Source organism: Saccopteryx leptura, chromosome X (genome assembly GCF_036850995.1).
Source record: "Saccopteryx leptura isolate mSacLep1 chromosome X, mSacLep1_pri_phased_curated, whole genome shotgun sequence".
NCBI classification, from domain to species: domain Eukaryota; kingdom Metazoa; phylum Chordata; class Mammalia; order Chiroptera; family Emballonuridae; genus Saccopteryx; species Saccopteryx leptura.
Window position 1 is genome coordinate 13,820,782 of NC_089516.1, and position 576,716 is coordinate 14,397,497.

At 38.0% G+C, this 576,716-nt stretch overlaps 3 protein-coding genes and 1 non-coding gene across 8 annotated transcripts; 2 read left to right on the plus strand and 2 right to left on the minus strand.

Moving 5' to 3' along the window:
* The first annotated feature begins 203,723 nt into the window (after positions 1-203,723).
* On the plus strand, positions 203,724-460,751 carry CNKSR2 (connector enhancer of kinase suppressor of Ras 2). Of its 4 annotated transcripts, none has more exons than XM_066357908.1 (22): positions 203,724-203,887; positions 251,494-251,657; positions 263,414-263,616; positions 276,480-276,567; positions 301,772-301,813; positions 317,655-317,774; positions 324,864-324,923; positions 328,923-328,991; positions 344,872-345,018; positions 355,154-355,287; positions 360,772-360,983; positions 376,027-376,116; positions 377,718-377,932; positions 402,146-402,194; positions 404,687-404,859; positions 409,047-409,120; positions 409,406-409,477; positions 414,869-414,936; positions 420,777-420,877; positions 422,449-422,986; positions 456,954-457,150; positions 460,536-460,751. In XM_066357908.1, the coding sequence occupies exons 1-22, from the start codon at positions 203,824-203,826 to the stop codon at positions 460,749-460,751; spliced, it is 3,096 nt and encodes a 1,031-aa protein (XP_066214005.1). In that variant the 5' UTR covers positions 203,724-203,823. The 4 variants fall into 4 exon arrangements, with proteins under 4 accessions (XP_066214005.1, XP_066214008.1, XP_066214009.1 ...); XM_066357909.1 differs by lacking the exon at positions 203,724-203,887 and adding an exon at positions 214,018-214,074; XM_066357911.1 differs by lacking the exon at positions 344,872-345,018.
* Positions 445,840-445,917, plus strand: TRNAS-AGA (transfer RNA serine (anticodon AGA)). The gene has a single exon. It is a non-coding gene; the product is annotated as a tRNA-Ser (tRNA).
* Positions 460,752-464,077: 3,326 nt separating the features above from the next.
* Positions 464,078-467,282, minus strand: KLHL34 (kelch like family member 34). 2 transcript variants are annotated; one of them, XM_066357914.1, is made up of 2 exons: positions 467,183-467,282; positions 464,078-466,578 (listed from the first exon to the last, which is right to left on the minus strand). In XM_066357914.1, the coding sequence occupies exon 2, from the start codon at positions 466,031-466,033 to the stop codon at positions 464,084-464,086; it is 1,950 nt and encodes a 649-aa protein (XP_066214011.1). In that variant the 5' UTR covers positions 466,034-466,578; positions 467,183-467,282; the 3' UTR covers positions 464,078-464,083. The 2 variants fall into 2 exon arrangements, with proteins under 2 accessions (XP_066214011.1, XP_066214010.1); XM_066357913.1 differs by having other exon boundaries at positions 464,078-466,634.
* Positions 467,283-517,028: 49,746 nt separating this feature from the next.
* SMPX (small muscle protein X-linked) lies at positions 517,029-567,779 on the minus strand. Its single transcript, XM_066356456.1, has 5 exons — positions 567,553-567,779; positions 563,914-563,970; positions 552,815-552,901; positions 546,358-546,506; positions 517,029-517,440 (listed from the first exon to the last, which is right to left on the minus strand). Exons 2-4 carry the CDS (start codon positions 563,950-563,952, stop codon positions 546,372-546,374), a joined length of 261 nt encoding a protein of 86 aa, XP_066212553.1. The 5' UTR covers positions 563,953-563,970; positions 567,553-567,779; the 3' UTR covers positions 517,029-517,440; positions 546,358-546,371.
* Positions 567,780-576,716: the final 8,937 nt, after the last annotated feature.

Below are 576,716 nucleotides of genomic sequence, written 5' to 3' on the forward strand. Positions count from 1 at the left end.
ATTGTATTTTACTATATTAATAAGGTTCTTTAAAAATATTTTCATTGATTTTAGAGACAGAGAGAGTAAGAGAGGGGTGGGCCAAGAGAAAGAGAGAGAGAGAGAGAGAGAGAGAGAGAAGCATCAATTTGTTGTTCCACTTAGTTGTTCCATTTATTTGTGCATTCATTGATTGCTTTTCCTACATGCACTGACTGGGGATCGAACCTGAGACCTCAACACTCTGGGATGACAGTCTACTCACAGAGCCACCTGGTCATGGCCAGTAAGTTTCTTAATTATTAAAACCAATTGAGCCCTGGCTGGTTGGCTCAATGGTAGAGCATGGGCCTGGCATGTTGAAGTCCTGGGTTCAATTCCCAGCCAGGGCACACAGGAGAATTGCCCATCTGCTAATTCACCCTTCCACCTCTCTTTCATCTCTATTTCTCTCTTCCTCTCCCACAGCCAAGGCTCCATTGGAGCAAAGTTGGCCTGGGTGCTGAGGACAGCTCCATGGCCTCTGCCTCAGGCGCTAGAATGGCTTCAGCCCCAACAGAGCAATGCCCCAGAGGGGCTGAGCATCGCCCACTGGTGGGCATACCAGGTGGATCCCAGTTGGGCACATGTGGGAGTCTGTCTGACTGCCTCCTTGCTTCTATTTCAGACAAAAAAAAAACCCAAAAATAAAACCAATTGAAAAATCAGATAAAAGGTTATTATGTTTAAATATCTATGTTTTAGAAATAAAATGATTATTCATATTTTAAAGTCTTCATAACATGGTAAGTATAACAGAAACAAAAAGAGTTACAATCTAGTTTACTTCCCTGGTACAAATGATTTCACTTGTTTACTTTCTTCTGTTACAACTTTATTTAAAACTAAATTGTTGCAATAAGTGAATTTACTATCCCTAATATTATCAATATATTCATTGAAAGCTGTAGAGTTTGTACAAGTTTGTAAAATGTTAAAAAGTTTGTAAAACATTTTGCAACTCTGAAAAAGGTGGATCCCCAAAAACATGCTTTGAGTGCCAATTATGTTTTGCTTATTTCTGGAGAGAAAGTTATTGGCAGGGAATAAATGAAAACGGGCATCTTGATAATTTTATCTAATCTTAGTCAAAGAGATTTAGCATTTAATTTTTTTCCTTTTTCTTCTTCCTCCTCCTCTTCCTCTTCTTCTCCCCCCCTCCTCTCAGTATGACTTTCTAGAAAGAACTTAGGCTTTAGAACTGCACAAGCCTAAGTTCAAACCCTATCAATTCCAATTTCTCTGTGTCAATTTAATCAGCGGTAATTTGTGATAATAATATTCATTTTATAGTTATCTTATTTAAACAAAATAATGTATGTAAATGCTTTAGCATAGTGGCCAAAATGTTTTATAAAAGAATATTTAAGAGCAAGTCTCCTACAGTGGATAGAAGTGAAAACAGGTGTAAGACCAGATAAAGCTAAAGGATTGGCTGGATCATTAGACCTAATTATTGTGCTGAGTATCTTCCATTTGTCTCTCCAAATCTCCTCTACCCACTTCTCCACCCAGCTCTGTGCCCTAAAGAAACAGAAACTGGATCAATGACCTGGAGAATAGCTAAAGACCTTCTGGGTTATGGGGTCATTCTGTCTTGTCCTGTTGTCTTCTCTTCTCTCATGCAGTGGAACCCACAACTCTATGAATATCATCAGCACTAAGAAAACAAATTCTAGACTGAGATTCAAGGAACAGTTCCCCAGACCCCCCTTCCCCACCAAGGGAGCTACTGCAGAATCAGGAAGTTACAGCTGTCGATTCCAGAATCCTATAACCCATGTCACAGCCGACATCAATAACAGGAATGCCTTGCACGTTGCCTCTCTTTCTACTTACCTCGGTTCCCCATTCAAGTTTCACACACAAGTCCATAGGATTTGTGGAGCACAAATCACATTCAAAATCCCAGCTGCAAGGGAGTATTTAGTCTTTCAATTAGAGAAAGGCACTGTAGAAAAAGGTTGGAATAGAAGAGTAAGCCACTCCTTACCATCTGCTACAGTATGCCATCAAGCTCAAGCAGTTGGTGATGGCCTTTCTTTGACATCTGGGGGGAACAGAGCTGCAGATTGAAGCTTATAAATAATGGAAGATACTATAAACTGAAAGAAAGGGGTTGAGTTTGAACTTCAAAAGAAGTCATATAAAAATCATCTTCTTGACCATATCAACTGTAAGGATGTTCATTAATGCAATTTCTCTGAGCGGTGTAGTTTCTATTTCCAGATCTAATACTGGAAAGGATTCTCCAGTAAAATACCTTAGCACATCCACTAGCATAAGGACAGCTTCAGAACCTGGATCTAAACTGCAGGTAGAATGTTTCTATGCACTCAGCTTTGTGTAGCATAGGAAACAGAACCAGTAACTACTTTTCATGAAGGCATCTTCCCCAGTTCTTACTGTCTACTAATACTTTGGAAAGAAAATAAGTACAAGTTTTTTTTTAAAAACTTTAGACTTCTTGGTTCTCAGCTTATAAAAATAAGCAAGGAATTATTGGAGTTATACTGGAAAAACATTGGTGGTTTAATAAAGTAAGATAACTAAATTAAAGAGCACTTATAACTCTAGTGATAGTAACACAGAACTACAATATGATTACAAAATGAAATGAAACAATATGTATGTACTTTTTCGAGGGGAAAAACTTTTTAAGGGGGAACAGTCACTTAGCCTAGAACGACATTTCCCGAAGTAAGTTTCCTGGGATTCCTGTTGTGTTTTTTGGTGTGGTATGTTTTGCAATGGTCACAAAATCCTCTTATTGCAATGTGCCTGGCCTTTTGCAATGTGACTTTGCCATTCTTCCCACACAGTTTCAATCTATTTCTTCACACCTTAAATCTGGCCTGGACTTGGGTTTTGCTTTGACCAACAGAAGGTGGTAGCTATGACTTTTTTTGAGTTCCAAAGCCTAGGCTTTAGAGAACATGTAGCTTGCGCCTTCCACATCTTGGAGACTGTCCTGAGGCTACCACGTGTGGAAACCAGTGTAGCCGACTGGAGAGTGAGAGCCTAAATGGAGGGTATGAGGTCAGTACTAGCTGCAAGGCATGTCACTAAAGCCATCTTAGACCTACCTGTCTAGCCAGTATTTCAGAAGAATGTCACTTCAGGCCCTGGCTGGTTGGCTCAGTGGATAGAGTATTGTCCAGGTGTGCAGATGTCTTGGGTTTGAATCCCAGTCAGGGCACAAGAGAAGCAGCCATCTGCTTCTCTTTTCCCCTCTTCCTTCTCTGTCTCTCTTCCCCTCTCACAGCCAGTGGCTCAATTGGTTTGAGCATCACACCAGGTGCTGAGAATAGCTGGGTTGATTTGAGCATCAGCCCCAGATGGGGTTGCCAGGTGAATCCTGGTTGGGGTGCATGCAGGAGTCTGTCTCTCTATCTCCCCTCCTCTTACTTAAAAAAAAAATAAAGAATGTCACTTCAGAAGTGAGTCCAAATAAGACCAGCAGACCAACTCAATCAACCCACAGAATCATGAGTAATATATTGTAAGATCTATGTTGTTTTAAGCCAAAATAAAAAGACTATATTACTTGCCCTCTTACTGTTACTTTTAGGATAAGGTCCAGGATCATTAGTGTAATTCTAAGGTCTATTATGACATGGTTTCTTATACTATGAACCTTGAAAATAGCCACTAAAAACCTAAATCCTATATATGATCATTAGAAATGCTTGCCCATTTTCCTTAAGGAAGAAATAGAAAACATGGGAAGCTGTTTAGGCTGCTGTCATCATTTGTATAGTTACAAAACTCAACAAAACAGCTGCCAGTGTGCAAAACAGCTGCCAATGTGTAGAGTATGAAAAAGTGAGCCTGTCACACACAGGGTGTTTTCTGGAGAATTCTCAGAAAGCTGTGCTGGAGTATGTAGGGCAGTTTGCAGAGCTGTATGCCACAAGCTATTTCCAACAGCTGCCTTTGCTGGAATGCATGCCTGCTTTCACCACACACACACACACACACACACACACACACACACACACACACACACCACAGATAGAGACCAAAACTTTTTGTTTCCACAGAAAGGCTTTCTGCTGAACTGATTTTTGTTTAAAGATTGTCTTAGAAAATGTCCCCAAAGTAACTTGGAAAATAGATCACAAGGTAAAAATCCTATAAGTGCCACTCTCCAAACCCATAAAACTCTGTTAGCCTCCATTTGAACAATTGCATTTCTTTGCTTGCCTTTCTTTTTTCTTTTTAACTATATAAAATCATGTCCCACCTGAAAAGGAAGAGGAGAGAGGCGCCCTGGAGAGCAGCCAAAGACCTCACGGGTTGTTGAGTGATACTGCTTTCTCCCACTACTACTTTTTCTCTTCTCACACAGTTAAACTTGTCTCCAAATGTATGCTTGCTTTATGCCACTTCTTACTCTTGGGGCTATGGGTGGGGATGGTTTATTATATAATCAGGAATGTGGAAATAAATTCCAGCAATTAAGATCCACCACAAAACTTGTGGGTTATTGAAAGACTGACTCAAATAAAAAGGTATGAGCAGTCAATGAGATGTTTTGTCTTCCTTGGAGGTATCTTTGTTTATTTTTCCAGCTTTATCTTTAGCCACTCTTCCTTTCCAAAATGACTGAACTTTTGGTCCACCCACTGCATTGCACTCTATTACTTCTTATGTGGCCTCAAGAAAAATAAAATGAATTGGACCAGGACAGCTTTTAGTCATAGAAAAAAACCTCAACCTTGGTTTAAATCCATCCTGACACCTATTGCATGCCTGCACCTCAGTTTCTGAACATAACTGGAATAAAGGTATGCTGGTGGGCTTGTTTTAGATTTAGGACCATAAGCCACACATGGACTTTCTGTGCTGCCTGGAGGTCCTATTATAGTTCCCTAGTGTAAAATCATTCTCCTATTATCTAATATGATTATCTCACACTGTAGTCTCCTGCCTCAAAACTCTAATAACTTTTTCTCACTTCTCATTTTTTTGCTGATGACTACTACTTGTTTCACTTAAAAGTCCATCAGAAAGAGTTCTAACCTCCTCTGCTTTCACCACCACATCTTCCAATCTATTTGCAGTTGCACCATATATCCTCCCTTCTCTCCAGTCACAACAGATAAACTGACTGCTATCCCATGCCCTTCTCACCACGTCAAGAACAATGCCTCTGTAACTGTCCGTCTCTTCTCCTATGGCACCTTTTTTTGACAGACACAAAGAGAGAGTTAGAGAAAGGGACAGACAGACAGGAAGGGAGAGAGATGAGAAGCATCAATTCTTCATTGCGACACCTTAGTTGGTCACTGATTGCTTTCTCATATGTGCCTTTATCAGAAGGTTCCAGCCGATCCAATGGCCCCTTGCTCAAGCCTATGACCTTGGGCTTCAAGCCAGCAACCTTTGGGCTCAAGCCAGAGATTATGAGGTCATGTCTATGATCCCCAGCTCAAGCTGGTGTCCCCATGCTCAAGCTGGTGAGCCCATGCTCAAGCCGGATGAGCCTGAGCTGAAGCTGGATAAGCCCAAGCTCAAGCTGGTGACCTCAAGGCTTTGAACCTGCATCCTCCACATAACAGTCTGACACTATCCACTGTGCCACCAGCTGGTCAGGGTGCAGCATCTATTTTGCTGTCATTTTCATCAATCAGCACATGAACATGCTATAATAGCTCCAATAATAAAAATCTCCCTCGTTTTAACAGTCCCTCACCATTTCATCATTCCATTTTATAGCCAATGTCTTGGAAAATATTGCCCATATAACCTTCACTTCTTTCCTTTCAACTGTTCCTTGAATCCACTAAACATGGTTTATGTCATCAGCACTCTGCTGAAATCGGCTTCTTTAAGTCTCCTCCACATTGTCAAATCCAATGTCAATTTATTTGAGGAAAATATTCCTTGAGCTCTTAGCATCATTTGTCAAAGTCGATCACTCTCTTTCATAAAACACTTTCTTCCCTTGGCTTCCAGGACTGGTTTTGCTTCCCTTGATGGCTGCCTCCTCTGTTTTCTTGTTCCATATTTCTATATATCACAATTCCCCAGACTCAATCCTCATACACCATCTTGTCTCTACTTACACTCTCCCTCTAGATAATTTCATTGTTTTAAATATCATCTATAAGCTGATACCTTCCAATTATCTCTAGTTCCAACCATTCCCTGAATTCTAGTCTCATATCTACTGTCTGTTCTTGGATTTCTAAAAGAGATATCAAAATTAACATATCCAAAAGTGAACCCTTGATTCTTCCCTCCCCCAAATGGGCTCCTTCTCCAGTGTTTTCCATCTTGGCAAATGTTTACCATCTCAATAAATGGCACAGCTATAGACTGAAATGTTTGTGTCCCTCCCTAATTCATATATTGAAATCCTAACCCCCAATGTGATGGTGGAGTATTTTGTAAATAATTAGGTCATGAGGGTGAAACCTTCATGAATGGGTTAGTACTCTTATAAAAGAGATCCCAGAGCCCTGGCCAGATAGCTCTGTTGATTAGAGCATCGTCCCAACATGTAGAAGTTGCCAATGCAACCCCTGGTCAGGGCACATACAGAAACAGACTAATGTTTCTGTCTCTCTCTCCCCCCCTCTTCTCTCTCTAAAATCAATAAATTTAAAATAATTAAAAATAAACAAGAGACCCCTGAGAAGTCCCTCACCCCTTCTTTCTTGTGAGAACAACAGCAAGAAGACAGCTGTGACTAAAGTAGGAAGTGGGCCATCACCAGACACCAAATCTGCCAACACCTTGACCTCAAACATCCTAGCCTCCAGAACTGAGAAATGAAAATCTGTTTATAAGCCACCAGTCTCTGATATCGTTATAGCAGCCTGAACAGACTAAGACAGGCATTTACTCACTCATCTCCTCACTGCCACCAATATACTCCAGGTCCCAGCCACCCTGACCTCTCACCTGGATTACTGCAGTAGCTTCCCACTTTGTCTTCCACCTTTCACTCTATCTCTTTACAGTTTATTCCTCTAGAGTTTCCAGCATTAACCTTATAAAAATACATATGTCAGTATATGTCATTCCCATGTTCAAAAGCTTCCAGTGGTTTCCAATCATTAGAAAAAAGTCTTTATTGTGGCCTACAAAGACTTACTTTATGGCCTCAGACTATTTCTCCAACTTCATTTCCTTCCACTAGCTCTGTTTTTTACTAAACTCAAACCACACACTTGTGTCTTCCTCTTCCTCTTGCAAAACAAATATGTTTCCACCTCAGGGCCTTTGCAATTGACATTCCCTCCTTTCTCAGGGACAGTCTTCCACAACATCTTCATATGACTCCCTCTCTCACTTCAGTTAGGCCTCTACTCCAGTGTCACCGTTGTTGAGGTCTTCCTTGCCCGCTCTGTCTTACATGGAATTGCCCATGACTTTATCTCAGGCACTGGTTAATTTCCTTTTCATAACACTTACCACTAACTAGCATTAACTACACATCCGTTAATCAACTATATTTATTTTGTTCATTCTTGTATCTCAAGTGTCTACAACAGTGATTTAACCTAGTACGTCCTCCATAAATATTGTTGAATTAACTAATCAATAACTTTCGGAACACCCTCGTGAAAGAGGACTGTCTGTTCTTATCTTAATAGGACCTGGTCTGTTTGTAGTAGAAAGGTGGATGGGAACACTTATTTTCTTTGAGTAACAGATTTATCTCGAGTCATAATGGGAAAGTCTAGGCACCAGCAAGGCTTTGTTTACAAGGATCTTTGTAAATTAATCAAAATACATACACAACAAAATCTAGAATGCCTGGGCATCCCACTGTAAGGAGCAGTATTTTTTTTTATTCCCACTTGATACGTACGCCTCACTATCTGAATGTGTTCTGTGGCTACACCATTTCAAATTTAGTTTACAGGATGTATTTCAGACAGTTTCCATTTGGATTTTAAAACAGCAGTTCTGTGCTTAAATGAAGGAATGTTTGACCTAGTATGTGATAACAAAGAAGTTCCCGCTAATAAGTCAGAAAGCTTTTAAAGACAGATTTGTCATGTTGATAGACTAGTAGGAACGTTTGAAGATGTTTTCCTTCTGCTGGGCAGAGCCACTAGGATTTTCTCTTCCGTGTTCTGTTTGCTTTGCACCCCAGGGATTATTTTTTCCACACGACTAATTGAGGGTTTTTCAATTAGACTTCAATACTGGTGCTCTTTCTTCAACTCACAGGGGAGAAAAGTTAGACTAATAGATGGGAATTGTTCAATCTTATAATTCCATCCATAAATTTTTCTCACACTGGCTGCTGGGAATGCAAGCAGAGGACAAAGTTATTGAAGTGGCAGCAAATTCAGACAAGTGAAGTAATTTAGAAACTCTTTTTATTCACATGTGTGGTTGTGGTTTTATATTGCAAACATATGCCATATTTAAGTCAAATTGTTCCTAGTTCACAAGATTGAGCTGTATATGTCAGAATTTCATGATGTTTCTCAAAGGGCACTATGATTCTCAGATGCTTTACCACCTGAACCAGATTGACAAATCTTCTCTTATAGAGAAATAAATTAAAGTTTACTGAGAGCATTCTTATTAAAATTGTATTAAATCTGTAAATTTCTTATAAAAATCACATTTCATAGATGTGGAAGCTGAGTGTTTAGAGGCATGAATTACCTGCTTCGAGTTACACAGGAGCCACGGATACAAAATTCAGTGTGCAATCACATGTTGATATGAATCTGTACTAAATTAGCAGTTACTTTATGAGACTGGCTTGAACAGTACAATGCCAAAGTTGTGTACTCAATACTATTTTACTAAACTTAATGTTTTAGAAATACAATAAAAGAGAGGAATACAATGAATACCTATGTATCACCAACCTAGATTAAGAAATAAAATATAGGCCCTGGCCGGTTGGCTCAGTGGTAGAGCATCAGCCTGGTGTGCAGGAGTCCCGGGTTCAATTCCTGGACAGGGCACACAGGAGAGGCGCCCATATGCTTCTCCACCCCTCCCCCTCTCCTTCCTCTCTGTCTCTCTCTTCCCCGCCCACAGTCAGGGCTCCATTGGAGCAAAGTTGGCCTGGGCACTGAGGATGGCTCTATGGCCTCTGCCTCAGGTGCTAGAATGGCTCTGGTTGTAACAGAGCAACGCCCCAGATGGGCAGAGCATCATCCCCTGGTGGGTATGCCGGGTGGATCCCAGTCGGGCGCATGCGGGAGTCTGTCTGACTGCCTCCCCATTTCCAACTTTAGAAAAATACAATACACACACACACACACACACACACACACACACACACACACACACACACACTGGAAGTTCTTATATGCCCCTTCTCACATTTCCCCCACCCTAAAATCTGGGTTTATTATTCCTATGACTGTCTTTTAATTGGGATTATGTTAAATTCTTGGATGTATTTTGGGATAATTATCGTATATATGATCATTGAGTCTTCTCCATAAACATGGTATTTCTCACCATTTCCTTGGGCTTTCCCCAAAGTCTTATAAAAACAGTTTATAATTTTTCCATAAATATCATGTACATCTTTTGTTAGATCTATTACTGGCTCTTTTTAAATTGCTGTTGAAAATGGCACTTTTAAAAAAAATTACATTTTCTAACTTTATTACTGTTAGAGATACAATAGATTTTAACATATTGATCTTATCTTCAGTAAATCTGCTGAACTTTCTTATCAATTCTAATAATTTTTTCTATAAGTTTTCTTGGATCTTCTGTATAGGTAATTACATATTCTATACATAATGGTAGTTCTAGACCTTATTTTCTTATTTTAATAAATTTTATTTTTTCTTAAATGCTTGTCTTACCACATGGAATAGACTCTCTAGTGAAATGTTTAAGATAATAGTATCCTTGTCTCAATCCTTATTTTAGAAATATGGCTGCTAGCAAACTATGAAGTAGGATGTTTACTTTGGAAGTTTTTGATAGACACTCTTAATCAGGTTAAGAAATTCTTTTGTATTGCTAGGAAGAGATTTCTAATTCATAAATATATACTGGTTTCTATCAAACGATTCTTTTGCTTCTATTGAGAATATAATACCTTTTTTCTTTATTTGCTTATTGTGTTGAATTACATTAATGGATTTTCCTTGTCATAAGCCAACCTTGTGAAACAGGATTTTAAAATGGAACTATTTCAGTCTCAGTTTTGGCTGAGACCCCAAAACAATAAACAACACATTCCAATGTGAGGTGTGAGACCACCGTGATAGTCTGGTAAAGAAGATAGTTGCATACTTGTTTTGTGACCCTTAGCTGACCACCAGCTACCGCATCTAAAAGAAGCTGGGAAACGAAGTAAAAGACTGGAAATTAGGAGAGGAACTAGAAGAAAGCTGTAGGCGGTTTATACATCTAACATTCTCCCAAGTGGAAGGGCTTGGGAGCACAGCTCACATTTACCTTAAGCCTAAGGAAAGAAGCTTCGGTGGAAGCACTTGAAGGTTTGATATGTGTCACCCAGATCTCCGGAGACAGTACATTGGTTGCTGACTCCATTAAGAATATGAAGGACAGGAAGGTCTCAAAAAACAAACAAACAAAAACAAACAAACAAACAAAAAGCTCATAACAGTACCCCATAAGAAAACAAATTGGTTTTTTTAAAATTTTTTTATAAATAAATTTTTATTTTAATGGGGTGACATCAATAAATCAGGGTACATATATTCAAAGAAAATATTTCCAGGTTATCTTGTCATTTAGTTCTGTTGCATACCCATCACCCAAAGAGAGATCGTCCTCCATCACCCTCTATCCAGTTTTCTTTGTACCCCTCCCCCTCTCACTCCTGTCCATGTCTCTTAGAAAACAAATTGGTTTTAAACATCAGCTAGGCTCAGACAATGCTGATGCCGGTTCATGGAAGAACTAATCAAGAAAAACTGTATTTTTCCTCTTCTTATTTATCCCCTCCCATAGTGCAATTCTAGAAAGATCACAAACCCTCATAAGCAGTGTGGCAGAGAAGGCTTAGAAACACTCTATGGAGAAAGTGAGAGGATGATGGCTCCAATATCCCCTTACATACTTCAGCTACCCTGTCCACAGTAGGCCTAAAATGAAAGATAGAAGAAGATGTAACTTCAAAACAAATATTAAAAGGGAATGGGGGGAATGGATCCAAGATGGTGACGAAGTAGGCAGCTGTTCTACTCCCTCCTCCCAGGACCAAACTGAAGTTATAACTAAATTTAACAACAGGCGCTGGATGGTTGGTTGGCTCAGTGGTAGAGCATCGGCCTGGTGTGTAGATGTCCCAGGTTCAATTCCCAGTCAGGGCACACAGGAGAAGCGACCATCTGCTTCTTTACCCCTTCTCTTCCCCTTCTCTTTCTCTCTCTCCCCCTTTCCACAGCCATGGCTAGATTGGTGCCAGGGAGTTGGCCCTGGGTGCTCAGGATAGCTCCATGGCCTTGCCTCAGGTGCTAAAATAGCTCAGTTGCCAAGCAATGGAGCAGCAGCCCCAAACACGCAGAACACCAGCCCCAGACAGGTGTTGCTGGGTGGATCCCAGTCAGGGCACATGCAGGAGTCTATCTCTCTGCCTCCCTTACTCTCAATAATAATAATAATAATAATAATAATAATAATAATAGAACAATCATCCTGAAAAAGAAACTCAAAAGTAAATGAATAGGAGTCTAAAAACCAAGAATCACAGAATAAGCCACACCAAGACTGGTAGGAAGGGTGGAGACGTGGAAAGGGCTGCCTGCTCACAGAAGTGAGTGGGGTGAAGGGCCTGAAGGGACTCTCACTGTGAGGAAGGTCTCCCTGAGAGGATAGGGTCCTCAGCCCCAGCCTGGGCCCCCAGCCTTGAGCCCCAGAGCCTAGATGAGGTGCCCACACAGTGTTTGGGTGAAAAGAGCTGAGGTTTCTGTCTGTGAGAAAGAGAAGAAAGCTCTTAGAGATACAGGCACCATCTTAAAGGGCCCACATAGAAAATATTATTCACAGCCACTTACTCTAGGCTCCAGCGGAGGGCTGAGATGACTAGAGTTGCATGAGGTGAGACTGAGATTTGTGGACATGAGGTGACATATGATAGGGGGACAGCCACCAAGACCCCTGTGCCGAGTCAAATACTGCAGTTGCCATTTGCCTGGGCAGAGCATTCCCCTCCCAACAGTAGCAGCCTGGGGGAAAGCAACTGCCAACCCTCAGGTATCTTTCTTGCTCCACCCTACAGAGGTTGGGCCCTACACCCTACGCAGCCTGGGCCTGGAAGCAAAGGGCTAAACAGACTCAAGGGGTGACAGTGACTCAGTTGTCTGGCTTTGGAGCCAGAGCTATTCCCCCTACTTTCTAAGAATATGTCTGGTGCTTCCTCTCATGGGAGAGTCACTAGAAACTGGGTTCTTGGCAGACCCAATCTCTGGGTTGAAGAGGCCTCACCCAACTGACTCCTAGAAGCTACATTCTACTGAGGTCTGAGAAAAAAATTCAGGAACCTGGGACTCTGGGGTGGGAGCCACACCCAGCATCTTTCTTGACACATGACAGACACCTCCCTCTCAGGGGAGATTACTATCCCTAGTCCATCAGTGGACAAGTGGATAAAAAAGCAATGGTACATTTACAACGGAATACTATGCATCCACGAAAAAGAAGGAAATCTTACCTTTTGTAACAGCATGGAGGGTCCTGGAGAGTATTATTATAAGTGAAATAAGCCAGGCTGAGAAAGACAAATAAATACCATATCATCTCACTTATATGTGGAATCTAATGAACACAATAAACTAAAGAATAAAATAGAAACAGAGGCAGGGCCACAGCGAACAGATTGACAGCTGTCAGAGGGAAGGGGGAAGAGAAGACAAGATCAAAGAAGGTGAAGGGATTAGTCAAATTATACATACATAAGACATAGATATAGACAACAAAGTAGCAATTTCCAGACGCAAAGTGAGAATTGAAGTAGGGGAACAGGGGCAGAGGGGGTGAAACAGGGGTGAAAAGAGACTTTACATAGGGCATAGAGGTATATGTGGTGGATAGAGGGTGTTGTTATATTGATTGGGACACTTGAAATCATGTCAACACAATAAATTCAAAATAAAAAGCTTTCTTTGATGCATAACACATTTTTGAGTCTAAGCATACTTAACATCTGAAACCTAAACATTAGTATGGCCTTTGCTATAGACATTAGTATTGCCCTTTGGTTATAAGATAAAGTTCAAAAATATTGCAAAATGGCTCCTTAGCTACCTTCAACTATTTCCTGACAGTCTAATATTTCCATTCTCCCTAGCCATACCAGCTATCTTTCAAAAGGAATGCAACTCTAATAATATTCTGCCAAAAAAAATTTAATCTACACACAGAAAAAGGTGCTATCTGACTTTCCAATTTTAAGAAATTTAAGAAAACTTTTAAAAAAATCTGTGTCAAATGTCCCTTTTATCAATCTGATCCTAAAATACTTCAATTTCTTTTTTTACCCGGCACTCCCTTACTGCAATTTCTTTGCCGTTAGTGCAATTTAAATGAGCTAACATATGCACAGAGGTTAGAACTATGCCTAGCACGGAGCAAGACCTATTCAAATATGTCCTATGATTACCACATAATTATTAATGGAAAATGTACAATATTTGGGTGAAGATACAGTTGGATTTTGGATTCTATGTCTGGCTAAGTGTTCATGGGTGAATCATTTAATCCTTCTTGGCCTTAGATGCTTCTTTTGCAAAATAGAGATAATAATAGTAAATACTGTGAAGAACTGTAGAATAAAAGATAATGAAGCAAAAATGCCTAGTACAGTGCCTGGTGCATAGCAGGCACTCCATAAGGTGACATTTTTACTATCATTATTCATTGCTTTACTTTGCTCTCTCTGCTCCCCAGACTGAAATACTCCTCACCTTTACTTCTCTATCCTTTTTCTTTTTGTTTTGTTTTATGACAGCAACAGAGAGAGAGAGAGAGAGGACAGGCAGGGACAAACAGACAGGAAGGGAGAGAGATGAGAAACATCAATTCTTCATTGCGGCACCTCAGTTCATTGATTACTTTCTCATATGTGCCTTGACGGGGGGGGGGGATTACAGCAGAACAAGTAACTCCTTGCTCAAGCCAGCAACCTTGGGCTAAAGCCAGCGACCTTAGGCTTCAAGCCAGCAACTTTTGGGCTCAAGCCAGCCACAATGGGGTCATGTCTATGATCCCACGCTCAAGCCAGCAACTCTGTGCTCAAGCTGGTGAGCCTGTGCTCAAGCTGGTGAGCCCATGCTCAAGCCGGATGAGTTCACACTGAAGCCAGTGACCATGGAGTCTCAAACCTGGGTCCTCTGCATCCTAGTTTGATGCTCTATCCACTGCACTACCACCTGGTCAAGATTATCTCTCCTTCTTTGAGCCCTATTTCTCCTTTTTTGAAAAATCAGTCATAGGGTATTCATATTTTCCTGAGAAACTAAGATATAAGATATTCAACCTTCCTCACCCACTCCCTTACCATTTACATGTACAGCTCATTTGGCTTATAGATATTTATGGCACATATTCCAAATTTGCCAATATCAAAGCCTTTTTCAAACAGTTTTACTGAGATATAATTCACACACTATATAATTTATCCATTTCAAATTTGTAATTCAGTGGATTTTTAACATATCCATAGTTTTCCATTCATTGCCATAATCTTTAAAACAATTTTATTACCCCCCAAATAAATCCTCCTCTCCTTAGTTGACAATCTCTAGTTCCCCCTAACCCCCTCTAAAGCCCTAGACAACAAATAACCTACTTTCTGTCTCTACATATTTCCTTATTCTGCACATTTCATATAACTAAAATCATGTAATGTATGATCTTCTATCACTGGCTTCTTTCACTTAGCATAATATTTTCAAGGTTTATCTAAGTTGTAGCATGTATTTGCTCTTTGTACTTTATTTCTTTTCATGGCTGAATAATATTCCAGTACATAAATATCACACCAAAGCCTTTTCAATTGTGCTATTCAATTCTGTGTACTGTTTCCCAGAACACACTCTCCAGACCCAAAAGGTATTCAAATATTGCCACCAGCAAAACATACCTTTAGGCAAAATTCATCCATAGCCAATTAATTTGCTGCCAACTCCAAGCGGCATAGAAGGTAGTATAAGAACATAATCATTAATTAACTTGAGCAGTTATTGAGCACTTCCTATCTTAGTTTGGATTTCCCTAGGAATAGCCCTCAAGACAATAATTTGAGTGCAAATGGTTTATTTGGAAAATGATCCCAGGAAAGACTAATACAGAACTGGTAAGTGGGAAGTGAGCTAGGGAAGGGAAGACACCTCATACAAGACATGTGTTTCAAGCAAGTGACACTGTAGGCAAGTATAACTTACTTATACTGAGGAGCCCTGGAAATTAGTATAGAACATGCATCTAACTCAGAGTTTTTCTAACTGAGGGGAAGCAATCTGAGGTTTTAATCCAACAACTCAGTCCATCAGCTATTAGTCGTGGGTTCCTCACAGAGAGTGCTAATTCTCTGCCCTTCTAGCCTGTCATTTGCTGCAGAGCACAACAGGCTCTGATAGCCAAAGCAATCCCTTAGGCAAAGTGATATATGTGCAGGCAATTGGGGGGTCAGGCTGGTGTGCTTAGAAGGGGTTGGGGATGACGGGATGAGGGGTGTAGACAGTTTCTGCTGTACCTCCTATCTAGTGTTCCATACAAAATGAAACAAATATAACAATTATTAATTGAACTTTTCCTATGTGCCAATGTTCTAGGCTCTGAAGATAGAGTTGAGAACAAAACAGGAAAATCCTTGTCCTCAGGTCATTTATATTCAGGTGAGAGAGAAATAGTAAAAAAAACAGAGATAAATCATGGTCTGCTAGAAAAGGATGAGTATTAGAGTGAGGAGAGAGACAAAGAACCTGGGGAGTGCCCTACCAAATAAGGTGATCACTGAAAAAGTGGCATGTGAGCCAGGCTGAGGGATCGTATTTTACCTCCAGTCTCCCCTAAACGATGTGTTAAGATACTCACCAAGTTTGGCCTGACCAGGCAGTAGCACACTGGATAGAGCATCAGACTGGGACACAGAGGACCCAGGCTCAAAACCCCAAGGTCACCTGCTTGAGCGTAGGCTCACCAGCTTGAGTACAGGGTCGCTGGTTTGAGCATGGGATCATAGACATGATGCCATGGTCACTAGCTTGAGCCCAAAGATTGCTGGCTTGAAGCCCAAGGTATCTGGCTAGAGTCCAAGGTCGCTGGCTTGAGCAAGGGTTCACTTGCTCTCCTGGAGTCCCTGGATCAAGGTGCATATGAGAAAGCAATCAATGAACAACTGAGGTGCCGCAACGAGGAATTGGTTCTTCTCATCTCTCTCCCTTCCTGTCTGTCTGTCCCTATCTATCCTTCTCTGACTGTCTCTCTGTGTCAAAAAAAAAATGACAAAAGAAAAAGATACCAAGTTTGAATATTTTAAAAATCAATTCCAGACCCAACATTACAGAGGAAGTGGTTATGCTCAAGGACTGTTAGCAATGTTTCCCACTAATTAAGCTATGAGATGGAGACAGGAAAATGCTAGAAAGGGGAAACGTGAAGCTGGGAAGCAATCCACTCCCGCCATCACTGCTCTAGGATATTTCCCTCATCCCAGAGCTTCCCTTGACACCAGCAACAGGCACCCACCCACAGAATAACAAGCCAATGCCTCTGAGGAAAGCCTCAATGTGTGGAGAAATCCTTATGGTGTGTAGAACCCATATGAAAGCAGTCTCTCTTCCTCTCCAAACAACTCTTGCCAACTAAGGTCATGTTAGGTTTCAAATGGTGTGTTTGTTCCTGGCCCTGGCGGACACATTCTCATGGCTAATAAATCTACTGTGCTGCAATGTGTAAGTGTGTACAATGAAACAAACTCCCAGGGCCTCCTCCTGTCTCCAGCACCTAATGCAAATTCCTTAGCACTCTCTCCTGCCTGCTTTCTCAGTCTCATCTCTTGCTGCCTCCCAAGCTGCTGCTGGCTTGGAGATGGGGTGAATGCTCCTAGACTGTCCCAGTTTTTTAATGCACCTCCTCGGTTGAAGCTTCCAACGTTATCCTACCCTTCTCTCTCATCTTCTCACACACTTTTCCAGCAGAATTAGCCCCTGCCATTTTTGAAAGTATCTTTATATTAGTGTTGAGCATTTATTGTAGCTTTTTGTATTATAATTAACTTTACACCTTTGTTATAGCAGCTAGTCTGTGAATATTCCCATCCATGTTTTGGCAACCAAGGCCTTCTGAAATCTACCTCTTCTTCCTTATTCCAGCTGATCATTTCCTTTCCTTCTTCCTTCCTTCCTTTTTATTCTTTTTTCACAAGTTCTCTTGCTGGCCAGTATTTTTTCTTCATTATCCCTTTCACGTCCATCAACTTGAACATGCTGTGTTCATTACTGCCTTATATTTTGGGCCACAACTGATAATTATTCATACTTCAGCCTTCTGAATTTAAAACCAATTTATAAATGGATAGAGGGATATAATGAGCTTCAAATTACCAGCTTCATTTATAAGCCTGCCTTGGAGAATGTAGCTCAGGTCTGAATCCAGAATGTACTTTCTACTCCTTTATTCCAAGTCCAGATCCTGGGACCCATGCAAGGGAACTGGATCAGCAGATGAGACCTTAGATAGACACTTAGGGGAACTTGGCATTCCTCACACCCTGGGGCAAGCACAGATGAGGAAAGGGGGAAAAATGCCAGTGATCTCTAATCCACCAGTGCATTCGTATAGAAAAGCATGGACCCAAGAATGGCATAGTCTAAGCATGCCATCACTCAGTAAATAATTGCTGTCCCAGAGAGAACATTGGGAGAGAAGAGTAAACAGGAATTGAAACATTCTCTTCAATACACTCAACAGAGTAGAAGTTACCACTTCATGAGCTGAGGAAGGATGTGAAGAGACAAAATGGTTCCCCTGCAACTGTGTATATTCTTACTTATTACTTCTCTCATCCAGAAAATCCTCTTCCTTCTCTTCTGTTTTTACAAAACCTTCTCATCCATCAAGTCTGAGTTCAAGTTTATATGATACTTTCCCTGAAGCCATATCTGATTACCTAAGCCTACATTTCCCATCTCTTAAATACTGAATGCATATTCACAATTGGTCACTTAGTTATATGTAGTCAGTATTACTTACCATTTGTTTCATTTGTATGAGCAGGTATCTCCAAAGGCCTTCTCTTCCCTTTGAAGGCTGTTACAGTACCTAACTCGCCTACCATCTCAGAGCACCCAACAGTGCCTTGTACAGAGTAGATATTCAACAGTTAGTTGTGGAAAGTTGTAGAAGAAAATGGGATTGAATAGAATGAAAAAGAATGAGATATGATAGAATGGGATGGGAGGGCACAAAATTGCAGAGACTGGGGATGGGAAGCTGGGTTAAAACACAAAAAGCTTGGAAGTCAAGCAAGTATATACTGAACGTTATATAATCACACAGTCATTAACAACTATGATTTCATAGGGTCCTGTAGGAGCTCAGACATCATGTATTCATTAGCATTCATCCTGAGGTTGCAGAAGCAGAATGGCTAAAGTTCACCAAGCCCACTTCTTTGCATTTGAGTAAGGCTGCATCCTGTCCTCCCAAGACAAAAACCTCTCCATCCTGACGTCAAAGGTGTTTTGGTATTGAGAATCTACCTCCTGTCCTAATGTGGTTCTTCTCCAGAGAACTCAAGCCATCTCACAAATAATTTCTGATTCTCCAACAAGTAAGATTAAAGGTGATTTTTTTTATCTCCACTCCCTATAACTTCTGAAAATGACTCCAATCAAAATTGAGAAACTGAAAAAGGCGTCTTGCTTTTTCTCAAACACTATCTTCACTTCAAGTACCTAGTTGATGAGACATTTTGGGTTGAATCAGTCTTATTTGGTATTCTTTCTATCACTTCACAAAGGTCTGAGTTAGATCTTATGAGAAAATACAGGTGAGTTGACAGCTGAGGAAACAAAGCTGCAGAGACAAGTGTAAAGCAAGGCTCAAAGCTTTTCAGAAATGCCATCAGTCTCAACCCGACAAAACACCCACTTTTGCTCTGTGATTATTATACCCATGGAGTTTCTGATTTCAAAAATATACATTGTTTTCAGGTCAGTAACTATTTTTTAGTTTCCTTCTCATACAAAATAAGTACAATGCAGCTCTAAACAGCAAGTATATAATTCCAGATTAAAAAAAAATAGTTCAGACAAATTTAATGTTCAAATGCTGTATTGGCAACACTGAATATCAGCAAGGGCTAGAGTGAGATATAAAATAACAGTAATGGGATAACTCCTAGGCAGACAGAAGCAGACAACTATAATAATGATGCAGAAAAACTCTGTTTTCTGGCTTTACTGTAACAGACAGTGGTTTCTTAGGATACATATGCGTGTGCACACACACACACACATGCACTGCTGAGTCTCTTTCTCAATTAGGAAATCACTTTTCAAATTATAATAAACAAAATTATCTGCTGTAAAACATACTCAAGATAAGTTTGATTTTTAAAAATAAACTACCTAGGCCCTGGCCAGTTGGCTCAGTGGTAGAGCGTCAGCCTGGCATGCAGGAGTCCTGGGTTCGATTCCCGGGCCAGAGCACACAGGAGAAGCGCCCATCTGCTTCTCCACCCCTCCCCCTCTCCTCCCTCTCTGTCTCTCTCTTCCCCTCCCGCAGCCAAGGCTCCATTGGAGCAAAGATGGCCCGGGAGCTGGGGATGGCTCCTTGGCCTCTGCCTCAGGTGCTAGAGTGGCTCTGGATGCAACAGAGCGACGCCCCAAGATGGGCAGAGCATCGCCCCCTGCTGGGCATGCCGGGTGGATCCCAGTCGGGGGCATGCCGGAGTCTGTCTGACTGCCTCCCCATTTCCAACTTCAGAAAAAAAATAAAATAAAATAAACTACCTAGTGTTGCAATACTCACTTGCACCCCTGTACATATATTTTGGTAAGAGGAAATTCCAAAGGAAGCTTAGAATCCAAATTTTTCGCTGCAAAAACAACATTGTTCTCTACTGTGTAAGCACTGGGGACTAATGGCCTGTGTCCTTCCAGGACCTTTACCCACCAGGAGAGTGGTAGTAAAACATAGAACTTTTTTGCCACCTAACATGGACATCTGAGTATGGGCAGTGGCTACTTTCCATTTCCAGCTGTCATGTGGCTTTTAATGTGATGCTACTTATGACATGTCTTTGTTTCACTTCCTACAACCTTTACCTGTTCACTCAACAATATCTACCAAAGCTGACAACAACAACAAAACAAAACAGCAGGAGCTGCACATACTAACTAGCATATACTCAGTCTGTTATTGAGCACTTTTTTTTCACAAATGTCTTCCCAGGAGCCCACTGTCAAATGAGACAGTATTACTGCCATAGTTCAAGAAACACCAAATGTATGAATAATTCTGCAGGAGGAAGAGAATTAGGAAGGGCTTTGAAATCGCCTTAACTAAATGTAGTGACATGAAGAGGCAGTGAGTTGCTACTGGACTCACAGAAATTATTTCCAGTTTAGAGCTTCTTTGCCAGTCTCTTCCCTGGCTACCCATGTGAACAGTGCTGCCTTTTCATGGGCAGCACTTGTTTATGTCAGTGGGTTACAGAAACACAAGCCTGGAGGTATTCATCCCTATTAATCTCCTGCCTCTCTCTAGTCTCCCCCAAAAGTGCTGTGGTCTTCTACTCACTCTACAACATATAAAGTCCAGTTGAGGACAGCAATCCAGGCAGGATTATAGTGGGCATAAAATGTCTTGTCCTGCCTGACCAAGCGGTGGTGCAGTTAATAGAGTGTCGGCCTGAGATGCAGAGGACCCAGCTTTGAAATCCTGAGGTTGCCAGCTTGAGCGCGGGGTCACTGGCTTGAGCATGGGGTCACTGGCTTGAGCGTAGGATCACAGATGTGACCCTATGGTCGCTAGCTTGAGCACAAAGGTTTCTGGCTTGAAGCCCAAGGTCGCTGGCTTGAGCCCAAGGTCTCTGGCTTGAGCAAGGTGCCACTCGCTCTGCTGTAGCCCCCTCTCTGGGTCAAGACACATATGAGAAAGCAATTAGTGAATAACTAAGGAGCCACAACAAATAATTGATGTTTCTCATCTCTCTCCCTTCCTGTTTGTCTGTCCTTATCTTTCCTCTCTCTGACTCTGTCTCTGTCAAAATATATATAATTTGAGGAAGAGCTAATTGTCCCTTGCCAGGACTATGATGAGAATCTTTTTCTCCTTCTTACCTTTTATTCTAGGCCAGGGATCAGCAAATTTTTCTTTTTCTTTTTTTTGTAAAGGGCCAGATAGTAAGTGTTTTAGGCTTTTCAAGTCCTATAAGATTCTTAGCTGATAAACCATAAAAAAATAGGCCTTGGGTCAAAGTTGGCCCACCGACCACAGTTTGCCAACCTCTGCTCTAGACCATCAACTACCTTGTGTATTAGGCAGCTGTTGGGACCTAATACTGTACTGTATAATAAACCACCCCAAAATTCAGTAGTATACAACACTAAGCATTTCTTCACCTGCTCACAGATCTGGAAATCAAGTAGAGTAGCTCTGCTCATTTCTCAGCCTGACATAATACATGTGAGTCCTAATATTATTATACCCATAGTCTCTGCTTTCAAAGGGATTTTGACATGAGAAAAGAATGCTGTTTTGGAAAACAGCATCCTATTTACAAAGGAAAGTCTCTAAAGTTGAGAGTCTTCTCTATAGGAAAGGAGACATCCTGCTAGTTGAACTTCTTCTACACTTGCCATCTGATTTCTTTTATATAATAAAGTAGTTAATATTTGCTTGCATATACTATCGACTAGGCACAGTTCTAAGCCCCATAAACTTATTTAATCATCATAAGTATTATTACTAAACTAAGGCCACTACCCAAGGTCATACTTGTAGGAATGGGAGAGAGAATCACCAGACTGTACACCTCCCAAGATATCCTTAAGGCCTATGATCATCTTTATGGCACTTCTGCTGTGTAGAATGATAAAATAAATCAAAACAAGAGTCTGTATTCAGATATTTAAATCTTAAAATTATTTTTTTTCATAAAACTTACCCTCCTGGGGTGCAAGATAAGTGTTCTTATGAATTTGACTTACCGTGTTCATAAAACTCACATTGTGAAATCAGTTTAAAAGCCTTTGAGCTACTTAAAAGAATGACTGTATAATCATCAGTCATTTCTGTTATTCTAACCAATCAGTTCTGCTGAAGGCTGATTATTTTAGACATGCACATGTGTTGAACACTGAAACACATCTGGATTTAGTCATTTAAATGTAAATGACTTAAGGAAAATCACTTCTATGTTTTTTTTATGACAGAGTATATTGGAGTTAGTTTTCTTTGAGATATAATAGACATAGGGTAAACTACGTAAAATGCACCCATCTTAAGTGTGTAGCTTGGCAATTTTTACTGCATAAGTACACACTCCCCTTAACCTTCTTTCCCCCTTGTTATAACACTCATCTAGATATAGAATATTTCCAGCACCTTCCCAAACTTCCCTCCTTCCTCTTCCAAGTATATAGTCTAATATACACCCACCCCTAGGTAACCAGTATTTGGTCTCCTTTCTTCGTCAGCTATTTTTCCTTCTCCTGAATTTGATATAAATAAAATCATAGATATATATACTCCTTTATGTCTGACTACTTTCACTCAACATAACATGTGGGGTCCATCCATGTTGTTATGTGCACTAGTTGCTTATTCTTTTTATTGCTGTGTAGTTTTCCATTGTATGAATATAACACCCATTTAATTATCCATTCTCCTGTTGATGAGCATTTGGCTTGCTTTTAGCTTTGGTTATTTGAATAAAGCTCTTAAAAATATTCTTATATGTGTCTTTTTGTGGGAATATTTACTTGTTGTTCTCAGGTATGTTGTAGTGTGGAATTGCTGGATCACAGGGTAGGTGTATGCTTAGCTTTAGCAAAATGTTCCAAAGTAATCATGTAGAATTACATGTTGCAATACATAAGATCTATAACACTGCTTAATGGTAGTGCTCTGTCTTAGGGTCAGTTGTAAAAAAAAAAAAAAGAGAGAGAGAGAGAGTTTTTACATGACACACACATTCATTAAAATACAATTTTTTGGTGCAAAAGAAAATAAATAAAAATTTGAGTTTTGGTGTGATTACTAAGCTTGGTGAATATGCTTGGTTATTCTATATAATATGTCATCATCTAATTATGTGCCTAATTTGAAATTAACTTCCAAAAGGTGTGTGTATTTATTGATTCTGGTTATAATTGCATAATAATCGATTGTTTGAGCCCAAGAGCTAAATGCCACTAGAATTTTTCTGTGTAATCCACCAGTCAGATAAGGCACATCTCTATGTTCTAGATACACTGTGGAATTACAAGAGTGGTGCCACCAGGGATTTTCCAGTAAGAGGGTGTTTCCATTTAGCTACAAAGCAAAATTCCCTGCAGTTGCTGAGTTAGACCTGGAGACCCTGACCTGAGTGAGGTAAGTCGTGAGAATCTTGGCTTTCCCCATATTGGTCTTTAGGATAGGCTGTTTGGCTTATGCCATGCTAGGTTAGGAGAAGAAAGAAGTGGGAACAGTCAGGACCTGGAAGGATATTCATGCTAGAGAGGAAGTAAAGCTGTGGGTATCAGAGCAACCAGGAAGGGCTAACAATGTAAAAAGTGTACCAGCCTCAGTGGTAATGAAACTGTCATTTACATATATTGTCAGTCCTACTAGAGACCACATTTACATTTAAGTCATTTGGTTTGGCCTTGGTCCTACTCTTCTCTCATCAACTTTCAGTGACTGAAGTCTCAGCCTACTTTAATTAAGCTTACATAGGTAACTGGGAGCCAACTTGATCTTCCTAAGAGAACCAGTCTAGGCTCCATTGAGGGTCAGGATCCTACAGAAACAGTGTAAACCCCAGGTCTCTTTTTTCTCTGAATTTGTCTTATCAGATAGCTTTCATCCAAGCTCTGGCACTACTATGAGTCCCTCCCCTTCTGCACTTCATGCTATGATTGACATTATTTATATAACTAGAATTTCTCAAAAACAGAATGGTGTGATTATGAAGTTAAGGGCCATTAGTTAATTTGCTCTAAGAAGTTTAAGAAGGCTGAAAATGAAGAATATAACAGAAGATAACACTTAGGGTTGTTACAGAGCAAAGGGACACATTCATAGTCTGCAAAGTAGGAAAACATGTAGATAGGTCAGGATGCATTTCAAGAGAGCAGCTAACAGGGAAAGACAACCTAGCCCAGGCCAGGTTGAAGTTCAATAAACCAGTGGCCTCACCCAATTAAATCTGTAACAGCGAGAGTGAGGCTGGTGATTTCACACATTATAATGCCCCAAAATATATTACATAGTGGCAAAGGGTACTAAAATGGCAATGCCAAAAGAAAGCAAGGCACTGCAGAAAAATCAATGAAGTTGAAATAAATGTCAAAGACAAAGATAATCATAAATAGCGAAAGCAAGGAACAACAATGACTAGTCTCTCTTGTACTTTTCCACAAAGTACTTAAAAGCAAATGAAAAAAAATAACAAGCTCCCCAGTGAGAAGACTCCTGCAAGAGAATAGAAATGAAAATTAAAACCACAATGAGATATCACTTCACACATGTCAGAATGGCTATCTCCAATAAATCAACAAGCAACAAGAACCCTAGTTCATTGTTGGTAGGAACACAGACTGGTGCAGTCACTATGGAAAGCAGTGTGGAGTTACCTCAAAATATCGAAAATGGAACTGTCTTATGACTCAGTGATTCCACTTCTGAGAATTTACCAAAACAAACCCAAAACACTAATTTAAAAGACTATATGCACCCTTATGCTCATTGCAGTGTTATTTACAATAGCCAAGATCTGGAAAAAGCCCAAGTGTCCATCAGTAGATGAGTGGATAAGAAAACTGTGCTACATTTACACAATGGAATACTCAACTGTAAATAAAAAAGGAACTCTTACCCTTTGTGACAGCATGGATGGACCTGGAAAGTATTATGCTAAGTGAAATAAGTCAGACAGAGAAAGAAGAGTACCATAGGACTTCACTCATATGTGGAATCTAATGAACAAAATAAACAAGCACATAGAAACAGACTCATCCATAGAGAGTAGGCTGACAGCTGTCAGAGGGGAGGGGCAGGAAGAGGATGAGATGGTATAGGGCTTGAGCAAAAAAAAAAAAAGAGAGAGAGAGAGAGAGCAAAAGTCATGACCACAGACAACAGTGGTGACTGCTAGGGGTGGGGAGAAGGTGGAGGAGGGTATCAAGGGGATAAATGGTGATGGCAGGGGACTTGACTTGGGGGAGGGTGAACACACAGCACAGTGTACAGAGATCTATGGTAGAGTCATGTGATTGAAACCTGTATAATTATGTTAACCAGTGTCACCCTAATAAATCCAATTTTAGAAAAGAGTAATACTTCTTAAATGTAAACATAAGTATTTTTTTAACCAATCAAGGAAAAAAATGTTGTTTAAAGTAGGTTAATAATTTACTCTTGCAAATAGAATGTAAAGGTACACATAGTTTATGTATTTGCTGATTGTTCTTTTCTTTAATTCAATATCTATTTCTCTATCAATCTATCTTAGATCAGTGATCCTGGATCTCAACCCAGGCTGCATATTAAAATTTGGGGTGAGTGGGTGGGAGGAGTGGGCTTTAAAAGAAATGATGCTTAAGTCCCAATGCAGATCAACTAAATCAAACTAGGGATGGAGTTTTATCTGAACCCAAATATCTGTTTATATATGGTCTGCTTTGTTCCTTAAAGAGCTTGATATACTGCATAATCCTTAGGATAGAATTTAGTCTAATGTGAATTCACCTTATTTGAATTAGTTACTACCATAATTTAGGCTATAAACGGTCAGCAATAAAGTTGATGCTTCAAAATATTAATATGAATATGCTGAGGAATACACAAATGACTTAGATCTTCCTGCTCTCATGAACCTCACAATCTAGTAGAAGGAAAGTGCATAGTAATCATAATGTAACAATGAATACAGCATGTAGCTATGGAAGATGTATTCATAGAGGCAATTCAAAGGATAGAGATATCATAGCACTTGCAGGGATCAGAAAAAGCTTCGGAAAACAGGTACCTAGAATGTAAATCTAAAAGGATAGCTAATTCTCAACAGGCAGAGATAGAGGGAAGGACATTCCAGAAGCAGGGACAGCATAATCAAAAGAGTAAAGACAATAAACTGTGGGCTGGGGTTTTTTTGTTTTGTTTTGTTTTTTTACTGAACCACCCCCACATGTGAGTTAATGCCCTGCTGTCACCATATTGAAATTCTTAATGCTTTTTAAACAAGGGACCTCACATGATCATTTTGCATTGAGCCCGTCAAATTATGTAGCTCATGCTGTCTCTTGTCCTAATGTTCTGGTTTCTTTTTTAATTGTGTTTCTGCCTTTTTGTTCAAATTTCTGGGAATAAAAATTTTGTGCTGTTTTTTAAAAGCAGTGAGTTGTACATTTCAGCCAGGTTGACAAAGCAAAGGATACACACAAGATTGTAATAGTAAAACAATTAGAAATATAAGATAAACTCAGGTTATGCAGAACTTCCTAATGCTATGATTAAGAATCTGAATGGCATTCTCTAGAAGGTGAGATATTTTTTGAGTAAGGAAAGACAAGATAAAAGATGTCCTTTGGGAAACCAATTTGGACATTGGTCTATAGCAGGGGTCCCCAAACTATGGCCCGTGGGCCGCATGCGGCCCCCTGAGGCCATTTATCCGGCCCCCGCTGCACTTCCGGAAGGGGCACCTCTTTCATTGGTGGTTAGTGAGAGGAGCACATTGACCATCTCATTAGCCAAAAGCAGGCCCATAGTTCCCATTGAAATACTGGTCAGTTTGTTGATTTAAATTTACTTGTTCTTTATTTTAAATATTGTATTTGTTCCTGTTTTGTTTTCTAATTTAAAATAAGATATGTGCAGTGTGCATAGGGATTTGTTCATAGTTGTTTTTTTTTATAGTCTGGCCCTCCAATGGTCTGAGGGACAGTGAACTGGCCCCCTGTGTAAAAAGTTTGGGGACCCCTGGTCTATAGAATTGTTTGGAAGATAAAGAATTTAGAGGTTGGATGAATAGCAAGGAAGAGGCTATTACAAAAATCTGGGTGACTAACAATGTGAAAAATTAGCTCAGTGGCAATAGTCATGAAGGAGGAGCAATGGATTTGGGTGTAAGAATGAAGGTAGATTTGACAAAATTAGGAAGTTGCTTAGATATGTATAGGATGAGCCTGTTAGAGGTCAAAAATGAGTTTGTGGTTTTAGATCGAATGATACCATTTATAGCGACTCAGAATAATAACAACACTAGCTGACATTTGTGAGGCACCTACTGTATATAAGATTAAGTGCTTTACTTACATTATCTCATTTAATCCTCTAACAATCTTATGATGATTAAATTGTGCAGATAATAAACTGAGGTGGAGAGAGGTTAAAATTTTGCCCAAGATCACCTAGCTAGCAAGTGTTGGGAAAGAATGGTGTAGGAGATGTATGTAACTAGTCTATCAAGCATTCTGAATTCAAGAGAGTGTCGGGAGCCGATCAACAACTGCTGGCTGACAAGGTCACAGCAGGAGAAGACCCACAACTGCTGGCTGACAAAGTCACAGCAGAAGAAGATCAAAAACTGCTGATTGACAAAGTCACAGCAGAGAAGACCAATGGCTGCGGGGTGACAAAGTCACTGCAGTGAAGACCAATGGCTGTGGGGTGACAAAGTCACCGCAAAGGAAAGGCACAACGATACTTCCCCCTTTGACCTTTTTGAATTAATCTGGCCTTATATCCCCCCTTTTCTGGGTGTGTGCTATTATTTATGGCACAGGGATAATAGTACCGTGCTTTCCCTGTAGATTTGTAGTAATTTCTTTGGAAATGAGACAGAAGGTGTAAGTTCCACAGAAAAGCCTGTAAGCCCCTTGAACTGGGCTCATAAACATAAGAGGCTGGCCATGATATCCCTCATAAAGGGCTAAGTTTGTAGGAGAATTTCTTCTTATTAATCATGTTAGAAAGAATAAAGTTAGAACTTAACTAGTGTATGAATATAGTAAATGAATAAAGTTTAACTAGACATTAGAATCTTAGGTAAGGTATAGTGGAGTGGCCTGTTGCATGGCCTTGGATAGGAGTGCAGCTGGCAAGTAAAGAATGTTTTGTTAAAAGACTTGTTTTGTCACTGAAGGCAGTTGCTGGGCTTTTCTCAGTAAAACATTCTCATGAGATTTTTGTATTTTCCAAGAATAAGGAGAGTAATGTGGTGGGATTCATAGCAGCAGTAGCAACTAATGCCTTCTGATATTGTGTTGCTGCTAGCTATCTTGCAGATGCGCTCTATGTATCTTTGGGTGAAAGTTACTCTTGATACTATGTCAGTTTCTTAAATAGCAGGCCTTTTGTAGTCTCGTGGGAAAAGAATTAGGACACTGCATGAACTCAAGGCCATTTGCCTGAGCAAGCGGTGGTCCTTTTGCTAGCCCTTGATGGTTTCGTCTGCTATCTCTTTCTGCGCCCTCGACTCACAACAACAGTAAAATAGAGTTATTAATTAGTACTAATCTTTTAGAAGTTTGTACCAATATTGTTATTACTATTCAAGTTATTGTATAACTGTACTTTGAATAACTTACCACCTGATTTGTAGTTTATAGATATGAATTAACTGTTATCTGGAAATATGTAACCACAGTGAAACTAAAACAATGATGTATTCAAAATACCATGTGATTGTAACTTAGTGTGTGTGCATAAAAAGGAAGCTAGACCAGCATTTAGCGGAGATGCCTGGCAGTAAATGCTAACCAGAGAAAAAAGAATTCGGCTCTCTCACTCGATTTTTGCCGACGCCGTCTCCTCCTGTGGGACCCCTGGATCCCCCCCAGGGCTGGACCCCAGCAAGAGAGTACCAAAAGTCTTTATTTTTCCTACCCAGTGACTTAAAGCATTTGGTAAAGATCTCTTTCTTTAACCCTTTTTTGACATGCCAGGCCAATTCCAAGTTGCCCAGTCCTCTTCAATTATAAGAACAACTGAGTAAATATAACTTGCTTTAGAATCTTAAAAGGTCTAAATGAAGTCTAAGTCAGTATAACCAAAGTTATAATATTGTGTCCATATCAAGCCTCCTCTCTCCCTCCAGTTCAGGCTTGGCCCATGGCTGTACGGTGGGGCGGGGCAGCACTTGGTCCATTCCATTCTTAACTTCTCATACACTACTCCAGCTGGCATCTTGCTTTTGGAAGTCACCAAGAAAGAAGCAGATTAGAATATTTTTGGAAATATATGCCCTCAAGTCCTAAGGTCTCCCATATCAAACTCTCCTGAGAAATATCCTCGTTCTGTGCTGTGAATTTTGCAGCTCAGCAAACATCCATTTGGTAGTGAGATACCAATTTCTGTTTTTTCCCCCAATAACTCTGATGTCCTAGGTAGAGGTGTCTCAAAGAAAACCCTGAGATAAGGATTCATGTGCAAGTAATTTATTTGGAAGGTGATTCCAGGAAACACTGGCAGGGTTGAGGGAAAGTGAGACCAGGAAAAAAAAACAAAACTCAATATATGGTGTGTTGTTAAGAAAGCTACACAAGTGAGAAACTGGGGTTGGAAAAACTCAGAATCTGATGTAAAACATCTGCCTCAAAATTCTACAGGAGGTGCAAGGGAGCTAAGGTATTTATACACAAATGCTATTCATTGGTTGACAGCCATTCCTGGGATGTTAGTTTCCCAACATTTTCAGCTTGCCCTGTGCTGAGGCAGAGAAGCCATCTGCAGTTTCAGAGAAAACATCCAAGTGAAGAGTACCAGATACTGGAAGTTGAAAACAGGCCAGAACACCTAAGAGAAAGTTCCCGAATACACCTCACTAGGTCAAAAATTCTCTAAAATCTTACAAATTCCCTTCTTCATGGAACACTTTTCTTTAGTGAGCTCTCAACAAAGTGCTTAGCTTTCCTTATGGTTGCTTGGGATCATGGGGTGAGGGTCTACCTCTTGTTAAATCCTAAGAGGATGCCTGGCAGTACCTTGACCCTGATGTTAATGGGGGATACTTAACACCTGTTGTCCTCAATTTGAGAACTTTAATGGAAATTCAGGCACCAGAAGTAGGTTTCAAAGTTCTATTACAGAGACTTTGTCACACAGAATTAGTAGGGCAAACTGGACAGTGTTTCAAAAGAGCAGAGAGCCAAAATATATGTTAAATGAAGTGCTATTTATAATTGTGAAAAGTGAAAACAACTTAAATGTCCACCAATAAAGGGAAGGTTAAATAATTATAGTGCCTCTACATATGGCAGTATATCAACAACGTAATAATTTCAGAAAATGAAGCCTAGGTATCTTGGAAAGACTGGCAAGCAAAACATCAAACATCAAGTTACAGAATATCTAATATAATAATATTAATTATTATATGCATGCATACATGTACACACACTCACACACATGTACTTTGATACATATATTAAAATGCAAATATGAAATCTATCCCCACCCCCTCCAGCAATCCTTTCCCCTTCTAAGGAGGATTTTTATTTGTTTGTGTCTCTTACATCCTCAGTTTTTGTAATGCTGATTAGAAATAAGAGGTGGAAATACTTAGAGAAGCTTAGAGACTCTAATTGTACTCACATTAAGTAGAGTGTGGAACTATCTGAGGAAAAAAGAAAAGGCATGTAGTATGTTGGGGAGAGTCACAGAGAGAGAGGGGAATGATATCATTGTGACTTTGAGGGAGAGAATTGTTTAAAGAGAAATTTTGGGAAACGTTGCTATTTGTGTATGTGTTTACTGGGTGTTTTCCCTACTCCCCATTCTCTGCTCAAGAGGTTTTAGTAAAAGCATACGTTAGAGTTCAACGTTTTAGAAAGTTAAATTGGGATTATTTTGAATATGACACTGTGATGAGATCATTTTAAGGTAGTAGCAAAGGTCTTGTTTCATGTGCAGGATATATTTTTTATATAGATTTCACATAATGCATATTTCACACATTTGAAATGTATATTATATACAAAATATATATTATATTCTACATTACACATTGTATTATGCATTATATAGGGTTAGGATTACTAAAGTATTTATCATGTGTATTTTATGTGCATAGAAAATATCTTTTAAAAACATCCAACAAGGTGCTGATAGCAAAAAATGGCTATTTCTGAATAATTAGGATGGGTGGGGATATGGGAGAGAAATAGAAATTTATAGTTTCGTGTTACATATTACTTCCATACAATATAAAATTTTTTATAAGACTATACTAATTTTTTTTATAAAAAATAGCCACAAAACCAGAAAAAGCATGGCGTATTCTAGGCTCGATTGTGGCTAGATGTTAAGTTCTGGAGCTGGGAGGGATGTTTAGAGAGGAGACTAAACTGGTGAGCTGAAACAGATTGTACGCCTGTGTCTGTCTCGTGAAGGATTTTGAAGTTAACTGTTGCCAATAGAGGACTTTCAGAGGGTGTTCTGTCCTGAAATGACTTGATCAGAGCTGTGATTTAGATCGAAGACACAATTTCTCCTCATAATGATTTTCTGACATCATTCAACTCACTACCTTTTCCAAATCTTCTTTTATTTTTTGGTTTATTCTGGGTTTTCTAAGTAATTATCTCGTAACACATTAACTTGTTGGACAGGAAAAAGTTAGTATGTGTAATAAATCCTTTAGAAATGGTAAACAACTATAGATAGATAGATAGATAGATAGATAGATAGATAGATAGATAGATAGATAGATAGATAGATGATAGATAGATAGATATAGATAGATTATATTATTACTATTACTATAATATCATCCAGCCTTAATTCGTGGTTTATGTATTTGAATCATTGTTTTCTGATTTATTTTCAGGTTGGCCATTGAGTAATGCACTCTTTTTTAGTATCTCTCAGTTTAGTCTTCCATTCCAATTTAAAGATGTCTGGAGTTTTAAATAACATTCCCACCATAATTAACTTCTTTCAAAGTCTATGAATGCTTTCCCCTTCTGCTTTATGTACTATTATTTGGAAAACCTTACTATTTTTTGTTATCATATCTGTTGTTGGACAAATGCTCATTTTTTCAGAGGGAGAGGGGATGCCTAAATACCACAAAGTGCCCTCTGAAATGTACTCTTGGAGACTTGTGCCATAAGAAAGAGGGAGTGCGGAGCTAGAATAGATTTGTGATCAGAAGTGATGTCACTGAAAGGCCTATGCAATGTCAATAAGTATTTCCCAATCAGATAAACCTTAGCAAGCCTTCCAGCACCTTCCAAAACTCAGAGAAAAGAGAATATTTAGCATCAATCAAACAGATAGCTAAAGGTGGTTTCCCTGAGATAGCTAAAGGTGGTTTCCTTGAGACAAAGGGAAGAAAGCAAAAGGAGGGGTATTCCCATCTTTATTTTGTTTTAAAATATCAAGAGACTCCTTTTTTCCTGCAAGAAGGGGACACCATTTTAATTAACACATTGCTCAAACTCCCACTAACACTTTTAAGAAAAGAATGGTCTACAGAAGCCAAGAACTTGAACAACTTAAGGAGAAGCTGTTTTCTCCCCTCTTGAAGGGTTTTAATGGGAATTCATTTTACCTTCAATTAAATCCAGCCTCAATGTTCACTGCGAGCCAGAGGCTTATTCTAGATAATAATTCAGGGAAGCAAACACACTGGCTGGATTCTCCTGGTAAAAAATTTCATTCCATATTAGGCTCCTGGAGAAACCACTGGTGGGATTCTTCCAGAGAGGTATAAATGATGACACCTTAGTCCTCATTTACCTTTCCAGGCACGGTAAAACTCGAGTCCTTGTTGCCTCATTCTGCTAGCTGTGCAGATGTGCTCTGTGAACCTGTGTGAAAGCTAGGAAAGGTTTTTCTGTTCAGATTGGCTTGTCATGAAATCTTTGCTTATGCTCATATGAACCTTTTTAAAAATCTTTTTAGAACTGTCACTGTGATATTTTACACATTACTCATGGATATCCATTTCATCTTCGAATGAAATCACCTAGCTTATGTTTCTAGGGGCACAAAATTTGAACAAGGGGTAATGAGTATTTAAAAAATAAAACTGAATAGAATGAAAGAACTGTTTTATGACGTGTGTGTGTGTGTGTGTGTGTGTGTGTGTGTGTGTGCGCGCGCACGCACATGCCAGGGGTATGGGTGTGGTATTTTCTGGAAGGCTGGAGATTATAAAACAGGAAGTTTAAGAACACATAAGAAAAGTAAATTTGGCAGACTTTCATTTCAGGCTGTATGTCAGATTATATAGCATGAATTACTACTCTCTTTACTGAAATTCTAAAATGCTAGGTAAAATAGAAAGGGCATCATCATTGTTGAACTCAAATAAAATTTAAAAAGCAATCAGGCCTGACCTGTGGTGGCACAGTGGATAAAGCGTCGACCTGGAATGCTGAGGTTGCCAGTTCGAAACCATGGACCTGCCTGGTCAAGGCACATATGGGAGTTGATGATTCCTGCTTCTTCCCCCTTCTTTCTCTCTCTCTCCCTCTCTCTCTCCTCTCTAAAATAAATAATAATAATAATAATAATAATAAAGCAATCAATCCTGACCTGTGGTGGTGCAGTGGATAAAGTGTTGACCTGGAATGCTGAGGTTGCTGGTTCAAATCCTTGGACTTTCCCGGTTAAGGCACATACAGGAAGCAATGACTATAGGTAGATGCTTCCTGCTTCTCCCCCCTTTTTCTCACTCTCCCAATCTCTTTCTCTCTCTCTCACTCTCTCACTCTCTCTATCTCTCCCCATTCTCTTCAAAAATCAATAAAAAATTTAAAAAATCAATTGAGCCAAAAAGAAAAGAAAAGTTAAACCAAGAACCCTGGCAGGGTGTTGGGGCGGATACCAAAGATTCCTTTTAACTTTGGGGTTTTGCCAAACCTTGAAGATTCTGGATTTCTTCCTTTCACAACTGAACAAAGTGTGGAAGATAGCCCATTTTAAGTGGAGTTTTCAGTAAGTCACCCCCTACATACTCATGGGGCTCCAAAGGGACACTCAACACACCCATGGGGTAATGGTAAATGAAAATAAAACCCCACAACAGGAGACAGGAAGAAAACTTGCCTATCTTGACCCTACTATTAGATGACAATAACATATTATCCCCTGAGAATTAACTACCATAAGAAAGCCCTCTCTACAGTTTACAGTTCAAATTCACACAACTTAATATAGTCCAGAAGCCTCAAGTAGAAATTTAAATTTAATATAGTTCAGGTTTGGTACCACTCCCAGCAGACTTCAGAAGCAAATACAAATTTGTTCTGGAAGACTCGATTTTAATCTAGACTTTGAAGAATTAGCAAAAATAAAGTTCCAAGGAAAATGAACATCACAGAGTTAAAAATCACATATTATATCACAAACTAACCACCATGAAGAAGAACCAGAAAAACTAACAGGCAATAGAAACAGACACCTAGAACTTGAGATAGTAGAATTATCAGATACCAAATGAAAAATAATGATGTCTATAGAAATAAAAGAATAGGATGAAAGCAGATATAAAAAACAGCCAACTAGAGGCCTGACCTGTGGTGGCGCAGTGGATAAAGTGTCAACCTGGAACGCTGAGGTCACCAGTTCAAAACCCTGGGCTTGCCTGGTCAAGACACATATGGGAGTTGATGCTTCCTGCTCCTCCCCCCTGCTCTCTCTCTTCTCTCTAATATGAATAAATATTTTTTTTAAAAAAGAAAAGAAAAACATCTAACTAAAACTTCTATAAAGAGAAAATATAACATTATTTTTTGTAACTTTTTACTTTAAATAATTATAGATTCACAGGAAGTTGCAAAAGTAGTCCAGAGAGGTCATATACCCTTCACCCAATTTCACCCAATAGTTAAATCTTACATAACTAGAGTACAGTGTCAAAATTAAGAAATTTGATATTGTATAAAGTATGTATTAGTTCTGTCATTTTATCAAGTAAATTCTGTAACTATCATAGCCGTCAAAATACAGAATTATTCCATTACCACAAAGATCTGCCTTTATAGACATTTTCATTCCTTCAACCTCCACTATCCCTAACCCCTAGAAACAACTAATCTGTTTCCTATGATACTGTCATTTCAAGAATGTCATAAAAATTGATTACACATTATGTGACCTTTTGAGTTTGGCTTTTTGTACTCAGTATAATGCCTTGAGACCCATTCAAGTTGCTATAAGATCAGTAGTTCATTTCTTTCTATTGCTGAATAGCATTCAACAGTATGGATGTACCACAGTTTGTTCACCCATTCAATGATTGTAGGGCAATTGAATAGTTTCGAGTTTTTTTACTATTGTGATTAAGCTGCCATGAATAATCATGCACAGGTTTTTATGTGTGCATGTAGGTTTTTAATTTTCTAGAATAAATGCCCAGGAATGTGATTGGTCATATAATAAATGTGTGTTTGGGGTTTTTTAATCTTTTTCTAGAGAAACCGCCAAACTGTTTTCCAGAAAGGCTGTATCATTTTATTCTACCTACTCACCAGCATGTGGTGTTGTCACTGTTTTTTATATTAGCTGTTCTAATAGGTGTATAGTACAATAATATCCCATTGTGCTCTTAATTCGCATTTCTCTAATGAAAATATTTTCATATGCATATCTTCCATCTGCATATACTCTTCCATGAGGTCCTTTGATGTCTTTTCTCATTTTCTGATTGAATCATTCATGGTGTTTTGGTTTTTTTTACTGTTCAGTTTTGAGAATTCTTTAGATACAAGTCTTCTATTGGATGTTTCACAAATATTTTGCAAATATTATCTCCCAGCCTGTAGCTCATCTTTTTATCCCATTAACAGGATGTTTCACAGAGCAAAAGTTTTTAATTTTGATAATGTTTAAGATAAAAAGGAAAGGTTATTATAATCACTATATTGTCATACATGGATAAAAACTTCAGTCCTTGAAAAATATATAACAATTTAAAATTTGTACATAGCTAATAAATTATAGTAGTGGGACACCTATAAGTCATGTTAAGTAATTCAAATCCTCCAAAAACTAAAGTGCCATACTCCCCACAAGAATCCTGAGTTTCCCTTCTACTGCCCCATCAGCCTGTAGCAAGGGGTTAAGGAAGACCTGAAAACAGAGCCAGACGCCTACAACCACAGAGGTGTGAATCTCTTCATTTGTAGGGACCACTTTTAGGGATAAAAAATCTGTACAAGAGCGTTTTTTGAAGAAGAAGAGAAGATTAGGGAGGGAGTACCTTGCTTAACAAAGCCAAGACCAGAATTAACAGTCACCAATAATCAATACTTGGCTTTGTGAGTGGTACTGTGATGGGTGCGGCAATAAAAAATATTTAGTCCTTATTTTATTTTTTAATGTTTATTTTATTGATTTTAGAGAGCAGAAGGGAGAAAGAGACAGGAACACTGATCTGTTCCTCCATGTGCCTTGATTGGGGATTGAATCTGTAACCTGTGTGCTTCAGCATGATGCGCTAACCAACCGAGCTATCCAGCCAGGTCCTAGTCCTTATTTTCAAACAGTTTATAATAAATGAGAAAAATAAGAATTAATAAATATTTGACATAAAATTAAATAATTCCCTATGTACATGTAAAACTCTAAATAAAAACACAAGAAAACCCCCAATGTAGCATATGATTATTAACCAGTTGAATATCCTTCAGTAATGCCAAAAGAACTCTAAGTGTGTGACTCTGTGTGCAGTACTGCAGAGGGTTACATTGGGGGACTTTGTGGACACCTTCAAGGTACACAAAAATTAGCCAAATGGAATGTGGCATGCATAGTTTTAAAGGAATCAATTTCTATAACTTCAACTCTCCTGTGTATTCTTTCTTCAGAATGGTCTGACAGAATGTGCTTGCCATCATTATGCATGTCCTTTCCCATGTTTGCTGTTAGAATCCTACTTCTCTCACGTTACAAAGAGAAAAGACTATTGAGCATTGTCCTGGGTGTTAGAAACTTCCCTGGAGCCAACCAAGAAGACAAATTGAAATATTGATTTCATTGTTGTAAAAGTCAAGGGTGAATGAGAGGATAACAAATCCTCTGTCAAATCAGTTTCCAATTCTGTGCTTTTGGCAAAATTGAAAAAAGTACTTAAGTTGTTGGTTGATAGATCATTAAAAGTAGTTTTTGATGATAAAACATGTGACTTTTGGCATAAAACTAAGAATATACTCAAAGAACTAAGTGGCATTGCTACAGCAACATTCTTTTTCTTCTCTTGTACTTCTATTTGTGCACAAGCTAGCTCAGTGCTTACATACATCACATGTAAAACTGAAAGAGACTTGATGGGGACCCTGTCTCATTCTCGCAGTGAGTGATAGTCATCCTTAGACACATAATTAAACTTAAAAAGCCCCATTCTCATTATTGAGATGCATTTTCATTGAAACTGCATTTTACGTTTGATGATTATCAACAGTTTCACATATTCATATTGTTTTTGTTATATTCTAATATTTATAAGTCAGGATGTTTGGGAATTCTCAAACTCCCTAAGGATAATAAAGATCTCTCCTACCCTTGCCACAAACACACTTTAAAGCCTACTAGCATGGCTGCAATTTTTTATCTGTTCTTTTAATTTTTAATGACTAAAATGTAGATTATTTTTTAAATGATTCAATGTGCCACAATTAAAACTGTCACCAAAGCAAGGTTATAAAGGTTCATCATGCTCTGTGGGGCAAGTATATGCAGTAGCACATAGCACTAAGGAAAGAAAAGTTAGATGTCGAGGGCTATTAACAGCCAAGCCTTGTAGCCATCTGAAATATTTTTTGTTGTTTTTAATTTAGTTTTCATTTAGTAGTTGGTGTCACATATCCAGTTTATTTGAGATCAGTGTAGTCAACCTGGTCCCTATTGCTCACCATTGGGCATTCCAGCTTTCATGGTAGGCGGTAGCAGAGCAACCAAAGTATAAATAAAAAGATGGATTTAACTATAGTAAGTTGTTTTATAAAGATTTATTCTGCCAAACTTAGTGAAAATCCGACATAAAGTACTTGGTAAGTAATTATTATTATATGCTTTAAGCTGCTGTAACTCTGCTTTATAAATTTTATAAAGTAAAGTTACTTCCCTACTTTATAAATCACCATTACTGTGGAACCGGTAGGCGGTTAGAAAATTTTACTACTAACAGAGATACAAAAGTGGGCGGTAGGTATAAAAAGGTTGACTAACCCTGTTCTAGATGTCTGTCTTATGAGTCAGAGTTTATTCTCAAGCTCATACTAGCTATAATTTCAATTAAAAATATACAAAGCCGTATCATATTTTTGCTTAAACTAAACTAACTTCAGTCCCACATAGTGCCCTGGAAGATGGATGGAATGACAGAGGTGTCAAGTAATGTGCAGACATGAGGCAAGCAGACTGGTTACACACAGAGACACTAAGACTAATTGGGACCAGGTAGTGATAGTGGTTTGGTCAGACAAGCTAACATTGGACAGTGGCTTGAGCATCCAAATTAAGAGACAGAATTTGGACATGAGTGATCATAGCCCCTGTGCTGGCACAAGCCAGTGACCTCAGGAGTTACTATAAATAGGCAGGGAAACACTGTTGAGTAAAAGGAGAGTTATTCCTTAAAAACAAGGCAGGCTTCAAATTCTGTGGGGAACAAGGTGGGGTCTAAGTAAATAAATATGTTGCTATTACAAGACAAAATATGTTGACCATCTTGAGAAAGGCTCAGCCAAGTTTTCATAAAGATTTATATTTATTTGGTAAAGTCAGGAAAGGCTACCTGTGACGTTGAGGTAGGCAGGATATTAGGATCTTGACATTTCTCTTTTTGTTTAAGAAAAGTTCTACAAACCTGACTGGTGGCAGCACAGTGTTTTGAGCACTGTCTCAGGATGCTGAAGGGGCCCTGGTCTGAAAACCCAAGGCTCCTGGCTAGAGCACAGGCTGGTTGGCTTATGTGTGGGCTTGCCAGCTTAAACACAGGATTATTGACATGATCCCAAGGTCACTGTCTAGAGCCCAATGGTTTCTAGCTAGAAACCCAAAGTCACTGGCTTGAAGCCCAAGGTTGCTGGCTTGAGCAAGGAGTCACTTGCTTGGCTTGAGCTCCCTCCCCTCACCGTCAAGGCATGTACAAGAAACAATCAATGAAAAACTAAAAGCGAAGTGACCAGGAGTTGTTGATGATGCTTCTCATCTCTCTCCTCCCCCCATATCCTGCCTCTCTCTCTCTCTCAAAAAAAAAATTAATTAAATAAATAAATAATAAAAAGCACTGCAATACATTCCTCTTGTGCCCATGATCTTTTATCATTAATACTATACTTAGAAGCCTGGTGGGAAGTTGTAGTTTGGGAAGAAATGCTCAGAGAAAAATTATTTATGACCACAGTGGCAGAAGGATATTAAGACCTGCAATTTCCAGGAGTCCAGTGGTTAGGCATGCTGTGTAATAATGTAGCCATCCTCCATTCTCGCCAAGCCTTAAATAAATTGTGGTACAAGCAAAAAGCTTTGTTCATAATTGCTTTGGGGAATCAGGAAGAGGGTCAGTGTTCCATGTTAGGGTTGGCAAAGAGGGAAGAAAACTATCATTGGAAATGAGACATGATTTATACCAGTGCTGTCCTATCCAATAGCTACATGCCACATGTGGATATTAAACACCTGAATCATACCTGGTGCCACATGTTGAAATGACAATATTTAGACATATTGGGCAAGGGGGGTGGAGGAATTCAGCAAAAAAGGACAAAAGAAAGAAAAACCTCATGGACACAGACAACAGTATGATGATTACTGGGTGGGGGGAGGAGGAGGATGAGGGCATAAGGGGGATAACTGGTGATGAACAAAGACTTGACTTGGGGCGGTGAACATACAATATGGTGCACAGAGATGTGCTGAAGAATCAAGCACCTGTATAATCATGTTAACCAGTGTCAGTCTAATAAAATTAAATTTAAAAGATAATATTAAAATTAACTTCATTTGATTCATTTTGGTTTACTTAATATACAGCTACAAAAAATTTAAAACTATATATGTGGCATTTTGTTGTACTTTTAATGAACAGTATTGACTGAAGAATACAGAGGAATGTAAGCATTAGAGCAAGAGATAACTGGAAGAAATATATGCTTTCCTAAGAATTCTTAGAAATATTGGAAAATGCCGGCTCTCCCACAATATGGGATGTGAATTTAAGCCGTTTTATTTAGGTATTATATTGAGTGTACTCTCTCAAAGTACAGGAATTTGGGAGGACACAGTTATAAGGATTACATAAATGAAAGCTTTTTAATTTCATGATTTATTCACATTTTAATAACTGGGGAAGAAAACTATTAAGGTTGAAAATAACTTATTTCATTCTTTTTTAAAAAACCTGTATATTCTCATAAAACAAAATAGTATCGTGTTGTTTATAAGAAACTGCACTGTGCTCTAAGTGTACAGATTTTCCCAGTCTCTCTTAACAGTCATATAAATAGTGAAATTAACCCTTCACATTTATCCACAACATAACATCTCTGGTAGAAGTGAAATGACAAGAGGCAGTCAGTTTGGTAGATAGAATTATTCCTGACAATCCCCCACCTCCTGAAGCAGGAAGTACTAGAAGAAACATCACAGTAGGCCTGACCTGTGGTGGTGCAGTGGATAAAGCGTCGACCTGGAAATGCTGAGGTCGCCGGTTCGAAACCCTGGGCTTTCCTGGTCAAGGCACATTTGGGAGTTGATGCTTCCAGCTCCTCCCCCCTTCTCTCTCTCTGTCTCTCCTCTCTCTCTCTCTCTCTCTCTCTCTCTCTCTCTCTCTCTCCTCTCTCTCTCTCTCTCTCTCTCTGTCTCTCCCTCTCCTCTTTAAAAACGAATAAATAAATTTAAAAAAAAAACAAAAAACAAACAAACAAAAAAGAAACATCACAGTAAAGTTAGCCTTTAGTTTTATAGAAACTAATAAATATTATGACTGCTGTTTGTGCCTCTTCTTCCTCTCACCTGGATATAGTGGTGAGAAATGTCTGTTAAAAACACTGCCATTCCATCTGGGAAAATTCTGAGAAAGAGGTTGTAAAAGGATATTCCAACATATTCTTTCCCCAAAATTGCACTTTGTTTTTATATGAAGAGATTAGGAACAGGGTTATGGGACCAACATTGGAAATCTTTTACAATGTAACTCCCTTCAAGAATGTTAAAAGGGCCTAACCAGGCAGTGGTTCAGTGGATAGAGTGTTGACCTGGGATGCTGAGGACCCAGGTTCTAAACCCTGAGGTCACCAGCTTGAGCCCCAAGGTCACCACTGGCTAGAAGCCCAAGGTCACTGGCTTGCGCAAGAGGTCACTGGCTCAGCTGAAGCCCCCTGATCAAGTCACAATATGAGAAGGCAATCAATGAACAACTAAGATGCCACAACAACAAATTGATGCTTCTCATCTTTCTCCCTTCCTGTCTGTCTGTATCTGCCTGTCCCTCTGTCTCTCTCTCTTACAAAAAAAATTAAAAAGAGTGAGTGTGGAAAAGAGGGACTTTAAGTATAATGTAAAAGGCTAGTCCTAATTGCAATAAATCTATGTGGAAACCTATGTTTGAACGGTGCCTTCAGATTCAGTCGGTAAACTCCATACTTTGGGTAGAACCCAATCTAGACGGGACAACCAATCATTACTTAGAAAAAGGGAGATTCTAAGATAACCATTCTCACTGCTTGAAAATTTCCTCCTTATATCTAACCTTACAGGGAGGTACTGTGAGGAATGGTGTACTTCATTTTCTTTGAGCTGTTGGAATAAAAAAGTCTTTTAATTTAAAAAATAAAGTTATTATCTAGTTAGCACTAGAAAGTATATTCAATATTTCAATTACAGTTCAGAATGCTTAGTCCTTGTTCTATTATAAGATTATGACAAAGGTCCTACTTACATCATGCATCTCTCTACCCCTGCCTCTTGTTGCATTTTCTTGGCTAATCTTTTATTTCTTAATCGATATTTCTCTCCTACTTTTCCCAATACTCTCTCATGCCTTCATGATGGAATATTTTCCTCTTCTCTGGTAATGAGTAATCATAGCACCCACATTCAGAACTACCTTTTGTGTAAACTATTTAAATTCTACTGGTTGTTTTTTTGTTTGCTTGTTTTTTACAAGGAAGTGATTGTTGCATCCAGTTTGGGGTACCTCCCCAGGAGCTTTGTCCCCTTCTTCCTTTCAAACAGTACAGGACAGCATGGCTCCTCCATGTGGTGCTTCAGCACATCAAGGAAGGCTAGCTTTATCCCTAGACTCAGTGGGTGACTCTTGAGTTGATCAAGCCAATCATAGCAATTCTGCCACCAATTCATCTTGGCCAGTGACTGGCCAGTGATATGTAAAAGGAAATCTTGTCTTGTGGTCAGTTATAGGAAGATACATTTGAAAAATGTTTCTTAACTAGAAATAAGAAACATGTAAGAACTTTTTTTTTCTGCCTCTGAACTTAGGTATACAAAAAGGTGATGATGAAGCAACTGCAGCCATTTTACAACCATGAGGGAGTTATTGTACAGAGAATAAAGAACCTGAGCCCATGATAAAATAAATTATTGAACAATTGAAGTAATAAACTATAGAGCCACGCTACCTCTAGACATTTTGTTATGGGAAATAATAAACTCCCCATGGCTTCAGTTATTTTGAGTTTGGTTTTCTGTTACTTGTAGCCAATATCATTCTAATGGATGTGACAATGTAGCACATAACTTTGAAAACTGATGCTTGTTAAGTCATTCTATCTGTGCCTATATGCAACAATAATATTAATAGTTCTAGTTTCCTTCCATCTTATGAAACAGCTTTAGGAAAATCTCTAAATTTGGTTTTAAATTGGATAACCCAATGAATAAATAAATATTTTAAGACTTTAAAGGTGGAGAGAAAAAATTATTTTCTCTCTCTCATCATAAGTTTTATATCATTCATTTTCTCTGCCCAAACTTCTTTTCCACTTTTCACACACTACAGGATTTTGGGTCCACTTTCCTGCCTACTTCATCAATCAGAGTTCTCCCTTTGGTCAGAGTCATGCTTGCCTAGACCGCTGATGCAGCAAAGAGAGCCTGGCCAACATAAGTAGTGGCAGTGGCAGAAGCAGTTGTTGCAGATGTTGTCCAGGAAGTTTGACAAAGAATTCCCAAAGAATTGGGATAGATGAAGGGATATTAAAGCATGATTCAGCAAAGGTTATATGTGGCATCTGAGGACATCTTTTGTGCTAATAATCTATACAATTCAGAGGCTAAAATTTCAATAAAATATTATCAACTACCAAAAGAACTCAAAGGAGATTATTTGAGACTTACTGAGTCTTTAAAACTTGTCTTTAGAGGAAGAAGCATTTGGGCAAGAAAGGTTTATAATTGACCAATCCCTTAAATGTAACAGATTTATTTCAATTCAACAAGCCTTCATTGAAAGCCTACTTTGAGCTCATCCCTGAGCTAGGCAGTTGGCATGAACTTAGAAGATAAGAAAGAATTGTTCTCTGCTGTTAAGAAGCTCAAATTTGGTCTCTAATCTATTTAAAAGTGTTAAACTGAGGAACAAATAGAGTTCTTTGTGAGTAAAAAAGGGTGGGGTTATTAGTGTTGAATGGAGAACTCTGGTATATCACAAAGAAGGTAGTATTTGAACTATATTATAAAGGATGAATAAGATCAAAAGGAAGAATGGAATCCAGGTGGGTAGATTTGAGTGATGCAAAAAGACACTCCTGGAACCACAATTGAGCTACAATTAGGTTGTATGGTTTTTATGACTTCACCTTTGGAAGTTAGATAAACAACGAGACTCATTTCCCATCTTCCTTTCCCTGACTTGCCAGCTGTTAGGATTTCTTCCATCTTTGGCTATTATTCAGCTCCTCAGTCTGAGAGCTGCAATTTCAATCTTAATGTCTATTCTTTGTGTGACAGTTTCTGCATAAAATGCATTCTCAGTCCCTACCATGGTACTTATTCTTGATTCAGGGAACAGATGGCAGAAGCCAAAGTCATTTCTGTTTATGGACCATTCAAGAAGTAAGTGAGGGACTTGGACACTGTGACATATAACCGTTATGCACCTTTTACACTGTTTTTACTTAAATTATTTGATGGTTTTTAAGAAGTAAGAGCCATTTTTTCCTTATTTACATTTGAACAAGAAACCAGAAATGACCATCTATCCCCAGTCTTTTCCTAATCAGCTTTTCCAGATTTCACCCCCCCCCCTTTTTACTGAATTTATTGCTGGGTGGGAGGCTTGAACAAAACATATTTTAAACATAATAGTATGATATAATTCTTCACTATGGATTTAGTGGCTGTATTGTATTGTTCTTTGGCATTTGCTCAGCCCCACCCTGACTGATACTGGGTTCTTCAACATATAACATACCTATATTAGGCACTACTGTCTGTTTGGCACAGGAAGTACAAAAATGACTACATGGCAAGATATGTCATTAAATATATAGGCCTAAGCAACTTCATGATGACTAGCACTGGTCTAGATAAGTAGCATGGATTCAAATTTAAGATCTACTACTTGACAGCAGTATAATCTTGGGTAAATCATTGCAACTCTCTATACCTTAAAATTCTTACGTTTAAAATGGGGACATCAATACTTAGTTCCTGAAGTTACTATACAGGTTGCCTAAGATAATGTACATAAAGGACTTAACACAGTGTCAGGCACAGAATATATGGTTTCTATACTCATAGGGTGCTATGCTCATAACTGGCCTGAAAAAGTTAAGAAAAGCCTCTGAGAATAGACATCACTTACATTAAGATTATAAAAATAAATAGGGCTGCCTAGAGGATAGGGACCTACAAAGGGTCTTCTGGGCAAAGCTAACAGTATGTGAAAAGGCATGGGGACAAAAAATGTCTGCAGGTCATTTGAGGAACTGAAACTATTTTGGTATAAGTGAAACCCAGGGTGAATGTGAAAGAATGGGAGTCAGGAGAGCAGAGTAGGTAGATGAGGCCAAAGAGATAGGTTAAGGTCAAAACACAAAAGCTTTTGTATGCCGTTATCAGACAGTTATACTTTAACTTATGGCTGATCAAGAACAACAGAAGAGTTTTAAAGAGGAGAGTGACACGATCGTATTTTCATTTGGGTCAAGGTGGTAAATGCGTATATGTGTGTGTGTGTAAGGGGGTGATTATCAGGAGGGTGATACTAGAAGCAGAGTGGCCATTAGGATCTGGCTATTGTAATAATCTGAGAAAGAAACTAAAAGGGACTGACCTGAGATAGCAATGGGGGATCTACGAGAGGAGGGGATACAGATCAGCAAGGTCATCGAAAGTAGAATCAGTAGGACTTTATGACTAATAGAAAAGAGCAGGGGGTAGTTAGAGGAGAGAAACATCTAGTATATGTCTTTTTTTAATTTAGAAAACTAGGTGAATTGAGAGGTAATTAACTTATATTATAATAAGAGCTCAGTTTTGAACATGTTGAACCTGAGCTCTGTCAGACCTCTAACCAGAAAGATAAATCTGGCAATTCTATAATTCAGAAGAGACAATTGGACTGAAGTTGTGAATTTGTAGTGCTCAAACCTAAATTAACTATAACTTAATTATGATGGGATCTGTAATAAAGAGTCTGATGACTCCATTTTTTATGTTTGGCTGCTGACAGTTTTCAAATCCTGTCACTCCCTCTGTCCCTACATCTAGGTAAGTTGATAAGAAGGCCTGGATGCTCCCTACTTTGGTTCTAAGGGAAAGTTCAAACTATGCAAATCCCAGCCCATGCATGGCAACCCTCACCCCAAACCTACTACCTAACCATAATAAAATTCAAAGCCAGCCACCCCTCCCTGCTCTTTCAAGACATTTTTGGACCTGCTTGAGAACTCACCCTTCTCTCTCCAAAAAGACTTATTATGTAAATAATAAATCTCTTTCATACCTTCTTATTACATAGATAGCATCATCGGTCCCAATATCCAAACCAATTTTAGGTGAGTGGGGGGAGTGAGAGGTTGGGAAGGGGTCCATTCCACCTCTCTTGTATGACAACAACAAGGCCAAATTGTGTCCATTATTTAAAGGTCCAATATTGCATGTCTTTCTCATGATAATATGTAGCCTTTGGGTACTTAATGATTAAGATCATGGCAATGGAATCACCTAGATATGGTATATATAATGTTTATTATGTATGTATAAAGTCAAAAGGGAAGTAATCAGGACATGGAGAACCCTGGAGAAAACAAACATTTAAACATCAAACAGAAAAAAAAGAGCTCATGAAGGGGTATATATTTTAATTTATTTATTTATTCATTTATTTATTTAAATTTTTATTTATTTATTTATTTATTTATTTTACTTAGGGAGAGTGAGAGAGAAACAGAAACATCTATCTGTTCCTCTTTGTGCCCTGACCAGGGATTGAACTGGCAACCTCTGAGCTTCAGGCCAACACTCTACCAACTGAGCTATCCAGCCAGGGCAATAACAGAGTCTAAAAAAGACTGAGCAGAAAACTAAGAACAAGTTCAAGCAAGAAGAACATTTTAAGAAAGAAAATAATTCATCAGGGTCAAGTGATTAGCAGGATTCAAATTAGATTTTAAAAATGTTTAATTATAAAAAGGTTTAGTAATTAGGAGGCAACTGGTATAAAGAAAGTACTGTTTGATTTACAACTGTCCCTTAAAGTTTTGACCATTATTACATTTGCTCTACTTTCCTTTTAGACAATTAACTAACTTTGACTGAGACAGTCATCCGAGCTGTTCTCAGTTTAACACCCTGGATAAACATGGATACCTGACTCTCTCCCTAAGAAAATCATAATTTAACAAGTTCTTTACCATATTTCACTTAAAGCTTAAGGATAAAAAAGGACAAATAAACACAAACCAATATGAAACTAGCTCAAATATATGGCCTGTTGGCCAGAAATCACAGCTTTTTTCCTACCTTAAATTCTAGTCTTACTCCCAGATTTGATACCACCTTAGGGTCCATCTAGATATCTTCACTTTAAAAATTATAGAACACATAGAGCCAGCACAGCTTTCCACCAGCAGTAAGATCAGCTATATGAACAGCCTCATGACCTATGTAGGTGCATGAGCTCCAACCACATATTACCTGCCAATCTCAATCAGTGTCAGTGGTTGCCTGGAGTTCTGGGTTCAGGAGAATTCTAATGTCACAATAGTTTTTGGTGTGTTTTCTGACTGAATGTTTTTTAGATTTTTATTTATTTATTCATTTTTATTAGAAAGAGAGAGGAGAGAGAGAAAGAGGGGAAAGAGATAGAGAGAACAGAGGAGGAGCAGGAAGCATCAACTCCCATATGTGCCTTGACCAGGCAAGCCTGGGGTTTTGAACCAGCGACCTCAGCCCTCCAGGCTGATGTTTTATCCACTGCGCCACTACAGGTCAGGCCTGACTGATTTTTTTACAGAGATTTGTTCTGTCTTCTGAGCGACTGTGACCACATCTTGTAGTACCTTTGGCTCATAGCTCTGTCTTTACACCTCACAAACTAATCTGTTCTCCCTCCAGTTTTCACAACAATAGGATATTTGAGATAGATATCTTAGTTACACCCCAAAGTCAGTATGTAGTTCATGGTTTTCCAGAAAGTTCTCTTTTATATAGGCTTGAACCACCTAAGGAACGGTAGAAAATAGCTAGCACTCCCCACACTATAGATTAATTGTGATGTGGGTCAAAGTACAGGTTCAAAGTTGTTTGTCATACTTATTAAGGTGGTTTAGTTTTGTAGGTTAGGATCATTGTCTATGGGATCAGACAGGCTTTTGTCCAAGATTGACCATATACAAGCCATGTGATCCTTAACGAGATATTTAACTTATTTCTCAGTCTCTCTCTATATAAATTGGGTACTAAAAAGACCTATTTCATAGAGTTTTAAGGGTGTGCGTGTGTGTGTGTTTAGTGCAGCACATGGACGGAGAAACACTTTACAAATGACAAATATCATTGTAACATAAAAAACTTAGGTGATAGTAGCTAACATTTATTAGACCCTTTTGATAGATTAGGAATCTAAGGTGTGTGAAGAAGATAAGTAAACTTCTCAAGGCCATGCAGCTAGCTGGGAAGTAGTAGAATTGAGTCCCAACTGGATCATTTAATTCGAGGGCACTTCTGTGTGTTGCTGGCTCACTGCAACTCACTGTTACCTCTACTGTCTTCATAGATCCAAACTGAGCTTAAAAAGTTACAGAAAAAAAAAGTTACAGAAATTATACAGTCACTTCTTATGGTCATAACTGATCCATCAGAAGTGGGGTGGCCTGCTTTACTTACCAGATCTACTTAATTCTCTCATCGACCTTGAGGTACCAAAAAATGTCAAACTCCCTGCTTCAATCATCAGGTTGTAAAAAAGGCCTTTGTTCACTTAAGTCTAGCCTTTATTTACTTAAGTCTAGCCTTATTTCAGTTACTTAAAAAAATCTTTCCATGATTATTGGTTTGTTGTATTTTTCCAATATTTACATTTTGAAATCCATCTTCTTAAATGGTTGTCTATTGTCTCTCTTGGAAAGTGCAAAATTAATATTTATTTATTTTTAAAAATATTTTATTTATTGATTTTAGAGAGAGAGAAAGGCGGAGTGGGGGAAGGAGAGGGGAGCACCAGCTCATAGTTGCTTGTTGTATGGGCCTTGACCAGGCAAGCTCAGAGTTTCGAACCGGTGACCTCAGTGTTCCAGGTTGATGCTTTATCCACTGTGCCACCACAGGTCAGGCAATATATCTTTATTTCTGAGTACAACTAGTTGCTATAATATGCATCCCACTGAGAGTTAATCCTTTAGTAATGGGAAAAACCCTCCCTGTTTCTTAAACCACTTGTCCATGCAATATTTTCAGAAATGGAGTATTTATCAAATAAATATCCATTTCCTTAAAAAACACCGTAACTCCAATGATTAGATATTATATCTACATAACAAGTATATCAAACATTATGAGGATATTTTATTAAAATTAAAATTACCTAAGCACCAGAAAATTTTAATAAAGACAGAAACTTTTAGAAAAGTACCAAATGGTTTTAAAAATCATTTCTCTCAGTGAAACATTCTAAAGTCTCATACTTAGGGTTTCCTATTTTTTTAGTGATTTTTTAGGAGGCCTCCATTTTTATTTTCCACTTTATTCCATGTGATATATGTCATTATTCTGCTCTTTTCCACTTACTATGAGAACATTATGTCATAAAATTACATAAATGATGCATAGTCTAGACTTGGAATTAGTAATTATCTTGAGGTTTGGTGATGACCTTGGGCCATCTTTAATACTTGCAAACCAATTAGTGGATGAATTGTTATGAGCTTTGCAAGTGAAATAATTTAAAATTCTGGACCATTAAACATTTCTGAAATATTTCTGTTACTCCTGATTGATCCCTAAATAAATAAATCTCCAAAGATGTGGGTCCCACTTGAACTGTAGATCAATCAATTGCAGAACTGCATGAGTGTAAATCAGGGTAGTTTGGTTGCAAATAACAGAACACCTGAACCAAACTTGTTTAAGCAAAATACAAATTCAAGGAATTATTTAATTTACATAACTAAAATACAGAAGCGGGGTTGGCTACAGGCACAGTTAGTGTCAGTGATCAAAAGATGCCATCAAGATTTGTTTTCTCTCCATCTCACTATTACTGACACTTATTTTATTTTCTTTAGTATCAGGCTCCATGTTGTAGAAGTATGAGGGCAGTAATATGGTCCACACAGACCCTTATGTTCAAGTAAAGCAAGAAGCAATGAGCTTCTTTTCCCCAGAAGTCCTGAGAAATTAGTGTGGGACCCTCACTGAACCAATTCCTGTGTCCTGGGAAATGTAATATGCTAATTGACTTTGTCTCATTCCGTATGGGCTGCTATAACAAAATGCCACAGACTGGCTAATAAACAATGGAAATTTATTTTTTCACAGTTCTACTGACTAGGAAGTCAAAGATCAAGGCGTCAGGATGGTCGTGTTCTAGTAGGGACCCTCTTCCTAGTTAACAGCAGGTGCCTTCACAGAGTATGCTCACATGGTGGAAGGAGCATGGTATTACCATGGGCTCTCTTTTAAGAACACTAATCACATTCATGAGGGTGGGGCTCTCCCAAAAACCTACCTCCTAAGACTATCATATTGGACATTAGCATTTCAACATATGAATTTTGAGATGACACAAACATTCAGCTTAATCTTGGCCATATTTTCCATGCTGGTGTCTGATGTAAATTTATGGGCTATAAACAGAAGACAGATAAATCCCCAGACAGATTTACAGATAGGATGAATAGATAGATGTCCAGCCACCAAAAAGTAACATCTGTACTTTCACTTGTTTATGCTTTCCAGTAAGTATCTCTAATGCACCGCTGCCTCTATAGGGAAGTCATAAGATAAAGAATATTATTTCTATATTTAATTTCTGCTAACAGGTACTTTTTAAGGGAAAAATTGCTGAAGTAGCATCTCCCAGAATATATATTGTAGGAGTTTGCTAATAAGACTCTGTATTCTTCTGCCACCTGTCATCTTGGGATCTCTCACCATTCATTATCTGGTAGCAGGCCTGCAGTGTACAGATGGAAAAGTCACCCCAGAGGGAAGAGAGCTGTTACACTCTACCCCCTTCTGGTCCCTCTTCTGTACAATGTTAATTTAATCGGGCACATGATTCACTCACCTTAAGCTCAAGCCAGACCTCATACTATTTTTAATGTTTTAATTTTATTTTTTGCCCAAAATATATCCATCTCAACTTATGCAAATTTTTGAACAGTCAGAAATATAAGCTGAAGGAAAAGATCTTCTCTCCTCACTCTATTCCACTCCTCCACAGATCACTCCAAATACTTTGTTCTAAGCCATGTATAAGATAAATGCTTTGAAGTATTTGGAGTTACCTTGAAGCCAGTACTGGAGTGAGTGAATAGCATACCCATTGGAAATCCAAGTCAACATCCAAAATGGCCCTTTCTAACAACCTCAATGGAAACGAGGGTGAAACCAGTGAGGAAACTTGAGTGGAGTCATACCAGGCGAAGTTGGCATGTTTGGGTTATTCAGAAACTGAAAGTCTTTCATTCCATTATCAGCTTTGTTATGATCAATCTTAGAGTTTACAGAGGATAGTATAGGTAGAGAAGTAGAAGCAAGAAAAAGGAAGGTGGGAAAAGCCCAAGAAAGTTGTAATCACTGCCTTAGGATAATAGAAGTCCCAAAGCAAGATCCTAGAAGGAGAGCTTAAAAATAAGAGAGCTGGCTCACAGGTGTTTTTTTTGCCTAAGGTCTCACAAAGCTAATTAAAAGTCCTTCATGCACAACAGTGACTGTGGGTGGGTGGTGGTTATAATGTACTGCTGCTAATTAACCATTAGAACTTGATCAATAGCTCATGAGTCACCCCATCTCATTTAATAATACCAAGTTATATTTGATTCAGTTATAAAGAAATGCTTAGCTACACCAGTGAAATCCACACTATATAAATAAATGCTTCAATTTGCTTTTCAACGTTAAGATACAGATATGGAAAAATAATCTGATAATACTATTATTTGCTGTCATATTATGCATGGTAAAGTGCGTTCTGGCTATCTTTACAATATTCTGATCTATGGGAGGAAGACAAGAAGTGAGGTGGTAAAATATACAAGATAATAGTCATGTCTAACAGCAAGATTTACGTGAGACACTGCCATGTAAACAACATTCTGAAAACCACTTTTCAAGGACAGTCTCCTGCATGATAAATAGTTCTACAGAGAATCAATAATTACTTGGAGCAATAAAAATTATTTTGGATATATTCTAAAATTCCATTAGAGCCTGTGAAATGTCCAATAATGAAAGTTATATTTTAATGTCTTTTAGTGTGTGCATTATAAATTCACTGATTGAGAAAGTTATTTCAGGAAGAAAAACAAAATACTGCATAGATTCTTAAGTTGCTAATGATTTTTAAATGTCTCATTGTAAATTTTCACATCTGATAAAAGCAGCTTTAAGTTTTGCTGTCTATTCACAATGAAGATATTAAATTTTCCATTCTATGAAAGTTTAATAGCCATAAAAAACGATGGAAAAGTTTTAGCTTCTAAAGCTGCTCTCCATATATCTTTGATTTAATCGGAAACATTATTGTACAACATTTTTTTCTCATTCAATTAAACCAACAGTTATTTAATGCCTACTATTTGGAAAGCAGATTACTAGAGGCTCTGGAAGACAGAAGAGCATCTTGGATGCACAGAAATAAGTGTGAGAAAATAGATAATTGCAAAAATAACACTTAAAAGATGGCAATGTTACAATAGAAATACCATTTTAAAATCAAAGAACAAATAATATTTTTGTATTTGGAGTAAAAATATTTTTAAATGTTTATTTTTCTTTTGGCCATTAACAACATCAGACATTCCTGTAGATGATGGACAATATTTATGGCCAACTAGAAAAATATTCTGGAAGCCCTTAAATGAAAGGTAGTATATAGCATGGTGTAATGGTTCTCAATGTATGTGCCAGAAGCAGAGAGGGTTTGGTAAAGCACAAACCGCTGGGCCCCACCTCACAGTTTCTGATTCAGTAGGTCTGGGGCGAAGTCCAATAATATACTGCTGGTCTGGGAGCCACACATTAAGAACATCTAGGGAGCTGTAGTGTGAGGTTACCCAAGTCTGAAAGCTGGCTCACTATTACATCTGTATGATTTTTGGAATATGCCATAGTCACCACATCCAAAAGAATACGCATAATGAAAGCACTGTGGCAGAAACTGCTAGGCAATGACCAAAGCTTTGTTCTCTTCTTTTTCTTAGGCTTACAGCTAGGCAATTGTTCACTGTCTCCCTTGATGTTAAGTGTGGACTGGTGACTGAGATTTAGCCAAGAAATTTGAGCATAAGTGATATGCCTCACTTCCGGGCCTGACTCCTAATGACTCCCACAAACATCCTTCATGCCCTTTCCATCACTCCTGGCTTGCAGCAATGAACATAGAAAACTTGAAAGTTGCAATTTGAACACAGCAGAGCCACAAGATTGAAGGAGACTGGGTTTGTGAAACAACACTTGGGAGAGAGCTGCCACCAAACAGCAACACCCATTTGAGCTTTATACAAGGGAGAACTTACTTTTCTCGGAATCCCTGACAGGTAGCACACTATCTGAGACACAGTTACTCAAGAAATAATTCCTGAACCTGTAGAGAAAAACTTAAAGAATGGATCAGCCTAACCACAAACATGATTAGGGAAAATAAACTTCACAACAGTGGAGCTATTTAAGCAAAACTAAATGGTTGTCAGGGAAGGGTTCTAAGGAAGGTGTTCTTCAATAGGTAGAGGGTTAGGTTAGATCACTCTGGGGACCCTTCCAAATAGAATATTCTATATTACACCCTAAATTTAAATGACTAGGATGCAACTTTTGAGAGCTATAGCTATTTCCCTAGCTCCATTATATTTTACTCTTCTGTTTTCTTCTTTTCCAAATGTTTCATCTTTCCTTGTTAATCAACCAACATTCAGTGAGCACAGAAAATCTGCCAGCCCTGTCCACAAGGTACTTGACATCTAGTTGAAATGAGTGGTTATGAATAAACAGACATTTGATATAATTAGTAAATAATAATAAAGAGATCATTAAATGCTACAATAAAAAGTTGTTGGGCGAGTTGCTTCAAATGTGTTAGCGTGCATGTTCAAAGCATCTCAGCCCACTGAAAGGCAATCAAGGAGCTCAAACTCAACTTTCTTTTCTATAGATAAGCTGTGTAAATGTGGACAAGTCATTTAACCTTCCTTCCCTTTTCTTTAAAATAAAAAAAAAATAATTCCATCCAATTTACTAATTAGAAGAATGAGAAAAATTAGTTCACACATTAGAAAGCAGAATCTTTTGTTAATAGAGTGCCCTATTTGGAACCTTACATTTCAATTCACCTTTATTTTGAATTGCTTGTTTTCTTTCTACATGTAACCAGGACTTTTGTTGTTAGTGATGGTTCATCACAGAGTCCTTTATTTTACCTGCCTGCAGCACACAGAAAATTGCTTATTTTTAATCATGTTGAAAAGCACTATCGGCCTCTGATACTCCACAGCAAGGAAAGTGATCAGAGTTCTTCACTTTGGACTTATGCCCCTTCAGCAGCCAGTTGTCACCACTGCTGTTGACCTGCCACTTGCTTGAATTCAGGGTAGATACAGGAAACTCAAATGCTTCAGCAGGACTTGTTAGGCCAGCTGCTGATGACCAACTGGGAGATTACATTTCATGAGCATTATGGTAGATATACTAAATAAATATCCTTTCATATCTAAAGAGATGTCAAAGAAGTTTACAAAGAAAAACATTTAATGTTTTTCTAAATGAACATAATGTAATAATAACTGATGTAAAATTGGGCAAGTTTGCCCTGACTAGATAAAACTTCTTCCCACCAGCTGTAAATGCTGCCTCCAGCTGCATTCTTTTCATGGGCAAACAGTTCGAGTTTTGTACATTTTATCAGACTCATTTTAAAACCATTTCCAAAATGTTTTCCTCTGATTCTGTTTTGAATATTTTTGCATCTGTAATATATTTTTAAGATATTTTTCTCTAATTAAACCCTTTGAACAAGAAGTGAATGAAAAGTTCTACTTCAGCTTTTCCAAAAGTTTGACTATGTTTCAGATTGCCCCTTTGACCTCTGTGAGTTGTAGTTATGAGACATCCCTTGTCTGATAATTGCTTTTTGTATCCCCAACTGGTCCCAATGTTATTAGCTCAAGAATAGAAACTCAAGGAAGAAAATTAAGTTTCTCATTCTTCTGTGGCCTTAATTTGGCTAAAAAGGAGGTACTTTTCCACAAATGCTATAAATCAGTGATTCTTAGGCTTTAATGTGCATTGATTCATCTTATTAAAATGCAGATTATGACCCATGAGCTCTGGGGCTGCCCTGAGGCTCTGCGTTTCTAACATGTTCCCAGGTGATCCTGATGCTGTTGATGCAAGGCTCTAAATTTTTAGTCAACTTTTTTCTCTTATTGCCCAGCCACCACAATTTCCACCTGTATCTCAACAGATACTGGGAAAAAAACAGTTGAACCAATTTTCACAACTCTTTACAAAGGTAAGAAGATTTACTTTAAAATAACTTTTAAAATTCAATAAAAATAAAAGTGGGGTAAACACCAAGTAGAAAGATCTCCTGGTAAGAATGGGTCAAAGGTACATGAAATTCAATTAAGAAAAGACTCTGTATGGTACTCAGAAGTAGAGTAAATAAAATATTATTAGAGATTGTTTTGTAAAGATCTATTCTGTTTTTGTTGGTACAAACTCTGGGTGAAGTCTTCTCCCTGGGATACCAAAAAAAAAATCCTCCATTCAAGATGTTTTGCTTTGTATTGAATTTAGTTGCTTTCTCAAGAGTGTAAACATGAACAGACAATGGTGCCCTTAATATCTTTAATCCAAGAGGCTGTCTGGTCTCTGTCTCCCAATTAAGGAATCTCTTTTAGCAAAATTCACAGATTGCAAAAGATTATTGTACTTAGTCTTTCCAAATTGTTAAATCCCCACTGAAAGAAGGGTTGTACTTTTCTCCAATTTCTACTACTGGTGTCTTTAGACGATGATTTTCACAGTTCTCCTCCAGTGCATTAATAACTACCAGTCATTTCATAGACAGATTTAAGTTTATTAATGGCCATGCATTTCATGAACAATGGAAGAACCTAGTGAAGTCTTTAACCCCAAAGGGAAGAAGAGCAACCTAAAAATAAAGTAACCAAAATGATAAAAGGGATATAATAAAGACCTGTTAGAAAATGAAATGGACAGTTGTTTTTCTCATTTACTTTTATCTTCTAAGACTGTTTATGCCCACCTCTTCTTTATCAAATGTCAGATAGATAAGAAAAAGTGGAAGAGGCAAATATTTATTCCTACCTATGTTTTCTACCCAGCTCTATTTTCCTACTATTCATTCTTTCAAAGTTTGTTTTAGCATAAGTATTCAATTATATAGTTTCTATGCTATTACTAACTTTTATAGACCCACTGGCTAGTGTGTAGTGCTGTGATATATAATGGATGCTCAATAAATATTTGCTAGATGAATGAATGACTATATTACAAATATGGTAATTCATTATTTAAATCTTTTTGCACCTTTTCCTGACTCACTAAGAGAATGGAAAAATACATATTGACATTTAAACACATATGTACACCATACAACTGGAATGAGTAATCTCTGGTTTTTATTCAGAGTAAAGAATGAAAATGCATTTATTTTATTAATTTTCTAAAATACCAACACTAGTGAAGTGACTTCTCATACTTAGCAGAAGCTCTTAAATATTTGCCCCAGGCCGTGGTTTATAAATCAGAAAGAGACTTTCTTATTTTAAAAATAAAAATCGAATCGCGCCTATCTGACTTTGGAGCTCTTGGCACTTTGAACCCACTACTATTGTGATAGACTATAATGTGCCACCATGATTTCTCTCTCTCTCTCTTTATTTATTTATTTTTTTGACAGACAGAGAGAGTCAGACAGATAGGAATGGAAAGAGATAAGAAGCATCAATTCTTCATTGAGGCACCTTAGTTGTTCATTGACTGCTTTCTCATATGTGCCTTGACCGAGGGGCTACAGCACAGTGAGCGACCCCTTGCTCAAGCCAGCAACCTTGGGCTTCAAGCCAGCAATCTATGGGCTCAAGCCAGCAACATGGGGTCATGTCTATGATCCCATGCTCAAGCCAGCGACTCTGCACACAAGCTGGTGAGCCCATGCTCAAGCCAGCTACCTTGGGGTTTCAAACCTGGGTCCTCTGCGTCCCACTGCAACACTCTATCCACTGTGCCACTGGCTTGTCAAGCTTGGAACAACTCTTAAGGGCCATTCTAGTTTTAGAGCTCACTATAGAGTCAGCCATGGCAGTAGTTGTGCATACATTGTACCTCAACTTCTCTATTTTGAAGTCCTGCTTTTATCCCTTAATGCCTCAAGGGCACTCCCTAATATATATTTTGCATGTTAATCTTTAGTTCAAAGTCTGCTTCCTGGGGAACTCAAACTATTATTTCCAAGCAATATACATAAAATGTCTGTAAATATCCACAGGACAAATTGCCACATTTTGTAGAATCTACTCTCCATTAGGACACTTGTTCTGGATCAGAGCTCTTTGACAAAAACCCACATTGCTGAGGTTACTGTTCCCTAATTATCTTTTATTTCATCATTGTATTGATGACACCAGGGAGTGGACTAGGAATCACATTGCCATGGTGATTCCCCTGCAGTGAAAAGAGCCTCATTTGAAGTTCTACTATAGGGTTAGAGTTGGTGCAGTGGTTTCTAAGTTGACTACTCTCCTCTGATCAGGCCATACTGATATGAACTAAAGAAAATTTCTCTTATCCCATGAATAAACTATGTAGCATCCAGAAACATGTGACTTTAGAAGACCAATCTTAGAAATCCTCTTTGGATTGTTAAATTACCCTATCACCAGTCCTGGGGTTCTAGCCAACTTGGTTTGTAGTCTTCTCTCCCAAATGTATTTACTTATGTCTTTATATGATGTACTGATAATTTCATGCAGAGAGGGGTAGGGAGAGGTTTCTATGGTGAGAGTTCTTTCAGTTTTCTCCATGGAGATCCCTGCATAGCTAATAAATCCACAACTTAACTTTATTTCTTATATGGGTTTTTTTTGTTTTTTTTTTATAAATTTTTATTAATGTTAATGGGGTGACATCAATAAATTAGGGTACATATATTCAAAGAAACATGTCCAGATTATCTTGTCATTCAATTATGTTGCATACCCATCACCCAAAGTCAGATTGTCCTCCATCACCTTTTATCTAGTTTTCTTTGTGCCCCTCCTCCTCCCCTCCCCTCCTTCCCTCCCCCGCCCCCCCTCCCCCCACCCCCAGTAACCATATTGAAATTAGCAAGGGCTTCAGCTTTGGAATATATGTTGTAGAAGCCACCGAAGCTCATACTGCAACTTGTAAAGTAGATAGAGCAAGCTTCTTTGGAGACTCAGTCTCTACTTTTCATTTATTGTTTTCCCTTCGTTAGGAATCCAAGGGCCTCATATATGTTGTACTTTGTTAACCCTCTCCTTCATTATATATAATATATATTCATTATATTGTTTATTATATATATAATATATAAAATAAGGTATAAATAAGTGATAAAGCAGTATATTATGATCATCTGAGGGATTAATTTTAAAGTGGAAACAAAGGAGTAATTATTTAATTAAGGTATTTCTGGAACTGAGAACATATGTGAATGGGGGAAGAATGAGAAGAGGATGGGGAACAAAACCTATGCAGCGATTACTCTGTGCCCCATTTCCCCCATCTATAAGGGGGATAACAATATTACCTACCTCTGAGGTTCATGAATTAAATAAGATATGGCATTTAAAGTGCTTAGAACAGTATTTGACTTTTCAGCTGTTGCTGTTTTATATTAACATTTATTTTTACTCACAAGGACAAATTTAAAGAGTTTTCTTCTGCACCTATAACCTGAAGTATTAAAAGTTTGGTCTTTCATTTACAGAAAAGCTATAAGCCTTGAAAATCAAACAGTGGTCTAAAGACCAGATGCATCAGCCACAGCCGGGAGGTAGTTTGAAGTCTGGAATATCAACCTCCCTACTCCAGACCTAATAAAGAAAAATCTGCATTTTAACAAGATTCCCAAGTGATTCCTACTCACATTGCAAAACTAGCTGTGGGAACTTGGGTGAATTACTTCATCTGTCTGAGTCTCAGGTCCCTCATGTGTAAAATGTGGGATAATCACATCTACTTGGTAGAGTTATATTAAATGTGAAAATATGTAAAGCATATATGTGTGCTAGGCAACTACCAAGTACCTTATTAATTGTGGGTATATCTCAAAACAATATCTAGAGTTTTGAAACATGTAGTTTCAAGAACAAGAACTTGATTTCAATTAGTTAGAGATTGTTCATACATTCACATGATTTTAAATTCTCTCCTGAGGTCTCCCCTAAAGTCTCAGCCTTTATTTTTTGGGGACAAGTCCTGCCAGGGGTGAGGACGATGGAGACGCAAAGACCTGACTCCGGGGACCAGGTTCAGTGACGCAGATCCATTTTATTCAGGAAGTAAACTAGCTTATATACATGAGTTCAGCCTATAGGGTGTTACAGCGTGTCCTTCATAGCCAATGGCTGAAAAGATCAGGGAGCTGCCTCGTTGGCACTAAGTCACTTCCTTATAGTAGGCGAGCTTCCTTCCTGGGAATGCCCAGGAGGCTTCTGGGAGCTGGAGTATTCTCACAGCATTGCATCAGCCACAGCTGCTAGGAATGTGCTCTGTGCTCCACCCACAATTTTTTTTTATTTTTTAAGTTATTTAAAAAAAATGTTTATTGATTGATTTTAGAGAGAAAGGAAGAGGGAGGAGAGGGAGAGAAAGAGAGAGAGAGAGATTTGTTGTTCCACTTATTTATGCATTCATTGGTTGATTCTTGTATGTGCCCTGACTGGGGATCAACCCCACAATCTTGGCATATTTGGACGACACCCCAACTAACTGTGCTACCCAGCCAGGGCAACTCCCAGCCTTTAAATATGCTCAAAATGAAGGTATCAGTGTGTGCTCTCTCCCAGGAGCACACTCATACCTTTCCCTTCCGTGCCTTCTTCTCCCACAGGTGTGCATCTCCTAAAATTTAAGGGACCCCATGAGACTTGCAATGAGGAGTGCAATGGGCAGTGGCAACTTGTCCTGGGCTAACCCCCTTAACCTATCTCCAAGATCCCCTTTGTTTCTTCTTCTATCCTAAGCCCTTCTTTGTTTCACTGTCCCCAGCTTTAATTAATGTACTCTCAAAAAAAAAAAAAAAAAAAAAAAAAAAAAAAGAATGTTAGGGACTTTCTTACATCAACTGAGAAAAAAATGGGTTCTGGTCAAGATGGCAATGTAAGTAAGTGTTATATTTGAATTTTCCCACAACAACATCAAGATTACTACTCAACTACAGAACAGCCATCATACAGAACAACGAAATCTAGCTGAACAACTAAAGATATAATGAAGTAACATCCAGACTGGTAGGAGGGGTAGAGATGTAGAATAAACTGGTCCCACACCTACTTGTGATGAATAAAAATCAGGAGGAACATCATAGCTGTGGATGTTTTACTGAGAAGTGAGCGGGTTCCAACCCTACACCAGAAAACCAAGCCAAGAGTTCTAGTACCGGGAAGAGAAGTCCCCATAACTCTTGGCTGTGAAAATCAGCAGGGATTGTGGCCAAGTGAGACAGAGGGCTGCTGGAGTCCCACGCATTCCTGTTAAGGTGCCCACACTTAGACTTACTTGGACTCACTTTCTCTGAGATCCAGCACTGAGATAGCAGCTGGAAAGGCACCAGGGACATACAGGAGGAACTTAATTATCTGGCATCAGAGCGAGAACTAGAGGGACAGCTTTCTCCAAAGAGAAGTGCTAACAGAGACTGTTGTTCCTTTTTTTGAGATTTCCCCAAAAATACCTGCAGGCAGGCACCATATCTAAGTCTCCTTCAACTTGGCTCACCCTGCTTACCCACCCTCGAGATTCCCTGAGACCCTGCCCCACCCAACATTCAGGTACAACCTAAGCCATTTTCAATGTTTTTTCCATATGAATGGTTTCTCTTAGCTCATACCTCAAACTTTCCTAAAATCTCTCAAAGAAGCAGCATCTGGCCTCTGTGTACCCCATACCACTTGCTAAGTGGCTGCAGGCCAGGCACTAGTGGCAGCCAGCCTTGCTTCACAGCTTGGTCTCTCCTGGGCATCTGCAAGCCCAACACATGTAGCAGCAATCTGAAGATCACTTTGTAGCTCATGCCAAGTGGCCCTGTGCAGGGCACAGATGGTGGCTGACCTTGGACTGCACCTCCTGGAAGGCCCCAGATCCAGTACACCTGAAGGACAGTGTCAGATATCAAAGTACCACCCAATCACCAACACAAACAACACACTCAAGGGGAAGACTCAGTGGGCACCAGAGCCCCACTGAAGTAAATCCTGCTACATGGGTTGGCCCCTTCACAGCTGATCCTCCATAGTAGTCACAGCCAGTTGTAGCAGCCGATTTGTGTGGGGTATATCCCTACCTTTGAGGTGCCAACAGTAATCAAGGCTCAACTAAATAGTATGGTGTACACATCCCACACAGGAGATGAACTTGGAGTACCCAGCTTGGGTGATAACAGAGGCTGTGCCACCAGACTCTACAGGACACTTACTACATAAGTCCACTCTACCAAGCCCAGGAGATGCAGCAGCTCTACCTAATACACAGAAATAAACATTAGGAGGCAGCCAAAATGAGAAGACAAAAAAAGCTCCAAATAAAAGAATAAAACAAAACTCTGGGAAACTAACAGAACAAAATGGAGAAAGCAATCTCTACCAGATGCAGAGTTCAAAACAGTGGTTTGAAACTAAGTGAAAACTTCAACAAAGAGATAGGAAACATAAAAAGGAAAATTAAAAATAAACTTAAAAAGAAACCAGAAAAAAATGAAGAATACATTAACTGAAATGAAGGATACATTACAGGGAATCAACAGTGGAGCAGATGAAGCAGAGAACTGTATCAGAGAGTTGGAACCTAAGAAAGTAAAAAATACCCAAAGAGAACTGAAAAAAAGAATTTAAAAAAATGAAAATAGTATAGCCCTGGCCGGATGGCTCAGTGGTAGAGCGTCAGCCTGGCGTGCAGGAGTCCCGGGTTTGATTCCCGGCCAGGGCACACAGGAGAAGCGCCCATATGCTTCTCCACCCCTCCCCCTCTCCTTCCTCTCTGTCTCTCTCTTCCCCTCCCACAGCCAAGGCTCCATTGGAGCAAAGTTGGCCCAGGCACTGAGGATGGCTCTATGGCCTCTGCCTCAGGCACTAGAATGGCTCTGGTTGCAACAGAGCAACGCCCCAGATGGGCAGAGCATCGCCCCCTGGTGGGCATGTCGGGTGGATCCCGGTCGGGTGCATGTGGGAGTCTGTCTGACTGCCTCCCCATTTCCAACTTCAGAAAAAATACAAAAAAAAAATGAAGATAGTATAAAGAGCCTCTGGGACAGCTTCAAATGTATCAACATTCTCATCATGGGGGTACCAGAAGGAGAAATGAGAAAGCACAGAAATTGAAAACTTATGAGAAAAAATAATGAGGAAAACTTCCCTAACCTGGTGAAAAGAAAAGACACAAATCTAGGAAGCTCAGGGAGTCCCAAATAAGATGAACCCAAAGAGGCCCCACCAAGACACATTATAATTAAATTGCAAAAGACAAAGAGAGAATCTTAAAAGCAGCTAGAGAAAAGCAGGTAATTAACTATAAGAGAGCTCCCATAAGACTATCAGCTGATATCTCAACTGAAGCTCTGCAGGCCAGAGGGGATTGGCAATAAATATTCAAAGTGATAAAGAGCAAAGACCTATAACCAAGAATATTATACTTAGCAAAGCTATCTTTTAGAATCAAAGGACAGATAAAGAGCTTCCCAGACAAAAAAAAAGCTAAAGGAGTTCATCACCACCAAACCAGCATTACAAGAAAAGTTAAAATCTTCTTAAAAAGAAGAAAAACACAGATTAAAAAAATGAATAATAAGATGGCAATAAATACATATTTATGAACAATTACTTTAAGTGCAAATAGTTTAAATGCTCCAATCAAAAGACATAAGGAGGCTGAAAGTATAACAAAACAAGATTCTTACATAAGCTATCTACAAGAGACTCACTTCACATTGAGGGACACAGATTGAAAGTAAAATGGTGGAAAACGTCTCATAAAAATGGAAACAAATAAACAAACAAACAAAAAGCTGGGGCAACAATACTTGTGTTACACAAAATAGAGTTTGAAACAAAGGTTATATAACAAGAGACTAAGAAGAACCCAGCAATTCCACTTCTGGGTATTTATCCAAAAAAACACAAAACACTAAATTGAAAAGACATATACATCCATATATTCATAGTAGTATTATTTACAATATCCAAGAAGCAATCTAAGTGTCCATCAGTAGATGAATAAAGATAAAGAAGTGTTACACATTATATATATATATATAATATATATACTATAATTATATATATATATAATGGAATAGATTCAGCCATAAAATAGAAAAAAATCTTGCCATCCACAACAACCTAAAGGATATTATGCTGAGTAAAATAAGTCAGACAGGGGAAGAGAAATGCCATATGATTTTACCTATACTTGGAATCTAAAAATATTAGTGAACAAGCAGAATAGAAACAGACTTATAGATACAAAGAATATTCTGATGGTTGCCAGATGAGAGGAGGTTTAGGGGATGGGTGGAAAAGGTGGAGTGATTGGGAAGCGCAAATTGGTTTTTACAGAATAGTTATGAGGATGTAAAAGTACAGCATAGGGAATATAATCAAGCAACTTTTGGGCTCAAGCCAGCCACCATGGGGTCATGTCTATGATCCCATACTCAAGCTGGTGAGCCTGCACTCAAGCTGGATGAGCCTACGATCAAGCCGGCGACTTCGGGGTTTCACACCTGGGTCCTCTGCATCCCAGTTCAATGTTCTGTCCACTGCACCACTGCCTGGTCAGGCACCTCACCATTCTTTTTTAAATGCATGTATATTTTTACATGTTGGCCATTTATGTGTTTCTTTTCTTTTGTGATTTGTTTGTAAACATAGCCCTTATCTTCCAATGGGAAGTTAGGTGTTTTTTCTCAGAGTGTTCTTAACATTTTTATATATTAAAATATAACAGTTTTTTATTATAATTTCATTATTATATTTTCATACTTATATTTTATCATTAATTTTAATTATGGTAGATTTTCATTGTTATCATTGTACAGAAATTTGGAATTTTCATGCATTCATATCTATCTTTTCTTTTGTGATTTTTTTTTTACAGAGACAAAGAGTCAGAGAGAGGGATAGACAGGGACAGACAGACAAGAATGGAGAGATGAGAAGCATCAATCATTAGTTTTTCGTTGTGCATTGCGACACTTTAGTTGTTCATTGATTGCTTTCTCATATGTGCCTTGATCGTGGGCCTTCAGCATTCCGAGTAACCCCTTGCTCAAGCCAGTGACCTTGGGTCCAAGCTGGTGAGCTTTGCTCAAACCAGATGAGCCCGTGCTCAAGCTGGCGACCTCGAGGTCTCGAACCTGGGTCCTCAGCATCCCAGTCTGACACTCTATCCACTGCGCCACCGCCTGATCAGGCTCTTTTGTGATTTTTAGATTTCTTTTTATTCTTGTAAATATTTCCCTTTTTGAAGAACTAGTGAATATTAACTCATATTCTCTTAACCAACAATACCACTTTTATTAAGTGGAAGAATGCTTATTTGAAGGCGGAATGTGATGGAAATGATTTTACTTTACTCACCATAACTAAACTATTCATAAAGGACATGGATTTGGAGGCACTCATGAATTGAATACAGATACAATCATTTCAGGACTTACATGAAAGTACCTGAAAGATGATTGTACACAGTACTTGAGGGGAAAAAAGGGGGTAAAAGCGTAGGCCAGAGAGGAATAGTAACTGCTGTAAAGACGAAGTTGAAGCTGGACCTTTCAGAGAAGTTTCATACTTCTGACTCATTGAAGGGAACAACTTTCTATTATTCTTATCTTTATTCAGTTAGCTTCAGTGGCAACAAATATTTAACATGTATTCAGGTACTCAGATACCATTACATTATATTAGCAACATTGTCTAATATTGATTGACTGTGCAAAGGCCTTGCCTGCAAAGCAACAAACACACTTTCAAATAAAGAAACTATGATTGTAAAGTTTAAAACAAATTTTATCTTAATAATCCATGTTTCCATAATGAATACACTAATAGAAGAATGTATGAACTCATATAAAATTAACACACAAAAGGAAGAAAAGGATGAGGAAAGGAGGGGTGGTAAGAATACAGTTGAATTCATTAGTTCCTATAAAAGTCTAAAAATATTTCCACCTAGTCATATTTGTCTTCTAAAACATTGAAAGTGGTGTGTAAATCTGGGCCCACATAGAGAAGGCGTATCACAGAAAACAGAATCTACTGAGACGAAGAAGAAAGCATGGGTTGTCAGGAAGTTACCACACTGTCTGCTAATGCTATCAGTGACAGATGGTTTTCAAAAGGGTACCTTCAAGGAACCATTAATCAGAGAATAATGGGGGCAACAAAAGTCAACTCTTCTCAACTAGTGAGCATATCATTAGCAATAGATTCCTGTGGCATATGCACAATGTGCATGAATAGTGTGCTGAACCACGTTTTCAGTAAATATACAGTAGACTCTGGAAGATTGATTTCACTAATAGCCCCAATGTTTCATGTTTCATTGTGTCCATTCCCTTTGGTAGTGCCCTCTCACACTGATTTTGGGTGTGGCCGCATGACTTGCTTTGGCCAAAGAGATAGCAACAATCTTGATACAAACACAGGCTTGAAAAGGTCCTTTTAAGTTCTGATTTCTCTCTTGGACCCTTCAACTATCAGAAAACATATCCAAACTAGTCTGCTGATAGATGAGACCATATGGAACAGAACCAGGTCATCCCAGTCAAGGCCACCCTAGACCAGGCAGCCCAGTCAGCCTGTCCACTGACTTTAGGTACATGAGAAAACCCGGCTTAGATCAGATGTGTTGGGCCCAGCTCATAAAAACCTCTCAGCTTACTCTAGATTCATGAGATATAAGTGGTTGCTGTTTTAAACTACAAGGCTTTGGGTTCTGGTTCAAGGTGGCAATGTAGGAAGATCCTGAACTCATCTCCTTCCACAGAGATAAATTACATCTAAATAAAACTGGAAGAAAACATTAAATAAAATAAACCAGTCCTAGGTGCTGCTGGGGAGGTTCAAACTTTAAACAGCATGTTACAAATCATTAGTTAGCTTACTGCCCTTACCTTGGCCAAGGGTCTGTCAGATGTCCAGGCAGTCCTGAACATAAGCATAGAAATGTCCCAGTCTAGCTGAAAAGTAGTTTTATTTTTTACAGCTATAAAGGTGGTGGCCTAGAGGAAATGCCACTTAAGCCAAGGCTTGAAGGATAGAGGCACTTACGTTCATTTTGAATTTAGTAGTACCATTTACTCAATAGTCAATAAATATTAAATACTTGTTAGTTGCTATATGTAGAAAGAAAAATAATTTCCAACTATGTTCTATGGTACTTATAATTTTTTTTCCTTTGACATTTGTATTACCTATAAAGTCTTTTGTCAGCATTTAAGATGTTAATGTCTTACTATTTTTAGACTGGACTCATTTTAGACCTGAGAAGGAAGATTTATTCTTATAATTACAAAAACTATATTTTTTCATTCCTTCTATGTTAGGTGCTTTAAGTTTATTTTATATTACTTTGACAATTACCCTGTGAGATATCTATGTCATCTCTGATCTGGAGGTAAGAACAGACTCAGAAAGGCTGCCTAGATTGTCTAAAGTAGCGGTTCTCAACCTGTGGGTCGCGACCCCGGTGGGGGTCGAACGACCAAAACACAGAGGTTGCCTAAAGCCATCGGAAATACATATTTTATTTAAAAATGTATTGTATAATAAATACGTACACACAGGTTGAGAACCGCTGTCTTATACTTTGGTTTTAAAATGTAATAAATATTTCCGATGGCTTTAGGCGACCCCTGTGTTTTGGTCGTTCGACCCCCGCCGGGGTCGCGACCCACAGGTTGAGAACCGCTGGTCTAAAGTCATATAGCTAATAATAAGAAAAAGTAAGCACCAAATTCAGATCAGCCTAACTCCACAGCTGGTGCTCTACAACTGTAGCAGATGCTGTCCTGCTCCAGTCATATCCCTCTGACAATTGTCATCTACTGCATGCACACCAACATTATTCTACTGTAAGGACCCATGATTCTTTACTTGCACAGGACGGACCAGGACTGCTGAGGATTGAATGTCCCAGAGAGCAGCCTCCAGGCAGGATGGCTATGAATGGAGAATAGATACTCCTGCTTCTTTACTTTTTGGGTAGGATAATTCTGAAGTGCGTTCCAGTGGTCCCCAGAAAGACTCTCATCCTCACCCTCCTTGGACCACCTCCTCAATTAATCTCTCATATTTAAATCCTTGCCTGAGAGTCTACATCTGGTGTAACTCAGCCTAAGACAATATCACATTCCCTTGCCTTCCCTTCCAACCTTAGCTCAGAAGCAATATGAAAAGTCACCCCGTTTAGTTTTCCACCTACTGAAGTTACGTACACCATTGATAGGCAATTATGAGAGTCTGCTTATAAAACTCACCCAGAAATAGTGTTAAATATCAACATGACAACCTATTTTAATTGAGGACAGTGCTAGCTGTGAGCTTGTTCTTACCTGTATTGAGTAGAGCTACTCTTTTGTGTAATTTAAGATGTCCATTGTAGCTCAGTATTCTAGAGCTAGGGCAAGGCTACTTCTTCTTCCACTTGCCAATGTTTGTTTTTTGTTTTTTGTTTTTCATATTTGAAGAGAGCTATTGTCTACATCCATACCACCTTGAACACACCTGATATCATCTGAAGTGAGCTATCCACGCTTCCCAAAGTCTTCCTTATTCCAAATTTCAGTGTTCAGTTTGTGAAGTACTGATTTAGAGAGAAGAAAAACTCTGAAAACAACTTTTTGGATTTATCTGACATAGTCCCCCTTCTTGAAGCAAGCCTAGATCTAAGTCATCAAAGACAGATGGTAAAACTATGTAAAAATCTGTGCTCAATATAATTTTTTTGTACTTTTTTCCTGGCTACTGCCCAGAATTATGTCCCCTTTTCCCCCACCCACAGCTTTATTTCCTAATTATAAAGTAGAAAAATAAGGCTAATTGAAATTCATCTATGTCATAGCAATTTGCAGTAAAATATTAAAATTCATTTTTAAGGAATTTTCAATTTTAGAGTTTGGCAATGATGAAAAGCACCCAGATCCTGGGGAAAAAAGGAACGTGATTGCTGTATAATACTGTGATCTTTCTAAGAGTAGAAAATGTGTCTTTTTCCTTTGAAAAAAACTGTTCAAATTTAAAAAAACTCAAAATTAACATGAAACTATTTCTTTCATAACTCTTGGCATTATCAGCTTTCAAAATAAACCGAACTACTCTCTATCATTATATACAAATTTACATCATTATGTAAATGTCATCTATCCATCTCTAAGCCTGTTACAACGAATTCATCTTTTATTCATTTTATGTCCTGTCCAAGATAGTCGTTTTAGAAAAGGACATCTTAAGAATTTTGCTTTTCTAACTTTCTGTTAAGGTCATATAAAATTGCTGGACTTACTTCACATAACTGCAAAATATCCTTACCATTAACTTTTCCAGGAATGTGACTCTTAGGGTTATTCTAACATCCCTTTTCTACTTAAAAATAGAAAAACTTTTGTTTTTGAGTAAGGATTGCAAAGAATATATCAAAAACAGCCCATTCCTTCTGGGTGAGGATATTCCCTTTCTCCAGCATTGTATACCAGGTGCCTTCTTACTTTCCTGCACTCACCTGTGCTTATTAGACAATCTTGTATGAATAATTTATACATTAGACATACCAAAAGGAAAAAAAATCTCTTTACTTGATGTAAACTGAAAGGTTTTATCCACTGCCAAATGTATTTTAAAAATCAACCTAAAGATATTGGAGGTATTTGGAGATAGGAGTGCTCTCGGCCCTGCCCTTGAAATCATCTATTATTACTCTGCCCACTACACAAAAGGCAGATCCAGTTTTGAAACCGTGGTGAACCCTGAGAACCTCTAAGGATGTTCACCGACCCGTGCTGACCTGATGTCATCAGAGTGATGGGAGTGTTTACAAAATCCAAATCCCTGGGATGTACCAGAGACTCTGATTTCGTAGAAAGGGATCAAAGGAGGGAGGGAGAGAGGGGAGAAGAAAAGAAAGTGAACAAATAATTGTGGTAAACGCCAGGTCCAATTTTTAGTAATGCTGTATGAGATGCTTATGAGATTTCTTCCTCCAAAGCTGCTGTGAATGTTTGCTCACTTAAAAAGCTGTGCAGAGTACCTGGATTCTCCTCTGCATAGGCATGCGGACTTGGGGGTAGGAGGGGCAAGCATGACAGAGAGGGATGATAATCATCCTTTTTCATAGAAAGCAAAGTACAGTGTTTCCCCAAGTCACTTATAATTACAAGTCCAGCAGTTTTATATTTAAAACCTAGAATTCATAAAATTAACATTACATTTAATTAAGACCCTGAGCATAGTTTTTAATCTTCATTCTCTCCCAAATGGACATTTGTTAAGGTTCCTCTAGAGCCTCATATCAGACGGATTAGTCACGGTGCTTTTGATAGTATTTCCTGGATACTCCTAGAAGATGAGCAATATTTAGAAGCCCGTAAAAAGTTTTTCAGTGGGGCTCAAGGAAACTCTTTGCCATGACAGAGCAATGGTTTCAAGCCTGGTGGTCTTCAGTCCCTTTCTGCTCTTCAACTCATTCTAGCCCTGCCTGACAGTCCCACCCAAGTGGACAGGGAGCTATCCAACTAGAGCCTTCTAATTAGAGAACTGCCGTGATCCAAGGCCTATTAGTGTGTGTGGAAAACATGCTATCTTATCTCCGACCCTGCAGAGAATGTTCCCCTGTACTGATGATTAAAATGTCTTTATATTCAGAAATGTGCTCTGTGAGTAAGCGTTGGCATCACCTCCGCCTCCTTGCCCACCTCTTCCTTTGGTGCTTTCCTCTCCATGCTTCTCTTTTTCTCCTTGCCCTCTTGTGACTCCACTGTTTTCATTTTCCTGACTTTCCTGCAGCCTAATGCTGTCTCCGTGTTCTTCACAGACCTCTCATCTCCCACCCCCACAAATATATCACACATCTCCAAATAACCATTTTTTCCCCTTGGACTCCCAGACTTCCAAAAGAAAGCATTCTCACAGCAGGGTGTCTGGCTGTTCCATAATCTCCAGTTTTCCCAAGAACATCTCAAAAAGAAACTTGTAACAATTTTGTTCTGTGTAATTTAGTCATGCTGCATTGTTTTAGAAAAAGAAATCTCAAAAATCAATTATTCTACATTGTTTCTTTTTCTATCACTTCTTTCATTAAATCAAAATGAATTTTAGGGGTTCTTTTTATTTCCTAATATTACAAACACAGGAGCAAAAAAAAAAAATGCAGCTAGTTTTTCCCTTCCTCCAAAAAGAACCCAGAGCTGGTAGTGTGAGAGATTCAGTCCAATTTAAGCTCTATTGAAAGTACAGTGTAGGCTTGTGGTGTTCTATTAATAACAGCAATGTTTCCCAAAGCTGGCTATGGTTTATACAGAGGACCCCAATTAAACTCAGAACAGTTGAACGAATAAACATGTCAGAGAAAATGCATTTATAGTATTCTAGGCAGGTTGGACTACAGAGTACCAGTAAGTCAAATTCTAATTTCCTCAAAGTCATTGAGCTTCTGTGTTTTGCTGAAATCAAGTCCTAAATAATAAACTCATTTTATTTTACACACTCTACAAACAAGCTTTTTATTTTACAGGTACTTAATCATATGTTTTTGATGATATCACACATTTAGGGCAATTGGATATAAATAAAATCTCATCTCCCTAGCCCTGAAAGTACAAATTCATCCCTTTTATCACCCACTCTTTGATAACTAATACATGGAGCACAACACCCTATGTAAACCTTTGTCCCATGTTTCAAAATATTATAAGGGGACCCAAATTTCCAACCTCTAACCCCCTGGTGTGTCAAGGTTAGAGTGTGGGGAAGAGTGTGGGAAATGACAGTGATGCACACAGTGAGTGACTCTTGACTTTCATAAGCAGCTTTACATTCTGACTTACCAAGAGTAAATGGGTATAAATAATAGAGAAGAAATGTAGTACCAGTGACCGGCTGACCTGTCAATGAAATCCAGCTAAGGCCAACATTTGCCTTAGCACACTGGGTATTCCTATTTAAGGAAATGTTCTGATTTGACATATATTAATTTCCCAATTAGTAAACAGTCGTTTGATAAATCTGTCTCTTTCTCTAGTTCCGGTGTAAGGCGTTAGAACATTATTTTGCCTCTCAGCAGGGACTGGATAAGAAAAATATGTTTCTTAATTAACAGGACAAGTTCTCTGAATGACGTCCTACACAAAAGAATCCTTGAGTCATTCTTAGGTTTTTGAGTATGAGTTGTACCTCTAATATTAAGCATTCACATAAGAACTTTTCTCTTCCTTTCCAACACAATCACTTCTTCCTCCATTAGCTTCCCTGAGTTTACCACCCAAGAATGTTGGCAATAAAGAGTTGGAAGTGTCAACATGGTAGTTTTGTTCCTTGGGTGCACTAGCTCCATGACTTCCAGGCTCCTCCATTTGTATGCTAGCTTTTAGACCAACATCATTCTTTCAGGAATGAATTATGGACAATCTTCTAAATCCAATCCTGGAATTTGTTTAAAAGCAGATTTTCCAAAATGACCTTAGAGATGGGGTTACTTATTCTTCCTACCCATTAGTACTTGTGTTCAGTGTCCTGGAAAAAATGTCCATTTCGCCAATTAGTTCACACTCATTTGGACACATAACAGACGGGGAGAAAGGAAGGTGCCTTCTAACCCACTGGAACTGAAGGACCAAACATACAAACTGGAACTGTGATAGCGAGTTGTGAATACTTTGAAACTCGCTTTGCAAATTATTTCTAACTATTTACAATATCATTTTTCCCAACACATTTAGTAGGCAAATAACAAAATCTGTGATACCTGGCGCTATACGTCCTTTCACATCATTTCATTAATTTAACTGAACTGTGTTTATCCCTTTCATTTTGCTTCCAAATAATCAGCATTAAGCCTTCCTCCATTCAATCATCTTACTGGGTATGAGGACCATATGTCTACCTTCAACATCCTTTTGAAACACTCATTACCTTTCTTGCTGTTTGAAATTGTGAAACATTCCTGATATACACATTTAGCCTGAGGTGGATGAATACAGTTCTATACAATGAAACAACAGGATGTGTGACTGTTCTTCAGAAAACAAACTGAGTCCTTAGAAATGAGCTCTCCCAAGAGTCTATTAACCCCACAATCATATCTTTTGAATAGTATATATAAAACACAGAACACTGCTGATATTCATCTCTGGGCTGTAGTTCTTTAATGAAGACAAATTAAAACTAAAAGAGGAGAGAGACTATCCCACACAGGTGATATCTGAGAGCATAGTTAACATTTTAATTTCTTTCTGAACACTGACAAGATGCCCATATATGGGATCAGTAGTTTTTTAATCCATTTATTCAATTAGAATGTTATTAAGCCCCAATCTGAGCCAGGTGCTGTGCTAGGTACTGTGGTATACAGTTACTAAAGACAATCCTTCGCTCAAGTAGCATCTAAACTTGTGCATATAGAGACAAGAAAATAATTATAAAACCCCATGTTGTTACAAGTTATGGGCAAGCTAAGGACCAGGTGCCAGTTTACGAGTTGATGAAAGTCCTCTTAAGGACTGAAGGAGTAGGAGTAAGGCAGGTAAGACAGAAAGAATGGTATTCCAGGCAAAGGAAACATTATATACAAAAGCACAGATGTTAGATGACTAACTGTGTGGGAGTGACTACATTTTAGGATGGCCTCCATTCTCTAGGATGCTACAGATTGGAATTGGTGCCCATGCCTCAGGTTTTCCAAATAACTTATTTGTGATATCAACCAGTGTTAAAATAATGTATTGACAAAAACAGTAAGTAGGCTTTCTACTGTCTGCATATAAAGGTCACTTTAAACTTCATGCACTTAACTATTCTCAAGTGGTACTTTTTTGTAGATATATTAGATGGGAATAGACAAGAAGGTTATTTACTTGATAAACCAGTTTTAAATTATCAATATGGGGGAGAAAAAGATATATTCTCTAGAAAAGTTATTTGGATCGGACCATTGTCTTAAACCAGTAGTTCTCAAAGTTTAACATAGCTCAGAATCTACTGGAAGACGTGTTCAAGTACAAACTGCTGGGAGCCATGCCCAGATGTTTTGATTGATCAGGTCAGGGTAGGGGCTGAGAACAGCATGTCTACTAAGGTCCCACGTGATGCTAATGCTGTTGGTCCAGAATTACACTTCGAGAAACACTGGCCTACACACTCCTTCGATGACATTGCAGTCACAGGACTGAAACTACCAAAACACATGAACTCTTATGTGTTAACCATAAATCAGTTTAACACTTCCAAAATAAGATATCACATCAAGATGTTTTCTAACTGAAGCCTAGGGACCTTAAATCTCATTCAGTCCCCAGGCTCCTATATCCTTAGCTTTGTCCTCTGGGCTTGTGAAAGCAATGTGGTTTAAATAATTTATTCCCATACTAAAAGCCTTATTTTTGACAAGAGCACTGTCTCCTGTACTCTGGTGCTTTCTGAAATATTCTGTTATGTAAGGAACAAATTTCTCCCAAGTTTAAGGAGAAGTCAACAGCTATTACCCTTGTGAAAGCTGTTTGTGATAGTGTGAAGAGTGGTCTTTGATGTCTTCTTTCTAGTGAAAGGGAAATCAGGCAACATAAATGTCAATCTGAGGGTTCAGATACTTGCAGTTGAATTTAAATAATGAAATAGAATGCTAATATTTTCAGGGAACAGGTGTTTTTAAAAAAAATGGGAGGGGCATTCTTTTCCTCAAAAACATATATGTCATTTTGGCTCAATGAGCTTTTACTAATATATCCACTGAGCACATTCACTGAAACCTTCAAGCAAACCATGCCTCAGAATTGCCTCAGGTTCTTTAAATGAAAAAATGTCTGTGCTTAAACAAAATATAAGCAGCAGAGCTATGTTTTTACCCAAAGAGCCTGTTCCCCTCTTGCCTTATTATGAAACCCTGCTGGCAGAGGGAGCCTCTTTTACAATGATTGTGCAGTTATTTTAAGTATCTGTGTGGGAGGAAAGGGGGATGGGATGGACATAGGTTGATAAATTCTCTTACCCACCTGGATTAGAGGAACTCTGTGTAGGAAGCTGCTTTATTTACCCAGCAAAAAAAGTAAAATTGATTTGATTTAATTTGGCCCAGTGAAATGGGGCTGGGCAGGGGGAAGGAAAAGGATAAAGAAAATATTAAATTGAAAATATTTCCATCTATCGATAATTTTTGAAGCAAAACCACACAGCAAGCAATAGACTATGTTTTAAAAAACATTTTAATTAATATATCACCATTCATTCACCCCTTTCCTGTATTAGTGCTCTTGATAAATTGAGCTGAAATATTTATGTACCTCTTATCATCTGTTTGCAACTGGGGCTGATGGAGAGCAACCCAAGCCAAGCAGAGTAAGAAGCAATAGATTTCACTCTGGGTAATACTTTCTCTTTACCAAGAAAACACTATATATACTATTTGCGGATCTCTTAGTGAGGTGATTTCTCCTAGGAAACTTACCCTCACCAGAATTTTCCTACATCCAGCCACTTACTTATACAGGGAGTCCTCTCTTATTCACTGCTTGCCCTCATACCAGGTCAGGAGTCACAAACTCTGTGCTTTTCTCCCAAGTTCCTCCCAAAACATCAGATTAAAGAGGACAGGAAGAAATGAAAACAATTGAAATAACTACCTTCTCAAATGTCAGGACTCTGATATTTGAATCATGTAATTTAAATGAAGCCTCATCAATTTTAAACCCAAGCCTAACACCTAAAGGATAACATAATATAGTAAATACCATAATACATAAAGAAAATACCTCTAACAGCAAGAAAGATATTTGTCAAGTGCACAAGCATCAACAACTAATGAAGCCTAAATGGAGTAGTGTGAGTATCCATGCTATAGGATTTGAGAGAACCTACCCCAAAATAATTATTTCTGTTTCTTTAAAAGACTGCAAATTATCCATAACTAACAGCTCTGTAGAATAAATTGTATTGCTACTAAGCCATTAAACCATAACAATCACTATTGTATCTTTTAAATTCTAAGGTACAATTTTAAAACATATTTACATCTAAGAAATAAGGATGCATCTTACAGTCATTGCTGTGGTTTTATTGGCAATTTAAAGAAAATTTTATAGTAACACATAAAACAACAATGCAGCTTATATTCAATTGTGTCTTTGATTTGGTGATATGTGTAATTGTCAGTGACAAGAAATAACTTTAGCATGAAGCATTTCAACTAACTAATTATATTTTGGAGTCACTAAGTACAAGGAATTGGGTTTAGGTCATGGGGAGGCAAATATAAATAGAATGTACCCCTGATTTCAGAGTTATACTATTGCAAAGATGAGTTACATATAAGCAAATGAATAAGAATGAATAAGTGCAAATTTTAGTGCTGTGGGAGCACAAAAGAGGAAAAAAGACATCCTGATTAAGGCATTAGAAAAGAAGGCACATGAAGGACATATTCTTTTAGGTGAGTCTTTTTTTTTTTTTTTTTACAGAGACAGAGTCAGAGAGAGAGATAGATAGGGACAGACAGAAAGGAACGAAGAGAGATGAGAAGCATCAATCATCAGTTTTTCGTTGCGACACCTTAGCTATTCATTGATTGCTTTCTCATATGTGCCTTGACCGTGGGGCTTCAGCAGACCAAGCAACCCCTTATTCGAGCCAGCGACCTTGGGTCCAAGCTGGCAAGCTTTGCTCAAACCACATAAGCCCGCGCTCAAGCTGGTGACCTCGGGGTCTCGAACCTGGGTCCTCCGCATCCCAGTCAGACACTCTATCCACTGAGCCACTGCCTGGTCAGGCATAGGGTGAGTCTTAAAGAATGAGAAGGCTCCCTCCTGTTATACACATTTGATGCAGGTGGGTACATATGTAAGAAGGTTGAAGAAGTAAGATCTAGCCTAAAGAAGAGAACAAGCAAATCCATAGAGTATGAAAATTGCTCAAGAAATATCAGAGCTGTGCTGTCATTAACTACATAAGAATATTAATTAGCAAGCCCAGTGTGGGCAGGGATGGGTGCAGTAGAATTTAGATTGGTTAGGGAATGTTAAGTCTGAGGTCTTTTATAGGACATGGTAGTGGGCTTTTGCCATTTTTGAGTACTCATCACACACTGAGGATGTCCTCACTGCATAAGTCATTTATTTATTTATTTATTTATTTATGTATTTAGTATTTTTCTGAAGTGAGAAGTGGGGAGGCAGAGAGACACACTACCGTATGTGCCTGACTGGGATCCAGCAAGCCCAGTAGGGGGCGATGCTCTGCCTATCTGGGGCATTCTTCCCTTGCAGCCAGAGCCATTCTAGCACCTGAGGCAGAGGCCATGGAGCCATCCTCAGTGCCCGAGGCCAACTTTGCTCCAATGGAGCTTGGCTGCAAGAGGGAAAGAGAGAGATAGAGAGGAAGGAGAGTGGGAAGGGTGGGGAAGCAGATTGGTGCTTCTCCTCTGTGCCTTGACTGGGAATCGAACTAGGGACTTCCACACACCAGGCCAATGCTCATAGCTGAGCCAACCAGCCAGGGCCTCACTATGTAAGTCTTGTTAAAATATAGAGCCCACTTCCCACTACAGAAGTTGAAAAAAAAAAAAGCCACATTTGTTTTCCTGCCTCTCTTGCTGCTAGAATATAGCTGTGAGACTAGCTTTGGCCAAAAAGAGATGCCTGTCCTGGGGTTTGAATCTAAAGTTAGTGATACAAAATGCAGGGCCACGGGAAAATTCTTTTAGAGGTGATGGCACTGGGAAGATCGAACATCCACCAGTTCCACTGAGTGATTTTGGCCAGAGTCCCAGCTATGAAACCTCCATACATTCTTGTCTGTTTACCAACCCGGCTTTACAGTGTTCCCAAGGAGGCTGGGAGATAGCCAATATCTTTTCAATATGTTGCTTTTATGCTTAAATACAGAAGAATCAGTTTCTGTGGTTTGAAATGTAAGAACCCTGGGTGCTACAGACATACATCATAAGATGTCTCACCCAGACTTGGAAAATGAGCACACAGCACAGAAGGAAAGTCAGTCTAAAGAACTAAACCAAGGAATCATTTAACTAGGATTGAAAATTAAAGCTAAGGGAGAAAATACAGATACAGAGAAAAGATGGAGGAAAAGAATGGCAATTTTTGGGAGGAGAGGAGGATGGAGCTAGAACACTGAGCACATGTGAGAAAAGGGAAGGGGCAGAGAGCCATAAAAAGCACATATCTGAGAGCCTACTATGGGCCAACTATCTTTTTTTATTTTATTTTATTTTATTGTGTTTACATATATTCTAGTGTTGCCCCGAATGCACTCTCCCTTCCTTTCAGCTTTATTCCATCCTATCATCCCCTTTCCCTCTATCCTCTTTTCCTCTGGTCCCTTTTATCCCTGCTCTGTCTCAATTCTGTTCCTCAGTTCACAATGTTCATTGGATTTCTCAAATGAATGAGGTCATATGATATTTTTCTTTTTCTGCCTGGCTTATTTCACTTAACTTAATAGTTTCCAGGTCCATCCATGTTATTGCATTTCCTGCTTTTTCATGGCCCCATAGTATTCCATTGTGTATATGTACCATTGCTTTTTAATCCACTTGTCCTCTGACGGACACTTGGGCTGTTTCCAGATCTTCTCTATTGTGAACAATGCTGCCATAAACATGGGGGTGCATTTCTCCTTTTGAAACAGTGCTATGGTGTTCTTGGAGTATATTCCTAAAAGTGAGACAGCTGAGTCAAAAGGCAGTTCGATTTTTTATTTTTTGAGGAATCTCCATACTGTTTCCCACAGTGGCTACACCAGTCTGCATTCATCAGCAGTGCAGGAGGGTTCCCTTTTCTCCACATCCTCGCCAGCACTTACTCTGTGTTGTATTTGTTTGTTTGTTTTTTGTATTTTTCTGAAGTTAGAAACGGGGAGGCAGTCAGACAGACTCCCGCATGCGCCCGACTGGGATCCACCTGGCACGCCCACTAGGGGGTGATGCTCTGACCGTCTGGGGCGTTGCTCTATTGCAACCAGAGCCATTCTAGCGCCTGAGAGCAGAGGCCACAGAGCCATCCTCAGCACCCGGGCCAACTTTGCTCCAATGGAGCCTTGGCTGCGGGAGGGGAAGAGCGAGATAGAGAGGAAGGAGAGGGGGAGGGGTGGAAAAGCAGATGGGTGCTTCTCCTGTGTGCCCTGGCCAGAAATAGAACCCGGGACTCCTGCTCACCAGGCTGATAATCTACCACTGAGCCAACCAGCCAGGGCTACTCTGTGTTGTTTTGTTGATGAGCATCATTCTGACTGGTATGAGGTGATATCTCATTGTGGTTTTAATTTGCATTTCTCTAATGATTAGTGATTTTGACCATTTTTTCATCTGCCTATTGGCCATCTGTATGTCCTCTTTGGAGAAGTGTCTATTCATTTCTTTAGCCCATTTTTTGATTGGATTATTTATCTTCCTGGTGTTGAGTTTTACATGTTCTTTATAAATTTTGGTTATTAACCCCTTATCAGACGTATTGTCAAATATGTCCTTCCATTGTGTGGTTTTTCTTTTTATTCTCTTCTTATTGTCTTTAGCTGTGCAAAACTTTTTAGTTTGATATAGTTCCATTTGTTTATCCTGTCTTTTATTTCACTTCCCCGTGGAGATAAATCAGCAAATATATTGCTGCAAGAGATGTTGGAGAGCTTACTGCCTACGTTTCCTAATAAGATGCTTATGGTTTTACGGCTTACATTTAAGTCTTTTATCCATCTTGAGTTTATTTTTGGGCATGGTGTAAGTTGGTGGTCTAGTTTCAATTTTTTGCAAGTAGCTGTAAAATTTTCTCAACAGCATTTGTTGAAGAGGCTGTCTTTACTCTATTGTATGCTCTTACCTCCTTTGTCAAATATCAGTTGTCCATAAAGGTGTGGGTTTATTTCTGGGTTCTCTGTTCTGTTCCATTGATCTATATGCCTGTTTTTATGCCAGTACCAAGCTGTTTTGAGTACAATGGCCTTGTAGTATAACTTGATATCAGGAAGTGTGATATCTCCCACTTTATTCTTCCTTTTCAAGATTACTGAGGCTAGTTGTGTTCTTTTTTGGTTCCGTATAAATTTTGGGATGTGTTCTATATCTTTGAAGTATGTCTTTGGTATTTTAATTGGTATTGCATTAAATTTATAAATTGCTTTGGGTAATATAGACATTTTAATGATGTTTATTCTTCCTAACCATGAGCATAATATATGCTTCCACTTGTTTGTATCTTTCTTGATTTCTTTTATCAATGTTTTATAATTTTTCGAGTACAAGTCTTTAATTTCCCTGATTAAATTTATTCCTAGGTACTTTATTTTTTTGGTTGCAATAGTGAAGGGGATTGTTTCCTTAATTTCTCTTTCTAACAGTTCATTGTTGGTGTATAAAAATGCCTCTGATTTCTGAGTATTAATTTTATATCCTGCCACCTTGCTGAATTCATTTATCAGGTCCAGTAGTTTTTTGACTGAGACTTTAGGGTTTTCTATATACAATATCATATCATCTGCAAATAATGATAGTTTTACTTCTTCTTTTCCAATTTGGATGCCTTTTATTTCTCCTTCTTGTCTGATTGCTATGGCTAGGACTTACAAAATTATGTTGAATAAGAGTGGTGAAAGGGGGCATCCCTGCCTTGTTCCTGATCTTAAGGGGATTGCTTTTAATTTTCGCCCATTGAGTATGATGTTGGCTGTGGGTTTGTCATAGATGGCCTTTATCATGTTGAGGTATGTTCCCTGTATTCCCACTTTGCTGAGAGTTTTGATCATGAATGGGTGCTGGATTTTATCAAATACTTTTTCTGCATCTATTGAAATTATCATGTGGTTTTTCTCCATCCTTTTGTTTATGTGATGAATCACATTGATTGATTTGTGAATACTGGACCAGTCTTGCCTCTTCAGAATAAATCCCACTTGATCACAGTGTATGATTTTTTTCATATATGGCTGGATCCACTTGGCTAATATTTTGTTGAGGATTTTAGCATCTAGAGTCATCAGGGATATTGGCCTATAGTTTTCTTTTTTTGTGTCGTCTTTGCCTGGTTTTGGAATCAGAATTATTCTTGCCTCATAAAAGGAGCTTGGAAGTCTTCCTTCCTCTTGAATTTTTTGAAATAGCTTGAGAAGGATAGGAGTTAGTTCTTCTTTGAATATTTGGTAGAATTCACTTGTGAAGCCATCGGTCCCTGGGCTTTTGTTTGTTGGTAGTTTTTTGATAACTGTTTCAATCTCATTTGTTGTAATTGGTCTCTTTAGGTTTTCTGATTCTTCCCCATTGATTTTTAAAATATTATATGTTTCAAGGAATTTGTCCATTTCATCTAGGTAGTCTAATATTTTGGCATACAGTTCTAATAGTATTTTCTTACAATCCTTTGTATTTCTTTTGTGTCAGTTGTTATTTCTCCACTCTCATTTCTAATTTTATTTATTTGTGTCTTCTCTCTTTTTTTCTTGGTGAGTCTGGTAAAGGTTCATTGATCTTGGTTACCTTTTCAAAGAACCAGCTCCTGGTTTCATTGATCCTCTGTATTGTTTCTTTAGCCTCAATGTCATTTATTTTCTCTCTGATCTTTTTTTTTCAGAGACAGAGAGAGAGAGTCAGAGAGAGGGATAGATAGGGACAAACAGACAGGATTGAAGAGAGATGAGAAACATCAATCATCAGTTTTTTCGTTGCAACACCTCATTGATTGCTTTCTCATATGTGCCTTGTCCATGGGCCTTCAGCAGACTGAGTAAGTCCTTCCTCAAGCCAGTGACCTTGGGTGCAAGCTGGTGAGCTTTCCTCAAACCAGATGAGTCCATGCTCAAGCTGACGACCTTGGGGTCTCAAACCTTGGTCTTCTGCATTCCATTCCGACGCTGTATCCACTGCACCACAGCCTGGTCAGTCTCGGCTCTGATCTTTATTATTTCCTTCCTTCTACTACCTCTTGGCTTTACTTGCTGTTCTTTTTCTAGTTCTTTTAGATGCAGAATTAAGTTGTTTATTTGAGCTTTTTCTAGCTTCTTAAGGTTTGCCTACAATGCTATGAACTTCCCTCTCAGTACTGTTCTTGCTGTGTACCATAAATTTTGAGTTGATGTATGCTCATTATCATTCATTTCTAGGAATTTTTTTTTATTTCTTATTTGATCTCATTGTTAACCCATTCATTATTTAATAACATGCTGTTTAGTTTCCAAGTGTTTGTGTATTTTTCAGTTTTTCTGTTGTGGTTGATTTCTAGTTTAATGCCATCGTAATCAGAGAGAATGCTTGATATTATTTCAATCTTCTTATATTTGTTGAGACCACTTTTGTGCCCTAACATGTGGTCTATCCTAGAGAATGTACCATGAGCACTTGAAAAGAATGTATATTCTGCTGCTTTAGGGTGAAAGGTTCTGAAGATATCTATTAAATCCAGTTGATCTAGTGTGTCCTTTAAGCCTGCTGTTTCTTTGTTAATTTTCTTTCTTGAGGATCTATCTTGTGATGTTAGTGGGGTATTGTAATCCCCTACTATTATAGTATTGCTGTTGATCTTGCCCTTTATATCCATCAAAGTCTGCTTTATATATTTAGCTGCTCCTATATTAGGTGTGTATATATTTATAATGGTTATATCTTCCTGTTGGATTGTTCCCTTTATCATTATGTGTGACCTTCTTTATCTCTTACTATAGCCTTTGTTTTAAAGTTAATTTTGTCTGATATAAGTATTCCTACCCCAGCTTTTTTTTCATTTCCATTTGCCTGAAATATTTTTTCCATCCTTTTAACTTCAGTCTATGTGCATCTTTTGTTTTAAGGTGTGTATCTTGTAGACAGCATATGTATGGGTCCTGTTTTCTTATCCATGCAGCTACCGTATGTCTTTTGATTGGATATTTTAATCCATTTACATTTAAGGTTATTATTGATATGTAGTTGTTTATTGCCATTTTATTCTTTAAGACTGTATTCCTGTTTTGCTATATTCTTTTCTCCCTTTGATCTGTTTACAACAGGCCCCTTAACATTTCTTGTAGCACTGGTTTGGTTGTAATGAATTCTTTGAGTTTTTTGTTTTGTTTTTTTTTTGGTCTGGGAAGCTTTTTTATTTGTCCTTTAATTTTAAATGATAGCCTTTTTGGATAAAGTAGTCTTGGTTGTAGGCTCTTGTTCTGCATTACTTTGAATATTCCTGGCCATTCCCTTCTGGCCTCAAGTGTTTCTGTTGAGAAATCAGATGTCATCCTAATGGGCCTCCTTTGTAAGTGATAGCCTTTTTTTCTCTAGCAGCTTTTAATATTTTATCTTTATCACTTAGCTTTAGTATTTTAATTATGATGTGTCTTGGTGTAGATTTCTTTGAGTTTCTCTTTAATGGAATTCTATGTGCTTCATAAACTTGTGAGTTTTTCCTGCATCAATTTATAGAAGTTTTCACCTATGATTTGATTGAACAAAGTCTCTATCCCTTGTTCTTTCTCTTCTTCTTCAGGAACCCCTATGATGCAGATGTTATTTCTCTTCATGTTGTCATAGAGCTCTCTTATAGTTTCCTCAGACTTTTTGAGTCTCTTTTCTTTTTGCTGCTCTGCTTCCGTGCCTTCATTTATCTTGTCCTCTATCTCGCTGATTCGATCCTCAGCTTCATCCATCCTGCTTTTAATTACTTCCATTGTAGTCTTCATTTCTGATATTGTATTTGTCATTTCTGACTGATTGTTTTTTATTGCAATATCCTTTTTAATACTTGCTATCTCTATTTAGTTGTTTGTTATGACCATCTATTGTTATTTCAAGATATTTGAGCATCCGAACAATCATTATTTTAAACTCTGCATCTGGTAATTTGGTTATATCTGACTCATTCAAGTCCTTTTCTGGAGATTTCTGTTGATTCAATTGGGTTGTATTTCTCTGCCTTCCCATTTTGTCTGTGTATAAAAAGGGTGTGGCCACTGGAATCCAATGGTTGTTACCTCTGTGTTCTCTAGGTGTGGTCTGTCTGCATGTCCGCCACCCACTCTGCTGCTGCCTCAAGCATTCCAGTATGGGTGTTGCTGGCGCCGGCCAGCTGTGGCTGTGGCTGTGGTTTCCACCTCTCTTCCATGGGAGGGGCTGTGTTCACGTGCCTATGTCTACAAGCCCAGGCCTTCACCCTGCCCCTGTGGGTGGGGCTGCCCACCAGTCGCAGGGCCGCAAGCCTTGGCACCATGGGCAGGGGTGAGCACCTTTGCTCAGCCACCGGTGTCCACCTATTCCTGGGCTTTGGCCTCACCCCCACAGGCAGAGCTGCATTCGCATGTGGAGCTGCAAGCCCTGGCTCTGTGGGCCAGTCGGGGCTGCGTGCCTGCACTCAGCCATGGGTGTGTGCCTGTTCCTGGGCTTTTACCCTGCCCCTGGCTTGCTAGTTGGGCTGCAAGCCCTGGCTCTGCTGGCAGGGTGGGACTGCGTGCTGGTGCTCAGCCACGGGTCTCTGCAATTCCCAGGCTTTCACCTTTCCCCTGCAGGCAAGATTGCAGTTGTGCCCACAGCTGTCCAGACCACTTTCATGCAACCCTTCTGCCCCCACCAGGCAAGATTGAGATCACACGGGCCTCAGTCGTGGCTGGCCCAGCTTCTGCTACCGCACTTCCACGTCCTGCCACCGCCCGCCCTCAGGTGAGCCCTCAGCAGTGTGGTTGGGGGCACTGCAGCTCAGACCCTAGCACTCAATACTATATTCCTGAAGGCTCTCTTCTTCTAAGCAACTCTGCTCTAAGTGCCGTAGAAGAGCTTTTTTGACTAGTGTCCTGCTCCCTTTTGCTGGTATTGCTGGTTCCAGGGTAAATATTCACTTCAGAATTGGGAGTGACTCAGCCCAGGGGTTAGGGTGGCTGTCCCTCAAAGTGTCTCTGCCTGTGCCTCCTAGATTACACTCTCTTCCTGCTACTCCTGTCCTCATCTCTCTCCCTGTCACCTGGAGTCCTGGGTGAGTGGTTGTGAGAGATGTTTTCTGCATGGTCCCTTTAAGAAGAATCCTGGGTCTGAGAAATCTGTCTCTTTCTCACAAACAGTATCCTGACTTGTTTCACAGCTAAATACTGTCCATACACTTCTTCTAGTCTCTGGGGCTGCAGGCTGGGGCTTTATTCCTGGGATTCAGGACCCTCCCCCCTCCACTAAACTCACTTTCTGCCACGTGAGTCTCTTCAGGCTGCCATTTGCCTCAGGGAGCTGGGCAGTCCTCTCCGTATTTCCACTTTTCCTACCAGTCTCAGTGTGGCTTCTTTGGTGTTCCTTGGTTAAAGAGTCCTCTTAGTTTAGTCCAAAGTTGGTTTTTCCAGATGATGGTTCTTAAAATTAAGTTGTAATCCACTTTGATTCTGGGAGGTGGAAGTTGGCATGTCCACCTACTCCATTGCCATCTTGCTGCCCCCCAAGTATCTTGCATAAGCTAATTCATTTAGTATTTAAAAAATTTAGTTAGGTATTGCTATCCTGAATTTACAGATAAGGAAAAGAGATGTATATACATGAATTAAATAACTTTCTAAAAGTCAAATGAACAATAAGTGCTGTGATTAGGATTCAAACTCAGGTATTTCTGACTCCGACATCATACTGCCCCAGGCCAGAAGCTTTAATAAAGGACTTAGACTCAAAAGCCAAAGATAAGACCTTAGCATGGCGGTTCTTAACTTTGCCATTCTTGAGTACTCATCACATACTGAGGATGTCCTTACTGCGTAAGTCTTTTTATTTAATAAATAAATTGGAAACATCTAGGAAGATATGGAAACTGCTAATGCCTGGGACCTGCTCCCAGAGAGTTTTTGATGTAATTAGCCTGAGGTGCGACTTGGGGACCAGGACTTTGAAGTTTCCCAGGTGGTTCCAATGTGAAGCTAAAGTTGAGAACCATTGTGGTAGGTGCTATTTCAGCAGAGAAGTGAAAGGGCTCGAAGAGAGAGTGGGAAGTTAGGCTGCAGAGGCCGCTAGTGCTGAAGTGAAGTAATGATAGGGAACACTGCAGTGAGGGGAAAGAGATTTGAGAGAATGAGTTTTTAGGTAGTTGAAAAGTGAATTGGGGGTGGACACAGAGAAAGAGTGTAGACTATTTTTACAATAACAACTATGGAGGTGAAGGGAGGTTGGTAGGTAGGTAGCCACTCAGCAGGCTTGTAGTTTAAGAACATTGGAAGAGTTAAGAGCAATGAGACCATCTGTAGGCTGAGAGGAAGGGAACCATGGGAAGTGAGAATTGCAGATAAAAGGGAAAGGGTTGATGTCCTGGAGGAGATGAAATCTGCTATTCTAGAGGTGAGAAAGGTTAACTTTTGGAAAGAAAGAGGAAACCTTCTCCTTTAATGAAGGAGGAAAGGATGTGTGTGTGTGTGTGTGTGTGTGTGTGTGTGTGTGTGTGTGTGTGTGTCAGAGAGGGATGCCATAGGTGGCAAGGAGGTAATTGGAGGGAGGTTAAAGGCAGTGAGAGCCTGAGATTGGAAAACTGATGGTGAGGAATGGAATAAAGGAGCCAGAACAAAGGAATTAAAGAACATTTGCCTGAGATCATATAAACGGATTTTCAAGTGTAATTATTCATGAGGCTTACATGACTTTCTCAAACAATACTGTGGGGTTGGAGAAAGTAAGCAAACAGGTAAGAGTTTACCGAGAAATGGGAACTGCCCAGCTGATTGAATGGTAGAGCAAGGGAAGGAGGAACACTGGGGTGCTATTGAGATCACATACAGATATACATTTGAAATCTAAGCAAGGCAATTTACTTTGACATGAAATTTAGTATATTAAAATTTGCATGAACCTCCTTCATTGCCGATTTGGCACAAAAATATGTGAAAACCATGCATTCATTCATGTTGAAATCTAAATGCATTCAATGACAGATACTAATGACTCTAATAGAGGATGAAGTTGTGGTTTCAAATCAAGAAATGATTAGAGGTGATTAGACTAGTGACCAGATCCCTAAATAATTAATTTAATAATTCATATTTCCTGGTTTCAGTCATGCCACATTTCAGGCACCGGCCATACCACATAGGCTTAGATATACATAAAAATCATCTTAATAAACACAGAGTGTTACTGACATTGACTATGCCTTGTGTAATTCAACGGGGAAAAGAAGTTTCTCAAACATTGCTCAAGCTAATGCTTCTGTCTCTCTTCCTAATTCAGATCTCTGAAGTTTTGATAAACTTCCCAATTATTTCTCAAACCTCATTCTAGCCCAAACAACCTCACAGGTTTTACTGGTGATACAGTTTCTGAAAACTGTTCCTCCAGACAACCATGGCATGAATTTGGTACTTTGTTCTTCGAAAAGTTCTCTTTCAACTCCTCTCTCTGTCCCTTTCCTTTGGGCTCTTGGTTAGACAACTCCTTCAGGACTCTATTGAAGTATTTGGGTAGCCTTTCTCTGAGCATATAGACCCATAATACCCCAATCCTATTTCATATATAGTACCATTCATCCCAGTTGTAATTATTTGTCTAGAGTCTGTCTATCCTGCTAAACTATGAGATCTACCAGGTAAGGACCATGTCTGACATGTCATAAGTATTCAATAAATATTTGGTGAGTATGTAAATGAGTAAATTTGAATGGAAAATGGATTTTATGGGAGAGAAACCAAGGCAGAAATGCTTACTTAGGAAGCTAGCATAATCAACAGATAGAGCAGACTCCATCTATGCCCACTTAATTCCTTTATCATTTTCATGTACACTGGCCCCCAGTGTGCTTTCCCTTCCAACACCTGGCATCTGCATCTCTAGGTCTGAGGACTGCTCTCAAGCTGCCAAAGCCCTCCCTTTGCCTGTTTACAGAGAGTAGGCAGGGCCTGGAAGTTGACCTCCCCTAAGGGCAGCCCAAAAGTAACAACTGAAAGATACAAAACTATAAATACTCCAGCTCCCTTGCTTTGTTCAAAAACAGGCAAAACCAAACAATAGGTTATTTAGGGATATACGTATAGGTAGCAAAAAAATAAATGATTAGCACAAAATTCAGGACACTAATTATCTCTGTGAGAAAGAGAAAGAGGAGTGCATGAATATGGGAGTAGCATATAGGGGTTTCCAAGATACTACTAATGTTCTATTTCTTGAGCTGGGTAATATGTGTATGATGTTCATTTGTTTTATTTTGTTTTGTTTTTTGTTGTTGTTAAACTGTATATATGTTTAAAGGATTAGGAAGAGGAGGAAGCTGAAGAAGAGAAAGAGGGGGAGAAAAAGGAGGAGAAAAGCAACAATAACAACAATCCAGTGGTCTAAAGAGGAAATAGAACAATAGGAAGAGTCTCTCATTTTGGAGGAGCATTGAGATGACTGTGAATAGAAGGTAAAAAAAAATAAGAATAAGGGAGAGAGGGCAAGTCTCAAGAGAAGTGAAGCAGACTGCATTAGCCTTAGGAAAATTTTGGACTATATGATCCAGCAATTCTTAGGTAGAAATCAACAGAAATAAATACATGTGTTCACCAAAAGATGTGTACAAGAATGCTTAGGAATGGAGTCTGGCACATGCTGCCACATGGATGAAAGTTTAAAATGTTGTGCTGACTGAAAGAAGACAGTCACAAAAGGATAAATAGTATAGGATTCTACTTATTTGAGATACCTAGAATAGGAAAATCATAGAAACAGAAAGTAGAGTAGAAGTTATAAGAGGTTGGGAGAAGGGAGGAATGGGGAATTATTGTTTACTCAGTACAGAGTTTCTGTTTAGGATGATAAAAATTATTTCATACTATTTTCTATTGGTATAAAAGGAGATAAAATACTTTGATAAAAATACAAGTCAACCTTTCTATTTTTATATTGCTTTGAAAATAGTTTTTAATAGGCAAAAAAGTCTGCTCATTGCGAGTGGGGGTGAGATGGCACATTAAATAATTTCAAGTTTCATTATGTAATACATATTGTTGAACTATTATAAAAACTGTTATGGTTGGAAGGAATCTTAGAGTCATCTAGTCCAACCCTCAATCAAGCTACAAAGTCTTCTCTGCAACAGCTTATGATTCTCTAGCTGAATATTTCCAGAGACCCTCACCAAAGGTTCCCAAATTCATTGCTGAATCACTGTTTTTGCTATAAAGTTCTTCCTTAGATGAACTAAAATCAGACTTCCTGTGACTTCCGCTAATGATTACAGTTCCACCCTCCAGAACATTACAGAATAAGTTAAATTATTTTTACATCTAATGTAATAGTAAGCAGCGTTTAGTGGAATAGCCATGGGTTAAAGCCCTATCTCTCTCTCTCTCTTACTAACTAGTTGACCTTATTTTTCTCATACACAAAATGGAGTGAAAAGATCATCTTGCCAATTTCTGTGACAATTACAGATATTATATATTAAACATCAGAAACAGATCCAGTTCCTCATAATAGAAGCTCAATAAAGTATATGTTTTAAAAAATTATATGTAAAGATAACATATTTCCCCTTTGTTATCTCTTCTCCAGGCACCTTCCAATTACTTTAAATTACTCTTTATATTTGACATGCTCTCCAGATATTTCAGTCTTGCTTCTTGTCTTTTTGATACACACCACTTAGATACCATCTCACATTAAACTGAACACGTTACAGCTAATATTATCTAACTTCTCACTGGACTATTATTTTGATCTAGACCAGTGCATTCCAATAGAATTTTCTATGATTAGAGAAATTTTCTATATCTGCACTGTTGAGTATGATAGCCACTAGCCTTATGTGGCTGTTGTGCACTTGGAATATGGCTGATGTTTCTGAGGAGTGGAATGCTTACTTTAACTTAATTTAATTAGCTACATGAGGCTAGTGGCTACCATATTGAACAGTGTAGATTTAGACACTATACTGCCATTAATGCAGCTTAAACTTCGATGACTATCTTATGGCTTATTTTATAAAATAGCTGAGGTCAGCTATTTTAGTTTTTACTTCATAAAATCTAGTTTTTACTTCATGACAACTACTATTAATATTAATCCAGTTTTCCTTCACCTTGGATAATTATGAAATCTGTTTTTTGAATCACCTTGTGATATAACTTTAGGGAACCTCAATTTCCTCACCTGTATAATACTAAAATTGCTTGTACTTTGTTCCTCATATAGTTGAGTTAGAGTCAAAAGTTGATGCATGTGAAAAAGTTTGGAATGCCACAAAATGCTTTCCAAAGTCACAATTTCAGCATCACTGCTACTGTTAATGTTATAGATCAGTCTATCAGACTTTTATTCATCTGTGTGCTATCTTTCAGTTGGTTAGATTTTGACCACTCCACAATATATAGAAGTCCTGGGTCTGTGAAGCCTCAACCCATCTTTAGATGAAATCTAGCTCCATAAATTGGCCTCATACAGCTTACTTTCATCATATTTCAGCTTTTGCTCCTACCTTTCTCATTCCATGCTTCAGCTATGTCATATGTCCTCTCTTGCTTCTAGGTCTCCCTCCTTCTGAAAAACTGTGACCCCCATTCCTCTCCTGAAAGGATGATGTAGTTCTACTCTTAAGGGAATGGCTCAGGGGCTGTATTAGTTTGCTAGGGCTATCATAACAAGGTACCAAAGTCTCAGTGGAATGAACAACAGAAAGCTGGAGGCTAGAATCCTGAGATTAAGATGTCAGCAGGGTTGGTTTATCCTACTCTCTCTATCCTTTACTTGTAAATGGCCATCTTCTTCCAGTATCTTCACATGGGCTTCACTCTGCATATATGTGTCCAAATTTCCTCTTCTTATAAGGGAAGCAGTCATATTAGATTAGGGCCCATCTATATGACTTTATTTTACCTTAATTATCTCTTTAAAGTTCATATTTCCAAATATAGTCACATTCTGAGGTACTAGAGACTGGATGTCAACATAGGCATTTAAGGGATACACAATTTAACCCATAGAGGAAGATTTTATATCTACCCCAACTTAGAAATTTGAGATCACATCTTTCCTGGCCAGTACAGATCTGTAGATAAAATTCAGGAGTTTTGTGAACATAAAACTATATTTTTATAAACATCTAAATGAAATTTAGTATTTCCTTTAAATATGAATGTAGGCAACAATCCACACTAACAATAGCTGTACCTGTGACTTTGTCATCAATAGAAATCACAGCTATTTTTATATCACATTACAATTGTTGTAGATATCTTAAACATTGTTTATGCTCATCCCTACATTAAAAATACAAGTTTGCAGACTCACCATTGTATCTGGGTTTTTAATGCATTAATAAAAAACCACTACCTCACAGGCTTGTTTTATAAGTATTTTGACAACTAAATTTCACCATACTTGTTTACTTTGCAATCCTACATAATTCATTTTACACATTTAAAAAATATTATTCTAAGAAGGGATTGATAGATTTATTCTTATGTCAAAGGGGCTCGTGGCACAAAAAAAGGTTTGAGAAACCCTTACTGGGACTTGACCACAGATGGAAGCCCAGTAAGAGGTGGACCTAAGCCAGTTCAGCCAAGGCAAGACAGGTAACCTATAACATTGGGCATAAAGTATTAAATACAATGTCTAACTTATTTATAATTTGAGATAAGAGGTCCTCATTGTGTATATTGTACTTCTCAAAACTTATAGAACTAAGATTCACTTTCTTTTACATCAGCTCAATCTGGCCTCAATTGTGTCCTCTTTATCAGGTCCTTTAACTTGGGCAGTGCCTCCTCTCTGTCAACCTGTCCCTCAAAGTCCCTGAGTCCTGAATTGATACTTTGGATTCAACAGCTAAGCTTTGTCCCTGAGAAAGCTAATGACCCAAGATTCTTCTGAGGAAAATGATTAAGTCTCTTGCCTGAAAGAATGAAAGAATGAAGGTACTGAGAAGTATGTGTGTGTGTGTGTGTGTGTGTGTGTGCGCGCGCGCGTAGGGGACCAGGCTTATAGACTTGGCATTACCAATTTCACAGCTTAAACTCTAGCAATAGTTTATCTTCTCCACTCTAACCTTGAAGTTCCTAACTTCTTTATCTTATCCCCCAAACCTTGGCAACTGTATTTATGCTCTTAAAGTCCTCTCTGTGGAGTAGGGGTGAACCCAATTTTTGTGAAGCCATGAAGCTTATATATTTTGGGGACTCTCTTTCAGAAAAAGGTTACAGAACTACAAATATCAAATTAGTCACAGGGCTTTAGAAAGGACTGATGCAACTGAACAGCCTGGAAGCTTAAGTTCTTTTCAGTACAACTGCCTTTGCCATAGAGACTGTGGTAAACAGAAATGTTTTAAATTTGGATTAGGTTTTGAGGGCCTAATCTGTTACGTGCCAGCCTAGACTACTTCCATAATAAGAGAGGCTAGAGGAAATGGAGGGCTTAGTGACCTAGGAGAATAGGGATTCAAGTATCTCCACAAGATACCATCCTTAGGAGCTTTGAGAATCTAATGTGACAATTGATGTGAAGAGACTCAATAGAAGAGTGTGAATAAAATGTAAATCGTGATTTTGTTACACTCTAAGAAGTCTTCCTACAGCAAGGTCTCTCTTTACAACTAGCCCCTTGGCCACCAGACAAGACCTCAGAGAAGATGGTAATGGAAGCCACGGCACTGTCCTTCCTCTGTGTCTGGAACATTATGAGAGCCAATGTTACCATCCCTTCTACTCTTTTCCTTTTGATTTGAATTCACAATTATCTCTACACTAACTAAATTTTAAATAAAAAGGAAGTAGAATAGTAAGATATAATTTTTAACCTATAAAATTAGCATATAGGTGGGAATATTATAGCTTTCTTGGAAAGCAATTTGAGACACTGTTAAAAACTTAAAAGATAAATATGAATATCTAGCCTAAGGAAATAGAGAGACCAATGAATATTTCAACAGAGTTATTTATCATTCTGAATAATTGAAATCTTACGTTGTTCAATATTGAGTGAATGAATAAATGAATTACCGTACATTAAAATAATTACAGTGCATTCAGATAATGTGCTAATATGCATTTATTAATATAATGCTTTAATAAATGACTGTGTTTATGAGATAAAGGTATAAAAATATGTACAGAGTAAAATCTCAAACTTGAAAGGAAATATGGTAATAGGTTAACACTGATAATCTTCAGGGACTGGTTTTTGAGTAATTTTTCTTCCTTCCTTCCTATCTTCCTTCCTTATTCTTCTATGTATTTTTTAAACTTTCCATAATAGATACATGCCATGATTTTAGTCAGGAAAAAGATAATTTAAAAAAATGAAAAGAACTTGATCTGAAAATGGAGATACGTATTGCTCATAAAAAGCTTGGTTTCAGATGCACTTCATTATCAGTAACAATGAACAGACTAAGATTTTGCTGGCAAGTGCTTGGGATCAAATTTGCTAGAATTTAAAAAAGGCCTCTGTCTGAGTGCAGTAGACAGGAAGAGCTTAGTTTTATAACATGGTAAAAGAACGGGCAAATGGAGCCTGATTCTACAGCCTGTCTGCCTTTGAAATTGTGTGCTATTTGTATAACTGCTCATGCTTGGTTGACGGATCAAGGGGCACCCTGCAGATACTCACATGGCAAGAACTTAGATGGTAATTTCAGGCCAAAACAGATGGGAACTGTGAGCACAGAAGGTCCCTCAAAATCTTAGTTGCTTTATCTCCATAGAGCTATGAAGAGAGGGAAGAAGTTACAGACCTGCCATAAGATAGTGCATTTGGTTCATTCCACAACACTCCTATCAGTATGTTCAAAGGGCAGAGCATGTATAACGGCAGACTTTCAATTAAGTTGCTCACCAAATACCATTGGGACCAAGGGCAGAAAATGACGGCTTGGCCAACAGTTAAAGTAAAAAACATTCATTTGGGGGTTTCCATCTAGATATAATATTACAAGGCCCTACAAATACAAAATGTATATTGGAAAAAGCAATGCTATACTGTTGTACTTAGCAAGTCAAGGCCTTAAATGATTAAGGGTGCAATTTAAGTAAAAAAAAATGTTTAAAATATTTATAGCATAAAACTCAAAATGCTCAAATTTGCCACTGAAAATTTCTTTAGAGATGAATTTCTCTTTTTTGGACTGACATGGTGCCAGCTTTTACAGGCAAATAGAAAGTGTGTTTCAGTAGTGGAGTTAAAGTATGAAAAATGTTTTCCAGAAATTAATAAGATGATTGAATCTATGAATAGGATACTTTAAATGAATAAAAAGTGATGAAGTCATGGGATATGAATTAAATTTAGAATATATGAATGCATGAAACCAATTGGGCTTTGAGGATCATGACTCATATATTTTTTTTCCTGCCTTCCGCTGAATTTAATGAAGACCTTTGAAATTTTCATACTTCCATCATTCAAAAGGCCTCTCAAAATATGCTTCATTATGGAAGGGTGATACCATCATAGTCAAATAATTAGTTAAAGGAGAATAACAAATGACATATAAAATTGAGAGAAAAAAGAAATGAAAATAAATCATTTAAAAGTTTGTAGATGCCTGACCTGTGGTGGCGCAGTGGATAAAGCATCGACCTGGAAATACTGAGGTCGCCGGTTCAAAACCCTGGGCTTGCCTGGTCAAGGCATATATGGGAGTTGATGCTTCCAGTTCCTCCCCCCTTCTCTCTCTCTCTGTCTCTCTATCCTCTTTCTCCCTCTCTGTCTCCCTCTCTCCCTCTCTCTCTCCTCTCTAAAAATGAATAAATAAAATAAAATAATTTAAAAAGAGAGAAAAAAACAATTAAAAGTTTGTAGATATTTGTTTTTTATTTAGGATAATCTTGAAGAAGGGGTTATTAAAAATGGGCAAGGCTTTTTAGAAATAAGAATGTTTATTTATTGTATTTTTAAAATTTTCATGTCAGATGTCTTGACATCTGATTCATAAACTATTTCTATCATAGACAAATTGTCAGAGGAGTAAAATCTGAATGGATTAAGAAATGATCAAACTAAATTATTTTATGCTTAAGCAAATGTGACTCTTCTTAAGCCTTATATGATTATATAAAAACTCTAATTGAGGATCTAGTTTTAGGACTAAAACCCACAAATAATTTGAAAGAACTACTTCCAAACTGTATGGACCACTCCCTTAAATAAAGAAATTGTAAAGCGCTTGTAGACTTGACTTAGGCTTTCTTGATCACTCAAGCAATTTTAATGACATTGGTTTTTGAGTTGGGCTGTGTACCTATACTGTGAAGTAGAGCAAGGAGAGAGAATTTCGGAATATGTTCCTCCTTTTTAAGTGTCTCTTCAATGTGGTAAACATTTCTTTGGATGCCTACTATGGGGTAAACACTGGAACGCCACAATAAATAAGACAGTCTTAACCCAAGTTGCTCATAGCTCATGCTGGCCTGCCTCAGCCCCAACCCAGAAGTGTAAGCAAAATGATGTCTCCTTTGATAACCATTGTTTTACTTCTTAATTCTCAATGTAATATGCCCTATGACTCACACACCTGGCCACAGATAATTAGACTACAGATGGAAATATAACCCAGGCTGGGCCAATGATTCAAATTCTCTTCTGAACATAGGAATTAAGACTAAGTGTTGATTTCAATTAGGAATGGTAGACACTTGAACAAAAAGGGCATGTGAAGTCTGAACTAAAGCCAGTATCTTGATAATTAAGCCTCTAGGATGAAACTCAAAATTAATGATCTGACATTTCTTCCCACCAAGACATCCTGACTTCTCTAATCAGGATATGCCCAAGGACAGCTCTGTCCATTTATATTTATGGATATTTACTAATTTTTCTCCCATTACCTTATCCTTTCCACCTAAAAAATTTTTTTCCCATCTTTAGTGTTTACCTGAAACCTATGTACTCTTACTGATCAATGTTACTCCATTAAATGTAATTTTCTAAGTAAAATTAAAAAAAAATTCTCCATCTTTAAGGAGCAACCTCAAGCCCTTCTTCTTGACCATTCTGGACAACTTATTTCTTGGAAACTCTAGTAGTAGAGGTAATGATAATTATAATAAAAATGGCAATAATAATAGAGAGCCCTTATTGAAAATATACTATGTTTGAGACATTGTTTTAAGTACTATACTTATATTACTTCATTGATAAAAACAGCTGGAACAATTACTATCACTATTTTATGTATGAGGAAACTGAGACAGAAGAGGTGAAGTAATTTGCTTACTAAGAGATGAAGCAATATATGAACACACATTAGATTTTATATACCGTCACATCTTTATATACACCATTTCCTTTAATCCTTAAAGTAACTCTATTAGGAAGGTGTTATTATGTCCATGTTAAAGATGAGGAAACTGAAGCTTAAAGAAGGAAAAGACATTATTCAAGGTTACATAGAGAATAGGGGGTATTTCAAGATGAAAAGCTAAATTGTATGCGTACAACACCTTGATTCCTAAGTACCAGACTACTTGTAAGATCCTGAGGATCAGGGCTACATCTTATCCTTTTGGACACAGTGCCAACACAAAAATAATAAATAAACAGGATATAAAATGCTCTAAAAATTTGTTCTAATGGGCCTAAAATGTTAGCCAAAATAATAACTGATTTTTTTTGCTTATGATGCAAATGAATATTATACCTTCCTCTGAAACCATAAAGCCCCTAAAAGTTAATTAGCTTTGTGTTATTATTTTGATGCATCTCTGCACTTCTTAATCTAACTGCAAATTATTATTACAACAGCCATTCTGTCTGTGGCAAAACGAGGAAGGATAACACAGCCCCCAAGTTTGCTTACCCTTGAAAGATTTTCAGCTTGTTATTTTGCAGTTTGTCTCTTGGCTTGTTTTAGCCAGGATAGAAAGAAAGGAATGATTCTTGTGTGGGTGTTTTTACCTCATTTCCTTAGCAGTAGAACTATATTTCATCTGCCTATCGAGGGTTGAGAAACCTTGGCTTAGAAAGGGAAGTAAACACAACACCTTTTCAATAGAAAGGAAACATCTAGTTATACCTGACATTCAAGGAGCCCAAGGGACTTTAGTCTCCACCAATTAGAACAAAAGTGAGTCTCGTTCTTTCTGCAACTATTCTAAAAGAAGTTTTGGGGGTAAAGTTTTCAGAACCGTCTGTTCTGTTGATGAATGGCAGGAAAGCCACTGTTGATATCAAGGGATTAGTGAAAATGGGAATGAAGTACTGACTCTCTGGATTGGAAGAGAACTTGGTAGTCATTTATGTTTAAAATTTTCTCCAACCTTTCCACCAACAGGTCATTGACTAGACTTAAAATCATTCCAGAAAATGCTTTGATTCCAGAGTTGGTTCATTCCATTTTTGGGTGGCCCTAATCTTATTGGAGTGAAACATTTCTTCCTATCTAGTCTCTTATAATAAATTATTACTCTAAGATTGCCATAGCTAGATTTTATTATCATTGCATTTATTATTGCTTTATATTTATATAAAATATTACCACAGTCTGTTTCTACTAACAAAATATTTGACAAATATTTTCTATGTGTATAAAATTCTGTTAATAGGTACTGTTTATTGGACCATTGCAATAAGAGTTCATAAACATTATTTTACTATTATTGAGACAAGGGATCTGTGAGGCATAATACTAAGCACATTATAGATATTGACTCATAAATCCTCACAATCATATTATCAGGTTGATGTCATGATCTCTGTATTGCAGATGAGAAAATTAAAACTCAAATAAATTCATAGTCTTGCTCAGTGTCCTATAGCTAAGTGGTAGAGCCAGGTTTCTCTAGATCCTAAGTTGGTGCTCAAAAACAAAAACAACAACAACAAAAATCTAGTCTGTACCACCATTCAAATCAAGATATTTGCTATGCAAAACCCCCCCTGTAAACAGTTCTGTTTATTAAATCAGATAAATTCATTCACAAGGCTGTACATAGTATTTGATAGATTAGCTGTGTGTGTGTTAGCTTGTGTATGTGTTACATTTAACAGTAGCCAAATACTTAGAAAAAACAAAAGTCTAACTTCACAAAAATAGGTATTTTGCCAATGCTGCTAGAAATCACTAGGAAAGAGTGTCCTTAGTTCATGCCACACTGCAGACAATAAAATGTCACAACTTTTAATGACTATCCTTTTTCTTAGGCTCAAGTACATTCTGAATAACTCTTTTCCACTTTTTTTTGTTCCAAGGCGCAGAGAAACATTGATTTGATATGAAGTCAGCTTAATATCGACCCAGAGTGGCATGTACCTTCAGCATTACAAACCAAGAATATCAAAAGGTGAAAGGAAATAGGAGAAAGCTTCTGTTCCAACTGATATCAGAGTAACACGCTTGATTTTTATTTTACTAGATATTGAAACCTTATTAAACATATAATGAATCATTTTGATGTTGCTTCAGGTACTTTTTCAGTCACTATTATCATAAGTTTGTCTCTACAGGGATCATATGTTTCAGTTGCCAACTTCACAAACCTCTAACCAGTGTCTTAAGTCCATTTTTTTTAAATGTGATTGCTTATTATGTTACTGTACTGAACCTCATCTGTAAAGCTTATTTGTCTGGTATGATTATATGTTTGCAAATATATGTAGACTACTGAAAATTTGCAAATTAAGGCACTTTCTTGGCAACAAAATTACTCTCCAAGAATCTTGTAGACACAGGAAAATGGGCTTATTTTATTTTATTTTTTTGGTCCAGAGATTTTACAGAAATTCTACTAAGTCTCTTTAGAGCTAAGAATTGAGCACAGTAATTTAAAAGTATACTACTGGCCCTGGTTGATTTGCTCAATGGGTAGAGCATCGGCCAGGCATGTAGACGTCCCAGGTTCAATCCCTGGTCAGGGCACACATGAGAAGCAACCATCTGCTTCTCTTCCCCTCCCTCTCTCCTTTTCTCTTCCACTCTCACAGCCAATGGCTTGATTGGTTCGAGCACTGGCCCGGGGAACTGAGGCTAGCTTGATTGATTCAAGCATCAGCCCCAGATTGGGGTTGCCGGGTGGGTTCTGGCTAGGGTGCATGTGGGAGTCTGTCTCACTATCTCTCCTCCTCTCATTTAAAAAGAAAAACAAAACAAAAGTATCCATTGTGTAGTGTCCTAGTCACATTTCACATTCATAAAGAATCCCAGATTAGAAAGTGGGTACTGAATGACTTAACACCCATGATGATGGCTATAACGAAAAAAGAAAATAACAAGTGTGGGAGGGCAGTGGAGAAATTGGAACACTCATGCACTGCTGGTGGCAGTGCAAAATGGTGCAGATGCTATGGAAAATAGTTTGATAGTTCTTCAAAAAGCTAAACATAGAATTACCTTATCAGGCAATGCCACTCCTAGGTATGTACCCAGAGGAATTGAAAGCAGGGATTCAAAGAGATAATTACATACTAATGTTAATTGCAGCAGTATCAGCAATAGTTAGAAGATAGAAACAACAGAAAAGTCCAACAGATGAATAAACAAAATGCAATATACCCATACAATGAAATATTATTCAATCTTACAAAGGGAAGAAGTACTGATATATGCTACAGCATGGATGAACCTTGAAAACATTATGTGAAGTGAAATTAGCCAAACATAAAAGGATAAATATGTATTATTCCACTTATACAAGGTATCTAGAATAAGCAAATTCATAGATGCAGAAAGTAGATTATAGTTAATGGGCTGGGGAAGGGGAGAATGAGGAGTTATTGCTTAATGTTTTCAGAATTTCTGTTTGCAATGACAAACAAATTTTGGAAACAGATAGTGGTGAAGGTTGTACAATATTGTAGATGTTATTAATGCTACTGAACTGTACTTAAAACAGTCAAAATGTCAAATTTTATTATATATATATTTTTAACACAGTTTAAAAATATTAATAAAATATACCAAAGTGGGTAAATTTTATGGTCTGTGAATTATAACTCAATAAAGCTGTTAAAAAAGGGAAAAAAAGATTTGCTGCTAAATAAGTAATGAATGGTAATGGTTATGACAATGATTATGATAATTCTAACAAGAGCAACAACTACCATTTGGAAACTATCACACTAGGAGCTTTAGTTGGTTTCACCTCACAATAGTTCTTTAAGTTAAACAGTATTGTCTCACTTTTCACATGAGGTACAGGAAGCTTACGTAGCTCATGCAACTTGCTCAGGGTCTCTGAACTACTAAGTGATGAAGCTGGGATTTAAACTGAAGTCTGTCTGAATTAAAAGTTCCAGCTCACTGGACCAATATCCCTTGAAATTTGAGCAGTTACATATGTTCCTATACCTCGACTTCAGGGAGGAAAAAAAGGAGTCCCACTTTTCATTCTAATAATGGAAGTCTAGTGAAGTAAAGTGGGCATTTCAAGTTCCAGAGTCATGCTTGTCTTGAGTCACACACATCTCCATGAGATAAAATCTGATTTGGTATGGAAATACGGGGATGCCCATATGTGTGGTGGTTTAATAGGGACTAATAGAGGCAGAATGTTATCAAAGAACTTGGGTTTCATTGACAAACTTGAATTTCTAGCATGCATCTGAAACTTTTTGGCTGTGTAGTTTTGTGCAAGTCATGAAACCACTCTAAGACCCAGATATCTCATATATAAGATAAAGCTAGCCCTGGCCGGTTGGCTCAGCGGTAGAGCGTCGGCCTAGCGTGCGGAGGACCCGGGTTCGACTCCCGGCCAGGGCACACAGGAGAAGCGCCCATTTGCTTCTCCACCCCTCCGCCGCGCTTTCCTCTCTGTCTCTCTCGTCCCCTCCCGCAGCCAAGGCTCCATTGGAGCAAAGATGGCCCGGGCGCTGGGGATGGCTCTGTGGCCTCTGCCTCAGGCGCTAGAGTGGCTCTGGTCGCAACATGGTGACGCCCAGGATGGGCAGAGCATCGCCCCCTGGTGGGCAGAGCGTCGCCCCTGGTGGGCGTGCCGGGTGGATCCCGGTCGGGCGCATGCGGGAGTCTGACTGTCTCTCCCTGTTTCCAGCTTCAGAAAAATGAAAAAAATAAAAATAAAAATAAATAAAAAAAAAATAAAAAAAGATAAAGCTAATACTTCTACTTCCTAAATCTGATATGCAATAATGCCTGAAAAGCATTGGAACCAGACCCTGGCATAGAATCAACACTCAACACACAACACTTCTTATAGTTACAATGAAGGATGGCATGGGAGCTTTAGTAAAATGGAGTAAAGAGACATAAACTATATTAGTTAGGGCCCTGGCTGGTTGGCTCAGCTGTAGAGCATCAGCCTGGCATGTGGATGTGCCAGGTTTGATTCCAGGTCAGGGCACACAGGAGAAGCAACCATCTGCTTCTCCACCCCTCTCCTCTCCCTTCTCTCTCTCTAACTCTCTCTTCTTCTCCCGCAGCCATGGCTCAGTTAGACAAAGTTGGCCCTGGGTAATGAGGATGGCTCTATGTCCTCACCTCAGGTGCTAAAATAGCTTAGTTGCCAAGCAGCAGAGCAACGGCCCCAAAGGGGTGGAGCATTGTCCTGTAGGGGGCTTGCCGAGTGGATCCTGGTCAGGGTGCATTCAGGAGTCTGTCTCTCTGCTTCCTGCTTCTCACTTAAGAAAAACAAAACTAAACAGAAAAACTATATTAGTTAGATAAAACACAGAAATTGGAAAATGAGATAAGGTCAGTATTAGAAAATAAAAGTCTTGGTCTTGTGCTTTGTTCTAAAGAAAAGAAAGAAATTAAAGTCCTTCTCCAGAAATATACAAGACTGGAAGAATATGAAGTTACCATTAAGAATAGAACCAAAAACATGGTGAGAGGGCAGGCAGGTGGAGAAACAGAGGGGCCCTGAGGGAGGAGAAAGGGGGCAGAGGCTATAGAAATAAGGGTAAGTTTATATGGACTCTTAGAAGTGTATAGGAAGAGAACAAAATTATTTTATCCTAGCCTCTACATTCAGTGTATATTGAAAATAATGGTATATCTTTCTTCCTCTATGTCTCTTTATTATTATTATTTTTATTTTTGGAAATGAACTGTGTGCGTGAATACCATCCCAGATATTACAGGAATAACTAAGAGATAACTAAGGAGGTTAACTAAGGGAGCAGCCAGATTGCAATATATGTTCTTCAGAGTCAAGACTGAAGAACATATATTGGGCTCTCCTCAAATGGTTTCCATATCTCCTAATAATTTAGTGATGAGATGAACAGGTTCAGTAAAGATACCAGCAACTCCCATCCTTGATTCATTTTTTAGTTATAAGTATAACATTTGCACATGGCAACAATTTTCAACCTTTTTCATCTCATGGCACACATAAACTAATTACTAAAATTCTGCAGCACACCTAAAATAATTTTTTGCCAATCTGACCCAAAAAATAGGTACAATTTTGATTTATTCACACTGATGTCTGTTGTTGTATTGCCTATTGTCATTTTTTTTGACAACCTGAGGACCAAGAACTCAGTGTCCCTGACTAAATGGTCAGGTATGGCATATTTAAAAAATTCTTGCAGCACACTAGTGTGCCTTGGCACACCAGTTGAAAATCGCCAACATACAGCAATAAAATTCAAACCATACAAAAGAAAATAATAGGAAAGCTTAAAATTTTTCTCCTTCCTACCTTTGTGCCACCCCCAAAATCCTAATATCCAGTTTAATGGGCAGTTTTTATGCTTAACTTTCCTGGTGGTTACTCTTTTTATTCTAAATCAATGGTTGCCCAATTTCGATATGTGCGACAATTACCTGAACAGCTTGCTGCTTGCTTAAAAAGGAGATGACTGGGCCTCACTCTAAAAAGATCTGGGGTGCAGCCAAGGAATCCATTAAAAAAAAACTGCTGTGGACAAATTTAACTCAGGTAATTTATGGAATAATAATGAAAAATTCTGTAATAAATTACACCTTATATCTGTATTTTTTAACAAGTGAACTTATTAGCAGTCTAATATTGAAGATGGGAAATTTTAGTACACGATACTTTTGCCTTTCCAGTTTTAAATAGTTATATTTTTAGTTTTAATATCTCTATTGATTGTCATTGTAATCTGTAATGTATCTGAACTTCCACTTATTGATTCAGGTACTTTACATGGTATATATTGACTTTTGCGACATAGCCTCTATTACACTTGTCCCCACCTCTCACCTCTCCTCCACCTCCCAGCCATCTGTCAACTCTACTGTTACTAAAATCACATTCACTCTGACATGATTCTGGTAACCAAGAGCCAGTAAAAAGATCTTTACTTTCACAATTAACATAAGTCTTATTTCCTTGTGATCAAGGTGCATGCCTGCACAATAATGACATAAAAGTAAATATAGATATTACAGAAAATTTGGCACTTACAACCTGTGCCACTGCTCCAATTGCCAACCTTGAATTGGTTCTCTTATACTGTATCAATTGTTCAAAATCAAATCACGAATTAGTTTGCTTCATATAGGATTATAACTTTCTTAAACATACTTTTTCTGGAGAATTTCTTTTGTTTATTTATGACTGGAAAGATACATACCTGTATTACCATATCACTAAGATTATATTTCTTAACCATACCACTATACTACTTTCTGTGTTGGCTGTATCCTACTACATCCTGGGGAGTTCTTTTTGTATAATCCTATATAGCTCTCTCTTCTCAATTTCTTGTTACTTGAAAGCAAACTCAAATAAGTATTTCCAGAACAGAAAATTATCCAAATCCTTGCAAACCTGAAAATATCTTTATTTTGTCTTCATAAATGATTGATAATTTAGATGTATACAAATTCTAGGTTCAAAATTATTTTCTAGGATACATCAAAATTAAAATTTTCTGTGCATCTAAGGACACAATCAGCAAAGAGAAAAGGCAACTTACAGTATAGGAGTAAATATTTTCAAATCATATATCTGATAAATGGTTAATATCTAGAATACATAAGGAGCTCCTACAACTCAACAATAACAGAATGACCTAATTCAAAAAGGAAAAAAAGACTTAAACAGGTGCTTCTCCAAGGTAGATACATAAATGGCCAACAAGCATATGAAAAGATGCTCAACACCACTAATAATCAGGGAAATGCAAATCAAAACTACAATAAGCTATCACCTCACACCTGCTGGCTATTATAAAAAAGTAACACTGTAAGAGCTCGTTAAATATTAGCAATTGCTAATACTGTGATACTAGTAAAGAAGCCACAGAAGTGGAAGTACTATTGGAAGAAAAAGACAAGAGAGGCCCTGGCCGGTTGGCTCAGCGGTAGAGCGTCGGCCTAGCGTGCGGAGGACCCGGGTTCGATTCCCGGCCAGGGCACACAGGAGAAGCGCCCATTTGCTTCTCCACCCCTCCGCCGCGCTTTCCTCTCTGTCTCTCTCTTCCCCTCCCGCAGCCAAGGCTCCATTGGAGCAAAGATGGCCCGGGCGCTGGGGATGGCTCCTTGGCCTCTGCCTCAGGCGCTAGAGTGGCTCTGGTCGCAATATGGCGACGCCCAGGATGGGCAGAGCATCGCCCCCTGGTGGGCAGAGCATCGCCCCTGGTGGGCGTGCCGGGTGGATCCTGGTCGGGCGCATGCGGGAGTCTGTCTGACTGTCTCTCCCCGTTTCCAGCTTCAGAAATGAAAAAAAAAAAAAAAAAAAAAAAGACAAGAGAGAAAAATTAATAGGACTGCTCTCCATGCTCCTGAGAGGAAGAACAAGAGTGTTCATCCCAACAGCATTCTATTTCTTAAGTACTGTTCTGTGCACAACATGTCTCAGTTTGCATCCTGAACTTGAACAATACATATGAATTATGAGGGAAAATATTTAATCATAATAGCAGATGATATGAGAACATCTTTGTAGATAAAGAACTGTTTTATTAAAAGAGGCTTTGATAAGCCCTCTGTGGGGTAGAAATAATTCTCAGATTGCTCAAGTTTCATTGGAAATGAGAGTGGGTCACTGTATATTAAATAAGAACAAGTGTGAGAGTTTCCTGGGGGTAGGGTCAAAGAGATGAAGCTTCTGACTATTGGAGTGCCTGAAAAAAATATTTTGGTAAGAATCAAAGCACCAAATGGAAACATTTAAACATCTGCCGTGAACTGAAAACACTCTCCTATAAACCTCCTTTGAAATCTTTGATACAAAGTTTATTATTCACAATCATTTTATATAAGGTTTCAGTTTGGAGGAGTTCAGAAAGAACTACTGAGGGGCATTTATCTACCTGAATGACAACAGCAATATCCTTTCTCCTCATCAGTGGAAGCAGTAAGATACTGTGTAACCTGCCCCTGAACACTAAAGGATAGAGCAGAGGGGAGAAGGGCATCCTAGGAAGAAGGAGCAGCATGAGTATATTCCTGGAACTGACGACAGATCAGTGTAGGTAGGTCCCAGAGTACAGGGTGGTGGTGAGGCAGTAGGGGGAACCATAAGAGAAGGTATAGAACCGACTATGAATACATTCAGTGCTATACCAAGGGTGCAGAACTTCTAATATAGATGACGGGGATCACTGAGCAGTGTTCAAGCCCAGATGTACTCCCGTTTAATACTGTGGAAAGATAATCATTGACACAGTTTGGGACAGTGCTCTGAATGGAAGTAAGTCCGAAGGCAGGCCAGGAAACTAATTTGGGACTATTGTAGAGCCTGAGCCTAAGAAGAATGAGAACCTAGATAAAAGAAAGAGCAGCTGGGCTAGAGGAGATGCAAAGAATTCAATAGCTATCTACAAGACAGACATGACTAACTTTGTATTATTGAGGTAGTGTATTAGTTATCAGTGTATTAGTTAGGTAGGCTAAGCTGCAGTAAAATATAGACCCAAATATATATGTTTCAAACAATAAAAAGTTTATTTCTTGATCACATCACTGTCCAAGGAAGAGTCTCCTTGTCAGCTGGAGGCTCCTTTTCACTCGGTGATTAGGGAATCCGGGCTCCTTCCACCTTATGGTTCCTTTAGAACGTTGTGATAGCCAGCAGAAGGGGAGAGACAGTGTAAAAAGTGGCATATGCTCATTTTAAAGGCTTTGTGCAGGAAATGGCTCATAATACCTCTACACATATTCCATTCACTAGTACTTAGTGTCATGGCCACAACTTACTGCAATGGAGGCTGGGGATCCCATGCTCAGGAAGAAAAAGAAATGGATTTTGTAAAACATTTGAAAGTCTCAGCACAATCAGCGAAGCAAAGAAAGAATCTTGGAATAATTCCTAATATTCAGATTAGTTAACTGGGCAAATGGTGGTAGCATTAGGGAATACAGATTTTCTTGGAGGGAGGTAAAGTAATGAGTTCAGTTTAGAACATGTCTACAAAAAACATGTGTGGAAATATCCACTATATCTGTCTATGCTTATCCTTAAGGATTACAGACATATAATAAACATATAATATTGGTCATTATGCCAATTTACTGTCTTATATGAGCTTTAGATGTGTACTCAACATATAGAAGATTTATTTTAATTAAATCTCTGAAAATTTTTCCACTGAATCCCTCATTGGTCTGTACTCACAGGCACAGATGGGAAAAACAAGTTAATATTACTCCAAATCAGGGAGCAAATTGATCTCCCATGAAAGATAAATGATATGTTCTATTCAGAACTGAATTATTACACTGTGCACAGACATCCACATATAAAAAAAAAGAGATTGGGGACACTGTCCTGGTATGCCTGTGCTTGATTTCAAATCATGGGGAGCTGGCCAAGGTGGGATTCTTTTTTTATTTATTAGTTTGCTTTTCAGAGATTTCCTTTGGAAAAAAAATGCTTCATGTACCTTAGGGAGGTGAAAAGGAGCTGTGAAAGTATCTGATGCCTAAAAGCAGACTCACTTCGGTTCTGATTACCTCAGAATAAATGGCTCAGTGTGAAATCAACTCTCAGGTTCTCACATAGCCATATTCTCCCTTGTCTGTAAAACCAACCATTAAAACAAATCTGAGTTTTATTAATGCAGCTCGGTAAATCACCAAGATTTTATTGTCCTTGATGATTATCTTGTGGTCAGAAAATGCCTTGTCACCACCAAGGCAGAGGTTTTTCACTTGAATGATCCAGGTTACTGGATGAATTAAAATATTTCCATTTCTTACTTTAAAAGTGATAACATATATTTATTTATTATTTATAAACCTGGATAATAATATTTAAATTAAGATTTTCTGTACCTAAGTTCTGAAACTTTGTTTTTATTATTAATTATGTGATAACATCACTGGATTGAAGTGGGTGGGAACATAAATGCCTCACTGGAATCATTACAAAACTGGTAGTTAAAGGAGTCTACATACATTCAGTCACACTCAGCTGGAATAATATAATTTATTAATAAATGGTTGTAAAACATGCTTAAGAATTGTCAAACATGTTATTGTGTAAAATATAGGACAATAAAACAAAAATGTAACTACAGGTATTGATAGGCTATGACCTATGCAACTTACAACCATTCGACTTTACGACCTCAATCGCTAGCCACAACTGCTCCATGTCTGGCAGTGCAAGCGTTGCCCAGCTGGGCGTACGACAGTGCGGATCAGCTTCCGGCAGCACTACCATCTCCAGGTGCACCATTTCAACTGTTATCCCAGACTCGGTACAGCAATTTGTGTTTTGTGTCTTGGAAACATACAATTCAGATAAAGCTCACCATGTTTATGAAAAAAACAACTCCGGTAACCCCAACTGCTGCCTCAGATGATGTCATCAACGATCCACAGCCAAGCACCATCAGCCAATAAAATGTTTCGAACATGTTTTTATATTTTGATATGTTATGCAATTGGGAAAATGTTTCCTATGGTATTTTTTACACCTGTATTTTGTATTTTTGTATGCACCTGTATTTTGTAATTTTGTATGTTTTGCAAATATTAAACCAGTTGTACTAGTAATGCAGTGTTTTACTTAAACCTGATGAATGGAAAAATAAGAAACAAAATGGTATAGAGATGATACAAATGACATAAAATGAACAAAGAAAATTATGATATATAACAATAATTAATGAAAATTATGATAAATATGACTTAAAGATTTTTATAACATCATTTCACAGTACTGTACATATAGCCTACTCAACTTACAACCAAATTGTGTTACGACCAGTCTGTCAGAACCAATTGTGGTCACGAGTCGAGTGCTAGCTGTATAAAATAAAAACACTATGGAAACCTATGTATCACCAAATATACCCAAGAAGCAGTTCAAGAGAGAGAGGGTGGAAGAGAGGGAGAAAAAAGAAATAAAGGAAGAAGAAAGAAAAATAAAAAAGAATGGAAAAGGAAGGAAGGAAGGAAAGAAGGAAGGAAGGAAGGAAGGAAGGAAGGAAGGAAGGAAGGAAGGAAGGAAGGAAGGAAGGAAGGAAGGGGGAGTATACAATGCTTTTTGCCCTTGGAAGAAAAAAAAACTGACAATATATATAATAGTTTGAATTTAGAAAACTTCGGCACACACTGCCAACATGATATAAATGAAAAAGGCCCTCTTCATTTTCTTCACGAAACAAACATTTTTCTACTCAGACCAGTGGAAGCCACAGATACTACACAGCCAGCCAATCTGTGTTTACTTCTCCGAATTATGTAACCTGTCTTTCCCCTAACTCTCAAACTCCACAGGGGAGTCAGAGTTCTACAAACAGCCTGAGATGAAATCATCATTATTATGGCTTTTGCATGCTGAGTTGTGGCTTGGTCCCATAATTCTAAGGGCTAAACCCATAGAGACGAGAAAAGATTAGCAAAGGCTCTTTGCCACTCTATCTGTGGGAGTCCATTTGGAGGGTTTCTCCACTGACTAACCCCCAAGGAAACCTAGTGCCAAATTCTGTATCACTACAAAACACAAGGTTGCACTACATACCTCTTTATGTGGATGCCAGATGGAGCTGCCAGTAGGGGGAAATGACTAGGTCTTGAATCTATATTTCTTCTAGGATTCCAGGGAAAAAGGATAACCCATTATATGACAGTTGATAACATGCCCTCAGTCCTTGTCCTTCTCCCTTATTGGGAGTTCATTGTTTCAATTAATTTCCACCTCAATTAATATTCATCAAGTGTCCACAGTGAGCAAGGCCCAGCTGGGGGGTGTGGAAGCAAATAAGGACAATCATTCCCTCTGTCCATATTTCTAGTGTGGAATGTATTCATCAATATGGAAATTTCCAGCACCCCCACTGACCTTGAATGACTGGTCTTCATGAACTCTTCAGAAGTAATTATTAAGCCATCTGCCTTATTTAGACATATATGACCCTAGAGGAATTCTAGTGTGGGGAAGAGGTACATCTGTCTGATAGATCTGCCTTTGACTGTGCCAAAGACCTTTTTATAGAGTTCTCTGTAATAAGATATTTAGAGGATGTAAACAAATCACAATCTTAACCCCAGAAAAAAATATGCACATTTAATTTTCTTTTGCAAAAAAAAAAAGTAATAATGTTGATAGTTAGAATATATCTGGCGGCTAGTTTCAGATAAGTTTGATTACAAAAAGAAAGACATACAGTGATAACCCAATGTCCTCTTAGTTCTCTATGGACCAAAGCTGAGTTAAAAGATTTCCAAATATGAATTGATGACAATTTTTTAAGTTTCCTTTGTTCCAAAATTTATTACTTAATATTAGTGGCAGATACAGCCAGTAGTAATCCCATGTACACTTTTCAGGATAAAACAGCAAACACGAATTAGCACTAGTCTGCTAGTTTTAGAGCTATCTATATATGCAAATAAACTATTACTGCATTTTCTATATTTGAAAACTTGCACATTGATAGACAGACATGAATATTTTTATATAAGTCCATACCAAATTTGAGGCATTTTAAGGCTATTCTGAACCATTCTAAATTATTAATTCTGGCTTAAGGGAAGTAATAAAAATTATTCAGTCTCCACAGGAAACTAATTTTGTTATCATTCTCAGTAATAGAAGCAAAAACTCTCTGGGATCTAGTGTTTGATAGTACTTTACAAATGTCCACTGCTTATTCTGCTTGTCTCAAATTGAAAGTAAAATTTTGCATTATCAACAACCCTTCTTCACAGTGAACAGGTGCCTCAATTTGTCTTAAATGGCATATGATAGTATTCTGAACTAGAGCAGTGCCCACCTTTGCATAATATTCCAGCCTTCAGAGCTGGGCTATAGCTAATTCACTTACTGATACTTGGTACTTAGAAAGTCAAATGTCCTTTTCTGGGAAATTAGCTTGTAGATAGCATAATACAATAAAAGGTCAATGATCTGACATAATCTTATAGTCCACTATGGTGTGATGTCAATACACTTTCTGCAGAAAGAGATGGCACACTCAGACAGAATATTAAAGGAGAACTCAAGGTGTGGGCAGAGTGTAGAAAAAGTAACATGGGCTACTGCAGTGTCCCAGGGCTAACATCAGTTAGTCCGAGGCCTGAAAAAATAAGGAGAGGAGGGCATTACTAGAAGCTGGGAGAGTATCTATATGGAAACAACCCTGGCCTTCAGTTGGAGGGAAGCTGTGAACTACTGGTGATTAGGTAGAAAAGGAGCCATGGGGAAAACACCCTCTTCTTACTCCTCCCATATTTCTATTTTTTGCAGGTTCCTCCCATTGGTCAGAGTGGAAGCCAAAGAGCAAGGGAGCCTACCGAGGCAGGCTAGAGAATCAGCCTCCCCAGCACAGAATAGCGGGTAGAATGATACAAGGATATGGGACAAAAAGGGGGCACATTTAAGTAATTCAGCCTAGAAGCCCTGCTTCATCACTGGATGTTTTGGGACACTGCTCTAATTAAAATGACAAGAAATTGTTACGTCACAATGTGAAAGGCAAGATTTAACACAGCATGTATTTACTATGAATAAAATAATTTAAGTAGTCTACAGACATAGCTCACTTTATTGTATTTTGCTTCATTATACTTCATAAATATTACATTTTTTTACAAGTTGAAGCCAAGACCCTCCACCAGCAAAAAGATTACAACTCATTTTATTGTGATACTCACTTCATTGTGGTAGTCTGGAATGGAACCTACAATATCTCTGAGATCTGCCTGTATATAATTAGTACTATACTGTATTGTAAATGCAGTAGTTTATAGTTGTGATGCATCCCAGAGCACATACTGGTTCAACAGACCATAGTTATTTACCAATAATATACGGAAAGTGCATGAAGAAAAATAATCTGTTGTAGGAAATTAATGTGCAATTCTGAATCTACATTAACACATTTGAAAAACTTAAATATATGTATAACTTAATCTTTAATTTTATTTTTCCCAAATTTTACTGTTTATGTAGTACTTATAACTTCAATATGACTTTAATTCATATCAACACAAGTAGATTAATTCTGAATACAAAAAGTCAATATTTTTTTTAAGAGTGAGAGACAGGATGTGGGGGGGGGAGAAAGAGATGAGAAGCATCAACTAGTAATTGCAGCACTTTTTAGTTGTTCATTGATTGATTCTCATATGTGCCTTGATGGGAGAGGTGGAGGGCTCCAGCAGAGCCAGTAACCCCTTGCTCAATCCAGTGACCTTGGGCTTCTAGTCATCAACCTTTCTGCTTTAGCGAGTAACCTTGGGATCATATTAATGATCCCATACTCAAGCTTTTGACCCTGTGCTCAAGCCAAGGAGCCCACACTCTAGCCAGGGACCTTGGGGTTTCAAACCCAGGCCCTCAGGGTCTTGGACTGATGTTCAATCCACTGTGCTACCACCCATCAGGAAAAAAGTCAATATTGTGACAAAAATGTTCACTTAACTCTAGATCATGTAGTTACCTAATAATCAAATAAATACTCCATTGGAAACTTTTTTGGGTAGAAATGATTTCAAACACTATCTAGATACACTACTTCTGCTGCATTAATGACTTTTAGATTCAACATATTCAACTAAGTCATAATGTTTGGGTTAATTTACTTCTAGGCATTTTCCTCTCCCAGTTCTGGAGGCATCTCTGGGTAAATAACATTTCAAATAATTCATTCACATGTTGGCTCTTCCACTACTGTAATGCCTCCATTAGTATCAGTTGATTCCCATATCTTCTCACAGAACTGAATGAGAAGCCTCCATCTATAACAAGCCTAGCCATTCCTTGAAATCTTGTTCATTACAGTAGTAAATACTTCAGGCTCCTCTGAAAAGTGCTAGCTCTTCAAGTACTCTTCAAACAGAACACTTGGCTGCTAATGTGATATTACCCAGGGAAGCTTTAATGGCCAGCCAGGGAGCCAACCCTTCTGACTGGCTCACACTGCCAATCCACCACTAAAAGTCTTCATAGCAATCTGTCCACTGAGACAAAGCTCAGATGTTTGGTAGCCAGGATTTTGTACAATCCTTAAAATAGTGTTTCTCAACTTTTTTTTTATTATTGTAACTCCCCACCTAAGGAGACATTTTACACATAATTTTCCAAACAACTTTCCCATACCATGAACTTTTAATAGTACAGATTAATTGCTTACTTACTGCATGGCCCTTTGGTTGGCCACAAATCATTATAATATCTAAGATTTTTTTGCTCTACCAAGAACCATTTTTGTCCCCTTGGAGGTAATATCACTTCCACTGAGAAAGTATGCCTTATTTGGAAGACTTGGAGGTCTTGAAGGATTACTTGAGGTCTCCAAATTACAAGATACCAATTTACTAAATTTCTACTTTCTCTGGAGGTGAAGGAAGAAGACTGAAGTATATTGGTGGAAATGAGATGAAAATAAAAGAATACCATGAATTTTCCCTGAGGGCCTAATCAATCAATCAACAGGTTTACTGAATTCTGTTTGTGCTGTGTAGGTATACAGATATAAAAGTTACAGGGTACAATGTTTAAAATAACTGTCCATTCTTTAAATATCTATTCCATATGCACAGGCCATCTTCTGATGTGCCCTATATGTTTGCCATAAATTTCAAACATAATTATATTAAGACTTCAGTCTCTGGAGGTCACTTCTGAAAAAATAGTTAAATAGTTTTCTACATACAGGTATGTTTACAAAGATGTGAAAAAATCACAGAAATACAATGGAAGATCAAGGTTAGTTATTTTGTTAAAGATTCAATGGAAGGATTGCATGATCTGCTTTCTAAACAGGAGCTTCGAGGTTTGGTGCCAATCCAGGAAAGAGTAATTGCTACACCAGTAATGCAATTCCCTTCATTTTCAATCTTAGTAATATAAATATTCCTATTAACGCCTGCTCTGTCACCATAGTAACAATGAAGTCTTCCCGGACCTGAATTTAAAATGAGTAACTAACAGCATTTGGGCACAAGGTTATGTTCTGGGAAAGTGATTCCTAGACACAGGTCAGTTTACCTCCCACATCAGAATCGCTTGCGGAGCTCATCAAAAGTGGACCCAAAGGGCTACAGCCAGACTTAGTGAAAAAGAATTTCCAAAAGTGATGCCCAGGGAACAGCTCTGTATATTTCAAAAGCTTTTCAAGTGATTTCGATTCACATCCAGATTTGGAAGGCACTGTGGGATAGTCATTTGTTACCGAAACAGAAAAGAAAAAATGCTAAGTAGTGCTCTGATTCAGATTTTGCTAGTCACTAAGTTTGTGACCTCAGGCCAAAAAGTAGAATTTCACTGACTTTCCCCTCTTCCCTTTATATTTTCCAGCTCATCCTTATTCCTAGATTCCTCTCATCCAGGAGTCTCTCACAGCCCAAGTTGCCTCAGGGCCTCTCCTACCAACCTTTCTATATCTTTCAGCTAGTACTGCCACTAACAATTTCCTTGCTCTTTCCTTTTGTTTCTTCCTCCAAGTACCTGAAGAAGATTAAATTGGTTCAATCTATCACTATCATCCCTGATGGACAATGTTCATAAAGGCAACTGGGACCACTAGAACCTCTAAGCCACTAAACTATTAGAAAGTCTGTAGTTTGTTTGGCTGCTTTAGAGTTGGATGCTCTCCCCAGGCCAGTCAACTGAGATCAGAGATATAGTATCGTATAGTACAGAACAAGGTCATCTCGGTATTTGGAACTGCCTTGAGCAATTTTCTTCAATAAATTTTATGTTTATGGGTAGAGTTGCTGATCTGAGGCATTACCTAAAATGGTCCGTTTCTTCTTTAAATTCTATAATTTTATTAATAAATACTATCCCAGCCAAGCATGTGGATGTGGATGATGACAAGTTTACATAGCTTAGTTATAATCCTAAATAAATCATCTACTCATTAAATGAGCTTAAGGAACCATGAGATAGCCATACTGGTTTCTTACAAGCTAAAAGCCATCCTTGTGTTGCAGCCTTTTTTATTTAATCTTTAATAAATAAGAAGTTATTGTGGTATCATTCATGGATATTTAAAAACAATTACAGTTGCCTTTTCTTTTGCCTCTCAATTGGGGTATATCTTCACCATCCAGACCAAACTCCTATGTGTGTGCCAGAGATTCCATTGTCTCCCATTCATTTCAGAACTAAATTCATCAATTATCATTAACTATATTTACCTTCAACTTATCTTTTCCTTTATCTCCTTCTTCTCAGTCTATACCCATGTTCACTTTATTCAGATTTTCTAAAAAAAAAAAAAAAAAAAACCTCCCTCAAACCAAAATCTCAATAGAATGATAAGGCCACAGTTTTCTTCCCTCATGAATTCTGGTGAAAAAAAAAAGTGGTTTGTTCTCATGATACTCCATCCTGACTTTACACCTGCTATATATTTATTTATTTATTTATTTATTTATTTATTTATTTATTTATTTATTTATTTTAGCGAGAGAGAAAGACAGAGAGACAGAGGGAGAGAGAAACAGAGAGACAGAAGAGGTACAGACAGGGACAGACAGGCAGGAAGGGAGAGAGATGAGAAGCATCAATTCTTCATTGCCACACCTTAGTTGTTCATTGATTGCTTTCTCATATGTGGCTTGATCAGAGGCTTACAGTAAAGCAAGTGACCCCTTGCTCAAGCCAGTGACCTTGGACTCAAGGCAGAGACTTTGGACTTCAAGCCAACGATCTTTGGGCTTAAGCCAGTGACCATAGGGTCATGTGTATGATCCCACACTCAGGCCTGTGATTCTACGCTCAAGCTGTATGAGCTTGAGTTCAAGCCAGTGACTTCAGTGTTTTGAACCTGGGACCTCTGCATTCCAGGCCTATGCTCTATCCACTGTGCCATCACCTGGTCAGGCTACACCTTCTGTTTAATCTCCTGCAATCTGATTTCTGCCCCAACCATTCATCTGAAATAATTTTGTCCAATGTGACAACTGCCTGCCTACTTCTAAGCCCTTTGACTTTCCTGGTTCTTTCCTTATTTGAAATTTGACACTGTTATTCCTTTCCTTCTTTAAACTATCTCTTACCTTGTCTTCTATAACATCATCCTTTGTGCCTGTCCTCTCAGCTCTCGTTTTCTAATGGATCACCTTTGCAGATCCTTTACCTATGAGCCATCACCCTTTGACTGCCAACAACACTCAGCTCATGATCTGAACACTGGTATTCCAGTTATTTAAAATTGTTTTCTTTAATTATTTTTTCAAATTATAACCATATTTTGACAAATAATTAAAGCACGTGGTCATGGGCAGCAACTGCGTTCCTTGTTTAGCCTTTCTTCCCAAGCACTTGTTCTCATGACAAATGTGTCGACCAGATCTGGCCCAGACTTGAGACAGGCCCTTATATTCAGTCTCAGTAAAGCAGATACTGTGCTGTGCCATCTAGATCCTTCAGCTTCTAGTAATGGAGCCAAGAGACAGTCCTTAGCTGTCAGCCTCCTTCAGAAATTGCCATTGGTCGGAAAATGCTGCTTCACTTAAGGTCATGTGTCTTTCCCAGGAGCAACCTGCATCCAATGAGCATAATGAAGAAGTATAAAGATATAGATAGCCCCTTTGTTGTCATGCCCAGTGACCCTGAAGGACAGTCCAAGTTTCCGTTCCCTGTGGAGTTGGCAGAAGCCTCTTTTGGGACAGTATTAACAGCTAACTTATATCTCTGTCTAGTATGCTTCTTTCTCTTCTTACCCTACATGCATTGATCTGTAGATGCTCCGTATAAACCTTCTGTGTGGTAATCTCTCTCTGAGAGTCTGCTTTCCAGTGAGCCCAACTTGCAACTCTGAGTCACCTAGGCAGTCACACTGATTGTTCACCATGTACAGCTTATCACCACCATGTGCATACATACACTTTGTATTTCAACATCCGTTATGTTGCCAGGCCTCATAAAAGCCTACCTCTCACTTGGTCTCCAGCAATTTAAAAAGTGTCTAATAATATTAAATGCAGGATATAATGTATGCAGAATACTTTGCCAGGCATAAAAGAAACTTGAAATTTTATTACAAGTGAATCAGGAAAGCAAACCTCTCAAAAAGAAGAAAGGCAAAGCAGCATAAAGGTCTGAATTAAGTACATTTTTAGAAAGATGTAGTCCTCTACAATGTCCTGTAAGTAGGATAAGCAAATGTTGAGTTTTCCAAGACAGTTGCCCATATTGGCAAAGCATGAGATGGAAATGTGTCGACACAAGAATCAACCTGATTCCCCATTCTACCTCAAAACCACTAATAAGTGTGTGAAATCTACCATTAGATGAGCTAAAAGAAAGCCTAGCCTGATTTTTATAGCAAGGGGACTTAACATGTGTCTTTTAAAAATTAATCCCTAGCCCTACAGAAGACTTAGTGCCAAATTTAAGAGGAATGAAGAGATGGACAAATAGCCTAATGTCACTGAAGGTCACCTAATGTCATTGAGGTTTCCCCTTATAGCCTAATGTCACAAGGTCATCTAATGTCACTGAGGTTCCCCTTATAGCATAACATCACTGAGTACTGGTATTCCTGTAACAGACCCTTTTTGAGCCAGTTCCTAGAACAGGGGTCAGAAACCTATGGCTCACGAGCCAGATGTGGCTCTTTTGATGGGCTGCATCTGGCTCGCAGACAAATCTTTAATTAAAAAAATAATAATGTTAAAAATATAAAACATTCTCATGTATTACAATCCATTCATTTCCTACTGCTCATGTTCATGGTTACGGGTGGGTGGAGCCCATCACAGCTGTCTTCCGGGACAACACCAAATTTTTATTGGATAATGTGTAACGTACACGGGTCGGGTCATTGTATGGCTCTCACGGAATTACATTTTAAAATATGTGGTGTTCATGGCTCTCTCAGCCAAAAAGTTTCCCGACCCCTGTCCTAGAATCTCCCTCATACGTGTCTGATCCCTCAAAAACAGTTTGGACTCATTTTTTTTAGGCTGTGCTGTTTTGTAATCAGTTAAAAAGAAAAAAAGTATGGATAAGGTTACATGGAACACCACTCTACTAATGAAAAATGCATGATGAATGTTTGCATTCAAAGTATTGGTTCAAGCAGGGATATCTATCTCCTCATGCTCATTTGCATGAGTGTTGGGGGGAAAAAAAAGGCCATTATATGGCCAAGATTCAAATGTGAAAATGGCTCTTTGATTTGCAGCTCTGATCACTGTTTGCAGAGTCATATGGTTCTCTACTCTGCCTTTCAGAGACACTGTTGTCCTCAAGTTATTGTTCAAACTGGGCTCTCCTGTACCCCTAAGATTTTGCCAGCCCTGTACAACAGCTGCTAGTTTTTTCCAGCTTTGCCCAACAATGTAGCCCTCCTGCAGCTGTGCTTCAGAGAGTTTTTTTAAGAGCTCTTTCCTTCTCAGTTTGTGGTTACTGCAGTTCTCCATTCAGTAAGGATTTGATTATCTGTTGCCTACCACTATATAACTGCACTGGGTTAGCAAAAACATTTCATTAATGCAGGTAGACTGACTACGTTTTATGGCCCTCTTTTAAAGTTATAAGTTCTGGTTGTCTATTACTATATAACAAAGCACCCCACACTTAGTGGCATAAACCAGCAATGTTCATTTTTTTTATTATTACTATTATTATATCTCACATTTCTAGGGTTGATTGGGCTTAGCTAGACACTTCTTGTTCAAAGTTTCTTATTTGGCTGCATGCAGGTAGTTGGACTCATCTCAAAAGTTTTTCTCACTCATATGTCTGGTAGTTGATACTGTTGACTGGGATCTCTACTGGAATCATTGGACATAATATGAACGTATGATCTCTCTATGTATCCAGCCTCCCTCATAGTATGGCAGTTAGGTTCTAAGAGCTAGCATCCCAGAGAGGGGAAGCCAGATGAAAATTCTATCACCTTTTATGATCTAGCCTTGAAAGTAACAATGGTATCACTTCTGCCATATTCTGTTGGTCAATACAGTCATAGAGGTCCACCCAACTTCAGGAGAAGAGAACAAACGCACTGTCAATGAGGGAGCGGCAAAGTATTTATACATTATAAGAAGAGAATGTAGAATGGAAATATTGTTATGACCATCATTGAAAAATACAATCTGACAATGTGATTTTTAAAAATTATACAAAATATATTTATTGTAGAAAATTTTAAACTACATGCAGTTCCAAACTTTTTAACATTAAATAGGACTTATAATCTAAGGAAGATAGAAGCATAGTCAACATTGGGCTGTTTCATACCCATATGGAAATCTTACTTTTTAATCCCACTATTAGATCCATTAGTGTTTGTGCTGCTTTCAATTACAAAAAAGCAGTTGCAAGACAGTTTGAGTGTTTAAATATTGAGAATTTTGGAATTTTGATGGTTAATAGAGGGTCAACAAGATAAAATATATAGTCACAACTGACAGAAAATTCAGTGAGTGCTTATTTAACTTATAGAATGCTGTAGAGGAGAACTATTCTTTTCTAAAACTTTATTAATTCAGAGTTTTATTCCACTTTGCCTTTCTTAACTTTGATATGTTTCCTCTCCTGATTCAGTTATAAGAACATTTTCAGAGCTGCTTTTATGCCTTTTCAAAGTGTTCCCCATGTATTATCCCCATTTGATCCTCTGCAGAACTGTCAGTCAGTCCATGATGCCAAATATGAACAATTAAATAACAACCTTGTGGTGATCTTTCCTAATTCTTCCATTGGTGCCTTTCTGAGTTTCAGCATTCTCCTGATTTCTTAGCTGCCATCTCCATTTAACTTGGTTGAACTAAGGTAACAAAAATCCTTACCAATTTCAATGTCTTAATTGTCTATGTTAAAATTGTGCGTTTTTTCTGTAGTAATGATTTTTGTGTTCTTGTTGTTCATATGCAGTCCTACTTTGGCATTTTCTTCTTTCAATTTCATCATTAGTTGTTTCAGATCATTCCTACTTTCTTCCAGTAAGATGCTGTCATCTGCATATCTTAAGTTATTGAAATCTCTTCTATCAATTTTCACTCAACCTTCCTCTGAATCTAGCCCAGCTTCATGGATGATATGTTCTGTGTACCAATTAAACAAACAGGGATGTAAAATGCACCCTTTTCTAACACTTTTACTTTTAGGAAACCATTCTGTCTCTATATATTCTGTCTGGACAGCAGCTTCCTGTTCACAATATAAGTTATGTATTAGGACAATCAAGTGCTGAGACATGTCCATTTCTTTCAGGGCAACCTATGCCTTTTCATAGTTGATGCAGTCACAGGCTTTACTGTAGTATATAAAACATACACTAACCTTTTTCTGAAATTCTTTGGAACATTCCAGTATCTAATGGATGCTCATAATTTGATCTCAAATGCCTCTTCTTTTTCTAAATCCAGCTTTAATGTATGGTATTTGTTGTATCTGAGTATCCCTTTAGTTACACAAAAATTAGAGTAATGGTCCTATAGTTGCTGCCCTCCTTGACATCTCTTATATTGAAAATTGGGATATATATTGAATGTTTCTAGCCTATAACCATCATTCTCTTTTCCATATTTGTTAACCTATTCTTGTTAGGATTTCGTAGATTTACTCTCTGTGGCTCGAAATAATTCTATTAGTATTCTAATACTTTCAGGTCAGCTTTTACTTCCCTTTCTAGAATTAAAGGTTCTTCCTCACAAAAAATCTTCTTCAAAGGTATATGTCCAAATGTTGTCTTTTCTATATGTATGTATGTGGAATAGGATGTGGTATGGGACAAAAAATTTTACTACTACACTCCAGTAGAAAGTTATTTTGTACTACTCTGCGGATGATAATCAGGTGTCATAATCTATTCAAGATGACATCCACTGAGACAATTAAGGCTCCATTTATCTACATATTTGTCTTCTAGCTCTGCTAGTAGATTCTGTGGCATCCACATTTCCCTCTAGTTTCTAATTGTCAGATACATGCCAGACAATCTGTACCCTCCTTCCCATGACTCTACAGTCCCCCAAATCTTTTACCCTCTCTCAACTCAGCTCCTTCTGTATTATTCTCAGGGAGTAGCCTGCCATGAGGGCTTGAGGATGCATCTCATGATCCTCCTTTTCTTCACACCAGCTTGTGAGAACACTATCTAATGCAAGCAGGTGGGAAAAACTGACCTGATTTTGTATTTTTCCATGCCTTTTATTTATGCCATAAATTTTGTGTCCTGAACTTTCAAGGCTCTGACTCTTGATATTATTCTTACAACTCAAAATTTTTCATTCTCAACATTACTGTCTCTTCTGGGAATTTTAAATGACTGTTTTTGAGCCTGAAAAGCTGAGCATCAGTAATTATACCCTGAAAACAGAAAGTATAGAATATTCTCCCATGTTGGATTTCCAGAAGCAGACCTTGAGATAATGATTTCTTTAAAAGTCATTTATTATGACATATTCCCCTAAAAGGCCAGTAGGGCAATTTGGAAGTAGAATAGGAAAAGAAAAAAGGCCAAAATAGGATGTAACTTAAGCTAAGTCCTGTAGAAGGTAACTTCTGCTCTATCCCAGGGTCTATTGATGGTGGCAATGGAGATCACTCCTCAGAGTTTTCTGCTTCTGGGGGCAAGGAAGTTGGAATATTTATCCTCTCATTCCATCAGTCATTGGGTAAGAGCTGTCCACTGGAAAAGGAAGGAAAAAGGAGAGGGTGGGGGAATTGTGACATAAAATCCTAGTCACTTCTGTAAATTCTGTTCTGACAGAATCTGTTAGTAATACCCTTACCATATTTGAATGGGGGGTTGTTATGAGCAGTAGGAAATAGTAAGGAAAGAAACATAGGGTAATATTTCAGAACATAATCTTGCCATGCATATCTATTAGGTTTAACTCCTGTGCTCTCTTGCACTACCATGAATTTTATGTGGGGCTATTAACTTTTGTATATTTTCCTTTTCTGCCAGGTCAATGACTTTCTCTGCAAACTTAGTTTCCTCAGTCATAACCTTTTTTCTCTCTCCTCTCATAATATCCTCTGAAAATAAGTCTATCAAAGTTGGGTTACACCTATTAGAATTTGAAGTTCTTAACAGCAGAGACTAGCTTGCTCTTCTTAATGTCCCTAGGCTAGGTCCTCTGTAAATGCTTATGAAAAAGTAGGTCAAGGTGTACAGTTGACTCAGAGACTTGGTAGTGGGAAGGTAAACCCTGTGTTGTGTCCCCACTCCATGCATTTTTATTCAGGTCAAATGAGTTTACAATGAACATTAAGGGAAATCATTAAGCTAACACAATGTCAAAAATCATAGCATGCGGTTTTAAGGATGTGTATAAAAGGGAAGAGGCTGGTTTAGCCCACTTTGCTGTGATGATGGAAAGGCCAGCTGACTGAGGATTTTTTTTTAAATGAGCACAGGGGTGGTTTTTAGCACTGACCAAGAAGGCCACTCCTTAAGCTATCTTGAATAATGTGTGATTCCCACAAATAGGGTCAGGTTGTCCTGTATTTGCTACAACCTAAGGATAGCTCCCCATGAACATGCACAAAGCCAAAAATTAATGATTACATAAATAGATGGGTTGATAAGTGGCTGGATGGCTGGCTAGATGAATATATAAAAAGAAAGATAAAAGTTAGTCAATTCTGTGTAAATACATTTTAACTAGACTACCAAACTCTAATAAAAACAGGCATTATTAACCAGCAAGAGGGTTCCTTTTAGGATAGAAACTTAAAGTCATGTCAAAATAGATTTTTAGAGCTTAAAAATATTCATAGATTATGATTAGGCACTTATAAGAGAAAAAAATGAGAAAGTTGAGCCCAAAGAAACCAATCTTATTTAAGAAATAATAATTATTGGGCCTGAATGGTTTTCAAAGTAATCAACAACTATAGTTGTCTCTATTAAACCTGACAAGAACACAATAATATGTTGTGATTTTAGTGGACTATAAAAAATACTGCCTTACTAGACACTTCATTGAATTCTTAGGATTTATCTATCTATGCTAAGTTAATGGAGGGAGACATTCACTGAGTATTGCCCACACACCAAAATGTAGAACTGATGGATTTTTTAATATCCTGCAATCCAAGTAGAGTTTTGCTTTTGGAAAGCTTTCTTTGAGGGAATACATTAACCTATATTATATTTTGGATCACACAAAGAGATTTTTGTAAAGGGATTTTGTGTGTAGTCAGGAAAGCTGAAATGCCCCCCCCATTCACTACACCATATCAAAATTAATCTCAACATCTCAGCCCTTTCATTGTACTTTGTACTTATAGAACAGTAGAACTAGTAGGCAGATTGCCTCTTATTAAAGTTTATATGTATGTCTTCTTTTTAATTCAAATAAGACTTACCCCAAAGTATCTACAATTGTGTCTACCACATAGAATGTCTCTTCTGTGTAGAAATCTCCTACTCATCTTTAAAGATTTAGTTCAAAACTCAACCCTGATGCTCCTCTAGTTGTTACCAAGTCTGTGCTTCTACCATGCTTCTTTCATAATGCTCTTAAGGCGCCTGTCTCACTTTACTATCATTTATATAGCTATATAACAACCTTATTGAACCAGGAACCTCTGAAGGGGAAAGACACTGTACTTTCACTATTTTCCCTTAGTGCTTAACACAATGCCTTCCACATAGACAATACTAAGTAAGTATCTGTTTAAATAAAATGCAGTGAATAATTTGAATACTAATAAATAGCAAATTAAAAACAAAATTCACTGAAATAGGATGCCAGTTCAAATTAGGAAATGTGAGTAAATTCAAACTCTCAGGATAATGTTATTGCTGGAAAGAAAATTATCTTGGGGTTGATAAAAGATCAAGTAGGCTGCTGCATTAGAAAACTGTTGTATGTACATACTTTCATTTCTGGTCCATTTACTAGGAGGTGGCTACTATGTGAGTATCATTATAGTGTTTTATACTATAGGAACATATTCTTTTTATTTCTTATTGTAGTGAGAGGAGGGGAGGCAGAGAGACTCCCACATGTGCCCCAACTGGGATTCACCTGGCAAGCCCACTAAGGGGTGATCCTTTGTCCATCTGGAGCCATTGCTCCATTGCTCAGCATCTGAGCCATTTTTCAGTGCCTGAGGCAGAGGCCACAGAGACATCCTCAGTGCTAGAGGCCAATTCACTAGAACCAATCAAGCCATGGCTACAGGAGAGGGGGAGAGGGAGGAGGGAGGGAAGGGGTAGAGAAGTAGATGGTTGCTTTTCCTCTGTAGTATGACCAGGAATTGAACCCAGGACATCCACATGCCTGACTGATGCTCTACTACTGAGCCAATTGGCTAGGGTGAACATATTTTTTTAAGTGAGAACAGGGGAGGCAGAGAGACAAACTCCCACATGGCCCCAACCAGCATCCCTCTCCACAAGCCCCCCCTATGAGGCAATGCTCAGCCCATCTGGGCTGTTGAGTAATGGAGCTATTTTTAGCACCTGAGGCAGAGGCCACAGAGCCATCCTCAGTGCCTGGGGCCAACTCTCTCAAACCAATCGGGCCATGGCTACAGGAGGGAAAGAGAGAGAAAGAAAGAAAGAGGGAGAGAAGGGGACAGGGGTGGGGAAGCAGATGGTCACTTCTCCTGTGTGTCCTGACCAGGAATTGAACCCAGGACGTCTGCACATTGGGCTGACACTCTACCACTGAGCCAACCAGCCAGGACAGGAACATATTCTTTGTGTGTGTGTGTGTGTGTGTGTGTGTGTGTGTGTGTGTGTGTGACAGAGACCAAGAGAGTCAGAGAGAGGGACAGATAGGGACAGACAGACAGACAGGAAGGAAGAGAGATGAGAAGCATCAATTCTTCATTGCAGCATCTTACTTGTTCATTGATTGCTTTCTCATACGTGCCTTGACCAGGGGGCTACAGCAGACTGAGCGACCCCTTGCTCAAGCCAGTAACCTTGGGCTCAAGCTGGTGAGCCTTGCTCAAACCTGATGAGCCCACGCTTAAGTTGGCGATCTTGGGGTCTCAAACCTGGGTCATCTGCATCCCAGTTCGATGCTCTATCCACTGCGCCACTGCCTAGTCAGGCCAGGAACATATTCTTAATCAGAGTTCTCCAGAAAATTAAATCATTTAGCATATGTAAAAATCCAAAATCTAAATTAAAAAAATATTTCACTCCTTTTATTCTCCAGAACTAACATGTCAACAAAAATGACATTACCTAAATATTCACTCTCATTTAATTAGAAATCTACAGCAGATATTGAGTTTTATATAACTTAGATATAGAAGGCATTAAGAGGACTTTTTGTTAGAAATATTTCACATAAAAATTTAAAATTTGGAAAACAAGAACTTAAAAAGATTTATTAGCCACAGTCACCCCAATAAATTCAATTAAAAAATGACCTAACTTTAATCATGAGGAAATAGTTGATAAGTTCAAAATTAAGGAATAGCCCACAAAACAATTGGCATTTCCCTAAAAGCTAGGGAAATTGAACACCTTTTCATATATCTGTTGGCCATTTATATGTCTTCTTTGAAGACGGGTCTGTTCAAGTCCTCTTTTTATTTTTAAATTGGATTGTTTGTTTTTTTGTTGCTAAGTTGTATATGTGTTCTTTATATATTTTGGAAATTAACACCTTGTCGGTGGTGTTGTTTGCAAAAGTCAAGAACCATATGATTTCACTAATATGTGGGACATAAAAATGAAAGCAAAAAATGAATAAACAAGACAAACAAAAACTCACAGACATATAACAGTATGGTGGTTACAGAGGGAAAGGTAGAAAAAGGCCAAGGGGGTAAAATATATGATGAAGCAAATCTGACTTTGATATTGAACACTCAATGCAATTTTCAGATAATGTATTATAGAATTGCATACTTGAAACTTATATAATTTTATTAACCAATGTCACCCTAGTAAATTTAATAAAAAATAAATAAGTACCTGGAGATACACTTTGAGCTTGAAGACAGACTCTACAAACAGACTGAAAGTCAGTATAGTCAGAACCATACCACATGGGAAACATTTTAAAGAATCTGGGTGTTAAGCTCTGGAGAAAAATGTGGGGCAAGGAAGATACATTTGATAACTAGATTTAATTATCTAAAGAGGTATCACATGGAAGCTGGATTTAAATCCTTTATTACCCCAAGGGACAGAACTTGGCACTAGGTAAAAGCTTCAGGAAGACAGATCTGAATCAGTGTAAGGGAAAGCCAAGCAGAAATATAATAACCTCACAGGAATGTGGACTGCATACTTTAAGAAGCATTCTAGCCTGATTAGGCAGTGGTGCAGTGGATAGAGCATTGGACCAGGATGCGGAGGACCCAGGTTTGAAACCCTGAGGTCAGTGCTTTGAGCATGGGCTTACCAGCTTGAGCGTGGGGTTGCTGGATTGAGTGCTGGCTCACCAGCTTGAGCACAGGGTCACTTGCTTGAGTGTGGGATCATAGAAATGACCTCATGGTCAGTGGTTTGAGCCGAAAGGTCTCTGGCTTGAAGCCCAAGGTCACTGGCTTGAGAAAAGGATCACTTGCTCTGCTGGAACCCCCTGGTGAAGGCACATATGAGAAAGCAATCAATGAATAACTAAGGTGCTGCAACAAAGAATTGATGCTTCTCATCTCTCTCCCCTCCTATCTTCTGTCCCTACCTGTCCCTCTCTCTGTCTCTGTCAATAAATAAATAAATATATAAAGAAGAAGCATTCTAGCCTGACCAGGCGGTGGTGCAGTGGGTAAAGCGTCGGACTGGGATGCGGAAGACCCAGGTTCGAGACCCCGAGGTCGCTGGCTTGAGCGCGGGCTCATCTGGTTTGAGCAAAAAGCTCACCAGCTTGAGCCCAAGGTTGCTGGCTCAAGCAAGGGGTTACTCGGTCTGCTGAAGGCCGGCGGTCAAGGCACATATGAGAAAGCAATCAATGAACAACTAAGGTGTTGCAACGCGCAATGAAAAACTAATGATTGATGCTTCTCATCTCTCCGTTCCTGCCTGTCTATCCCTCTCTCTGACTCTCTCTCTCTCTCTGTGTCGGTGTAAAAGAAAAATAAAAAATAAAATAAAAAAAATTTTAAAAAAAAAGAAGAAGCATTCTAAAGGAGATCAGTTAAGCAATGGAATGGAAATAGGAGTGGGGTGGGGGTAAAATGATTAATTTTTCAGGATTACAAGTATTTGGGTTCTGGGCAGGTTCTAGGTATGGGAGAGGATGCTGAGCTCTTAGTTAAGAGACCTGAATCATTGCTCTTGCTCACCCACTAACTAACTGCATTACCATTTGAGGACTTAATTTCTTTTCTTCTAATGAGGCACAAGTATGAGAAGTTGATACTGAAGGCACTGTCTTGATAGAGACAACAATCCCTTGTCAGGTTAGTTTGGCACTGATGTCAACCTTCTAACAGCAAAGCTGTTTCATTGAGGTCAACCTAATTTACTAACACTGGGAATCTATATAGACAAACACATTTTAGAGCATTTCTTCTTTCACAAGAGTGAAAGTATAATGTATATATCACCACTATGGAGTTAAAATATCAACAACAAAAATTAGGTTTAATAAAAGGGAGAGACTGCATGGTAGCAATGCATGATGCTCAAGGAGAATCAATTTATCTTTCAGAGTAATTACTCATCCTCCAAGAGTAGCTTTATCCTTGGTTTCTATGAAAAATCAGTATATTATCTGGAACTAAATACTACATATATTTTCTTTTTATTAGTTACTAAATAAGGAGTGTTACTAAATAGTACATAACAAGCAAAATTAATTGGTCACATATTGCTCACATTCTGAGTTGGATGAGTATGCAGGAATAGCTTCTGGCATCCTTGATATCCCAGGAACCAGAGAAAGTCAGCTGTGTTTGTGTTACTATTATGCATTTTATGGAGGAGGAAAAATTCTTTTCTTGATACTAAGATACAGAACTATGGACAGAATAGAAGCCTCATTTCCTGACACCCTGTTTTCATTCCTGTATCAGAAATATAGCCACTTATATCTACTTTTCAACTGCATAGTAATTTGTAGCAATTTCTAATGGAGAAATATATCATTCAGGGTCCTAGAAAGGATATATAATTCTAATTCTATTCAGATTATTCAATGAGAAGATTTTAATAAAAGACTATTTATTAAAAGTAGGTTTAAGGGTAACAACAAGGAAGGCTGAGGCATGCAGAGATAAGTTATAGTTGAAAGTCATTAACAATCCTGAATTGAAGGGGAAAGGGAAAGAAATAGTGTTACAGGTACCAGTGAGAGCTGAAACTATGGAGGAGGAGACAGCCAGCAGAAGCTGTATTCATGGAGAGACTTAGCCACAGCCAGATCCAAGGCATGAATCACGTTGGCACATAGTAGAGATATTCCAACCTGTCTGTATCTTCACATCCTGTGATTTTTGCTGGTGCCTCCCTTTAGCTGAGTCAACGAAACAAACTCAGGAACTCAGTACATGTTCAAAATTCTTTGTTGAATGATTATTTCCTAATGTCCATGTCAAATTTCTTCCCATAGTATCATGCTCTCATGGGGATGTGGTCCAGAAACATCTAGTGATAACTAGCTAACCTGTTAATAATTCAGTCCACATGCCACTTAGAAAAATGATTTATGGGGTCACATTTATTGATATTTCATCTTCATCTAAAATTAGTTCAGCCTCTAATATCGGCTGCTATAGACAGAAATGGTCTTAGATCTCATGACTCTTCTACAAATATAAAAATGTCTGAAGATATGCTCAGCAAAAAGAAAAGAGGATATAAATACTACATGCAGATATAAAATTTTGGCTATATAGATATATGTATGTGTATGCCTTTAATGAGTATGCAATATATGTATATATGTACGGGATATCCTCAATTTACCTTCTTCAGATCCCTCCCCAATTTCACTCTCCACTCTTCTCTACTTGCTTTGTATCCTAGGAGACTGAACTGTATAAATTACATCAGTGGATTTCCTCACCCTCTGGCTACTTGTTAGGTTCAGACCATGGGAGGATCATTGGCAGAAGATCAGAGGGCAGTAAAAGAGAAAGGTCCGGATATTTATTGCTCTGATTCTCCTTGCAGAATCACTGACTATGGCTGGCCACCTCAACTGAAACTCAGAGCTTCTATCATGCGATCCACATTTCTGTCCAGGTTCCAGCTATTGTTCTCTTCCTTTGTCCCTTCAGTGGTTATGACACCTTGCTGAGGCATTCCACTAATCTTGTGTTTTCCTTGTACCCTGCCTACATCTTGTAAATAGTACCTTTATTAAAGCCTTCTCAGATTACCCAATTTGAGTGTGCCATCTGTTTCCAGCAGAGACTCTGACTGATACAATATGTCCTGACAACTTACAAAGAATTAAGTATTTTTCCAGTCTATTGCAACATTCCAGGCTTTAAAAAATCATATTTTCTGGGTAATAATCTAAGTCTGTTATGGACTGTAAGGTATTCAAGAGCAGAGATCATACCATACACACAGTTGTAACATTTGCAGGCCTAAATAGCTCCTGCCCCATAGTTGGCACTCAACAATTATTATGAAAAATACAATTGAACTAAAATAGAACATAGCTATTCCGAGGCTATGATCTTAAATGTACAAGATAAACATTATCTTAACCATGACATAAAAATCACATGATCCTAAAGAATTTGAGATGTTAACTTGCTGAACATAATACCAATTTTAATGTCTACTTCATGTAGAAATAAATAGTGTTTAAGGGTATTACACAGCTTACTATGTAATTACATTAATCAGAGAGTGCATCTTCTGTTGGTTCCTTTACTGTTGCCATGGTAGCGTCCATATGTTTGCAAGTAGAAAGCATACGTAGAACCCATTATTAATTACACATGTAGCATACATTTCAGAGAACAAAATTAATATAGAAGTGATGGAATGCATGGAAAAGAGATAGGATGAAAAAAATTTCTCTCCAGCTTTTCTATCTCTTGGTTATTCCTAAACCATTTATTAGTATGTTATGACTTACTACCCTTTTTCTTTCACTGAAGTAAAAAGGTCTCTGCAGCCACCCATAAAATTATAATCCTATACTGCTAAAATGATCCAGAACTGTTCCTGAAAAAAAAAACATTAGTAAGAAATTAAGTCCTGTCATAACAAAAACGCAGAAGAATGAAAGGATCCACTGACAATTTTCTAAGAAAACTGACAACACCTTATGTCTTTTCTCATATCATGGAAAAACATCAAGGCCTTCTTTTTTAAAGTAGTCTTTGTGTTACTAAGAGTTCTTATTTGTGTTTAAATACCTTGCTTAGCTGTGCAATGTGGTTAATAATTCCTGCCATTCACAAAGATATTGCCAAGATTAGCTAATTATTATACATTTAAAAATAAGTAAGCCTAATATCAAAATTAAAAATAATTTTCAAATCAAAGATTTTTTTATTAAATCAAGGCTAAATAATACTTTTTCTTTCTGTTCCTCTACTTTACAGGTATTATTTAAGGAAGACTACATATTCTTTGAAGAAATAAGATACAATTTTTCTTTAATTCTAATTAAATCTTTCCAAAGAAGAACCATATGCCAATGCAATCTAGTTGAAAAAAAATATTTATTTTAGTCTCAACATTTAATCACATATTTTAACATTACTTTTTTCTGGCTAAATTTATGGCAATAAATTATCATCATACAACAAATTTCTTTGCCCCCTGTTGATTTTCATCTCATTAATGTTGATCGTTTGCTTATATTTGCTTTCTATTAGCATGTTGCTAATTACCTTTTATGCATTTGACACTCCCACAGACTCAAAGGATAATAAAATAAATAGTCCCAACTGTCCAAAACCTTATGTCTAGTGCAGTGGTTGGCAAACTGTGGCTCGCGAGCCACATGCGGCTCTTTGGCCCCTTGAGTGTGGCTCTTCCACAAAATACCTAATGATTAGCAAAGGCCAGATTAGGAGTACCCTAATTAAGAGAATAACAATGTACATACCTATATAGTTTAAGTTTAAAAAATTTGGCTCTCAACAGAAATTTCAATCGTTGTACTGTTGATATTTGGCTCTGTTGCCTAATGAGTTTGCCAACCACTGGTTTAGTGGATGAGAAACATGTAGTCAACTTGCATGCCAGCTGATTATGGTCTATGAAAGTCTTCCTGGTAAACACTTATTTCTGCTCTCTGTTCTCACTCATCCTCCAGCAGCCTAGCCCAAATTTCTCTTGATATTCATGGATAGTTCCCAAAGTAGCAAAAGAACAAAACGTGCATAAGGGCTCCTGAGCCCAAATCTCAAAACTGGCCCACTGTAAGTCCACTGCATCCTATCCATTTTCCAAGGCAAGTTATAAAGTCAATCCAGATTTAAGGGGTAATTATATAGACTCCTCCTCTTGATGGAAGGAGCAGCAAAGTAAAAATGTGAAAGTTGTGAATACAGCGACAAGTGGAAGATTGGGGCCATTTTTCCAATCACCATAGTACCAAATGCATGGTAAAACAACAAATCAAACCTAGCAGGAATTAAAAAAGACTATCTATTCTTGAAAGATGAGGGTTTTCTCTACTAATACCCACTAAGAGACAAATTGATATTTAGATTGAAACTGTACAATAGGAATCTAAAACATAATTGAGTAATACCCAGGAGTCAAGTGTTCCTTTATTATATTATTTACTTAGCTGCACTTCTGAAAATTAAAGTAAGACCTTATATTCCCTTAACTATTTTAATACTTAAGCATTCTTATTTGTCAAGAATTGGAGAATCACAAAAGTGACAGAGACTAGCTTACAGTGAGTGTCCTATCTGTATTTCTTTACTGAATAAATAAATTTAAAAAATGAATGAAGTAGCTTGAAAACTTTATAAAAACTTTATTAGACCATCCAGGAAGAACCAAGAAAAATTCTGCCACAGAGAGTAGCCAAATCTGGGAAATCTCAAAGAAAAAAAATGGAATTGCTTATGACCCAGCTATCTCACTTCTGGGAATATATCCTAAGAAGCCCAAAACACTAATTCAAAAGAAGATATGCACTCCTATATTTATTGAGCATTGTTTACAATAGCCAAGATCTAAAAACAGCCCAAGCGTCCATTGGTGGATGAATGGATAAAAAAGCTGTGGTACATTTACACCATGCAATGCTATGTGGCCACAAAAAAGAAGAAAATCTTATCTTTTGTGACAGCATGGATGGAGCTGGAGATCATTATGCTAAATGAAATAAGCCTGGCAGAGAAAGACAAATATCATATGATTTTATTTATACATGGAATCTAATGGACACAATAAACTGATGAACAAAATAGAAACAGAGGCAGGGTCACAGGGAACAGATAGACAGCTGTTCTGACAAGGGGACAAGGGGATGGGATCAAAGAAGGTGAAGAGATTAGGCAAAAAAACCCATATAGACATAATAGAGATACAGACAACAGGGTGGCAATAGCCAGAGGGAAAGTGGGGTTGGAGGTGGGCGGAGGAGGGGAAGGGGAAGAAATGATAGTGGAATGAGATTTTGCATAGAGCATAAGGGGGCAAAATGGGGTGTGCAGATGGTTTTATATTGAGTGGGACACTTGAAACCATGTCAACACAAAACATTAAAAACAAAAATAAATTCAAACTAAAAAAAAATAGTGGATAGATTCTGAGATCTTCTTTAAAGTCTTCTTTTACTTCTAAAGAATGTTATGTTATGTGACCCAGTACACAGAACACAGTTCTATATACATGTCTTGCTCATTCATTTAATAATTGATTTACTAATTCATTCATTCATCATTTATTTAAAAACTCATTTAACAATTGTGTTTTATTATTTTTTATTCTAATCTTAACTTCTCTTATTTTTTATTTTATTTTTATAATTTTATTTAGAAAATTAACTTTAGCAGGATGACATTGATCAATAAGAGTACAGGTTTTAGGTAAACATCTCTATAGCAGTGGAACTATTGATTATATTGTGTACCCATCACTCAAAGTCAAATCATTTTCCATCACCTTATATTTGTCCCTCTTTACACCCTTCTTCTTATCACCTCCCCCATCTACATCCCCCTCATCCTCCTCCCCCTGGTAACCACTTAACTTATATCTATGTCCATGAGTCTCAGTTTTATATCCCACCTATGTGTGAAATCATACAGTTTTTAGCTTTTTCTGATTTACTTATTTCACTCAGTATAATGTTCTCAAGGTCCATCCATGTTGTATACACATGTATTTTTCAACACTGTTTCTACAGAGATACCATTGTCTTCAAATAATATTTTTTAAATGTTTAGGAAAACGGCAACATAGAGGGAATCTATTCTGACTTAGTCTGTAGGTATCAAGTACATAAAGAATAACTTATGTGAAGCTGGGTTGCTTATTAATCCTGTGGTACTAAAAACTTCAGATTTATGCTCAGAATAATAATAGTAATAATAATGACATTAATAACTACCATTTAGTCAAAGTTTCTTTGGGGAAAGATGATTCATGTTCATCATGTCATTTTAATGGCTTATACATCAATTGCTTTTTAATATTTTATAGATATTGATTTAGCACAGGAATTTGAAAAAGGTAATGAATATAGAAGATAAAAAATATTATAGTCTCAAAATATAGAGCAGGTTTTGTTGTCAAGGCAGAAATATTGGCTATAGTATGATGACAAATGATATGTCTATTTAGCAATGCTTTAGCTCCATTGACAATTCTCTTCTGATTCAGCTATAAATTTTCATGCATTTAATAGATGTATTTTGCCAGTGATATATAAAAATTATAAATAATTGACTTAATCCCTATTGAGCAGAACCCTCACAACTATAGCCCCGAGTAAATTCATTTCTAAAGGACAGCCTTGGAGTCAAGTGAAGGGAGTCACTCTTGTATTATGTCAAAATAGTTTAAACTTGAAGCTGCTACCACATTCCCTTGATGAAGTAGCAATCAGCCACTTCCTGCCAAAAAGTAAAAAAAAAAAAAAATAGTTGCATGCAGAAACCAACAAAGCATTAAATACGGTACATGATAGAACTGATAGATTTGCCACTCATGCAGTCAGCAGGATACGCTGTGAATCGAAGTTAACAAATTTAAGGTTTCCAAAGTTATGATTAGAGCTGATGAAGTATAACAAAAATGGATACTCTGGTTGTAAAACTGAAGGCAGCTGGAAGAGATTTTTCTTTTTTTTCCCATTGAAAAAAATAACTTATGAAAAAAACAACATAATGTAGAAATGTTTCTTTTTACAAAAACATATTTCTTTTTGACAGAAAATGTCCTATACATTGTACTTGCAGAACTTGAACATGTCTGTCTTGGGTTTACCAAAACAATGGCCATATTTACAGGGCTAGCTTAATAGCTAAGCAACACAGGCAACCTCTCCATTAAAGACATTGGTCTCCCTCTCCAGAATTTTGCTCCCAACAGCCTAGTGAAGGCCTTGAAATTGCATCAATCCTCCCACTGAGTTAAAAAATTTTATCTTCAATGGACTGATTGTTAACGTAACTCCAAGAAGTTAACATAGTAAATCACAACAGCCTTTAGTTCATAACCTCAAATAAATTAATGTGTCAAATTGTTCCAGTAAGATATATGACATAGGCCAAGTAAATTTTGACAAAAGAAGGAAAAATAGGGTATGAGACTGAGTCCATGGGCTGCAAACCAGAACAGTATAATTGAACTGAGAGACTCTGCATGGCAAGGAAAAGTATGAGGACCTATGCTCCTGAAGTTGAAAGTGAGGCATGAAAAGAGAGAAAGGAGGAAGATAGAGACATGAACTGTGCCTGTATCTCAATTTTGCCTTAAGGAAGCACTGGTGATTCTGTTTGGATGCATCCATATCACTATACTCTGATTTGCATATTTTAAAAAATTAAACTTCATTTAAAACTCTGGCCTTTCTAATTTTTCAGGATGAGATATAGAATAAATAACCCATCCCTATATTACCATATGCTTATAAACATACCTAGGAGAGCTACCGATTCAGAAGAGAGATGGCATAGCTGATCCAGAAGAAAGATGGAAGAAGAGATGAGAATACCCATTAGCAGTAGAAGTTTATTTTCTCCTGTGGTTCAAAGTCACAAATGTGAATGTCTGCTGCTCTTGAGAAAGCTTTGGGGCTATCTGTAAGCAGTTTCCAGAAATCAACAGGAAACTGTGAAAAGGACGTCAGATTCAGTTCTTGACCTTAAAAGTTCTTCTCACAGAGAAATTTTGATATGTCATTAAAGATAATCAAGGAGTATTTGTCAGATGATTACAGCTATTTTAAACCTACCTAAAAGGTCTTGTTTGAGTCTTACATAAAGCTTTATTTTGTGATCTTGGTTTTGAGTGGTTTTCTACTGCAAGTGAAACATACAGTAACCTGTTTTAACCATGATTGCTTTTACCAGGCCACTCTGGTGAAACACAGGAGTTGTGATGGGAAAAAGTATGTATGATGGGGAAGAAGTATGTAAATGTGGCAAGCAAAGGGGCAGTAAGAAATGTACCAAGATTAAAAGTGACTATCTTTTTTTTTTTTTTCTGTATTTTTCTGAAGCCGGAAACGGGGAGAGACAGTCAGACAGACTCCTGCATGCGCCGACCGGGATCCACCCGGCACGCCCACCAGGGGGCGATGCTCTGCCCCTCCAGGGCGGTCGCTCTGTTGCGACCAGAGCCACTCCAGCGCCTGGGGCAGAGGCCAAGGAGCCATCCCCAGCGCCCGGGCCATCTTTGCTCCAATGGAGTCTCGCTGCAGGAGGGGAAGAGAGAGACAGAGAGGAAGGAGAGGGGGAGGGGTGGGGAAGGGTGGAGAAGCAGATGGGCGCTTCTCCTGTATGCCCTGGCTGGGAATCGAACCCGGGACTTCTGCACGCCAGGCCGATGCTCTACCACTGAGCCAACCAGCCGGGGCCGACTATCTTTTTGAAAACAAAACAAAACAAAAAATCCACAGATCACGAAAATATAATTTTTACAGAATATCTCCTGTATCTGGGAGCAAGTCAACAACTGTTAAAGCATTAACTTAAAAGGCACATACTAAAAGTGAGTGAAGACCCAGTAACTCAACAGTCAGTAGCATAGAACTTCTGGCCTCTAAAACAGAAGATTTTCCACAGTGACTACTTCTCCTTCACTTTTCTTTCTAAAAATGTGGGTTTTATCTGGTTTATATGAACTAAGGGTAGAGAATCTGTGAAACATAGGGATTAACAGCTTTATATTTTTTCTGTAGTTTTTTTTTTTTTTGCTGTTGTTGTTGTTATTCAATCTTCTTGATCTAAGATTGTCAGTAAAGGAGTTTGGTCATTTATTTCTTCTGTATAGACTAAGAATTCAGTATTTGGCATGGAGGATACTGGCCTAGAGAGTTATATGAAAATGGTATTCTGGGTATAATTGTAACCATATGCCATTTCAATCCATGTTTTAATTTAGACACCATATTTTCTGGAGCAAGCCAAGGAAAGAAAGAAAGAAAGAAAGAAAGAAAGAAAGAAAGAAAGAAAGAAAGAAAGAAAGAAAGAGAGGGAAGGAGGAAGGAAGGAAGGAAGGAAGGAAGGAAGGAAGGAAGGAAGGAAGGAAGGAAGGAAGGAAGAAAGAAAGAAAGAAAGAAAGAAAGAAAGAAAGAAAGAAAGAAAGAAAGAAAGAAAGAAAGAAAGAAAGAAAGAAAGAAAGAAAGAAGAGAGGAAGGGAAAGAAGGAGGAAGGAAGAAAAGGAAAAAAGGAAAAGGGAGAGAGGAAGGAAGGAAGGAAGGAAGGAAGGGAAGAAGGAAGGTAGGAAGGGAAGGGAAGGGAAGATGGATGGATGGGAGGGAGGGAAGGAAGGAGGAAGGAAGGAAAGGAGGTGATTCACGGGAAGGCTAGGGTATTGCAATTAATCATTTTGTTTATTTCTCAATTCTACAATTTTATATGGGAGGATCAACTTCCACAAAAGGGAGTAATTCCAATGATAAATAGTGCTCTAAACCTAAAAGGAAAATAGGTTCATACTCTAATGTAGAAAAGAATAGTCTCCCATTTGATTTCCAGCTGACTATGTCTTAGATCAAATTCCTAGAAGCAGAGCTTGAGACAGAAATTTGTCCAAGTAATTTATTGAGGCAGTGATCTCAGAAAGATTCTGTAAAGGAGTGAAGGAATCAAGAAGGGGAAGAGCTAAGCAAAGACATGGTGTCAGCTGGAGACTAACTTCAGCTTGATCCCCGAAGTTCCAAAGTTTGAATTTAACCTCAAGACAAGATGGCCAGGCTTTGGTACCTGTGTCAATCAGTCATTGGATGCAGGCTTCCCTCAATCCATAGGGAGGTGTGCTGGTCTCCCAGGCAAGGCAGTTCCCCTCTGTCAAGGTCAATTTCTTACAGAGAAGGGTACAGCTGTGAGTCTTTGGCAGTTGACATTCACAGCAGCTGACAAATGTGTGCATCAGTTCAGTAAAGAGGATCTGAGTGAGGGGGCATCTACTATAGCTCCTTTAACTCTAAAACCAGATAGCTAGATGGGACTTAGGGTTTAAAGTTGTAAGGACAGCTTCATCACAGAAATCCTTTTGGACTAGTGCTGTAACTTAATCCCAGGACTCTTTTTTTAGATTAAACTTATTGGGGTGACATTTGTTAATAGTGCTGTAACTTAATTTCCAGGACTCTTATTTGAGTCCTGAAATAAAAAAAAATTCTGACCACATTGTAAAAGCTATAATATAATATGGCATTTTCCAATTAATCATACTTTAGCAGCTCATGCTATAGAAGAGGTTCCCAATTGCAATCCCACAGGTATAATCTTTAAAATTATAACATAGTTTTCAACTACTATCTATAAACCCTATTAAAGGAAATAGGCTCAATAAGGATATGAAATCATGCTTTTATACCAACTTATAAGAGCAAAAGGTTTTTTGTTTATTTTTTCCTAACAGATTTTTATTTTTGGAATGGGGGTCATGTACTTACTATCTCTGGTTTGTATTGTTTCTTAAAAATATTTTAATAAAATGTTAAAACTATAATTGTGATGATTTCTCCCCCTTAGCCCCCATACTCCCAATTCTGGTTCTTTCAATGAGAAATCTATTTCCCTTCATCCTTCTCAATGGGCAGCTGTCATTAACCTACTCTACCTTTGCTTTTTCTTATTTTCCATGTGAAGTTTAAAAAAGAAAAAGTTACATGACTATGAGAAAGGCACAAGGAAGAGTATCTGCATTTATTTATTTGGTCCCTTCTCAATTCCTAATAGTCTCAGACACTTGTTGCCATGTTTAACTTAATCTTTAATATATTTTAATTGAAAAAAATACATAAACAGTACATTTTGGTCTGAAGTTGTCCCTCTGCCAACCAGCTAGTCTAGGGAGAGTTCTTTCCATAAAAGCAGTGTGGTAAACCAGTAGTCCCCAACCTTTTTTGGGCCATGGACCAGTTTAATGTCAGAAAATATTTTCACGGACCAGCCTTTAGGGTGGGACGGATAAATGTATTACATGACTGAGACAAGCGTCAAGAGTGAGTCTTAGACAGATGTAACAGAGGGAATCCGGTCATTTTAAAAAAATAAAACATTGTTCAGACTTAAATATAAATAAAACGGAAATAATGTAAGTTATTTATTCTTTCTCTGCGGACCGCTATCGGTTCGCGGCCCGGGGGCTCGGGACCACTGTGTAGACAACTTCTGGGATGATTACCAAATCATTCCTGTCTCTTTTTATCCGCACCATTGTTAATCCTCTCTCCCTCTAGAGTGGCAAGACCTAGTCACCCACTGCTAACAAATAAAACAGAGCAAAAGCAATGAAATGTCACTTCTGAGATCAGGATTTATCAAGATTCTGGCTTCCATCTTGCTCTTCCTTTCTCATTCTCTCACTTGCTTTGAGAAAAGGCTGCTGCCATGTTGTAAACTACTCTGCTGAGACAGTCATGTGGCAAGGAACTGAGAAAGTCTCCTGGCAAACAGCCAGTGAGGAACTAAGCCTTTAGTCCAATGACCAATGAGAAACTGAATCCTACCAACAACCACTTGAGTGAGCTTTGAGAACAGGTACAAGCCCTAGCCAAGACTTGTGATGATTGCAACCTCTGCTAATACTTTGATTGCAACCTTATGAGAGGCCATGAGCCAGAAAGCCATGTCTGGATTCCTGACCCACAGAACCAGTGAGATAATAAATGTTATTGTTTTAAGGCATCAATTTTGGGAGTAATTTGTTGTGGAGCAATAGATAAACACAAAGGCTTCAATAATATTTTTTTTGTTGTAAATTTATCCCAAATCCCTTCTTCTATTTTTACTTATTTTTTTTTCTGTATTTTTCTGAAGCCGGAAATGGGGAGAGACAGTCAGACAGACTCCTGCATGCGCCCGACCGGGATCCACCCGGCACGCCTACCAGGGGGCGATGCTCTGCCCACCAGGGGGCGATGCTCTGCCCCTCTGGGGCATTGCTCTGTTGCGACCAGAGCCACTCTAGCGCCTGGGGCAGAGGCCGAGGAGCCATCCCCAGCGCCCGGGCCATCTTTGCTCCAGTGGAGCCTCGGCGGGAGGGGAAGAGAGAGACAGAGAGGAAGGAGAGGGGGAGGGTGGAAAAGCAGATGGGCGCTTCTCCTGTGTGCCCTGGCTGGGAATCGAACCCAGGACTTCTGCACGCCAGGCCGACGCTCTACCACTGAGCCAACCGGCCAGGGCTTCTTCTATTTTTAAAAGAAGATGATAGGTGCTTCACAAGTATTTTTGGCAGGTGGTGACATAAATGTTGACAGTAATTAAATATCTATATTTAAATTCCCATCACTATTTTCATAGGGAGTACAGAAATTTTACATAAATGTATAAAAAGTGAACCTAAATCTGGTACAGAAAATTCCCAAAACATGAATTGTGAGCACTTTTGCTTAAAATATAGATAAAAGCAGTGTTCTTTTATGCCATCTTAAATTTCAGTGGCTTTTATTTGTATTATCATAATTTTTGAGTATCAATAATGATACATTTATTTTTATCTCAAAGACATCCTGATGAAGCACTAATTAAGCATTTTCACAATGGCAAAAATTATATTGATGAAAAAGAAAAGAAACAAAAATAAATCTAATAGGCTAAAAAGAAGTGTAGTAAGTAGAAGATTTGCAAGTCTTACATATCAACTATCTTTATGTTGTCTATCACCCTGTGGTAAAAAGGCAGGAATTCTTGTAATATCTTAAAAATTCTTTTTGAGGAACTTTAAATCCATGAAAATTAGCTTGTTCCTTAGCAATAATGAGAACAGGCTTTTAAAATTACTTTGGAATGTCTCTAATCCTAGTTTTAACCACTCAACAGTCTGATGTAGATGTAGTCAACAATAGCCTCTAGCAATAGAACTCAGACCTGGATACTAGATTACTTATTCCCCTCTCTACACAGTCAAAATCAAAACAAAAAAAATGCTGCCTGATCACATGGTGGTGGAGTGTGTAGAGCATCAGCCTGGGACACTGAGGACCCAGGTTTGAAACCCCGAGGTCATTGACTTGAGTGCAGGCTCACCAGCTTGAGTTCAGGGTCATAGGCTAAAGTGTGGGATCATACACATGACCCCATGGTTGCTGACTTGAGTCCAAAGAATGCTAGCCTGAAGCCCAAGGTAACTGGCTTGAGCAAGAGGTCACTGGCTCAACAGCCCTGGCTGGTTGGCTCAGTGGTAGAGCATCGGCCCAGCGTGTAGATGTCCTGAGTTCAATTCTTGGCCAGGGCATACAGGAGAAGTGCCCATCTGCTTCTCCACCCTTCCCCCTCTCCTTTCTCTCTCTCTCTCTTTTACCCTCCTGCAGCCAAGTCTCCATTGAAGCAAGGTTGGCCTGGGTGCTGAGGATGGCTCCATGGCCTCTGCTTCAGGCGCTAGAATGGCTCCAGTTGCAATGGAGCAATGCCCCAGATGGGCAGAGCATCACCCTCTAGTGGGCATACTGGGCGAATCCTAGTTAGGCGCATGCGGGAGTCTGTCTTTCTGCCTCCTAGCTTTTCACTTCAGAAAAATACAAAAAAGAACAAAAAAAGAGGTCAGTGGCTCAGATGGAGGCCCCCAGACAAGGCACATATGATAAAGCAAACAAATGAACAACTAAGGTTCTGCAACTATGAGTTGATACTTCTCATCTCTCTCCCTTCATGTCTATCTGTTTCTCTCTCTCTCTCTCTCTCTCTCTCTCTCTGTCTCTGTCTCTCTCTCTCTCTCTCCCTTCCTCCCTCCCTCTCTAAAAAAAAGCCTATCCTTCAGGAAAAGAATTCCAGAATTGAAAGTGCTCATACATAGGCTATCTTATCCTGGTTGCTTTGTTGCTATCTTCACTGTTTTTAAAAGGCATATACCTTTTTTAGTAGCTTTCAAATGGCAAGAAATAATTATGTATGATAACTTTATAATTATTTCTTTTTTGTGCCAATTTTAAATACTTTTACTTAAGAAATTGCATTTTCCATTTTGAATACAGTGCTTATAAAGTACATTATTTCCTTTCACTGTGTTCATAGTCCATATTTAAGTATTAAGGATGCCCAGTTATGGCCCTGGCCAGTTGGCTTAGTGGTAGAGCATCGGTCCAGTGTGTGGAAGTCCTGAGTTCGATTTCCGGTCAGGGCACAAAGGAGAAGCTCCCATCTGCTTCTCCACCCTTCCCCTTCTCCTTCCTTTCTATCTCTCTCTTCCCCTCCTGCAGCCAAGGCTCCATTGGAGCAAAGTTGGCCCAGGTGCTGAGGACGGCTCCATGGTCTCCACCTCAGGCGCTAGAATGGCTCTGGCCTAAACAAAGCAATGCCCCAGATGGGCAGAGCATCGCCCCCTGGTGGGCATGTGGGGTGGATCCCGGTAGGGTGCATGCAGGAGTCTGACTGCCTCCCCGCTTCTAACTTTGGAAAAATACAAAAAAAAGATGCCTAGTTATTTAGTATACAGTAGTAAACATTTAAGATTGCCATGGAATTTGCTATAGATTTGGGTCCCTCAATTTTGTGTGGATCAATGATAAATCTATTGTCAAGGGAGGCTTAATCATCCTCTTCAATGGTGGGCCCAGAGGAGGCACCACAAGATGGAAGAGCTCCACCACCAGTGAAGCCCCCAGGCATTCCTCTTCACATGCCTCCAGCACTCTGGGACAGCTTGGTAATGATGGGGTTGGAGACTTTTTCCAAATATTTTTACTGATGTTCAAATTGTTCCTTTTCTGCAGTCTGGTTCTTATCAAGCTAGTTGATGATTGCACTTGTCAAGAATCTTCTGTTTGTAGTCATCATTGAGCTTGCCTTGAAATTTTTCATCTTCAACAGTTACAATTAATTATTTCTGACAAAATGTTCTGCCATAAAATGAAAAGATTAAATAGGCAGGCATTCTAGCACCATGTTGGAAATTTTCTAGTGGATGCATTCTGTTGAACACTATTATGTCTAGCCACTGGAATTACAATGATGAATAAGATATTTAAACAGATAGCTACTTTTTAAAGTATGCACAGGTATGCACAAGTACTTATAGAATACTGAAGAGTAAGTCTACTGAATGATAATTATTCAACTAAATATGTGTTGGTTAGGGTGGAGGAGTTGAAAGCATTCCAGAAAGAGTTGAAAGCATGAGCTAAGGTTCAAAATAAAAAGACAGAACACTATGTTCCAGGAATCAACGCCAGACCAGAAAACACAAACCTCCCTAGTGACCCTGGCAAATAATTTTCACCAGTTACCAAAGATGATCTACATTTTTATACCAACACCTCCCCTTTTAGCCCCACATATCTGTTAGTTTATTGTTTATATGTATGTTGAAATTTATTATATGAAGAAATATACATAGATCTTATGTAATTCTGAGGGTTCACTAATTTTCAACAGCCCTTCTGTTATATCCAAAAAGTCTTTAATTACAAACACTTCCAAAGTTATAGATCAATATCTCGATTAGGCAACCCTATTTGAATCTTCTTTATGAATATGAAGCTTTTAGAGGGCCAAACCAGAGAAACATCACCCACTGGAGAATACTTCATCAAGTTGTTTGTTTTTTTTTTTAATGGGTGTGCTACAAGTTATCCAGGACTTTTACAAGAATTTTCCTTATCCTATCACAGAATATTGCCATTCTATTCAAGTGCTATGCTTTTCCAAGGCTAACACTCCCAATTCTATTTAAAACATGTCTCCTTAGCCACCTGATTATTTCTAAATCATGGTCTTTCAACTTTTAGGTTATGTTTGGCAATGTTGTGACATGAATTAACTCCCCTTGGTCCTTGCATTTATCCCAGAGAAGAATTTCATGCCGAGAAAAAGAAGACACAAATCAAAGATGCACACAGAGTATAATTAAAATTCCACAAATTCACTGTTTATAGCAATCTCCCTGATTGCTAATCTATTTGTTTTTGTCATTGCCCAAAAACATTATTTGTAACCAATTTATTAAATGAATGGTTGAACACATTTTCTTTTATATTATTCATAAGCTTTCTAGAAATTCATTTTTCTACTGTAGGAAGATTTCATCATTAGTTTAGTATTTTACCTGTAGATGGAAACTCTGTGGTATTTCAAATGTGCTTTCATTAAAAGTAGTGTTGTAATTTAGAGATTTTATTTTTTATTAAATTTATTGGGGTGAGAGTAATTTAGAGATTTTAGTGTTTCTCCATATTTTTAATGAGACAAGATCCATGTGTAATTTAATGACATAGTTAATTTAATTACTAGTATGCTTTATGAAATAAAAAATTAAATAAAAACTGTACTGAGTTTCTTTCTCAAGACTCACAATATTTATTTCCCTTTAAATTAAAGGTACCATTTGTATCAAGATATTTTTATTTTCTCCTTGATTTCTTTTTTAACACATTTGTTGTTTAGTAGCATGATTTTAGCCTCCACATGATTGTGTTTTTTCTAGTTTTCTTCTTTTAATTGATTTCTAGTTTCATAATGTTGTGATCAGACAAGATTAATGTGATTCCAATCCTCTTAAATTTACTGAGTTGTGTTTTGTGGTCTAACATGTGGTGTGTCCTGAAAAGCATTTCATGTGCACTTGAAAAGTATGTGTATTCTACTGCTTGAGGATGGAATGTTCTGTAGTTCATCTGATCTAATATGTCCTTTAAAGCCATTGTTTTCTTGTTGATTTTCTGTCTAGATGACCTATCCATTAATGTCAATAAGGTGTTAAAGTCCCCTACTGTTGATGTAATAGAGTTAATCTCTCCCTTTTAGTCTATTAGTATTTGCTTTATGTATTTAGGTGCTCTTATGTTAGGTGCATAGATGTTTAAAATTGTTATATACTCTTATTGGATACATACCTTTATTATTATGTAATGCCCTTCTAAGTCTTCTTAGTCTTTTTTTCAAAGTCTATTTTGTCTAAGTATTACTACCTCAGCTTTCATTTCATTTCCATTTGCATAAAATATATATTTTTGTCCCTTCATTTTCAGTCTGTGTGTGTCTTTCAACCTGAAATGAGTCCTTGTAGGCAGCATAAGCACGGGTCTTGTTGTTTTTTTAAATTTTCTCCAATACATTCAGCCATCCTAAGTCCTTTGGAACATTTAGTCCATTTGCTAAACATAAAGTCATTATGGATAGGTATGTACCTATCCATAATTATCACCATTCTTACTTTTTTTTTATTGTTTTTGTAGTTCTTCTCTGTTCCTTTCTTTTGTTCTTTTTGTACATTGATGACATTGTTTATTAATTTATTCGGGTTCCTCTTTTATTTTTATTTTTTTGTGCATCCATTATAGGTTTTTGGTTTGTGGTTAACATGAGGTACATATATTACAAGCTATGTTCATACCAGTCTATTTTAGTTAATGGTCACTTAAGTTCACAGATTTCAAAAACACTGCATTTTTACTCACTCCCACACATCTGTGTTTTTGATATTTTACATTTTTGTATGTGTATATGTGAGTATCCTTTATTACTATATTTACACATGCTCTTACTACAGTACTTGTCTTTTAACCTTCTTACTAACTTCATAATTGTTTGATCTATTACATTTACTAAATATTTGCCTTTATCAAAGTGTGGGGTTTTTTATATCTTACTTTAATTTGGGGTTTTCTTTCTACTTAAAGAAATTCCTTTAACATTTCTTGTAATGCTATTATAGTAGTGAACTTCTTCAGCTTTTGCTTGCCTGGGAAACTGTCTCTCCTTCAATTTTGAATGATAATCTTCCTGGGTATTCTTATTGTATTTTTTTTTCCTTTTATCACTTTGACTATATTATACCATTCCTTCTGGCCTTCAAAGTTTATGCTGAAAAATCTGCTGAAGACTTATGGGAGATCTCTTGTACTTAAATTGCTCTTAAGATTCTCTCTTTATGTTTAACTTTTGGCATTTTAATTATGATGTGTCTTGGTGTGGATCTCTTTGGTTTTATCTTGTTCGAAACTCTGTGTTTTTTGGACTTGGCTTCCTTCACCAGATTAGGGGAGTTTTCAGCAATTATTTCCCCCCCCCCGTGGTTTTTTATTTATTTTATTTATTTATTTATTTATTTTTTTAATAATTTTATTTTTTTAATGGGGTGACATCAATAAATCAGGATACATATATTCAAAGATAACAAGTCCAGGTTATCTTGTCGTTCAATTATGTTGCATACCCATCACCCAAAGTCAGATTGTCCTCTGTCACCTTCTATCTTGTTTTCTTTGTGCCCCTCCCTCTCCCCCTTTCCCTCTCTCATTCCCCCCTCCCCCCCGTAACCACCACACTCTTATCAATGTCTCTTAGTTTCACTTTTATGTCCCACCTGCGTATGGAATAATGCAGTTCCTGGTTTTTTCTGATTTACTTATGTCGCTTCGTATCATACAGACTAATGAAAATGACAATACGACATATCAGAATCTATGGGATGCAGCAAAAGCAGTGATAAGAGGGAAGTTCATATCACTTCAGGCATATATGAACAAACAAGAGAGAGCCCAAGTGAACCACTTAACTTCACACCTTAAGGAACTAGAAAAAGAAGAACAAAGACAACCCAAAACTAGCTGAAGAAAGGAGATAATAAAAATCAGAGCAGAAATAAATGAATTAGAGAACAGAAAAACTATAGAAAAAATTAATAGAACAAGGAGCTGGTTCTTTGAAAAGATCAACAAAATTGACAAACCCTTGGCAAGACTTACCAAGGAAAAAAGAGAAAGAACTCATATAAACAAAATCCAAAATGAAAGAGGAGAAATCACCACGGACACCGTAGATATACAAAGAATTATTGTAGAATACTATGAAAAACTTTATGCAATTATTTTTTTAAATAGGTTATCTGTCCATTTTTCTCTCCCTTCCCCCTTCAAAAACCCCTGTGATTCAAATGTTGGTATGCTTGATATAGTCCCAGAGGGCCCTTAACCTATCCTCATTTTATAAAATTCTTCTTTTCTTTTCACTTTTCTGAGTTGTTATGTCTGCTAGCTCACAGACTCATTCTTCTGCATCATCTAACCTGCTGTTGATTCCCTTCAGTGTATTTTTCATTTCAGTTACTGTATTCTTAAATTCTGATTGGTTTTTTGTATTTTCTATCTCTTTATTGAAGTTCTCACTGAATTTATCTATTCTTCTCCTGAGATCATTAAGCTTCTTTGTAACCATTGTTATGAACTCTTTATCTGGTAGATGTCTTGTCTCCCATTCATTTTGTTCTTTTTTCATTTGTTTTTTTTCCTGTTCTTTCATTTTGGACATATTTATATGTCTCCTCATTTTGTCTGTCTTTCTGTGTTTGTTTTTTATGAAATAGGTGAAACAGCAACTTCTCCCAGTCTTGGGGAAAAAAATGGCCTCATGTAGAAGCTTCCCCTTTGTAGCCTGTGTGTGCTGGGTGCCTTTGCAAGGCCATTTTGAAGGCCTTCCAAAGGCCTTGGTTCTCAAGGGTCAATTGCATTTTCAATCCACAGTTGAGAATCCACATTTCCAGAGGGCTGACTTAAGTTTTGGAGATCTATTGTAATGCATAGTGCCTATAGCTAATACTACTACTATAATGGATACTTAGAATTTGCAAAGGGAGTAGATCTTATGTTAAATGTTCTTAACATCTAAAAAAAATCTTACCTTCAGACTTATCTCTATGTGGAATAATAAACAATAAAATCAGTTCCAGTTTGGTCTTAAGTTACTTAGCAGAAAATTCCTGTCACAGTTTAGTTGTCAACACAACTGTAACCTAGTGACATGATGATTTAAAGTTAATTTATGGGGTATTTTGGTTTTACATACACATAGCCTCATAAGCTTTCCAGAAAAAGGAACTCCAGGAGACAGAATGAAGAATGAAATCTACTTGCATTCTTCATTTTTGCTTTCATGGGAGAAGATTAAATTAAGACAAATCTCTTAAGTTTAGATATAAGGTAACATAATTCTTATTGTAAATACAAATTTTAAAACATGAAGAGCTATTACTTCTAAAATACAAGTAGGCCCTAGCCGGTTGGCTCAGTGGTAGAGCGTCTGCCTGGCGTGCAGAAGTCCCGGGTTCGATTCCCGGCCAGGGCACACAGGAGAAGCGCCCATCTGCTTCTCCACCCCTCCCCCTCTCCTTCCTCTCTGTCTCTCTCTTCCCCTCCCGCAGCAGAGGCTCCACTGGAGCAAAGATGGCTCAGGCGCTGGGGATGGCTCCTCGGCCTCTGCCCCTGGCGCTAGAGTGGCTCTGGTTGCAACAGAGCGACCCTCCGGAGGGGCAGAGCATAGTCCCCTGGTGGGCAGAGCGTCGCCCCCTGGTGGGCATGCTGGGTGGATCCCGGTCGGGCGCATGCGGGAGTCTGTCTGACTGTCTCTCCCCGTTTCCGGCTTCAGAAAATTCAGAAAAAAAAATACAGAAAAAAAAAAGGAAAGAAAAAAAAAGGAAGAAAAAGAAAAAAAAACATATTCTATATTTATGAGATTTTAATTTTCTCTAATGATGTAAACTACTATATTTTAATTATTGAACAAAAATCTATAAAATAATATTTGTAAAACTAGCCAAGCATATTTTATATGCTCTCTATATATTTTGTAATTCCTCTACTTATTGCCAATCTTAATTGATTCTTTTCCAAATCACCTAGAAACTTAGTGGACTTAGGTAAGGCCTGAGTAGCACAAACAAAAATTATTTTATTTGAATACCAACAGTCTCTGATAGTGTTCAGGGTTTGTTAATATTGCATAAAATTCTCTAATGTAAAGAGAGAATGTATACTAGTATGTAGGTACTTCACTGTACAAGACAACTGTAAATCTTCTCTTAAGCAATGGAATGAACAATAAACTTGTCTATTCACTGTGATATCTCACAACATTTTGGCCATATTAAAATATTTTATCAATTTGAAGCCTTTCATAGTTCATGTAACACAAAGTAGTCTATATTTTTGTGTGCTGTTTAAAGGTCCTCATAACTGAACTCATAATAGAATTCATAATTCTGGCAGAATTATTTTTATTTTTCTGTAAATCTGGAGAAGTGTCACCTAGGAAATTTTGAAAAAGAGTTCGAGTGTGAAATGAGTTTGTATCTCATCAAGAATTTTGGATTTTTTATGAATTGTTTTTGACAAATATTTGACAGACCAACATGTATATGTGACAGTTAGGAGGGGTTATGAAATGAAAACAGCTGAGCTAGAAACCTCTTAGTCTCTAAACCACTAGAAAAACACAGAAGTATTTAGACTTTTAGCAACAAAGTTCATAGCTTCATATATATTAATACTTGTACAATCTAGGGTCTGAAAAAATGGAGAACCTCCTGGAAGTTTCCCTTTCTATGATGCAATTTTTTTAACTGAAATAAATCAATTATCCAGTTCCCTAATTTTCTTTTTCATTCCTCTCCCTAAATTAACCAATCTTGCATTATCCAATAAACAAATTACATATATGCCAGGACACCAATATAAAAGGTGCATCTGTATGTTCACTACAGTGTTATTTATAACAGCTAAGATCTGGAAGCAGCCCAAGTACCCATCAGGAGATGAGTGGATAAAAAAGTTGTGCTACATTTACACAATGAGTACTTACTACTCAGATATAAAAAAGAAAGAAATCCTACCTTCTGTGACAGCATGGATAGAACTAGAGAGTATTATACTAAGTGAAGTAAGCCAGTCAAAGAAAGACAAGTATCACATGATTTCACTTATATGAGGAATCTAATTAACAAAATAAACTATGAAACAAAATAAAAACTGACTCATAGATACAGAGAACAGACTCATAGGTAGAGAGTAGACTGACAGCTGTCAGAGGAGAAGAATGTTGGGGGTTGGGAGAAAAAGGTGAAAGAATTAAGCAAAGAAAATAAAAGCTCATAGACACAGACAACAATGTGATGATTACCAAGAGGGAAAGGAGGTGGGGAGGTAGAAGAAGATAAAGGGGGTATAAATAATGATGGAAGGAAACTTGACATGGGAGGTGAATGCATGGTGCAGTATACAGATGGTGTAGCATTGTTTCTTTTTACTTATTAATGAGTATGGGCCTCCAATTGATTTATTTTTAAATATTTTATTATGGATATTTTCAAACAGATACAAAAGTAGGGAGAAGAGTAATGAATGCCCATATACCTATCACCCAGGTTTAATAATCTATATCTCTTGATAATAATTTCATCTATACTTCCACCAACTCTCACCTGCCATTATTCTGCAGTAAGTCTCAGACATTATATCATTATATGTATAAGTATTTAAACTGCATCACTAAAAGAGTTTTTTTGGAAAATTTAAAATCTTTAGAAAAAATATAAAAATAGTATAATGAATACCTCTTCTTCTTTACTAAGATTATCAAATGCTAACATTTTTTGCAACATATGCTTTATCTTTTTCTATGTAGTATATAAATATATGGGTAAGCATATTCAAATTATATTTTTACTGAGTCATGTAATAGTAAGTTGCAGATATTATCATCCTTAACCCTAAAATTTTTCAGCATGTGTCTTTTAAGAATACGGATACTCTCTTACATAGCCATTTTACAATTATCAAATTCAGAAAGTGTAATATCAATACAATAGTATTATTTAATATATAGTCCAAAATTTTCTCCAGTGATCTCAATAATGCCCTTTATAGTAAAATTTTTCTTTAAAAAAAAAAAAGATTCTAGGCCTTACCTGTGGTGGCACAGTGCATAAAGCATCAACCTGGAATGCTGAGGTCACTGGTTCGAAACCCCGGACTTCACTGGTCAAGGCACATATGGGAGTTGATGTTTCCTCCTCCTCTACCTGTTATCTCTTTCTTCTCTCTTTCTCTCTCTCTAATAAAAATGAATAAATTTAAAAAATATTCTATTTATTGATTTTAGAGAGAAGAGAGAGAAAGGGGAATGAGCAGGAATCATCAATTCATAGTTCCTCCTCGTTTGTGCCTTTACCAGGCAGGCTTGGGGTTTTGAACCAGTGACCTCAGCTTTCCAGGTCAATACCCTATCCACTGCACCACCACAGGTCAGGCTACAGCAAATATTTTCAATCCAGGATTGCATTTAGTTATCAGAGCTCTTTAATCTAAAACAATCCCTTGGTCTTTTAAAAAAAATTTTTCTGATATTGACATTTAAAAAAAAATGTAGATCAACTGTTCTGTGGAATATTCCTCAATTGATATCAACCATCTCTACCCCAACTCTCTACATCTTTGACTCCTTTGGGGTTTATGAATGCCACAGGGACAGATGAAGGTGTCTTTACTTAGAAAGCTTCCAAAGAGAGTTTTAATTTAAGATAAATATGTTTAGATTTGTGAGGAAGCAGAAAGGCAATGTGGAGAAGGAAATAGGAGTGGACACTCTTAAGCATAGGCTCGAAGTCATTAAAAATCAAACGCTTAACATTTTCATTAACATGCTTTTTCAACTGCTTCTAACTGTTGCTATTTTTAGAACTTTACTTGACAAGTGCTCCAACTAGAACATCTTAACAAGCACACATGTTTATCTGATGCGATTTGGTGAGCAAGCTGAGACTATTGCCCTGATACACTAGTTTGCATTCTACTTGCCCTAGGCCCTGTTTTGGCCTCTTAAATCCATCTTCCCACTGCAGTCAGAGGAACCTATTTAAAAACACAACACTAACTATGCTATTCCCCTGCTGAAAAAATCACCAATGAGATGATTAGTGATTTTTCAAGCTCCATGGCATGGTACATAAATGTCTGATATATCCTAGCTATTGCTCCAGTTTCTCATATTTCTTCCTGAGATTCCCATAGAGGAATATGTACATCTCCAGAGGTAAGAACAGAATGCCAGAGGTATCAGTAGAGTAGTACAGTTTCCTAGAGCTTCAACTTTACACAATAGTTAGATAATTGGGGCAGACTGTATTTTGCAAATATGGCTGCCAGAATACTATATAGCTCATCCTATACACTCTTCTTAAATGTGAAACATGTCAATCTTCCCATCAAAAGATAAGATCTATGTTCCTTTCTTTTGAAATAAGTGAACGTGCATGTGTGTGTATATGTGTGTTTGTATAAATACTTGCTTCAATGTCAACCATGACATAAAAGAACAACTTTATCTTTCAGAACTGTTTTACCTAGAAAATGGTAGATCCAACCATGTAATCTAGATTACTAGCTTCAAATGTGTGAGAGGATTTGTAAGGCCATCCACTTAAATATGGGAAAAATATTAGAACCTGAAACTTCTTTTTATATTATCTTTTCTATTCTCATACATCTTTAATTTATATTTTATATGTTTTAAAATATATTAAACTATACTATCGATTACTATAGCCATTAGCCACATGTGGTTACCAAACACTTAAAATATGGCTAATCTGAATTGAGGTGCTGAAAGTTTAAAATAGACACCAAATTTCAAAGACTTAGTATTTAAAAATATAAAATACCTCATAATTTTATATTGATGTCATGTTGAAATGATAATATTTTTGATATATTGGTTTAATTAAAGCATTATTAAAATTAATTCCACTTGTTTCTTATTATTTTTTTAATTTGGCTATTAGAAAATTTAATATTATATGTGTGGCTGTCATCTGTGACTCACACTATATTTCTATTTGACAATGCTGACATATAACAGTTTTATAGTAATACAATGTATAAATTTTAAATGAATACACCTGTATTAGAAAGATTCATGTTTAGATGGTTTTATAATGATAGGAGTAGGCAATTAGAAATGTTTGGAAAATGCTGATCTAGAAAGCCAGTTGGAAAATCCATTTTAAATAATGTAGGACACCAGGTACCAAAAGAAAAGAAGGATCCATTTCTCTCCTTTACCTTTCCTCTTCACATGTCCTCAAAAATGTTCATTATTTTCCAAATAAATACTCCCCTCCTAGAAGGGCCCAGTCTGCACTGCTCCCTACTCTAATTCACTCAATGTCCTACTGGTGAAACCGCTAGCATGGGTATCTCAGACACCGCCTAAACAGCTAAACAGCTACATCATCCAAAAGTTGCTCTCTCAGGTGGCATCAGTTCAGGACTGGCTACATATTTGTGGGGCCCAAAGCAAAAGAAAAATAAGGGGTCCTTTGTTCAGAAATTATTAAGCATTCCAGGAAAGAAAAAGCAGTGCATTAAACTAAGTGCACGGCACTTCTGAGACCTGGGCCCTGTGCAAGTAAATGCACAGATTCCACACCCATGAAGGTGACCCTGTGTCAGGTCATGTACCTTTCTTGGAGCCCCCAGGTGTTCTTAGTTCCTTCATACCCCTAGGTAATTACTGTGAGGGGCTGAGAATTCCCTATCCTGATTTAGCAGGATGATTATAGGTTTTCATAATTATAGTTCCCTAAGTAAAGGCTCTGCTCTTTCATTAAGCTGCTAAAACCATATGTTTCCTTGAGTCTTCTCTTGAGTCTCTTGAACCATCTCTGGATGAAGCATTCCTGGCCACAGCAGAGAGGAAGTTTTTACTGTATTTACAAAAGAGCTTCATCTCATTCCTTAGCATTCACAATACTTTTTGGTTGAATTTGAATTAGAATGTTTTTCATATTGAGTAAGAGATGATGTTTTGATAATAATTATTTCTTCACACAATACAAGGCCTAAGTGACCTAATAAAAGAATGCAGAGGGCTGTCATTGTCACTATTTTATTATAATATAAAACTACTAACAAATTTAAGTGTCTTATTATGTTATGAGATTTTCATCCAATTTAAAATATTATTATGCCAGAGGGCTACTTAAGGATGATAAAAGAAAAGTGCTAATGTTTCTCTTGAATTTAAAAGGTGAGTTTTGTTATCAGAACACAAAGAATTGGCCCTAATTAACTTTGGAAATAAATCATAGTATTGATTTCACTACAATAAATATGGGTCATTTTTGTTTATAAACTGACATGCAAGAAATTGTGCCTTTAAAAGCAGAGGAAGTTGAAAACTATGCCCCTTTATGTGGAATAGAATAGCAGCTTGTACATGGGAGTAGCCATGGATAATGGAAGTATGAATTTTAAAACGTGGAATGACTCAAAGATACAATAAGAGGGTACCATTTCATTGAACTGATGGCTGCTATAAATCCCATGACATAATTTCACTCCAATAAAGAATGGCTTACTTTTAAATAGCTTATGCTCCATTCTGTGCTTGCATTCACTGTAAACTTAATTGGGCATGAGTGGAATACAAAATAAAATGTAAACTTTTAAATTAAGGTGAACAGGTGTCAAGTCAATACTTGAAAAAGATAAAATATAGTATTACACAACTTTCATAAAGCTATTTTTATTATTTTTTATTAATTGATTTTCAGAGAGACAAAGGAAGGGAGAGAGAGGAAGAGAGAGGGGAGGAAGAGGGGGAAAGGGAAAGGGAAGAGAGGGGGAAAGAGGGAGAATGGGAAAGAGGAGGAGGGGAGTAAAGGGGAGAAATAGGGGGGAGAGAGGGAGGAGAGAAGGGCAGGGGGAGAAGATGAGGAGGGGGAGAGGAGGGGAAGAGAGGAGGCAGCATTCATTTGCTGTTACTTAGTAGTGCAGTCATTGGTTCCTTCTGGCACGTGCCATGACTAGGGATCAAATATGTAACCTTGGTGTTTTGGAATGATGTTGTAACTGACTGGGGTAACCGGCCAGAGCTTAACTTTGATTCTTATAATAAAGCATCCATATAGCCAACACAAAATTTCTACTTTTATAATGACATGCTATCTGACAATTCGGTGAGTGTCAAAATGTATTTGCTTTTGGCCAGCATCCTTGTACCCAGATATAAACAAAATAAATTAGTGGATATATTTTAAAGTATGCTATAATATAAATATAGTAGTAAATGCCTGAGTGTACTCCTACTTTTATTAACCACTGATTGTCTATTAAGAGCAAGATACTGTTTATCTCCAAAAAATAATTATAATGCCTATCCTGCTAACTCACAAGTTAATGAGATTCAAATGAGAGACCATGAAAAAAATTTAAATCTACAAATCACTGTGTAGTTATATTATATTTGTATATATCTTATATCCTCAGGCATCCTTTAGCTCTGCAGTTCATCTGGTCTGTTCTCAAGCAATTGCTTCCTTCTTGTAGTTTAGGGATTATTTTTTCAACTATGCTGTTTGTCTTCCAACTGCTACCATAGCATGGTTCCTCACCCTGCAGATAAGCAAGCGGTGGGTATGCTGTCCATCTCAAGTATAACACAAAACAATTTAAATTTTGTGCTCTTCCTTGATTAACATAACCTATTTACATAAAACCCGATAGAAATAAGATTCATCTGCATATGTTGCCTGAGTAAACAATTCCACTTAGTCACTACAGTTGACTTGCAAGCTAATAAGAGATAAGTAAAAGAAGAATGGGTCTTAGCAGACTGCAATTTCTTTGAATAGATGACTCATTTCTCACTTGGTGGTTGATTCCTCTGTGACACATGGAGGACAGCAGGTGAATGTGAATGAGAAAGGTCACTTTGTTAAAAGTAGAAAAAATAGCTGTGATGTGATTTTCAAAACAGTCAATCATATTTAGCCATATAACTGTAGATAGTGACAAACACAGTACTAAAATGAAACATTTCTTGTTGGGTATCTAGGGAAAAAAGAAAAAGACCTCGCTGAGGATCAATTCAGCTATCTCCAGTGGCCATTTAGTTCATTCCAATAAGTGGGATATTATTATCTTATTTTAATTATATATAAACATTATAAATGTAGTAGGTATACTTCTATGGGAAAAATATACTTATCCAATGGCATTCCATCATGACAGTTGGGCAGGCCTAAATAAGCCATAACTTGGGCCTGATTCAATTATAGCACCCAAAGAAATGGAGCCTGCTACTTGTTAAGCATTAGAAAGAATATGTACATAATATAGTCTCTGATTTTTTTCTAAATGCCCTGCTCCATTTTTCTCCATTGGTCTTATTTCCATATTTTTAAATTTAATTTTATTCCTTTATGTTGAATTTATTGACACTGATTAACAAAAGTATACAGGCTTCAGGTACCCAAGTCTACAATACCTCATCTGTACACTGTACTGTGTGCTCCCCACCCCAAGTCCAGTCTCCATCCACCCCCCTTATCCCTCCTATACCCTCTTCCACCCCTCCCCCACGCCCCCAGCAATCACCACACTGTCTATGTCTGAGCTTCCTCTTTTTTTTCTCTTTTGCTCAGCTCCATTCTGAGTTCTGATATTATGCTTTCTCATTCCAAAATACAGCTTCAAGGGACATTTTTTTAAAAAATCAAAGATCATGGCTCACATAATAGTACTAAATCTATATCATAAAATCATAAAATCTTAAACTATAAGATACCACAGTGATCATTTTATTTATTTTATTAATATATATAAGGATACTAAGACCTAATAATTTGAAATGAGCCTAATAAATTGAAATAACTATCAATAAAAGAACACAGCCTAAACTCGGGCCTCTGAGATCCTAACATATATGCCCTTTTTATATAAATTAAGTTGTTTTTATTATAGTAAGTCCCCAAGTTACAAACATCTGAGTTACATACAAGTCATGCCTATGAACAGAGTACCATAAATAAGGGCTATTGGTAATCAACTGCAGTTGGACATCAATGAAAATGATTTCATAGAGTTACTCAACTCCCATGGCAACGAACTAACCAATGAAGACCTATGGAACTAGAGCAGCAGAAGACAGCATTTAGGGAAGAAAACAGGGAACCTAGAAGCTCCAGAACCAAAACTTTTTCTACAAAAGAGTTAGTTGATGGTTTCTGTCTCATGGAAGCAGGAATGTCAAAGTTAGAGGAGCAAGATCCTGACACAGAGAGGTTCACCAAAGTTTGCCATGCACTTACCGAAGGCCTCAGATGCTACAGGCCATTGATGATGAGAAAAAGAAAAGCTCTGTCCAAATCTCCCTAGATGCCCACTTCAAGAAACTGACTCGAGCAGCAGAATCAAACCTTGACTCTAACATCAGTCCTTCCTCTCCAACAAGTCCGTCATCTTCTGCACCACCCAAGACTGCTTACAGGGGTATTGGAAAATGTTTAAGTATTCATAGGCACAGAAAGGTAAAAAACACACACTATGTTAAGATAAACATTTATATAATAGGTACATTTAATAGGCAAATATACCTGTTCTGACTCACATACAAATTCAACTTAAGAACAAACCTACTGGACCTATCTTGTTCGTAACCTGGGGACTGCCTGCACTTTTGGGAAAAAAAAAAGCTATTAAACAGTTTCTAGGACTTTGATTAAACCAGACACACATTTGATTAAATCCTAAATTGTGGGGTTTTTCCCAGTGTTTTTCTCTGCCTTATACACTAGCACTATTTTAACAACAACAACAACAACAAAAAGCTCAGTAATAAAATATTTGATAGCATCAAACCTCACCCTCATTCTTTCTTCCCTGAAATTGCCCTAGGGTCCACTTCAGTTTAGATTTCCTAATATTACTATCTCTGGAGCCTAATCTGAGAAGAAGTAAAAGAAGAAAGCCCTGGTTAGAGAACAATGGAGACCTCTAAGTGCACTAAGGTACTCTTAGTCCTCTCAACAGGACTATCTTCTTGAGAAAGAGCCATCAAATATTGCAATTTTTTTCCTATTGTTTATACTAGAGCTACCCAGGACATCAATTTAGATTGACTATTTGGCTGTGTGGTTCTTATAAGTAGACTACAGGGTTTCATTGACAATTGTAAACACCACAATATACCATTGGGCCTCTTTTGACCCCTGCTTCTTGGTTCATATATTATTTCTACCCTTATCAGTCTCTTTCCAATAATAAACTCTTAGCAAGTATTTCTTAACATCTTTTGTGTGAGAGGAACTGTGCTGGCACTGAAGATACAGGGATAAATAAGATAAACCAGGTACCATCTCCATGGAGCCAACATCCTAATCTGGCATGAGAAGAAACAAACAAAGCTAATAACTGGTTGTGATAAAGAATTTGAGGGAGATTTAATAAGTAATATGATAGTGCCTGAGTGACTTCCACCAGGTGGCTTAAGTTAAATAAAGGGGTCAAGGGAAATCTTTCTGAGAAGGTAATATTTGAGCTGATCCTTGAAAAGATAGGATGTCGAAGTAGCTGGCTTGTGGTGAGCACAGGATAGTAGCATGAGATGGAAGTAGGAGATAGAGGCAGGGCTGATCGTGTCAGGCCTTGTGGGCTTATAGGAAAGAGACTTTGATTTTATTTATAGAGCAGTAGAAAGCTATTGTTATGGAGGAACTGATCTTTGTATAATCTCAAAATATAACATTAGAAGTGTCTGTAGTGATTATTTTGTTTAAATATTGTATTGTAGAGATAAGGACAGTAAAGCCTAGAGAGTGTAAGTGCCTAATAGAAGTCAATGCCAGAGCAGTGCCTAAACTTGGGTCTCTGAGCTCTAGAGAGAGGCAATAAAGGTAAATGTCAGGGGAATAAAGATTTTTCTTAAGTGAAAAGAGGGGGAAATAAAAAGAGCGACTCCTGCATGTGCCCTGACTGGGATCTACCCGGCAACCCCATCTGGGGCCCATGCTTGAATCAACCAACCATGAGGAGATATTTTTTAGATCATTATATAAGAGTAACAAATAGCCATAGGATGACTATGATTTAGGTCATTTCTTCTAAATGAAGAAAATGGTCAGGCAAAGAAATAGCCAAAGGGCTCAGTCCTAAGAACCAAAAAACTACAGCACCTTTTCTCTGGCAGAGGCAAGATGGGACATTTGGGTATTTTTAGGTCATCATTCTCAAAATTTAAGAAATATGCTCCCTAATTATCTGTTTTCTCTACAATACACTATGATTGTAACTAATCAGCATTGTGCTATCTATATACATTTTCAGCCATTACTGCTTCTTCTGATTCCACTTCCAACACTTGCCATCTACTACATATAAGTCAATTGATAGTAAATAGGATCCTGAAACTTTTCTTTAGTTTAAATTTCTTAAGCCTAATTATTCTCAAACATGTTTCTAAATACCATAATAATGGTGTAACAATGACCATTAGTTCTTAATATTTTTTGAAGACTGTTTGCTGAGTGCTAAAGAAAAAATGTATTTTTAAATATTTTATTATATCACACATTCTAAAGAGAACAAAGCTGAATTTAGCAGAAATTTGTTTATTTAGATTTCTATAGTTTTTTATGCTTTCAGCATGTTGGGAAACCATTTTCATTAGTTATTTTTCAAATAAAACATAATTATTTTGGCACTTCACAAATATTTTAGAAATGGAAAAATTGATTTACAGGGACTTCAGTTCCTGGAATGAGGAAATATATAAAAATCCTTGAGATAAACTGGATTTTTGGTTCATAAGTGCTACCTTAAGACCCTGGAAAAAGCAAGTTTTCTAGAAATTTGCGCAGAAACGATCCACAAGTTCTGACACATCCTTTCCATGAGAGTAATCTTGGAAATAGGCAATTCCTGCTCCCATTCTCTTGACAATTCATTGTGTTTCATTTTTAGGCTGAGGAAGCATCTAAAAGGGGAGATGTACACTTCATATGTTTGATGATAAAGTTTATACCATCACGCCAAGACTTATTTGGTCTGTCTTTACCTTTACCTTATTCTGTAGGCTTTGCAATTAAGATGGTAATTATTGCAACTGCTTGTTGTTTAATAAGAAATCAGGAGTAAGGACAATGCTGATTATAGAAAAAATTAATTTGTGACACCTTAAATGTATGCTATCAACTTAAAAACAAGTATTTTAAACACTGACCCCAATATGGTGAATCTAGGAAATTATCGCACAGATATAATCATACAAGTGTATGAACATATAAGTACATGGATTTTTACTGAAGAATTTTTGTATAAACAAAAAACTATAAAAATCTCAAATAACCTTCAATAGCAAAATGGTTAAATAATGGTACATCCACAAAATGGAATTTTGTACAGTCATTAAAAAAATTGAGACTTTGAAAATATCTAAGACTTACTGTTTGAGTCAAAAGATAGTATCCAGGGTATACCTACACACACACAAAAAAACACATAAATTTAAAATGTCATAGAAAAATATTTAAAAGTTTCTTACTAAGTAATGGCATTATGGTAGAGTCTCAGTTTCTATTATTTATATTGCTGGTTTTCTCTGAGGTTTTGTTTTTTGTTTTATTAATCTAGCATGTATTGCTTTTGCAATCAGAAATAAAGATTAAAATACAAAGTATCTAAATAAGAGTTACTATATCTTTTTTTTTATTTTTTTTTATTTATTCATTTTTAGAGAGGACAGAGAGAGGGAGAGAGAGAGACAGAGAGAGGGAGAGAGAGAGAGACAGAGAGAGAGAGAGAAGGGGGGAGGAGCTGGAAGCATCAACTCCCATATGTGCCTTGACCAGGCAAGCCCAGGGTTTCGAACCGGCGACCTCAGCATTTCCAGGTCGACACTTTATCCACTGCGCCACCACAGGTCAGGCCAAGAGTTACTATATCTTAATAAAATATAAGCTTGTATACATTGAAGGTTAACTTTGGGATGCATGGATAAAAATTCTATTTACTTAATGGAAAAATATGAACAGAAGTATTAGAAAACATAGTTCAGGAAATCTAGGGAGGAAAGTATAAAAAGATAAACAGACAATAGAAAAGACAAGAAAATTATACTCCATGGTAGAGGTCTACTATCGGAGAATTAGGATATACAGAGAGAAGGGAAGAAAAAGAAGATAAAAATGATCAAAAAAATAATCCAAGAAAATTTCCCACAACTGAAAAGCAACAATTTCTGGAAAGATCCAACAATTGCTCAATACAATGAATAAGAACCCATATCAAAACAATGTTATAGTGAAACTTCAGAACACAGAGGAGGATAATTCCAAAAACTTCCAAAGAAAAAATATAGTGCACTTATAAAAGATTGGAAATTAGAGTGTGATTGTACTTAAAACAACAATGAACGCTAGAAGACATTGCCTTCAAAATTCTGAAGGAAAATAATGTGACAGTTGTATAAAGACATTTTCAGAGTGCTAAGAACTCAAAAACTGTACCTTTCATGGCCCGGCTTTCCAAAAGCTAATGGAGAATGTGCACTACCAACAGGGGAGTAAATCAAGAAAAAGGAAGTCATGAGTTCCAAGAAAGACATGACTCTACACAGAAGAGGTATGAAGGAAATTCCTAGATGATGGCAAAGGGAAGTTTCAAGAGAGGAGATGGCAGCAACTCCAGAAAGTTACCAGTAAAGAAAAGGGGAAACTGGGTTCCAGGAGGGAGATCTCCAAGGGGGAAAAATGAAGCTGATAATTATCAGTTGTTTAAACAAATGGCATTAACAGATCTGTTAATTTTTACTTTATACCAAAATGACTTTAAAATTTTGTCTGAAAAGGGAATTAATTACCCTATCAAATAAATGGCAATTACCTTGTTACCAAATATGTATTCTTCAAATGTTTTATCCTATGGTGAGATAATTTCAATCTAGGGATTGAAAAGTAGTTTGTGCTTAGTTACCTTCTCCTTTGCTGATTGGAAACACTGATACCTCCACTGTCAGAGCTAAGGATCTTCCTGTGGCACTGTTAATTCGTTCCCAGCATTGAAAATTCAGAACTGGGTATTTTGTCTTGTCCTTTGAACTGAATGATAATCATGTTCATTGTTTTATGTTTTCAAGAGTGTATAGTGGGAGCAGTATTTGAGAAGGGATGAGGGACACCTGATAACCATTTCTTTATTCACCCAGTGCCTATAAAAAAACTATCCTGCAGTTCTCAGCTATAACAACTGAATTTTAAAATATAAATAAATGTGTGTGTATATACTCAAAACACAGCAATGTGACAGGCAATGAACTTCAAATAGAAACAAAAGGTAATTGTTCTCCCTTTATAGATTTTATAGTCTAAAATAATAATACATTATTATAAGCTTGATGAGTATAAAAAAAAGAAGAGCACATAACAAAAGGACTTAACCTAATCTAGCCACAAAGGTAGAACGTACTGCTATGCACGGCTCTGTCTCCTTAACCAACCTACCCAGTTCCAGTTCTTATGCAGAAAGCATGTCTTTAGTCAGCAAACAGGGCTACAAATTTTCTCTATTTTCTACTGCCTAGCTTCACCATCAATATGCTCCAAAGTAATTATATCGACCCTTCTTTTTTTTAGTAAGAGGAGGGGAGGCAGAGACAGACTCCCACGTGTGCCTGAATTGGGATACACTCAGCAAGCACACTAGGGAGCGATGCTCTGCCCATCTGGGGCTGTTCCTTTTTTTTTTTTTTTTTTTTTTTTTTAGAGCCTGAAGCCTAGGCCACAGAGCCAGCTTCAGCGCCCCAGGCCATCTCACTCGACCCAATTGACCCAATTGAGCCATGCTGAGGGAGGAGAAGGGAAGAGAGAAAGGGGAGGAGGAGGAGGGGTAGAGAAGCAGATGGTTGCTTCTCCTGCGTGCCCTGACCAGGAATTGAACCCAGGACATCCACATGCCAGGCTGATGTTCTACCACTGAGCCAACTGGCCAGGGCTGTATCGACCTTTCAGGAATACATTATTTGAAATCACTCCTGAGCAATTAGGTTTTTCACTGGAGATAGATATAGCCCATTGTTTCTTACTCATATTTAAAATAATCCAGCCTAGAATTCTATACCTAGACAAACAAGTAAGGCTATAAACAAAACCGTTTCTACATGTCTAATCACTACAAACCCTGATTTGTCCTCTGTTGATGTCTTGTATTTCACAGCTATGCTGCCTCACCATCTTAATTAGTGGCTGCACAGTTTGATATTCTATCTGGTCAAATAAGTGATAATTTTTCTTAACATGAATGACTTTAGGTACATTATGAGATATGCCAATTTTGTGATAAGCAGTATATAATCTGACTTACTGTAAACCATTTACTAAATGAGTTTAAATAAGCAATAGTCAATATAAATGAAAATTGTGATAGTACTGAGCATATCTTCTGGCTCATAAAATGTGCACTGAATCCAAATTTTATATCAGTTATGGAAACCAGACAGACAATTTTAGACTAAAGGCTTGGGCTGTCTTCCTAATTCTAAGAATTCAAAAAATAATATTGAGATTTCCTGTCTCAATATTGAGATTTCCTGTCTTAATATTAATGATTTTGATATCAAAGCCGGACCTGAGGAAGATAAAAATAATTCTACAGTAAAATTTCTGAAATCTTTCTTTGCGATATTTTTTCTGACATATCTCCTTTGGCAAGAGAAACAAAAGGAAAAATAAAAAAATGGGACAACATTGAACTCAAAAGTTTCCACACAGCAAAGGAAACCATCAACAAAGTGAAAAGACAACCCATCAAATGGGACAACATATTCGCTAATGATACATCTGATAAGGGGTTAATAGCCCAAATTTAAAAGAACTTATAAAACTCAACACCAAAAAACAAATAAACAAACAAACAATCCAATTTAAAAATGGACAAAGGGCCTGAATAGACACATCTACAAAGAAATCATACAGATGGCTGATGGACATATAAAAAGATGCTCAATGTCACTAATCATCAGAGAAATGCAAATTAAAACCACGATGTCAGAATGTCTATCATCAATAAATCAACAGCAGCAAGTATTTATAAGGATGTGGAGAAAAGGGAATTCACACGCACTGTTGGTACAGCCACTATGGAAAACAGTAGGGAAGTTCCTCAAAAAATTAAAAATGGAATTGCCTTATGACCCAGAGATCCCACTTCTGAGTACTTATCTGAAGAAACCCAAAACACTAATTTGAAAGAATATATGCACCCCTATGTTTGTTGCAGTGTTATTTACAGTAACCAACATATGGAAGCAACCCAAGTGTCCATCAATAATGAGTGGATAAAAAAGTTGAAAGTTGTGGTAATTTTATATACAATGGAACATTCTCAGCCATAAAAAATAATAAAATCTTAACCATTTGCAACAGCATGGATAGACTTGGAGGGTATTATGCTCAGTGAAATAAGTCAGACAGAGAAAGACAAGTAGCATATAATTTCACTTATATGTGGAATATAAAGAACAAAATAAGCAAATAAACAAAATGGAAACACACTCATAGATATAGGGAACATAAGGATGGTTGCCAGAGGAAATGGGAGAGGAGTACAGGTGAAAAAGATGAAGGGATTAAGAAATACAAATTGGTAGTTACAGAATAGTTCTGGGGATATAAAGCACAGCATAGGGAATATAATAAATAATATCAACTATGTATGGACATATAGCCAGGTAGGTACTCAAAATATCCAGGTATTACTTTGTAAAGTATATGATTGTTTAACCACTATGCTGTACACCTGGAAATAATACAAAATAATACTGAATGTAAACTGTAATTGAAAAAAATTTATAAATAAAAAAAGAAACATTGGATTCTTAAAATAAACTATAAGCTATTTAAAAATATTTGTTCATGAGAGAGATTAATATTCTTGAAAAAATTCATTATGTCTGTCTTCTCATATAATACTGAACCTTAAAAGTTTTGTTTGGTGGAAATGCAGTAGTCCAGTTTGATGGAAGTAGGCACATAAATTCTGGAGATAACACTAAAGAAGTAATGTGAAGTCATATTGCAATTGGCTTGCTGTACAAATGAGTTTGAACTTTGCATTGGTAGACAGTGAGAGCCATTGGAATTTAGTAGTAGATTTATACAATAAGACGATTAAAGCTGTGGATTTAGAAAAATACCTTTACAGCATTATATAGGGAATTAATGGAAGAGGAAGGAGAGGGAGAGAAGAATGGAGGTAGGGTGGGGAGAGGGGGGCATGTTAGAATACCATAACTAAAGTGAGGTACAATAGGGACCTAGAATAGGATAGCAGCAGTGGCAACAGGGACAAAGAAACAGATGTCAATTATAAATGCAGTCTTATAGCAACACTACGTCTACCACGGGTTAGGCAAATTAGCCACTATTGTACATGACTTGACTTCCTCAAATATCACTGGATGGTAAGTTTTTTGTTTAAACTCTTCCAATGTTAATTGAATAAATATTTCCTATAATGGAAAAATGTTATGTAATATTTAAGATAGATAGATGAGTAAGACTAATCTATCTGCTCCTGAGAAACTGGTAGTCTAATGGAAAATAGATGAGAAAAGATGTTGTGGTATACTATTTATTATTTCTAAGGTTTATCTTTAAAATTCCATGCTGGTGTACATCATAAGGAATATAGTCAATAATACTGGTTAACTTCGCATGGTTACATATAGTAACTAGTCTTACTGTGGTAATCATTTCATAATGTATATAAATATTATATCATGTCACTATGATGTACACCTGAAACCAATAGGAAATTACATGTCAATTATACTTCAATTTAAAATACTAATAAACATTAAAGGTAAAATAAAATTTCATGTTGCATTTTTACACCTGTATGCTCATACATACATTTCTCTAGAGGGAAACAAATAACTAATAATGACAATTATCTCTGAGTAAGAAAATTAAGTGTCTGAAGAAAGATTGGAGAGACACTTGCTTTATACCATACTGTCTAGTACCATTCAAATTATGTATTAAAATATATGATTCTGATTCTCTAAATTCTTTTTATAGGATATCAGCAGCACTTGGATGAGTAGTATTAAGACATTTGGTGAGGAGACAGCTGATTTGAAGGGTAGGTGAGGGGGAAATATATTACACTGATATTCTGGCATAGGTGTTTGGAATTGGGCATCAAACAGACATCTAATGCTAACCTTTACACATAGGAGGTAGGGAAGCTGGTGGTTAATAAAACTATACCTTTCTTTTCCTATAAAGATATTTTATTAAAATTTTGTTATGCACATCCTATATAGAAGAGAGGTAGGTTTTAGAAGAATCCTGGTAGTTTTATATGGAACTAACTAATAAAAAATTCCAAGTAGGTTACTTGATCTAATAAGAAAAAAATCACATCACAAATCAAATTGCCTGCTTCATAAAGACAGATTGTTTGACTTTGCATAAATGATATTGTTCAAAGAAATACCTTTTAATAGGAAACAACTGTCTGGTATATAATAATATTTTCTTCAATTTAAAACAGGAATAGAAAATGAAAAGATTATGAAACTGTTCTGTAAGTTTATTGGAAAAATGAATGAACATGTGTTTTGGTTGCTCTGCAGAGACAATTTGACCTAATTGAAAGAAAAATGCAATGCCTTGTGACAGAGCTGAATAATTGTCTTGTAGAAAAAGAGAGTGGAAGAATTATCTATCTACCGTATATCTTCCACATAGAGTTATGATGACTGTTTCAACCCCGAGAAATAACTCATACTCCCAAAAAGTCCAAACCAGAGACTCTATTATCAGCAGTTTAATTCAGAGCCTTTACTACTAAAACAAACACTTCTTTACCACAATTATCGCTGGTGAATCAGGAACTGACCTTCATCTAGAAAAGTGATGATTACTGATTCACTATCTGTAAGGTATGCTCACTTAGGTTGTTTTTGTTTTGAGGTTGTCTGTTTTTATTTTTGGTTTGTGATTTTGGTTTCTGTTTTTTCTGTTTGTTTGTTTGTTTGTCTTTGTTTTCCCAGTAGCAGTTTAAAAAATTTCCTTACCCATGCACAATCCCTGGCTATCTTCTTCCTGACCAATGCACTGAATTGTTGTGCTGAGTCTTTAGCTAGAAACAGACTGTTGCTAAACTGACATACAGAAAAGAAAAAAAATCCATCAACTCTATGTTCCTAACCCATAGACAAAATAAGACACTCCTTCAAAGTATTTGCTCATTTCTCTTTAGTTCCCTGGAAAGTGTGAACTCCTTTGAGAATTACTCTTGTTTATCTTTGCATTCTCAGTTCCTAAATAATGTAATCAATAAATGTTGGTTTGTACAGTGGACCACCTAAAATTCAGAACAGTTCTATTACCCTGGAACATTATCAGTTCTTTGACTAGGCTGCAAAACCAAGTTCACAGAAAAATATAAAAGGTAAAAATACTTTCTGAATTGAGTTCTTGCCCTTACTGTAGTTTGGAATGGCAGTTTCTCTTTTATAAGCTTAATTTCAAAACCAGTGCATCATGCTTTATACTCTTTAAAATCTAATAAATGAGACCTATCATAGAAAAAAGGTTGCTGGTCACTTCGATGAGAACAGCTTCACTGAAGTAAAATCAACAACCACTCATTCAATTCATTTAGTAAACATTCACTGAATAGCAGGTGGTGTGCTAAATGTTATGGATACAAGGATAAATTAGAGATAAATCAAAGTCTTAAAATATGATACCATCTAGTTGATCCTACCATGAAATATAAGAGTTATACCATAAGGTATGATAGGACAACAGAGGGCATGCACGTATTTCAGCCCAGGGAGCTCAGGGAAGGTTTCCTACTTTGAGTCTTAAAGAATGAGTAGAAGTCAAGAAGAAAGAATGGCCTGAGCAAACACATAAAGAATGGAAAAGACATGGTGTGTAGGAGGAAATGTAAACACTTATGTATCTCTGAAGCTACTGAAGAAAGGAGTGGAAGAAGATGGCAGAAAAGGCAAGCAGTAGCTAGATGACACGGGGCCAAATTTTCCATATTGTGGAATTTACAAGGTAAGGGAGCACTTGAAGTGTTGTAAGCAAAGTAATGAGAGGGTGAGATTTGCATTTTCGATAAACCATTTGAATTGGAGTAAGGATGGATGTGAGGAGTATACTATTGACGACACGGGAAGCAGTACTGTATCACAGTAGTCTAGGTGAAATATTGAGGGCTTGAACTTGGTAAAAAGGAGATGAGTTCCGGAAATAATCAGCAGGGTTCAGAAATGTAAACTGTGAGGGAGAGACTACCAGCTTTCTAACTGGGGCAAATCAGAGATTATACTGCTTACAAATGAGTTACAGAATGAAAAGAGGGGGGGCTTTGGGGATAGGAAAAATAAATAGAAAGGTAGAATTTGAGATAATGCTGAGACATCTGATTGGAACTGTACATCAGAGCATTCAATATGTAAGTATCCCTCCATGATGTTTTGGCTATTTAAACCATGAGAGTTCAGAGAAAGTGTTAAGAGGAACAGTATCATGGAAGACAACAAGAAAGGAATTTCAAGAAGGGAATTACCAACCTGTCACAGGCGGCAAAGTTGGATAAGAACTGAAACTTCCCTGCCATGTTTGATAATTCTCAGGTTTACAGAACATAGTAACAAAATTTTCAGTAGGGAATAAAAGCAGAAGCTGATTACATTAGCTTCACTGATAAATGATAGGTAAAGAAGTAGAAATGAGCTAGACATTTTAGAAGTTTATAAGAAGAGAAAGAGAACATGGTAGTTTCATATGTCCTTTCATGAAACATTGTTTTGGTGCTATATCTAAGAACTCTGCCTAATCCAAAGCGACAAAGATTGTTTTCTTATGTTTTCTCCTAGAAATTGCTTAGCTATATGTCTTGCTTTAGCTTAGAGTTAATTTTTCCATATGGTGTGAGGTTTAGGTCAAGGTTTATTTTTTAGCACATGGATGTTCTATTGTTCCAACACAATTCAGTGAAATAACTCTCCGTCTTCAAATGAATGCTTTTGCACCTTTGTGAAAAATCAGTTGATTGTATTTGTGAGATTCTATTGCTGAACTCCATTCTGTTCCATTGATTTATGTGTCTATCGTTTCACCGACATCATACTTTCTTGATTACCTTTTGTACTGTCTTGAAAATAAGTACTGGTGAGCCCACCAATATTATTATTTTTGTTTGTCAAAATTATTTTGGCTATTCCAGTTACTTTAATTTTCAATATAAATTTTAGAATCAGCTTGTTGTCTACAAAATAACTGCTGGTATTTTAATTGAGATTTTGTTGAATCTGTAGATCAATTGGTAGAGAATTGGCATCTTAACACTATCAAGCCTTGCAAACCATGAACATGATGTATATCTCCATTTATTTAGGTGTGATGTCATGGTTTATAATAAGAAATAGACGCCCTGGCCGGTTGGCTCAGCGGTAGAGCATCGGCCTGGTGTGCGGGGGACCTGGGTTCGATTCCCGGCCAGGGCACATAGGAGAAGCGCCCATTTGCTTCTCCACCCCTGCCCCCCCTCCTTCCTCTCTGTCTCTCTTCCCCTCCTGCAGCCAAGGCTCCATTGGAGCAAAGATGGCCCGGGCGCTGGGGATGGCTCCTTGGCCTCTGCCCCAGGTGCTAGAGTGGCTCTGGTCATGGCAGAGCATCGCCCCCTGGTGGGCAGAGCGTCGCCCCTGGTGGGCGTGCCGGGTGGATCCCGGTCGGGCGCATGCGGGAGTCTGTCTGACTGTCTCTCCCCGTTTCCAGCTTCAGAAAAATACAAAAAAAATAAATAAATAAAATAAATAAAAAATAAAAATAAAAAAAAAAGAAATAGATACATATTTGGTCTGCATCTGCCCCCCCCATTCTGTCACAGAGTTCCTAAAATGCTTGGAATTTCCTATGCGATGAAGGTGGTTTTTATTACATTTAATGAGGTAACTTTGGAATACTTCTAAGTCAACTGAGGATAAGAATGTGCTTGGAGGTTAATATGTGTTTTGATGTTTGGTCTACTGATAAGGTTAGGATAGACATATAGAAAAACTCCTCACGATGGGCTGAACTATTTTTCTACAAAGGAGGCAAAACAGTCTATTGATCACCAATTTTTTAAATTTAAAAATGTAGTTGAAAATTCACCAGTTTTGTAAAGAATCTGAAATGAGGACTAAAGGCTTTAATATTTGATGTTGTTAGTGTGTGTGTGTGTGTGTGTGTGTGTGTGTGTGTGTGTATGTGCGCGCGTGCGCGCATGTGTGTATATAATTGATACCTTGCAGGTGCTGAAGAATCTAGTGAAGGTAGTCTTCAGGGAAGCTGGAGTCCTCCCAGCATAAGTATGTAAAATGTTACTGGTAACCATTTTAAAGCTTATATGTGCAGTGTATTAGTATGAGAGCAACTGCTCCGCAAAGTGGCTCCCAATATTTTGTTTCAGCTGATATCAATATACTGTTTCTCTTTTTGTTTGTTTGTTTTTTTACTTTATTATTTTTACTTATTAATTTTTAGAGACAGAGAGGAAAAGGGAGAGAGAGAGAATCATCAATTTGCTGCCCCATTTATTTATGCATTCATTGGTTGTCTCTTCTATGTGCCCTGATTGAGAATTGAACTGGAAACCTTAGCATGTTAGAATGACGCTCTAATCAACTGAGCTATTGGGCCAGGGAAATTCCTGTATCTTATCTGACAACTCCTTAAAGCCTTCTATATTTCTCAATGTTTCAGAAATACATAAAAATTATGATAGAGTCACCACTCAATCTTTAATTGGTTCCTAGACAATGGTCACATGTTGAGCTATCAAAAAAGTCCATCTAAATTTCCTATATGTGTAAAATTACAAAAAAAAAGTCATTCTTGGATATAAATTAGATACTACAAACAGACCAAATTGATCAGCTGAAGACATAGAGTAAAACTAAAACAAAACACAAATATGTGCCTTTAAACTAATGAACTAAGTAACTAAATTAAATACAATGTATGAAAACTTTATTCCTAATATAACTTTTTCAGGATTTTTTTCAGAAACAAAACTCAATAAACTACAGATCCATGCTTCAATGTGCACAAACTTCAAAAACATACTGAATGAAAGAAGCAAGACACAAAAATACATACTATATAATTTCATTTATATAACATTTTAGAATGGACAAAACTAGTAACCTATGATGTTTGAAATTACATCATGTTCATTGTTGAGGACATTCACTGAGATGGGCATCAGACAACTTTCTGCGGTGATGCAAATGTTTTGGGTTTTGATATGGTATGGGTTATACAAGATTTTGCATTTTTCAAAACTAAGCAGTACATACAGAGTATTTAGCTATATTTAAAACTGTAATTGAATAAAAAACATCAAGATTTATATATAAGCCTAAACAACTTAGAAAGTGTAGTGGCTAAATAAGTTTTCTCCTTCCCTAGAATAAATGGAAGTCTTGAAACATTAGGGCAAGGCTGGAAGAAAAATTTGAAGAGAGAAAACAAGATGTAATGGGAGGAGGGTTGTGTCCTTTCCTCTATGGCAGCAGTTCTCAAAGTGTGCACCAGGGCAAACTGGTGCACCTAGAAGATTTCCAGGTGTGCCCTATGGTATTCCAGAGAAATATGTGCCTGTTGGGGACCAAAAAACCAACAGGGTTTTTGGAGTTTAGATTTTGGGGGGACAGAGGTGTGGGGAATTGGTTGTAAGCTGACAGTCTGCCCAAACCCCACCTCACTTGCCTGATTAGGTAGCAAAAGTCTGTTAACCTGTGGTGCTGGATTGGTTACACTGCCCCCCATGTTCCCTGGAAAGACTGGAGGCAAGTTTCTTCTATCCTTTGTTTGGTGTAAAGTTAAGATGACATGTATGGTGGGGGTTTTCTGCACTCAACACAATTAAGACTAAAAAGAGAAGAATTATTCAATATATTGATGAGGAAATGAGAGTTTGCTTTTCAAATACATGCCCAAACATTAAAGAAATCATGAGGATACATCAGGCTCATGTTTCTCATAAACACAAGAATGAAGAAACTCAACACGTTTGTGCTGGGACCTGCCGAATTTACTAAATCTTACCAAGAATGTATTTATATATACATAAAGATATTTTTTGTCTTTTTTTATTTTTTAACCCTTCTTTTTTATGAATTATAAAAAGCATAATTCAAAAAATGTAACATAAAAATGTTTTTAATGTCAGAATATATTTAATTTTGTCATATTTATTTTGTTTAATTACCATAAAAGTATGCTTGGATTTTATATATTTTTTCTTTAATATTTGACTTAATTATTATAACATATTTTTCAGAAATTTGTATATAGTGTGCCTACAATTATTTGTAGGATTTTAAATGTGCCTCAACTTCAAAAAGTTTGAGATCCAGTGCTCTAGGGGCTAGATAGAATCCTACTTTAAAAGTGAGCATTTGAGAGAGTATCAAGAACCCTGGGTGAAGATCAAGGAGAAAGCAAATCTCTAAGCAAAGTGCTCTAAACTATTAAAAATGTAATAGCTATTGTTTGCCCATATTGGAGGGGGCCAGAGAAATCCTCTGAATTTACAGTGGGACAGCATGGAAAGTTCCTGGAGAGATAGGCAGTAGCTAAGAAGGGAAACAGTTAATGAGCCTGCAAGAGATCCACAGGTGAGCCTGACTGGGCGGTGGCACAGTGGATAGAGCGTTGGACTGGGATGCGGAGGATCCAGGTTCAAAACCCCAAGGTCACCAGCTTGAGTGCAGGCTCATCTGGTTTGAGCAGGGCTCACCAGCTTGAGCCCAAGGTCGCTGGTTTGAGCAAGGGGTTACTCGGTCTGCTGTAGCCCCCGGTCAAGGAACATATGAGAAACCAATCAATGAATAACTAAGGTGCTGCAACAAAGAATTGATGTTTCTCATCTCTCTTCTTTCCTGTCTGTCTGTCCCTATTTGTCCCTTTCCCTCTCTCTGTCACACATGTACACACATACACAAAGAGATCCACAGGTGATACTAAACACCAGAACATACATCCAGGGATCTAGTATGGTATATATTGACTTTATCAGATGTCAGCATGCAGAGGATAGGCCCAAGGATTAGATAAAAATTACATTACAAGGATGTCTGTTTAGGCCATAACCAAATCAAACATAACAAGTAGACGTGCTAACAAATTTTAAATATCTACCTTTTATCTACCTCAGGGAGGGGGAGAAGGATAAACCCATGAATTTCCTTACAAAAAATCACAAAAGTGACCAACTTTACCTGGTTGTGACCAAATGAAACTTTCTGAGATATAGTTTATATGCCAGAAGATAAAAATTTTCTGCACACTTGAGTTAGAAATACATTTAGTTATACAAAAAAATAAAGCTTCTCTTTCTGGATGAGCATGTGTTAATTTAAAGAAAAGTTGCACACTATTATTAACTAAACTATAAACTTCATTCAAAATTAACCATTTTTTACACTACTGTCTTTTTTTGTTTTGGTTTTGTTTTGGGGGGTTTTTTTGTTTGGTTGTTTTTTTTTGTTTTTATTAGAGCACCCCAAATAGTCATCACAACTGCGTTTTTGTAGCCTGAGAAATATGTACTCGTTAGAAAAGTACATTCTTCATTTCTCCAACACGTGTACATTGAATTGAAAATTTGGGTCAACTCTCATGCATACTTTCTTTAATGATTATATGTGTACAAACACCTCCTTGTAAGTCTTTATATGATAAATACTGAGGAAGGAGCATATATTTCAGAGTGATTTCTGCAGTTCCAATGGTCCCTTGCATTTGGTTTCATTGTGGCAAACAACTTTCTAGGAGGCTGGCCTTCTACTTTAATGTTTTGCTTATTTTTCCTGAAAAATTTTCTATGTGCGTCTATAGGTAGGTATAATTTTTTCTTGAAAGCTGATGCATTGGCACAAGTTTTCTTCTGAAATAATCAAAACCTCTTTTGCCCATGATGCTGATGTGACACTACTCTAACTCTCAGTTCTCTTAAACAGTGAAATGTTTTGGCCACACATATTGCTTGCATATGAGGCATAGGAATTCACCCATTGCATTGGATCATAAATCTATGCGACCAAAAGTGCTTCCACCTGATAAATCAACCCAGCACAATTCAAATTACCACTGATAATATTGGTCCTACTTCCAAACAACTTGAAGGTAGAGCTTAGCTGATGATGTCTATGTCTGAGGAAGTCATTAGGTATTGGTGAATTAAAAAACATAGGTTTTGATTATACTCATTTAGAAAAAGGAAGATCATTAAAGCAGAGCATCAAACTGTCATAAGTTTCCTTGTTTGAGAATATTTTTCAAACAAGTTTATGGAAAAAAAGTTTGACACAAGTTCTACTTACCCTGAGCTTTTGATTCTACCAACCTTGACAGTTTTTTTTTCCAGGCCTTGACTGTAGAATAATATGCAAAGTGAAGAAGGGAAGAAAAATTGTCACCCCAAAATTTGTTGCTAGGTATACTGATTATTTTGAGCTGAATGTGTTTTTAAACAGCAAATGCAGGGAGGGGTTTTCTCTGATCTCCCCTCATCTGCCTAAAGTTAAATACTCCAAAAGGAACTCAATTGTCATAAATCATAAATCTCCTGCCTAGGAGTTTCATTAACAAAAGAAAACTGACTCATCACAGGAGACAAGACTAGAAGTCCACACCACACCCAGATAAACTTTGTCACAAACTATCATACCTCCCATCTATTCTTTTAAGAGCCCATTCATCTTTCCTAAAAAACATTTATTCTCCTCTATGAGGCCAACAACCTCCTCCCCTGTTCCTATTAAAATAATATTTAGTTCTGAATGCTAAAGCCACCTCTATTGCTAATCTATCTTTGATTACAAGTGTCCCAAGTCAGAGGGGTAGAGAAAAATTTATTTTTTCCTCCCCTACAGTGATAATGGCAACTATATTAAGTCTAGAGAAACCAATTTCTCAGAAGCACAACTAAAGTGTTAGCAAGTAATTTAATTATTTGAGGTATTCAAAGTAAATGCAAAACATAATTGTATAAATGGCAGATATCAGTTGGAGTCATCTTTATCAAATGAATACAGGAAATCTTTGCATGAATGCTTGTTTCAGGTTGCTTATTTTATGAGTCATGAAAACAGATAAATTAGTATTAACAGATTTTCTATTTTTACATGGCTGTTGAATCAAACCTCCATAAGATCCCATCAGATTCCAACTATATTTTCCATAACAAAACTTAAGTCCATTGCATGCTAACAGAACATTTCTTTTACTAACAGTTTTTGAAAGAGACTGAATGGCTTGCTATTTTCACATATTTATGTTCTAATAGGCCAAGAAAAAAATGGGTTATCTATACAATATTTTAAAACCATGATAAAAGAGAAACATAATACATATAGGAAAACAATATTCTTTCCCCTAAACCAGGATCACAATAGGTACCTAATATATTTCTGAATAGTACTTTTAAAGTAAATGTTGGATTTAGTTAATTCCATATCTTTCTTATCTTTCTTTGGCTATAACTTCCTCTTTCTGTTTAGGAATAAATTTTGCATGTGGTCAGTCTTTCTTTTTCCATGAGTTTATGCACACCAGGAGTTATGCTGTTAAGGAAGTAAAGTGGTATATTTTCTAAGCATGACACAATATTTTTCTGAGAAAAATACATGCAATAAATTCATGACCTCTGCCCCATGCTGCCATATGAAGATTCTGACAATTCCATGTAGGAACTGTAGGTGCCTAGATTGTGACAGTGAACTTTGAACCACAGTTTACTTTCATCCAGTCCCCAGAAAGTATATTTGCCCCTGTAGAGAAGGAAGACAAATTTTAACTTCTTGTTACATTTTTTTTTTCATTTTTCTGAAGCTGGAAACAGGGAGAGACAGTCAGACAGACTCCCGCATGCGCCCGACCGAGATCCACCTGGCACGCCCACCAGGGGCCACGCTCTGCCCACCAGGGGGCGATGCTCTGCCCATCCTGGGCGTCGCCATGTTGCGACCAGAGCCACTCTAGCGCCTGAGGCAGAGGCCACAGAGCCATCCCCAGCGCCCGGGCCATCTTTGCTCCAATGGAGCCTCGGCTGCGGGAGGGGAAGAGAGAGGCAGAGAGGAAAGCGCGGCAGAGGGGTGGAGAAGCAAATGGACGCTTCTCCTGTGTGCCCTGGCCGGGAATTGAACCCGGGTCCTCCGCACGCTAGGCCGACGCTCTACCGCTGTGCCAACCGGCCAGGGCAAATTTTAACTTCTTAAGCCATTTTTTATGTAGGCACTCATTTAAATATGTTGAGAGTGGAGTCCTACTTTAGTAATTCAAACATTTTCCTTCCCACTCTGCTCTTTCCCCTTTCCAGTCTAAAAGGAATAGTTTACAAAAGCTGAACTTTTATTTACCTTTCCATACTCACATGGGAAATATGCACGATATAACTGAATATTTTATATGTCCCATTTTGCAAACATAAATTTACTTGATTATTTTTTCTCCACTTTGAACTTTTGTGGAGTAGTATCTTAAACATATAGACTCAAGATAGAATAACCTAGGAGCATTTTCTGCATTACTGTGATGCAGATAAACATTATTTTACAAAACACAGCCAAAACAATATAATCAATTACTGTTAAGCCTTCAAAATAGTCATTTTTGAGATGCTGATGTAATTCAAACATTTTAGGAACTTTTAAAACCTTGCCTTCAGTAATTTTATGTGGCGTGCTTTTAAAAATGTCTATTTTATAACTAGTTTTTTCTTAACTAAAAACAGTGTTAGCTAATTGGAGTTTCACCCTTACTGGACAAACATGGCTTCAAATAAATTTTGACTATCAAAGTTTTCCTGAAAGAAAAAAAGGGTTACCAATTTTGAGGATATTTAGAGGACTGAGCTATAAATTTTATGCAATTTGAATAACATTAGCTTACATTTGTATACTTTACAGTGATTTTGAATACATTTTCTAATTTGAACCTCCCAACAATTGTAAGAGATGGGAATCACCATATTGCATATGACAGTACTGAGGGTTAGTGAGGTTGTATAATTAGCTCAAAATTACAGAACATTGAACTTGAAGGTTAGACAGAAGGCCTAACTTCTCACTCCTAATTCAGCTCTTTCTAAGTACATCTTATTGCTTTGCATTTTTACATGTTTGACCATCTTCTGATTTTTTTCTTAGAGTTTCATATGAAATTTTTTTTCACACAAGTCATAATAATATAATTATGCAGCTGCTCTATGAGATAATTTTTTTAATAATTTTATTTTTTTAATGGGGCAACAACAATAAATCAGGATACATATATTCAAAGATAACAAGTCCAAGTTATCTTGTCGTTCAATTATGTTGCATACCCATCACCCAAAGTCCGATTGTCCTCTGTCACCTTCTATCTAGTTTTCTTTGTGCCCCTCCCCCTCCCCCTTTCCCTCTCCCTTTCCTCCCTCCCCCCGTAACCACCACACTCTTATCAATGTCTCTTAGTTTCAGAGATAATTTTGATGAGGACATTTACTTCAATAAAAATTAAGGTTTGCTACTGAAAACATCCTTAACTTTGCTTTTTAAAAAGAAATTGTTTCTATTGGTTTGGTGGCAAGGGGGAAAGTGAGAGACAGAGAAGCATTAATTCGTTTCACTCAGTTGTTTCATTTAGTTGTACACTCATTGGTTGCTTCTCCTATGTGCCCTGACTGGGGGGTCAAACCTTTAAACTCTGGTGCACTGGGTCGATGTATTATCCATTGAGCCAACCACCCAGGGCCAACTTTGCCCTTTGAATATACACATTTAAATAAATATCTAAAGCTGGAAAGCTTCAAAATATTATTTCCAAATTTCTGGACATTTGGTACCAAAAGAATCATTGTATCAGAACAACCAATCCTTAGTATCAATTTAAAAATCTGAACACATTCAATTTGTTAAAAAGGATACAAAAGTCCCAAAATGGAGTCACTTGTGCTAAGCCCCAAGTCACCAAACCAAGGTTTAATATCCAACTTAATTACAGTTTCAGCCTCCCCCAGGAATAGAATTTTAAACCAGTCTATTTGGAATTACCTAGTCAGCATTAATGAGGTAATCTACCTGGTAGGCCCCTGCTATCTCCTAAAGAAAGGTGGCTTTGCCATAAACAATCAGCTTTTTGCTGGTATACCTTCCTTGTCACACCCTCTTCTGCCTATAAGTTTTTCATTTTGTACAGATCTTCGGAATTCTTCCTATCTACTAGCTGTGTGCTGCCTGATTTCAAGAATCATTGAACAAAACCAGTAAGATCTTTAAAATTTACTCAGGTGAATTTGTTTTTTTAATAAAAGGATAAATTTGAAAATATACATTTCTCTTAATGGTCATAATCTGCCATGAAATAAACCAAAAAAATAAGAATGTTTTGTAGACTATTAAAGGTGGCCACATGCCAGTGGAAAAAAAGCTTGGTAATTATGTCTTCATATAGGACTTTTGCAAAAAGTTATTTGCTTAGGAAGCAAGAACATGCTGATGGAGTCTCATTATCACCTGATTCCTGTTTCTTCTATGGCATTCCAAATCCCATAAAAATTGGGAAGTGTATGTCTCCTTTAACTATAGGACATGTGCTACTTCAGTAAAGTTTAGAAATAATATATTGTTCTAAAAATAAGATTTCTGACTTAGAAGACATATGGTGAGTCTTCATGAAGTCAGGGAGAGAGGAGGAGTTGTCATGTAATGTGCTCCATTAGAATTGCTAGAGGGACAGACTGTAATTTCCTACTAACAAATGTCCCTTTTAAAATGTGGTTGTCCCTATATTTTCTTATTATAGACACAACCCTTTTACTTTTTTCCCCTGAGAATACGTGAACTGTTTCTCTTTCTCAATTCCCATAATTTGTTTCTATTTACTTAACAGAACTCAAAAGTATATTGTATACCCACTGCATATAAAAATGAAACAAAGATAAAACATTCTGGAAAAGAGATAATTCTACTTCTGAGGGTGGAGGGTGACTAATTTAGGAAAGGCTTCAAGGAGAAAATTACATTTCAGTAGGGTGTTAATGGGTGAGAAGGGTACTTGAAGAGATGACAAGAGAAACCTGGCTAAATATGGTTTTGTTTTCTGATGTAGCTAAAACAAAATGTTCTAGGGAATAGCTAGAAATAGGTAAATCTAGGTTGGAGTCAAGCTAATGAGTATGAAGTGGTATCGTATTGTGGCTTAATTTTTATTTCCTTAATAATTAGTAAGGGTGAACATTTTTTTTTATCTTTTTGGCCATTTGTATATACATATCCTTGGGAGAAATGTCTAGTCACGTCCTTTGGCCATCTTTTAGATGAAGTGTGTATTTTTTTGTTCTTAAATTGTAGTTCTTTATATATTCTGGATATTACTTCCTGATCAAATATATGATTTGTAAATGTTTTCTCCCATTTTATGGGTTGTCTTTTTACTCCTTTGAATAATGTTCTTTAATGCACAAAAGTTTTGAATTTTTATTAAGTTCAATTTATCCACTTTTTTAATTCGTTGCTTTTGCTTTTGCTATCGCATACAGGGTGGAGCAAATATAGATTTAAAGTTGTTCATATGGAAAATAATACAATAAATAAATAATAAAAGAATAAACTGTTTCACATACTCACAACTGTAAACCGACTTTTGCCCCACTCTATATAGGAAATCATTGCCAAATTCAATGTCATGGATATTGTCTCCAGTGTTTTCTTCTTAAAGTTCTATAGTTTTAGCTCTTACATCTATGTCTTTGATCCATTTTGAGTTAGTTTTTGTGGAAGTTAAGGGTCCAAATTCATTTTCTAGCATGTAAATTTCTGTTGTTGTTGTTATTTAATGTTTCTGTTAGAGAACAAGAACTTTCAGCTTTCTAGTTCACCATTTTGTTGACATCCTTCTGGACTCTATGGTTTCTGATGAGAAATTGGCTATCATTTAAATTATTTTCCCTTAAAGGTAAGGTGTTGTTTCTGTCAGCTGTCTTTTTTTTTTCTTTGCCTTTAGTTTTCAGAAATTTGACCATGACATATCTTCTTTTTTTTTCTTCAGAGACAGAGAGTCAGAGAGAGGGATAGACAGGGACAGACAGACAGGAACGGAGAGAGATGAGAAGCATCAATCATCAGTTTTTCGTTGCGACACCTTAGTTGTTCATTGATTGCTTTCTCATATGTGCCTTGACTGTGGGCCTTCAGCAGACCTAATGACCCCTTGCTCGAGCCAGCGACCTTGGGTCCAAGCTGGTGAACTTTTGCTCAAATCAGATGAGCCCGTGCTCAAGCTGGCAACCTCGGGGTCTCGAACCTGGGTCCTCTGCATTCCAGTCCGACGCTCTATCCACTGCGCCACCCCCTGGTCAGGCGGCCATGACATATCTTGGTATGGATTTGTTTACTTATACTATTTGAAGTTCATTAGCTTCTTAAATGTGTAGGTTTGTGTCTTTTGCCACATTTTGGAAGTTTTAGCCATTATTTCTTTGAACTCCTTTTCAGCCCTGCCTTCTTTGTCTTATACTATAGGACTTCATAAATGTTACATCTTTTGCTCATTTTTAATTGGATTGTTTGTTTTCATGGTGTTCAGTCGTATAAGTTCTTTATAAATTTTGAATATTAATCCCTTATCAGATGTATCATTGGTGAATATATTCTCCATTCAGGGAGTTGCCTTTTCAATTTGTTGGTTTCTTTTTCTGTGCAAAAGCTTTTTAGCTTGATGTAATTCCATTTGTTTATTTATCCCTTTGTTTCTCTTGCCTGTGGAGATATATGAGAAAAAAATATTGCTGTGAGAATGTCTGAGATTTTATTGCCTATATTTTCTTTTAGCATTTTTATAGTTTGTGACTTACGTAAAAGTCTTTAATCCATTTTTAGTTTATTCATGTGAATAGTAAAAGAAGGTAGTGTAGTCTCATTTTTTATTACAGTATACATCCAATTTTCACAACACCTTTTATTGAAGAGAGTTTCTTTACCCCATCATTGTTCTTGCCTTCTTTATCAAATACTAACTGACCATACAGGCCCGGGTTTGTTTCTGAGCTCTCTATTCTGTTCCGTCCATCTACATACCTGTTCTTATGCTAGCACCATGCTTTGATTACTATGGCCTTGTAATATAGTTTGACATCAGGTAGCATATCTCCAACTTTGTTTTTCTTTGTCAAAATTGCTGAAGCTATTTTAGGTCCCTGGAGGTTCCATATACATTTTTGGATTATTTGTTTTAGATTCATTAGTTATGCCATTTTAAATAAGAAATAAGTTGAATCTAAAGGTTGCTTTAGGTAGTATGGATGTTTTAATGTTAATTCTTCCCATCCATGAATATAGTATATGTTTCCACTTATTTGTATCTTCCTCAATTTCATTCTTCAATATCCTATAATTTTCAAAGTACAAGTCTTCTACCTCCTTGTTAAATTTATTCCTAAGGTACCTTATTTTTGTTGTTGTTGCAATGGCAAATGGGATATTTTCTTAATTTATTTTTCTGATAGTTAATTATTGGTGTACAAAAATACCAACAATTTCTGAATATTAATTTTGTATCTTGCTACTTTAGTGAACTACTTTTAGTAGTTTTTTGGTGGAGTCTTTAGGGTTTTCTATATACAGTATCATATCATCTGTAAATAATGACAGTTTCAGCTCCTTCTTTCCAATTTGGATGCCTTTTATTTCTTCTTGTCTGATTGCTGTGGCTAGGACTTCCAGTACCATGTTGAATAAGAGTAATGAAAGTGGATATCCCTGTCATGTTCCTGTTATTAAGGGAAACACTTTCAGTTTTTGCCTATTGCATATAATGTTGGCTGTGGATGTCATATATGGTCTTTATTACATTGAGGTATGATCCCTCTATTCCCACTTTGATAAGAGCTTTTGTCATAAATAGGTGCTGGATTTTATCCAATGCTTTTTTCTGCATCTGTTGATATGATCACATAATTTTCATCCTTCATTTTTGTTTTTGGGTTGTATCATGTTTATTGATTTGCTAATATTGTACCAACCTTTCATCTCCATAATAAATTTCACTTGATCATGGTGTATGATCTTTTTAATGTATTGCTGGATCCAGTTTGTTAATATTTTGTTGTGGATTTTAGCATCTATGTTGGTCAATATCAGGGATATAGGCCTATCATTTTCTTTCTTTGTGGTGTCTTTATCTGGTTTTGGAATTAGGATAATGCTGGCCTCTTAAAATGAGCTTGGAAGTCTTCCCTCCTCTTGAATTTTCTGGAATAGTTTGAGAAAAAAAAATAGGTATTAGTTCTTCTTTGAATGCTTCATAAAGTTCACCTGTGAAATCATTCATTTGAGGTCTTTTGTTTGCTGGCAGTTTCTATTTATTTATTTTAATACTGCTATGAAATCATTAGTTGTAATTGGTCAATTCAGATTTTTTATTCTTCCTGATTCAGTTTTGGAAGATTGTATGTTTTGGGGAATTTATCCATTTCTCCTAGGTTGTCCAATTTGTTTGCATGTAGTTGTTCAAAATGTTTTCTTACAAACCTCTGCATTTCTGTGGTGTCAGTTGGTATTTTGCCTCTTTCATTCCTGATTTTAATTATTTGGGTCTTCTTTTTTTCTTGATGAGTCCAGTTAAAGTATTGTCAATATTGTGTATTTTTTCAAAGGATCAGCTCTTGGTTTCATTGATCTTCTGTATGTTTTGTTTGTTTGTTTCTTTTTGGGTTTTTTTTGTTGTTGTTGTTGTTTTAGTCTCTATGTCATTTATTTCCACTCTAATCTTTATTATTTTCTTCCTTCTATTTTCTCTGGGCTTTGTTTGTTGTTCTTTTCTAGCTCTTTTAGGTGTAGGGTTAGATTGTTTAAGATTTTTCTTGCTTCTTGAGGTAGGTAGGTAATTTTATGATTTTTTTGTGTGTCCCATAGGTTTTGGGTTATTCTGTGTTCCTTTTCATTTGTCTCCAGGTACTTTTTGATTTCTTTCTTGATCTTATTGTTAACCCACTCATTGTTTAATAACATTTTATTAGTCTCAATATGTTTGAGTGTTTTTGAGTTTTTATTGTAATTGATTTCTAGTTTCATATCATTGAAGTCAGAGAAAATGTTTGAAATGATTTCAATCTTCTTGAATTTATTAAGACTGATCTTGTGTTCTAGCATGTGGTCTTAAACAATGTTCCATATGCACTTGAAAAGAATGTGTGTTCTGCTACTTTGAGATAAAATGTTCTGGAAATATCAATTAAATCTATCCAATCCAGTGTGTTGTTGATGGCTGTTGTTGCCTTGTTAATTATTTTGTCTGGAAGATCTATTCATTGATCTCAATGGGGTGTTCAAATCCCCAACAATGACTGAATTGTTATCGATCTCTCCCTTAATGTCCACCAAGATTTTCTTTATACACTTAGGTGCTCCTAAGTCAAGTGCATGTATGTTTACAAGAGTTATATCCTCTTGTTAGATCAAACCCTTTAGCATTATGGAATGTCCTTCTTTTTCTCTTGTTATGGCCTTTGTTTTGAAGTCCATTTTGTCTGATATAAGTACTGCTACCCCAGCTTTCTTTGTTTGTTTACACTTGCATGGTATATTTTCCATCTCTTTAATTCCAGTGTGTGTATATCTTTTATTTTGAGGTGGGTCTCTTGTAAACAGCATATATGTGGATCGTGTTATCTTACCCAATCAGTTACCAGATATTTTTGATTGAAGCATTTAACCTGACTACATAAAAGTTATTATTATTATTTTTGATATTTTTATGAAGTGAGAAGCAGGGGTGGGGGAGGCGGGAGGCAGACAGACAAATTCCCACATGCACCCAACCAGGATCCACCCAGCATGCCCACCAGGAGGTGATGCTCAGCCCATCTAGGGCATTGCTCCGTTGCAACCAGAGCCATTCTAGCACCTGAGGCAGAGGCCGTAAAGCCATCCTCAGCGCCCCGGGCAACTTAGCTCCAATGGAGCCTTGGCTGTGGGAGGGGAAGAGAGAGACACAGAGAAAGGAGAAGGGGAAGGGTGGAGATGCAGATGGGCACTTCTCCTGTATGCCCTGAGCAGGAATCAAACGCCAGACTTCAACATGCTGGACTGACACTCTACTGCTGAGCCAACAGGCCAGGTCTTAAAGTTATTAATAGGTACTTACTTATTACCATTTTATTCTTTATATCTATGTTCCTCTCTTTCTCCATTTCTTTTTTTCATTCTTCTTCTTAAAGAGGCCCCCCTTTACTTCCTTGCAATACTGATTTGGAAGTAATAAATTCCTTTCATTTTCATTTTTAAATTTATTTATTTATTTATTTATTTTTGTCTGGGGAGCTCTTCATATCACCTTCAATTGTATTTTATTTTATTTTTTTGTGTGTGACAGTCATTATACACTTTATTGGGCCTTTTAGGTCTCTGTGAATTTATCTCCTGTACCCAACCACACTGTAAGTCGTGAATATATAGTTATTTTAAAAGTAACACCTAGACCAGGGGTCGGGAACCTTTTTGGCTGAGAGAGCCATGAATGCCACATATTTTAAAATGTAATTCCATGAGAGCCATACAACAACCTGTGTATGTCACACATTATCCAATAAAAATTTTCACCATCAATTTTTAAATGACAGTCTTGCTGGATAGAGTAGCCTTGATTGTAGGTCCTTGTTTTTAATCACTTTGAAAATTTTATGCCAATCCCTTCCGCTCTAAAGTGTTTCTGTTGAGAAATTAACTGACAGCTTTATGGGCACTCCCTTGTAGATAACTGTCTTTCTCCTGCTGCTTTTAAGATTCTCTTGCCCTGGCCAGGCAGTTAGTTAGAGCATTGTCCTGATATGCCAATGTTGTAAGTTCAATTCCCATTGAGTGGAACAATAGGTCTATGTCTCTCTCTCTCTCTCTCTCTCTCTCTCTCTCTCTCTCTCTTTCACACACACACACACACACACACACACACACTCTGTCTCTATCTCTATCAATAAATAAAATAAACTCTGCCTGACCAGGTGGTGGTGCAGAGGATAGAGTGTCGGACTGGCATGCGGAGGACCCGGGTTCAAAATCCTGAGGTTGTGGCTTGAGCACGGGCTCACCAGCTTGAGCACAGGGTCGCTGACTTGAGCGTGGGATCATAGACATGACCCCATGGTTACTGGTTTGAACCTAAAGGTCGCTGGCTTGAATTCCAAGATTGCTGGCTTGAGCCCAAGGTCATTGGCTTGAGCAAAAGGTCACACACTCTGCTGCAACCCCCCAATCAAGGCACATATGAGAATGCAATCAATGAACAACTAAGGAGACTAAGGAGCTGCAACGTAGAATTGATGCTTTTCATCTCTTTCTCTTCCTGTTTGTCTGTCTGTCCCTATCTGTCCTTCTCTCTGTCTCTGTCACAAAAAAATAAAAATAAAATAAAACAAACTCTTTCTTTGTCTTTAACCTTTGCCATTTTAATTATGTTTCTTGGTGTGGGCCTCTTTGGCTTTATCTCTGTAGGGACTCTTTGTGCTTCCTGAATTTGTGTGACATTTTCCTTTATCAGGCTAGGGAAGTTTTCAGCCATTATTTCTTCAAATAGGTTCCTTGATCCCTTGCTCACTCTCTTCTTCCGGTGCCCCTATGATGCAGATATTGTTATGCTTAATGTTGTCTCAGAAGTCCCTTAGATTTTCCTCATTTTTTAAAATTCTCTTTTCATTTTGTTGCCCTGCTTGGGTGCTTACTTTTATCTTGTACTCTTAGTTGCTAATTAAACCCTTTGTTTCATCTAACTGCTGTTGATTCCTTCTAGCGTATTCTTCATTGCAGGTATTGTTTCTCTCTCTCTCTCTCTCTCTCTCTCTCTCTCTCTCTCTCTCCTCTCTCTCTTTCTTTCTTTCTTTTAGATGACAGGAAGGGAGATAGTAAGGCAGACTCCCACATGCACCCTGAACGGAATCTACCTGGCAACCCCCTGACTGGATCTACCTGGCAACCTGCCTGGGGCCCACCAGCAACCCCATCTGGGGCTGATGCTTAAGTACTGAGCTATTTTTAGCACCTGAGGTTGACACGCTTGGACCACCCAAGCCATCCCCAGTTCCCGGGGCCATGCTTGAACCAATCAAGCCACTGGCTGTGGGAGGGGAAGAGGGAAGAGGGAGAGAATGGGGAGAGGAAATGGGGGAGAAGCAGATGGTTATTTCTCCTCTGTGCCCTGACCAGGGATCAAACCAGGAATGCCCATATGCCAGGCTGACACTCGATCCACTGAGCCACCAGACTGTATTTTTCACTTTTGACTGGTTCTTTTTATGTTTTTCCTTAGCTGTGTAGCCATGCCCACTCAAGCTCCAGACCAGAGCCTGTGAGAATCACAAAGGTCCAAGTTTTGAACAGCAATCCCTCCCTTTTGGTGACCTGAACTCAGCAGGGCAGGTCCACCAGGACTTGGGAAAACAGATCAAGACAGTCCTCTATTGGGAATGGTACTCTCTGAGCTCACAGGAAGGGAGCAAGCTCTATGCCTCTCCTTAGATGTGTAGCTGCTCCCACTCAAGCCCTGAACTGAAGCCTGAGGGAAATGTGTTTCAAAAGTCTCAGTTCTGAATGAGATTCCCCATGGCTCTGAGCTCCATAGGATGAGGCTACCAGGACCAGGGAACTTAGAACAAAACAGTCTCCCATTGAGGATACCGGCTGAGCTGGCAGGTGGAGGGGAAGACTGGGCCCCATTCCAAAGCCTCACACTTCACTGTCTGTCTGAGGGTTTACATATACTTTCTCCAGAGAAAGAGTATACCAAAGTTCCCTGTTGGGTGTAGCCCACAGTCCTTTCTGCTAGACTTAAACTTGACAGGGTGATGTCACCAGTATTTGGAGGACAAGGTTAGTACACTTCCCAAGCTGGTGTTGTAAGTATAAGAGTGTCCAACTCTGGAACAATGGCTCCTGAGGGCAATGTGGGATAGTGACTTAAGACATTTCGAGTGTTAATTATGTTATTAGTTTCTGGATCTTTTGTAAACCTGCTCTTTTAGTTGTGACACCACTCCAGCATAGTTATGGAAGTGCTGCCTTTGTTGGCGAGATGTTGTAAAAGTTCAGGTTTCCTATTCAGCTTTCATTGACACCTGAAGGTGGGGCTTCTCATTACTGCTGGGCCATGGTCAGAGTTCTGATTTTCCTATAGGCTTCCATTAATACCTCCCAGGTTGGGAAGGGTAGGAGGGTTTCATTAATTAAGCCCATCATTTGGTCTCTGCTGACATCATGGGGGGGGTCTCATTACTGCTAGGCAATGATCAAATTCTTCACTCTCCACAGGATTTCTCTGAAAGCACTCCAGTGGAAATATTACTACTAGACAGAGATAGCAGTCCAGGCTCCACTGACTCTAGAAAAGGGGAGGACATTACTGCCTAGCAAGGATGGAAATCCAAGTTCCCATTTGGCCTTCTCTGATACCACCATGGCAGAGGTGTTAATGCGCCTTGCTATAGCCAGGCAAAGGCAGAAGTCTAGGTTTCCTACATTCCCTTTTCAGCCATAGGTGAGGTTAGGGCCATAGTTTTCCCTGCAGTGTTTGGCAGAAGTAGAGTGATTATTACCTAAATATTTTCTGCTTTGCTAGGTTGGCCCTTTCCTGGTCATTTACCTAGAAAGAGCAGACTTTTCTTGGGACATTTTTGTCTAAGCCCTTGGTGTTTCCAAATTTTTGGCTTTTTCAACTCTAAGTCTATGATATATGAGGCAAAAAATAAAAAGGCTGGAGAACTCACGACCGTGTCACTCCTTGGGTCTGAGTTTACCTACTGGTCCGCTTTCTTCTCTTTGCCTTTCAAAATCTTATGTTTGTTTTATATATAATGTTCAGAGGTTTTAGTAGTATTAAGTGAGAGGAATAGGGAAAGGCATCTCTATGTGATCTCTCTAGAGTGGAAGCCCCTCTCTTTAATTTATAAGTATAAATCCAATCATGTTCCCACCTGCTTACAAGTCTTAATGGCTTTTTACTGCACTCCAAGCTAAATAGTACATGGACTTCCAAGACCCATTTTCTCCAACTCCAACCTATTTCTCTAGCCTCTTTCATGCTCTTGCCCAGTCACTATGTTTCAGCCATGCTGATTTCCTTTCTGCGAACCCAGAGACTTCAAACATGCTTTTACTTCTCTCTTGAATGGGCTATTTCTGATATTTATGTACTTGTAGTCTTCTTATATCTCAAGACTGTCTAAGAGTCACATATTCAAAGAAATTACCTCTGATCATATTAAGAAGTTTCCTCTCTCTGTCATCCCAATTGTTCTTTATCACTATGCTTTATACATTTTACACCAGTACTTTTCACGATTTGACTATATGTTGTCACTTTCTATCTATCTATCTATCCACACATACACACACTCATATGCATATATATAATTATATATATACTATATGGTATATATAATATATATGCCATATACCATATATATGTGTGTGTGTATACACACACACACACACACACACACATTATATTAAATGTTTCCCAACTGATTGTAGGCTCTATGAGGTCAGGGGCTATACCCATTATATATACTAGTTTATCCATGCTCCCCAGTACACAGTAACCATTAAATAAATGTCTATTTAATGAATGAGACAAAACATTATATAATGCAGAAATTACATTGTTACCTTATAATCTAGAAAGATGCTTATTTATTTCTTCATTTGGTATGGATTCATATTTTCATATTGTGAAATCCACCCAAAATAATTGTGTATGTCTCTGTCACTTTCCTTGCTACATTATGTCAAAAATACTTATTTATATGCTTTTGTGTGTGTATAGGAGTTAAGGATAGCAACCATGTTTTACCCATTTTTGTATTTAGAGTGCTTAGCAGAGGACCTATACAAAGCAGATACTCATGTTGAAAAATCAATAAATGATAGCTTGCTTTGTGCTACAAACTATTTGAAATAGTCCCTAAGAGAAAATAAACAAACTATAATGTTTTACTTAGATCACCAAAATAACTACGTTGCTTTTCAAAATCATGAAAATGTCAAAAAACACTGACAAACTTACATGTCTCTCTCGCTTTCTGGATACAGTTCCTGGTCAGTGGGATTAACTGATTTGTTCCATTTGATAGGAGCATCTTTAATTTGCCAATCTTCCTAGAAATAAACAAGACCTATTAGAGAAAAATGACAAACTTTATGGAGAAAGAAAGCAATCTTCCCTTCTTATTCCCCATCTTTATTCCTCTGTAGTCAATTATTAGCCAAGGATTATACAATTTGTCTTACCTTAAGTGCTCTCACATTTATAATTTTTATACTATAGACACATACCAGTTAACGTATTAACAGAATCTCTGAACTTATCCAGCACCAATTTTGCCAGTTCATAATTGCCCCTACCAAGTAAAATTGCTATGTGTTCAGATAAAAATGAACCTAATAGCTTTAATATATGGAATTTCCCAAAATCTAGTTGTTTTATAAATAAATATATTAAAATTTAGAAGAATGAGTTTAACTCCGGGGTTTTTTTTAATTCTCCAACATTAACACAGGGCTTTAAAAATTAAATTATGGGGTTATTTAGGGAGCCCCAATAGTTAGGGTAAACAGTCTTCAAGTTTTTTAAAAATATTTTTCTGAAGTTGGAAACAGGGAGGCAGTCAGACAGACTCCCGCATGCGCCCGACCGGGATCCACCCAGCACACACACCAGAGGGGTGATGCTCTGCCCATCTGGGGCGTTGCTCTGTTGCAACCAGAGCCATTCTAGCACCTGGGGCAGAGGCCACAGAGCCATCCTCAGTGCCCGGGCCAACTTTGCTCCAATGGAGCCCTGGCTGCAGGAGGGGAAGAGAGAGACAAAGAAGAAGGAGAGGGGGAGGGGTGGAGAAGCAGATGGGCGCTTCTCCTGTGTGCCCTGGCCGGGAATTGAAGCTGGGACTCCTGCATGCCAGGCCGACGCTCTACCACTGAGCCAACTGGCCAGGGCCAGTCTTTTCAAATTTTAAATCAAGTTTATACTGCTGCTGCTGATGCTTTGCTAGACCAGGGCTGGAATGGCTCAGTCTATCCAGGCAGAGTTTCAGCAGAGCTTACTCCTGTTTGAGAGTGTTTATGGACTTCTTAGACCAGATCTTTGCCAAATGTTCAAGTAGTACTTAAGCAGCAGCATGGTGAAACCTGCTAGCATGGCTCATCACACTTCCATAGATTCAACCAGTAAGGTAAAAACAACCCCAAATGGATTTAGAAAGTTTATTATTTACAAAGACAACAATATTGGCCACATTAGCATGATGTCAACTCCCACATTCTTAGTCCCATAGGATGATATCAACCTGGAGGGGCCAGATGATAGATGATACAAATGGTGGGTCACCCTCATTGAGGAGCCAATCCTAAACTACAGCTGAACAGTTCTATAGTCTGAAGCTGTACTTCAAACTGGAGATGGGTGGAAAGTCCCATGCCTCACTAGAATCAGGGTGGCAGTTCAGAATGGACTTGGGATAGCTCTGCACAAGACTGCCTTGCCATGTTCCAGAAATGATCACAGGGCATTTTGCTAAGAGGTGTCAGACTGCAGTTCAGCCTTGCCTGTATGGCCTATGTAGAGATGTGCAAGATTACCAGGGTTCCATGGAAAAAATGTTCCACAATCTGATGAGGAGAGAAGGATTTCAAAGCCAACCTAGTTTAAAAGATGCTGAATGACGTCAGAGAAATGGTGCCACAAGGAGTGATACAGATAAATCTCCCCCAAAATTTCAACAAGTTCTTCAGCCAAAAACAGAAAAATCTATCCTTGGAGCATCTAGAAGTCCCACACTGAACACGAAGGTATGATCAAGTGAAAAATTGACTAAATATATAATCAACCCCAGAGGAAATAGGATGGAGAAAGGAACACTTTGCCTTCCTCACTAACCTAAACAAGGGCTGCTTTCACTGGGAACTGAGAGTATAGGAACTAAGGCGGGAAAATCTTGCACAACTGAGAGTATAGGAACTAAGGTCAGTGAATAGAGCCAGGCTGTGGCAAAAACGTCCAAGCCAGGCTGTGGCACAGACGTCCAAGTTAAGGAAAAACTGTGCTTGTGGCGACCCAGTCAACACAAGCTAATGCTTGCGCCAAACCCAGACAAAGAAAGGCAAGTGCAGCAGCCATTAGACCCGATATCCTGGTCGGCGAGCCCAAATAAGAGTGAGAGAGGTTCTTCTTAGCGCCCCGGGAGTGGGCACCTGTGTTACCAGACAGAGGGGCAGAGTCAGAGGCCTTTGTGTGGGATGTAATCAGAGTCTCAGTGCTGACCCTGCACCTTGAAGAGTGGTGCGTGGGGAGTGTGCGAAAGCGAAATTCCCTATGCTTCAACTTCTCCGGGCGGGCGGGGCACCTCACCCGATATCCTGGTCGGCGACTGTGGATAGTGGGAAAGAGGTCCCTCCTAGTGCCCCGGGAGTGGGCGCCCGTGTTCCCAGACAGAGGGGCAGAGTCAGAGGCCTTTGCATGGGCAGTGACCAGAGTCTCGGTGTCGCCCCTGCGCCCTGAAGAGTGGCGCACAGGGAGTGTACGATCGTGAAATTCCCTATGCTCGAACTTCTCCGGGCAGTTGGGGCGCCTCACCCAGCCATACAAGCTAACAGACCCGGGAAGGATTAGCTTAACCCACAGTATGCTCGCCTCCCAACTGACCTATGCGACCCTACCTGACAACATCTCTCTCAGTTCAGTGATCTAAGACAAGAGGCGTAATATTTTCTAGTGCCTCCTGCTATGCTATGCACGTAGGGGTGGGGGCAACTTCTGATTGGCAGAGCTTTCATACTCAGGGCTAGATGTTAAAAACAGGGATTTGGCAGCTTGTAAGTCCTCCTGCTTTGCAAACAGCGATGAGAGCATCTTTTACCCAGCCAAAACAGGTTACAAAGTGCCAAAAGCCTGGGGAAAGTGGTCCCACAGAGTGCTGAGGCATTCTGGACACGCCTAGAGGCACATAGAAAGGCACCGTGAAAACAATTGGCTCCCAGCCCGCCTGATTATGCTAACAGCTCTGACAGATAGAGCCCTACCCTGAGCCCTGCGCTGAGTGGGGATAGAGTGAGGATTTGCCAGCTCTTTGAGCCTCTTACTCTCCAGGCAGAGGCAGCAGCAACCCCATAGCTTGATCATCAGGCTGCTAATTCAGGAAGGAAAGACTAGGAGAGAGGCTCCGGGAAAATGGACTCTCTCATTGTCAAAGCCTACAAATGCTAATGAGCCTCAACTGCCAATGAGACTGAAGGCTAATATATGACATCGCCATAGAGACTTATCAACTGAAAACCTCTACCTAAGCATGCCACAGGGGCAGAACCCAGGGTACAGAGTCACCAACCAGGAAGAGGGAGACAAAAGAAAAAGCAAGAAGATAACCTCTCAAAATCAAGAAAAATCCACAGACATTATGACTTTTTCCATTATATTTTATTTGTTCATTTGTTCCTTTCATCTTCTTGTCTTATTTTCTTCTTCTTCCACTTTCGTCATTCAATTCTCTGCTGTTCTTACTCTTTCCTCTTCTTGAACTACACTACCCATAGTGTTATATCTCCCATTATCTTTCCCTTCTTCCTTTCTCTCTATGAGGATTGCACACCAAAACCCTTAACTCTCTCGCTCTCTCTCTTTGTTCTTTTTTCTTCTTTTTGTTTTTTCCTCTTTCTTTTTTTCTCCCTCTACATTAGTTTCTTCTTTTCTCCTTTACTTTTCCACTCATTCAATCCTCAATCATGAACAAATTATTTTATTTGGGACTCAAATTTTTCTTTGTGGCACTTTGGGGGTTTTTTACTTTGCTTTTTAACTCACTAGCAGTGCTCCCAACCCTGGCTCTCCATTTTATCTAGTTTTCGCTCCACGAAATACAATAGTAATTTTTTTAATTTTTCCCCCTTTTTCCTTTTTCCCTCTTATCCCTCTAATTATATCTCTTAGTCAACCATCACTTAAAAGCAAATCATTTTATTCTTGACTCAATTTTTTCCTTTTTTGCATTTTGTAGGTCCATACCCCCTTTTTTTTGCTCCTTTATCACTTCTCCCAAACTCAGGCCCTCCATTATAGGTAGTTTTTGTTCTATTTAGCACAATATAATTCACAGTTCATCACAATTTTTTCTCAAGAAGGAGGGGAGAGGAGAGGAGAGGAAAAAAAGAAGGGAAATAATATTTTTTTTTACTTTTTAGTCTTTATTAATTCTCATTAGTACTATCAAAAAAACCACCCTCACATGCCATTAAGGAAAAGGAAATCAAATATCATGGATACAAAAGACAGAGAGGTAGCGCAGATAGATGAGGAAAAATCTATAGAGAAAAAATTTAATATATTGGAAACCTTGGAGCTAAATGACAGAGAATTTAAATTAGAAATCCTAAAAATACTCAGAGATATACAAGAAAACACAGAAAGGCAATTTAGGGAGCTCAGAAAACAACTTAATGAACACAAAGAATATATTACCAAGGAAATTAAAACTATAAAAACAAATCAAACAGAGATGAAAAACTCAATTCACAAACTGAAAAACAAGGTAACAAGCTTAGCTAATAGAACAGGCCAGATAGAAGGTAGGATTAGTAAAATAGAAGACAGGCAACTTGAGGCACAACAGAGAAAAGAAGAAAGAGACTCAAAAATTTGAAAAAATGAGAAAGCCCTACAGGAATTGTCTGACTCCATCAAAAAGATTAACATAAGAATAATAGGTATATCAGAAGGAGAAGATAGAGAAAATGGCATGGAGAACATATTCAAACAAATAATAGATGAGAAATTCCCAAGCCTGTGGAAAGAACTAAAGCCTCAAATTCAAGAAGCAAACAGAACACTGAGTTTTCTTAACCACAACAAACCTACTCCAAGGCACATCATAATGAAATTGGCAGAAACCAATGACAAAGAAAGAATTCTCAAGGCAGCCAGGGAAAAGAAGAATACAACATAAAAAGGAAGGCCTATTAGATTATCATTGGATTTCTCAACAGAAACTCTACAAACTAGAAGAGAGTGGACCCCAATATTTAAAGTCCTGAGAGAGAGGAACTTTCAGTCAATAATACTATACCCATCAAAGCTATCCTTCAAATACGAAGGAGAACTAGAAACATTCACAGATACAGAAAAGATGAGAGAATTTATCATCAGAAAACCCCCACTCCAGGAATTACTAAAGGGGGTTTTCCAACCAGATACAAAGAACAAAACAAAACAAAACCACAATTAAAAGCTCCACCAAGAACACAATAAAACAAAATTTAAACTGTGACAATAAAAACAAAAAAAAGGGGGGGGGAGAGGACAGAGATTAACAGTAGCAAAGGACGATGGAGTGCAGATGTACTCACAAGATAGTGTATTACAATGAACAGGGTAGGAACCCTTTTCATTACTTAATGATAACCACCCTTGAAAAAACCACCACGGAAGCACATGACTTAAAAAAGATAGCAACAGAAGAAAGAAGTATGGAATACAACCAAACAAAAACAAATGATAGAAAAACAAAAGAAAAGAATCAAACAAGATACAAAATTAACAGAAAGCAATTCATAAAATGGCAATAGGGAACCCACAAATGTCAATAATTACACTAAATGTAAACGGATTAAACAGACCAATAAAAAGATACAGAGTAGCAGAATGGGTTAAAAAATAAAATCCAACTGTATGCTGCCTACAAGAATCACATCTAAGCAACAAGGATAAAACAAATTCAAAGTGAAAGGCTGGAAAACAATACTCCAAGCAAATAATATCAAAAAAAAAAAAAAAGGCAGGCGTAGCAATACTCATATCTAATAATGCTGACTACAAGACAGCAAAAGTACTCAGAGACAAAAATGGTCATTTCATAATGCTTAAGGGGACACTGAATCAAGAAGACATAACAATCCTTAATATATATGCACCAAACCAAGGAGCACCAAAATATATAAGTAAGCTACTTATTGACCTTAAAACAAAAACTGACAAAAATACAATCATACTTGGAGACCTCAATACACTCCTGACAGCTCTAGATCATTCATCCAAACAGAGAATCAATAAAGATATATTGGCCTCAAACAAAACACTAGAGCACCTGGATATGATAAACATCTACAGGACATTTCATCCCAAAGTGACAGAGTATACATTTTTCTCCACTGTACATGGATCATTCTAAAGAACTGACCATATGTTGGGCCACAAAAATAACATCAGCAAATTCAGAAAAATCGAAATTGTACCAAGCATATTTTCTGATCATAAAGCCTTGAAACTAGAATTCAACTATAAAAAAGAGGGGAAAAACCCCACAAAAATGTGGAAACTAAACAACATACTTTTAACAAATGAATGGGTCAAAGAAGAAACAAGCGCAGAGATCAAAAGATATATACAGACTAATGAAAATGACAATACAACATATCAGAATCTATGGGATGTAGCAAAAGCAGTGATAAGAAGGAAGTTCATATCACTTCAGGCCTATATGAACAAACAAGAGAGAGCCCAAGTGAACCATTTAACTTCACACCTTAAGGAAATAGAAAAAGAAGAACAAAGACAACCCAAAACCAGCCGAAGAAAGGAGATAATAAAAATCAGAGCAGAAATAAATAAAATTGAGAACAGAAAAAATTAGTAGAACAAGGAGCTGGTTCTTTGAAAAGATCAACAAAATTGACAAACTCTTGGCAAGACTCACTTAGGAAAAAAGAGAAAGGACTCATATAAACAAAATTCAAAATGAAAGAGGAGAAATCACCACGGTTATCATAGATACACAAAGAATTATTGGAGAATACTATGAAAAACTATATACCACTAAATTCAACAATCTAGAAGAAATGGATAAATTCTTAGAACAATACAACCTTCCTAGACTGAGCCAAGAAGAAGCAGAAAGCCTAAACAGACCAATCAGCAGGGAAGAAATAGAAAAAAACTAGTAAAAACCTCCCCAAAAATGAAAGTCCAGGCCCAGAGGGTTATACTAGTGAATTCTATCAAACATTCAATGAAGACTTGGTTCCTATTCTACTCAAAGTCTTCCAAAAAATTGAAGAAGAAGCAATACTTCCAAACACATTTTATGAGGCCAACATAACCCTCATACCAAAACCTGGCAAGGATGGCACAAAAAAAAGAAAACTACAGACCTATATCTCTAATGAATACAGATGCTAAAATACTAAACAAAATACTAGCAAATCGAATACAACAACATATTAAAAAAATAATACATCATGATCAAGTGGGATTCATCCCGGAATCTCAAGGATGGTTCAACATACGTAAAATGGTTAACGTAATACACCGTATCAACAAAACAAAGAACAAAAACCACATGATCTTATCAATAGATGCAGAAAAGGCATTCAATAAAATACAACACAATTTTATGTTTAAGACACTCAACAAAATGAGTATAGAAGGAAAATATCTCAACATGATAAAGGCCATATATGATAAACCATCAGCTAACATCATATTAAATGGCACAAAACTGAAGGCTTTCCCCCTTAAATCAGGAACAAGACAGGGTTGTCCACTCTCTCCACTCTTATTTAACGTGGTGCTAGAAGTTCTAGCCAGAGCAATCAGACAAGATAAAGAAATAAAAGGCATCCATAACACAAAAGAAGAAGTAAAGTTATCACTTTTTGCAGATGATATGATGGCATACATTGAAAACCCCAAAGAATCTATCAATAAAAAAAGACTACTAGAAACAATAAGCCAATACAGTAAGGTTGCAGGATACAAAATTAATATAATAAAGTCCATAGCCTTTCTATATGCCAACAATGAAACATTAGAGAACAAACTCAAAAAAATAATCCCCTACACGATTGCAACAACAACAAAAAAATAAAGTACCTAGGAATAAACATAACAAAGAATGTAAAGAACCTATATAATGAAAACTACAAAGCATTGTTAAGGGAAATCGAAAAGGATACAATGAGATGGAAAAATATTCCTTGTTCTTGGATAGGAAGAATAAATATAATCAATATGGCCATATTACCTAAAGCAACATGCACATTTAATGCAATTCCCATCAAAATTCCAATGACATTTTTTAAAGAAATGGAACAAAAAATCATCAGATTTATATGGAACTATAAAAAACCCCGAATAGCCAAAGCAATCCTAAAGAAAAAGAATGAAGCTGGGGGCATTACAATACCTGACTTCAAAATATATTATAGAGCCACGACAATTAAAACAGCATGGTATTGGCAGAAAAATAGACACTCAGACCTATGGAACAGAATAGAAAGTCCAGAAATAAAACCACATATATATGGTCAAATAATTTTTGATAAAGGGGCCAACAACACACAATGAAAAAAAGAAAGCCTCTTCAACAAATGGTGCGGGAAATCTGGAAAGCTACATGACAAAAAATGAAACTCGACTACAGTTTGTCCCCTTGTACTAAAATTAATTCAAAATGGATCAAAGACCTAAATATAAGACCTGAAACAATAAAGTACATAGAAGAAGACATAGGTTCTAAACGAATGGACCTTGGTTTTAAAGAGCGTTTTATGTATTTGACTCCAAAGGCAAGGGAAGTGAAGGCAAAGATAAATGAATGGGATTACATCAGACTAAGAAGTTTTTGCTTAGCAAGGGAAACTGACAACAAAATAAACAGACAGCCAACTAAATGGGAAATAATATTTTCCAACAACAGCTCAGATAGGGGTCTAATATCTAAAATATACAAAGAACTCATAAAACTGAACAACAAACAAACGAACAATCCAATAAAAAAATGGGAAGAGGACATGAACAGACACTTCTCCCAGGAAGAAATAGAAATGGCCAACAGATATATGAAAAAATGCTCATCTTCATTAGTTATTAGAGAAATGCTAATAAAAACTGCAATGAGACACCACCTCACACCTGTTAGATTAGCTATTATCAACAAGACAGGTAATAGCAAATGTTGGAGAGGCTGTGGAGAAAAAGGAACCCTCATTCACTGTTGGTTGGAATGTAAAGTAGTACAACCATTATGGAAGCAAGGATGGTGGTTCCTCAAAAAACTGCAAATAGAACTACCTTATGACCCAGCAATCCCTCTACTGGGTATATACCCCAAAATCTCAGAAACATTGATACGTAAAGACACATGCAGCCTCATCCTCATGTTCATTGCAGCATTATTCACAGTGGCCAAGACATGGAAACAACCAAAAATCCCTTCAATAGATGACTGGATAAAGAAGATATGGCACATATACACTATGGAATACTACTCAGCCATAAGAAATGATGACATCAGATCATTTACAGCAAAATGGTGGGATCTTGATAACATTATACAGAGTGAAATAAGTAAATCAGAAAAAAACAAGAACTGCATTATTCCATATGTAGGTGGGACATAAAAACGGGACTAAGAGACATGGACAAGAGTGTGGTGGTTACGGGGGTGGGGAGAGGAAGGAGAAGGGGAGGAGGAGGGGCACAAAGAAGACTAGATAGAAGGTGACAGAGGACAATCTGACTCTGGGGTATGGGTATGCAACATAATTGATTGACAAGATAACCTGGACATGTTTTCTTTGAACATATGTTCCCTGATTTATTGATGTCACCCCATTAAAATTAATAAAAGTTTAAAAAAAGATGCCATCATTCTATAAGTGGCAAAAGTGTAATAAGAGTAGGGGTCATCATTATTGTCTGGGATTGCATCATAAGTTTATGCAAGTAGTAGTGGTAAATTGAAGAATCATTATCATTCATTGTGGAGCCATCTAAATAAGATATACACATAGGTGGGCTGTGTAGAAGGAAAATTAGCTTGTGAAAAAGTTAATGCCCTATATATCAAGCCTATGCAGTCTGAGTCCAGTTCAAACTGACAAAACCACCAGATTTTTCTTCTCACATCTTACTGCAACATCATTTTTGCACTTCACACAATTTTCCATTCCTTTCTACCTGAAATTCTTTTTTCTTTTTTTCACTAGATTACTATGATACACATTCTGTTGGTTCTTCTTATAGTTTACTAATTTTCTCTTTCTCTTCTCTGTGCTTTCTTCATGGGCTTCTCACACTCTCCCTGTCTCATTCATATTCTTGTTTTAGTAGTGACTCAAATCCGTATATTTAGCCCATTCTGAGCTTCACATTCCTATATGGGAATGCAGAAACTGTCTACTGGAAACCCCTCTCAATTATTCCACAAGCATCTCACGTTTAGAATGCCTAAAACAGAACTAGTATCTCAGATTCCTTACCTCTCCCAAACCTGCTCCTTCTATATTTTATTTTAGATGGAGAAGAAATAATTTACCCATTCACCCCAGCTAGAATCTTGAGAATTATTCCTGATATTGCTCTTTCCCTAATCTTTCATATCTAATCAAACACCAAGGCAAAAGTAGGTTTACAGTTGTGATACACAAAAGTTTATCATTGTAGTATTTATTAATTATTGTATAATTGTATTCATATTATTAACCACTTTTGCACACCTTTGTATTTATTAAATCCATTCCCTTTCCTCCATCTCCACGTGCTACTCTATTTCTGAATCAAGTCATTTCTTTACTTCATTACTGTACCAAATTGACACCCTCTCCCATTCTGGCCCTTACAATTTATGCTCTCCACGGCTTCCAGACAATATGAAACAGAAATATATAACTATGACCAAGTCATTTCATTGCTTAAAATTCTTCAATAACTTCTATCTTTTTGGTTATCCTTTAGTTTGATCTTTACCCCTGACCTAGATGTTGCCAACCCCTCCTACTTCATCTCTAGTCACCTCTTGCTTTGCTTTTCAACTCCAGCATTCCAGGTACCTCTCTGTAACTTTGCTAATACTGTCTTTTGTGTGTGTGTGACAGAGACAGAGAGAGAGACAGATAGGGACAGACAGACAGGAAGGGAGAGAGACGAGAAACATCAACTCTTCGTTGTGGCATCTTAGTTGTTCATTGATTGCTTTCTCATATGTGCCTTGACCGGGGTGGGGGGCACAGCAGACCAAGTAACACCTTGCTCAAGCCAGCGATCTTGTGCTCAAGCTGGTGAGCGTTGCTCAAACCAGATGAGCCCCCGCTCAAGCTGGCGACCTCGGGGTTTCAAACCTGGGTCCTCCACATCCCAGTCCAACGCTCTATCCACTGCGCCTCTGCCTAAGCAAGCTCATACTGTCCTTTTACTTTTAAGTTATTTTCTGTATTATTGATTGGCTGTCCTCCTTTAATACCTATAACAGACATTATTCCCTCTATAGAGTCTTTCCCCAGCTGTTAGGTACTCCTTGGCACATAGTACTTAACACATCTATCACTGCATTTAACACCCTGTTCTATTAAATTAACTGTAAATGTTTCCGTTTCCTCTACCAGCCTGAGTATCCTACTCATCTCTGCAGCTACAATATCAAGCTAATTTTTTCTGATCAAAGGATACAACTTGGGCCAGCACATTGGTGGCATTTAAAACATGTTTGTTGAATAATACATTTATATGTTCTTCATTAATGGCTGCTAAGTGCAGCAGAAAATTCCCTGATGGGCTAGGGCTTAATTCCCTGATGGATTAGAAAACTAGTTTTCCTAATCTAGGTGGGCTCTAGGATTTTTATTAGACTATGATTAATACAGCAGGGAAGACCTGGAAAGAGCCCTTAAAATCCCTACTGGGATAACCTCAACTAGAGCCAATTTCTCTTCACCCAGAAATGATTGCTGCAAATCTTGGTCTGTAAAGGACATGACTTGATTTAATAGTTTACCCTAGAGGCAGAACAGCAAAGAAAGGATTCTATTAATTTAATTATACTCTCTGGGTGCTTTTCCCTGATAATCTAAAGCGAGCTTTGGCCCAGAGCAGCACACCAAAGACCCATTTATTGTTAAGGTCTCTTTCTACTTGCTTCTCTGACTATTGGAGGCATAGACAGATTGCTATCTGGTCATTGGTTACATCAGAGACTTTGGTTCTTTATTCATAGCTGTTAGCTGAATTACACTGCAAGGAAATGAAAACATTGTTCCAGAAATTTTGCTAAATTTTCTCTGAAGCAAGTTTTACATATTGTTGTTGAGAATAACTTGTGTTTTATAACCACTAGTCTTATTAAAATTGCCTAGCTAATGTTTCTGAGCAAGGTATACAACCTGTCCATCATAGAACACCTGGTTTAAAAATTATAGGAAAGATCTGGGCGAAACTAAGTGGAAAAAAGAGGGCTTCTATGCTTTCCTCTGTTCTAGGACATCGACTAACCTCATAGCTGTTCTGTGTTTTCATTTCTCACTAATTATTCAAACATGAAAGATAAAAGAGAAAATAATTCATGATAAAAGATTACTCATTAAAAAAGGAAAAACTAAAAATTAGCTAGAATTAAAAAAAAAAACACATACACCATCTACACAAACTGGGAAAATCACCATACTGCAAGACATTTTGTCTAAATGTTAAATAATTGAAAAACATTTAAATATATCTTTCATGGCAAATCTGAATTCTGATGCAGAGCAAGCTTCTTAGCAATATAAATGGGAAATAAAAATTAAGGCCCCTATAAAATAACCTATGTTGGAAATTGTGGAAGTTAGAGATACTCAGTTTACAGCTCCCGAAGAAACATTCATACTATGCACTCCTTTTTTTTTTTGGCCCCAAAGAGACAATAGGCTTGAAGGTCCTTCTTCCAGGATAAGACTCCTCCTTATCTGATCCATTTCCTAAGAGTCAGATCCATTGAGCACCTAGATTCCAGTCAGAAGACCTTTGTGAATTCCATATCTGAAGTATTTAGACTCATTACGTATACTATAAAATCTTAACTGGAAATATTTTGGTCAAGAGACTTTAATTTTTTATTGAAATCTAGAAGGAGAATAAAAAAGACGAAACTGTAACAATTGAATTAAAAGACGATTTAAAGTGATTTATTTTGATATGTTTGCAAATACCTTATGAGTTTTATGTCTCCAATTAATTTAATTAGTTTCATATTTCTCCTCTGCTTCCTTCCAAAAAGAATCCAAGTTGGCTTCCACAGAATCATCTTGGCTTTTATATCTAAATTGTTGAAATATGTGTGACATCACGTTATTTAGCGTGTTATGTTTTGATAAGGATTTTATTTTTTTAAGATTTTATTTATTCATTTTAGAGAGGGATGGCCCTGGCCGGTTGGCTCAGTGGTAGAGTGTCAGCCTGGTATGCAGGAATCCCAGGTTTGATTCCCGGCCAGGGCACACAGGAGAAGCACCCATCTGCTTCTCCACCCCTCCTCCTTTCCTTCCTCTCTGTCTCTCTCTTCCCCCCGCAGCCAAGGCTCCATTGGAGGAAAGTTGGCCCGGGCACTGAGGATGGCTCTATGGCCTCTGCCTCAGGCGCTGGAATGGCTCTGGTCGCAACAGAGAAACTCCCCAGATGGGCAGAGCATCACCTCCTGGTGTGCGTGCCGGGTGGATCCCGGTCGGGCGCATGCGGGAGTCTGTCTGACTGCCTCCCCTGTTTCCAGCTTCAGAAAAATACCAAAAAAAAAAAAAAAGAGAGAGAGAGAGAGAGAGAAGAAAGAGAGAAGGGGGGAAGAGCAGGAAGCATCAACTCCCATATATGCCTTGACCAGGCAAGCCCAGGGTTTTGAACCAGCAACCTCAGTGTTCCAGGTTGACACTTGATCCACTGCGCCACCACAGGTCAGGTGGATTTTATGACAACATACCTTTTCCCCTAATCTTTGGGGTTGTATTGTGCATTAAGAGAAGGCAAAACTAAGCTGTCAAGGTTTGTATATAATCCCACTATACTACACTTACAAAAATGGGGCAAAATTAAGCTTCTAAAGTTTGTATATAATCACATTACATTATACTTACAGAGATGAGGCAAGACATTAACATTTCAAATAATAATCAAAAGAATCTAAAAGCCAGTTTATTTGAAAAGTTGTGGAGAGAAAAATTCAGGAAACCTTTAGCTGAGTCATTTGGAGTTAAGAATAAAAGTGTGAAAGCAATGATGATTTAATCCTTTCCTATTTCTTCTCCCCAAGTCAAGAATATTAGAGTGAAAAGCCAGTTATATTCTAAACAGATTAAGTAAACTAATTAATGCCAATTGTATTGTCAAAACCAAAGACAAATGTTTTTTTTGTATTTTTTGTGCAGGAAACCTCAAGAAGGAGGGCTTAATGGGACAAATACCTAGGGCCTTGGTGAACTCAATTAGATAGTATAACTCTACACCCACATTTTGGCTTAGTCATTCTTAAATCTTAGAATGTTTTTATAGTTATCTAGGTGAATAGACTAAACAAGTTCCTTACTGAAACATAAACAGGAGGACAACATGTACAACTTAATTCTGATGTAGGGTGTTCCTCAAAAGCCTTTCTCTGTTTTTTTTCCCATTTCTTTTGGCACTGGTCTTTTCAAGAAATACATATCTCTTTTGCTGCATCTTGTTCTTTGGCATTTGATTGATAGTCCACTCATTAAGCAAATACCTGTCATTAAACTTGCTTTGAAATATGATAAATAGTCTGCTTGCTTGTCATGCAAACCTAGTCAGGGTATGCAGTGAAGTGTTTCAGACAAATGTGGTCACTTCCTACATTGCTGGTTAGGTACTGGCCAGGAACACTCAAAGTGACTCTCAGACTCCTTTGTAGTGAACTTTCTAATAACATTCAATGGGCCTTCCCCCTCCAAAACTACTGTTCTTTTTGTGACACTGATACAAACCCTTCTTACTAGTTTTAAAAGCTCACATTCTGGAATCACCTTAACTTGATATTACAATCACGTGTCAGGACCTCAGATTATTTAACCTCTTGAAACCTTATTCATTAATTCATTCAACATTTACTGAACTATGTGCAATAGGCTCTGGGGATAGGAACTGAAGGTGATGGCCAAGGTTTTCTCACCTGTAAAATGTGGCTAATGATAGAGCTGTTTTGAGGATGTGTGTAAAGTACTTGGCACAGTGCTCAATAAATGTTCATTATTATTAGCAGTATTATTTTGATAAAATTACTTTGAACATTTCCCCCTCACTGTAACCTCTAGTAATTCATAGTGCATCCATCCCTTTACATTTATTTCTGAACATAAAACTACCCTATATGCTGAAAATGATCTCTCTAGAAATATTGATGCAAAGTTCTGAGACTCAGTTGGAATGTAAGCACTTCAAAATACCTCTGATAACTGGTTAGCCAATAAAAAATTGCATATCACAACCATAATCTAGATCAGGGGTCTCCAAACTTTTTACACAGGGGGCCAGTTCACTGTCCCTCAGACCATTGGAGGGCTGCCAAATACAGTGGTCCTCTCACTGACCACCAATGAAAGAGGTGCCCCTTCCAGAAGTGCAGTGGGGGCTGGATAAATGGCCTCAGGGGGCCGCATTGCGGCCCTCGGGCAGTAGTTTGGGGACGCCTGATCTAGATGATGAAAGGTGCTATACCTGTATCCTCTGAGCATAGACTTGTTTAGATAGTCTAAGTTTCTTTCCAAAATTTCCCTTATACTTCTAAGTTTGGATTATTTGATAAATAAGTCTACAGTTAGGCCACCTTAAGTTTTACTTGGTTTGTATCATCAGCCTGAAAATATCAACATATTTTAACTACTGTGGTTTCAGGTTTTTCTGTCGGGGGTGGGGGGTGGGGGGAGGGGAGGTGGGGAATGACAACCACTGTCAGTTGAGAAAAGTGGCAGGTATGCATCTCATGCAATTGAACTAGAGAAAACGGATTACTGCAGGCACTGGCCAAACTTATTGACATTATTGAAATGGTTATAGAAATAAATAAGTTTCTGTTTATTGAACACAGATATTTAAGAATGACCAAGAGAACATGTCTATGTGGTGGTAGCGAGTTTACAGCTATACTTTCCAGGATTCATTATTTGTGGTTTCAAGTGAAGCCCCATTACGTGAACTGTCTTTTACTAAGGTCTGGATAGTAGCCCGTGTAAGTGAAGCACATAACTTTTGAAGAATCACGTTGTTTACAACTTGTCACTCATTTTAAATCCCAGGGTCCCCCTTCAGTTCTTATAAAAGAATATGTGAAAACAAATGGAAATCGTCTAAAATAGGTACTGGGCGTCCTCAGCGTTGGAGGAGTTGGCCGAGCAACCGACAGAGCCCTTCAAAAGGCACGTGGGCCGTCCTGTCTCGGGACCAGCACGACCGCACCGGCAGGTCCCGGGCCCCGCGCCCCGGGCCTCCTGCCTCGTCATCGCGGCGTTTCTGGTGGCGGAGCCCGGCTGCCGTCCGCGGCTCTCCTCGCCTCCGTCTCCGTCTCCGTCTGGGTCTCCGAAGGCGTGTGCCGGGCTCCGGGCGCACCTCGGGGGCCCACGGAGCGCGGGAAGGACGGGAGCCAGGAGAGCCGAGGCTGCGGCCGTAGTCCCGCGCTCGGCGGGGTCCCCCACCCCTCGGGGGCAGGGCGGCAGGTACCGTCTCCGCCGCCCCAGCAACTAGTGGGCAGCCTGTCCCGCCGCCGTCGCCTCGGCTCTCCGGCCCTTCGGGACCGCGCCCCCGCCGCCGGCACCTGACTTACTGACTGGCCCGGGCTCGGGCTTGCGACGCCGCCACCTCCGCCGCCGCGCACGCGCTCCCCGCGCGCCGCTGTCCCGGGGCGGCGGCCGGCGGCCCGCACCTGCCCGACTGACGGGCGGCCCGGCTCGGGCCTCGTGCCGGCGCGCGCACGCGCAGGCGGGGGCGCGCCAGCCGTCGGCCCCGGGGGCGGGACCGCGCGGCCGCGAGCGGGCGGGGGGCTGTGGCGCGCGCCCCGCACCCGAGGGCTGCAGAGGGATATTTTGGGTGGCAGGAGGCCCCTCGTCATTTCCGCCGGGCAGCCTGTCGTGCTGGGGCTTCACTCCCGCGCGCGGGGCGAGCGGGCAAGTTGGCTGCGGGCGCGCGGCGGCGGCTCCTTCCCCGAGTGTCGCGACCCTCGGCGGGGCCAGCCGGGAGCTGAAGCCCCGGAGGGGCAGAGAGCCGAGCGGAGAGGCGGGGCGGCCGCCTCCTCGGCAGGACCTGGAGGAGGCGCGACCGCAGCGTGCCTCCCTCCCGCCCGCCGCTCGCACGGCCGCTGCCCGCCCCGCGCTCGGAGGCACTGCGGCTCGCGACCCGACACACAAAAGCCGCCTGCTCCGCGCTGCCCGCCCGGCGAGCCGCGGCCGGCCAGGGACCCCACCTGCGGGCGGCCCGGACTGCGGAGTTCGTTTTGTGTCCGAGCTCCGCACCCCTCGCGGAACCGACCCGGTGCCCATGGCCCTGATCATGGAACCGGTGAGCAAATGGTCTCCGAGTCAAGTAGTGGACTGGATGAAAGGTAATGCCCGTTGTGCGGAGGGCGCGGGGCCCTGGGGCGCGGGGTCCCGGCGCGCCGGGGGGACAGAGTGCCCGCCACGGCGGAGCCTGCCATCGGGGCTCCCGCCCGGCCGATCGTGGTGCACGGGGGGCACTGAGGGTCCTCCTGGGCTGGTCGGGGCCCGGGATCCCGGTCTCCTATTGTCTCTCCCGGTCGCTCCGCAGCCGGAGAGGGGCGCGGAGAGCGCGGGAGGCTGGGAGGCTGGAAAGCGGGCGGTGGAATCGCAGCGCATCTTGCCCGCTTGTCCGCTCTCCTTGGCGCCCCCAGGCCGGGAGGACGTGGTGACCCTTGTCTCTCCTCTTAGGGAAGAGGTCCCAGGGGACCTGCTCCGCTGATCGCCCCTTCCCGAGCCCCTTTGTTCCTGGAAACCTGACGCCCCCTCGGGGGCCGCCCCTGCCAGGTGCTTTTTCCAGCGCCAACTCTCCGGGCAACTTTTAAGCCCACGGAAACGGGGTCAGGACGCAGCCAGCCCAGTTTGGATCGGGAAGCGAGCCCTCTCCCCCAGGTTGGGGTGAGGATGCCCCGGGGATGCTCTACTTTGGGGAGAAGAAAACAGGCTTCCCCTGCGACAGCATCCGCGCTGGTGCCTGTGGGCTCCTTCCAGCGCATCCCTCGCGTCCCTTGCCGCCTCCTCTTCTGGCCGCTTATAGCTTTGGACCTCAGGGCTTTTTCTTGGGGGCTCGACGCCAGGTGTTAGGTGATGCGCATTCCATTCTTCCTCATTTCTTCCATCTTGAAGGCTTTCCGCCTTTTTTCCCTGGCAATTTCTAACAACCATACTTCTGGACACTCGCCCTCCTAGTCGCAATCGTGGGCTTTTCTCTAGTCCTCGGGCTTTCCTGCCTCACTATCTCCCTCTGTTGTCTGAGTTAAGGGGCTTATAGAGAATCCCCTCCTCGCGACCACTGCTCCCCCACCTCCCGTCCTTAACATTCCTGAGATTTGGGGAGTGCTGACACGGGTGAATGGGACTGAATTAAATGATTTCTGGCCACACTTAGGAGATGTTAGAGCTTTGTTCGTGGTTTATTCCTAGTCACAAACTCAAGGTAGATTAGGCAGGGACCAGAATCTTAGGAAAATGTGTTTTCCGAAATGAGGGAGCCCCGTTTTAGGGCTTGCTTAGTAGGAAGACTTTCCAAGACCCAGGTACTTTAGAACGAAAGGTGGGGCGGGGCGACGGCAGGTGATTGAGAACGACGGGGAGAAACTCAATTATTTTTTATCTTTTCCCAGACCTTTACAGCTTTTTGCTTATTCTTGTAGATTTTCTATTATCCATTTGCTTTCTCTCTGTTCCCTTGTATCGCCATTTATTCCTCGTTTACTTCGTTTTTCTTCTCTGATATGGGGAAAGTGCTTTGTAACTGAAAAGCACAGTACAAATGAGAGTGTATGGAGTGAAATCGAATTCATCAATTATGGACTGCCTTTCTGTGTGCGGCGCATTGTGCTAACGTGCCACGGTGCCATGACTAAGACAGAGTCCTGCAGTGCCTCATCTTTCTGTTTCTTCTTCTCTTTTCATATTTGCTATTGAAATTCTGCTTTCCTAGATTCCCACCAACCCCCCCCCTCATTGTCAGACACAGACAAACATCTGTCTTCTCTGTTTCTCTGTCATGGAAGAAAGAGCAGGGTATATGCAAGAAGCCAGAATGCTTAATTAAAACCCTTTCTTTGATTTTGCCTAAAAGGTTGCTTTAGTTTGAGTCTGTTGCTGAAATTCTCAAAGCAAAGCTGTCTTGGCTCCATGGGAGTCAGGTTACCATCAAGACTACCTCTCACAAATTCCCATGATGCTTGTAGTGAGTGCTGCATACTCCATCTTCTTCACCACCCACCCTCCCAGTGTATTCTTGCAGTTTCCCCTGTCTCTACAGTTTAGGTCCACTGAAACAAGTAGAACATAGGATGCACATATTCTGACACACATTATTACTGTTCCAGTACACTAGCGCTTTAAAAATCTCTCCAGCCTGAAATGCAGCTTCTTTAAAGTTGGGCTAACATTGTGAGCTGCGTTTTTAAATGACTCATATTCAAGTTAAATAACTAATTTCTGTACCTGTTGGTGACGCATTTTAGGGCTCTTTGAAAAGATCAGTGATGATGGAATTTGTGTATCCTTGAACACATTAGACTGGAAGAGATTAACTGATGTCATTATCTGTATATTTAGAATCCAGACTGCTTACTGATGAAATTTCCATAATCTTCATATAAATTTGATTTTTCAGATATTATTAGAAAACAGGACTAAAAATAATTGAGTGAAACAAACATCTCAACTTGTAACTTACACTGTTACCTAATTAATTTTTCCCTGCCTACATTTCCCCCCAAATAGATTTTACAAAACACGTTTAAAAGCTACTTTTCACCCTTTACTCAGATGCAATAATGTTTAAAAGTCAAGTAATTTAGACTGTAGCTTCGGAATGACTAAACCTCATTTAGTGTTGTATAATGTATAGTGTTATAAAGACAGTACCAAAGATTGAATAGGACTGTTAAGCAATGCAACATTGTGGGAGTTCTTCAAAGCATGCTCTTAATGTGACAATTTCTTCACCCTCAATATTTAAAGCATGTAGCATATGCTTTCAAATAGTCCTAATCATAAATAAGTTATAACTCTGCATAGTAAGGTACATGCCTTATACTCTTTCTAGGGTGGTTTTTCTCTTTACGAAATAGAAAAAAAATCATTAAGCACATAAGAATAGCATGGCCGTATATTTATACTGCCAGACAATTTATAGAAGTGGTATTGAAACCGACTAAGCAGAGAGGGAAATGGGAGGGGGGGACACAGGCTGCCCAGATTATTAAACTTTGGTAGCATATATTCAAGATTATTTACAAAAAACCATTTATGCATTGCAGCGCCTTTTGATCTGTTACTTTTTATTAAAATATATTTGAGAGAGACAGATATTAAATTTACATTGATTATTGGTAAAGATATTTTTTGCTTGCAGTTTTTCCTCACCCCCAGCCCCACTATTTGTAAAATACAGTACTCGTTGAATTTTCTGTTGACAATGAAAATTTGATGTGACACAGTGTCAGTGTTGGTTCCAGTAAATATATGAACTCTTCAGGAATCACTAAATAAGCAGTAATATTCTCCATTATTCTGATAATACTTCTGGCTATTTGAAAATATTTTATAGACAGTAAAATGAATTTTAAAAATCAATTTTATAAAAATATCTTTGAGAAAATCAAAACCATTTAGCATTTAAAACCAACTTTTTTTTTTTTTCAGTTGGAGATTGCATTCAGCCCTCTTGTAGTTTTAACAAAATTTTAAAACAAACATTTTTACAATAAATAAAAGCAAAGCAGTAATTGCAAAAAGCTGGAGGTAGAAAACTGGCCAATAACTTTCTAATTTTTGCTCAATCTATTACTCAAAAATTTTTTCTGCGTTCCTATATGTTCACTTGCAGGTCCTGAAAATACTCTTTATCTGTATTTATTTGACTACTATTTTGCCCTCTGAAATATAGCAGAAAACCTCTGAACGCTTTAGGATTCCTATTATTAATTTTCCTTGTCAGTGTAACACCCAGTAATTCCAGTTTTGTTTTTTTTTTTCTCATACCTTTTCCAGCTTTGAAACTCTTTCAAAATATCCATTAAGATAAAGTTGTTTTCTGGAACTAGCTTCTTTCATGACGTTTTACCAATGATCTTAATCCTTTTCTGGATCAAATAAAATGGAATATTTTCTTCAGAGTCATGCAACAGGCTCCACTTTTTTTCTCTTCTCTTATGGTCTCTGTGACTTTGCTGCATCCATTCTTGTATTATTGTGATCCCTAAAATAATCTAAATTTTAAAGACAACCTCTTTTCAAACCACTAACTGTTCTCTTCTTTTCTGTGTAATATAAGCCATTTTCTTTAAGAAGCATTCACTGACTTCTGATTTCTGTCCTGATGACTCAGCCATCTTGAGGATAGAAAATGAAATACAAAAAGGAAAAAGAAAAAAGAAAATGAACACATTTTTCAGGTATAAAAAATGATAAAAACTAACATTTTGCATGCAATACTATAAAAGAGGAAGATGCAGTTATGAAATAGACTATTTAGTAAAAAGTTCAATGCTGTAAAGGAGAATGTATCTGACGAGGTAAAGAATTGACAGGTACAATGCTTTTTAGTAATTTTCCCCTCATAGGACTGAGAGCTGAGGATGTCATATTTTAATTAGATGAAGGAAAATGTAAAAAAAATAAAATTGAGTTAAATGTTATTGAGAGAGAGAGAAAGAGAGAGAGATAGAGTGAGATCAGAAATAATCCTGGCAGGAACCTGCGACGTATACATTGCAGAACTTTAAGAAATATATGATCAAAATGATCCTTTCACTCCTTTTTGAAAAATTAGTTTTCTTTTCAATTGCAATGTGACTAGATAGTCACCAACAATCACCTCATTTGGATTTGACATCTTTGAATTGGGAATTCTTGTCATTTTACAGAAGGATGAAATTTACCTTTTTGATATGTAAAGTTTAGATCACAAGAAATACAGTTTTATTTATAGTGTCATTAACATTTGCCTTTTAAGGTAGCACTCATGATTTAGTACAGGTTAGGAAAAAAGAGTTTATTTATGTTTATGTATTCAGGTCCTTATATATTATTTACCTAATACTTCTTAATGGAAGTACCTAAATGGATTATTTTAAATAAATTTTTCCCTGCTTCGGGGAAATTAGTCTCTGTAAGGGATGGCAGTGACATCAACAAACCTATGCCATGACAGAGACAAGTATCAACTAATACATTTGGCAAATTTTAAAGTTTCATATTTATACAAGCACCAATGGAAAGTGAAGATGGTGATTTTAATAAGTCAGGAAGGAATCCATGGAGAAGGTGGGGTTTTTAAGCAGTTTAAGGCATATTCTAAGAGCGATGTATTCTAAATGTAGAGGCACAGCAAGATACTCTAGTATTGTGATGGGGTGATTAACCACCACAGGGATTGTGTCTAGGTTTGTTTGGTTGAAGGAGAGAGTTGGGCAGTAGAGGGAAAGTGAGAGAGGAGCCATGAGTAGGTGGCAAAAAAGTACAAGAACAAATCTGCATTTCACAAAGACAATAAAACTCTCATCATATCCTGACTCTAAATAAATACCACATTATAAAACTTTGGCTGCCAAAAACAAGCCCACAAAGAATGCGTATTGAATTGGTACAGCTGTTTCAAATCTGCTTCTCAGGAATAATTTCAAAATAATGTTAAAATGAGTTCTATGAAGATTAATTACATCATTAACATTATGTTGTTGGATAGTTAGAATTTCACTGATCCACATTTTTATATGAACAATGAACATAGGTTTTTAAATATTGATGCTTTCTTAAACCAATGATAAATTCTCATTTTCACTTACAGCAGAGTGACCTCAGATTAGGACTTAATTTGTTCTTAATGACTTTTTTAGCTTTCTATGTGACTTCCCTATAGCACCTCACACATATCGCTTATTGTGAAAGGTGAAGGATTAGCTTCTATAAAGAGTCAGAAGGATGGATCATCAGGACTGATATATAAAGGAGAGGGGAAAGGAAGGGTAAATAATTTGAAAAAATGTAGCCTAAAGCTTTTCTTTTTTCTGATTTTGTCATGGTTTAGTGTTTTGCTAGCGTACAGCAAATGTAGTCTTCAATAGAGGATCATGGTGTTGAAGAACATTCAGTAAGTGAATTCACATTCTTCATACACACCATAGCCCTGTGCTCCCTAAAATGGTACATTTCTATGGTTGTGGAAGCCAAAACATCAAAAGAAGTCAGAGTTGATTTTTGTTAAGTATTTTAAAACATTATTTTTGTATTAAAATAAACATAGATATTATGTTCACATTGCAGAAAGCAACACTGGCATGCTTTAAAAGATGAGACCAGAGGCTTAACAGGCATTCTAGGCTTGCAGCACACTGTTTAAAGCTGCACTTCCCAGACCTCCCAGGGTTATGAGTTCCTTCAGGATTATGAATACAGCAGTGGAAAAGTTTGAGAAGTGGTTGTTGGGTTTAGAAAAGGTACACCAAAAAAAATACTTACCTGGCAGGGAAGATAACATGATCATGAAAAGGTAAAATTAATATACTCTGCTTCCCCTTTTTCTGCCATTGAAAGTGACAAAATATCTTTCAGCCAAAGTCATGGTAATTATAGCATTTTACTTCCGTTTGTTTGATCTATAAACCTGTAGTCAGGGAGAACTTCTTAAGAGTGATTCCCATCCTACTCTTTCACTTCTCACCCTTATTAGCTTAAAAAGAAAAAAAGTTGAATGGATTCTCACTGTTTTTTAGGATAAAGATCAAAGTCCTTAAAATGGCTGATAAGACCCTTGAAAGTTTGGCTATTGCCTTTGAGGTAAGCTACACTGGCCTTCTTTCTGTTTGCCCAGCGCTAGGCTTTTGCACTTAATGTGTTCTCTCTTACCTTTGTTCTTTACCCAGTTAAGTCCTGCCCATCCTTCAGATCTCAGCCTCAGGAAAGCCTTCTCCATTCCCTGAGTCACCTCAATTCCTCAGTTACATCTGTCCTGGTGCCATGTGTGTCTTTAACCTGTTTGTCAGTTTTATTTTTACATTAATATGTATTGTTATTTGATGAGGACAAGGACCACCTCTTTTCTGCATAAGAGGGCAACAGAAAGTATATGGTGAAAAGTAGGCACTCAGGAAATATTTGTTGAGTGAAGGAATAAGTAAATTTATCCTCAGATTTCTTGTCTGTCAGCAAAGTCTGCTTTCCTAAATGAGAATGCATGTAAAGTCCCTTATACTGCTCTAATGGATACTTCAGTGCCAAGTTGTATATTGTGTGCCAGAATACAGTGGAATTAGGGTTACTTTATCCATATTTCATAGTTGTGTTACTCTAGCCAAGTCAGCCATCTAAATCAGTGTTTTTCAACCGCCAGTCTGCAGACCGGTGCCGGTCCGCCAGAAAAAGAGTTAACCACTCTGATATTTTATGAAGATTATAGAGTCTATAATCATTGGGTCTATAATCCAATAACCGAGAAGCCTTCATACAACATCAGGGTGGTTAACTCTTGTGGACTGGCACAAAATTTCTTTTGCAAACAGGCAGTTGAAAAAGACTGATCTAAGTCATGGTTTAGATTCATTTGGTTCAGGAATATTAATCATTTCAATGAATTCATAATACTTCTGTGTTTATGCTATAAATATTACAAATGTGCTATAAATATTATTTGCTGATATCATTTAATAAGCCAACACAATAGGCAAATATTAGTTTAAAATTAAAACATATCCCTTTTCTTTTTTTTAATTTATTGATTTTAGAAAGAGAGGAACTGGAGAAAGAGAGAGTACAAGAGAAAGAGAGATTTGTTATTCCACTTATTTATGCATTCATTGGTTGATTCTTGTGTGTCCCTGCCCTCATCAAATAACAATACATATTAATGTAAAAATAAAACTGACAAACAGGTTAAAGACACACATGGCTGACCTGAACAGATACTGAACCTGCAACCTTGGCGTATGGGGACAGTGTTCTAACCAACTGAGCTACCCAGTCAGGGCCGCATTTATTATTTTGCAGGCAAACTTGCCAATTGTTTATTCATTTTGGTGTTTTTAAAAGAACTCAAAATATAAATTAAAGAAAACTCTATACATTTTGGAACACATGGTAGATTGAAATTGATAAAATGCCTATCTTTTTATAAAACTTTAAAAAAGCTCATATAAGAAATTAAAATGTATTTTTCTCTTGTGAGAAGAAAATGACCTTTATTGGTTAACTTAATAAAAATAGCCCTTTAGCTTAATTAGAACCACTATCCTATATTTTATGTTGACTTTACATTTATATTAATAGGAATAAGCATAAGATATTTAATGATGCATCTTAAATCAACATTCCTATATAATTTTCCATCTCTCCTGATTCTTGAAAAATTAATTTTAATCTTTAAACTAAATATAAATTTAGTTGGACTACGTTTTTAAGGACACTTGTTAAGAACCTATGTAGAGAGTTATTTAAAGCATTAACTTGTTGAATACAGCTGTCTTGTGCATTTAGTGAATTACACGCTTCTGGATAGATAGTAGTAACAGTAATAGGGGAGTCAGAGATATGTTTCTAATAAAGCATGTTCTTCCCCCAAAATTCAAAATGCTTAAAATATAAACTGCAATAAGTGAAAATTTTAAGACCTTAACATAAGTATGCCAGTCTGTTAACTCTTAATAAAACAGTAACGCCGGGCTTAAATATTCTAGCTAGTCCTGCAAAATAGTGGATTGCAATTTTGCCCTGATTTGAATTACAAATAACTATTCAACATGATAGAAATTTTGGGGCTTTAAAGATATATTTAATTTCTTGATCAATTTACTTTATAATTATTTATTCTCATGGAGGTTTTTATTATCTTTATGATACTATTGACATTTCAGGAAAGAAAGGGTTGCAGGTATTTGCATAAAATCATGAATTTTAAATCTCACTAAAGTAAAATAATGGCTGTTTTAGTTTTCTGTATTCATCTGTTGAACACTTTGTCAAAACAAAATTATTTTAAGAACCAAAATTTATTCAATAAACCAAAATTCACAATGGCATTAATATATTATAATTTGCCACCATAAAACATTGCATAACTTATATCAAATATAGCACACTTACCCGTTTAATATTTAGTTGACATTAATGTTCTTGGAAATTAGACTTATTAGATGGGTTGGCTAGTCTTCTGATAACGTGATAGATAAGAAGAAACCATATTGTCAGTTGATGTTTAGTATTTCCCAATATTATATTTTTGTTTGAACTTTTTGTTTTGTTTCAGCTACATCTGCTATTTTAAAAACGGGCTTACAACATGTTTTCTCAAGTAATATCTACAAAAAAGTCAATGGAAGCCTGGCTTGGATCCTGCATTTTGCTTTGTTTCAACTTGGTTACCAAAGCATATGAAAATATATTTTCTAGCAAGTTGTGCAACATATAATGTAATTTATTAATGAAAACCTGCAAAAATACTTGCCTTAAGTAATTATGCTGAAGGATTAATTTCAATAACATTAGCTGAATTCTTGCTATAGTTTTGATATGTTTTCTATGTGTATATGGGAGTTTTTTTCCTGGCTGAGCAGAAAATCCATATTTTAATTTTGTGCAATTTATTTACATTCCACTTTCAAAACAAGCCACTAGGCTATTAAAAACATTAAAAGGGTTGTAGAGTTTTAACTAATGATGTTTAACACAGACATAGAGTCCAGTTGCTAGTTTTCCTCCCTGCTTGCTGGAGCCTATTGCAAACCAAGTTCAATGTGTATGCCAGGGCTAGGTGCTTTTTCTCTTATGGTGGCTCGATGTGAGTTTTGTGGCAGTCTGTGTTGGCATCATTGTTGCATTGAATCAGTGGCAGATTTCTCATCTAGAAGGCTGTTTCTTCCCTTACCTTCTAATTTTCCATTTCCTGTTGAATTGTCACACACAGAGAAAAGCTTGTTCTATGGAATATTTAAAGCTAGATAAGCTTTCTTTCTAGTGTATCCCTAGACATCATATTTTAAGTATATTTATGGTAAAAATAAGTTAATTTAGATCCTGTTTATTTGGGATTTGTGATATTTTCAGTAGGCTTCAGTGGAAGTTTACTTTTTAAATATGTGAAGGAAGGGTTTGCTGATAAATCTAATAATGCAAACAAGATGGGGAAAAAATTTGTTTGACCCAGAAGTATTATACTTTGCCAGGAGCCATTTTCATACCGTAAATACGCTAGCTAGAGATGAGTTGCAGTTTTAGTTAGAATTTCTGCACACTTAGAGTCATGATTTTTGGAATATTTTTGCAAACATTCTGTGTTATAGCTTGTCTCTTCCCCTCATTCACCGAAGTTGGAAAGGTATAATTCACTTTACATCTATTATTGGTAATCCTTACAAGTGAGACAACGAACAGTTATTAACAGCTTTTCACAGGTAAGGTAAAGAGAAGTTAAGCAGCTCAACAGAGATTGTACAGCTGTTCAGTGATGGAATTAGGTTGACATCAACTCTTTTGTTTCCCCTACTGGATTAGATGTATACTTTCACGGATGAAGGACACAGATCAGGTTTGTACATAATTATCTTCAAACTTGACTTTTCAAAAAATTCCTGAATTTTCTACCCTTTAAAAATTGGCACCACATAGCATATGATAACAACAGTTTGGAATCAGATGCCCGAGTTAGTTATATCCAGACCCCATTACTTCCTAGAGCTGTGAACTTAGTGAGGGAGAGTTCAAGTAACTTGCCAGGTTTTCTCCTTTATGTACAATAGGGATGATAATATTACCAACCTCATAGGGTTATGGTATGCTTAAAATGATGCCTGGTACATAATAAGTGCATGATAAATGTCATCTTTTTGTTTTAATTTAGAAAGAGGTTGCATTTTTTTTAGCAATTTTCAGAGGCAGAACTAATAATAGATAATATTTATTAAGTGCTTACTATGTACCTTGTACTGTGCAAGATGTTTTCCCTGCATTACTTTATGCCTATCTTAACCCTGAAAGGTTGGAATTATTCCTATTTTACAGATAAAGAAGCTTTTGCTTAGACATTGAATGACTTCTCCTGTTTATCCAAATATTTATTGAGGGAATATTCAATACATATTTTGAAGAATAAATAAAGAGTAAGTGGAAGAAGCAGAATTTGAAAGATTTCTAACTGGTTCCTATATGTCATATATATATAGAAACCAGTATGTATGTTTGTGAGTGTGTGTATGTATGTATGTATGTATGTATATATAGGAACCAGTTAGAAATCTTTCAGATTCTGCTTCTTCCACTTACTCTTTATTTATTCTTCAAAATATGTATATAATATTTCCATCTTGCCTTCTTCTACCAGAGGTAGATGTGACATGAAAGCAATCCTGAGGATACTTTCTTTTTAAAAAAATTTTTTTATTCATTTTAGGGGGGAGAGAGAGAGAGAGAGAGAGAGAGAGAGAGAGAGAAAGAAAGAAAGAAAGAAAGGAGAGGATCAGGGAGCATCAAATCCCATATGTGCCTTGACCAGACAGGTGCAGGGTTTCGAACCAGCGACCTCAGCATGCCAGGTCAAGGCTTTATCCACTGCGCCACCACAGGTCAGGTACAGAGAAGGTGAGGATACTTTCAAAGATGTGGATGTCCTCTCCTTCAGACCTACCTTCTCTATTGTGTGCTAAGGTAAAATATTATATGATTCTTTGGTCTTTTGGCCTCTAGAGGGGCGCACACACGAGGGTGTGTGTATGTGTGATATTAGGTTTTTCTTCTCAGAATAGGACTATAGCAAGTAACAAAGATGCCACATAGCACTGTAGTCTTAGTGATATCTTTCTTATTTTGATTTGAACCCCAGGATTTTAATGCTCTCCTCTGCTTAGTCTAGACTTAAGACAAAAGATCTACTTCTGACCACTGCCACTACGAACCCAGAGCTGAGATGTTTGGTTCTAAAAAGATTGCCAATAAAAGTACATAGTGCCTCATAATAGATGACCATGAGTAGCATACACTTTAGTAGAAATAATGGATTCTGTTATATTCTATTGTTCAGATTTACTTAGCAGTGCTTAGTACTGCCATCTGCATTTCATTAGAGTTTCTTTCAATAGCGGGCTTTATTCATTACAGTCCTATAGCTCTGAAACCCTTACCTACCTACGAAATGGTAATTGTTCCCTTCAGATTGTTTTCTTTTGTTTTGTTTGGCAACACTTTCATCATAGACCGATAGCATAGTGAATCACAAAAGTACCCTAAGTGCTAGAAGAAATTTAACCGTGATTAGTCAAAAGCTCGTGAAATCAATGCAAAATATGGAGTGATCAAGTTGAGCTAGAGATGTTTGATCAGTTGAGTACTTGTCAAGTGGTAGTGATAGGTATAATTCTATCTATATTTGTACATATTTAAAATGACACACATGATTTGTACATATTTAAAATGATACACATTTGTAACTAAAATACATATATTCTAGTATATAGTTAGGAATTTAAACTTGGATTCAGTCAGAGTAAAAACACAAAAATTATATTTATTATGTCTCCTTGTTTTCCTTTAATAGAACTGGGGTGAATTTGCTTTTGACTGGAAGTTTTAAAATATTTAAAGACAGCTTAAATTATTCCTTGTTTGTGGAGAGAATGATTTGAAGTCTTACTTTGCATGAAAGCTACCAAAATACCCAGGACAATAGTCATTAAAAAATAACTGTGAACTTTAGTAATTATCAACTATTTTCAAGTTGCCTTAGCATTGTCCATTTGATTATATAAAGCACTTTATCTCTTCTAAAGAATTCACTCTCTTTTAAAATCCATATAAATTAATTTTATTTTATTTTGGGATGTTGTTGAGAACTTTATTTTTTTTTCCTTGAAATAATTGTTGACATCCTATGTTAATAAGTGATCTGGTAAGAGATAGAATTTTAAATATGGTAATATCATGAATCTCCATCAACGTTTATTTTAAGATATGTGTAACTTAATATTTAAAGGAAATGTTTTCTAATTCTGAGATGCTTTTTCAAATGAGGCTGCTTTGCCAGCTTACTCTTATACGTGTGACCAACACACACAGAAAATTATACAGTAGAATAAAACCTTGGTATCAGGTAACATTTTTCTCTCCACCAAAACACCAGTAATGAAATCACAAAATGTTAAGGCAAGTATATATCTCTAAAAAATAAAGACTTCAAAAGGTATATATCACACACTCATTCCTACAACACTATTGTCATACCAAAGTTCATTCCTTAATATCCTTAAATATGTAATTGTTCAAATTTATAGTTTCATAAATGTCATAAACATTTTTACAGTTTTCCCCCTTAAATTGGGATCCAAATCAAGTCCACACATTGTAGTCTACCTTATTCTTTTTTCCCTACATCAATCTTTTGGGGCCCCCAAAACCCTTTATATAACAAGTATTATGTAATGTTTCTTGAAATAAAATAGATAATATAACCTACCTATTCACTTATTTTTTAAAATTCCCTGTAATGTCCTTATTTTATCAAAAAGGGGAAAATTTCATAAAATAAAATAGGTTTCTATATAGTCTCAATATGACTAAATGAGAAGACACAAATTGATATTTTTGCCTATTTATAGTGGACATATCTGGATTTAGGGAAAATAGTAAGTTCAGGAGACATTCCGTATAAGTACAAGAAAATGGAAGAGTAGATGAACTGATAGACACTGGAATAAGAATGAGTATTCAGAGTAGTACAGGTTAGACTCATTTGGTATGTCATCCTGGTGATTCCAGTTGATGAGTTAGTGGGAAGAACCACCGCTCTTTGAAGAAATGGAAGATTCTAGGGCTGGGAAGGGATTATTTAAGATAAGCCTGGAGCATCTTGTAGTGCCAGAAAGTAAGGTAGTGCTCAAAGAGGGCATGTTAAAGTCTTGGGAGTCACTATGGAAGAGCTCTCAGAGGCTAAAGTTGGAACAATTTGAGCAACAGAAGTGATATTGGGTTGCAACTCAGCGTATAAAATAAATACCCATAAGTCCATTCTGATGTAAGTAAATCTCTAAATGAATAAATAAATGATGGTAAGAGAAAAATCTCCCATAAGGAGAATTTCAAATAATTTGTAATGATACCCTCTTCACAAGGAGTTGACACTGAACTTCCGTTCTTTTGATTGTGGGCTGCACTTAGTGACTTATTTCCAAAGAATAGTGTGTGGAAAGGGGAAACAGCTTTTACAGTGCGGAAACCTAGCAAACACTATATTGGCCAGGTGATCAGGGTTTGCCTCATCAGTGAAAAGGCATGTTGATAACGTACCCATAATATAAAATGATGAGAATAGCACTTCACCTGGGTGATCTTCTTCCCCTAAACCCAGAACTCCACTCTGAGCATGAGAAAAACATTAGACGAACACAAATTTAAGGACATTTTACAAAATATCAGTACTCCTCCAAGCTGTTAAGGTTAGCAAGAACAAGGAAAATATGTGAAAATCACAACCCAGAGGAGGCAAAGGAGCTATGATGATGTCCTGGTTAGGATCCTGGGACAGAAAAATCACACTAGGAAAAAACTAGTGAACTCTAAATAAAGTGTAAAGTTTAGGTAATTGCAGTATACCAGTGTTGGTTCCTTAGTTGTGACAAATGTATCATAGTAGTGCCAGCTGTTAATAATAGAATATGGATAGAGGTATACAGGAACTATGTGTACTGTTTTTGCAACTTTTTTGTAGATCTATAACTATTCTGGAATAAAAAATATTTAAATTTAAAAATTGCAGTTAATTTAAAATTTAATCTAAAATATAAGCAAGATCTCAAATGTAAAATAGCTTTGGTTTGCCTCTCTGTGTTAATAATAAAGTATTTTCAAGTACAAACAAAAAAGTCATGTGAAATACAGGCATTTTTCAGTGTGGAACGGTTGCATCCATTGATCTGGCAATCATTGGGTAACCTCAAAAAGCTCCCAGGAGCAATGCTGACCCTGTTGCAGCATCAAGAACCCCTCTGCCTTACGTCTCCTGTGTAAACCTCACGCTCTCCACAAGTGAAAACAAAAAAAAATTTTTTTGAGTGAATGGTATACCTGGTTTTTCTTTTCTTCTACTGAGATTAATCGTTTGAGTACTTTTTTTTTTTTTTTTTTTTTTACTAATTGGGAAATGTTTAAGAAGAGGAAACAGTATTCATGGGATAGGTGGAAAATCACCAAAAGTTAGTTCCATCTCCTTATTTTACCTGTTAACAGATTTGCAGTTAAACTCTTGGACAGAAGAGTGTGCTGTTCTAAACATTGTTAACCAAACCTGATTCCCAGCACTCCTAATTTTAGTTTCTGTTTCCTGCAGACACTGTGTCGGAATGTTAAACAAGGCATGATTTTTTTTGAGCAAATAAATGTTGGGCTTTGTAACAATTGATATTCCCCTGAGTATGTATGTGTATACATAAATATGTACACATATTTACTTAAGGCAGATATTTGCCTAAGGTAGATATGCTGAAATTGAATATAACTAAATGATCTTTTCTCTTTGCTTTTCTGCAAGAAAGTCAACATACTTCTTTTTGTCATTAAATGTAACACATTTTCATTGTATTATGGGATCATACAGTGTGTTGAACTGAGTTTGGATATGAGGATGTTTATAACTAAAGACCTCCTTGGTCACCTCTCCAAGAAATTATATTAATTTCAAAACTGAACTATTTTAATACTTGCACTTTATTCCTATATCTTTTTGTTTAAGATCTTCCTTGTTTTATAGTTTACTGGTGTGAAAATTCTAAAAGGAACATTATCTAGTAATAAGTAGATAAAAACTATGACTTAGGAATTTAATACATTAACCCAATACTTTTTTTTCTTGCCACAATAAATTGAAATGTTAAAATTATCATAATTTCAACTGGATTATTTGTTATTAATCCATCTCTGTAAACATGTGACGTTCTGTTGTTGTTGATATGAATGTCTTAGACTTGTCTCCCTGGCTTACTGCTAAATGTCTTTCTTTTCCTGACTTAATGCTCTGTGAGTACCAGTGCAGTTATGCATTAATGCATTCCCTGTGAAATGCTTCTGCTTTTCACAGTATTTGTGTACACAGTATTTCTTAAGCTATGCTCACAGGAATGAAATAGAGGTTGTTTCATTCATTTGTCTGCTTTCTTTTGTTTTAGTGAGGTAAGAATGCTTTACGTTTAAAGAAATCTTCAAAATCCAACCTTGTGGAGATTGTTCATTACATAGCAAGGATTTGAAGCTATCTTTGAATATGTGCCTACAAAAGGTTTGACTTTCCAGGATTCTGCAATACCTGTACTAGACTAGCATCGGTCCCAGAATTAGGTGGGCAATATTTGGGTTGAAGTTCTTTTCACAACTTTCCAATGATACTTTCTTAACAAAATCATACAAGTTTAGTATGACTAGCTATTGCAATGACACAGAAAGGCTTCTAATAATCAAAAACAGAATGTCAGGAGCGAATTATGTGATTTGCAGTACTTATGGAATACAGATGGTAAGAAGTAAACTTGGAAGCTCCTTCAGGATGCAGATGGACACAAGTTCTTCAGTGAAGTTAATTAATGGTAATCATTGTATAGTAACCACTGTTTTGTAAGCTGCCATGAATTTAGCATTTTACTTTCCCAAGTTAAAATGCCAGATGATGCTTTTCAGAGCTGCTGAGAACATCTTTATCTCCTGTAGCTATGCCAAAAGGCTCACTTCCCTGCCCTACCACTCTCTTCTTCCATCTCTACATCTCATACAGAAGAATAAAAACAAGATTAAAGGGATAAATACCTAGTAGGAAGCACTGTTTATAGACAATACTGCAAATTATCTGTAGTATTGAGTTGGAATTAGAAGGTTCTAGTTGTGTTCCCACCTCGGCTCTGTCCTATATTTGCTATGTGTGTTTAATTCATCTCTTCACTTCTCAAACCCTTAGTTTCTTTATCTAAAGATGGGTATTAAGAACGTGTGCTTTATAAGGGATTCTGAAGAATAATTTGACAAGATGTAGTCCGGATAGAAATGGAGTAATATTTTGATACTGGCAAAATAATTGCTTATTAATTACTGAACAGGATTCAACAATTATTTTTATGGAAAAGTATTTTTAAGAATTCTGATTTAGACATAAATACTGGATATATCACACATGTTTGCCTTAAAACATGGTGTACGAAGAAGATTATGCTGATTTAAAAATGTATCTGGAGTATAAATTTCAAGTGGCTGGCTCTCTCCTGAGAACTTCCCTCTTTCCTAGCTTCTGTCTTCTATGTATGCACTTCTCTCTCTAACAGACAATTATTCCTTTTTTTTTTTTTTTTTTTTTGTATTTTTCTGAAGCTGGAAATGGGGATAGACAGTCAGACAGACTCCCGCATGCGCCCGACCGGGATCCACCCGGCGCGCCCACCAGGGGGCGACGCTCTGCCCACCAGGGGGCGATGCTCTGCCCCTCCGGGCGTCGCTCTGTCGCGACCAGAGCCACTCTAGCGCCTGGGGCAGAGGCCAAGGAGCCATCCCCAGCACCCAGGCCATCTTTGCTCCAGTGGAGCCTCGCTGCGGGAGGGGAAGAGAGAGACAGAGAGGAAGGAGAGGGGGAGGGGTGGAGAAGCAGATGGGCGCTTCTCCTGGCCGGGAATCGAACCTGGAACTTCTGCACGCCAGGCCGACGCTCTACCACTGAGCCAACCGGCCAGGGCCTCTAACAGACAATTATTTCTTGAGTCAAAGGATTACTTCAGTAATTCTGCCTAATTATAAGAATGGTATCTCTCTCTTCCTGCCATGGAACTCAATACAAAGGTCAGAAGGCATTGCTGTTGATGGCTCTGCCATCCCCAACTAAGGTGGAAGCAGATAAAATCCACATCTCAGTAGTAGACCCTGCATACCACGATTCCTTGTACTCCTCAGCATTATTTTACCAAAAGGTTCATGATCACTGAAATTTCACTTCTCAGGCTTTGTCAGATTAGAATATAAGAGCTTTGTCATAAAAGTTATGTACATGGTGATCAAAATTATTAAACACTGAATCTCTGCAGTGAAAATGACAGACACTTATAAGCACTAGAGCTCCATTTCAGTGATAAGAATGTATTGACTTTTCATAGAACAGTCAATTGTAAGAAACAGATGAACCAATTCATTTGAGCTTGGATCACTGAAAACAAGAGAGAATCACTGGCAAAACAATGCCTTTTCTCATTCAGGTGTCACAAGTGGTATTTGGGTTGAAGACAGTTGAGAAGGATTAAACCTACGAATTAGTTCCCTTGCAGTATAGAACGTTGTATAGAATGGTTGTTGGAAAGTGAACTTTCCTAAGGCTGCATGCTGGCTTTTTAAAAAATTTATCAGCAGTTTTGTTTTTCTCATTAGGTTTCATATTTTGACCTACATTTATGTTTTTTTCTCGAAAAATGCTCTACCTATCCAACATTGGTGCACTTCTGTAAATGATGTCAACTCTCATATAAAATTTGGTAGAAGAATTTTAAAATATAAAAATTGATTAAGAGCCTCATTTTAATTTTAACAATGTAACTGTTTATTTTAAAGCTTTTGAGTGCTATCTTTCACCATGATTTTGCTGTTATTGCTACTTCCTCCATTTTTTAATGATATTGGCATGTTTCTAAATGACAGGGAACAACAAACAACATGCAAGATTTTTTTTTCAAGATGCGAGATTTTATTTTTTCATTCAAACTTTGGGATTTTTGGGAGGGGAGTGAAGTCTGTCCTGAGACATGTATGATTCATTTTTTAAACCATGTAAATTTTATTTTATTTTTTAATATTGACTTTAAAAACCATGTATATTTTCTTAAACATTTAGTTTATTGGTTGATTTTACAGAAAGAGGAAAGTGGTGGGGATGAGACATATCAATTCCTAGTTGCTTTACTTTAGTTGCCCATTGATTGCTTATTGTATGTGCCCTGACCCACAAGCCCCGGGTTTTGAACTGGCGACCTCAGCATTCCAGGTCGATGCTCTATCCACTGCACCACCATGGGCCACACAACCATGCAAATTTAAAACTAAATTCCTTTATAATTTGAGATCAGGTGGCTGAGACAGCTTTACTTCATCACAGTTACCTATGGTAAGTATAAATAATTTGGATTCCTTTACTATAAAAGAAAGTTAGGTGATATGCTCTCTTTTAAAACTCTAATAATCTTTTATTCTAATTTTTTTCATTCATTCTCATATTTGGTTTAGAAGCAATGAATGATGGCCATTCTTGTTTTTCTTTATATCTACTTTAGTGACCCCTAGTGACTGTTGGACCTTCTGAATATTTAGAAGATTTCATTTTTTCTATCCTATAAATTAAATGGCAGGCACAAAACTTCACGTTTTACATAAAGACTTGCAATATAACAATAGCATTAGGTGGGCCTGACCTGTGGTGGCACAGTGGATAAAGCGTCGACCTGGAAATGCTGAGGTCGCCGGTTCAAAACCCTGGGCTTGCCTGGTCAAGGCACATATGGGAGTTGATGCTTCCAGCTCCTCCCCCCTTCTCTCACTCTGTCTCTCCTCTCTCTCTGTGTCTCTCCCTCTCATCTCTAAAATGAATAAATAAAAAAAATAAAAAATAAAAAAAGATCATATATTGTATGATTCTATTTATTAAAAAAAACACAATAGCATTAGGTGTATTTTTTATGTTTTAGGTAGAATTGAATCTCCCAAGTTTAGGCCACCAGTGCCACATTACCTTTACAGATTTTGATTGGCAAGTTCCTAAGATATTAAGTTACAAAACCCTCTCATTTTTTCATTGCTCCACCCTTTTCTATAACTTTCACAACTGAAAACCATAATACAAGTTACAAGCCAACCATTAAACAATATATCTAGCCCCTTGGCTAGCCTGATTTCTCAAACATTTTCTCTGCCTTCTCCTTGATGTGTGTATATACACACACACATTACTGGGTAACAGATAAATCATGCTACATAAAAATAAAAATATGAATTATAGATGCCTTCACAAGACCAAGAAAAACAAATTTGAATATGTAGTACGTGAAAGTTGATACAGAATATCTGAAAAGACAATTCTGTTGTTCTTGGTATTCATTTTTACATCATACTTTTAAAATCACGGTTTGTGTCATGATACTATAGAGAGAGAGCCCTAAAAATTCTACCAAAAATCAATTGGAATTGAAAAAAATCAGTAAAGTAGTAGCACACAAAATAAATTTCCAGAAATTGGTGGCATTTTTATCCACCAATAATGAACTATCCGAAAAGGAAACAAAGAAAATCCCATTTATAATTACATAATAAATAGAATACCTAGGAATAAATTTAACCAAGGAGGTAAAAGAACTGTACTAAGAAAATGATAAGACAGTGAAGAGAGAAATTGAAGGAGATACAAATAAATGAAAGCATATACCATGCTCATGGATAGGAAGAATTAACATTGTTTAAAATGTCCATACTACCCAAAGCAATCTATAGATTCCATACAATTCCTATCAAAATATCAATGACATATTTCACAGAAGTAGAACAAATAGTTCAAAATTTTATATGGAACAACAAAAGACCCTCAGTAGCCACAACAATCTTGAGAAAGAAGAACAAAGTTGGAGGTGTGCTACCCGATATCAAACTGTTCTTCAGGCACTAGTAGTCAAAACAGCATGATACTGGCATAAGAACAGGCATACAGACCATTGGAACAGAATAAAGAGCCCAGAAATAAACCCACACCTATATGGTTAATATTTAACAAAGGAGACAAGAACATACAACGAGGTAAATAAAGTCTCTTCAATAAGTTGTGTTGGAACAGATACATGCAAAAAAATGAAATTAAACTACCTTTTTACACCATACACAAGAGTAAAGTCAGAATGGATTAGACTCAAATATAAGACTGGAAACCATAAAAGTCCTAGAAGAAAACAGAAGCAGTAAAATCTTAGACATTTCTCATAGCAATAATTTTTTTTTCTGATATATCTCCTTGGGCAAGGGAAAGAAAAGAGAAAAAAAATAGGACTACATCAAACTGAAAAGCTTTTGAACAGCAAAGGATACCATTAACAAAATGAAAAGACAGCCCACGAATGGCAGAACGTATTCATCAATGATAATCTGATAAGGGATTAATATCCAAAATTCATAAAGAAGTTATACAACTCAACACCAAGAAAACAAAAAATCCAATTAAAAAATGGGCAAAGGAACTGAGTAGACACTTCTCCAGAGAGGACATACAGATGGCCAATAGACATAAGAGAAGATGTTCAACATCACTAGTCATCAGAGAAATGCAAATTAAGACCACAATGAGATATCACCTCACACCTGTCAGCATGGTTGTCATCAATAAATAAACAAAAAAAGTGTTGGAAAGCATGGGGAGAAAAGGGAACCCTTGTGCACTGTTGGTGGGAATGCAGACTGGTACAGCCACTGTGGAAAACAGTATGGAGTTTCTTCAAAAAAATTAAAAATAAAACTGCCTTAAGACCCAGCAGTTTCACTTTGGGGAATGTATCTAAAGAAACCCAAAACACTGATTCAAAGTAAATGCACTCCTGTGTTCATTGCAGTGCTATTTACAGTAGCCAAGATTTGGAAGCAGCCCAAGTGCCCATCATTAGATGAGTGGATAAAATTGCTGTGGCACATTTACACAGTGGAATACTACTTGGCCATAAAACAGAAGGAAATATTACCTTCTGTGACAGCATGGATGGACCTGGAGAGTATTATGCTAAGTGAAATAAGCCAGTCGGAGAAAGATAAATACCATATGATTTCACTCATATGTGGAATCTAATGAAAAAAAGTAAACTAACCCAATAGAGAATAGACTTATAGGTAGAGAACAGACTGACAGCTGTCGGGGGAGGGGGTTGGGGGGCTGGATGAAAGAGGTGAAGTGATTAAGCAAAAAGAAATAAAAACATGGATACAACAGTGTAGTGATTACCAGAGGAAAGGGAGTGGGAGAGGTAGAAGAGGGTAAAGGGTGGATAAATTTTGACGGAAGGAAACTTTGCTTTTGGTGGTGAACACATAATACGATATACAGAGGCTGTATTATAGAATTGTACACCTGAAACCTATAAAATATTAACTGCTGTAACCCCAATAAATTCAATAAAATATTTTAAGAAGGAAAAATATGTTTGTTTTATAATTTAAAATCAATCTGTGTAGTGTAATAGTTCTATAAATTACTTATGGAGATGGGCAAATGTATCAAACAAGTTTGTATCATGGATGTAGTACAAGTACATCCCTTAAATTCTTAGCAAAATTTACAGCTTTTTTTTTCAGACCTTTAACATTTATGGTTTTAATTATACTTGATAGGCAAATTTGAAACATAAACACAGGTCTTGTGTGCTTTACTGAAGCTCATTTAAAAGTTTGCAACATTTCTTTTATAAAAAGAACATACGTAGTTTCTCTACGCACTGACAGCTGTTTTCTGTGAGATGAATATAGTTTAAATCAGAAGGAATGTTTATAAATTGCTTGGTCCTATGCCATCATATTACCTGTAAGCAGCTGAGCTCAGAGAGGTTAAAGGACTAAATTCACATATCTTTCTAGCGGCCACATTAGTATGACAGAGACCCCAGTATATGAAAGCTCAGAAATAGTGAATATCATAGATCTTTGCATTGTTATAAGGACATCTGTTAGGAACAATAGAATATATTGTTTTGATCATTGGTATCAAAGCTAGAGCAGGTCTTGATTAATACATGCAATAAGCCTACTTTGTAGAATAATATTCTCATTAAGAATGTTTGGTTTAGATTTTATTTTATCATAATTGAATGTAAGATTCTGAGAGTGCCAAACTCCATTTATAGGGAGTTAAAGTGCTATTAACTGCCAGGAAAAACTTCTCCTGATGGTCTCCTAATCTCTGTGTGCTCTGACTCAATGATTTTAAATCTCCTTTTCTAAATCTTTGCAGACTGTTAGTGTAGTCCAGTACAACAGGATTAAACCTCAATCCCAACACACGGTAGATTTTGTGGTCCGTTTAGAGCTGAATAAGTGGTTTGCTATGCTGAATAATTTATTGCAATTCACTTATTTTAATAACTTACCATTTTAATTATGAACAATATACATGTATCTAAAACTCTAAATGTGGAATAATTTTTGACCCTATATTTCTGAACTGTCTGTATTTCTCTGTATGACTGTATTTAACCTCATTCACACTAGAATTAATTAATACAGGATGAGCAAAAGTAAGTTTACAGTTTGTATGGATATAATACAAATATATAATACAATAATAAATAATAACACAAGAATAAACTGTGTTCTGTGTACTCACACCTATAAAATAAATACTAATACAAGAACAAACTGTTTGGCATACTCACAACTCTAAACCTACTTTTGCCCACCCCTGTATATTAGTATAAATTTGTCTATACCAAATACAAATAGCTGTCTTTGATACTTTAAGAAAGTGTGTTTCAAAGATCAAGGCCAGCGGAATATTTTCAGTTTTTTTCATAGAGCTTATTTACTGTTGTGTCCTTTATATTTGTAGAATTGGGCACCTGAAACCTGTATAATTATATTAACCAGTGTCTCCCCAATAAATTCAAGTAAAAATAATATTTTAAGGAGTTATTGCACTATTTGTATTATTCTCATTCCTGTCTCTTTCCAACATTCCTGTGTCTCCATGTTAGGTAAAGCCTCAATGGTTGGAATCTCTGACTTGAAACAATTTTTTTTTTTAATTTAGTGTAACTACAGGAAAGTGAAATCTGCATTTATTAGTGGTTTGATAAGGTAAGTAAATTACACAACCACAGTGAAACTCCTGATAATTGTTTTAAAAAATATACAGATGCCAAATAGGGAGAAGTGTCTAAATAAAACAACAAAATGGAAATGAACATTTTATGTATTTTTTCACTTTTAATATGTATAGGTCTCTTGTATTATGCGTGCTGTGAAATATTCAATAACAAAATGAAAATGTACTTTTTCTTTCACCACTGAAATGCAATTGTGTCTGTTTTCTAATCTAAAGTTTCTAATGGCATGTACTGTCTTTTGGGAATACTTTTTCCTACATGTCAAGTTTTTAGGTATTGTATTTTTCAAGATTTGTCATCCTTTAAGAAACGTGATACTATATAAGTTAATCAATTGAGAATGAAATGTGGTGTTATGCACTTTTTTTATATATAGCTGCTGTCAAAGATGGAATAATAACACTTTTCCTGCCACTGGAAGAAGTGTGGTCACCTCAGGACAAACACTGAGTCATACTCCTGGGGCCAGTAGGAAAAGTTCACATCATTGGCAGCCACCTGGGCTCTTCATGTTCCGTGACAAATAGCAAACTGGCACGTGCTGTTACTGGAATGTTTCTCATATGTCTAAGTCCCAGGAAAAATTAAACCAATCTATGGCTTATTTTGATCAGTAGTTTTGAATTCTTAATTTAGTTATGTTTATTTCACAAACTCGTAATGGTTTTAGCTTAACTAAATTAATATTATAATGACGTGGTAAAACTAAAGTATCTTGCGCAAAAAAGAACTAAGAAATTGAAGCGTGTTTCTATAATTTAAAAATGAGTAGCCCAGTCTCAACAACCCAGACCACACTGGAATATGACCCTCAATGTTTTTACTAACCATCAGTTATATAGCTGTTAAATTTAGCCTCGATATTTGATGTACTTCTAATTTATATGTGTATCTAATGCATATGTGCTTATGCATAACAATAATACAATATTAGAAAACTTGGTTGATTGTCCTGATAAATACCAACAAACTGTGGAACCACAGAAACTGTCCATCTCTACTTGCTCTAAAGAGAACCTTAAAACATAAATGCTCTTTTAGAATGTTTTACTAATGTTATTGTCAATGTCGGTATGGTTAAAATGAATACCTTATAAAAACAAGCAAAACCTTTAATTGGATGGCTTCTTTTTGAATGTACATGCTCAAGTTACCCCTTGTATTTTTTTAGATGAAAGTTAATTGTCTATTCCTCAAATGAGAGGAAATTTGTTTTAGAGACATCTCTTTGTAGTATTACTCAAAACACATAATTTGCTAATTATAACAACTAATTCTGTATGTCTGTGTAATATTTTTATTTGTATGTGGGTTGTTTAGTTTTTTTTATAGGAAAATACAGCATGTTGCTACAGAAATAGGTATTTTGGAAAGTTGCTCTAGCATTGGAGTCTACCATAAAAACCTTTCAGATAGTGCAGTTGTTTTCTTCAGGTGATTGGAAAACACCCATTCTAATTCTTAGTTTTGTCAGAATTTTTTATATTATTTAATCACAGTGATTTGAACTCTGCTCAGCCCTGCCCTCCATCACCATTGTATGACTGACCACCTCCAGTAATCTGCTCCAGTGATCCCCATATTGCCCAGACTACTCCAGTAATCTCTATATTACAGTGAGGAAAAACATGGGCTTTGGGGTCAAATACACCTGGATTTGAAGCCAAATATAGATAGATTTAAAACCCATCTTTGCTGGTTATTGGCTGAACGGATTTGGGCACATAATATATGAATTTCAGTTTTCTCCTTTTTTAAAAACGAGGAAACAACATCGACTGTTAAGAGTATTATGGAGTAAATGAAGTAATATATGCAAAAGACATAACTCAAACTTTGATGTTTAGTAGTTTTTAAGTAAACTTTGGCTATTACTATTATTAGTATGATTACTACTACCACCACCAACACTGCCTAGTAAAGATGATTGTAATGTGTATGTTTGCGATTGATACTGTACGCGAAGATCATAGTAGGAACTAGAAAAGTACTGGTTGTTATTGTTAGTACCAGGTATTATGCTGTTAGCCTACAAACAATTACTATAATTTTACACTGAATGCAAATAATCAGGGTTTTTTTAGCCGCTACAATTTAACTTCACTGAAATTACATAATGAAACTGGAGAAAAATAAAAGATTATTGAAAAGATGAAAATAGACATAAAGATTCCATAAGAGCTTGTTTTATATTTCAGTCAGAATCAAGACTGCTGAAAATGGACTACTGGTCTCAACATGGCTTACTCTATGGAAATTTCTGATTATATAGCTCATGCTTTAATATACTTGGATAACCCTGTTCTTACCATTAAAAAACCTATTTAATTTGGTTATATGCAGTATTTTATTCTGACTTAGCAATGTCTGAGTTTCAGAAGAGTTTATAAGAATATTATCTGGAACATCAGTGCAATAAAATTTGTCGAATGAACAAATGAATGAAATCACCTCAGCTAATAAAATCTGATCGAAGATGACTGCTACTCTTAACTTCTATCTCATGTAAATATAGGCAGTGGGCCAGAAATATTTTATCTTTTCCTCGCTTTTAAGACCTAAGATATGTTTAATTTAGTTTCAAAAGCAGAGATTTTCCTTTTATCTCTTAATATAAATTAAATATACATATCTTATTGAAAGCTTTTTTTCTATGAGCTAGAAGTTCAGTTTGTTTGCCAGATTGAAATACCAGATGAAAATACATAAAGAAAATATTATTTTACATGAATACATTAAATAATTTCTTGGGAAAACTCAAATTTGGAGGATTCATTATGAATCAGAAGAAAAGGTAAATGAAATAAATATTTTAAAATTGTCCTATATTTTACTTACTTCCTCAGTTCTTTACAAGCTTTTTTTGCAGTTGTAGAAATATGCAAATACAGTTTTAAAATCTTTTAGTCCTTTTTAAGAACACCCTGGAATTCAAGTATATAACTAGACCTTGTTCAAGCTTGTTCCTTTTGGCCAACTTATATCTTTTCTGTGCAGTGATTTGTTAAATTAGGAGCCCTAGTATTAGCCAAGATGTTAGTGATACTAATAGTATTAGAATGAATGAGCTTAGAAAACTGGGTTAAGAAATGATCAGGAAAAAGTAAGAAGGTTGGATATTCCACTAAAAGGATGGTGTTGGGATAGCTGAAATTGGTAAGAGTAGACAGCAGCCTTTTGATTTTAATTCTTGGTAGTTGAAAAAGTTTTAAAATTGAAAATAATATACATTCATATTCTTCTTTGTTTGTTTTTTTGTTTTGTTGTTTTCTCCCTGAAGTGAGAAGCAGGGAAGCAGAGAGACAGGCTCCCACATGTGCCCAACTGGGATTCACCCAGCATGCCCACCCCAGAGCCATTTTAGTGCCTGAGGCAGAGGCCTTGGAGCCAACCTCATCACCCGGGCCAGCTTTGCTCCAATGGAGCCTTGGCTGTGGGAGGGGAAGAAAGAGATAGAGAGGAAGGAGAGGGGGAAGGGTGGAGAAGCAGATGAGTGCTTCTCCTGTGTGCCCTGGCAGAGAATTGAACCCAGGACTTCCACACGCTGGGCCGATGCTCTACCACTGAGCCAACCGGCCAGGGCCATATATTCATATTCTTGATATTTATTTAACTCCACAAACATTTAACCAAAATGGTGATATTATGAAATACTAAGATCTGGCTCAGTGATAATTTATTTTGGCCTTTTTCAAGACAGACAGATATCACTTGTGGATTTGAGAAGTCTGATATATAATGAGAAATACATATTTGGTCTTTCTCCAGTTTTTGACTCTGAGCTCCTAAAAACCTTGGAATTTCCTAAGTGATAAAAGCAATAGTGTCTTGCTAAGAAGGTGATTTTTGGACCATACCTTAGTATAGGAGCTGGTTGCCATTGGAAACACAGGTCATTAGAGGGTTGCAACTTTGAGGGATGGGAGAATGGTTTGAGATTGAATTCAGTCACCAGTGGTAATGGATTGAATAAATCATGCCTATATAATGAAGCCTCCATAAAAATCTAAAGTGCAATCTTCTGAGAACTGGTTTAGTGAGCACATAGAAATTTGGGGGAGAGAGGCGTACTCAGAGAGAACACTGATGCTGGAAGCTCCGTGCCCTTTCCCCATACCCTGCCCCTATGCGTGTCTTCCATCTGTTCCTGAGTTACTTTCTTTTATAATAAACTGATATTCTAGTAAATGTTTCCTGAGTTTTGTGAGTGGCTCTAGTAAATTAATCGAACCCAAGCGGGAGAGGGTTGTGGGAACCTTTGATTTATAGCCAGTTCATCAGAAGTAGAGTTAATAACCGGGATTTCTGGTTGGCATCCTGAGTTGGAGGGGGTCATTGCAATATCCAGTTTGTGACTGGTTGGTCAGAAACACCAGTAAAACTACCTGGGATTGAGATTATCCTTAGAAATAGAGGGGCTGAACCCTTTTACATTGTGGAGTCTGATGCTGTTGCCAGGTAGATAATGTCAAAATTGAGTTGAATTGAATTATTTGACGTCCTGCTGAGTTTGAAGATGTGCTTTTCTCCTCTGATAACAAAAATGAAAAAACAGGCCTGCTGCATTCATTTGTGTAGCTTTTCTCAGTGCACAACTCTGTGGTGTCCTCGGATATGTAAGGATGGAGTTGGAGCATAGAGCAAGTGAAAAGAAACGTCATAAAATTTCTCATTTTATTTATCCAGTAAAATCAAGAAAATGAGTAAATCATTTATATTTTAGAATGATTTAATTTATGTTCATATTAAGATTAGGCAATGTAAATGCTTATGACAAAGGCAATATTTGAACTTATGATGATACTTAACAGATTTTAATATTTTTAAAGAAAATTTATGTTTATATGACTTCTTCATTTTTAATCTAGCAACTAATCTGAAATTTTAATGGTAACTAAGTACATAGATTGTAATACAACATCTTACAAATAAAAGAACATTTTAGTATGTAGAACATGAAAATAGCTCACTATATAATAAAAAATAGCTCTTAAATATTTATGCTGCAATAGATCATGCTAAAATAGTAGACAGTGAAATTTTAATATTTATTTGACATAATTTAATTTTTTTGTGCTTGGTTTACCAATCCTAATTAATGTTTAGGACATAATTTTTAAATTGACTTATTGAATCCTTAAGCTCATGATTGAATGTATTAATCATCAAATCTATAAATCTGTCAAACCTACAAAAATAAAAGAAGAACCAGCAAAACACTGAAAAATGAAAAAAACAACTACAAGGTAGGATAAGCTTTACCAGGCATTAAAACATAAAGCCTCTGTAATAAAAACAGCATGGTGCTGGCCCATGAGTACCAAATATACCAGTGGATTAGAGCAGAAAACCCAAAACTACATCTCATCACATACAGAAATTTATGGTATGACAAAGGTAAAATTAGATCCATACCTCCTATCATACACAAAAATAACCCCCAAATGAATTAGGAATCTAAGTATAAAAAGTAAAACAACAGAAGTACAAGAAAAACCCAAGCTTTTATTCTCAATTTGGATTTTTAAAGAAAATTTTCATACAATAGGAAAATTCTGTTTTAAAATGGCACATTTCTGCCCTCATTTTGCAGATGTGATTATTCACAGGTAATAGATATAGAGGAAATCAGTTCTTCATTGTTCACAGTCTCATCACCCAGAACCTGTGTTCTCTTTTTAACAACATCATGGCCTAAACTATGGATTCATACTGGTATTATTTAAAAATAGAATCATACTCAACAGCCTTGTGATGCATAGCAATTCTCCCCTCAGTGTTTTTTACATGAAATTAGCATTAACTAACTGCATAAAATATCCAAGGCAACTCAGATTCCATAATGGGAGATAGGGAAATTATGTTAAATTCTATAATGGCTATGGCTGATGAGTATAATGTTGTTATAGAAAGGAGTTAACTGGTGATTGTCCATTATATAGAAAAAGAAAATCTTACCCTAAGGGTCATTATATTGACTTCAATATATGTTTCCATTCTTTATATAGCTACTATATTATATTTCACTTATATCACATGCTACTTGTCAGAACATTTTAAGTAACTTTCCAGAATATAGTTTTTGTAACATATCATACTATTCTACATAGGGCTCTGCATTGTGGATTCTCTATTCATAAAGAGAAAACATGCAACAATATTTACATAAAGTAAACCAGAGGGCTAAAATACCTTACTTAGTTGAAAGAATCAGAGCACGCACTTAATGATCTTTCACGGAATTTAATTTAAAATAAAAAAAAAAGATCAATGTGGGGGCACATATGCAAGAGATGTAACAATTCTATAAGAAACAGTGGCTCACTAAAGCTTAACTTCTTATAGGAATAAAGGGAGCAAGAGGGAAAATGTGATTTTATCAGAAGCTAAGGCTTGTATGTAGTTTGAAAAAGTCCCTGTCTTTTCAGAAAAATATTTAAATTTAAATGTGTGTCATTTTCCCCCCTTCTCTGGCTACTCAGTATTGTATTTTGCTTAGGAAGAATTTTCCCATTCTACTCTTCTTAAATCTTTTCCTATATTTTGTTCCACTACATTCACTTTAATAAATCTTAATTTGGCTTTTCAAGTTGAGCAATGTTTTAAAGTACAGTATATTAAGTAGGGGGTCTGACTTGATCATTTTCCACGTGGAATAGCCAACAGTTCTAATACAATTTATTGGATAGTCTATCCCCCCCCCCCCATTATACTCATCAGCCATAGCCAACTTTATGAAAAAATAAGACAATAAACCTCAATCAGGTCTAAAGTTTACATGGACTAAAGTTTACATGGACATTTCTGTTTCTGGATTCTCCTTTTTGGGTTCATTTATTTATTTTACATTTTTGTGAAATTCTGAATTAGTTTCTTTTTTTTCTGTGATGGAGACAGAGTCAGAGAGAGAGAGAGAGAGAGACAGATAGAGACAGACAAACAGGAAGGGAGAGAGATGAGAAGTATCAATTCTTCATTGCGGCACCTTAGTTGTTCATTGATTGCTTTCTCATATGTGCCTTGACCGGGGAGGTGGGGATACAGCAGAGAGAGTGACCCCTTGCTCAAGCCAGCGACCTTGGGTCCAAGCTGGTGAACCTTGCTCAAACCAGATGAGCCCGTGCTCAAGCTGGCGACCTCGGGGTCTCGAACCTAGGTTCTCTGTGTCCCAATCTGAGGCTCTATCCACTGCGTCACCACCTGGTCAGGCTGAATTAGTTTCTTTATAGAGTGTTTGCTATCTAGACAGCAAGTTCTCTCCCCCAACATGCTATGCTTTTTCAAATATGTCTTGATTATTGCTCATTTTTCCTTTCATATGAAATTTAAACTTGGTTTGTCAAGTCTCTCTTTCTCTCTCACACACACAATCCCAATATGATTTTGCCTGGGATTTCCTTGGATTTATAGGTTACTTTGGGGGAATTTTATATCCATCCACCATGTGTCTTCTCATTCAGGAATATATATACCCCTTCTTTATTCACTTGGATCTTATTTTTTATCCTTCAGTGAAATTTGATACCTGTTTAAAAAATAATGTCTGTACATTTCTTGTTAACATTATTCCTAGGTAGTTTGTTTTTATTCCTATCGCTGACATTGGGGTTCTTGGGTTCTCCAAGATGGAAATCAAGAGGAAACCCTAGAAAATTTTTTTTAATATTTTTATTTATTGATTTTAAAGAGAGGAGAAAGAAAGAGAAGGGGGAGGAGAAGAGCGAGAAGCAGTTGGTTCGTATATGTGCCCTTAGCCAGGCGAGCTCGGGGTTTTGAACTGGTGACCTCAATATTTCAGGTTGATGCTTTACCCACTGCGCCACCACAGGTCAGGCTAGAGAAATTTCTGGACAGATTTTATTAAGCTTATGCCCAAGCACAAAGGAGACAACACAAAGGAAGGGAAGGTATTCTGAACTGTCTGGGGGCTGGCCCTGCTTGGCTGCCTTTTTTTTATTTATTTATTTATTTATTTTTATTTTTCTGAGGTTGGAAACGGTGAGGCAGACAGACTCCCACATGTGCCCGACCGGGATCCACCCAGCATGCCCACCAGGGGGCGATGCTCTGCCCATCTGGGGCATCTCTCTGCCACAATCAGAGCCATTCTAGCGCCTGAGGCAGAGGCCACAGAGCCATCCTCAGCGCCCAGACCAAGTTTGCTCCATTGGAGCCTTGGCTGCGGGAGGGGAAGAGAGAGAAAGAGAGGAAGGAGAGGGGGAGGAGTGGAGAAGCAGATGGGCACTTCTCCTGTGTGCCCTGGCCGGAAATCGAACCCGGGACTCCTGCACACCAGGCCGACACTCTATCACTGAGCCAACTGGCCAGGGCTGCTTGGTTGCTTTTATAAGCTGGGGAAAAATTGGACTTGAAAGAAAAGATGGACTTTTTGAAAAAGGCCAGCTTATGGAACATTTCATTTCAGGGTCCAGTGATTTCCTTTCTGGCTGTGGGGCAAGATGGTAGTGTAGCTCACTACTGCCACCCCAGGAAGGCTGAATAGTGGTCAAACCTTGATCAACTGTACTTGCCAGTCAGTAGTTTCAACATCTGCAAGGAAGCAGGCAGTTAGCAGGGAAATGAAATCAACCATCACTGCGTTTTTGAGTAGGGAGTGGAGAAATGGTGACATTCTTGTGGTCAGCTTATCCCACATTCCTTCTGGCCACCTGGTCTTATCTTGGCTTCCTGGCTACCCAGTATTTTTCCATTCCCGGGCCTAAATCCCTATACTGTCTCATTGTGAATGGAATTTTTTCATTATATATTCTAATTGGCTTGCTGTGTAGAGGTAAGTTCATGTATACTGCTCTTGTATTTGGCCACTTTAATTAACTTGCTTATTTAGTTTAATAGTGTTTCAGTTGATTTTCTTGAATTTTAAGTAGATAGTGATATTACGCATATGTTGATAATTTTTCCCTTAATATCTATAACTCTTACTTTTTTTGCTTGTGTGTGTGTGTGTGTGTGTGTGTGTGTGTGTGTTGAGTAGGGCCACTGCCCAATGTTGAATAGTCTTGACCTTAGAATGCTTCTTGAGTTTCATTTTATGTTGATCATATGATTCTGAATGTTTTAAATGTGTTTCTGAATTTAGCAAGATTTGGTTAATATATTAACTTCTATATTTGTAATTAAATTTTGTAATTAAAAAATAAATATCCCTTGGCCCTGGCTGGTTGGTTCAGTGGTAGAGCGTCGGCCTGGCATGTAGAAGTCCCAGGTTCGATTCCCGGCCAGGGCACACAGGAGAAGCGCCCATCTGCTTCTCCACCCCTCCCCCTCTCCTTCCTCTCTGTCTCTCTTCCCCTCCGGCAGTGAGGCTCCATTGGAGCAAAGATGGCCCGGGCGCTGGGGATGGCTCCTTGGCCTCTGCCCCAGGCGCTGGAGTGGCTCTGGTCGCAACAGAGCGGCGCCCCGGAGGGGCAGAGCATCACCCCCTGGTGGGCGGAGCATCGCCCCCTGGTGGGCGTGCCGGGTGGATCCCTGTCGGGCGCATGCGGGAGTCTGTCTGACTGTCTCTCCCAATTTCCGGCTTCAGAAAAATACAAAAAAAAAAATCCCATATTTATATAAATCCTAATAATTGGTTTAGAAAAGTCAGTTTAAGGAAGTGGTCATTAGTGGTCTCTCAGGCTTAAGAATTGAGCTTCCTGTCCTCTAGGAAGCAGATTTATATTGAGGATGACTTTTACATATTCTCACTAAGTAACTCAGTTTATCAAGTAACTTGCTTTCAGATTTTATAATAAAAATATAATTTAAGGCATAAAATATTTAAGTCTATTTTGAGTTGATATCAGTTTATTTATATGTAGTAATGATATCAGTAACATTTTAATTATTGAACCATTAGAGCTCTTTGCTATGTCCCCCCAATTTATTTAGAAATTTCCTGAAAATTGCTGATCAGGCGGTGGCACAATGGATAGAGCATTGACCTGGGATGCTGAGGACCCAGGTTCAAAACCCTGAGGTCTCTGGCTTGAATACAGGCTCATCTGGCTTGAGCATGAACTCACCAGCTTGAGCATGGGGTTGTCAGCTTGAGCATGGGATCATAGACATGATCCTATGGTTGCTGATTTGAGCCCAAGGTCACTGGCTTGAAGCCCAAGGTCGCTGGTTTGAGCCCAAGGTCACTGGGTTGAAGCCCAAGGTTGCTGACTTGATCTCAAGGTCACTGGCTTGAGCAGTGGGTCACTAGCCCCCTGGTCAAGGCACATATGCAGTCAGTGAACAACTAAGGTACCACAGCTACGAGTTGATGCTTCTCATCTCTGACCTTTTCTGTGTGTCTGTCCCAGTCTGTCCCTCGTTCTCTGTCACTTGCTAAAAAAAAAAATAATAATAATCAAATAAAATAAAATAAAAAGAAATTAACTGAAAATTGTTTTCTATATACCTCTGGAAATTCATAAAGTAGGCCCCTGAAAGTGCTGAAGTAGAGAGGTGAGATCATTTGATCACTCCCAGGTGAACCAGAGTATTCCCTGTCTCTAATCTCCCCCTCTATTTCTTCATTTCAAGAAGAGAGGTTATGATAGTAGGATAGTCAGTGTCATGTTTTCGGTTGATAGAAATAGTGATTTGAAATAAAGGTTTGCAATTTTCTTGAAGGCTTCCAAATGTGAAAGGAATATTAATTCTGTTGCTAATTTTAGGCCTGTTTTTTAAAAGCAAAAGTTAAAGTGTTATCTGTGGTGTTTTAGTTTTCCTTTTTTGTTTATTGTCCCATCACAGTTGATTTCTTTTTTATTTTTCTTTTAAATTACAATTAACATTCAATATTATTTTGTATTAGTTTCAGGTATATAGCATAAAAGTCAGACAATCATATACCTCATAAAATGGTCCTGTGATGTATCAAGTACCTACCTGGCACCGTACATAGTTATTACGATATTATTGACTATATTCCCCATGCTGTACTCTACATCCCCAGGACAATTATGTGACTACCAATCTGTATTTTGTAATCCCTTCAACGTTTACACCCAGCCTTTCAACAACCCTCCATTCTGGCAACTTTCAGTCTGTTCTTTGTATACATGAGTCTGTTTCTATTTTGTTTGTTCATTTATTTTGCTCTTTAGATTTCACATATGAGTAAAATCATATGATACTTGTCCCTCTCTGTCTGACTTATTTCAATTCGCATAATACCCTCTAGGTCTATCCATGTTGTTTTATGGCCGAATAATTCTTTTTTATGGCCGAATAATATTCCATTGTGTATATGTACCACAATATTTTTATCCATTAATCTATTGATGAACATTTGGGTTGCTTCTATATTTTTGCTGTTGTAAATAATACTGCAGTGAACATGGGGGTGCATATATTCTTTCAAATTAGTGTTTTCTCTTTCTTCAGATACATACCCAGAAGTGGAATTGCTGGGGCATAAAGCAATTCTATTTTTAAGTTTTTGAAGAACCATACTGTTTTCCACAGTGGCTGCACCAATCTGCATTCCCACCAACAGTGCACTAGGGTTCCCTTTTCTCTACATCATCCTCTTCTTTCTTAATGATCAATCTGCATAAGAGCCATTAATTGAAAAGTTTCCTTGATTCTACTTCTCACTGTAACACTTTTTGATTTTATGGCTTTACTGTGTAATACTTCTGGAGTAACTCCATTTTTTTCCCACCTGATGGACTCTACAGAGGTATTTAGTTGTGAGACATGGATTAGAACTTCTATTTCTATCAGCCATAGCAAATGATGACATTGGATCATTTACAACAACATGGATGGACCTTGATAACATTATACTGAGTGAAATAAGTAAATCAGAAAAAACTAAGAACTGTATGATTCTGTACATAGGTGGGACATAAAAATGAAACTAAGAGACATGGACAAGAGTGTGGTGGTTACGAGGCATGGAAGGGAGGAGAGGGAGGGGGTGGGGGAAGGGGAGGGGAGGGGCACAAAGAAAACCAGATAGAAGGTGACAGAAGACAATTTGACTTTGGGTGATGGGTATGCAAAATAATTATATGTCAAAATAATCTGGAGATGTTTTCTCTGAACATATGTACCCTGATTTATTAATGTCACCCCATTAAAATTAATTTAAAAAAACTATTTCTAAAATAAATCTAAGAACTGTAAGGTATTTTAAAGCAAATGTATAACTATAATTAACACTGTACTCTTAAAAATTTTTAGAAGATTGCAATGCAGGATCCAGAAATAAATCTTATTCCATAAGAAATGCCCCCAGAAGATATACTCCTAATTTATATATTCATTAACTCCCCAAGCCTGAACTACATAGTTTACCTTGAGTCTGGAGTGTATTGTATGCGTTGGAGAAGAGACACCATAGTAAAGCATTGGGGTAGTTATCATAGACGCACATGGGCCATATTTCCTTCCAGAAAGGGGCAGTCTCCCCCGATTAGTTGTATCCTGTTTCCTATGCTTGGCTTTTATCAGTTTTTAATTTTTTTCTTTTTTTCCTGTTATTGTGTTCTTACAAGACTATCACCAACTGCATTCCCCTTCTACTAAAGCAGAAATAATTTTGCTTGTTTTTCTCCTCCTTTTTGACAAGATTTGAGATTGCCATGAAAAGCAATGAATTCAGCTCTTTTTATCTATAAAACTTTTCTGGGATGACATAACTGAGTTTTGAATAGAAATGTAAGGTTCCATTTTGAATTATTTATCTTTTTTATTATTATAGCACTGGGAAGTCAGGGTCAGAGTGCTTTGATCATAACTATAGGTGTCCAAAACTTTATTAAGAATTTAAAGCTGCCTTGATCCTCACTGAATGAATCACATTCTTCCTAAGTGACTTTTAATCTGTGATGCTATAACCAAAGAGAACATGTTTTCTAGGAGGCTGCTGACAAAAGCAATTGTAGTTTTTTCATGGATTGTTACATATTTTAATATATTTCATGCTTTCTTTCTTGAAAAGAAAAAAAATATTCACTCTAGTTTTCTTCACAATTGTTTCCATTTCTGGAAAAATACCTTGAATTCAGTAGTCTGCTGTTAAAAGTTATGAATAGTAAACTATTGCCTTTGGGAAAGGAACAATTTTGACTACTAGAAAATTGAAAGGCAATATGAATCTTTCTCACGTACACTTAGAAATGTCTACCAATATTTCTATATTTTTACCAGAATTATTTGGAATACTTATCACAGTTTTGCTTTTTATATTTATAATATTTGCAAAACAGTGCAGGAAATAGCTCTTATGTTGTGGCTATTCAAGATACTCTTGGTTAAATGCTTAGCCCCTTTTACAGGTTGATTTATAACTGTCTTGAGTATAGGTCTGTGTTGCAGTCAATGGTAGTATATTTATATGTATGCAAATATGGCTTCTCTCAGGGTCTTTTCACTGAAAATTCACCAGTGGAAAGATCGGGACTGAATTGAAATAAAAGCTTGCTAAAAGATTGTTTGCACAGCTGCTTTCAGGCAGTGACCAAAGTCTCATTGGAAGGTTAGTGAATAGGCTCTTGTTGGGCCATGCTCAGAAGTTTTTGGGTAGCACTTTGCATAATATAAACTCATTACGTGTGTTGGGTCTTTGCCCTTGCCCTAATCTCCCCAAGCCCTACATTCTGGGTGTTTTTTTTTCTTTTTCTTTTTGCTTGTTCTACTTTCCCTAGAAGAGCTTATGTTTATTCTTTGTCCCTTTTGGAGGTAACTAAAAAAATTGTCTTCTCTTTTAACATCAGTATCTAGTGATCTTAAATTACATTTTGTGTAACACAGTTTTTAAATTCTGAAAACTGAGTAAAGATGATGTTCATGTATCTTTCCCTTATAAACCACTGTCTGTGAAACTGGGCTTTTGAGCAGTAATTTAATCAGGAAAATTATGAGACTATTAAGCTCCATTAACTGTTGGGTCGACAACAATATGAATCTAGGATTAAATTATGACTTGGAACTTTGCAAATGTCATCTGAATGTTCATTCTTAAATTCCTGGCAAGCACTTGCAATCAGCTAAGAAACAGATGTTATGGAGGTTAATCTGTGAATAGAGAAGTGATGTTGTCTCTTCAGTAAGGAATGATTGCAAGGTATTTTTTTTTAAAAATGAGTTTAATCAAATTGTTTCTTTGACCCAGTATTAGCCAAGACTCTTAATGCCCTCCCTCTTCCCTCTCTTTCTCCCCCTTCTTCTCCCCTGATTCCTCTGATTTATATACATCTCTGTAGAACTTTTTCCTCCTTTTTTTCTAATTTTCCAATATTTCTGATTCTGACTCAAGTGTAGGAATTTGGCAGCTGATGGGAAAAAAGGGAAAGCAGTGCTTACTGACACACATTTTCATTTTGATTGGCAAGAAGTGAAAGCTCACTTCTCTGACAGACAGTGATTGCCATAGAATGCTATCATAATGAGGGAGAATTTTACTGCAGAGAGGAATTATGATACATATTAGAAGATTCACATATTTTTGGAACTCTTTGAGAAATGCTTAATGATAAAGAACATAAATTTATATTCGTTGTGGCTTCATTTCCGTTTTTTGAAGAAATTCCATTGCACTCTCTTATAATTGATAACAGTATTGTGAAGGATAAAACTAATAGTGTTCATTTAGGCTGGTGAATTTCTTTTGGAAAATTTGGAACTTTTCTATATACCTATCCTTAAAACATGCAATTAGGGATTCATTTAAATAAACATAATTATAATTAGTTTGGCATAGCTTTTCTTCTTCCCACTTAGTTAACATAATTTTTCTATCTGATAGTATGAGAAATTTGATCCTTTGTGATTTACAAATTTATGATGAAGATTATTGATCCTTTGGTTTCATGATAAATGTATTTTCTAATTGAGACTGGTAAGGCCATAAAGGACATGACTAGATATTTAGCAACTAAGCCTACTTGCATTTATTTATGTGTATTTCTAGTCATCATTATTTTCCTATTTTATAATGACCTCCTGACTTGTGGGAAAAAAATGAAGTCTCTTTTTGCCTCAGACAAGCATAGCTCTGGTAATGTTATTGGTACTTGGGAGCTTGTTGGAAATACAAAATCTCAGGCCCCACACCAGACTAATTGAATTGGGATCTCCAGTTTAATCAGATACTCAGATGTTTTATATGCATAGAAAGTTTGAGAAGCAATGGAAAACTGACATTGTTTTGAGTTATAATTATTAGAATTATTTTGATTTCGTATCTTTTGTAAATAGTGCTGCAGTGAAGATAAGGGTGCACTTTTCCTATAAATTGCCTAAAAAATATTTTTGTAGTATAATAAAATACATATTTTTTAAATCCCATGGTCTCTAAATCTCAATTTACTTATCTGTAAAATCAAGAATTATTTTGAGGAGGTCTTATAAATACTAGGGAGAATACAATTAGCCCTTCCAAATACCTCATTTTCCTAGGTCAAGTAAAATTTACATTATAGGCTAATAAAAAATTATCTGGCTATTAATATAATTGTATGGTATTATGTCTTGATTCTGATATATGAAAGAGAACAAATACAAAATTGAACATTACCATTTAAGTTTTTCGTAACCCAGAAATGTGTGTAGGATAAATGTGTAGGATTCTTTTTATCCTGAAAAATAATTCCTTATGAATACATTTTAACTTTGTTATAAAGGCAATTTTTTAATAAAATTTACACATTGCTGAAACAATTTTGGCATGTCTCACACCCCGTAATATTGTTTAGACATTAAATGAAAACAGTAAAAAGGATGGTAGCTTTATTAAATCCCATTGTGATTAGACAGATTACTTTTTCATGATAAGTTAATTAGCTTGCGTGAGATATATTGCTGAGTTCCATGTAAGATTTACTAAAAATGGTAAACTATTGCTTTTGGTGGTTTCTTTGTGGTCAATAAAAAGAAATTGTGTTTCTGTCAGAAAAATTAGGTTACATATTGATATATAATAATCAGATAGTAAATAGTAACTTATAGCTGTAGCTTTCATATACTCATTTCCCTTGCCAAATGCTTAAGTCTAATTAATATTTGAAAATAGCAACTTTAGGTTATTTAAAATTAATCTACTTTATATTTACTTTATATTTATCCTGCTCAGGGTTCATATTACTTCCTGATATAGTGATTTAAAATATTTCAGTAGTTTTGACAGTTTATTGACCAGTATCTCTTAATATATTGCTTTCTGCTTTGTTTTTTATTCTTTCCTCTCCTGGAGTTCTAATTAAACATATTCAAGAACTTTCACTATGTCCAATAAAAAAATAAAATTAATCTATTATGCTTTTTTATTGTAAAATGTGCATCACATAAGATTCGTCATTTTCACCATTAGATTTTTTTCAATTATAAAATGTACATGACATAAAATTTCCTATCTGTATCATTTTTAAGTATAAACTTCAATGATATTAAGAATATTCACATTATGCTACCATCACCACCATCCATCCACAGAACTCTTTTTGTCTTACAAAACTGAAACTCTCTACCCGTTAAACACTAATTCTCCATTTCCCCCACCCCTTTGTCCTTGGCCACTACCATTCTACTTTCTGTCTTCTGTTTTCCCTCTTGTGTGTTTGTATATGGGGTAAATAATGTACTTAAATCCCTTTGATACAAAGTTCAATTTCAATATGGTAAATGTCTTTTAAAACAATATCCTTAGAGTTTTAAATGGAAAATGGAAAAAAATATTTTTGTCATGACTACTTGTATGGTACAGATGATCAGTTTGCAGTCTTTTCCACCCTTTCTCTACTCCTTCAAATTTAGTGTAAGCTTAAAGGGCAGGGATGTGGAGTTAGAGGGACTTGGATTTAGACTTTGTCTTATATTTATTAAGTGGTGGGGTCCTGGGCATGGTCTCTAAATCTCAATTTACTTATCTATAAAATCAAGATAATGATATGTAATTCCTCAGATTATTCTAAGGTTTAAATAAGAAAGCATTTGTGAAGTACTTTCAATATGGTTGGCATGGAGTGAGCACAGAAAATAAATGGGAGAGATTACTACTAATTAGCATCAACTCTTTGATTTGAAAATAATGGAACACTATGGCCAGCTTAGCATTTTCTAAAAGAAATTAAGACAGAGTAAATGAAAATAGGCCCAGAGGAAAACTGTTCTTCCTTTTCTGTGTTATTTGGTTTGCTTGGGAATCCTTATGAAAAGAAATCATATACTATTTGTTACAGGACAACTGCTTGCTTGTAAAAGGAAATAACTGAAGGATGGCACTGAAGACCATAAGGAAGAGGAGTTCCCAAGTCAACGTGTATTGCATTAGTTTCAGTGATATCTAAAACTGTCTACAGAGTTGCTCCTTTAATTCATTTAAATGCATCTTCACATAGAATGCCAACCAGGTATACCCTATATCAGTGGTCCCCAACCCCTGGGCCACGGACGGGTACCGGTCCGTGGGCCATTTGGTACCGGTCCGCAGAGAAAGAATAAATAACTTATATTATTTCCGTTTTATTTATATTTAAGTCTGAATGATGTTTTATTTTTTAAAAATGGCCAGATTCCCTCTGTTACATCTGTCTAAGACTCACTCTTGATGCTTGTCTGGTAAGTTCGACAATTATATTTTAAAATACCACAGTTTTTATGCCGGTCACATAATTTTATTTTGTGCATTTATCTGTCCCATCCTAAAGGCTGGTCCATGAAAATATTTTCTGACATTAAACCGGTCCGTGGCCCAAAAAAGGTTGGGGACCACTGCCCTATATTGTATTCAGTTCATCAGACTATCTAGCATGGAATTCAGTCCTTGGTAGTTTTAAATAATTTTTTTCACGTGGATAGGAAAGAGTGTGATTTTTGTTAACCACTGTCCTATACTGTATCTTCTTTTTAATAACTATGTTTCTATCAGCTCCATTTACCCCTTTCTTTTTGCAGTGGTTGAAATCCAACTTATTGTTGAGACCTAGTTTTTGCAGTCTTGAAATGGTCTGATGCCATCAAAACAGATTGGGTTTCAGATCCTCTGAGACTAGGTTTTAATCCTTGCTTTGCTAGTTAGTCACTTACTGTGTACACTTAGGGAGTTACCTAATCTCCCAAAGCTTTAGTTCCCTTCATGTCTAAAACTGGTCTAACAATAGTCCTTTTTACCTGATGTGACACTCCCCTGTTCACTCTCCCTCTTTACCAATGCCATATACTTTCCTAAAGGATATTCTACATGCAAGGTCACTACTTTCTCACCCCTCAGCTCCATGCTCTGTCTGGCTTCTATTTTTATCAGTATGTTATTCTTCCATTAAAGTCACTGGTAAATCTTCTAATAGTCAAATTCAAAGTAGGCTTCAAATTGTGGCAACCTAACCAAGAGTCCTGTACTGCCAGTGTTAAAACATCTCTTCCATTGGCTTCCATGACACCAACCTTTTCTCTTTTTATTTCATTTCTCTCTGGCTGCACTTCCTCAGTTTTCTTTGCAGGTTTGCTTCTACCAAAGTCTTTACCTTTTGGAGTTTCTCAAGGTTAGGTTCTAAATCCTCTCACTACTCTATTTTCCCTAGTCAGTCTCAGTAACACTTCTGGCTTCAATTTTCTACCTATATGCCAATGACTTTTAACTTATATCTCCAGAGCAGACCTTAATTTCTGACTACTCAACTTTGTAAGGAGGCTGAATTATTGTGCAAACTGCAACAATTGACATATTATCATTGAGTCAAGGATTTTTTTATTTGTTTAGTTGTTTTTGTTTTGCTTTGTTTTTAGCCTCTGTCTTAAAGACAGTGTTGTTAAAGGGAAAAAGTTAGATCTGAGGAGAAGAGTATAAATGATGATGATAGGTAGTATGGGGGTTGACCTTTCAAGGAATCTTCTGGGGACCATAAGACAGCGATTGGTTTCCTACTGCATGCACCATCGATACACTCTACATTACATACACTTTCTCCAATAGCATTCTGTTTATAGCCTCTGAACTCTTCCAATCAGCAGGGTGAAAGAATCTTTTCAAAGGGAATTAAATGCACCAGAACACAGTGCCCCAAACTCAGGAGGTGTTTAATAAATAGTTGCTGAATGGAATGCTGGGAAAAGTCTTCTTTTATGTCAAAAACTATGATAAAATGATGTCAGAAGGAAATTTTCTCACTAAATCTTTAGTTTAATAGTTATTTCCAAATGTTATTTATCATTATATACAGTCCTGTGTACAGGAGGAAAGCATGGACTTTCTAACTGTTAATGTTATATAAAATGCTTTTATTGTCTGTAGTAGATATTGCAATTAATACCTGAATTTACTTGTAACTTTTTACAATTTCATCCTTCAAGTTAACAGAATAAAGTTGACTTTTTAGGTGTTAACAATTATGTGAGTTTCAATACATGTATAGATTTATGTAACCAACACTACAATCAGAATACAAAACAGTTTCTTCACCCCTACAACTCCTTCCTGCTGCTTTATAGTCACAATCTCTTCATATTCCCAGTCCCTGGCAACTGCTGATCTGTTTTTTGCTCCTATCATTTTGCCTTTTTCAGTATGTAACGTAAATGAAATAATATTCTGTGGTATGGATGCCCCCAAATTTGCTATTCTTTCTCACATGATTTCTCACTTGTTAAAGCAGGTATTACCTATTTTTATTGGAATTTAGAATTGTTTACTGACATAGACTGTTTTAAAGAAAGGTTTTCCTATTTTTTGTTGTTGTTGTTGTTGTTGAACAAAATGTAAATCTGAGTACACTTTTACTTACAAAGTAAGAGTGATGGCCAACTCTTCTCTGAATTAAATCAAGAATTTATATGGCCATTTCATCCCATAACTATAAAAGAATTGTTTACAAAAATTTTAACTACATCAGTTCTAGAGAAAAATATCATTTTTCTAGAACACTCCAGGAATTCAATTTATTAAATATTCTGGGTACGTTAAGTAGCCTGTGCATTTACATAGGTTGATCAGTTTTCCAATAATTAGAATACAGTAAAGCTAACTTATTGTTGATATGCTACTGAATATAACTGTCCTTTTCAGAAGGTTTAGGAAATACCATAAGATCTTAAATAGAGTTTTCTTTGCTAGATTATCATTATATCCTATGTATAGAAGAAAAGTATGGACTTTCTAGCTGTTTATAGTATAGAAAATTCTTTTATTGTCTATATTATATGTTCCAATTAATACCTGAATGCTACCTAACATTGACACCTAGGAACACCCCCCCAAAAAAAGCCTTAAAGTTTAATTTTTTTTTCTTCAGTGAAAGGAGGGGAGGCAGAGACAGACTTCCGCATGCACTCCGACCAGGATCCACACAGAAAGCCCACTCTGGGGTGATGCTTTGCCCATCTAGGGCATTGCTCTGTTGCTCAGCAACTGAATTCTTCTTAACACCTGAGGTGGTGGTGATGGAGCCATCCTTAGCACCTAGGGCCAGCTCACTCCAATCATGCCTCTGCTGCAGGAGGGGAAGAGAGAGATAGAGAGAAGCAAGAGAGGGTGGGGTGGAAAAGCAGATGGGTGCTTCTCCTGTGTGCCCTGGCCTCGAATTGAACCTGGGACATCCACACGCTGGGCCAACACTCTACCACTAAGCCAACCATCCAGTGCCTAAAATTATTTTAAGTTCTTTGAATTTTAACCTTTTGGCAGGAAGAGTTATTGAAGTATTTGAATTAGAAAGTGGCCCAATCAAAGAGCATTTTTAGAGATGTGACAGTGGTAGACTGGGCAGATTGATGGTGGGGAGAGCAGTTAGGCTTCCGAGTAGACTGTATAGTATGAGTAAGCTGGTGACAGTGAGATCAGAAATGGAAGTACAAAGCAAGAGCTACTTTGAATGAAGAAATTATGTTCTCACTGACAAGAGATTAAATTGGATAGTAAGCCAGGATGGTTCTGAGACTGGAAAAAAATGGTAAAAATATAGAAATAAGTTGATTAGGGAGTATGAGATTGAAAATGAGGCAGTCAAATATAATGGTATTGGTCATTGATGATCTGGACAAAAAAGCAGTGTCAGTGAAAAGAGGGGACTGAAAACTACCTTTAAAATAAGATATTTTGCCTTGAATTATTCATGTACATAGGAAAGCAAATGGATACTGGATTTACACGTTTGTTCTATTTCTTGAACTTATATTGCAAAAAGGAAACAGGTCCTTACAAATCTTCATATGCTGATCCTTGTTTTTCCCAGTAAATACTTTGTGGCAACAAAACTCAAATGGATGAATTTACATTTTTATTTTTTGTTGTAAAAAACAGTGTTCTATTTTTAGATAAGAGTACATGTTTATGTATAAAATGATGTATAAAGTAAAATTTCTTGGAGTTCAGTAGACATCTTCTGGCACCCATTTTAAGTGAGCTTTTAGGATTTTGAACATTAAATATTATTTGCATATTCCATTTCTACTTACATAATATAGTGGATTTATTTATTTTGTTTCATAATTCTTATGCAATATAGTATTGATTTACTGAAAATTTGTACATTTTTAGTATATCTCTCAAATGTTACCATTTTGTAAATGTTTCATTATTTTTAGAATTTCTTTCTATAATAGATCTATGATTTTATGTTCATTCCTCTTTTTTGCAGATGATGTAAACCAGTATAATTTACTGAAAAAGTCAGAAACATTGTAGTAATAATTTCAAGCCTTCCTTTTAACTATTTTAAGATGTTTTAGATAAAATAGTGTATAGTTTATTTAATCTTTCAATTGACAAGTGCACAATTTTTTTTCATGTAAATTTGTGAGGTTTACAGATCAAAATTTATTTTCTATATGTCTTCTTAAGAGCCATAGGTGGAATTTATAAGTGGAGGTTATAAATTTTACTTAGAATTATTTAGAATGTATCAATGAAAAAGAATAAAATTTCATGGAACCTAAGGAAATAATTCATGTAACATTTAAAGCTTAAAAAGCTTAAGGAAATGGGGTAGGTAATAACATGTTTTCAGTCTGGTATATATTTCTTCTCATTTTATCTGTTTAATAAATGTTACATTGTTGATCTACTGCATAGATCCTAGAGTCATGAGATTTAGGTTTTTAGCCCTATTTTATAATGTATTTATATTTTTAATTTTTTGCAGATGACTCTTCTTGTACTATATTTTTTTCTATACACAAATTTGAGATGTTGGTTTTGACCTTGTAGTCAAAACAACTCTAAAATATTATAAAGTTATTGTTTATAATTCAGATGAGAAAAAATATATGAAAGCACCTTATAGTTCACAACTACATATATTGATATACAGTGACATTATTGTAATTTCATTATACTTCCCTAGCTGTATGTTTATCATATAATTTACATTTTAAATATAGGAGCCAAGATACTTTCTATATTATGCAGTAACATACCTCAGTAATTAAATTAGGCACCAGTTATTGAGATCTAGAATAAGCCTTGATACTAGACCCTGTCATAACCAGGTAGCTTTTTTTTTTTTTTTTTTTTTTTTTTTTTTTTTTTTTTACAGAGACAGAGAGAGAGTCAGAGAGAGGGATAGATAGGGACAGACAGACAGGAACGGAGAGAGATGAGAAGCATCAATCATTAATTTTTGGTTGCGACACCTTAGTTGTTCATTGATTGCCCTCTCATATGTGCTTGACCGTGGGACTACAGTAGACCGAGTAACCCCTTGCTGGAGCCAGCAACCTTGGGTCCAAGCCAGTAAGCTTTTGCTCAAACCAGATGAGTCCGCGCTCAAGCTGGTGACCTTGGGGTTTTGAACCTGGGTTCTCTGCATCCCAGTCTGATGCTCTGTCCACTTCGCCACCACCTGGTCAGGCTGGCTTTTAAGATTAACTTTTTTCCTCTCTTAACTGCTACATAATGTTATGGGATTTTACTTCACTGCGCACACTTCTTCTAACCTCATCTCTGCTTTCTCTACTTACTTAGGATTACTTCTTTGTCATAATTCAAGCTGGGTTGTAGCCCATTATGGCCTCTCATCTTTTCGTTTTTGTAAATTACTTCATTTTCTTGGTATTCCTTACTATAGAATCTGGAGAGAAGTAATCTGGCTAGTTTAGTTCATTCATTTGTATGAGGACATTTTATAGGTTATTGAAACTAACCTATCCTATAGCCTAGCCAATTACTTCTGAAGTGCCCCAAATAATCTTGAAAAATGTATTCAATTTGGATTTCCACTCTTGGATTTAGGCCAAATCCAAAAGATAGTGGATTCAGAAGTGCATTGCAGGTGAGAAAATAAAGATAAGGGGCTCAACTCTGAAGGGAAAATGGACTATTGGGGATCTGTGGATCAAGGAAATTAAGGAAAAGTGTTGTTTTTGTTTCATTTTGTTTTTTTAAGATGCCAACAGTTTGAACAAAAAGTCAGTGAATAGGAAATCATTGAACTAAAGAAAGCTTTTAATTTTTTAATTGTTAGAGTAGTGTTAAGGTGACAAAAGATGGGATTTCAGAACACAGGGAAGTCGATTATTCTTATATAAGAATAAAGATACCTCTTCCTCTGTGATGGGGTTAAAGAAGGAAGGAGGAGTGGGATGCAGATAAGTTTGGATCTAGGGGTACCTGACCATTAACTCACTTTATGAAACTGGCAACAAATAGAACTGCTGAGAAGAGAGGTAAAGATTTTCGGATGTGAGGGCGATCTGGCTGCGACATCTGTCACCCCATTGATCACCAGGGTTGATTCAGCTGATCTGACTGGCTAGGCGTGTGTCCCCTTCCTCCCTTACCGCTCCACGTGTGTCCCTCCCAAAGCTGCGTGTTCGGTCGAGGAGGACGACCTTCCCCGCTAGAGGAGAGGACCGTTCTTCGGTCAAGGGTATACGAGTAGCTGCGCTCCCCTGCTAGAATCTCCAAACAAGTCTCAAGATTTTCAATAATTACTCAGGAAAATCCAAATAGGGATGTAACAATTAGGAATATGATGAAGTGATTCCCTACCCCCTTCCCTCGCAGCACATATGTATATCTAGAAAAGGTAGATGATTAAACTAGTTCAGAGTTGAAATAGACTGGACTTGTAGCTTGGTTGAACTTAATGTTGTTTTATATTTTCTATTTGTTTGGTTCAACAGTCGTTGTTGTTGTTTTTTAATTCTGGTGTTCCACATTTTTTCTTTTGCAGGTCTTGATGACTGTTTGCAGCAGTATATTAAGAACTTTGAGAGGGAGAAGATAAGTGGGGACCAGCTGCTGCGCATTACACATCAGGAGCTGGAAGACCTGGGCGTCAGCCGCATCGGCCATCAGGAACTGATCCTGGAAGCAGTTGACCTTCTGTGTGCACTGGTAAGGTTGTGAAACTGGAGGGAAGGGAAACCTGTTCTCTTGTTTTCTTTCCTTTCAAAATTATTTCTCCTTTTTTATTTTCTGTTTCCTTCATCCTTTCCTTCTGTTTTTAAAACTATTTTTAAATTTTTTTCATTGATTTTTTTAGATTGACACTAGTTAACATAAATATGCAGGTTTCAGGTGCCCAATTCCACAACACATCTCTGTACACCATATTGTGTGTTCATTCCCCCAACTCAAGTCTTCATCCATCATTTATCCGCCCATACCCTTCTCTACTCCCAACCTCAACAATCCCCATGTGTCCAGGAGTTTTTATACAAGTAGAAAAATTCCCCTAACTCTCAAACAACTGGGTCTGGTATTTTCCTCCTCCATTGAATTTGGTATATTATACAGTGCCAGATTACAAATTGGAGAGGTTATTTTGTGTGTATGTGTGACAAAGACAGAGAGAGAGACAGAGAAAGGGACAGATAGTGACAGACAAGGAGGAAGGGAGACAGATGAGAAGCATCAGTTCTTCATTGCAGCTCCTTAGTTGTTCATTGATTGCTCTCTCAAATGTGCCTTGACCTGGGGGCTACAGCAGAACAAGTGACCCCTTGCTTAAGCCAGTGACCTTGGACTCAAACCAGTGACCTTGGGCTTCAAGCCAGTGACCTTTGGGCTCAAGCCAGCAACCACAGGGTCAGGTCTATGATCCCACACTCAAGTCAGTGACCCCGTGCTCAAGCCGATGAGCCTGTGCTCAAGCAAGAGACCTCGGGGTTTCAAACCTGGGTCCTCTGTGTCTCAGTCCAACCCTCTGTCCACTGCACCACTGCCTGGTCATGCTAGAGAGGTTATAACTTAGCTGATGACATTATGTTTAGATACTTGAAAAAAATTAAGTTAGAGCTCACCAAAGGAGTTTTTATAGCAGCATTTAGGATACAAAATTGTATATAGTCAACTATAAAATCCATTCTCTTCTAAAGGTTTTGATTTATGATCACAAATATTAATCCTATTTTAGAAAAATCATTCTTAAAATAATCAAATTATTTATATGTTCTTTATGTATACATCCAATGAAATGAGCAATGCCTAATTAGAGAAGAGAGTGTCAAAATAGCCCTGCAATATTCTTTTAGCACATTAGATATTCTGAGAGGAACATAGATTATTTTTGCCATGTTAGATAAAATGACAATAACCTGATTGATCTTGAATTATCCCAGATATTTGTGAGGGAGATAGAACTACAGTGAGAAAGGACACAAAGTCTTGTAATATAATAACCTGAAATTGAAATTTGGCTCAGTAAATTACTGACACTTGTGAGCAAGTAATTTCACCATAGCCTTAGTTTTTTTATTTAAAATGGAGATAATAACAGCTACCTTTTGATGGTGTTGTGAAAAGCAAATGAGACAGTGTTTGTATAATGCCTAATTCATCACCTGACACAGTAGGCATTCAGTAAACAGTAACTATTATCAAGGTGATGATGATTAATAAGAAATGAGCATATAATTAAACATAATCCAAAAACCAATTAATACACTCAGCAATGTGTGTGTCAGATATAAGATCTAGTTTCTGTCCTCTTGAAAAGCCAAGGGAAAGAGTGACATACAAAGAATCACAAGACTGTAGTATAACTACTAAAATAAAGTATGTGATAAATATTATGGGGGCAAAAAATAGTTAGCTTTGACTATTATCAAATGGTTTATATTGTAAAAGAAGTAATATTTAATAAGTAGAAGATGAATGAGCATGTGTTTGGTAGATGGAGGAACAGAGGGAAGCGTATTTCAAGTAGATAAAATAACATGGACATATGCACACAATGAAAAGCATGACTGGTGTGCATGGAAAATGGTAAACTATTTGGTGTGACAGAAGAAGTAGGTGGGAAACAGTGGCAGAAAATTAGGAATTAAAAGATACAACTGTAGAGCCAGGCTGTAAAAGTACCTTAACATCATAATTGGAGATTTGTATTTCCTAGTGTGAGCATTGGAGAACCATACAAAAATAATCAAATAATTGTATTTAAAAGGTAACTGGTGGTAATGAAAAGGATGGAATGGAGTGGGCATAATCTGAAGACAGGGGGAATAATTTGGAAATGTTTAAAATAATTTACTCAGGCTGTGAGTAGGGCTTGAACTAAGGATGCAACAGAAATAGAGAAAATCTGTTGAGTACAAGGAGTAAGATAAAGTAAGGATTTGAGAAAAATTTCAACTTTTCTAGCTTCAGAGATAGAGCAGATGATTATGTAATAATAGACATAGGGCATAGAAGCAAGAATAGTTTAGGTAGAAATACAAATTGAGTTTTGATTTTGTTGAATTTGAGACATCTCTGGGTTATCCAGAAATAGATGCTCATCAGAGAGTTGAAGATAGGAATTTGGAGTTGAGAAGCAGCTGAAGATAGAGATTTTGGAGTCTGACGAGTATAGGGATTGACTCCATAGATAGAGAGATCATCCAAGGAGGACCTATAGAATATAAAATGAACAAAGGACACAGCTTGACACTCAGGCTGAGTAGGAAGAAGGGGAGGCTGCAGAGGAGGGTTATAGAGTAGTCGAAGAAGCATGAAGATAACTGAAAAGGAGTTGTGACAAAAGCAACAAGGATTGTTATTTCCATTTAGGAACATCATAATGTCACCATATGTCACAAAAAGCTATTAAGATAAGCAAGAAAAAAAGGCCTGACTGAAAGCAGTTTCTAAGGAAGAGTAGAATCTGGAACCATAATAGTTGAATAGCACCTCCCACTTAAATATTTCAGTCTTACCTTAATTGTTATTTGCTCAAAGACACATTTCCCGATCACTCCCTGGCCCGTCTGAAATTAACCCCCCACTGTTACTCTCTTTCTTAACACTTGTGTCATCTGTAATTCTATATTCATATGTATGTTTATCAGTCTAATGTCTGTTTCTTTCACTAGACTATAAGCTATGTGGGAAAAGGGAATGTGTTTATTGAACACTTAGCATGTAGCACAAATGTCTGGCAAGAGTGGATGCTGAAGAACTATTTTATTGAAAATGGCAATGAGGGAGATTTGACATTTCTCACATGATAGTTTGAGGATCTTCTTATTTCCCTGTTCCTGAAATAAGAGAAATCAATTCAGACCAGAGCACATATGTACACTCTATCCCTTATAAGAACCAGATCATAGAAATCATGCCTGAAATAAATGAATACTTGGGGTTAGGTAAGGGTCCACAGGGATTCTGTATACTGGTCTCCAAATCTGAGTCAGAATGGCCATGAAGGTGCAATAAAATAGGCTTAGAAGTGAGTAATCTATTTGCTACATCTTTTATAACAACAATGGTTGGGTGTGTCAGAACTTGAAGTCCACAGTGCATGTCTCATAAGCAGAGCTCTGCATAGATGAACCATGCCAATGCTAGGCTCCTACACTGCCAGTTCGAAGAAGGAAAGTTTGATAATTGCAGTGTTACCTACAAAGAGTCTAGACCTGTAGGTTTTGGAGTTTGGGCCATAAACAACCTCTGCTGACCTAAACTTACTTAAAAGGATGGCATCAGAAACATATGTCTAGACCATTTAATGTTTGAGCCATGGAACTATGGTACATCCCTTCATGTACTGAGTTTTAATCCCTCTACAGTTGTGGGTTTCAGCACCTTAGTGTTATATCATTTTCCTGGGAAAACTTCATTGTGTGGTTGAGCTGTTCTAGAAGTTAACACAGAAAAATAAATTAATTAATTAAAACACTAAATTTATTATTCTGTGTTTATTCAGCAATAAATTGCTAACATTCCCCAGAGAGGTCAAATATTAAACTGCCTTTTCACTGCTTCCTAATGGTTATACATTGGCAAATTAGAAGTACAAATTTCTTCCAATTGATGCAACAGATGTTTTCCAGTGAATATAAAGCAAATTACTGAGCCATGAATTCTGACTTACTTATGCATGCCATTATAAAATCAGAGGACATGAGATCCCACATCTACAAGCTGAGGTGACTAGACCAGAAGTTCTGATATTGGAAACAGGAAACTATGTCTTGCTTCTTTGAAACTAATGCCTCAACCTGCCATTTTACTTTTCCCTTACATCTATGGTATTTATTTCTTTTATTTATTATTATTATTATTATTATTATTATTTTGTATTTTTCTGAAGCTGGAAACGGGGAGACAGTCAGACAGACTCCCGCATGCGCCCAACCGGGATCTACCTGGCACGCCCACCAGGGGGCGATGCCCTGCCCATCTGGGGCGTTGCTCTGTTGCAACCAGAACCATTCTAGCGCCTTAGGCAGAGGCCACAGAGCCATCTTCAGCGCCTGGGCCAACTTTGCTCTAATGGAGCCTTGGCTGTAGGAGGGGAAGAGAGGGACAGAGAGGAAGGAGAGGGGGAGGGGTGGAGAAGCAGATGGGCGCTTCTCCTGTGTGCCCTGGCTGGGAATCGAACCCAGGACTCCTGCACGCCAGGCCGACGCTCTACCACTGAGCCAACTGGCCAGGGCTATGGTATTTATTTCTTATTTCAACGTTTATATATTCACATCCAAACAGTGCTACCATGGGGAATACAAGGATGAAATAGGTATAGGTCTGTGCTCATAAGATGTATGCAGTCTAGTAAAAAAGACAATAGTCACTACCAATAATGTAGATTTAAAGACAGTACCTGAGGGAGTGCTGAAGGAAATGATCAACACTACTGAGGGGGCCAAGAAGTGTAGGTAGACTTTGCATTGGGATTTTGAGAATGAGTAGCTGTTCACCAGACAAAAAAGTTGGCGAAATTTTATCTAGACAGAACAAATATCACATCTAAAAACAATTATGAAAGAGTATGGGTGTTCAGAGAGAAATGAGAATTTTGATTTGGCTGGTACAGAGTGGGAAGTGATGGGGAGAAAGGCAACAAACACTTTGTACCACATTATAATCTTTGCTCAGATTTTTTGGTCTTCCAATGTGCTTCCTGTCCAGTGCTTAGCAAATAGAAGATATTAAATTAATGGCATCTAACTGAATGAAGTTCTCTGCCTTACTCTAGAGAACTTTATTTTTTTTTCTCTTGCTTACACAGGTGACAAGTTTTTGTTCCTAGTATAAAGAAGATACAGAGTAATTACCAAATTCCTTTATTTCTTTTAAGCTTTGAAATATTTTCATCTTCCTTGTCTTAAAGTTGTACCTGATGGGGAATAAATGTATGGCAACTGATGAAAACCAATGTCTATTTTGTAACTTGTTCATTCATGCAATATGTATTTATTAAGCACCAGCTATATTGTTTGTACCATGTTATTCTAGATAGAATTAAGCTGTTCATGATTTGGAGGTATATGAGCTCTTTCAAGCTATTATGCTATCATTTAATATGCTTAATAGAACTGAAATAGTATTATATTAAATATTAACAGAAATAGTAAAGCAGAAATAATATATATATCAATATGTAGTTTAATATATATCCCTTAATTTATGTTCTGACAATACACCTTTTATTGGGAAGTATAGTGAATCATTTATGACAAGATAAAAACAGTTTTCATTTCATTGTGCATGTACTTTTTATATAATAGACATTTTGCAAAAAATTTTGATGTCTGCAATTACTAGGGTTTGTTTCTTTGCAACATAATTCATCTCAATTTATTGCTTAAAAAGTTCATTAAAGCAATCTTTTTGGACGCACTCATTTGTAAAGCAAAGTATTAAAAAATCTAAACACCTGCTACTTGCTATATTCAAATGAAGAGCTCTGAATTATAGCATTGACATTGTAAAATATGTGGTGCTAATGTTGAATATTTTTAGTTGAATGTTTAGTGAGAATTTGCCACTAGTGAAGATATAGCCACCTCAATTTTCTAAAATGTTAAGCATGTTTCTTTCTTTCTTTTATGTGCTTTTGAATGCATATAATTGAAAGAAAAGAACAGTAGCAACTTAGCACCAGTTCTTAAGACTAGACAGGCTGTGTTGAATCAGTCTACAGTCACAACTGATTCCTGGTAGACATGTTATTAGTCAAATATATGAACAAATAGATAACAGTACAAAGGAAGTTGCAGAATACATTATATATCCAAGCTTTTGTTTTCTTGATGTAGTTCTTTCTATACCAATAATAATGCCTTGTTTTCCCATGCATATGCAGTGAAAAGCCAGTCTGTAATGAATAACCTGCATTTTACAAAGCTGAGGTAATACATCCCTCTGGCCAAAAGCAAAGGGTCTCTTCATTTACTTGCTGCTTCTTTACATGTAGGCAAGGGAGTGCGATTTACCAGTGACTTAGTGAGTCACAACAAACAAGCTCCTTGCATGAAAGAAATAGCAAGAATACATTTGTGTTGATGGTAATTGATTTTGAACTACTTAAAATTGAGAATTGTGATGATAGGCCCTGGCCGGTTGGCTCAGCGGTAGAGCGTCGGCCTAGCGTGCAGAGGACCGGGTTCGATTCCCGGCCAGGGCACACAGGAGAAGCGCCCATTTGCTTCTCCACCCCTCTGCCGTGCCTTCCTCTCTGTCTCTCTCTTCCCCTCCCGCAGCCAAGGCTCCATTGGAGCAAAGATGGCCCGGGCGCTGGGGATGGCTCTGTGGCCTCTGCCTCAGGCGCTAGAGTGGCTCTGGTCACAACATGGCGACACCCAGGATGGGCAGAGCATCGCCTCCTGGTGGGCAGAGCGTCGCCCCTAGTGGGCGTGCCGGTTGGATCCCAGTCGGGCGCATGCGGGAGTCTGTCTGACTGTCTTTCCCTGTTTCCAGCTTCAGAAAAATGCAAAAAAAAAAAAAAAAAGAATTGTGATGATAAAAATTTACTTGAGAGATCAATTAATCCATCCCTTCTTTTTAATATAATTTTTTATTAATTTTAATAGGGTGACATTGTTCAATCAGGGTACATAGGTTCAGAGAAAACATCTCCAGGTTATTTTGACATTTGATTATGTTGCATACCCATCACCCAAAGTCAAATTGTCTTCCATCACCTTCTATCTGGTTTTCTTTGTGCCCCTCCCCTCCCCCCACCCCTCTCCTCTCTTTCCTCCGCCCCCCCATAACCATCACCACTCTTGTCCATGTCCCTGAGTCTCATTTTTATGTCCCACCTATGTATGGAATCATATAGTTCTTAGTTTTTTCTGATTTACTTATTTCTCTCAGTATAATGTTATCAAGGTCCATCCATGTTGTTGTAAATGATCCGATGTCATCATTTCTTCTGGCTGAGTAGTATTCCATAGTGTACATGTACCACATCTTCTTTATACAATCATTTATTGAAGGGCTTTTTGGTTGTTTCCATGTCTTGGCCACTGTGAACAATGCTGCAATGAACATGGGACTGCATGTGTTTTTACGTAATGACCTAAAAACATCCCTTTTCTTATAACAGTACCATATAGATGCTTTTTATACACAGATAAGCCTCTAACCCAGTGGTAGTCAACCTGATTCCTACCACCCACTAGTGGGCGTTCCAGCTTTCATGGTTGGTGGTAGCGGAGCAACCAAATTATAAATAAAAAGATAGATTTAACTATAGTAAGTTGTTTTATAAAAATTTATTCTGCCAAACTTAGCGAAAGTCCAACATAAAGTACTTGGTAAGTAATTATTGTTATATGCTTTAACTTGCTGTAACTCTGCTTTATAAATTTTATAAAGTAAAGTTACTTCCTTACTTTATAAATCACCATTACTGTGGAACCAGTGGGCGGTTAGAAAATTTTACTACTAACAGAGATACAAAAGTGGGTGGTAGGTATAAAAAGGTTGACTACCCCTGCTCTAACCTATTTTTGTAACTCATCTAGAATTTAAGAAATGTTTTTGATGTATCAGTTTAGCTAGTTATACTTGTTAACTAGAATAAGTTTTAAGAATTCCCCTCTATTTTCTACAACATAACTTTTGTCTCTTCTTGCCTCTATATATTCCTCTGTCCACCTCATTTATCACTTCTACTACAAACAGGATATTGTTATCAGTAGGTTCCTAAGTTTGGAGGCCTTCTCAGGTTAGCCTTCTGAGTTTTGTCCAGAAGATTTTTTATTCCCTAATTCTTGAGTTGTATTAAAAATAATTTTAGTATTATCTTCAATTTTGAAGAATTCAAAGTAATTTTACTTTTCCTTCAGATTTTTATTTATAAGAAGATTTATATTATTATTTTAAAATTATTTTTACCTTTTAAAAGAAACTAGTTGGTATTAGAGAAATGCAAATCAAAACTGCAATGAGATACCACCTCACACCTGTTAGATTAGCTATTATCAACAAGACAGGTAATAGCAAATGTTGGAGAGGCTGTGGAGAAAAAGAAACCCTCATTTGCTGTTGGTGGGAATGTAAAGTAGTACAACCATTATGGAAGAAAGTATGGTGGTTCCTCAAAAAACTGAAAATAGAACTACCTTATGACCTAGCATTCCCTCTACTGGGTATATACCCCCAAAACTCAGAAACATAGATACGTAAAGATACATGCAGCCCCATGTTCATTGCAGCATTGTTCACAGTGGCCAAGACATGGAAACAACCAAATAGCCCTTTAACAGATGACTGGATAAAGAAGATGTGGCACATATACACTATGGAGCACTACTCAGCCATAAGAAATAATGACATCAGATCATTTACAACAACATGGATGGACCTTGTTGTAAATGGATAACATTATATTGCCAGGGGTCCCCAAACTACGGCCCGCGGGCTGCATGCGGCCCCCTGAGGCCATTTATCCGGCCCCTGCCGCACACCTGGAAGGGGCACCTCTTTCATTGGTGGTCAGTGAGAGGAGCATAGTTCCCATTGAAATACTGGTCAGTTTGTTGATTTAAGTTTACTTGTTTTCTATTTTAAATATTGTATTTGTTCCCATTTTGTTTTTTTACTTTAAAATAAGATATGTGTAGTGTGCATAGGGATTTGTTCATAGTTTTTTTATAGTCCAGCCCTCCAACAGTCTGAGGGACAGTGAACTGGCCCCCTGTGTAAAAAGTTTGGGGACCCCTGTTATATTCAGTGAAATAAATAAATCAGAAAAAAACCAAGAACTGCATTATTCCATACATAGATGGGACAGTAAAAGGAGACTAAGAGAGTCATGGACAAGAGTGTGGTGGTTATGGGTGGGGGGGGGGGGAGGCAGAGAAGGGAAAAGGGAGGGGGAGGGGCACAAAGAAAACTAGATAGAAGGTGACGGAGGACAATCTGATTTTGGGGGATGGTATGCAACATAATTGACAAGATAACCTGGACATGTTTTCTTTGAACATATGTACCCTGATAAATTGATGTCACCCCATTAAAATTAATAAAAATTTTAAAAAAGAAACTATTTGAGTGCTTATATAGATAAGTATAATTTAATCTTTTGTGGAGGCTAATGGTTTCAGAGTGAAACTGTTACCAGGTTTGTTGATTCAGTTTCTCTCTAATAAACTGTTAAGTTTGAACTTCTCTAAGAAATTATTCTAATTTGTTTGTTAAATATTTCCTCATTAAAATCATTAATAGACAAAAGTGGAAAATACAAACACAATTATACTTTAGGTAAAATGCTTTAACACAGAAGACTTCTGAAAATAGTTTTAAGGACTTCAGAAATATTTACATTTAGTTGATATAAATAAAATAGTTTTATCTAGTCTTTAGAAAGTATCTTTTATAAACTTATGAATGGATTTCCTTCTAAATATAGTGACAAACTGCATAACATGTCTCAAAGGTTTCACTGATAATCCATGCTCAGATACAATAGAATGTGAATAGAACGTTTTACTTGTGCAAGCCAAACCTTTTAACCTGAGAGAAGAATATTGCGATTTAAATTAAGCAGTGAAAATTTAATATACTATGATTTTTTTAAAAAAAGAAGCATATGACTCCAAAACAGAGTGTTCTTTTAATAAAAATGTAATTTCTCAGCAAAGAACTGTCAGGCTTTTATCACTATTAAATCTTTAGGGTAACATACATAACATAACAGGATATTTAATGTTTAGGCATCCGAACCCTCTCTAGTCTATCCTTTTATCTCTGAGTTCTGTCCTTTCTTAAATTCCTACGGAAAAAAAGAGCCTAAATTTCCTATGAAGTAGATACCCAGTGGTTGTTGACTTAATAATATAGCTAAATTCACATGCCATTTTGCTTCATTTGTTGTCACCAGGTGGCCTGGTTACTTGTCCCCGTTCTGAACTCTGTCTGCTCTAAGCTCTGAGCACTTTAAACAGACAAAAAAAGCTTCCTGTGCCTCAGGCCTCACTGTCATCAACTGTGAAAGGAGTCAATCAAACGGAGAATTTGTTTGGGCCTGATTGGCTATTTAACATAATTTAGGTTTTATCATTTTCTATAAAGTGGTAATACTTTTAACTTTACACAGGACAGTAACATATATGTTACTAAATAGTTTGATCAAGGCCATCCTCTGATCAGGTTAACCAGCCTTTCTTAGAGCTGTTTTACAACTCACAACTAGCTGTTTTAAAATTTAATTGTAATGTTTTTTATTTGTTTGTTTGTTTGTTGTTTTTAGCAAAAGAGAAAGAGAGAGAGACAGGGAGAGAAATGAGAAGTGTGAAGTCGCAGTTACAGCACCTTATTTCCTCATTGGTTGCTTTCTCATATATGCCTTGACTCAGGGGCTCCAGCTGAGCCAGTGCCCCCTTGCTCAAGCCAGAGACCTTGGGCTTAAGCCAGCAAGCGTGGGGTCACTTCTATGATCCCAAGTTCAGGCCGGCGGCCCCACAATCAAGCTGGTGAACCTGCGCTTAAGCCAGTGACCTTGGGGTTTCAAACCTGGGTCCTCAGCATCCCAGGTTGACACTCTATGCACTGTACCACTGCATGGTCAGGATAATTGTAATTTATGAAAACCTTCCCTAAAGTTTATGTGAGGGGATCTTATGATACTTTCCTAATGAATGTGGTAGAAAGCTTATTTGCATTTATTCTTATAATTACTTTCTGCAAGAATTTGTAAACCCTAAAGACATTTAATGTAAAATAATGAACATTACTGAAATATAAAAGTGAGACCAAGGAAAAGAAGAAAACAAATACACTTCCTAAGAACTCACTATGATTGCATTAGCTGTGTTTCAAATTTGACTGTGAGCTAATGCAACCATGACAAAAATAAAAACAAATTTAATTCTATAATTTTTATTTTAAAATGGAAAAAGTGTATTGGTTCCCTTGAGGAAACAGAGTTTTTCCTGGTACCGTATTATAAAAGAAATTTCTGATATGAATTATAGAGAGGACATGGGAAAAAGGTGTGTTACAATCTATTTCTTCCTTTTTATTGTTGAGTTGGGCTTACTTTGCTTGCTTTGAGAAAGCAGTATTTTTCCTAGTGCCTACGGTCCTATGTGTATGCTAATTTAATAACATATACTCAAAAATAATTGTTGACAATAATAAATTTCACAAGTAAATGAATAGTTTTGGGTTAAAAAAACAAAAGCACTTATGAATCCTTATAATTTTTCCATGTTCATATTCTTGCTTAATACATTTCATTATAATTTATCTGATATTTCCCCAAATCCTTACTTGACTGTGGGTTTTGCTAGACCAGGAAAATTCTATCTTACTTATTTTTAGCTTTTAAGACTAGTTCCATTACCTATACATAGTTAAAGTTCTCAGTAAATATTTTAATGAATGAATAAAATACTGACTTTAAGTATATATTTTTTCTCTCTTTTATAATTCAGAATTATGGCTTGGAAACAGAAAATCTGAAAACCCTTTCTCACAAGTTGAATGCATCTGCCAAAAATCTACAGAATTTTATAACAGGGAGGAGAAGGAGTGGCCATTATGATGGGAGAACCAGCCGAAAATTGCCAAATGACTTTCTGACTTCGGTTGTGGATCTGATTGGAGCAGCGAAGAGCCTGCTCGCCTGGTTAGACAGGTAAAATCTTCCAAATGTTTCATCAGTAATTCTCCTTGGATACTAGTACGAATATAACATTGTTGCATGTTTTCTTGTGAAAGGATGGGAGAGGTAGAGACATCCACACATACAAAAATATCTACATGCAAATACACACATAGCAATCCAGAAAGTCAATCAGTGGGGTTTCTGTTTGTATCATAGGAAGAGGAAATGTGACAAAAGCCTGAAATATATGTTATATCATACCACGGTGATCAATCAAATAAAACACCATTTAACATTTTGACCATAAAAATGAAGTATATACTTAAAGGGGGAAAAAAAAGACAACTTTGTGATAAATTCAAAATCTTCTACTGAGACTCTTTGTAATTTGCCAAAAAAAAAAACCCACAGAAAACTGAAGTTTTATTTTGATTATCTTTTAAGGAAAAGATCAGTTCCAGGCTGATTTGCCAGTTATGATGATGCTTTTTAACAGATTAAGTTTTTAAAAGGAAAGACAAAGAAGAAAATAAGAAAAAGAAATCTTTGCCATGCTAAGGCATTTGGACTTAATGCTGAAGGCAGTTGGGAACTATTTAGGGTCATTGTGTTTGTATCTGTGAATTTTGAAGATTACGAGCTATAGTGTTTGGAAAAAATAAAGAAAAGTAAGGCTAGAAGAAATGAAACCAGTTAAGAGGCTATTTTAGAAACTGATCATGTACTGTTGGAGATTCTGATGTTAATACCTCCAGCAGCTCTCAATTAATAAAGTAACCATGAGAGGGTTATCATTATTTTATGGATAGGAAAAGTAGCACTTACAGAGGTTAGGTTCAAAACCAAATTAATCAAAAAAAAAAACCCAAACAAACAAATTAACCCGTGTCGCCCCAATAAATTCAATTTTAAAAATGGCAAGTAAGTGGTGGAGCCAGGATTCAGTGCAGGTATCTGACTACAGAAGTGATCCTCTCCACTGCTGTTTATTGAGAATTTTCATTAATTACAGAAGCAACAGTGAGGATGAAAGAATGTTGGAGATATTTATGCAGATAAATAAGACTTGGTGACAAGTAAGATCGAGAGACTGAGGAAAAGGGAAATACTAAGTAAAAGGTATCTGACTTGGCTTAAACCAGCAGATGGTATGCCATTTTCAAAATAGGAGGAACAGGTTATGGACAGTACCGAGTTGAGTGCTAGGCATTATAAATTGTGATGACTGGAGAATATGTAAGTCTTTAGAAGATTGCTGCTCATAAAGATACCTGGTTGCTAGAAATTTGGTAAGAGTTAAAATATAGGTAATAATTAAAGTCATAAATATATTAATATGCTGGTCTAAGGAGAATTAGAGAGTAGATTCTTCTTACTATGCTCTGTTTATTTTCCATAACACTTAAAGTAGTTCTAACATACTACATAATTTACTAATGTATTATTCTTAATGTTTTTGTGCGACTGTTCTTTGTATGACATGCTTGACGACAGTAGGGATTTTCATCTGCTTTGTTCAGTGAAATCTCAATTCTCTAGAAGAGTTCTTAACCTATAGTGGGTAAACGATAAATATCCTTGAGTGAAGGATAAGAACTGGGATGACGGCTGAGCTCTGTGGACCCCCAAAACGGAATGATTAGAAGTTTAACAATGAAAAAAGATAGCAGGACATAACTAGAGAGGTGGGAGAGAATTAGTTGAAAGTGGTTTCATGGAAGCAAAGGCAGTAAAGAGGTTTTTTTTTGTCTTTTAAGTGAGATTTTAGTGTTTTCTTTTTTCAAATTTATTTGGATAAAACTGACATATAACATTATGTAAGTTTAAAATGTACAACATGATGGTTTGATACACATTTGTATTGCAAAGTGATTACTACAATAAGGTTAGTTAAAACATCCATCACCTCACAAAATTACCTCTGTTGTGTGTGGAGGAGGAGAACATTTAAGACGGGAGTAAAAAGTTTTAGGGGAAAAGGATGTTGTCAGAAGGGTCCAAGGACTGCTGTGAGGTTAGTTAAGATAAGGACTGGAAGCGTGTGGTAGGTTAGGGAATCAGGATATGTGACCCTACCAGCATCAATTTAGTGTGTGTACTTAACACTCATGGAAACTGGAATGCATGAATTGGTTGTGAGATAAAGTGAAAACTCCTCTTCGAAGACATTTTTTTTGTGAAATGCTTTGTTATTCAGGATAGTTTTGTATCCTATTAACTACCCTTTTTTCTATAGATTCTTAATGTTTTAGTGGTGATGGGAAAGAGAAAGGAAAATGATGAGTGCTGGTACTCTGTTTGGGAGCTAGACTTTGCTTCCTCCTCTTGCCATGGGTTGTAGGAGAATCTTAACTGCTCCTACATGTGTATACTTATCCACATACATTTCAGAAGATCTCGAAATCATCAATTTAAATGAAATAGGATTTTATCTGTAACTGTGCCAGGTGAAATGTTTAGTCTGTTTGTTTTCCAACAAACAAAGGTAGCCCAGAATTTTATTAGCAATTGTTAATGGGTTTGTATTTAACTTATATTTTATTCTTTTCAAAGAAAAAATATTTTTAGGTAGCAGCAAATGAGCAAGACAACACTCCACATGGCGTCTTGTTTCATTGGATCCTACAAACCACAGACAACAAAACACATTGATCAATGTTAGAAAAGCCAAAAACAGCAGCGTTCTCTCTGACCATTATTGTGAATCCCTGCTGAAATTTATCCTGCAGTAGCATAAAGAGCAGGGAGCTGATTAAGAGTTGAGTTTCAGTTCTGCCTCAAGCCCTGGATAACCTTGGACTTAACCTCTGCTTTTATTTTCTTTTTAGAATAAGAATACAAGATCTACAGAATTTAAAGTTCTCTTCTAAGCACTAATATTCTACAATTCATTAACCTTGTTCACAAAGCCACAGAAGGAATATGTACAATGTGTTTGTCTTTATGTAATCACAAAAGATAAACACTAAAAAAATTTGTGACTTGTAGAATCATGGTTTAAGTCACTAAATCCTCTCTAACTAAATTTAGTTACTATGTCTGTTCATTTCGTTTTAAGTTCTAGAAGAGAACTAATCTATCTTTATGCTTTCTTTATTTAAAGTTAAGAATATGTCTTGCCTTTTTATTTTTGTTTGATTTTGAAGAACTCAGAACTTAAGTACTTAATTATAAATGTTCCATAAAAATGATATTGACCAAAAAATTTTGGTAGCTTGATTTGTCAGTATAATTTGCCTTAATTTGGAGGGTTTAAAATGGCCACTGCAATCAAATATTGACAAGCATTGGGTCTTAAACCTTAGTTTATTTCTTTGGTATATAGTATGGTATAATTCTGCCAGTTAAATATAGTTATTTTTATGTCAAGCAGCTGGCTTAATTTTTTAAAAGCAATATATTTTTGGCATTAAATTTCTTATTACATTTTGGGGAGAACTTGCCTGCACAGCAATATGATAGATTTTTATTACAATTTTATTTTATGTCACTTGATGGGGGAGAAAGGAAAAGAAAAATAAGCAAAAATGTTTAACTTTGGATACTGAACTAGATACTTTACATATATCAACTGACTGTAATCTCATAAAACATGTATCATTATCCCCATTTTATATACGAGACATTAAGTAACTTGCCTGAAGTTATTCATCTAGTATGAAAATTATAATCTAAATCTATTTTTGTCTAACACCAAAGCCCTTCTTATTTCTTCTTGATCATGCTCCTTAGTCATGCTACATCTTTTGAATGCTGTAAGCATTTACTTGCAAGCTGGTATTTCTCTTCAAATTATCGGGAACCACTTTTCTGTTTTTGTCCTTCATAATATAAATAGCTATATAGAATTTTATTTATTGAAAGTTTATTTCTCCTGGTACTTTGAAAGCATCAATTAGATATCTTTTAGTATCATTGAAAAATTTGAATGTTTAAGGCTTAAGAGGTCGGGTAATAGAGAAAAATGTTTCCATTCATAAAAACAGCAATTTCAGTGGCGCTTCCATTCAAATAAGATTTATTTAAAAGAAAAAATGGCTCTTTACATTTATTAACAAAAATTAAGTCTAACAATATTCCTTTTTCCTCCCATTTTAAATATCGATTTGAATGAAACAGCAGACTTTCCCAGAGGAAAAGCCTCAGAGATGAATCACAGTTGGTAGCTTTACTGTTTATTTTCAATGCATGGATTACTTGTCTATTTTTAACCTACATTCTGCTGTTTTTCACACCTTATCTTTCTTGAAGTTTTATATGACTTTGCCAAATCAGTCTATACTTGGGGGTTTACAGATCATTGCATGTATCATGTTGTATAATAAAATCATTAAAAATGTTCAAAAGTATTGTTTTAGAAGTTTAGTTTGCTATTTATACTGAAAATTTATTCTTTTATTTTTAGCATAAATTTCTAATTCTTATTGTTTCCTAAATACCTTTCAAGACCATTCTATTTTGAAGGGATTAATGAGATATTTTTTATATCACTGAAAACATTTAAAGTGTTGAGGCATAAGAGTTAGGGTATGTTAAAACACAAAATTCAATTAAATAAATTTGAAAATCTAGTTGGCTTTATTGTACAGTTTATAAATTAGGCAGCATCCCATATAGCAAGCAGAAGGGAGCTCAGAGGAGCTATACAAAATGGAATTTTATAGGTAGAAAGGAGGGAATAAATTACAAACCAAAGAGTTGTTTCAGGCAAAGTCATCTTCCCATAGTGACCAGGGACTTCAGGGGTCTTATCTAGCAGACTACCGTACTAGTTTTTATCAGGCTGATTGGTTTAAAATCCACTCCTGGGAAAAGCTGAAACTGCCATTAAGTATTGGTTTGTTGACATGGGCTTTAGCACAAGTGACTCCATTTTGGGTCTGTTGTTTCATTTTTAATAGGCGCTAAAGAAAGTAAGATTTCTTTGAAATATTTTGCCATATCTAAGAAAATTGGGAAATAGTATCTTCATTGTTGTTGAGTCTTATTTTCTTTCATGCGTTCACTGCTGTTATTGGGCACCTTTTGTTCCAAATATGAGCAGTAGTGTAGTGCTGCCACTGTCCATGGACTGCCCTTCCGGTTCAGCTGTGCCAAGAATAGCAAGGCCTTCCAGATTTTCTTAGTAACTTCCTTTACGTTTTAGCTTTCCTTATTAACTTCTAATTTGTTTAGGATTTCTTAACCATTAGTAGCCTTTTTGTTAAAGTGATGCTTTTGTTAGAAAACAGACAAAAAATAATTTCACATAGGACAATAAACCTTTGGAATAGAAAGAAGAATAAGTATTGTATTATCCATAGGATTTAAAAAATTGCTTAACTTTTAAGAACTAAATTCAGTAGTTTCTGTAACAGCCATGTTTTGATGAGCCAAGGGTTAAAAAAAAAAAAAAAAAACTTTCTGGCATCAAAAACCTTTACTGCCAGGAATTTAATTTCTTTTATTTTAAAGCCACTGTGCTCTTTTTGTAGGTGACCTAAGCTATAACTTGGGTTTTCTTTAAAGTTAAGAACAAATTCCTCTCTTTAATTTGTTTTTCTTTAAGCTTATTATGCTCAGATCCATTTGTAGATGATAATGAAGTTATGATTGAGTGATTATCTTTGGTAATCACAGAGATTGGAACCCTGTGTGTCATCTTTTTTTTAATGTACAAAGACAACTAGAATAACCATACCAAACATAAATATCTGCTGGCTAAGAATGGTTCTTGATATGTTGTATATGATTTGTCTTTAAAATTAAAAACGTAAGTGGATTTCACTACAAGATAAAATTGGTGTTTCTCTTGGAATATGTTTATATTTTTTTCCAGTTTTCTTGACATTTAATCTTGAGTGAGAAGCTTGTTCAATTTGAAATATGAGTGGTCAAGGAAGTGGAAAAAGATACTTTGGAATTCAGTTTGCTACAATCATTCAGTCATCAATGGATATTTCTTTTGTTATATTGTGAAGAATAAATGTGCATCTTTTAAGTATTTATGGCAAAATTCATGCTGTATTTCATCTCATCACTCTTGAAATTTTTTGATTTTATTAACAGTCTTTGACCTTTTCAAATCTCACAATTGAAACTCTAAAAATGCCAGAATCATTTTTGAATTCTTAATTAAAATAAGTTTTATACAGCAAAAAATGCATCATAAACTGCTCTTTAGATAGTATTTTTTAATAATTATTCTTCTTAGAAGTGCTTATATTTTATATCATTTTTAAAAATAGTTTTATTGGGCCTAATTTGCATTCTATAAAAATTCACTCACTTGTTATTAATGAGTTTTAATAAATTTAGATACAGTTATGCAACCATCTCTACAATTCAGGTTTAGAAAACATCCATCTAAGATAGTTTTTTTTTCAGCTGCTTCTACTTAAAATTAAATAGGTTAATTTTTTTAAACTAAGATCATAGATTAATTACATATATTTTTATAATTAACTTCATTTGAATTCATAATATCTCCCTCTGTTTTAGTAATATATATGTGAATAATATGAATATATACATATAAAAATACACTCAGTTTTGAAATAGGAACAAATTAGTCAAAGATAGCCCATAACAGACTGTAGGATATAGAATCATTCAGAAAACAATATGTTAAAACCACTAGAAAAAGAAAGGGTAATTTAATAAATGGTAGTATGTCATTTAGTTAAGCTTTTGGAAAATAAATTAAGATAGAACACTAAAATCATTTTAGGTATATCATTTATTTAAGTAGAAAACATAAATCTGTAAAAAAACTATAGAAAATGTAGACAAAATTATTTCTAGATGTAGAAAGACTTACTAAGTACTTAAAATGTGGATTAAAATGAAAAGAAATATACTGTTTAACTCTGACTACACAAAATTGAAAAACATGACCAAGTATATTGACAGATGACAAACTGGGAAAAATATGAGAAGCTGATGGTTAATATGTATTATGTGAATATTACATTCAAATTAAAAACAAAAAAAGCCAAAATATAATAGATGATCATTTAAATAGACAATTAAAACAAGAAGAAACAGAAATTGCTGATTAGATGTATATGTACCAAATAACAGAACATCCAAGCACTTGAAACAAAAACTGACAGAACTAGAATAGACGAATTATAGTTGGCTACTTCATCTCTACTCTCTGAAAAAATGATAAAACTAGTAGACAGAAAGTCAGTAATATTTAGAACTGCTGTACAACACCATCAAGCAACATGATATAATTGACATTTTTAAAATTCTTTATCCAGCAACAGCAGCATACAAATTCAAGTGCCTATGGAACATTCACCAAGGTAGACCCGCACCATAAAACAAACTTCAATACATTTAAGAGAACTGAAATCAGAATGTATTCTTTAACCATAATGGAATCAAACTAAAAAGCAAACAATATACTTCTTAATAATCCATGGATAAAAGGGGAAATTTCAAAGGAAATAAAGAGAAATGCATTGAACAGAAAGAAAATAGAACAAATAATTTTTGTGGCACAGCTAAGACAATGATGAAAGGGAAATTTATAGCACCAAATGCTATATCAGAAAAAATATCTCAAATCAATTATCTAAGCTCCCATCTCAAGAAAATCGAAAGCCTGACCACTCGGTGGCGCAGTGGATAGAGCGTCAGACTGGGATGCGGATGACCCAGGTTTGAGATCCCGAGGTCACGAGCTTGAGCGTGGGCTCATCTGGTTTGAGCAAAAAGCTCACCAGCTTGGACCCAAGGTCTCTGGCTTGAGCAACGGGTTACTCAGTCTTCCCTAGCCCCACGGTCAAGGCACATATGAGAAAGCAATCAATGAACAGCTAAGGTGTCGCAGCGAAAAACTAATGATTGATGCTTCTCATCTCTCTCCATTCCTGTCTGTCTGTCCCTATCTATCCCTCTCTCTGACTCCCTCTCTGTCTCTGAAAAAAAAAGGGACAGAGAAAAAAAAGAAAATATATATTGCCAATCCACTAGCATAAGTTTCAGTTAAGTGAGATAAAGACATTCTAGAGGTCTGTTGTAGAACAGTCTGCCTGCAATTAACAGTACTTTCTTGTACACTTAAAATTTTGTTAAGAGAGCAGATCTCATGTTAAATAGCCTTACAATGAAAAGAAATAAGAAAACAATAGCAAATTAAGCCCAAAACAAACAGGAGGGATTAAATAATAATGATAAAGGAGCAGAAATCAATGAAACTGAAAACAAACACAATAGAGAGGTCAACCAAATTAAAAAATAATAGAGGAATACTACAAATAACACTTTATATATTGTGAACAACTTAGATGAAATGGACGAATTCTTTGAAAAGTACAAACTACCAAAACTTACCCAAGATGAAATAGATACGCTGAATAATCTTATAACTATTAAAGAAATTTAATTGTAATTAGAATCCCTTCAGGATTTCTGATAAAAAGGTTGCAGGTCCAGATGCTTTCTACTAAACTTTAAAGAAGAAATTACACCAATGCTACACAATCTGTTCTAGAAATGAGACTGTTATCTTGATCTTAATACCTGACGAAGATAGTGCAAAAGAAAAAAGAAAACTACAGACCCATATCTCCCTTGAACTTACATGTTAACGTCTTCCACAATATATTGGCAGATCATATTCAACCATATATAAATAGAATTTTATACTGTGATTAAGTGAGATTTCTCCAGGTATGCAAGACTGCTTTTATACTTAGAAATAAATCAGGGTATTCTACCACATCAATGGGGTAATGAACAAATATTATATGATTGTTTCAGTTAATGTAAAAAAAAAATTGACAGAATGCTGTACCCAATCAGAGAAATTCTCAGCAATATCAGAATAAAGCGGTAATACCAGAATTTGATAAAGCATTTATAAAAAGTAAGAGCTAACCTTATACTATATTTTTGAAGACTGAATGATTTCCTACTAAGGCTAGGAATAAGGAAAGGTTCTCTACTTTCACCCCTACTATGTACAAATATATTGGAAGTAATATTCAGTGCTGTATGCACGAAAAGGAAATAAAAAACAGAGATTGGAGAGGAAAATAAATTTCTCCTGTTTATAATTAATGTGTGTCTGTGTGGAGAAAATTCCAAGATATGTCCAACATGTCTTCTAGAACTAGTAAGTAAATTTGGCATGATTATAGGATACAAAGTCCATACACAAAAATTAATAATATTCCTACATTTTAACAATGAACAATTGGGAACCAAAATTTAAAACATGGTACAATTTAGGCCCTGGCCGGTTGGCTCAGCGGTAGAGCGTCAGCCTGACGTGCAGGAGTCCCGGGTTCAAACCCCGGCCAGGGCACACAGGAGAAGCGCCCATCTGCTTCTCCATCCTCCCCCTCTCCTTCCTCTCTGTCTCTGTCTTCCCCTCCCGCAGCCAAGGCTCCATTGGAGCAAAGTTGGCCCGGGTGCTGAGGATGACTCTGTGGCCTCTGCCTCAGGCGCTAGAATGGCTCTGATTGCAGCAGAGTGACGCCCCAAGATGGGCAGAGCATCGCCCCCTGGTGGGCATGCCGGGTGGATCCTGGTCGGACGCATGCGGGAGTCTGTCTGACTGCCTCCCTGTTTCCAGCTTCGGAAAAATGAAAAAAACAAACAAACATGGTACAATTTATAGTTGCTCCAAAAATAATAATACTATAAATTTAGCAAAATTTCTACAGGATATGTCTATGAAAACTGTAAAACAATTATGTATGAAATCAAACAAGACCTAAATAATTGGAGAGACACACTGTATTCATGTTTAGAAGACTCAACTTGGTAAAGATGTCAATTCTGCTCAAATATCCCTGTGTGTTTAATGAAATTAACATAAAATCCCAGAGGAATTTTTAATAGTTATATACAATATGATTCTAAAATTTATATTAAAAAGCAAAGGAGCCTGACCAGGTGGTGGCACAGTGGATAGAGCTTTGGATTGGGACACGGAAGACCCAGGTTCAAAACCCCGAGGTCACTGCCTTGAGCGCAGGCTCACCAGGCTCGAGCACAGGGTCACTGGTTTGAGCCTGAGATCATAGATATGACACCATGGTTACTGGCTTGAGCCCAAAGGTCGCTGGCTTGAGCAAGGGGTCACTTGCTCTGCTGGAGCCCTCCAGTCAAGGTACATATGAGAAAGCAGTGAATGAACAACTAAGTTGCCACAATGAAGAATTGATGCTTCTCATCTCTCTCCCTTCCTGTCTGTTCCTATCTGTCCCTCTCTCTGACTCTCTCTCTGTCTCTGTCAAAAAAAATTAAGCCCTGGCCTGTTGGCTCAGCGGTAGAGCGTGGGCCTAGTGTGCGGAGGACCCGGGTTCGATTCCCGGCCAGGGCACACAGGAGAAGCGCCCATTTGCTTCTCCACCCCTCCGCCGCGCTTTCCTCTCTGTCTCTTTCTTCCCGTCCCGCAGCCAAGGCTCCATTGGAGCAAAGATGGCCCGGGCGCTGGGGATGGCTCTGTGGCCTCTGCCTCAGGCACTAGAGTGGCTCTGGTCGCAACATGGCGACGCCCAGGATGGGCAGAGCATCGCCCCCTGGTGGGCAGAGCGTCGCCCCATGGTGGGCGTGCCGGGTGGATCCCGGTCGGGTGCATGCGGGAGTCTGTCTGACTGTCTCTCCCTGTTTCCAGCTTCAGAAAAATGAAAAAAAAAATTAAAATTAAAACTAAAAAGCAAAGGATCTGGGATAGTTAATCAATTTTGAAAAGGAAATAAATTTATCTTATTTTAAATATTATATAATTTCAGTAATCAAAATTGCGGTATTGGTGGCAGGAGAGACACATAGAGTCTAGAACTATTCCTTTATAAGTATGATTTTTGACAGGAAGTAAAGGTAATTCAGTGGACATGGCCTTTTCAACAAACAGTGGTGGAACGCTTGAGTAAGCTTAGAAAAAAAGTAAGCCTCAACACAAACATCACATCTTACACAAAAATTGACTCAAAAATGAATCATAAATCCAAATGTAAAAAATAAAATTATGAAATTTTTAGAAGAAAAAATTACTTTTGTTTGGGTGAAGTTTTCCTAGTTAAAAACCAGAGAAGAAATTATCAATAAATTTAACCTCATTAAAGACTTTTGATCTGCTAACGATCCTACTTAAGAGGATGAAAAGCCAAGCCATAGACTGAGAAGAAATATTACAGATAACTTACGCCTGACCTGTGGTGGCGCAGTGGATAAAGCGTCGACCTGGAAATGCTGAGGTCGCCAGTTCGAAACCCTGGGCTTGCCTGGTCAAGGCACATATGGGAGTTGATGCTTCCAGCTCCTCCCCACCTTCTCTCTCTCTGTCTCTCCTCTCTCTCTCTCTGTCTCTCCCTCTCCTCTCTAAAAAAAGGAATAAATAAAAAAAAATAAATTAAAAAAAAAAATATTACAGATAACTTACTTTATGAAGGACTTGCGTACAACATATATTTACAGCTCCCTAAACTCAATAGTAAGGATACCAAGAATCCAGATAGAAAATGGGCAAAGGGTTTGTTTCACTAAAGAGTGTATATGAATATCAGATATGCACATAAAGATGTTCAGCATCATTACCAATTTGAAAATTAGTAGAGACGTACTGACAGCTATTAGATATAGATAATATTTAACATAAATATGGAAAATGCATATAACTAGGAGAAATTCAAATTAAATCTATGATGATATGCCACTACATAGATATTAGAATGACCAAAATAAAAAAAATGTAAATGAAATCTCTTTTAAAAATATATAACCAATAAAGGACCTCTCATATATGGACCCCTGTAACAGTGGGAGACATCTGAGTTGCAGAATTTTCTAGAAGAAAGACAAATGCAGTTCATAACCACAAAACAGTTTCGTATAAGCATTTCTAGTAAATTGCCTAAATAGAGGTTAATAGAGGTGCAAAACATTAAGATTCTAGTAATTTGACTAAGTTTCACCTCCGTACCTTCTTTTATATTTGTGATTTTGTTGTTTTCCATAAACTGGGCTTCTCAAATCATCAGAGCTTTGGCCCCACAAAAGCCTGATTAGCATTCGCAGACAAGAGAGAGGACAAGGAGTGATGGAAATCCACTGTGAATTCATTTGGTGGCAAAACACTTGCTGAAAAAGGCTGCTGCTGTCTATAACAATCTTGAAAGTATTGACCTTATGCCAGTATACATTTATTATTTACATACCAACTTGTTCTTAATACATGTGAAGTGACATAGATAATTGGTTTAGTAAAAGATAAAATGTAGGTAAGTTTACTGAGGCAGTAGATTGATGTTTAATTACATGTGGGATGGGCTTTGGAGTCAGACTTCCTGGGTTTGAATACCAGCTCCAACACATACTAGTTGTCACTTAACCTTTCTCTGCCTCAGACTTCTCATCTGTAAAATGGGAATAATAATAATGCCTATCTTATAAGTCTTGTGACAATTATTTAGTGCATGTAAAGCACTTAGTGCAATAATGGGCACATAGTTAAGTCCTCAGTGTTAGCTATCATTTCTAGGCTCTTAATTGTGAATATTTCAAAAAGATATTCTATGTACTCAAAATCTTTGCTTCATTTGAAAGTAAACTAAAACACTTGTCTTTAGCTAAAGTATTTATTTTGTTATTGTTGTTGTTGATTTGTTTGAGATGTAGAAACAAATCAGACCTTGTAAGAAGTTCCAAAGGACTTCTAAATATTAAGGACTAAAAAAAGAAAGAAATTGGATAGAAAACAAACATAATGTTTCTTGAATATAATTTTCTTCCAACTATTTTCCTCAATTTTTTCTTAACTATGTCCTAAATATTTTTATCAGTGAACAATTTATTTTGTATTATTCAAAATCTTATTTTAGGCTATTGTATTTTTTGGAACCTTTCAAAAATTGTTCCTATTAATCACAGTTTTTATTTTTCCTTTATAGGTCACCATTTGCTGCTGTCACAGACTATTCAGTTACCAGAAACAATGTCATACAGCTCTGCTTAGAATTGACAACAATTGTGCAACAGGTATTAGCAGACAAACTTCCTTCTGTTAATTTATTAGCTCTTTCATATTCTATCAAAGAAAAGTATTCCTATTTACCAAGAGTTTTAAGATATTGGTTTGGGAGTTTTTTATTCAAAGACAAATGGTTCTAAAGAAACCAAATATATAATTATTCATTGAAAAATTATTCACATAGTCATAGCCCAATGAACAAGGATTTTATTTACCGGAAGATGTAAAATTAAAATTAAGCTGAACCTCCAGAGGCATCATTATAATAAGATCACAAGTCTGTTAGTTTCACACTTTTAGTGGGGTTGGCTATATTGCCTTTCACAAAACTGAATTGCACCATTTGGATAACAATCTGAGGCTTTTGCTCTGCGACACTATTATTTCCTTATTAGTAGAATTATTAGTTTCATTTATATACAAATAAATATATACAGTAGCCTTTAACTCTTAAAAAATTCACTAACATAACCGGATTTTTTCTTTTACCTTGAATATTATCTAAGTCAAGGATCCCCAAACCAAATGCCTTCAGAAGTGCAGCTGCTAATATAAAAATGTGCAAACCAAGCCTGGCATAAGATATGGGGAAATGGTAGAGAGGCTGATTGGCTAGAACATATCCTACAAAAATTTATTTAAATCTAATAACAAAAACCCATTTGAGAGGTCTGAAGCCTGCAGCCACCACTCTGTAAGACTGACGTCAGCCTCTTTCTGCTGCTGCTGTTGCTGCTGCTGCTACTGCTGTCGAGTGCTGTTATTTGTTAACCTAATCCAATGATGCAGAAACAGGGAAAGCAGAGGGTGAAATGTGATGAGACAGAGATTATTGGGAAAATTGGTGATATAATTTATGCTTCTATTTTCTATCCTTTATTACCAGGGATAATTAAGAGTTTCTTATATTGTCTATATTTTCTCAAACAAGAAATTTTTTTGGTATAGATTTAAATGCTTCACATTTTACTGTACAAATTTTATTTGGACCACTCCTCTGAAACAGCAGGTTCTAAGATGTTTCTCATTACAAAAAGGATAGTAACTTTGTGACTTAATTCTGGAATACATCAGACATTGATCATGATTACATCATGGCAGTGAGAAGGTCGGCAGCTCATTGCTGCAACACATGCGTGAAGATGGTGAACATTTTATGAGCTTTGAAATACCCTAACAGTCTCCCTGCATGTCTTCATACTTGGTATCATTAAATTTTCTTTCTGATTTCAAATATCTCAACTGGGTAATAGGAAAAAGAGTGGCTTTTAGGACAAGTTCAGCAAACCTTTTCTGTAAAAGGCCAGAGTATATATTAATGGCTTTGTAAGCTATATGGTGGAGGCTATTTGGTGTCTGATGCGAATATTCAACTCTGCTGTAATGCAAGAGCAGCTGTATGTGTGCATAATGAATGGGTGTGGCTGTGTGCTGGTGAAACTTATTTCACAAAAATAGACAAAGAGAATTTGGCCTATGATGCTTATTTGCTGAACTCAGTTCCAGGGCAATGCTAGTCCATTGTGGTCTGTCACCAATAGCATTCTCATCACAGGGAGCTTGTTAGAAATTCAGATTCTTGAGGAGCAACCCAGAGTTATTTTGAAGAGGGCCCAGGAATCTGCATGTACAGTAGTGTTCAAGGTCATTCTGATTTTCATACATTGTTCTAAGGCAAAGGGTAAAAGAGCAATAATAGAAACCTGTGCATAATTTCCTTCTATTTATGTATTACCAGTGACATTTCTTCAAAAATCTGTTTTCTAAAGCTGTTTCTTTTTTTTTTTTTTTTTTTTTTTTGTATTTTTCTGAAGTTGGAAACCGGGAGACAGTCAGACAGACTCCCGCATGTGCCTGACCAGGATCCACTTGGCATGCCCACCAGGGGGCAATGCTCTGCCCATCTGAAGCATTGCTCTGTTGCAACCAGAGCCATTCTAGCTCCTGAGGCAGAGGCCATGGAGCCATCCTCAGTGCCTGGGCCAACTTTGCTCCAATGGAGCCTTGGCTGCGGGAGGGGAAGAGAGAGACAGAGAGGAAGGAGAGGGGGAGGGGTGGGGAAGGGTGGAGAAGCAGATGGGCACTTCTCCTGTGTGCCCTGGCTGGGAATCGAACCCGGGACTCCTGCACGCCAGGCCGACACTCTACCACTGAGCCAACTGGCCAGGGCCTAAAGCTGTTTCTTTTAAAGGCATTAAACTTGATCAGAGATTTGAGATGTGAATAATAGATTATTAGTTTCTTCCCTATTACTATGAGAGAAAGACATTCCCTCTGAATTAAGGGTACCTGCTACACAGTGTTTGTATGATAATTATTCATAGTCTTAATACCAAATATGTGCTCAGAAGCAATCTACATACAAATACTCATAATAATGCAATATTATTAACACTTATATGCTACATGACAAGATCTGTGATAACTGCATTATGTGTATGATTTAAGCTTTTCATTTATATATGAGACCCAAGCCAATTGAAATACTATAGAATTAAATGGGAAAATTAAAAGTTTATTTTTTCATACCTGAGAAAGTCATACTTATCGTCAGTTCTATGAGCATGCAACCCATCTCATGTCAAACTTCCAAAATAACTTTATTTCCAAGCATAATTATGACAGACACTAGGTGTTTTTCTTGTGTCTCTTCCAAACATCTGGATCTAGATGGCCTATTTAAGGTTTACTTTTGAGTAATTGGCCAACTCTTTGTTAACTTATAAACCAAGATTGTAATTCTAAACGGCAACTATGATACTATTTCCTGAATATCTTGAAGGAAAATACTCAAGTATATTAATTTTCACTTAATTCATGCATATCTAATGTTTTCCCATATGAAGAGGGGTTAAATAAAGTGATCTTGGGGAAAAGCTTTCTTTATTTTAACTTTTATGTATATAGAATGAGGTCAGAAATGGACTTAACCAATGTCATCCCAATAAATTCAATACAAATTAAAAAAGAAAGAAAGAAATGGAATTTTCTATGTTTAGAACTCCTGGGTTCCAGAACAAACCTTTGTCATTCCCACCTTCAGATGTTACATTGAAAAGAATCACTGAAATGATTTTCAGTGAATTAAAATTTCCGATAGAGAATTGCACAGTGGTGGAAGTGGTTTGTGTTAGATACGACTAACCCACGATTCTGCTATTTGAAAAACCTACCATCTAAGCAACAAGTGATTCAGTTTTTGTTGGTTTCCAGAATGTATGAACACTTAATTGACAATTACATCATAGAAAACAAATGCAATTCTGATATTGCCCCAGAAGTTTGTGTGTTCTCTCAACAGAACTTTTTAATAGCTACAGTCTTAGGCTCAACATTTTCTTTAGGCATCTTACTTCAAGGTATAATGGGTTTAAGTTTTGCCAATTACAGGTCAGGAAACATTAGATAGAGGAAAAAGAGATGCTTTTATAGGTTGAACTTTTAAGTACCTTCTGTCTGGAGCAAAAGGTGAAATTATTCCACATAATTGAAATATTCCAGAATGTAGGACTCCTGTACTCTCCACCCACTGTATGCTCTGTTCTGAAGAGGATGTCTTGCTCTTCTTGGAACATTTTGCTCTAATATTACCTCTTTCTGTTTTTGTTTTTGTTTTTGTTATTTTGGGGTTTTTTTAGAGTTAAGTAGCTCATAACATCACAGTTACTTCTACTTCACACTCATTTTTCCATCATGTTTCATGTGTTGCCATTAAGATGCTTCAAGAGCAAAAACCTATACTGTACATGGTTATTCTTGGTTCTTGCCTTCCTCACTCCAACCCAAGTTCTACTCCACTTGATATCTTTTTTTTTTTTTTTTTTTTTTTTTCTTTTTCTTTTTTCTGAAGCTGGAAACAGGGCGAGACAGTCAGACAGACTCCCGCATGCGCCCGACCGGGATCCACCCGGCACGCCCACCAGGGGCGACGCTCTGCCCACCAGGGGGCGATGCTCTGCCCATCCTGGGCGTCACCATATTGCGACCAGAGCCACTCTAGCGCCTGAGGCAGAGGCCACAGAGCCATGCCCAGCGCCCGGGCCATCTTTGCTCCAATGGAGCCTTGGCTGCGGGAGGGGAAGAGAGAGACAGAGAGGAAAGCGCGGCGGAGGGGTGGAGAAGCAAATGGGCGCTTCTCCTGTGTGCCCTGGTCGGGAATCGAACCCGGGTTCCACTTGATATCTTAATACCTCTAACTTTAACTAAGACTTTTCTATTGTACCTTAAAGGGGATTAGATTGTTTCTCTTATTAAAACTATATCTTCATAACTTCCTAAATTTATCTACTTATAAGTCTAGATTCAATCACTTTCAGCCCAATCATTTCAAAGCCCAGCTTCCATTTTGTCACTTTCAGCAATTTTCCACTAATTTCCAATTTGATTGCAAACTTCTCTTTTTTGAAATTCAACGGGTTGCAAGTATGGTTCTAACATAATTTCAGCTTTAATTTTCAGCACTCTCGTGTGTCTCAAGTGTACTCTGGTTCATGTCAGTGACTTATTACTTATAAAATAGACTTTAGATTTTCATGCTTTTATGTTGTGAACCCTCCACTGAACATGCCCCATATATATTTTTATCTCTGCCTGTTAAAAGTGTGTCCCATCCTTTAAGGCCTCTAGGAAATGCTACCTTTTTATGAAACTTTTACACAACTATCTGTACCTTCCCCCTATGTTGACCATTTGTATTTAATGTATTGATTGATATGGTTGGGATTAAATTAAATATACCACTTTTCTCTTTATCTTCTGTTTCCCACCTGTTATTTGTTCTTTCTCTTTTCCTCTATACTTTTCCATTATTTTTCATGATTCTTTTTTGTTCCTTTTGTTGACTTACTAGCTATGGTTCTTTGTTGTGTGGTCAGAGATAGGAATTCCTTAAACTTACTTTGCATAGAATTTCATATCTCATCTATGACAGTTATATTCTACAGTGAATAATAATAATCTGACTTCTCCTGGATCATGAACTCCTTGAAGGCAATAAAAATGTCTTTCTCATTTTCATATATAGTAGGTTCTCATTACATCCTTGTTAAACTAAATTGACCTGAGCCCCAATTTTCCCCTGTGGTTAGCACATGTTGTTTATACTCTTCAAGAAAAAAATGGAATTAAATGCTTGAATTGTTACTCATTTTTATTTCATCTCCTGTGTAAAAGCTACAGTTCTGTCTCTGCTATTCATGTAAGAACCACAAAGATATCAAGAGATATCCATTAATTTACATGTCAGTTACATTGCGTGCCCATCACCCAAAGTCAAATCATCTCTATCCCTGCAACGCAATCAACATTTCAAATGCTATAGTGCTGTTCATGTGAAACCTATGTACTCTTATTGATCTATGTTACACCATTAAATTTAATTTCAAAATTAAAAAATTAAAAAACTTACATCTCAGTTTATTATTAAAAATGAGAGTTGTGATCTTCATAACTGCTTGCCAGTGCTAGAATGAAGTTAACAAAACTGAAACACTATACATAATGCTAACAAAACATCTTTTAGCAGAAACTTAACTATAGGCATGACATATTAATGTTTGTAAATTATCTCTTAAATAATATGTCATTTTTCTACTTTTATATGGTATCCTATCTTTGGTACCAAGTTTTGTGTGGGGACAGGAAGTATATGGGAAATCTTGTTACCTTCTCAATTTTGCTGTGAACCTAAAAGTTCTCTAAAAAATAAGCCTGTTACATTTTTAAAAAGAAAAAATACATATGTAGGAATAAAGAGGATAGATAAAATAATGAAATGAAGTAGTTGTATTTGGTTCTTGATAATGAGACTATGGGTGATTTTCTTTTATTTAGACTCAACTTTTCTCTATTTTCCAAATTTTCTAAAATGAATCTGAGTCATCAGAATAGCAAAAACATGAATGCTATGTATTTTGAAGAAAGACTACTTTGATAAAAGAGCACAACATAGTCAAATACTTATTAATTTTAAAATAAATGATGTAGTTTACAAGTAGTCAGCGTCCATCTAATGGTCCTGTTCAGCCCTATACACACACTAATCACTATATTCACTTGGAATTGTATGCGGTATCTGAAGATGGGAATGAAACTTAAGCTGCCAATAAAAGAGGCCAATTTGAATTAGCAAAGTATAGATTTTAAAAAAATATATCTAGGGCATGCATTTATTACCAGGCTTTCAAGAAATCTCATCTGAACAGGGTGATAGTTATGCTTTGAAATATGCTGTACTTCAAATTATTATTCACTCAACTTTAATTATTTTTATTCCCTTTGCAGCAAAGTGAGATGATCAATATCTAAAAATAAACTGTCACAAATAGCCCTTTTTAAAATCTTAACTCAAAGGGGTGGTACTATAAAGTAAGTGGAAAGTGCTTCCTGATATTGGCTACTTATATTTAAAGTAATGCTAATGTTAGAGAGGAAAGATAATGTAAATTCCTTTTAACAAGCTCTGTTTGGAGAAATTTATTTAATCGACTCTATTTCGCTTATATTCATTGTAATGGGTTTAGATAGTTATATTTGAAGTCTTTTAAAGAACTCTCCCCTCAACACTTTCCTCCCCACATAATATTGGGTATAATAATGCATTCAAGAAAATAAATGGAAACTGATTTTAAAATCTTAAATGGAAAGAATTCTCACAAAGAGCTGAATCTTCATTTAGAGCGCCATCAGCAACTGAATCAGAAAAATGAGACAGGTACCCACGCATTACTTGTCAGCTTTGAAATAATTGCCATGATGCCTGCCCTAATGGGTATCTGCTTAACCTGAAATTATTCCTACTGTACCAATTTTATATTGTTCAATTCAAACACAAAAGTGATTAATTAGATTGTCACCGGTAAAGAAATGTGCACAAAAGTGTGGGATTGCAAGGTAAAGCTTTGGTGGAACTTAGAACATTTGGGGCATGGGAAAGAGGGTGGGGACAGTACTGATAGACTTGAGGCCTAGCCCTCCTGCTTCATGATTATTTCACCTTGAACAAACCATGTAATTGCTTGTGTCATCTATAAACAAATAACTATATTATTGGAGAATAGAATTAGATGTGTTATACCAGTTCACAAATGTGAAGTGAAAAACAGAAAGAAAGTAAAATTTATTTTAAAAAATGGGTGAGGAATAGAGACTAGATAAAAGAAATAATGACATTGTTCTAAATGATAAATTTAGAACACATATGTTCCCCGTCCTTTTGGTGTTTGTTTTCTTTAGTGGCATATAGAGTGAAATCTGAATTATATGCTGAGAAAATTTTCAGTATGTGAAACATTTAAAATCAGATTTTAAAAACATAAATACAGAGTGAAGACTTCTTTTAAAATTCAAGTTCTGGTGATATACTTTTTACCTAAAATGGTCCTCTCTGAATCGTAAAATGTCTTTCTGTTTTCTTATGGGCTTGCTCATTTTTCAGCCTTTTTATTTTTATTTTTTATTTCTTTCTTTTTTTAATTAAATGAGAGGGTGAGAGGCGGGGAGGCAGAGAGACAGACTCTTGCATGCGCCCCATCAGGATCTATCCAACAAACCCAATGTGATACTCTGCCCATCTGGGGCTGCTGCTCCTTTGCTTGGCAACCAGGTTATTTTAGTGCCTGGGGGCGAGGCTATGGAGCCATCCTCAGCACCCTGGTCCAACTTGCTTGAACCAATTGAGCCATGGCTGCAGAAGGGGGAGAGAGAGAGAGAGCAGAGTGGAGAAGCAGATGGTCACTTCTCCTGTAGGCCCTGACCAGGAATCGAACCTGGGACTTACACACGTTGAGCCAATGCTCTACTGCCGAGCCAAGTGGCCAAGGCTTTTCAACCATTTTAGATCCATTTTTCCATGACCTTGCATATCACTGATTTTCTGAATAGTGTTCAAAACATATTACTTTCCCTGACCATTCCCAGCTGAAAGTTGGAAAAGAAGAAAAGATCTGTAGTCTTTTCACATAAGATTTTTGTAAAATAACATTTCAGAAGAAATGCAAAGAAAAAATAAATTTTAGAAACCTTTCCTAAAACATTAATCTCTTCTAAGTAGGTAATTTTTGCCTATAGCATAGTCAACACTTTGTTTCCCCATGATCTAAAATTTGAAGAACTAGCATTTACTGTTCAAAAAAATCTTAACTGAGAAAATCATCACCAGGAACTGAAAGTTCAGTTAGGTGTTGAAAGGGAGTTTTTATGGCCCCGGTTTATTGTGTGCAGCAGTATAAAGACTTGTATGTTGCTTATTCTCTACTCCTCCAGTTATTTTCTATTGTTAAATTATAAAAGTAATAAAATCTGTTTTATAGAAAATTTTTGGAGTAATGAAAAGAGAACTCTGCTTATAATCCTTCTACCTAGAGAAAATCCCTGATATCATTTGGCCTATTTTATTTCAGCTCATTTTTCTGTACATACACATACATATTTTGAATATGGTCTTTTTCATTTAGTATCACACATTAATATCTAAAATATTTACTGTATAGTTCAAATTGTGTCTTCGTCCTTTTAAAAAGTTCATAAAATAATGATACTTTTTAATTTAAAAAAAACATAGTAAACTATAAAGAAGAATTACAGTCATCCAAACCTAAGCACCAGAAACTCCTACTGCTTTGGTCTTTCCTACAATAATGTCTTTAAATTGTTACTCGGACATTCGAACAGGTCACTTGTTTGATTTTGTTCCATATTCACCTGTTAGATATATATTTTGTTTCTTTTTAAAATCTTTATTCTAGAAAATGGAAAAAATATTCCTCAAAGATCAATACTGAAAATGTTTCATTTCGATGGACAGCTTTCTCTAAATTATGCATGTATGCTTTCTAATCACTTTATTATCTTTATACCATTTCATTATAAATCAGTACACATAAATGATTTTTGAGCTATATTTTAAATACACCTTTTAAAATAAATGTATTTCTGCTTGAATATAATCTAACTTGTTTTATCTTAATCAGATGGTTATTTACTCAAGGTAAATACCAGAGAGAAAAATAAGAGCTTTTCTAGGATTTATTGAATTGGTATTTGTGGTATACATTCTTAGAGTACATATTTGTAAATATTATAAAAAAAAATAAAATTTAAAAAAGCAGAATTTTGTTGAAATGAGTAGCCTAGAGGTGATTTTTAAAGTTTCATTAAGGATTTAGCAAGGAAATTTAGCCTATAAGTTCATTGACAATAGCTGTTATATTTTACTTTGTTATGCTTCTTCTATATAAATAGTACCTTCTTAGTTGACATTTTATATCTTTTACTCTTAAATTTTAATACAAAGTAGTGTAGTAGGTTTTGTCATAATGTAAAAGCAAGTTTATTATACTGGTTCTGCCTTTTGACAATCTATAGAAGTAGACAATTTACTTTGTCTTTGATATTCTTTCCCTTTATCTGGGAAAGTGGATCACTACCTTGTTTGATTATTGTAGGGTTGCTGTGAATATTGTAACTGATCTAGCTGATAACGTGACATTTAGAAGGTGCTTATTAAATTGCAATTTTAGTTACCTTATATAGTGAGAATGCCTTTGGAAATTAAACTCGGCTAATTTTTTACTCCACAAAAAGTTAAAAAGAATGATGCTCTCCTTACTTTTTCTAGTTAGTGGCAATGAAAATCAACCTATTTCTAGAATGACTGATTTTTTTAAAAAAAAAGGATTTCAGTTGAATTTAGGATGTTCTTTAGATTTTAATGCAAATTGATTACTTTGTGTAAATTCAGGAAGATATTTTGAAACATCCATGTTAACATGTAATACAGAAGTTAATTTGATTATCTTTGAACTTGCCATCCTTATTCACATATTCATATAACCTAGAGTTGAAAGTGGAGAACTCAAAATATATAAAGGTAAAAGGCCAGTAAAAGGCATAATAATCATACAGAATATGAATTATAAAAGGGATATTTAGCCTGACCAGGTGGTGGCGCAGTGGATAGAGTGCTAGCCTGGTATGCTGAGGATCCAGTTTCAAAACCCCAAGGTCACCAGCTTGAGTGCAAGCTCATCGAGCTCGAGCACAGCTCCCCAGCTTGAGCGCAGGGTTGTCAGCTTGAGCCTGGGATCATAGATGTGACCCCATGGTTGCTGGCTTGAGCCCAAAGGTCACTGGCTTGAAACTCAAAGTCACAGGCTTGAGCAAGGGGTCACTGGCTCGGCTGGAGCTCCCCACCTCCTGTGAAGGCACATATGAGGAACAATCAATGAACAACTAAGGTGCCACAACAAAGAATTGATGCTTCTCGTCTCTCTCCCTTCCTGTCTGTCCCTCGTTCTCTCTCTCTCTCTCTTTCTTGCTAAAAAGAAAAAAAAAAAGACTCAAGTGGTCATTAAGTACATGTAAGGTTCAAAGTGTGGATATAAATTATATTAGGATAGGCAGAACATATATTCTGTGGTTTGTTTAGTTTTAAAACATATAAAAGCCCAGCCAGGAGAGTCTCTCATTCATCTGAAACACAACTTTAAATACTATATTTTTCTATATTCTGAGAGTTAGTGTTTGAGCCTTCCTGTATCAGACATTCTAGGTGACCTGAAAATTGGACTGGGCTCTTGGGATTGAAACTGGGGCATTTTAGAGCAAAAATGAGGACAAGCTTTATATGTAATTTTTAAACAACATGAATTATATTACTTAGCATTCCTGTTGAAGGCAATATGAAAGATTATTCTGTTTTTTATCTGATATTTAAACAAACAACATATATGTAGTTCAGCTACTTAATCCTTTGTTTTCTTCAGCTGTTTTAATTGATGATGAAGAAGGAAAATGACTATATTTCTAAGCTTTTCTATACAATCCTAATATGGTAAATCAGAAGTTAGGGTATGAACTGTTATGCATAGTACCCAGATGGCATGAACACGTCTTTGTTTTTGTTTTTCTGAAGTCAAGTCAAATATAAAACTAAAAATATATAGAATATGCAATGCTAAGATTATGTTATCTGTACATGCCTATATTACTCCAAAGGCCTAGTATATAGCATTATAGTCAGAATAGATATAATCACATACACACACAGAAATTCTCATTCTTGGTGTAAAAAATAAAATGCTTATTTTTAGCTGAAAATTTTATGAAGGCTCAACATGAAAAGGAAAATAAGAATAATGAAATTATTGCATGCTAATTGAGACTTTAGGAGAGCACTATTTAGAACATTGAGACATAATAATTTGTTATTTTTCCAGCTTTCTGTCCCTGGCCTGACTTATGAACAAAAACTTAAAAATCTACTGTATATTATATGAAAATGCTGAAATAGATTGTTTTCATAGGTTTGTTCTTTTACAAATCTAGACTATATTGTATGTTGTCTGAGCCTCCTGCCAGAACACTTTTAACAATATAGATAGTATCATCATTAGTAGTAACAGAAAAACTATATTATGGCACACTATACAATACTAATCAAATCTTTACCTAATAAATGACAAGATGCTATTTCTCAGACATCTGTTTTCTTCAGTATATTACATTTTTAAATGTATGTAATATTTTACATATACAAAAGAAAGCGTGTTATAAAGCATGATAATGCTCATGGATCTGCCATCTAATTTAATAACTAGAATATTACCAATATTGTTTTAGTTACAGTTGGAGCTCTTCGTCTTCTCACCAGCCTGCTTATTTGCAGGGGGTTTATTATTTCACTTTTTAAAATAATTTTATATACTTTTGTAAACATCGCATTCAATTTTATATGTCCTTGGCCATTGTATAAATAGTATCATTGTGCATATTACTTTTTTTCACTTGATATTGTGTTTCTGAATTTATTCAGAATTGTTCAGTCAGTATATTTCCTTCACTTTTGCTGCATATAGTACTTTATTGTGTACATATACTCCGGAATGTTTATCCACTCCCCTGACCATGAACATTTGGATATATACTTGCATTTAAATATATACAGAGGAGGGTAATTACTGGATTATATGGTATGAACATGCTCATCTTTACCATTGTACCACATCCTGTTCTCAAAGCTGTATTGTTTGTTTATGTAATGTGCTTTCATTGTCTTCTTACTCTCTGTGTTTTTGTCTTACTGTCTTACTGTGCGGTTCACCTTTCAAGAGGCTTTAAAATTTTTCTCACAAAGACCCTAAAAAGATAGAATTTTTACCATTATTGCTATAGTATGCATAAAGAAACAGGTGTAGAAAGATGGGTTAAGTGATTCTTAACCTTATTGTGAAAAAATTAACTTCAGAAGAGAGTCCCTGATATGCTACCAGGGGATTGGAGGGGAGATAGAAGAGGATAAAGGGGGATCGATGATGACGGAAGGAGACTAGACTTGGGGTAGTAAACACACACAATACAGTATACAGAAGATATATTATAGAACTTTACACTTAAAACCTGTATAGTTTTATTGACCAATGTCACTGTAATAAGTACAATTAAAAATAAAAAAGAATGAAAAAAAGAATGAAGTCAAAAGTAATACCAATCCATTTAAGAAAATATATGCTGCGGGAGACTTGGTGAAGGCAGGTATCTGCTTCATGTACCTCTGGTCTCCAGTGTCTGGCAAATAAAAGTTTCTTGAGACCCTGGCTGGTTGGCTCCATGGATAGAGCGACTTGCCTGTGTATGGATGTCCCAGGTTCAATCCCTGGTCAGGGTACACAAGAAAAACAACCATCTCTTTCTTGCTCCCTCTCCCCCTTTTCTTTCTCTTCCCCTCTCTTAGCCAGTGGCTCAATTGACTTGAGTATTGGCCCCAGGTACTGAGGATAGCTCAATTGGTCCAAGTGTTGGCCCTGGGCACGGAGGATAGCTTGGTTGATGAAAGCATCAGCCCCAGATGAGGCATTTCCAAGTGGATCCCGGTTGGGGTGCATGCAGGAGTCTGTCTCTCCATTTCCCCTTCACTCACTTAAAAAAAAAGTATGTTGAAAGAATGAAATGATTAATTTTCCACTTAAAGCTTCACCCCCCCAAAATGTTACCAAATTTATTTATTTTTAGTTTAATGGATTTTAATGTAACTGTGAAAGAGTCATTATTTGGTTACCTATTCTGCACTGTAACTAACATTAAATAAACTTCCACTTCTTAAGTTTTGGCATAAAGAAAAGTATCTATAATTATCTAAAAAATATCTTAAACCACTTTTTCTTCACCAACGTATTGGTGGGGAACATATTTTAAGTGATGCCTCAGTTGGTTCTAGTATGGAGCCAAAGTTGATGACCACTGTGCTGTACTCATACTTTACTGGTTTAGTATGAGAGTATGAGATGGGAAGAAACTGTAAGTGATCAAGAACAATGTTTCCCAAAGGTTAGTCCATGGCCCATGATTCATCTGGGGAATCTTGTTAAAAAATGCATCTTCCACTTGACCAGGTGGTTGCAGTGGATAGAGCATCAGACTGGGACACAGATGACCCAGGTTCAAAACCCCGAGGTCATTGGCTTGAGCTCAGGCTCACCAGCTTGAGCGCGGAGTTGCTGGCTTGAGCATGGGATCAAAGACATGACCCCATGGTCACTGGCTTGAGCCCTAGGTTGCTGGCTTGAGCAAGGGGTCACTCGCTCTGCTGCACCCCCCCCCATCAAGCCACATATGATAAAGCAATCAATGAACAACTAAGGAGCCACAATGGAGAAGAATTGATGCTTCTTATCTCTCTCCCTTCCTGTCTGTCTGGTTCTATCTATTCCTTTCTCTGTCTGTCTCTCTCTCTCTCTAACTCTGTCACACACAAAAAATGCATGTTCCCCATATTTCACCTTAGGCTAAAGGACTGAGAACTGTGCATCATGAGGCTCAATTACTTGTAAGTGATATTAGTCCAGAGCCCTCCCATCTATAAAGGAGACTAGCTACAGTTTAGAATTTACCCTGTAGTTGTTAGTTATTAATAGTCCATCTGTGCCATAAGTGCATATCCAAAAGGATTAGACTTTTTCTTATTAATAAAAATAGTCATTATATATTTGCAATAAGGGGAAGGTAGTGGTAGAAACTAATGTGGTGTTAATGGGCAGAGGCAGGAACTAGACTTAGTAAAACAAGAAGGAATAATGATTTATACTGTTTTAGCATTTATTGTGAATCACATTATGCTTTGCATATATTATATCATTAAATCATTACAAAAATCTATGACATAGGTTTTTAAACCTATATAAAATGACAAACCAAAGAAAATATAGAGTTATTAGCTATAGGCAATGATTTTTCTAAGGCATTTTGCCTCCTCTGACAAAGTAAAATTTTAATAATCCAAACTCCTTAAGTCGGGATGACCAACATCAGGTAAGTAATTCAGATGAGCCCTAATGTAAGTGAAATAATAGATTGCAATTATAATTAACAGAGGCAGGTTGAAGAACCACTAAGAATTAAGTAATTAGGACAAGTGAGCATAAATTACAACTACAAAATGAGGCAAAAAATTATCTATAAATACAAGATGGGAAAAGACTAGATTTGCATCAAAGGAGCAGAATGCAATCTGAGGTTGATTGTGAATTACAATGAGTTAGATTATGCTGCAGGAACAAACAAGCTGAAGACATTAGTGGCTTGCAATAACACTAATGTTCAGTGCTCATGCTTCATATCCATCCTGGGTTACTATAGCTCTACTCCACATCCTCTTCACTTCAAAGCCCAGAACAGCCTCTTAATGAACCCTACTGGTCATCATGACAGAGGGGAGAGAGAGCATGGTGAACTATACTCTGCTTCCTGCAGTTTCTGCATGGAAATAAAACAGCATTCTGTTCACATTTCATTGGACAAAGTAAGTCACATATCCATGGCTGACTTTAATGGCTCAAGGAAGTTTACTTTTATCTTTAAAAAGGAAGTATATATTTAGAAATCATAATAAAAATCTGCCTTAACCATGAATTGTTAAGAATTCTAGTATAGCATTATACTAAAATTTTAAGGACAGCAATGTTTATCTGAATATAAGGAAAGAGACTATAAAATAAAATTAAGTGGAATAATTTTAAATATGAAAAAACAGCTTGGTAAAGATTAAGTTTGAAGAGTATCTTCTCTCCCCTTAATGATGTATTTGTATGCATGTCACCTCTCTTGGTATTTTAAGAATAATTTACTGGAATATATGGGTGGTAAGTTTGGTGAAATGGAGAAAACCTCTTGAGGTTTTGCAAAGCTTAAAATTCTGCCTTATTGTCACTCAGTATTACTACAAGGAAAACATAACTGGTACGGATTCTGTGTAATATTTCTTTTGAAGGTATGCCAAGTTAAACCTAGATTTAAGCTAGTACTATTATTTGGACAATTTAGTATATATTAAGATTTAAGTATCTTTTTATTATCAGTGATCTAAAAATACTTATTGAGTGTCTGAGTATCAATGGCACTTTTCAAATGTTGCACACAGTTACTGAGAAGAAATATTTCCATTTTTGTCCAAGAAAGTTCAATGTAAATGGATACAAAAAGACAAAGATATATGGGGTGAGAAATTTTTAACTACTTAGAATTTGTTTCAAATATACCATAACTTCCACTTACTTTCTGGTAAGCAAGTGGTTGATTTTGAATTAAAGAATTAATGTTTAATTTACATTTTTATTTACAATAGGACATGGTATTTATCTTTGCTTGAACTATTTAGTTTAATTTGCCACAAGGGAAAAAATTGTCACCCATCACTGAGACCCTATAAGTTTTCTGAAAGAAATTTCTTTTCAGTTACAGTTAACATTCAATGTTATTTTGTATTAGTTTCAGGTGTACTGCATAGTGGTTAGACAATCATATACTTTACAGATTTTCTTTCCCTTGTGATATATTAGGTGGTCATTATAATAAGTAACTTGAACATCAGGAAGCTAGAGAGGCTTTTTATTTCAAAGAACTGTTAGCTTCATTATATGAATATATATTCCTCAATATCTTTTATATAATATGAATCTTCATGCAGAAAAAGTTCCATTTATATTTGTTGAAAATATCTGCTGAGATCATGTAGATTAAGTTTAAAAGCAAACTCACAGTTGAAATGATTTTAAAACTGTGAACATCAGTTTATTTTTGTTCAAAATACAAGTGTGAAGAAACTAAATGTACTGTACTAGTTTATTCAGCCAATTAGAAATTAAGCTTTTTTAAAAAATATGGCTGTAAAAGTTTTATTTAACCTCATCTGTAAAACCAATATGAAATGTTTATTATGAAATGTGAAAATAGAGAATCAATGGAATAAAAAAATCAGAAGTGATAAGTTCAGATTATATTTATTGAGTGTACAGGGCACCTTGAGAAATTAAAGAGACAGTGCAGCTGAATATAGTTTCTTCTTTCAAAACATTGACAATCTAATTGAAGAGACTAAGACTAGTAGATAACTGATAGAAGCATAAATATATACAGTTATAAGATGGGTCATTCAAAACTATTTAGGTCTTCACTCAAGACATGCAGAATAAACAAATTTAGTTCATAATGGGGATTAGCTCATTGCTTCATTAGGTCGTCAAAACAAAGCTATTAAAGTTACAGTGATTACACTCTCACTCTAATGAGTTTTCTGGTAATTTGTACCTTGACTTGACGTTTTTATTTTTTACCCTTTTGATAGTTCAATCTTGAAGAACCTGAGTGGTTTTGGGTATGTTAGAGAGCAATTTGGGTGCTGAAAAAACAATCAGCCTCACTTCTGCCTGCACCCCCAAGTCTCTACATGCTAAAAGATTATTTTTCATACCCATTAAACTACTGGGACATATATCTTTCATTTTCAAGTGAAGACTGGAGTGATTAGAGCCAAATGGATATTTCAGTTTAGATAACTTTCTGAGGGAGAGCTGGAGTAGAGTTCTGAACAGGAAAATGACACAGTGTGCAGAAGAACATGACTATGTTCACTGACGCAAAGACTCTAGGCCATTAAAAGTCATGCCCACCCACATTCTTATCCCATTCTTTGTCTATTGCTCATTTCATGTAACAATTCACAACCTACTTAACCTAATGAAAATCTAAACCTATTATTTGAAGATTGGTCATTTCTAAATTTCAGTAGACACCATGAACCTTCCTCTTTTTATACCCCAAACAACAGCAGGACCACTAACAAGTTTGTGGCCATTGAGCAGGTCAAAATGGTGAAGAAACCACCAAGGAAGTATTTCTAGGGTGATTCTAACTCTTAACTTGTTTCCAAAGACATAAATTATATGTATGTATGTATGTATGTGTGTGTGTGTGTGTGTGTGTGTGTGTGTGTGTGTGTATATATATATATATATATATGAATTTTGAATTAAACAATGACATTTCAATTTCATATTCAAGAATGCAAACACCTGTCTATTAACCATGGATGTTCTTCTTTGCACTCAGGATACTCAGACAGCTTTTGGTCTTGGAATATGAATTTAGTTTGGACTGTTACCTTCCATCCATTGCAAATGTTTTTTATCCCTGGCACTGCTTTTGCTATGCCCACAAAACTATGTGATAGCTACTTTGAGTATCTTTCCATGGCTCTTTTCCGTTCTATTATCCTTCCAGAGGGAATTGGTTTCTCTGTACTGTGCTGCTACTGTAGCAGTCATAATATGCTGCGATCTGTACTTTGTAGAAGGAAAAAAATGAAGCATCTAATTAATAACTTGGAACTAAATTCCTTCATTTTCTTCCCAAATATTGATTTGAATATTATTTGTTTGAAATACTTGCTAAATGTCTTTCCATTTTATAACTGTAGGATAGACTATAGCAGTGGTCCTCAACCCTTGGGCCGTGGACCGGTACCGGTCCGCAGAGAAAGAATAAATAACTCACATTATTTCCATTTTATTTATATTTAAGTCTGAATGATGTTTTATTTTTAAAAAATGACCAGATTCCCTCTGTTACATCCATCTAAGACTCACTCTTGACGCTTGTCTCAGTCACGTGATACATTTATCCGTCCCACCCTAAAGGCCAGTCAGTGAAAATATTTTCTGACATTAAACCTGTCCATGGCCCAAAAAAGGTTGGGGATCATTGGACTATAGTATATTTCTCTAGACCTGTGCTGCTGTCTAACATGGTAACTACTAGCTGCATGTGGCAATTGAAATGTAAATTTAAATTAAGTAAAATTATGAATTCTGTCTCATTTGCACTAGCCACATTTTAAGTGCTCAATAGCCACATGTGTCTAATGACTATCCAATTGGGCAGCACAGACATAGATCATATTATTGTAACTCTGTTATTGCTAAAAGTCTTGTTAAACATGTCTCTAAAACACCACTGTCCCCACTTGCTCCTGGCCATGCAACTAACTCTTCCTCCATTTGGCTCCTAAACACAAGCATTGTCTGAGCTTAGTGTTCAGCTATCTTCTCATGATACTTTTTTTTTTTTTTGGATGAATGTGGTATTATTTTTCTTGTACCTTTAATGGTCACTTCAATGTAAATATCTCCCAGATCTGGCTCTATTTTAGACAAAATTCAGTTTTTTCAACTGCTTGCTGGACAGCTTTGTATAATACATACTGTTTCTCAGCCACTTCTCATTTCACAGGCCCAAAATTATTTTGTCCTTTCCAAATTCTCTCCTTCTACCATCTCCACTATGCCATTCATCCATTTGCTGAGCCTTGAATCCCTGAAGTAATGTTTAACTTTTCCCTCCCCATGATTCCCTGTTTCTAATGAAGCAGTTGCCCAGTTCTCTCATTCCTGGCTACATGTATGTCATCTACCTCTTCTCATCTCTCCATAATCTCAGTTTAAGCCCTGATTATGTACATATTTTCTTCTCAAAGAGGATTCTAACTGATCTCCCTGCCTCCAGTTTTTCTCCCTTCCAAATCCATAGTTTCTTCCCCATCATTTTTATTAAAATACTTTCCCTTCCATACCTCTGATATTCAAACATCTGTGAGCACTCCCTTGTATCAGAGAAAAGTGTATACTGCTCCATCTTCCTTTGAGATGCAATGTCTACATAGCATATTTTGGAAGGTAACACAGCTTTGCAGAAATTCCCTGAGACATGGTATCGAAGTTACTCTTGTAACTTAAGGAAAAGAAAAAGAGGAAAGGAACTATGAGAAAAGGAGCAAGAGATGGCTATGGGAGTTGTTTGCTAGACCAGAAATTGTGAACTACACTCCCGCCTCCCAACCCTGCAACACACATGCTCAGCATTCACACTGCTGTTACCCACCAACCATGCACTAGGTAAGCTGCACTGACTTTAACCTCTCATGAAGGAAAGTCACAAGAAATTGTCAATTAACTGAGATAACTTTTTGCTACCCTGGTGGAAAGGGGATTCATGTTAGATTGTAACAGAAAAGTAAAAATCTTACTTACTTTACAACCAACAAAAATTATCCAGCTTAGCATTAGTAGCTCTCCACAATATGACCACACATTATTTTCTAGGCTTTCTTTACTACATTCACCCCACTTATCTTATGCTCGGCCAAATGGTCTACGTTGTTCTAATTATTCCTTTGTCCATGTCCTTACACAATTTAAAATGGTCTTTCTCTATAGACCCCCAACTTCCAAATTTAAAAGCTATTTAATGCCAACCAAAATATCATCTCTTCCATAAGATCATTCCAGAGTTAACAAGTCAGAATTTATCTCCTTTTTATGGAACATTCTGTTACCATTTTTCTGGTCTACCTTGTATTATCAGTTGAATGTTTTCTCCTCCACTAAATAATGAAATAGTGATGGCCAAGGACCAAGTTTAACTTATCTTTGATCACACAATAGTCCCTGACAGTGAATTGCATTTAGAAAATGCCCACCAAAACGAGCTTTGGTGAATGGAATTGTGACTTGAGTGAGGGAATGAATGAATAAATGAATGAGAATATAACACTTAACATTATGGGAATTAAGCACATAATCATATAAAGATATTTTGATAGTTTAATAATAGAACATGTGCAGTGTTCAGTATGAAGATACCATTATCAAAAGTTTGCATAGGTCAATCATTTAAATATTACTTGTAAGCAAAAAAAAATATTTTTATACTATTTGTACAGCTGTACTGTAATATATACTAAAAAGAGACAGATGGAAAATATATAGCATTTATAATTATAAAGTTCCATGAAATATAATAGTATATTGCATTAGAGACATACACTTTTTTCTTTACTCTGTGCATTCAATGTGTTTTTTGTTTTGTTTTGTTTTTTTTGTATTTTTCCAAAGTGAGAAGTAGGAGGGCGGTGGAGTGCAGAGGCAGGCAGACAGACTCCTGCATGCGCCCGACCGGGATCCACCTGGCATGTCCACCAGCGGGCGTTGCTCTGTTTCAATCAGAGCCATCCTAGCACCTGAGGTGGAGGCCATGGAGCCGTCCTCAGCACCCAGGGCCAGCTTTGCTCCAATGGAGCCTTGGCTGTGGGAGGGGAGAGAAAGGAGAGGGAGGAGGGGGGAGAAGCAGATGGGCGCTTCTCCTGTGTGCCCTGGCTGGGAATCAAACCTGGTACTTCCACATGCTGGGCCGACGCTCTACCGCTGAGCCAGCTGGCTAGGGCCTGTGCATTCAATGTTAATAACCTATATACTCTTCTTATGATTCTTTTTATAAATACAGTTGATAAGAAATATTACCTGTACTGTGTATTATGACCCCAAGATGCTTAAAACTTGTTGCCAACATACTATAGAACAGGGGTCTCAAACTTGCAGCCTGCGGGCCGCATGCAGCCCGCCGAACAATTTTGTGCGGCCCGCAGACTAATCCACGAAGTTCAAAATATTTTGGATAAAATTAAGTAAACCTAGGGGCCTACTTGTATTTTTCATTTCTCTAGCATCCTAGCTAGATATTAGCTTAGTTAACAGCAGTTGTGATGCGAACTACAGTTTCTGGTCGTTTTGTGACACTGAGTAAACTGCATGTACGATTGTGCTTGTTGTATTGATTTTTTTTTTTTTGTTTTCAACTGCAGTGAGAAAAGTGTTGCGTAACAGTTGCCTTTTGTAGACCTAGTGCGGCCTGCCCAACGGCTGTGATCTTGCTCTGCGGCCCACATGCTGAGTTGAGTTTGAGAACCCTGCTATAGAGCATCAATAGTAACATTTAGGATAGAAATTTTTCCATGTATTCTCCTCTGTATAGCAATTGCATCATTGTTTCACAGAGAACATAATGTATTTTGATTCTGAGTGGGCATATAGCTCATCTGTGGGAGAGATTCTGTGCATACCTACTTTTTTATTAAATTGATCAAAATTGAAGAAACATTCCTCATTTTTATGAAAATTGTCTTATTAGGAATTTGGTGCATTTAAATGTGCATCACATGGTTTGCAGAAGCATATATGGAAAAGGAGAAAGAAGAAATGCAAGTGTTATTTTGCATGTGCAACAAAAGACAGCGTGAGCTACTGAAGAGAATTCCTGGGAGTATAGAGTGGTATAGCTCTAAATTCAATTTTAAAAACCTAAATTTGATCCTAACCTAAAAATAACTAGAACGTCAGAGGTGTACCTTTTCATAGCATGAATAGGTTCATAAAATGTAGATTTCTTATATGCAGTACTATTTTCTTTTTAAAACTCAGGTATGATCTTTTGGGGAAAGATTTGGTTGTAAATATTAATAAAGCCCACACTTGAGAAGCAAATATTTTAAAGTAGCACATTGATGGAAATAAAATAACTTCCTAATAAGATGAATCCCCCAAAGTACCTAGGGCTATTTAAATATTTAGCACGATAAAATTAAGTCCATAAAATTATAGCTTTATTAAATAGAACATAGTCACTTAGTTTCTATTTGTCTTCCTAATATAAAGTAGCAGGTTAACATGCACGTTTTGTTGTTCTGTTTTTATTATGCTTGTCTTGCCCTTTGTGAAAGCTTTCAATAACGAACAGGACAATCTGACTGACAAAAGTAGAGCTATAATTAAGTGGAAGCAGTTATTCAAAGAAGTAAGCTATTAAAGAAAGAAATAAGTTTACTAAAGGAAAAAAAAAAATAAGTTGGGGGAATGTGTAACCAGAACACATAGCTCTGAAGAAGGCGCTGAAAACTGTTTAGGGTAAACCAGCAGATACTATTGCTGGATCCATTTACTATTTTATGGATCCTATATATTTGAACATTTTTATTTTGGTTTGGTTTGGCATTCTTCTATAACATGATATCCTTTAAAATAGCTTAAGTATTTCTCAAAATAACATTATTAAAATCATCTTGAGGGCTCCTATTGTAAATCTACTGAATCTGTATTACTGGATATGAACCTGGGAATTTCTACTTTAACCTGATCCCCAACTGATTCTTCCATATATATAGAACTAAAATCTGAAAATTACCACAGTAGCTGTGTTTGAGTGTAGTTCTTTCCTTTAAAAAATTGTTTTTTGCCTAAAGACCTAATTTTCCCAAGACCCAATTAAAAGCCAATTTTCCTGTGTTTTTTTTTTTTTGAAAGACAGGGTTAGTTGCTTCCTCCTCTGTTACCCTAGCCCTAGATCTTGCCTTTATTATGGTAATTGTGGGTATCCCAAAACTCTTAGTGGAGATTTAAGAGTTTTTTTAGAAATTCAATTTAATAGGGTGACGTTGATCAATAAGAGTACATAGGTTTCAGGTAAACATTTCTATAGCATTTGTACTGCTGATTGTGTTGTATGCCCATCACCTAAAGTCAAATCATTTTCCATCACCACATATCTGTCCCCCTTTACTCCCTCATCCCCACCCTCTCCCCAGGTAACCACATCGCTTTTATCTATGTCCACGAGTCTCAGTTTTATATCCCACCTATGTGTGAAATCATATAGTTCTTAGTTTTTTCTGATTTGCTTATTTCTCTTAATATAATGTTCTCAAGGTCCATCCATGTGATCATAAATGTCACTATGTCATCATTTCTTATGGCTGAGTAGTATTCCATTGTATATATGTACCACATCTTCTTTATCCAATCTTCTGTAAAGGGGCACTTCGGTTGTTTCCATGTCTTGGCTACCGTGAATAATTCTACGTTGAACATGGGGTTCATCTGTCTTTGCATACCAGTGTTTTCAAGTTTTTTGGGTAGATACCCAGAAGTCCAAATTATGTATTTTTGTTGGTAATGTGTTTTTGGTCACTAATATAAGAAACCATTGTCTCATCCAAGGTAGTAATTGCTTCATCCTATAAACATAACAGTTTTAACAAAACAATAATAGAATAACAACACTACCACCAACAAACAGTATGGTTGCTGAAAATAGTATAAGATTTTTGACACAGAGTTCTTTTTGTTATATTACACTAGGGATGTGCACGTAAAGTAGTATATTTTAAACAGACTTGAAATATTCTGTGTGATTATTGTATCACTAGCAAGATATATATTCAGATCATATTTATTTTTTTTCCTTAAGGAGAATCCCTTTGAAATTTGAACATTAAATCATGTCCTCTGATTCTAGGATGGTGGGTAAATAATGAAACTTAAATTCATTACAGCTGAAGCAGGCTGTAGAGACAATGGAGAAACTGGGCAACTGCCCAGCTTTTTCCAAATTATCTCTTCCCAATGTAATTGTGTTTAAAGTTATTTTTATAAAATTGGGCCCCTCACATTCAGATGAGAGTACAAATGAACTTTCCAAATATAAATGTTTTATCTACACCTTGGCTCCTCTGTAAATAATTCATACTTAATTATTAAGAATTGACTTGATGTAAGCATATAGACACAAATATGACTATATTTGTAACAGACTGCTACTTTGGCATAGGAGCCCTTCAGAATGGCAAGGATCAATCTTTAAGTATTTCTATTAGTTTGTGAAATGAATCAGACCTAAATTTAACTTTAAAAATTCTTCCCCTGATAAGATATATTTCTTTTGACAAGGTATTGTGGTAAAATGGCATTATGAAAAACTATGCTGAGCAAGATGCCTTTTTGTTAACATTAAGTTCAGGGCAAATAATGAAAAGGACTATTATTCCTTAAAATATATAATCCTGCAGAATATGGATTTTTTTTCAAGATTAGATAGCCAAATAAAAATTAATTAACTTTATATTTTGAAGTAATATAATTAGTTTAAAATGTGTAAATAAAGATGCAGAACAACAATAATTCATCATTAAAATCCATTTATCATTTACTGTATGCCAGATACTGTGCTAAGCCATTTATCTCATTTTCTTTTTTCAGTTGAATTTTATTGGGGATGACACTGGTCAGCATAATTATAGAGAATTCAGGTGCCTGATCCTGCAACACGTCTCTGTACATGATATTGTGTGTTCACCCCCCCCCACATCAGCTCTTTGTCTATCACCATTTATCCCCCTCAAACCCTCCTTCACCTACCCCCATCCTGGCAATTACCACACTATTGTGTCCATAAATTTTCTCTTTTATTCTTCTTTTGTTCTTTTTACGCTTTCTCATTAGTCCTCACAACACCCTGATTAGGGTTCTAATAATATCATGCCCATTTCAGAAATTTCTTGAGATAACTGAGCCATAGAAATTCAAAGCTTTTAAGTAGAGATGATACAAAGCTTTAAAGTAGTAGTGATAACTTTGTTATGTTATCACTTATTGTAAGAATAGCAATTAAAGGTAAAAAGACAGTGGTGATTTTTAAAAAAAATTTTTTTTAAATAATTTCAAGGTTTAAATTTAGGCAAGAACTATAAAGTTGATATTTATTATAAGATGTACATAAAGTATCGATGCATAATATAAAGTATATTTAATAGCTTGCAATAGTTGCAAATGTAAAATTATTTTTGAGATTTTGATATGACTATTGAAATAAATATTAATGTTTTTCTTAATGTTCCAATCTTTAATAATTTATTATTTAAAATGTTAGAAATATTTCAACCAAAATTCATTTATCACATATAAAATTTTAGAAAGAAAATGATTATGATATTTTTATGTTTGTTTTTACATCTATTTAATGTAAATTGTCATTTATTTTATGTATTTAAAATTAGTTAAATTAGAAAAAGACATTTAAGGAAAAATGAGACTATCTCTATAATAGACCATTGGAGCTAACCACGGTGAATATGTTGGTGTATCGCATTCCAGATTTTTCCCCATTATTACTGCTTTTCCTTGAATTGTCAAGACTTTTTCAAATTGTAGTACATTTCTTAAGAAAGTATTTCTAAAGATTTTTCTCAAAACTAATGTTTGTGTTTGTTTGTTTTTTTAGGATTGTACTGTATATGAAACAGAAAATAAAATTCTTCATGTGGTAAGTTTACTTGGATTTATTTTTATTTTTATTAGAAAATATTTGTTTGCTTAACTAGTCATTAATAAAAAGCTACAGCCCTTAAAAAACTGAGCCATGCCTCTTTCATAGGAAACGTACAAAGAATCAGAACATAACAGGTTTAGTAGTTATAATAATTCTATTGTATCTTAATAGAAAAATGAGATACAGTATTTTAATATTGTAGAATGCAGCAGGGTTGGAATATAGTAAAATAAAAAATATAGTGAAAAGAGAATTTGAAATAATTTTTCATATTTGATTTGTGACAAGAGATAAAAGAAAAATATTTGTATAACAGGAGTAATTCGCCTCTGTCATCATTTGGATGAAATAACTCAAAAAATAATCAAACTGCCTTTTCTCCGATTCTATACTTACCGAACAACCTTCTGAATTTTAATTTGGCAATACTTTTGCATCAGTCAATGACTTTGCAGATATTATTTCACTAGAAATGGAGTATAAGTACATTATACTTTGTAAAAAGGCATATTCTTTCTTGTTAATTGACTGCTTTTCTTTGTAAATCCATTTCTTGGTTGATGCTCACCTCCCCTAATTATTTCTTCACCTCTATTAGAAATGAGTGAAAACACATTTAACAACACTGAACAAGTTCAAAAATGAATGCAGTACATTTGCTTTGGCAATTTTACATTTCAGCTGGTGAGAATTTAAAGATCCTCTCTGATGAGGATCTAGACAAAGACAGTGGGTGACTTCAACCAACAGATGCGGCTCCAAAACATTTGTTTTGTGTATTTTCTTTCCACTTCCCTTCGTGGTCTTTTATGTAATGATGGCCCAGCCTTCATGGAAAGGTTGTATACTTTTGTGTTACTCTTCTCACAATAAGAATTATTTTTAAAAAAGTAAAAAATGTTACATGATATATGATGCTGGACTACTTACTTTAAAATAAAATTTTCAAAAAATAATCCTACCAGATTTCCTGTAGTGTAAAATAAATCACTTGGAGTCTTAAGAACTCTGAATCCTAGCCTACTACTTTCTATCTTGGTGAACTTAGTCAAATGAATTAAACTTTTTTGAGCTTTTTTGCCCTTTTTTTTTTTTTTTTTTTTTTGTATTTTTCCGAAGCTGGAAACGGGGATAGACAGTCAGACAGACTCCCGCATGCACCCGACCAGGATCCACCCGGCACGCCCACCAGGGGGCGATGCTCTGCCCCTCCGGGGCGTTGCTCTGTCGCGACCAGAGCCACTCCAGCGCCTGGGGCAGTGGGGCAGAGGCCAGTGGGGCAGAGGCCAAGGAGCCATCCCCAGCGCCCGGGCCATCTTTGCTCCAGTGGAGCTTCAGTGGGAGGGGAAGAGAGAGACAGAGAAGAAGGAGAGGGGGAGGGGTGGAGAAGCAGATGGGCACTTCTCCTGTGTGCCCTGGTCGGGAATCGAACCCAGGACTTCTGCACGCCAGGCCAATGCTCTACCACTGAGCCAACCGGCCAGGGCCCTTTTTGCCCTTTTATTGAGGTAAATATTAACTTTTTTGTTGTTGTTGAGCTATAATTATATTAGTTTCAGGTGTACAATTCAATATTTGTAGAAGACTTTGTCCTTAATGTGTCAAATGAGGCTATTAATATCTTCTAAGTACAATTGTTTATAATTCGTTTCAGTATTTATTTGATTATTTTTATTTCCTTTTTCTTCTTTAAATGCACAAAGAAATAAAAAGCCCAAGTTTTGATTTAACTTATTTAGAATCAAATTGTGAGTTAATATGAATGTTCTCCTTATTTCTATGGTAATTTAATATGTGCACTCATACAACTGAGTAGAGATTACAGTAACTTGAGATACGCACTAGAGAATCATCTGAACAGCAACTGTCTCATCCTGGACCCAGTCCCTGTATCTTTATTTTATCTGAAGGAGAGGAGAGACAATTGTCAAGAGAAAAGAAAACTTATCACTTATGAAAACCTGCTATATCCTAGGAATTCCACAGTAACCCAAGCAATAAAGTAGTCTTTTACACCTGAGCGAGCTGTGATAGCTCAGGACAGTTGTGAGGTGTGTCTTTTCCTGAAATAGATCTCTATTTAAAAATGGATGAGTAAAGAAAAAGAATGGGAAAGAGCAGAAGAAGTATTCTCTCACCTATTAGAAGAAAATCCTTTCCTATGAAGTTAGTTTACTAATAACATCTACTTCATGATCTCAATAAAAATCGAAAGAACATTGTATAAAAATAGAAAACTATACTATAAACTAAGCATAAATGAACGAAGAAAACAGTCTTTAAAACTAGAACATGGAAATAGAAATTAAACCACACTGGAAGCAGTAAGGAGCAAACTGGGTATTGCAGAAAATAGAAACAGTGAGTTAACAAGATAAACTTTACTGTTCGGATATTTAGTAAATTAATAAAAAGCAAAAAACCAGTGGTGATAATAGTTATAGAGGATCAGTTAGTTAATGCACCTTCAGATAATTGTTATTTTCTGAAGGAGAAAGCAATAGAAAACAAAGATAAAATAGAATAATTTAGGAATGGAAATTCTAGAGTTTGCAATGCTCAGAAAAGTCAAAATTTATTGGAAAGAGAAGATATTTTTAGTAACATTTTACAGTTTCTATGGCAAGAAACAACTCTACATTCATTCAACAAATGGGAAGAAAAAACGAGAGCTTTTGCCTTCAAAGAAACAAAACCTAGATTGTATTTCGGTGTCTATTCTGAAACCATAACTGCCAGAAGATAACGAAACAAAATTAATAAGCCTTTGAAGAAAAGTAATGACCAAAAATGTTTATAACTAAGTTATTCAACAGGAGGATATTTTTAGATTGGTAACGTCACTAAGGTACTCTTTTGGAAAATGTATTTAAATAAGTTTACCAAATAAATGAAGTAAAAGTTGAATTTCAGAATAAGAAAATAATGGGAGCAAAAGACTGGAGGTGAAACAAGATGAGGTGGGGTGCTTAGTTTCTTCACGCTGCTATAACAAAAATACCATAGACTGAATGGCTTAAACCAGTGGTTTTCAACCTTTTTTCACTATCATATCTGGGGTAGGGTTTTGACATATAAGTTGGGAGGCATTGAGTCTGTAACAGATGGTAAGGAATAAAAAAAAATATGACTGCCAGCTACTATTTTTAAAATGAAGGTTGTTAATGATAAGTCAAAAAGATAAGCAAATTTCATTAGGGTTATATATTTTGGTAAGAGACAAGGTCTGTATCCCTAAATTAAATCACAAAAACTACCATTACTTTCCAGTGGCAATTATTCTCAGAAAACAAAGATTTTCTATAAAAAATAATGAAACACAAAATTTCACCTGTCAGTTCATAAACACAAGCACACACAATTAGCACTCACTAAAACATCGGTCCCCATTGATCCCCCCATACCCTCTTTCCTCTCCTTCCCACATCACCACACTGCTGTCATGTCCAGGAGTTCTTTCTCTCTTTTTTGTCCCTTATTGCTCTCTCCCTCCACCTCCCTTACCCAATCCCCCTGAGAGCTGTCAGCCTGCTCTCTATGTTAACTACGTCACTCCAATAAATTCAATTTAAAAATATCCAAATGCTGGTAAACATCTGATAAAATTAGAGTAGACATACATAACTTGCTGTTAGGCATGTACATTCATAAAACCTTTTAAGTTTTAGGCAATTTCAAGGCTCAAAAACATTAACTCTAGCATTTATGTAGGATTTACAGTATACCTCAGGCACTATTTTAAGTGCTTTATATAAACTTACTCATTTGGTCCTCATAACAACCTTATGAGATAGGTATTATTGCTGTCATCTCCATTTTACAGATAAGGAAACTGAAGCTCGAAAGTTTAGATAGCTTCCTTGAACTGCCATGGTTGGAAAGCATTTGATTTGAGATTTTTAACTCAGGCAATTTGGCTCTAGAGTTCATATTCCTATACTGCCTTGAGAATCTTGTCTAAAAATAAATTCTAATGCACAGTAACATTTTCTATAGAATATTCTTATAGCAGCATGATATGTAGCAATGAAAAATTGAAAATATAGGATAATGCTTCAGTAATCTATGGTATATTCACAGGATGAAATATTTACTCTTCTTAGTTACTATTAGAATTTAAACTTGTGAATATATAATTAATGGATAAATGGTATTTATTAATATACCTAAAATATTCATGAGCAAATGTTAAAGAAAAGATTCCTAATTAAAATATTAGGTGAAAACCAGATTAAAACCATTATAAACACAAATAAATCATCACTGTTGAAAACTGAAAAATGAAATAGTCTATGTTAATATTTATTGCATTTGCTTAGTATGAAAATATCTGATTATTTGGTTTGTTTCAAATAACTTCCCCATTTTCTTCAGTTTGCATTTTTTTAAACAAAACACTTTATTTGATACAGAAGTTCTAAAATTACAAAAACAACATTTTGCAAATGTCAGCTATAATCTGCTGTCACCTATTCAGAGTTATGTACAAATCAAAAAGACATTGTTTTCAATGTAAAAATATAGCACACTGCTAAAGTCTGTCAGTGCTTTACTATTTATAATGAAAAATTGTAAAAAGTATGTACTTATTCTATTATACTTGTAATCCTGATGGCTTTTAACAAATAATTTTGTAGTATACATAGTGAAATAATCAGTAGTGATATGAACAATGAACAATCCTTAGGCTAGATTTCCTGTTCACCTTCCTCATCTTAAAAATTGGAGGGTTGTTTATGCTTAAAATTAGAAAGTAGTAGATTCTGAGGACCAAAAAGCTGGGTAAAGAAGAAGGTTGATTGGTTGCAGTGGTGGACAGAGATGTCTGTTAGCATGAAATGTGAGAATCAAAAAAGGAATCTGCACAACTTGGGTTTGCTTGGAATTTGCCATTAAATATAATGGAATAGACAACTGAGTGTAACCATAAAAGACAAAAGAAAATGCACAGCATCAATGTATTTTATATCTGAGTGATTGTTGACTAATGATAAATAGTAATATATTTCACCTCTGTTGGTCTGGTATTTCCCTCTCAGTTAGGCTCTGTCCCTGATTCCATATTCTCTGGCATGTTGGAGCGCGTCTGGTTTTTTTCTGCACAGAGCTGTGTTTTATATAGCATATCTGTTCTAGGGACCCTGGACTTCTCTTCAGTTCTGTACTCTGCTATTGCCTCACTCTCACCTTTCACCCCAGCTTTTGAATCTGGAGAAAAACTCCTGAGAAGCCATTTCAGACCTTGTGCTTTAGCAGTCTTACTCTGCTTGTTGCAGCTCTGCTGCTCTCGTTGTTGAGCCCGGAACACTTGTCTGCTTCAATTAGCTCGGGGAAATCCCAGGCCAGGCATGATCATTAAAGTCACATTGTTTAAATCAGATTGTACTGAGCTCCAGCACACCTTTTCCATTAACCAGCAGCTTGGTCTTGTATATAGCACTCACTATGTACTAGCAGTTTACCCCACCATTTTTATAAAAAATATTTGGAGGGATAAATACAGTAAAAGCCTATTTTATTATTTTAGTGTTATCTTTTAGTTGCAGGGCAGGCTCATAAATGTTCTCTGTTCTCTTTTCTCTCCAGGCTATTTTTCTTCTAATTTAGGTTTGATCATGAATTCAGATTATTTTTGGCATGCTAACTATTTATTTCATAAACATTCTGTGCATTTTTTTCTTTTAAAAAAGTATGAGTTTTTTATTCCTAAACTTCATCTGGGCAGAGATTATTGTACCTTCTCTGCTGTATAAACTAGAAATGACTAAAACAGCAAAGAACCAATAGTTAGGTCTAAGAAAAAAAGCCTAAAGGAAAAAAATAAAGAGCTCATTTTAGACTTTGCCACACTGTCTATTTTAAATCATTTATGTATGCATAACTTTCCTCCCCTAATCGTCCTCAACCTTGAGGACACAAGTACTAGGGTAGCAGCATGACCAGTCATAAAAGTGATCATATCAATATTTTATTGTTAGCGATGTCTTGAAAACAGTGGAACTCTAATGATTTCATAAAAATTATTTGACATTGGTCTTCAGAAGGTCCCTGGTACTGTGAAAGGCAGCTTAGCCAATTCTAGCTAGACTCTTCTCTTAAAACTGAGGTCTGGACCCATTGCAGATTGAATTTTTTTTATATGGTTGATATTTTGGTTGCGACTGTAGCATTTGAGCATAAAAATTATGGTCAGTCTTACTAAACCATCAATTATAATACTGACTTTTGAACATTGAAAGCCTCCAGGTGTTTCTTTATTTTTACAGATATAGTCACCCTCCCATCTTGGCTCCTTTCACTGTCTTTGTGGTCAGCCTAAAGAGGGTGCTAACGTTATTACTGAAATAGGCATTGCTTTCTTGTGTTGTGTTATATCATCTTCAGGTTTTGACACTTTGGTGGTTTAACTGCCTTATAAATTATAAATTATTTTAACTATAAATTAACTTCTCCACAACCAATGTTCCATGTAAGAAAGAAGAAATCCAGATAGAATATGATGGAGGATAGAAATATTTGTCTTTTCTGGGACAAAAAAAAAAAAAGCATGTGTATTATACTAAAGGAAATGTGGCCACACATAAAGAATTGAAATAATCTGTTTATAGTATGTCTCACTATGATTTGGTTAGTCAGTATCTAAGTCAGTATATTTATATTATATTTGTGTTCTTGCTAACATTACATTTGCTGAGCACATTATGCATTGTTAAATGCTTTTATATTTAGATTGACTCAGAGTGTACAGTCCTTGTTCTCAAAGAGTATTTGTTTCTGTTGGAGAGTCAGAGGCAAAACAATGTAATAAAAAGTGGACCAAATGAGAGTTAAAAAGATACATTGTCCTGACCCCATCCTGTCATTTACTTGGAACAAAATTAATTATCCTCTAATTAAGTCAAAGGGTTGCAGCATCTGTGGTTTCTAAGGTGTAAATGCCATGGTTCTTTGGTGACTAATTCACAAAATCAGTATAAAATAGTGTGTCCATGGAAATATAAGGGCTGTCTTCATCTGAGATCATTCTTTGTGTAATCAAAGACTGTGGATTTTTTTAAACTACAGTTATAGTCACTGTAAATGTAAAAGTATCTTCAACAAGGTAATTGAATTTGTTTGGAGATAGAAATCACACAATAACAAATAAGGGAATTTTAATCTAAAGAATGATTAAAGTATGATAGAAGAGTACCTATACAGATGTAAAGAGACTCTAAGCATGCCCTAGGACTGTTTCACTGGGTTGCCTAAGCCAGAGCTGGTCCACAGTTGCCAGGCGAGCAGGAAACAACCTTCTAAGATGCAAGTAGATGATGCTGGTGGGAGGGCTAACAGACCAAATAGGATACAGCTGTGAGTATGAGGCTAACAAGACCACAGGACGACAGTCACTGAGCCCAGGATGAGGCTGCAAGGTCACTGAGGGACCTCATGGTCTGGGAACCCCTGGATTCCTCACACACATGCATCACTGATGTACAAAGCAGCAGGAGCAAGGAAACGCTAGACTTAGCACAAGAGAACCTGGAGAAGAGGACTTCTTACCCCTGTGATGTCCCTCCAGCGCCCTCTATTGACAAAAATTTAACATTGTGTTCACTATAAAGCAGAAATGCTTTGAGTCTTGCCTATTATCACAGAGCAAGCACTGAAGGGTGAATTTGGAGCTGAGAGCCAGTAAATTCATAACTGACACAGTGCTATTAGCTCCTTTCTCCATAAAGTCACTGAATAGAAACTTTGTATTTCTCAGCTATAAGTGAAGACATTGCTCCCAGTTCTCTGTTTGTGTTCCCTATTTGTCCATAAAGTTTATATATAGTGCCTGGATTTTCCAGAAGCTTTATCCAATTATAATGAACTGCTTCACTCTTGCTATTGAGTCTGAAGTTAGATGAAATAGTCTTCCTAATAACCTACTTTTGAGTTGAGCCAATGATATGTCCAGACCCTTGTGAGTTTTGAGCCCGTAAAATAGCATGCCCTCCAAAGAGTGCTCTCTCATCTGGCTGGGACTCACTGCAAACCTGCCTGGCTCTGTTTCCTGATCCCGAGAGAGCAAGCAAATGGAATGGAAAATTTCCCAGATCTAGTTATGGTTTCCAGCTGACTATTTCCCTATGAGACTCAGAGGAATGGTAGAACCTCTTGTCCCACTTTTATTTCAGACCAGGATGTTTCAATGTAAGTACATTTTGGGACTGATGGTCTCTCACTGGTTCGTACTGACCTCATCATTCCTAGATGATTATTTTTTTGAAGTGTTATTGCCTCTTTTCTATTGTCAGGTACATAAGGGCTGCATGTTTAAATGTCAGTGATGTCAAAACCAAATATGTTCCTAGAGATATTCACCCAGGTTGTGAAATACTTGAACATAGTAGTTGGCATTTGCAACATGCAGCAGATACTTAGTGGTTACTAAATGAGAATGGCTTAGTGAAGTGGTGGTGGTGGTGGTGGTGGTGGTGGTGGTGGTGGTGATGGTGGTGGTGGTGGTGATGGTGGTGGTGATGGTGGTGGTGATGGTGATGTGGTGGTGATGGTGATGTGGTGATGATGGTGGTGATGGTGGTGGTGATGGTGATGTGGTGGTGGTGATGGTGATGTGGTGGTGGTGGTGGTGGTGGTGGTGGTGATGGTGGTGGTGGTGGTGGTGGTGGTGGTGGTGGTGGTGATGGTGGTGGTGGTAGTGGTGGTGGTGGTGGTGGTGGTGATGGTGGTGGTGGTGGTGGTGGTGGTGGTGGTGGTGGTGGTGGTGGTAGTGATGGTGGTAGTGATGGTGGTGGTGCGGGTGATGGTGGTGGTGGTGATGGTGGTGGTGGTGGTGGTGGTGGTGGTGGTGGTGGTGGTGATGGTGGTGGTGGTGGTGGTGATGGTGGTGGTGGTAGTGGTGGTGGTGATGATGGTGGTAGTGATGGTGGTAGTGATGGTGGTGGTGCTGGTGGTGGTGGTTGTGGTGGTGATGGAGATGGTGGTGATGGTGATGATGATGGTAGTGATTTCTTTTCATTTTGATAACTGTTTTGTTGTGTTTTTTTCCTTACCATCTAAGTTTGAAACCTAAAGGATTGCAGTTTTCTAGACCTTGTTGGAACAAAATTCATATGATCTTTATCTGTAACTACAGTTGTTTCTGAAGCTGTGTGAAACTCTCTTTTTTTTTTTTTTACAGGGACAGAGAGAGAGTCAGAGAGAGGGACAGATAGGGAAATACAGGCAGGAACAGAGAGAGATGAGAAGCATCAATCATCAGTTTTTCGTTGCGACATCTTAGTTGTTCATTGATTGCTTTCTCATATGTACCTTGACCGCGGGCCTTCAGCAGACTGAGTAACCCCTTGCTCAAGCCAGAGATATTGGGTCATTGAGTCCAAGCTGGTGAGCTTTTTTGCTCAAACCAGATGAGCCCGTGCTCAAGCTGGCGACCTCGGGGTCTCAAACCTGGGTCCTCCGCATCCCAGTCCGATGCTCTATCCACTGTGCCGCTGCCTGGTCAGGCTGTTTGAAACTCTTAATCTTTGCTGTATACAGACATAATTTTTACATTGAGTTAAAATTGAAATTTTATTCTTAGTTTTAAAATTTTAAAAATTGTTTCCTCAGTTCTCTTTACTTATGTGAGCAAGAAATTCTTGTGTTGGGAAACATGTATATAGAATAACACTATGGAATACCAGTTTAAATTTTGTTTGATAATTTTACCCCTTTGTTACCTACAAGTTTTCACTCCTTTTTTTCTTAGAGAGCCATCAGAATCAGTGCTGTAAAACTGCTATCTCCATAGAGATCTGGCAAGTACTAAAATACCAAGTGAGGCTTGTATCACTTAGAGTTCTCACTGATATTAGAATAAATGTGTAATATTTTATAAAAACAAAGTCTCTCTTCACCAAAAATAACACTAATATCATCCTAAATTGGCACAGAGTTGTATGATTTAGAATACTGAATTATACTATCTCTTTTAAAAATACAATAGCTGGCCCTGGCCGGTTGGCTCAGTGGTAGAGCGTCGGCCTAGCGTGCGGAGGACCCGGGTTCGATTCCCGGCCAGGGCACACAGGATAAGTGCCCATTTGCTTCTCCACCCCTCCGCCGTGCCTTCCTCTCTGTCTCTCTCTTCCCCTCCCGCAGCCAAGGCTCCATTGGAGCAAAGATGGCCCGGGCGCTGGGGATGGCTCTGTGGCCTATGCCTCAGGCACTAGAGTGGCTCTGGTCGCAACATGGCGATGCCCAGGATGGGCAGAACATCGCCCCCTGGTGGGCAGAGCGTCGCCCCATGGTGGGCGTGCCGGGTGGATCCCGGTCCGGCGGATGCGGGAGTCTGTCTGACTGTCTCTCCCTGTTTCCAGCTTCAGAAAAATGCAAAAAAAAAAAAAAATACAATAGCTGAAGCTTCACATATAATCTAAAAATTAAAAGGGGTCTCTGATAAATAGCAATGATGAAAGAATGCTATCTGTTGTTATTGGTTAATATATTAATGTAGGGTTGCTTTGTTTAATGAAAAAATAAACTAACAAAATAGAAACAGACTCATAGAGAGAACAGACTGACAGCTGTCAGAGGGGAGGGAGATTGGAGGCTTGGTGAAAAAGGTAAATGAATTAAGGAAAATAACCTCATAGACTCAGACAACAGTATGGTGATTAGCCGAAGGTAAGGGGGCGGGGCAGGTAGCAGAGGGTAAAAGGGCAGATAAATGGTGACAGAAGGAGACTTGATTTTGAATGGTGAACACACAAATACAATATATGGATAATGTATTATAGAATTACACACCTGAAGCCTATATAATTTTATTAACCAATGTCACCAATACATTCAATAAAATACTAAAAATATAAACTAGTATCCGATAAATACAACGATAATGAAAGAACGTTATTCAGAGATAATGAAAGAATGCAATCTTATTGGTTAATATATTAATGTAGGGTTGCTGTTTTTTTTAATCTCCACAGTGACTCAATGTTGCTTTTACAACTGTTTCAAAACTATTACTTATTTTATACTACATATGGCTCAGTCCTTTTTGCCCTTTAAAACTTATAGATTTGGTTGAACCAACTATACACATATATACAAATAGATATAAAATATAGTGTTTATATGTGGAAAAATATGAAAACATTCCATCTTATTCTGAGACTATGCTCTGTTAGTTACATTAATGCATATTTAAAGTAATATAGGACAACTGGAGAAAAAAACTCACAATGCCATTAAATTCATCCCAGGACACACACTTGTGTTTTAAAAGGTTCTTAAGTCATAGCTAGCCCTGTCTATAACTTCTATTCAGTCACTAATTTTTATTTCGCCATCTTGGGTAGATTATTTTTTAATTGAATTTTTTGGGTGTGTTACTGGTTAACATAATTGTACAGGTTTCAGGTGCACAATTCTATAGCACATCTGTGTACACTATATTATGCGTTCGCCTCCCCCCAAGTCAAGTCTTCGTCCATCACCATTTATCACTCCATATCCTTCTCTACCTCCCACCCACCCACCATGCCACAATCTGCATACTATTGTCTGTCATCTTGGGTAGATTATAACAGAATCCAATGGTTAGTTATAATACCCATTGCCATTTTATGTTCCCGTTAGTGTTATTAAAGCATATTATTTACTAGGCTTTAATTTTTTCTTTTTTTCTTTTTTTCTTTTTTTACTAGGCTTTAATTTTAAGTTCAGATTTTTTCCTGTATTTTTAGAACTAATGGTCAATAGAATATAAAATCTTTTGGTATAAGTTTGTAAAAATAGCAGAAGAACTTCCATTATCCCAGTGGTTACTAGTCATCTTCCATCTAGAATAGAGTGGTCTTTTTGCTGCTAAAATTGCTGTAAGTTTCTCCAGACTGTCCTTCAGTCTCATTTCTACTACTCCTTATCCAAACTGCTTTCTAAATTAAAATAACACTTGCAAGCTTACCTTATATTTCATTATACTACATAGTTTGAACGTGTTATATAGCTTCCATTTAATACAAACATTTTTGGCAGTACAAGATGAAATTCATCAAGAATAAGGTGATATTTAAGGATCAAAATAAGAGGTGATAAGCATAATGGTTAAGAATTCAACTCCTTGTTCTATCACAGCAATGACCTTGATCTATTTTTTTAGCCTTGCTTTCTCATCTGCTAAACTGGCTATAAAAATACCTGCTTCAGAAAGTTGTTATAAGAATAAATGGAATAATGGCATTGTACCAGATGCATGATAGGTGCTCTATAGTCTTGATGTTAACTTATGATAATAAAAAGAATGTATTTTTCTTGTTATACTTATTTTATTTGAATACACTATTAGGTAGTAATAGATAATACTTTGTTTTAAAATGATAACAACATTATTTCACACAATTTCACTTAATGAACAAATTTACCTTGTACAAGAACATGATAAATAACTTCCCTGGAATTTTGCCATTATAGTCCTAATGTGCTTTCCTGCAGGGGCTTGATGCATGCAGCAGTAATGAGCTTGGAATTAGCATATAAAGCCAGGCCACTTTACACACCTTCTAATGGGCTTATTTAGTCAAGTGCCAAATGCTCGGTATAAAAGGTTCTAGTGCATTATCTCTAAAACAGGCAGCAAGGTTCTAGTGGCTTTTCTTTTCTGTCTTTCTGCTGTTATTTTCCAAGACCTTTAATCTATTACATCCTGATAGTTTTGCTGGTAAAGTAAATATTTTATGCAACTTTTGTTTCCCCAGCATTCCTAACACACAGCAGCAGGTATTTGGCAAACAAAATTACTCATGAAGAGGAATCTGAAAAAATGATTTGCAACTTAGTACAGTGAACGTAAATGGTATTTTTTTATTTTGTAAAAAAGTCGACAGTCTAGTGTTTCTGCCTTTTTTCCATTTACTCCCCACTTTTAAGTGCTTCTGATGCCTGAATAGGAGAGTTACTATTGTTCATCACCAGTGTGTCATATTGGACCCTGAATGTTGTAATGCACACATTAGCCATTTATATACATCCATTATCTTCTTATTTATTGATACATTGGACTCTTTTGAAATATTCTTCAATTTGTAGAAACCACAAAGGGTCCTTTATAGCATACAAATTTGGTAATGTTCAGATTATTATGAAATCCAAGTATCCTCTATAGAAACTTTTCAGAATTAACAATGTTATCTCCCCCCTTGAGATAAAGAGAAAATAACAATGAAGATGTAACCATATATGGGAGGAAATGAATAGTTAAAAGATTTAAATCTGTTCAAAAGTGTTTATCTTCCTGCCAAAGAACAGCTATTTGAACTGCAGCCAATTTTTGTATGTAAAGTGCTGCCATTCTGTCCTTTTTCCCATGGCCGCTGATGAATATTTTCAAGAGGAGTTAAACAGAAAAATACCCTGTACCAATCCTGTGATCCCAGAATGGGCTACATAATATATGAGACCCGTGCAAAATGAAAATGTCAAGCCCCTTGTTCAAAAACAAGAATTTCAAGACGGCAACAGGACAGCATAGTACTAAGTGCAGGACCTTGTGAGACCGCCAGGCCACATGCCCAGGAAGCTGACCCCGTAAGCTTCTCTGTTTGGGTGGGAGAAGGGGATATTCCTGTTGCACTTTGCTTAGCGGCTTTTCAGAATAATTTGTATCTGTGAGCACCGAGACCTGAACATGAGGGAGAGAAAAGAGCTGTGAACTCCATCAGGCAGTGTAATTACTGGTCATTGTAAGATGGTCAACACGGTCATGGGATTGAGAATAATGACATAATACATCCCACGGGTAAGACGGGGCCATTGGAGGGTAGAGAAAACAATGGGGTGGCGGGAGAATATGCATTTATTTAGTGTCCCCAGATAGGAGCTGTAGCAGGCTCTTTTTTAAATATACATTATCCTGATTTGTCATGTAAACCATAGAAAGTACTTTTATTACCCCTTTTTCTACATGAGGAAACTGAGCCTCAAGCTTATGAAATAACCTGCTCATGGTCACACAGCAAGTAGCTGGCAGTGTGGGGATTGCCCATATCTGTCTTCATGCAAAGCCCAGGTTCTTTCCATGAGTATTGCTACTGTGCCAACTAATGTATGTCTTTATGGACTGGTATCAACAATAAAAGTGCAGCCTTAAAAAGCAGATTCAAAAAGCTACAGTGAGAACAAGGAGGGAAATTCAGCCTGGCGGTTTCTGTTATGTGTCGAGGCCAAGCCCTGCACAGACAGAACATGGACCAAGTACAGAACGCACGCAGTAAATAAGAAAAGAGTCCCATGTGATTTTGCTTACATGTGGACTCTAATGAGAAAAATAACCTAACAAACAAAATAGAAACAGACTCATAGATACAGAGAACATACTGACAGCTGTCAGAGGAGAGGAGGGTTGAAGGTTGGGTGAAAAAGGTGAAGGGATTAAGCAAAGAAAAGAAATTGTTCATAGACACAGATAACAGTGGTGATTACAGAAGGGAAAGGGGGTGGGGGAGGGGGAGGAGGGAAAGAGTGGATAAATGGTAATGCAATGAGACTTGACTTGGGGTAATGAATGCACAATACAGTATACAGATTATGTATTATGTAATGGTATTCCTGAAACCTATGGAATGCTATGAACCAATGCCACCCCAATAAAGTCAATTTAAAAAGAGAGAGAAAATCCTTATTATCCTGACCAGGCAGAAGAAACTGTCTTTATTACAGTAGGATAATGTGGTGATCACAAAAAAAAATATAACATGTTGGAGATGGATAGAAGATAACACCTTGATTGCTACAAAAGAATAACTCCTCCTACAGCAAGGTAAAACAACAACAACAACAATAACAACAACAACAACAAAACAACCCAAAACAACCTTCACATTGATGGACACAAGCCTTCTCTAAGTACAGTGAATGCCTGTGAAGCATCTAAGGGCCAACGTATTGTAGGGCTGTATATCCCAAGCTTTATTCACTCATGTTCTACTTTCTTCATGAATTAAGACATCTAAATCTTAATCATAACATTATAGATGTACCGTTTTAAATTTATTATTCTATCTCAGTATGAATGGATTTGCCCTGAATAAAGCACTAGCTTTCTTTCCTCACCAAGCCACTCATTGTTATAGTTCATTTGCTCTTCAGTTTATTCAACTTTTATTTATTGAATACATTAGATGTTCTACAGTCTGTCTACCTAGTGTGGGTGGAAGTGGGGGGAGAGGGAGGAAGTGAAGTAGAGACCAGTAAGGCATGGTCCCTGCTTCAAGAAGGCTTTAGAATGTAGTTATCCTACCATTTCAGACTGTTCATAGAATACTGAGAATACAGGAGTAAGTGAGTGCCAAACTTTGCCTGGAAGAGGTAGGAAACTTTATACAAATGTATCCTTGAGCAGGAACGTCTGAATAAGGAGGAGGAATTTCATCAAGCAGATTTGGAAAACTCATCTTCCCTGGACCATGGCTCAATTTTTTTTTAACTATTCTAATCAAGAAGTAAAAAATATCAAGATTTTTAAAATTTTTGAATTCAGTTCAATCCAATGATTGTCATCAAGAAGTTCTTACATAATTTAGATTGTTTAGAAATAATAATTTTATTTTAGATCTGATGAATCAACAATGGCACTAAAACATAACTATAATGTACTTGACTATTTTGATGTATAGTTCTTATATCAATAAATCTAAATTATATGTGTGTTGATTACCTTTTTATATAGATTTTATAGAATAAAATGCCAAGTATTTCTACTGTTTTATTTTTCTTGTAAAATAAGTTAAAAAGCAATTTATGTGTTACTTACAACATTTATTTATCGTAATTTTTCTCCTTTTTTTTTTGCTTTCAGTGTAAAACTCTTTCCGGAGTCTGTGACCACATCATATCCCTGTCATCAGATCCTCTGGTTTCCCAGTCAGCCCACCTGGAAGTGATTCAGCTGGCCAACGTCAGACCAAGTGACGGGCTGGTAAGAGACGCTAGTTTATTGAAGCCGCCGCCCATCAGTGTACAGCTAAAGATGTGGGCAAAACAGCCTCTGAATATGGAAATCCATGACTTTTAGCAAATTTTGAATAGTTTGGTATTTTTTTCCTAGAGGGGTTAAAGTAGTGGAAGCTTGTCGTAAGAAGTTTTATAAAGATACATGAAAATGGAAGAAAACTAGACATGGTGATGTCTAGTTTTACCCTATTTGCTTTGGTAATCATTTAACTTTTATTGCATTCTTTCACCTCCTACCAAGGTTACTTAGGTTTAAAGGAAGTTTAAGTTAAGAACTTTATAAAAACCACAGTGTTATACCCATGCAAGTGGGTGTTTTGTTTGTTTTGCTTTGGTTTGTTCTGGTTTTACTAGATCTCTCTTCCCTTAGGGTGGGTAAACTAAATGAATGTAATATTCTTTATAACTCACACCCATGCTTTCCTATAAGAGTGAGTAAGCAGGTGGATCTTGCCAAACTAGGCTAACATCCATGCGATGTAAGTTTTTATTATGTAATAATAAAGGTAATCGTCTTCTATATTTTGTTCTCCTGATTAAAAATTATATTGCTTCTAAATGTAACCCAAGAGAGATCTTCTCTTTATTAAGCTTCTAGAGAGAAAGCATATAAAATTAATATTAATGAGGTAGACATAAAAGATACAAAAGGTCTGCTGACAGTTTCAAGACAAAAGACAAAAAACCCCAAGAAGCCAGTTGGAGAACATCTTACCTACTACACAACTATTACATGTTAGCTTGATGCTACAGTATCTAATTCCTCCCTGTAGATAAAATTTCCAAGTATATAATTAATGATATTTTAGAAAATAGAAATGTTGGAAATTAGCATTAAAAATTCAGATTATATAGTATTAAAGATCTCTAAGCAAGTTTAACTTTTTATGTAGTGTTTCTTCTTCCATTAAATATGTATGCATATAAATAACCCTTTCAGAGGACAAACCCTTCATTGGCCACCAGTGATTTTTCAGGTTGAAGCCATCTCTTCTATAGAGTGACTTTTCTTCTGATATTTGGGAAATTACTTTTAGGGTAACCATAGTTCCTCAGGCTTTTGTGGCTTTTATTGCTGTCTTCCTGAGAAGGCAGAAGTCAGTAAATTAGACATAGCTAACTAGCAAGCATGTAATCACAGTAATCTATGAATGTTATATCTAACTTTGATTAGTTTTAAGAGCTTATTTGTAACATTTATACACTTATTTGAAGTATTAGTTCAGATTTTAAATTCTTACTTTCCTTTTAGTCCAGTTTTATTTAAAGCAGCTTTCAACAAGTGTTAAATGTTTTCCTTTATACATCTCCCCTTTCATTTGTTAGGAAGGAAATGGATCTCTCTATGCATGATTTGTAGAATGGGAAATTATGAACTAATTACTATATTATACTAGACTAGGAATCAGGACATCTGTATACAAATCACTTGCATAAATATCGCTGTGAGTATGGCCTGGAAGAAGTAGGAGAGTAAATTTAACTTCTTCGGTCTGTAGAATTTTGAGAGCAGGAAGGGTTGGCTAGATGATCTTTAAAGTTCTCTCTAGTTCTATGAGTCTGCAGTTCTAAGGATAGTGTTACTGAGAACACAGCTTGATTTTTTCCCTCTAATTTCTGCGGAAGTCCCAGAGGGTGGGGGTGATGGAGAGAATAGCTATGTGAAGGGAGTCAAAGCAATGCTAATTAATGAACTTTGTGAAATCTTGATTTTTTAAAATTAAGTTATAGGCCTGGACAGCCCTTTTATTATTATTATTATTATTATTATTATTATTATTATTAATTTGAAAGAGTTAGATTTGGGTCTGCTCTTTGAAATAGTCATAAACATAAAATGCCAGAAGCAGATTCAGTTAAATAGTCTGGAAAAGAGGTAGAAAAGAAAAGAGAAGAATGAGTGCTTACTATTTGCCAGGTATTTTTCTCATTTTGCAAATGAGAAAATGGAGTCACAGATCTTCATCTCTTTGCCTTGTATCGCATATAGGTAATAGACAATTGAGGCTGGGTTATGTCCAGGTAAATTTTAAATAAAGTACATCTGAAAAACGCTTGTTCCATTATCCCACACTTAAACTTGGAATTGCTAAATTGCTAAAGGGGGTATGTGAGAAATTTAGCAGGATGACTTTAAAACTGGACCTATCTAAAGAAAAAAATTTAAAGGACAGTCGGCAGTACTTCATTGGGAAGGTGTTTCAGAAGGAGAAAAAGAAAAAACTAAAATATTGAATATTCCTAAAAAGATCAAGTACAAAACCGTTTCTTATGGTTTATGTTAAAGGGGCAATGACTAAATAGAAATTTTGCCTGACTTATTCAAGGTGTCATTTTTAAAATCAGCCACTTTTAATTAAGTTTACTCAGTCACACATGAATGAATAGATTTGAGGATTTGGATAGCATTTGGCTTGTTCCTAGCCATAGGAAGTGTATAAATGGTAAATGAAGGGAACAAATAGAAAGAGGTGGGAGAATACCAAGCTTTAATGAAGTTTAATTAGCATAGAAACATCTGCAGAAGGTCTTCTGCCAGTTTCAAAACAGAGAGCGTCTCTCATAGGCAAAAGGTAACTGCTTTGTTCTTCCACTGATAAACTGGAGAGATTGTTTATCAGCTTTCTACCTAATTAGTCAAATCTCCTAGGAGTTCCCAGATTTGAGAGTGCTGAGCATTATAAGAAATGGTAGGAAACGTGCTTAGTTATGATTAAAAATATGAAACTGGTTTCTAAAATGCTTTCAAACAACAATAGCAGAAAATAAAAGAAGGAAAATGAGAGCTAAGCATATCTAAACTAGATCAGAGCCAAAAGATGAGCTGAATAGAGAATAAAGGGCTAAGGGTGTGAGCATCCTTGGGGAAGCCTTTTGGCCTCAGAAAGTTCTTTTGATATTTAGGCCCTTGGACTATCTCCAAATATGCCTCATTTCACTGACTTGACTGTGAGGATTTTTTGGCTCCTATTGGTTAACTGACGTGTGGAGACAGAGTGAAGCAAATGTCATTTTGGCAAGCTGAGCAAAGAGAGGGAGCTGTGGAAGTCAGCTCTAGAATTAATTAATTGGTTTTAGGGGGGAAAAAAGACTAGGGTGTGGGTATGGGTGGGGGGAGGGAGAATGAAGTTTTTGAGGAAAACGAAGCCCAAGTTTATCTCAGTTCCAGAAAAAAGAGCCATTTGAACTACATGTCCTTGTGCTGTTTGAGCCTTTCTCAGAGGTGAACAAGTGATCAGATGTAGCTCTGTGGACTCTTCATTATTCCAGAGTTGATCAGTTCGAAGTTCATCCAAGCAACTTGTTTTTTCTCTTTCTTTTGGTGCCTGACTTCTGGCCATTTTCCTCAATAGTACTAGCAGAGGGAGAACAAAAGAATGAACAAGTTAGTTTTGATTATTAAAAGCAGTTACAGAAATGGCTTATTGAAGTTAAGAATGAAAATATTGCATACAACAAAATATCTTCATTCTTTGTGGCATTTTAAAAATGTGCTTTATTTCTATTCTGTTGTTCATAACTATGAAGCTTCTCTGTATACATAGCTAGATCCTTCTTTATTTAGGCATTCAAACTTTCTTTATACATCTGAAAAAATAGCTTTAATATAAATTACATAACATTTAATTATGCATAAATAATGATGAGATCCTCTTCCTATAACTAATAGATTCTTACCTTAGCTTACAATGGACATATTTAAAGTTCTTGGTATGTGCATAATTACACACAGATTTTTGGTTTCAGAGTAAAACTAGATTATGTCCATGAGTTTTTATCCCAATAACTATAATTTTTTTTCTAAACATCATAGGATATTAGACTTTCTCTATGATCTAATCATTTATGAGATTATTTACAGCTCAGTAATCAGTACTAAACAGTTGAAAGAAGTGTAGAGGGAAATACTGGCTTACAGTTGTCAGAAGAGTGTGGGTGATTAAAGTAAATTTGTGATATATCAAATCCAGTTACTCTTTATAACCACGTTACACGTAGTACATGTGTAATAAAGAGTTTTTAATATTTTAGAGTATATGTTAAACAGTGAACATTTGACTTTAATATCTACACTTACCAAACATTTTATTCTGATAAGAAAAGTGAAGGTGTGCAACTCTCCCAACTGTTAATAAATCAGTAAATCAGGAACCTAGTGTTGAGAATATGGTCTGCAGTCAGACTGGCTGAGCTTGAAAACTGGCTTCAACCCCTTGGAAAGACAACCCACCTTTCTTTGCCTCAATTTCCTTATCTCAGAAAAAGAGATAATGGTAGTTTCTACCACAGAGGCTATTATGAAATAAATGTAAAACACTTGAAACAGTCCTTGTCACATTGTAACGAGTAGATGTTAGCACTGATGGTGACAAATAATGAGTGATAGTTTCTTATGTCCAAGCAATACATATTTTTTCTCTCACTGTCTTTTTCCACTTTATCTTCTCACAGTTCTTCTATGTAAAAAACTAAAACAAAATATAGTATTTAGCTCTTACAAATATACTTTAAGATCCTTTATTAACTTGATGTCATTTTGTTAACTCCCATGGGGGAGGAATTATTGCAAGAATCTTGTCCTCTCCTGAGGTCTATAATAGCACCATTATATTTACTTTCCAATAAATAATAGAATAAATATTAACATCAAAAGTATGCTATGCACTTGTCACCAGTGTAAGCTTGAATATGACCATATGGTCATAGCCAAGGACTACTAGGCAATTTCTTAATTAATCTCTATTTGTACTTGTGTTGAGTGTCATAATTTATTTCATATAGTGGTGGACTTTTATTTAAGAAACTAGAGTTCACAGGTAAGTAAACATTTTTTTAAAAATTACATTCATTTTATTTCACATTAGAGATCCAGGCTCAGCCATTTTTGGAACTGATACCCACATTTTGGACACAATGACTTTATTGAAATGACTTTTCAGAATTAAAACCTACATGATGACTTCTGAATACTTCCGTACAATCTACTTTACTGCTTCTTGTTTTTATTTCTTACTTACTTTCAGTGAAAACACTTGTACATTCAGGTATCTTAATATATAACTAACATAAAGGTATAGAAAATTAACATTTTAGTAACTGTCTACGTAAGTGCTTAAATGTATGCTTTTCTGAAATGATATTGTTGGTTATGTTAAGTCCCTTATATTTCAGGCTTCAAGTTTATAAAAAATAGTATTTTTTTTATTTTTGAAATCAATATTTTCAAATGCAAAGCACTGTAAAGTTCAGGTAATATTTTCCCCAATCAGAATTTAAAGTGACATAATTTTCCTTAGAGAGAAAAGAAAGCCATTCACTGAATCATCTATTTTTTTCTCTGATTTAATTAAATGAAAATATTTAAATATTTAAAATGCGAATTTATTCTTATGATACCTTTTAAGTTCTATAACTATCCATAATTTAAAGTTTTCTTTTGCTCTAAAAATTTGCACGATTTCAGGATTTCTGGATGATATCTATATTTCAAAGAAGCTTTTACTAAAATGGCTTTATTTATATGGAAAATAGAATTATATCCTCTTTAATGGGAGGAGAGGTTGCCTCTCATTACCTTTTAATTACTGCTGTAGAGATGATTGGATGTGATTAGTAAAATTTCATCAATAAGAAATAAAGGCAGGCCCTAACCGGTTGGCTCAGCGGTAGAGCGTCGGCCTGGCGTGCGGGGAACCCGGGTTCGATTCCTGGCCAGGGCACACAGGAGAAGCACCCATCTGCTTCTCCACCCCCCCCCTCCTTCCTCTCTGTCTCTCTCTTCCCCTCCCGCAGCCAAGGCTCCATTGGAGCAAAGATGACCCGGGCGCTGGGGATGGCTCCTTGGCCTCTACCCCAGGCGCTAGAGTGGCTCTGGTCGAGGCAGAGCGACACCCCAGAGGGTCAGACCATCGCCCCCTGGTGGGCAGAGCTTCGCCCCTGGTGGGCGTGCCGGGTGGATCCCAGTCGGGCGCATGCGGGAGTCTGTCTGACTATCTCTCCCCGTTTCCAGCTTCAGAAAAATACAAAAAAAAAAAATAATAATAATAATAATAATAATAAAAAAAGAAATAAAGGCAGAAAATACCGGATACCACAGAAGAGCAGGACAAAATAAGTTTATGTTAACAGTATTTTACCACTCTTCTGTCTCTAGTTAGTTGTAACTGAAGTGGCTCTGTAGGAGCCTACTTTTTATTGTGTAATATGTATCAAGTATAATAAGCTAATAACATACTAATGTTTGAATTTTTCATTGTAACTTTCATTTTGTCATAGAACATATAGTACAGATTTGGGGGGGGAAGTGAGGTGTGTTCTTTCTTCAAGGTACAGTATTGTATTATGACACTGTATGTTACAAGTTTCATAGACAATTCACTTACCAAGATAAAATTTGATTAAGCTGTATACAGCTTATTCCATTTTGGGGGCAAACATTAGAAGGCAGCACATTCAGATAGGAGTTTGTTACAGTTTAAAGATGGCACTGTTGAATCATGGATTCATTCCTGGGGCATGTCGCAATTTTAACCTGATAAGGTTCAACAATATTGTAATAACTATGTATGGTGTCATATGGGAACTGGAAATATTGGGGGGGCACTGGAAATATTAGGGAGACATTTTTAAATGCAGTGAGATACTGTAAACTATACTCTTTTCATTGATTGATCATTCTCATGTAGTTCTTATTCCTCTGATCACTCATGTATTCATTTGTTTGTTTTAACAAAACTTAGTTTATATCTGCTATGTTTCAGGCATGGGGCGAGGCATTGAAAGAATTTAAAAATTAAACCAGTTTATTGCCCCTAAAGAGTGCAAGTAGGAGTTTATCTGTGTAAACTCCTTTCCAAAAGTTTCTGACTACTATGCTGTACACCTGAAACTAATATAAAATAATATTGAATATAAATTATAATTTAAAAATAAACTTTAAAAAATTGTAACAAAATAGTAATTTGATAGAATAATATTTTGTAAATGAAGTTATAATATACTTGGAAATATGGCAATTGCCTCACTTTTTTTTCTGATGCTGTCTTTTTCTTAGGGTATGTATATTAAATCAACATATGATGGCCTCCATGTAATTACTGGAACTACAGAAAATGTAAGTATTATAATATTTCAATTTTTGGTTTGTGGTTTTCCTTTTATTGTTAAACAAATTATGTATCTCACATAATTACAGTTGACTTCTGAGGGCATGAACTAATTAGAAGATAAAGCTAAAAAGACCTTGAGTTAGTAAGTGCTGTTTTGGAGAGAATTTTAGTCAATTTATTTTGTATAGAATACTTGTTTACTTAAAGTAAATCAGATGGTTTTTGTTTGCAACTAGACTTTTGTCTTTGTTTAGTATTTTCTGGTTCATGACAAGTTATTGTGACATCTGTCAAACAGTTTATTTATATTAAGAAACTTAGCTTAGCCCTAGCTGGTTGGCTCAGTGGTAGAGTGTTGGCCCTGCATGCATACATTCTGGGTTTGCTCCAAGGTCAAGGCAAGCATGAGAAGCGACCATCTGCTTCTCTTCTCCCTCTCCCCCTTCTCTCTCCCTTCTCCTCCTTTAACCAGTGGCTCAATTGGATCTAGTGTCAGCCCCAGACTGGGGTTGCTGGGTGAATCCCAGTCGGGGCACATGCGGGATGCTATCTCCCCTCTTCTCACTTAAAAAATATAATATAATAATATAATTAATATAATATAATATAATATAATATAATATAATATAATATAATATAATATAATATAATATAAAGAAACTTAGCTCACATAAGAAAGAAACATTAGATAAGTCATGCTTTCTGCCTACTGGTGTATTCAGTGGTTTTCTCAGTGAGGACCTCCCTGGCTAGCAGTATCAGCCTCCCTTGAGAACTTGCTAGAGAGGCAAGTTCTCAGCCTGACCTACTGAATCAAAAACTCTAGAGACCAGCCTATGAGAACTGCTGCAAGCAGTGGATCAGAGTGAGTCCCCGGTCCTAGGTCCTATAAGCAGTTCTGAAGCTTAATGGTAGTATAATTCTTGGCAAGTCACTTACCGTCTCATTAATTTAATTTTCTAAGCTATAAATTAGAAATAATATTGTTGGCTACATACTCACTAGATTGTTGTAAAAAATGAAATAGGCTAATAAATGGGAAAGACTATGCAGTAAGAGCTGCAGAAATGTGAAGCCATTTTGTTGGGCACTAACACATTCAGTATGATAGGTTTGAAGAGCATAATCAATCATTATTCCTGAATTGGGTCATCCCAGATTTCCATCCTACTTTTTTAGGGAGGTGCAGAGCTTTGGTTTTTTTCTTTCTTTTACAAATTCTGACAAATTGCATGTTTGTACTCTATTCCTTCAAAGAAGACTGAGGTATAATTAGTTAACCTCAAACTATTAATGATCTAAGCATTGTACTAGCATTTTCTTTCAGCTATCAACATCTCATCTAATCCTCCTATTACTTTAACTATTTATTGACTTCCCCTGCCACACACATTTCTCTTGGATTCTGTAAATGATGAAGCACATAATAATATGTTATAGTTGGATTGTTGTACTGACTTCACGTTTGGTATTAAGTATGAGAGTTATATTGGATCAAGAATATCATTTAAAGGGATGCTGTGAACTATTTAAAATTTTTAAATGCACAAAGATACTGTAAACTAGACTCTTCATTGATCATTCTCATGTAATTCTATATTCCTTGGACCATTCATTTATTCATTTATTCATTTGTTCGTTTTAACAAAACTTAGTCCATATCTGCTATGTTTCAGGCATGGGGCGAAGCATTGAAATAATTTAAAAATTAAACCAGCTTATTGCCCTTAAAGAGTGCAGGTAGGAGTTTATCTGTGTAAACAGGCTGTGAAATTTGCATAATGAACAAAAGAAAGAATAGTGACTAATGCCAAGTGAAATCAGAGAAGGAATCACAGAAATTGTGATTTTGAACTATATCTTAAAGAATTGGTAGGAACTTCATCCCTATATTGTCTGTTGTCTAAAACAAAGTTGAGCACTATCTACTGATCATATTAATTACTCAGTAATATTTGATAAATGAACAAGTTATTAAAGAAAGGTTGATTCTGAGAGTAGTTCAGATATGAACCAAATATTAATAGTTCCCCTTAACTTTTCTTTTTTCTTAAAAATGTTTTACTATTTTTGGTACCCTCGGTCATTTACCATAAGATCTGTGTTGAGTTGAGTCCTAGTAAAGCTGCTCACTAAAGTGGCTAAGTTATATTGCTTTGCTGTGCCCTAGTTTCTTAGTTTCCTCATATACAAAATGAGGAGTTTAAACAAAATAATCTTCAGGGTCCCTTTCAAAACTGGAAGTCTTTGTAATTTATAGGACTTAGTTCTTTTTTTCCTTTTCCTTATCTGTGCAAACTGTCATTTCGGTTTCTTTGAATTTTATGTATAAACTATATCATTTTCTTTTACATCATAACTAGTGCCATTGGCTTGATTTTTTTTTCATAATTTCCTTTACAAAGATCAATTGTGAATGAAATAGCACAAGGACTGACTGACTCTATACCTACAACTCAATTAAAGTAATGATTTGCAAACTTTTCATTATTGTTACATGGTACTTGTCCGATCGGTAATATACATACCTCCTAAAGATGCTGTAAAACAATGACATTCTTAGGGCTGGGTCAACATCCTAGGAAAATAATTAAGGAAACAGTTAATATCCTAGAAAAAAGAAAAATTGTTTTCTGAACTACCCTCTTGATAGTATACTTATGTTATTGCTTCAAACTGGAATTCCCTATGATATCACCTTATCTTGAATTCTAGCCTATGGCAAATAATTATGAATTTTAAAAGTTGTTGAATTGAGATTAATTTTTCAACTTCTTTGTTTTTGAAATAATTGGGTATTAGGAATGAGTAAGAAATAAAGGAAGTAGAAATCACTTTTAAAGTAAATCCTATTCCAGGGTCTCAAAAGTGGCATTTTAATTTTGCAATTCCAATGCCATATCATTTTTCATTAGTTTTCAATAGATACTAATGAATAAATATTATAGTATTTATAGTTCTATTTGATAAATTAATACACTTACATAAAATGCACAAATATATGTTTCATTAAAACATATTTTCTGTATATTCAGAAGTTCATAAACATTACAATATGTATAATCAATCATCACTATTCACGAGAGGAAAATAAAGAATAGTATTTTAAATTCATTACTTATAATATTATAAAATTTCTATCTTAAATCCCATTTTAGTTTTCTAAAGACTTCATAAGCTTGTCAAAATTAGTTTACCAAAGTTGATTTTTGCTTTCTTTTTTGCTTCTTTTTTAAATCTCTCATGAGAATTTTTAAAAAGTGATGAAATTGTTACATCTTGTGGTTGTGGGCATTTTAGTTTATGTATTGTGATTTTGTTTACCAATATATTACACTGTATGAAACATAAGAAATGGGATGTTATTGTAATTAGACACTTAGATAGAGAATGTTACATAATGTTATTTTGAACTAATAACTATATAATGTTATTTTGACACTTAGATAGAGAATGTTATATAATGTTATTTTGAACTAATAATTTGCTCTTCTAAGTTATTCAGAATTGTATTAATGACACAAATTAGTAATTTAATCATCAAATGACAGAGCTTTGATGGTGATCATAAACATGTACTTGAAAATATTTACTTGCTAAAGTTAACGTGAATTATTTTTATTAAACAGAAAGGATCAAACTTAAAAAATATAATGTTTTGAATTGTATTTTTGAGCCACTTGCCTGGTTGAGCTTAGTATGGTTGTCTGTATAGTTTGCACTGGGTAATACCAATTATTACTTTCCCTTATTGCTCTCAGAATCATACTGGTCTTTCATAACATAAATATCTGTATATTGTTTTGCATTTTCACTTTCCATCATTAGTTTTACATGGAATGCAAACAGTATATTACTTATAACCTTTTGTTAGCATAATTCGTTGAAAATTATAATTAAATTATTGATCTGTTTTAAAGAGGTAGACTTATTGTAGAGTTTCAGAGAGAGGAGATGACTGATAAAATTTACATTCTTTATCATTTCCTTTATGTTAAATTTAGTCACCTGCAGATCAGTGCAAAAAAATCCATGCTGGCGATGAAGTGATTCAAGTTAATCATCAGACTGTGGTATGTATAATTACCTTATGAGTCAGTGGGAGGAACTAATATAAAGATTTGTTAAAGCTTTAAAAGAATATCAATGAAATAAAATGCCTGTTTGTTTATAAAATAGTTTTTTAAAAAATAACTGAATGACTATACCTCTTAATTATTTGATGGAATGTAAGGCATAGTTTTAAAAGAATATGAGGAAGTTTGGTGGTGGCTGAGATTAGATATGCATTTTATATGGAAAGTTGCAGGATAATATATACACCCTATGAACTGGTATAATAATTTTAGAATAGAAATAAAAGTCACAATGCATACAAATTCATCCTTTTCTTGATATAACTTTCAAGTTTTATTTTAAAAATTATTGAATTACCTAGTTGATATGTTTTGTAACCACATGCATTCATTCATCTACTTTGACATTGATTTGTTCATTAAATTGTCTGGTGTGTTGATTTATTTTTAATTTTTTTAAATAAACTTTAATAGCTGAATTAGCTCTTCATTTCCCAAAAGAGGACTACAGTGTTAGTTTTAAAACTATTGCACTGAAGTAAATAAATTCATAAAATTTTCTTGCTTTATGAATCTCATGAATCCCTTTCTAGGCTAAGAATGCGAGTGGCATTCTACGCCTATGGTAGATTTTCAAGGGCTATTTTTCTTAATATCACATTTAGAAAATGACCACCATATGATTTTCATTTTAGATTATTTTGTGTCTCAGTTGATTCATTTTGTTTACCTATCTCTGGCAAAATAAAATGCATTGTCTAAAAGATAAAGGTAAAATAATCTGATTATTAATATTATAATCTTCATTTGAGGGAAAAAATGTTTTTACTATGGGAAATATTCTTATAGCTCACTAACTCTTCAGAGTGAGTAATTGTTTCCTATTGAACCTTTAACTAAATTTGCTTTTACATGTTCTAGTCATAGAAGAAATTTTAAAAAGAAAGGCTATATTTTGGGGGTTAGAAGACTCGTGTGAAAAGTCTAATCATTCTCAGTGTTTCTGATCCTAAGGCAGAAGCCATTTTAATTTTGGTTTTGAATAAACTGAAAATTTTGTGGTATATTGGAGAGGCTACTGAACACTAATAACAGTTATTATGTTTCTTCAATGAGTTCATTATCTAAGAGAATAAAAGTTAATGAAAGTTTAAAAAATTAAACATGTGGGTGTAAGGTTAATAGGAATTAATGTTGGTAATCAAAAAGTCTTTCCACACGATGACAGTTTTGATGATGAGAAAGTTCTCATTACTAGATGCTCTATACAAAGTGACTGTCCTGACCACAGTTCCCTATCCCTTAGGAGCAGAATTTGGGTAGTGGGATAAAGCAGCTGCTTCATTAGACAGGGAGCTTCACTCTCTTCTATTGTTCACATTGCCTCAGTTCCTCCAGTGTGATCTTAACATGTATGACATCTGTTGGATAGTTGGACCAATTTCCAGTTGGTCAATTCTAAGAGGATAGAAATTAGTCTCTAATGAAAAAGAAATTGTTTAGAGGATGCTCTTTGTGAAGCAAAGATTCTGATAGTTATCAAATGAACATGAAAGTATTTATAGGCCAAAAGTGAGCTAATAAAACCTATATGGATTGATGATATTTAAATACTGCGAGAATGTGTAAATATATCTTTGCATCAAGGGCAGGAATATTCCAAAATATTAAAAACTACACAGAATAATGGGTGGGGGAACTTCCAGTTTTTGTTCTGAAATTGACTTTGGCTTTAAGTGAGTTATGGTAACTATAGAAGCATCATTTTACCTTTTTATAATAATACTATTCATAATCAAATCTTGCTGATTTCTTGTACTGTACCAAGCATAATGTTTAGTACCTTAATTATTTTATGTCATTTATTTCTTACATTATCACTACAAAGATAAATGTAGAAATTGAGACTCAGAATGATTGTTTAACTTACCTACAACTCAAAGCTCTCTGAGTCTATGGCCCATGGTCTTACTTTAGTTTTATTATACTCCTTCCCCAAACTCAAATTATAAAATTATCAATTGAAAGGGGGAGAATTCTAACAATCATGTAAGTAAATCTCAGGATTCATTGGCAGATTAAGTGGAACTAAGGATAAGAGAAGAGGAAAGGAAGTGAGCATTCACATTACTGGGTTTGACTCACCTGACTAAAATTAGAAATGGTGTGGAAATTTAACTTTCTCACTCCTTTCCTTCAGATAGATAAAGTGTGTAAAACACTTATCACAATGCCAGGCATACAATTAGTGGCTCAATAAAAATTAACTTTTGACCTCCCTTTCTTCCTTTTACCTGCTACTACAGTTGGGCCAATTGGAGTCCAGGTTCTTGGCAGACTGCTAACTAGAACCTACAAATTGATTTAGGATAGTAATAAAGACATTCTCTCACAGGAAAAGAAGTTGAATTCCATGAAGCTAGTCTTCCTTAATAATGTGATCAAATACCAGACCTTTGTGTTCAAGTGAGAGGCATATTTGTGCAAGATTGATACATTTTATAAAATGCAGCCTATTCTTTTTTTTCTCACTGTAGCCTGCATTGTTTTCCGTATAGTTCTTTTAATGTTTTGCTAGACAATATATAGAGGTGGTAAAATGGAATTTTCCTGGGTTTTGTTACTATGAAAGACTTTGTAGGTAGATAAATTAGTTGAAACAGTATCAGTTATTTGCAGTCTACAATGATCCCTTCTATCTCTACATTTATTACCAGGGACATTAGAGGTTGGTTATGATATAATAATTACATTAAAGTAAGATTTAATACATTTGAAATACATATTTAATATTGTAATCCAATAATTAATTGGCCAAAATAGTGAGATATTGTCAATATTATTCTATAACAATTTAGACTTAATAATGAAAATAGTAATGTTCAGTCTTATATTTTGCATGTTATTTGCCCAGATAGTGGTATTTTTCTGTAATTCTAAAATTTCTTATTGTAATGTACAATATAAAATCTGATAACTATTCTTATTTTTAAATATATAGAAAATCAGTTTGAATTTTTTCCCTAAGAGTCTGAGAAAGTTGAATGAATCACAGATAAATTCAAATCTTATTTTTTTGAAATTGATAGTATGTTATATCTCCAAAATGTCCATTAGAAGTGTATATTTTGAGTTTGCTCTTTTAAAAAAAGTATATTTTCTTATTTAAAATAAAACTGGAAGTTTTCTGTCCTTTTTCATGTTGCTATATTTTTTATTGTAAGTGGCCTTTAAGCTTTTCAAATGAACATACTTCTGTGGCTGAGAAACTGTGGCTGCCAGGTAGGAAGAAGAAAAAAATCATGAACATCCAAGCCAAGCAGATTGAGTCCTATTGCATGTCCTCCCTGCCAGTGAAGACCCAACTCCTCAAAGGCTGCTGGAATCTCCCAAGATTTTTTCCACTTCATCTGCCACTACATCCCTCTCTCTGGGAGATATACCTCGGCATAGTTCGAATCAGCAACTCTGCCCTTCCTGATGCACTTGAACACATTTTTTAGCTAATGAGATTATTTCATATTTATAGCTATCTATTTGGGCATATTCCTAATGAATTTGTTTAATTTTATGTTAATTCTCTTTTGGGTGTGTTAAGTGTTCAAAGCTTCTATCCATACTAAAAACAGATATTTTCTTCTTAGGAGTTATCAGTTGAAAATAGTGGGAAATGTAATAGCTGAATCCAGCATTTGAAAAAAAAAATATTTTGTATAAATATTTAAAAGATATTCCTATTATTTTGAAAGGGCTTCTGGGACCTGTTGCCTACAGTCTTTCAAGAAATGGTTTAATAGCTATGGCTATAAAGGCAACTGGAATGGAAAATAACCAGGTTCGGATAGTTAAGAAAAAAGATAGACTGCAGCAAATAGGATGTTGGGCATTAATTAGTGAGAGATGGAAGATGAGTACTATAAGGTAGTGGTTCATATGACCCCCAAATGGTGAACACTGTTGAGCAAGAGTTAAACTGGTGATGGCAGAGGGGATAGGGTGGAAGGGGTGGGAAGGAACAAATTAAAAACTATTGTATCATCTGGAAAGGCCATTCTAACTTTATTTATATAATTTTATTTTAACTTCATTTATATATATAATTTTCAAAGGTGTCTCCCTTATTCTCACTCTAGTCTTTCGTTTTTCACTCTATCCTCTCCATCTTGTTCCTTCAAGCCCAGAAAAACAGAGTATTGATTAAAGGGAAACCAACATAATCAGAATGAATGGAGAGCGTGACCCATTGGCCCAGCTCTCCCTTTCCTTCCTTCTCACCCTACAACCCTGCCCTGGACTTCAACAGGAGGAGGGGCTCTTTGAGTGGAATCGATACCATGAGAGCAGCTAAACCCAGATGTGCTTTCTCTCTATCGTTTTAATTTACTAAATTGTTGTCTTTATATTTTAACTTTATCTTCTAATTTCATTTTCTTCCTTTTTCCTTTACTACCATCTCTTCTCATTTAACTATTTCTCCTCATTTTCTTTATTCTTGTCTGTTTTCTTCTATTCTCCTTTCTCAAAGCAGAAAATAATTATCTTTAATTCTTTATACCCAAAATATTGAAAACTGAGACCTCAAATAGCAGTGTTTCTGGTGCACCTCGCATCTAACTCTGCTAAACACAAGGCGTTGCTGGAGCACAGAGATTAGTGATGTTAGCCTGGTGTTCAACATGTTGCTTACTAATATTTATGATAATACCCTAGATTATCTCTGTTTGAATTCTAAGAAATTGGTATTCTAAAGCAGCAAGTGAATTGTTCTATTTTATAAGGGAAAAAAATCATGAAGATACAGTTACCAAATATTGAAGGAAATAATACATCATACATTTCAGTTACTCAGTAATATTTTATTTCAGCTTCTACCTTATATAGTGTGTAGTTTATAATATGTTCATAGATTTTCTTTTATTGTACTTAGACATTGTAGATTTCATGAGAATGTGTGGAAGCTGGCTTTGAAGTGCCCTATATTGATATAAACTATATATTTTATTTTGCCTAGAGACATCAATTAATTAATTTATTATCTAATATAATATTTTATTATTTTTCTGTTATCAAACTAAAACTTATTAGCTTACATTTTCATATAAAGGAGATTAAGTTGTATGATGACTTAATAACAGTACCTCCCTGTTAACCAATTTATTTTCTCTGCAGATCTCTGCATCCTGATTTCTTTCTCTTATTTATGAAGTTTTTACTAGCTTCCTCAGGAAAAGAGTAATTGCTTTTTAAAATGGTTACTCCAATTTATATTTATTATGAGACTTCATCTATCAGTGTCAATATACATTTAATATGATCTAGTTATTTTACATGTGATTTTTAAAAGGTTTCCTAATAAGTGATTATTTCCTACGTTTAACATGTATCTCTTGGCTGATATCTTTACCTATTTCAGCTTACTAAATGTGCAACTAATTTGCAAGTCAATATCAATAACTGCAGCCCTTTTCCTACATCTACCAGAAAGGCAAAAAACAGCCAGTCTAATCGTCTAGTCCACTTTCCGTCTGGGGGGGAGGGGGTCAATTAGTAGATAACATTTAACTGCCTGATGAAGATAAAACATTATTACATGAAAGGAAAACTCCTTAGAGTACCATAAATTAGGAAATTCAAGCAAAATCTTATATTCTTAATCTTAAATGGTTTTTATATTATTTAGCCCTAGGATTCAAATATAGGCTTCATGTACTAAATTAAAATTCTGATCAGCATGGTGGCTGGAATTTTAGGTCATGCAGCCACTGATTACTTGCACATATTCTTCCACCTTATGAGTCCCAATACTGGTCAACGAAAGATACGTATTTGAAAACTGGGACAAATGACGAGAGTTCACTACAGCCCCGTTTATGGTGGACGTTGTAGCACGCTTTTTCTCTGAGTTATTGGATTTCTGGTAAAATGATTTTTAAAAATTAACTTCTACAGTGAAAGTATCTATAGTCATTGTGGAAGTTCATAAACCAAAGATTTTTAATAAAGATTTAGGATGTTGTTTATTTAGCAATATATATGCATATATGCACACGCTTTGGTTTGGTTTTGATAAATACAGACTTCTGTTGCAATATTTGTATTTTCAAATAAACATATCTTTGTTAAATGTCTACCAGTAGGTGATATTATAAAGGTTATTCACAGAAAAAAGTTGTAAATATCTAAGCATGTTACTTTTTTGAATACTAAGCTTTTGGTTAATTTTAAATTACTTTTTCATTTGGATTCCAAAATTAAATTTAAGTATAATTTTTTCATAAGTATGAACATTTTGTTTATTCTTTCTCAGAATTCCTATTAGTAGGACCTATAGATTTTTAGATGACAATAATTTGTTTCATCCCTTAGCTATGGTGTCTAGGACACTACTTTTTATTTTAAAATGCACATAGTTCTAATATTTTTGCAAGAAGAACAGAAATGAAGTATAGGAAGGAATGGCTGAAATGTAATGATTTCTAAATATATGCAAACCCAAAATTGTTTTAAAATTTAACCCATGTAAATAAATTTATAGAAATTTTAGTTTAAATGACTATATTATTATGGTTCATTTAAAATATGTTACTGATTTTGGGGAGATGATGAGGTTCTGTGGTCTGATCAAAGATGGGCTGCCACAGCCTTTCTCGCTGATGTGATTGTCTCCCTCCTACGTCTCCCTTGCAGAGGCTCTGAGACTCACTCAGTTTTATCTTTTGAGGACGTTAAAGGATACCATGAATGGTGATGAAAAAAATAATAAAATTGGGTCCCATTTCATCTTCTATAGCATATACAAATGTAAACCATGAAGCACCCCAAAAGAAACCTTTGGTCTTCAGAGGTTCCAATATTACCAAATCTCTTATTGCGATGGAAGAAGGGAAAGAGAGTTTGTGTTGAAGATGCTAACCTGCACCCACAAGTTTTTAATCAGCCTGACACAGACAAATAGGCATCGGCAATACTAAGGCGGCAGTTACTATATATAAGTGATAGGTAACAGGACATAATGTAACAGGATATGTAAATGCATCACCCTTGCAGATAACTTATGTGGGTGATTTCTAAAAATGAAAGGAAAAATTATGATTACTATTTTCTTCCTTTCATGAGTTTCCTCATGAATCCTTCAAAAAAATTTGACTTAGCCCTCAGAACATCTTGGTTATGGAGAGAAAGACTGGAAGGTGGTATGAGAAAAGAAAACTGCTAGCTTCTTGTAGTGCTCAAGTTCATTTTCTCTCTTGGACTCCATATCCATTTTTAGCAATGAGAAATTACGTTCGCTGTGCTTTCTCTTTCAGTATAACACACATGCATTATATATGTGACTATGTGAAATTCACATGGAAATATTAATTACTAAAACATGTAAATCACAGTTGTGAGTAGCTCAACCTGCTCCAGATTTTTCTATAAAATTAAGCCACATTAAGAAAAATGCCTTAAAATGGTTTGATGTATTCTTATTTAGTTGGATAAATGCCTTTTAAAGTTAAGGAGGATGTGAGATGAAGAGTGGCTCAAGGAATAAAGATGTGAAATTATGAAATTTTTCATAATGAAAATAAAACTTTTTTCTCTTTTCAAATGCATGTTTCTGTTATCATTTCCCAAGGTAATCTCTTTTAATCATATTTGTAAAAATGTCAATACTAAAGTTTTATTTAAAATAGAGACACCTTGGGACATCTCTGAATACTCTGATTTATTGATTTAAATTACTTTGCTGGAATTTAAAGCCACTTTTTGGCATATATTTACTTAACTGAATGCATACCTTCCAGCTTATACTGCTCTGTGTTTGAACCATGGGTAATTCTGTTTCTACTCAGTAAATAAATGATGTAGAATAGCAAAATCAGGAAATGTCCAAATAACTTAGAGGATAACATTGTAAGACTTTCTCATTCGTATTTTGTGGGGAAAAATTAATTTAGGTGAAGATGAAGTCTGTAGATTGGTACTGAATATTTAGTAGCTCTAGGATCTTTGAAAAATATTGTGTATCAAAATTTATTACTTCTGAAATGTTTGTAAACTATATGACATTTCTTCCACATAGCTTGTTTTGCTAAAGAAAGAGGTAGTCATCAGCATACAACTTTGAATTCATTAGATATTTCAAAAACTTTAGTAATTCAAAGGAACAGAACACTAATAAGTATCTTAGTAACAAAAAATTTGGCAAAGACAATGTCATTAGTCACAGTGTCATGGGTTGTGTATGGAATTAAGTCTCTTTAGTGCTTTTAAAAAGAGCAGAAAGACGTTTGTGTATAGTGTCTCATTATCAGACATTCATATAGGTATACCTCAAGTCTCTGAGATTTCCTTTGTGAAGAGGTATCATTTGTAAATTATGACCTATGAGTAAGAGCATGTAAATACATAGGAGAAATGTTAATAAATCTGATGCTTTGTCTTGTGAAGGATAGTAACTCTGAAAATATTTTAAGAAATGTCCTACCTTCCTGCCTTTAGATACAGAGATGCTTTTATGTATTTCTGAATTCAACTGTGACAGAGGTGAAGAAGGTCTGGGTTGATAGGCTTAAATTCTTACCTCTATGCTTATTTATAACTTTTATATATTTGGGACTATAGAGTAGAGATGCTTTTCATATGCTTGTCAAATAATTCACCAGCTCTTGTTTGGAATTCAGCTAGGGCAAGTCCCAAAAGGGTCAGAGACAACTTCTTCCCTCTGTGTACCAAGAGGAAAGGAAGTCTCTCCTCTCTTCAGTACCAACTGTTCTGCACCTAAACCAGGCAACCCATTGTCCAAGGACCTGTCCACTTATGTTACCCTTCTCCTGGGAACCTCTGGTGTCAGTTTTGGCCTGATCAAAACTATTACTGTTCCCATCCACAAGAAAGCAGACCCCTCTGGCTTTTCACACTTGGGGTTACCTTTAAGATTTACTTGAGAAATTTTAATACTGTTGTGTTATATATAAAATATGTTTCAATGTACAGGTTAAGGATTACATGTAAACTAGTAAGTGATAAACTAGTAATTGCTTAGAGAAACGGACTTTTGCTACCTTGGCCAGTAAGGAAGATATTAGTAATTCAGCATATGCGAAAAACAGATTATCTATAGCTAGTAGTAAGATATATTTTGTGTAAGATGCATATGGCGGTTTTTAAAGGTTCATTCTAACTAATGAACATAATATGAATGAAATATTTTATTAAAATATTGAGGAAAAGAAACTTGGACCATTCCCAGCCATGACAAAATATTTGGGGGGGGGGGGAAATCCACTTTAACAATGTTTACATAATGTGTATGATAAAGCAGAATCTTTCATTGACAAATAAAAACTATATCCACTTTTATATCTTTGTCATAATCATATCACTATGTCTATAGGTCTGGGGCAGTCAAGACACAAATACTATTTTAAAAAATATTCACTTATAAGATAGTTACTTGGTATTTGAAATAAAGAATGTCTATTATAGGTTTGGTGTCAATTTTATTACATTTAAAGAAAAATTTAATACTACATCCTGGTTTTACATACAAAACTAAACTCCCTCTGCATTTCAAGGTACTTTATTGTCTCTGAAACATATATGTTCTCATGTCTCTATATCATCTCAGTAGTCAAGTTATTAACAAATATTGTGTCTACAATTTTAAGGCACCTTATTGATTTCAGGTTTATCCAGACAAATAAGACTCAGTTTTTATTCTCAAAAGAAAATTAAAATAACCCTCAAAATCCAGTTTGTGAGGGTAGGTGGAGAGGAATTGGGGTGGAGGAAAAGTACATATCTTTAAGAAGTGGTGTGTGAAAAAAAATTATATTAGAGAGATACAAATAGTGTGCTATAAGATTCACAAGAGGAAAATATTGTTCTAGCTGTCAGAGGCTTTATTGTGGATATTGCATTTAATATGAGAGATTATGATAAGTAAGATTTTACATGTGGGAGAAAAATTGCAAGCAGAAAGAAGAGTGCTTTTGCAAAGACATGAGCAAGGTTAAATGCACAGTGTTTGAGGAGAACGTGTATTTGCTCCCCATCTCTTCCACCCATACTGAACCACTGAAATTGACTCAAACTAGTGGTACTTTGTCTCATGACTTTCTTTACTCCCTCATCCTCCACATCCCCTTCACCTGTCCAGCTCCTAAGAAATTCACCTTAAACTATTATGAAACCTACTGCGAATCAAGAGATGCCCTTGCTGGGGGATTCAGATGCACCCTATGTCTTTAGTTACCTGCTTATCCCACCCTGCTCAGTAATGAGGCACAGACTGTGCTGCATGCACCGTATTACCCATAATGCACAGAAGGCACATAAGACTTAATGATTTTATAAATTATAATATCTAATCTTAACTTATTGAACAGCTAAAATAGGCTAGACATGAGTGAGTCACTGCCTTCAAGAGGCTCATTCTATAGTGCAGCGGTTCTCAAAATGTGGTTCCCAGACCAGTAGCATCAGCATCACTTACTAACTTGCAAAACAAACAAACAAGCAAACAAAAAACATGCAATTTTAGGACCCCACCTCAGACCTGCTGGATCAAAAATTCTGAAGGTTAAAACAGCAGCTTGTGTTTTAACAAGCCTTCCAGGTGATCTAACACATGCCAGTTTGAGAACCACATTAAAGAGAAATAATAGGAGACAGCTATGGCCACATTGCCCAAAGGCTTATTTGAGGAATTGATTTTTTAGCTGGCTTGAAGGGAAGAACACTCACACTGGAGCAGTATTTTGGAGCTGCAAAAAATGTAGAATCAGAAAGACTAGTTAGAAGTGTGTTGTAAGTCTAGCAATCGGTTATTCAAACCAGAACTAAGGCTCGAGAATAAGCATTAGTTGCTAGGATCTATTCTTTAGGACACGTGGATATAAAAAGGGAGGGATGGTCCTAGGTGAGTTCATATTCCAAACTTGAAAGGGTAATGGGGAACTTTTTGTTGTTGTTGCTGTTGAATGAAAGTAGGGATAATGAGTTTGATTTTAAATGTTAACATTCATTTGAACTACCATGGGGTTATTTAGAGGAGGATGCTTGCTCTCATAGTGCCTTGTGCTTTAGAATCAAAGATTTGAATGTGAATTCTGGCTTTACCACTTACTTTATTTGTAATCTTCACAAAGAAAACAATCTCTTTTTGCTCAAGTTTCTTCACATGTAAAATAGGTTTAATACTTTACCCCATAGGGCTGTTGTAAGAATGAAAATAAATATAAATAAAAGGAATGTAATATAGATATCAAGAATTTAGCATAATGAATTAATGGCACTTGATTTTACAGTAACCATTAGTATAGATGAACTGAACTGTTGGAAATATGTCACTAGAGTTCTTTATAGGAAGCAGGAATGGTTAGAAAGATTTGAGTGTCATGCAGAAAGTTGTTAGTAGAAGCTCTAGGAAGAGAAGAGATTATTGTAAGACCACATTAAATATTAGAAAGAGGTCTAATACTGAGCCTAGAGGAAATACCTTACATTTATTGATTGTGAGGAAGAAGATAAGATAGAGGGCATTAATCAGAGATGGACCAGGACCACATTCCTTTACTTAACCTAATCTGTTGTCATAACATTATTATTTACATTTTCCTACCCATTCTGTGTATTACTGTCAGAATATACTGTGACTTTGGAAATCTAATAATTTAGCCTGTGCAACAATATTAAAACATCTTTTTTGGTGTTGAGCTCAATATTTCACAGATTATCCAATTCCTTTTTGGATCTCTTTCATTATTAAGTTTTTTTCATTTGTATTCATAATCATTCTCTCTTAAGATTTTTTTACCTTATTTAATTCCTTCCCATTTTAGTGGATTATACTCCTATATTAGTGTGCACTAGGATCCCTTCTTCATTCTATCAAAGCTGCCTCTAGCTCCAAGTACAGAGAGATTTTCATTGAAGCCAATGTAAAGAACACTTTTAAATAATTTTTCATGACTATTTATATCTTCACATGGTTTCTAATTCAGGTCTATCATGCCTAATATTTTAAAACTATAGCCAGTAACTTAAGTGAAAAAAATGGAAAGCTAATCTTGAAAACTAACATGCATTCATTTATTTTATCTATTTTGATGTGTATGCTTTATATCATTACATTGAGCTACTACCATAGGGGCTCCCAATTTTTTTTTAAGTTGTAACATACTTGCCTCACTTTATCATACCATCTATTCATGTCCACCATAATCTGTCAATCATAAGAATCTCACTAGCAATTAAAGACAAATTAAGTTCAGCAATTCACTACACTTTATTATATGGCTAAAGATATCCTCTGTGAAGAGGATATCACAAAACCAGGGCTGGGAATCATTATTCCTGAAGCTCTAGGACCATATTTGACGTTGAATAGGACAGAATACAGTCCGATAAATGAGTGCAATTGTTAAGAATCATATATAGTAGAGAAGATAGAAAGTAGTGATGAAATGATCCAAATTATAGAGTTTGAGAAAGTACTAAGAAATAAGGAATATTTGAATAAGAGGCATGAGATTTGCTTGTTGTTTATGCGTATACAAGTATTGGGATGGGACTGATAGAGCTAAAACTTCCTTTGTTATTGAAAAAAAAAGGATATACAAAGTCTGAATTAGTCAACCAGCTTTATTATCATTCAATAATTTTTATGTGAAACTGACTTAACACTTAGGTAACTACTGAAATCATTCATTGAATCAATAATCAATAGATGAAATGGCTCTTGACTTACTGAGCACAACTGAATAATAAGTGTTTTTATTTTGCTAATCCTCTAGAAGTATAATGCACAGAGCAGATACAATTTCCCCATCACTACCTTTTACTGTTTTAAATAACATTTTCTTTCTGGTTTTGACATTTTATGGAAATTTTCCATCCATAACAGACAGTCCTAATTAGGTAATTCATGAATTTCATGATTTTCTAATTGGAATATTATTATTCATGAAATAGATACACTTATATTGTTGATTTTTTTTAAAATAATGTGTTTATTGCCAAAAGTTTAGGAATAACATTATAAAGAAAATATATATTGTATTCTTTACTCCCCTTTAATATAATCATTGTTAAAGGTGTATAAATATCTTTCTATGTTTTTTATAGATAACTTTTTTTACAAAAGTAGAATTTAATTAAATTTTCTATTTTGGGACTTAATTTTTCCACACAACAATTTTTCTATCCCTTACTAATGGACATTTACATAATGTAAAATTCTTGATTGGCTTATACTGTATTCCAACACATATGTTGCACATTTATTTACTTTTATCCAATCATTTCCTTATGGTAGTAATGGAAGTAGAATTTGGGAGCCTAAGTTATATACTTCATATGGATCTTGATATATATTTGTTTACTTTGTTTAAAATATCTTTAATGTTATCTCAGTGAGAGTAGTAAGGCTGATTAAAAAGTAGTAGCCCTGGCCAGTTGGCTCAGCAGTAGGGCATCGGCCTAGCATGTGGAGGTCCCTGGTTCAATTCCTGGCCAGGGCACATAGTAGAAGTGCCCATCTGCTTCTCCACCCCTCCCCCTCTCCTTCCTCTCTGTCTCTCTCTTCCCCTCCCACAGCCAAGGCTCCATTGGACCAAAGTTGGCCCAGGCACTGAGGATGGCTCCATGGCCTCTGCCTCAGGCACTAGAATGGCTCCGATTGCAATGGAGCAACACCCTAGATGGGGAGCATCGCCCCCTGGTGGGCATGCCAGGTGGATCCCGTTTGGGCGCATGTGGGAGTCTGTCTGACTGCCTATGCCCCCCCTCCCCTTCTCACTTTGGAAAAATAAAAAAAAAGGTAGTAAATTTATATAATTTTCTGCTGTTAAATAGCATTCAGCTATAAAATTGAAATGTAATCAAATTATTAATTCCTCATCCAGAAAATTCTACTTTTTCATAAAAAAATTCTACTATTTGGAATTGTGTGTCAAAAAGAACAATGAAGAGTGTGAAGGAACAGGATAAACAGTTTGCACTGAACTTTACACAGGGAAACACCATCTAGCCTTAAATTTTTTATTTAACTAGTCAGTGATTATATCATAAAATAAAATGAAAGAAGTTGGTAGATACAAATCAATGTGTAATTAATTCATCAAGAATGGATATGCTGAAAAATGGTCATATTATTGACTGCTTTAATGTAGTTAGCAATTATTTGAATAATTAAATGATAAAAATGTGGTTATCATTAAGAAGTTGCTCATAAACTCTTGGTATAAACAGTATGTTTTCTCGTCCAAATCTGGAACTCAAAATCTGCTTCACAGATTGTTTGGCAAGCAAAATGAACACTTGGATTTGAACACACTTTGCCTCGATTCTTGGCTGATAGAAGTGGCTGTCGGGACGCTGCTTAGCTATCAGAGTAATCAGACTTCATGTAATTACCTATGGGCACATAATAATCCCACTTATATATAATAGGAGCATTTGACCAATTCTATTACTTTAGTTAATGTACTTTAATGTGACTTTTTTTTCCAAAAATTGGCAGATTTTTATTCATATTAGGCAAGTATCTAATAATCGTTTTGATTTATATCTGAGAAGCCTTGAGGTTTTAAGCATTATACCATTTCACTTCTTTATTGTCCTAACTCTTTCTCTTCACCATCACTCAATTCAGCTATAGTAGAGGTTATAATTTAAATGAATTCTCATTCATTATATAAACAAAAATCTCACATTATTCTACAGTGGCTGCGGTTCAGAGTACATCTTTATCATAGTCTCTGGGGATCTGTGCTGCTTTTGGTGGAAGCACTCATTCTGCCCAGCTAGAGCATTACCTTCCAGGCAGAAAAATGAGTAGCAGACAAAGGCACCCATTTCCTTTTACTTGAGTGCCTAAGAAGAGACTAGGATCACTGTTAAGACCATTTGCTCCAACCTCCTTGCAATCTAGAATAAATTTTGACCTAATACATTTATATAACATATCCTGGAAAATCTAATACATTAGAGTTGTGACAAAAGTTTCTTTCTTTTAAATGTTAAATGTATTTTTAATCCTTGAAATAATAAATAGCTTGAATGTGTTTCTTTAAAGCATAGTTTTAGGATTTCAGTTACCTGATAACTGCATAACTAATCTATCTTAAAAGGAAACTAACAAAAATTATTATATGTTCAAAATATTAAAAGGATGATAAGTGAAATAACTTAATGGATAACAGTTGAGCCATTTTTGAGGTGATATTTAAATAGTATGTCTTCATTAAACATAGCACATGATATTTTAAGTTTACAGAGTCGTTTGGAACACATTTTCAATAACTGCTGCATTGGAGTAGTATTACTTTGTCATTTTTTATTCTATCTTATAACATGGTAAAGGTTTGTTTTGTTGATGCTATCTCCCATGCATCAGAATGTTGCGCTGGCGTGTCAGTACTGGCTATTGGTAGTATAATATCGGTCTAATCTTTAGACACTCGTACCATATGTCTCTAAAAGATGGTGTCGAGAAAGCATGTGTAGTTTCTCAGCTCGGAACATTGCCAAATCCTTGTTTTCAGGCATGCAGATTTTAAAATTGTATTTGTGTATAGAGTGTGGATCTAGACCTTGTGCAGTATTAATGATAACATTATTTCTTTAATTCTCTCTGCTTTGATGTGGTAAATGTCCGTTAGCTTATCTGATGGCGATATTGGACTCTAATACTATAACATGGTTAATCAACTCGAAGATAAAATTTCTTTCTTATGTATATATCTCCTGAAAATTTGTAGGATGGTACACCAATTATGTGATTTTCTTTTCTTTTTTTTTTTTACTAATCTTATTAAAGGGGGAGAACATTAAATCTTTGAATACTGTATCTCAATTTTATTGTAATGATTTTGCTGGTTACCAGGTGGGGTGGCAGTTGAAAAATTTGGTGAATGCACTACGAGAGGACCCGAGTGGTGTTATCTTAACTTTGAAAAAGCGACCTCAGAGCATGCTTACCTCAGCACCAGCTTTACTGAAAAATATGAGATGGAAGCCCCTTGCTCTGCAGGTAATGAAGCTTAATCATAAGTCATACACCATCATTTTAGCCATAGATTATCTCAGTACTGCTTCTTTATTGTGCCTCATCTCAGCAGCATATGGATTAATCTTGTATGCTTTTGAAAATTTGTTTGTGAAATGATCTCTTCACAGCTTATTCGAATCACCTTAATTGTAGTGAAATAAGAAAGTTTCTGTAATTAAAACCCAAATAATAAAGAATTTAGTCTTAATCTATAAACATTTAAAAGCAAAATTTCAAACAAACCCTAAGTTATTTCAGCCCAAATATGGATAGAAATAAAAAATGAGAGGTTTCAGTTTCAATATAATCTATTTAAAAGTTATCCCCATAGTCACTTCTTGAAAAAACTAGATAATAGTTTATATAATTTTTAAAAATCAGGTCATAAGACAGTAATAGTTATTTATTAATAGTAAGTAAAGGAAATTTTAGATAGAAATTAAAATGCACCAACTGATCCTGACTGATCATTTGTCTCTTTTCCACCCTCTAGGGTGGTAAAAATAGAGAAATTGTTGCATTAGAATTTCTGCATTTTTCTTCAGCATGAAACTTCGCCCTAAATATTACTCTGGATGTTGATAAGTTATATTCATTAGGAAGCTGAGTTATCTTGGAAGTTACAAATATATAATTCTGGTTGATGAAAGACAGGAAAGCAATACATTTTCTGCCATTTCAGTCAGGATATAATCTTTAAACAATCATAGAAGAAATTTTGTCCTTCATAAAACCTGCATTTTAAAAATAGGAGACTATTACCTTTCTTAGAAGTATAATTTTAAATAATTTAAATTGCCAATTGAATAAAACACTGCCCATTCATATTAACAAGAAAAGCAGTATATGAAAATATCATTGTTATCACTGCTATATAAATTTGTATTAAGTTCTATATTAGTACCTTATACCATTCTTAAAATTTTTCCCTAAAATCCTAAATTCTCCCATATACATGAATGCCCTTATAGATCATAATGATTTCTAATTATTTAAAACTTTACTACTTATTAACCTCAAATTTTCATTATACTTGAGTAACAAAAACATAACATTTTCTAACATTAAATCATTACATTTTTAATGTGAAACTTTTTAACTTTCAAATTAATATATATAAAACTGTATTAGTATTTCCAAATACATTTGACTTGCAGTATATTTATCATTAAAGATTTTCGATAGTCATTAAAGTTCAAAGTTCAATGTTTGACTCATCAAGCCATAGATTAAAGCTCAAACTTTACCATCACATCATTTTATTTTCTTGCTGCATTATAAGTTGCTTTGTTGTTCTACTCTGTAGTTTTCTATTGACATGTCTTCCCTAAAGAGCCTTCTTCAGTGTCTGAAGGTGGGAACCCTGAAGAAGAGGCCCACACTTTCAGCTTTTAGGTTTTCTTCTCTATGTATGTGTAGTTAAATTTACATTTTTTTCTCTAGTCTCTTCTATTTCACACTGAACACCAAAAAGACATTAGTTTCTTGTTGATCCATGAACTTGGAGGGAATCTCTCTAGAAAATAAATTGGTAATTTGGTCCCCTTTTGTACTCCTTTGCACAAGCTCAAACTGGAGAATTAAGGTAATGGCAGTTAATCACTTTTATATAAAATGTTAAAATTATTAAAAGACCAACGTTTCTTTTCTGCAACATATACATTGGTATGTGTGTTCAAAGCTGGAGAATAAAGACTTCAATTTTTAAAATTATCTCACATCATTCCTTAATTATAATATAATTATAATAGATTTTTAAGGTACTATTTCTAGGTCAATTCCCAAATGCCAAGAAATGTGCCTCATAAGATCACTATAATTATATTTACTCGTCATTGCCTATTCATTTACTCTGAGTGTATTTGTAGCTTTGCTTTTTCAGAAGGCTGAAATGGGATTTATCTACAAGTGCTTGTATGCATTGACATTTTTGTAAATATGTTATTTCAACTGAATTTAGTTTACCTGATATGTATTATCTAAGCTCAACGCCTTATAGATAAACAATACTGTTGGGGGGGGGGGGAGAAACCTGCTTTCAACTTCTTGGGAAATTGTTTCAGAGGTTGTCTTCCTACAGAGCAAAAAGAAGTGTATTTATTTTTCTTATTGTTTTATTGAGTTTATTGGGGTGACATTTTAACTAAATACTTTCTAGTGATGGTTCAACAAGATCTTAGGAGTAAGTCCTCTAATATAAACCAGAACCACCAGATAGATCCCCCTGGAATCGATTCTGAAGACCTGAAATTGTATCATCACAGGGTCTTTCTTGATCTTAAGGCTTTGGCCTGTGCTAAAATACAAAGACACTGGAAGTGTAATGGAAACTATCTGGTCAGAATATTTATAAAGTGTAGATTTTGATACACCCATAGATGTACAAAACTCTGGGGTCCAGTATCTGGAGATTGAAGGTAGACTGCCTCCAGAAGGAGAAAAGTCAAAGAAATAGTGGGATGGTCTTGCAGGTGGTTTTGGATTATTTTGTGACTTTGCCTAAAGCCACATATTTTTCCTAGTGGCTGAAAAATGACCTCAGATGTGGAACAAGTGGTTAATCCTCTGTGCAGACACAAGTATCATTCTTATTGTATTCTTGCTTCTGGTATGTGTACAAATATTGGTGCTAAAATGCTCATCAACTCATCTAAATATAAATATTCAATGGTCAAACCTGAAGAATTAGACATGAGGTCATTTTTTTTTTCATGGAGTATACCATTGTTCTAGTAAGAATTATTTTAAATAGAGGTTACAAAAAGAAACAATCTGTGGCATTTATTTAACTCAATGTGTTTATTTCACCTTTTCCATATATCAGGTTTAATTTATCTACTAGCATTTTTAAATAAAATACGGCCAAGTTAGTATAGCATGGAGGTAGACATTGATATACATCTTACAATAAACTATATTCTAACTTAAGGAATAATTATTTTTTAAAACTAACAAGGAAATAATTTGTACCTATAAAAATAAAACATAACCTTATTTACCGTAAGGTAAAAGACTGTTAAGAAATATCACATGTTTTAATGGAAGAATCTTTATTCTATTGTCAATCAACTGCAATGATGAGTTTTGATTTGGAATTTCTTTGGGAAATCATTCATGGAATTATAGCCAAATAAACAAAAGCATACAATTTAGCTTCATGCTCATAGAGCAATTTCATTAGTACATTCAATGAAATTTGGCAACTCTTTTGTTAAATTCTTAATTTCTCAAAGATTTTACAATAGAACTGAAAGATAATTTAGTCAAATACTACAAGGAGATTTAATCTGGAATTGAATTCGGTTGCCATCTGCATCCACTTACAAATAGTAGAGATGTTTCTTCCTAAATAGAACATTTTTTTCTAAGAAAGCAATCCCAAGATTCTATGTTTTCTGAGATGTTTTTAAAATCATGTCCTTAGTAACACCCTCTACATATCCTGGATTTTGGTAAGCAGAGTGATTGCTTATGGTTAAGTTCTTCCAGTTCAATGAAAAAAATTCAGGCAACTATGGATAAACCTTAAGGTATATTTTTGACGTTTGTGGTTTTAAATTAATGTGTCAGGAATATCCATGGGTGGTGTTATTTTCTTCTTAAAAAGATATATGGCTGGATACTGACAAGAATGTGATTGAAATCATGACTTGAGATCAACAATTTTTTTAAAACACTAAGAACCCAGTAATTTTTGGTGAGAATACATCTCAGAAATGACCACTAAAATCAATGTTCCTATTCAATATACTGATACAGTTTCATTAAACACATTTTTATATAAAATAACATTAAACTGTATCATTAGACTAATGTTTCTAAACTGCATTCTAGTCCATAAATCTTATATCTTGTGATAGTTTCTTGTGTAGTTTTGTGCTTTTAATTTAAAACTTTGCTTTGCATTTTTAAAGGATATTCAATTTTGAGCAAAAAATTAAAGGGGGAGCAAAGTCATAGCAGTTGATTTTATCTATCAACTGGTATAACCACTGAAGAAAATTAATTGATTTGTTGTATTTCAAATATAGATTATGAATGGTTAAAAGTCATTCAGTAAAAATAAAAAAACATAAGCAATAGTAAAATTTATTTTAATATCAAAGTTATGGTCAGGATGACTAAAAAAAATATTAGTTAACAAAGTTTATGTTTCTGAGAGTTTTGTTTTAAATGTATGCTTTGAAAATAACTAATATTAGGACACTAGAAAAGAAAATTAATTTAAACTAAAATTGTATTTGTACTGACTGGGAGGCAAAAACAATTATATGTGTTACATGTTCAAATTAGTATATAGCTGCAAGCAATTGTCACATCAAATTTTCGTTCACCAATGTTTAAGCAGATTAATTAAAGGATCTCAATCACATTTGTCTTTCCAGCTAAATGCTTTGAAAATGTTAACACTGACTATAAAAATTACTTTGCAGTTTCTTTATTCTTTAGTTTCTCATTCTTTCTTTAGTTATTGTCCTAAAAATGAAGTTGACTAATTCAAAATAATCAGAAGTCCAGTTTTAATGTTGCCATATTAACTATGCCAGTATGACTAGAGAGCACAAGAATAAACACACGAGTCAGAGTCTCAGTACAATGTGCAAAATGTGAAAAATCAGTGGAAAAAGCCATTTTGTCATGTGGCTATGAGGTCTATATTAGTTGTATATTGTGTAACCATCTATCTATCTATCTATAAATATATATATTATGCACATATGTCTGTACTTTTAAACATATACAGATACGGTTTCATGATCAAATTCGTGGTCAGAAAAATGTTTGTTTTCTTGGTAGTTTTATAGTAAAGGGAAGATTACATGCTTATAAAAGAAGACTCGTTTTGTATTTACAAATTTGTATTCTAGGAAAAACTGTGAAAAAACTGAGAGTGGGAGAATTTTGACTACATATGTTTCACTTAGGTTCTTTTCAAATGATTTCCTACTTAAAAACTTAACCAGGAAAAGCATGTCCAATAATTTTCCAAATTAAGCCCAACATTGTTTATGTGGTCGAGAAACTTACAAGATTATATGCAACATCTTGCCTTCCAAGATCCAGAATACATTTTCTCTGAAGCATTTGTTTAGATGATTAAGAAGGGAATGGCTAACATAAAACAATATCCTGGTACTTGTGTTGAGAATTGCAATAAAAATGTGTTTGAACTGAGTAAGGACTTGTGTGAATGTTCTGTGCTAGAATAATGGGGTATTGTGATGCATTTGAGTCTGTGATTATTCCTAAGAATGAGTAAAATAAATGGCCGAGGGTTATACATGATGTAACCATCCCTATTTCAAGGAGTGCTTTCCTCCTGGAAGGCAAAACAAGCTCTTTGTCATTTTTACATTAATGAATTTTAGAGATAACTACATAACATGTAATGCACTGTCAATCTTGGGGCTGTCTTTATGTCATTGGTTTCATCAAGACTTTCTATAGCTCTATGAAAGCTGGGTCACTCACTAGACAGAGGGACAACTAAATTATGATGTGCTTGCCAAGAGTCGTTAAAATGTAAAGTGTTTCAAGTAAAACCTCAATGTCAAATGTAGTTTCTTTAATATGGAAGTTGCTTTCCTGTAGTCCTTAAGACATTATGGGTTTTAGAGGTACAGTGATCTCTTGCAGATATGCTCAATTATTTTAGCGATGTTAGAATTGGGAACACAGGGAAAAGACCTGAGCCATCAGAGGATTTAAGTGAGATTTCAGTGATCCCTTACAAAAATTTTATTTTACAATAATCACAATCGTCCAATGATGTTTAATCTGGATGAGTAGGATATTATTACTAAAGCATCCTTCCTGATTCAGAGGAAGATTTGTGTCAGATCTTATTGTTAGATATAATTTGAAAGCATTTATATAGTTCACATTGACAATGTGAAAATGTATGTAATCTGAGTCCTTTTGACAGTTGTAAATTAACCATTAATTGACTAACATTATAAATGTACATTTGAATAGATGCATATGATAATTTTATTTAGGATTTGAATATTTTAATAGATGCATTCCAGTGCCCCACAGAAATCCATCATAGATTTGTTTTAGAAGAGTAACAACATACATGCAAGTGCATCTACCCTGCTGGAGCCTCTGGAAGGAGAGCTTTGTATCAGTGGGACGATTTAACTAAATGTTATGACAACGTCCTTCCAGGAGATAAACCCCTTTGGATAGAATGCAAAATCGGATCCATATCAGACATACATGATTACATACCAGAGTGGATTAAGTTGTACTAAAGCTTCATGCTTACTCCAGTGACAGATAAAGCCTTAAAAACCTTTGTATTTTAACCACAGTGGTGATAGATCTTAAATCTCTTCCCATACCGATTTTACCAATGTAAGAGCAAGAGTCAAAATGGCAAGATTAAAAAGAATTACCCTTTATTTCTATTCTTTTTTGTAAATTAAAAATTCTTTATGGTACAATGGTAACTGCTTTTCTTATACTACTTTATGAACAAATGATTGAAAGTAAATGTTGCCAAGATAGGAAAAGCTATCCTTCTGCATTGCTGTTCTTACTGGGAATATGCCTATTAAAATTTGAATTGAGTGCCAAAAGAACATCTTTATTTTTTTAATTTGAGGGAAGGTTCATTTGCCACTAGTAATATTTGCACTCACTTAAATATTGGTGAGAGATGTAATTTTAATGTCACTTGTTACAAGTAAGGATTTTACACTGGTAATTTTAGCTAATAGCTAAATTTATTTATTTATTCTGTGCTTGATTCAGTCAAGTTTTGCCTATCTTTCTAATGTTTTTAATTGCCTTTATTATTCTTTGCATTATTGAATGCTGTACTCTTTCCATTCTTGTCCAAAATTAGAAAAATTGCTAGAAATTATAATTTCAGATTATCACAGACTTCTTATTGGCATAAATAGCTATTTCCGTTTTTCCATGAAGCTTCAACTTGCCCATACTTGTTTTCCCATTGCTCAATGTCTTTTTAAAATGAGATTCTCAAGAATAGTGTTTACTTTTTAGCTTGGATTAGCTTCATAAGATAGTACAATTAGTAGATAAAAATATACTGAATATATTTAATATTTACCATGCATTTTACCTGGTACAAGATATGCTGATTAATTGGATAATGTATGTATGATAAACAAAACAGTTGAAATGTTTTGTATGATTTACCAGTTAATAAAATAACTTGCAAGTTTAATTAAACAACAGGATTGACTAATTTATTTTTCTCTGAAAGAACAAGTTGCTTTTTTTCAACCAGTTCAATTAATTGAACCAGCAGGTACAATCAAACATGTTATCTGTTTAGACATATTTTAGTCTTTTTCTTCTAGATATTTGTTAATTTAGCTAATCCTATTGACCAATGACATTAATAGCAACTCTTTGCTAAAATAGAAATGTAGAAAAAACAGCAATTTGAAGGATGTTGACAAGACTAATATTTAAATTTCCTAGAAGGGGCAAGGCATAAGTATGCTATGTAGACAATCCTGGTAACAGTCCAGGCAAAATAAAATACTGTATTGATCTTTACCTTATATGTCAGGAGTATTTTAATATATGAATACTTGTAACCATTGACTCCTCTCCTTTGTTCTTCCTTTCTCCCTTTCTCTGGGGAGGTAAGGATAGGTACTAACTTATCTACAGATGATAAAATAAAAGGCAAAATGTCTTCAAAATATAAAGTGACCCTAAAAGAGAAAAAAAGAGAATAAAATTTTGTTATATTATTTTTTCTAGACCTTATTTTTATATTCACTTGTAGTATTAGGGTATGATAAAATAAGAGAGATGTTAGAGTGCTTATAAAGCCTCCTGAGTATAAATTTTCCTCTCACAGTACATCTGCTGGCAAGTTTTGGAAAGTAATGTACTGTGTAATGAATGTTTTCTTTATATTTCTATAATGATGAACTTTTGGTCTGACTTATTTAATGTCATCATATTTAATACCAGACATCCTGACAGAGAGGAACAGTTATAAACATAGTCACATCACAATGACTCTACATATATAATGTCTAAATATTTTATCTAAATATCAATAACATTATTCAAAGATCTGTTGTAGAGGCATATAATACATCCATGAAATACAATTCTTTATTTCCTCAGATTTCATTTATACAGGTGACTCCTTATTACCTAAATAACCTCAGGATTTCCCATTGCCAAGATTTTTGTTTCTAAAGTACACATAGTTGCACTGGACACTATTCCAAAATAAACATGGTTAAACGTAGTCTTTACTGTGTATTTTTATAACATCTCAAAATTCCTCAACAAATAAAGCTTCTTTTTTATATCATATGATTTGGAATATTATAGAGTCCCAAAATAAATGATCAATTACTTTTCCCTTATTTGTTTAATCTATTTCACATAGATTAAAGTTTAACCATCATTTGGTGGGGCATGTGATATCAAGCTATTAAGAGGAACTGTGTATCAAGGAAGGTTAACAGTGTGCGCTGAGTCATAAACTATATAGCCTATCATACTGACCTACCTTATACATTGTATTTATGCTTGGCTTTTTAAAAACATATTATCTTTAACTGTACAAAGTATTGGTGCAATATAAAATAGTTGAAATATGCCATTTTCTAGTATCCAGCAATACATGTTAAAGTAATACAACTGTGGGTCTATATAGATATTGCTCAAATTGTTTTCATACTGGGTAAAATGGCAACATCTTGTCATGTGAAGATACAGATCATTTGTGATCATTATTTTTGTGTTTGCATTTTCATTAAAATGCTTATTTTTAATGTTATTGTATACTGAGCTCATCAGTAAGACCTATAAGATAAACGTTAAAATTTGTGAATTTTGGTTTTTCTTCAGGATAAATTCTCAAATCACAAGATCATTTTCAAACGCTCTAAAGCAGGGGTCTCAAACTCAACTCAGCATGTGGGCCGCAGAGCAAGATCACAGCCGTTTGGCGGGCCGCACTAGGTCTACAAAAGGCAACTGTTACGCAACACTTTTCTCACTGCAGTTGAAAACAAAAAAAAATCAGTACAACAAGCACAATCGTACATGCAGTGTACTCAGTGTCACAAAACGACCAGAAACTGTAGTTCGCATCACAACTGCTGTTAACTAAGCTAATATCTAGCTAGGATGCTAGAGAAATGAAAAATACAAGTAGGCCCCTAGGCTTACTTAATTTTATTCAAAATATTTTGAACTTCGTGGATTAGTCTGCGGGCCACACAAAATTGTTTAGTGGGCCGCATGCGGCCCGCGGGCCGTGAGTTTGAGACCCCTGCTCTAAAGCTTAGATTTGGGAGTGCTCTTAAGTTAATTCATCTTGATATATCGCTCAATTTAGTATATATACCATCTTAATTTTTAAATTTTTATACTTAAATACAGGAATTAAAATGAGATCTACAGATGTGCAACTAAAGATTATTTTAAACAATGATAAATGTGTGTGCCTATAAAAGGTGAAATGATTGTGTCACACTAATCGCCATACTTTTTTGAAGATGTAACATAAAATGACTTGGAGAAGAGAGTTGTGTTTATGTTTTTTAAAAAAGAGATTTTCCTAGAAAATGCTATCTCATATTGGCCTTTCATGCTCCATTTTCATAACCTTTTTTGAGAATCTGTGACATTCAGCTAACATAAGAGTATGGTGTATCTTTTTAGGGGAAAGATCTGAAATATCTTTCTTGTATATCAATCAGGATATGAATGAGCTAATTCTTTTGAAAGTTGGTCTTTATTATCTTTCTTTCGAAGGTGGGGTTCTAACAAATCACATTTAATTTAAATAAGTTTCTGACTGTGATATAAATCTTCCCATTATGAAACACTACATGGTACTATATAAATAGCTCTTTTGTGGTTATACCATAGAATAAGGTGAGTTGGGAACTAAGTGGAAACCTCGAAGGTAATAACTTACCTGTTTTTGGAGATTCGAAGGAATACCCATGTGCTAAATTATATAACATGCTTCTTGATTTCAGCCAAGCGCAAAACTTTGCAGAAATAGATCATTTTAAAATGATAACTATGTGTCGTTGTTGTCGTTGTTGTTTTGTGTGTTGTTTGTGTGCGTATGTATTTTCTTTTTCATTTTAACCAGCCTCTTATACCTAGAAGTCCCACAAGCAGTGTTGCCACGCCTTCCAGCACCATCAGTACACCCACCAAACGTGACAGTTCTGCCCTCCAGGAGCTCTACATTCCCCCACCTCCTGCGGAACCATATATTCCCAGGTATAAAAACGAATCGCCATGTTGTTCTAGACAGCTTCTAGCCAAAGGCTATCCTAAATGCATGTAAACTAAAGTAAATTCTCAAGGTAACAAACACCTTGAAGAGTTCCTTAGTTCAAACTTCTGAGTGCGTTCTTGAAGTCATTGCTTTATAGAGAATGCACTTTGGTTAATAACTAATGAATATTTATTAAACACTGTGCATTAAATATCTTAAAAACGGCTCATATAATAGAAAAGAAAAGGAAAATACTATTAAATAGCAGTTAGGATTATAGTAAGACTTAAGTGAGGCTCTTTCGTGAAGAATCTCCTGGAAATCTCAAGTTACTTTGTAGCATGTCATACATTTTTTTCTAGAAGAGAAAGTTATAGGTAACTTTGATAACTTCTTAAATATATTTAATGAGGGAGATATTGTTTCAGATGATGATGAGAGTGTTTATTCCCCTGATATTTCTGTACCTACAATTTCCACTTGATTTAGCCCATTAATGTTTCTATAAGAAAGTAGAGAGAGTTTGCAGGATAATGACTTGCATTTAAAGTCTATGTTCTAGATTTCTGGAGGCTCTGTTCCCATTTCATTTCCAAATTCCTACTTGAAATTCCTCGCAGATATGGAAGAATAGAACTTGGTGATGTAATGCACTCTGTCCAAAAGCATTCTGATATCCAGCTTTCTGAAATACAAAAGTTATGGAAAAGGATCAATACTAAGTGGGAATAATTAATACCAGTCACAAAGAATTTTATTCAGTTTTTAAAGTAGTTGTGCAGTCATTGAAAAACAATAATTTGCAAGTCCAGTTTTCAAGCCATACTTAATATTAAATTTCTTTGATATATAAAAGAACTAAAATACCTTGTTTTTATTAATTTTTATTATTTTTTAGTACACCTAATGTTTCATTCTATTAGATAGGGTGATAATGACATATTACAATCTAAATGTTTCGTGAAAACACAGCATGTCCACAACTACTGTGTTGTCATTTAATAACACTGTAGTCAGTTTTATAAACATTTTAATTCTTATTCTTGAGAATTAAATGTTGTGGGGGAGAAGTTTATGAAAAGTTATAATTTACTAAGCTGGTATTTCACAAATAACTTCTGATATATAATTTACAGTCTTATGTTAAATTTACAATCAGATGTAAAAAACTTGACTCAATATCCTAATCAAACACAAGTTGCATTTTAATTCCACTAAGACAGTGTCAGACTTTTGAATACTCTTGCATGAGTAGCAATAAAAGCATATGTGTTTCAAATAAGAAGTGACATTTTGTTTCATTTTCAGTGTAATTGGAAAGATTTTTATTTTACTACAAATGATTAAGAGGCCTTATTCAGAGGGCTCAGTGTACAAATAAACATCAAAAGATGATTTTTATCAAATCTCTACAGTTTTGTTAATGTTCTTTCCCTTTTTCTTGGCTAGGAAGGAACTTGTTTAAAGAAACACATAAAATATGTAAAATATACTTCAGGAAACAAAGAATAAAATGATTCCGTTCTCTCTTCTGAATGTGGTGTAAATATAATTAAAGAAATATATGGAAGTTAACAAAAAAACTTGAACATGCTATTGAAAAATACTGGCAAATGTAAGAAGTTGAAGTACCAATATAGAGGTACTTGTTTTGTCAGTGTTGTTTGAAAACTCCATACTTTTCAGTAAAATTCATAATTAGAATGTATTATCTCATTTTAATTGATTCAAAACTTAGTGTGTAATTTAACAAAATTTTCTAAATATATTTTGAGTTAAATTATTAGTTACACAGTCACATAATCGTTTTATATTGCATAGTCAGAATAACCCATGCATAAAAGTTCCTTTGTACCACTACCTTGTATAAATTATCTGCATTTTATGGTTTGACTTGAAGTTATAGTCATAAAAGTTTTTGCAGTTGCCATTCTTTTTATAGATACAGGCATGGTACTCCTCCCCCCCCCATTTTCTCATTTTGATTATAAATGTGGTCCACCTAATTTAAATAATCAGAGCATTTTTTTCTACATTACAATTTTTGTTTGTGTGGGATAGGCATTTTGGTGTTAATTTGAATTATAAATAATAAAAACTTTCTTGTCTTAAAACAAAACAAAACAGAAAACTTAAAAATGGTAAGCCTTGTCATCAAGTTAGGTAGAATTTTTTTCCATGTGGTTGATTCTTTGAACCCATTTATGCCAAAAAAGAGGTGCAGAAGTGCCTTTATCTAAAAGACAAAACACTCATGTGAAGTGAGTGAAATTTTGTCAGTTTTTACTATGTCTTGTGACTATATAAAGTTTCATTATAATAGTCTATAGGTCAGTTTTATACTTAACCAAATTTCTTCTTACAAGATGAAGATCAAGAATTGATCAGTCTTTGAACAACTGTGAAGTTTAAGCACAAATTTCTCTTATGAATTATATAGTGACCCATTAAATATAAAGTCCATTACAGCAGTACTGTAAATTTTCAGTTCTATTAAGTCCCTTTTAGAGCAAAACTATAGGTTTCTTACAAATATGTGTAGATATATAACATTGAGGAAAAAGTTTTTTTAGCCTGACCTGTGGTGGCGCAGTGGATAAAGCGTTGACCTAGAATGCTGAGGTCACTGGTTCGAAACCCTGGGTCTGCCTGGTCAAGGCACATATGGGAGTTGATGCTTCCTGCTCCTCCACCCTTCTCTTTCTCTCTTCTCTAAAATGAATAAATAAAAAATATTAAAAGAAAATGAAAAAGAGAAATGTTTTTTAAATCTTTACAGCAAAATGAATTAAATGCAGTGACTTACTCAGGGGCTCATGGTGTGAAGACACCTACAGGCACACACACTTATATACACAATTCATGTATCTATTTATTGCAATGTTTGTTTTTGATTTGTACTTTTCTTAATTTAACTTCCTTTGAGTGAATTACATATAGACTTGTTTAATAAATCTTCCTTTTTGGTATAAGACGCCTCTTTCATATCATTACAGAGTAGATAATAACAGCCCTTCCAATTTTCTGCCACAAGACCTACCCATAGAAATAAAGCATGATGAATCAACTAGGGCCCACTCACCCTCTGATCTCAAGCTGCATTATCAGTTGTTTCACAAGCCGGATAGAAAAGTCTGTCCATTTATAGATAGGTATAACCTTCCAGTGCCATTAGTTTGCTAGGGCTAGCTTCAAGTTCATTGCAGTGTTAGTTTCTTTTTGATAGAAGAATAACAGTAACAAAATTATCAAGTGATTTGTGAAGGAAAAGCTTTTAGCTAGCTGAAAATAAAATTCTGCCAGGATTTTATATTTATGTTATTTATATTGCCTAAGAACTAAGCTGAAAAGTTGCAATTTAGTAATAAGCAATACTTTATTTTAAAAAATAAAAGAGGAAAGGGCAATGTAAGTGGTGATTTCACCTTGTGATGAGTTAAATACATAAGAAAACTTTCCAATTCTGTCAGTCTTGAGACTATTACTTACATATTTATTTATATTTCAAATACTAGGAATACTAGGAATATGGTTCCCTTCATTTATATAATACTATCGTATAGAACTATGGTATTTTGCTGAACTGAAATTCCTATTTTAGAATTGACATTCGATTTATAAACTCATCACTATCTTATAAGATGTAAGATGTTGATTAAAAATTGTTCTTTTTATCTGTATTGTTATAATTCCATTCTGTTGATTTAAGATTTCAAATCTTGACACGACATAAAATTCAATTTTACCTGCTTTCATAGAATTCATGGCACTCTTTAGCATAAAACTGGAAACAATCAAGAATTAAAAAGAAATAAAATTAATGATCCTCAAGGGAAGAAACATTGCATTTACATTCATAGTTCAATTCTTTTTTTTTTATATACAGAGACAGAGAGAGAGTCAGAGAGAAGGATAGATAGGGACAGACAGACAGGAACGGAAAGAGATGAGAAGCATCAATCATTAGTTTTTCCTTGCGACACCTTAGTTGTTCATCGATTACTTTCTCATATGTGCCTTGACCATGGGGCTACAGCAGACCGAGTAACCCCATGCTCGAGCCAGCGACCTTGGGTCCAAGCTGGTGAGCTTTGCTCAAACCAGACGAGCCCATGTTCAAGCTGGCAACCTCGGGGTCTTGAACCTGGATCCTCCACATCCCAGTCTGACGCTCTATTCACTGTGCCACTGCCTGGTCAGGCCATAGTCCTATTCTAATAGATAGGCTTTTCTAACAAAAATTCTATAGCTAGTCAGTGAAGCGTAAAATAAACAAGGTTCAATATAACCAGGCCTAAATGAATTATTTCTACGAAAATACCACTCACTGTGGGCCCAAGCACCTAGGCTGTGTGAGTAATGCCATATGTGAGTAAATTTGAGGGACCCCATAAATTATTAGAGAACTTTCTGTTTAGAATCCTATTAAAGAAAAAAAATCAATTTGCCACCATTTTTTTGATTGAATTTTAATTATGTAAAATATTTACATGACCCCAAATTCAAAACAATATAAAAAGATACATTAAAGCAAATGTTTTCATCCCTGCCCCATACACATTTCTCCATTCCTCCCCCATAGGGATCAGTTTTTATTAGTATTGGCTTATCCTTGCATTATTTCTTCTTGAAAATATAAACAAAACTCTATATTTACATTAATATTCTCCTTCACCTTTCTTACAAAAAGAAAAGAGCATGCCACAGACATTGCTCTCTATCTTTTTATTAAATTTATTGGGTTGACATTGGTTAATAACTTGCCACCATCTGAAATATGATTCTTAAACTCTGTATTTTATCAAGTTTTTACACTCTCTCTCCTACAGAAATGTTGCTGATATGTAATGAAATTTTGGTATATCCATTTGGCATGAGTTCTGTCCAATATATATTTTTACTATTAAATGATAGAACTGAGTTTAAATAATGAGAGTAATTATTTTCATTAAGGTTTATTTTAAATGAATAACAAGCTATTTGAGAACCTTGCAGTATCAGTTTATTTAGAACTAATTTGGTTCTTAAGGCCACAGAGTTCTTATAGAGGTATTCTTAAACACAAGTTTGTTTTTAAGCAGTGCAAATATTACCATGAATCAATTACCGGTAGGTGAAGTGGCAAAAGAGTTAGATTGTTGACATTTACCTACTGTCTGGAACACTAGCAATTTTTGTGCTAAGGTAATTTCCTTTATATGATATAGAAAATGGACTAGAGCAGGAGTTAAAAGATCCATGACCCATGACTAGTTGTATCGTTTATTAGCTGTGTGACCTTAGGCAACTCATTTAACCTCTCTGGGCCTCAACATTTTTTTTCCTACAAAATAAAAATCATTAAAAATTGCCCCATAAACCTCAATTTGGAAAGATGAGAAGATATATTGTATGGGAAGGACATCATTACCATTTTAGATCCTCTCAGCCATTCTATGACCTTAACACTTTCCTATATCCTTCTTCACCCTTTTTTTTCCTTTTAGGGATGAAAAAGGAAACCTTCCTTGTGAAGACCTCAGAGGACATATGGTGGGCAAGCCAGTGCATAAGGGATCTGAATCACCAAATTCATTTCTGGATCAGGAATATCGAAAGAGATTTAATATTGTCGAGGAAGATACTGTCTTGTATTGCTATGAATACGAAAAAGGGAGATCAAGCAGTCAAGGAAGACGAGAAAGTACCCCGACTTATGGTAAGAGTTCTTAAGTTGACATAAGAACATGTTTGGAATGAGAATCTCAGGGTTTTTTTCCATAGGCTTTTGACTTATGAAAATCACTTGATAATTTCTGTATTTTGTAATTGATGTGTATCTATCATGTGCTTCTAAGTGAAATCTCAACAATGTGAGGCATGCCATTAAAAATGATTCTTAATTTTCCAAAAGTAAGCAAAAACAGTAGGGTAGTATTTTTAGCTCATTAATGATGTATGGAAACCTTTCTGCATTACATGTACTTTTAATCTTTGTGTGTCACATGTTGTCAAGTTGGAATAACTCAAGGTTTTTGTTTCCATTTTCTAAAATGAAAGCTGTTAGCATTATTTATTTTGAGAATTATCTCCTAGTTCCTCAGGGATTAAAAAAAAATCTTTAAATGGACTTTTCTGGGGAAATTCTCATCCCCATATTTGTGTTTTTTTAGGAAGCTGCAAAACTTGAGTAGAAGTGGGTTTTAAATAGGAAGGACATACTGTATTTAAAGCAAAGATGGGCCTAGAATGATCATATCCCTAGGGTTTTATTATCTTTGACTCCTATTTTTCTATGCATGATCAAGAAAGGAACTCAGTCACAAACACTTAAATTCATATAGTGTATCTGAAATATTGGTAGAGCAAGTTGCCTAAAGTTAAAGTAGTGAATAAAGCCTCTCGTCTTGTTGCAAGAATGAATGGATTTAATTGGAAGTCTATGCTACTCCAGTTCCAGTTTTCAAACCAATCATTTTTAGTGACGAACGTACACTTGGGGAAGAACAGGATCCTTGCTGATTGGTACAGACTTGATCATTGGGAACTGAGCAGAAGGAAAGTTGTTTTTAACATTCTCTTTCTACCTGTCCCCTTTACTTGTTCACCATGACCAAATGCCTTCCTCCTGTGGTCCTAATAGATTGGTCTTTACTTACCTTAGTGCACATGCCTTATTCTCTTACAGCTTTTTGGTAATAATTATGTATGAAAAGTTGTGTTCAAAATGATTCTGAAGAATAGGAACCTTGCTAATCTTCCTTTGTGTTATTCTGTGAACAAGTGCTTTTTATCATAAGAATAAGCAATGATGTTTTCTAGTGGAGCTCCTCAATTACACTTCTCTGGTGGGACTGTTTTGAACTGTCATAATTTGAACATATTTGCAGCTTGGCTTTTCCCCCCCTTCTTTTCAGTACAGAAGCCTACCATCTTCATCATCCCTAACCCTGCCCCATCACATAAGATTTTTTTTATTTTTATTCATTCATTCTCCAAGTGCTTATTGAATACCTATTATTAGATAGTCAGCAATATATATATCAACTCTCCTTTCTTTATGTCCCAGAATTTTTTGGCTATTTTCTACTTATGTTGAAGAAGATAAGAATGTTTAATTTAAGAGGAAATTTTAGTCAGCAATAAACACTGATGGCTTTATTAAAATATATATTAGTCCCTTCAGGCCACAGTTTAAACAAATCATATCTCTCCCAATAAAATAGAATACTACTTAAATTTTAAAAAATAAAGATATCGTAAAGACATTTCATATATTTTTGTAAACAAGTTAGGAGAAAAGAAGTGTGTATGTGTGTATATATATTATGAAAGAGGGATAAGGAATTGAACAAAAGAACAGTTCTTTTACTTTTGATCCTGAAAGGTTTTTTGTTTGTTTTTTACCTTTTGTACATGAAATATAATCTGGTCCTTTAGTTAAGATACTTATAGATATGTCAGTGGAGATTCCCTGGCACAGCCTGAAGGTCATTTGGATAACTAGCAGTTTAATGTATTTGCCTTTTAAAAAATCAGATCTTAAGTAATAGAACTTACCTGTCACATACATGAATTAGTAGCCATAATTTTCCCCCAGATTAGCTCATTTGTTAATTTATTCAGCTAATATTTGTTGTGCACATAAAGTCAGCCAGGCAGGCACTGGGGATGCAAAAGTGAATAAAACATAAGTCTTCCCTGGAAGGCTATCATAACCCAGAGAGAAGAAAAAAATAGAGATACATTGCAGTCACTTTAGGTGAGTAGGAATGTGCGAACAAGGTTCTGCAGTAGCCCAAGAGCCAAAGCTGGGAAATCTCATAAATAGCAGTGACATTTATGCTGAGTTTTAAATGACGAATAGTCATCATCCAGGGTTTCTAAATGGCAATTATTCCCACCAGATACCTGGCACCCTCTCAAACCTAGGTCTGCTATCTAAGGGTTCATACAAATGTCTCAACCTGGACCCTAAAGCCCCCAATAGAAATTACTTCAAACCTTCATAAGCAGTAATTGATGATGACTTTTTAACCTATAAAGCAGTCCCATTACATGGACCCCAAGTGTAACAATTTTCTCTTGGATTCAAAAATAATAAAAATGAAAATACATAATCCTGCTGAAATATATTGCAAAAAAAACCTAAAGTACAAAATGGTTCACAATTGATACTTTTTGGAAATGACAGTACTTTAATGTGTCAGCACTTGTGTGATACCTAAAAATGCAGTATATATATAAATACTTTAGTTCTTTCTACAGTGTTCAACTTAGATCTTGGTCATAAATACTCTTATCACGAAGTATGTGAACTTAGTCATCAGTATTCTCCTATTTACCGTATTTCCCCATGTATAAGACACACCTTTTTTCAAAAATTTTGGGATCTAAAAACTGGGTGTGTTTTATACAGTGGTTGTAGATTTTAGTTGCATTTCCTGCTTTTTTGCACTTGTTTTGTGCTCATTGTTGAAGACAGTGATTCGTTATCAGATACAGATGAAGACAAGCTAATGGATGGGAGTTTTGACAGTGATGAGGAGTTCTATGAATTTTATAATGACTAAAACTTGAGTTCAATAACTATGTAATACATTTTTTTTCAAATTTCTGGCCCCCAAATTAAGGTGCATCTTATACATGAGAGCGTCTTATACATGGGGAAATATGGTAACTTTCCATATTACTCAAAGAGGTTTATAGTTAAGATTATGAGTCTAGCCTGACCAGGCAGTGGCGCAGTGGATGGAGTGTCAGACTGGGATGCAGAGGACCCAGATTTGAAGCCCTGAGGTCTCCAGTTTGAACGCAGGCTCAGCTGGCTTGAGCTAGGACTCACCAGCTTGAGCATGGAGCCACTGGCTTGAGCATGGGATCATAGACATGACTCTATGGTCACTGGCTTGAGCCCAAAGGTTGTTGGCTTGAAGTCCAAGATAACTGGATTGAGCCCAAGATCACTGACTTGAGCAAAGGGTCACTCACTCTACTGTAGCCTCTCCCCCCCATCAAGGCATAGATGAGAAAGTGATCAATGAACAGCTAAGGTGCCACAGTGAAGAATGGATGCTTCTCCTCTCTCTCCCTTCCTGTTTTTCTGTCCCTGTCTGTCCCTCTCCTTGTCTCTCTCTCTGTTTCTGTCACACACAAAAAGAAACTTGAATGTGACAATAAAAAAGGGAAATGATAGCATTAAATCACTTTAACTATAGTATTTGATCTCATCTGCTTATGTTTCAAAGGCAAAGGTTCAAATTTCATGAGATCTCTTGTTTGGCAACTTCTCAATATGGTAATATTTCACACCAGCTTTCCCTGTTCTCTGGGAAGGTACTCCTTTGCTTGCTGTACACAATCAAAGCACATTTCTATGCACAGGAACCTGCTATACATAGACATAGTTGGCAGAGTCCCTTTGTGGCCAAGAGTAGTCATGTTTTGTAAGAATACAAGGAAAACATATTTTTAGAAATAATATCACAGAATAGTATTGGTTTGAAGGAATTCAGACCTCTTCTGTTTTATTGAAAATCCAAGACCTCACAAAAAGCACTTGAATACACACAAAACCAGTGTTTTCAAAATACTCCTCATAATATTATCTGTGCATATTGTGTATTGAGAAAAATTAATTTCTGTAATATCATACCTGAACATTTTCTACTCAAAAACCAAGTACTATGTATCTTCTTTCCACATGAATAGCAAATGACTTACAGCATATGGAGGGTTTATGGACAATGACAGTGTAAATTGAGTTTTATGAATGTGAAGTGAGAATAATGTCTGTAGGTTGCAGGTTCTATTATCATACTTCAACACCTCCTTTCTCTTAGTCTTATGACTTTATTCTATCTTTTTGGCTGTTAAATTATAATTAATAGCATTATTTCAAACATTTCTTAAAGTATTAAGTATATATAATACATTCACACTTATTGATTTTTAAATACAAGCCTGCTTTCTTTCCTATGAATTTTGAATATAAATTACCCTGTTTATCAGGTAAAAGTTCAGCTGTCATTTATCTGTTATGCTGGAGAGAAAAGAAAATAGGATTCTAACCACAAAAAAATTTCTGTGTTCATATAAAATATATCACTTTGAAAGCAGAATGAACCATAAAAATATAAATTAGTGAATCAAAAATGCAGAAATATGAGATATATACTCTACTTAAAGAAATTCTATTCCTTTGGATTTATCTAATATATTTAATAAAGACTGAACCATAAAAATATAAATTAGCGAATCAAAAATGCAGAAATATGAGATATATACTCTACTTACAGAAATTGTATTCCTTTGGATTTATCTAATATTTTTAATAAAGACTGCATATTGGTCAGAGTAATAAAATAATTTTGAATGTGAAGCTGATGATAAGGGACCATATATTTGATGGAAAAGTAGTTCAGCAATATTTTGGCATAGAAATAGAAAATAGTCTGTTCCTAATGTAAAAATTAGAGTAATCACCTAGGGAAGACTCTTAATTTGTGTAATTTTACTGATAGAAATAGCAGAGCATGAGTTTTGAGGTCATATAGACTTGAATTTGGTGTCACAGGTTGGCCTTTAATAACTGGTTGACCTTGAACTTAAGCCTTAACCTCATTCTGTTTTTGTTTCTTTATCTGTAAAATGGGATAACATTTTTATAAGAATTAAATGAGATATAATGTATGTCAAATACTTAGCACTGTTCTTGCCTTATAGAAAGTGCTCAAGAAATGCTGCCTAAATGGCATAAAAAATTACTGCTTAAATGTAAAGGAAATGTCCCTAAGATTAGCAAATGCTGATGAATTAAATTAACACTTTTTTATTTCCTATGGAGGGGCTTAATAAACGGAAAAAGAGCTGCAAGTTCTTCCTCAATTTGGCCCCTCTACCTACTCAATAACTAGCCATTCAAATTATATCATTTAAAAGAAACATTAATAGAGTTTTTCCTTTTCTTTGGTTTGGTTTTTAAAAATAGAAAGAGCATCCAAATAGCTAATAACACTAGAAACTGCCCTGAAACTTGTTGTTTTTTTATTTAAGTTCAATTATGGAAATTTATAGCTCATGCTGGCCAGAAGAGCCTTGTTATAACCTTGTAGCATCAGAATTCTGAAAAGAATTCAGACCCTACATGTTGTTGAGGTTTAAGATTAATTGCTAAAAGATAGATGGAGAGAGAATAACTTATAAGTAAAATAGTTGGATTCTTTTAAAGAAGTGAAACCTGGCAAGAAGAGCTCACCCTGAAAGAAATGGAAGATACTAGATAATGGGTAAACAGTAAGATTAGAAAAAAAAAGAAGCTTTCATAAAGTTTCAGAGTATTAATATGTAGAAAAAATGGAAAGATTAACAAACCAAATCGGTACTTAGAAAAAAGATGGGAAAGTCAAAAGTGGAAATAGTCTTACTCAGTGATTTCCAACTGGGGTCAGGATTGCCCCCCTCAGAACACATTTGGCAATTTCAAAGGGCATTTATAGTTGTCATAACTGAGGGTGGGGTGCTACGGGCATCTAGGGGAGAGGTTCAGGATGTCATTTATATATCCTACAATGCTCAATTAAAAACAAACACACCAGGGCACACAGGAGAAGCGCCCATTTGCTTCTCCACCCCTCCGCCGCGCCTTCCTCTCTGTCTCTCTCTTCCCCTCCCACAGCCAAGGCTCCATTGGAGCGGGGATGGCCCGAGCGCTGGGGTTGGCTCTGTGGCCTCTGCCTCAGGCGCTAGAGTGGCTCTGGTCGCAACATGGCGATGCCCAGGATGGGCAGAGCATCGCCCCCTGGTGGGCAGAGCGTCGCCCCATGGTGGGCGTGCCGGGTGGATCCCGGTCGGGTGCATGCGGGAGTCTGTCTGACTGTCTCTCCCTGTTTCCAGCTTCGGAAAAAAAAAAAAAGCAAACACAAAAACGAACAAAAAAGATCCCATCCAAAATGGCAAGTGCTACTGTTGAGAAACCCTAGCTAATTTAAGAAGAATAAACTTCAGGCAAATTGAATATAGAAGCAGATAAATATGACTAGGAAATCAAAGAGCCATTGTATTACACAGGACCAATTGCCCTTTTGTTTTTATTTGAAGAATTTAGGAAGTTACTGCCCTGGAAAGATAGACCAACATTTATTCACATTAACCATATTCTAAGGGCAGAAGTAGTATAAGTTTGTGTGTATCTGGGATGAGCTACCCAGCTCTACAATAGAAAACCTAATTATGACAAACCCTGGAACATGAGGGGGCCCATGGTCCCTAGTTGAAATCAGAATGCATTTTTCCCTATGGAAAAAAAAATGTAATAAATGGGAGCTAGGTAAAATTTAAATGGAGTGGTTAGTGTTAGCTCTCAAATCACAATGTGGTTTAAATAATCCAGCATTTTCCTAAATATGTTCTTCATATTACTAGTTCTGAAAGAATCTTTATGAAAGGAAGAGATTTTGTGGTTAAATCAGATTGAGAAACTGTGCGTATTTTATTCCCCTCTTGGAGATTAACAAGTAACATTAGCATACTAAAGGGTTTTCAAGTCTTGTTGAATTCAGGTTAGTTTATTGTTTCCCAAACGTATTTGTACATTGAATCTTTTTTTGGTTTTGCTCACAAAATATTTATTAACCTTTCAACAGAACTAATGTTTGATGGAATATATTTTGGAAAATGCTGAGACTCTGGCAGCTCCTTTTAAAGACCCATATACCAGTGATAAATTTTCTTTGTATTTCAAGTTCCAAACAACTGACTTACAAATAAGCATTTGGAAAACCAGAAGGTTTATCTTAAATTGAAGCCTGCCCCAACAGACGGCTTGTTGAATGTCATCTTCATTTTTATCTTGCAGAAAAGCCATTTTCTAGAGTAAATATTATTCGTGATAAAAATCCCAACTCAAGTAATTCATCCTAACTGAAGGATTCCTGCATAGTGTTCTGTACTCCAGGTTCCTGTAGAATCACTGGTATCACTGGGACAATGTGCTAGCAATCACAGAAGAAATAAATCCCTGAGGAGGATAGGGAGTGTCAAGTGTTATATCCAATCTTATAAAAGAAGAGATGACTGAAAATTGCACACTGATTACCTTAATGACTGAAGACATTAGAGCAACTAATTAAAACAATATACAGCCATTTAAATGTATGGAAATGACAACCTAGCATTGTTTTAGAAGTAACATGCATGTCAAACCAATTTGTTCCATCTTTATGAAGGGATGGACAACAAATAGTTACCTTCACAGTTTATGTTCTAATACTTCATTAGTCTTCAGCTAACTTTCAAGAAATTTTTTTACACAAGTTGCAAACTGACTAGGAGGACACTTAAGAAAAAATAGTAATCATACATGCATCAAATTTTTTTGAATAAAAATTAATTGGATTTTTCTGTAAATGCTATGGTCTTCAAGTCATCACTGAGTGAAAGTAATGTAGTACAAAGAGCACTGGGATAGGAAAACATGGGCTGACTCCAATACTGATTATCAGTGAAATCCTGAGAAATTAACTTTGGTGTGTCTTAAGGTTTTTCATCTCTACCTTTCTTGCTAGCTTCACTGATTAGCATGATCTGAATGAGAAAAAATATGTAAAAGGAATTATAAAGTTATTATAAGATGTCACTTTGTTTATTTCAATTGACAGTCTTCAGCTGATGGTCTTAAATCCTTTTCTTTCTTACTTTCCATGAGAAAGGGTTACTGTCTTCAGTATGTTAAGATTTTAAAGACACTGCTTTACTAAGATTTTTTTAAAAAAAAGAGATTGCTTTAATTTGTAGTTATTGAACTTGAAAACAGTATGTTTTCAACCAAATAATACTTAAGTGTCTATGTCTTCTTTCTTGTCCACATCTATTGCTGAGCACAGCAAGGGGCAAAGTACATTAACATTGCTCATTTTATTGCCCACTTAGAGGAGGACCTAGAAATCTTTTGCTACTTAGACAGTATTTAAATCATGTGAATCCTTCCCAGTCCTCCCACACACCTCTATTGTAGAATTATCTTTATGCATACTGGCAGCATTTCAACTAAGAAAAAGCTGTCTTTCCAAACCACAATGTATATTGCAGATTTGTTCTCTTGGTAGAATGTTGACAAAAGATATTTTGGTTCAAAATATAATTAGCCATGGAATCAAATATTAAAAGTTCCATTTATTTGTTTGTTTGTTTGTTTATTTATTTATTTTGAGAGAGAGAGAAAAAAACATCAAGTTGCTCCAGTATGTGCCCTGACCAAGAATCAAACCGACAACCTCCACACTGGAATAACGCTCCAACTTATTTTTGTATTGAATTCATTGGGGTGACATTCATTAATAAAATTATATAGGTTTCAGGTGTACAATTCTATAATACATCATTTGTATATTGTATTGTGTGTTCACCACCCCAAGTCAGGTCTTCTGTCACCACTTATTCCTCCCTATACTATCTGACACCTCCCCCCTCTCTCCTTCCCCTCTGGTAATCACCATGCTGTCTCTGTATCTATGAGGTCTTTTTCTTGTGTGCTTAATCCCCTCACTTTTTCACCCAGTCCCTCAGTCCCCCTTCCCTCTGACAGCTGTCAGTCTACTCTTTATCTGTGAGTCTGTTTCTTTTTTTTTTTTTTAATGGGGCGACATCAATAAATCAGGATACATATATTCAAAGATAACATGTCCAGGTTATCTTGTCATTCAATTATGTTGCATACCCATCACCCAAAGTCAGATTGTCCTCTGTCACCTTCTATCTAGTTTTCTTTGTGCCCCTCCCCCTCCCCTTTCTCTCTCCCTCTCCCCCCTCCCCCCCGTAACCACCACACTCTTATCAATGTCTCTTAGTCTCACTTTTATGTCCCACCTACATATGGAATAATGCAGTTCCTGTTTTTTTCTGATTTACTTATTTCACTTCGTATTATCAAGATCCCACCATTTTGCTGTAAATGATCCGATGTCATCATTTCTTATGGCTGAGTAGTATTCCATAGTGTATATGTGCCACATCTTCTTTATCTAGTCATCTATTGATGGGCTTTTTGGTTGTTTCCATGTCCTGGCCACTGTGAACAATGCTTTTTGTTAGTTTATTTTGTTTGTTAGATTCCACATATGAGTAAAATCATATTGTATATGTCTTTGACTGACTTAATTTCACTTAGCATAATGCTCTCCAGGTCCATATGATTTTTGATGCTTTTCAAAATGTTCCTGTTACTCCCCATTAAAGTCTGGATCACTTATAGGAAAATACACAAACAAGTGGTAGCTGTTTTAAAAATATGGCCATAAAGATAAAAAAAAATGCCCATTCTTACTTATTTTATTAATTCAAGATATGTTGCTTTTATCCTTAAAAATGTACTGACTTTCCAGTCAGCTTTATTCCTCTTTCAATGTGTGGTTTTCTACCTTAAATAACCTTGGGATGTTTTCCTAGAAATGCAGTCAACCATCTGAAAGTAATTTTTATGTCTGGAATGTGGGAAGTTTGATGGGTGCATGTGGCATACTTGTAGCTTAACATTCCTTACTATAGTCATTTTCATCAAAATATTGGCTAAATTATTCAGAACAGATGTGTATATGTGTGTGTATGTATTTTTTTTCTTAGACTGTAGAAAACGCTTTTTTTGTCAGCATTAAAGGGTATGTCAGACTTAAATTTTTCTGCAGCCATTTTCAACCTTTGGCAACTGTAAGAGAGAATATTATTTATCAGGTGCTGTTTATCACCCTGAAACTTAATGATTTTACCATGTTTTGGGAGAGAGTTTTTAAAAGGATACAATCAAAAAAGGCACCAAATCAGTAGTATTTCAATAGGCACCCCGGGTAGGTTAATTTTTAGTATATGTGCTGCCGAAGCGAGCACGGTTAATTTTGGAATGTTTATAGGTAAGAGATTAGAAGGCAAGGCATCTACTTCTGACTTCATTACCAAACAGCTTTCTCGGGCTCAGTTTGTTAGAAAAATACAGAGTGTTAGTTAGGTTGACACACTACCTTAGAAGTAAGGGAGGGAGGGAAGGAAGGGGGAAGGAAAGTCAGTAGAAGGAGAACAGAAAATTGACAGGAAGGAAAAAGAAGGAAACTATGAAAATAGAAACTGGCAGTATAGCTTGGACATTTTGGGGTTCAATGTATGAGGAAGGTTCTGTGTTTATTTTCTTAGAGAGTAATCAGTCAAGAAATATTAAGCATTTACTATGTTTAAAACACTATGCTAAGTGCTAAAGACACCATACTAAACAACAGAGAAATTTCTGGAAGGGTAACGAATCAAGCAAATAATGTAATATATACCTTTTTTACTATAACTGGCATGCTATGGAGAAAAACTACAATAGGGACAAATACAGAGAAATCCAACCCAGAATAATAGGTCAAGGAGAGGTTCCCTGAGGAAATGACATTTCTGCTTAGCTCTGAAGGATGCATGTAAATCTAAGAAGAGGAGAGAAAAATCAGGGAAGGACAGTGTCCTGGGTACCAGATTTAAAAACTGTTTGAAGAAGGAAGTAATCCTCTGTGTCAAACCCTGCAGATAAATCAACAAATTCAAGGGTTCTAAGAATTGTCTAGTAGACTTACCAACATGGAGGAGCTAATGACCTTGACAGTAACAGTTTTGATGATGTTGTGGGGGAAAGAATTTCTCTAGAGAAGGTTCAAGGCAGAGGAGGAGATTCCAGATATAAGCAAGATCATACAGAATTTGTCTTTCTGTGTTTGGCTTATTTCACTTACCACAGTATCCTTCAGGGCCCTCCGTGTTGTCACAAATGGCAGGATTTCCTTCTTTTAGGCTGAATATTATCCCATTGTTTACAAATACCACATGTTCTTTATCCATTCATCCATTGTTGGACATTTAGGTTGTCTACATATCTTAGCTATTGTGAATAATGCTACAGTGAACATAGGAATGCAGATGTCTCTTTGAGATACTAATTTTATATCCTTTGGGCATATATCCAAGAAGTAACATTGCTGGGTCATATGGTAGGTCTATATTTAATTTTTTAGGGAACCACCATAATGTTTTTCCTTATATACTTGAAATTTGCTAAGAAACTAAAAATTGTGTTCTTACCACATACATACACGCAAATAAAATAACTATATGAGGTGAAGGATGTATTAATTTGATTGTGGTGATCATTGCACATTGAATCATCACACTGTGTACCTTAAAAATCATGTACATGATTTTACATGACATTTTTGTCAGTCATATCTCAGTAAAGCTAGAAAAATAGGAGGAGAGGGAGGAGACTGAGAATATAAATGAGGCTTTTAAGGTGTTTTTTGTACAGGAGAGCGAAGAAATAAGGTGGTAGTTGAATAGTGGTTTTTGGATAAAGAGAGTTGTTTTTTTTAAAACACAGGGGAAATTACAGCCTGTTTTTATACTAATGGAATCATTGGGTAGAAAGGGAAAAATTGGTGCTGCAGGAGAAAGAAGGGGAGATTACTCAAGACATGCCCTTGAGGAGGTGAGAGGGACTAGGATCCAGTGAGCAATCCAGTGAACAACCCAGTATTTGGGATATCTCTAATGTCTAGCACCCTTCCATTCAAGCACTTAAAAGAAATTGAATGAATACCTGCTCTGGGTCAAAGCCTTCCCCAGGAACATTCATAGCAAAGACATAAGACCTGATTTCTGCCAAAAAGTAAAACCAACTATCAACAGACAGCTACAATACAGTAAGGATCATAAATACCAAGGCACTAGGAAAGAGCTAAGGGAGCTACTATTAATTTATGTATATTTACATAGGAATGAGTCAGATACATTTAACTTCATAAGTCTTTAAAAATACTTTGCATATATTAATAATACTGTACATTTGATTTTAAATCTAACGATAATCCTCTTTTTTCTTTACCAAAAGCACTTCAGCCTCAAACGTTAAAGTTCTTTTTTCCATTTGAACTTTGCTATCTTATGAAATTAAAATGCTACTATTTATATGCAGTGGCAGACATTTTAAGCTACAAAGATCTGTATATTTGGAATGAGAAATAATTTAAGCCATTGTCTGTTTTCCAGTTTGCCAAGGACTGCTACTTATCTCTGAATGTTACTTGTGTTATTACTTCAACTGTTTTGTTTATTTCAGTATTTTATTACATTAAAAACTTGTAAAAAGAGCAATGCTTATAAGCAACATTATTTATTATTACTCAATGCATATGTACTTGAATTTTTTAAAAAATATGTTGATGTGCATTGCTAAATTCATAACTTTCTAACTAGTAAAGGTAAAAACTTGATGTCTTCCAAAAGTACATTTTAATTAGAATTTTTTATCTCAATTCTTTATCTAATTCAATACACTTCTTCCTCAATTTTGTATTACTTCTATTAAAAATTATCCCATAAAAAGTATGTTTTTAAATCTTCTGCAAATTTTGTTTTATGGTTAATGATATAAGCAGACATATCAAAGCTTAAGTACATGGCCTAGTGACTTAGCTCCATGACAGTATCAAAGAAGACAGCCCAAAATACAAATGAATGCCGCGATGTATTTTATATTCTTTATGTGAAGTATGTTTCTTCTTGTTTTTGTGTGCATATTTGACTCCAAACAACCAATCAATTCTTCAAAAAGTATCAAATTAGTGTGTGTGTGTAACATATAGAGCAAGTAACAACAATGGCTTATTTATAGGATATTTCACTTTTCAAAGGTTTTCTTGGTGACAAGTAGAAACAGTATTAGAGCTGTTAACTGCTTCAGTTTCAGTGGTGAAATGGAGTTTATTTTATTTTTTTTTAAAAGCAGATTATGAAGAAAAGTTTCACAATACTGCATGCACAACATTGCAAATCTGGAGGACTGATTCTGCAAAGAAGTTGAATAGACATAATAAAAGGGTACCTTTCCTAAAACCTCTCCCCTCTCCCCATTGAGCAGAATATACTGACCTGCATCAACTCACCCAAATTCCCTTTGTAAAAGTGTAAAGATCTACTCCGTGAGAACTTTGAAATCTTAGGTGATTGTTTATAAGGTTTTTAGCACACCTTGAAAGGAAGCCATTAAATAAACACTGCTTTTTTTGTCTCAATAATTTTATCATGTCTAGCTTATTCTCATATTTTCAAAGAGCTTAGCAAAATATACTAAATAAACTGTATCGATGTATGGAATAAAAAGTCATAAGGTTTACATATTTCCTTAAGAACAGAATTATAAGTCTAACAGAATCTTTTTAAATACATGGACTGGTCAGAGTAATTGATTGTAAATTTAACTGGGCAAGGAAGGAAGTAAAGAAGACATATGGGGACCAAGTGGTATTGGAAGGTGGGAAAATTTGAGATCAAAGGAGGAAGGATCATTGGACTTGGAGTGCTGAAGGGGTATGCTAGAAATACAGAAGGTGGTAGTTGCTAAATGGAATGCTGGGAAGGATTACAGCCTTTGCAGATGCCAAGATTAAGCATATGACTATGGGCATGCATAGAAGAGAAACCGTCACGAATCTGTGAGGCCAGAATATTAGAAACTGAATCTTGAAGTCACCAAGAATTAAGGCAGAAGTGGTATTTGACTACTTGAGTTTGAACCCTGGTACTACACACTTACAAACTGTGTCCTTGGGCAAGTTACATACCTTCTAATAAATGAAGATAATGATAGGGTATTTTTTACAATTATAAGGATTAAACAATTTAGTAATTTTAAAACCCTTAGACAATATGTGACATGGTGGTAAATGATATATGTGTTATGATTGTTATCATGATCATCATAATCATCATCATTACTATTATCCAATCCTGTGTGAGTCTTTGCTTTGCATTTGTTCAAAACTTTTTTAATTAATTAATTTATTTAGACAATTAAATTTAACAAGGTGACATTGGTCAAAACTTATTAAGCAACTATTGCATGCCACACATTGTGCTCGGTATCCTTTTTAAATTTTTGTTTAATTTTTTTAGCTGTTTTTGCTTCAAGATTTCAAGTTGATCAAAAATAATACACTATAGCCTCACCCGAAAGTTATCTTTGAAATATATGCCATGGATTGTGCTTGCTCAAGTAAAATGTTGTTTAGTAAGAATATAGACCCAGAGGGAAATAAGATAGGCCCAGCAGTGAATACCTGAATCTGTAAACTAGAATTACTTATTCACAATAACAATAGAGATGTTCAGGGAAGACCCAGGTATAAGCCTTCAAAGAGAATCTAGGCATATTGCTGAAGCATTGGTGGTATCCAAAATGTATAGTATTCGGAGTTCGGAGGTCAGAGGGCCTGAAGCTGAGAAGATAGCATTGTGGTGTTCCAACATGAAACAATGGGTTAATGTCTTGGCAGGCAGGTTAAAGACAAAGGCTACTGTCTTGGAGATTGACTCTCAAGATATAGACATGTGGGCTCTGGGGAATAAAACAGAGATCCAGTTACTGAAAATGAAGTAAAAATCATTAAAATAATGACTGTCTTTGTAAAGGACCACCCTCAAAGTCTGCAGCTCCTAGGAGAGCAAACCTAGACCGTTCTTTATTATTTACAAAAAGTACTTTATGTTTGAATTATCATCTGGCCCATTGCCACAGGCAGTTTCACCTTCTGGCTCAAAACACACACATTTTTCATCTACACAAATGCCAACCATAACGTTGCATATGAGTGAGTGTGTTTTGCAGACTGTCGCTAAAAATCAGTGTAAGTTTAAGCGGACACGGGGAAGAAAAACAATGTGATGTGAATTTTGTTCTCTGTGTTTAGGCAAGCTACGACCTATTTCTATGCCAGTGGAATATAATTGGGTGGGGGACTATGAAGATCCAAATAAGATGAAGAGAGATAGTAGAAGAGGTAAGTGTTCTAGAATTTCAGTGTAGGCTGGGTTGTTGGAACAAAAAGCAATTTTAAATGTTCTTTAAATAGGATGTTATGGCTTCAGTAGAAAACTTCATTCTGTCATTGACTTATGGTATACCCAAACCAACTCAGACCAACATTTGACCATCTTGATCTGTTACTAAGTAGATATCTTCTCTGAATGTCTTGTAAGGGATTCGGGGTAGATAGGTACAGTGTAAAAATGATTATCTGATTGTTCTTTGAAAGTTAATCTTTGAAAATAAGGTCAGAAGTGTGAAACTGCATAAAAGTTTAGTAAATAGAGTTTGTGATCAGTCCCCATTGGTCCGCAATGCAACCTTAACCACTTTTATTTTAATACAACCTTAAAATGAATAATGAAGCACATTGATGAAAGCTAATGGAAACTGGGCCAGTGACTCTAATGAAAACAATATAGAAATGAAAAAAAACTGCTTTGCTTTTTTTCTCTTCTGTTTGCTGTTCAGGGTTATCTTCTTACTTGGGGGTGGGCTACACTTGAAGTACCTACCAAAAGTAAGTTCTTATGTTCACTTATCCTGCTATTGAGGTGAGCAGTAAAGAGAACAACTGAAAGTCACTTCAAAATGGAATTTGATCAGGTGCAGATATGGTGGGTGTGGGTCATGCTGCTACTTCCACTTTCTGAAATCGAGAGCCATAAAGTTGTAGATGAAAACTAAAACAAATCCAAACAAAGCAAGAAGGATTTATAAAACCCAAGCTCTCTAAGCTTCCATCACAACATGTTGAATGCATTTCTAGCTAATGTACAGAATTCATTTCATGACTGCAGAGATCCACAGGGATCTCTTATCCATAGGGATAAGCTAGCATGAATATCTGCTTCATTAGTCTTCTTAACACTTGTTTTATGGAGCAGGCATTTCTGAAAGTGTTGCTAAATACAGGAACATTGACAGATTCCTGATTCCTTTACATCTATGCATTCATCCCATTTTCTAAACTTTAGTTTCTAACTTCATTTGTTTTATAGAAATAATCAAGGAAAAAATATTTTTAAAAAGAAACACTCATCATATGCCATCTCTGAGTCACTCTTTTGGAACTTTTATGATAGTGACATCTGGTAGTAGGAGGGGGGGGGGGAAGCCTTATGAAGTACTAAGTGCTGGCTATTTGTTTAAGCATAGATTTTATAAACTAAGTTTCCTGACTATTGGTTCATAATTTGAGCTTTAACGTCTCCAAGAATTCCACCTAGCCTGCCATAAGTTGATGTTTGTCATCAACTTTCAGCAGAATTCCCCTGGGGGAGCTTGTTAAGATTTGTATGAGGCATACACCCGGACCTTCTGATTCAGCTTCTGCAGATGATTCTGATATAGTTGTTCCAGAGACAAAGTTGGAGATACAATCCATAGGCTGTCTATTTCTTATTGCCCTGTGATCCCAAACAATTAAGGTCCTCTATATTTCCACTACATAAGTATTTGATAAATTAAATCAAGTTACATTTCTGCAATGAAATCTAATACCACAATTAGTAAAGCATGGTAAATTTGGATTATTTGTATATTTATATTGGTGTATTTATCTCTTTTATATAGAAAACTCTCTACTCCGATACATGAGCAATGAAAAAATTGCTCAAGAAGAATACATGTTTCAGAGAAACAGCAAAAAAGACACAGGGAAGAAGTCTAAAAAGAAGGGTGATAAGAGTAATAGCCCAACCCACTATTCATTGCTACCTAGTATGCAAATGGATACACTGAGACAAGACATCATGGGCACACCTGTGCCAGAGAACACACTGTACCATGTAAGTACAATTTCAGACCCTATAATACAACTTTTATTCAGAGATTCTTTGGGCTAAATTTCAGATTATTTGTTTTTATCCTGTTTCCAGATTTTTCACAGAAATTCCTAAGCTTAGAGTTTATGCCCTTAAAGAAAACACAATGGCTTGTTGATTTGTTCTTCAGTTGATATGTTCAATGAGTTCATATGTGGTAGCAAGTTAGATTTTTAATGAAATAACCTAATATTTCAGAATTGATGGAGAATAATAATTAGCTGATTAGTTGGTAGTGTAATAATACACAGTAAATAAGTAGTTGTAAAATTCACCGTTGAAGATAGAATTTTTAATATATTCATGATTTTATTTAAAAATGATCACCTACTAGACTTAAAGCATAATGCTCAAGGTAAAAATGGCGAGACATAGCACGCCATTATATGGAGAGAAAGACATTCCAAGAGCCTCAGTATAGTTTGACTGCTTCAACGGGTAGGTGCAAGGAGTATAGGAGGAACTTGGGAGAAGGAGGGCCTTAGCCTTCTGGGGAAGTAAAAAAAAAAAAGGCTTTATGATGGAGAGTGTTTGGATTAAGAATGAAAGATGAGTAGAAGTATTTTTTTCTGTGACAGAGACAGAGAGACAGAGAGAGGGACAGATAAGGACAGACAGACAGGAAGGGAGAGAGATGAGAAGCATCAATTCTTTGTTGCAGCACCTTAGTTGTTCACTGATTGCTTTCTCATATGTGCCTTGACCCGGGGGGCTACCAGAGTCAGTGACCCTTTGCTCAAGCCAGTGACCTTGGGCTCAAGCCAGCAACCTTTAGGCCCAAGCCTGCAACCTTGGGGTTTTGAACCTTAGTCCTCCGCGTCCCATACTTGCAACCATACTCGCAAATGACAAAATCCAATGCTCTGTCCACTGTGCCACCACCTGGTCAGGCATGAGTAGCAGCAGTATTGTGAGAAGACATGGAGTTGTGTCACAAATGTGTGAGACTATGGCATATTCTGGAGACTTCACATGGCTAACAATTAGTGGTTGTTAAATATTGAGGGACAGCATGTGAAAGATGGCAGTAGATAGGCCTAGATAATTAGGCAAGCTAAGATTAGGAATTTATGTTAAAGTACTTAGGCTCTTCCTGCAGTGATAAATAGCTGTTGAAGAATTTTGAGCTGGAGGGGGGACTTGCATGATGATAGTGGCCTGTTGACCTCTCAGGGTGCAGAGCAGTGATCAACAGGTATGAGGCCGAAGGCAGTACCATGAAGCCAGGCCAGAGAGTGAGGAGAAGCTAGGACAATGGCAGTGCGGAAGCTAAGGATTTTGCTAACCAGAACATTAAATCACAAAATCAACCCATTATATATCATTTTGGTTAAAAAAGAGTTTGTCATGAAAGTGGAACTCCTTGTTAGGACTCCTTAAAAGCTCCTTATTAGGAGCCCATGAAAAAGCATGGACTACACTTTTTAACTAATTTGAACAGCTGTGCTTAATGCTCAGAGTATCAAAAAATTTTAATCTGTCACTGCTGTAGAAGGTGTAACTTTTAGTATGAAAGATTTAATAACTTCGACTTGAGTTGCTTTTCTGAGTAAATGTTTTAAATCATCTACTTCTTCTATATCTCTCTCAAAACACTAGAGTGTAGAGAAATATTTTCATTTATTTAGGTTGAAGTAGGAGTGTACTTCACACTCCTAAGTGCTCGTTCTCCACCCTCCGCCCTGTCCCCAGTTACATATCCCCAAGACTCTTCCTCTCAAGGAGAAACCTGCTCCATTCAATGGCAAATCACATTATTATTTTTCCATGGGTATTTGCAGTCAGTCGGTCTGAAATGAACACTCTTCACTGTATGAAGGGGACCACTTTTGGTATCACTACTCAGAAATGTTGTCTGAACACTGAACTCCCTCTAAAATCTTGTGTTCCTTTCACAAGTTATAGCCTGAACAACCTCTAAAGATAAGAGCCAGCTGGCCTGTTCAAGAGGGAAGCTGGTACTGAGAGATGGGGCTGGAGAGGGCCACTTAACCCAGAGTGTGGGAACTGCTAACGTTTGGACTTATCCTAAGAGGAGTGGTAAATCATTGAAGGCACTTTTTAACACTCAGCCTGCATCACTCTGTCATGCACATCCAAACAGGAGTAGGCTGTGTTAGGAAGGACAAGAGGGAGATGGGTATTGTGGATTTTTAGTTACTAAATTATGGAAGATAGTGAAAGGTGAATCAAATTGCTAATTAGAAAGATCATGAATATTATCTAGAAGTATGAATGGTTATCACTTCTTAAAGAGCATTATTTAGTTACTTGTATCAAGAACATGGTCTAGTAACTTCACTTCTGCAAGTTTATTCCAGGAAAGAAATCAGAGAGTCTACTTTTGTCTCCTATTTTAATTAATATGTCCTGAATCTGTAGTGTGGTAATTCCCAGATATTTATCTCAACTGATTTTTTTTCTTTTCTTTTTTGTTTTGTCCCCTTTCCTTCCTTCCTTCCTTCCTTCCTTCCTTCCTTCCTTCCTTCCTTCCTTCCTTCCTTCCTTCCTTCCTTCCTTCCTCCCTCCCTCCCTCCCTCCCCTTTTTCCCTCTTCCCCTTCTCCCTACCTTCCTCCCTCCTCTTCTCTCTTCCTTGTCTTTCCCAACTGATTTTTTACAGAGAGACAGCACAGAGTAAGGAATATTGTTAGTGATGGGGGAAGTCCTCTCATGTAATACTGATCCGCTAATCCCAGAGTATTAAGTTGAAGAGAACTATGAAGATTGAGTACTGTGTTTCACAGGCTGCTATTTTTGCTGTGATACTAGCTCCATGTGCTCTGAGTCAAATTCAAGGCTGGATGCTTTCTGACTCTATTCTCTGACTTAGAAGAAGCTAAAGAATAGTTAGCCTCAAAGTTCATGTTAGATGCCTATAACCAGTGTTCAAAAAGGAAACATTCTTTGGCAGGTTTTTTACTAGACTCTCGGTTCCCTTGAGGACTTTACCTTGCACTTGTTTCATACTTCCCCAGTTATCAAGGGAGTTTCCATATTCGTTGTGTCTTTCAAAACTTACAGCAACCATACTTGCAAATGACAAAATTCAAACTGAGAAAGGTTAAGTGATTTACCTAAAGCTGTGTTGCAAAAAAAAAGTCTAAGAGTAATAACTAGCAGCCAATTCACCTACCCCAGAGATCTTTCCACACTCTACCCTGTTACTTTATGCATCATAGGCATTCTAGACACAAAAGAATTTGTGCTTTAGAGACTGAATGAGCGAATTTTGAAAACTGTTTTACTTTAAGAAACATGCCTTCATAGGTTTATTTTAATAACATCTTCAGTACCTGGATTGATTTCCACTGAGATTTCTCTTTTGCTCTGTTACTATTTTTTTATGAAGTTTGGAAAAACAGAGCTGCTCCTGTTATAAAGCACAAGTAGTTATTGAGCATGATCTATTGCTGAGACTAGAGTATTACAGTTAAAATTGCCTGGACCTCAGAGGCAAAACAACCTACACTTAAATGATTGCTTCTTATATTTCATAAGAATTCTTTTTTTTTAGGTGAGAGGAGGGGAAATAGTGAGGCAAACTCCCATGTGCGGTCTGATGGGGATCCACCCTGCAACCCCTTCTGGGGCCAGTGCTCAAGTACCAAGCCATTTTTAGAGCTTGGGGCTGACATGCTCAGGTCAACTAAGCTATCCTCAGTGCCTGAGGCCACGCTTGAACCAATCAAGACACTGGCTGTGGGAGAGGAAGAGAGAAGGGGGAAAGGGAGGGGGAGAAAAGCAGATGGTTGTTTCTTCCTGTGTGCCCTGACTGACCAGGGATTGAACCCAGAATGTCCATATGCTGGGTCCATGCTCTGTCCACTGAGCCACTGGCCAAGGCTAGGAATTCTTGTTTTATTTTTTATTGTTTATGCATGCTTATTTAAAAATAAAAATATTCATTTTTATGTTAAATGCCCTGAAGCACAAGATCAATATCAATATGTAATCCAATCACCTTCATGATGAACAGCTAATCTTCATTCTTACCAATTCAATTATTTCTTTGATACCTCAGCCATTTTTAATAGAATAGAACTTAAGTTGAAGAGAACTATGAAGATTGAGTACTGAGTTTCACGGGCTGCTATTTTTGCTGTGATACTAGCTCCATGTGCTCTGAGTCAAATTCAAAATGAGTTCAAATTTATGAAAATTTAGTTTAACTTAATAGCAGGATGATATTAGCATTAAATTAGCTTAAACAATTTACTAAAGGTGTGTGAATGTGTGTTTGTGAATGAGTGTGTGTGGGATAGAGAGATAGAAAACGTGTGTGTGTGTGTAGGGTGTTCCTTACAAACAGGCTTAGATTATAATCCCCATTTGGTCTGTTTAGGAAAGCAGCCCAATAAAACACAGAAAACAACAGAAATACAGCTTGGCTTTAGTGTTTGACTCATTCCTCTTAGCAGTTAGAGCAGAAATGTTTATATAATAAAGAAGAGTAGGAAGTTTATGATACTATAAAATATACAGTTTTATTTTATTAATTCCATATATTTGTTATGCCATTTTTTTTTCTTAAACTTACTTAAAAGGAAATCATTCATTGTGCTCTCACTACCCTGATCACCCACCAGCCTTTGCCTCCTCTTTCCTTTGGACATGCTATTCCCTCTACTGAAAATGCTTTTCCCCCCACTTCCCCCTTGGCTGACTACTATCTGAACCTGAAATTGCAGACATGCCCTGACCACTACCCTCCCAACTAAATCAATGTCTCCTGTTGTTGTTTTAGCACCTTGTATATTTTCTTCAAAACCTTGCTTATGCTTTGTAATTATATATTTATTTATGTGATTATGAACGAACGAGTGAGTGAATGTGACAGGAACTTCAATGTCTTTCTCAGTATATGTCAGTTGATGTCCTCAGCCTGCAAACAGAGCCACCTCCATGTCCGATCAACCCTGTCCACCACAAGCCGGCCTTCAGTTGGAGTGTGTTCATGGTGGGAATTGCCAGGAACTCATTACCATAGGCTCATGCCCCATGTGCCTGGGAAGAGCCCCAGGGCTCTGAATGTTTTGTCCTGCATCATATGACTAAATTCTGTTTTGTTTTATCAATTAATATTCAGTTACACTCCAATTGGAATCCTGCCCATATTGGCCCCTCCTCCAAGAAGCATCTGGCTGGTTTACTGCTACAGACAACAGACCATGTGGAAGCTATCTTGGACCACCCACCTATTTAGAAGAGCATAGGAAGCACCCGTTTACTTACACCCACCATGTTGGGCTCCCAATCAAAGCAGGTCCCAGCCTGCACCTTTGATTGGGGTGATTTACGAATCTTCTCTGCTCCACAGATGCCCCCTCATGCACCACGAACCTGCCCCACCTCCTCCAATCCTGCTCAGAGCTCCCCTCTAACTAGTACTTCTTACGTTCCTACTACCACTGCCTTCTCATTATGGAGGTCACAATATGCCTGTCAGCCAAGAATGTTATGATATTTTTCAAAAGAGTACAACTTTATTTTCCATACTGACTGGTTCTCTGTCTGAAAATGTGGGAGTTGTTAGCTGCTGGAGCCCTTGTCTGACCTGAGAGTACAGGAAGAAAAGGCAGACAGTGTGTGTGTGTGTGTGTGTGTGTGTGTGTGTGTGTGTGTGTGTGTTATATTCAAATGTTGTGGTGAAAGCCGTTAGGTAAAGAATGATTAGATTCAGCACCTTTCTTTTTAATATAATATACATATGACAACTTGCTTTTACATTAAAGCTGCTAAACTAAATTGATAAGCAACGCAATAATTTATTTTATCTGTATATGCTGAGATGCCAGGACAAGTACAATCTGATTAGGAATTCAGGCAACATGTGAGTGTACTTTCATAAACTGCATAATGTGATTTTAGCTGGCTTATTTAAAACAGATTTTGAGGAGGTGTTCAACAATCTGGATAATTGTTTTTATTTCAACGTTTGTGTGGCTTGTCTTAGATATTTAGGCTATAACAGCAAACATTCGATTGTTTTATTTCTGATAAGTACTTTTAACCATTTTCACCAGTTTGTAAATTTTTAGTAGAACTCCTTTAGGAAAGAGGTAGAGAGCTGGTAAAAGACATTTTTTTTTTAATTTAGCAAGTAAATAAACCTTATGAAACAGACACTATACTAAGTAATTTAAATTTTTTTGGTTATTTAATCCTCATAACAACCCTATGAGAAAAGTGCTGGCGCTATCCCCATTTTACAGATTAGGAAGCTGAGGCACATGACCTAAGTAACTAGTAAGTGGTAGAGCTGGGATTTGAACATTGGTCATCTTACTCCTAGTCAGCACACTATATTGCCCCTCAAAAAGTAACATAATTTAGCCAAAACTCAACAATGATTGTAGTAGTCTCAACCATATGTAAAATGCAATCTACGTGCTATGGAATATATATGAGATAATAATAATATTGCCACTGTTACTACTAATAATAGCCAACATTTACCAATTGCTGACTAAGTTTCTATGCTAAGAACTTATATACAGCCTGACCTGTGGTGGTGCAGTGGATAAAGCGTCCACTTGGAAATGCTGAGGTTGCCGGTTCGAAACCCTGGGCTTGCCTGGTCAAGGCACATATGGGAGTTGATGCTTCCAGCTCCTCCCCTCATCTCTCTCTGTCTCTCTTCTCTCTCTCTCTGTCTCTCCCTCTCCTCTCTAAAAATGAATAAATAAAAAATTAAAAAAAAAAGAACTTATATACATACATTAACTCATTGAATCCTCAAATTGACCCTTGTGAGGTTGCTACTATTCTATCTATTTTGTACAACTGAAACACAGCTAGAAAGTAGCAGGCATGAAATATGAGTCCAAGTAGTCTGGCTCCAAAATTCATACGTTTGGATGAATAAAGCCATTCTGTTCATAAGGATTTTACCATCTATTAGAGAAGACAGAGCTATTACTATTACATGAAAAGATGAAAAATATGTTATAGTGGCAGCATATAATTAAGTCTATCTGCAGTGATAAACTTTGCGTTGTCTAATAGCTGCCTTACTTAGAGGCATTGTTTCAGTATCAGCAGCATCAGTGAAAGTAAAGCAAAAGGGCATTTAATTTTAGTAGGTAGAAAGCCATCTCTGAGCAAACAGTTGTTTATAACAACCACTTCCTCCACATTTTGACTTTATTAACCTAGATAGCAGTCATAAAACAGTTTGATATGATCTCTCTCCTCACCACCGAGCATGGAGACATGTTAGACATCCATTCTAAATATAGTACTATTGTATTTGTATTTTCATGTATGATTTCTATAGATGACTTGATTATTTCTAGAGTATTAATGCCAAACTCATGGGAGCATTGGCAAAGACCTACAGGGGAAGAGCCTGAACTGTGAAAAGTATTTCCCATTGAACCACTCACTAAAGCAGTGGTTCTCAAAGTAGGGGCTGTCTTTGGCTAAAAGCTCCTGGTGACTGAGGCTTGATGCAAAAATGGCAGCCCTGTCTTCAAATCTTATGGGCAAATATCACAATTTCACAGATGTTCTTTCTCACTTGTGACTAGATAATGCTTAATAGTAACCTACTAAATGGTTTTAAAACGTACCATAAAATAATGCATTAGTGGAATTTACTGAATAGTCGAATTCAGGATTTTTCCATGAAGCCTGGTAAGTGTATAGCTGACAATGCAGCTGTGCTTCTGTTGCACAGCACGGGGTAGATGGTTTAAGTTCCCCGGTTTTCCGGAGGAATGCCATAGTGATACATCATCTGGATTTTTTTTGGGGGGGGGTTACCTTTTGTTTTCAGCTGATGGTTTTTTAAATTATAAATTATTGTTAGATTTCATCACTGTTGATTTTAGTTATTTTTAGATTCCCTGCTCTACCTTACAGCATGCTGTGATTCACATTACCCATAGTTATCTAAAAATGATACTATGAATCATCCATTCCCAATTGCACTTGTACAGTCATACTCTGTTGGTACCACCTAGTTATTCCTCCATTAGAAAGCGAGTACAAATGGAACATGGGGTCTGAAAACCTGTCTTAGGGGAAAACAATCAAAGTTGTTGAGACCCACCTCCTTAGTTATAGATAAGTGGTTTTAAAAAAAGAAGAAAATAAATCTTGGCCTTACTTGTCTCTATATATATGAAACATTTTATAGAATGCTAGACCCTGACAAAGTCTAAGAGAAAAATTAACTTGTGTTTCCTGCCTATTTATTCTAATAGTTATTTTTGCTTCTATATTTATGAAGATTTTTTTTAAAAAATCAACTATCAGCACTGCCCCACTCCATTTTCACATTCACCACCAACTGGGGTACTGATAATTGAACTGGTTAGGCTAGAGGGTTAAATATAGAAATACATTGGAGTGGATTAAACATTCAAAAATATACACTTTCAGGTCCAGATAAGGTGGAGCACACATTCCATTTTCTTTTTCTTTCTAATCACAATAAAAGCAACCCCCCCCCAAAAAAAAACCTAGACAAAATATGTCACCTGCCAGAAGACCCTGAAATGTAGAGAAAGAAGGCAGGCAGGCTAGAGACCTTTAGACCTGAAGAACAACCCAGCAATAAGTTTCCTGGGCCTTTTTCTTGCCTGTTATATACTCTTGACTCAGGTGCTTAAAAAGCCTGCAACCTTAAAATATCAATCAGCACAAACAAAATAGAGCCCCAAGAAAAGCTAAAGGACCAGGGAAAGGACAGCCTGACAGGACAGAATTCTTTTACCAATACCTGTCTGTTCTCAAGGTGAAAACCATGAAAACAATCATGCTTCTCCTCCACCACAACAGGTTTAAAAGGGGTTTGTTCACTAAGAGGACATTATAATCTTAAATGTATGTGCACCAAACAACAGAGCTGCAAAATGCTAGAAACAAAGTCCAAAAGAACTAAAAGGAGAAAATGACAGATCTACAATTAGACTTGGGGACTTCAACACTCCTCTCTCAGTAATTGATGGAGCCACTAAACAAAAACTCAACAAGGATATAGAAGTACTGAACAGGTACCTGACTACCCAGAGACAGTATCTGATGCCCAACAACAGCAGAATAGATGTTCTCTAATCATAATATAATCAAACTAGAAATCAATAACAAATAACAAGTAAGAATCCAACCAGCTGTAAATTAAAGAACACACTTATAAATAACCCATAAATAAAAGAGGAAGTCTCAAGGAAAACTGAACTGAAGATGAAAATACAGCATATGCTTAGAAGAAAATTTATACCACAAAATGCTTATATCAGAAAAGGTGAAGGTATTAAAGCAATAATCTAAACCCATACCTAAAGAAATTAGAAAAAGAACAACAAAAAAAGTTAGCAAGCAGAAGGTATACAATAAAGGGCAGAAATCAATGAAATTTGAAAATGAAAATAGAGAAAATCAAACGAAAAGTTGTGGGTTTTGTGAAAAATCAAAAAAGAAATTGATAAACCTTTAGCAAGACTGACGGGGAAAAGAAGGTTCAAATTACAAGGATCGGGAATGAAAGAGGGGTTATCACTGCAAACCGTGTATGTGTTAAAAGAGTAAGTAAATACAGTACTATGAACAACTCTGTACACACAAGTTTAACAGTTTAAAGATTTTATTTATTGGTTTTTACAGAGAGAGGAGAGAGGGGGATAAGGGAGTGAGAAGTATCAAGTCATAGTTGCTTCACTTTAGTTGTTCATTGATTGCTTGCCATATGTGCCTTGAGTGGGCAAGCCCAGGGTTTCAAACCGGTGAACTTAGTGATCCAGGTGAATGCTTTATTCATTGTGCCACCACAGGCCAGGCATAGTTTAACAGTTTAGATAAAATGGACCAATTCCTTAAAACCCACAAACTACCAAAACTCTCTGAAGATCAGGTAGATAATCTAAATAGTCCTATAACAATTAAAAGAATGTAATCATTAAGTGACTTCTAAAAAATAAGTATAGAAATACTGAACAAAGAACCAAACCTATAACACCATTACTCTTCTATTGGCTGAATGCAGGAATAATGTATTTGACTTTTATTCTTTTGTTCTGTGGTGTTTTCAAATTGTTGGCAGCCTATAAAAAATTTGATGTATAGGACTTGTGATTTAATTGAATTCTTAAGAGACTAATTAAATTTGTAAATTTAATTAATTGTGAAAATATTGTTTCAGTGTTTGAAATGGTGTTATAAATTTTTGAACTTTAATAAATTCAGCATTATATAAATAAAAAAGATTCACTAATACACCTTCACTTTTTTTGAGATTTCTGGTTGCACTGTATAAAATAGAGTATTGATAAACTGGAGTCAGCCCTTTTTGAACAAATGTGGGTCTCATTCTGCTCATTCCTGGTTAAATAAAGGCTGCCAGGAAGCAAAATACAAAATCTGTCTTAATCAGCGGGCATCATACAAAACAGGACACAGAAAAATTGAATTAGGAATTTATTAAGTTTAAATTTATTAAATTTAAATCTTATTACAAATTCCTCCTTGCCTTTTAGAAAAGAAAAGAAAACAAATTTTGATGAGAGGCCCTTGACTTGGTGCTAAGGTCAATAATTATGAAGTATTTGGAGACCTACCTGTGTTAATCAGAAAGAGTAAAGAAGCACCCTGCCCCTTCTCTATTTTGTTGTAGACCTGTATCTCCCAGTTTAATAGTTTCAGAAAACTTCCTTAAATTTTGTTGGCAATGGGCCTTTTTTGTTCCTATAATCACTCTATCCACAATTACCTCACCACAATAACTCATTTAATGAACTATCTCAAGTTTAGTAGAATTCCAAGTAAAGTTATCTTACTCGTAGAACTCTTTAAAGGCTCTTCTCATTGAAGGACCATAACCTATATCAAATTACCTTCTTCACTCAAAATCTCAAAATATATTACCCCCTTGACAGCATCCTCTAATTTCACAAAGCTATAATCCTAATGATTTGCTGTATATACCCAAATCTCATCGAAAAATTCCTCTTAATAAACTACATGCCTGGGTCTCTTGACCCAGATTTTATGTGAGAATGAAATTGAAGTTACAATCATTGACTACTTTACATTCTAGTTTCTTGAAGATAGCTTTTCCAATAACAATGTTAAATTGTTTACAGCCTTCATGGACTCATCATTGGTTTTTGGCTCAGACAGCAAGTAGCAGCGGCCAAAGTGCATGAGTTCAACCTTGAGTCTTTTTTTTTTTTTTTCAGAGACAGAGAGAGAGTCAGAGAGAGGGATAGACAGGGGCAGACAGACAGGAACAGAGAGATGAGAAGTATCAATCAGTTTTTCATTGAGCGTTGCGACACCTTAGTTGTTCATTGATTACTTTCTCATATGTGCCTTGACCATGGGCCTTCAGCAGACTGAGTAACCCCTTGCTCGAGCCAGCGATCTTGGGTCCAAGCTGGTGAGCTTTTGCTCAAACCAGATGAGCCCACGCTCAAGCTGGCGACCCCAGGGTCTCGAACCTGAGTCCTCCGCATCCCAGTCCGACGCTGTATCCATTGCACCACCACCTGGTCAGGCCAACCTTGAGTCTTAATTCTAAACAGTATTGCTAAATTTGTTTCTTAACATCACTACAACTAGTGGCCTAAGCCAAGAACAGGATCTTAATAGTCTTGAACCCAAAATAATATGGAATGTTGAGAAATAGATCAGTGTTTCAGTCCATATTCTTTAAATGCAAATGATTTTAGATTAAGTAGATGCAAGCTTTCCTGCCATAGGAAACAGGAGAATAAGTTATCTTCTTATGTATTCTTTTACTATCATAACTTTGGAGTGGCCTCAAAAAATAATTTCTGTTGCATCTGACTACATCCAGGTAAAAGGGCTCAGCACTAAAGAAGAGAATTGTCTTCTAAGATTCTTTTCTAAAATGGCCAAGAGTAATGTCATTTTAGAACATGAGCTTTAGGTCAGATCTATGAACCTAGACATGTTTCTGAACCTCTGTTTCTCATGAATAAAAAGAGGATAATTATACTTAACGTTGCCCGGCTATTTTAGAATTAAATCATATGTTGTGTATAAAGTTTTTCCACTGTGCTGGGTACATAGTAACTATTCTTAACCACATAAAGAAAAGAAATTAATTCATTTACATGGAAATTAACTTACTTTTTGGTGAGAACACTTTCTAGGACTAAAACACATCGTCCTTGGGAATTAATAAGCATATCAGTTAGTATTCAATCAGGGAAACAGAAGCACTGAGTGGCATGGAATAAAGGACTAGTTATTACTCAGTTGAGTAGCTAGTGAAGATGCCTCCATGGAGCCAGTGGTCCTGAAGAAAGTCTAGATGCGAAGAGAGCAAGACAAACTGAACTCATGAGCACAAACTGGATCCGGCCTCCCATTTCAACAAGGAAGGTGGAGCCCTCCAGCATGGCGGTTCAGAGGCTCCCTGTCCAGGACTTAGAGGGCCTGAAGGAGTCGTAGACCCAGTTGTTGACCCATACAAAGAAGGCAAGCCAGCAGAAAAGTGACGACATGTGTGAGCAATAGCAATGACTAACACCCTACACTGACCTTCAGAGCATAAGGACAGCTGCTTCAGTTGTATTGTCCAAAATTCACACAAAGTTATGTTGTGGCCAATCCTAACTAGAACCATACAGGGGAGGGAATTCTGAGACACATAATTACAGCTTTGCTAAATTGACACAGTAGGAAGGCACTACATTGAGGTTTCCTTTGTGGGGGGGGGGGCTACCAAGTAAAACGTGCTTTAAAAATTCCCTAGTGATGGTCTGTATGAGGATCAGAGGTCAAGAGAAAATTCTAAATTCTAAATCTGGAGTGGACCCCAGGAGCAGCCCACCTCTGTGAAGCTGTCATCCTGTCAGCCTACTTAGTTAATTTCCTAAAGCATATATTGGAAATAAAACTTCAAATTGTATTTTATCTTCAACCAAGAGATTAACTAATAAAAGTAATAATTAGGATAAAATGTATAATTTATCTAAGACTTTTCTACTTAAGAACACATTAGAAAAAACTTGAAATAATTTATTTGCATATCCTGTTTGAGGAGGAATGCCAGAAGGCTGAATACCTAGACAATGTTACCTTAGCTAATTGTTGAATCTCCTTTACTTCGTTGCATTTAGCATTATGTCCTTAATTTTTATCAGACAGGCGCTACAGGAAACAGCCCTATGAAACCCACTTGTTCGCTATAAAATTAATTTTGAAAATACTGTCTTTTCTACTCCTTTGTGCCCCCATATATGTTTTTATAACTGTGTAAGTGCTTTGCCTCCCTGTGATGGCAATGTATGTAAAGTATCTGGTACACTGTCTGGCACTATGGTATAGTACACAAATATTCTTAGCATCTTTCCTTCAACTGAACTACCAGTCTGTCCTCAGCAGCGGGCTGAGAACAAGCCAGACTAATCTAGGTGCATTTGCGGGAAGCAGTTCTAGGAAAGTGGCAGCAAGCATCAGGCCCTAGAAACCTGACTTTTTCATATCTTAGCCTGCAGAAATGCTTTCTTTCTCTTGCTTAGTTTTCTCATTTACAAGATGAGCATATACTTGCAGAGAAGACTGTGGGAAATGCCATCTAAATTGACAACATAATGATGATTTGATTTTTGCTGCAAACACAAAATTTAAAAAAAAAAATTCCCATCAAGTTATTTTTCCCCTTCTGTTAGATAAAACCAATTTTGCTTTTTTAGTCTTAAAAGCATGTGCTACTAGATGGTTCAGTGTAGAAGAGAAGGAGGAATATGATTTCTCTCTCTCAATTATTTTATTATTAAATGAATTGCATATAATGGCTTTTCAAAGTTTCTAAAGTTAACTTTTATTTTTATCCAGTACTCTCTTTGAGAGATTTTCCGTTAAGAACAAAATATCTCCAAATCAAAAAAATTGTAGTAAAACTAGGAGATGTAGAAACATTTGAAGTGTTTGTCTTGGAGAGACAACCATTCATCTATTCTATAAGAGCTTCTCTTTTCTCTAAGAGTAAAAACCTCAGAATAAGAGTTTGATATAAACATACTCTTAGCCATAAAGGTATTTAGTTAAAAGCTAGCATTCTTGGAACAAATTACACTGACATGGCAAAATTCCATGATGAGAAAATATGTCCAATATATCACAATAAAAAACCTAAAAATAAAAAGAACCAAAAAAAGCTGTTTAGTTTCAGAATCTTTTAAAGAAAACTATTAGTTCAATAGCCAGAAAAATAATTATGGTGTAGTCATATTTTTGCTGAGAAAATGATCATGTTATAAACAGCAACTCCATTTGCGATCCTAAGGTTTTGTGCATTCTTTATTAGAGGTGATTCTTTTTATATTATTTATTTCTCTGTTTTCTTTTATATATAATTTATTTCCTTGTCATCAAGTAGCCTTCTAAAGGCAAACCTGGTTCTCATTTTTTTTCTGGTCCTAAACGTTTCTTTGTCAGAAAAGATGGGCGAGCCTACACTGATTTCTCTGACTCCCAGATGTGGACAGTTTGTCAAACAAAAGTGTCAGGAACAGGAACTGCACTAGTTCTTCTTTTTACCTATTCTAAATTTCTGCCTTTAAATGCAAATCTATATTAATTGTATACATTAATCAAGCACCCCAAAATAGCTGTATCTAATACAGCTGATGATAAGTTGTTTTGATACCTGATGGAACCTAAACATAAAGTAAGTGCCTTTCAATACATATTTTAACCTTAAGTGTTAAGAGTAACACTATTGGTATACAAAATTCCTAAAACATTAATAATTGAATGTACATTGGTGACTAGCCATTTTCCCTTCATTTTTAAGTCAGGATTATGTACAGTTAGTGCTCTATAAGGTACTCTAAGACTATCTGGTCCAAAATCCCAATCTTAAAGACGAAATTGAGGTCAAGACTAGCTCAGTGACTGGACCACAATCATACAGCTAGAATGAACTGGCATATATAGAAATCGAAGCCAGATCTCCTGATTCCTATTACAGTGTTGCTCCATGGCACTGTGCATTCCATTCTTGCTGAAACATCAACATTTGAAGTGTGTCATTCTACCTGGAGCGTTGAGAATAGACTGGAGGGGCTAGAGGTAGGTGGGGAAGCAGGGACACAAGATAGGATCCAGTCGATTCAAGTGAGAGATTATAATGGCCTGGTCTTGGGTGCTGAAGTGGAGGTGGTGAGAAGGGGTTGGAGTCTGGATATGTTTTGAAGGGAGAGTGAACAGCATGCACTGACAGATCGCATGAGATGCCGTCACTCATAGCCTGAGTGTCCTGCACCTGTGGGTGGTCAGTAATGGTTTCATTCATGATTTCACCAGATTATTATGTCAGTCAGGTCCTGAGCTGGAAGCCGAGTATATAAAATGGTGAGCTGAGCAGCTGGTTTCCATCTTTGTAGAATCTAAGACAGTGGTTAAAAACCATTTGAGAAACTGAATCAAATAATTTTCAGGCATTACATAATAATCAGCATTGTATCAGGTGAAAAATTGCATAACATGATGAATCAGTGCCAGCAGATTTCTCCTGTGTAAAGATTTAGCAGAGAGGCAGGCTTGCCTTGTTTGGATCACTGATTTCCTCATCAGTATTGACATAGGGTTTTTTAATTGCACTGAGTTCAATTAACACTGTTAATAGGTTTGGAATAAAATGTGATTGCAGTCCCATCCTTGTCTACCTTGGCTAAGCCTTATTACCTTTCTGCACCCTCATTTCTATCGAATTTTCAAAATTAGAATGCTAACATGAGCTTTTGTCTCATGAAGATATTATGATTAATAGTTACTCAAAACCGTACAAATCATTTTAAACCCACAGATTAACATAAGTTGCTAATTAAAATAAAATTGAAAAAAGCATGAGAATCAGAGGTTCTTAAGATGTTACTGGTTTGAATTATCTCCACTAATATAGAAATGTTATCCTTAATATCTCTTCACAATATAGAATCCTTTCCTTCCACATAGCAGTGTAGTTACATCATATGTCATGAGAGGTTTGCATAAATGGATGTCTTCATGTCAGAAGCAGTTTTTCTTTCCCCTCACATTGTTACTATGACTGCAGAAGGCTTCTTCTGTAGCATTGCACAGAGTGGGTAGAAGAACGGGTTTGTGATTGACAGACCAGGGTTTGAGTTTTGACTCAGCAACTCCCTGGGCAATTTGTTATGCATTCTGCATCTCAGTTTTTTTGCTTCTTTAAAATGAGGTTAATGATAAGCACTTTAAGGATTTATTATAAGGATTAAAATTGATAACTGCGGCCCTGGCCGGTTGGCTCAGCGGTAGAGCGTCGGTCTGGCTGCGGGGGACTCGGGTTCGATTCCCGGCCAGGGCACATAGGAGAAGCGGCCATTTGCTTCTCCACCCCCTCCCCCTCCTTCCTCTCTGTCTCTCTCTTCCCCTCCCACAGCCAAGGCTCCATTGGAGCAAAGATGGCCCGGGTGCTGGGGATGGCTCCTTGGCCTCTGCCCCAGGCGCTGGAGTGGCTCTGGTCCCGGCAGAGTGACGCCCTGGAGGGGCAGAGCATCGCCCCCTGGTGGGCAGAGCGTCCACCCCTGGTGGGCGTGCCGGGTGGATCCCGGTCGGGCGCATGCGGGAGTCTGTCTGACTGTCTCTCCCCGTTTCCAGCTTCAGAAAAATACAAAAAAAAAAATCTAAAATTGATAACTGCTCTAAAGTGCCTGATACTGTGCCTGACACATAAGCCCTCACTAATGATGATTATTATGATACAAGAATGACAGTTTCTGTTTCCCAAGGATGGTGATTCTTGTGACCATTCCCCACCACTCCCTAGTCATCACCCCTCTTCTTCCTGTTTTACTATTCATAGAGAAACAGGAATCACCTTATGGGATCATGTATAAGATTCAATTACCACCTTCCTTTAGAATCTGATCTGCATGGTATTCTTTTGATGAAACATTGACTCTGTCCAGTCTAATGAGTTTGACTGACTTTCTCTAAATTCCCCTCAATTACTGCCTTTCTGTTCTTATTTGGCTGCTAATTTATTAGCATGCTTATTGTTTTCAAAAGCATGTTTATTTATTTTTTATTGTGTGTGGAACCATTTACAGTCAACATGAAATTGGGTTAAGTTTATTTACAGAGTGCAGAGCGCCCTCACCCCACTGTCCTGAAAGTCCCTGTTTGAATGCAGTACTTCATCCTCACCACTGGTCTCAGAGTTCCTCTCTCATGTAACAGAATGGGCAAGTCCGGCACCAACAGCAAACTTGTTCAAATCTCTGCTGTTAGTTCTTGTAAATGGAAGATTTCTTGATTTAATATTTATTTTCATTAACATCTTACTTACCCTGTTTATTCATATTTAGAACTTTTATGATGACATACAATAATTAGAATATAAGGAAAAATACCTTTCTTTGTGGAAATATTTAAATCTCACATATGTGGAAGTAGCTATCATTTTTAAGGAGTGCTTCTTAAAGCACTTTCTTTTCTGAGGTATAAGAAATAAGGGATTGGTTTCACTAGTCACTGAAGAAATCTTGGAACTTTGCAGAAAATTACAGTAAGAGGAACTTGCTATATTGCAACAAGAGAGTATTTTGATTGCTAATTTTTCCATAAGTGGCAATTTGCAACTTGAGAAGAATTTAATAGTAGCTGAGCTTTCAAAACGTAACACAGAAACTGTCATTTCTTCCACAATTAAAATAAGTACTTCTGAAAGTTTCAGGATAAGAATGACCCAAATTACCCTTCCCCCACACTTCCGCATTCAAAAGGGGGGGGACGAAGTTTGAACAGAACATCTGTGGACAAAATGAAAAACAAATGGTCTTTTCAGGCAAATGTCTGAAAAAGGGATCTTTTATAGCCAAACAGAATACCATTGCATGCATCGCCATGGTTAAGAAGAGGATCAACAATAGTTTCATAATGCTCTTTTATTTTAGCACATTCTATTTTTATGGCCAGAATTATGATTTCAACACATCCATTCATAATTCATCATGTAATTATTTGCATAAATACCTTTTGACATAGATTTCATGTACTTTAGCCAGGCACATCTTGAATTCAAATTTAAACCATCAAGCTAACTAAGACAATCCCAGTGCAAGTAATGCTAAGGGAGGTTGGATAAAAAGGAGCTTTATATTATCTATGAAAACAAGTGGCCTACTAGAGAACAGAATTTTCAGTAATAGTCTGTACATGGATTACTGGAAAAATGACACCTGGCTCGTTTGCTGTCTGCTGAAGGGCGTCTTAAGGTTCAAACAATTTGCTAATTAAGACTGTATCCTACCTGACCAGGCGGGAGCACAGTGGATAGAACATCAGCCTGGGACACTGAGGACTCAGGTTTGAAACCCCAAGGTAGCTGGCTTGAGTGCAGGTTCATCAGGCCTGAGTGCAGGGTCATTGGCTTGAGCGTGGGATCATAAACATGACCCCATGGTCTCTGATTTGAGCCCAAAGGCCTCTAGCTTGAAGCCCAAAGTTACTGGCTTGAGCCCAAGGGTTGCTGACTTGAAGCCCAAGGTTGCTGGCTTGAGCAAGGGGTCACTGGCTCAGGTGGAGCCCCTCAGTCAAGGCATATATGAGAAAGAAATCAATGAACAACTAAGTTGCCACAACTATGAGTTGATGCTCCGCATCTCATGCCCTTCTGGTCTGTTCGTCCTTGCCTGTCTCCTCTAAAAAAACTAATAATAAAAGACTGAACCCGATTGCTCTTTACTGATGGCTTGCTTAACTTTTATTCATTCAACCAGTATTTATTGAGCATTTCTTCTGTGTTAAGCCCCATTCTAAGCAGAAGATAACAGTGCATAAAATAGAATTCTTCTTTCATGCGGTTATATTCTGAAGGAAATCCAGATAATAAACAAGAAATACAAGTATTTTTGAAAATGCAAAGTGCTAAGGAGAGAAATTAATCGGGAAAAGAAAACAGAGGAAGTGTTGAGGCAATGAGAATACAACTTTAGATTGGGAAGCCTCGGCAGAATTTACCAAAAAGGCAGCATTTGAGTAATAACCTGAAGAAGGTGAGTAAGCCATAACAATATCTGGGCGAAGGCCATTTAAGGCAGAGAGAACAGCAAGGGTAAAGGGCCTAAGATGGTACTAACTGTAAATGACATGGGGAAAGCAAGTATAGCGAGAGGAAACTTAGTAAAGGTAGAGACAGGAAGCAAAGATAACAGGGGCCAGGTCATACAGGGTCTTTAAGGTTATTGGGAGGATTTGGGCATTTGTTCAGAGTGAGATGAAAAACTGTTGGAGAATTTGTTTAGAAGAATAATATTATTCAAATCATATGTTAAACGGATCCCCCTGGAGGCTCCTTTGTTAAAAATAGAGGAGGGAAGAGCAGTGGTAGGAAGAACAGTGAGGAGATATTTCAGTGATGCAGGTGAGGGATGATGGTGGCTTAGACTAAGGTGCTAGTAGTAGAGGTAGTAAAAAGAAAAGTCATATTGGAAACATATTTTGAAGATGGAGCTGATACAACTTGCTGGCAGATTAGCTATGGGATATAAGAGAAAGAAGAGAGTAAGGTTGACTTCAAGAGTCTGGATGTAAGCCTGTGGGGAAGATGGAATTACCATTTACTAAGATATAAAACACTTGGCATGGTAAAAAATAAGATATAGTCTCTAAAGACTAGAAGATAGAAGAAAGAAAAAAATTGCCCAGTTATAATGGGAACCAAAGCCACATACCTGGTAGGTTCTGAGTCCAGAAAGAGGTAGAAATGACTGGTAACCATTAGAGGTTATCAGAGAACAAATGGGCCACTGTTATGTTGAAAAACTGAAGATTGACTCTCTGGGTAAAACCAACAGGAAGAGCAAACAGAGCTTCTTCACCCATCACTAAGGAGGTTGAATAAGGACATTAATGACCAGAGCTATGATTTATATAAAGGTGATTTTTTTCATTACTAAATGAAAATCACAAGTAATCTACAAAAGCTCTTAAAATAAATTTTAAGATAACAGAATTATTAAGAATAGTGGATATTCAAAAGAGCTAGTACCAACTAGATATCCTGGATATGTAAAAATATAGTCAGTGAAATAAACACTATAGTTGGATAAACTTCAGACTGCATACAGTCAGAGAGAAAATTTTGAAATTGTAGATAGAATGAATTTACATAAAAAGTATTGCAGAAATATACAAGGCTAAAAAATGTAAAAGTTACATGAATCATTTGTATATATGGGTGGTAAATTGAGAAGTGACAACATATGTCTAGAGAAAAAAGGACTGGTAAAGACTATTTGAAGAGATAATGCCTGAGAATTTTCAGAATTAAAGAAACAATGCCTCAAATATAACACAATGAATGCTAAATAGCATTGATTAAAATAAAGTATAACATAGACACATCATAGTGCAATTTTGGAATATCGGGGATAAAAAGAAAAATATTTCAAAAGCTCTAAAGACAAATTAGAACAAATGACAGAGTAGCCATAGATGTCTTAAGAGCAACAATAGATGCCAAAATAAAACAAAGTAATATATTCAAATTGCTAAGAGAAAGTTATTTTCAACTATGAATTCTATACCCAACTGAGCTATTATTCAAGAGTGAAGCATTTTTATATTTTCAAACATAAAAACCTAGAAGAGTTCACTACACACAGTCTGCTATGAAAGAATTTCTAAAGGTTAGACTGACTTAAGTATGAACCTGAAAAGCAGATGATCTGAAGCTAATAAGAAAAATATAGAAATAAAATGCATTATAAATTTTCACTTCCATGAAAAAAAAAAAAAACATTATCATGAAAGCAAAGAGTACATGCCTCTTTTTTTTTTTAGTTAGTCATAACACCTTATATGTTATCCATTATAGTCATGTATCTGTTCTTAATGCCTTGGTCTTATTAAATTTCTCTGATATTGCCTGGCCAGTTGTAGTGCAATGGTTAGAGCGTTGACCTGAGATGCTGAGGTTCCAGGTTTAAAACCCCAAGGTTTCTGGCTTGAGCACTGGCTCACCAGCTTGAATGCAGGGACACCTGCTTGAGCGTGGGATCATCAACATGATCCTATGGTTGCTGGCTTGAGCCCAAGCTCGCTGGCTTGAGCAAGGGGTCACTGGCTTGGCTGGAGCCTCCTAGTCAAAGCATGTATGAGAAGCAATCAGTGAACAACTAAATGACACGACTATGAATTGATGCTTCTCATCTCTGTCTCTTCTTGTCTGTCTCTCTTACTCACTTAAAAATATATATATCATTCATAACTGGAAAAATTATAAAATTAAATATGAATAATTCCTTTAGTTTGACCACTACATAGGATTATAAATTTGTACTTCAGGTGCACACTTAATCATACTGTTGCTGATGAGGAAATCTTCACTGTCAGGAGCTTATCTATGTGTATGAATAGTGAACATTCTCTAATATGTTTGTAAAGAATCTTTTGAGTAATGAGGAGGTTATTTTAGGGGTCCCCCTGATCACCCACATGTTTGGTTTGCTAGGAGGACTCATAAGACTCAGCATAAAGTTCTACCCACAGCTAAGATTTATTACAGTGACACAGCAAGGATACACAGCTGGATCAGTAAGGAAAAAGACACCAATGGCATCTGGAGAAATTGATATGCCTTCCCTTCACCCTTCTCTTCCCCTCTCCTTCCAGATCATACAGAGTGTATTCTCCCCCCAGCAGCAAAAATGTAGTCACATATGTCAAGTGTCTCTGCCTAGGGAAGCCCATTAAAAACAAACAGCATCCAAGGATTATATTGGATTGATTATATAGGAACCCCCCTGCCTAGCAACTATAAAAATTCCAGACCCCCAAAAGTAAAACGGGTGTTTAGTCCCCAGGTAGGCAAAAAGATGTTATCTGTTAGGGAAGCTTCCTAAAGAACTGTTTACCAGCCAAGTTCCCAGATACCAGCCAAGGGTTCACCTTGTAAGCCTGCTCTTCTAAGATAACAGTTTCAGACCTGCTATAGTAACTCTTTTATGCACATAGATCTATTTCCTTGACTGCGTTTTTTGTTGTTTTTCCTGCTAATTTCAAAAGCATGTAATTCAGTTATATGATTTTAATTAATATAATTCAATTATAATTTTCATTTTAGAAAATGTTACATCACTTGGAAAATTAATGAAATCGCTCTTAAGATAATGGAATTGTAATATTTATTTTATTTACAAGAGACATCAAAAGCTGTGCTTCTTTGAGTGATGGGTAAATCTGTAACTTGTGCCTAGGTGTTCTTAGGTTTCACTAATCCATGCATTTATCATGCCATGCAATCACCATCAGTAGGAGAATATATTTATAGGGAAAGGAAAGATAATCTTGTTAAAAAGAAAACCTGGAGAGCATAAAATATGTTTTTGTGTAGAGTTTAAAGTAGATCTACAGGTTCTAAAGAATAGCATGCAACAAGCATAGGAGGTACATTATATAACTCAATTCTTTCAAGCTGTCTGTTATCCATGTAGCTTCCTAAAAACAAACCACCTCCATCTTTTTTCATTTTTTCAAATAATGAGCTGTAAAATTATAATGATTACTTGTGGAAACACAAAAGGAAAAAAGAAACCAATCAGTAATTTTACAGCCAAACAATTTAGTGAAAATAACTATATGTAAATTAACTATACTTAAGCATACTAGCCTGAGTTATTGAGTTATTATTCTGAAGCAAAGTGCACTCCAGAAAATCAGCACAGCATAATATGTTTTATCTTTTATGCTTTGTGTCCAAATGAAGTTTTGTAGCCATGGATCCTGCAAAGTTTTACACACACACACACAAACACACATACATATTGTTTTGACATTTGGGTGATGATTTCTTGATCATACTGTATGGCAACAAATTATCTGAACCTTACTTTAGGATTGGTATCCATTCATAATATTATATTCATGAAAATTATGTTAACCATATACAAACACAAAACTATTATGTAAGTAGAATATTATTCTGTTACTTGATAAGCAAAGATAATAAATAAGAAAGTATGTCACAGAATACAAATGTATAATATAAAACCAAGACCAGTGAATTTTATGTAAACAAAATCCAATTGCCTCTTATAGACAGACCTTTGTAAAGAAGAACTTGTTATTAAAATCCATTTTGAAGAATTATCTGTGAATTAATATTACACATGAAATCTCTGTACCCTGTTAACTAGCTAATTATATGAACATAATTAACCTTATTACACCAGTAAACAATATAGCTTTGTAGACTATCTGACTAGAACCAATGATTTATGGTCTCTAATTGAAGGCTAGACCAACCAATGGAGTTGAGGGTTTTTTTTTTCTATTAGGGCATGAAGCTGTTCCAGCACTTAGCATGGAATAAACAGGTTTAACTGAGATGGTTGTTTAGTGAGGCAAATATGATGCTGAAGAATGATTCAAGGGAATGATTATAGTGATGTCCTATGAAAACCAAGTGGAAAGAGAGAAATAAAGGCACCAAAAGGCGGTGAGGTCATTGAATTGGGTTCCACAGAGGATGATTTTCTAAAAAGTGTGGAGTTAGGTTATTAGACTATGTACAACATTGAAAATGGAGGCATTGGTTGGAGTATGCATAAGATAATGTGGTTATGACACTGGGTAGCTAAGGAGTGGAGAAATAAAAATCAATCAGAAATGAGGGTCTAAGGAGCTAAGATGCTGACATTCTCTATATGAAGACTAGTCACCAATAATAGTGAGAGAAATAGGTGTGAGAAGGAAATAATGATCCAAGTGCTGAAATACTTAGTGACCACAGAGGAGGTCCTAGAAGATCAGTAGTGATGGCAGTGTATGTAATAGAATGAACTTCTAAGGAACCAGAAATAGTCATATTTGCCTGCCTACTTAATAAGATTTGGGGGAGAATCAAATGAGATATTGCCTGAGAAAGCACAATAAACCCTTTTAAAAGGTATGAAGTAGGACTGTGCATATACAATAGCCTTTAGTTTAACCACTGTTTTGTGCCTCAATTTCTCTGCTACAAAATAAGGACAAAGATATCCTGTCCTGCTTCCCAGGAGATTAGAAAGCTCAAGCAGCATGATATATATGATTTTTTTGGAAGTTATTGAAAATGAAAGTTCTCTGACCAAGTTTCAGAGTGGTTGTTCGTTCTTGAGAGTTATGTACACCATCGTGGCATTTCAGATGGAACCCAATCAGATAACATTCTTCCTTATCTTTGATTTCAGACATTTCAGCAGTCCTCTCTGCAGCATAAGTCAAAGAAGAAAAACAAAGGTAAGAAAAAGAAATAAAATGAAACATCTGCCTACTTGGTGTGCACTGTGATGATCACCAGCATACTCTACCCATCCTCTCTTGCCTGAGACCATTGTGGTTTAGAAGAGCACAGACCCCTAGCAAACACAGCCAAGACCAGCTTCTCCTTCAAGTCAGTCGTGATATAAGGTGCCTTTTACAAAACAGTGGTCTCGATGCGTTTCCAGACTGGGATCACATACTTTTTTTCTTCACTTATTTTTTAACTTTATTTTTATTTTGTTTTTCAATTACAGCTTATATTCAATATTATTTTGTATTAGTTTCAGGTGTGCAGCATAGTGGTTTGACCATCATATAATTATAAAGTAGGCCCTGCTATATTTCAAGTACCCATCTGGCACTGTACATAGTTATTACAGTATTATTGACTATATTCCCTATGCTTTACTTCTCATTCCTGGGACTATTTGGTGACTATAAATTTGTAGTTTTTAATCTCTTCATCTTTTCCACCCAGTCTCCAAGCCCCTTCCCTCTGGCAACCATCAATCTATTCTCTGTACCTATAAGTCTATTTCTATTTTGTTTGTTCATTTATTTTACTCTTTATATTTCACATCTACAGGGGTGGGCAAAAGTAGGTTTACAGTTATGCATGTGGAAAAATACATGCAGGTTATGATTATTACAATAGCTTTATTAATTCAAAAGAATGTCACAATGCAGGTATAAACATACTTTTACCCACCCTGTACATAAAATCATATGGTATTTGTCTTTCTCTGTCTGACTTTTCACTTAGCTTAATACCCTCTAGGTCCACTGATGCTGTTACAAGGATAAGATTTTATTCTTTTTTATGGTCAAGTAATATTCCCATGTATATATGTACCACCACTTTTTTTCTTCCTCATAAAGAAGACTACTTTAACATTTCTCATAATATTAGTTTGGTGGTGATGAACACTTTTAGCATTTTCTTGTCTAGGAATTCTTTATTTCTTCTTCAATTTTAAATGATAGCTTTGGGGGGTGAAGTAGTCTTGGTTGTAGTTCCTTGCTTTTCATCACTTTGAATATTTCATTCCAGTCCCTTTTGGCCTGTAATGTTTCAGTTGAGAAATCAACTGACATTCTTATGGGAGCTCTGTCATAGGTAACTTACTGTCTTGTATTTCTTTTAAGAGTCTTTCTTTGTCTTTAACCTTTGCCATTTTAATTATAATGTGTCTTGGTGTGGGCCTCTATAGGTTCATTTTGTTTGAGACTCTGCATGTCCTGGATTTGTGTGTCCTTTTTCTTCACCAGGTTTGGGAACTTTTCAGTCATTATCTTTTTAAATAGGTTCTTAATCCCTTGTTCTCTCTTCTCCTGGTATCCCTATAATGTGGATGTTGTTATGCTTCATGTTGTCACAAAGGTTCCTAAATTTTTTTAAATTATTTTTTCTTTTTCCTGTTCTGACTGGGTGTTTCTGCTACCTTATCTTACAAATTGCTGACTTGACCCTCTGCTTTACTAACCAGCTATCAAGTCCTTCTATTATATTCTTTATTTTAGATATTATATTGTTCATTTCTGTTTTATTTTTTCACTGCTTCTACATTCGTTTTTATGCTTTCTCTATTTGTTTAAGTTCTCACTGAGTTCATCCATTCTTCCCCTAAGTTTCTTGAGCTTCCTTCTAACAATTATTTTAGATTCCTTATTTAGCAGATTGCTTGTCTCCATTTCTTTTAGTTCTTTTTCTTATTTCTTCTATTCTTTCGTTTGTGTCATGTTTCTTTGTCTCCTCATTTTAGCTGACTCTCTGTATTTGTTTCTGTGTGTTAGATAGATCTGCACATGGTGAGTGGCCATAAATGAGATTTTGTGTGCTGACCCATTGAGAGTGTGCCCAGATTTCTAGTAGTGTCAAGTCTCACCCTGGCAGATGAAATCCCTGCTGATTTTCATAGCGGGTAATATATGGATCCCTTTCCCTCACACTGGTGCTTCAGACTGGAAGAGCCTGGCATGGGATTGAGAATACCCACTCCTCAGGAGAGAACCTTTGTAGCTGAGATATCCCTCCAGATTCTCAACCACCACACATGGGTGCAGAGCCAACACTTTTCACATTTTTGCCCTTCCTACCTGTCTTGATGTGGCTTCTTCTGTAAATTCTTAGTTATAAGACTTCTGTTCAGCCAGTCTACAGTTGGTTGTTCAGGTAGCTTGTTCTATAATTTAGTTGTAATTCCAATTTGGTCCTGGGAAGAGGTGAGTGTAACTTCCACCTATTCCACTTCCATCTTGGATCAGATTACACAGTTGTGATTAAATTATATATCACTTATGTGGAGGAAATGGTATTAAAGATTTCCATATTTTTTATTCTAGTACAATGTGAAAATAATAATTTTATGGTTAAGAACTTATACTGAACTTTGTGATCTATAAATTAATCTTCTGCCTCCACATGTGTATAAAATTTAAACTCATTTTTTACCCATTATTATCTTTAGGTCCTATGGCTGGCAAGAGCAAAAGACGAATTTCTTGCAAAGATCTGGGCCGTGGTGACTGTGAGGGCTGGCTTTGGAAAAAGAAAGATGCAAAGAGTTATTTTTCACAGAAATGGAAGAAATATTGGTTTGTCCTTAAGGATGACTCTCTTTATTGGTATAGTAATGAGGAGGTAAGACAAACCACATTTTGTTATCCCATCCGTTCTCTAACTTAACCAAAAGAATTACTGTTTTGAAACATATTTTAATATACTGTAATCACCTTAAGGCTAATTCAGGAGACTTCTGCTAGTTACTTTTTATAAGAAAATACTTACAGCTTCTTAAAATGGTTGCATTTGGGGGTTCTGTAAAGACAGTTATGTCATTTATTTTAATGTAGCAACAGCTGAAACACAGATAAAGTTTTGCATTATCTAATTAAAAATATTAAGCCAATTAGAGCAATAGCTTAATTTAAAAGATTAAATATGGAAATTTGATATAGATTTTTAAATGTCTTGCTTTTCTCAAAATTTTAAGGAGTTTTTTCTGGTTTTTGTGGGGAGAGAAGGAAGTCCTTTAGTAATTTTGGTAAACTAACATCAACATAATTTATTTCAGTTTTTCTTTCAAAAATGAACTAGTAGACTAGTTTTAAAAATCTGCAAGTATTCATTTCATTGGGCATAACTGGGTTCAGTTGTATATGATACATTTAAATTGTTCTTATGATTTCCTATTTCATTTGCAGTAAACAGATTTCTATCCAGAGTAATTATATCACAATCTATCACATATCACAATAGATACACAAGAGTATAGCTTACTCATTGATATTTCCTTACACTACATTTCCTTTGATTCTTTTTTTTTATTTAAACTAGTTTATTAAAGTTACTTTCCTCAACTTGACTTTTTAGAGGCCAAATGACCACATTATTTTGAAGTTTAAGGGATTTCAGAGAGCCTCTGGAGTCATTCTTTTCTTTTTCTTTTTTTTTAATAATTTTATTTTTTAATGGGGCGACATCAATAAATCAGGATACATATATTTAAAGATCAACAAGTCCAGGTTATCTTGTCTTTCAATTATGTTGCATACCCATCACCCAAAGTCAGATTGTCCTCTGTCACCTTCTATCTAGTTTTCTTTGTGCCCCTCCCCCTCCCCCTTTCCCTCGCCCTCTCCCCCCTCCCCCATAACCACCACACTCTTATCAATGTCTCTTAGTCTCACTTTTATGTCCCACCTATGTATGGAATAATGCAGTTCCTGGTTTTTTCTGATTTACTTATTTCACTTCGTATAATGTTATCAAGATCCCACCATTTTGCTGTAAATGTTCCGATGTCATCATTTCTTATGGATGAGTAGTATTCCATAGTGTATATGTGCCACATCTTCTTTATCCAGTTATCTATTGATGGGCTTTTTGGTTGTTTCCATGTCCTGGCCACTGTGAACAATGCAGCAATGAACATGGGGCTGCATGTGTCTTTACGTACCTATGTTTCTGAGTTTTGAGGGTATATACCCAGTAGAGGGATTGCTGGGTCATAAGGTAGTTCTATTTTTCAGTTTTTTGAGGAACCACCATACTAAATCCATAATGATTGTACTACTTTACATTCCCACCAACAGTGTATGAGGGTTCCTTTTTCTCCACAGCCTCTCCAACACTTGCTATTACCTGTCTTGTTAATAATAGCTAATCTAACAGGTGTGAGGTGGTATCCTTTGATTCTTTTGTCATAGCTATCTATCATTCACCTTATTAAGTTTTTAAACAATAATTTCTATTGTTGTTTTCTTAAAAAATACACTTGGCTTAATGCAGTATGCAGGCTAAATATTCTTATATGAATACTATTACGTTATGACATTATTCAATTTGCATTTGAGGAATATTTTTTGAAATGTAATTTAATATTATTATGCCTATGAAAATAACATCCAGTATATAGAAAATTGTGTGTTCCCTAGACAGGCTATGTTGTTGTTTTATATTATGTTATGTAATGAGAGTAGACTATACACTGCCTAAGTTACTGTTCCTCAGTTTCCACATCGGCAAAAAAGGGAGTAAAATGGTGCCTAGTTCACTGGGCTTTCATAGGGAAGAAATGAATCAATGCACCTACACCAATGCCTGGTACATACCAAGTACTCAATAAACATGAGCTATTAGTAATAGTTTTCAAATTGACCTCTTACTTCATTTTTGAAATCTTGAATTACTGTTTTTTTATTTTATTATAAATGTCTATAGTACCTATATAGAAGCATTTGGTTATTTATTGTACTTTGGATATTTTTTCTTATTTTCGATAAACAAACCATAATTTTACCTATATTTTCATTTAGTATGTATACATTTTATATGTCAATCAAGCATTATTAGAATAGAGTGTTCTCTATGTGTCTTTTCATTTTAAGGTCACTTGTAGATCTGTCTGCTTTATGCTAAATTATATTCTATCAGTTTAAGTGATAAAAACACCCTGTAGCCTCTTTTTATTGATCAGTAGCTAAGTTTCAATCAGATAATTATTGTTACTGTGTTAGCATTGTGAGAAGTAAGTGAATAATTCCATAGTGTACATTGTAATAAATACCCTACTATGACTTTTCTTAGGAGAAATGTAAAAGTCTCTTATCATATTGTTATGAGAAGATAATAACTATCCCAAGAATATTTAAAATTGTTCAAAATTTAAACATTTTAAGTGAAAGACATCAGGGTAACAAGGGAAATCAAAGTTGAGAAAGAGATTTGAGACGATTGTATTTAATATTAGATTGGAAGGGAAAAAACTCAAATATTAAAAATGTTATAATACTGCCTGACCTGTGGTGGCACAGTGGATAAAGCATCGACCTGGAATGTTGAGGTCACCAGTTCAAAGTTCTGGGCTTGCCTGGTCAAGGCACATACGGGAAGCAACTACAATGCGTGATACTTCCTGCTTCTCCATCGCCCTCACTCTCCTCGATCTAAGAAGTTAATATTTTTTAAAAACCTTAACTTATTAAAAAATAAAATGTTATAATACTGCTTTTTTAATAACAAACATTTTAGACATCACTAAGATAAAAATTTTGTTCAGTTTTGCATATATACATATGTGCACAATAAAAGAATTGAGTCTTTTTTTCTTTAAGATGGTAAATCAGGCTTTAATCTCACTTGAACTTGAGATATAAGAAGCCATGAACTGGTACAGCACAGATCAATGTCTGGGAGAGCAAAAGTCTGAGGAACTTGACCATGAGCATTAAAGGGACAACAACAATGAAGGGGTTTAGCCAAAATCAGTCTTAACATAGTTGAGATAACCTGTATCTGATGTAACATTTTGGATAATTCTTCTATCTTGTTTTTTTTCACCCCTCATTAGAGAAAGGAAGGTTTTATGGATTTCATTTAATCTTCCAAGTGAAAAATAACCTTCAAATATAGCATATATACTAAGTCAGATATTTGAAGATTAATTTAACCTATTTTATTTACCAAATCTTGACTACACAAAATAATTGTTTAATTTCAGTTTGATATAAGATTTTTTGGAGGTAGAAAAGGAATTGAGTTAGTAAACTTCCTTCTACTTTACATCCAAGCATTAAAAATAATAGAAAATTGTGGATTGTAAATGTGGGCTAATGTTATTTTATATGTTAAAGAGGTATATATACATTTGGATTAGAAAAATCTCTTTAAAAACATGTTTTACTTTGAGAATTAAATAATTTTCTACCTTCATTTTAATGTAAAAAGGATGCTATATAATTTTTAATTTATAGTATTCTCAATGTTCAAAATATACTTTTGATGGAGTATAACCAATAAGAGTGTAATTCTAGCCTGATCAGGCAGAATGTAGCCTGGGACTCAAAGGACCCAGGTTCAAAGCCCTGAGGTCTCTGGCTTGAGCACAGGCTCATCCAGCTTGAGCGCAGACTTACAGCTTAAGTGCAGGGGTCACTGTCTTGAGCATGGGATTTTAGATATGACCCTGTGGTCGCTGGCTTGAGCCCAAGGTTGCTGGCTTGAGCAAGGGGTCACTCAGTATGCTGTATCCTCCCAGTCAAGGCACATATGAGAAAGCAATCAATGAACAACTAAGGTGCCACAACAAAGAATTGATGCTTCTCGTCTCTCTCCCTTCCTGTCTGTCTGTCCCTATCTGTCCCTCTCTCTGATTCTCTCTCTTTGTCTCTGTCACACACAAAAATAGTGGAATTCTAATCTCTAAAATGTCAAATTTAAGGAATTGCGTGAACAAATTTATTAGTATACACATTTAAAGCGTAGTTATGAATATCAGCCTCAAATTTTTGTGTCTAATGTCCTAAACAAGAGTGTTACCTCTATAGGATGAAAAAGCAGAAGGATTCATCAGTCTGCCTGAATTTGAAATTGACAGAGCCAGCGAATGCCGCAAGAAATAGTAAGCAGATTTTATTTTGGGAGAGGGAGGAAAGGGAAAGCTTTTCAGATTTTTTTCTCACTTTTAAATTAAGGGTGGCTTGTCTAATGCTTTCAAATTGAAGTAATAAGAAAGCATTTTGTGGGCAGAAAATTGGATTTTTTACTGATGTCTGTCATCGTGGTAGAAGCATTATATATGTGAACTAAAGTTAGATGTTGAGGTAATTCTACCCATAAAAGTGATTTCGTTCTAACCTATTTCTCAATTTGAAATAATAGAAATGTACTTTGTTTTCTTTTGCAGTGCATTCAAAGCCTGTCATCCTAAAATCAAAAGCTTTTATTTTGCTGCTGAGCATCTTGATGATATGAACAGGTAAAGTGTACTTAAATGCTAAAGTACTTACCAAGTTAGTAAGGCTTAGAATTCAAACTTTCCCACATTAATACTTACAGAATGTCACTGAAGTTTCTAGATCGGTCAGTTTAAAATAAAATGTAGCCACACTTAATTTTAAAGAACAGCATTTAAAAAGGTAGAAGAAACTCATTGACTGTCAAGTTTACTAAAAATGTGCCAGAATCCATATACAGGCAAAAAACAAAACAGAAAAACACCACAAATAAAAAGATTTGTTAAGTCTCTTTCAAGAATATATCTTCAAATTTATTTCCAGGTTGCCAGGGGGAGGGGGAAGCTACCCACACACAAAAAGTTGACTTTTCCTAAGGCTGAGCATTTATGACAGACCACCCATCTCAATAATTCAGGCCCAGGCAAAATTGGTATTTCTTTCTGTCACTGGACAGGAATGTACAGCCAAGTGGTTAGATGGCTACATGATTATTTGGTGGCTTTGGGAAAATCTTTCTCTATATTTTTTTCATCATCTATAACATCCTGCTTTGTGTTTCTACTTTAGCTTTTGTGAATCTGATCCTTTATTCCTTTCCTTTCTCCTTTCTCTTTTCTAGATTTGTAAAAATTGAATTGAAGATGCAAAATTTTCCCCTTTATAGTTCTTCAGTAGGATGGTTATATAAACCTGCTGACAGTTAAGGAGATTATGTATAGTGGTCAAGAGCATGGGCTTTGGAACCAGACTGTCCAAATCCCTGCTCCCCTACTTACTAGCTGTGTGACCTTGGACATAGAACTTGGCCTCTCTATTCTGGGTATTCACCCTTTTTACAGATGGAAATAATAATCATTTTCTCGCATAAGACTTTTGTGAGAAGCAAATAAGCACATATAAAGGCCTACTAATTTGTAAGTGCTATAACATTTTTTGCTAGCAATATAGATTCCTTTTATATACTTTGGGCTCTTACCTCATTTACCTTTCTTTGTGTATCTCTAAAACATTAGTATCCAAATATTTTTAACCACAAAATTGTACTGCTTCATAAATGTGTTTGAATACACTAAATGAACACTTAATCTTTTTTTCCCCCATCTGTCCCTTTTCCTTTACTTTGAGGGGTATAATTTAGAGTCTCATTAATCTTGTTATTTGACACTTTGGAGTACAGGCATAGTTTTTCTACAGGAAAGATATGAATACAAGGAAATGGCAAAGAAAGGTGTTGAGGATAGCTGATACATTCTTCTGTTATCGAAAAGAGAACTGAGCCTTTCATGTAGAATTCATAATATTCTCCTGATTAACATGTTACCATTCTTGAAATCTCCCACTAAGCAATCAGAATTTAGAGAGCTTTTTCTCATTTTCAAAATGAAAAATGTTCATTCACATGACATGGGAAGGGAATTATGTTATTTTATTTTGTGTTTTTATAATTTTCTGTTCTACTGTTCTAATTACCCACTATCCATTTTATGACTTGTTGAGCTCAATGCCCTTGGGATAAATATGATGGGTTTACATTATGACCAAACTGAAAATAAGTTGTGTATTTGAGCATATTCTATCTTACAAGGTGAATACACTAGAGCACAGTGGCTTACATCTAAGAATTAATGTAATTTAGTCATTCGTGATGCTTATGTTAATCAGGGTCTTCTTAGGCTTAGAAAATGGCCTGTTCAAAAATACAATAAAGACATTTTGAACAATAAAGACATTCTTGGTCTGCATCCCCTATTCTGTTTTAGCAATAACATCAAAAGTGTGTGACGTCACTACTCTTCCCTAATACTTTTATGTATGTATTTGGTTCAGGTTACTGCAAAAGCTAAACCAAACCCATGTGTTTCATTTTGTTACTTTTTCTAAGCAATGGGTCAAAGAAAAAATGAATCTGATCAAATATATTATCTTCTCATCCATCATGCATTTCATAGGGTGGTTTAATGTAAGCCTTGCCATGGTATATACTACAGCCTTCAGAATTAAATTGTTCTGAAATACTGACTTTTTAAAAAATTTTAAATATAACGGGCTCTTTTTTTTTGGCTTTGCTTTTTCTTTTTTATAAACATAGACCCAATGTCTAGTTTTAATAGGCAAGTTTTTAAAAATGACTTGTTAACAGAAATGGGAGAGTCACTACTGGAAGTTCTCACAGAGGATTGTAACAGGGAGAGAAACCTTCCAACAACTTTGTCCAGTAACCTGATTGTTACAGAAGACCAGGATGACCTACCTGTTGGATTGTTCTCTATGTAATCTAGAAAAGAAACATACCCAAGTCTTCAAGAGATAATTATACTAATTATAATCGTATTATAAATATATTCTTTATCTTGTTATTTCATAATTCCAAGGCATTATCATATGTATTTAAAATATACAGTGCTATCTATGATAGGATCTAGTAGGTGGGATGAAAATATAATCCTCAAGTTTAATTTTCTTCTATAAAATCTGTGTGTATATCTACATATGTATGTATACATATACATATACATACATATATTCATATATACTTACATATGTATATAGCCAAATATGTGTATATGTATATATATATGCACATCGAATATTAAAATCTTACCTTCTATTTTTTTGAGCAGCATAAGTTTGATTTTGAGATAATTTGCAAAAACACTTTAAGTACCCCCCCCCACCATCCATCTGTTCCCTCCTCAAAAATGAGTATTGAAACATTTTTAAAATTTCACGTTGTGTGAAATCTGTGGGGAAAAAAAACAAAACATCATGTTTCTCAAGTATTCTAAGACTTATTTACTGAATTCATTTGGCCTATATATTTCTCATTGTGTCAGCACATATGTCCTTGTACTCATGAAGACTTACTAACTTCTATTTGGTGATTATTATTTCTGTATATTTTCCATGGTTCTTACTCTTTTTTCCCTTTCTATACATAATTCCTTGTCAGTTATTGACAATCTCATTGGATGTTCACTGTAGGCCCAGTATCCCCTTACCCATAATCTTCTTGGTTTAAAGAATTGGTGATATGGTAACATACTGAATTTAGACCTGATATTAAAGAACTTCCCTATCAATATGTTTGAAAATATTCTAAATTCAGTACTTGCACCCCCCCTGACCACATTATTTTAAAACAGCCTCCCCATATCCCTGACCTCTTTGAGTTCTAATTGTTTCCCTTGTTTTTTTAATATGCTGGATACTACTTCACTTATGTTTATTTGTATCCCTGCTTATTGTCTGTCTCCCTCCTAAGATACAAGCATCATGAAGGAAGACACTTCATTTTGTTGGTCTGTTTCCTCAGTGCCTAGAACAGTACCTGGCACACATAGGCTCTGAATAAGCATTTCTTGACTTAGTTAATGCACATATATCTCCTCTTCATTAGAGCCTGTAAATACCAAATCATAGCTGTAGCAGGAGTATAAGAAAGCATCTTCAAGATGAGGTCTTAAGGACAAGTTTACCTAAGATTGCACCAACATTTGTATTTTGTTCAACTTATTGTGGTTATGTGCTGTGGCCTGAATTTATCGACATACTTTCTAAAGAGTGTTTATTCTGAATAGAATTTTTCTTCATAAAATTAGTTGCTTTTTTTCAACTGTCTTATGAAATTTAGCAATTCTGGAGCTCATTTAAAGCAAGACTTATGTCTTATTCATTTTTGTATCTGCAGTACATAACTCATTATTCAGCATATGGCAGATACTTAATAAATGCTGCTGAACTGAAAAATTAAGGAATTCTCTTTTTTAGATTCATTTCATGAAGACTTCACTGTTCTTTAGACTTCTGACTTAATGAAATTTCTGTAATATTTTTTAAAAAGTAGTAACTATGAACTATGGAAATAAAGTTCAGTAATATGTAAATAGTCCTCTAGTGGTATTATCATTTTCACCCAGAAAGACCCTGAACAATTTTTTCCAAGAGTGCTAAGCTTTGCTTTGTAGTACAAATTTAAACCCTTTCTCACAACAAATGACCTGTAGAGTAGATTTTAATTTTGACCTTTTACTAATGATTATGTCAGTTTTTAAAAGGTTATTTGTCATGATGTTAACTTTTTGACTTATAGTTTATAATTATCTGGAGTGTGTGTGTATACCAATGCTACTGAATTCATTTGATCCGTCTTCATTGTATTCTATTTTGCTTCAGTCCCTTCTTCACTTCCCAAACATACTTGAAATAATCATTACATTGTAGGTTTTGTCAAAATAGAGTTAGGCTTTAAGTGACTTATTCTTAAAATTAAAGCTTAAGTTTCCCATGGATTTGATTTTGTCTGTTAGAGACATATCTTTCCTCCCTTTTCAAGACATTCTAAGTATCTGATGCACAGTTAACACCACTTGGCATAAATGATGAAATATATGAGTCACTTCAAAGAATATATAATCTTCCACTTACCAGAGGAGATAAGCCCTTAGGAGAAAAATTTCTCAAACACAATTTTTTTTTCTTAAAAATCTATCTCAAGCAGATTATTCCACATTTGAATGATGTCAGCTATGCTAGTGATTCCAAGCTTATTCAAGCTAGTTTGGAGCATGCATTCTTTTTTAATTTCTGGTTTTGAAAAATGTATGAGTCATAACTCATAATGACAAATGGGAAATTGTCAGATAAGTTTAAAGGTTTTGTAATTTGCTAATATTATGCAATGTAAACTGTTGGAGTAACAAACACAGGGAGAGACCTAGTGGAACGAAAGATGGTGATGGAAACAGTGGTTTGCTGCCTACATTGGCAAGAGCAGCACTACTGAAAGAGGAAAGAACTAAGATTTCTGTTTCGGTTACTGTTGTTCATGTAAATAAAGCTTCAGGATCTAAGTAGAGGTTAAAATTGTGTACATTCACTTTGTCTTTGGAAAATCTAATACCCTTATATTTAGAGACGAATTTCCAAAATACTCCCCAGACATGTTTTCTCTTGCATCATTAAACTTAAATGAGCTTCATCAACACTAGTATTTCATAACAGAACATATTCTGACAGGCAAGGTCCACAACTTTTTCCCTTGCCAGGGCAAATTATATCTGATACTGTTTAAATATCTCTAAAGGAACATTTGTTCTGCAAAAACAAAACAGCAGAAATAGTCAGAATGCTTCCACATTGGAATAACAGAGTTCATAGGGGTCATCTCAAAACCCTTTATTGCTATAGATATTAACAGGTTTGGCCAAGACTTTTCTCTTTGGTATAGGAGCAATTTGTACTATAGCGAATGGTAGCTCATTGAAGTCTCTATGTCAAGAGTAGCAAAAAACACATCTTGTATGTAAGATCATTCCATATATCCTTAGGCATCTTAAAATAAATATTTCTAAGAAGTATAATAAATTATGTCACAATGTTTCTGATGTTAATACTTGTGTTTTTTTTTTCAGATGGATTAACAGGATGAATATACAGACTGCAGGACACGCGGAAAAGGAGAGGATGAAGCAAGAACAAGGTAAAGGAATACTTTTCTCTAAGAGCTCAGATGAATGACCCTGACTCCCATAAAGTATCTCATTTGGTCATGTTCTTCAGTTCTATTACTGTGTAACTCTGTGATGGAACTTGCCTGGGTATTGACCTTCGATTTATGAAACAGTGTCATGATGCAGAATTGAAATCTTAACTGAAGTAGTAATGGTCACCGTTCTGAAGTGACATCACAGCTCCCAAAGAATATTTGCTATACATTGCTTGGAAGCACAAATAGCTTTATTGAAATTTTTGAGATATCCTAAAATCAAAAGAATTTTGCAGATGGCTACATATATGGACATAGTTCTAGTTATGCATCCAGTGGGCACAGCCAGTTTGTTATGGAGATGCTAAAACTTTCTGTTTCCTCTGAGTAAAAACCCCAGCCAAAACTTTTTAAAACATCTGAACACTAGAGGTTAGAGAGCTCTGAAGGAGATAACTAGATCCTAAAACTAATCTGTCATGAAATGTTTAGGACAGGGATCAGCAGACTTTATGTAAAGAACCAAATAGTATATATTTTAGGCTTTGCAGGCCATAAGGTTTCTGTCGCCACTACTCAACTCTGCTGTTGCATTGTGAAAGCCACTATCAATGCATGAAGGGGCGTGACTGTGCCTGTGGCTGTGTTCCAGTTACGCTTTCTTTGCAGATACTAGGATTAAGTTGCCTAAAGTTTTGCCTGACCTGTGGTGGTACAGTGGATCATCCTGGGACGCTGAGGTCACTGGTCATGAGAGAAGCAACTAGGAGCTGCTTCCTGCTCCTCTCTCCCTTTTTCTCTTTCTCTTTCCTTTCTCATAAAATCTTAGAAAAATAATAAAAGTAAATAATAAAAAATTGCATATCACTTTTCACATTTCAAAAGAAATTTTTCTTTTGCTTTTTTAAACCATGTAAACATGTAAAAACCATTCTTGATTCACAGGCCCCTGTGGAAACATTAGGAGCGCCTCATTGGCCTGCAGGCTGTAGTCTGTCAAGCTCTGGTTCAGAGCCATAGGGTGAGGATGGCGGGGGCTGCAGGGTGAGGATATGGGCCAGAAGATTTCCAAGAAATAGCAAAACTTGGTACCTGCCAGTGGGAATTTACCATCTTGTTGAGAATCTCAAAAATACATACTTGAAATTGCTAAAGGAAAATTAAAGAGAAACAGAATAAATCAGTACTAATTTTTACATAATATGCAACTGATTAAAAATTTTTGCTAAATAGGTGCAAAAAAATTTTTTTAAGCCTGAGAAGGCGACAGGATTAATGAAAAAATACTTTCTGGAGAAACTGACCAATGAGCCTGATGTAAAGTCTGGGGTTGAGAGGGAGAGAAGATATTTTATTCAATATTAAGTATTTCTGTGTAAGGCCTTCAACTAGCACTCCCATCTGGCCTGAAATAACATTGAATTCTAGTAGGAAAGATATTCTTAATACAATACAGAAGGTGAAATGTAAGGAAGTACAAGTCAAATTTCAGGGATATGTGAGACTGGAGAGACCCCTTCCAGATGGGGAATGGGGAAAGGCTTTATGTTGGCTCTATTCTCTGAACTGGTTCTCGCAGAATGAGAAAGATGTGCAGTCAAGGAAGTAACAAAATAAAACATTCCTGCAGTGGCCCCAGCATGGATACTTCTGCAAATAGCAGGGAAGCCATCATCTACTCAGTGTGCACAGGCAGGCCCCAGCCAGGACTGGGAATGTCAGGCCAGTGTTTAGCCACATTTCTTGATTGTTAAAAGTTGATTCCGCACAGACAACAGTACAGTGATTACCACAGAGAAAGGGGATGGGGGAGGTAGAAGAGGGTAAAAAGAGATAAATGGTGATGAAAAGAGACTTGACTTAGGGTGGTGAACATGCAATAAAAGATAGAGAGAATAGAATACAAATTTGTATACACCTGAAACCTATATAATTTTATTAACCAATGTTACCCCAATAAGTATAAAATTAAAAATTTTAAGTTTATTCCCTACGTTCATGCTTCAACTTAAATAGGCCTAAAATTCTGATGAAAGGGCTAAAACATACAAGCCTTCATTTTCAAATGTCCTCAAAAGGCATAAAATTGTTTTTTTTAAAGGTGAATATAGATTTATTTCTGTTCTTTTTAAGATGCAAAGATTAGAAGTGTAGGCGATGAACTGATAGGAAAATGAATCTTTGAAAAATATCAATTGGTGTGACTATGGAAGCTTGGATTTTCAGTCTTAACTTCTGTATTTTATCACTGGGCATTACTTTTTAGGGTCTTGGTTTTAGTGAATTGCCTTTGTACTTGGTATTTATTATATGGCCAAATTTCATATGGGTGAAAGAACTGGTAAGCTCTATGACATGCAGGCTCTAAAAAGTACTCATTCCATGGATTCATGTTGCCCTGGTTTCTCATGTGAGTATATATTTTAGTGCCTATTAGAATATGGTAGTCATAGGCAGAAACTAATAGTTAAAATTCAATTCTCTCTTGGTAATGCAACGAATGCAACTGGAATCTAAAATAATTTGGGATTCCACCTAGAGTATACGTTTCTCAGGCACTTTTAACATAGGTCAAACAGAGGCCTCCTACCTCTGCATGAGTAGGTTTCATGGTATTCCATATAGAAAACTACTGAATGCCTGTGTCTGCTCCACACCTCCTGACTACCATTCTCAGTACCAAAGTTAAACTTCGTACAAAATACAGCTGTTTGAAGATTGGAATATTTCACAATGATGCAAAGGAATAACTGCCAAACACAGTTTCCATTTAAATACCCAGCATAGCTTACAAGTGACTCCCTTCATTGACTTAAATAAAGGTTTAGTGAATTACCGTCTTTAACTACAGAAGTGTAAAAGATGTGAGGTTCTCTTTCATTATTCGTACTTAGAGAAAACGGGGTTATGCTAAATTCTCCCAAGATCACAATTAGGCTAATTATCTCCTAATGATTTTTTTATATTTTTGCAGCTTCAAGTCAGATATCCATAACACATTATTTTCTATCGCATATTAGGTCTTTGTAGAACTTTAATTACATAAAAACAAATGAAATATATTGTGTTTCTTTGATAAGTCTAGATGAAAAATTCAATTTTTTCCAAATTATCCTTTTGTTTGAACATGAGAAGTAAAGTGGAAAATTTCTTGTTCTAGTGATGGCACTGTTTATTCATGATTAGTTACTTACAAAATTGAATTTGCTGCAAGAGACACTGAAAGTATCCATTTATTTTCTGCTAAATAGGGAGTGAGCTAAGAAAAATAAATTAATTTGCTCTTAGAATGAAAATCAGACTAGTTTCAGCCTCTGAGCGACAGTGTGCTTGTAATTTTCCACACAACTCCCCCCCCCCTAAAAATACCTGACTACATTTTCTGTGTAGCCTGTACTCTGGCATTGCTCTCTCAAAGACTCACAGCTTAGTATGAGAAATGAAGTTAATTTGCAAAGCGGTATTTCAGTCTTAGGCAATCCAAGAAAATTTTAATGGTGCTTTTTAATAAACCAAGAATTATATCAAATATTGGACTACATTCTTCCTAATGTAGCTGGAATGGGGAGAAAGAGAAAGAGACTCTTCCAAATGTGTCACTTGTATTGATAGCTATACAGATCTTGATTTTTTTTTAAAGAAGTGATCTTTCTTTCTCATTGTGCTAATACAGACCACTGAGGGTGCTGACTCCTTGAGACCCCCAAGGTATCAGAGCAAAGGTCAAAGAGAAACTCGGCACAGGTGCCAGTTTCAGGGAGTAACGGGAAGGGTAAAGGCAGAGTGCTTAGGGCAAACCCACTGCTTGGGGGTGGGAGGTGGGGACACGGGTGCTCAGTCCATTCACTTCCAGCAGTGACTTCTCAGTAGTATCTTGTATTTCCAGCTCCCACGAAACTAACCAACCCAGGCCCCAGAGCTTGAGGTTTCACTTCCCATGGCTAGAACTCGCTGTAAGAAAAAATAATGTCTGAGAATATGAACACCAGGCATTTGTCTCCTATGGGATCTGGGGCAGACTGTCCTGGCATGTTACCTACAAAGAGGACCAAGGGTCCTAACTAATATTTATTGAGTGTTTACAAGGTACACAGGCTCTTGACATACATTGCCTTATTAAGTACCTCCACACACACAACTCTGAAAGGCTGTCATTGTTATCCCCCTTTTACAGATGACAAAACAGACTCAGAGAGGTTAAGTAACCATCACAAGAGCACAGAGAGGGTAAGCGTTACAGCCAAGAATTGAACTTACATCTGTTCGAGTGTATAGCTCATGCTTTTCTCACCAGTGTTTGCTGGGTCCATTTCTGGGCAACTACATCAGTTCATATTTGCAGAAGACTTAGTACATTGGCCGTTACTGGCATGATCCAATGGAAAAACTAGACATCAAATTTAGATGAACTAGTCTTTGCTTATCTATTACTCAAAGGGACTAATTATAGTAGAACCAGAATTCTCAGGGTCCTTGTATTTTGGGGCCTAATTATGATAATCTCCATTGCTAAAGAATTTTCATTCACAATAGCCAGAGTTATAGAACAGAAGGAGGAAGGGGCTTAAAGGATTATGGATAGATGTCACATTAAATATTCCCCCTGCATCATAATAGAAGAGTCCCAGTGACTAAGTCCTCTGAGGTTTAGAGCAAATTCTACTAGTTCAAATTCTACTTCTGCTACTTTCTATTCAACATATAGTACGTACTCAATAAATGTTAGCTGTACTTACTAATATTAACCAGCAACACAAAGAAACTTTATAAAAATACTACAATATGGGAATTCTTGGGTAGAGAGGGGTCCCGTAAAAACATGTGCCATGATTTTTCCATCAAAATCTGAATATTAGTCAAGCTTTCTGATAATTCTTTAGTGATTTAGAGTTTTGTAAGAATAAGGAAATTTATGTCTTAATACCTTTTTTCTTTTATCATCTGAAATTCACATGGATATTACTTCTGAGTCTTTCCTTGTAAATCACATAAAGAATTAACCCAGCGGTGACAGGGAGGTTGAGAGAGTTAACAGTGGAGCAGATTGTGATCATTGGTCTTTGTACTGTATTTTATGTACTCTACTCATGTATTGCTCACAGATTGCGCCCTGCGCTCTTGCCTGAGGTCAGCTGAGTCACTTTGCCTAGCGGCTTACATTTTCTACCCTTTTAACTAGTTCCAAAAGTTTGGAACTTGCAGCCCACATCAGCAGATTTGCCCTTTTGCATTTGGCAAGGATCAGGGTTTGCCTTGTGTTTCCAAGTGGAGGTGGGAGTATGGTGTTATAGAGATTTATGTCAGCATGACTCTGGCAACAACAGTGATTGTTAGATAACCAGTGAGTTGAAGCCAGAGAAGAGAATTGAGAACATTATTTGTGGAGGTGTTTGTATCTGTAGAGATCTACAGGAATATATGTATTGCTTTTCTTTGAGTGTATCCTCTTTATCCTAAAGAGGATACACCTTGAGGAGGCACCATGTGATGTCATTCATTACTTGAAGCTTCAGAATAATTTGATCTGTAATCTCATGTACCTTAAACCTGCTATAGCTTATGCAATATCTTTTTCTGAACTCCTGATAATTATGGCTATGTATAATTACTTGCATTCAAGGAGGTTAGAATTAGGTAATTGTATACTTCTCTCATCCTCAAAACCCAGCTGAAAGTCAGAGTTGGTGGGGCTGAGCTGAGGTAGCAGCTGCTGGGGCGCAGGGCGTAGGAGTGGAATTTAAACTTCCTTTTGTTAGCTGGAATCGTGTGTTCCTGAAAATATGTCTAGAAACATTGAATAGAATGTTGATGCATCCATGCATGTGAATTTTCAGATTACTGGAGTGAGAGTGACAAGGAAGAAGCGGATACTCCGTCAACGCCCAAGCAGGACAGCCCTCCACCGCCCTATGATACATACCCGCGGCCTCCTTCTGTAAGTTGCCAACAGGAATGGACTTAACCTTTGACCTAAAACATCCCTTAGCATGTTTAAAAATAAATAGGTAAAATATATGTAGTGAATTGTATGTCAGACCTCAGTTTCTTAGGGGGAAGAAAATAGGGAGTCTAAAAGCAATAAGGGGATAATTTGAAGTATACAAAGAATAGTTAATCAGAACAAACAGTAACTGCAGATTCCAACTATAATAAATATCTGACCAGTTTTATTAAGAAAACATAGTTTCTTAGAAAAAGGATATATAGCCTGACCAGGCAGTGGCACAGTGAATAGAGCATTGGCCTGTGATGCAGATGACCCAGGTTCAAAACCCACAGTCACTAACTTGAGCATAGGCTCATCCGGCTTGAGCATGGAGTCACTGACTTGAGCATGGGATCATAAGCATGACCCCATGGTCACTGCCTTAAGCCCAAAGGTCGCTGGCTTGAACCCAAGGTCACTGGCTTGAGCAAGGGGTCACTGGCTCAGCTGGAGCCGCAGGTCAAGGCACATATGAGAATGCAAGCACTGAACAACTAAGGTGCTGCAACAAAGAATTGATGCTTCTCATCTCTCTCCCTTCCTGTCTGTCTGTCCCTATCTGTTCCTCTCTCTGATTCTCTGTCTGTCAAAAAAAATAGAAGGAAAGAAACAATTCACATTGTCAGTAACACGTTAGAAGGTCGATGGCCCACAGAAAATGCCGGGTAACTCCTTCTTTACCCTGAGGGCAGCATGTCCTTTCCTCCCAGCAGGCCCGTCCTCAGCCCCCTGTGAGGTGGCCTCTGGAGGGAATCTGGCTTCTCCGGCAGGACAGGGCCCGGCTGGCCTGTCAGCCCCCAGCGTGAGCGAGGCTTGTCCCCGCTGTGGCACCTGCAGCTCTTTTATAGCGTTCACTTCATGCCAGTCCTTTTTCTTGGTTTTGTTTTTCACTGTAACACATATTCCCAAACTTTAAATTCTGGGGATAAAAATATTCCATTTTTCCAAAAAAAAAATTAAATACTCACGTACTAAAACATTTTGAACTGTCTAGAAAATGCCCCAGAACTGTCAGGACCCTAAGAAGGCTTTTCTGTGGTTTGTACGAGCAGACATCCACCTGTGAAGAAGGGGCTCTGTCCGACCCATAGGAACTTTGCTTTCCCTTCCCAAAGCCTCTCTCCTTACTCTCATCCCCAAGCTCCATCAAACCCGGAAATGAGAATTTGGCAACCATTGTTCAGGATTTCCAATGTGTACAGATTTTAAAACCTTAGATTATTTGTTTAGTTGCTAGAGAGTTCTTATATAAGTACTCGCGTTTTTTTGTGCATGTGTTGTTGTAAAATGTTGCATTGATATGTTAGATTTTTTTATGAGAGCTTGGTATGGCTGCATTTCAATACATCTATGTCTCAGTTTAGTAATATGTCATCTGGGCCTAACTTTGAGACGTGTGAAGACTTGATTAGTCACTAAGTGTCAACTAGCCCATGTTACCTGGTGGGATTAGAACGTGTTCCTTGATGAACAGGGGTCTGTTGTTTCTGTAGCAACTGATCGGAGGTTCCTCTCCACAGATGAGTTGTGCCAGTCCTTATGTGGAAGCAAAGCACAGCCGGCTGTCCTCCACAGAGACCTCGCAGTCTCAGTCCTCTCATGAGGAGTTCCGCCAGGAAGTGGTGGGGACCAGTGCAATGTCCCCCATCCGCAAGACAGCCAGCCAGCGCCGCTCCTGGCAGGATTTAATTGAGACGCCCCTGACAAGCTCGGGATTACACTACCTTCAGACTCTGCCCTTGGAGGATTCTGTCTTCTCTGACTCCGCGGCCCTGTCCCCAGAGCACAGGCGGCAGTCCACCCTGCCAACCCAGAAATGCCACCTACAGGATCACTATGGGCCATACCCCTTAGCTGAGAGCGAGAGGATGCAAGTGTTAAATGGAAGCGGGGCCAAGCCTCGAAGTTTCACTCTGCCTCGAGATAGCGGGTTCAACCACTGCTGTCTGAATGCGCCAGTTAGTGCCTGTGACCCGCAGGATGACGTGCAGCCCACAGAGGTGGAGGAAGAGGAGGAGGAGGAAGGGGAGGCAGCAGGGGAAAACATAGGAGACAAAAGTAAGTATGATAATGGAGATTCTTAGCCTGTGTACACAGAGTCTTCACTTTTCAAACTTCTTATTTTAAGAAAATAGAATTTTGTTTCCCTTTTTTCTTAAAATAATGGTCGTGCTGCATAGGAAGTTAGGTATCCCTTGGTGTCCTATTGCCAGAAATTAAGAAACTTGGGGAAAAAAGATGAGTAATGAAACCTGTACCCCAGGATACCCATAACTAGAGCAAAGCACATTTTTCTCCACTTATCCACTGCAGTATAAGGTTAACGGTACTTATTTCTTTTCCTTCCCCCTCTTAGCTACTTTTTTCTCACTTGCACACATCATCCCTTCCAATTGTCCATCCACAATTATTTCCCCCTGAATTTGGATTAAGAAATTATAAATGCTTCAAGGAGGGTGTTAGCAGAACCTTGGTTAGAAGAGTAAGTGAATACACACAGACACATACATATAGAACTCAAAAATCCAAGAGCTTTTCCAGGAAAAAGATTTCACACAGTATTTCTATAAACCTCAAATAGCCAAATTTATGGCTAGAAACCAGTTTGCCAAAAGCATCCATTTACTTTTTTAATATGTATGTTGATTACAAAATTCAATTTATGTGAATCAACTCTTAAGAAAGATAAGTCAATTAAGTAACCCTCTGTCTCGTTGGAATTAAGAATATGTTCACCAGTTATCAAATTCTTTATTCTCCATGCCATACTGAGCATCTGGCTATAACTATGTGAGGACACCAGTTCAGAAAGCCAGGCGTGTTTAAGGAACAGCTATAACTCATTTATTTTATTTAAAAATAAAACCTAGGTCTGGCTATGAATCTCAAATGTTAATTTTTTTAAATGTGGAAGAATAGTATAAAACTGTTTACATCACTTTATTCAAAATGAAGTCTGGGCCAGTTAGTGAAGACGACCTGAGCCAATGGTGATGAGACCACACTGGTTTGGTCCCCCTAGGGCATTATTAGACTCTTTTTTTAAAGGATGGAAACAGACTTGTATCCTTCAGTCCATTTTGTGAGTGTATGAGACTTTGATTACAGGATATATTTGTGTAAGCACTCCATCACAATTGGAAACAACTCAAAGCTCACAGGTTAATGTCAACTTTGGCTCATTTCAAGTGAGGATTCTTTGGCGATTAGTAACAAGAAAATACAGTGAACTTCCTTTTATGGTATGGCTCTTCACTGCATTATCTAATGGGAAATAAAGTATAACTTATAGCATCAAAATATGAATTACTTCTGAAATTCATATGTTAAACCAGTTTCCATGTCAAGTAGATTTTAGCCATAATCTCCATGAGGAACATTATAAAAGATAGACCAATGGTGCAGGGAAGCTAATTACTATCTCTTACCTGCCAAGCCCTCTCAACATTCACATTTTTCAAAGAGTCTTATGGAAGAAATATCTAGGAACTATGTTGGGCCTCTATAGGACTTATAGAAAAGAGGATAATATATTTGTAATGTGATTATTATCAAAATGATTAAATCGTTTTCTAAAGATGAATTAAAGGTGACTTAGAAACTTCATTTCAGCTGTCATCCAGACAGTACCCAGCTGCAATGACCATGTTAGGTTTATTAAGTACTACAGAGCAGAAAGCACGTGCTAGACCCGAAAGGAAAACCCAGGCCCTGTGCCCCCCCTTCAGGGTCCAGTAGTCCACAGAGCATGTCTAGGGACATGGCTTTCAATTTTTTTTCTCCTAGTGTCTTTTTCTTTTGCTATTTTGTTGATTTGACTTATTTTAGCCACATAGATGCACACTCTTCAGTCAGTGGGTTTTTCCTTCAGGCTCCCAAAAGAAGTCAAGTGGGCAGTTTTTTGGTATACTTTTCACCTTTTTCAGTGGGCTCTCTCCCTGTGGAATAATTGTGATGAGGCCCAAAGCCCGAGGAAGTGTGGCAGTTTGGTATTGCACGTTTGGAGTTTACAGTTCAATATTGTGGGGCAGCTCATGCAATGTCAGTCAGCCGTGCTTCACTAAACGTGGCCGTGTACTACCTTTCAGGGCCCCATTCCTTTCTGGGTCTTTTTCCATAAATCTTGCCACTTGATGTCGCAGTGCCCCTCAGACTCTTCTCAACAGAGAAGCGCTGTTCATGCTTGCATGGAAGATGCTTCTGACTTAATGGAACATATATCCGCCTTCCTAATGACCTTTATTCAGCATTACTGTTTCAAATATTTAGGAGTGTGCAATTTGATGAGCACTTCATTTGGGAAACATCAACTCTAAAATCAGCGTTTTCTAAAGGATCACTGAGGTCTAGTTAAGCAGCACTGTGCTCATGACTGCCATGGGCTGGCCATTAGGAGTAAATATTCCTGGCTGCTTATTCAAATCAAGGCTGCCTGGTGTTGTGTTAACTGAGTAAAAATTATACCAGGGAAAGCAACCATGGCCATTGCATCAGGCTCAGATATATGGCACAACCTCCAAATTGGAGTACTCACTGTGCTCCTGCACGGATCTGCAAGCAGCCGTGCTTGTTAGGGTTAAAGTCCCATAGCCATGTGCTACTGGCCTGCTCGAGGCCAGCATTTGCTTTGACCTACTGAAGTGAATTTGCACCAAGCAAGTACAGACCTGCAGAGGAAATAAGTTTCGTGTTTCCAGTTCCAAACGTTTTTTTCAGTTTGCCAAGAAATTAAAAATAGGAAGTGTCAGGAGAGTGGGCAGAGAGAGTAATGGAGAAAAACATGGAAATATATTCTATCTTCTGCTTAAAGGGTAAAGAATTATGTCATCAACCAAACCCTTTCTTATCATTTATATTTACCTTAACTTTATGTAACAGAACATATATTATACAGTGTTTGTGAGTTTCCAAAGCAATCTAAGAATCACAATGTGCCTAAGTCTGTGATCTAGATGTGATTTTCACTTTCCCTGTAGATGTTCAATTTGGCCCTGCTTATGAACTATAAATTTAGCCTTCTGTAGAACAGACTTTAATCTCTGTTCTCATGATTGAACTACCTTTTCTCTTATTTTGAAATTCAGTTATTTGACTGAGTGGTATTGATTTTTCTCAGGCTGAACTTATTTTAGTCGAAAATGGATGGTACTAAAAGTCCACAGATGAGACCTATCTTGTTTGCCTTTGACTGAAAAGTCAGCTTGCATATTAATTATCCTGACCTACTTCACTGGCATTTGGGAGAAGACAAGTAATTTCCTATTATCCCGGTTAGCAATTTTGAAGCTTATGGAGATACGGGACTTATAATACTTCTGTTAAGTTAAATTATAAATGATGTCAGCAAATGCATGTTTCAAGGAGTGTAAATCATAAAAGGGTAAGACAAAATATAAAGATATATTTCATTCAAAAATCATCTGCCAAACACTAAAATACTGTTTTGGTTAATGCAGCTTGAAGTCTGTTTGGAATAGTTTTCTTTACTTTGCCGGGCTAGGCAATTTAGATGAGGTTTTCAAAGACTTTCTCCCTTGATTCTGCTGATTTCTCTCCTGGCCATAATAAGACTATTATTTACTGGCCTCCGTATACTCAATGAATTTATAATGTGCTCTTTTTTATTTTCTTGGAGATAACTTTCCAGTACTCTCACTTAATTTTCACATTTATTAGCTTGGTCTTAGAAATCCGAAGCAAACCCTAGGGGTGTTTGAAGGGAGGAAAAGGGTGGATAAAATCTGTTACTTTGTAGCTATATACCTCAGGTTATCAGGTCAAGATAGTTATTGATGCTTTCAAAATGAGATCTGAGAAATGTATTTTAAAGTGTTTTTTTTTTTTAATCTAGCATCCTTTGCACACTGTTGGTAATGTAAGAACTGCACAACCTTTGCAGCTCAGTGGCCTAATAGCTTAAATTATCAAGGTAGAGAGGCTAGATAATGACTCCCAATTCAGTGCAGAAAAAGGTAGATTAATCTTCTTCAATCATTTTAAAGGGTCCGAGGATAATTCCTGAACAGTTTCTAAAAGCCATGAATTTTTTTTTTTTTTTTTTTGTATTTTTCTGAAGCTGGAAACGGGGAGAGACAGTCAGACAGACTCCTGCATGCGCCCCGACCGGGATCCACCCGGCACGCCCACCAGGGGGCGATGCTCTGCCCACCAGGGGGCGATGCTCTGCCCCTCCGGGGCGTCGCTCTATTGCTACCAGAGCCACTCCAGCGCCTGGGGCAGAGGCCAAGGAGCCATCCTCAGCGCCCGGGCCATCTTTGCTCCAATGGAGCCTCGGCTGCAGGAGGGGAAGAGAGAGAGAGGAAGGAGAGGGGGAGGGGTGGAGAAGCAGATGGGCGCTTCTCCTGTGTGCCCTGGCCAGGAATCGAACCTGGGACTTCTGCACGCCAGGCCGACGCTCTACCACTGAGCCAACCGGCCAGGGCCGAATTTTATTTTTAAGAACATTCAGGTAGGAAGTGTGCAGGCAAGAAGATATTTCTAGAGTATGAAATTGTGCTAAAGGGGAAAAAGCACCAAGTTGAAAAATAAAGAAAACCGTTGCAGTACTTTATATGGTCTTATTTATTGTCAAGATAAATTTTGTACAAACACAAAGAATTTAGAAGACTATAATCATCAATAATAAATTATAGTTTGGGTCTAAAGGGAATAGATGAGAAAGATATATAAGCATTATGAATAAAATGACATTCATTAAAGTCAGAGAAAGAAGAGCAAAGAATCTTAAATATGCCACTTTTGTGAAGTTTAAGGACACTGTTCTTGGCTGGTTATATGACAAATATATATAGATAAAGAAAGAGCACAGAGAAATCTAAGAAGTAGTAAACAAATATTCTCTTAATTCCATATTGTCTGATTTTGAAGAAAGACTTATTAGACAAACATAAAGCACTAAAGATTAGATATAGAGTTTGGCCACAATTCTGTTATTGGTTATAGGTTGGATTTTTAAACACACCTCCTTTGTTTTTCGGCTTAAATAATAAGGAAAGGTTAGTAATTTATAGTGAATTCAGAGGTGAGGTTCTGAGATGATTGAGTGGCTCTGCAGTGTCAGGACTCCTCTCAGTTAATTTTTCTGTAATGCCAACAACTCCAAGCATCACTTCTTATAAGATAGCATCCACAGAGTCAAAGACCAGGCCCCATCCTTAGTCCTAATTGTGAAATCAAGGAAAACTTCCTGGATTCTTCCAGACTTAGCCCCAAATTTCTTTGGCCAAGGTTGTACCACATGCACATGCCTAAATGGCTAGGGAAATGGAATGATTATACATATTTTACACTAACCTTGATGTGTTTTTAAGATCATAAAGAAAAGAAATGTACCAAACTGCTTATCTACATGAGCCTTTCTCCTGGTATATATGTTATATCCTCAAATCATTGCTTCAAACAGTGTTGCACTCTTTGAAAAAATATATATATGCAAACACATATCCCAGATCACACCACATCACTGAAGTCTTGGAACGAACGAAATGCTAGATATCTAAAGGGGGATGAATATTACATAATGGAACATATAGCTAGTTAGCTATAATTACTGTTGACTTTTGAAATGATTAAGCATGTCTTCCTATAAATACTGAGTGATCAGAACTTAGAATATAGTCTGTGGAGACGCTCCTCAGTTCAAATCCTTGCTTTGATATTCTACCACTTACAAGTGGTATGACTGATCAAGCTATATAACACCTCTAGACCTCAGTATCTTCATTTTTTAAATCGTGTGGTCCCAGTTCTTAGGAGATTGTATGAGGATTAAATGAGGTTATGCCGGAAGACACTGCATTTCCATATCAGACACACTGTAAGTCTATCCAGTAAATGTTTTATAATTGTGTAACTTGTGTAGATTTTATGCAGATTGGAATTTAGGCAAAGAGGGCAATTACAATACTTACATAATGATTTAGTCCTGGCAAACCTTACTAAATAGCATGACTACATGACCTAACTTTCTTCAGTTCCAGCTATTGAGTTGAACCAGGTGAAATGCTGTTTTTATAGGTCAAAATGATGAAATATCAGCAACTTTGTATATTTCAACAAAATATATTAGCCATGGTCTAGGAGCTAAAACAAAAATGTCCCTCATTTCACATTCTTAGCACTTACTACTCCTTTCCCTTTTGACATTGGACATTTGAGAACTCAAAAGAAACCTAGTGTTCCAAATAGCACTCACCTTATCATATATTTATATATACTTAGTGAGATGTGTATTCATAGGTCTTGCCACTCAGGTCTCAATTCAGACATTTTCCTTCATAGAGTCCTGCTCTGACAAACCGATCTGACCCAGATGTCCCTTCATCCCTCATCACCACCACCATCATCCTCTGATATGTGATCCTGTATTATATACTTCACAGCTTTGTCAATATGACCAGAATATCATATATTGTCTACTGATTTACTTTTCATTGCTACCCACCTTCTGGGTAAGAAGTTATAAGTTTCTTAAAAGCAGGGATTTTATTCTGATCTTTATACCCAGTGCCTAAGATAATGTATAGGCCCATAGTAGGTCAGGCACTATTGGATAAATGAATGAGTGGGTGAATGAGTGAGCAAGTTCATAAATTAAATAGTGGCTAATCCCTTTTGCCTCCAATTATTTTCCATTTTATTAATTATATAATAGTTGAAGCTATGGTTATTGTTTTATCCATTGTGTGACATAAAATAAGAATCAAACCATTGCAAAATTCTTCATTTGGGGTACTTTGTGAAGGGAAGGACAGACTGCATGTGCTCAGCATACCCTCTTCCTGCTGGGTACCACAAAGCTGGGATACTAATAACCATAATTACTGCTCTTTGTATTATGGCTCATTTATTCACCTTCTCTATTGTTGAAAGCCTTTTCTTCCCGCCTGTTTCACTGCCACAAGAATATGGAGGCCACAAGAAATATGGAGGCCACAAGAATATGACATGTGACATAATCAATTCACTGTTAGAAACCATAACGCCAAGCATACATAGGCAGTTGTTTTTCCTAGCAAAATCTGCAGCCTGTGGAAGGAAGGCTGGCTCCATTGGAAGTCGCCTATCACCTAGCTTTCATCCAGATTCGGTCATAAAACGTGTTGAAATTGCAACCTGTTTTAGTGAATAACAAATAGCCCTGCATCAGCCAGTAAAATAATCTCAGCAATGTTAATAAATAATGAAGCCAGATTTAAAGGCAACAGAATGAATTCTAGATGCTATAGAGTTGCATAGCAGAAGATGTGGCCAGATAGGAACTAAAGCTCATATAAAAGGATGACAGCCACTCACCAGTATAGAAAGACAAGTTATGATTTACAATTTGTTTTACCAAGAAAGACAATTGGATTCAGCTACAGTATTACTTGTTACTGTTTGCACATGTCAAACAAGCAAACCAATTTTCTTCAGATCAATAAAAGCATACTGTCAGTTTCTCAGTGGAGCCCTTCCTAGCTTATTTTTTGAGGACCTGTCCTAAGTTCAGTTTCCTTTTACCTTGGTCACCCTTGCCAGAGAAAGGTGAAGGTCACAAATGCCTCCTTTTTTACACTCTACATATTAAATCCACCTCCTATGGTTGCCAACTACCAGAAAATGGTAGGTTATGATATAATAGTATTGCACCATAAATCATATCTTGAAGATTTTTAATTTCCCTATACATTTTTTATTTAATTGAAAAGTATTAACTTGCTTATTGCTAAACAAACAAATAAACACGTGAATAAAACAATAATGAACATTAAAAGCAACCTTCTCTCCTTCTTACTCTCCAGAGGTAATGTGTTAAAAGTTAAAGTTTTAAATTTTAATTCTTGTATAAACTTGTTTTCCTCATATAGCTTTGTCCTGTAGCTCAGTGCAAGTAGAGAGGTATGATATGGTTAACTTTCTTTTCAGTTAAAGTTATTGCTCTGCAGTATTTTTTTGTGTGTGACCCTAGTTTATAATAGTAGCATAAGTCTTGTGAGATAACTTACAGATCACCTCAACACTCAGCCCCAATCCCAGCATATATCACCCTAGAAAATGCAGCAGTGACCTGTTGATGTTTTGAAAAGTGGTAGAAGGAGAAACATGAAAAGAAATGACAAAGGATATATATACATGCACACTTATCCCCACACACACACACACACCACCCATACTCATGAGAAGCTCTTTGCCTACTTGCCTCATGCCTGGGTGCTATATGGCTTTTGGCCAGCCTTATTTATGGAGGTCTTCCTATAATGTCGGCTTATTCCAAAGCTCTGTGATGAAAACAGCTAAACCAGAGCCAGCTAGCTAAAAAAACAAAACCAAACATACAAACACAATAATGGAGAATTCAGGAATGGTCTTGAAGACCACTGCATCTGGTGGTCAGAGTTTACCTGTGGCCTTTGACCTCAAGTTAGAAAACACTAAACTTTCTACTAAACTATCTCCCTTACTTATTTTTGCAGTATTCTCACAATTTTGACTCTCCTGGCCCCTCAGACTTTCCTATGTTTAGCCATGGGCACATCTTAGCCCTAATATTTGGTCTTAAACAGTCAATCTATTATACTCTGAATTTTTTTTCTTTAATGGAAAAACTCTCACTAATATGCCATCATATAAGGAAAAAGTGCCATTACTATATATTTCAAGTACAAAAGTGACAGTTGGTCATAAAAATATTTTAATATTTAAACCTCATACTTGAGAACTTCTAGAATATTCTTTCAAGAATGCAATGTGACAATTTTATATATTTGTTTCTATTACAAACACAAAGTATGCCAATAAAATCAATTCCCTGGGTTATTTCACATAAATTGTAGAATACTTCAGAGTAAGATTGACAGTTTTTAAACTCATTGATTTATTTCAGAGCTATAAATTTTTTAACATTCTTAGTCATGGATTCCCTTACATTTCAATGTCTACATTTAGTCTAGTAAAATGTAAACTGAACTTTCATGTTGCACTTTTGGTTTGCTGTATCAATATATAATCCAGTTAGTTCTAAGCATGTATTCATTCACTCATATTCATTTATTCAAGAGACATTATTAATTTACTAAATGTTAAGAGTATATCAAGTTCTTTCATAATCTACTTAGGACAAAAATTTGTAAATTATCTTTGAGAAATAAAAAAAAAATCTTTCTTTCTGATAACATGAAACAGCAAATGATTCGAAGAATACAGCATCTTTGCTACTTTGTGCCAATGATTTTCTCTGGAAACCAATTTATTCTATTATAAAAATTATTCTATGAGAGATGGCCCAAGAAATTATGTTCATTGTAGGGCACAGTCACTTCTGCAAAATGTATAAAACTGATTAGACTCAGATGAGATCACGTTTAGGGCTATTTCTGATTTGGCTCATTCCTTAAACATTATGGTTGGGGAAAATGCATTCCGGTTACTCAACTATACTGATTAACACAAATCAGATGTCTAACATTTTTAATTGATTTCTACTACAAATTAGAAAGCATCTTCTCAATTGTCAAGGAAATATTAGTCTATGTGCAGTATAAAATTATATTGGTTATAATATATTGATACCATATACTCACCATAGATTAATATTTCTTGATGATCAAAAATATGCTTCCTAATTTTATAGTACAACTAATAATAAATTTGATTATCAGAAACAACTGTTAATATTAGCAAATTGTCAAATACAGAAAATTATACTGTATATGTATTTTGAATATCTATTTTAGGCAAATTTAAACCTTAACATTTTGAAGAGTTTAACACTTTTTTCACATTTATAATCCCTACTCTTCCATGATTTTGAATCTGATATTTTTATTTTACTACTTCTCTTTCGATAAGTCACTCATAGAATATATTGACGTGATAATAAGATCTATTTATTTAAGACCCCCCCAATATTTTCATCCATTATTTTATTGGCTCCTTTAGCTATCATTTTCTCCTTCAGTTGTCATTGTTGGCTTAATTTAGAATCTATTCTGTAACTTATGAAATGTATATTTTAAAGCAACCATTCACTTTAGGATTCTGGGTAAGAAAAGCAGCTCATAGCTTCAGTATCAGTAAACTTAAATTTCATACCTTTTCCTCCAAGCATCTCAGCTGTTTTCTCCTTGTTCTTTAACAAAGCCAACACACAAGGGTTTTTCAAGCATTTTCTAAAAAATTGCAGGGAGGAAGAACAGCTTGAAATCAGTGAGGCTTTAATACAAACCTTCTGCCAATCCTGACAATAATAAGCCCCACCTCTCCCTGGGTTCTCTATTGCCTTTTTACATCTTATGTACAAAAATTAGGGCATATTTCAAAGTGAAAATGAAGTGGTAAAAAAAAAAAGAAGCATTTGATTTTTTTATTAAACAAGAACATCAGAAAAGCAAACAAGTCAAAGAAAGTTGTTCAGTTATGCAAATGAGATACAAAACAAACTTTTATTTCATTTGTGAAAATGCACTATACAAAAGGCTGAAAGTACTGGAGTATCTACATGTTCATATTCATTTTGAAATATCCCCTAATTTTTGTGAGCAGTACAGTTCCTGGGAAGCCAGTTTTTGATTTCGCATCTTGGGTTCTAGGTCTCATGATGATCTTTATTGTCCTATTTAGAAGGATTGTGCCTCAGCACTAGAGATAGGAAAGATGTTTACCATTACAAAAATAATTCTGCTATAATGCTGAATAATAGCTTTTATAAATAATCAAAAAGTTAGCCTTAACTTTGAATGCTTCTTTAAATGTGTAACACCTTTTTTTAGTATGTGTTACTGTAAGTGGTTACCCTCTGATAAATGTTATAGAAGCCATTTAAAATTATTTTTAATTAATTTTAATGGGGTGACATTAATCAATCAGGGTACATAGGTTCAGAGAAAATATCTCCAGGTTATTTTGACATTTGATTATGTTACATACCCATCACCCAAAGTCATATAGTCTTCCATCACCTTCTATCTGGTTTTCTTTGTGCCCCTCCTCTCCCCCTACCCCCTCTCTCTCTTTCCTTCCCCTCCCCCCCCCCGGAACCACCACACTCTTGTCCATGACCCTGAGACTCATTTTTATGCCCCACCCTTTGTATGGAATCATATAGTTCATAGTTTTTTCTGATTTACTTATTTCACTCAGTATAATGTTATCAAGATCCATCCATGTTGTTGTAAATGATCCAATGTCATCATTTCTTATGGCTGTGCAGATTCCATAGTATATATGTACCACATCTGCTTTATCCAATCATCTATCGAAGGGCTTTTTTGTTGTTTCCGTGTCTTGGCCACTGTGAACAATGCTGCAATGAACATAGGGCTGCATGTGCCTTTACATACCAACGTTTTTGAGTTTTGGGGGTATATACCCAGTAGAGGGATTGCTGGGTCATATGGTAGTTCTATTTTTAATTTTTTGAGGAACCACCATACTTTCTTCCATAGTGGTTTTACTACTTTATATTCCTACCAACAGTGAATGAGGGTTCCTTTTTCTCCACAGCCTCTCCAACACTTGCTATTACCTGTCTTGTTGATAAAATTCTTTATATTAAAGTAAAGAATTCACCAGCTTGAGTGTAGGATCATAGACATGGCCCCATGGTCACTGGCTTAAGCCCAAGGTTGCTGGCTTGAATCCCAAGGTCACTGGCTTGTGCCCAAGGTCTCTGGCTTGAACAAGGAGTCACTGGCTTGGCTGGAGCCCCCTCCCCCCTTCACGGTACATATGGAAAAGTAATCAATGAACAACTAAAGTACCACAACTAAGAGCTGATGCTTCTCATATCTCTCCCTTCCTATCTTTCTGTCCTTGTCTCTCTCTCTCTTAGAAAAAAATACCTTTTTAGTATATTGAGATGATTGACATCAACTAGGAGCTTTAAGTCAGTTAATAAGCTTTTTTCACAAAATACGGAACTATTCTATTTCATCATGTCTTAAGTTTAAAAAAAGGAATAAAAAAAGGGAAAAAAACATTACAGTTTGTTTTTCTTGACAATCATCAAAAGCTTGCTAAGCAGGGCTTGGTTATCATCTTAAAAGTAAAATGCTAAAAGCAACCTTAAACCAGATTTTTTTAATAGGTCATACATCTGACCAATGATTAAAAACTCAAGAACATTTTATTATATTTGCAATTGAGATTAGTGGAGTTAAAATGACAATTGTGCCAATAACATTTCATTCCTATGGCTACAGAATGAGGAGCAATGTAAATTCTTTTTCTGATACGAAAGGAATAGACTACCCTTAAGTTTTCTATCATGACTTGTTCCATTGGTTTGTTTCCAGGTTAAGTATAATTATGATGTACCAATTTACCTACCTGAATAGGCTTTTATTCTGTTCATTGCTCAATTTTGAAAATCAGAGCTTGTCATAGATTGCAGATATCTGACATGCTTGTATATTACCCCCGGTAGTTCACAATTCAGGTGGTTATTGCCCGATTAAATGAAAGCGTGATATAAGCCATTAAATTTGAGAAAGGGAGACAATACTAATTCCCATGTTATCATTGTCTCTAATAAGATGACTGAATCTCTGGAAAAGCCATTTAATTGATCCACTGATATTATAAGAAATCAGATATTTTTAGTGCTTAATGAATGCTTATTTAGTGAACACGATCTTAACTCAGTTCTCAAAACATATTATTAAAATATAACAGTATGTTATATTATAAAAGTTTAAAAAGGAATGAACAAATGGGTAAACCATTCATATCTTTGGGTAAATTTTGCCTACTTTTCTCTTATTTTTCAATATTTTATTAAAGTATAGAGATGAATAGACATGCAATATGGCACTAAAATGTCTAAACAATAACTAGTGGTTGTGTCCTAATGGTATCTATTTTGCCTAAACTATGTGTTACAGAAACCCAGCCATTCAAAATCTTCTTAAAGGACTAAATTTTAGACATAACAATAAAATTTTATCAAGCAATTTGGCTGCAGCCTTTCCAACCTCCTCCCAAGGTATCAAGGTGATAACATTTTTCTGCAGTAATTCCTTCTTATCAGCCTCTGTCAGCAAAAGACCTTTAGACAGTGTACTTACAGGCTATCTTTATTAATGTGGCAATCTAGGGCATTCAAAGAAAATGCCCTTTCGTGGTAGATAGACTATCAGTTCGTATAAGGTCTAGATCATTCTGCCTTGACTTAACAGTGTCAAAAATATCATTCTTTGACTTCAGTGACTTATCTTCCCAAGATTCTACCGTTTGCCACATATTTCATATCAAAGACTTAGAGTAAATCTTATTAAAATTGAAAAAAAAATTAGTGAAATAAAGCATTTTACCCAGTTGTTTAATAGAATTATTTATTCACTGTTCAACTTGGGCCTCTTTTTTTTCTTCTTCTTCTTTTCCATGTGAGAGGAGGGGAAGTAGAGAGACAGACTCCTGCACATACCCCAACCAGGATCCACCCAGCAACCCCCATCTGAAGCCGATGCTCTGCCCATCTGGGGCTATGCTCACAACAGAGCTATTTTTAGTGCCTGAGGCAGAGGTTCCATAGAACCATCCTCAGTGCCTGGCGCCGATAAGCTCAAACCAATCGAGCCTTGGCTACAGGAGGGGAAGAGAGAGAGAAAGAGACAGAAAGGGGTGAGGGGTGGAGGATCAGATGTTCACTTCTCCTGTGTGCCCTGACCGGGAACCAAATCCACAGGCCAGGCTGATGCTCTACCACTGAGCCAACTGACCAGGGAATCTTGGACCTCTTATACTTAGACATTAAGTTAAAATGTATTTTAAAGATTTAATTTAATTTAAGTTCTTGAGTACCCATTCTGCTAGTGCTTAAAAAAATTTTTTTAAAGAATCTCAGAATTGATGTTTGTCATGTAATGGGACAGAAAAACATTCAAATGTAATTTATTTTCAACAAATGTGCAGCGTATTAAATGTCTTAAAAGATGAACATGTTAAGTTCCATGAAAGCATTTAAAAGTTCTTCATTATTTCTACCTTCTGAAATCAGACAGGGCCTCTCAGAGGATGTGACATTTAAGCTGGACAAGTAAAATTTCACCAGGAGCAAAAGAAAAGGTGTTGCACTCTATGTGGTAAAAGTAAAATAGAATAAATAGCATCAGCAAGGGCAAAAATGAAAAAAACCACAATAATTTATGGAAATATAGCATATAGTAATAGGTACAGATAAGAACGAATTATGCTAGTACTAAAATATGAAGGTCCTGGTGTTTCAAATTCAGGAGTTTGGAATGTATCCTAAATATAAACGATGGAGAGTCTTTGGAATATTTCAGTAGGAAGACGACATATTCAAATGGAAGTTTCAGAAAGGTCACCCTGATGGCAGTGGAGAAGATATATTGGTGTGGAAGAATACAAGTAAGATAAGGAGACCGGTTAGGAAAATGTCAGCAGTTCAAATGAGAGGTGTTTTATCCCCTCTGTAAATGTGAAGGGAAAAAAGTTATCTACCGAAAGGAAGATCCACAGGCAGAGAAAGTCTCAGTGAATCTAACGGAAGCTTGGAGCACCCTCAGTGGGGAATTGGAAATTGACCTAACCACACACTAATAAGAAGTCTGCCAAGTAGGACTTGAATGACCAAAAGGCAGAAAACACAAATTTAGAGCATGAGTATATACTTTCTCTAGTAATGCTGAGTGGCCAGACAGGAGTAAGAAAGCAGATGGTTGAATATTGGAAAGTGTATGTGTTGTGCATACGAAAGAAGGTGAGGACACTGAGGGGTCTAGTCAGAGGTGTAGATCGGAAAAGAAGTGAATTCAGGAGGACCCTGCATTCTTGAGGACATCAAAGATTAGACATAGTGGAAGAGATGGAAGGAGAGAAAGCTGTAATTGGGGAGAGTTGTTAATACTTTAGCAGTGACATGGTTCACCAAGCTGAAATGTGTGATGCTTTTGGATTTGACTAAGATTCCAACACAGAGGGCACTTATATTTCAAAACAACTCTTCATTATCCCTTTTTTATGTTTGAATCTTTAAAAAAAAACTTTAGAATACTTTGCCACATTAGTGTATAAAATAAGCTATCTAATGGCAAGAGGGAAACACCCATTGATATGGAAAATAAAGCCCATTTATATTAATGATTTATTATATATTCCACTTGTTTAGTGAAATATATACCCAGTGAACATAAATTATAAGGAAGTGAAAATTAAAGATATTTTAACTTGCTCCCTCCATTCTGAAAGCAAATCTCAATTATTTCAGTCAGGTTTACAGCATCATTAACTGGTCAGGCTTTGAATAAAATAATTTTAAAGCCTGACCTATGGTGGTGCAGTGGCAAAAGTATCGACCTGGAATGCTGAGGTCACTGGTTCAAAACCCCGGACTTGCCCGGTCAGGGCACATATGAGAAGCAGCTACTATGAGTTGATGCCTCCCGCTCCTCCCCTACCCTCTCCTCTCTCTCTCTCTCTCTCTCTCTCTCTCTCTCTCTCTCTCTCCCTCTCCCTCTCTCTCTCCCTCTCCCTCTCCCTCTCCCTCTCCCTCCCCCTCTCCCTCTCCCTCTCCCTCTCCCTCCACTCTCTAAAATAAATAAATAAATAAAATCTTTTAAAAATAATTTTAAATATGATTTCAAGGACATTATGAATGGAATGATTGAATTATATGTATTTGCCCTTTTTCTTTCACTAGTGTCTCAGGAAAACTCTTGTCATTCCCATGGACCCCTGTCCAATGAATGAAAGACATGTGGGTGATTTATATTTTGGATAAAGATATGCTACATAGTCTGGACTTCAAATGCAATCTGCAAAGCCCATAAATCTGAATCTGACATTTTTTTCTTATGTAGAGAGAGAAGATATTTTTTAAATTGCCTTCCCTGAGGAAAAGCAAGCACATCTATAGCATGGTGCATTTTGTTTAAATCTTGAAGGTTTATTGAACATATTAGTTTATCACAAATAATAGCTAACTTTTTAAATGAGTGCCAACTTTTCCAAGGCACTATTCTAAGGTCCTTGCTTAGTATAACTCATTTAGTTTTTACAACACTAAGAGATAAGTACTATTATCCTAATCTTGTAGGTGAGGAAATGTAGGTTAAACAAATGATCTGGGACTCCCAGCTGGTAAATAGAAGGTAGGAGTTTCAGATGAAGACATTCCGCCAGCGGAGTGGATGATTTCGATCACATGTTGCACCCTCAGATCTATAATTTTAATTCAGGTTAAAATTTAGCAAAAATGTTTCCTTTTTCTCTTTATACATTAAACCTATATAAAGGAAACTAAAATTTTTAGGTCAAGATCAGCACTAATTTGCTCCATCAAGTAAAGCAAAAACCTACATACCACTTTATGTTCCATTACTAAAAATTGTAATTAGTGTATTTTTCAATTTTAATTAACCAGCCTCCAAAAACTGTACACTGTGGTATGTATAAACAATGAAACAATTTCACCACTTGAGTCTTTCTTAGTATTTTATACTTTGAAATGATTCCTTTTATAACTAATTTGTACCAAGTAAATATTGGAATATTAAAAAAAAATTGTATCCCAAGAATGTCTTAAGACCAATTTGAAAAGTATTTCATGTGGTGGCCAAAATTATTATTTTACTTTTTTCTTCCAAGTTCCACTTTCTCCATCTTCTTTGAAACAATCCTAATCTTCCTGCCTTTTTTATATCAGCTAAAGGATCTTTTCATTTCTTTTTTAATATTTTAGGATTAAAATCTGTAGAAAAGCAACAGATTGAGGAGTGAAATTGGGAGATGCCACTGATCTTCCCATTTCCCACTCACAGATGCTCCATCTGACGTACCATGTTTTCATTCCTGATAACGCATCACCCCCTAACACTTCTTACAAATCTGAAGTCATTCCTGGGCCCTGAAAGGAACTATTTAAAAATGCAACAGTCACACTTTCATCTGTTTCCCACTTCTCTCTTGTATTATGCAGTTGGTAGTATTAAGTGAAACTTTATTACCAAAGTAAACTCTAGTGAAATTCTCATTTTCTGTATATTCAACTCCTAGATCCTATTAAGAAAGCCAAATCAGAACTAATGAATAAATTATTACTTTTTCCTCATATTCTGGCTTTTGGATTGACATTCAGGAGTAATCGATGTGGGTATCTGTAAGCCCACCTTTCTTAAGAGATTGCCATGGCAACTCCTGAGGGATGGTCCCAGTTCATTGGAGCTTCCTGCTTTGTTGATGCGAAGTGCAGAAGCTGCGTGTGATTTCAGTTTGTCTGTTTCTAGAGGGAACAATCTACCACAGTTCTTCCCACTTCCCAGGCTGACTTTTTAATTGCCATGGAGACCAGACCTGCCCACACTACTAAGATCTAAAACCATTCCTAGTATGGCTATAACGAAGGCCTTGGTTCCCAAGGCCAATTCTATAGTTAAAGTGTAATATTTCATTAAAGAAGAGTTCTTGCTTCTGCTCTTAAAGTATTTATTGATTTTCCACAAAGAGAAAACAGCCCTTCTAGTTCTATGCTGAAGATTTACAATAAAGAAGAAAGAAAATGTCATCGTGACATTTTCCTTGGTCAGATTCTGGTTTTGTGCATAAAATTGGTATATACTCTACATAGTCAATCACTATGGGTAATGTCTCATTCCAAAATGTGTGACACTCTTCCTAAATAGTAGTAAACACATTTAATGTACCCTTCACAGAGGTCTTAAAATGCTCCTTAGAATTCTAGTTTGGGATTGTCTAAATTTGTTTCTAAATCCAGTGTTGGTGTCTTTTTGATTAGTTCTGCGTTTGCTCAAAATAAAATCAGTGTGACAAAAGTTATTCTAGAACTTTCACCATAACTATCAATCTAGTTATAGCACCTCCAAATAGAGCTAATGAATCACCTCTGTAAGACCATACACACCAGTACAACTGTATGCTAATGTGTTCTTTTTAAATTTTATTTTACTGTGGTAGTAATACGTTAATATATATTTATACCAGTATCACAGAAAGGGCTAAAGTTCCACAGAGTTTTCATGTTCACATTTGTTATGAAGATACTAATTATACTATAGCTGCTCTCATTGTTTGCCCCTGACCCCCAACACACACATACACAGGAATGATACCAGTCAAAAGAGATGATAAGGCACTCTTAAGTGGATCTTGAGTATCCCAAATTCACTCCTTGATTTGCACATCCTTACAAATTTCTATCTCTAGTTTGTTGGTTGTGTTTCTTTTTTACCCTAGAGAAGGCAGCATGGTCCTTGTTTAGCCTAATTTTAATGATATATGGAATTGTCCTTAATTCTCAAACGATATTATGAATAAGGTAGCACCATAAAGTTTCTGTAATTTAATTGACTTAAAATGGAAAACAAATTTATTAATATAATTGAAACTTTTTGTTTTGTTCACTGGCAGGAAGTTAGCAATTCATTGTTATATTTGAGTACAAATTAAGTTTACCATATGGAGAACCTTCTGACATTTCAAACATCTGAATTTTGCAAAAGGAACTCTCGTGCTAATGAAGTTCCTCAATGATTCTGGTTTTCTGTAATTATACTGGTGAGTGTGAAATTCAACACATGATGCTAAATGTAAAGCTCAGATACAGCTAGAAATCTTTTACAGTATCTCTAAAGTCATTTGTATATATTTTTCCGTAAGAACATTGAGTCAGCATATCTCTAACTCTTTAGTAGAACTTTCTTTAAAAGGACAGTGCTATATAATTTTGTCAGAAAGGGGAAAATGAAACTCAAATAATAGGCCATTTTTAAGAAACATATTCTTCATACGTTCTTAGATTCCATAGTTTTCCATCCCAGATATAAGATGAGTTTGCTGATCTAAAATGTAATGACAATCATTTCAAAACAACTCAGATTCACTGTGAATACTTATTATTCTAACTTCTGAGTTTTTGCAAAGAAGGATGTTTGTGTGCATCCATGCCGTATTTCTAACATAATTTTATAATGAGTTTTACAAGTCTTTTTCTTCTTATCACATTCATAATACAATTTAAATACCTAAAATGTAATAATACGATGATGACTAACAATGGGAATTATGAAAATAGTATATAATGTAATTATAGATTGAAAACTAAGAGAGAATATGAAAATGTTACTAAGTTGAGAGATTCGGTTTATAAAAAATTTTGAGGTAAATAAAAATATTAATTCTGTCCTGGCTGGATGGCTCAGTTGGTTGGAGCATCATCCCAAAGCACCAGAAGTTGCCAGTTCGATCCCCAGTCGGGGCACATACAAGAACAGATGTTCCTGTCTCTCTCTCTCCCCGACCCTTTCTCACTCTCTAAAATCAATAAAATAAACATTCACATTTTTTAAAAGTAATTTTAATAAGCAACACTTAAGATACAATTTTAAGTTCTAATAAACATCTCTTACATTTTTCTTTTTTTTTGGCATTTGCTTTGCCAGGGAAGGTATTTTTGTTGTCCTTATTGCTAAGAAATTCAGTTGGCAGTGCCCCCAAAGCAGCTCCTCCTTGCCAGAGTTGTTCATGAGCAAATGGTACCAAATGTCAGGTTGGTATGTCAAGGAGGTTAGTAATAAGGCATTAACATTTAGAAGTTATTGAAGGGGGGGAAATCAGTCTTGTACTTTTTTGTGATATTGTCAGCTTAGTCAGAAGAAGTAAGCAGAAGTCTATTTCAAGCTTCCACAATCATAAACAATGTTACAGCATGAGGGGAAATGATGTCTTTACATTTTTAACACAAAAATCACTCCTCTTTTTCCTATACTCCCAACCCACGTACACTCACCCACATGCTACCCTTGTTGAAAAGTACGTAGTATTTTATGCACTTTTGCAGATCAGTATCTCTGTTTTTCTCTCATTTCATCTGGAGGGATATCGTGTTACTGAAGCTGATATAATGAATGATATTAAAAAAAACACACAATTCCACCAAAATCAAGATGGCAATACTTTGAGGATAGTATATGAATTTAGAATAAGAATAGGGTTGACTCTATAGAGCAAAAGTTCAAACAGATCTAGGTTACTGTTCATTTGAAATTATATGTCTTTATTTTAGATCAAATTTTCAAGAAATAAAAAGTTGTGCCATTCACTATCTACTTCCTAAAGAAACTGTGTAGTAAAAGCATAATTTGCATATCATCAAAATTTATTGATCACAGGTCGCATTTGCTGATCAGCAGCTTGACACAGGACATAGAGCAAAATCCTTTTGTTTGCTCTGAGTAGGTTCTGATGGAGTAGAAATACTAAATGTATCTCTATAACCCCAGTTCCCCAGGTACAGATGCCCTGTTATTCCACCAGAATATCCAGTTTGGAGAATTCAAGTCAAATGCGATGGAAAAATTAAACAGCTCGGGTCATGGAAGTAAAATCATTTTTACCATGAATTCACAAAAGTGGTTTAAGGTTCAGATAAGATTGGAACTGCTTTTTAGAGCACTGAAAAGAAGAATGTCCTAGTAAGGTTGGAAGCATCAAAGAACCTATTGCAAGAAATAGGCAAGAAAAATAGTGAGATGCAGTTGGTCCCAATTTGCCTTTTCGTTTTGACAAACTAGAAATAGTTACAGATGAAGTGTTTTGTCACATAGCATTTATCTGCTTACCCCATTGGCAGTTCTCGTCACTGAGTTCTTTATACCAATTGGTTTGCAGATAGAATGAGAGCTATTCGATCATATCCTTTAAGTATAACCATGTAGGGTAGTGGTAGAGCTTAGAAATTCTCATAAATAAAAATACGAATTATTCATGTCTAAACTATTAGGGGGTAAAAAGTCTACTTCCTATAGTGTGTTCATGTCTCAGACTTCAGCTGTGTTAACTCTGTAGCTATTTCATTTGGAAATGAGAATTTTAAAGAGATTATTTTGAAATAACTAATTATTAATTATACAACAGCAACACATTCTGCCAATAAATGGCTATTCACCCATGTTACTGAAAGAAAAGATTACCATGAATAGTTATATTTTTTACTAAGGCTGTTTCATTGGAGTTTAATATAATTCTTTTATTAATAACTTCAAAATAACTTTATAAAGTGTTTAAAAGTAGGGATGAATTAGGATGGAATGGCTTAAGAGTTGTTTTAAAAGTTTTAGAGGAAAGGAAAGAAAGCATTTCCTATAGCCTGTCTGGTTCTTTGGCTGGGGCCTGCAAATTGACAAATGATTAACTGGAGAAAAGGCATATAAATTTTATTCTATGTTAATATTTTAACTTTTATGTACACAGAAGCCTTCATAGAAAAGAAGCAAAGACCCAAAGAAGCAGTTAGATGTGGAGACTTAAAAACCATTTTAACAAAAAGCGATACAATTTTTGGTTGGCATATCATGATCCCTTTCAGTTTTAAAGTCTGTTGTAAGCATCAGAACTCACCTGTTTTATATTTCATATATACATGCATATATATTCATTTTTTGTCTTCTTTAAACTTGCTGTAAATTTCAAATATTTTTACTTTGAATCTATGTGTGTGTGCATATATATATATATATATATATATATATATATATATATATATATGGTACTTAATAAAATAGAGCTTTATTTTAATGATAATTCTTAACTATAAAATTTCAAGACAGAAATTAGGGAAAGGATTGTACAAATATACCAGGAACTCTTTGAGGTCAGATTATCATTTTTGTATATTTATTCCTAACATTTGTTATTATATATGAACTCATAGGTGCCTATCAAATCCTTATTGAGTGATTCATGTCTATAAAAAAAGAGTTTTCTTTTTTAAATTCTGAATGGTAAGAGTTGAGATGACAATATAATGTGGCAAAATCCATAGTACACTTTTCTGAAATATCTATAGGCACTGAATTGAAAATAAACTGATGGTAAATTGAATTAACATAGCAAGTACTTCTGCAACTATTAAATATAAAAGACCTTTTCAATTGTTGCTAATATATAAGCTACTTTAAAAGTATACCTTATGTGTGCCTTTATTTCAGATAGTGGTTTGTAATGCAGATAGAGCCAGAGTGTGTGATATAGTCATAACTAATGAAGTCCTAGAGGCACTGTCAGGTCACAGTGTAGCAGTAGGTACATTAGGATGAAATACTATTTTCATAAGGAAACACTGTCTCTCCTGTGAATTATACACAGAGAGTGAAATTGGGATTTGGCAATTTAGAGGAACATACTAATTATCTGGAAACAGTATCTCCTTATCTGTTTGGCCTGAGGCTAGGTTCATCAAATATTTTATTTTACCTAGGATTGCTACTTAAAGATTTCCATATGTGCTATGAGTATAGGCACAAATCGTATTACTTTTGACTATTTTCCACTTTATTTTGAAAAAGAGTACTTTATCATGAGAATGTTACTCCTCAATCATAAAATAAAAGACATCAATTCCTTTCCTCTATGGTAATACATTTAAAAATAAGTGAACAAATTTGTAAAATCTCATAACCTTTACAAGAAAATAGGGCTTCTTAATTCAGACAGATCCGGCTCAAGCCACAACTCACAAGTCTCTAGGTCCTGACGTTCTGAACTAAGGGATCAGTACACTCGTTTCAGTACTTACACTGAGAAAAGTAATTATCACTGGCGATTATCCGTGGTGTTAGATATTCCTGTTTTTCAGAAAGGAAAACTTAAATATGAACACATACATTAGCAGAAGAGGAGTAATGATGTTACACAAATATCTCGTTGTTGTTCAAGCACACAGTTCTGTTTTCCCAGGAGCTCTTCAAGTGTTACTTTTGATAGGCATGGATGTCCATATTGGTGACCTTTGTTATCTGCAAGCAGTTAAAAACAGTAGTCAATGGCTTTGCCCTTAAATTTGCCCTCAAACTTACTGATAATGGAAATGAATAAATGGAACCAAGTTTCCTTTTAGAACTCAGAAATAAAAATCTTTAAAAATGCTATTCAGGGCCCTGGCTGGTTGGCTCAGTGGTAGAGCGTTGGCCCAGAGTGTGGAAGTCCCGGGTTCGATTCCCGGCCAGGGAACACGGGAGAAGCGCCCATCTGCTTCTCCACCCCTCCCCCTTCTCCTTCCTCTCTCTCTCTCTTTTCCCCTCCTGCAGCCAAGGTTCCATTAGAGCAAAGTTTGCCCGGGTGCTGAGGACAGCTCCATGGCCTCCGCCTCAGGCACTAGAATGGCTACTGCAGAAACAGAGCAACGCCCCAGATGGGCAGAGCATCGCCCCCTGGTGGGCATGCTGGGTGGATCCCGGTCGGGCGCATGGGGGAGTCTGTCTGCCTCCCGGCTTCTCACTTCGGAAAAATACACACACACACACACACACACCAAAGGAAAAAAAGGTGCAAAAAAAATGTGCTATTCGGGCTCAGAGGCTTCTCATTTTCATTTATACATATTTTCTTCTTTTTCATTCATTAAGGCAAAGTTTTTTCTCACCTACTTTGTATTCAAACTTAATCATTCTCTTGCCAATATCTGTGTCTCCATCCTTAGCCTATAATGTAACCCCCAGGTATTTGTTTAAGGATCATCAGCTGTTCCCAGCAGGGACATTATTAGAAGTCTAATTACATTTCTACAACTTATATTTGTAGAATTTCTTTTTTGGCTTATTAGAGTGGTCCTTAGTGGGTAGGGTTTTAAATTCCTAAAACAAGAAGGGAAAGTTCATGCTCCTCAACATATTCTACCTAGATTCAGTCTGTGAAGGGCTTGCATGGGAAGCCCTTCCGCATGGGAATAAGTCATCCTATTCATCCCTCAGCAGGTGTTCCATCTGGGTTCACCATTCACATCTTAGAGGGTTTAGTAACAGAGAAGAGGGTCTGTTTCTTTTTATCCAGCTGGGATGGTGGCCTCCCGGTTGGAGATTTCAGCGATAGGTGGAAGCTTAATAAATATTTGTTCAGTAAAATGCCAAATAGAAACATTACTGATTTCCTGGAGTTAGCATAGATATGTTGCTGTCGTTCCAAAATGCAGTTGATTGAGAGCTTGGTAAATAGTGAAGCTTATTTTAGTAGCAGAAAGTGGGGAATATTTTTCTAATTAGGATACTGGCCAAAAGAAGACAATCCAGAGCCATGTAATTTAAGTTTATTTTTTAAAGGGACATGCAATTTCCACTTTTTTTATTTAAAAAAAAGGAATAAAATTAGTTTGTCATTATAATAAATACTTTAAACCGGCTTGACTATTTTGACTTGAGTGGGGATAAAATGCAGTTGTCAAGAGCAAGAAAGCCCAACAAAAACACACAGGTAGGGAAAAGGAGAGTGTAGAGAACCAGAAAGGGACTTGCAAAAAGTCAAAGACAGAAATGTGAGAGTCACAAGAGAGGACAAAGTAGGCTTTCTTGGAGCAGTGTCATGAAGCAAGGTGGGCGTGTGGGTGTGGGGGGCTGTTTTAGAGATTTCATGTAGTTTAACCATGTCCATCATATCTGACCCCCCTGGCCTGCCATTGCTGCTCATAGTTGAGAATCAGAATGCTCACACCAACACATACAGTTGATTCAATGGACATGAGTCTGGAATTATCTTCATAGTTGTTTTGTTTGCCTCAAGAATAAAGAGGAACTATTTAATACTACAGTAAAGTATAGCTTTAAAGAATTTATTTAAGCAGTTTACCAAGGCCTCTTTCATTTTGCTATATTCTCAGTAGACCAAGATATTTCCATCAGATTCCTTGGCAAAAACCTTGAAATTATTTAAGCTATGTAATATGATGTTATATTGGTGATGAAACTAAAAATGAAATGCTATGTGATAAGCCCAACTACATGCTTCTCCATCTACAAACTACTTGTACTGTATATGTAGTACAATAATTGTCGTCACTCCAACCAGCTCCACCCAAGGTGTAACCTGTCCCAGTGTGACTGGCCTGTAGAAGGTGTCAAGTAAGTGGTCACAAGAATCACCCAGATCTCGTGCTTACAATGCAGATTCCTGAGTTCCATAACCAAAAATTCTAATTCAGTAGATTAGGATGAGGGCCCAGAAATCTGTGTTTAACAAGCAGACGTCCACCCCAGTGGTCCTAACCACTAATTGAACAGACACCTTGTCCTTGGGACTTACCTTCTCTTACGCTAATGTGGGGGGGAGTAGGTTTACAATTGTGAGTGCAGGAAACACAGTTTATTCTTGTATTATTTGTTAATTATTGTATTGTTTTCTGTACAAACAACTGTAAACCTGCTTTTGCCCTACCCTGTATTTACAGTTTGGAAGCTAGCTATAGTCATTTTGAAATAGCAGTATTCCTCCATCAGCCTGCACTCTGGTGAGGCACTCAACCAGAGGAGGTGATTCCAATCTCTTGGAGTCGAATTTAGCAATCCTATAGAAACAACGTCCTAAATGTAACTAAACATGACTTGATTACCAGGGCGCTAGTTCAGGTTTAGTATGGGTTAAGTGCACTAGAAATTAAACTACGCGTGTAATATTTTTTTTCTGGGAGGAACTGAGGGGTGTGCTCAAACCACAATTTACAAAATGTTTGAATTGCATAGATAAATTAGGAACAGTCCAAACTTAGAAATGACCTTGTGCCCAAGGTAAGATTGCCACTGTTTTGCTGTTTGAAATTTCATGACCTTATGAAACAAAGTGGTAGAAGCCAGAGCTAGTATTCCAGTATTATAATTTCCTTTCAAATTAAATATTGCCTTTTGTTTCATTTGACTTACATATGAATATTATGTAGTTCCCAGCTCCTTTTCTATAAAAGTACGGTTTGATGTGGTAAACAAAAAGTAGTTCTGTTGATTTCTGAACTATGCTGCATCCTGTTTTCTAGATACAGTGCCATGGGCTACTTAACCCTTCCCATTTTCTAAGGAAGGCAGTCATGAATGGCATGATTTTTCTTTTTCTTCTTCTTTCTTCTTAATATAACACAAAAGCTATTGTAAGATGTTGCAGATAAAAATCTGCCCTAGGCCAGAAAGAAAACTTGTGCCTGGTGACACTATTTGGATTCCTTAAAATCTAAAATAAAATGAGCTAAAAGAGACTACAGTTTATTTTATCCCAAATTGTTCTTAGTCTCCCAGGTCACTCAGAAACTTTAGTCTCTTCTAATTTCTTAATCCCTTGGTGTGTGGTTTATGTTGAGTTGTAAAGTCCCACTTCCATCCTACTTAACCTGTTAGAGCTTTTCTTTCCTCTTCACTTTGTGTTGGTCAGCACTGGCCTCCTCATTGGATTCACACACTCACTGGGCTCTTATATCTCACAGATTAGCACGGGGTGACAAATATGCCTCAAGGTGGTTAGGTAGAAGGTAGACCAAAAAACTTTTCCTCATTAATTCTTCATTGGATAAATTTGAGGAAAGATCTTGTATAAAAATAAAGTTTAATTTTCTTGAAAGACTGATAATTTTACATGTGTATGGAGAATACGTCTAACAAACTTTTCTCATTAGAATTATAGATGTGCATATACAAGTATAGAGTTGGGAAAAGATGGATCTGCACTATGTATTATTTTGTATACATAAGATTGGCGTTTCCAAATAACCAAGCTTAAAACAAAGTGTCCCATTTATGGCCAAATAGACTTGCATGCCAACAGAACGACATGACGGTATTGAAACCATATGCAATTCTAGCCATATTTTTTTCTCTTTTTCTCTTCATGGGTATTGCATGATGGTGTTTCTAATACAGATACTAATGTGCTTTAGAAATAATGGCACTCGCAGGTCTTTCATCATATTGTATCACTGCTTTATTATATTAGGCTAATACACTGCGAGAGTTGATAGAACCTCTCCATGCCAAATCGGATCCACTTCTGTTGGCACTCAACCCATTGGACTCACAGATTGATAAGCTAATGTTTAGAGAATTTAGATCGGAGAGAGTCGGCTCGGCACAGACTCAACATCAACCTCTTGCAAGCAACTAAAATGGCCTCGTCCTTGCTGTTTCTAACAGAAAACAGACTTTTTAAAAGTTTAGATCATCAAGTGTGTTTGGATTGGGGGCCTCCCTAAAGGGATATTAAGAGGGGCAGGCCACTCTTAAGAAGAATGCGAGCTTTCTCCACTGGGACTAGCATAAGATCAAAGCCAATCAAGATGGAGCACAGTGACAGAAAACTGCCATTTCTGTGGGAGAACAGAAGGGGAAGGGCATTGACTGGGGAAGGGCTCTGTGTGGTGACACCTCAGTTGTATTCTCCCGACACCAGGAAGGGAGAGGGAGCAGCTCCGATTCCTAGAAAGGCCTGGCTGTTGAATGGACTCTTTGGTGGCCTCTTTAAGGCAAAGCAGAGGAAGCAAATTCTGTGTATTGTGTATTTTGCATTTTCAAAATTTGACGTGCTGTATTGTACTAAATTAAGTGTAATCTATTAAGGCAAGGTATACACAACCTGCTCTGAAACTTACTATGTTTATTCTATTATAAAGTGTATTCAGATGCAACACAGATTGCTTTTTGGTGACACTAATGAAGAAAATTCCTCATGCCAGGCTTTCGTAGATTCCTCAGCTAAAATCCTAACTTTCCCCTTATCTCTTGGCACTTGTATACAAATGGTGTTGCCTTATAGGACAGGCATGAGCTATTCTTTTCTGTAAAAGTTTCCTAATTATAGGCTGTGGTTTTCACTTTTGAAAAAGTATTTTGTCTGGATGTCTTTCAAAGTGGCTTCAGATATTATTTAATACCTATGTAACTAGGTCCCTTATGGCTCTATATTGCTTATTTTTCTTCTGTAGTGGATGTGAAATTTCCTTTATTTTAGTTGGATAAGATACTCTGTAATAATTTCAATGCTAATTAATGGATATTTCATACTGTGCAATGAACAGATCATTTAACATTGTATTTGGAAATGTTTTCTTTCTTCCTGTTGCCGCAGTGTGTGGTATTGCATAATGTGAATACCTGTAAAAATATACATTACTTAAAAATAAAAATATGACCAGTTGGTATCAGATAGCTAAATATTTCTAGATAGCTAAATAATTTGCTAAGTATGCTTGATAGTAAATCTCTTTCTAAAGAGAAGTAATCTATGCTTCTTTCTCACAAATGGAATTTGTGTTGTGAATAAAATCACATTGACCTGCCTTACAGTTGCCTCTGTGCTCTAAACGTTTTAATGTGTTTTTCTAAGTCTATATAAAAGTGATGGTTCTGGTCTGTAGAAATCCATCAAAAAGCATTTTGTTGGTATTTAATATTAGTGGGATTGTCTTGGCTTGTTCCCCCTTGTTTAAGTTATAGTAAAATAGTAAAATTTTATGATGTGAAGAATTTTAGTTTTTTCTCATTAAGGACTATGGTGACTGCATATTGATTTTTAAACATAATCATCTCTTAGCTGTGACTTTAAACTGTCTCCTTTATGAATTTCTGCCTAAGAACCAGATACCTTGACCTCCATATCTCACTTAGTTAAATTTTCTAAATTGTGTGGGTAAATCTAGAATTGGTCATTTATGTCTGTGGTTGTCTTTCAAAGAACCTTTTGTTTGAGTCAATAAATCAATGTCAAGGACACCAAGATTTTGCCATCTGAACTATTCATCATAAAAACTACTGCAGTACCCTGGAAATTTAACCAGTGCTATATATTTGTGGCATTAAACCACATAATTTAGCAGAAACAACATGCTTAGAAAATGAAGTACAGAATAAACTCCAGCTCTGTCTCTTTTGTCACATCTTCACAGAATTCAGCTTCACTGTTGTGTGGAAGGGACCAACAGGAATAGCGTGAGCTGTACTCGGTTTTGGTCGAGCGCAGGGTCCTTCTTACACAGGGATGGGCTTCAAATGTTTTCCAAACATACAATTAGCAAAACCAGTGAATCCATGCAAGCTGTCCTTTTAAAAGGGTTTTTTCCTCACTAAAAATTATTTTTATCAGAAAAATTATTGTTCTTTTGAATAAAAGAGAAAACAAATTACTCTTAATTATGAAAATGGTAGTTGATTACAGAGTAATGAGGAAAAGGCAGCTTTTAAAATTGTATGCTTTTTTTCCTGATATAACCAACTGCCCTGCCCCCAGCTTTAAAATGCTAGCCATAACTACTTATACAAAAGCATGACTTAAGAGAGCTAATATTTAATTATAAGACAATTCAAATTACAGTCTAAACTCCTGAATACATAATCATCTTCAGCATAAAACCCATAAACATTAAACCCATCTACATAAAACCCATTAAAAAGTTTGTCACCTTACATATAAATAAATTGTTCATCACGGTGCACTAGCAAATTAGCATTCACAGAAAATATTCCTGTTGTCTCGATGAAAATGTTTAGTTGACCTTCATGACAAGAATAGTGTTCCACATACATGACACCATTAGCCTGGAAGCCTTTGGGCACTCTATGGCTGGACAAGAACGAGTGCTTCTCACATTTGACTGGTGACTAATGCTACTATGTCCAGCCTTTTCTCTCCCTTGTGACTTAACCTTTCCCAGTTTTCTGTGCTCATTACCCGGCTGTGTTGTGTAAGGAACAACTGTTTCCAGGAAGACATCATTGTCCAATTATAAAAGAGCACAGCTCCCTTCTAAAACATGTACCACCACTGGTTACCCATTATTGGCTTGGTTCTTCAAGACCCCAGTTGTTATACTCATTTTGTTCTCTTTTCATTTTTTTACTTTCAACATTGTCATCACAGTCCTGGGGAAATGAGGACACAAGAATGAAATTGCAGGTCGCCAACTGTGTTCTGCTCTCCTTAATTTTCACCAAAGGAACATGAATGCAATTGCATAATAGACTGTCATAAAAATTGCACAGTCACCTGACAGGGAGCCCGCTTTGGAATCCTGTGTGTATAAAGGAAACCATCACTAAGTTGAAGCTTTGGGTGCACGAGCACCATGCTGGATAGAAGAACGTGAAATGCAAAGGCGGGTGAGGGTTGTCCGCTCAGGGAGAGTTACTGTCTAGGTCTCGAAGGAGGGCACATGGGGCCATTGAGGCACAGGAAGAAAAAAAATGTTGCAATTTCTCTTCCGGTTTTGTAGCACATTTTTTCAAATTTCTTTTCTGTGTCTGTTTTATAACATGCCTATCTATTAATACAGAGTAATACAGGTATAGGAGTTATCAACAGCAGAAGTGTTTTTAACTGATAAGTGTGTACAATCAAAAAGTTGGGAAACTACTGAGCATGCATGTAAGGAAATACATCAACTGAAGACCTTTTTTTAGTATTTAGTATTTGAGAAATGCGTTATCATCTGCTAATAATCCATTTGCAAGAAAGTTCCAACAAACTATTATTTTGCATTAGCTAATCTTTTCTTTGACTTTTTCTTTATCACTGCCTGGAGGTCATATGCAGCCTGAAAGTACCAAACAATGAACTGCTACGATGCCCACCACATAGGAATAGGGCCACAGTATATCAGAGTGTAGCTAGAGTATCAGTGAGACAATAGAGAATCTAATTTTGCCCCTGCCATGTATGACCCAGCTACAAGTGACCCTCTTTTGCATAGATACAAGCTAATTCATCAATAACTTTTTTGTGATGCTCAAATCTATCGGTCAATCAATGAAATTTTATATAGGAAAGAAAACTTTATATGTCCTCTTTGCTTTAATATAATTGGCAGAGAAAAGATTGTCCTCTGACACAGAAGTAATTTACATGTTATAAATATGAATAGAATGTGGGAGGGGAATTTATTCCTGCAAAGGCTCAGAATTCCTGAATAAATTACATCCCAATTAAAATTGTATTTGTAGCAGCGATACACTTCCTCATTAGGAATTACTGAAGGTTCCCATACGTGTCCTGTGGTTTGCATGTGGCCTTCTACACTTTGCCAACTTTCAGAAACATTCATTCAAATTGCAAAAGAGCTGGTGTTCCGCCAGTGTTGCAATGGCTGAACCGGCACGTTGAAAGAGTCAAACAGGAAGCAGACCTCACCAAGTGCTTGCCTGCTCATCCAAAGCAACCTCTTCTAGAAGAAGAAAAGCAGGGCTTAAAACAGAAACCAGAAGAGAAGTGAGAAGGAGACAAAGAAGAAGAGGGCAAAGAGAGAAGAAAATAAAGGTGCTTTCATATTTTCAGTTGCAACAGTAGCCCCAATTGACTTAATTGGCATTCATCTGAGAGAAAAAAAATCAAGGAAACCAATTGAAAATTATAAAAGAAAATAAAGGTCTGTTTTTGTCTTGAATGTTGAGTTCTGTGTTGTTTTGACTGTTGAGCACAGTGAATCAGATTTATAATGTGGCTCTGCCCCTCCTCCTTCCTTTGAAAATAAAAGGACTCTTTGTCTAGTGTTAAAATGTTCAGTGATTGGTGGCATTTTGTGGTAGCCTGGCATCTCAGTCCCTCATCCTTCCTCATCCCACTGCTGTGTCTTGTGATGTTGCATATGTGTATGATGTGTAGGGGGGAGGGGGCTTTACTTATCTCCAATAGGAGCCATGCTCTTCCATTACTATACTAGGAAATGTTTCTGTGTTTCGTCTCATTGTGATTTCTTGTGCAAATGTGCTGCCCAGAGATAAATCTATACTCAATTATTCTTAGAGCTGTCAAAACAGATTCTTTCTAAAATTACGTAGTCCTTTGGTTGAATGCTTTTTACCCCCTTAAAGGCAAGAACAACAACAACAAAAAAAAACCTTTCAGTTTTTATTTATTTAATAGCTATGTTTGTCACTTTTATAATTAATCTTTACTTATCCTTCTTAATGTAAAGCTGTTTTGAAACTTTATTTTTAAAAATCAATCATCTGGCCCAGTAGTCCACAGACTTTTTAAGAACTGGGGAGAAAGAAAACTGGGTAAGAATTTTTTTTAAAAAACAAAATATATACTTCCTATAGTTCTAGGTACTATGGAAGAAGGTTATTTGTAAAATAAATTTTACTATGTAAAAATACTCTGCCTCCCTTAAATCGTAACACTATAATCTGAATCCCTTTTTATCTTCACCTTCTTTCAAGAACTGAAAAACTAATAATACATTAGGCCACCTGATACCTAAATTACTATAATTCACATCTGTTAGGCTTCCCATTTCTCTCGTACTCTCTGCTCTATGAAATTACATCGAGCTGTAGATGCAGTCTAGCCTTGAGACTAAAAGACTGATAACTGCTAAATAATTCCTCGGGGTCCTTTCCTGTCCTGTGGTTTTATGAAAAGGAATTATGCTGTTCAAATGTATCCTTGTTTTTACAACTCCATTTAGGTACTCTAAATGACCTCATGATTTTGCGCCTATCTGGCTCCAAACCGTTCTCAGTTAACACTCCCTATCCCATTTCAATCTTGCTCTTAACCCACGAAGCAATTCCTCCTTTTGACATTCCTCCATCCATTCACTCATCCCTCAGAACCATCTAGGTGTTGCAAACATTCAAGGATGAGCCAACAGAGAATTTAAAAGCTGTTATGTAAAGGGATTTTTGTACTTTTAGATTATAGTTCTAATGTAGATAGGTGATTAGAAAGTTAAAATTCATAGAATTAGTAATAGCATGTGTTGATGATAACAAGCAACTTTCCAATTAGAAGACTCAATTACCATATCAACCAATAGTTGCTACCTTCAGCAGCAAAGCCAAAAATTGAATATGAAACTTAAAGGAAGTTACTTTTTAATTCTAAAAGTGATCCCTTTAAGTTCACTACTATGTTTGTGAGCTTTGGGGTGGTTTCAGGTACACTCTAAAGCAAATTTTAAGAATGCTGCTTTGTAAGGGAGTCTTGTAAATTCATTAACACTTACTGCTAAATACACAGTTCAAATGATTATTGACAAAATTGGCAGTATTGAATTCTTATTAAAATCATGGATTCTGGAGCTAGACTGCCCAGTTGGAATCCTAGAGCCACCAGTTTCCATGACCTTCAGCAAGGTGCTTCCCTGCTATAAAATGGAAATCAAAGAGATCTACTCTTACTTTTGTTGTAATGATTAAATGAGATTATAAAATTAAGTATTAACCCTATTGGCTGGCACATATAAATATTAACTATTATTATTACCAATTAGAGAGTATTTTTGAACTATGTCAGAAAGCCTAAAATACTCACATGGACTTTGGTAGAATGAATAGCATTCCATATTTACCCTTGGGCCAATACAATTAGTACTCCTCAAATAGGACTCTGGCTCTCTATTAAAGGAAACGTGATATAGCCCTAATCCTATCTACCACCGAAAGTAAAATCCAAGTTCATCTTTGTTTGTCATTATTGAGAAAGATATGACACCAATATTCAGGCAATTAAAGAACAAGATGGGAGTTTGACTTGTTCAAATAGATCTAAGGTCCTTTGCTAAACCAGTCTAAGATTTTTTTCTCAAAAATATTTCATTGGAGTATTTTCTTCCCAAGTCTTACAAATGCTAAGTATCTTCTCTTAGTATAAACCACATTTCTCCTTAATTTGCATATAAACATTCCCAGATTTCATTTAATTAAACCATTATTATTGATAATGATCATTTACTATATTTACAATGTGGCAGGCATTATTATGGCAGTCACATGAAACCTAGTAATCCTCCGTGGCACAGTATTGGAAGATTTTTATAATCAAATAGATTCCAGTGGATGCCATTCCATTTTATTAAGTCTGGAAAAATGTAAAATTCAGTTTATTGCTAAATCAGGAGAGAGCTATTAATTAGTATTTCTATGCTTACCAATATAATGATAAAGGATATTTTTAATGTTTTATAATATTAAATTATGTGCAGGATTGTTTTTGTGTTGTGTACTTTTTGTACTCTAATCCTTAACTTAATGGGCTAAAGATATTTACAGGGATTTGCTACTAAGAGAATATTTTGTTAATCAAAGCATCCTATTATTTGACCATTCTAAAACAATTGGCTGCCTGTGCCTAACCATACACAGTAAAAGTAGCAGCTGTGGGTTTGTTGGGATTTTTTTTTTAATGTAATAGAGTGTTTTCCAATCATTCATTATACTGTTTTTTCTTTGATTTTTTTGAATAGATTTTTGGAGTGTCAAATAGCTGTTTATTACACTGGATTCATATCTCTCTTTTTTGAACATTACAGGTGAAACTTGGGAAGAAAAGTTAGGAGACTCACTGCAAGATTTATACAGAGCATTGGAGCAAGCCAATCTGTCACCACTGGGAGAACATCGCATTTCCACCAAGATGGAATACAAGCTATCATTTATAAAGAGATGCAATGATCCTGTGATGAATGAAAAACTGCACAGGCTGAGAATTCTCAAAAGCACTTTAAAGGTAAGATAGGAAATGGAAAGAGAAATTCCTTTAAAGAGATTTATTCCTGAACTCAAAGGCAATTACCAGATACTCTAAGGTGAAGAAATACAAAATGGGATGGGCGGTGGGGGTGGGGAGCAAGGGAGGAGAGATAAACAGGAAGAATCTGAAGCTGAGCTGTTCTAGTAGCATAATAAGTGTATTGGTAAAGAGGAAATAATCCTGACTTTTCATTAACACCTCAGAGCACTGACTAAATGCTATGTGACTTAGTTCTAGGAGAAAACAGGATGTCGTTAATTTTTTTCCCAAAAATGCAAGGCTGGTGTTATTATTCAGTCTTTCATTTTCCTAAGATAAATGTGCCATGTAGTGTAAGTAATACAGTTATTAGAAGAACACAGCATGCATGCAGAATGCAGTGGTGGGTGCTAAAAGGCTTTGCGATATTTCGGGACTATTTCCTGAAGCACATTTGGAATGAAGCCACAGTGATTCATGTCCCATGTAGAAACTTTATCATTGTTCTGTTTACACTATCAGTTCCCAATTCACATGTTACTTTCCTTTATACATTTCCAGAAGTGCTTACATTGTCTCTGGTCTTCTTATTATGCCAATCCCAGATCGGGGAGGAGGTGGGGAGGATAGGGAAGCAGAGGCAGGAAGTCCAAGGAGGCAGTAAAGTGAGCACCTTTGCTGTGTGTGTCTAGGGGGCCTGCCACACACACTCCACTGCAAGTAGGCCCTGCATGCTTGAAAAAACAAAACCAGAAAAGAACAATCGTACAGAGCAAAAGGTCCAAAGTCTCCTTTGGGAAATATTTCAGATTCATGGTATATTGCTGAGGTTTTGTGATTTTGAAACATAGATGAATACCAAAAAGATAAAATAGGAAATGCATTATTTGAAAAAACCTCCTGTAGCAGGCAGTCAAGTTTTCAGATTAAGTGAACACTCAACTAGTATTCATGCAACTTCTATTGCAGATATGTTACCTGAACCAGCTGGGTTTGGGGCAGCTCATTACACTCAGCCAATCAAAAGAGACCAACCAGACTGAGTGTATAAGAATGTCTTAAATTTAGAAATATCAGTACCCTAGAAGGCTTTGGAGTCATTCCCACAACGCTGCCTTAACACTCTCCTAGTGCTGCTAGGTTTTATAGGGTTCAGGAGGGAAAAAGTAAAAAGTCCGTGCAGTTAGTTACATAACAATGTTCAGGAGGTGGGCATTCAGCTGCAGAAACATCTCTGCAAGTTCTTCTGATATAGCACAGGCCTAATCAACGTGGTCCTTTCTGGTGTCCTTGGGAAATCTTCAAGACAGCCGGGGTCAAGCGTCTCCCACGAACAGTAGAGATCTGGCGCCTCTGGGACCACTCCCCTCTGGGAATTATCTGTGAAAAGACTCCCTGTTTTCTTAGGATACATAGTAAAGATTTAAGATTGGTGAACTAAGTTTTAAATTAATATATAGGCCTTAACTTTTCATAGTAAATCCTGTGACTAGGCTTTTACAAACAACTATTGTGATTTAAACTCCCCCGATTGTCCGGTAGCTCCTCAACATAAACTGCATTTCAAAGTAAAGGTCAGGGAGCCATTAAGAGAGAACAACAAGCAGATTAACTAGTTCCTAACCCTTACATAGCTCCTATTCATTACAACTGAAAAGCTACTATTACTGAACTCAAATTTCTAACTTTTGGGCTCCCCTATCAAATCCATGGGTTAACCTAAAGGCCTTTTGCCAACTAAGACCAAATTTTTTTTAAAAAGCTGTACTATTTGTAAGAATAATTCTGGTGACCAATCCTACTTCAAAGGTATCTGTACCCTCTCACCTAACAGAGCCTCACCCTGCACCCCCAATTCAGGTGCAAACTGCCTGGTTGGGACAGCAGGTCAGGTTCACATATTTTAAAGACCTACTCCTGTCCCTGTCTCTCGCAGCCCCTCACCACTCTCTTTTATACTCTGTGGACTCCCTGAAACATTTTCATCCAGTAGCAAAGAGTATGATTCATTCAGTGAGTATTGATGAATCACCATGTATGTGATGCTGTGCTCTATCTACACTCTGGGGCAAAGAAAGATGACGACAAGTCACTGTAAAGAAATATCCCTTGGAAGATGGTTTGACTTTGGGTGGTGGGCACACAATGCAATATACAGATCATTTATCATAGAAATGTATACTTGAAACCTATATGATCTTATTAACCAATGTTACCCCAATAAATTTAATAAAAAAGAAAAGAAATGCCCCTCATTGGTAAAAACACATTTTTTTTTACCAATACCTTTTACTGTTGGAAATTAATAGGAAATGGAATTCTCCCATTAGGGAAGGACAACAGTCCAAGAAACCCCGTGTGTATCTGTTTGTCTGTGTGGCTTCTGGAATTTTAACAGGCCCCTCACCAAGCACAGGGTGATTCAACACATCCTTGGTCCCAGCCTTGCTATCTGTCCCCAAGGACTGGAGCAACTGCTTAGGCACATGGCTATCTTTCCCTCTCGAGTCTGGCTAGCCCAGACGTGTCCCTTTTCCCACTTCCTGCAGAACATTCCCTAGATTTCCCTGCCCCTTCCTTTCACCCATTAAAAACAGATACTAACCACATAGTAGAAGATAAAGGAAGGTGTAAAAGTAACTCACAACAGAATGTGAGAAGTCTGCTCAATGGCAAAGATAAAGTGTTACAGGGGCATCGATGAAAGAGAGAACCTTTTTTCCAAGTTGAAGGAAGTCTTCAAGAAATAAGAGGCATTTGAACTGGATCTTAAAAAATGAGGAAGGTTCCGCCTGACCAGGAGGTGGCACAGTGGATAGAGCATCAGACTGGGATGCAGAGGACCCAGGTTCGAGATCCCGAGGTCGCCAGCTTGAGTGCGGGCTCATCTGGTTTGAGCAAAAGCTCACCAGCTTGGACCCAAGGTCGCTGGCTCAAGCAAGGGGTTACTCAGTCTGCTGAAGGCCCACGGTCAAGCACATATGAGAAAGCAATCAATGAACAACTAAGGTCTTGCAATGAAAAACTGATGATTGATGCTTCTCATCTCTCTCCATTCCTGTCTGTCTGTCCCTATCTATCCCTCTCTCTGATTCTCTCTCTGTCCCTGTAAAAAAAAATTTTTTTAAAAAAATGAGGAAGGTTTCCATAGGCAGAGATGCTGAATGAGAAAAAATAAACCAGAGAGTGGGCAATACAAGGCCTACCTTGGGAGATAGAAAAAAATACTCTAGGATTTGAGTCTGAATACTGAGTTTGGATATACCTGAGCCATTTCTTAGGGGCTTCTTGGGTGATTTTTTTTCTTTTGCCTATTAACTTTTTATTTTAAACTTGAACAAGTTTGTCTGCATCTTAACTATTAAATCCTTTTGCTTTTCAGGCCAGAGAAGGGGAGGTAGCCATTATCGACAAAGTCCTAGACAATCCAGACTTGACATCTAAAGAATTCCAACAGTGGAAACAGATGTACCTCGATCTTTTCCTGGATATCTGTCAAAGCACCACCTCAAATGACCCATTAAGTATTTCTTCTGAAGTAGATGTAATCACTTCCTCTCTAGCACACACTCATTCATACATTGAAACACACGTGTAGGTGTATTTTGCCTTCAGGCCACCTGGTACCTTCTGGTCCTTTGAACAAGTATATACGGTAGTTTTTATAGCAATGTGTGGGACACATGACAAGCTATACTTCAGTGTTACCAAACTATATGATACAAACCATATATGGTCATAATGCCATTGTCTTTAATGAGCATTTGTATATTTTATATGCAATTAGTGCTCAGCTTGTGTTTACCATGTGCAAAATCAACTGTCTTCACTGACTTAAAATTAACTTTTGCAGACTATTCTGAAGACAGGTGGTCTTCAAGTAGAGAAAAACAAACAAACAAACACACAAAATGGCAGTTTTCTATCTAAGGTCATCTTTTCTCCCTCTAAGTTAATTTTATATAAATAAGACTTCAAGAAAAGTAAATCACATTTTTTCAGGTGCAGACATCCTTATGGGTGGGAAAGAATTTAAACCTTTTTTATATTTATTAAAATGTTCTAAGGATTTTCTTAAACATTGCACAAAGTTTAATGCTGTAGTTTTATTTTTGTGAAATGTAGACACGCCTACAAGAGTTAAGCAAAATAGAAAAGCATCAACATAAGAAAAGTTCAGGTATATAATATTCGTCTTAAAAGTCTATTAACTTGTGAAAGCTGGTTAATGGGAATACTATTCCAAATCCATGGGGACACTTAACGGTGTATCAGGGCAAAGCTTTGTAAGATGTTTTTGTAACTAAGACCAAAATTGAAGATAGAGCTGCTTTATTTTCTTGGTTTAAATCTTACTTTATTTTTGTAGTGATGATATGCTGATTGTGTACAGAGGAATTTGAGAGTAGATTTTTTTAAAACACCCTTAACTCACCCAGAAAGGCAGCTAACAGATATATATATATATATATATAATTTCAGCCCAAACTCATGTTTTAAAACTCCAACTCTGAAAAAAAAAACTACAAGGTATAAACGGAAATGAATCAATTTTCCAATTAGTTTCCAATTTCCCCGCTAGTCCATGAATTAAACTTATGGAATTATACTTCAAGCAGGGAAATCAAATATGTCATTATAGAAAACAATGTTGGAAAAGAAAACATACCTCTCTCCTGAAGAGCAAGAGGATGACGGCCATTCAGAGATCTGTTACATTAAATTACATGAGAGAAACTAGAGAGGCTTTTCCTGGCTTCGTGAAGTGTTCTATGGAGTGGATGAAGTCTATGAAAAAGTCCTCTTCATGTATTTCCACTTCTGAGCATCTCGTTTTTGAAAGTGATCACAGCATGATAATGACTGTGCTGCTTTTTAGTGTCTGGCTGCATAACGTACAAGTCACAATTTGCTGTTTTGGGTTTTTGTTAATTTTTAGGAGGAAGGGATCCTCCTTTACTATTCTATATCCTAAACTCTTCTTCTAATCAGCTTTATACTGTTGCCTGTACAGCTCAGTGAATGTACTTTCATCTCTAAGAGTTCAGATATTTGCCAGTGAACATTTTTTTGCTGTAGAGGAGAAAGTAAAACTCCCCAGCGGGGCTATTTTTCTTTGCTTTTGAAACCACCGTTGAATCACTATCGTTTTGCAGACTTTGCACAACTGTACAGGAAAGTGGCCTTTCTACAGCACATTTTCAGTAATCCTGTATTTAGTCAAAATAGATGAGAAATCACATATTAATGTTTGTATGGAATTTTGGGTCCAGTGTAATATTTTTATCATTTAAAAAAAAACTATTTGTAAAAACATTTATTTACTGCATGAATATTGACACACATTAAATTTGTGGGATTTTGTATCTGTCAAACAACAAACAAACAAACAGAAACCCTCTTGTCCTAAAATGAAGTGTGCTTGTTACAGGTATTTAGACGTGTTGATGTTTACTAGACCAAATGTGTACATTCTCTTAAAAATATCTGTCTCTACCTGGATGGATGTGTCATGAATACAGCGGCCAGTAGTGCCCTGTAAACAGCAAGCAGTTGATGGGAAGACTAGCTAGCTGTGTTGCTACTAAGCAGCTTTTCCTTTTGTAAAGTTGGCTTTGTTGTTTTAAATGGTAAAAATTAAACTAATGAATTTGTAAAGACTTGTGGCTAGCCTAGCATGAAAGAGACCTTTAACGCTATATATCTGTACATTCTATTGCATTAGTTCAAACCTAGGAGAGAGTCAGCACTGTAAACTGAAGTCAAATAAATTCAACTCTTAATGAATCCTTATAGAGCACGTACTTTCTTCCTACAGAGTTCTCACCATATTTCTTTGTGAAGCAATCACACAGCCACCACCCCTCCCCGTGCCCCTCCCCAGTTACGGGTTCTAACTTGGCCACTCCAGTGGTGGTCCAAGTCAGAAGAAGCACCTGTTCAGTATACAAGCATCTTCTCTGAGTCCCTGTAAAATCAAGCTGGTGTCCTGTTTCCCTGAAATGAACATTTCACCTGCGCCTCTGTCCTTTCTTTTGGAGTCTTTGGGAAAATTGGAGGAGGGGGAGCCACCAAAAATGTTTGTAATTTTTTTGAAACCTAACCTACAGCATGTCTGCCAAATGAACATTTAAAGCAGATGAAAGAAAGAGGTGTTTTTTGGTTTTTTTGTTAGATGTTCCACTTAACCCAGGAGCCTGATTATTATGGCTAAGGGTTGCCAAAATAAAACGGAAAAGCAGAAAGCTGCCTCAAGTCAGGGCAAAAGCAGACAAGGGGTAAGTAGGGATGAGGGACAGAACAACTTAATCCAGGTTACTTTTATACAAAAATAAAAGGTGCTTTCTTAGACACCTTTTTCTCTCTCAGTTTTATATTTATATTAAACCCACGCAGAACCACGGTTCTGGACCATAAAATCCTATTTCTCCTTCAAATGATTTCATGCTGTTTAACCAAGACACTTTCCCTTCTCTATTTATTCAGATAACGCCATCCTCTAGAACTATTTATCACAGCCTTTCTAGCTAAAGATTTCCTGGATCTTATATAAAAGTTGTACATTTTTTGGGCATTTTGGGGTTTTTTGTTTGTTTCTTTGTTTGGCACAAACATAATCACTCTTTAGCACCTAGGGATACACTTTTAACTATAAAAAGAAAAATAGGGTCATATTTTATGTTCAAAAGTCCATCTCTAGCCCAGCATGAGACTTTCAGAAGTCCCCAGCTCACTGAAGTTGACTCATGTATCCTTCTATTTGACTCCTGTCTCACCTTGGAAATGTTCCTCTTTAGCTAAACCGTTATTTGCCTCCTTAACCTTCAGAAGCCACTCAGCTCCCAGAGAGTCCCATTCTTATAAGGCGGCCTCCTGCTGCTCTGTAAACCGGCTCAAGCACGACCTCTCCTCTGTCGACCTGAGACTGCCCTAACCCATTAAACCCAACACTGAATCTGGGGCTTCCCTGGTCTCCCCCTCCCTCTCCTCGTCCCCACCGTCTACCAGCTGCAGCACTGCGCACTGCAGGCCGCTCCAGGCCCAGGGCAGCGCACAGCCAATGTCTTCCCAGCGGTCCAGGTCGAGGTCATAGCCCACCACGTTGCGGGTAGGCACCTGCCGCGACTCGCGCCACTTGACGCCGCCCAGCAGCAGCGCTGTCTCCTCCACCACCGCCAGCCCATAGCAGAAGCGGTCGTAGGGCAGCGGCCGCAGCCTAGTCCACTGGTCGGTGGCGGGGTCGTAGCGTTCGATCTCCGAGAAGGGCTCATAACGCCCTAAAAAGGCAAACACGGCCCCGCGAAGCGCAGCCATGTGGTGCCCGAAGCGGGCTGTGCCCATGGGCGCCCTCTTAGTCCAGGCCTGCTCCCCGAGCCCCAGGGAGTACATGTCCCTGAGGCTACTGGCGCCGCCCTCGCCTCTCCCCGCCTTCCCCCCGGAGATGTACACGACCCCGCCGTCGCCGACGGCCCCCGCGTGACCGTGCAGCGCCCGCGGCAGCGCCCCAGCCGCCGTCCAGCGGTCCCGGCGCAAGTCATACATCTCGGCCGAGGCCAGCGCCCCGCCGCCTGCGCCCAGGCCCCCGACGGCCAGCAGCCCCTCGCCCACCGCGCCGCACCAGAAGTGGGCCCGCGCTTCCCGCATCGCGGGCACCGCCGTCCAAGCGTGGAAGCGCGGGTCGTAACGGTGCGCTTGGGCCGTGACCGCCCACGGGGTCTGGTCCTGGGGAGAAGCAGCGCCCCCGGAAGGGCCCTCCCCGCCCAGCACGAACAGGAAGTTGCCCGCAACGCACACGCTGTGCCCCAGCAGCGGGGCGGGTAGCTGCGTGAGACTGCGCCAGCGGTGGCTGTACACGTCGAAGGCCACCACGTCCTGGGTGAGCTCCCACTCCTCGTCGTCCTCCTCTTCCTCCTCCAACTGCTCCTCTTCCTCCTCCTCTGGCTCCGGCGCGGCGGCCCTGCCCCTGGCAGCCCCTTGGGGAACCGCGATCTCCTCTGTCACCGCCTCCCGCGCCCTGCGCCCCCCGACCAGTAAGATGCGGGTTTGCGGGCTTCGGATGCTGGTCTGCTCGCCCTGCAGGAGCGGCTGGCGGGAGGGCGCCGTGTGGTAGTTGAGGGCCTGGATGATTAGGCTTTTGACTCCGGCGGGCAGCACGAGGCCGGAGCCCGAGTACACGCGCCGCAGCACGGCGGCCGGCACCAGGCCGAAGCGGATGCGCTCCAGCAGCGCGGCACAGTGGGCCAGGCGTTCGGCCTCGGGCTCCTGGCGCAGCCAGGCCAGCGCCAGGCCCAGCAGCCGGGCCTCCGGCACCCTCGCCATGTCGGGGGCACCCAGCACGGCCCTCAGGGACGTAGGGTTGAGCTCCAGCAGCCCCACGGGGCCCGCGCCGCGCGCCAGCAGCTCCCGCAAGTGGCGGACGATATAGCGCTCGGCTGCGTCCAACGTGTGCGCCAGGCCGAAGCGCGCCGCCACGTTGGCCGCGAAGCAGCAGTTCTCTGGAGCCAGCAGGCGCTCCAGGTAGCGGCCGCACAGCCCCAGGGCCTCGGTAACCTGCAGGTAGCTGGCGGCCTCCAGCGTGTCCTCCACGGTGTCCATGGAGAGAGGCAGCCAGGCGGTGTAAATGAAGTCCAGCAGGCGCTGCAGGCCAGCCGCCGACGGCACGTGCAGGTGGATCACGCGTGCCCGGGACTCTCGGGTGTGATTCTTGAATAGGGCCCTGAAGTAATCGCTGGAACAAGCGAGGAGGGACCTATGCGCTGGGAACTCGCTGCCCTCGGCCTCCAACGTCACGTCGCACAGGAAGCCCTCGGCGCGCAGGGCCTGGTAGCCGGTGAGCAGTGCGCCGCCGTGAGCTTTGCAGTAAGATAGGAAGTAACTCATGATGCCCAGGGCGGGAAGCGGCCAGGCGGGGGTTGAGGCCAGCCGGGCGCGGCCGGAGGCATCCTAGGGCCCCAAGCGCAAGCCTCAGGGGCCCTAGCAGGGGCCCATTTTTTCCTGCTCAGCTTAAAGCTGGGGGCTCCTTCATCCAGGTTCGCAAATCTCCCCGTATCCCTCTCAGAGCCAATTGGGTCGGGGAACAGCTTGCACCAGCTCCTAGAGGTGGAGGGCACAGGGTGTGGAGTCTTCTGGGGGATGCAGAATCTGGTTTCCGAGGCTGCCAGCGCGCTGCCCAGAGCCCTGTCCCCGGCCCAGTTTGGGGAGCCCACACCGGCGCACCAGGGCCCGCAGTGGCCGCGCACCATCACCTGGAAGGGCTGAGCAGCGGGCGGACCGACTCCCGAGGGCGCTGGCTCTCCGACGGCCCCGACGCGTAGCTGCGGCCCGGCTCAGGCTGTCTTGGGAGTACCAGGCAAGGGCTCTGACCTCCCGGGGGTGGGCGAGGAAGACGGGCTCGGTGGGTACCCGCGAGGGCCGGGGACAACTGGCTACGGGGCGAGGAAGTGGGGGTGAGTTTGTTCCGCGCGGAGGATCAAATCAAAGCCTGGGAGGTTAGGGCGGGGGAGCGCGGGTCAGCGTAGCCTGTCGGGGTGTGATTGGGTGCCGCACATAACAGGCGGGTAGCTCACAGGGACAGGAATAGCGCGCGGCCTCGGCCTCCCCTGAGCGCCCCGCCCCGCCCGCGTCCCGGCTGCCGGCCGAGAACTGAGGGCCCGGACACTGGAGGAAGCGGCCCGGCCTGGAAACTGACTCCGGGAACGCAGTTGGGGTTTGGTGAGAGGCGTTCACTGGACAGGCTCGAGTTTCCCGGGCCACTGTGTCTAGCGATGTTTGGGGAGGAGCGCTTGGCTGGGCTGGAGGATTGTCCCCCCCCCCCCCACCCTGGTGCCCCAGGAAAGAAACCTCTGGCTCTCGGCTCCCTGCTTTAAAGAGGTCCTAATTAATCCCGCGGGAGCAGGGATTAAGCGGCGACTTTGCGCGGTGACACCCGGGAGGCGGCTCTACGCAGAGTAGCACTTGCAGGAACCACGCCCAGGCAAACCTGCGCCCTCAGCCAGCGGCGCTGGGTACTCGCCCCTCACCTGGACTCACCTTGCGAGATGCTGACCTACTCAGCTCTTTTCCCGCCTGTCTCGCATTCCGCGTTCGGGAATTTGCTTCCATTCCTGCTCCCTGACCACAGCTGAGTTCTCCCTTCCTGTTCTTGGACCTTGGCGGCCCATCTCTTGGCAGAGTGGACAAGGAAATTGTGGGTGACTTAAGTTTTCTGCCTTTGACCACTTGCTTTAAGAAAATCATTCGTTCCAGTTGCTCTGCCAGTTTTTCCAGGCTCTGGTCTAATTACTGCTTGCTGCATCTTCAATGCCATAACGAGATAATGGGCAGTGAGTATGCAGAGCTCTGTAGAGGCTGGAGTTTCCAAGGGCCCCTCCTCACGGTGTTATTTTTATGAGATGCACGCCGCACAGAAATGACTAAAATCACCCCAATCTTGAGTCATTAGGAGAACATCTCTCCATTCTGCCCTTAAATAACTAAATAATGGCTGCAACTTTTCTTGCCAATTTGAAGGCTACTCTGTATTTTCCTTTCATCTAGAATGGCTTTTTCTATTTCGTAATGCAATCCCTCTGGCAATCTGTTTTAAGTGACTCTTTTGAGCGTATCTGAAATAACTTGCATTTCTAACAGGTTGGGTTACATTTCATGGAGGGGGAAAAAAAAACCCGAGGAAGAATAAAATTCTATCATTTTCTGCCTGATATGCCATCAATACTTACAAGGTCTCCAATTATCAGTAATTCTGGAAGTGCATAAAAATACTGGTAAAACGGTTTTGCTTTCTTGTCAAAGATGGAACTACTTTATGATTTAAATTAGCCAAATTATAAAATGTAGGCAGAGGCTCAGGTTAAGGGCTTGCTTAAAACTTCAGTCTAAAAATACCCTGATTTGCATCTGTTAGAACTCCAGATGGGTTCATGGTTGATTTTTCTGTTTTAAGCACTAAAATTCTTAGTTCAGAAGTAAAATACCAGTCTGGTTCACTGTGCATATATCTATGTGGTGAAATTAAGTGGCTTTTACTCGACCTAATAGAATTTTGCTAGAAGGGGTAGTTGAGTTCATTTAGCCAAACCTCCCTTGACTCTGCAGTTCCTGGTTTTCTTTTTAAACAAATGTGGCAGATGAGCCCCAGAGAGAATACAGTTTGCTTGGGTGACTTGGATATTGAGTTACAGAGTCTGGACTAGAATCCAGGGCTCCCTCCCCACTACATTATGTGACCTCATGTATGATAAAAATAAAATAGTGTAACACAACTTACTTAAAACAAATTCCCTAGTGATAAAGTTTAAATACAGCTATTTAAACAGCATATTTTTAACCCCAAAATCGAATCAGCTCTTTCCATCACCACACATTCAGGTTGAATTCAAAACGTCACATTTGAGAATAAAGATGCTAGGGAAAACTTGAAACTCTTGACGTCAACAACCTAATTTTACATAGCAAGTACGTGCTCATCAATGGCTCAACGTGCCACCTTAATGTTTTGCCATTGAGGATATGATGAACTGTGTTACCTGATGAAATTTTCATATTTGATGTGTTTACAAGGTCTTGTTTAGAAAATGTAACTGTCAATTCATACAAGAACATTTTTGTCTTCTGAGTAATGTTCATGGAAAGTATTGGTGCTTTAATTTCTGTGTGATATTAAGTGTGTTAAATCACATTTCAGCATGTGATTTTTTAGTTGTGGTAGGGATGTATCTTCAGTTGGGTCACCTAGAAGCTGGCCTTGCAATCCAACCTGAATGCATTATGATGTGCAGATGTGACAGAATCTGATCATTATGTTGAAAATGATCTTTACGAGTTGACCTCCCTCTTTAGACTATCAGCCCCTTGAGGGCAAAGACTGTTTCTTGGTCTTTTTATCTCCAGCCCCTCTCACAGTCTTTGGCATCAGTAAGGTTGAGTTGAAAAGATACAGGGAATGACAATATCGGTGGGAAGAGTCAAGGATTATTAAGAGGAACTTGACTGGGACAGTTACTTCCTTCTCTCCGGTTCTCTTTTTTACCTTCACACAGTTGGGGTTGAAGACACATCCTGGTAAGGCCATGACCTAAAATCCCTGGGGATGAAGTGGGTGACTGTGAGTGGCCCTGAACTGGGGGGTCTAGATGGACTGAAGTCTTCTGAGAAGGCCAGACCACTGCACCCTGCTGCTGCCCTGCAGCTGGAGGCCTTTCCCTAGATTAGCCCCACGTGGCTGGCTGCAGCCAGTAAGATGTGGCCCCAGGTCCCCCCGCAGCCCCTCCATGCCCCGGTCTGTATGGCTGTGCTTCTGCTGAAGGCCCAGCTACACACCCCACCGTGCAGTTTGCCCTGAACCCCACCTCCACCCTTCGTCAGGACCATGACCCACTGCCAACGATCCCTTCCATATCTCTGCACCTCCTGTAACAGAACCTAGAACTAAAGTCCTCCAAGCACCCACCTCACGTGCCCCATCCAGGTGACACTGCTAGTTAGCCATGGGACTCTACTTTTCCCTGAACTGTCCCTACCTAGCAAACATATATTCCATATTTCTCACCTCTAAAATAATGGTATGCATTTTAAAAAATCCAAAACTATGAATGTCCATATATAAGGGGCACTTAAAATATTTTTGCACCTGTGCTTTTTTTGGTAACAGCTTTATTGAGATATAATCCACATACCATACAGTTCACCCACTTAAAGTGTACAGGTCAGTGATTCTTAGCGTATTTACAGAGCTGTACAGCCATCACCAGAGCCTGATTTTGGAACATTTTCATTATCCCCAAAAGAGACTCTTTAACTATCATTAGCAGCCCCCAACCCCTAAGCAACCATGGATCTACTTTTTATCTGTATAGATTCTGGGTATTTCCTCTAAATGGAATAATACATGGTCTTTTCTGATTGGTTTCTTTGATTTAGCATAATGTTTTCAAGGTTCATCCATGTTGTAATATACTTCTGAGGAAGAAGAACACTATATATAATAATAGCATTGAGAAACTTTTCTTAAAACCATAAAACAAAAATGTGCCTGTTTGATATTTAGGATACAGTTTTGGCAGATTAACACTTTATATCATTATTGGCTCCTTTATGCTTCCTTCCAACACATGGCTTCTGGCAACCTCCCTGGAGAGCCTATTATTAGAAATTGACACATTACTAAGCTAATTGTGAAAATATGTTTACACAAAATAACAGACATGGGGTAGAGAACAAGTCCCATGTTGTCTTCTCCCTCTTCCAAGACCTTTTTTGTGTATATGTGAAGGGTTTTTTATCTTTGTGACATGGCAGTTGAAGCAAAAGAGTTTCAAGGGGAGTGTGTGTGTGTGTGTGTGTGTGTGTGTGTGTGTGTTTTAATCATGAGTGATTTTGACATTCTGGCTCAGCTGACAGCATAAGAAGCACTGTAGTGAGTGAGGAAGGACTGGGCTTTGGGGTCAGACAGACCTGGGCTCCAATTTCAGATCTGCCCCATGTGATTTTAGTAAGTGACTGAAATCCTATGGGTGTCATTTTATTATATTTTAAAAGGTGGATACTAACTCTACACACATAGCACTGTTAAAATTAGATTTTATGTACGTATATATGACTGCTCCTAGCACTGGTATATACAACAGATGTGTTTTTCCTTCTCCCTCCTTTGGCTAAAGCCTTCTGAACATTAATAACACCAGAGCCCAAGCAGCCGGGAAATGGAATAGAGCTGTCATTCTCAGTAGTACCTTGCAGTATCATCTGGGAATTTCTTAAGAAGTGTAAATTCTTGGCCCCACTTCAAACCTACCGCATCAGAAACTCAGAGTGGAGCCCAGCAGTGTGCTTTACCAAGCCATCCTGGTGGTTCTGGTGCATTAAAAAGTGTGACAGAGGATTGTTAGTAGTTTGTTACATCCTGAATTCATTATTCTCATTAACAAGTTGTTGCAGATGTGATGTCAACATTTAAAAAAAAAAAGAAAAGAGACAGAGAAAGCCCACTAGCTCCGGAAGGTCAGAATTCAGAGGCTCAGATGGGAAAAATTAGTGGCCACTGCCTCATGTCACATGACTGGTCATATTAGCAAAAATACATTGTGAGCTTGTGTGACCTCTGTACCCCATAAGAGGTAACCAACACATTTTCCCAAAGAACACGATTGAATACAAACATCAGAAGGTACGTGTAGCCCCAACTTCCTGTCTGGATACCTCATTTTAAGAGGCTCTCAGATAAATCCGGGAATGCCCAGAGGGGCCAGCCAGAAGGAGGTGGGGGCTGGAAACATTCTTTCTCCTACAGGGAGCAGGTGAAGGGGCTAGAGACTAGGCTAAGAGAAAAGGACCCTCTAGGGTTAAATGATCACTATTTTTAACTTTCAAAAGTGGACAGAAGAGGTCTTATGGCCACAGAGGGAAGACCCAGGACTAGCTGGTAGACATAACAAAGAAAAAATTGGCCACAACATAAATAAGGATCTTCTAGCAATTTAGAGTCTTGAAAGAAACCATACAAGTAGAAATAGAATGTGCCAGGCCTTAAGAAGTTATGAGGCTTGGAGAAGATCAGCCACCTGGCCAAAGCGAAACAGTTTAGCACACAGAGCCCCAGCTGTGCACACTGATTCCAGTTACTTCTACCCCCAGCAGACGGCACTTGTGTCTCCTTGTGGGCAGACACCCTGGGTCCCTGCAGCCCACCCTGCCTGTGCGTGTGAACAAAAGCAAAAGCACCCACACATTTACGTCTAGCAGCGGCTACCCTGGACCAACAACTGATGAGCAGGGTGGCAGCTTGCTTTTCAGGTGCTCCCCTATGGAATTGAGCCATAGTTACTTACTGTGGGGCTCTGCTTGGTGTCACACACTTGACCCCCTACCCTTCCTGATCACACACCCCCCCCCACACACACACACCTGTCTTTCTTCGAACACTTCCTAATAAAATGACTTGCATAGGAATCCTCACCTCGGAAGGAATACCTGCCTGCCTCTAGAGAACCCAGCCCAAGACACACAGCTGGCAGGTTTCTCAGGAAGGGGTGGTGCATGTTACATTTCCAAAAGGCCATCCATCAGCCACTAGCAGGTATGTGCAGAACACAACAGATGGGTAGCTGTAGGTGCCCAGTGGCAGAGAGGGACCCGGAAAACTGGAGAGCCTGATGCTGAGGCTGGACATTTCCCCTCCACACCTTTGAGCTTTCAGGGCTCTTGTGGAGACCATCGTGAACTCCAGGGTCCTTTCCAATCCAGCATGCTGCAACTCAAAGCCCTTGGCCAGCCTGAAGTCCCATCTTCAGGTGCCATCTAAATGTGAGCTGTCCCTGAAGTCTTTGTTCTTGGGATCCATTTGGTTCATTGGCGTTGTGCCCCCACCTCTGCCAGTGGCTGCCCACTACTCTGGCTCAAGCCCCCTCCCTCCATCCGTGCCTCACAGGGCTTGAATCTGTGCCCAGCTGCTTTTTCTCAGTATTTCACCTTCCCTACATGGGGTGGCCTCGTGTTCACTTCTTCATTCTGCAACAGTTCACACTCAGCATCCTCCTTTTATCTCTGTTCATGCATATGGCTTGCTAGGGTTTGGCTACCACTGAACTTTGAACCTTACTTGGTTTCCAAAAGGGCGGTTGGGGACTCTGATAACATTCTCAATCAGAGAGATGTGAACCATTCGTGTTTCTTACCGTGTGCTTAGAGACAAAGCACCAGAATCTGCAGAGCTGGTTAAAATGCAGGTTCATGGGCCATGCCCCAGACCAACTGGAACAGAATCTCTGGGCTTGGATGCAGGGGGTCAACCTTTTTAACAAGCTTCCCAGGTATTTCTCACCCACTCTAAAGCGCTGCTGCCTACAGTGTGGTCAGGTAACCAGCAGCAGCAGCCTTGCCTTGAAACCTGTTAGAGATGTACATTTCAGGCCCAGCCCCTGACCTGCTGCTGGATCAGAAATTCTGGGCCTCAACCTTGCGTGTTTTATCAAACCCTCCCAGGGTTTCTGATGCACGCTAAGGTTTGCGAAGCACCGCTCCGAAGTTCAGGAACCGGCAATAGAATTTCCGTTCATTCATTCAGAAATGGATGTGTTTTATGTGTGCTAAGTGTGGAGGGTGCAGTGATGAGCAAATCAGTGAGAGGTCCTGCCCTGGAAGAGCTCAAGCAATAATGAATTCCATATCATGTTGGTGCTTCAGTATGTCTTCTAGATTTTCAAGAAAACTCAGCCTTCTCAATCCCTTTCATGAGGTCCTTGCCTCTCCAACCTCATTAGACGAGAAACTGCCCACATGACTGTCCCTGAGGTCCAGTCAGGGGCTCTCTGACGGGTTTCCCAGAGGAGGCTGGATCAGACCATGTCAGTAAGCTTACTCTGCCCAAGTCCACAGGCAGACCATGATGAAGTGGGTTGACTCTTCCAATCTGACCCCAAAGGGCCAGCTGTCATCTACTTACAGAGGCGTACAGACAACAAAACCTACGACTTGATGGTTAGACCTTCTTCAGAAGGATGTAACAGCACTCTGACATCAACATCAGAATTCCTTATGCATCTTTCAAAATGGCTGTTCAGTATAAACCAAGTCATACACTGGGAAGTGGCTCAGGCATTTCTTCTGAGCACAATCAGAGAGAAAATCTTGAAACTCCTTTGGGATATTAGTAAATTTCTTCAGTCACTCATACCTGCTTAAGGAGTTGTAGAGCCTGGGACTTCAGATGCTTCAAAACAGCACCACTCTTCTATAGAGATACAACATTCTTTTCTAAATGTACCCTGTGTCTGATACATGGCCAACATGTCAACTCAGCCAGTTATATTCTGCTATTTTCAGAGCCCCTTTCTAATGATGCTGGTTAAGTAATTAATAGTGAAAAATTCTACGCAGGATCTTGCCAACCGGGGTAGCTTACAGGATAATTTGCTCTCAGCTGCTTATAATCTCCTTAAAGAGTCATAATGTTAACTGCCTCAAAATCTGTGGCATCTGTCCATTTGTTAAGAAAGATTCTACAAAAGTGTCTAGTAAGAATTATCTGTGCATTCATGGGCAAGAAATACTCATTAAACAAATGACTGTTTTCAGCAATGTTACATGTCGTCACTCAAGAAGTCTCAGTTTGAATTCCACGCAGGAGACATTTCCCACTAAAGCAGTCAGCTCTGCTCTGCCCTGTCACCCTCCAAAGAACACATTGCTACCAGAATAGGAGGACATGGGCAACAGCAGTGTTCCCAGGGCCTGGCCACTGTAGGAGGGCTGTGCACCACCATTCCCAGGGACAACAAGCATAACACCAACCTCAAGCCCCTCGCTGGCCCTGAACCTTCAAGCTTCCTTTAATTGTTCAGTAAAAATGGCACCAGTCCCCTTCTCAAAGATGGCAGGAAACCCCAGTATTGCCCTAATAACTCTTAGGAAACGTGAGGGACTTAAACTCTCCTAGTAACTCCTTTTTCCAATTCCTCCTTCTGCTGACGCCTTCATCTCACTCATGCTTTGTCCCTTGGGGTTGTTCTCTGCTCTCTACCCTGCACCCACCCACCAGGAACGCAGTCCCTAAGCCTTTATACTCCCCCTCGATTTCTCATGCAACCTGTGAGGGACTACAAGAACTTTACTGAAGACTTGGGGAGGACAGACACAGAAAAGCAAGGTGTGAAGTACCTGATAAAACCCACAGCTATTTCTGTTTTTAAAAGTTGCCCACCTGTCAGCTCTTCCAGGGGCCACTATGCCATGTTGCTGGCCCTATCTTCTTCCCTTTTCTTCTGCCTCACTCACACTAACCCCTCTCTCCAAAAATGCTCCCAGGGACCTCAAATATATGCCATTTCATTGTTCCTAACACTTCAGATTTCTCTTTCCCTGGGCAGTTTTGCCTGGCCAGACCTAACCATGTTGTGTGTCTCAAAGTATACATAACTTAAATTTTATCCTTTTAACCATTTTAGTTTACCATTCGGTGGCATTAAATACGTTAACATTGTTGTGCAGCCATCACGACCCTTCATCTCCAGAACTTGGTCATCTCAAACAGAAACTCTACCCATTAGACACTAACTCTCCACTCTCCTCAGACCCCCAGCTCCTGCCAACTACTGCTCTACTTTCTGTCTCTATAAATTTGACTATTCCAGGCACCTCGTATATGTGGAATCATACACTATATGTCCTTTTGTGTCGCTTTATTTCACTTAACACTGTTACTTAATCGAGCATATACACATGTGGATTTAGGATAAGAAATTTTGCATGGGTGAGATCACACCACTTGGGCTATTTTGAAGCCAGAATTTTCACTTAATGATATGTTATGAGGATATTCCCACAAATAAATGTATATAGATATACATACCCTTTCTAATGTTTGTGTGGTGTTATCTGAATATAGCAAGCTTTAACAAATCCTCTTCTGATAGATTCAGATTCCTTTCAGGTTCTCACTCTTATAAACTAAGCTGAATGGAACATCTTGTACAAACCTCTTGGCATTGCTGTATTATTGTTCTATAGGATAAAGTCCATGAATGGAATTACTAAATTAGGAAGAATGCATTTTTAAAGGTAAGCATATATATCAATATAAGAACTTGAATAGCAAAAGTAAGTCTGAAGGGCATGAACCAGGATATTATCAGTAATCATAACTCATCGAACCAGGTAATTTTGTTTTTATCTGTATTTTTAATCTGTATAGGACTATGAGTATTTTCTCTTATAATTTTAATATTCATAGAGCTATCAGCTAAAACCTAATTATGACTATAAAGATACACTCAGGATAATCACAGGAATATAGATGAAGGGTAAGACATGAAGACAAATAAAAAGAAGTGACTATATGTGGAAGACAGATAATGACTATCTAATATGAGGTTAATTGATGTTCCTGAAATAGAGAAGAACCTCAGTAATGAAAGAAGGTATGTCCATCAATACTATACAAGAAAGTATCCCTGAAATAAGTGAATTTGCTGATTGAAAATTTACATTTCATTCTGGGAAATATGATACAGAACATTCAATGTGGAAACATATTATCTTTTTAAGCTTTTGAACTTTGAAATAAAGGAAAAAATTCATGCAAGTACCCAGAAAGACAACAAAATCATCTCCAAAAGGGAAATAATCAGGCTTCCACAGACTTATTCATACATGTTTTCCAACAATTCTATACCTAAGAATTTAATTGAAGTAAGTAATCAGATGTATATACAAGATTTACATACAAAGATGTTTATTATATTATTTATAAATATTTTATTCAAATATGTAAAATTGTAGAACCAAATGGTAGAATACCTTTGGCAACCTTTGAAATTAATTTAGAAGCATAGTTAATGACATGGAAAGTGCCTATAATATATTGTCATATGAAAGAATCAGACTACAAACAAGTAATTATAGTATTATTCTAATTAAATCTGCGCACACTAGAAAAGCTAGGGGAAGATCCAAGATGGCAGTAGGGTAGTTGAATGTTACACTTGCCTTCTCCCAGAGCCAAAAGGGAGTTTCAACCAAATTTAAGAACAATCATCCTGAATAACCAACTGAGGACTAAACCAGTGGTAGTCGACCTGGTCCCTACCGCCCACTAGTGGGTGTTTTAGCTTTCATGGTGGGTGGTAGCAGAGCAACCAAAGTATAAATAAAAAGATAGATTTAACTATAATAAGTTGTATAAAGATTTATTCTGCCAAACTTAATGAAAATCCAACATAAAGTACTTGGTAACTAATTATTATTATATGCTTTAACTTGCTGTGACTCTTTTATAAATTTTATAAAGTAAAGTTACTTCCCGACTTTATAAATCACCATTACTGTGGAACTGGTGGGTGGTTAGAAAATTTTACTACTAACAGAGATACAAAAGTGGACGATAAGTATAAAAATGTTGACTACCCCTGCACTAAATGAAAGAGGAGTTTTACAACCAAGGAGTCACAGAAGAATCCACATTGAGACTGGTAGGAAGGGTGCATATGCTAAAAGGGCTGACCTTGATCCCATGAGCAGTGACTGAGGTTCCAGAGGGATATCTCAACTGTGGGGGGAATTCCTCCTAGGACTTATAGAACCTAAACTGCAAGTCAGGCTCCCCAGCCCAGAGCATCAGAGCTGGGAGGAGGTGCCTACATAGCATCTTACTGTGAAAAGTAGCAAGATTTCTGTCTTCCAGAAAACGATGGGAGGCCACAGAAATGTGGGCACCCCCTTAAAGGGCCAGTGCACAAAATCTCATTCACAGCCACTTACCCTGTGCTCTGGTGAAGGGAGTACTATACAGACTAGAGTTACATAAGGAAAGTCTGGGGGTTTGGCTCTGGGAACAGACAAGGAAGAAAGCTACCAACATCCCTGTGCTGAGTCATTCTCCCACACTGCAGTTGACATCATTCTTGGGTGGATCACTTTCCTCAGTGTGGCATCAGTCTGGGGCAAAGCAATTGCCCATCCTTGTGGATTTTCTTACCCCACCAAGTGGAGATTAAGCCCTAATGAGGAGTTAGTGACCTTTGCCAGGCAATAGCATTATGGACAGACTCGGGGTGACAGTGACTTATTTGTCTGGCTTTAAGATGGAGGTTCCTCCCCCCCCACTTTACTAGTAATCTGACTGGTGCTTCCCCCTCATGGAAGATTCAATAGAACAATCCTGGCTTGCAGCAGACCCATACTCCAGGCTCCAAGGCCCAACCCACTCAACCCTGAGTAGCTCTACACTGCTGAAACTGGAGCAAAATCCAGGACAGACTGAGACCTGTGACTTTAGGTAGGGACCACACCTACCACCTTCCCTGATGCCTGAGTGGCACCTCCTGCTCAGAGAAGATCCACTAGTCCCATACTCCTGACTTCCCCAGAGGCTCTTTCAGTAACCGAGGCTACTAGGCAGCCAGAAGGGGGAAGGAGCCAGAGGTGGATCTCAGATATCTTGGGACTTTCTTGACTTGCCCCTGGGCCTAGTGCTAGGAAAAGCCATCCTTGGTTTGCAGCTTGGTCCTTCCTGTGTGCACCTAAGCCCAGCAGGGGAAGGCACAAACAGTGAAACACTTGTAGCTCCAAAAATGTTGCTGAGGGCTGGTTGCAGGCAGCATTTAAATTGGCCTGCACCAGGTTCTTTCCCAAGAGGCCCAGAACCAACACATCCAGTGGCCAGCATTAGACAGCAGAGCAAGATCTAATGAGCTTCCAAAGCAGCATATCCAAAAAGAGAACTCATTAGACACCAAACCAGCTGAGGCAAATTCTACTTCCTGTGATCAGCACCTGACAACAGCTCACAAACTGGTCGAGTTAGATCCTCACAGCCAGCCATCCTGAGGGTAAATCCCATTCAAAATGGACCAATAGCGGCCCTGGCCGGTTGACTCAGCGGTAGAGAATCAGCCTGGCGTGCGGGGGACCCGGGTTCGATTCCCGGCCAGGGCACATAGGAGAAGCGTCCATTTGCTTCTCCACCCCACCCCCTCCTTCCTCTCTGTCTCTTCCCCTCCCGCAGCCAAGGCTCCATTGGAGCAAAGATGGCCCGGGCGCTGGGGATGGCTCCTTGGCCTCTGCCCCAGGCGCTGGAGTGGCTCTGGTTGCTCAAGCCAGCAACCTTGGGCCCAAGCTGGTGATCTTTGCTCAAACCAGATGAACCTGTGTTCAATGGGCCCATGTAACCCACACAAGGGATATTTCTGGAATACCCAGTCCAGGTGATCAAGGGGACTGCACCACTGAACCCAACAGAATACCTACTACATAAGGCTACCCCATGAAGACTAGGAATCATAGCAGATCTATCTACTACACAAAAAGGCAGCCAAGATGGGGAGAAAAAAAAACAGGCCTCAAATGACAGATAGAACAGAAGAAATCTCTAGAAAAAAAGCTGACTTAAATGGAGATAAGGAATTTATCAGGTGTGAAGTTCAAAGCAATAGTTATACGGATGCTCAAGGAACAAAGTGAGAACTTCAACAAAAAAATAGCAAGCATAAAAAAATGATATATAAACCATAGAAAGCAATCATTCAGAAATGAAGAATACAATATCTGACATCAAGAATACACTGGAAGGAATAAATGGTAGGTTGGATGAAGCAGAGAATCAAACCAGTAATTTGGAAGGCAAGGTATATCTTCTTCTAGCAAAAAAAAAAAAAAGGTCCCTGGCTTGTTTGCTCAGTGGTAGAGCATCAACCCAGTGTTTGATGTCACGGGTTCAATCCCCGATCAGGGCACACAGGAGCAGCAGCCATCTGCTTCTCTTCCCCTCCCTCTTCCCCTTCTCTCCCTCTTTCTCTTCTCTCCCTCTTTCCCTCTTAAAGCCAGTGGCTTAATTGGTTTAAGCATCAGCCCTGGATGCTGAGGATACCTCAGTTGATTTGAGCATCAGCCCCAAATGGGAGTTGTTGGGTGGATCTGGTCAGGGTAATTGTAGGAGTCTATCTCCCAAGCTCCCCTCCTCCCACTTAAAAAAATGCCAATAGTTGAAGGGACCTTGGGATAACATGAAGTGTAACCATATCCATATCATAGAGGTACCAGAGGAAAAGAGAGAGCAAAGGATTGAGAACCTATTTAACAAAATAATGACTGAAAATTTCCCTAACATGGTGAAGGAAAAAGACACACAAGTACAGGAACCGCAGAGAGTCCCAAACAAGATGGGCCCAACAAAGCCCACACCAAAACACATCATAATTAAAATGGCAAAGGCTAAAAACAAAGAGTTTTTATTTTTGGACAGAGACAGAGAGTCAGAGAGAGGGATAGATAGGGACAGACAGACAGGTAGGGAGAGAGATGAGAAGCATCAGTTACTCGTCGCGGCACTTTAGTTGTTCATTGATTGCTTTCTCATATGTGCCTTGACTGGGGGGCTACAGCAAAATGAGTGACCCCTTGCTCAAGCCAGCAACCTTGGGCCCAAGCTGGTGATCTTTGCTCAAACCAGATGAACCCATGTTCAAACAGGTGACCTCGGGGTCTCGAACCTGGTCCATGTCCCAGTCTAACACTGTCCACTGCACCACCACCTGATAAGGCAAGACAAAGAGTCTTAAAAGCCACAAGAGAAAAACAGTTAACTACAAGGAAGCTCCCATAAGACTGTCAGCTGAGGCCCTGGCCAGTTGGCTCAGCGGTAGAGCGTTGGTCTGCCGTGTGGGGGACCCGGGTTCGATTCCCGGCCAGGGCACATAGGAGAAGCGCCCATTTGCTTCTCCACCCCCCCTCCTTCCTCTCTGTCTCTCTCTTCCCCTCCCACAGCCAAGGCTCCATTGGAGCAAAGGATGGCCCAGGCGCTGGGGATGGCTCCTTGGCCTCTGCCCCAGGCGCTAGAGTGGCTCTGGTCATGGCAGAGCGACGCCCCGGAGGGGCAGAGCATCGCCCCCTGGTGGGCAGAGTGTCGCCCCTGGTGGGCGTGCCGGGTGGATCCCGGTCGGGCGCATGCGGGAGTCTGTCTGACTGTCTCTCCCCGTTTCCAGCTTCAGAAAGATACAAAAAAAAAAAAGACAGCTGATTTCTCAACAAAAACAGTTTAGGCCAGAGGAATTGGCATGAAATATTCAAAGTGATGAAAAGCACATGCCTACAATGAAGACTGCTTTACCCAGCAATTTTAGACACATATGAGTAGCAATCAATGAACAACTAAGGTGTCACAACAAAGAATTGATGCTTCTCATCTCTCTCGCTGTCTGTCCATCTCTCTGTCTCTTGCTAAAAGTATATACAGTGTGTCCGTAAACTCATGGTGCACTTTGGACCGGTCATAGGAAAGCAACAAAAGATGATAGAAATGTGAAATCTGCACCAAATAAAAGGAAAACTCTCCCAGTTTCATACCTATTCAGTGCAGTTCGATGTGGGCTCACACACAGATTTTTTAGGGCTCCTTAGGTAGCTATCCCGTATAGCCTCTACAGACTCGTCACTGACTGATGGCCTACCAGAACGGGGTTTCTCCACCAAACTTCCGGTTTCCTTCAACTGCTTATCCCACCGAGTAATGTTATTCCTATGTGGTGCCGCTTCGTTATAAACGTGCCAATATTCACGTTGCACTTTGGTCACGGATTCGAATTTAGCAAGCCACAGAACACACTGAACTTTCCTCTGTACCGTCCACATCTCGACTGGCATGGCCGTGGGCTGCTCCGCTGTATACATGGTGTTATGTCATCATCTGCACACGTGCACATGCTGCCACATCATCCTACAGAAACTGGGAGGGTTTTCCTTTTATTTGGTACAGATTTCACATTTCTATCATCTTTTGTTGCTTTCCTGTGACTGGTCAAAAGTGCACCATGACTTTACGGACACACTGTACTATATTTTTCGCTCCGTAAGATGCATGGGCATTTTCCCCTCCCCTTTTTTTGGGGGGGGAGTGCATCTTATGGAGTGAAAAATATGGTATTTTATTAAATATTTTAACATACCATTTTGTTCAAAATATTTTTTTTCTTATTTTCCTTCTTAAAACCCTAGGTGTGTCTTATGGTCAGGTGCGTCTTATGGAGCAAAAAATTCGGTATATATAACCACTAATAACAAAGCATCTTGCCTTTACATGACTGTAACAAATCCAAAAAATCTAATATGTAATTTTAAGCTATAGGGACAGTTTCTTGGACTAGACCTTTGGAAACTTGGCTAATCCTATTTTTATGAGTAATTAGCCTGAGAATATGCTGATAAAAGAAAGTTTTGAAGGTTCAAGCTCATGGTCATCATTACCCAGCTTGACTTGGATTACACATGAGATGTAACATCTGTCTAGTTGTAAATTTAAGAAATCTTTGTTAAAAGGGGACATGGAACATTGCTGTACACTTGGATAAGCACCATTTGCTTCATGGTACGAATAAATATATCTTTGAGATGGACCTCTAAAATTAAAAATCAAGTGTTTGACCATTGTCAGAATATACACCACTAGTAACACATAATGTACGTTTTAATAAATAGTGTTTATTGAGGGAAAAGGTATCAAAGAGGGGCAGTAAATATAACATGTGCAACCCCCTGCACTTGTATTATGCCAGTGCTTACCATGGCCAGTGTTCCAGTAGAGAGGACCCTTCCCTCCCAGGATGCCCCACATACTGTATCTTAGGGTAAGGAGGCAAAGGGATATCAATGGAACTGTGTAACATAATGGAAGCTTCCCAGATGGATGTGTGGACTTGTTATAAAAAGGAAGCCTTCAGACCCAGTAACTGGTACCATATCAGCCTATCCTTTCAATGAGCTACTAGACCAACTGAGCCAAATTGTCCCCAAGCTCCTGCAAGAAAGGAGGAAATTGGCCCCCAGAACCATCCAGATGAGTCTTGCTTCACTGGTTTTTGATGCATTTAGAGCTGAAACTGAGTTTCCCAAAATTGCTAGATATCTGGATTGTCACACTAGTTTCCTCCACTGAATAGGAAATAAGAGCTATTCTACTTTGGAAACTCATCGCCTATTATATGGAAACCCAAGATTTCCCACAGGACCTGGCCTAAAGGACAGCCTGTCCAAAGTCTTCCCTTCATTGGCAGCTGGAAACAACTTCGCATCCTCTTATCCAGATGGAGGCTCTTTCAAGCTCCAGGATTCTGATTGGATGACACTAGTGATGGCTTCCAAGACTCACTCTAGCTCCTTGGCAGCCTCTCCTGGTAATATTTTAAATTTCCAAACCACTTTGATCATTTAGTCAACCCTTGATCAACTGTCATGAATCTGCTGTTTCTTTGTGTTGAGTCTTGGGATCTTACAAAATAATTTTCTATTTGTTTGATACATTTTATTTATTAACTGATTTATTCTTCCATAGTGAGACAATGTGTTAAACAGGAAATATGGAGTTCTTTCTCAGTTGTTCTGTCCTAACATCTGTTGACACCAAGAGCCCCCTCACAGCCCTTGGTGCCCTTTCAAAAAAGTACAGAGTTGGGTTTTCTTCTCCCAAGAATTACTTTTATGATAAGCTTGACATTTCTCCAAAGAAAATGTTACAATACCAGAAACTTCTAAGTTGACATTTACTTAGTTTTTACAAGAGGAATATTTAAAATTTACACAAGGCTTACATCTGAACATCTTCAAGTTGTGTAGGTGTGAACCTCAAAGGGTAACTCTAAAAAAATAAAATTCAAGGCCACTGCATTTTCACAGGTAAATAGAAGCATGTCCAGATCCTTGGAACCTCGCTGGGTTAACCCCCCAGGTGGCCACCTGCTTGCCAGGGGAAGCATATTAAGTGTGGCACATACCTAGTGTGTGATTCACCCATAAGAAGCAATGCTTGAGCAGTAAATTATGTACACCCCTGTCCCATAAAACTTACCCATAGACGGCCCTGGCTGGTTGGCTCAGTGGTAGAGCGTCGGCCTGGCGTGCAGGAGACCCGGGTTCGATTCCTGGCCAGGGCACATAGGAGAAGCACCCATTTGCTTCTCCACCCCCCCTCCTTCCTCTCTGTCTCTCTCTTCCCCTCCCGCAGCCAAGGCTCCATTGGAGCAAAGATGGCCCGGGCGCTGAGGATGGCTCCTTGGCCTCTGCCCCAGGCGCTAGAGTGGCTCTGGTTGTGGCAGAGCAACGCCCCGGAGGGGCAGAGCATCGCCCCCTGGTGGGCAGAGCGTCTCCCCTGGTGGGCGTGCCGGGTGGATCCCAGTCGGGCACATGCGGGAGTCTGTCTGACTGTCTCTCCCCGTTTCCAGCTTCAGAAAAATACAAAAAAAAAATTACCCATAGACCCCCTCAGGATTTTGCATGAGTAGTTTTAAGGAGGCTGTGCCATGGACTCATCCCCAGCCTTTCATTATAAAGGTTCTTTTTCTTTTTGTGTGTGTATGTGTGACAGAGACAGAGAGAGTCAGAGAGAGGGACAGATAAGGACAGACAGACAAGAAGGGAGAGAGATGAGAGGCATCAATTCTTTATTCAGGCACCTTAGTTGTTCATTGATTGCTTTCTCATATGTGCCTTGACCCGAGGGCTACAGCAGAGTGAGTGACCCCTTGCTGAAGCCAGCAACCTTGTGCTCATGCCAGCGACTTTGGGCTTCAAGCCAGCAACCTTTGGGCTCAAGCCAGCAACCATGGGATCATGTCTATTATGCCATGCTCAAGACAGTGACCCCGCGCTCAAGCTGGTGCTCCTGAACTCAAGCCAGATGAGTCTGTGCTCAAGCCAGCAAACTCGGGGTTTTGAACCTAGGTCCTGTGATCCCAGTCTGATGCTCTATCCATTGTAAACCACCTGGTCAGGCTAGTTTGCAGGTTTTGTGGTTTTTTTTGTATTTTTCTGTAGTTGGAAACGGGGAGGCAGTCAGACAGACTCCCGCATGTGCCCGACCGGGATCCACCCAGCACGCCCACCAGGGGGCGATGCTCTGCCCATCCAGGGCATTGCTCTGTTGCAACCAGAGCCATTCTAGTGCCTAGGCAGAGGCCATAGAGCCATCCCCAGCGCCCGGGCCAACCTTGCTCCAATGGAGCCTTGGCTGCGGGAGGGGAAGAGAGAGAGACAGGAAGGAGGGAGGGTGGAAAAGCAGATGGGTGCTTCTCCTGTGTGCCCTGGCCAGGAATCGAACCCGGGACTCCTGCATGCCAGGCCGACGCTCTACCACTGAGCCAACCAGCCAGAGCCTTAGTTTGCAGGTTTTGATGGAGCAAGTGACCATGGCCGTGGCCATGTGGGAAAAGCTGAGAGCAGCCTCAGCCAATAGCCAGCAGAGAACAGAATGCCACCCATACAGAGTGAGCTTGTAAACAGGTTCCTCCACACCCAGATGAGACTGCAAAGCCTGGGCCGCCAACACCTTTACTGCAACTTCATAAAGGATCATGAAAGCCATGCCGAGACTCCTGACCCACAGGAACTATAAGATCATAAATGTGTGTTGTTTGAAGCCACTAAGACATGGGGTAATATGTTATACAGCAAGCAATAACTAATACACTTGGATTAGCATATACAAATACACACCACCTCCAGGCAGTTCACCTTCACAGAGAATCACTGAGCTAAGACAAAGCATGTCAAAATGTAAAAAGAAGTTATAGGGAGTTTACAAAGAGAGAATGAACTTAAATGTGGATCAGATTTTTAAATCAAGTGCCTATGACAAATCATTATTTAAAATTAACATTCTATCTCAGTAATTTACACCTGTTCCTTTCTACTACACACTCTTCTTACTATAGTCTCAGTATTTTTTAAGAATTATTGCTGGAACAGCTTCATTAATTCAATGCATAACTCTCTGCAGAGAAATGGCCAACCAGGGACAGCCAAGACAGTTCTAGCATTTGATCGATAACAGTGGGATGCTCTTGTTGATTTGGTTTCTTCATGTGACTTCCCAAAAATATTATTGCATATATTTTTCTTTTTTTACCTGAGTTTTCAGCATACCCTTTACATTTAAACAGTTCAGTTCTAATACATGCTCTTATAACATTTATTTCAAAATTCCTGTCCTTCAAATGAGGAAAATAATCTCTCTCTCAAACATGTCAGGGTATTAAAGATGATGCTTAAAGTACCATGGAACTGAAAAGTGCTATTAAATTCATTTTTATTGAGTCTGCTCTTGTGAGTCATTCTCATATCACATTCATACACAGGCTCTAGACTGTCCCCAACCACCCAGAGAACAGATAGTTCAAGCTTAATATGGTAGTCATTTGGTACTTGTGTCAATCAAGCTTCTTGGCTGCAAGCAATAGTCATTCTGGTTCATTCAAATGCACAAGGAATGATTAAATGGTATCAAGTGGCCAATAAAATCCTTAGTAGGACCAGGAAATAAGGATTAGGAGGCTCTGCAGCCAGGAAAGATGCCCCAAATCTTGCTACCCTTGGGCCTTGGATGCCCTGTGCACTACTGACTGCTGGAGACCACCATAAAGATCATCACCCTTTTTGGAGAAATGGCTGATTTCAGGCATAGGACAGGTAAGGTATGAAGTGAGTCTGGAGCACCCTGGGATGCAGAAAGCAAGGAAGTACTCGAACAATGGGGATGCATCAGAAGGACACAGGCTATCTGAAAGGGATTCCCACTGGCTGAATTTGGGATAATTTGAGGCTCACAGTGAGTGATGATGGTAATGGAGTATAACGAAAGGATGTCAGTGACTCCACAGTTCTGCTGTGTGTGAAGGTGGAGGAAGGAAAGCTCTTCTTTATAAAGGAATGGCAGCTTAGACATATAGAATGAAGGATAGAATTTGAAAATCATCATTTCACAACCAATAATGTAATAATTGATTCAGGCAAAAGTTATCAATGAACAAGAAAACCAATGAGTAAGAGATTGTTGGGTAACAAGATATTTATATATCAAAGTATCACCTTACAGATTACTTATTAATTTATTTTTAAATTTTATTTAGACAATTAACTTTAACAGAGTGACATTTATCAATGTACATAGGTTTCAGGTGAACATCTCCATAGCATTTGAACTGTTGGTTACTTATTAATTAATAATTAAAATAAAAGAATGGGGAAAATATACTGAAAAGAAACCTCTTGGCATATGAATGCCAGACAAAGTAGACTTTAAGGAAAGAATTATTACTAGACATAAAGAGGATTATCCATAATAAAAAAACACATCTCAACAGGAAAACATAATGATCCTAAATGTGAATGTACCTCTAGTAACATAGCTAATATATAAAGGAAAACTTGACCACTCAAAGTAGAGATAGATTAATAATTTTAGTTGCACAAGTTTAAACTTCACTCATTAATTGCTAGAACAAGTGGGAAAAAATCAGAGATAAAAAAACAATACAGGTATCCCTCACTTTTCAAAAGTTCACTTTGTGCCACTTTGCTTTTACAAAAGACCTACATCAGTACCTGTTTGTGCTAACTGAAAGAAGTCAGAAGAGGATTTTGCTTTTACGAAAAAGGATGAAAAGCGAAAAAGATATTCAGCATTTGTTTTGCAGCGAACCAGCCATTATAGAAGCAGCGCTGACCGCAGCAGCGCAGCTGGCCCACCACCGAGCTTCTTCCCCTGAACCATACATTTAGCATCTCAACACTCAAGTACCATCACTTTGAACTGTATCTGGGAGTATGCTTCATCTCTATTTTGTGCCTCTCTTAGCAAGATGTGTCCTAAGGCAGTGTTTTTTAACCGCTGATCCTCGAAGCGGTGCTGGTATGCCAGAAATTTAGTGAGGGTCTGCGAGGGAGTTAGCCACCCTGATGTTGTATGAAAATTATATATAAACCCAATGATCTTCGTGGAATTGGCTTATGCTCAGGGTGATTGCCACTTGTCAGCCTGTATCATTAATGAAAATACTATTGAGGTTGTCTTAGATATCTTTGGAACTTGTAGGCTCATTTGAACAACATTTTGCACCATGGAGAGCATTTACAAGACATGCGCAATAGACAAAAAGCATTCAGACAAACTTATGTAGTATTCAATGCATCTGTCAAGTGGAATTCAGAAATCAAGCTCCAGTGTACTGTGTTGCACTGTTATGTGCAGTAAGATAAAACTTTATTCATTGTGTACTTCTGTTTCTGGACAGCCCGGTCAGCAGTCCCCAAGTGTAAAAAAGATTGAAAACCACTTTCCTAAGATATCAGAAAAGCCTAAGAGAGCTTGTAAGGGTGATGGGCTTACTATAAAACTAGATCTAATTAAGTCATTTGACCTTGGTGAATAAAATAAAAGCGTTGTGTGTGTGATGAATTTGCCTGGGACCACTATTTATACTGTATACAAGCAGACAAAAAAAAATCTTGAAAGCTGCCAAAGTTACTATTGGTTCTGTTAGTAGCAAAGTGGTCTCTTATCATCCAGTAATGGATAAAATGGAAAGTCTATTGCTTGAGTGAATCAGTGGGTGAAGTCATCCAGGAACTGAACATGAACCATTTTTGTGAGATTTTTGTTACAATTGCCAGTGCTGCAGTGAAGAAAAACTACAACTTTAATTTTGAAAGGGCACATTCTCCTTTATATAGGCAGGTTTGCAAAACACTATGAGTGCCTACAAAGAAATATCTGAAAGAAAAATGCTGGAGGCTAAGTAGTCAGGCTTACGCTTGTATTTCAAGCCTTTCACATTGGCCATAGCGAAACTCAATCTTGGGTCTTGAAGCAGAAAGACATGGGAGATTAGTGACCTCCCTGCCCTGATGGATTTAGATGAGAAATTAATAGATGACCCTCTTGCCTGACCAGGTGGTGGTGCAGTGGATAAGCATCAGCCTGTGATTCTTATGACCCAGGTTAGAAATCCTGAGGTCGCGGGCTTGAGCTCAGGGTCATTAGTCTGGAGCGCGAGGTCACTGGCTTGAGCATGGGATCCTAGACATGACGTCATGGTCACTGGCTTAAGTCCAAGGTTGCTGGCTTAAGCCCAAGGTCACTGGCTTGAGCAAAGGGTCACGCACTCTGCTGTAGCCCCCCAGTTAAGCCACATATGAGAAAGCAATCAATGAACAACTAAGGCAGCACAACTATGAGTTGATGCTTATCTCTCTCCCTTTCTGTCTGTCTATACCTGTCTGTTCCCACCCCCACAAAAAAAAAAAAAAAAAAAAAAGATGACCCTCTTCCTCTCTCTCCTATACCCCAGCTTCCAGCAACTCAGGCAAACACACATCATCACCTCCTCTTAACCTTATAGCTCGCTCGCTGTCTTCCAAATTCTGGTAAGTGAAATTGCTATGCATACATTGTTTCTACTTCATACAGGCTATGTATTTATCATATAGGTCCTGCTTTAACTGTATATTAACGTTACTTTAGGCTTTATGTGTTATTTGGTATGATTTGGTAGATTAATTTTTGGGTCTGGGAACACTCACAATTTTTCCATATCAATTAATGGTAATTGTTTCTTTGCACCATTTGGCTTAGGAAAGATTTCACAGGAATGTTCTACTTTCGGAGAGTGGGGAAAGTCACATTATTAATGAACACAACCTAATCAACATTGGTAGAACACCTGTGGAAATTGCATGGGCGTTAACCAAAATAGACTAATACTCCAGAGCATAAATGAGCCACAATAAATGAAGGGATGAAATCATACAGAATAAGCTCTCAGACTACAGTGGATTAAACAAAGCAATTTATTACAGAAATATACCTGGGGAGGGGGATAAGCAAAAACTTACATTTGATGGAAAGCATTTGGGTCCCTGATGATTCTGTCGTTGAAGGATGCTGAGACCGGTTGACCTATGTGGATCATCATTTATCCCAGCTGCCAAGTAGGAGTAGAGTTTCTGAGATGGGACACAGGCGCAGTGTGACAAGGTATGTGTCACAGAGCAGCCTGCAAAGAGCAGACTCTAAATAGCACCACCAGGTACATTGATGTTGTCCCCATCTGAGAGAACTGAGAGGAGGAGTGGTGAATTTCTTATCCAAAAATAAGAACCTTCTGCATTCTGGAATCTTTACAAATTAAGTGGAATTTACTTCAAAATTTTATGGGAGAGGAGCTCTGAATGGGGATTTAAATGCAGTAGATCAGCCGTGAGTTGGTGATGGAAAAGCTGAGGATTAGGTACGTGAGGGTTCGTTACAATATTCTATCTGGTACATGTTTTAAATTTTTCTGTTTGGCCCTGGCTGGCTGGCTCAGTGGTAGAGTGTCAGTTTGGTGTGTGGAAGTCCCAGGTTTGATTCCTGGTCAGGGCACACAGGATAAGCGCCCATCTGCTTCTCCACCCTCTCTATCCCCCTGCCATATCTCTCTCTCTCTGTCTCTTCTCCTCCCACAGCCATGGCTCAGTTGGTTTCAGTACATCACCTCCATGCACTGAGGACGGCTCCATGGAGCCTCCATCTCAGATGCTAAAAATAACTCAATTGCAACATGGCCCAAGATGGGTGGAGCATTGACCCCGGATGGGCAGAGTATTGGCCGCAGACAGGGGTTGCCACGTGGATCCCAGTTGGGACGTATGTGGAGTCTTTCCCCCCTCCTCTCACTTGGAAAAGAAGAAAATAAATAAATAAAGAATGATTCCAGGGTCAGGAGTTTAGAGACAGCATCATAAATAACTTGCATCATGGAACTTTGAGTAATAATCACTCTTTTGACATTTTCTTCTTTCCAGTTTGTATTTTTAAATGTATATAAAATTTCTCAGCCGTGGGTCTAATGTCTTTTTTTTTCTTCCTGCATCTGGTGCTCGTGATACTTAAAAGGCCAGTTTTCTATTTTTAGCTTTTGTGGGTTTGAACAATACTTCCAGGTTCAAAGGATAAAGATTACTCATTAATATTTGTTTGGAGGATGAGGTAATTTCACAAACCAGGGTATGAAGGTCAGCAGGGTGAGGAGTCTAATGAAATTATGAATATCAACTCTAGTGAGAAGAAGCAATGCATAGAATTATGCAAAATTATGGTGATGTTGATATGTCATAGTTTATTAATCTCTTATTAACCATGCATTGTTGGAGCATGTATATAGCAGGTGGGCCACGCTTTAATAAGCACAGTGTTGGAGGTATTAATCAAAATCAAAATAATGGAGATTTCTCCACGTGTATCTGTGAAACCAAGAGATGTATATTCAGCCAAGTGGCTGTGTTAAAACAGCCTTCTATTCATGCTGTCATTCATTTGATAAATGTTCATGAAGTCTCTATTAGTGGACCAGCCACTTTATTTTTATTAATGTCCAATTTTCAAATATTTCTGATACCCTTCCTTGAACCCTAAAAAAGTTAGTTAAGAGATTAAAATGTTATACATGATAAAGCAATGTTAGGACTCAACTTGGGAGCAAAGCCATCTATAGCACTTGCTGCCTGCTTGGCCCACACTTAGCTCCATAGTGGTTTGTGGGGGAGGATAAACTATAGCCTGGCCCTTACAGAAATCATGATCTAAAAGTTTCCCAAACTCTTAAATATGGCTGACCATGTTGTTTGTGGTCTGGTTCCTGGTGCCTCGTCTCCCTAAACCACCCAGTTTGCTTTGCGTACTTCCTTCGGGCAACAAAATGTACCAGTCTCTTCCTCACCTCCTGGACTTCCGACATACTGCTCCCACTGCTTCCAGCCCTTTCCTCACTCCCTCCTTCCAACGGCTAACTTTGGGTCTCAGTTAGCTTGTGCATCAGCCAGGATAGGCCGCAGGGACAGACCTGTCATCTCAGCAGCTTAAGACAAGGGTTTGTTTCTATTTCACATGAAGTCCTTTGCAGGCCTGGCCCACCCTGCAGCACAGACCTCCCCTTGGGCTGCTCACGACTGCACCTCTGTATCGGCCTGGGTTTCCACAGTCACGGCAGCGGGGAAAAGGAGAGCTGGTTCTCACACCAGTCGTGGTTCACTCTGGCCTGGAAGGGACACATGTCAATTGCACTTACAACCCATTGGCAGAATAGTCGCCAGGCCAAGACCCTGCCTAACATCAAGGAGACAGAAACATACAATCTTTCCAGGTGTCAAGAGTGACAAAACCCAGAATTATCAATAGGAAGCATCACATTTATCGCAAGGTACCACTTCCCATGAGAAGCCCTCCCTGGCCCTCTAAACAGATGGAGCTGGTTTATTGAGGAGTCTCAATGTCTCTATTTGGTTTTTGTCCAATGGCTTCCTCCCCTTTCTTCTTAAAAACATCTTGGCCAGTCACTTTTGATTATCAGAACAATCTCCATCCAGCTTAACTATTTAGTCCTCTTTACTCTCAAGTTTCCATCTCAAGGTCAGTTTAAAACTCATCTGATGCCTCTACGCCCAGGTCAGGCTTGGAGCAAAGGATGGTGCATAGTCTCCACACATTTCCTTCCTTCCTATTGTAGAGACTACTCCATGTTGCTGGGCAGAGGAAAGGCAAAGGAAAACAGCAGATGTTCCTTCTTTTTACTGATTAAGGTGACTCCTATTCTTTGGTTTTCCCAGCATCTCTGGCCAACACTGGCAGGCCAACGGCAGATGTGCACTTCAGCAGGCTCCTCTCAAGCTGAGCCTCACAGATTGTATATGTGGGTCCTTCAGAGGACCATTGTGGGTCTTCCCCACTGCTTTTTTTCCTACCCTGGGGGACCAGTCTTCACCTGGACCACTTTCACTCCCACCCCAGTCCTCCCCAAAGACAGTGTGCCCCTTAAGCCCCTTTCTTCAGGGCACTCTTTTGGAGGAGACCAGTACCACAGCTCAAAGCCAGCTACCTTCCCAGGTGGCCTCTCAGCCTACAGGAACTTCTAAGTTCCTTCCTACCCCAGATCGTGGATAATCAAGCAGGGCTACTACCACCTCCTATTTTAGCCCTGTCACCTTTTGTCGGTTCTCTTTGCTCTTGCTCAGGGAAGCCAGGGGCTGATTGACAAGTCCAATGGCTAAGCTGGTATCCAACCAGAGATGAAATGTCAGTCTAACTTTCCTGCCAACATTTGTGTACAAGTCATTCTCTTGGCTTCGGCACACACAGAGCAGAGAGACTAGCCTCTCTTTCTGAACACTGTGCTAACCCAAAAGGCCTCCAACATTCCTCATTCTTGGTCATCTCAGAGGACAGAGTGAGTCTGAACTTATTTCCCTCAGCAAGCCCTGAGTTGGCAGTCCCTAGCCTGTGAAAACTCCTTGACCTTGGAATGGGGGTACTTGATGTCTTGTCTTCAGAATAGATACTGACAACACTCTGGGATGTCAGGAGAATTCCTGGACCTCGTGGAGTTAAGTGCCCTTTGCAAGGGCTCCCAGAGCCCCTGTGCAGTTTGCATCTGAGTCCCATTACATTGGGTGGCTCTTGCTTGTTAAATGATCTGTCTCTCCTGATCTAGCCAATCTTGGGGCTTTCTGGTCCATCCTGGAGTCCAGCTCAGTGCCCACCACATGGTGAGTGCTCAATAAGTATTTTTAAAAATAAGACCAGGCCAACTACCTTAATGTGGGAAGGTTTTAAGAAAAAGTGGGGGTTTTATTGATTTTTGGAGAGGGAGGGGGAGAAACATCAATTTGTTCCACTTATTTATGCATTCATTGGTTGATTTTTGTATGTACCCTGACCGGGGATTGAACAGCTATCAGGATGACATTCTAACCAACTGAGCTACCAGGCCAGGGCAAGAAAAAATTTTAAAAGGACTTGAAAGAGAAGGAACATCTGCTTGTTTTTAGAAAGAAAATGGAAGATATTCCAAGTAAAGGAAATAATTTGAGGGGTAACTGTGCAGATAGAAAAATTCTTTGCTTATGAATAGAGTTAGGTTTATTTTATTTTTATTTTTAATAGAATAAAATGGTGATAACATACTATAATACTCATTGGGTTGCTTTATAGAATACATAGTTTCAAATATTAAGTTGGTGGAATCATCTTCCTCCATTGTATACATCCAGTAAAAAAATAATAAGCTGTCCATAGCAAGACGTGTGGCCTCAATTGTTATGGCAGGACTAACCTCCACTCACTTCCAGAATTCTTAGAACAGATAGATGTTTTAGGCAGAGATCAACAGAGTATTGTATCACATTACCTGGTTCCCTACAGATTTTGATGGAGTTGCTGAACAGTATACTCTCAGCTTTAAAGTTACTATTGGTTCCTTCCAGTAATCATAGTATATGCTACATGAATTCTGAAATCATTCAGGGCTACAGATATGGTCTTGGAATAAATGCCGTGACCAAGCTCTATAAATGCCTACTTAAAAGCATTGTTCTGCCTGAAATTCTCTGTATATGGTGCTGCGTGTTTGGAGTCCAGATGTTATTTATATGTACTGAATAGGCAGTTGTAAGTTATCCTTACAGAGCTTTTCTCAGAGTTAAGGAAAACATGTGGGTTTTGAACAATGTATATTTGAAACAGAAGGGTGGAGCTGGTTTTCTGGATCACCTGTATCCACGAGAAATTCTCTTCTTGGATCATTCTATGCCATTTGACTCCTTTTGAACTTCACATAATCAGAGATTATCATGAGAAATGGCAAGGCTTGAGTATAGCTTCGGTTAATGGCAGCTACACTTGGAAAGTTGCCAAGTGGTAATCCACTAGGACCAGCATTTTCTTTAGAGTGCCTAGCTGTAGTTGATGGTGACCCGCAGAAATAGGTTTTTTGATGAATTGGTTCATATCACTTATGGTTGCAAACTGCCATTCTGTCTCCATCGTTACTTTTTGGAGTAAGAATTCAAACTGACATTCTGAACAGCCTTGACTTTTCCCTCGGTGTTTTTTCCTGAACTGTTTTTTTTTTTCTTAACACTCAGAAATATCTCCACTTATTTCCCCACGTGTTTTACCCTCACCCCAGGATATTCTCCCTTTGGCCCTTGTGCGTGTCTGTCACGAGGCAGTTAACAAGCGAGGCAAGAAAAGGGGCAGCCATTCAACCAGACAGAATCTTGCTGCTTAGATGGAACTCTTGGCCAATGCCTCTCAAACTGTCACAATTCATTATATGAATGCAGAACTCCCTTGCTATCTGAATCTAGTCCATTCCTAAAAACGTGATAAAGGAAGCTTACGTTCTATTCTTTTATTTTTTTTAAGATTTTTTATTCATTTTTATTAGAGAGAGGGGAGAGAGAGAGAAAGAGAGAGGAAAAGAAAGAGAGAACAGGGGGAGGAGCAGGAAGCATCAACTCCCATATGTGCCTTGACCAGGCAAGTCTGTGGTTTCCAACTGGCGACCTCAGCATTCCAGGTCGACGCTTTATCCACTGCGCCAGTTCTTTTAAAAGGCAAAAATAATGTTTTCCCAGTCCTTCCAAAAGCCACAAGAAGTTTTCTCAAATATAACTAAAATATTGTCAAAGTCCTCTATAACCATCCACCAAGGCTTTGTACATAATGTAAAAAAACATTTCCAACCTGCACTACGTAATTTTTTGTGTACAATACTCCGTTGTATGGTGGAGCAGCACTTTGAAACGTTGGCCTCGGTCAGTCACGTGAGGAATTGGTTGAAGCATAAAATCCTGCCGCAGCGCTTCCGAGGCAGTGGGTCTGGGCCAGCCCTGACTGAACATCTCTGACAAGCTCCCTGGTGATGCTGCTGCAGCAGGTCTAGGATGACAGGGAGAGGAGGGCTGCTGCCCAGGATTCGCGTTTCATCTTTCTTGCACACTTGCTGAGCATTACTGACATATACATGACCATAGTGCAAATAGTATGTTCAAGATGCTTTAACTAGTGAGTGACAATTACACTTAGACTAATGAAATGAAAGAATATGGCAATTTTTAAATAATGGTTATTGACTAATGGAAGAGTTGCCTGAGCAAAGTCTGGTGGTGAGGGGAAGGAGATGGAAGCTTCGGTCATGGTTGGGGTTTGGGGTTTAGGAGCGAGGAGAAGATTGAGTGGAAAGGTGGGTGCCTCACACATCCTACAAGTCCAAATACAAGGAACTAGGGGGCAGCTTTCTCTGATTGGCATGAGACTGAAAATGAGTGTGACTCTGAACCGTCATCTGAGGCTGTGGATAAAACAATGTGAAAGGGCCTGACCAGGTGGTGGCGCAGTGGATAAAGCATCAGACTGGGATGCAGAGGACCCAGGTTCGAAATCCTAAGGTTGCCAGCTTGAGTGTGGGCTCACCAGCTTGAGTGCAGAGTTGCTGGCTTGCACGTGGAATTATAGACATGACCCCAAGTTCACTGGCTTGAGCCAAAGGTCACTGGCTTGAAGCCCAAAGTCGCTGGCTTGAGCCCAAGGTCGCTGGCTTGAGAAAAGGATCACTTGCTCTGCTTTAGCCCCCCGGTCAAGGTACATATAAGAAAGTAATTAATGAACAACTAAGGTGCTGCAACAAAGACTTGATGCTTCTCATCTCTCTCCCTTCCTATCTGTCCCTCTGTCTGTCGGTCTCTCTGTCTCTGTCGCCAAAAAAAAAAAGAACAATGTGAAGGGAACAAAAGCTCTCAAAGTTGGCATCTGTTCGTAGTTTCTTAAGGTTATACAGCTACAAATAGCATAAGACAGGGCTTGTTATTGCATTTCCGGGGTGCCTTCATCCCTCAGTGTCATAATCACACTCGCTGCAGCAATGGCTTTGAAGATGTAATCTACAATTTCTCTTGAAGATTCAGCACATGAATCCTCTTCTTCTCTTTCCTCCAAGTGATGATGAACAAACATGCAGCTCAGTGAGTACTACTTTCCAAGAAGACGTTCTAAGTTACCAACTGGGAACACTGACCGTCTAGATGTGGACGGCACACATCTGAACGACATGTATCCTGTTTTTGAGGAGCTGAAATAGGACTGCAGGACAGTATACATACTCTTACCTGGACTCCCAACTTAAGCTTTCTGGTGTTTGCTTGCTGATTTGCCATAGCAGGTTTTTGATTCAGACAGTAAATCTGGAATTAACATTTTTGCGAGTCATTTGAATGAGTAGTTGGATCATAATAGTTCAGATAAGGGATACTTGGTTGCATTAAACCTTTATTGTGTAGCCGGCATAGGCTGGGGACTGGGTATATAATAACACAGTAAATATGGCAGTGCTCTCATGGTCTTATGGCTGACAAGAGAAACAATAAATCAGCAAATGAATAAAATATATACCGGATGAATAAAATATATACCGTTGCAAAGTGTGATAAAGACAGAAGAAAAATGATGCTATTAAAGAGAATACCATAGTGATGAAGGTCGGAGAGCCCTTCTGAGAAGGTAACATTTTCTTTTTTGTTTTTTGGTTTTTTTATGGAACATTTTGTTTGGAGTTTTCTATGGGAAGTGCTAAAAAGTGCCAAGAATAAAATAATAGCCATCCACATTTTCACCATCCAGAAATAACCTCTTAGCATTGTGGCATCGTTCCTTCCCATTAGAGCTTGTAAAAGATCCATTGCGCTGCTGTGAGGAGCAGTGGGTTTGTTGGAGAACTCAGGGTGGCCTGGTTCAGCCTAGTTACTGTAGCTGTGCAGTACAGGGAAAGTGAAAAGGGTTTGGAATACAACAGGGCATGGTGATGACTGAGTGGATGAGGGAGAGGGAACCAAATAGGATGAATCCCAAGTGTTGGCATAATCAAATGGGTGAAGATGCTGTCATGAGGAGGTGGGAAGAGGGGGTTTGAAATAGGTTGGTGGTGGGTATAGGAGACCAAGAGTTCTTAATTTTGAAGATGCCCATGGCACACCTAAACCATTGGAGAAAGATTTTGTGGCACGGCAGAGAAGGTATTCATCTGAGATGCTGCATGCTGACACTATTTAAGGCCTGGAGAATGGGAGAGATCACCCAGAGAGAATGTTTAGAGAGGAGAAATGGGGGCAGGACTGAGCTCCAAGAAAAGCCAACATGAAAATGGATTAGAGGAAGAGCAACTGGGCCAAGAGAACGAAAATGACTAACCACAGGAGGAGGAGGAAAGCCTGGTAGGTTCTGTGGTAGGCAGAACAGCGACCTGAAAAGATTCATGGGTGAGTTCACAACTTTTGAAAGTATGACTGTAAGTGGCAGAAGGAACTTTTCTGCTGGAATTAAAGGTTATGGACCTTACACAGGGAGAGCATCCTGGATTCCCAGGTGGACCCAAAGTAATTACCTGAGTCCTTAAAAGTGGAAGAGGGAGGCAGTCAGAGGTGGTCAGAGAGACAAGATGATGGGAGAAGCAGGAGAGAGTCACAGTGCTGAGGGACTTGATCCACCATTGCTGGCTTTGGAGACAGAAGAAGGGGACTGTGAGCCAAGGAGTGCAGGAAGCCTCGAGAAACTGTGAACTCCCTCTGCTGACAGCCATTGAGGAAATGGGCCCTGAGCCCTGCAACCACCATTCTGCCTCCAACCTTGATAAGCTCCAAGCAGATTCTTCCCCGATCTTCTGGAAGGGAACCCAGCCCTGACAACACTTTGATTTTAGCACAGTGGGAACTGCCAGATTCCTGACCTACAGAACTGTAAGGTAATAGTTTGTTCTTTTAAGCCTCTAAGTTTGTAGTAAATTGTTATGGCAGTTAATGCTCAAAAAAAAAATATTAGCTATCATTATTATCTGTTTTGAGACTGTCTTCCTGATTCTCTTTCCAGTGAGTATGGTAACAAGAGAATTACTTCTCTCATTTCTGGCCTAGGCGAGTCCTTACAAGGTTAACTAAACTACTTACACCAGACAACATCAGAGGCAATAATGAGTCTTCCATTAGGTCAGCCTACCTTAATTAACATCCAGCCCCCCGCTGGGCACAGAGGTGCCCTCTGCATGCCGAGCAGGGTGTGCTGCTGTTCCCCACCTCAGTCCTGCCGGGCCAGCCTCGGTCCACCAGGAGAGTTGCTTACAACATAGCAGAAATGTTGAGGTTACTTTGTGCTCCCTGCCTAAATGTCAGGCTCTGACAATTATTCTTTCCCTTCTGTTCTTTCAATGTGGGTAATGTCATAGTTCCTGACAGCTGGGATTTACTCCTCTGTTGAGCAGACCCACCCGGAGTCAACCTGTACCTCATTGTTTTAGAGCAATGCTTCTCAACCCTAGATGTACATTAAATGTAGCTGAGAAGTTTGGGCACTAGCTTTTTGTTTTATTTTGTTTTTTAATTCAGATACTCAGGCCCTACTCTAGATCAATTGAACCAGAACCTCTGGACATGGGACCTGGGCATGGATACTTTTTTTTTTTTTTTGTATTTTTCTGAAGCTGGAAACGGGGAGAGACAGTCAGACAGACTCCCGCATGTGCCCAACCAGGATCCACCCGGCACGCCCACCAGGGGGCGATGCTCTGCCCACCAGGGGGCGATGCTCTGCCCCTCCGGGGTGTTGCTCTGCCGAGACCAGAGCCACTCTAGCGCCTGGGGCAGAGGCCAAGGAGCCATCCCCAGCGCCCGGGCCATCTTAGCTCCAATGGAGCCTTGGCTGCGAGAGGGGAAGAGAGAGACAGAGAGGAAGGAGGGGGTGGGGGTGGAGAAGCAAATGGGCGCTTCTCCTATGTGCTCCACCGCTGAGCCAACCGGCCAGGGCCGGCATGGATACTTTTTTAAAGCTCTCTGGGTATTGGCAAAGTGATGTTGGAGAAGCACTGCCTTCAGGCATGTTCCCTTTCATTGCTGAGAGCGGGAGAGGAACCCATGGTGCCCAGGTGCCTGTTAAAACCTGAACCCTGCAGAGCTAATGGACAGAGGGGTCCACAGTACAAGGCACTTCCATAGAGAGTGTGGGAAGAGACATTCAGAGACAGGCCTCCGAGTAGGAGTGGAGGTCTCAGCTGCCGTTACCTTCACTGGTGTGGCTGTGTTCTGGGTCATCGGGGGCAGGAAAAGGTTAAAAGGCAAAGATATTTCACTATTTCATAAGCTTCATTCAGGATATTCATTTTTTTAGCAAAACAAGAAAACTTCATTGGTTCTATTGTACTTTTACAACATGGCAGACAAAACGCTATCTCTCTGTCTTAGTCAGCCCGGGCTGCTGTAATAAGATACTGTAGGTGGGGTGGCTTAACAACAAGCGTGTATTTCTCACAGTGCTGGAAGTAGGGATCCAGGACCAAGGTGCCGCATGATTGCATTCCTGGTGAGAACTCTCTTCGGGGCTTACAGATGGCCACCTTCTGGCTGTGTCCTCACGTGGCTAAGAAAGGAAACTCTGGGGCTTCTTCTTATTATGTGGGCACTAATCCTATCACGGGGGCTTCCCCCTCATGACTTCATCTAAGCCTGATTAGCTCCCAGAAGCTTCACCTGTTAGCACTATCACATTGGAGACTTGGGTCTTCAACCTATGAAATTTGGGGGGACACAAACATTCAGTCCATAGCACTATACAATTTCCTGCTAATCTGTAACTTTTAATGCAGAGGTCCCCAAACTTTTTACACAGGGGGCCAGTTCACTGTCACTCAGACCATTGGAGGGCCGGACTATAAAAAAAGCTATGAACAAATCCCTATGCACACTGCACATATGTTATTTTAAAGTAAAAAAACAAAACAGGAACAAATACAATATTTAAAATAAAGAACAAGTAAATTTAAATCAACAAACTGACCAGTATTTCAATGGGGACTATGCTCCTCTCACTGACCGCCAATGAAAGAGGTGCCCCTTCCGGAAGTGCGGTGGAGGCCGGATAAATGGCCTCAGGGGGCCACATGCAGCCCGTGGGCCGTAGTTTGGGGACCCCTGTTTTAATGTGTCTTCCAGGTCCCCCTGGAAACACAGCTAGCCAGAGCTTAGTAGAAGTGATAGGAAATCTGGTTTTTGGAGTCCTTGGCTGAGACTGACAGGACTGCTGTGACAGACAGAATGTCCTCCCAAAGATGCCCACGCCCTAATCCCCAGAACCTGTTGAATATATTACATGGCAAAAGGGCTTTGCTAATGTAGTAAAGGCTATAGGGAGATTATCCTGGATTATCTGGGATGGTTCAGTCTTATCATATGTATCCTTAAAAGCAGAGAACCTTTGCTGCCTGGAGGCAGAGAAGATGCCGCAAAAAGGGAAAGTTGTAGAGACTGAAGGCATGAGAAGGACTCTGAACCTTCACGGGGATGAAGACGGAGAAGGTGGCTCGAGGGATACACACAGCCAGCGAGGGCCTGGGGACCTCGACTCTCTAGCTGCAAAGAGCTGGATTCTGCCAACAGCCTGAATGAGCTCGGAAAGGGGTTCTTCTCCAGAACCTCTGAAAATGAACGCAGGCCAGCAGAAAACTTGATTTCAGCCTAGTGAGACCTGGAACAGAGGGGCCAGCGGAGCTCACCCAGATTTCTAAAATACAGAACTAGGAGAGGATAAATTCATGTTGTTTTGAACTGCTAAAATTGTGGTAATTTTTAAAGGCAGCAATATAACACTAATATAACTGCCAAGGCATGTTTTGGAGCTATTATCCCACTGATAAACTATTTTAGTGCCATTAACGTTGATTTTAGTGCCATTAACTTTGATTGTTGAACACAAACTGCAAGTTGAGAGATGAAAAACCTGTCCAGTTTGGGTGGTCAATGTAATCCTAGAACATTTAGCCTGACTGTTGACTTTCCAAAGATGAGCTGTGATGGTGACATTTTGAATTATGCTCCTTTCTACAAAGTCCTCAAAGGGAATTGCTGATGACTGTGAGAAATTATGATTCCTGACCGTACTTCTTGTAAAAATATGATACAGAGCTATGACTATTTAAAAAAAAAAAAAGTCAAAATGAAATGCATGGTTTGGGACAGAAGTTTAACTATCATCAAGACAATTTTCTCCTGCAGACCCGTGAGAACAATTGGGACTTTTGAGCAATTTATCTTGGTTCTTTCCCATGGATGTTATGTGAAGCAGCCAGGCACGTAGGCAGCCTTGACGGTCTTCTCAATCTCCCAGCAACAGAGTCTAGCTGCTAGGCAGGGGTTTCATTAGGAAATGTCTGCATTCTCGAATCACAGTGCGATCCTTTAAAACACTTCCTTCTAGGCATATTTTATTAACTCCGACAACAGAAACCAACTCTACTTACCTTAAGTAGAAAATGAATTTATTGCAATTATTCATAGAATAGCTCACATAATTAACAGAAACATAGGAGAATCAGCTCCGAAAATAGGCAGGAAACAAAAGAAGTCAAACAGTTGAATCTGCTGCTAAAATTACATCACAAGAAGAGTGTATTAAAGAAGCAACCTCTGAGCCGCGATGCTGCCCACGACTGTCACCCCTGGAGGCTGGCTACAGTAGCTGTAGCTGCAAAGAATTTTAAACTGTTTCTGATATTTATTTCCAGATCTAAAATCCCAAGAGGAAAGATTTGATTTTCCTCAGTTAAGATAATATGAAAAGAAAGCATTGCAGTCACTAAGGGTCAAGAAAAGCACATATTTTAGTTTCCTTAGTAGGAGGCAGGATTGTTCCTCCCTCCAACATTTACACTGCGGGCCATTCTCCAGACATAGAAGAGGGTGCAGGGCGGGACTCTCCATTCCTTTGACCTCCATTCCTTTGGTTCTGAAACATCCCTGAAAACTCATGTTCTTATATGTTTAAATATATATATAAAGATATATGCAAATATTAAAATATATGCATGCATAGGGAGATTATCCTGGATTATCTGGGATGGTTCAGTTTTATCATATGAATCCTTAAAAGCAGAGAACCTTTGCAGCCTGGAGGCAGAGAAGATGCCACAAAAGGGAAAATCTAGCAGCTAGACTCTGTTGCTGGGAGATTGAGAAGACCGTCAAGGCTGCCTATGTGCCTGGCTGCTTCACATAACATCCATGGGAAAGAACCAAGATAAATTGCTTTAAAGTCCCAACTGGGCCTGACCTGTGGTGGCTCAGTGGATAAAGCGTCAACCTGGAAATGCTGAGGTCGCCAGTTCAAAACCCTGGGCTTGCCTGGTCAAGGCACATAGGGAGTTGATGCTTCCAGCTCCTCCCCACCTTCTCCCACCTTCTCTCTCTCTGTCTCCTCTCTCTCTCTCTCTCTCTCTCTCTCTCTCTGTCTCTCCCTTTCCTCTCTAAAATGAATAAATAAAAAAAAAAAGTCCCAACTGTTCTCACGGGTCTATTGCAGGAGAAAATTGTCTTTTTATTTTTATTTTTTTTGTATTTTTCTGAAGCTGGAAACGTGGAGAGACAGTCAGACAGACTCCCGCATGCGCCCGACCGGGATCCACCTGGCACGCCCACCAGGGGGCGACGCTCTGCCCACCAGGGGGCGATGCTCTGCCCCTCCAGGGCGTCGCTGTGCCGCGACCAGAGCCACTCTAGCGCCTGGGGCAGAGGCCAAGGAGCCATCCCCAGCGCCCGGGCCATCTTTGCCCCAATGGAGCCTTGGCTGCGGGAGGGGAAGAGAGAGACAGAGAGGAAGGAGGGGGTGGGGGTGGAGAAGCAAATGGGCGCTTCTCCTATGTGCCCTGGCCGGGAATCGAACCCGGGTCCCCCGCATGCCAGGCCGACGCTCTACTGCTGAGCTAACCAGCCAGGGCCGAAAATTGTCTTGATGATAGTTAAACTTCTGTCCCAAACCATGCATTTCATTTTGACTTTTTTTTTAAATAGTCATAGCTCTGTATCATATTTTTACAAGTCTGGTCATGTATACTTAAATAATGCAACCAACCCTATTTCCAAAGAAAACAACTCAATATTGCCCAGGTCAGTGGCTCAGTGGATAGAGCATCGGCCCAGTGTATGGATGTTCCAGGTTTGATTCCCGGTCAGGGCACACAGGAGAGTCAACCATTTGCTTCTCCCTTACTCTCTCTCTCTCCCCTTCTCTCCCTCTTCCTCTCCTGCAACCAGTGGCTCAATTGATTCGAGCGTGGCCTCGGGCACTGAGAATAACTCCCTCAGAGCACAACAGCCTCAGGTGCTAAAAATAGCTCGGTACTCAAAATCGGCCCTTAATGAGATTTCCAGGTGGATCCTGGTTGGGGCACATGTGAGAAACTGCCTCACTATCTCCCCTGCTCTCACCTAAAAATAATAATAATGAAAAATAAAAAAGTAAAAAGTAAACAACCCAATATTTCATCAATTATTTCTTCTAGTTGAGGGATAACTATTTCTGTCATAGTCCCTTCTTAACCAATATATTCTGTGCAAGAGTGGGGTAAAGGAAGAGCAAAGAAAGGGCAATACCTTAAAATGTGTAAATACATACATGGTGCAGTGCTGAAGGGAGTCTGGGTAGAGTCTATGGTTCTTGGTTGTGCAACTGGCAATGAGTTATTTAAAATGTCCCTCCTTGTGTTACTCATTCCGTGTCCCCATTGCCTTCAGCCCCACCGTGGCTGGCTGCGGAGGCATGCTGGCAAATGTTTAACAAACAGCACTCTGAAAAAGAAAGTATTCATGGCCCTGGCCGGTTGGCTCAGCGGTAGAGCGTCGGCCTGGCGTGCGGGGGACCCGGGTTCGATTCCCGGCCAGGGCACACAGGAGAAGCGCCCATTTGCTTCTCCACCCCCCCCCTTCCTCTCTGTCTCTCTCTTCCCCTCCCGCAGCCAAGGCTCCATTGGAGCAAAGATGGCCCGGGCACTGGGGATGGCTCCTTGGCCTCTGCCCCAGGCGCTAGAGTGGCTCTGGTCACCGCAGAGCGACGCCCTGGAGGGGCAGAGCATCGCCCCCTGGTGGGCAGAGCATCGCCCCTGGTGGGAGTGCCGGGTGGATCCCGGTCGGGCGCATGCAGGAGTCTGTCTGACTGTCTCTCCCCGTTTCCAGCTTCAGAAAAATACAAAAAAAAAAAAAAGAAAGAAAGAAAGTATTCATTATAATTGTACTGACATAAAGGCTGTTTAGCATATAATTTATAACTAATAATAAAATATACAATGTCCTTTATTGTAAATTTCATAGAGCCAATCAATTGTCAAAGGTTGGCACTTTTCATTTTCCTTGAGCAACCTGTGGTTGGAGTTCAACCATGATTTGACAAAACTGGTCTACAAATGAATGCTTGATTACTATTCAGTTCCACCAAGAAGTTGCTTGAGCCAGTGACTAATGCGTGTAGTTCCAATATGGTTACCAGTTGATAATTTTGTTTGCATTAACAAGTAAGATGAAAGTAAAAGAATTGAAAATATATGGCAGAACTACATTTATTCATTGATGGCATGAGGAACTGCTTTACTAAATCAGATAAGTTTTCAAATATTAGAAGAATATTGCCTCAAATATTTGTGCTATTCACAATGTAATAGCAACAGATACAACCCGGTTTTAAGTTTAATCTGTATCCTTAACATTTCCTCCATCACTTTCTTAAGTCTAGACAGTCAGCAAAATACAAAACTGACCTGATCCATTTAAAGAACACATAAACAAGCTCCTACTTAACAATAATAAACTTTACATATTTTCTTTTTTCTGGATGAACTTAATTTCTATATCCTGACCCATAGGATTTTGTGCTAGTAAGTATGTAATTTTTATAAGTTTATTTTATATTCTGTCATTCCTCTCAGTAGATACACACACACACACACACACACACACACACACACACACACACACACACGGATTTTAAATTTCATCTCTAAGTGTTTAATATATAATTATGGGTTGAATTATAGCTATTCTTTTTATACAATTGACAAACTACATAAATATAAATATTGATAAACAATCATTAAACATAAAAATTTAGTTGAAATTGCATTTCTTAGCAATATGAATGGTGCTGATTTTTAAAAATTAGTTCATGTATCCATGGATGAATGACATTTCTAGAATGAGGCAAGAATTGGCAATTGTTCAACAATTTATTTCTAATTTTTCATTGTTATAAATGTAAGTACTGAGAAATGTCACTCACATAAATAATTATGTAGAAATGGAAGAATGTTGCTATATATACTGTGTCACTCAATTTGCTGAAATCTTTATAAGTATGTGCTAAATGTTACATAGTGATCTATTGACAAAATCTATTTTAATGATGTTTCAGCTCCCAGCTCATGGGTTTTTCAGTTTTGTTGAAAGCTAAGATTTATAACTATATGATTTGAGACACTGGATGGTCATCTACTCTTAGCGTCATTTACGTTCTCCATTTTGAAAGTATACTGCAAAGCTATTACCGTGACTTACAACACAACTAGTAATTTTACTTGTTCTTTCTCTAAGAGGCACTTTATTTAGCCTTTATACTTAAAAAAGTTTAGCAAGTACTTTTAAGTAATTGTCACTACAATATTATTTATAAAGTACTTTTATATCATAACTATATTTTCAACAAAAGCTTGGATTGCAGCTTTAGCTCATCTAATTGATATAGAATGTATCATCTCTATGGGAAAGCCCATTTTCATTGTCAAACCAATTGGTCAAATCAGATTTGCCTGTCTTTCTCTACGTGGCGTCTCATATTGGCCTGGGCTTCTCACAGCATGGTGACCTCAAGATAGTTGCTCTTCTTATCAGGCAGCTACCTTCCAAGAGGTAGGAAGTGCCCAGACTGTTGAGGATTACACATACTGACACAGTATCACTTCATCCTATTTTATTGATCAAAACAGTCATGGAGCCTGTCAGATTCAAGGGCTGGAGAAATAGGGCTCCGCCTCTCATGGGGGAAGTCACAAGGCTGCATTTTAGAACACCACTGGGATCATGATATCATTGCAGCCATCTTTGAAAAGTACAGACTGCCATAGCCAGTTTCTAAGAACATATTTGATCAATACTCAGGAACTGAGGAAACAACCTGGGGATGGGTTCTTTTCTCACAGGCCTTCCCATGGACAGACTCCCGTCTGACCTCCATTAATCATCTGGTCAGTCTCACTAATGGGCCACAGTAACTTTCAGGTCCTCAGGACTTACTGCAGAGCCAGTGTCCAACAATCCCCCAGAGATGTACCTGTTTCCCTTTTCCCAGGGTGCATTTACCATGGTAAATGATGGAATCTCTCTGATAGGGGCTAGAAGGGTGCCCCCACATGTATTGAGGGAAGTCTTTGCAGGGTCCTTCCTTGGATCACACAGCATCCCCTTCATTCAAGGAGCTTTGGTCTGGGAGTTGGGTGACTCAGGTTTTAGAATTGAGTGAGAAGCCTCAACTCAGTGTTTTTCTCTTTGGGTACATATCAGGCCAACATGTATGGAGTGTTTTTATACAACTCAAATAGGGCTTTAGTAGACTACCCAGGATCTTCGGGCCTGGCAATCTCATGATGAGTCCATAACTGCCAAAGATCTGTGGCTCGGACTCTTCTGATTCCCACTGTGGTAAGCATGAACATCTTGCTTCTTGTGGTGAAGTAGTGGCCCCTGGCCTCTGTCACTCTGAGATAATCCTAATATATTGACAGCAGGAAGCCCATTACTGACTAGGGGTTGCAGAGAGCACTTCAAAGGATTCGGGAAGGGCTTGGAAGTGGGAATTGGATATGGGCTATGCAGAGTCATGTGACAGTGAAGCTCACGTGTGGGCAACATGGTGGGCTCAGCTTCTTGTGATGAATGAAGGGAACTTAGAACATCATGAGATTAGTCCTAGAATCTTAAGGCAGATAATGGTGATGGGGTGTGTGTTGGGGGGGGGGGGGTTAGGAACCTACAACTGCTTGCTTCTTCTTTTTTGCCGGGAGACGAAGAATCCTACCTTGTGAGTGAGCATTTCATTCTTGATACTCCCAACAGATATGTAGCAGTCCAAGGAGGAATGAGTCTTTAAAGAGTCTATTAATTTCTACGTGATTATAGATGATTATGAATTTGCTGGTTTACCAGTGGCTGCAGAGTCCTCCCCTTCATACTGCCTTCAGCCCCAACTAGTACAAATAACTCATTCGAGATAGCTATTGTCCGTAGGCTGTTTGTTGCAACTCATACCCAAATAGCAATTCCTATATAAGTCAAGGTTTATGATTGCAAGCAGCAGGTTTTAGACAGTTCACATATTCAGTGGGAGTGCTGGAGAAACAGGCTTGGAAAGAAAGCAGGAAATAAAGGGGTATGACAGAACTATCACCTGATTATGCCATAGAAAAATTTGGTTAGGACACCAGTGTACCACTGCCCAACAGTGAATGAGTCTTGCCTTGGGCACCACTGCCATTTAAGTGGGCAGGCCACTACTGTCAAACTGGAATGCATTCTAAGTAAATTTTAACTGTCCACTGCTCCTTTTCCCATACTCAAATGGCCTGACTTCATTCCTGTGCCTAAGCTCGTCTCTCCATGGAGGCAGGTATCTGTCCTTTCTGTAAGGCAAGGCCCGAATGACTGAACCTTTCAACGTGAGAAGTGAGTACAGTTGCTGGTCAAATATGAACATCAGGCCCTGGCCAGTTGGCTCAGTGGTACAGCGTCATCCCGGCATATGGAAATCCTGGGTTCGATTCCTGGCCAGGGCACACAGGAGAGGCGCCCATCTGCTTCTCCACCCCTCCCCCTCTCCTTTCTCTCTGTCTCTCTCTTCCCCTCCCACAGCCAAGGTTCCATTGGAGCAAAGTTGGCTCGAGCACTGAGGATGGTTTCATGGCCTCCTCCTCAGGCACTAGGAGGGCTACAGTTACAATGGAGCAATGCCCCAGATGGGCAGAGCATCGCCCCCTGGTGGGCGTGCTGGGTGGATCCCGGTTGGGCACATGTGGGAATTTGTCTGCCACTGGCCCCCACCCTCCTGCTTCTCACTTCAGACAAAAATAAAAATAAAAAAGAACATCATTTTCAGCAAATAATCACAGGATCGCTATTCATTTCCATGGAAGAATAGCCTTTATATTAGTGAAGGTTTGGCTGTAACAAAACCCCCAAAGTACAAGAAAGTGAAGGCAGTTTTGTTTTCCTCCCTCAGAATTGTAGGTAGTCCAAGTCTAGTGTGGTGCCTGTATGGACATAGGCTCCTATTAACACACAGCTTTCACCTCATGGCCCAACATGGCAACTCCAGCTCCAGCCATTACATCTGCATTACAGCTAGAAGGAAAAAGGGAAGAAAGGAGTAGCAGATCTTTCCCTTCAGGAATACTTATTAGAAATTATAAACACTGCTCTTGCTTAATGACCCTTAGCCAAAATTAGCCACCAGGCCACGGTGAGCTGCAAAAGGAATGGCTGTAAAGCCAGTTAAAATTTAGAGGTTTTACTACTCAGGAAACAGAGGAGATTAAATACTGGGGGGCATTTAGGTCTCTCTGCCACTTTCTAGACACTTACATTTCCCAGTGGAGAAACTGCCTTCTTTCTACCTTTCTTGTGCCCTCATCACCCCCAAGTCCCTGTGGTATGCAAGCCACTCAACAGAAAAGACTTGTTTGCTTTACTTCAATCTCTGGGCTGCTCAGGACATCATATAACGATCTACTCAGCCACATTTCCATTGCTGATGCTTCTATTTCCCATTCTTTTTCGATTCTATTACCTCATTTGCCATTTTCACTGCGGAGCCTAGCAAGCTACCAAATCATTGATATTGATTACACATTATCTTTAAGTTCTCTTTCTCTTTTACTGTTTTTATCAATTTACTCAAGGGTACTTTCTTATTGAACTGATACTTGAGCCCCAAGTCATGTACGGTTTTGCAGTGATTTACAAAACCAAGAGTGACAAAGTCCGGGGTGCTTCAGGACTATGGGGTTTAACCAGGAAGATGTTTCATTGCAGCTTTAAAAAATCTATTACATGAAAATATGCTGCTTTTATAGAAAAGAGGTATTTGCATCTGATTAACATTTTTAGGGACACACTTATTTTAAAAATAAAAAGAAGCCTTCATAGTGATAATAATTTTGTCCATTAGTTATATATGGAGAGCAAATATTAATTATATAGTATTATTTATATTTATATAGATAGATTTACATACACACACTATAGATAGATAGATGCCTCCCTGGCTTTACTTCTATGTCATTATGATGAAAATGTAGTTCGTAAAATGTGCAGGAAGGGGATATTTGTGAAATTAATTGACATAGGATATCCTATAGAATTTCATTTCATCAACAACCCTATTTCAAAATGCTTGTAGGGGGGAAAAAAGTATACCACTTCCCTATCCAAATGTTTAACCTCTCACTTATTTTTAGCAGGAAAATACCAGGAATGATCCACTTCCTGAATTGTAAAATGTATATTTAGCCAGTCACATCTTCAGTGGAAAATGTGCCTGATCTACTACAATAAGAACTTGGTAATGGCCCTGGCCAATTGGCTATGATAGAGCGTTGGCCCAGCATGTACATATCCCAGGTTTGATCCTGGGTCAGGGCACACTGGACAAGCGACCATCTGCTTCTCTTCCCCCTCCTTCTCCTGCTTCTCTCTCTCTTCCCCGCCTGCAGCCAGAGGCTCAACTGGTTTGAGTGTCTGTCTCAGGTCCTGAAGATTGCTTGGTTAATGAGAACGTTGGTCCCAGATGGAGGTTGCTGGGTGGATCCTGGTCAGGGCACATGTGGGAGTCTGTCCTTCTATCTCCCCTATCACTTAAATAAAAAAGAAAACTATTATTTTGGGCCATTTGTACACTGAAGCTGTGAAGGCCCTGTGCTTCACCTTTATTCCCTTGGCTCCTACATTTCAGCGCACACGTGACCCAGCTTCCACCCTGCCAATCACTGCATTCTTTTGTTGGGGGGGGTAGGGGGGGACTTTTCCTGCAAAGTTCATTTTGCCTGCTGGTGCAGCAAGCAACCTTCAATCAATGATGGAGGGTAAATAAAGACTGTTTTCCCCTCACTGGAGCTGGAGTCACTCTGGGGCATGTGTTCTCTTCAGACTCGCAGTTTCCCCCGTGGGATTGAGCTCCACTTACCCAGAGTGGTAACCGCTTCACAACGTCCCTCTTCAGCTGCCTTCCTGCCTTTATCTCTCCTCCCCAGGCCTGTGCAGGTGTTTCCTTCTCTGCCCAAACAAGCTACCTTTATTTGAATTCTTTTCTCAGAGTATGCTGCTAGGAAAAGAATGGAAGACAGAAAAAAAAAATGTTTATTGATGTGCTTACTACCCTGGACATTTGCCTAAATCATCACTTTTGATTTAGACAGAAGAATATGGATTATGTGGGATTTAAGTCGAAATAATTTTGAATCATGGTTTAAATCACTAGATATATAGATTGATTTTAAGTCATTGTTGGTAATTTTGCCTAGCTCTTCATATACTCGTCAAATATGATCCTTAATATAGCTGTCAAACGTACTCATCAAAACAGCTTTGAAAGTGTCTGGGTGGAGGGACTCCCCAGTGCAGTATTCTCTCCTCCAATAGCGTCTTGCCTTACGCTCGATCGAGGCTCATTGCCTATAGATTTGGCTGTAGGTTTAGTTTTGAAAGCATATGTGGCATTTGATGTGATTGTCACTCTTTCTAATAGAGCAGCCAGGATTTAAATGCAGCTCAATGTGGGTTCAAAAGAGCAAGCTCTTAACTGCACACAGAACTGCGGTGCTGGCAGGCGGGTGCCCGAGCTGCTCTGTGTACTGTGGCTGTGTTAATCTCACTGGAGTAAGGAAAGCAAATGAGGGATTAAGAAAGGGCTGGTGCCTGAGTCACCCAGGGCAGTTTCAGGTCACATGTGCATCAAGACTATGTGACATTTAGATGTCTCAGATCACCCCAAGTCAGATTATCTTTTAGTCCCTGCTTGGCCTGGCCACATGCACTTGAAAGCTCTCATGCATCCTCCTTACCCTTCAGAAGAAAATAGATGATGAGTGTTCGATTATGCATGAAACAGACAGGCTCGCCCTGCTCAACCAGAACTGAATTTTCTTCGTGACTTCACGGGCTCCTGGAGCAAATGGACTTTCTCTTCTTCTCTCCCTTCCCCCTCTCCCTCTCTTATTTTCTCTTTCTCATTCTCCCTCCCTCCTTCTTTCCCTCCCTCCCTCCCTTCTACATATTTTTCTCTTTATTACCTTTTATGCAGCAAGAAAGCTCTGAATTTTTTTTTATAAAACACTGTTTGACCTGTCTCTGTCTGAGTGAAGTCATGTGACACAGAGTTGCCCCCAGATATTTTTTTTTTGCAGCTCCTGCCTCTCTGGGACCCACCCACTTTGTATCTGGATCTCTGTCCAGTTTCCAATACATTAATAATCAGATCAAATGTATTATGCCTCCTAAGGAAGAATCACTTGTCCTAAAAATCTGATTCCCAGAAGCACAGCAAGTGATTTCAGCTTAAATATTTACTGGGATCAAAAGTTGGCAAATAACCACGATGTCCAAAGCCGAGAGATTGTTACATAACCATCCTCCCGTGGAGACAATGAGGTCACATGTTTGCCTGTCTAATCACTGACCAGGGATCAGGGACATGTTTGATTGCAGATAATGTGCTCACTGGCCCACAACTTAATTACTGAGTGTCTGAATCAACAAAGCTTTCAGATGTAGGTCTTGCCTAATAGTGCATCTGCTTGAGATCATTGCCTCAGTTTGGCCTTTAAATGAAAGTTCTGGGGGATACAGTGGGCCATTGCCAGAACTGTTCTCTGTGACCTCTCATTGAAAAACATGCCAATTCCCACGGTTTATTTTCCAGCCAGAAATAGGCATTCTCATTTACATCCAGGGCCAAGTGTTATGCATGACTCTGGGGTAGAAGATGTGGTGGAAGCATGCTCTCCAAAGAAATTAATGGCACAGTCAATTCGGTATATCTGCAGCCAGAGTCCAATTATCCCTACGGGAAGATTCCAGAGCAACAGGGGAAGGGGTTCCTTTCCCAAGATGGTGAAGAAAACATGCTGGGGAAAGTCTAGGGAAATAAGCAAACGATAAATTGTTGAGTCTCTGGGTTGAGATCTCAGCAGTCAACTGGGATCTAACTACAGAGTTTGGAGCCAGATGGGTCTTTCATTAAAGGACATGTCTCCTGGCTATTTCCTCCTTCCAGATTCCCCACCCTTTATATGATTTGCCTGGGCTCCAAATTGAGCTCTGGGAAATGACTTCAAGATTTGGGGGAAAAAAGTAAGCTTGGGGTGTTTTTGTTTGTTTGTTTAAGGCATCTTGGTCTATGCAAACTTATTATTTAATCACTAGGAAGAACTATGCTTATTTCTTTGCCTGCAAAATTAAATAAACACAACATTCTATTTTAAAGAAATTATGGTAAAATTAGTTTCACCTAGATTATTTTAGGACACTAACCAGAACCTGATTTCCAGTACTGTGTAGAAACGTCCATGCCCTCCTGGGTGTCCAGTCCCCTAGACATTGAGATGTGTGCTCTGGCTTCTTCAAATATCCAGCTCCCACTGAATGCAGAAAACTCAGCCCTAGCTGGGTAAGGGGGGGTGAGGATGGCCTGAGCCCAAGAATCTTTCTCTGTGTGGCCAGAGCCAAAAGACAAAGAATAAAACAAAGAAAACAACAACAACAAAAAAAAACCTAGAAATGAAGCACAAAACCTTCTCTGGGTTTTGTGTTTGTTTGTTTGTTTGATTGATTGATTGATTTTTGTTTTGTTTTATTGTTTGTTGTTTGGCCTGAAGCCCATCATTAACTGTAAGGCAGTGAGGCTTGTGTGGGTAACTGGATTGAATGTTGGTCCATTTCCAAATGCTTCTGAACAGAAATTCCTCCAAGATCCTGTCTTTTCCAGTGTACCATAGGTGTGTGAGTCATACTAAGAAGCAGGAATAGTTTGCAGAGAAACTTAGAGCCCTGTTCTGTATGTCTAGAGATCGGAAGCCACCCACACAGCAGGGCGAAGGCCTGCCCTGCACCTCCTCCCCATCACTCCGCCTGACTGGTGATCAAGTATGAAAATTAGACTTTGCATTGCAGACCTGCTTTTACTCTGCACTCCTCTGCAGGCTGAGTAGTATTCCATAGTGTATATGTACCACATCTTCTTTATCCAACCCTCTATCAAGGGGCACTTTGGTTGTTTCCAGGTCTTGGCCACTGTGAATAATGCTACGATGAACATGGGGCTTCATGTGTCTTTACGTACCAGTGTTTTCAAGTTTGGGGGGTATATACCCAGTAGAGGGATTGCTGGGTCATATGGTAATTCTATTCTTAATTTTTTGAGGAACCACCATACTTTCTTTCATAATGGTTGTACTAATTTGCATTCCCACCAGCAGTGAATGAGGATTCCTTTTTTTCCACAGCCTCTCCAACACTTGTTATGTGAATATATATATAATGGAATACTACTCAGCCATAAGAAATGATGACATACTGCCATTTACGACAACACGGATGGACAACATGGAGAACATTATACTGAGTGAAATAAATAAATCAGAAAAAGATAAGAAGTGTATGATCTCCCACATAGGTGGGATACAAAGCTGAGACTCATGGACCTAGATAAGAGTGCAGTGGTTACCAGGGGGAGGGAGATGTAGGGAAGAGGAATGGGGGAGGGGATAGGAAGAAGGGTGTAAAGAGGGATAAATATAAGGTAACAGAAAATAATTTGGCTTTAGGTGATGGATATGCAACATAATTGACTATTCAAATGATGGAGTGATGTTTGCCTGAAATATATGTACACTTATTGATCAATGTCACCCTGTTAAAATTAATTTTCTAAATAAAAAAAAGATAAAGAAACCCAAAGAGAAAATCCCCTTTCCTTCTGGAATCTGCATCATGAACGTATCCTTACTGAACCCGGGAAGAGCTGATCATTTAAAAAGAGCCTTGTTTTCTGATTGCGCCATCTCTTCTAGTCAGGGGTAGCACTGAAGTGTTTTGTAGAGAAGTCAAATGTTATGGGAGTTATTTTTCTACTATAATAAACAAGCATAGGTTGAAGGGTATGAGGCCAAGAGTCTGAAAAATGATTGCTTAATTGAGGTTGTTTTTCCTTTTCTGAACAATACCTTAGGTGATTGTGTTGTGAAGGCTGTAATCTTATTTTATAGCTGAATCCCCTATTTTATAATCATTTTTTTTTGACAGTGTGATTTGCCTTTACTGCAGGATCTAAGCAGGTGTGGCCATTTGCTTGGAGAAAAAAGGAACTCATTGTATGGGCTCTAAGGGTTTGCTTTGCCGGGCAACATCCTGGTGGCTTGCGTTATCCTTAGTGGTTGCTCTGAGCCTGACTTGTGACTGAATACATGATTGTGTGTGAATGTTATGACAATGAATTCTCTCCTTTGGAGAAACAGACTTTTCACTGGTCTTTGAGGAAAAGAACTATCTGTGGGCCACAGTGCTGCAGATTTTCAGCATCAAGTTAAAATTCCCAAGAAAGCATTAATTACCAATAATAAGTTAAATGTGATTTCTATAGTATTTCAAGCTGTGTTGCAGAACAGTGTGATAATGCCACACTCCTTCTAAGGGAACTTGTTTTAATCGATCAACCTGTAGTCCTTGAGTCCAGTGAGTTCTGTTTTCTTTCCCACAAACTTTTCCTTGGTGTATCTTGGAGGGAAGACACCAATTCTACATCAGCCCAACAATGTAGGAGAGAACGTTTCACATGAAACGTTCCAACTAGTAGTGATCCTTACATAGACCTAATTATTTGGACCTTTTGTAAATTCTCTGACTGCTCTAATGAAAAATTAGGGATGCATTTGAGTAATTATCATCTCCTATGCCCTGGGCCTAACTTTTATTTAAAGATTTTATTTCTTGATTTTAGAGAGAAGATAGAGAGAAAAGGGGAGGAGCAGGAAGCATCAACTCATAGTAGTTGCTCCTTCCCATATGTACCTTGACCAGGCAAGCCAAGGTTTCAAACAGTCGATCTCAGCACTCCATGTCAATGCTCTACCCACTGCGCCACCACAGACCAGGGCCTGGGACTATTTAAGTTCTCCTTTGTCATTCACCTACTCAGGCAGAGAAGCTAAACCTTCCAATCTGTGCTCTTGAAATGTTAGGATCATAAAATATGAGCGAGTGAGGAGATTCTGAACAGCCTCACTTGTTCCACATGGCCCCTGCTCCAAAGGGAGAAGCTTTTCAAGAGTCTCACGCAGTTTGAACCGCCTCTCATTGGTGCCTCACGTACAACGTACAGAAATCCCATTCCGGAGAGGGGAGGTGGGGTGTGTGAAGCCAGGTGACTGGCTGAATGCAGGGCATTCCTCCCAGCACTTAGCACAGAGCCTGTGGTGGCCAGGTGGCCAGGTAAGCAGGCAATGTTGGCGGAAAGACTGTTGCATTGTACTCGGGATCCTCACCTGTCAGTGGAGTGTCTTAGAATGGGTACCGGTTACAGCACGCGTACTATAAACTGGCTGTTGTACCTTAGGTTTTACTTTAAATACTCAGACCAGTGTTGTTTGTAGTTTTCTCTTGCTTTCTTAACCTTCAACTGCTTGTATCTTGTTTTTCTTCATGGAGAAGTTGCATAATAACTGATTGTTTACAAACCTGTAAGATAAGGCTGTCTCAACATGATGCATGGATTTTTAAAGGGCCATTTAGGGTGGCATGTGAATTTTTAGAATTATGACTTTATTGAAAATAAACTCTGTCTTTTTATATATTATTAGATGTACTGTCCAACAAATTCTGAGATCTAAAACTCATTCAGAGTTCTAACCCTGCCCAACTCCCCTCAGCAAGCGCAGAATGGCCCAAGGTAGCGTGGCGCTCTAATATTTAGAACCTGCTCTGCTCACAGATGATTGGGTGAGCATCACATATCCTGTTCTGGTTGATACTTCCCACTGTGTACGTCTAGATTCGATTTAGATCACCAGGCTGAGCCATATCCCAGCGGATATCTAGAATCCGTGACCAGATGGGCACCTGTTCAGAAAAGCCTGAACCCCGCAGGCCCCACTGAACTTGCAGCCAGTCACATGTGTGTACAGCAATAGTCCCGCTCTGCAAAACTGATTGATCTCTGTGAAACAGAGAAGCTAAAGGTTCGTTTTTGCTTTGAATGTTTAGATGTACATCTGATTTTTTTTCCAATGGCAGGCACTGAGGAAAGCATAAAGGTCATGGTGTTGTTGTGTCTCTGTGTACCAGTTAGGGGACTCACTTGCCTTTAAAACAGTGTGGTCCTGAGAACCTGGTTCCTCAGACATTCATAATGTGAAGTTGCCTGATGGTCTGGGGAGATCAGAAGACTGTAAGCGTGGTTCCTTTGGTTTATGATCACGTTGGTCATTGACTAAGTTTCATAGAGACTGTCAATCTTAGCAGCAGGAGAAACTGTTCATCCTTCTTAGGAAAACTAAGGTATGGAATCTGTCCCCCTTTTTATATAATCCCTCAGGTTGATTGTCCTGTGCCTTGTAATGAACTCTATCATATCTGGGCAATGGGAATTTATGACCCTTTCTGGAAGTAAAATGCACTCACGACAAAGGTTATCCTTGGAGGAGGAATATCAACGATGCCCAGCTCCTCAGGCAATATTTAACTTCATTTGCAATGATGAGCCAGCTATAGTTTTACCCAAGGCACCCAGTAATTCAGAATGAGCAGCCCCACTCAGGCAACATGGGGTTTGGCTGACTCTTACATCTCATTTTTCTCCATGTGGGGGAATATGTAGCTCTCAAAAATCTGTGAAAATTAATGTAGTCTTAAATCATTTTTTATATTTACTTGTGTATTTATTTGAACTCATAAAAAGTTTATTGACATATTTAGAAGGTGAAGAACTAAAATACATTCCAAATAATGACCAAAATAATGTAGGAAGTAGCTTAGAGAGTTTCCTATCAAAATTACTGTTATGCATATTGCCACATTCCTCTCTGTGAAATCATATCCCTCCTCAAAACCACACCTTCCAAGAAGTGAATTCTTGAACTGTTTGCATGAAGATAAAGTAAGAAGTGCATCCACCTAGAAGGAAGAGATATAAATGTACAAACAGGACATTTCTGCTAGTCTCAGGCATTCAGGAGGTTCATAATCTTCATACAAATATATAAAAATTTTAGTGAGCTATTTTTATTTTAATCCGTTCTCTTTCTCTTCAATTCTTCACGTCAGGCCTGAAAAAGAGAAACCAAAGGAAAAATTAGTTTCATTTCCATGAGCTGTTTTCAGGGGCAGCCTGTAGATCGGTATGATAGGTCCAAGTGAGAATCGAATTTGGACGTTGCATCTCTCAATTCCACAAACGTAAAGTGAACTAAGAGTAGAAAGTGTGACCATCAACTTTGGCTCTATTGATTTAACTAATTCCAAACTAAATGAAGACAGCTTCCTTCTGAAGGATTAGGGTCTGATGCTAACCTTGTTTATGACTTTCAAGACCTTTGGTGCCTGTGGTCAATTTGCAATCATGGCTCCTGTTCTCCAACCTTCCCTATATCCATCCCCACGGCCATGGCATGTTTTAGTGTCCTGCTACTGTGGGTGGGATATAATTCCTCATATCTGAGTTTGGCCAAATAACTTGCTTCAGCCAAGAGAATGAGACCAGAGTGATGGCGTGCCCGTCTGAGCCTAAGCCTTAAGACGTAGTGCATGTTTTGTTTACTACTGTCTTGTGCCTCCGCCATTGCCTTGAGCTGGTGTGCCCAAGCTCACCTGCTGGTCCCAGGAGAAGCACAAGAAGTATGTGGAGCAGAGCCACCCCAGCTAACCTGCCCTAACCAAACCCCAACCAGCCAAGAGCCCCCAGCTGCCACTGATGCATGAGCCCAGACCAGACCAGCTGAGTCCCAAATACATGAGCCAGAATAAGAAATGATTTTGTTCTAAGCCATTGGATTTATAGATGGTTGGCTATGCAGCAATAGCTAATTGATATGGTGCCATTTATTTTATTGTTTTTTATTAATTTTTTTAATAGAGAGAGATAGAGAAACAGGAAGGGAGAGAGAGTTAGAAGCATCAACTCATAGCTGCTTTCAATTTAGTTATTTTGTACATTGAGCTTCCTGTACGTGCTTTGACTGGGGCCATGCCAGTGTTCCTTTGATCATGCCGGTGACCTTGGGCTTTTCATGCCAGTGACCTCTGGGCTCAAGATGGCAAACTTTGGGATCGTGTGGATGATCCCCTGCTCAAGCCAACCCTGTGCCAATTAGCCCGCACTCAGAGCCAGTGACTTCAGGGTTTTGAACCAGAAACCATAAGGGTTCCAGGTTGACACCTTATCCACTGTGCCACCATTGATGAGGCTCACATTTTCTTTATTACAAATGGCTGAAGAAAGAAAACTCCACAGACAAGCCCCCCTCCTCACTGTGACAGACACTGTGGCCTGGCTCTCTGCATATCCACCCCAGCCACCTTCTCTCTGATTCTTTACTCCAAAGACTGGCCCCCAAATACTACCCTTCCTGGCTGTCTCACAGCTAGGGCAGCACGGGACCCAGGTTTGGCCATTGAGCCCTGAGCAGAATTCTATGGTAGAGGCCTTTTAGAAAGCTTTGCTGTCCTATGTGTTTGTTTAGAAATTACAAGGTCCACTGTGATATTTAGCATTTATAGCATTGCTGTGATGTAGTTTCAATTACCCGCATTGTTGACATGAAATACACAAAGGTCCGAAGAGCAAAGTGAGAAGATCCAGGTCTCAATGCTGGTAAATAGGAAAGCTAGGATTTGAACTCAGGTGCTCTAACTCAAGCTTCTTCCACTCCACTAACAAGGAAGCTGTGGATCATTCTTGAAACAGAGGGACAGCTAGGAAGGTATTAATGATTGCCAAACTGAAAAACATTATCACCAGCAGTCAGCACAGGCTCTTCTATTTCTCTAGCATTATTCTTTCTTTTAGAAACTCAGTTTGCGGGGCATGCTGGTCACCAAGAAGAAGCAAGATAGCACTTCCTTCCCACTGCAGGGTTTCCAGGCAAAATGTGTTTTGTTGGCCGGCAACCCCACAGCCTCGTCCCAGCCTAGCATACAGGCCTGTCTCTGACTCCTGTTTCTCATACAGCCTGCACTGAGTTCGCTGGCCCCCTGTGCCTTCTGTAGCATGAAGAGAGCCTGCAGGCCTCTCCTTTGCTTATAACTTTAGAATAAATCTCCTCCATGATTCTTTGTGGAACATGCTGCACTGTGATTATTTGCCACTATGCATAATCTCTGCCCTCTCACAGCTTTGCTGCCATGACTGTCCTGCCACTAAGCTGTGACCTTCTGAAGGGTGTGAACATGTCCTATTCATTTTTCCATCCCTTCACCTGTCATAGCAGCTGACACATAGCAGGGGCCTGAGAGCTGACAAGTTGGACCACTGGAGAAGTGAGACTAGCACAAAAACTGGAGTTGGAGTTGCAGCCAAACCCACATTCTCCAATGTGAGACAGCAGGAATGAACAAGGTCCACAGGTGCAGTAAATCAGGAGTGTTAATTTGATGTGCTCTGTCCCCACGGTGCTGTCATTTCTGTCCTAGACCCCAGCCACGACCCCATCATCACCGTGTGTGCTCAAAACATTTTACTTCTGTGGTCACTGTCCTGGTGACATATGGCCAGTGTCTGGCTAAGTGAGAGGCCATGACAAGCTGCCCTTGAAGCCGAGACATTCCTTCGACTTCTCTGAGCAGCGTGGAAGGGGTGATGATTCATTGCAAATTGTCACTGAAGCATGTTCTAGGAGGTGTGATTTCTCTCTGAGAAGTGATCAGACTGTGAAGCACAGTCTGCAACCCAGAAGTGGGAGCCATTTCTATAACAGGCTTGCTATGGACTTTGACCACCACAAATCTACCCCAGGGAGTGAGTTTATGGCTGTGCTGATAAATTGAGGATGAGTCATTTGTGATGACTCTTCGGTGACTATTTAAAAACCCTAAGAAGCCCCTCACAACTGGTTTAGTTTGTGGACCTCTCTGACTTTGAGACAGTTTTAAAAGCATAGAAAAACCTTTGTCCAGTTTTCCTGAACCACCAGGGTGACCATATTATTCAGAAAAGCAAAGACGTGGGATTCTTTATGTTCAATGGGTCAAGGGAACAGGGTTCTTCCCCGTGCAAACTGTGCCTGTGAGCCAGGGGGAGCCTGGGCACCTGGCTGCAGAGGGGGACCCTGGGGCAGTGCCATCAGCCTGTGCTCTACATGTGAGTAGTGGAACAGCTAGCTGGAATTGATCAAAATGTAGCTGATTTTGAAGTGCCAGGCAAGCTGCCACTGACTTGACACTGTCACCTTATTTAATCTACAAAGCGAACCCGACTCTTCTTTGCAGAAGGAACCAGGCAGGAGGTGCCAGAGGGAATAGAGAAGGCATTGCATCTGACTTTTGGCAGCCCCACCCCACACCCAGCTCCCCTATCCCTCCCAGGTTCCAGAAGAATCCCAGAGTGCCCAGCAACCTTCGACATAGGACAGTGCTGAAGGATAAGGTCACACAGGGTCCTTCCAGACGTGCAAAGCCCCCAGAGGACTAGCATTTCTGTCCTTGGCCTTGTGGGACTCAGTATGTACTGAGATTGGCTGTATGTTACTGAAATACAAGAATCCAGGAATCCTGAGACCTGGGTCAGGGCTCAAATTTAGAAACGGGAACAATGGGAAGGGATCCAGAGCTAAAACTGCTCAGGCTGGAAGGCTCACTTGTTTGTCAGGTTGTTGGAATGCAAGTGCGTTGGGCGGTATCCGGGGCCACACCGCTGTGCTGCCCAGACGCCAGCTGTCAGCTAGTCTCCTGTGTCCTGTTCTCCCATAGGGGATGTTTGTGAGAACAAAGGAGAAGGTGAGGCACCCTGCTGGGAAGCCACTCTCCAGGCGCCCCAGACACCTTCTGTACTCAAAACTAAGAGACACAGAAGTGCCACTTCTACCTCAAGAAAGGCTCACCTTGGCCGGTGCAGGCTTGCTGGTATACCCAGTATCCCCCTGTGTCACACTCAGTTCAGCTTGAGAAGCATGTGATGTTTGTGCCTTGCCATGACCCATTTATAGCGTGTTACTCATAGTTGCCATGGCTCCACATATATCACTTAGGGAATAGACTCCACTCAACACTTGTTTGCATTTGTCCTTTCCCCAGACACTCGGGGGCGGCGCAATGATTACTTCCTCCTATGTGGTGCTAAATCATAGAGCCATAAACACGGTGACACTCAAAAGTAGTTGAGAGAAAGGCGTGTCGTGTTCTGTCTGGTTCCATATGCAATGGCCGGCCATGCACCCAGACCAAACTGGTTGAAGCTTTGGAATTTGTTAGAGGGCATTTGGGAGCCTTCTAGTTTGTAATGCACACTCACACAGGTTGTCCCGTGCACTCATCATGACTACTTGAAGAGGAAGGTGCAAGCTAGGCTAAGATTCCTTGGGCGCCTGTGCACCAAGGTCAGATGACAAAAAATGCAAAGCATGGAGTTGCACCCAGGGGGGTCCAACTTAGAACTTTTTCTGGCATCCCAAAGAGCCTCTCAGAAAGTAAAGGAAAGAAAACTCTTCAATAAAAACTTTAAAAGCTTTTCTTAAACTATGAAACAGCCACCAAAATTGGCTTTTGTGCATCACGAACCCTTCAGTGGCTAACATAAAAACAGAAATGATTCAATCAGTACCTACTAAAAGCAGGAAAGGAGTGATAGGCACAAAGAGCAGGAATTTTGGGGAGGATGAGGTGGGGAATTTTGTACTTGAAATCAAGATTCAGGTGTTATGTATTGGACGTAGACATATATGTATATGTATATGTATCATATATGTATATGTACATACACACGTTTGTTTTTAGCGAGAGAGATAGAGACAGAGGGAGGGACAGTTAGTGATAGACAGGAAGGGAGAGAGATGAGAAGTATCAATTCTTTGTTGTGGCACCTTAGTTGTTCATTGATTGCTTTCTCATATGTGACTTGAACTGGGGGCTACAGCTGAGCGAGTGACCCCTTGCTCAAGCCCAGCAACCTTGGGCTTCAAGCCAGTGACCTTTGGGCTCATGCTAGTGACCATGGGGTCATGGCTGTGATCGCAGACTCAAGCCAGCGACCCCACGCTAAAGCTGGCGAGCCCGCACTCAAGCTAGCAACCTTGGGACTTTGAACCTGGGTCCTCTATGTCCCATCCTAATGCTCTATCCACTGTGCCACCACTTGGTCAGGCTGGACATAGAGAATTTAAGTCACCTTAACACAAAGGCAAGCTGCATGTTCAGGTCAAATTTCATTAAAGTAAGTTCAAAAGGGGTGTTCTAGTCCTATTTTTTTTTAAGAATTTGTTGTATCGGATATCAAGTCAGAGCTGGGGGCTGACAACTGAAACAACGTTGAATTTGGGGAGATCGTGGTGGGTAAAGGGGCATAATCATGACCACTGGAAGGTCCTGGTTTTGTGGTCAAGTTCTCTCCCTTTATCAAGGGGCCACTGACCTCACTGAGGAAGCACTGACCCAAGACCTCCCTAGCAGAGCAGAGCTCAGTAATGCTGAGAGGCAGACAAAGTGATAAGTCAAGTACATTGCTGTCTTAACCAGGAGGTTCTCAGAGTTTCTGAAGATAGTGAGACCCCTCTATGTTGTTTAGGTCTGAGCTTTTGAGGCCTAAAGACAATGGTGCTTACATCAGAAATACCCAGCATCCTCTTAGAACTGTCTAGCAACAGTCTGTGGCAGCCAAGAGTTCTGGAACATCCAAATGGAAAACAAATTCCTTGCTATAAAGTTAACAGAATCTATGAAACAATTGTAGGCCTCCCTGTTTCTCTCCAGTAAGGCATCCTGGAAAGCACATTGTCACAGTGATCACCTGACACCTGATTGACTTTGCTCATTTGTGTGTTTTTATAGTAACAATGATGGTAGTGAGTGGCCCAAAAACTCAGTATGCAATAAAAACTTGGCCTTTGATGTACCATCAGGCAAACATATAACCATAAAGTTTTATCATCTTCTAAAACTGTAAAACTCTTTTCAAAGATGAAAAGAACTAGAGTTTTAGTATTGCTCCTTATTTTAGAAATTTGGAACTTAAAATCCAGAAGGTTTAGTCAGTTGTTCAGGGTCACACAGCTAGTTGTGGCTGGTCAGGATTAAAGGCCTGTCTGGAGCTCTTTCCCCCATGCTAAACTCTTTTAAAACTCTTAGAACAAGGGAGTGAGTCATCTGTACGTATTGACGGGACATTAGAGTCACTTGGCACGAACAAGTGATATCTGTAGTGTATCAATAATTTGACTTAACATTCTTGCACTTGTGCTAATAAATACCAAAATTTAATTTTTAAAAATGGCATGCCTTTGCCAAATTTAACAGGGTTTCTTTTTAATATTTTTATAGAGCAAAATGCACAAATCTTAAGTGAACAGCTTGATGATTTTTTCCTATGTGTATACCCATGCACAGCTTTTTAAAAAATTTTTTACCTATTAATTTTTTAGAGAGAGAGAGAAGGGGAAAAGAAGCAGGAAGCATCAACTCCCACGTGTGTGACCAGGCAAGCCAAGGGATTCAAACAGCAACCTCAGCGTTCCAGGTCGATGCTTTATCCACTGCGCCATCACAGGTCAGGCAGCTATATACAGCTTTCATTTTTACATAGTTTCTAAATACTACTGTATATGCCAGCATATTCTCACAGTTTTGTTCATTTCTTTGAGAAAAATCAGTTCCAAGAGATGATAAAACAAGTTTTACTTTTGAAAGAAAGGTAGGGGTGAGGATGGGGGAAAAGAAACATTCACGGTCAGATAAATTGAGAAATACTGATTAAGCAAAGATAAACTGTTTCTCTTAGTTTTAGGGCTCTTCAGAGCTTTAAGTATCCAAATGCAGATTGTGCATTGGATGTGGGGACAATACCATGTAGAATTTTCAAATTTTAGTCAATTCACTGAACCAGCTTTCTACGGTTTATATGCTTTTTTTCACTTATCATTCTTTGTATCCCAAATAGTGTCCATGTTTTATCAGGTGGATACACCTGAGCTGACTTAATCAAAGTCATTTTATCGGACTCTTAGGTTCCTGGTCAGTTTTGCTATCGTACGTGGACAAAAGCTTTTCCACGTGAACATTTTCTTTAGGATGGCTTCCCTCCAGGCCTGACTGGGTGGGGCCTTTCTTCATTTACAAAGCCCCATGCCCTCAGCATCCAGGCCAGCATGGCACCTGCTGTACAGTGGACACTTGATATCCATTGAGAGAATGAGCAGGTGTCTGTTTCATGGTCATTTACCCACTCCTCTCTGTGAATTTTGTAAGAGGAAAACTGATAACCGTTTCATTGAGCGTCCCCTTGATTGCTGGCGAAACTGCATTTCCTCGTGCTTCTCTGCTAATTGCACATCCACTTTTGAGGACTGTGAGCTCATTTCCTTTATCTGTTCATCTGTTGAGGTGTTAGTGCTTTTGCTTCCCAGTTTGCATGGGCTCTTTACATAATTGTACATTTCATGCAAAACAATTTTCTTGATAGAGTTTTCTATTTAATGCTTTTTTCAAGTACAGATTTTTTTTTTTTAATTAGCAAGGTTTTGTGGGATAATTTTGATACCTCTTACTTCTTTGAAATGCTATCTGGGAAAGCTTAATCAATGACTTCATTCCCTCCCCCAAAATCATTCCAGTATTTTAAGAGTTTGTTGTAGCCAAATCCTAACTTTTGAAGCCATCAACAAAGGACTTTAGTTTTATCACCTTAAAAGTAACAGGAAGTAAAAAGAAGGATGTTCATAGAAAGGGAAGCAGCGTCACTTTGGAAATGGGGGGTCTTGTTTTTTTTTTTTTGTTTGTTTTGTTTTTGTTTTTTTTACAGAAGCAGAGATAGATAGGGACAGACAGACAGGAAGGGAGAGAGATGAGAAGCATCAATCATTAGTTTCTCGTTGTGCGTTGCGACTGCTTAGTTGTTCATTAATTGCTTCCTCATATATGCCTTGACCATGGGCCCTCAGCAGACCGAGCAACCCCTTGCTGGAGCCAGTGACCCTGGGTCCAAGCTGGTGAGCTTTTTGCTCAAACCAGATGAGCTCACGCTCAAGCTGGCGACCTTGGGGTCTCGAACCTGGATCTTTCCGCATCCCAGTCCGACGCTCTATCCACTGCGCCACTGCCTGGTCAGGTGTGGGGGGGTCTTGTGTATAGGCTATTGCGAGTCACTCCCAAAGTGGTGGGGTATTATTTTTTAACCACAGAAGAGTTCAATTGGCTGCACATTAGACCCACCTTGGGAGTTTTTAAAACTCCCAAAGCACAGGCTGCCCCAAACCAATGACATCAGAGTCTCTGGGGCTGAGCTCAATATTTTTTAAAGCTCCCCAGGCCTTTGATGTGCAGCCAAAGTTGAGAAACATTGGCTTAGAAGCAAGCTTGACAGTTGTCTTGTCAAACTGCAGATTCTGGCTAAGGAGGTCTGCGGTGGACCTGACCTCCCAAAGGATGCTGTTGTTGTTGGTCCATGGACCACACCTGAGGATTAAGGATCTAGAGGAGTGGGGGGCAGTAGGCAGTATTTTGTCCCCTGGTGGACATTTGGCAACATGCAGAGATGTTTTTGGTTATTACAACCAGGAGAAGTGGGTGCCCCTGTGCTTAGGGGCCAGGGTTGCTCTAAGCATCCTAGAGTAGTACCCAGGACAGGCCCACCTCAAAGAGTTATCCGACCCAAATGTCTATAGTACTGAGGTTGAAAAATGCTTCTGCGATGGTAAATGATCCCACCCTCAAGCTAGGGCAGCTGTGTGCACTGGTGTGATGAGTGGTCCCTTCTGGACAGCATTTCTGATAAAACATGACCGATTTTCTGATCAACTTTAATGGGACAAAGAGCTGCCTCTGGGACATTAAATTTACCTGCCTCCCTAAATAAGCCTTGTCAGAGTTTAATGGCCACTCGTACCTGGCCTCACAGTGTTATCTAACCACATTTTTTTCCTATGCTGTCTTGGAACTGGCTTTTTGAAGCGACTTTGAAATAAAGCTTTGGCATTTATCAGTTCATCAGAAAAATTGCTGGAATGCCCTTTGCCTCACCAGTCTCCAAGCTGCTTCCTCGGCGAGGCCCTGTCCATACAATCAACTGATATTTACTGAGTGCTGCCATGGAGACATTTTAGTGCAAATTGCATTCAAGTTCCAGCTCTCCCACTTCCTACCTGTGTCACGGGGGCAAATGTTCCCACAAGTATAAGAAAGTAACAATATTAAGCTCACAGGATTATTGTGAGGATAACATATTAAAGCATTTAGCAAGATGCCTCCTACAAAGTAAATACTTAATAAATGTGCATTTATTATTACTATTATTAAGAGGAAAAGTCCCACAAAAAGTTTGTAAGTCAACACATCCCTTCCTCCCCCTCTCTCTGCCTTCTAAGCAAGATTCAGTCTTTGTCATTTTGGCCTCAAGCTCATGGTTGGCAGAGCTCTAAATGAGTGGAGAGGAGAATTGAATGGAGTGAATGGAGTTGAAATTACAGAAAAGATGGGCTGGGACAATCATTGGTTAACTGGATTTGGGGGAAAGAATGAAGAGAGTTGGGCTAAGAAGTCTTTAGGATGAAGTAATTTGGGTCTAATAATGAATCAAGAGAGTGTTTAGGAAGTTTTACTGCATGTTTTACATGTAAATATCTCTTAGGTGAAGTTTAAATTCCTTTTTGAGACAATTTTGGCTATCAATTTGTTCCTTTTAGGTGAGGCTTTGTGCTTAAATGGTTTTAAAGGTGGAAACCAGATGTCTGGTATGATTTTGGTTTATTACATGCCAGAAAACATTTTAGGCCCTGTGGATATCCTAGTGGATAAGTTAACCCCCTTCATGGGACTGGACATCTAGAAGGAAATGCAGCAATAAAGTAAGTGACAGCCATCCACTCCTCCCTGACGATGGGTGCTGCAGGGAGGGGACAAACACAGGAAGCTGGGGATGCTTCGTTCACGTTAAGCGGCTATGGAAAGGCTTTTTGGAAACAGTATTAAAGCTGAGACCTGAGTGATGGGTAGGAGTTAGCCAGCTAGTGAGTAGGGGAGGAGAGATTGAGAAAGAATATTCTGACCATGTGTAGATAAAAGCGTACAGTCAACATGGCACCTCCATGAACTGGGAGAAGTTTGCTAGGGTTGGGACAAAGAATGCCCTGGGTGGGAAGAAGTGCAAGATGGGAAAAAAATGGTGAGTCTGAGCCAGTGAATGCCAGCACTGAGGGTAATAGGGAGCCACTGAACTATGCTCAGCAGAGCACTGACATTATCACTTTTGTGTGTGTGTGTGTGTGTGTGTGTGTGTGTGTGTGTTTTCCTTTTTTTTTTAAAGATCCATTGACTGCAGGGCTCTGGCAACTAAAAAACCAACAGAGAAAAGGCTTTGGGGAGTGTAGCACAGAAGTTACTTTGACAGCTCTGGGCCATTAATGCCCCAGTTATTCAGTGAGGTCACCTGTGTAACAGCAACAAGAATAGTGGATAAAAGGGGTTTGCAAACCTTCTTTCAAGATGAAGAGAGGGGTCAGACATCAGAAACTCATAGCACTTGACCAAGGGCTCTTGCCTGAGGATGGAGTGAGGAGGCCCTTCACCATTAGCAAAGGCCCAGGGGCTCCTCGCTGAAGCATTTTAGCTCCAGATCTCAAACTGCCATCCAAGAAGGAAAATCCCCGCAGACCACACAGACATTGCTTGGAGAACTAAATACGAGACAAATCGCAAGTGCACATGAACCTCTGGGTGGGCAGTGGGGACTCAGACAGTTCTCACCTGTCAGTTGGGAGTAGTTGGTGGGCTAGTAAGAAGTTGAGTTTGAATAAAGTAGGAATGGACAGTCTGTCCGATCCCGTGGCTTAGTTGATTGAACAGGGAAAGTAAACCTTGGGAGGGAGACAGATCTGTTCCTAATGATTTAACCATGAAAAAAGCCCTGCTATAAATGGAACTCAGGAGAGAAGGTAGCTTGTCAGAGGGCAAAGGAGTGGCCCTATTAAACAAAATAGGTCAGGCAGGGAGAAAGTCATCATATCTCCTGCCTGGGCACGTTGATCAGAGATGACAGGCCTTGTCGGTTTTTTAACCAATTGAAGAAAGGAAAGGGCATGTACAGGAGGTTCCTTTCTTGTTGTCTTTCTTAGAAGATGACTATTTCAGAGAGGGTCCTGAAAAGGATTGGTAATATTTATCAGAGTTTTTTTTAGTTTTATGCTTAAACATTTGTGTGTTGGTTATGTGTGTGATTGTTTATGTGTGTATTTTCAGAAAGGAAAAACAAACAAACAAACAAACAAACAAAAAACACCTCTGTGCTTCTCATATGGAGTGCCTGTGTCTCGATCACTGTCTTTTATTTGGGCTCAATGAATCAGCAAATCCTGAGGAGGCTGACCTTTGCATTGGTTTGGTTTCTGGTGATACTCTGCTTGTTTTGTTCTTTCTTTTCTCTTGCGGTTGTTCTTGTTTTCACCCACAGAACCAGCCAAGGAGAGGGAACAGTGTGCCAAAGCTAAAATTTACGCCTCAGACAGTGGATTTGCCTTCCCTAAGAGGCTCTGCCTTCTCTCCTCTCCATTTGGAGCACCTCAGCCCTCATAACTGAAGGAAGTGAAGAGAAACCTTTCCCAGGTGTTGGGAGCATGCACTTTGCTGATAGGTTGTCTAATTTCTAATGGCTTTCCTATGTTAAAAATCAGGGCAGTGGTGGGCAAACTCATTAGTCAACAGAGCCAAATATCAACAGTACAACGATTGAAATTTCTTTTGAGAGCCAAATGTTTTAAACTTAAACTATATAGGTAGGTACATTCCTTATCGAGGTAGCGCCCGCATATGGTATTTTGTGGAAGACTCACACTCAAGGGGCCAAAGAGCCTCATGTGGCTTGCGAGCCGTGGTTTTCCAACTGCGGATCTAGGGAAACTGGCTTCACATTTGGAAATACTCTTTTTGTAATCTCCCCGAAGATAAACACTATTTGTTGTTTTGAATATACTGCTCACAAAAACTAGGGGATATTTCAAAATGAATATTAAACGATAAAACATTCCCTCGTTTTTGTGAGCAGTGTACATACAAGAAATTGTGGGTGGTGAAGACCAGTGGTGTTGAAAGAAAAGCAAATACTAAAATAGTAAAGTTCTGACTTCAGGATAATCTCACTTGTCTGGATTTCAGTTTATTCATCTGTTTAAAAAAAGGGAGGTGAGGCTGCAGTTGTAGGCATCCTCCCAGATGGCCCCCAGTGAGTCTTCCCTCCTGCTGTTCACACCTTTGTGTAGTTCCTCCAACACCGAGGGGCTGATTTGTGTAATCAATAGCATATCACAGAAATGATGGAGTGTGACTTCAAAAGCTAAGTCATAAAAACCATTGTGACTTCTGCCTTGCTGTCTCTTGGATCACTGGCTCTGGGAAAAGCCAGCTGCCGTGTTGTGAAGGCACTCAAGTAGCCCAATGAAGGGGTCCACATGGGAAGGCACCAAGGCCTCCTGACAACAGTCATCACCAACTAGCTGACGGCATGAATACACCATCTTGAAAAATGGACCTTCCAGTCTTAGTCAAGGCCTCACATGACTGTAGTCACAGCCAATATCTTGACTGCAACCTCATAAGGGGCCACAAGCCAGAACCACCCAGCTCAGCTGCTTCTGAGTTTCTGGCCCACAGAAACTGAGATATCTTTTATTATTTTTTAAGCAGCTATATTTGGGGTAATTTGTTACACAGCAGTATATAACTAATACAGTTGCCATAGGCCAAGTCCAGCTCTTATAATTTATGTTAATAAATAGGTGTTCTGGTCAGAATCATAAAAAATTGGCATTTCCTTTATGTCTAAAACCAGATCCTAGCTGCAGAGTAGCACCATGGTGCTTTGGGCATTCTGAAATGATAAGTAGCCAGACTCTCGTGACCTGGCATCCCAAGAACACATGTATTCAGCATTGTGGAAGCAGATCAGAATTGCTGGCTGGCCTATCAGTTATTCTTTAGCATGTCACACTAAAATCATTGTCTGCTTATATTGTGTTTATACCCAGAGACTGAACTTGCTAAAAGAAACGCCAATGGAATGGGGACTTCCTTTGACTCTCCACTTAATGGGTCACTCCAAAGGGTGAAACTGGGATTATTTGGAAGGAACAACAACCCTGGCAGCTTTTAGAATGAGATGAATTGGGATATGGCTTAAAAGTTGCCCCCCCAGGAGAGGGGACAAAGCTGGAAAGCAAAGGGTACAGGAGGAGCTACTAGCCTGTATCTTGGTTGGACTAAGTGACATTGATGGAACTCTGACCTATGAGAATATGACTCTACATTATCAGTGGCTAGATATATATCACAATACTGACAAGGCACAGCATACTCATTGGTGGGGAAGTTTATATCACTGGCAGAATTCCTCAGCCATTATGAGGATGGTCCCCATAATTTACACAGCACATGTCACCCCATGGAGCCTTTCCTACCTGCTACGTGAAGACTCAGCTTGGGAAAGGGGTTAAGAGGTGGACAGCCTGAATTAGAATCTTAGCTAGCCCACTGTCTAGTTGTGACACCTTGGGCGAAATCAGATAACCTCTCTATGCCTCAGTTATCTCACCTATAAAATGGAACTCTTCTGTATACTAACTCAATTAAGTATCATAAAGTAAAGTGTTTAAGACAGTGCCTGACCCTTGGAAGCACTATTATAATAAGCATTAATGATTGTCGTTTCATTGATGCATTCTATATCAGAATTTCAGCAAGGTAATTTGACCAAGTTGATCACTATACCTTTGAATACTAGCTAGAAAACTGTGGACCAGGTGATGGGGTAGTTAGGGGATTTTGAATGTCCAGACCTAAATAATCTATATTGATGGCTGTAGGTCAGTAGGCCTCAAAGTGTGGTCCCCAAACCAGCAGCAGCAGCCCCCGGGAACTTGTCAGAAATGCAAATTCTCAAGCCCCGTCCAGACTACTGAATCAGAAACTCTGATTCTGGAAGTGAGGCCCAGCAATATGTTTTAGGAAGCCCCCTCGAAGCCCCCTCGATGATGCTGATGCACAAGAAAGTTCAAGAACCATTGCTCTAGGCCAAACTAAAGAGTTTCCACTGCTCTGCACCCATGGGATGCTGTCCTTGGTGCTGCTTTGTCCCCACTCCCATCAAAATCTCAGTTAAAGATAGGGAGAAGCTTGCTTCTCAAATTGGCAGATCAGACTTGCAAAGCCAGCCTGGAAGAATAACTAACTACACTCTTGGATGCTAGAATGCGGACCTGAAATGATGATCTGACAGTTGGAAGTACCTGCCAATATTCACAAAGTTGTTTTGATTTTTAATAGTGATAACTTTATTTTTACTGAATACAAGTTTCTAGTTCAAGTTTCTTGGCATTTGGACTCCTTCATGTTTAGTGCAGTTGTCAGTGGTGATGTGGGAATCCAGGCACTGTGTTTCTTGGTAGCACTGTGGCCAAGACTACAAGATTGCAGCATATTGACTTCAATTCCAGGAGCAATTTCATAATGTCACCCAGTGAGAAAGAATGCCACCCCAGAGGAAGGCTGAATCTGGAGTCAGTTATGGAGGGGTGGCAGTGAGATGGTGAAGAGGTTCGGGGCTCATTCTAATGCAGTTGCATTCTCCAACTGTGCTGGTCTCCAGCATTATCGGCTGTTTTTGTCTTATGTGGGCCACAGGCTCGTCTTCCCGTGCACTGAGAGTCCCTGCTAGCCAGGGGCTCTGGGACCAGCTCAGTTGGTGGTGTGACCTGTTCCTGGCAGTGGAAGCAGGTCTGTAATTGGCCCATAGTTGGATGGGATTTGGCTCAGAATTACTCTCAAGCTCCTTCTCTCCTGACATATAACCAGCAGTCACCTTCATATATGATTCTGCAGGGAGTCTGGGACTCCATTTTTTAGCTGTTGGTGATGCTGGAGAACTTTCCAGAAGAGCTGACCTTTAGGGTGATGATTTGTGGATATCTTTAAGTGAAGTTTGACCCAGGCCCCTGGTCTTTCTGAAATTAAGATATTTCAACCTGATTTTCAAATGAAAATCAAATCAGTGTGCGTGTGTGTGTGAGTGTGCATGTGTTTGTGTGTATTGGTTGGTTTTATGTTTATATGTGTATAAAGGACACACTATGATTTTTTTAATTAAGTAGCAACAAAACTAAATAGAGATGAAAATTGAGATAGCACACTTCCTTTGAAATATATATCTACGGATAGAAGTGGATAGATTAATCCTAGCTATCTTTCTGTGTCGGTGAGGAGAGTCTTTCTGGGTAGAAGCAGAGCCATTAGCTGTTCAGTTCTGACCCCTGACACAGGTATAACTAACCCCACCTCGGTGCCGCTGTAGACTGCGCAGTGATGTCACTTTTCTGATTAAAAGGAATCACACCCATTTTCTACAGATGGATGTAACTAAGTTTAATTAATAATTAATCTTAAAATGAACTTCTCTAGTGGGAGATAAGGATACATCCCACCATCTCTTACCCTCTGTGAAGTTGGAAGTCATATAAGAATAAACTACAAATTCAATTCCTGCCCTACCTGTCTCAGGCAACTCTTGTGAGCCTGGAAAGAGAATGGACACAGCGATACTTTGGAATTCTTAAAATCAACCACAAGTGCCTATTAATATGCTTGCTATGATAATCCTATATTAGAACGTGTGATTTCGTTTTGCCACCAAACTCCAAATAAGCCTCTGTTCCCTCAGTGCCTGACTCATGATGCCCCCGTAGGTGGCCATTTCTCTAAGTCTCCGAGCCACCGACTTCTTTGGCACCTGCATTTATTACTGACTACCTACTTATTTCACTTTTACTGCAAAGTACGCATTACTTAATTTTCCAATTAAGTGACATCAGAAGGGGAGAGAAGACGCTTCTGGAGAGTAATAGTAGGTGAAAATTGGAAGTGAAGGGGACACGGGTCAAGACAGGATGTCATAGAGAAGACATCTAAGGCACTTCTGAATGTTTCAATTGACATGGACCAGACTCTAAGAGTACATAGTCTGTGTACAAAAGATTGCTGAAGCCTTGGCCAGATAGCTTAATTGGTTAGAGCATTGGTTAGAGATTTCTGGTTCGATCCCTGGTCAGGGCACATACAGGAGCAGATCCATATTCCTCTCTCTCTCTCTCTCTCTCTCTCTCTCTCTCTCCCTCCCTCCCTCTTTTTCTCTCTCTCTAAAATCAGTACAATAAACATTAAAAAAAGATTGCTAAAAACATGCCTCTTTTCAGCCATCAAGCGCTTTCAAAGTGCTCAGTAAAATGGTGACTGAAATGCCTCACTTCACTTTTCCTTGATTGGGAGAGAATGGCAGTTTGACTCTCCAAATATTTCTTAAACTGGTTTTCTTTGGAAACAGTTATCTGCTTCAGGTTTTGAAAAATGGGAGTGCAGTGCCTCCTCCAGGACAAAAGGGATACGTGCAGGTTAGAAATGATCTCACGAACTGGCTTAAGCTCAAAGGATTCATGGTAGGTGGCGACTGAGAAAGATTTCCTTCCGGAGGCTTACAAATGCTTCGGTGAGCTCATATTAGTTACATTTAGTGGGTTTTCATTTTCAGTGAGCGTTTTCATATTCCCTAGGCAACGCAGAGCTACTCTTCAGAGAGTATTTCCTTCAAAAACCAACCAACCCACCCCTGCCCTTGGAAGAAGGGGCAGAGGGCATCAGTAAATTGTGGTGACAACAAAGGAAATGAACACTTTCTGGATGCCAGTTCATGCCAGGTGCCCCATCTGAGTCAACTCTCTTTCTGGCTCCCTGTCACGATTAGTATTATCATTCATATTTATAGATGTGGCTCAGCATGATCGGGAACTTGTCCAAGGTCACAGACATAGCTGGAAGCGAATCACAGGCATGTCCCGCACTATCCAGCACATCCAGTGCCCATCATTGTAAATGAAGCTCCTTCCGATGGTAACATGCTATCGCTAGTAATAATCACAGCTACCACTGTGCTGAGAACTTAATACACATTGTGTAATTTGGTGTTTCTCTACCTCAGAAATGTGAGCACCTGTTGTGGGCACTGTCCTGTGCATTATGGGATCTTTAGTGGCATCTCTGCTTTCTACTCACTAGATGCCAATAGTACCCACTCTAAGATGTGACAACCAAAAATGTCTCCAAACATTGCTAAATGTCACTTAGGATGAGGAAAAAATCATCCCCATAAGGTGGGTATTTTTATCATTTTTAAGAAGAAACAGAGTGATTATGCCATGTCACAGACGAAGGGAATAGCAAAGCAAAGACATGAACCTGAATCACCTCTGAAGTGTATGCTCTTGAACCTTCTTTTAGTTGAACATCTGGTTTCCAACACCCTGTCTGGAATCTTCATCCCCTATGTCCAAAGGCTGTGTCTTGTTCTTCATTCCTGCTACAGCCATTTCGTGCTAATGCCCCTCCCATATCCTCACTCAGCTAGACTGTGAGGCCCTTCAGGGGGTTGTCTGGTATCACCTAACGTCACAGTGCCTGGCATGTAGTGGGAGCACAGATGTTCACTTACTAGATGAGTGAATTCATTCCAGTACTTTAATCTTTCCCATTCAAATGTAGTTCATGCTGTGAACTTGCCTTATGAAGAAAAAGGTTAATTCAACCAAGGTGTAAATTCCAGGTAGCTCATGTACAAAAATGACTAGGAAATGAAAATCAATTCAGGCTGGCTAAATATATGTTTGAACGCTCACAGTTTAATAAACAAGCTTGGTAGGTTTTCAGAAATTAATTGTTGCATCTGGAACTAAAGGGCAGCAATGATTGCTGTCATTTGTACTTAAAATTGGGAATCAGGCAACAGAAGGCAGTAAAATGTGTATTACCAGTTAGGGATTTGGTTGTGCCTGCTCTATGTCAGGGCAGGTCTTCTGGGGTGGAAAAGAGTGCCAACGTCCTCTCTACAAAAGGCATCCAGTGACTTTTGGGCAGTAGGACATGTGTGCTTTCTGCTGCTTTTTCTGCAGTCAAGATGCGTGGTTCTGAGCAGGCTTTGTGCCTCCTGCCTGGATGAAAGCAACTTCAATCTGTCGACTGCTTAATAGAAATTTCCTTCTGTGAGAAGCCAATTGACCAAGCCTGCCTGGGATTAAAGCAGCCACCACCTCGCCATCTGCATAAAGCCCTGCACCAGAGGGTGTGGGATGATCAGCTCACAGGCGGGGAAATGCGGCAGGGGACTACAAGTGAAATGTGCAAGTCTCGATTTGCTCCTCCTGATTCCTCCTCCTTCTCAAATGCCACAACGTGTGGATGGGGTTCAAACAAGCAGTGTTGTCATGATGCCGTCAAGCCTGATTAGACAGCCTGGAATTCACTCCTTTGGTGAGCTGCGTGGGCTGCACACAGCATGAGCAGGAATGAGAGAGAAGGCTTCATCGGTAGGAGACGGCTGTCTCATGATGACACAGAGCCGCCTGCCAAGCCCTGGCTCCTCCTGCTCCTCCTGAGAGTGAAGGTGGGCTCCACAGAGGCCTGGTGCTCCTCTGCTTCAGTGTTGTCAGCTCTGGGCCAGGTTCCTGTCACCCCCAGCACTGCCACAGGCACTGCTGTTCTGTCTGCTCCCCTCTTCTCCCCTCTTCTCTTTTTTCTTCCTTCTCTGTTTTGCCTTTCTCAGTCTTCCCCTTTCATGCTTTCTCTGACTTTAATGGACATTAACCCTTCCTTTTTTATCAAGATTCTTCTTTTTTTTTTCTTTTTTCTTTTTTTTTTTTTGTGAAAAAGAGATGGGGACAGACAGACAGGAAGGGAGAGAGATGAGAAGCATCAATTCTTCATCGCAGCACCTTAGTTGTTCATTGACTGCTTTCTCATATGTGCCTTGATGGGGGGGACAGACTACAGCAGACTAAGTGACCCCTTGCTCAAGCCAGCGACCTTGGGCTCAAGCCAGTGACCATGGGGTCATGTCTATGATCCTACACTCAAGTTAGCGACCCCACGCTCAAGCTGGTGAGCCTGTGCTCAAGCTGGCGACCTCAGTTTTCAAACCTGGGTCCTCCACGTCCCAGGCTGGCACTCTATCCACTGTACCACTGCCTAGTCAGGCTATACGGATTCTTAAAAGAGAAAATTATTTGTGTTCCCATGCTGTGTGCTACCCATTTATCTGAACCCTGTAGGAACTCTGTCTGATTCATATATGCATCCCCAAAATTGGCATCCTCAATACCTGGTGCATGCTTTATGCGTAATAAATGTTCATTGAATGAATGAATGCACATCTGCATGCATGATGCATGAATGAACAAACAACGAATAAACCAATATGTCAGTCGTGGTGTCACCTCTTTGTGAAGGTGACAGTTCTGTAGTCTCTTTAGCCTTTGCTTGTTTTACTCTGACCTCCCACAGTAAAATATTTGCAAAGCCTGGATGACTACAACGAAAAGAACATTTTTAACACTGCAGTGGGTGATAGTGATTGAAAGAGCTGGCTGTGGAGTGTGACAGGTGATTGCCTGCATCCCATCTCTGACTCACAAGCAGACAGACCTTGGTCAAGCTATGTGAACTCTCTTAGCCTTCTTTGCCCCATAAATGAAATGGACGTCATAGCATATACCCCATGCAGTCAGCATGAGCAGCAAATGAAATAACGTATGTGAAACACAGACAAGGTGTCGGGCATACTGTGAGCATGTACGAAATGGTAATGCTAATGATGACAGTAAATATGTCACTGATGTTGGTGCTGAGATTACTAATGCTTACCATTAATATTTTAAGATGAGCTGCTGAGATAACCTACTTTCTGCAACATTTGAGATGAAAAAAAAAATTACCTACAAAAAATAGTTGCATTTAAGGCATCATACTGTAACTCAGAAATATTCCATATATACCTATACAATAAATATATTTAGTTTACCAATTGACAAAAGAATCATGTATAAGAGTGCTTTATTCCTAAGTCTCTGATTATTGTGAAGAAATTATAAATATTGGGCAATGAATTACTATTTTTAATTAATGTTTTAGTTTCTCTGAAATGCAATGCACTGATTAGTTGGAAAGGAAAGTTTATAACAAGTTGGTCCTGACTTAAACCTTTCAAGTGGGTAAATCAGGGTTACCTACTCAGCACTACTAACATTTGGGACTAGATAATTCTGTTATGGGAGGGGCTATCCTAGGAATTGTGGGTCATTTACTAGCATTCTCGGTGTCTCCCCACTAGACGACAGTAACATTCCATACCTCCCCCTACTTGTGACAACTCACACCTCAAACTGTCTCCAGACATTGCCTCCCCTACTCCTGCCAACCACTGAGATAGGGTAATGAGTTCCGTTGCATTGGGATCAGGACAAGTGCCAGCCGTAAGTGTCCTTTAGCCCATGGAAATCTATGTGTACAAGATTCTACAGAATTAGCTCCTGAATCACCTGAGGTGTCTACACAGTGAGCTAGAACACAGCCCTGGCCAGTTGGCTCAGTTGATAGAGCATTGGCCCAGCATGTGGACATCCCAGGATCAATCCCCAGTAAAGGCACACATGAAAAGTGATCATCTGCTTCACTCCCCCTCCCTGTCCCCCTTCTCTCCTTCTTCCCCTCCTACAGCCAGTGACTCAATTGGTTCAAGTGTTGCTCCAGGCACTGAGGATAGCTTGATTGGTCTGAGCATCACCTCAGGTGCTGAGATAGATCAGGTGATTTGAGCATCAGTCCAGACAGGGGTTGCCAGGTGGATCCTGGTTGCTGTGCATGCGGGAGTCTATCTCTCCATTTCCCCTCCTCTCACTCAAAAAAAAAAAAAGTGAGTTGGAACAGATGTGCTTCTCTGATCTTGGGAGCACATGCCCTGTGAGCTCTCTCATCAATTCCAAGTCCATGTAGCTTCTGTGCATTTGCTGTGGAGAAGCTCTTAAAGCAATGACCACAATCAGCTTAAAAGCTTCTCATGGTCACCCTCAAGAGTACTTTATGCCCACACAGTCTCTAACCAAGGCCTAGACCAACTTTGCCAGGCAGAAAAACAATGAATAAAACCTTGAGGCAGTTCAGAACCACTGCAGAACCCATCTTTATCCTAACCAAGGGGGGAGCAGGGGGAAAAATCATCACAAATGAAAGAAATGTGGCTTCATTAGAGAGTGGAAAATCTCAGCATAAAAACATTTTTTTTTTGAAGAAAGTGAATCGTACTGTAATTGGGTCAAAGCAAGGAACATTTCAAACTTGAAGACAAAAAATTCAGCAAGCCACAGAAAAGACATTTGGAAAAGTTGTTGGGGGGGGTTGGTGTGGTTTTTTTTTTTTAAGTTTAGTTCTATGGAAAACAATAAATATGTCCTCCATCTTCTGGCAGCAGGAAAGGGTTATGAAATCATAAGTCAAAGACTGAGAAATAAATCATCTTAATATCAAAGGCTGCAAAACAAAAAATACCTTTATAGCAAATGTAAAGTGGAAAAGATAGGAAACCATATAAGTGCTATGAATGATGCTAAGTAAGAAAAAAGTAAAGGGGGAACCAGTTCGCATTTACTGAGTATTTAAATGTCCCCATCCCAGGAGCTGTGCCTAGCTATAATGTTAAAATACATCTCCCTAACCCTTCCCAAGTACCCTAGGAGGGCAGTGAGGGAAATGCTATTTTCTGCTCTTAGTGAAACAAGGAAATGGAGATGTTGAGCTGGAAGCTGCAAAGATAGACGGTAATGAGACTGAGTCGTCATGACCCCACATCCAGCAGCTTTGTTGTATTGCTTCCCACACGGAAACCCAGAGGAAAAGACTGGAGGGAAGCTTTTTAAGTGAGTATGATGCTAAAATGCTGATCTTACGGGCAATTACTTAATTTCCCAGCGTCTATTACATTGTTATAGTGTTTATATGAGTAGATTTTTAAACTTACCAGACAGGGACAGACAGGAAGGGAAAGAGATGAAAAACATCAACTCATAGTTTCGGTACCATAGTTGTGCATTGATTGCTCTCTCATATGTGCCTTGACCAGGGGAAGGGGGAGAGCATCAGGTGAGACAGTGACCCTGGGTTCAAGCCAGCAACATTTGGGCTCAAACCAGTGACCATGGGGTCTTGTCTATGATCCCACGCTCAAGCCGGTGACCTCAGGGTTTCAGCATCCCAGGTTGACACTCTACTGCATCACCACCTGGTCAGACTCTTTCTTCTTTTTTAATGGAGACATTTACACCTATAAATTTGTATCTAAGAACTGCTTTTGCCTCATCCCACAAATTTTGGTATGTTGTGGTTTCATTTACATTTATCGCAAAGTATAGGATTTTCTAATTACCCTGTGATTTCTTCTTTCATCACTGGTTATCCAGAAGTGTGTTAACTTCCAGAAGTTGGGAATTTCCTAAACTTCCTTCTGTTATTGACTTCTAAATTCATTCTATTGTAGTCCAAGAACATGCTTTGCATGACTTTAATCCTTTTAAATTTATTAAGACTTGCCTTATGGCCTAACATATGGTCTGTCCTGGACAGTGTGCCATGTGCACTTGAGAAGAATGTGTACTCCACTGTTGTTGGGTGGCTGTTCAATTCTTCTATTTCTACTAGACTCAATGTTTATATCTTTAAACCTAACCCCCAATGTGATGATACTTGGATATGGGGCCTTTGGAAATTAATTGTATGGGTCATGAGGTATCTTTATAAAAGAGATCTCAGAAAGCTCCCTTGCCCCTTATACCATGTGAGGACACAATGAGAAGGTGGCCATCTAGGAACCAGGAAGCAAGTTCTCATCAGACACCAAATTGGCCAGAGCCTTGATCTCAGACTTTCCAAACTCTGGAATTGTAAGAAATGAATTTCTGTTCTTTATAAGTTACCTAGTTCATTGTTTTCTCTTACAGCAACCCAAACAGACTAAGAAAACTTCCTTGTTGATCTTCTGTCTAGTTGTTCTATCCATTGTTGAAAGTGGGGTACTGAAGTCTCCTGCTATTATTATCTTTGAACTGTCTTGTTTTTCCTTTCAGTTCTCTTAGTTTACTTAATGTATTTGGGGAGCCTATTGTCAGGTAGTAAATGTACCTTTCATCAGGGTGCATCAAGGGCTATGTCAATTTGCTCTCCTGCCAACACTTTCCAAATTAGGCCCTTACTCAGGAATGATGGTGATGTTTAAAGCTTAACATTTAAGAGTAAGTTCTCCTCAATCAGAGATGGCATCTCTGTGGATGACTGGTTGGTAATTGTCTTATCTGGGCATAAATGTTCTTTGAGAAATACAGTCAAAGAATTTTTGAAGATTAAATGATTAAATGCTTTTACATGGTTTTCTCCCCTTTTGAGGATATATGCCAAATTGGATATTTTCCCTAATTTTTCAGTTTCCCAAAAGAATAAAATTATCATCAAAGAATTAAAGTCAGATTTTTGAGCCCTTTGCTTGTCATGGTCAACAAACTTAACTTCAGCCCTTGAAAGAAAAGCTAGTCTGGCTTTTAAGAAGTAATCTCCCTGAGAATACAAAGACTTGGGAAGTCTACAAGAATATATTCCTAAGGGACATCAGACTTGCTGTGGTCATAGTATAGTACTAGTAACATTTTACAAGCATGCCTTGTATGCCCAAGATGTGTCCCAACCATTCAGGAGCTATATTTTGGCATCATGAACAAAAACAACAATACATCACTTTGATAAGTATTGTGAGAACATAACAGGAGATTCCAGGGAAACAGCAGAGTGCTTGAAGGAGAAAGCACACCTTCCCCAATAAGACATTATAATGGTTCTTTGCAGATCTACAGAATGCAGATTCAAGGCTGGTTGGCCAATATTAGGTATGGAATAGAGATTAAATTGGGATCATAGGGTGTGTGTGGGTACACACGAGTTGCAGATCATTCCCACTTACTCTCATTTATTGACCTACAGCATATTTCTCAAAGTATAGTCTAACACCCACTGGGTAGCCTCAAAAGACTTCCTAATACAAAAATGCAAGTTTTCCTTAGTTCTTAAAGGCAAATGGGGGCACAAAGAAAACAAGATAGAAGGTGACAGAGGACAATCTGACTTTGGGTGATGGGTATGCAACATAATTGAACGACAAGATAACCTGGACTTGTTATCTTTGAATATATGTATCCTGATTCATTGATGTCACCCCATTAAAAAAATAAAATTTAAAAAAAAACAAATAAAAAAATAAAGGCAAATGGGAATTAGTTCCATAGATTTTTACTTTTATACATGGCTGAAAGCTACAAAGTGATTTATTAAGAATCACTAAAATTTTGCATTTTTCTGAAACCCTAGTTTGGTACTTAATCATGAAGTGTGGCCGCCACACATTTGGCCGTGCTGTGCTGCCCAACATGAAAAGGAGGGAGGGAGTCCCACAACTTCAGAATGCCAGTTTCTTTCTAGTGCTTCATCAGCCCCGCCCACGGCTTTCAAGAGCTATCTTTGTGTTGTTCATTAGCGTAGTTGTAGAAGCGTTCTTAGCGTTTATCTTTGCTAATAATTTTGCCTGTAATTACAGCAGTGCTGCCACTTTGATATTTATTTTGTTCCCATCCAATTTATTATCACTGGGTTCTTGTACCACTGAAAATAGAGAGGAGATAGTGAGGGCGGGCTGAGGCGTCTTGTTTTGCTCTTCCCCAAAAGGTTAAGTGCTGCCCTAGATACTATTCGGTCTCACCTGGCTGGTGCATTACTGCTGCCCTGAACATTCTGTGCACCCACAGGCTCTCGCTGAGCCTGTATTTAAACCACTCAATTCTCACCACCTCCTGGAAATTATCCCTGACCCCAAATCATGAGTTCTGCCTCTATCAAGTCATTACATTGTTTGTCTCAACTGCCTGAGTATTAGTGGGTCATAAACAGCTGTAGGATATCTTGAATTGCTGAGCTCCTATTTAATTCTTCACTTGTTATCTACGTTTTGAAATACTGTATTTCATCTTTCCACCAAGACTTAAGTATCCTGAGAGCAGGGACCAAGTTTGACATCTATAAATCGTAGCACAGAATGAAGAAAGGGCCCATGGTACAGCAGCTAGTTATAAAGGTTTTTTACTGGCCACCTGTGGTCTGATCTGAAGGTTGGGAAGGAGCAGAAATGGACACAGAGTCTATTGAACACCAGCCCTTAGGAGTTCTCCATGTTCCCCAGACCCTTGTCTATGAAGTTGGGAGTAGCATCTACTGCAGCTACAAGCAAACAAGCTGACAGTGGCTTCTGACGGTAGATATGAGGGATTTGTGATCATGCAGCAAACAGCAAGCATGGGAGTGTTGGAGGGCTCATGGTTTTCCAACATCGCTGCTGGTCCTGTCTCTCCATTTGGCTCCTGCACATGCTTAAATCATCTGACCACCTTAAATCACAGCCAAGAGAATCCTGAGAGATACGTGGCTGAACACCCTCCCTTTCCTGCCCTGTGCCTGTTCCAGTCTGAATTGGGACCCCGTTTGGGTTACTCCGGTGTCTCTTGATCTTGGCTCAGTATGTGCTGTCTCCATGTTGCCTGGTTTTGGTTCCTGATTGGGTCCACGTGCTAAGATTTTGCTACAAACCACAAACCATGATCCCTAACTAGCTAGTCATTGATGTTTCTCAGTTCTTGACCCATAATGTTTTTAACTGAGTTCCACAAACAATTCTAGCCATGACACAGAGCATGGAAATAATCTAAAATCTCACTTAAAAAAGGCACTGATCTTGGCTGGAAGGAGATGTTGCTCCATCTTAGATGTCTAAAGTACTATAATTGGCAAATCTGGACTTCGAGACTTGGGTCTTGTGGTTGTCACAGTGTTTGGCACTTTGGACTTATTTACTCAATCTTCAAACAATGAGTGGTCTGTTTGATCAAATTATTGAGCACTACATGGAAAGGATAGGTGACAAAGTGGTAGCCCAAGAATAGGAAAATCAACCCAACCAGTAAAGGACTAAATGATGTCTGGTCCAAGGTATGTATTTGCTTACGAGTCCACTGAAACCAGTCAACATTAAGAAATGCTCTCCCATCTCTGACCACAAACCATGACCATGGAAGTATCAAAATCTGACTTATTTGTAGGAGAATTGATGCCAAAGGCAAACCAGCTTAATCCTCTACAAGAAATAAAAATCATTCCTTGGCTTAAAACAATGCTGTACTCACTTGGCATTCAGATCAGTTATCTGACAACTTAGGTTTTCACATTCCTGTAGGATAAGAACAAATCAGCCTCTCTAAGTGGTTTTACATTATTAGAATCAGTTCAGGAAAGAAGAATCATTAAATTCCTCTCTGAGAAAATCAAATAACAAAAAAAAAAAATTGTTCTGGTGACTGTGGTACATTTTCGATGTTTTACTGAGTTGATACTGCTCTCTGTTACTATAACCACAGATCCAAGGCTACAAGATGAGCCTTGCTGCTGGTTACCCTGCAAGATCATCTCGGAGCTCATTTTAAAATGGCATTCCTTTGGCCCTGGCCGGTTGGCTCAGTGGTAGAGCGTCGGCCTGGCGTGCAGAAGTCCCAGGTTCAATTCCCGGCCAGGGCACACAGGAGAAGCGCCCATCTGCTTCTCCACCCCTCCCCCTGTCCTTCCTCTCTGTGTCTCTCTTCCCCTCCCGCAGCCGAGGCTCCACTGGAGCAAAGATGGCCCGGGTGCTGGGGATGGCTCCTCGGCCTCTGCCTCAGGCGCTAGAGTGGCTCTGGTCACAACAGAGCGACGCCCCGGAGGGGCAGAGCGTCGCCCCCTGGTGGGCGTGCCGGGTGGATCCCGGTCGGGCGCATGTGGGAGGCTGTCTGACTGTCTCTCCCCGTTTCCAGCTTCAGAAAAATACAGAAAAAAAAAATGGCATTCCTTTGAATCTTCAAAACCAAGTTCTTCTGACACTGAGAGTGTAGTTAAATTTAGGTCGACATAGATTTCACAAAATCAAAACCCTTTAAATTCTGCATTAAAATCCATTTGTCTAAACGCACAGCCTTGGTTGGGCGATGATAATACTATAGATATTACAAAAAAGTTTATTTCCCTTCCTCGGTCTTTCTCGTGAGGAAGTTCTACAGCTTCATCCCAAGTATATTGGAATATTTCAGCTCAGCTTGGCTATATGAGCAAGACTATGCTCAGTCATCAGTTGGTTGCATTCTGTCATAAATAACAACAAATGTGTATAGCCACACTTCAGGTTGGTCCCTGCTGATGTCACTCTGTCCTTGTCCAGGTTCCTGGGATTCGTTCTATGGTCATAAAATCCACTCTTGTTTTAGTCTCACCCCTTTGTTCTTTTATGCAACTGTTTTGAAAATACTAGATACTGTTTTATTATTTTAACTCAAATTGGCTCCTGTCTTTCTCTACACCAGTGGTCCCCAACCTTTTTTGGGCCACGGACTGGTTTAATATCAGAAAATATTTTCACAGACCGGCCTTTAGGGTGGGACAAATAAATGTATCATGTGACCGAGACAAGCGTCAAGAGTGAGTCTTAGATGGATGTAACAGAGGGAATCTGGTCATTTTTAAAAAATAAAACATCGTTCAGACTTAAATATAAATAAAACGGAAATAATGTAAGTTATTTATTCTTTCTCTGCGGACCGGTACCAAATGGCCCACAGACTGGTACCGGTCCACAGCCCGGGGGTTGGGGACCACTGCTCTACACTATATGTAAAATAAATTCCAAATATCCTAGGAAGTCTGCATAAGCGCAGCACAAGAAACACTGCCCTTATTCGCAGGGCTGTCCCACAGAATATTCTGCTTTTCATTATGTCCACGCAGAAGACACAGCAGGGCCTATTGCTATGCGTGCCTCCACTACCCACGTGGACAGAAGATCCCACCATACGTCCACAGGAAGTGTGCAGTCCTTCTGTAAGGTGCAGTGGAGGGGGAGTGAAGGAGGATAACAAGTAGGTGGCAGCACTAACTTTGAAGGCAGACTCCCTTTTTAGGATGGATGATAGATGACAAAAAGTCTCTCTGTAAGACTCATCTCAAGAACGGGAACAGTAATTAGGTATCGTGAGGCTTAATGGAAACAATGGTTATAATAGTATTCCCATAATATCTGGCATATAGTGTATGATTAATAAATGTTTCAGTGTTCAGCACATAGCGGATGATCAATTAATATTGTTTGAATAAATGCGTGAGTGGGTGAAAAAACAAGTGAACAAATGGACAATCTACCAGATATATACCTGTTTTATATTCCCGGTATTTATTCCTCTCCTCTAAACTTACACTCCTGCATAAAAATAGACTGTGTCTGGTGGGATCAAGTAATGTTAGATAAAGTGGATTTGCTGTCACTGTCTCACAGGAGAAAGAGCAATGACAGGCTGGTTCCACATGCCCCCTGCTGGCAGAATTCTCAAACCAGTTGGCAGGTGTCAGTCTGCAGATGGAGGATGAGGCTGAACCCTCACTAGGGGGTCATTATTGACCAGATCCAATTAAAATGAAAACAAGGTCACAGACCCTGTTTATAATGCCTCACTGGGCAGAAGATACAGTTTTGAGCCTACCCTTCCCTCAGCCACATCCAGAGTCATTACCGGGTCCTCGTGTCTGCCTTACACACACAGGGTTACTGGTTCCAAAGCCTGAACTCCTGGTCTGTACCCTCTTTACACTTCTAAACCTCTTCAGCTCCTTGCTCCTCTAATCTTCCACCCAGAAATGACTCATTGCTCTTGATGGCATCTAGGTGAGGAAACTGAGCTATGAAGTGAGGGAGGGCTCCCTGGACCCCAAGATCAGAAGCTCATCACAATCCCCCCCCATCCCAAGCATTTTTCCTCTCCCAACCCTATCTTTCACTAGCTAAGAAGGGGACCAGAAAAGGACTGGCAGGAAGACATCCTCAATGGTTCTCTGACTGGTTACAGAGTAAGACAGGCCCAAGAGCTCAGTTTTCCACACCAGAAAACCTCTGCACCAGAAATACTGATCTAAATTGAAGGCTCTGATTCTTAAAAACTTCTAAGAATTCCAGACTCCTTCTGTGGAAGGTTTCCTTAAATCATTTTATAGTGATGTTTTTGAGACAAAGGAACTAGTTTTCCACTCACCTTTTCCCTTCTAACTACTGTTCAGCTTTGGGGACATATTTCAGTTCACTTTTAATATTCTGGATCTCCGATAGGTTGACCGCAGGCCCTGGAAGTTTCTTCGCTCCTGGAATTGGCTTCTTCTCCTCATCCGAGGTGGGAGGAGCACCCTGAAGAGAAAGAAAAGAGAGAAGAGAAGAGAAGTTCACTAAAAACGACATTTTGTCTCTTTGGGTCATGGGCATGAAAAAAAAAAATTAAAGCAAGAATAATGTCAGAGTGTAATTCTAGCAGAGTGTCTTTTTTTTGTGCTGTTGAGACACAACAACAAGGTGTCAAGAGCATCTCCTGAAGTTTGTAGAGGAATGTGGAATCATGTTGGAAGAAGAAAACAAGTCATTTCCACGTGGCTTTCCAAACACTAGTGTACTGTTCTACATCTGATTACTAATAAAAATGACCATTTGGAAGGATTCGTGTTTGCAAGACAAGCATCTTATAAGATCAAATTTAATTTGGTATCATAGGATCATAACATTTCTGAGCAGCAGAGATATGCAGAATGTTCGTGCGCAGCTGGCTCTAACAATGACTTGGTCTAGGAGTTTTCCACTTTTTTGTTTTGGGGTGCAGTGCCTGCCAGTCTTTGTTCCAATGACATCTCTGGGAAACATAAACTGAAACTGACACAAGCAAAACCTCTTTGAATATGGGTGGGCTAAGATGGAGCGACAGAGGAGGCCCAGCTCTACGCCCCGCTTGGACTTTCCTATTATATTGTTTTTTTTATTTTGTTGCAGTTCTAAGGCAGGACCACCTTCTATACTCTTTTAGCGACTCCTCCAACACTTGGTACAGAAGTGCACGCGCATCCTTGTTGGTTGTTTTTTAGCTGCCTGACCCTGAAAATATACCATAGTGACAAATCTACGCCTGTATGTACATACTCCAAACACACATATTAACAGTGGCTATAAACCAATAAGATTAGTTGCTCTGTGTGGCTCCTAAAACTCCAGCTCATTACTACAGAAGAAACTTGCCTCTGAGCTTATTCCTCCAATTTGCAGGAGGTCAGGGGCATATTCTCTGCGGCCCTGGAAGGAAGCCTTTGGAGGGACATTTGATCACTGTGGCAGCCCTGAGAACACGCCTCTCGCCTCTCGGATCAGTTTCCTGCTGGGAGGGTAATTGAATGATGGCCCCAGCTGCTTTGCCCTGAGACCTGCCCATCACCAGGCTGAGGTCAGGCTTCCCACGGCTGCTCTTGGCCAATGACTGAGTGCCACAGGATTCTAAGGCGGGCCCATTCCTGGGAGACTTCAGACTTCCCTGGGAGGTACTTCAGCTGAAGAATGTTCCTTTGAACAGCACAAGGTCTAAGATGCTTCCCCCCAACCCTCTGACCCACTCACTCTCCTTCACCCGTTTCACTGTCTGACGCCCCTCCTATTTTCCTTGTGTGTTTTCCCCAACAGACATTTTGCATATCTAATCACGTCTTTGGGTCTGCTTCTTGCAGGGCCCAAACTAACACAGTCCCAGTGTGAGACTGGCAGAGCTCCATCTGCTTGGCCAACAACGGAATGAACCAGTCCCATTCTGGGGAAAGCACACATTTGTTGCCAGCGTAACTAGGCATTCCTGAACTTGGGTATTAAATCTAATAATGCTGTGCCTCCATCTGGCTCCTACACCTAGTGCTCAAATTGTCTAGACCCTAACGGGAAATAGAAAAAAGCATTCAACCTCCCCAAACTCTAACCAATTACTTGCTATACATGTCCTTTATAGAAATTTTTTTAAATTGCTTATTTGAGCGGTTGAGTAGAAATGTAAAATATTGAGGTGCTGTTCTTCTACCAAGGGCTAATGGTTTTTTTTTCCTACAGTCATTTTCTTTGACTTTGGCACAGTGCTGAAGAACTAGATAATATGTCAGCCACATGAAATGATAAAGTGATCCGGTGTAGACTGTAGCTCTTATAAATATCTGGAAAATATTGTTTCCCCAGGTCCATGTACAGAGCCATAGGCTCGGCTTCCTTGCATGCACACACATTCATCATTTATAAATGCAGGTTTAGAAGCAATAATTAAAACTGCTAGACCTCTACTTGGAGGATAAGATATTCCAAAATGTTCTTTGCTAGGCTTTTGGGAAGAAATATTAAACAAGGCTATAAAGTGTTTGGGTTTATTTTAAATATCTGTGGCAGTGGAATGAAAAATGTTTTCTTATTTATAAATGTTCCCTTGGTTGTTAGGTGGATAGATCTTAATAAAGAAGCATGAAGAAGAAAAATGTTTCCAATTCCTCCATTAAGTTCCCAGGTAAGTCACATTCACTGTCTTTGTAAGACCAAAACGTGCTGTGTTGACACATTTAGTACCTAAAGCCAGTGTGTGTACTTACGTGTTTGTGTGCAGAGGGTATGAATATGCACAGGCACAGGACGATAATATTTAATACTAGTCACTTTCCTCTCAAGTTATTAAAACCTCAGCGCGCCGTGCTTTTCCTTGGTCAAGGTCAGACTTTTAGGACTTGATTTGGCAAGGTCACATGTAATGGAAAATTCTGAGTGGATATATTTAATAAGTACATATTAGGGCATTTACTCAGGAAGGTGGTCAGTGATGGTGTACATTCTTAACTGAATATTCTTTCATCTTTCAAAAATAATGGCAACCTATGAATTTGTTATTATAGGAATTATAGTAAGGCATGAACAGACAGGGTCTCAGTTGACTCCATTTGAGTCAGTTGATTCCATTTGATTAATAAGTACATTCTCTCTCTCTCTCTCTCTCTCTCTCTCTCTCTCTCTAAGAGGTATTTGAATTGAGGAGAGGGACATGGAAGACACTGTTTGCTTTAGAGAAAAAGAGCTGGAGAGAAAGACTCATCAGCCCCTGACCATTTCCAGTTTCAGGAGTGTCTGCTGTCAAGGGAGATATTCCCATGTGGACTGATGATGATGTATTTGTAAGATTTGACACAATGGTGAACCATTTTCCAGCTGTCTCGCCTCCTCGACCAGATGCCCTCGTGGGCTTCCCCCTAAACTCTCCTGTGTGGGGCAGTGCAGTCTGGTGGGCTCCTTTGTGCTCAATGAAGACCTAATGATCACAGCAACAGTATGTGTTCTAAGTTACACGTACTAACTCATTTAATCCTCACATCAACCTATAAATGTGGTACCACTGTTATCCTTATTTTACAGTTGAGGAAACTGAGGCACAATGGCCACACCACTAGGATGTGTTGAGAGTCGAGTAGTGTGTTTATATCCTGTAGGGACCAGATAAAGAGAGAAATAGTTAACAGAAAACCCCAGCATGCTATCTTGTGGCTTAAAAATGATGGAATTTCAGTCAAAAGAGAGATGTGGGAGGCAGAATAGGGGTTTGTCAATACTTTTCAAATCATTTCAAACAAGCAGCCACTTTGTTTTATGCAAAAGACCGATCTGATTGTGCTTATTGGGATTTGGCTGTTAGGTCTTTGAGTTGGACACATGCCCAACTCTAGCAGGGCCAAGCAAATGGAGGGTGCACTCTAGTTCTGTGAGCAGAGCAGAGGGCTCACAGAGACCCTTCCAGGGGATGGAGACCCAGCAAGTGCTCGCAGGTCTTATCAGACAGCCCAAGGCTGGGTATAGCTTCCTGCTGGGGTACATTCTCTTCTTTACATCTGAGATGGTGTCAGGATTGAGATGGGGGAACTACTGGCTGTGACAGAGGTCGCCTGTTTACTCAGGGATGGTATGTTATGATCTCCACTTTAATCAGGTATTATCATAATGCAAGGCTAAGCAAGGAATCCCAAATCTAAGAGGGTAGGAGATTCCAAATTTGCAAACTAGATAATAATAAAAAATGTGGCTGTATGTTTTTAGGAATTCAAATTCCATTTTCCCATTCAAACTATGTCACAAAAGGTGGCTGGGGCCTAAAGCAAGCTCACAAAATCCTACTTAACCCACCTTGTAGCCAAGCCAAGCTTCCTTACTGCTCCCCTTACAGTGTTGTTTCCATGATAAACTTACTCTAAGATCCAGCCAAGAACTTGAGACTTTAGATCCCACCCTTCCCTAAGACCCCACAAGTCTCAAGAGATCACTTCTGCTCATACAATAAGGAAATACAACCCCTAACTCCACCCTCCCAACCCATAAGTCCTAGGAGAAAGGTGACGCTCAGTTCATTTAAGAAGTGCTCCTGGGGTCTCTGTGGGTACCTCACTCCTCTCCATTCCACAAAGAACATTGATTGGCCACTTGTATATGTGGCTGGTCATAAAGTAGTTCACAATCCACGTGGTATCAGCTCTTGGTTCTTTTGGAATGTGCTAGAACCATCAGATTGGGGACATGGCAAGAGTGAGAGCACAGTGCTTCCCCAATCCCTAACTGGGACACGTGGAGGGGCACATACCACAGGGTGAAGCTAAAATGCAGGCCTCCAAAACAACTGTTATATCAGTCAATTTAATGAGAAAAGGGGGTCAAGCTACCTTCCAACTGATTGCCATGGCAGTGACAGACACAGCTTAAGAGGAAGCACAGGAAGAACATCTAATTACAGGTAGACTTCCACTGCCCACCCTTCTACCACCCCATGCCTTTTTATTACAGCATGCAAAATAATAGGCCCAGGAGTCCTTCATAAAAATTACACAAACAGATCAATCGAACAATGATTTATTGAATACCTGCTAGGCTATGCCATGTCTGTTATATTGTCAACTCCCTCACACACACAGTGACCCTCTGAGGAATGAAGGGGATCATATTTTGCAGACATAGACTCAAATATTGACCAAAATTGGCCCTGGCTGGTTGGGTCAGTGGTAGAGCATCAGCCCAGCATGTGGATGTCCCAGGTTCTGGTCAGGGCACACAGAAAAAGTGCTCATCTGCTTCTCTACCACTCCCCTTCTTGTCTGTTTGTCTCTCTCTCTCTCTCTCCCCCCTCTCCCTCCCTGCCCCTCCCACAGCCATGGCTCATTTGAAGCAAGTTGGCCCAAGCACTGAGGATGGCTCCATGGCCTCTGCCTCAGGCGCTAAGAAGAGCTTGGTTGCTGAGCAAGTGAGCAACGCCCCAGATGGGCAGAGCATTGCCCTCTAGTGGGCTTGCCAGGTGGATCCCAATCATGGTGCATGTGGGAGTCTGTCTCTCTGCCTCCCCTCTTCTCACTAAATAATATATATAATAATAATAATAATTATTATTATTATTATTATTATTATATATGCCAAAATCTCAGAGGGAGAGCTTACTGGACCATTAACTGCATGCATGGTCCAGTGATCAGCATCAGAGATGGAGATTTTGCACCATAATAAAAGGAGTAGAGTCGATCCTTTCATCTTGTATATTCAAAATTTTTACTCATGAAAGGTGACTTAGTAGCTTGTTAACTTGGTGATATCACTCAAATACTCTATCTCCTCTTTTCAAAAATCTCTTGCTATTTGATAGGAGGCTGGAATCACTAACTTAGGACCATGTCAGGATTATTTATGGAGAAAAAAGTTAGATGAGGGACAACTAAAGTTTCATTCAGAAACTTTGAAATGATGACAGGTGTTCTTTTGGGGCAATTCCCAAAAATGTTTCCTACAAAAGTTAAAACAGCCTTCTCACCTTTTTAAAAAGATAAAATACAGTTTGCTATGCCCTCTGGCTTTATTTAATTCCATTTTTCTTGTTTTGTGCTAATGACAGGCTTCAAAACCTTATTGCTTTTATTTTCAGAGTCAGACCTTCCAGATTTTATCAGAAAAGTCACAAGTAGGGATGAAATAGAAACATTTGGGTAAGGGACTTTTCTGTATTCACTGTGCTCATTATTAATTTTAGCCTCCATTTTAGAAGACCAGATATTTGCATTTGGAGGAGAGGCAAAGGTTTAGAGGGAGGAAAGAATACAATTGACAGACTCCCTTGCAAGGTCCTCCAAAGTAAATACCCAGAGATTGGAGCTTTTTGTTTGAATCCACAAGTAAGTGAACATACTTATTACCTATGCTCCCACCAGGGCTCATCACTCATCAGAAACTGTGCTAAATGCATCCTGCTTGGTTCAGAAAGAGCTCCGGAGTGAAAACTAACCAAGCTAGTGACTGTTGTGGATCAAGACCATCTGAGAGGCTGTGCAAACACACACACACACACACACACACACACACACACACACAATCAATCAGCAAACTGCATGTTAATCTCATCATCTTCAAGTAACTGCGCTAGACACATAATTCGGCTGAAAGGAAACAAGGTACAGTGTATTCCATGGCTGACTGAGCAAGACCTCAAAGTAATGTATATACTTCGTGATGACTCCTTGACTCGCATCCACCCATGCTCTCCCTTACTCTGGCGAGCGGGCCTCCAACGTGCCTCTGCCGTGCTAGTGGGGATTTTGGAGGAGAAAGGCGATACTAAGCTCTGCCAGCTGAGTTTTCCTCACCTCCTCTGTTTCCGGAGTACATTCTTTTCTTCTGGGGGGTTGCCCAGCTCCTGGCCGAAAGGCTCCCATTGGGATATTGATATTTGCCTAAAAGAAAAAATAGGGAAGATTTAGCACAAGAAAAGTAAGAAGCTATAATGACACTGTGGTGATAATCGTTGTGAGGAAAAACACATCTGAAAAGTATGTCTTTAAAGCATTTTACCTCAAGAAAATTGCTATAATGACAGTAAAAGTTATGCAAAGGAAAATTTGACTTCCATTTATTACAAATTTCTGGTACTCATCCTTAGGTCTGTGTGCAGTAATTTCATAATTCTCTGTTCAATGGAAGAATTTGAAGACAATTTGGTCGGGTGTTGCCCTCCTGCGGTACTTAATATTTTCCTCTTCCTGGGATAGGAAGGAACATGTAATGATAGGAGAGGAGGAAGCAGCATCCACAGAAGCCATCCTCATTTAGCCCTCCTTCGGGTCCCTTCAGATTCACCGTGAAAGGGGGCAGTCACAACCACTGAACTGCCTCCCCCTTTCCATGCTGTCCTAGGGCTGTGCCAGCACTCCTTAAGTTTCTATGATGTCACTTTTCCACCTTCTTCCCAACACACCATTGTGTAAAAAGAGGGCTAGAAAGCCAGTTTTATTGGTATCACAGTCCATTAAAACAACATACTGATTTCTATCTGCAGTTAATGAAAACTATCTGCCAGTAAACATGAAATATGCTACATACTAAATTATGCAAGAAATATACTGACGTAATTTGAACTTGGGGAAGAGAATATGTACATTTTAATTTTGTCCCTGTTTTATCTGATATTAAAAGGCAAGAATGTTTAATACAAGCCAAAAACATCTTCCACCAGGAGTATCACTCACATAAAACAAGCATTGAAACTTTTTTTAAGGTAGAACATATTTTTTTCCAGTTAAGATAAAGTGTTCATGGCCTTATGAATAATTGGATATGTGGGCTTAAAACTTTGAAACTGGACTCTGATGTTAGGCATCAAAATGATGCCTGAGCAAAGAGTGAAATATTTTATTTTATGATACCATTTGGATGATTTTGGTACCACCCCAAACAGAATTATTAGAAGGTGTGGTAAGGTCCATTTGGAACTGCCTGATATGGACATTGTTGCTAGGGAAATGTTTTTAACTCAAGAAACAGAGATTGATTTACCCATGCATGTAGCCTCTCCACATGGGTGGCTTATGGTACTGAAAAGAGCCCAATGCTAGGAGTTGCTACCAATAATCTGTGCTTTAAAACAGTGACAACGGCTCTGAGTCTCATTCTTCCCATTTGTAATGTGAATAGTTAGGCTTTATCAGTGGTTTTCAGTCCTTTAGCCATGGCACACTTCCTTCAAGTAAACAACTGTGAGAACATCTAAAATGCAAACTAGCTGGAGGCAGAGCTGCTCTGGCCGAGGTACCAGGGGGCCCAGAACCCTACCTGCTCCCCCCAAGCCCTTGGCCATGAGCAACTCCTTGGAATTTGGGGAGCCAATCTGATAACCATTGAAAGTGGTCATCCCTGAGTGGATGACTATTGAAATATACTTAAAATATTTGCTCTGCCTATTGATAAGATGTCTGTAATTTATTTTCAACTACTCTAGCATAGACAATGTGATATTTCATATCTGCACAGTTTGATTTAAACTGCAACTCTGGGGATATCTATTGCTCTCATTGGGAATTCATCCTCCTGGGGTGGTTTGGTGATAAAATATCACTAAGGTCACATTCCCAGGCTTGCTATTTCAAGTGCTTCTGTTAGCAATATCGCCACCAACACCTGAGACCTCGAAGCTTGAAGAAATATAAAAAAAAACAGGTGAAATGATGGACTGTGTATTATAAATTGCTTTTATTTTTTAAAAAATGAGAGGAGCTTAAGATATGGAGATTGGTTAAAATCTTTTGGAGACAGTCCCCACCCTGCTGAACAGAGTGTAAGAATCTGATGCCTGTAGCTTGCGTCTTCAGAGACAGAGCTTGAGGACCGATTCCCAAACAGTCCTGTCCCCAGCCCTCGATAATGAGGATCTCTAGCCAGCTGCTGCCCACTAAGGGCAACAGAGTTCCCGCCTGCCTTATGTGAACCTTTATGCAAGGTGGCAGTCATTCAGAACATTTAAAGGGACAACAGCTAAGGGTTCACTGAGTTCACAGACAGATTGTATAAATGGTTTTATGCTTGCTTGCTTGCTAATGAATGTGTGTTTAAAAAATGGCAGTGTTATGGCACAGCTGGGTTTGAGACAAGCTCTCATCTTAACCAGATGACGAGGTTGTGGGACAGTAACTACTCCCTCCACAGCCATCTACCACAAACTACCTTATTCACCCCCAAACCCAAAATTTAACCTAGCCATCACAACACCTACATCCTCACAACAAATTTTTGAGGTTTGGACTGTCGCCTTCATTTTGCTGATGAAGCAGAAACAGAGCCTCCAAGAGACAAGATGATTTTCTCAAGGTCACATGAATGGTTCGAGGAAAAGCCAGGATTCCAAAGTGACACTGCCTGACCCCTAGGGACAGAACTTTCACTCTATCAAACCCTTCTCCGAAGAGCACTTTGCACTAGCCCAAAGCTCTGGCCACTCTAAAATTTCCTAAATTTGCTCTAAAATTGCAGGCTTACACTTTGAGAATGGCCTTGGAGAGGGGCATCCACATGGATAAGTCCAGAAGAGGTGTCAAAGAAATTTTAAAAACATTGGGAAAAGCCATTAACTCACCAATTTGGTGTTTTTTCATCTTTAAGGCATCACTAAACATACCAAGAACCTAAGTGGCGTTTTTGACAGCAAATATTGACAGGATCCAAAGCAGCCTAAGAACGTGTCACTTGCCCAATAGTTGATGTACACCTGAAGGGAGTGTCAAAGTGGTGCTTGTGAATAGTTAGGGATGATTCATGAATAGACTTGCAGGGCGGTGACATTTGAGGGACAAATTAGAGACTAAATTATATCCATAAGGAAAGTTCCTCATAACTTAAATTTGATAGACATACATAGGCTTGTAGCTCTGTTTTTATTCCATCGCCCAGACAATTGCATCATGTTCTGGTCTCTTTCACTGACTTGTTCTGTTTGAATGCAAATAAAATACCTTCTCAATGATTCAATTTTTCCATCTGCAAATTGGGTATGGTATTTGCTACTCAAAATGAGTTTTGTATATGAGCCACGTTTTTAGGAAAAAATTAACAAACACAGAAAAAGTCTAACATCAATGACCTGGGGTGGATTTAAGGTTGGACTTATATAGAATCTGTAAAAATGTAAAGGAAGTAGGTTTTGTTTGTTTTGGGGTTTGGGTATTTTTTTTTTTTTGCTTTTTGTTTTTTGTTTGTTTGCTTATTTGTTTTTGTGGCACATCTCCTTACATTTTGTTTCCCTCCTTGAGGTTTATTCGTCTTAGATATTTTTAAATCTGCCCCTGACGCAGCAGACCAATGCATCACTTTCCCAAGCTATACATAATTTTATACATCCTCGAAGTTGGGAATGGAAAAAAATCTACTAGATCATCTTTTGCCAGAACAGGATACAGTTCCCTGATAATAGACCTATCTGATGTGAAATGAATACTACACTTGATCTCACCAGGGGAAGAAAAGCAGAAAGAATTCCCTGTAAGTTAATTCCACTACTCCCTTAATTATTTGTATTGTTCTCCTGCTTGGCTCCAGGCTTCGAGCCCAAGGATTCTGGAAACAATATTCCCTCCACAGCCACTCCTGTGTGACTTACAATGGAATGACATCTTCTTTCCCTAGTGGGTTGGATTCTGATAGCTGCCAGCCACTAGGTACTGACAATCCCAGCCCACTTTTCTTTCCACTGCCATTGTTCTCTGATCTCCCCTCCTTTTGGTCCCACTCCGTCTCTCCTTTTAGTGCTGAGGCTTTTGGAGTTTCCTCCATTTGCACATTTGTTTCAGATGACCCCCCCCAAACTTATTCTATCTTTAGTTTTCAAAGCTTCCCAACAGCTCCCACTAAAATCTATAGCCTCCCACTTGCTGTTCTCCCATGGGTGGGCAGAGGAACTATATAAAGCCGCATTTTGCAGTATTTCTTTCTGGGCTTTCCTAGTCTTACAGTCCTGGTCATTCTCTGAATGGAGCAGGGTATGGCCTTTTGAGATGTCTAGAGTCTTTCACAGAAGACTTGCTTAGAAAGAAGTGTGTTTCCTCAATAATGAACTAGAAAATGAGATTATTATTTGATATTTTAGCCTAAATGAAGAGAAAGAGACACACGTACCAACTAAAATATAGTCCAACATATTTTAAAATAACATTCTATATTAGTAGAATGCATAGCTTCTTTGTCTTTAGGGATTTTTTTTTTGTATCTTTCTGAAGCTGGAAACGGGGAGAGACAGTCAGACAGACTCCCACATGCGCCTGACCGGGATCCGCCTGGCACACCCACCAGGGGGCGACGCTCTGCCCACCAGGGGGCGATGCTCTGCCCCTCCGGGGCATCGCTCTGTTGCGACCAGAGCCACTCTAGCACCTGGGGCAGAGACCAAGGAGCCATCCCCAGCGCCCGGGCCATCTTTGCTCCAATGGAGCCTCGGCTGCGGGAGGGGAAGAGAGAGACAGAGAGGAAGGAAAGGGGGAGGGGTGGAGAAGCAGATGGGCGCTTCTCCTGTGTGCCCTGGCCGGGAATCGAACCTGGGACTTCTGCACGCCAGGCCGACGCTCTACCACTGAGCCAACCGGCCAGGGCCTCTTTAGGGATTTTTGAAGGGTAGAACAGATCCAGAATATGCAAAACTTTCTGACTCATCTTGGGAAGCTCCCACTTAGACACTGTTCTTCACCCATGATGTTTCACACTGGAAGGTTTTCTTTCTCCCCCCTCCCCCATTCTCAACTGTTTTTGTTTTCCTCAATAATTTTCTGAATGACTCAACTGTAGTCTCATCATCCAGGAAAAAGCAGACTTCAAGAATGTTTTAGCCTGACCAGGCAGTGGCGCAGTGGATAGAGCATCAGACTGGGATGCAGAGGACCCAGGTTCGAGACCCTGAGGTCACCAGCTTGAGCGTGGGCTCATCTGGTTGGAGCAAAAAGCTCACCAGCTTGGACCCAAGGTTGCTGGGTTGAGCAAGGGGTTACTCAGTCTGCTGTAGCCCCACGGTCAAGGCAAATATGAGAAAGCAATTACTGAACAACTAAGGTGCCACAACGAAAAACTGATGATTGATGCTTCTCATCTCTCTCCATTCCTGTCTGTCTGTCCCTATCTATCCCTCTCTCTGACTCTCTCTCTGTCTCTGTAAAAAAAATGCTTTATACAGCTATTAAGATAACGTGTATAATTGTTTGGGGGCAGGTTATATTTCTAAAGTACATGTGAATGTCAGCCTCAAAAAATGACATCTTTTAGCCAGTATATGACTGTTGACCTCATACTACCAATATGGAACCCTGGTTAGAGAAGCAAAGATTACCAACTGGAAGTAGCAATGAACCCCTAGAATAAGATTGCTACATTCAAGTTCTGGCTGCACTTTAAAGAGTACAGCATCAGAAATCATAAACAGCCCTGGTCAGGTGCTTAGCGGATAGAGCATTGTCCTGGAGTGCCAAGGTCACACATTTGATCCCTGGTCAGGGCACATATGAGAAGCAGTCTATGAGTGCACAACTAATGGAACTAACGTGAACGAGTTGATGCTTCTCTCTCTCTCTCCCTCCCTCTCTCTCTCTCTCTCTCTCTCTCTCTCTCTCACACACACACACACACACACACACACACACACACTCATTAATGGGAAGATAAAAAAAGAAAGAAACCATAATGCATTATGGTAATTTACCTAAGAAAGAAACAGTAGATACTGTTTTCTATCAAAAAGAAAAAGCCTTAGCTCTATATTAAAACACGTGGCAAAGGGAGGTTTATTTTTATGTTTAAATGTAAATAAAGTAGTAAAGAAGAGGTATGTACCATTGTTATCCTTCTAGTTTAATCAGTGTATTGGATTAACTGACCAACTATGGGTAGTAAATGCCTGTTCCTTTGTACTAAGGGTTGTCATACCCCTAGACTTTTTTAAACTAGAAATCCTAGACTGGAAACACTTAGAATCCCTAACACCTGTCTGTAAATTTTTTGTCAGGCTGTTTCATTCTGCCAGGGAGCCTTTATGCCCTGAGCAACGGAGATTAGAAAGCAATGATAACAGGTGGGGAAGGGAAAGAAGTACTAAAGGTCAGGATGTCAAGATATTCTATTCTATTTGTGGATTGAGTAACAATGGAAAATGTCCAGTGGTAAGGAAACCACACACGTGTAATGATGCAAGACTCATATAATCATTCTTTTAAAATGTACGATAAAGGAGCTAGGTTTAGTTTTATAAGCAAACTGATTCAGTTAAGCAAAGAGATGGGAATTCCGTGGCCATGGTTGTTTGTATTTCGAGACTGTCGCTGAGTCACTTTACTTTGTATGTGTCACTCCTAAGTAACTTACATTTAAGATGGCTTTAATCAGTGTAGGCTGTTTGCTTCTTCACTGAAATGCTGACACTTTCTGAACATCAGTTGAGCTCTTTAAAATGAAGGGCCCGGCATTTATAAAATGGTAATTATCCCTCAGATAGCCTTAGTACTTATGATTATCCTTCGGATGATCTGCACCACCTCCTCTGGCCTCACTCTGTAACAAGGCAAGGATGGTAAGTAATGAGGCTAAACAGTGTTGCATGGTGGATCCGAATTTGGGCTTCAGAGCACACAACTTGAATTTGGGTCCTGACTCTTCTACTTTCAAGTTGTGTGATCCTGGGAGAGTTCTTTGACCTCTCTAAACCTTTTATTATTACCCATAGAAATCCCATTTGCACTGTGCCAAGTACATAGTAAACCCTGAAAAAGCTGTTACTGTTATCATTTTAATAATATAGTAGAAGTTCTTCTCAAGAAGCTCATAGATTATTAGAAGCTGGACAGAAGCTTACAGATCATTTAATGAAACACCCTCCCTTTGCAGATCACGAGGACTAGGGGAGTGAAGAGCAGAGCTATGACTAGGGCATAGGACTCTCCTATTTAACCACAAAGCTCTCAGACCTCATGGGACAGGGCAAATAATATTCAGCTCACTTTGATCAGTAGTGGAGAGAAAGCACCAGTGATGACTAAGAAAACATTGGGTCTGGGTAGACTGAGGCCCTGGGGAGGCCCATGGTGGTTTTTCAAATAGAGTATGTTCAGGAGGAAAGGGAAAGACAGGCAGGTGCTGCCAGTGGCCAGTGTCACTTGTTCTCATTAGAGAGACTCACAGAGCAGATCGCTGATGGCATTAGATTTCTCAGCAGCTCAAGCTTTCCCCACCACCTGTCATGTCAAATTCTTTCATCTGAATGGATCACACCCACTATGCCTAGTGTGCTGACGTTGCCTTGGTTGCAACTCCATTCCCATCAATAGTAGAGTTTAACAGTCAGCCCAGAGAGCATAAAACCAGGGTCAGCAAACTACAGCCCATGGGCCATATCCAACCTGCCACCTGTTTTATAAATAAAATTCCATTGGCGCACAGCCATACTCATACATTTATGAATTGCCTATGGCTGCTTTTGTGCTACAATAGCAGACTTGAGTAATTGGAACGGAGACCCAATAATCTGCAAATCCCAAAATATTTACTTCCTTGTCCTTTACAGAAAAGATTTACTCACATCTGGTATAAACCCTTATCAGCTGCTTTGGAGACCAAGGCCTCTCCAGGCTATGAAAGGATCAACTGACTTCTTAGGGGTATATTTATGTCCCTGGCACAAATGAGATTTCATTAGTATAGCTGAAAAGAAATGCAGACTTACATAGGCACCCCTTATAATTCAAAGGCCATCTCTTCTTCATGTGGATCTAAAAGACAGCTGTCCATCTCCTCTAAGGATGGGTCTAGTTCTGGCCTCCCTCTAATTCTGGGGCATGGAGATGAAACTGGTTGAAGTTAGAAAGCAAGGCGATTCCATGCATTGCCTGGATAGTTACAAAAGCTATCTCTTAAGGACTCTGTGTGTTTTAAACCAGGCACTTGCCCCACATTATTTTGTTTATTCATTCTAACAACCTCATTAAGTAGTATGATTATCCCCATTTTACAGAAGGGTAAACTAAGGGTGAACTAAGATCACAGAGTGAGTGAGTGGCCCAGCAGAGATTTGTCACTGTTTGGCTCCACGTTGTCTGATGCACATAGGTGAAGTAATTCAGCTACCTAAATGCCTGACTGTTAGATGTATGGTTGACAGTGGCTACGGTTCATTCAATCCAGAAAAAATAGAGATTGAAGTCATTCCAGAAGTTTGCACTGCAAAATACTAACCTGCAAGTTCTCATGAAAAAGGTCCAATATATTTAGAAGACATTGTGCACATTACTACCTTCTTGGGAATCTATGAAGCCATTAGCAAACTGTGCCCTCTGAGAAATTTCTCAGTAAAGATCCAGTTCAACTTTGCTCAGCGTGATGTTTCCCAAACATTTTATCCTGGAACTCTTTAACAACATCTCATAAAACTAGTATTCCAAGAGACACACTTTGTTGAACTACGTGATGATGATGATTGATAATAACAGCTAATTATTATTAAGCAATTACAATGAGCCAGACACTGGCCTAAGCATTTATATATATTAATTCATTTAACCCTCACAGCAAACCTATGAGATCAGTCCTGTTATTAATTCCCTACTTGACAGATGAGGAAACTGACACACAAAGAGGATAAACAACTTGCTCAAAATCACAGAGCTATTAAGTCCTGGAGCCTATGAGCTCTTCAAGCACAGGGTTCAGCTATCAATCCATCCTTGCATGGTCTCCCCTTAGCACAGTGCCTGGCACAAACGCACCAAGAAATGACAGTTGTACTCAACTGGAAATAAGATCCTAATAAAAAGGAGAAGCAACTAGAGTGCATTGAAGAGAACACTCAAGATCTTTAGTGGTATTTACACAACCAGGGCCCTCCCTCACCCACTGGGGTTTCTATTGGTTCCAGACAAGACTGTACCCTAGATAAAGTTTCTACTATAAGCCATTTGTAAAGTGTAACCATTTTCACATTTTATTTAATGGGCCCTACTTTAGGTTAATGCAGAGATAATAGGAAAATATCAGCTAGTGCAGAGATTCTATTTAACCACAAGAAATAATATTTCATTTGAAGGCACATTAAATTGTGTCTTTTGTGTGGTGTTAAATATATTGAAAGAGGCGAAACCACATCCATACAGAACCACCGCATTGCCTTTGTCGATAGAGTGGATGGATTTTTTAAAAAGGCAGTCTAATAACAGCTATTGAGAACAATCAATAGCAACGTTTTAAATATTACAGATCTAAAAATATATCAAGGTCAAAATTAAGAAATAAAACACTGGTGAAGTTTCAGTGTAGATTCGAGGGAAGCACTAAGGAAGAAAAATCAACACACTTTCAGCTTTAAAAGAGGAACAAAGGCAGCCTGAGAGGACTAGGTTGCTGTGTCCTGCAAAATGAAAAGGAAGTTTATGTATAGCACCTTGGCGGCTTCAAGTGCAGTGATTAAATTGTATTACTTCTCATCACTTTGACATAGAACATTCCTGAATGATAAGCATTATAAATAATCATGATGGACCCTTAATGAGGGCTGGCTATGCTGTATGAAGCATCTTGTACGAGTATCCCTAGAAGGTAAGTACTATTAGCATCCCATTTTACAGATGTGGAAGTGGAGCAGAGACGTAAAATACTAGGTAAAGTCGTTTTCCCATGGTCCTACAGCAGTACAAAATGGGTTAGGGATCCAAATTCCAGTAATATGGTTTCAGAGCCCATGACATTAACAGCTATGCACTCTGAGTAAAGAGAAGCTTCAACGGCTCAAGGAAGCCCAGAGGCCTGGGAAGCAAAATAAATGCCACTATCAAGGTCAGGGGATGTCACAGACTCACTACATGGACACCAGAGAGCCAAAGGTGGCAGTGTGAAGTTGAATTCTTGCCAACAGGCCCTTCCTCGATGGTTTGTTCTAAGACACGTTTCCAGAGGGTGTGTAGACTTTGCCACTTAAGAAGCCCATCTGTTTAAGGCTATGCATTAGTCATCACAGGAAAAGACTGTCCCTTCACACGCCTCTACCACCGGGGTGCGCACTAGAATTTCGAACCAAACCCTACAACCTGGCCACACGGGCACCCATCCAAAATAGTGTCACTCGCTTACGAGCATGTTTATGCTATGATGGCACATCAGACCCAAAATATTCAGCAACTGCCACATGTTCTGCAGTATTCAGAAATCTCCAGGGAAAATGTCTGAAAGTTCCTTTAGAAGAAGCACAGATGGCTCTGTGCTTACAGAAAGGAGAGATGGAACTTTATAATAAAGTGTGTGGCCAGCTTCCCAGTGTGGGAGGCATTTGAGAGTTAAACAGAGCCCTTAAGAGAAATAACGAATTGCTCCAACCAAATATTGAAAGATACATTGTATTTGTGTCCCCAAATGCCTACTTCCCTCTCCCCTTTGTGTGAGTGATACGTAAGTCAGTTGGAACAACCAAGGATTTTGTTTGCCGGGAGGGCTTGGTAAGACATACTAGCAGACGGACTTTAAAAGATAAATACCCAAGCCTTGGGAAGAACCCTCGACAGAAAAAGGGATGTTATTTACAGAAAGATGCATTTTAAATAGATGGCTCAACAAACTCAATTGGATATAACAGTAGAAATTGAATTTCTTCATTCCTATCAATAAGCATGTCAAAAACTTACACACCAAAAGACATACACACTACATTTTTGTAGATCATTTAATTTGCATTCATAAGCTTTGATTGTCTTACAAGTCAGCACAAGTAAACAAAAATAGCTTCTCCCTTCTCCGTGATACCTTACCAGCCTTATATCCTTTCTCAGTTGTACCTTAAATGAGTCTTTGTTTTCTTCTTGAAGGTAATCATCAGTTAGAGTCAAACAACTGCAAAAAGTGATTTATTAAGCAAACAGGCTGGAAGTCACAGAGCGGATGCTAAACCACAAATATGCCTACTTACCTGGATGGCTCTGACATTGGAAACTGGCTGTTTTGACATGTTCACGCAGTCTTATCCCTAAAAATACAAGAAAGAAACTGTTAGAGGTGGCAGCGCTCAGATTCTCGGTCTTGATAAATTAGAACTTAACTCATGATTCAACTGGGCAGTCACCCCTTTCACTGGCCATATATTCTTTCAGTCTCAGTTTCCGAAGTTACTTAGTGACTCTCCTTCCTAAAGCCTCAGGGAGAGGGAACACGAGAGCCCCGGATAAATCATTCAGGAGCAGAAATGCTGAGACGCCTCGCCCCTGATGCTAATGATAGGCCATCAGAAACTTGAAAGGCGCTATCATCTCCTTCCCTGCCCTCCTGCCCCCCTGCCAAGAGCAGCAAAGCAAAGAGGCTGTGGGAATAAAACACCTTTGTTTGGGGCCTCGGAAGCTTTCCGCTTGAAACTGAACTTTTGATCTGAATTAGCTGTTGCCAGGGCTGCACCGTCAGTCAATTGAGAGCCCCTCCCCTCCGTTGAACATCCAAAAAGAAATGGCCTGTCATTACTACTGTGACGCTCTCTGCTTGCTGTGCACGTGTCTGTTCTGCCCACTGTCCTGAGCGCGCTGTGGGGAAGTAGGCCGCAGCTGCCCCTGCGTGTCCAGAGCCCAGGCTCTGTAACAGGCAGCTGGCAAGCCGCACCTCCCTTTCTTGTAACAAAACCGTCCCAGAAGGCAAATGGGACTTACACGACCATGTCACATCCCCAAGACGTAGTAGTGCTTTCTTACCAGAGGATTTTTGCTTTGGTTCGGCTCATGAGACGTGACTTGGAGCACGGCCACTGGGGTTTACTGGGGCCAGGGGGCTGGGAACAGACCAGCTTGTTCCAGTATTGGTCTATTAAATGTCAACGGAACCGAGTAAAGAAGTTTCAAATTCAGCGGATTGAAAACATGCTGCTTTTTAAACCCGACTATAAAATGGGTTGACTGACTTTCCTCTATGGATTGGTGTAAGTGTGTATGCTAACTGGTGAGGAAATAAACACGAGGAGGAGTGTTGCCATTGGCCACAAGTCCCGTATGACCTGGACGACGTCACTCAGAATCTCTGGGCCCTTTTTCACTTCCTTAAATTTTACCTGCTTCACAGGTTGTGGTAACAATTAGAATGGCATAATGTTCCTGGAAATGCCTTGTGAACTATGAAGCATGATACTAATATTTATTTTTTTGTTGCCATTGTCCATAGCTTGTGACTTTTTAGGACTATTTATACTGATCTACAGCAACAAAGAGTAAGAATTGATACAGTAATGCCCTTCAATATTTTAAAGATAAAAGGTCTTAAGAATTCTGTGAAAATTAGCGCTTTTTTTTTGAGCTCTTCAAAGCCTTAGGGTTGATTATATGCAATTAAATAATTATATAATGTTTTCAATCTCTATAACTAGTCTAGCCAACTATATAGTCTTTGGAGTCACATGCATAAAAACAATGAGGTCTTTGAAAAAGTGTCACCGGAATGTTTTGATATATAGAGATATAGCTTCCATTTATAAGGTCTGCATAGAATAATTTTCAGTATGGTTAAATTTTTTTTTTTAAAAATTGAACAACCAGGAATGCATTTTTCTCTGATTTATTTCAAACAGGTTGCTGTCTTTTCTGCAGTGTCAAAGAATCAAAGAAGGATTTTTAATTTTTGGATCTAGGACACACAACTCAATTTCAAATGGAAAAGCTTGGTAGTTTAATTTTTAATGTTTCTGTTCCTCAAAAGCTATTAGAAGTCATACAAAACAATAATCTGCACAGTACTTTAAATATCTCAGCATACAGTATACTTTGTACATGTGCAACTAAACTTTAACTGTTGTCAATTGGGATCTTTAAAACATTTCTTGTACATCAGTTTGAAACATGGGAATTGGGAGTTTCTTTATATGTATTATTACAATCATAGGTTTTAATAAATTTTAAAATTAGTTAATGAAGGATTGTGCTATTTATACTGCATTGATTTTTTTTTTAAGTTAGGCTGATTTCTTTCCCCCACTAAACTGCATTGCTTGGTATTTTGTGGACCTTTAAGCTTAACAGATGTGTATTCTTTGAGCCTTGTCTCCTGTATAGCTTCGGTATAACCTCATTTGCATGTGAATTTCTTCTTAACATATATGTCAATCTGTGATAGAGACAGCTCTGGAAAGTTGGTCAGATCCCAGCTCTCATTCCTTGCAAACAGGCTAGATAACATTTGTGTGAATCAGTTCTGTAGCCGCTCCTGCTGTCCTCATTATTCGCAGAGAAATCAGGGCAAAGCACACTGATGAATAAAAATAGACAGTGTTCCCTGGCTGTTTCCCTGGCCCTGCGCTCACCTCCATGAGGGATGCAGAGTAGAGAAGGCGCCTTCCTTCTTCATCTGCGTGCCTCATCCCGGACCAAAACCGAAAGCTATGACTTAGATGCAAACTCCTCTCACTCTGGAGACACTGCTTTTCATACAAAGAGGTACTCTTTACCGCACTCTGTTACTGTGTCTCCTCGTTCTGGCTAAAATTTGGAACCACGGAAAGTTTGATGAGGGGTGTATTGACTTTTACAAAGCCTATACTATAATGGAAATGCTTGCCAGTTTAGCACAGTTGACTTTTCCTGGCAGTTCTGCAAGTCACTGGCGGGGGTGGGGGTGATGGTCTGTATGCTGAGTCATGTGCAATACCTCTGCTGGGTTTTTCATTGGGCAGCACCTAATATCTGACTTCTGAACAAGACTCTTTCACTTGCTAAAATTCTGTCAACATTAATATCACTAATTTAATAAGAGTGGATTCAGAGGAAAGTAAATCAATATTTGCAGAGAAGGGGCTTTATTTGTTCTTTTAAAAGGCCAATTAAGAGGCTAAAGTGAAATCGCAAAGGGGATTATCTTCTGTCCTGCAGCTAAAAATAATTCTGGGAAGGGTGTAGAAATATGGTCAGCTGACTGGAGTAACTCCTTGTTCACTTTGCCTGAAATATGCCGAGAGGGAAGAGACACTTAGCATTCCCACGTTTCAGAACCTGGTGCCCTCCTGCCGGCTGGGTACAGGGAACCCTGGGACTGAAGTGGGGCTTTGCAAAAGATAGATCTAGAGTATTAATCCATATTTATATGTTGGTAGATCTTTGTCATTGAGGCCAAGCCTGATACTTAGGGACAGGAGAAAAGCATTTTAAAGTTGAACTGTGTAACAGCTCTGGCAATCATTTGCATTATAGCTCTTCTCTGTACCATAGTCTCCTGATAATTTCTAGGCTTACAACTCAAATTAGTATGCACCTGGACGACTATAACCCTGGGCCATAAGAATCAAAATGACATAACATTCTGGGTCACAGTCATCATACCTGGATTGTGGAAATTTTCTTACTGTTTCTATCAATACAAACTACTTTAAAAAAATACAAAGTACTTTAAATTCAATATTCTTTCAACCACACACATACAGTTCATGAAACCAAAGCAGAAACATCACCCATGAAATAGTGAATTAACAAGAAACTACACCCACTTGGTTATAAGCCTACAAAGTTATAAGTAGTCACTGCAAGTTAGATATCAAGGAAATTTCCTTCAGAAAGCCCAGTTGCCCGAGCTGGGTCCTTCTGCTTACCTGCTTTGTGTATTGTGTCCTGCCTGAGGAAAGTCCCAGGCAGCCAGGCGCAAGAGGACAAGTCTCCTTAGAAGGCAGGCGAAAGGGATGCCCGGTGTGCTCTGAGCTGCAGTCTCAGTTCCAATGCTTTGCATGCGGCTGAAATAGCTCAAGTGCTCCGTGCCTCAGCCGGGCTTGAGAACTGCTCCCGGCTTGGGCTAGAGGGGAACTTGGTTTAAGGCTAAGTGTTAAAGAGAATTCCTGTCATAGCTCCCAGTTGTTCTTCCTAAATATAGAGTTTGATACAAGCCATACGCTGGCTGTCTCCGAAAGGCTTGACCGTGCTGAAAGCCAGGCTCAGATGTCAGCCGGAAGGTGCCTACGGAATCTTACTGCCCTCCTAATCTTCCAGAAGATGCTGGCTGCATTTTCTCACGTATTCTGAGGGAGCAGAGTGAAGTTTGAAAAGTAGGAAAAGTTCCTATCTTTAGCTTTATTACCTGGAGGTCAGAAGATGAAGAATGTTCAATAAAAATAGGGGAGAGGCAGGCTGGCCCCCCAAGCTTCTCAGCAGGGGCGCAGACATCAAAGAGTATTGGAGCCCTAGTGTGGTCATTTAGGACCTGTTAAAATTATTTCATAATCAGCACTCAATAAATGATCACCAAATCATGATAATTATAATATTATGGTGAACTATAAGACCTCACCCTTTTTGTAGGTCAAAGATGGTCACAGATCCAGTGACTAACGTGGTCTTAGGGGCCAGAGTCCTTGTACTCTCTGCTCTACCGCCTCTACTGGTGATAATGACTTTGACCTCAGAGCACAGGAGATAACAGGCAAAACAAAAACAAAGAGGAAATATCGATTTTAAGTACAACAGAGGCTAGTTCCAGGTCTGAGGCCAAACACTTTTTAAACAGAACACTGCCAAATCCTAAGGACATGCTCATTATTTGTGTTTTGGTTTTTTTTGTTTTGTAGGAGTTCTCATGCTCATTATTTTTAACGCTACTTTTTGGTTTGTTTGTTTTATTCTGCAGTCTCTGAATTTTCTGTTACATAGAACTTCCCTTCAGTAGAAGGATGAAACAGAATGGACACAATTATAATTCATCCACTGGATGAAAGGGGCTCCGTGTCTGAGCCCCCAGCTGCATGGTCAGCCCCGGACTCTCCCTGGCAGCCACCTCCCACCAGTCCTCTCGTTATGGGAAGAAAAGAAGCTCTGATTTGTATGAGCCCCTGGAAATCAGGTTCCTGTTCCCCAAACATGAATGCATTTTAAGTGGAAGCAATTGGCTTGTGTTCAGGTGGGTAAAAGAATACCAGCTTCGCGGTAGCTTAGGGGGGTCAGCGGATAATTGTAGTTCATTTCAGTTTGGGGTTCACCATTAAGTTCTATGCATGTGCTATTTAAAAGAATTGTGTCTTTAAAATTTAGTTTAGACAGCATGTGTCGAGATCATATTGGAGCAAAAGTAAGTTATTTACACACTAAAGAAGAAAATGTAGTGGGCACCATAATATGTCCCCAGATGGTTGGCTACTCTTATATGTTCAGAGCTTTTCCTCAAACAATAAGTGACATTACTCTGTGGATGAAGAATAATAATGAGCTATTTCTGATCCCTTGCCCTACAGTCAGCTGATTAATTTTACCACATTCCTTTTGTCCCCGACCATCCCTCAATAGCTACTGGTGTTGTACATTGTCAAGGAAAGTGCTCCTGGCAACCACACCGTATATGCAGTGGTGGCATAGTGTGGGCATGGCTGCCTCTGTGGGAAGAACTAAGGTGAGCTGCAATCACTGGGACTTCTTTGGGCCTAAGTGACAGAAATCAGTTTCAGTCAAGGGGAAGTGTGGCCGACTCTGTTCATTCCTTTATCAAAATCCCATCAGCCCTGCCCTGGCCGGTTGGCTCAGTGGTAGAGCGTCGGCCTAGCGTGCGGAGGACCCGGGTTCGATTCCCGGCCAGGGCACACAGGAGAAGCGCCCATCTGCTTCTCCACCCCTCCGCCGCGCTTTCCTCTCTGTCTCTCTCTTCCCCTCCCGCAGCCAAGGCTCCATTGGAGCAAAGATGGCCCGGGCGCTGGGGATGGCTCCTTGGCCTCTGCCCCAGGCGCTAGAGTGGCTCTGGTCGCAACATGGCGACGCCCAGGATGGGCAGAGCATCGCCCCCTGGTGGGCAGAGCGTCGCCCCTGGTGGGCAGAGCATCGCCCCTGGTGGGCAGAGCGTCGCCCCCTGGTGGGCGTGCCGGGTGGATCCCGGTCGGGCGCATGCGGGAGTCTGTCTGACTGTCTCTCCCTGTTTCCAGCTTCAGAAAAATGAAAAAAAAACAATCCCATCAGCCCTGGCCAGTTGGCTCAGCAGTAGAACATTGATCAGCCTGGCACATGGATGTCCCAGGTTCAATTCCCAGTCAGGGCTCACAGGAGAAGCAACCATGCTTCTGCACCCCTCCCTCTTCCCCTTCTCTCTCTCTGTCTTCCTTTTCCTCCCACAGCCATGGCTTGATGGCTTCAAGAACATTGTCCCTGTGTGCTTAGTATGGCTACATAGAGCCTTTACCTTAGGTTCTAAAAGTAGCTCAATTGCGAGCATGGCCCCAGATGGGCAGAGCATCAGCCCAAGATGGGGGCTGTTGGGTGGATCCCAGTCAGGACGCATGTGGGAGTCTGTCTCTCTATCTCCCCTCCTCTCACTTGTAAAAGAAGAAAAAAAATCCCCTCTGCCCACCTGAGTTTCCCTGCAACAGTAGGCAGTTCCCATAACACAGCCAGCTTCACAATTCAAAAGCCTGTATATCTCTGCTTCTCTGCACTGGTGTCCCCTCCATCTCCAAGGCCTGGTTGTGTTGCAGGCATGACCCTTATGTGCCAGGGAACAGACACCCCTAGGGACAAACCTCAGTCTGTGGGGACGAAAGTAAGTTATGACAGTTCTCTGGGGCAATGATTCGTAATGTAGCCTACAGCATCCCAGAGGTCCCTCTCGGCACGGAGCCAGGTCACCTGCAGCGGGAACCTGTATGTTGTTATACCTACTTGGCTTTCTCCTTTCCCTGTGTCACTTCCCCACTCTCTCACTGTGTTCTCTGGTATCAGCACCCAGATAGACCACCTGCAACCAAGTCCTTGTCTCGGTGTCTGGGTTTGAGGCTGTGCAAACCAAGACAGATGGTCCATTGGGAAAGTTTCATATTGTGGAGAGAAAGGCAGGGGTGCAGGCAGGCCTCAGAAAGAACTAGAACCAAGAACTCCGACCTCACTAGAGAATGCCAAATTGATTTCCCCAACTCTAAAAATCCCAAGGTTCTAAAAAAAATTAAAAATGAGGTTGTCATTGCCCTAGCCTCATTTAATCACCCAGCTCCTGGGCAGGGACAAGGTCACCTAGCAGAGAGGTGGCCACTGGGATACACATTGGTGCATGAGGTCCTTCCCAGCGACAGGAATAGTTGTGAGTTGAGCAGCCCTCCCAACTGGGTCTCCCAGAAGCAGCAACAAGTCAAGTGCTTTTCTTTGACCCCAGCCATAGCCCCCCCAAATTTCCACTGCTGTGGTCACTCCATCAGTGTAAGGCCCTCATATAACAGAGGAAGGCCCAGGCACAAACCAACACAGAGCCAGATTGGTGCGTAACAGCTGGGCTTAAACGGATGGGTTCAACATCAGTCCGTTTCTTATTGGGAGATTCAAAATGGGAGGAGAAAGAAAAAGAAACAAAATCTTTAAGTATGAGAAATGGAGAGCTAGATGGTTCGGGCACTGAGGGGGCAGCTTGAGAGCTTTGGGAATATTTCAGGGGAGATCACAAAAGAGGGACAGGGTAGGGGGTTGCTGGCAAAAATAAAATTCACTGAAGTCATTTCTACCTGCGTGCCTTTTCCCTCTGCCACTATAGTCAAACAGCAGAAGGATATATAGTAACACCTTATGTCTATATATATAGTCTTTGTTGAGTTGCAAAGCATGTTTGTTCATATTATTTTATTTAGTCCTTCCAACAATTCTGAAGATTAAGTGGCATTATTCCCATTGTAGAGATCAGTAAGTCAAGGCTCAGAGTGTTCATTCAGAACCAGTTATCCCCGGCTTTGACTCGCATATTTATTTATTTTTATTTAATTTATAATGTTTACAAAGATTCTAGTGTTGCCCTGATTGCATACCCCCTCCCCTGTGTTCCACTCAACATATCCCTTGCCGCCCTCCTAACAGCCCCCTTCCCCCTTCTCTTCAGGTTTAATTTTGTTCCTCAGTTCACATTGTTCCTTGTATTCCTCAAATGAGTGAGGTCATATGATATTTTTCTTTCTCTGCCTGGCTTATTTCACTTAACATAATAGTTTCCAGGTCCATCCATGTTGTTGCAAAAGGTCCATCCATGTTCCAGGTTCATCCATGTTTCCTTATTTTTCATGGCCCTATAGTATTCCATTGTATATATGTACCACTGCTTTTTAATCCACTCGTCCACTGATGGACACTTAGGCTGTTTCCAGATCTCCGCTATTGTGAACAATGCTGCCATAAACATGGGGGTGCATTTCTTTTTTTGAATCAGTGATATGGTGTTCTTGGGATGTATTCCTAAAAGTGGGATGGCTGAGTCAAAAGGCATTTCCATTTTTAATTTTTTGAGGAATCTCCATACTGTTTTCCACAGTGGCTGCACCAGTCTGCATTCCCACCAGCAGTGCAGGAGGGATCCCTTTTCTCCACATCCTCGCCAGCACTTATTCTGTGTTGTTTTGTTGATGAGCGCCATTCTGACTGGTGTGAGGTGGTATCTCACTGTGGTTTTAATTTGCATTTCTCTAATGAATACTGATGTTGAACATTTTTTTCATCTGTCTATTGGCCATCTGTATGTCCTCTTTGGAGAAGTGTCTATTCATTTCTTTGGCCCATTTTTGGATTGGATTGTTTATCTTCCTGGTGTTGAGTTTTACAAGTTCTTTATTAATTTTGGTTATTAACTCCTTATCAGATGTATTGTCAAATATGTTCTCCCATTGTGTAGTTTGTCTTTTTATTCTGTTCATATTGTCTTTAGCTATACAAAAGCTTTTTAGTTTGATATAGTCCCATTTGTTTATATTGTCTTTTATTTCAGTTGCCTGTGGAGATAAATCAGCAAATATATTGCTGTGAGAGATATTAGAGAGCTTACTGCCTAAGTTTTCTTCTAAGATGCTTATGGTTTCACGACTTACATTTAAGTCTTTTATCCATTTTGAGTTTATTTTTATGACTGGTGTAAGATGGTGGTCTAGTTTCAATTTTTTGCAGGTAGCTGTCCAATTTTCCCAACATCATTTGTTAAAGAGACTCTCTTTACTCCATTGTATGCTCTTACCTTCTTTGTCAAATATCAGTTGTCCATAAAGGTGTGGGTTTATTTCTGGGTTCTCTGTTCTGTTCCATTGATCTATATGCCTGTTCTTATGCCAGTACCAAGCTTTTTTTAGTACAATGGCCTTGTAGTATTACTTGATATCAGGAAGCGTGATACCTCCCACTTTATTCTTATTTTTCAAGATTGCTGAGGCTATTTGTGTTCTTTTTGGTTCCATATAAATTTTTGGAATATGTGTTTTATATCTTTGAAGTATGTCATTGGTATTTTAATTGTTATTGAATTGAATTTATAAGTTGCTTTGGGTAGTATAGACATTTTGATGATGTTTATTCTTCCTAACCATGAGAACAGTATATGCTTCCACTTGTTTGTATCATACTTGATTTCTTTTACCAATGTTTTGTAATTTTCCGAGTACAAATCTTGCATCTCTTTGATTAAATTTACTCATAGGTACTTTATTTTTTTGTTGTTGTTGCAATAGTGAAGGGGATTCTTTCCTTAATTTCTCTTTCTGACAGTTCATTGTTGGTGTATAAAAATGCCTCTGATTTCTGTGTATTAATTTTATACCCTGCCACCTTGCTGAATTCATTTATCAGGTCCAGTAGTTTTTTGACTGAGACATTAGCAAGGGTCCCCAAACTTTTTACACAGGGGGCCAGTTCACTGTTTCTCAGACCATTGGAGGGGCGCCACATACAATGCTCCTCTCACTGACCACAAATGAAAGAGGTGCCCCTTCCAGAAGTGCGATGGGGGGCCAGATAAATGGCCTCAGGAGGCCACAGTTTGGGGACGCCTGCTTTAGGGTTTTCTATATACAGTATCATATCATCTGCAAATAATGATAGTTTTACTTCTTTTCCAATTTGGATGCCTTTTATTTCTTCTTCTTGTCTGATTGCTGTGGTTAGGACTTCCAGTATTATGTTGAATAAGAGTGGTGAAAGGGGGCACCCCTGTCTTGTTCCTGATCTTAGGGGGATTGCTTTTAATTTTTGCCCACTAATTATGATGTTGGCTGTGGGTTTTTCATAGATGGCCTTTATCATGTTGAGGTATGTTCTCTGTATTCCCACTATGCTGAGAGTTTTGATCATAAATGGGTGCTGGATTTTATCAAATGCTTTTTCTGCATCTATTGAAATTATCATGTGGTTTTTCTCCTTCCTTTTGTTTATGTGGTAAATCACATTAATTGATTTACAAATATTGTATCATCCTTGCCTCCCCAGAATAAATCACACTTGATCATGATGTATGATTTTTTTCATGTATTGCTGAATCCGGTTTGCTAATATTTTGTTGAGGATTTTAGCATCTAAATTCATCAGGGAAATTGGCCTATAATTTTCTTTCTTTCTGTTGTCTTTGCCTGGTTTTGGAATCAGAATTATGCTCACCTCATAAAAGGCTTGGAAGTCTTCCTTCCTCTTGAATTTTTTGAAATAGCTTGAGAAGGATAGGAGTTAGTTCTTTGAATCTTTGGTAGAATTCACCAGTGAAGCCATATGGCCCAAGGCTTTTGTTTGTTGGGAGTTTTTTGATAACTGTTTCGATTTCATTTGTTGTAATTGGTCTGTTTTGGTTTTCTGATTCTTCCAGATTGATTTTTGAAAGATTATATGTTTGAAGGAATTTGTCCATTTCACCTAGGTTGTTTAATTTTTTGGCATACAGTTCTTTATAGTATTTTCTTACAATATTTTGTATTTCTGTTGTTATTTCTCCACTCTCCTTTCTAATTTTATTTATTTGAGTCCTCTTTTTTTTCTTGGTGAGTCTAGTTAAAGGTTCATTGATCTTGTTTATCCTTTCAAAGAACCAGCTCCTGGTTTCATTGATCCTCTGTATTGTTTCTTGAGCCTCTATGTCATTTATTTCTGCTCTGATCTTTATTATTTCCTTCCTTCTACTACCTCTTGGCTTTACTTGCTGTTCTTTTCCTAGTTTTTTTCGATGCAGGCTTAGGTTGTTTATTTGAGCTTTTTCTAGCTTTTAAAGGTATGCCTGTAGTGCTATGAACTTCCCTCTCAGTACTGTTTTTGCTGTGTCCCATAAATTTTGAAATGTTGTATGCTCACTATCATTCATTTCTAGGAATTTTTTTTTCTTTGATCTCATTGTTAATCCATTCATTATTTAATAACATGCTATTTAGTTTCCATGTGTTTGAGTATTTTTCAGTTTTTCTGTTGTGGTTGATTTCTAGTTTCATGCCATTGTGATCAGAGAGAATGCTTGATATGATTTCAATCTTCTTAAATTTGTTGAGACCGCTTTTGTGCCCTAACATGTGGTCTATCCTAGAGAATGTACCATGAGCACTTGAAAAGAATATATAGTGTGTCCGTAATGTCATGGCGCACTTTTGACTGGTCACAGGAAATCAACAAAAGATGATAGAAATGTGAAATCTGCACCAAATAAAAGGAAAACTCTCCCAGTTTCATACCTATTCAGTGCAGTTCGATGTGGGCTCACACACAGATTTTTTTAGGGCTCCTTAGGTAGCTATCCCATATAGCGTCTACAGACTCGTTACTGACTGATGGCCTACCAGAACGGGGTTTCTCCACCAAACTGCCGGTTTCCTTCAACTGCTTATCCCACCGAGTAATGTTATTCCTATGTGGTGTCGCTTCATTATAAACACACCGATATTCACGTTGCACTTTGGTCACAGATTCGAATTTAGCGAGCCACAGAACATACTGAACTTTCCTCTGTACCATCCACATCTCGACTGGCATGGCTGTGGGCTACTCCGCTGTATACACCGTGTTAGGTCATCATCTGCACATGTGCACATGCTGCCACATCATTCTACAGAAACTGGGAGGGTTTTCCTTTTATTTGGTGCAGATTTCACATTTCTATCGTCTTTTGTTGCTTTCCTCTGACCGGTCAAAAGTGCACCATGACTTTACGGACACACTGTATATTCTGCTCCTTTAGGGTAAAAAGTTCTGAAGATTTAACTCTCATATTTAGTGCTCTCTCCTATTATAGCACAGTGACCTCAAGGAAGCACATCCACATGAACATCCCTACACGAGCACTGTATGTATGGTATCAGTTAGGATGCATTTAGTTGCAGGTAACAGACAAAGCAAAGTGAACAAATAAACAAGATAATTATATAAATCCTATTAAGCAATATGAGCACACACAAATAGAAGGCTGAGGAAGAGAATAACGGGGGGGGGGGGGCAAGAGAAGCACCTGCCCAAGAAGAACTGAGTTTATAAGAAGGTCTATAGGGCTGAGGGAGGAGGAACGGGGAGAACAGGGGTCACCTGACGGCCTGCCTCACTTTCCGAGGGTCTTGAGGGGGATATCAGGTCTAGGGAACAGGAAAGAGCAGAAAGTGCTGCCCAGCCATTTTGAGGATCCACCTGAGGCTGGAATCGCGCTGCCTCAGAGATGGTGGGGTGTTGGTTCTAAAGAACACATGTCATCAGTTGGGTTCCCCTAGAAGCAGATCTTGAAATGAGAATTTGTGTACAAGTAATTTATTTATTAAGAAAGTGTTTACAGCACTGGCCAGTTGACTCAGTGGTAGAACATCAGCCTGCCATGTGGATGTCCTGGGTTTGATTCCCAGTCAGGGCACACAGGAGAAGTGACCATCTGCTTCTCCACCCCTCCACTCTCCCCCCTTTCTCTTTCCCTCTCTCTTCCCCACACACAGCCATGGCTCAGTTGGTTCGAGTGCATCAGCCCTGGACACTGGAGATGACTCTATGAAGCCTCCGCCTCAGGTGCTAGAAATAGCCGCTTGTAAGCATGGCCCCAGATGAGGTT

What these genes read in the sequence shown, in the direction of transcription:
- CNKSR2 (XM_066357908.1), top strand. Translation starts at nt 203,824, where the DNA reads ATGGCCCTGATCATGGAACCGGTGAGCAAATGGTCTCCGAGTCAAGTA. An exon ending in GTCAAAGAAGAAAAACAAAG is followed by an intron (nt 402,195 to 404,686) that starts GTAAGAAAAAGA and finishes TATTATCTTTAG; the next exon opens with GTCCTATGGCTGGCAAGAGC. An exon ending in GAGGATGAAGCAAGAACAAG is followed by an intron (nt 414,937 to 420,776) that starts GTAAAGGAATAC and finishes GTGAATTTTCAG; the next exon opens with ATTACTGGAGTGAGAGTGAC.
- KLHL34 (XM_066357914.1), bottom strand. Translation starts at nt 466,033, where the DNA reads ATGAGTTACTTCCTATCTTACTGCAAAGCTCACGGCGGCGCACTGCTC.
- SMPX (XM_066356456.1), bottom strand. Translation starts at nt 563,952, where the DNA reads ATGTCAAAACAGCCAGTTTCCAATGTCAGAGCCATCCAG. An exon ending in CCAATGTCAGAGCCATCCAG is followed by an intron (nt 552,902 to 563,913) that starts GTAAGTAGGCAT and finishes TTTTTCTTTTAG; the next exon opens with GCAAATATCAATATCCCAAT. An exon ending in GTACTCCGGAAACAGAGGAG is followed by an intron (nt 546,507 to 552,814) that starts GTGAGGAAAACT and finishes CTTTCTCTTCAG; the next exon opens with GGTGCTCCTCCCACCTCGGA.